This window comes from Rana temporaria, chromosome 8 (assembly GCF_905171775.1).
Source record: "Rana temporaria chromosome 8, aRanTem1.1, whole genome shotgun sequence".
Classification (NCBI taxonomy): Eukaryota; Metazoa; Chordata; class Amphibia; order Anura; family Ranidae; genus Rana; species Rana temporaria.
The window spans coordinates 29,067,103-29,559,611 of NC_053496.1; the positions used below are offsets into that span (position 1 = coordinate 29,067,103).

General features: G+C 45.6%; 6 protein-coding genes and 2 pseudogenes across 8 annotated transcripts in view; 4 read left to right on the forward strand and 4 right to left on the reverse strand.

The window, feature by feature from the left end:
- Positions 1-49,307: 49,307 nt before the first annotated feature.
- LOC120946768 (zinc finger MYM-type protein 1-like) lies at positions 49,308-52,239 on the forward strand. The gene has a single exon (XM_040361456.1). The coding sequence runs from the start codon at positions 49,643-49,645 to the stop codon at positions 52,223-52,225; it is 2,583 nt and encodes an 860-aa protein (XP_040217390.1). The 5' UTR covers positions 49,308-49,642; the 3' UTR covers positions 52,226-52,239.
- Positions 52,240-85,094: 32,855 nt separating this feature from the next.
- LOC120946769 (dynamin binding protein) lies at positions 85,095-302,643 on the forward strand. Of its 2 annotated transcripts, XM_040361457.1 has the most exons (17): positions 85,095-85,176; positions 149,852-149,998; positions 152,823-152,945; positions 165,208-167,217; positions 241,025-241,221; positions 242,479-242,578; positions 244,419-244,566; positions 246,413-246,430; positions 247,910-248,109; positions 250,011-250,141; positions 252,198-252,302; positions 255,689-255,817; positions 264,370-264,702; positions 277,911-278,090; positions 278,184-278,382; positions 295,085-295,635; positions 301,429-302,643. In XM_040361457.1, exons 2-17 carry the CDS (start codon positions 149,854-149,856, stop codon positions 301,612-301,614), a joined length of 4,755 nt encoding a protein of 1,584 aa, XP_040217391.1. In that variant the 5' UTR covers positions 85,095-85,176; positions 149,852-149,853; the 3' UTR covers positions 301,615-302,643. The 2 variants fall into 2 exon arrangements, with proteins under 2 accessions (XP_040217391.1, XP_040217392.1); XM_040361458.1 differs by lacking the exons at positions 85,095-85,176; positions 149,852-149,998; positions 152,823-152,945; positions 165,208-167,217 and adding an exon at positions 201,481-203,328.
- Positions 151,678-151,770, forward strand: LOC120912557 (annotated as a pseudogene).
- A 9,006-nt stretch (positions 302,644-311,649) lies between the features above and the next one.
- ABCC2 (ATP binding cassette subfamily C member 2) lies at positions 311,650-411,297 on the reverse strand. Its single transcript, XM_040361459.1, has 32 exons — positions 411,063-411,297; positions 400,763-400,936; positions 398,199-398,345; positions 394,670-394,804; positions 390,254-390,364; positions 385,950-386,005; positions 379,850-380,075; positions 376,641-376,816; positions 373,678-373,855; positions 372,123-372,377; positions 370,667-370,732; positions 367,933-368,070; positions 363,162-363,308; positions 361,297-361,381; positions 361,147-361,213; positions 359,577-359,703; positions 357,555-357,731; positions 355,078-355,245; positions 354,623-354,806; positions 347,034-347,160; positions 345,553-345,664; positions 340,676-340,895; positions 338,596-338,750; positions 333,997-334,152; positions 331,062-331,261; positions 327,571-327,697; positions 326,117-326,218; positions 323,736-323,879; positions 322,898-323,056; positions 321,113-321,279; positions 315,745-315,939; positions 311,650-312,443 (listed from the first exon to the last, which is right to left on the reverse strand). The coding sequence occupies exons 1-32, from the start codon at positions 411,102-411,104 to the stop codon at positions 312,314-312,316; spliced, it is 4,653 nt and encodes a 1,550-aa protein (XP_040217393.1). The 5' UTR covers positions 411,105-411,297; the 3' UTR covers positions 311,650-312,313.
- Positions 411,298-431,083: 19,786 nt separating this feature from the next.
- Positions 431,084-431,215, forward strand: LOC120912511 (annotated as a pseudogene).
- Positions 431,216-437,632: 6,417 nt separating this feature from the next.
- On the reverse strand, positions 437,633-450,054 carry MRPL17 (mitochondrial ribosomal protein L17). The gene is made up of 3 exons (XM_040361460.1): positions 449,807-450,054; positions 447,202-447,270; positions 437,633-437,999 (listed from the first exon to the last, which is right to left on the reverse strand). Exons 1-3 carry the CDS (start codon positions 449,978-449,980, stop codon positions 437,748-437,750), a joined length of 495 nt encoding a protein of 164 aa, XP_040217394.1. The 5' UTR covers positions 449,981-450,054; the 3' UTR covers positions 437,633-437,747.
- An 8,520-nt stretch (positions 450,055-458,574) lies between these two features.
- On the reverse strand, positions 458,575-470,590 carry LOC120910342 (C-X-C chemokine receptor type 6-like). The gene is made up of 2 exons (XM_040322114.1): positions 470,309-470,590; positions 458,575-459,632 (listed from the first exon to the last, which is right to left on the reverse strand). The coding sequence occupies exon 2, from the start codon at positions 459,630-459,632 to the stop codon at positions 458,628-458,630; it is 1,005 nt and encodes a 334-aa protein (XP_040178048.1). The 5' UTR covers positions 470,309-470,590; the 3' UTR covers positions 458,575-458,627.
- Positions 470,591-491,845: 21,255 nt separating this feature from the next.
- LOC120946772 (SEC23 interacting protein) overlaps positions 491,846-492,509 on the reverse strand; it is a 69,725-nt gene continuing 69,061 nt past the window's right edge. For both annotated transcript variants that reach the window (XM_040361462.1, XM_040361461.1), the window contains exon 19: positions 491,846-492,054. The gene's annotated coding sequence lies outside the window, so the exon portion shown is untranslated. The remainder of the gene's footprint in view (positions 492,055-492,509) is intronic.

The following is a 492,509-nucleotide window of genomic DNA, read 5'->3' on the forward strand; positions in this document are numbered from 1 at the left end:
GTTTAGGAGGAGCCAGGTACTTCACCTGGTCCGGGTCTTAAGTGGTTAAACAGCGTTTTTAGAGGTGTTCAGATGGTTTAGTTTCACTTTTACAGAGCTGCCTCCCTTGAATTGGAAATAAAATATATTTTTTTGTATCCAGCACTCCTAATAAACATTTTCCACAGTGGAGTTTTTTAACAAGCAAAAGGTTCATTTTATCTATTTTCCAGTCATTTCTCCGGAGTTGTCTCCTAGATTGAGCTTGTCCCGTCACGAAGTGTCATCCTAATGGGACTAAACTGCCTCGTTTTTAGTGGCTATTTTCAGGGTGATTTAAATAGAAAGCTCTTATTCTTGCCAGTAAATGTAGTTTTTCTTCAGCAAACTACTAACCACAAGTAAAGAAGTAACACGATCTACATTTCAGTAAGCGTTATGTCCCCTGTAATTTACCAACAGTTTTGGCTAGGACACACGGCGGCGGCGCACACCTTCAGTTCCACCCCCGTCCCCATGTGTCCAAGATTTAACTCTTTTACTGCCAGGGGAATTCTCTGTTCATGCTTCACGGCTTCTGGCAAGTGGAATCACATGTTGGCTTCTTGAAGGGCACCTCTCCGGCCAAACCTTCTTTTTTTCGTTTTAAGGTGGGAAAGTGCTGGAACTTCTGTAGTGTCAACCCCGTAGGAGCCTCTGAATCTGTTTGGGTCCTCCTGTGATGGAAGTGAAATAAAATTAATATTTTATTGTATGCTATTTTGTGTTATGATTACTTTCCTCCTGAGCTACTCAAATGTTACATATGTATGTGTGAAAATATACCACAGTGCTGTTACTTTCCTTCAGAGTTTATATCAGATATTGATGTTTTAAAAGTTACAACTCAGCGTTGGAGAAGAGACAAAGAGTTATTCAATTGCCATTTCCCCTTGCTCCTCTCATTCCAAAAACCTCCCCCCCTTGTCCTTGTTTTACTGAAGGAACCAAATATGACTTTGGAGAGAAACCCTTGCAGAGCTGACCAAGGACCCCTGTATATGGACATTCCATAATGGACTGGACTTACACACGGCTATTAGTGTTATGAGAGCCCCCATACCATATATGGACTTACAAGGAGAATGTGTGTAGTATGGCAAAGAACAGACGTCACAGGGGGCGTGTAATAAGGGGCTGAATTATATGAGCTGACCTATCAAATGTGTTTATGTTTGTGATCTCATGTTGTTAATAAAGGAGCCGCACAGGCTCCACCTCTTCCTCTTGAGGTTGAACGCTGGAAGGTGAAGATGTAGATTTTTTCTCTCTGGTCTGCATGTTTCACTATTGTGATTTGGGTCAAACGGCAGAAATGGGGTTCACCCTGAGGTTGCATCAGGGGTCAATCATTATCACTCCTTAGGGTGACCACATGTCCCGGATTGACCGGGACAGACCCACATTTTGCAGGTCTGTCCCGGGCACCTTCATTCCAGGACAATACAGTGTCCCGGAATTAAACTGACACAGCCACCCCCCTGGGCCAATCTGATGCCCCCAAAAAAGGCCGCCACATCACTGCTTTACTCACTGACAGTACTTGTCCTGGCCGGGAATGTCTGGAGAAGCACAATCCTGCCCCCTGCTTGTGATTGGAGAAACCATAAATCCCGCCTCTTGTGTCCAATCACTGTGCTGTGATTCGTTACAGCACAAGCTGATTTTTGTGAAGGGAGGATGTCCCTGAATAGTAGTTTGGAAATGTGGTCACCCTAGTCCTCCTGCCCCGTACCTGGACCCCCCCCCCCCAAAAAAAGAAAAGACACACTGGTAATAGTAGAGTAGGCTGTATTAGGCTAGGTTCACATTACTGTGTGTCGAGAAAAATAGCGTGCTTTCCCGACACCCAGAGAAACTTGCTGTCATTGAGTAGACGACACCTCCACGGTTTGGCACACGTGTCCATTTTTGAGCATGTCTTGCGGTTCAGTTTGGTGCTTTTTTGGAAAAGAGTCACAGACTTCTTTTTCGCATTTGTTGAGTTTTGGGCAGCCCATTAAAATAATGAGCTGCCCTACATATTTGTTCATCAAAGGGCCTTGACTAAGCCACCTGCCAGTGGTAAATGGACTACTAGGTGTTGCTGACATTGGGGCTCTTTAACTCTTGGTGAAGCACTTACACCTCAACGAGAACATTTGTAATGCACAGAGTAAGAAAATCATGATCTAGTCCTCCTTAGTGGGACTCCACCCTCTGCCAACCACTCTTGTTGCCTGAGGCAGGTGAAAAGAGATGGAGTTCTGAAGGAGTACCAGAGGAGAGTCTTCATCACCTGGGGACTGTCAAGTAGCTGTGAAAGCTTCAGGAGAGAACTCCTCCACTACCACATTTAAGATGGCCCCACAGGGGGACACAGTGGGGGTGTAAGGCACAGGGGGACACTGTGGGTGGGTTGAGGACACTATGGGGGAAGAGGACACGGAAGGATCGGGAGACTATCACAGGGCCTCCTGCGGTTCTGTTGGGGCCGGGATCTGTACTATCTGCCACCCTGCCTGCTCCTGCCCCCGCGATGGCAGCCATGGTACCTCCAGCAAAAACAACAGCACCTCACCTGATGCCTGAATACATGATGCAGTCTAACAGGGATTCAGCAGGACGCGGCTGTGATAATACCTCTCACAGCACGCTGATCCTTGCCAGCTCCTCCTCTCTTCTCGTCCGTCCTAGGTGATGTCATGTACAAGCAACTGGGGTGGACGGGAGGGAAGGAGGAGCCCGGCAAGGAGCAGCATGCTGTGAGAGGTATTATCACAGCCACGTCCTATTGAATCCCTGTTAGACTGCATCATTTATTGCAGATGCAGAGGCTCTCACGGGCCCCCTAGCGGCACAGGCCCTCGGTCAGTCGCCTCTGCATTCTGCTGAGCAGCTTAAAGGGGCCACCATCCAGCGCTATACCTCTCCCCAGCACTATACCTTTCCCAGGTTTTACAGGTCTATATTGCCCTGTTGGAGATTTGCTCTCATTTCCCGATAACATTTTGAACAGAACAGGAAGTAAGGCAAGTTTGAGGGTTGGGACAAACCATTTACCACTGGCAGGGTTGCTTGCAATGGTCAGTGTTTATTCATTTAGGTAAAACCTTTATCCCAAAAGAAACAAAAAATGTTGCTGTAACTGCTTAAAATGTCTTAGCTAGAGTTTGTTAGTAACTGTAGAGTCCACCTAACACAATGCTGCTGTCCAAGGGTGACTACATTGCTCCTCCATAGAATCAGTGGAGGCAAAGTGTAGCCACCCAAAGATAGGAAGTGAAAATGGTCAAAGTAATGGGAAAAGAAGGCAATGGCCCAGATTCTCAAAGGACTTACGACGGCGCAGCGCCATGTACGTCGTCGTAAGTCCTAATCTGACCCGTCGTATCTATGCGTCTGATTCTTAGAATCAGTTACTCATAGATATCCATTAGAGCCGTCGGATCTTAACTGCATTTTTTTTGACCGCTAGGTGGTGCTTCCGTCGAATTCCGCGTCGAGTATGCAAATTAGCTAAATACGCGAATTCCCGAACGTACGCGCGGCCGATGCAGTAAAGTTACGACATTTACGTTAGGCTTTTCCCGGCGTAAAGTTGCCCCTGCTATATGAGGCGCAGCCAATGTTAAGTATGGCCAGGGTTCCCGCGTCGAAATTTGAAAAAGTTACGTTGTTTGCGTAAGTCGTCCGTGAATGGGGCTGAACGTCATTTACGTTCACGTCAAAACCAATGAGGTCCTTGCGGCGTACTTTGGAGCAATGCACACTGGGAAATTCCATGGACGGCGCATGCGCCATTACGCAAAAACGTCAATCACGTCGGGTCACAGTAGTTTTGCATAAAACACGCCCCCCTGATCCAAATTTGAATTAGGCGGGCTTACGCCGGCCGATTTACGCTACGCCGCCGCAACTTACGGAGCAAGTGCTTTGAGAATACAGCACTTGCCCATGTAAGTTGCGGAGGTGTAACGTAAATCAGATACGTTACGCCCGCACAATTTTACGCGGCTCTACATGAATCCGGGCCTAAGAATCCAATTCAGCCACCACATCTAAGGGTTGGGTAGCTGTAATACGTTACATTTTTTTAAGGGGGGGGGAGTTTATTTACACTTTAATTGAACTATAATGTGAGAAGCGGTTAGATTGCCAGCATTCATATTTCCAGAAGTTACACTGAGCTGTGCATTTACCTTCAATCCTTTCATACTTAACATCAGGAACTGGTTAAAGCATTTTTCTATGATTCTACAGTTGGATGATATTAGAGAAAACCTCCCAACCGTGCTAAATACTGCATCTTCCCGAATATGCAGGAATCCCTGGAAGGGCAAATTATGGGAATTTTAATGTGCCAGATGGAACCAATAACAAGTCAAGGTATAATAAAAACAATAAATAATAATATAAATTGAAATGATAATATAACATATTGTATCTGTAAAAAGTTTTATGCCGCATACACACGATCATTTTTCGGCATGAAAAAAAACGACGTTTTTAAAAAAGGTTCTGAAAAACGACAAAAAAAAAAATCGAACATGCTGCATTTTTTAACGACGTTTTAAACAATGTCGTTTTTCAGGTTGTAAAAAATGATCGTGTGTGGGCTAAAACGACGTTAAAAAGCCACGCATGCTCAGAAGCAAGTTATGAGACAGGAGCGCTCGTTCTGGTAAAACTAGCGTTCGTAATGGAGTAAGCACATTCATCACGCTGTAACAGACAGAAAAGTGTGAATCGTCTTTTACTAACACGGAGTCAGCTAAAACAGCCCCAAGGGTGGCGTCATCCGAATGGAACTTCCCCTTTATAGTGCCGTCGTACGTGTTGTACGTCACCGTGCTTTGCTAGAGCATTTTTTAAAACGATCGTGTGTGGGCAACGTCGTTTTAATGAATGTGTTGAAAAAGATAGAATTGGCGCCAACCTAATAGATTCTTGATATGTGAATATAAATAAAATAACTTATCATATGCGTGCTCTATTGACCATGAATATTATGTAAATAAATATATGAATATATAAATAAGTGGAAAAAAATGTCTTAATTAATTCCAAATACAAAAGTGCACGTGAATCGCGGGTAGCGCAGTAAATTTGCGGGGGCGCAGGGCAAAAACGAAAAGGGGCAAATCTACCAGAATCCGGGCCATTGTATTTAGTTTGGTGTATCCTTTACTAGTTACACTGCAGCGCTACATTTATTTTGCACAATGAATGCATTAATAACAACTAATTAGAGTATATTAAGGGATAATAAGGAGCTAAAATGTTTAAAAAGGTTTTTTGGTGTTTATTTTTATTCACACATAACAGTAATTTACAAATGAAGGTTACAAAAATAGTTTAAAAATACTAAGCGAGGAAGAAAATGAAGAAGTTAATAAACACATATTAGGGTTCATTAACAAGGTTAATAAGGAGCAAAATGTTGCATAAAAAGATTTTCCATGTGTTTTTTTTTTTCATTCACACATACTAGTAATTTACAATAAATAAATAAAAAAACAAATCAGTAAATAAAATTAAAAAAAACTAAGGGAAGAAAGTAATTAAGGAATTTATTACAACTAATTGCAGCTCACTATCTGTTTTTTTCAAAACCTAAAGTGTTTTTTTTTTTTTTATTATGCCATAACAGCAATTTTTGAATGATGGCTACAATAACAACATAAAACAAAAAGAGTGACAAAAAAAGAAGAGAAGGGAATAAAATAGTTAATAAAAACGATTTAGGGTTCGGTAATGGTTAAAATTAGGGTTGTCCCGATACCACTTTTTTAGGACCGAGTACAAGTACCGATACTTTTTTTCAAGTAGTCGCCGATACCGAATACCGATACTTTTTTTAAATGTGTCCCCAAATGCAGCCATGTCCCTCACATATGCAGCCATGTCCCCCACATATGCAGCCATGTCCCTCACATATGCAGCCATGTCCCTCTAGCCATGTCCCTCACATATGCAGCAATGTCCCTCTAGCCATGTCCCTCACATATGCAGCCATGTCCCTCTAGCCATGTCCCTCACATATGCAGCCATGTCCCTCTAGCCATGTCCCTCACATATGCAGCCATGTCCCTCACATATGCAGCCATGTCCCTCTAGCCATGTCCCTCACATATGCAGCCATGTCCCTCTAGCCATGTCCCTCACATATGCAGCCATGTCCCTCTAGCCATGTCCCTCACATATGCAGCCATGTCCCTCTAGCCATGTCCCTCACATATGCAGCCATGTCCCTCTAGCCATGTCCCTCACATATGCAGCCATGTCCCTCCAGCCATTTCTCCCATACCTTTTCTTGCCGAAAGCGACCGCCGCCGCATGGAGAAAATCACAGCATTCATTTGAATAGCTGTTTTGCCCGCGCGTATAGACACTCCCCCTTGCTCGGGATTGGACAGATCACGATCACCCATCCAATCCCGAGCAAGGGGGAGTGTCTATACGCGCGGGAACACTACAGCTATTCAAATGAAAGCTGTGATGTTCCCGCACGCCGTTTAACCCATGTGGCGGCTTTCGATGCGGCGGCAGCGGTGGGGGGGGGGAAGTATTCTATTTAGGTATCGGGGGTATTTGCGCGAGTACAAGTACTATTTTTGTGGGTTTTTTTATTTATTTTTTTATTCACACATAACAGTAATTTACAAATGAAGGCTACATTAATAGATTAAAAATAAGTAAAAAAATACTAAGGTAAGAAGAGAATGAAGGAGTTACATTTTTTTTATTAGGGTTCACTAACTGTTAATAAAGGGATTAAAATGTTGCATAAAGCTAAAGTGTCTTTTTTTCTACAGTATGAATAGAAAAAAAAAGACAAAACAAAGTCTTCAATAATAGTTAAAGCGGGGGTTCCCCAAAAAATCTTTTTTTTAACATTTTTTTCTACATTCAGCCGAGTTGTCACAATGACAATCGGCTGTTTTTATTTTATTTTATCCCCGTACATACCGTATTTTCACCGCCGCTTCCGGGTATGTTTTCTGCGGGACTGTGCGTTCCTAATTGATTGACAGGCTTCCGACCGTCGCATACTGCGCGTCGCGAGTTGCCGAAAGAAGCCGAACGTCGGTGCGCAGGCGCCGTATAGAGCCGACTCGCAGTCCGGCTTCTTTCGGCAACTCGTGACGCGCTGTATGCGACGGTCGGAAGCCTGTCAACCAATTATGAACGCCCAGTCCCGCAGAAGACATACCCGGAAGCGGCGGTGAAAATACGGTATGTACGGGGATAAAATTAAAAAAAACAGCCGATTGTCATTAGGACAACTCGGCTGAATGTAATGTCCAAAAAATTTTTTTTGGGTGAACTATGTAAGAAGGCAATGAAGAAGTTAATAAAAACATGAGTTTACTAATTGTTGGGACCTGGTCACACTAGGAATCAGACAGAAACGTGCTGCGTGTTCCTGTGCGATTCACGTGCGGTTCAGTGCGGTGTGATTCCTTTAAATGTCTCAAATCGCACTGCACTGCACCAAAAGTAATGCATACACTACATTTGGAAGCTCACTGCAACTTCTGTACTTGCGATCCAGTGCAGGCATAATGGCCCGGATTCACGTAGCACTTACGCCGGCGTATCTCGAGATACGCCGTGTGAGTGTAAATGTGCGCCGTTGTATCTGTGCACCGTGCCCACAGAACTAGATACGCCTGAAAATAGACTTCCTACGACCGACGTAAGTTTCCTACGCCGTCGTATCGTGGGCGCATATTTACGCTGGCCGCAAGGGGCGCTCCCATTGATTTATGATTCGAATATGCAAATGAGTGAGATTCACGGACGTACTTGCGCCCGGCGCATTAAGATACGCAGTTTACGTAAAGACTTACCTCCAGCGTATAGTTATTCCCCATCTATGAGGCGCAACTCATGCAAAGGTATGGACCAGGGAACAGCCGTCGTATTTTACGTCGTTTACGTAGTAGTACGTGAATAGGGCTGGGCGTGTACGTTCACGTCGTAGGCAGCGATTCGACCTATCTTAGGGAGTATTTTCGACGTGATTCTGAGCATGTGCACTGGAATGCGTCCACGGGACGGCGCATGCGCCGTTCGTTCGGCCCATTATTTGCATGGGGTCACGGTTCATTTAAATGGATCACGCCCACTTCCACCTACTTTGAATTAGGCTGGCTTACGCCTACGAATTTACGTTACGCCGGCGCAACGTTGGGAGCAACTGCTTTGTGAATACTGTGCTCGCCGCTCTGCGCTACGTCGGCGTAGCGTATATTCGATACGCTACGCCGGTAAAACTATGCGCCGCTGTATGTGAATCCGGCCCAATGTGTTTGGGATGTCATTTACCTATTACTGACATCCTCTGCAGATCACAACTGCAGTGCGTTTTGAATGCGGTATGGGAAATGAGTTTTAGGGGCTTAACAAGTTTTTTACCTGGTACTAGACATATGCGTTTCCGTTCGTAACGAATGGATTTTCGTACGAATTTGTTAGTATTCGTACATTCGGATCAATTCGAACATCCGAATAGCTGAAAGTACTAAAATACGAAAATTACGGAATTATGAAAATAAGCAAAATAACGAACAAGCGAAAATACGAATGTACGATTGGACAAACTTACTAAAATACAAAACACCAAAACAGCAAAATAACGAAAATGACATCTATAACGAACGATTTGCATTCCATATTTTAAATCCGGAGGAGCGCATCACAAGAGGTCTGTTTACACTGCAGTCTTACAGGAAGCAGTGATTCGGGACCCGATCTACCCGTCAGCTAGTTGTGATTGATGGGTAGATCGAAGGGGAAGCTGTCATGGGGCCCCCTACTGGTTACGGGCCCTCGGTCCGTGCCCAAAGTGCTCGATGGTCAGTCCGCCCCTGACCAGAGCATGTCTAAACGCATTAAAAATACATCAGAGCACATCTAAACACATCAAAAATACATCAGAGCGCATCTAAACGCATCAAAAATACATCAGAGCGCATCTAAACACATCAAAAATACATCAGAGCGCATCTAAACGCATCAAAAAGACACTACAGCGTATCTAAACGCATCAAAAATATACCAGAGCGCATCTAAACGCATCTAAACACATCAAAGATACATCAGAGCGCATCTAAACGCATCAAAAATACACTACAGCGCATCTAAATGCATTAAAAATATACCAGAGCGCATCTAAACGCATTAAAAATACATCAGAAAGCATCTAAACACATAAAAAATACACCAAAATGAATCTAAGCGCATCAAAAATACATCAGAGCACTTGCCTGGTTGCCCCTCCCCCTGCACTGAGGTAAAGGAAGCTATTTAGGGGAAAAATACCTTTACAAACGCTTTAATCCACACACCAAATGAGTGAGAGAAGCCTTCAAACAAACCTTAATAAATCCACAACAGTACATGCCAGCGAAACAGCGACTTCACCGTTAGAAACACAAAGCCTTTGTGAATGTATCGGTATAAAATTTATGTTGATAAACTTAAAAATGTGGGCATGTCAGCGATTTAAAAAAGAGGTTCTGTGTGCTTTTTGCTGGGAGATTTATAGAAATTTTTACAGGACAGTCAATGGAAGAAAATTTGGAACTCTTGTCATTTAGAAGCTCCAGCAACCAAAAGTAAAACGCGTATCACAAAACTGAGCACATTGCCTGAAACCAGACAAAAATACCTACGTTTTGATATATAAATTGTGTATGACAAGTAGATCTTGTGGGCGTGAGAGCAATTTGTTCCCCCTCTGTAAAGCTAATTCTTTTCCCAGATCTGCTATAGACCAGATTGGAGCGGCTACAAAGGACACCAATGATTGGCTGGAGGTTGTTAACAAGCACAGGCAGGATGTTTTTTTCTCAGTGCTGGTCATGTGACCTGCAGTCTCAACATATACGCACACTGAGTAAACAAGCACTGTGATGTCACAATTGTCACCATGGTAACATGATCTGCAGCTGGTAAATAGCAGTGCAGGAGGAGGAGATGTCAGTTGACAGTTGGACTTCACAGTAGAAGCATCTCTTTTGCAGAGCTCCTGACTGATTGTTTGTATTTCATCACATTATCTCCAGTGATTGGAATTGAGAGTCAATTGATTGATTGACACTAATTGTCTAACCGTCTATTAATAGTAATTGGCATTTCCTGTCAGTTAAATTCTATACGAAAAAAAAAAAAATGATCAAGAGAATCCTCACTGTTTTTCTTGTTCTGTCGGTTCCTTGGGAACTAAGCAGAAATACCATCATGCAATCCCCAGAGGTCCATGTGGTTCAGGAGGAGGGGATTGTGGAAACAACACAGAAGCCAGTGGGAATTCCGCTGATTTCTAGAATCTTGTACCCATGGGCTGTACCCAAAGACGTCATCAGAGGGTCCCCAGAGACCAGCATGGAGGAGATTGTGGAAACAACAAAGCAGCCAGCAGAGATTCCACTGATTTTTAGAATCTTGTACCCATGGGCTGTACCCAAAGACGTCATCAGAAGGTCCCCAGAGACCAGCATGGAGGAGATTGTGGAAACAACACAGCAGCCAGCAGAGATTCCGCTGATTTTTAGAATCTTGTACCCATGGGCTGTACCCAAAGACGTCATCAGAAGGTCCCCAGAGACCAGCATGGAGGAGAAGGAGGAGATTGTGGAAACAACACAGCAGCCAGCAGAGATTCCGCTGATTTCTAGAATCTTGTACCAATGGGCTGTACCCAAAGACGTCATCAGAAGGTCCCCAGAGACCAGCATGGAGGAGGAGATTGTGGAAACAACAAAGCAGCCAGCAGAGATTCCACTGATTTTTAGAATCTTGTACCCATGGGCTGTACCCAAAGACGTCATCAGAAGGTCCCCAGAGACCAGCATGGAGGAGAAGGAGGAGATTGTGGAAACAACAAAGCAGACAGCAGAGATTCCGCTGATTTCTAGAATCTTGTACCCATGGGCTTTACTCAAAGACGTCATCAGAGGGTCCCCAGAGACCAGCATGGAGGAGAAGGAGGAGATTGTGGAAACAACACAGCAGCCAGCAGAGATTCCGCTGATTTCTAGAATCTTGTACCCATGGGCTGTACTCAAAGACGTCATCAGAGGGTCCCCAGACCCTCTTTTTGGACTCTTATTCCTATTATGGGCAGTCCTGATATGTGATCTCATTCAGAAGTACATTCTGTGCCAAAATTTCCTGGGCAGAATATTAGGACTCTATTTGAAGTATCTGCAGCTGAATGGATTCATTTATCTACTGATCGGTTTCTGGAAAAGCAGGGCTGGCCAATGGGTAGCCACTGGGCTTTGGTCAGTCTGGTCCAAGGGGTGTGTGGCATTAGATAACAAAGTTGTACAATTTGTTACTAACCACTGGGAAGAGGTCTTTCTGGTGTTGATCAGCATACTGCTGGTACACCTCCTAATACAATTAATAACATTAATAACAATACCACTAATACTCCTAATAGTTTTCTTGCCATTCTACGAACTAATACGACCAACAACAGAGAATGCAGAGAGCAGCATGGAGGAGGCTGACTTACCTTTTAGGGATCACATCAAGAAGCCATTAAAGAAGCGCAGGCCAACCAAGCTATTCAAGGTTGGCAACACAATCCTAACAAGCGATGACATCATTCCACCAAGTGAAAATGTGGACAGCGCTATGGAAGAGACTGATGTTCCCATTTCCAGAGTTGCACCTCCTCAGAATTACCCAGTGAGTCGTGTCTTCATTTCACCATTAAACAAAATTCCAGAGATCACATGGGCAATGAGGGAGATGCACTTTAACATTGCCAGAACCGAACCTCATGGGGATGAATACCGTGCTTTCATACGGGCTTTATACCCACCAAGGAAGACGACTGAGGTTCCCAGAGTCTTACCTCCTAGGGGTGGCATCTATGCTTACCTGCGGAAGTTAAACCGGCCACCGAAGAAGAGCAGGCTACCTTTGGTGTTTAGGCTTATCAAATTATACCGAATTCCCAGAGACTCACCTCCTAGGGATCACTCCTATGATTTCATACGGAATACATGGCGGCGAGTGAAGAAGCGCAGGCCAACCAAAGTGTTTAGGGATAGCAACATAGTCCCAACGAACGATGACATCATGGAAGACACTGACGTTCCTGTTTCCAGAGTCTCACCTCCCCGAGCTTCCCCTCGTACTCGGCTAAGCCGGCGTATAAAGAAGCTCAAATCGACAATAGTGGACAGGTACAGGAACATCTTCCCACGAAAGAGTGACATCCACCCCACCGAGTGATGTCCTCATTCCGCCAACAAGCAAAAACGCAGCGAGCGATAAGGAGGAGCCTGCCTTCCCCATTCCCAGCGTCACACCCACGCCCGGCATACTGGTAATACCACCTGCCTCATCTATATGCACTCATCTACCACCAAGAGGAGATGCTATCACCCTGGGTATGGGGTGAGTGTGGCCACTGGAACTTCCCCCCAAGTTTCATCTGCCCTCACTCCCCAACGCCCAGCATACTGGTAATGCCACCTGCCCTCACCTATATGCACTCATCTACCACCAAGAGGGGACGCTACCACCCTAAGTATAGGGTGAGTGTGGCCAGTGGAACTTCCCCCAAGTTTCATCTGTCCACACTCCCCCACGCCCAGCATACTGGTAATGCCACCTGCCCTCACCTATATGCACTCATCTACCACCAAGAGGGGACGCTACCACCCTGAGTATAGGGTGAGTGTGGCCAGTGGAACTTCCCCCCAAGTTTCATCTGTCCACACTCCCCCACACCCAGCATACTGGTAATACCACCTGCCCTCATCTATATGCACTCATCTACCACCAAGAGGGGACGCTACCACCCTGGGTATGGGGTGAGTGTGGCCAGTGGAACTTCCCCCCAAGTTTCCTCTGCCCTCACTCCCCCACGCCCAGCATACTGGTAATGCCACCTGCCCTCACCTATATGCACTCATCTACCACCAAGAGGGGACGCTACCACCCTGAGTATAGGGTGAGTGTGGCAAGTGGAACTTCCCCCCAAGTTTCATCTGTCCACACTCCCCCACGCCCAGCATACTGGTAATGCCACCTGCCCCCACCTATATGCACGCATCTACCACCAAGAGGGGACGCTACCACCCTGAGTATAGGGTGAGTGTGGCCAGTGGAACTTCCCCCCAAGTTTCATCTGTCCACACTCCCCCACACCCAGCATACTGGTAATACCACCTGCCCTCATCTATATGCACTCATCTACCACCAAGAGGGTACGCTACCACCCTGGGTATGGGGTGAGTGTGGCCAGTGGAACTTCCCCCCAAGTTTCATCTGTCCACACTCCCCCACGCCCAGCATACTGGTAATGCCACCTGCCCTCACCTATATGCACTCATCTACCACCAAGAGGGGACGCTACCACCCTGAGTATAGGGTGAGTGTGGCCAGTGGAACTTCCCCCCAAGTTTCATCTGTCCACACTCCCCCACACCCAGCATACTGGTAATACCACCTGCCCTCATCTATATGCACTCATCTACCACCAAGAGGGGACGCTACCACCCTGGGTATGGGGTGAGTGTGGCCAGTGGAACTTCCCCCCAAGTTTCCTCTGCCCTCACTCCCCCACACCCAGCATACTGGTAATGCCACCTGCCCTCACCTATATGCACTCATCTACCACCAAGAGGGGACGCTACCACCCTGAGTATAGGGTGAGTGTGGCAAGTGGAACTTCCCCCCAAGTTTCATCTGTCCACACTCCCCCACGCCCAGCATACTGGTAATGCCACCTGCCCTCACCTATATGCACTCATCTACCACCAAGAGGGGACGCTACCACCCTGAGTATAGGGTGAGTGTGGCCAGTGGAACTTCCCCCCAAGTTTCATCTGTCCACACTCCCCCACACCCAGCATACTGGTAATACCACCTGCCCTCATCTATATGCACTCATCTACCACCAAGAGGGGACGCTACCACCCTGGGTATGGGGTGAGTGTGGCCAGTGGAACTTCCCCCCAAGTTTCATCTGTCCACACTCCCCCACGCCCAGCATACTGGTAATGCCACCTGCCCTCACCTATATGCACTCATCTACCACCAAGAGGGGACGCTACCACCCTGAGTATAGGGTGAGTGTGGCCAGTGGAACTTCCCCCCAAGTTTCATCTGTCCACACTCCCCCACACCCAGCATACTGGTAATACCACCTGCCCTCATCTATATGCACTCATCTACCACCAAGAGGGGACGCTACCACCCTGGGTATGGGGTGAGTGTGGCCAGTGGAACTTCCCCCCAAGTTTCCTCTGCCCTCACTCCCCCACGCCCAGCATACTGGTAATGCCACCTGCCCTCACCTATATACACTCATCTACCACCAAGAGGGGACGCTACCACCCTGGGTATGGGGTGAGTGTGGCCAGTGGAACTTCCCCCCAAGTTTCCTCTGCCCTCACTCCCCCACGCCCAGCATACTGGTAATGCCACCTGCCCTCACCTATATGCACTCATCTACCACCAAGAGGGGACGCTACCACCCTGAGTATAGGGTGAGTGTGGCCAGTGGAACTTCCCCCCAAGTTTCATCTGTCCACACTCCCCCACGCCCAGCGTAATGGTACTACCCCCTGACCCCACCTATATGCACTCATCTACCACCAAGAGGGGACGCTACCACCCTGAGTATAGGGTGAGTGTGGCCAGTGGAACTTCCCCCCCAAGTTTCATCTGTCCACACTCCCCCACGCCCAGCATACTGGTAATGCCACCTGCCCTCACCTATATGCACTCATCTATCACCAAGAGGGGACGCTACCACTAGGGTTGCCACCTCATCCCTTTAAAAAGGAACACATATTAATTACACAGGTTCTGTGGCTAATTAAGGAGGTAATTAGACTCATTTGGTGCCTTTCCTGCATTAAATTAACCTCAGAACCTGTGTAATTCATATGTGTTCCTTTTTAAAGGGATGAGGTGGCAACTCTAGCTACCACCCTGAGTATAGGGTGAGTGTGGCCAGTGGAACTTCCCCCCAAGTTTCATCTGTCCACACTCCCCCACGCCCAGCATACTGGTAATGCCACCTGCCCTCATCTAACACCAAGAGGGTACGCTACCACCCTGAGTATAGGGTGAGTGTGGCCAGTGGAACTTCCCCCCAAGTTTCATCTGAACTCACTCCCCCACGCCCAGCATACTGGTAATACCACCTGCCCTCACCTATATGCACTCATCTACCACCAAGAGGGTATGCTACCACCCTGAGTATAGGGTGAGTGTGGCCAGTGGAACTTCCCCCCAAGTTTCCTCTGCCCTCACTCCCCCACGCCCAGCATACTGGTAATACCACCTGCCCTCACCTATATGCACTCATCTACCACCAAGAGGGGACGCTACCACCCTGAGTATAGGGTGAGTGTGGCCAGTGGAACTTCCCCCCAAGTTTCATCTGTCCACACTCCCCCACACCCAGCATACTGGTAATACCACCTGCCCTCATCTATATGCACTCATCTACCACCAAGAGGGGACGCTACCACCCTGGGTATGGGGTGAGTGTGGCCAGTGGAACTTCCCCCCAAGTTTCCTCTGCCCTCACTCCCCCACGCCCAGCATACTGGTAATGCCACCTGCCCTCACCTATATACACTCATCTACCACCAAGAGGGGACGCTACCACCCTGGGTATGGGGTGAGTGTGGCCAGTGGAACTTCCCCCCAAGTTTCCTCTGCCCTCACTCCCCCACGCCCAGCATACTGGTAATGCCACCTGCCCTCACCTATATGCACTCATCTACCACCAAGAGGGGACGCTACCACCCTGAGTATAGGGTGAGTGTGGCCAGTGGAACTTCCCCCCAAGTTTCATCTGTCCACACTCCCCCACGCCCAGCATACTGGTAATGCCACCTGCCCTCACCTATATGCACTCATCTATCACCAAGAGGGGACGCTACCACTAGGGTTGCCACCTCATCCCTTTAAAAAGGAACACATATTAATTACACAGGTTCTGTGGCTAATTAAGGAGGTAATTAGACTCATTTGGTGCCTTTCCTGCATTAAATTAACCTCAGAACCTGTGTAATTCATATGTGTTCCTTTTTAAAGGGATGAGGTGGCAACTCTAGCTACCACCCTAAGTATAGGGTGAGTGTGGCCAGTGGAACTTCCCCCCAAGTTTCATCTGTCCACACTCCCCCACACCCAGCATACTGGTAATACCACCTGCCCTCATCTATATGCACTCATCTACCACCAAGAGGGGACGCTACCACCCTGGGTATGGGGTGAGTGTGGCCAGTGGAACTTCCCCCCAAGTTTCCTCTGCCCTCACTCCCCCACGCCCAGCATACTGGTAATGCCACCTGCCCTCACCTATATGCACTCATCTACCACCAAGAGGGGACGCTACCACCCTGAGTATAGGGTGAGTGTGGCCAGTGGAACTTCCCCCCAAGTTTCATCTGTCCACACTCCCCCACGCCCAGCATACTGGTAATGCCACCTGCCCTCATCTAACACCAAGAGGGTACGCTACCACCCTGAGTATAGGGTGAGTGTGGCCAGTGGAACTTCCCCCCAAGTTTCATCTGAACTCACTCCCCCACGCCCAGCATACTGGTAATACCACCTGCCCTCACCTATATGCACTCATCTACCACCAAGAGGGTATGCTACCACCCTGAGTATAGGGTGAGTGTGGCCAGTGGAACTTCCCCCCAAGTTTCCTCTGCCCTCACTCCCCCACGCCCAGCATACTGGTAATACCACCTGCCCTCACCTATATGCACTCATCTACCACTGAGAGGGGATGCTACCACCCTGAGTATAGGGTGAGTGTGGCCAGTGGAACTTCCCCCCAAGTTTCATCTGTCCACACTCCCCCACGCCCAGCGTACTGGTAATACCACCTGCCCTCACCTATATGCACTCATCTACCACCAAAAGGGGACGCTACCACCCTGGGTATGGGGTGAGTGTGGCCAGTGGAACTTCCCCCCAAGTTTTCTCTGCCCTCACTCCCCAACGCCCAGCATACTGGTAATACCACCTGCCCTCATCTAAATTGCACTCATCTACCACCAAGAGGGGACGCTACCTCCCTGGGTATGGGGTGAGTGTGGCCAGTGGAACTTCCCCCCAAGTTTCCTCTGCCCTCACTCCCCCACGCCCAGCATACTGGTAATGCCACCTGCCCTCACCTATATGCACTCATCTACCACCAAGAGGGGACGCTACCACCCTAAGTATAGGGTGAGTGTGGCCAGTGGAACTTCCCCCCAAGTTTCCTCTGCCCTCACTCCCCCACGCCCAGCATACTGGTAATGCCACCTGCCCTCACCTATATGCACTCATCTACCACCAAGAGGGGATGCTACCACCCTGAGTATAGGGTGAGTGTGGCCAGTGGAACTTCCCCCCAAGTTTCATCTGTCCACACTCCCCCATGCCCAGCATACTGGTAATATCATCTGCCCTCACCTATATACACTCATCTACCACCAAGAGGGGACGCTACCACCCTGGGTATGGGGTGAGTGTGGCCAGTGGAACTTCCCCCCAAGTTTCCTCTGCCCTCACTCCCCCACGCCCAGCATACTGGTAATGCCACCTGCCCTCACCTATATGCACTCATCTACCACCAAGAGGGGACGCTACCACCCTGAGTATAGGGTGAGTGTGGCCAGTGGAACTTCCCCCCAAGTTTCATCTGTCCACACTCCCCCACGCCCAGCGTAATGGTACTACCCCCTGACCCCACCTATATGCACTCATCTACCACCAAGAGGGGACGCTACCACCCTGAGTATAGGGTGAGTGTGGCCAGTGGAACTTCCCCCCAAGTTTCATCTGTCCACACTCCCCCACGCCCAGCATACTGGTAATGCCACCTGCCCTCACCTATATGCACTCATCTACCACCAAGAGGGGACGCTACCACCCTGGGTATGGGGTGAGTGTGGCCAGTGGAACTTCCCCCCAAGTTTCATCTGTCCACACTCCCCCACGCCCAGCATACTGGTAATACCACCTGCCCTCACCTATATGCACTCATCTACCACCAAGAGGGGACGCTACCACCCTGAGTATAGGGTGAGTGTGGCCAGTGGAACTTCCCCCCAAGTTTCATCTGTCCACACTCCCCCACGCCCAGCATACTGGTAATACCACCTGCCCTCACCTATATGCACTCATCTACCACCAAGAGGGGACGCTACCACCCTGAGTATAGGGTGAGTGTGGCCAGTGGAACTTCCCCCCAAGTTTGATCTGTCCACACTCCCCCATGCCCAGCATACTGGTAATATCATCTGCCCTCACCTATATACACTCATCTACCACCAAGAGGGGACGCTACCACCCTGGGTATGGGGTGAGTGTGGCCAGTGGAACTTCCCCCCAAGTTTCCTCTGCCCTCACTCCCCCACGCCCAGCATACTGGTAATGCCACCTGCCCTCACCTATATGCACTCATCTACCACCAAGAGGGGACGCTACCACCCTGAGTATAGGGTGAGTGTGGCCAGTGGAACTTCCCCCCAAGTTTCATCTGTCCACACTCCCCCACGCCCAGCATACTGGTAATGCCACCTGCCCTCACCTATATGCACTCATCTACCACCAAGAGGGGACGCTACCACCCTGAGCATAGGGTGAGTGTGGCCAGTGGAACTTCCCCCCAAGTTTCATTTGTCCACACTCCCCCACACCCAGCATACTGGTAATACCTCCTGCCCTCATCTATATGCACTCATCTACCACCAAGAGGGGACGCTACCACCCTGGGTATGGGGTGAGTGTGGCCAGTGGAACTTCCCCCCAAGTTTCCTCTGCCCTCACTCCCCCACGCCCAGCATACTGGTAATGCCACCTGCCCTCACCTATATGCACTCATCTACCACCAAGAGGGGACGCTACCACCCTGAGTATAGGGTGAGTGTGGCCAGTGGAACTTCCCCCCAAGTTTCATCTGTCCACACTCCCCCACGCCCAGAATACTGGTAATACCACCTGCCCTCACCTATATGCACTCATCTACCACCAAGAGGGGACGCTACCACCCTGGGTATGGGGTGAGTGTGGCCAGTGGAACTTCCCCCCAAGTTTCATCTGTCCACACTCCCCCACGCCCAGAATACTGGTAATACCACCTGCCCTCACCTATATGCACTCATCTACCACCAAGAGGGGACGCTACCACCCTGGGTATGGGGTGAGTGTGGCCAGTGGAACATCCCCCCAAGTTTCATCTGTCCACACTCCCCCACGCCCAGCATACTGGTAATACCACCTGCCCTCACCTATATGCACTCATCTACCACCAAGAGGGGACGCTACCACCCTGAGTATAGGGTGAGTGTGGCCAGTGGAACTTCCCCCCAAGTTTCATCTTTCCACACTCCCCCACGCCCAGCATACTGGTAATACCACCTGCCCTCACCTATATGCACTCATCTACCACCAAGAGGGGACGCTACCACCCTGAGTATAGGGTGAGTGTGGCCAGTGGAACTTCCCCCCAAGTTTCATCTGTCCACACTCCCCCACGCCCAGCGTAATGGTACTACCCCCTGGCCCCACCTATATGCACTCATCTACCACCAAGAGGGTCCAGAAAAAATGGGGTGCCTTGCAGATAAGTTGGGCTACATGCCCATGTAAAAACAGGACTAACATTTATTTACTAACACCTTGGTCAACATACAATGACTGGCATGCACTGACCTACACTAATAGACAACGTCCAGATGTACATAAACTGACCGCTCCATGCTTTAGAGAGATGCACACAGACAGACAACCAAATTAGGAGAGAGTAGATCGCACGCACAGATTATAGGATGAGGCCTACTACAAACATACATCCAACATTAGAAAAAGGATGACTAGCATCCAGTAGGGTAGCTTAGTGTAGTTAGTGTAGGTCCTGCCCTAGAAGAGTCTACCTTGCCGTGGTGGGCAGGCTTGGAATCTCTTGGTCAAAAGTGTGTCAGCGAATGGGCGAGAGGATCACTAGATCTTCACTTCTGGCCAATTGATTTTACCAAAGGACTCTTGGTTTAATCAGAGTATTTATAGTTGGAAAAGGAAAAAATGTGTATAGGTCCAGGGCTGGACTGGGACAGAAATTTGGCCCTGGACTTCATCCAGACCGGCCCACTTTAATTTTAAGTGTCCCCCTTGCATCAGAGTCCCCCCACCAGAGCCCCCCTTGCATCAGAGAGTCCCCCTTGTATCAGAGTATCCCTCATCAGTGTCTCCCTTGCATCAGAGTGTCCCCCATCAGAGTCCCCCTTGCATCAGAGTGTCCCCCCTTGCATCAGAGTGTCCCCCTTGCATCAGAGATCCCCCTTTCAGAGAGTCCCCCTTGCATTAGTGTTCCCCTTCAGTGTCCCCCCCTTGCATCAGAGAGTCCCCCTTACACCAGAGTGCCCCCCTTGCATCAGAGTGTCCCCCCTTGTACCAGAGAGCCCCCTTTGCATTAGAGTGTCTACCCTTATATCAGAGTGTTCCCCCTTGCATCAGAGTGCTCCCCTTGTATTAGAGTTTCCCCCTTGCTTCAGTGTCCCCCCTTTGCATTAGAGTGTCCCCCCTTTGCATTAGAGTGTCCCCCCTTATATCAGCGTGTCCCCCATTGCATCAGAGAGCCCCCCTTGCATCAGAATGTCCCCCATTGCATTAGAGTGTCCCTCATCAGAGTTTCCCTCTTGCATCAGAGTGTCCCCCATTGCATTAGAGTGTCCCTCATCAGAGTTTCCCTCTTGCATCAGAGTGTCCCCCATTGCACCAGAGTGTCCCCCATCAGTGTGTCCCCCCCTTGAATCAGAGTGCCCCCCTCTCCTCCCCCTCCCACATGTACTCATTCACAGCTCTCCAGAAAGGCAGCATTGTCCCTCTCTCCGGTCATGTGATAAGTGACAAGTGATAAGGGGAGAAAGGAAGGAAAGTCTGCCGGCTGTCTATCTCCCCCTATAGGTAGGGTTGCCGCCTTTTCAGTAAGCCAAACCCGAACACTTTAGCTGCGCACAGCAATTTTTTCTACAATATACACTATAGGATTGTAAAAGACTTGGAACGCCCAGAGAAGAGCAGTAATGTGGTGCCGTGATGAACAGTAGGTGTGGCTAGAAACTCCCCTCTCACTCCAGTTAAAGAAGACCCCCAGGTGGGGAGCACTGCAGGGGGTTGATGAGAGGAGACCCCAATACAGGAATACAGGAAATCCCCCTCCATCCCCCCTCCAGTTAAAGTAGACCTCTAGCTAGGAGGACTGTGGGGAGGTGATAAGAGGCGCAGTGGCGGTGCGTCCATAACGGGTGCACGGGCACCACCCCCTCTCTCCTGCCACCTCTCTATCACCATGAAATCTATCTATGGTCGCCGCTGACACCCCTTATTCAGGTGCCTGGCCCCTTGTCGGGCGCCGGGCACCTGAATTACAGCGGCGGTGTATCTTTTGGAAGCACCTGATTAAAGCCATAGGCTCTAATAGGCATCCTAAAAGGTGTCCATGCTGGGCGCTCGCTATTCACTCAGCGGTGTGTTAGGAAAGCGAATGAATATTTGCTTTCCTAACACTGAACCGCCTCTCAGCCAATCAGGTGCTTGGGTCTGTTATCTGTCACCTGATTGGCTGAAAGGACAGGCGCTGTGATTGGACGCCGATCGAAGAGGACGGGAAGAGATGATGGGAGATGACATCGAGGAGCGTGGACACCGCTGCCCCACCAAGACAAGGTAAGTGCCGGGCGGGCGATGCACACTGGCAGCATTTGATGTGCACAGTAGCAGCAATTGATGGGCACACAGGCAGCAATTGGTGGGCACAGTAGCTGCGTTTGATGGGCACAGTAGCTTCATTTGGGCACAGTGGCTGAGTTTGAGGGCACGGTGGCTGCATTTTAGGGTTGTCCCGATACCACTTTTTTAGGACTGAGTACAAGTACCGATACTTTTTTTCAAGTACTCGCCGATACCGAATACCGATACTTTTTTTTAAAATGTGTCCCCAAATGCAGCCATGTCCCCCCACAAATGCAGCCATGTCCCCCCACAGATGCAGCCATGTCCCCCCACAGATGCAGCCATGTCCCCCCCATATACAGCCATCTCCCCCCACAGATGCAGCCATGTCCCCCCACAGATGCAGCCATGTCCCCCCCATATATGCAGCCATGTCCCCCCCATATATGCAGCCGTGTCCCCCCATATATGCAGCCGTGTCCCCCCATATGCAGCCGTGTCCCCCCATATCCAGCCATGTCCCCCCATATGCAGCCATGTCCCCCCCATATGCAGCCATGTCCCCATATCCAGCCATGTCCCCCCATATGCAGCCATGTCCCCCCCATATGCAGCCATGTCCCCCCCATATGCAGCCATGTCCCCCCCATATACAGCCATCTCCCCCCACAGATGCAGCCATGTCCCCCCCATATGCAGCCATGTCCCCCCCATATGCAGCCATGTCCCCCCCATAAGCAGCCATGTCCCCCCATATACAGCCATCTCCCCCCACAGATGCAGCCATGTCCCCCCACAGATGCAGCCATGTCCCCCCCCATATATGCAGCCATGTCCCCCCCATATATGCAGCCGTGTCCCCCCATATATGCAGCCGTGTCCCCCCATATGCAGCCGTGTCCCCCCATATCCAGCCATGTCCCCCCATATGCAGCCATGTCCCCCCCATATGCAGCCATGTCCCCCCATGTATGCAGGCATGTCCCCCCCCATATCCAGCCATGTTCCACCCCATATCCAGCCATGTCCCCCCCATATATGAAGGCATGTCCCCCCCCATATCCAGCCATGTCCCCCCCTTATATGCAGGCATGTCCCCCCCATATATGCAGCCATGTCCCCCCCCCATATCCAGCCATGTCCCCCCCCATATCCAGCCATGTCCCCCCCATATCCAGCCATGTCCCCCTTACCTGCATGCTGCCGCGCCGCCGCTTGGTTAATACGGGCGGGGAACATAACAGCTTTCATTTGAATAGCTGTAGTGTTTAGCGCCGTGCTGCGTATAGACACTCCCCCTTGCTCGGGATTTGACAGTTCATCCGAGCAAGGGGGAGTGTCTATACGCGGCGCGGCGGGAAACACTACAGCTATTCAAATGAAAGCTGTAATGTTCCCCGCCCGTATTAACCAAGCGGCCGGCGGCGGCGGGATGCGGCGTAGCGGCAGCGGGGGGGGGGGGAAGTATTGCATCTGGCATCGGGGGCATTTGCGGAAGTACAAGTACTCCCGCAAATACTCGGAATCGGTCCCGATACCGAAACTAGTATCGGTATCGGGACAACCCTACTGCATTTGATGGCACGGTGGCTGTGTTTGATGGCACAGTGGTGGCATTGATTTTTATATAAGCCTCTTAGTGTAAATAGTAAGCATAAAGTTATAGTACCATCATCCTGGAGATCAATTTTGAATAGAACAAGGGTTAATGGGACCCCAGAGGCCCAAAAAGACCAAGAACAAGTAAGGGGCAGGGGGACTATACCGGTACTAGATAAGACATTTTAGAAAGGAATGGTAGTAAGGGTAAAAAATATAATTCAGTTTATTTTTAACATAGTATCAAAAAAACAGGAGACACACATGAATATAAAATACATCAAAAACAGCGGTATAAAATTGTAGACATATTGTACGACCAACCGTCCCAATCACCGAGATGGAATGGACCCTAGACGAAGGGTGGCGGTGAAACGAAGAGGTCATACAAGTCAAAATCTCTACTAGTTTCGCATCGATAGATGCTTTGTCAGGAGAATTTCTGTACAAGAAACAACCACTTGCTAGCGAGCCAAGGGCCAGCCGCGGAGAAGTTATTCCCACACGGCGACTAGGGTGGAGGGCCTAACTGGAAGGGGAGACCAGGTGTGCCTGATACACACCTGGCTCTGAGGACAAGCTTGCTGTTCTACCCAACACAAGCTGCCTACCTACAAAGCAACTCTTCTGTTGCTGGCATACCTGAACCTTAACACATAACTTATGTGCAGCTCTCAAGTATTTGTCGCAAATTTGCACACAGGTCCTCAAGCCCCTTTATCTGAATATTTCACACAGCCAATACAGGTCTCCCCTTCCGGTTGGGCCCTCCACCCTGGTCGCCGTGTGGAAATAACTTCTCCGTGGCTGGCCCTTGGTTCGCTAACAAGTGGTTGTTTCTTGTACAGAAATTCTCCTGACGAAGCATCTATCGATGCAAAACTAGTAGAGATTTTGACTTGTATGACCCCCTTCGTTTCACCGTCACCCTTCGTCTAGGGTCCATTCCATCTCGGTGATTGGGACGGTTGGTCGTACAATATGTTTACAATTTTATACCCGCTGTTTTTGATGTATTTTATATTTATGTGTGTCTCCTGTTTTTTTGATACTATGTTAAAAATAAACTGATTTATATTTTTTACCCTTACTACCATTCATTTCTAAAATTTCTTATCTAGTACCGTTATAGTCCCCCTGCCCCTTACTTGTTCTTGGTCTTTTTGGGCCTCTGGGGTCCCATTAACCCTTGTTCTATTCAACAGTGGTGGATTTAGATGGGCATAGTAGCTGCGTTTGATGGGCACAGTGGTGGCATTTGATGGGCACAGTGGCGGCAATTGATAGGCACAGTAGCTGAGTTTGATGGGCACAGTAGCTGCGTTTGATGGGCACAGTGGCTGCTTTTCATGGTCACAGTGGCGGAGTTTCATGGGCACTCTGACTGCATTTGATGGGCACACTGGCTGCGTTTGATAGGCACACTGGCTGCGTTTGAGGGCACAGTGGCTGCATTTGAGGGGCACAGTGGCTGGGTTTGATGGGCACAGTGGCTGCGTTTGATGGGCACAGTGGCTGCGTTTGATGGGCACAGTGGCAGTGTTTGATGGCACAGTGGCTGCGTTTGATTGCACAGTGGCAGTGTTTGATGGGCACAGTGGCTGCGTTTGATGGGCACAGTGGCTGCAATAGATATTTTTTTCAGTTTGTTTGCGCCCCCCCCCCCAAAAAAAAATGTGAGCACCAGCCACCACTGTAAGAGGAGTCCCCAATTCAGGAACATAGGACCCCTCCTCCAGTAAAGAAGATCCCCAGCTGGGGGGGAGTGATAAGATATACAGGAATTTGCCTCCCTGGCCCCTGCAGTTTTAGAAGACTCCCAGCCAGTAGGACTGCAGGGGGGGTGATAAGGGGGACCCCCATTCAGGAATAGGTGAGTGGTGATAGGAGGGAACATTTCTAACCCTCCCTTTGGTAGATTGTAACGAACATATGCATGCTACCTGGACAGTTATAATCTTCATGCAGGGGGACTACAAGGAACTGCATGGCTTGTCACAATTGGATGTACCACATTGTATTCTGAGCTCAAAGGGTTAACTGGACAAAGTCTCTTTCACTGCTGAATGCTAATGTTCCCTTCGCATAGCTAATGAACTCTTTTGTGGAGGTAACAGCCTCCTGTGAGGTGTATGCTGATGGGGATTATGTGTGAGTGATAATTGTTTTAAAGGTTAATTGAATTCTATTGTCTGGTCAAGTTAAGTTGAGGAGCCGAAACGTCTAGCAGCTGATTGGCTCAAGGGAAGGTCATTCTTTCAAAGTGTGTGTATTGAAGTCCCCCCTGGGTGGGGGGGGGGGGGGTGTCATTTGTTTCTGTACAGTTTGTAACCAGATTTAAGGAAGAAGAATGTGGCATTAAAGGTCAGTCTGCTTGACTCTGCAAACGTAGCACGTCTCGTTTCTTGGAAGGGCGTTCGATGGGATATACCGGCGGCACTTGCATATCGCAGCTTGTCAGGGAAAAGGACGTCTCCAGCGGCTGAGACCCTCACACCAGTGGGTAGCCGTTACATAGATAGAGACCACCTGTCAGGAAGAATACAGACATTTCCCCCCTCCTCCCTCTTAAAAAGGTGAATGACAGTTTAGTGTATGACGATATTCAGAATTACACTCACAGTCAACAGCTCCGGTCACCGTGCAGGGGGTGAATCACCGTAGCAGATAAGGAGAAAAATCCCCGTACAGCTGCAATGTCTGTGGAGCGCTGGGCGGGCTGCCTGTCACTGCTGCCTTTACTCCTCTTTCTGTCCCCTGCGCTGCTTAAACTCTCAGGCCCCGTACACACGACAGAGGAACTCGACGTGCTTGGCACGTCGAGTTCCTCGTCGAGTTTTGGGATGAAGCCGCCGAGGAGCTCGGCGGGCCGCCTTCTCCCATAGAACAACGAGAAAATAGAGAACATGTTCTCTATTTTCTCGTCGAGTTCCTCGGCGGCTCCATCGAGCCAAAACTGTACAGACGACAGAGTTTCTCGGCAGAATCCAGGTTTTGACCGAGTTTCTCGGTGAATTCTGCCGAGAAACTCTGTCGTGTGTACGAGGCCTCACTCTCAGCAGTGGCGGCGAGGATTCACAGGCTGCCCGACTGGTGGGGAGAGGAGGATGGATAGCAGGCACCGTACAAGTAGTATACACTACGCCGACGCAGCGCAGAAAGGCAAGCATGGAATTCACAAAGCCAATGCTGCCAAAACTGCGCTGGGTTTCGAAGGCGTAAGTCGGCGTAGGTGGAAGTGGGCGTGACCCCATGCAAATTATGGTCCGAGCGCCAGACAAGTACATTTAACGAACTGCGCATGCGTTGTGCCGTGGACGCATCCCCCTGCGCATGCTCACAACCACGTCGGAACAACTGCCTAAGATACGCCGGATCACTGCCTACGCCATGAACGTATCCTACGCCCAGCCAGACTCACGTCCATCCTAAACTACGTAAAATACGCCGGCTTGTATTCCTTGGTGCAGACCTTTGCATGTCTGCTGCTGAATTACACCTCCTTTATGGGGCTTAACTTTACGCTGGACGTACAACTTATGCGCACCACTCGTAGCCTGCGTCGGGCGCACGTACGTTCTTGAATCGATGTATTTTCCTCATTTGCATATTTGAATGGCTGATCAATGGGAGCGACACCATGTGTCCAGCCTAAATATGCGCCCCCGCTACGCCGGCGTAGGCAAGTTACGTCGGCAGGATGAAGTCTATTTTTAGGCGTATCTTAGTTTGTGGGTCCGGCGCACAGATACGACGGGGCATATTTGCACTTACGCGGCGTATCTTGAGATACGTCGGCGTACGTGCTTTGTGGATCTTCCCCATAGTGTGGCTGTATGGTATGTCCAGGGGTACAATCCCAGAACCTTCCTGAATATGACCTTTGAGAGGCATGACTGTACTGTGCTACGGCATGAAACAATCCTTGGAAAGCATTAACCACTTCCCGACGGCCGTACGACTATTGACGGCCGCAGGGTGGTTCTACTTCTCTGGGGCGCCGTCAATTGACGTCCGCCCCTTTTCGCATTCCCCGCCCGCTCGCCCGAGCGCGCAGCGGGGAACTTCTGTGTTGGCCGTGTCCCTTGGACACAGCCAATCACAGATCGCCGTGAACGGCCAATCGGAGTTGCCGTTTGCTAGGCGATCTGTGCGGCCAATGAGAGATGATCTCATATGTTTACATATGAGATCATTTCTCATTGCCGGCTCTCACAGACAGCGGTGCTGTCAGGGGAGAGAGGAGACCGATCTGTGTCTCTTGTACATAGAGACACAGATCGGTCACCTCCCCCAGTCACCCCCCTCCCCCCACACAGTTAGAACACTATATAGGACACACATTTAACCCCTTCCTCACCCCCTAGTGTTAACCCCTTCCCTGCCAGTCACATTTATACAGTAATTAGTGCATATTTATAGCACTGATCGCTGTATAAATGTGAATGGTGCCAAAAATGTGTCAAAAGTGTCCGATGTGTCCGCCATAATGTCGCAGCCGCAATAAAAATCGCAGATCGCCGCCATTACTAGTAAAAAAAATTAAAAAAAAAAAATAATAATTCTGTCTCTTATTTTGTAGGCGCTATGGGCCAGATTCACGTAGCTCAGCGGATCTATAGATCCGCTCGATCTATGTGAATTAAGATCCGCTCCCGCAAGTTAAGGAGGCAAGTGGCTAATTCACAAACCACTTACCTCCAAACTTGCGACGGCGGATCCTAAATCCCCCGGCGGAATTCAAATTCCGCGGCTAGGGGAGTGTACTATTTAAATCAGGCGCGTTCCCGCGCCGATTTAAATGTGCATGCGCCGTCTGGGGAATTTCCCGGCGTGCATTGCTCCCACTGATGTCGCTAGGACGTCAGTGGTTTCGACGCTTACGTAAACGACGTCCATCTGTATTCTAGAACGACTTACGCAAACGACGTTAAAAAACAGTTACACCTGTCAGATCTTAGCCCTATCTATGCGTATCTGATTCTATGAATCAGGCGCATAGATAGGACCAGTGTAAGTCAGAGATACGATGGTGTATCTGTAGATACACCGTCGTATCTCTTTGTGAATCTGGCCCTATAACTTTTGCGCAAACCAGTCGCTTATTGCGATTTTTTTTATTTATTTTTTTACTAAAAATATGTAGAATACGTATCGGCCTAGACTGAGGATAAAAAAATAATTAAAAAAAAATTGAGCTATTTATTATAGCAACAAGTAAAAATTTTTTATTTATTTTCAAAATTGTCGCTCTATTTTTGTTTATAGTGCAAAAAATAAAAACCGCAGAGGTGATCAAATACCACCAAAAGAAAGCTCTATTTGTGGGGAAAAAAGGACGTCAATTTTGTTTGGGAGCCACGTCGCACGACCGCGCAATTATCAGTTAAAGCGACGCAGTGCCGAATCGCAAAAAGTCCTCCAGGCAAGAAGGGGGTTTAAGTGCCCAGTAAGGAAGTGGTTAAAAAATTTATCTCAGCTTATTTTAGCTATTCATATTCTAGCACAGACCTTTGGCATCTCCTGCAAAGTATGGAGGAGCAGGGACCGTATTGTCGTGAATTCTGTTGAGGACCCCTTTGAAGTTCTACTTTGTAATTACAACCGCGTCCATCCATGCTAGAGCCTGTGTTTAAATGATGGTAAAATGCACAGCAAAGCACCCTGGGTAAGTATTTGAACTCATGTGCTGACCATCTCTTTCAACAATACAATGGCGACACCTTGAAACAGGTATGTCTATGATGTTCCCGGAACTGCCATGAACTCCTCAACATTACTACACAATTCACGTCCTGCTGAAAATATAACTCACTGCTGTGTTTGTTCTTACAAGTCGTGATGACAAGATGGGTTCCAGTGGGGGGTCCTCTTGGTTCTTTGTGTCTCTAGGGGGCTACACATTATATGGAAAGGAATCGGTTTGTTTGCAGCTGTTGTATTGGAGAACATGCCAACTTCATTTCGTAATTGAAAACGCCTGAGCGGTGTAAGGACCTTGTTGGGGGCTTGGGATGCACAGTGACCCTTCTGCTGAACTGTTCAACACAATTCTCTTAGGCCGCGTACACACGATCCGTCATAACCGATGAAAACGGACCGTTTCATCGGTTAACCAATGAAGCTGACTGATGGTCTGATGTGCCTACACACCATCGGTTAAAAAACCGATCGTGTCAGAACGCGGTGACGTAAAACACACAATGTGCTGAAAAAAACGAAGGGCTAGATTCAGGTAGGGGGACGTCCAGCGTGCGGGCGTAGCGTATGTTATTTACGCTACGCCGCCACAACTTACAGGAGCAAGTGCAGTATTCACAAAGCACTTGCTCCGTAAGTTGCGGCGGCGTAGCGTAAATGGGGCCGGCGTAAGCCCGCCTAATTCAAATGTGGAAGGGGGGGCGTGTTTTATGTTAATGTGTGATGACCTGACGTGATTGACGTTTTTTACGAACGGCGCATGCGCGGTCCGTGTACATATACCAGTGTGCATTGCTCCCAAGTACGCCGCAACGACGTATTGGTTTCGACGTGAACGTAAATTACGTCCAGCCCTATTCGCGAACGACTTACGCAAACGACGTAAAAAATTCAAAAATCGAAGCGGGAACGACGTCCATACTTAACATTGCGTGCGCCTCATAGAAGCAGGAGCAACGTTACGCCGAAAAAGCCTTACGCAAACGACGTAAAAAACTACCGCCGGGCGCACGTACGTTTGTGAATCGGCGTAACTAGGTCATTTGCATACTCTACGCTGAAAATGACAGATGCGCCACCTAGCGGTCAGCGTTAATATGCACCCTAAGATACGACGGCGTAAGAGACTTACGCCAGTCGGATCTTAGGCTAATGTCGGCGTATCTTGCTTTCTGAATACAGAAAGTAGATTTGAATTTACGCGGCGTATCTATGGATACGCCAGCGTAAATCATTGTTGAATCTAAGTTCAATGCTTCCAAGCATGCGTCGACTTGATTCTGAGCATGCGCGGCCTTTTGACCGATGCTTTTGCATACTAACGATTAGTTTTTACCTATCAGTTAGGCGTCCATCGGTTCAATTTTAAAGCAAGTTCTCTTTTTTTTGACTGAAGGATAACTGACCGATGGGGCCCACACACGATCGGTTTGGACTGATGAAACGGTCCTTTAGTCCGTTTTCGTCGGTTTTGACCGATCGTGTGTACGGGGCCTTATAGAAACTTCACCCTGAAAACCTGCTTGGATACTATCAGTGCCATCTTAAGAGCATTATAGGCCCCCGGGCAATACAGTGCACTGGGGCCCTGTCTACACAATCACGCACGAGAATACAAATGCAAATTATCAATAAGGCAATATTTATTGGTACTTCCAACAAAAACAGTGTTTAAACATTAACACAACGTTTGGACAATATAACACGAGCTTGAAAAGCAAGAAATTGAAAAACAAGAAATTACAGATTGAAATGGGACAGTGGCTGCGTTTGAAGGGCACAGTATCTGCGTTTAATTGGCACAGTGGCTGTGTTTAAAGGGCACAGTGGCTGTGTTTGAAGGGCACAGTGGCTGTGTTTGAATGGAACAGTGGCTGTGTTTGAATGGCACAGTGGCTGCGTTTGAATGGCACAGTGGCTGCGTTTGAAGGGCACAGTGGCTGTGTTTAAAGGGCACAGTGGCTGTGTTTGAAGGGCACAGTGGCTGTGTTTAAAGGGCACAGTGGCTGTGTTTGAAGGGCACAGTGGTTGTGTTTGAAGGGCACAGTGGCTGTGTTTGAAGGGCACAGTGGCTGTGTTTAAAGGGCACAGTGGCTGTGTTTGAAGGGCACAGTGGCTGTGTTTGAATGGCACAGTGGCTGTGTTTGAAGGGCACAGTGGCTGTGTTTGAAGGGCACAGTGGCTGTGTTTGAAGGGCACAGTGGCTGTGTTTGAAGGGCACAGTGGCTATGTTTGAATGGCACAGTGGCTGTGTTTGAAGGGCATAGTGGCTATGTTTGAATGGCACAGTGGCTGTGTTTGAAGGGCACAGTGTCTGTGTTTGAAGGGCACAGTGGCCGTGTTTGAATGGCATAGCGGCTGTGTTTGAATGGCATAGTGGCTGTGTTTGAATGGCACAACAAATTACTTACAGGGTGAGGCCGAGGGTCAGGTCAGGTGCAGTGCAGCCACTCACACTCACAGCAAGACAGGCTCAGCTCAGTCAGGCAGCTCTTCTCATAAGTGCTCCGCTGTCTGCTTGCTCCCCTCCCTCTGAGCCATGCTGAGTCTGAAGATGGCTGAGGTGGGTGGAGCTAGTTTTCCAGCCGCGGAGGCGGCGCGCTCTGAATCCTGGGGCGGCCGCGGTGCGCTCCGAATGCTGGGGCGGCCGTGGCGCGCTCTGAATGCTGGGGTGGCCGAGGCGCTCTCTGAATGCTGGGGCGGCCTCTGACATCACTGGTTGCTAGGCGCCGGGCTGCCGGCCATTCTAGCAACCAGTACAGTCGGTGAGCGGCGTGCGGCATGCCACAGCTTTGGCATCAGCGCCCCTTCTCTTAGCCCCCCAGTCAAGTGGGCAACTGTCCAGCGTGCCCATGCGAAATGACGGCCCTGGAATCTGGATACTATTACTAAATATGCCAAATACTATAGGTAAATTAATTATCTGGTGAATCATATGATTGGAACACATTTGATATGACAATTATTTAATGACCTAATTGCAGTAAGTGAAGGGTTACTACCTGACAAAGTAGACTGGGATGGAGGCAGGTAAATTGTTATTTTCTTGTGTTTGAAAAACGATTTTCTTCCTTCTTTTTATCTCTCCTCCTTCTTTCCTTCCTTTATTTTCTTCCTCCTTTCTGTAATTCAGTGAATGAGTGATCACGTGTTCTCTTGAGTGACTTGAGCATGAATAGTTTCCTCCTTATACTGGAATCACCATTAAGATATTCATATATTGGAATCATATCACATAAGAGTCTCTTCTCTAGGGAGAAAAAATTAAATGCTCATAACTGAGGTCCTCCAGTCCCCTCATTAGTTTTATTGCCCTTCTCTAGACTCTTCTAGGAGTAAATATCCTTTTTTTTATTAATAAAGAACTTTTTTCTACGGCGTGCGTGTTTTTTCCAACTATTTACACTTCCTTCGTGAAATGGTAGGGGTACAATGTACCCCATTACCAATTCACATAGGGGGGGGGGCAGGATCTGGGGGTCCCCTTTGTTAAAGGGGTCTTCCAGATTCTGATAAGCCCCCCGCTCGCAGACCCCCACAACCATCGGGCAAGGGTTGTGGGGATGAGGCCATTGTCCCCATCAACATGGGGACATCCTCCCCATGTTGAGGGCATGTGGCCTGGTACGGTTCAGGAGAGGGGGGGCGCACTCTGTCCCCCCTCTTTTCTGCGGCCGGACAGGTTAACATGCTCGGATAAGGGGTCTGTTGTGGATTTTTGGGGGAACTCCACGCCATTTTTTTTTTACATTTGGGGTGGAGTTCCCCTTAAAATCCACAGCAGACCTGAAGGGTCTGGAATGGATATTTGGGGGGAACCCCACATAATTTTTTATTTAAATTGACTGCGGGGTTACCCTTAATATCCATTCCAGACCTGAAGGGCCTGGTAATTGAATTTGGGGGGACCCCCACACTATTTTTTTTTAGGAATGAATTCGCTCTGAATTGCCAGATCCGACAATTCATTATAGCCGCAAGTCAGTTTTAAATGTCTTTTTTTCTTTCAGAAATTACACTTTGTGCAGAGACAGTTCTAAGTACTGGAAACATGCGCTATTTCACATGCTAACTTTACACCCCCCTAGGTACGAAATTTAAAGGAATATTTCACTTTTAGCATTATTAAAATCACTGCTCCCGAAAAAACGGCAGTTTTTAAAACTTTTTTTTGCATTGATACATGTCCCCTGGGGCAGGACCCAGGTCCCCAAACACTTTTTAGGACAATAACTTGCATATTAGCCTTAAAAATTAGCACTTTAGATTTCTCCCATAGACTTTAACATGGTGTTCCGCGGCTTTTCGAATTTTCCGCGAACACCCCAAATTGTTCGTTGTTTGCCGAACAGGTGAACAGGCAATGTTCGAGTCGAACATAAGTTTGACTCGAACTCGAAGCTCATCCCTACTCGTAAACCAAGGCTCCACTGTATTTGCCTACCCCTCCTTTTTTATTGAGGTCTTCTTGTAAAGTTTCAATATCCTGTTGTGAATTTATTGCGCTGCCTAGGCTTGTATCATTCGTCAGCAAACACTGAGACTGAACTATTTATGCCAACCGCTATATAATATAAAAGATGATAAAAGGGAAGAACAGGATTTTGTGTTCAAACATAAAGAATAACAGCTGTCATATGAGATATTTGTTACATACTGTATGTTATGTGTTCAAAAAAATAAAAAGATTCCCGTTTTCTTTAATCTTGCTCTGATTAAACTTTTACTATCCTCCACAGATCTCTGCAAAGGGCAGTTCGTTTTTCTTCAGTGTTAGGCCTTTAACACATGTCAGTAAAGTATATGGGCGTACATACGGTGTGTACTCACGCAAGATTACAAATGTAATTTTCAAACGTGAAAATTTTACAGTTTTGAAAAATACATCTATGCATGCGAGAGTTCACATCAGGGCCAGCGGTTACGTGCTTATTTTTTTTCTGTAATGCATTCTGATTGGCAAGAATACACTGCAGCTGTGGTTGCCAAGTGCCACAACAGCAGATGTATTTTACTCTGTTTGCAATATGCTGACTTTACGGCTGAGTTCCAAACAGCCTTAGGAGGATGATGACCAAAATACATTTTGGATGTAGCATTCTCCCAGATAGGTTGCTTGGAAAGCTACACTATATTGTGAAAAGTATTGGGACGCCTGCCTTTACACACAGGTGTACTTTAATGGCATCCCAGTCTTAGTCCGTAGGGCTCAATATTGAGTTAGCCCACCCATTGCAGCTATAACAGCTTCAACTCTTCTGGGTAGGCTCTGGGCTGTATGTGAGAGATGCTCTCAGCTCAGAGCCCTGCGGCCAGCAACCTCGCTGGGGCCTGGTCGCGAGTGTGACCTTGTAAAATCTGCCACTGCTCTAAAGCCTCATCCAAACAATCTGACTTTCTGCTGACAAAGCGTAGGATTTTTGTCCAAAGGGCCGTGAACTTGTCTTGCATACAAACGGCAAAGAATTGTCAGCCAACAAACATAAAACGATGTGTTTTTTCAGCTCTTTAGTGCTACCCTTCTGCAACTTCTGCTAATGTTATGTTATGGTGAGCATTGCTTTTGAGCATGTGTGTTTGTACTTTGGAGTTTTGTCCAAAGGACTTGTGTACACACGATCGCATAATCCAACAACACACATTTGTTGGAGGAAAATTTTAAAGCATGCTATCCAACATTTGTCCGCAGAATATCCGACAATTGTCCGATGGAGCATACAAATGGTCGGATTTTCCGGCAACAGCCTGCCATCACACAATTCCCGTCGGAAAATCTGATCGTGTGTACGAGGCTTTAGAGACTTCACCAGTACAGGTAACCTTGGGCAGCCACAATTTGGTTTAGTTAGGGAGGAGACGTTACTGCATGTTATACATACTCTGTCAAAAGTTGTTTCAACTGCTTAAAGGAGTTGTAAATAAAATAAAAATGTATGCTGAAATGACTGTTTACAGGGTATAGAGACATAATAGTTAACTGATTCCTTTTAAAAACGATTAAAAATAGATAAAAATCAATCATATAATGTACCTCTAGTTTCTAGTTTTGTTTTTGCATGTTGTTTCCTGCCTCTGCTGTACAGAGCCACAGAGCCAATACAGGGCAGTGATGGTTTGGAAAACGAAACTGATTGGTGCTGAGGGGTTTTAGACACACAGTAATCACACCTCCTTGATTAGTGACCACAGAGAGAAAGCTCCCAGTACTGTGGTTATCAGGAAACAGACAACCAGGAAGTGTGGAGATCAGATAAGAATTACAGCAACTTGAGAGCCAAAACGAACAATGAGGACATGAAAACAGCACTGCATTAAGGTAAAGGAAGCTATTAAGATAAAAAAAAAATTCCTTTACAAACCCTTTAAGACCTGGACCGAAGTTACTCAAGGGGTGCATGTGGGGTCCTGGTGTCTCTTTAAAGAACAAGGATCTGAAATGGCACATTGGGGTTTATGAAATATCAATGCAATGCAAGGTTATGCCACGTACACATGGTCGGAATTTCCGACAAGAAAAGTTTGATGTGAGCTTTTGGTCGCAAAATTCCGACCGTGTAAAGGCTCCATCAGACTTTTTCTGTCGGAATTTCCGACAACAAAAATTTGAGAGCTGGTTCTCAATTTTTTTAATAAGAAAAGCAATTCCGACGCACAAAAAAACACGCATGCTTGGAATCAAGTCGAGGCATGCTCAGAAGCAATGAACTTAATTTTTCTCGGCTTGTCGTAGTGTTGTACGTCACCCCGTTCTCAATGGTCACAATTTTGTGTGACCATGTGTATGCAACACAAGTTTGAGCCAACATTCCATCGTAAAAAAAATCCACGGTTTTCTTGTTTGAATCTCTGATCGTGTGTACGCGGCATTAGTCTGTGGGGTAGATTCACGTACGGGCGCCTAAAATTAGGACGGCCTAGCTTACTATTTTTAGGCTACACCGCCTTAAATTATTTAGGTAAAAGTGATTCTCAAACCACTTACCTTCAAATTTTACGTGGCGTAGCCTAAAACGAGCGGGCGTAAGCGCGCCTAATTCAAATGACTGGGAGGGGGGCGTGTATTATTGAAATGAGGCTTGACCTCACGGTTTTTGAAGTTTTTTACACTGCGCATGCGCCGGGCGACTACATTTCCCAGTGCGCATTGCGGCTAAGTAGGGCCTATTGATTTTGACTCGTACATAAACTACGTAAATCCCGATTCGCGGACGACTTGCGCAAACGACGTAAAAAATTCGAACCTCTCGGCGGGAACGGCGGCCATACTTAACATTGTTATTCCACCTCATAGGTGGAATAACTTTAGGCGGCCTATCGCGTACGGAAACGACGTAACTCGACAGTGTAGGCCCGGCGTACGCTCGTAAATCGTCGGGAAACGGCGTAGACCCTCATTTACATAATCTAGGCCGGCCGCAATGGCAGCGCCATCTAGCGGCCAAAAGAAACATTGCAGCCTAAGATAGAATGGCTGTAGATAAGCCGGCCTAACTCTTTGTGAATCTACCCCTGTGAGTCTGAGAGGAGGAGAAGTCGCTTTGGCTAACCACAGAAGAAAACAGCAACCAGTCGTTGGCGTGGTTCCTAGTTAGGTGACAGGTCCTCTGGTAGTGAGTGAGTTCGGTGTCCAGCTCCCACCCTAGCTGTCTGACTCCACCAGGCGGATTAGCAATTTGGACATCTATGGCCTGATCACTGGGTACGGGAAGGCAAGAGTTAAGCAAAAGCATGTATGAGGTCCATGCTAAGTGCTTGGCAGGACCCCATTCTGTTACTGGGTGTGAGGTAGCAGAGGTACGCTGACTGGTGAGGTGGGCATAGGCTTTGCATGTCCCTCTTAATGCAACACATACACCTGTACAAGTGTGTAGGACAAGGGACATCATCATCTGGAGGAACTCCACATACAACACTACGTACACACCAGGGCTGTCTTAATGAGAGGGCGCACCTGGGCACTGCCCAGGGGCCCAATCTGCATAGGGGGCCCCTGCCCCTTCCCCAAAGCAGCTGGTCCTTGAGCCCGGGCTGCCCTTCTACATCCCAGCTATCCCCCAGCACTCTGACTCCTCTACACTCCAGATATCCTCCCAGCACTCTGACCCCTCTACACTCCAGATATTCCCCCAGCACTCTGACCCCTCTACACCCCAGATATCCCCCCAGCACCCTGACCCCTCTACATCCCAGATATCCCCCAGCACTCTGACCCGTCTACACCCCAGATATCCCCCCAGCACTCTGACCCCTCTACACCCCAGATATCCCCCCAGCACCCTGACCCCTCTACATCCCAGATATCCCCCCAGCACCCTGACCCCTCTACATCCCAGATATCCCCCCAGCACTCTGACCCCTCTACACCCCAGAAATTCCCCCAGCACTCTGACCCCTCTACACCCCAGATATCCTCCCAGCACCCTGACCCCTCTACATCCCAGATATCCCCCCAGCACCCTGACCCCTCTACACCCCAGATATCCCCCCAGCACCCTGACCCCTCTACATCCCAGATATCTCCCCAGCACCCTGACCCCTCTACATCCCAGATATCCCCCCAGCACTCTGACCCCTCTACACCCCAGATATCCCCCCAGCACTCTGACCCCTCTACAACCCAGATATCCCCCCAGCACTCTGACCCCTCTACACCCCAGATATCCCCCCAGCACTCTGACCCCTCTACACCCCAGATATCCCCCCAGCACTCTGACCCCTCTACACCCCAAATATCCCCCCAGCAGTCTAACCCCTCTACACCCCAGATATCCCCCCAGCACTCTGACCCCTTACACCCCAGATATCCCCCCAGCACTCTGACCCCTCTACACCCCAGATATCCCCCCAGCACTCTGACCCCTCTACACCCCAGATATCCCCCCAGCACTCTGACCCCTCTACACCCTAGATATCCCCCAGCACTCTGACCCCTCTACACCCCAGATATCCCCCCAGCACTCTGACCCCTCTACACCCTAGATATCCCCCCAGCACTCTGACCCCTCTACACCCCAGATATCCCCCCAGCACTCTGACCCCTCTACACCCCAGATATCTCCTTAGCACTCTGACCCCTTACACTCCAGATATCCCCCCAGCACTCTGACCCCTCTACACCCCAAATATCCCCCCAGCAGTCTGACCCCTCTACACCCCAGATATCCCCCCAGCACTCTGACCCCTTACACTCCAGATATCCCCCCAGCACTCTGATCCCTCTACACCCCAGATATCTCCCTAGCACTCTGACCCCTTACACTCCAGATATCCCCCCAGCACTCTGATCCCTCTACACCCCAGATATCTCCCTAGCACTCTGACCCCTCCACACCCCAGATATCCCCCCAGCACTCTGGCCCCTCCACACCCCAGATATCCCCCAGCACTCTGACCCCTCTACACCCCAGATATCCCCCCAGCACTCTGACCCCTCTACACCCTAGATATCCCCCAGCACTCTGACCCCTCTACACCCCAGATATCCCCCCAGCACTCTGACCCCTCTACACCCCAGATATCCCCCCAGCACTCTGACCCCTCTACACCCCAGATATCTCCTTAGCACTCTGACCCCTCTACACCCCAGATATCCCCCCAGCACTCTGACCCCTTACACTCCAGATATCCCCCCAGCACTCTGATCCCTCTACACCCCAGATATCTCCCTAGCACTCTGACCCCTCCACACCCCAGATATCCCCCCAGCACTCTGGCCCCTCTACACCCCAGATATCCCCCCAGCACTCTGACCCCTCTACACCCCAGATATCCCCCCAGCACTCTGACCCCTCTACACCCCAGATATCCCCCCAGCACTCTGACCCCTCTACACCCTAGATATCCCCCAGCACTCTGACCCCTCTACACCCCAGATATCCCCCCAGCACTCTGACCCCTCTACACCCTAGATATCCCCCCAGCACTCTGACCCCTCTACACCCCAGATATCCCCCCAGCACTCTGACCCCTCTACACCCCAGATATCTCCTTAGCACTCTGACCCCTTACACTCCAGATATCCCCCCAGCACTCTGACCCCTCTACACCCCAAATATCCCCCCAGCAGTCTGACCCCTCTACACCCCAGATATCCCCCCAGCACGCTGACCCCTTACACTCCAGATATCCCCCCAGCACTCTGATCCCTCTACACCCCAGATATCTCCCTAGCACTCTGACCCCTTACACTCCAGATATCCCCCCAGCACTCTGATCCCTCTACACCCCAGATATCTCCCTAGCACTCTGACCCCTCCACACCCCAGATATCCCCCCAGCACTCTGGCCCCTCCACACCCCAGATATCCCCCAGCACTCTGACCCCTCTACACCCCAGATATCCCCCAGCACTCTGACCCCTCTACACCCCAGATATCCCCCCAGCACTCTGACCCCTCTACACCCTAGATATCCCCTACCTCCTACCTACTTGATTTCTGTTTACCTGCACTGTTTCCATTGTAGGGGCCCCAGAGCATTACTTTGCCCAGGGGCCCGTGATGCTATTAAGATGGCCCTTGTACACACAAGTGGCTCATCACTGAGTTGGGGGACTGCCCTAATGTTGGATTCTTCCCATGACCGTGGCCCCCGCCTGGTCCCGGGCATTGGTGAGAACGCTTTTGGGCAAAGGGTTACCCCAGACCCAGTGTAAGGATGAGTGACCAAGTTTATGTCCACAGAACCCACCCTGGGGTAGGCCTCCTATGGGACCCACATTGGGCACCCACAGGGCCGTCTTTTCGAATGGGCACGCTGGGCAGTTGCCCGGGGGCCCCACTTGCCTGGGGGCCCGCCTGCCCAGTGAACCCACCAGCCAACTTCCCAACCGTCATTTAGCAGCGTTGCCGCAGGCCAGCGGCAGCCTCCCGCGAGCCCGCGGGAACGGCCGCCTAACACACACAGGCATGGGCATGGATCACACTCGCGGCTCTCTCTCAGCCTCTGACCTGTACCCGCCAGCCTGAGCCAATAGACATCACCGCCGTCGCTGCCACCGTACCGCCCACGACTTCCCTCCCCCTGAGGTGTGACGTCACTCACGAGAGCTGCCTGTCTGCTGCAACGAAGAGGAGCCGCGCTAGAGCCGCCGAGGAGGAACAATTGAGACAGGAGTACAGTCAGTGTCAGACTGTATCTCAATTTTGCAAGTAAGAAAGCAGCGCTGCAGTAAATGTGTTCTTGTTTTTTTTTATATATACACAGCATGGCGGCGGGGGGGGGGGGGGGTAGAGGGGGACAAATGTCCTGCTTCTGTCTGCACTGGTCATAGAAACTGATGTAGGGTAGGGGTACAAAGTGTATCACTCAAAATGTGTATTAGGTGGATAGATTCAATCAAAATCTGAAATACCATAAAGTTAATTAGTGTCACTGTTGAAACAGTAAACAAAATTGTGCACAGAGGTGTTGAATGAATTCACATCATGTGATGGGTATTCACAGGAGAAATTTATTTACTAAAAAAAATATATTAATAAGTGATAAACGAGTGTGTGTATGACCACTATTCAAAAACTGTTCTATCCGGCACACCAAGGATGACTAGAATGCAATTAATGGTCACAAATGGAAAACACACTTGCAGTGAATATCAAAATAAATATATATATATAGCTGTGATCAAACCAACTCCACAAGTATGTGATCACTAAATATAACTTGTGATGCAAATAAAACACAGTTCATAATATCACATCGTGAAAACCCAGTGCAAATAAAAATGACCAAATAGTCCATGTAACCAAGATCAGCAATGACATATGATGACACACTGATGTGACAGATGATGACACACTGCTGTTATTCAAATACAGCGGTGGATCAACAGGGCTTGTATCCACAGACCATGGACTGACATATGACTGACGTATGGTGAGTTGGATCCATAATCTCTGGTAAGAGTATCCATTTCTATTCCCCACTCCTCCAAGGTGAAGGCACTGCCGGGTGTTATATCTACCATGCATTTGGTCATTTTTATTTGCACTGGGATTTCACGACTGTGATATTATGAACTGTGTTTTCCTGACGCATTCATGGCAGCACACAATGGGTTGTGACTCCGCCCCCACAACCTGACAGGATTGGTTACCTATAAATTTGAAGAGGGAACACCCCGCACCATTCTCTTTTTTATCCTCACCTGACAAGACTGGACGTTACAAGAAGATTTGCCTCTTACCGCAATCGCCCCAGCAGGTTCAGGCCTCTCCTGTTGGAAGTCCCTCCTGTACAGTCTCTAATAGAGCTATATGGTGGGAACCCCGCTCTGGTGGTCTCAGGGGTCTGTTCAATGTCTTTTCCTGGCTATCTTACAAGCTTTAAATAAGCTTAATGTGGCATGGCTCCCCCCTTTTTTTCCTTTTACTATATTCATGGCTTCCCCAGAGTCTGCTGCTGCTGCCTGGTTATTGGTCTTATTAGGCTCTTCTGTTCCTTGGCCCCTGCAATGATTTACCTGGGTTGCTGGCTTTGCTGGGCTTTGCTGTCCCTCTCACCGCCACCGCTGCATCTCCCGGCCGTTCTGCGCATGCGCGCAGCAGGCTGATGACGTCGGCGGTTCCTTTCGCCCTCACCCAAGATGGCGGCGGTCGGCGCGGGACACTACTGCGCATGCGCGGACGCGTCATTAGCGCCGCGACTACGGCGCCAATTTTAAAAACAGAGAAATCTGTTTTTTCCTTCTCTAGGCTGCTGCTCTGCCTGAAAAACTTCAGGAAAGCTATCTAGGTACCTGGAGGCTTCTCTCCTTTCAGGCCCTTCTGCTCCTTTCTCATTCCCCTAAAGCTAACATCTTCCTTTCTCCTTTCAGACACCTGCTGCTGTCCCTGCATCTTTTCATGGAGTCCACTGCCCTAGCAGACCACCACCAGCAAACAAGGTAAGGAGGCCGTCCAAGTTGGTAAGTAGTGAAGAGACAAAAGAGTGCCGGCCACTAACACTGCATTGTTTTTGCAGTCCCATCAGGCCTAGAGATGCAAGTCCACGGCAAAGAAGGAGGTCCAGCCGTGCATCCAGCAAACGCTCACGCAGAAGTCGGTCAAGGTCACCCTCTCGCCATTATCGGAGGCATAGCCGGTCACATCGCAGCCGCTCCCGTCGAAGCCGGTCTCACCGCAGACGGTCTCCGTCAGTCCACCGCGAGCATTTTCAGACCCGTCCTGCAGCAAATGCTTGCTGGGTGTGCGGTGCTGCTGCATTGCCAGGAAAATTAGCCTGTCGCTCCTGTTTTGCCGAGGCAACCAGAGAGAAGGAAGCTGACGCCAGAATGGCCACGGATATCTTAAGAGAGTCGGTACGGGAATCATTCATGGAGACCACGGCCATGCCTACTGACCCAATTCCGGGTCCTTCATCTGCACATGGCTCGTATGCCCAACTAGCAGAGACCCACTCTGACTTCGGAGAACGCGAGCCAACATCAGGATTTGATTTCAGCTTAGTGGAGCCCTTTGCCCGCTCTGTTAAAGAGGCTATCGGCTGGGAGGAAGCCATAGAAGAGCCCCAAAAACTTGGGAAATACTTCCCTGAATTAAGAAAAGATCCTGAGCTATTTCCATTCATTGAGGATCTGGAGGATCTCATTAGGGACGAATGGGAAAAGCCGGACAAGCGGCCCAGCCTGTCCAATAAGCTGGCAAAGCTGTACCCTCTAAAGGAGTCCAAGGTCACCTCCTTCATTAATGCTCCTATTGTGGACTCATCCCTCATGCGACTCGCTAGGCATGTCACCTTGCCGATAGAGGATGCGGTCACCTTCCGTGATGTCCTCGATCGTAAGATCGACTTGGAACTGAAAAAAGCCTACTCCTCGGCAGGGGGGGCCTGCAGGCCAGCCATCACCACAGCGGCCGTGGCTAAGGCCATTTCTGCATGGGCGGCCAATGCGGAAAAAGCCCTCCGAGAAGGGACTGACCAGAATGAAGTACTCTCCTCCCTACAAGAAATCAGGCTAGCAGGTGACTTCATGGCAGGAGCCTCAGTGGACATTATTCGCTCCGCCGCTAGATCTATGTTGGCCTCAGTAATGGCCCGCAGGGCCTTATGGCTGAAGCCCTGGGTCGCTGACTCTGCTTCCAAGTCTAATTGGTGTAAAATACCCTATGACGGCACGAATCTGTTTGGTGCGAAACTGGACTCAGCAATTTCTAAAGTCACTGGAGGAAAGTCTGGACTTATTCCCTCCGACAGAAAGCCCAAGCCTCAGAAGGGCCCTGCCTTCAGGCGCAATCTGCCGGACAGGTACAGGGATACTAGATCCTACCGCTGGGGGCAGAACCCGGGCAAGGATTTCAGAAGGGATTGGAGGTCGACTCGTCCTTCCTTTGCGAGGGTCCAGAAATCCAAGGCCTTCACCGCCGGAGACCAGCAGAAGTCCTTTTGAAAGCTCGCCTGCCCACCCAGCTCAGGTGGGCGCCAGGCTCAGGAGTTTTGCACGAATTTGGGCAGAGCACATAAGAGACCCGTGGACACTCTCCACGATCAGATATGGCCACAAGTGGAATTTTATGTCATTCCCAGGAAGTTTCTTTCGTCCTACCAAGGTTCCTTCTTCCCCGGACAAGAGGAAACTGCTCCTGCAGTACGTCTCGGAGTTAATTCAGAAGGAGGCAGTCATAGAGGTTCCTCCGCACCTAAGGGGCAGGGGATTTTATTCCCCTCTATTCTTGGTGCGAAAGAAGTCGGGGGATCTTCGGCCCGTTCTGGACCTCAAACGGCTCAACGCAAGCATCAGAATAGAGGCCTTCAAGATGGAGAGCCTCCAGTCCATCCTTCTGGCCGTAAATCTGGGAGACTGGATGCTGTCCATAGATTTGTCGGACGCCTATCTCCATGTGCCAATCCATCCAGCCTTCCAGAAATTTCTCCGTTTCTCCATCAACGGGTGCCACTTCCAGTTCCGATGTCTACCATTTGGTATCTCCTCGGCACCCAGAACATTCACGAAGGTTCTCCTTCCCCTCATTGCACTCCTCAGGGAAAAGGGGCTACGGGTGCACCACTACTTAGACGACATTCTCCTATTGGCAGAAGATCGGGAGACTCTGCTCCTCCAGCGGGAGACCCTAATATCTACCCTCCAGAACTTTGGCTGGTTGATCAACTGGCGGAAGAGCAGCCTGCAACCTTCACAGGTCATGGTATTCCTGGGAGCAGAGCTGGATACCAAGCGGAACAGGGTACAGCTCCCGTCAGAGAAGGTGGTACCTTTGGTACAGAAAGTACAAAACCTAATGTCGTCCAGACGTCCGTCAGCCAGAACCTGCCTGAGCATGCTGGGCTCCATGGCATCGACCATACCCATGGTGCAGTGGTCCCAGTGGCACATGAGAACGTTGCAGAACGCATTCCTCAGACAGTGGAACGGGACCTCAATGTCACAGTCCATCCATATTCCCGACTGGGTGAAGCACTCACTTTGGTGGTGGACTCACCACCCCAACCTCAGAAAATTCAGGCCTATAGTCCCTCCAAGTCCAGAAATAGTGACTACGGACGCCAGTCAGAGAGGTTGGGGGGCTCATTATCAGGACCATGCGGTCCAGGGTCGTTGGCACTTTCCAGCCCAGGGTGTAGTCTCCAACGTATTGGAGCTACGAGCAGCCTTCCAAGCCCTCTTGGCCTTCGCACCTCTACTACGAGGGAAGAGTGTCCTCCTCCGAATAGACAACAAGGTCGCGGTGGCCTATATTCGAAGACAGGGGGGTACCCGGAGTCGCACGCTGTCGGAAGAAGTTCGTCCCATAGTGGAGTGGGCTCAGATACACCTTCTGGATCTGAATGCAGTATATGTCCCGGCAGCGCAGAATGTGCTAGCCGACTATCTGAGTCGGGAATCGCTCTCGAACAACGAGTGGTCCCTGAACCACCGGGCATTCTCCCTCCTAACGAAGGCATGGGGCATCCCAGAGGTCGACTTGGCAGCAACACCAGCGAATGCCAAATGCCCGAGATTCCTCTCCAGAGCTCCCTTTCGGTCAGCCGAGGGGACGGACTGCCTAGTACACCCGTGGGACTTCAACCTGGGGTACATCTTTCCCCCAACTCCTCTAATAGCGAGGTTCCTAGCCAGGCTCCGGAGATCCTCAGTCACAGTAATCATGGTGGTGCCATTCTGGCCGAGGAGGCCGTGGTTCACGACCCTCTTGCAGCTCAACACCCGGCCTCCAATCCACCTGCCGTTCTCAGCAGATCTCCTATATCAAGGCCAGTTCCTCCATCCGGCCCCGGACAGACTGCACCTAACAGCATGGAGGTTGAGAGGATTAGGCTGAGAGAACAAGGTTGCTCCCAAGAGGTGATAACGACACTGATGCAAGCCAGGAAAAATTCCACAAATACCACCTACACTAGGGTTTGGGAAAGATTCTTCCTGATGGCACAATTAAAAGGCTGGGATCCTGTCTCTCCAGCTCCATCCCAAATTCTGGAGTTCCTGCAGTCGGGCGTTGATAAGGGACTTAATTCAAGTACCCTCAAGGTACAGATATCCGCCCTGTCCGCCAAAACAGGCACTAGATGGGCTATTCACCCTCTGGTTATTCAGTTCATGAGAGCTTGTCTGAAGATCAGACCCCCCAGAAGACCATCCTTTCCTACATGGGACCTTTCGGTGGTTCTAGAAGCTCTCTCCTTACCACCCTTTTTTCCGTTTGACTCCATTTCCCTGTGGGACTTGACTCTGAAATTATCCTTCCTCATCGCTATTTCTTCAGCCAGAAGGGTGTCAGAGATCCAGGCTCTGATGGTCAAGGAGCCCTACTTAGTCTTCTTATCCGACAGAGTGGTACTAAGGCCTTCAGATCGTTTCCTACCAAAGGTTGCTTCGGCCTTCCACTACAACCAGGATATCGTCCTTCCACACCTTACGGACGAGAACGGCGAACCCCACGCCTTGGACATTAAGACCACTATATCCAGCTACCTTTCGGCTACCACTCACCTTCGAAAGACAGAGGCTCTCCTGATCATTCCACACGGAGCCAGACGCGGCCAAGCAGCTACTTCTCGTACCATCGCCTCCTGGCTAGTCAAAACTATCGAGAAGGCCTACTCCGTTCAACAACTTACAGTTCCAGAGGGCATCAGAGCGCACTCGACCAGGGCAGTGGCAACATCCTGGGCAGCATATTGTGGTGTCTCATCAGAATCCGTCTGCAGGGCAGCAACCTGGTCTTCCAGGCATACGTTTATATCCCACTATAGAGTGGACGCTGCTCTTTTGTCTACAGCCGACTTTGGTAGATCCATCATCAGGGCCAATTCTTCCGCTCACTAGGAAATAAATACTATTGCATTAAACCCTCCCGACTGGCGAGTTATTTCCCATTGTGTGCTGCCATGAATGCGTCAGGAAAACGGAAAATTGTATACTCACCTTTCCGTAATTTTCCTTTCCTGACGCATCTTCATGGCAGCACACAGATCCCACCCTGCTGTTTAATGATGATATATACAGAGAATGGTGCGGGGTGTTCCCTCTTCAAATTTATAGGTAACCAATCCTGTCAGGTTGTGGGGGCGGAGTCACAACCCATTGTGTGCTGCCATGAAGATGCGTCAGGAAAGGAAAATTACGGAAAGGTGAGTATACAATTTTCCGTTTTATTTGCATCACAAGTTATATTCAGTGATCACATACTTGTGGAGTTGGTTTGATCACAGCTATATATATATATATATATATATATATATATATATATTTATATATATTCACTTCAAGTGTGTTTTCCATTTGTGACCATTAATTGCATACTAGTCATCCTTGGTGTGCCAGGTAGAACTGTTTTTGAACAGTCGTCATACACACACTCGTTTATGAGTGAGACAAACCTTGGTTCATCACTTATTAATATTCTTTTTTTTTTAGTAAATATATTTCTCCTGTGAATACCCATCACATGATGTGAATTCATTCAGCACCTCTGTGCACAATATTTTTTACTGTTTCAACAGTGACACTTATTCACTTTACGGTATTTCAGATTTTTTGAGCGCTACATGTTATAACCCTACATTTGTTCACAATTCAGTCTTATTGTTGTGTTGGCTGCCTATACATTTATTTTTGGTTGGCACAATATATTATATACATTTTTTTTTCAAGGTAACTGATGTATTAATGTCCTGCACTCACTGGTCACGGTCACTGATGAATAAATTTACTGGTCACGGTCACTGATGAATGAATTCACTGGTCACGGTCACTGATGAATGATTTTACTGGTCATGGTCACTGATGAATGAATTCATTGGTCACGGTCATAGATGAATGAATTTATTGGTCACGTTTACTGATGAATGAATTCACTGGTCACAGTCACTGATGAATGAATTCACTGGTCACGGTCACTGATGAATGAATTTACTGGTCACGGTCACTGATGAATTAATTTACTGGTCACGGTCATAGATGAATGAATTTATTGGTCACGTTTACTGATGAATGGATTCACTGGTCACTGATGAATGAATTCACTGGTCACGGTCACTGATGAATGAATTTACTGGTCACAGTCACTGATGAATGAATCTACTGGTCACGCTCACTGAATTAATGAATTTACTGGTCACGGTCACTAATGTATTAATCTACTGTCACTACTGGTCTCGGTCACTGATGATGAATGAATGTACTGCCACTGCATTTATGGGTGCTGGTAAGGCCACATTTATGGGTGCTAATATTACTGCATTTATGGGTGCTAATATTACTGCATTTATGGGTGCTAATATTACTGCATTTATGGGTGCTGATGTTACTGCATTCATGGGTGCTGATGTTACTGCATTCATGGGTGCTGATGTTACTGCATTCATGGGTGCTGATGTTACTGCATTCATGGGTGCTGATGTTACTGCATTCATGGGTGCTGATGTTACTGCATTCATGGGTGCTGATGTTACTGCATTTATGGGTGCAGATGTTACTGCATTCATGGGTGCTGATGTTACTGCATTCATGGGTGCTGATGTTACTGCATTCATGGGTGCTGATGTTACTGCATTCATGGGTGCTGATGTTACTGCATTCATGGGTGCTGATGTTACTGCATTCATGGGTGCTGATGTTACTGCATTCATGGGTGCTGATGTTACTGCATTCATGGGTGCTGATGTTACTGCATTCATGGGTGCTGATGTTACTGCATTTATGGGTGCTGATGTTACTGCATTTATGGCTTTTGTTAGCTGTTTTTTTTGTTACGGTTATCTGAAAGATGGGTTTCAAAAGTTTTGACAGGGGCGCAGTTTCAGTGCTTGCCATAGGCGCCATTTTTACTAGATACGCCTCTGTGTCACTGTGAAGAATGGAGCCGATGCTTTCTGTGTAGTTCCGGCTCTTCATAGGCGGAGTGATATCAAATGCCAGAATGACATGATACAGGAAGCATCGGCCCTGCTCTCTACTGCAGCCGCATACTTCCTGTCACACGTCCGCATCTCAGAGGACCCAGGCAGTACACACGCCACTCCAACATTAATACCCACCAGCACCAGCAGTACCCACACCAGCATTACCCACCAGCACCAGAGTGTGTACATTTATATATATATATATATTTATTTATTTATTTCGTTTTTTTAGTTGTATGATTAAAGTAGATGTAAACTCAAAAAAAATTTGATGTCACAATGTAGAGTATAAGATTTCCTATCATCTGTGCCCAGTCTTGCCACACAGAGTTAAAGCGGTTGTAAACCCGCATATACATTTTTGTTTACACCTGCAAGGCAAAAGCCATAATGAGCTAGTATGCACCGCATATTAGCTCATTATGAAATACTTACGTCAGAACGAGGTAGGGAACTTACCTGGTCCACGCCGAGCATGTCTTCTGGGTATCGCCGCTCCAGCGCTGTGATTGGCTGGAGCGGCGATGACGTCACTGCGCGCGGGAGATTTCATTCCGGCATGGGTCGGCGGGGCCGGCCCTTCAGCCGAAGATCCCCCCCTGCGCATGCGCCGCTGCAATCAGCGGCGCATTGCGAGGGTAATAGCTCCTATCTCCTATGTTATGTTTATCATAATATGAGGTGATCCACAGTATAAAAAGTGAGAAATACACCCCTCCCCCACATAACACATCATGGTAATATACAATGACCTGGGGATCACCTCATATTATGATAAACTTAACATAACATATGATAAACATGTCCAAGCTAGATATGTAAATAACCTGTCACTCAAAGCAAGGAGAGAAGAACATACTTTTTATTTAGACAGGGTTTTATCTGGAAGTCTGTTCATTTTCACTGAACAATAAAAGAGCATTGCTCAGCGCTGGATTAACTCTGTGTGGCAAGACTGGGCACAGATTATAGGAAATATTATACTCTACATCGTGACATCTTATTTTTTTGGGGGTTTACATCCACTTTAATCATACAACTAAAAAAACGAAATAAATATAGATATATATATAAATGTACACACTCTGGTGCTGGTGGGTAATGCTGGTGTGGGTACTGCTGGTGCTGGTGGGTATTAATGTTGGAGTGGCGTGTGTACTGCCTGGGTACTCTACATTGTGACATCACAAAAAAAAAAAATGTTTGGGTTTACATCCACTTTAAGTTATTAGTGCCCCTCAAGTTTTGACTGTAATATCTTATGTGTCCCCCTTATATAGCAATCTTAGAGTTGCCACTCGTTCGAGGAAGTGTAAAAAAGGTGAGGAAAAATAAAGTTTATTACGTGTTGGTGAAAATAACCTTTAGTGCAGAAATGAAACGTAATGTTTTGAGTGGAGCACAGAAGAGGAAAAAGGCTGCAGAGGAGAAAGAGAAAATGTGCAAACTTCCAAAACTAACATCTTGGCTCAATCCAGGTGCAACGTCAGCCAGTAGTTCTGCTCCTCCAGATGTAGCATCCACATCTACATGCACTCCAATTCCAGCAGAAATACCAATGGTATCATTACCTGATCCTACTGCTGGGGAAAATCCACAAGAGGAAATGCCCACATCTGTATCAGTAAGGGAGTTTGCAACCCAAGACACAGATCCGGGGCTATGGGATATTAGCAATACTAGTACAGTGGATTACTGGATTCGTAGTGGGCCGACAGCATGCCAGAATCATGACTGCAACCTTTTAAACTCAGGCAGAGTGTATAAGGGAACTGGAAGAGAAAATACACAGACAAGGTATTTGTCAAAGAATCTGTTTAAACGTGAATTGCGGAATGGCGAGTGTGTAAAGCGTGAATGGCTACTCTATTCGCCATCCCAAGGTCGTTTGTACTGCTTTGCATGTCGCCTATTTTCCAAGACAGAATCTCCCTTTGCTACATCAGGATATAATGACTGGAAACACAGCAATGTTATTGGTGAACATGAAAATGGAGAAGAACATCGCAAGTGCATGACGGCATATTTTATTCGCCATAAAGAAACTGGAAATGTTGATACACTATTACTTCAACAACTTCGCTCAGAGCAGGAGTATTGGCATAAAGTGTTGACACGAGTGGTTTCTGTAATTCGCTTTCTTGCCTCCAGAGGTTTGCCATTTCGTGGAGAAAACCAAATAATTGGGTCTGCTAAAAATGGAAACTATTTGGGTATTCTTGAGCTGTTAAGTGAATTTGACCCTTTTTTGGAAGAACATCTCAAATTGTATGGGAATCCAGGAAAGGGGAACCCATCATATTTATCAGCAAACATTTGTGAGGAATTCATTGAAATAATGGGACAACATGTTCTTTCTGCTATTCTTGAAGAAATAAAAGAATCAAAATATTATTCAATAAGTGTAGATTCCACTCCAGACATCTCACACACCGATCAACTGACATTTACTGTCCGGTACATTCGAGGATGTGAACCCGTGGAACGTTTTCTTAAGTTCATCCCCATCTTTTCTCATGGAGCAAAGAATCTTGCCGACACTGTTGTGGGATTCCTTAAGGAGAACAAAATTCCACTATCCAACTGCCGTGGTCAGTCATATGACAATGCCTCAAATATGTCTGGACGCTATACTGGATTGCAAGCACGGATTCTTCAGTTGAATGAGTTTGCCATGTATGTCCCCTGTGCTGGACACAGCTTGAACCTGGTGGGAGTAAAAGCAGCAGAGTGTTGTCTACAGTGTGTAAAATTCTTCGACTTTGTTCAGCGTCTTTATTCATTCTTCTCTGCTTCCACACATCGATGGAATATTCTTGCAACATCTCTTGGGAAAAACATTGTGGTCAAGCGTCTGTCTGACACAAGATGGTCGGCACATTTTGATGCTGTTCATGCTTTACATGAGGGTTTTGAGAAAATTAAAAATGCACTAGATTCTGTATCAGCTGACACTGAACAGGAAGTAAATACAAGGCGAGAGGCAAAAGGATTGAGTGACAAAATGGAAAACCTGGAAACGATCTTCCTCACAATTCTTTGGAATGACGTTCTTGAAAGAGTCAACAAAACAAGCAAGGTCCTGCAATCAGAGGATATGAATATACTTGTTGCCATGAACCTTCTTGAGTCTCTAAAAACTTATCTTCAGGATACTAGAGACAGATTTAGTGCATATGAATTGAAAGCCAGGAGTAGGTGTCCAGATTCAGAATATAAGGAAAAACGGGAAGGAAAGCGAAGTGTACGCCTCACTAGATATGACGGATCAGAAGAAGAGGTACTTCTCAGTAAAAGTGAAAAGTTTAAGGTGGAAACATTCCTTCCTGTTCTGGACTCTCTAATTCCTGCACTGACAAAACGTGCAGAAGCTTATTCATCGATTGGAAATATGTTTTCATTCTTCTGTGAATTAAAAACAATTCGTTCTGATGACCTAAAAAAAAGGTGTGAATACCTGGCTAATGTTTATCACAAAGATCTTGATTATGGTGACCTACTAAATGAATGTGAGCATCTCAAGCACTACATGATTCTTGATCAAAATTGTGAGACTCTTCCTGCATTGTACAGAAAAATAATTTCAGACAACTTGAAATCTGTTTTTCCGAATGTGGAAATTGCACTCAGAGTGTTCATGTGCATGATGGTGACCAACTGTGCAGGAGAGCGTTCGTTCTCAAGATTGAAACTGATAAAAAATGAGCTTCGCAGCACAATGGGGCAGCATCGTTTGAACTGGCTTTCACTAATGTGCATTGAAAATGACATCCTAAAAACCATTGACTTCAAGCCAGTTATAAAGGAATTCTGTACAAAAAAGTGTCGCAAATTTAATAAATGATTAGTGTTTTTGTACTGTCCAATTTTAATCAGTAATGTCTTGTTTTTCAATTTCTTGCTTTTCAAGCTCATGTTATATTGTTCAAACGTTGTGTTTAATGTTTAAACACTGATTTTGTTGAAAGTACCAATAAATATCGCCTTATTGATAATTTGCATTTTTATTCTAGTGCGTGATTGTGTAGACAGGGCCCCAGTGCACTGTATTGCCCGGGGGCCCATAATGCTCTTAAGATGGCACTGGGCACCCAACAAGGAGGGAAACCTGGGGAAAGGGAATAGCCGCGCCAGGTGGGAACCCAGATGAATATCCTCCGTTGCAGACAACTCAGGTGCAGGCAATGCACTTAGCAAAGCAGGAACAAAAATTGTCTCTGGACAGCCGCACTCTGAACAAGTTGTAGCCTTTCATTAAAAGAAGGACAGCACTACAAGTCACAGCAAAATAAAAATAAAACCTGACCGCTGACGCGTTTCGCACTGAAACTAGTGCTTAGTCATAGCACCCAACAAGGAGGGAAGCATGGAGGACGTGACGTCAGCAAACCTGTTACACTGTCCTAAGTGAGCAAAGTTCAAGTTCATGGTAAACTGGATCCTCCCAGCTTATTCCACCATGCCTACTGCTTTTCTGGTCTCCATACTGGCCGATCACTTCCGATCTGGTGCAAAGGTCAATGCTTCCTGTAAATAAGCTTTCCCGTGAACATGTACAGTACACATTGTTTGGAAGGTGTCACAGTGTTTCCACTATTACATGATGTCAGCCTTATTTGTAGATTGTTCTGATCTCTTATCTAGAGCAAATGTTTGCCATGTTCAGCCCCTGTCAGCACCGGCCTTTGACACTTTGAGGAAGGATTGTGATCAGCAAGGCTGTTAAAGAAAAAAAAAGAAAAATGTCAAATATTGCAATTCCTTAGATGTGACGGCTGCATTAGTTTTCTTTTTTCAGTTTTTTTTTTTTAGTTCACACTGTGATCCTGCCAGTAATACACTTCTTGTCCTAGGGGCAACAACATTCACTTATTGTCCTGTATCAGGACTAAAGAGACATTCTCTAACTATATCAAAGAAAGGTGCGGTTCTGTAGTCCTCAGACTAACTAAGAACAGTGGCCCGGAGCAGCGTTTTTGCCCTGCGCCCCCGCAAATTTACTGCGCTACCCGCGATTCACGGAACAGTAGCTCCGTAAATTGCGTGTGTGCTGTGTAAACTTGCCCTGCGTAAGGGCGCCTAATGTAAATGATCCCGTAGGGGGCGGGAATCATTTAAATTAGGCGCGCTCCCGCGCCGATCGTAGAGCGCATGCTCCGTCGGGAAACTTTCCCGACGTGCATTGCGGCAAATGACGTCGCAAGGACGTCATTTGCTTCAAAGTGAACGTGAATGGCGTCCAGCGCCATTCACGAATCACTTACGCAAATTACGTAAAATTCGAACGTCGCGACGCGGGAACGACGGGTATACTTTAGCATTGGCTGCCCCTGCTATTAGAAGGGGCAGCCTTACGCTAAACACGCCGTACGGAAACGACATAAATTGCGTACGCAGGGCTCGCGCAACATTGTGAATTGGTGTTAGTATGCAATTTGCATACTATACGCTGACCACAATGGGAACGCCCCCTAGCGGTCATCGCAAGAATGCAGCCTAGATATGCGTGGCATAAGAGCCTTATGCCACGCAGATTTTAGGCTGCAGTCGGCGTTACGATGTTCCTGAATCAGGAGCATTCGTAACGCCGGAGCAAGTAAGCAATTGCGCTGTGTAACCTATGGTTACACAGGCGCAATTGATACTTGAATCTGGGCCAATGTATCTGGTAAGAGGGCAGCGTAGGCAGAGAGCACAGGCAGTTACCAGCTCACTACATTTCTGGCAGGATTTAAGCCTCTGTCATGTGGGCAGTGGGTAGGGTTGCCACCTGTCTGGGCCCTCGGGTCCCCTGCAGACACCAATATGTGTTTTCCTATTGTCCTGTTATAGTAGTGATTTCTAGCAGTATCATGTTATATGTCTCCTGCCCCCCGAGACAGTCTCATACCTCCCAACTTATTGAGATGGGAACGAGGGACACCTATTGGGAAAACTATGTAGGCATAGGACACACCCCCTTAAAGGAGAATTACACACACAAAAAAAATATTACTTAAACCCCAAGTGCTTTTTTTACCACTATTATTCCTGGCTTTTAACACTTCAAAATGCAGCAATTTACAAACTGGATGAAAGGTTTAGCACTGTGGAACATTTTTTGAAAGATAAATAGTGTATTTTGTATACAACTGAATAGATCAGACCAGAATGATGGACAAATCAGGAGGAAAAGAGGGACAGAGGGAATTTGTTCCAAATCAGGGACAGTCCCTCGAAATCAGGGACAGTTGGGAGCTATGCAGTCCCCAATCCTGACCATCTCTTGTATCATGTCTACAGTCTCTGACCATCTCTTGTATCAAGTCCTCAGTATCTGACCATCTCTTGTATCATGTCTGCAGTCTCTGACCATCACTTGTATCATGTCTGCAGTCTCTGACCATCTGTTGTATCATGTCCGTTGTGTCTGCCCATCTCTTGTATCATGTCCACAGTCTCTGACCATCTCTTGTATCATGTCTGCAGTCTCTGACCATCTCTTGTATCATGTCTCTGACCATCTCTATCATGTCTCTGACCATCTCTTGTATCATGTCCACAGTCTCTGACTATCTCTTGTATCATGTCTGCAGTCTCTTACCATCTCTTGTATCAAGTCCTCAGTCTCTGACCATCTCTTGTATCATGCCCGTAGTCTCTGACCATCTCTTGTATCATGTCTGCAGTCTTTGACCATCTCTTGTATCAAGTCCTCAGTCTCTGACCATCTCTTGTATCATGTCCGCATTCTCTGACCATCTCTTGTATCACGTCCGCAGTCTCTGACCATCTCTTGTATCATGTCCGCAGTCTCTGACCATCTCTTTTATCATGCCTGCAGTCTCTGTCCATCTCTTGTATCATGCCCGTAGTCTCTGACCATCTCTTGTATCATGTCTGCAGTCTCTGATCATCTCTTGTATCATGTCTGCAGTCTCTGACCATCTCTTGTATCATGTCCACAGTCTCTGAACATCTCTTGTATCATGTCCACAGTCTGACCATCTCTTGTATCATGTCCACAGTCTCTGAACATCTCTTGTATCATGCCCACAGTCTCTGACCATCTCTTGTATCATGTCCACAGTCTCTGAACATCTCTTGTATCATGCCCACAGTCTCTGACCATCTCTTTTATCATGTCCCCAGTCTCTGACCATCTCTTGTATCATGTCCCCAGTCTCTGACCATCTTTTGTATCATGTCTACATTCTCTTAACATCTTTAGTATCATGCTCGCAGTCTCTGACCATCTCTTGTATCATGTCTGCAGTCTCTGACCATCTCTTGTATCATGCCCACAGTCTCTGACCATCTCTTGTATCATGTAGTCGCATTCCTAGGTGTGAATTGGTGATTAGCGTGGATTAGAGAATAAAAGCAAGTCTCTAACAGGCTGCAATAGACAACGCTTACATTTTTCTCGGCAGCAGACAAATGCCCCAGTTTTTCTTGTGAAATAGCAATGTGCTGTTTACTCATTATTAGGCAGGTGTTCATTGGAATTACAGTGTGTAGTAAGTGTTACTTTGCTTTCAAGAGACATCAGACTGTTTCAGTGATGTCCTTTCTCTGTAATTACATGGAAATGAGGATGGAAATCCAAGATGTTACTTAATTACACTTTTATAAATAGATTTTATCTGCATAGGTGCCGCCTGAGTCTTATTATAGAGTGCGTCCTAATAAAGAATGTGCATGTGGTGCCCTCTAGTGGTCAATATGATTATAACATCACTGTCACTGGTTCTACTAAGATATTATTACTTGTGTTGTGCTATTGGGTTGGTTCACACTACCGAGACTTGGGATCCGACTCGTGAGACTCCAAGTCGTGTGACATGTGAAATACCATTTCTGTCAGTGAGAGCTGTCTTAACCACTTAACCACTTCCCGCCCGGTCCATAGGGGATTTACGTCCGGGAAGTGGTTCTGAAATCCTGACTGGACGTCTATGGATGTCCTGCAGGATTTCATGCCGCGCGCTCCCGTGGGGGCGCGCAGCGCGGCGATCGGTGATGCGGGGTGTCAGTGTGACACCCTGCATCTCCGATCTCGGTAAAGAGCCTCCGGCGGAGGCTCTTTACCACGTGATCAGCCGTGTCCAACCACAGCTGATCACGATGTACACAGGAAGAGCCGTTGATCGGCTCTTTCTCACTCGCGTCTGACAGACGCGAGTATAGGAGAGCCGATCGGCGGCTCTCCTGACGGGGGGGTTCGCGCTGATTGTTTATCAGCGCAGCCCCCCCTCGGATCACCACACTGGACCACCAGGGAAGTCCACACTGGACCACCAGGGAAGGGCAAAAAAGGGGCAAAAAAAAAAAAGAGGCAGTAACAAAAAAAAGATGCCAATCAATGCCCACAAATGGGCACTGACTGGCAACATGGATACATCAGTGCCACCCACAGTGTCCATCAGTGCCACCACAGTGTCCATCAGTGCCACCCCACAGTGTCCATCAGTGCCACCCCACATTGCCCATCCATGCCCAGTGCCCACCTATCAGTGCCCATCTGTGCCACCCATAAGTACCCATCAGTGCCACCCATAAGTGCCGCCCATGAGTGCCCATCTGTGCCACCTATGAGTGCCCAGTGCCGCCTATGAGTGCCCATCAGTGCCGCCCATGAGTGCCCATCAGTGCCGCCCATGAGTTCCCATCAGTGCTGCCTATGAGTGCCCATCAGTGCCGCTTATGAGTGCCCATCAGTGCCGCCTATGAGTGCCCATCAGTGCCGCATACCAGCGCCGCCAATCAGTGCCCATCGGTGCCCATCAGTGCTGCCATATCAGTGCCCGTAATTGAAATTGAAATTGTCAGTTAAAGCGACGCAGTTCCCAATTTGCAAAAAGGGGCAAGGTCCTTTAGCTGCATTTTGGTCCGGGTCTTAAGTGGTTAATTAGTACTACTGAAGTCACTCCGACTTTAGAAAAGGTTCCTGTACTACTTCAAGGCGACTTCTATCTGACTTGTGCCCATAGACTTTAATGGAAGTTGGATCCTCATCTATATTGATGTGATTTGAATCCAACATTACAGGAAGTTTATCCCGGCATTCCCTGTGATGTAGCTCCTCCCACAGATGCGGCATAAAAGAAAGAGAGAGATCACAGCACTGGATTGAGATCAGGTTTAGTTATTTGGGGGGAGGAATAACATGGAATGTTTTTACCTTTACAACCATTTTAAAGGCCCTTTTCCTGTGCTGCGACAAGTGAAGTAATGGAGTTCTGCTTTAATCCTGAGCATCTGCACCCTAAGATTCAGTTCACACTGCCACGACTTGGGATCTGACTCGTGAGTAGGGATGAGCCCAATGTTCGAGCCGAATATGAGTTTGACTCGAACATCGGGTGTTCGTCTGATCGCCGAATAGCGAACAATTTGGGGTGTTCGCGGCAAATTTGAAAGCCGCGAAACACCCTTTGAAAGTCTGTGGGAGAAATCAAAAGTGCTAATTTTTAGGGTTAATATGCAAGTTATTGTCATAAAAAGTGTTTGGGGACCCGGGTCCTGCCCCAGGGGACATGTATCAATTCAAAAAAAAGTTTTAACACACCATCGGACACTTTTGACACCATTTTGGGACCATTGTCATTTTTACAGCGATATAAAAATGCAAATGCACTGATTACTGTAAAAATGACACTGGCAGTGAAGGGGTTAACCTGTAGGGGGCGCGGAAGGGGTTAAGTGTGACCTAGGGAGTGATTCTAACTGTTAGGGGGTGTGACTTGCCGTGACACATCACTGATCCCTGTTCCTGATGACAGGGAACAGATGATCAGTGCCATGTCACTAGGAAGAATGGGGAGATGTTTAGGTAGATTCAGGTACCTATGCCTAACTTTGCGGCGGCGTAGCTTAAGGCATTTAAGCTACGCCGCCGTAAGTTAGCTAGGCAAGTACATGATTCACAATGTACTTACCTGCTAAGTTACGGCGGCGTAGCCTAAATCGGCGGGCGTAAGGGCGCCTAATTCAAATGTGTTTGAGGGGGGCGTGTTGTATGCTAATGAGGCTTGACCTTAAGTTTTTTACGTTTTTTGCGAACTGCGCATGCGCCGGGCGCCTACATTTCGCAGTGTGCATTGCGGCTAAGTACGCCGCACGGGCCTATTGATTTTGACGTGGACGTAAACGACGTAAATCCCGATTCACGGATGACTTACGCAAACGACGTAAAAAATCGAATTTCGACGCGGGAATGACGGCCATACTTGACATTACTATTCCACTAGGGCCTAGCTCTAACTTTACGCGGCCTATCTCTTATGTAAACGGCGTAAAAGTACTGCGTCGGCCGGGCGTACGTTCGTGAATCGGCGTATCTACTCATTTACATATTCTACGCGGACCGCAATGGAAGCGCCACCTAGCGGCCATCCAAAATATTGCAATCTAAGATAGGACGGCGCAAGCCGTCGTAGCTTAGATATGTTTAAGCGTATCTCTGTTTGAGCATACGCTTAAACATAAGTCGGCGTAGATTCTACTGATAAGCCGGGCTAACTCTTACTGAATCTACCTAGTTGTGTTTACACTGACATCCCCCCGTTCTTCAGCTCTGTGGCCCTATCGTGGACACCGACGGGCATCGAGGCTGCGGGTTCCGCGGGCATGTTCACGGAGCGGACACATCGGACACTTTTGACGCTATTTTGGGACCTTATTCATTTATACAGCGATCAGTGCTATAAAAATGCACTGATTACTTTGCATTGCACAGCCGTGCCATTCTGTCGACGTAAAAACTTGTGAGGCGGTCAGCAAGCGGTTAATGGTAACCAAGTGCAGACGTTTTTTTACACAATCGACAAAGACAGTAAGGCTTCGGATCGAGCATGCACAAGTGTCCCATAGCAGGCAAGGGGAGGATCCAGGAGCACCGACGGGGGCCTGAGAAGAGGAGGATCAGGGCTGCTCTGTGCAAAACCATTACGCAGAGCAGAAAAGTATAACATGTTTTTTATTTTAATGAAAAAATTGTAAAGCTTTACAGTCACTTTAAGAAGCAAGAGATTTTAAAATTGAGAATTTTACAATTATATTGGAGACTAGAGGAAGGCTTAATACTAAAGCATAGATTCTGAGGGCAGAAAAACATTTTTCTTGATCATAAATCACGGGACACAGAGCCTTAATTACTTAATGGGTTATGTAGTCACCATAGGTGATTGGACACTGACAAACCCAATTAAAATTGAGCCCCACCCCTATATAACCCCTCCCAAATGGAGAGTGCCTCAGTTTTTTCGCCAGTGTTTAAGGTGGTTGGTCACGTTCAACATGTGCTAAGAAGAAAAATGCTCTTTTGATGGTCTGGCTGCGGAGACCTAGGGGATATAACCTGATCCATTCCTTGGGCTGATATCAAAGGCCTAAGATGGTTGGTATCCGGGCCTCATGTAAAGAAGAAACAAAGTTTGCCTAATTTAAATGATTCCCGCCCCCGGCGGGATCATTTACATTGCGCGCGCTTACGCCGGGCAATTTTGTCGGCGCGCCCTCGCAATTTACGGAGCTACTGCTCCGTGAATCGAGGGCAGCGCAAAATATTTGCGGGGGCGCAGGGCAAAATCGTTGCCCTGCGCCTCCGCAAATAGAGCGCAATTCTTTCTGAATCCGGGCCAATGTCTCTCTGCGGGACATCTTGCCCGCTGTGAAGGGTGAAAGCTGGAACTACATTTAGTAGCTTTCCTGCGGCGTGGATAAGGTAAGAAAATTATATTTTTATTTTGATATTATCTTCTGTGAGTAGGATGTCTTTCCTGGTTTTCACCACTGGAGGGAGTAAGTGCAAACCTGGTGTTTCTTACATAAGCCATCCAGGATACAAGCTCAGTAAAGTCGGTCAAATTTAAACACCACTCACCTCCTACCGCTGCAGGCTCTGCCACAATAACGCATACAGGGATCCACAATGATGCCCCCAGTAATCTCTCCCCCTTTTCCTTGTCTCCTGGGCGCCACCACGACAGCGGCGAGTGTGCGTGCATGCATGCGCCGGGAGTGCGCTCTAGCTGTCTAAAGTGAGACATGGCTAGGGGGAGGTCCGTGGTTGCTAGTGCCCTTGCGCAAACGCGGGACACCTGTGTGCAGGTGCCAAGAGGCTGGTTTCTAACGCCCAGCACGCCAGAGCCTTCTGTAAGCAGCATGGACACAGAGCTGTGGGCTGTAAGCATCCCTGTGGATTGAACCAGGCAAACCTAGGGCCAAATCCACAGCCAGCAGCGCAAATTAAGTGTCTGTAAACGTATGTCATTTAAGTTACGGCGCCCTAAGTTGGTGTCGTAAGTGCCGTATCCACAGCGCATTTGCGCACAAAATTGCGCCAGCCGTAACCTAAATTCCGAGGCGTAAGGCGGGGTTATGGCAAGTGGGAAGGAAGTGGGCGTGCTTCATTGTAATGAGCCGTGACCCCATGCAAATGAAGGTCCGGCCGTACTGCGCATGCGCGCACGAATCTGCTGATCACTGCGCATGTGCAGAACTTTGCTGGGCGCAATCAGTGAGATAGGTAAAAGGCCAAGTGTACTTAGTTTGAGGATCGCCCTGTGCTTAAATAGCCCCAGTCAAACACACTTCACTTGCAAAAGTATTTCCCTGTGTTCCTGTCAGGGAAGGTTACCCCTGCTGGTGTTACTGCCTGGTATTTGGCGTGCAGTACTGTGGCCCACCACCAGGTGTCTCCCGACAGTCTTGGACTGTCGGGGGAGTTCTTCCCTGGTGGTGCTATGTTATCCTCGGGCTGCAGTACTGGTGTCCACCAGCGGGGCGTTCTTGGCAGTATGGAGCATACAGCCCTTCCTGCGTTCAGGTGTGACCTGAATGCAATCAGCACGCCTCTATAAATACCCGGCGTGTGTAATCACTCCTCGCCCTGGTATCGTCATACCTCCTGGACCTGAGCCTGTTATCTGACCCTGCTTTCTGGACTCTGTTTCTGTTCCCCATCCTGAGCTTATCCTGGACCCGTTCTTCCCTTTGCCTGTTTACATTGGTTCCTGTTCCCTCTTGGATTCCTGCCCCGCAGCCTGTCCATCCATCCGCTCCCTGATCCGCTGTGTTCCCATCCTCACCCATCTACTGACCTCCCATGTGTATGACCTCGGCTTGGCTCGTTTATGAATACGGTATTCCCCTTTATTTGTACATACTGTTTGTCGTTTTATTGTGCACTGGTGGTTCACACATTTGTAAATAAACACCTTTTATTTCACTACTCACCTTGTTTGGTTCCTCTGTGCGGTCACACAGTCTTATCTACCAGCATTCCTGACAGTTCCCTTCCATGAGCAATTTGCTTCTGCTCTTAGTTTGTCAGTGTTTGTTGGTAAGTTGTGTGTGATAGAGAAGTGTTGGAGGAGTAGTAGATAGTAGTTGTTGTTTGTTTCTGATAAGTGTATTTTTTGTTTGATTGTTTCTGCTAAGTGTTTTTTTTTTTTTTTCTGCTTGGATTTTGTGTTTGGTTTTTGTGTGTTTGTTTTTGACTTTGTAGTAGCTGTCTGCTTGTGTGTGTATTTTTGTGTGTTTGTTTTGTGTGTATTTTTGTGTGTTTGTCCTGTTTGTTTTCTTGTTGCTGTGTGGTGTTTCTGATGGCCCCCAAACGCAGGAAGCTGAATTTTTCGCATGTTGAAAAGCAAATCCTAGCCAGGTATATCATCCAATATGGAAGATATTTACATGGGCCTGATAGCCGGAACACCTCCCCGGCCCAAAGGAAGAGGATCTATGCCAAAATTACAGATCACATAAATGCGGCGGGGGGAGGGGAGACGAGGACCCCCGCTGGCATTAAGAAAAAGATCAATGATCTGAGGAGCGTGGTCCGCAATAAGGTGGCCAAGCTCACTGCGCATAGGAGGGGCACTGGAGGAGGGGGACCATGCCCCATCCGGCTGACTGAGGAGGAATGGGCAGTGGCCCGGTGTTTCGAGCCAGAGCAGGTGGTGGGCCTGCCTGGTTATCAGTCTGATGTTCCTGTGAGGCCAGGTAAGGTTTTTGTTTTTCTATTTGGTGATTGGCATGTGTGGGTGGGGGAAGGGAAGATGTGCCAAGTGTGTGGATCCTCAAACCTGTGATTGTTTGGTGTCCTCCACAGATGACCAGGAGATTGCTGGCCCATCAGGCCAGGCTGCTGCACCACCCCAAAGACAGGAGGCTGCTGAGGAGTCCCGAGGGGAGTGGCCAAACCTCCCCTCATGAGGAGGCTGAGGGGGAGGAGGATGAGGGGGAGGAGGATGAGGGGGAGGAGGAAGAAGATCTCCAGATTGGCCGGGAAATCATTATTGCCACTGATCTCATGACATTTGAGGATACCCTTGAGGCTACCCTTGAGGCTCCCCTTGAGGCTACCCTTGAGGCTCCCCCAGAGGCTACCCCAGAGGCTGGCACCAGTCAGGCCACCATCAGGGGTAGCCCCTCCCACTCCTCCCCCCAACATGCCGCAACCCACAAGGGTCACTCTATCCCCTCCTCCCAGGCCACAAGCCTCAGGGGCAGGCAGGATGGCGACCCAGGAGACCAGGGGGGGGTCTGAGCATCTGCCGGCCAGTCTGCTGAGGGACAATGCCCAGCAGACCCGCAGTCTGGGTGACATCAAAAAAACTATGGCCAAGATGGAGCACAGCCTGGATGTAATGAGGGAGTCACTCAGTGATGTGGCCACCAATTCATTGGGGGTCATCACCTGTTTGTGGTCCCTGCATACCGCCACAACAGGCGTGGCCCAGAAGGTGACTGCCCTCACCCGGGCTGTGCAGGACAACACCCGTGCTGTGCAGGACAACACCCGGGCTGGCCAGGCCAATACGGCTGCCATCACTGTCTGCCTGAACAGGATAGCAGTGGCCTTGGAGGGCAGGCCAGTCGGAGGTCAGACACCAGGGGAGGCTCCTCCCTCCCCTGCTCCCCCCCCCCATGAAGATACTCCCTCCCCTGCCCCCCCCCCCCCGTGAAAATCCTCCAGGTGCCCGTGGCCGTGCCCGTGGCCGTGCCCCTGCCCGTGGGCAGCCCAGACGGAGCACTTGCCGCCGGACTTAAATTGCAGGGGTACTTTTGATTTTTTTTTTTTTTTTTTTTTTATAATTTTGTTTATTATACTGTACTTATGATTTGGTTTATGTGTGTGAATGATGTGTGAATGTGGGGGGGTGGCATTCCTGACAAAATAAGGGTGTCACCCTCAGTTTTGGTGGAGAAGGGATCCCCAGGACCAGGGAGAAGTGATCCCAGGTTCCTGAATGGTGTATGAATGCACAGTGACATAATTGGAGCCGTGGCGTGGCGTTACTGCTCCCAAGTACCAAAGGGGGGGGGTACTTGGATCTAATCCAATTCGATGTGCATGTGATGTGTCTGTGCTAGGGACCACAGTGGTGTGCATTCATGCATTCTCATTGTGACATAATTCATGTGCGTTTCCAGAAAAAAAAACATTCTCAATGTGACATTATTCACGTGCGTTTACTGTGCAAAGCAACATTCTCATTGTGACATAATTCATGTGCGTTTCCAGTGAAAACAAATATTATCATTGTGACTAGGGTTGTCCCGATACCGATACTAGTATCGGTATCGGGACCGATTCCGAGTTTTTCCGGCGGTAGTCAGACGCCGATACCCCGCCCCGATACACAAATAGAATACTTAACCCCCCCCGCGCCGCGCCGCCGCCGAACGCCGCCACCGGAGCAACAATTCGCCGCTGCGATCCGCCGCCGTTACGCCGCTGACTGTGTAATACGGGCGGGAACATTACAGCTTTGAATAGCTGTAATGATTTGCGCCACGCATAGACACTCCCCCTTGCTTGGGTGAACTGTCCAATCCCGAGCGAGGGGGAGTGTCTATACACGCAGCGTGGCGCCAATCATTACAAAGCTATTCAAAGCTGTAATGTTCCTGGCCGGCCGTAGTACACAGTCGGCGGTAGCAGGTAAGCGGGCCATGGCTGCATATGGGGGGAGACACACACGGCTGGATGGGGGGAGACACACACGGCTGGATGGGGGGAGACACACACGGCTGGATGGGGGGAGACACACACGGCTGGATGGGGGGGAGACACACACGGCTGGATGGGGAGACACACACGGCTGGATGGGGGGAGACACACACGGCTGGATGGGGGGAGACACACACGGCTGGATGGGGGGAGACACACACGGCTGGATGGGGGGAGACACACAGCTGCATGGGGGGAGACACACACGGCTGCATGGGGGGAGACACACACGGCTGCATGGGGGGAGACACACACGGCTGCATGGGGGGTGACAATGGCTGCATGGGGGGTGACAATGGCTGCATGGGGGGTGACAATGGCTGCATGGGGGGTGACAATGGCTGCATGGGGGGAGACAATGGCTGGATGGGGGGATACATTGCTGGATGGGGGGTGACAATGGCTGGATGGGGGGATACATTGCTGCATGGGGGGATACATGGCTGCATGGGGGGAGACAATGGCTGGATGGGGGGATACATGGCTGGATGGGGGGAGACAATGGCTGGATGGGGGGAGACAATGGCTGGATGGGGGGGAGACCATGGCTGGATGGGGGGGAGACCATGGCTGGATGGGGGGGGAGACCATGGCTGGATGGGGGGGAGACAATGGCCGGATGGGGGTGAGACAATGGCTGGATTGGGGGGAGACAATGGCTGGATGGGGGGGGAGACAATGGCTGGATGGGGGGAGACAATGGCTGGATGGGGGGAGACAATGGCTGGATGGGGGGGGAGACAATGGCTGGATGGGGGGAGACAATGGCTGGATGGGGGGATACATGGCTGCATCTGTGGGGGGACATCGCTGCATTTGGGGACACATTTTTAAAAAAGTATCGGTATTCGGTATCGGCGACTACTTGAAAAAAAGTATCGGTACTCGTACTCAGTCCTAAAAAAGTGGTATCGGGACAACCCTAATTGTGACATTATTCATGTGCGTTTACTGTGAAAAGATGCCTTCTGCGAGGCGTCTCCTGGCTACTGTGCCCTCAGTAGACCGGGTAGAGTGGGCTAGGGGGGGATTGCCTGGGTGGGGGGTCAGGTCAGCACATAAGTTAATCTCCAGTCCCCTTCTCATGGCAAAGTTGTGAAGAATACAACAAGCCCCTATTATTTGGCACACAAAGTCTGGGGAATACAACAATGTACCCCCAGTCTTGTCCAGGCATCTGAAGCGGGACTTCAGCAGCCCAAATGTGCGCTCCACCACTGCCCGGGTGCGAATATGAGCCTCGTTGTAGCGTTGGGGGTTTGGGGGTTCCTGAAGGGGGTCATCATGTGAGGTCCCAGGGCATATCCAGAGTCACCTGGAAGGGAAAAGACAGGAGGATATTAGTCATGCATGTGCCCCTTGTGATGTCTGCATCATGGGGGGGGGACAGTCATACCTGACACCCATGTCACTCACCAATCAGCCAGCTGTCTCCATACAGGTTCAGCTCCAAATCACGAGGTATGTTGGTCTGCCGGAATATATAGCTGTCATGGCACGAACCAGGAAATTTGGCACAGACATGCCAGATGAGGCCATGGGCATTTACGATTACCTGGACATTTATGGAATGCCAGTTTTTGCGATTCCTGAACAGGTGCTCTGTCTCATGGGGGGGCTGTAGTGCCACATGGGTACAGTCAATGGCCCGATGGTCCGTGGGAATCGGGCAATCTGATAAAAGTCCGCCATGGTCTTCAATCGCTGGTCCTCCTGGGTGGGCTTTTGAAATTGATTGCCCATTCGTCTTAGTATTGCAGGAACTACTTGGTGCACACACCTGCTCATCGAGGACTTTACCATCCCAGCCAGACCTCCACATGTTCTTTGGAAAGACCCAGTGGCAAGAAAATGCAGGGTTGCCATTACTTTGATGTGAGGTGGCAGGGCATTGGATCGTTGGGTTGGGGTGTTGAGATCATCCTGCAGGATCCTGGTTAATTCCAGGATGGCTTCCTGGTTAAAGCGGAAGTTGCCATAGACCTCAGAAGCAGTCATGCCAAAGAGATCTTGGCGTGGGCGGTATACCCTCTCCTGTGCCCTCCTCCTCCTCTTCTGTGCCCTCCTCCTTCTCTGCGCCTGTAAAGTTGCGAGTGCCGTTATAATCATGGATGGGCCGGGCATTTTGGCAGTCAGATTGAAGTCCAGCAAAGATGTGTTGTCAGCTCTTCCTCAATGGTGTTGCTTCAGCAGACCTTTACAGGGCAGGTGTAAAATTAGGGCTGCTTTTATAAAGTCTAATTTTGCTCCAGGAAACTAACAGGTGCGCACAGGGCGTAATCTACGGCGCACAACAGTGATTGCATTTGTATTTGTGGATACCCTGTTTCCCCAAAAATAAGACCTACCCTGAAAATAAGACCTAGCGTTATTTTCCAGGAGGGCTGCAATATAAGCCCTACCCTGAAAATAAGCCCTAGTTAAAAATGTTTGTAAAATCCTATAATACACTCTGTTATAGTAGTATATAATGTACAATGTGTGTGTTTCTGTAATATAATTGCGGGGGAAGAGAGCTCCGGCGGTTAAAAGAAGCACATATTGGCTCTATAACAAAGGTATTTGGCACAATTATATTACAGAAACACACACATTATACATTATATAATACTGTAATAGAGTGGATTATAGGATTTTACAAGCATTTTAACTCAGTTTACACTGGGGATTTCTGACAGGCAGGGAGGGAGAGGGGGAGAGAAGATATCACATTACATAGTAAGACCTACCCAGAAAATAAGCCCTACTGTGTCTTTTGTTGGCATAATTAATATAAGACCCGGGCTTATTTTCGGGGAAACACGGTAGTACCTTTGCTTTGCAGTAAGGACTATGGGCCAGATTCTCAGAAGAGTTACGCCGGAGTATCTACTGATATTGCAGAGTATTGGGGGGTATTGCAGAGTATTGGGGGGTATTGCAGAGTATTGCACAGGGAGGGATGGGTGGCTTGATCTGTGATTGCATTTCCGCTCCCCCCCTCTCCTCTCACACTGTACCGATTGTAGAGATTTTTAATTTTGAAGGAATAATGGACTTTATAGGCACCAATGGTCAACATAAGATATAAAAAAGTTTTTTATTGATACAAGCCAGACCAGACCGTTAGAACAAGGCTGTAATGGTATGAGATGGTATCATGTCCGGATACACCTGCTGTCTCACACGCCACTGTGTATGGGAGCAAACTTATGCTAGGACGTGGCACCGCAATACCTTAGGACACCCATAGTCCATCCTATGGTTGGTGTTCCTTCATTTCTTTCATTCACTGTACCGATTGGTACAGAGAGGGGAGGGAGGAACCGCCGTCATCACATGACACCGGTTTGTTTACAAGTGATCGCTCCGTCATTATCAGCGGCAATTTACCGCGATCCGTGATGCGCCGGGTCTTCTAGACCCGGCGCTCACGGATGATTCCGGGAGCGCGCCCCAGGGGGCATGCGAGAGGAGGATTCTGGGGGGACGTCCTCCCAGAACAACTCGACCGCGCTGTAGACGTGTTTTGTCTATAGCGCGGTGGTAAACCCTTTTTGTTGACTTCTACCTATAGGTATGCCTAGAATAAGGCTCACCTATAGGCAGTGGAAATATCTCCTAAACATGTGCCGTTTAGGAGATATTTCACTTGTAGTGCGCCGATATTGTAACCAGCGCATGCGCTGGGAAGAAACTAAACGCAGTTTCTTCCCTAGCGTGTGCCCTTTACCGTGCGCATAACGTCACCGCGGCTCCAGCCATTCACAGCGCCGGAGCCGCGATACCCAGAAGTAACCCCCAGAGGAGATGTCTGCGGCCAGAGGGGGAGATGAGGACGGCTGCGGGGGCTTCGATCTAAGGTAAGTAATTCATAATGAGTTAGTATGCTAGTCATACTAGCTCATTATGCCTTTGCCTGGCAGGTTCTTTTTTAAGAGGGTTTACTTCCTCTTTTAATCAGGGTTCCCAGAGAATCCATTATGTTAGAGGCCCCAGAGTTCTCCCGTACATCAGAGTTCTCATTGTTCCCCCTTAAATCAGGGTTCCCAGAGCATTGCTTATGTTAGAGGCCCCAGAGTTCTCCCTTACATCAGAGTCTGCAGAGTCCCCCCATTACAGTGTAAGGGAACTCTGTAAGTTCAGATGTAAAAGGGGAGGTCTGTGGACTCTGATGTAAGGGGGAACTCTGTGGACTCCGATGTAAAGGGGGATTCTTGTTGTTAACTTCATATGATTAGGAATGTTATTTATTAGCAAAATATATGTATAAAAAAAAAAATGCTGTGCTCCGTCAAAGTGTTCGGGTTTGACTTGAAAAAAAGGTGGCAACCCTACTTGGCTCCAGTGGCGGTCCGTCTATAGAGGGCGCTGAATCGCCGCCCCCTCTGGCTCCGCACCGCCACTGAAATAACATACATTCATGCATTGCATGTTACTGTTGCCAGCTGCCGCTGGTCTATTCAGGTGGCCGGACCTTGAGTGCCGACCACCTGAATAACGGCAGCTGGTTTGCTGTGCGGAATGACAATTCGCACAGTGGCGACAATTGAGGGGCACAGTGGCTGCGTTTGATGGCATGGCACAGTGTTGACAATTGATGGCACAGTGGCTGTGTTTGATGGCATGGCACAGTGACTGCGTTTGATGGCATGGCACAGTGGTGCGAATTGATGGCATAGTGACTGCATTTGATGGCATGCCACAGTGGTGATAATTGATGGCACAGTGGCTGCTTTTGATGGCATGCCACAGTGGTGACAATTGATGGCACAGTGGCTTCGTTTGATGGCATGGCACAGTGGTGACAATTGATGGCACAGTGGCTGCGTTTGATGGCATGGCACAGTGACTGCGTTTGATGGCATGGCACAGTGGTGCGAATTGATGGCATAGTGACTGCATTTGATGGCATGCCGCAGTGGTGATAATTGATGGCACAGTGGCTGCGTTTGATGGCATGGCACAGTGGTGACAATTGATGGCACAGTGGCTGCGTTTGATGGCATGGCACAGTGGTGACAATTGATGGCACAGTGGCTGCATTTGATGGGCACAGTGAAGCTGCAATTCTTTTCTTTTTCGTTTGTGCCCCCAAAAATGTTGAGCACCAGCCGCCACTGCTTGGCTCTAAGGCCTTCTAGAACTCTTGATTTGCATACTTGCTGTGATTGGAGTCTCAGAAATTGTTGAAGCAATTGGATTCACATGACAGCCAGGCAACTAGCATATTCAAAAGGGTAGGCCAGCAATGGCGCCTTAGACGACAACAGCTCCAGGACTCTGTGCTACAATGATCTTAGACATCCAATCTGAAAGCAGTATCTGTCCTATCGGGGAAGGCGCTGAGCACAAATAAATTAAAAACACATTGCCGCACTGGATACCTTTGCCAAATCCCTTAACCCCCTCTTCTCCAAACAGACGCGCTCACATGTAAAGGGCATTAGAGCCGGAGAATAGCTGGCGGTGAAGAGGTTACATATGGTAACAGACGCTTCTCTGGGGACAGGAGAGCACAGCAGTAATGGGGATCTCGGCCAAGAGAGAGGAGCCGGGATATTCTGCTGAACGATCGAAGGAGAGAACAAGATGAGATCCTGAGCATGATATTGGTGGAACAAGACATGTGTGTTATCTCAGCTCTGTATACACTGGCGCATGGGCGTCCGCTGAATTTTTTTCAGGGGGGGCACTTCGGCAGCAGCGATACACTGCCCCCCCCCCCCACATTAAAGTGTAAAAACACCCCACTGTGCCCCCTGCATCTTTCAATATCTCTTTGTCACTACTGTTTACCCCCTCTCCACAACTGCACCTCTGGACCCCTTTACATTACACATCACCTCACAGTTCTGGACCCCTTTACATTACACAGCACCTCACAGCTCTGGATCCCTTTACATTACACAGCACCTCACAGCTCTGGACCCCTTTACATTACACAGCACCCTGCATCACTGACCCCCTTTACTTTACACAGCACCCTGCATCACTGGACCCCTTTACATTACACAGCACCTCACAGCTATGGACCCCTTTACATTACACAGCACCCCACAGTTCTGGACCCCTTTACATTACACAGCACCCTGCATCACTGGCCCCCTTTACTTTACACAGCACCCTGCATCACTGGACCCCTTTACATTACACAGCACCCTGCATCACTGGACCCCTTTACATTACACAGCACCCTGCATCACTGGACCCCTTTACATTGCACAACACCCTGCATCACTGGCCCCCTTTACATTACAAAGCACCCTGCATCACTGGACCCCTTTACATTACACAGCACCCTGCATCACTGGACCCCTTTACATTACACATCACCCTGCACCACTGGACCCCTTTACATTACACAGGACCCCTTTTCCCTGACTGAAACACTACACTATATTGACAGTATATTTATTTCAGGTCTAAAAGAGGAACGTTTTGAAATGAGGGACACATGGATTTGATTCCAGAAGAGGGACAGGCACGCAAAATAAGGGACAGCTAGAAACTATGCCGTAGGCTACAACTCTGTGTTGTGTTTGCTCTGCGTTTCCAGACTTGCTAAAAACACATCAGAAAATAGTCTAGTGTTACCTGTGGCAACAGATGTTGGAACAAACAAAGCACAGGCCTGGTAAACGATATAAAACGGCGCTCCCCTCCCTCTGTCCTCTGGCGCTCGTATCGTATGTCACAGAGCTGGGTCTGTGTGCAAGGTCCCGCCCCCCCCTAGTTCGGCTCGTGTGATGGGCGAAACACTAGAAGACTATCAGACGAGCCGAACTAGGGGGGCGGGACCTTGCACACAGACCCAGCTCCGTAAAATACGATACGAGCGCCGGAGGACAGAAGGAGGGTAGCGCTGCAGTCGCCGCATAAAGCGGCCCCAGGGCCAGTTCGGCCCTACTCCTGGCTCTCCCTGTCCATTCCAGGGGGGGGGGCAAATGACCCCCCTTGCCCTATGGAGCGGACGCCCATGTCCATGTCTGATTGGTCTTACAGCTCTACCAAGATTTGGGCAGCCATCTTGGATGCAGAGAGGCTCTATGTAGCCCGTTATGGGTCATTCTGGCACACCTGAAGTGTGGGAAGTGTGCAGATAGGGACAGACACATGCCGGGGGAGGATAGGTTTAGAGCGAAATTGTTTTGAATTTGAATTTTCGGAAATTGGAATTTCTGAATATTTTAGTTTCGGAAATTCAAAAACTCGAAATTAGCAAATTCTAAATTTCGAAGTTCAAAAATCAGAGATTAGAAAATCAGAAATTCAAAAATCAGAGATTAGAAAATCAGAAATTCAAAAATCAGAGATTAGAAAATCAGAAATTCAAAAATTCCAAATTCGGACATTTGAAAATCGGAAATTCGAATTCAGAATTCTGTACCCTGCACCCACCTGAACTCGGGGGAAAGACGTGTGGCAATCGGACAATTTGGATTATTGAATTTCTCAATTTTTGAATTTCCAAAAAATGCAAAAAACAAATGCAACGAAAACCAACGAATTTTTCGGCAATGCATATGTCTACCTGGAACTCAAATCTGTTTTAGGAAATTCTCTAAGGACTATCGGCTGAGGGCTGGCAAGTGTCTCACATCAATTATCATGCATTAAGCATTTTGGAAAGTGCAAAAGTCGTTTTCATTTGAAGTCACATTTAGGTAAAACCAGTACATTTGGAGGTTCGAAGGTTTCCTTTTTGCAACAGTTGCCAAGCCCCGATGAAAGCAAACACTTCTAACCTCCGAAATGTGTTGACTTTAAATGAATAGGACTACTTCTGGAGTTACGAAAAGTTTCAGATGCTTTATTTCCTGCACACTACCCCGGGTTTTCTAATGCCAGGCTTCCTCTGAAAGGGACAGTTATCAGTATTGTATCATGTGATTCCTGGCAGTCAGTTGGGTGTTGAAAAAATATTGCTTTCAGTGGCATTATCTTCCTTTCAAATCTGATAATATCTACAAACACAAGAACACTGTTGAAAGTTAGATTGATTTTAGATTGATTTTTGGTATTTTTTTCTGGCTATTTACATTTATTAAAAGCTCAACTTTTGTTATTCTTTTAATCATTCCGCTTACAGTTATACAAATAAAAAAAGCAGCACATACTACAATACAATACAATACTCATCCCATCTCCAGCACTGCCCACTGTAGGCTTGTGGGTGGGTGTAGTGTGGTTCAGTGGCAGAAAACACTTAAAGTTGTTGTAAACCCTTACAGACCACTTAGACCTACGGGTAAACCTAGATTAAGGCTTACCTATAGGCACAGGCGTAACAACCGAGGGGGCAGGGGGTGTGTCTGCCCCGGGCGCTGAGCTGAGGGGGGGGCGCCGGCGACCGGCAGCTCTTCTGATATTATAGTGAGTGCCGAGTAAGCGGCTCCTCCACTGAGCGCACAGCCCCCCCGCCGGTACCTCCCAGCGGCCAGCACGGGCACGCCTGGAAGGATGCAGGGGATGCCCTGTTTGGCATAACACCGGCGCGCGCTGCGGAGGCTCCAAGATGGCGACGCGCTCTGCAGTCTGGCTGCGCCTGCAGGGACTCCCGCTCAGCCAAGCAAGTAAGTGTCGCTGGGATGTGATGCCAGGTGGGGGAGAATGGTTTAGCAGAGGCAGAGTGTGCGCTGGGGAAGACCTGGGACAGGCTGCCTGTCCCAGCGCACACCCTGCCTCTGCTACAGGCTGAGGCTGGGACTCCGCTCAGCTGGGGAGACTAGGGAGGGAGCAGCCGGAGCCGGAAAGTCTATGTGCCCAGCATTTTACTTTAGGATGGCTTTGGTGGACTACAAGGCCCAGCATTTTACTTTAGGATGGCTTTGGTGGACTACAAGGCCCATCATTTTACTTTAGGAGGCTTTGGTGGACTACAAGGCCCAGCATTTTACTTTAGGAGGCTTTGGTGGACTACAAGGCCCAGCTGCTGGGCCTTGTAGTACACCAATGCCTCCTATAGTAAAATGCTGGGCCTTGTAGTCCACCAGTGCCTCCTATAGTAAAATGCTGGGCCTTGTAGTCCACCAATGCCTCTATAGTAAAATGCACCAATGCTGTAGTGTCAGTGTGTATTGTGTAGTGGTCTGTGGGCAGTGTTGTTCATCTTCCTTTAAAAAAGTAATTAGTTACAATTACAAGTTACTTGTCCGAAAAAGTAAGTGAGTTAGTGACTCAGTTACTTTATTGGCAAAGTAACTAGTTACTCGGAAAAGTAACTGAGATTTTTTTTTTAATATTCTACAATGCAATTACGTTCTATAACATCTTTAATATCAAAGATGTTTATATTAACTGATTGAAGAATAAAAACACTATGTACAGTATTTTTTAGAACATTTCGTACAATTATTAATATCATCATCACACTCCACCTGCCCTGCAATACTGTACAATATAGATTCAGTGTGCACTGCAGAAGTGTCACTCACACTGCACACTGAATCTATATTGTACAGTATTGCTGCCTGGGCAGGTGGAGTGTGATGATGATATTAATAATTGTACACAGTATTGCATTTGCTGGGCCTGCCATATACTGTACTGTACACTATACTGTATAACTGCACTACAAAATTCCTTTACAAATAATGCAAATTTTAAAATCTTATTACTAACATTTTAAAATATGCATTATTTGTAAAGGAATTTTGTAGTGCAGTTATACAGTATAGTGTACAGTATATGGCAGGCCCAGCAAATGCATTACTGTGTACAATTATGAATATCATCATCATCACACACTACTGTACAATATAGATTCAGTGTGCACTGGGACTGGTACAAGTGATCCTCAAGGAGCTACGTACCAGGCAGCACACCCTAATTACTTGTGCTCTCCTCTCTAACATCGGGAGCGTGCGGCATGTGTCATAGTCAGTGCGCAGGCGCCGTGTAGAGCCGACTCTAAGCTCTACATCTTCAGCTATTTCCGGAGGCTCAGTTAAGTTCCTACTGCGCAGTACAGGGGGGACCTTATCCGCCGGGGGGAACTTATTCGGCAGAACAGGGGCTCTCACCAGGTTCTCCACCCAGCTTCCTGTCCGCTCCATTCCTTCCCCATTGGCCATAACTGAGGGCCAATCAAAGGAGACTAGGGGAGGAGAGCATCATGGGACATGTAGTCCCGAAGATGGTGGCCCCATTTTCCACAGGAAGGAGGCTACAGCTTAAACAAGAAAGAGATTGAGAGACTGCATCCTAGAAAAAAGCAAAGGGAGTGCTACAGGACAAAAAGGTGTGTGCTGGGCGGAATCCAGAGAGAGAGCCACGCTGCCCAGCGCCACCAGAGAGAGAGCCACGCTACCCAGCGCCACCAGAGAGAGAGCCACGCTACCCAGCACCACCAGAGAGAGAGCCACGCTACCCAGCGCCACCAGAGAGAGAGCCACGCTACCCAGCACCACCAGAGAGAGAGCCACGCTACCCAGCGCCACCAGAGAGAGAGCCACGCTACCCAGCGCCACCAGAGAGAGAGCCACGCTGCCCAGCTACACCAGAGAGCCACGCTACCCAGCACCACCAGAGAGAGAGCCACGCTACCCAGCACCACCAGAGAGAGAGCCACGCTACCCAGCACCACCAGAGAGAGAGCCACGCTACCCAGCGGCACCAGAGAGAGAGCCACGCTACCCAGTGGCACCAGAGAGAGAGCCACGCTACCCAGCGGCACCAGAGAGAGAGCCACGCTGCCCAGCTCGATTAGAGAGCCACGCTACCCAGCACCACCAGAGAGAGCCGCGCTACCCAGCACCACCAGAGAGAGAGCCACGCTACCCAGCGCCACCAGAGAGAGAAAGATTGAGTCACTGCTAGGGTACAGACATGCTACACTACTGACCAGAATCATCCCCGGGGAATCCAGAGTGAGCGATCGTCCAGCCGGAGGGATCACTGCTGTAGTTTTGCTGGGTCTGGTAAGGGAGCCTGTCGGTCATTATCCATTACTTATCCTAGGGACTGTACTATGTCTGCAGTCTCTGACCATGATGTGATAATGACATTGTTAAAAAGGGGCAGCACATGGGTGACCCTAAAATGATGACCCCCCCCCTTAAAGTTCTGCGGACGCCCATGCGTACCAATATGGTGCATGGCTGGCTGAGGCTCACATGGCTGGCTGAGGCTCACATGGCTGGCTGAGGCTCACAGCCCAAATCAGTGTTCCTGGAAATTGTAATACTGGGCAGGTCTCAGGTGCCAAAAGGATTTATGAGCCTTTTAAACAAACAATTTTTTTATTGCAGTCCTGCCTTGTGGCACAGCATTGTTGGTCTACGAACCGATATAAAAAAAAATTATAGTCCTCGCATAGAGAAAGCAATTACAGCAATTGTTCCACAGTGCAGATGTTAGAGAAATGTCCCAAATATTTTCATCAAATAAAAAAAGTCAGAAAGTTTTTGCAGCAAGTTCACTTAATAAGTGAAATAAAATAGACATCTGCCTGTTATACTCTTATGTGGTACATGGGGTGTTCTCCTCTGCTCTCCCGCACAAAAGCATAAAGAACGTCATTCATGGGAACACAATAAAATTCCTCATGTAAGTGCGTTTTTCTTTTGTTTGGGGGAAAGAATGCACAGCAAACTATGAGTCAAAATGGGAATCTTACTGGAATCATCTGTGCCGAGCTGAGTCATCCGTGATATTACAGCCTGGATGGCGGGGGGCTTGTCCTAAAATGTCTATACGGCGTTAACATTTTACTTAAAGTGGACCTACCATCAGATATTTCAAGGTATGTGCAGGCATGCCAAGAAAATGTGTAAGTGGGAAAGCAAAAGTGGTACCGCCAGTCAAGTGGCCCATAGAGCATGGAAAAGTGATGGATCGAGGAAAACAGTCTAAGATTTTTCATTATCACAAGAGTCCGCACAGAGCCCCCTCTCACATCAGAGTCTGCCCAGAGCCCCCTCACATCAGAGTCCGCACAGAGGCCCCCCTTACATCAGAGTCCGCACAGAGGCCCCCCTTACATCAGAGTCCGCACAGAGGCCCCCCTTACATCAGAGTCCGCATAGAGGCCCCCCTTACATCAAAGTCCACACAGAGCCTCCCCTTACATCAAAGTCCGCACAGAGCCTCCCCTTACATCAGAGTCCGCACAGAGCCTCCCCTTACATCAGAGTCCGCACAGAGCCTCCCCTTACATCAGAGTCCGCACAGAGCCTCCGCTTACATCAGAGTCCGCACAGAGCCTCCCCTTACATCAGAGTCCGGACAGAGCCTCCCCTTACATCAGAGTCCGCACAGAGCCGAAATATATCAGATCTGATGTAAGGGGTGTTCTGGGAAACTTGATTTAAGGGTGCATGCTGTGGACTATTGTGTAAAGAGGGTCTCTGCTTACCAAAGCCTGCCCCCCTCCCCTTTAACAAAGTCCACAGAGCACCCCTTTTTATACACTGGGAGGAAGGAGAGACTAGAGAGGATGAGCTTACCAGGATAGAGGCTGAGGCGCAGGCAGGCTGTCTGATGCTTTTTTGGGTTCAAACTTCCTGTCCAGTGCCCACACATGCCCGAGGAGTGTGGGCAGGGCAGACTCAGAAGGAGGTGGAGCAGATGAGCTCTATCTCTCCTCGTGTCTGTGCAGAGAGAGAAGGGGATGTCAGCGCTGTTGTGCGCTGAGGCTGAGCTATATGTGAGACGAGACATAGCTCAGGTCTGCAGCCATCTACTTCGGAGCTGACACGGCTGCACAGTGGGAGGTGAGCAGCGGCCGTGACCTGTGTTAACAGAGCTCCAGCAGGCATATTCCTGCTCTGCAAAAACAGCATTTGGTAGTGGCGGCCGGTGGCTGTGCATAGTGTCACCAGCCCGGGGGGAGATTTCCACCCTGACCCCCCTGCCAGCCCTCCTCTGGGCACTGCTACCACATCCCTCCCGACTTTCAATCAACTTCAGCCAAAAGATCCGGCATGCGCAGCTGTTAGTGATATCCGAACAGTGCTTTAATCTGATTGGATGCAGGTTGTGTTTGATCAAGAATTTTCCATCTGGCTCCTTCAACTTAAAAAATCAACTTTTGTTGATGCGGGCGGCGCAAAGAGGACCATTCATGGAACAAATTTTAGCCGATCATCAATCTGTGTATTGTCACCATTATAGGGCTTTATTTTCTAATGTAAATAAGGTAAGATAAGTTATAAATCCCTATGGTATGCCTTTTTATTTATTACAGGCTGCCTAGCTCTGAGGAAGTGGGTGCATCCCTGAAACGCGTTAGCTGTATCCCATGTTCTGTGCATGTCCATGTTTATGGCCTTTTGTCAGTTGTATTTTGTGAGTACCCACTTTTATACAAAAAATGCCTTCATATTAACCACTTAAGACTTTTAAAAACATTTTGTTGCTAAAGGACCAGGCCCCTTTTTGCGATTCGGCACTGCGTCGCTTTAACTGACAATTGCGCGGTCGTGCGACGTGACGTCCTTTTTTCCCCACAAATAGAGCTTTCGTTTGGTGGTATTTGATTACCTCTGTGGTTTTTATTTTTTTCGCTATAAACAAAAATAGAGCAACAATTTAGAAAAAAAAATCAATGGGCCAGATTCACATAGAATTGCCCAGGCGCAGCGTATCAGAGATACGCTACGCCGCCGTATCTTACCTGGCTCTAAGTCAAATCCAGGAAGATTTTGCGCCGCAACTTACGGCGGCGTAGTGTATTTCTCGGCGCGTATTTCAAATTGGGCGGGTAGGGGGCGTGATTCATTTAAATGAAGCGCGTCCCCGCGCCGATTGAAATGCGCATGCTCCGTTTCGAAATTTCCCGCCGTGCTTTGCACGAAATGATGTCATTTTTTTAACTTAGAGTTAGAGTTACGTCCTTTCCTATTCACGGACGACTTACGCAAAAAAAAAAATTCAAAATTCGACGCGGGAACGACAGCCATACTTTAACATGGTAAGTCTATCTATACGCCACAAAATAGCAGCTTTAACTATACGCCGGGAAAAGCCGACTAGCGACGATGTAAGAGAATGCGACGGCCACGCGTGCCTTCGTGGATCGACGGAAAAAGCAAATTAGCATACCGACGCGGAAAACAACGCAAACTCCACCCAGCGGGAGCCGAAGTATTGCACCTACGATCCGAAGGCGTACAAAGCCGTACGCCTGTCGGATCGAAGCCAGAAGCCGTCGTATCTTGGTTTGAGGATTCAAACTAAAGATACGACGCAGGTAATTTGAAAGTACGCCGGTGTATCAGTAGATACGCCGGCGTACTTGCTCTGAGAATCTGGCCTAATATTTTTTACTTTTTGCTATAATAAATATTCCCCAAAAATACATTTAAAAAAAACATATTTTTTCATCAGTTTAGGCCGATACGTATTCTTCTACATATTTTTGGTTAAAAAAAAAATCGCAATAAGCGCTTATTGATTGGATTGCGCAAAAGTTATAGGCCCGGATTCTCAAAAAAGTTACGCCGGCGTATCTCCAGATACGCCGTCGTAACTCTGAGGCCCCATACACACCATAGAATCCATCCGCAGATAAATCCCAGCAAATGGGTTTCAGCGGATAGATCCTATGGTGTGTACACTCCAGCGGATCTTTATCCGCGGATATTTCTCCCCTGGGATGGATTTCCAGCAGATGAATATTTGCTGACATGCTCAACAAATCCATCTGCTGAAGTCCATCCCAACGGATGGATCCGCTCGTCTGTATAGACTCACCGGATCCATCCGTCCAAAGGGATTCCCCGCACGCGTCGTAATGATTTGACGCATGCGTGGAATTCCTTATATGACAGCGTCGCGCCCCTCGCCGCGTCATAATCGCGGCAACGGCGCGACACGTCATCGCCAGAGGATTTCCGCGCGGATTTCAATGCGATGGTGAGTACACTCCATCGCATAGAAATCTGCGGAAATCTTTGAGTGGATTTATCCGTGGAAACGGTCCGCTGGACCGTATCCGCGGATAAATTCTCTCGTGTGTATGGGGCCTGAGTGCGGCCCATCGCAACTCGGCGCCTGATTCATAGAATCAGATACGCCTCACAGTTGCCTAGATACGAGCGGCGTAAGTCTCTTACGCCGTTGTATCTTAGGGTGCATATTTACGCTGGCCGCTAGGTGGCGCTTCCGTATATTTCGGCGTCTAATATGCTAATTAGCTAGATACGCCGATTCACAAACGTACGTGCGCCCGGCGTATCACGATACGTTGTTTACGTAAGACATACGCCGGCGTAAGGTAACCTTCATAAAGCAGGGGTAAGTCATGTTAGGTATGGACGTCGGAAACGTACGAACAGCGTCGTATTTTATGTCGTTTGCGTAAGTCGTCCGTGAATGGGGCTGGACGTAAGTTACGTTCACGTTGACTAGGCATTGAGGGGGCGTAATTTAATTTGAAAATTTGACGTGATACTGAGCATGCAGGCGCATGCGCCGTTCGAAAAAAGCGCCATTTACGTGGGGTCATGATTAGTTTACATAAAACACGCCTCCCTGTTCCTCATTTGATTTAGGCGCGCTTACGCCGGCACATTTACGCTAGGCTGATGTAACTTTGGACGCAAATGCTTTGTGAATACAGCACTTGCCTCTCTAAGTTGCGGCGGCGTAGCGTAACTATGATGCGCTACGCCTGCTTACATTTACGCCGCCCTACGAGAATCTGGGCCTTAGGCCCCATACACACGATAGAATCCATCCGCAGATAAATCCCAGCAAATGGGTTTCTGCGGATAGATCCTATGGTGTGTACACGCCAGCGGATCTGTTTCCGCGGAGAAATCTCCTCTGGGATGGATTCCAGCAGATCGGATATTTGCTGACATGCACAACAAATCCATCTGCTGGAATCCATTCCAACGGATGGATCCGCTCGTCTGTACAGACTTACCGGATCCATCCGTCCAAAGGGATTCCCCGCACGCGTCGTAATGATTTGACGCATGCGTGGAATTCCTTATATGACAGCGTCGCGCCGTCGCCGCGTCATAATCGCGGCGACGGCGCGACACGTCATCGCCAGAGGATTTCCGCGCGGATTTCAATGCGATGGTGTGTACACTCCATCGCATAGAAATCTGCGGAAATCTTTGAGAGGATTTATCCGTGGAAACGGTCCGCTGGACCGTATCCGCGGATAAATTCTCTCGTGTGTATGGGGCCATAGTGTTTACAAAATAGGGGATAGTTTTATGGCATTTTTATTTTAAAAAAAACATTTTTTTTACTAGTGATGGCGGCGATCAGCGATTTTTATAGTGACTGCGACATTATGGCGGACACATCGGAAACTTTTGACATTATTTTGGGACCATTGTCATTTTTGAAGCGATCAGTGCTATACAAATGCACTGCTTATTGTGAAAATGACACTGGCAGTGAAGGGGTTAACCTGTAGGGGGCGCTGAAGGGGTTAAGTGTGACCTAATGAGTGATTCTTACTGTGTGGGGGCGTGTCACATCACTGATAGTCGTTCCCTTTGACAGGGAACAGACGATCAGTGACAGTCTGACTAGGAAACACCGGGAGTGGTTTGTTTACACTTACCTCTCCCCGTTCTTCAGCTCTGTGACCCGATTGCGGGACACCGGCAGCAATCAGGTCCGCAGATCCCGCGTACCCGACAGGGTTGCGAGCGTGTTGCCGGTGGCGTGCACGCGGCCCACGGCTGTGCACAGTAAAGGGGACGTACCTGGATGCCAATATGCGCAGCCGTGCCATTCTGCCGACGTACATCGGCGTGCGGCGGTCGGCAAGTGGCTAAATTATCTCTGGTAATGCACTAGGTGTGCGCGTCTTCCATTTCTGTTTTTCTTGTACAGTAAAACCTTGGATCGCGAGCATAATTTGTTACAGAAACATGCTTGTAATCCAAAGCACTTGTATATCAAAGCATTTTTTTTACAGGGTATAAAAGAGAAGAGAGGCGCCTCTAAGTGTAGCAATAAGTTGCTAAATGTTGTACCTTCATTAAATGTAACCATATTGCTACACTTATGCCGCGTACACACGATCGGTTCATCTGATGAAAACGGTCTGATGGATTTTTTCATCAGATATCCGATGAAGCCGACTTTCATCAGTCTTACCTTCACACCATCGGTTAAAGCGGAGGTTCACCCTAAAAAACAACTTTCTACCATGCCATCCAGCATACTAGCGTCAGCTACAGTCACTTTACAGGGCACAGTGGCGACAATGGGCACAGTGGGGACAATTAAAGGGCACAGCAGTGACAATTAAAGGGCACAGCGGTGGCAATTAAAGGGCACAGTGGTGGCAATTAAAGGGCACAGTGGTGACAATTAAAGGGCACAGTGGTGACAATAGGCACAGTGGGGACAATGGGCACAGTGGGGACAATTAAAGGGCACAGCGGTGACAATTAAAGAGCACAGAGGTGACAATTGATGGCACAGTGGCTGTGTTTGATGGCATGGCACAGTGGCTGCGTTTGATGGCATGGCACAGTGGCTGCGTTTGATGGCATGGCACAGTGGTGACAATTGATGGCACAGTGGCTGTGTTTGATGGCATGGCACAGTGGTGACAATTGATGGCACAGTGGCTGCATTTGATGGGCACAGTGAGGCTGCAATTTTTTTTTCCGTTTGCGCCCCCCCAAAAATTTTGAGCACCAGCCGCCACTGGTCTATGGGAATGTTTTAACCATTCTTTTCAGAAACGCATTTGTGAGGTCAGGCGCTGATGTTGGACAAGAAGGCCTGGTTTGCAGTCTCCACTCTAATTCATCTCAAAGGTGTTGAGGTCAGGACTCTTTGCAGGCCAGTCAAGTTCCTCCACCCCAAACTCGCTCATCCATGTCATTATGGACCTTGCTTTGTGCACTGGTGTGCAGTCATGTTGGAACAGGAAGGAGCCAAACTGTTCCACAAAGTTGGGAACATTAAATTGTCCATAAAATCTTGGTATGCCGACACCCTGGTTCTGGTATTTGGTCACATGATTTCTGCTGGGTAGGATCAGTGTCTCGGATTGGCCAGTTCTGTGTGAATGTCACTCCACAGGGTCCTTCCAGGCCAGTGGCGGCTGGTGCTCAAAATTTTTGGGGGGGGCGCAAACGGAAAAAAAAATTGCAGCCTCACTGTGCCCATCAAACGCAGCCACTGTGCCATCAATTCTCACCACTGTGCTATGCCATCAAACGCAGCCACTGTGCCATGCCTTCAAACACAGCCACTGTGCCATCAATAAAACCATATCTTCTAATATTTATTCAAGAATAGCAGTCTGATGAGGAAGAGAATGCCACATTTGATGTGTAAGAGTTGTCACCCCCTGTATCAGCCTGATACTATCAGGCATTTCGTAATTATTATAGTTATGGTGGATTTAGAACGTTCTTAGCTACTTTGTTGTAGAAAATGTTAATGTGGCTTCATCCATACATTCCTAGTAGTGCCCTTCGTCAGCCAATCAGGTTACCGGCAGCCAGAATTGGCCAACCTGATTGGCTGACACGCCTGTCAGTCAGTTCCCCGCCCAGGACTTACCTGTACTGGAGTCAGCCATCCACGTCCCTCAATGTCTTCTACCGCCCTCGATGACTGACAGGCGTCTCAGCCAATCAGGTTAAACTAGCCAGAATAGGCCAACCTGATTGGCTGACACGCCTGTCAGTCTTATACAAGGAGCGCATCCCTAGTGCGTTCCTTGTATAAGCTTCCGGGACCCGAGGGCTGTACTCGGAAAAGCCTATCAGAGCCGTTGGCTCTGATAGGCACTTCCGTACAGCCAACCAGCTGCCGTTACTCAGATGGCCGGACATGAGCGCCGACCATCTGAATAGAAAAGCGGCAGCGGCAATAATAACATAGATTTGTGCAATGCATGAATCTATGATTATTAGACTCAGTGACAGTGAGAGCCAGAGGGGGCGGCGCTCCAGCGCCCTCTATGGACGAACCGCCACTGTCAGAGGCTGTGGGCATGGTACAGGAGATGTCAGAGGCTGTGGGCATGGTACAGGAGATGTCAGAGGCTGTGGGCATGGTACAGGAGATGTCAGAGGCTGTGGGCATGGTACAGGAGATGTCAGAGGCTGTGGGCATGGTACAGGAGATGTCAGAGGCTGTGGGCATGGTACAGGAGATGTCAGAGGCTGTGGGCATGGTACAGGAGATGTCAGAGGCTGTGGGCATGGTACAGGAGATGACAAATAAATAAAATTGTATATAATATATTAATAAATTAGTAATGAAATAATTAGTCTAATTGTTTAACTAAATAAGCAATAAATTATATGATAATCCTATCAAAACTTATATATAATTATTATCATATTACTCTTTTGTCTTTTATTATAAAAAAAAATAAAAAATTATTTATAATATATTAATAAATTAGTAATGAAATAATTAGTCTAATTGTTTAACTAAATAAACAATAAATGATATAATAATCCTATCAAAACTTGTATATAAATATTATTATATTACTCTTTTGGCTTTTATTATAAAAAAAAAATTGTATATAATATATTAATAAATTAGTAATTAAATAATTAGTCTAATTGTTTAACTAAATAAACAATAAATGATAAAATATCCTATCAAAACTTATATATAATTATTATCATATTACTCGTTTGGCTTTTATTATAAAAAATAAAATAAAATTGTATATAATATATTAATAAATTAGTAATTAAATAATTAGTCTAATTGTTTAACTAAATAAGCAATAAATTATATGATAATCCTATCAAAACTTATATATAATTATTATCATATTCCTTTTTTGGCTTTTATTATATATATATAAAAAAAATTGAATATAATATATTAATAAATTAGTAATTAAATAATTAGTCTAATTGTTTAACTAAATAAACAATAAATGGTAAAATATCCGATCAAAAATTATTTATATAAATATTATCATATTACTCTTTTGGCTTTTATTTTAGTTTTTTTATACAAAATATATTATAAATTATTTTATTACAATTTTAAATTAATAAATAAAATAGGGGGGGGGAGGGGGGTAACTAATCTTTACACCTAAGGTTGTCTTTATTGTGTGCAAAAAAAAAGCAGCAAACAAGGCTCTGGCCGTGAAAGGGTTAATGGTCAGTAGTTTGGAAAGCTCTGAAGCCAGTGGATCGCCACAGACAGCAGCCAGGGAGAAGGCATTTTCAGGAGGAGGTCAGGTCTCTGATAGAAGGAGTCAGGAAGGGGTGTACAGGAATGACCGATCCCTGGAAGGACCCCCGATGGGAAGGTCACCGCCTCCCGGACCACCTACATGTCTGCGGGGAGAGAGAGAGGTGCTGCTCCTGGCACCCCTTGAAGGGGGCGGGGCTGTCCCCTAGATAGACTAACGGAGGGGGCGGGCCAGGCAGTGCAGTGGGCGGGGCCAGCTCAATTCTTTCTAGGCAGCGAGCGTGGAGTAGTGCGGAGTGTGCGGAGTGGGCGGTCCTGGCTGGGGGGGTGCTGTCCAGGCAGTGGGCGGGGCGTGGAGTAAAGTAGGAGGGGGCAGGCTTGAGCTCGCTTTAGGTGGTGGGCGGAGATTAGAGTGGAGGGGGCGGGTCAGGCAGTGGAGTGGGCGGGGTCAGCTCAATTCTTTCTAGGCAGCGAGCGTGGAGTAGTGCGGAGTGGGCGTTCCTGGCTGGGGGTGCTGTCCAGGCAGTGGGCGGGGCGTGGAGTAAAGTAGGAGGGGGCAGGCTTGAGCTCGCTTTAGGTGGTGGGCGGAGATTAGAGTGGAGGGGGCGGGTGCAGTCTCATGACTCTCTCCGGGCGGGGTGGCGGCTGGCTGGACTGACTTTGCTGGAACCTCCGAAGAGAGTGTGTGCAGCCTGGACTGGGGGCAGGTAGGTGATCCCGGGGAGCCTGGACTGGGGGATGGGTGACAGATCCCACTATATACATTATACACACCTCCAGGACTAAGATCAGGGGGAGGGGGGAGAGCTGTCATTGCTGGGGGAGGAGGATTACCGATACATTGTCATCACATCTACTCCATACACTTCCTATAGGTTGTATCATTGATACATTGTTATAAGTTATTATTATTATTAATAAACAGGATTTATATAGCGCCAACAGTTTGCGCAGCGCTTTACATCAGGGTTACATTGTATACACACTGCTATGAGATGTGTGATTGTTACATTGTTAGCAATCTGTATACAGTGCAACTTATAACAATGCATCAATCATGCAACTCATAGCAGTGTGTATACAATGTAACAATCATAAAAAGTTATACCAGTGTATATACAACAGTGTATCACTCATACAAGTCAGCAGTGTGTATTCAATGTAACTTATAAGCTTATTATTATTGATACATTGTATACACACTGCTATGAGTTGTATGATTGATACATTGTTGTAAATTGTACTGTATATACACACTGCTATACATTTATTAGTGATACATTATCAGCTGTACTCCATATACTTGCTATAGGTTGTATTATCCATACATTGTTACAAGTTGCACTGAATATACTGCTAGGAGTTGTATTATTATACATTGTTACATTGTATACACGCTGCTGAGTTTATTATTGGTACATTGTATACACACTGCTGAGTTTATTATTGTTACATTGTATACACGCTGCTATGTGTTTATTGATGGTACAGTCTGCACTCCATATACTTGCTATAGGTTGCATTTATTCATACATTGTTACAAGTTGCACTGTATATATTGCTACGAGTTGTATTATTGGTACATTGTATACACGCTGCTGAGTTTATTATTGGTACATTGTATACACACTGATATAAGTTGTGTGACTGATAACATTGTACACACACTGGGCTAGATTCAGGTAGGGGCGCGCAATGTTACGGCGGCGCAGCGTTTCGTATTTACGCTACGCCGGCGCAACCTACAGGAGCAAGTGCAGTATTCACAAAGCGCTTGCTCCGTAAGTTGCGGCGGCGTAGCGTAAATGGGGCCGGCGTAAGCCCGCGTAATTCAAATTGTGAAGGGGGGGGGGCGTGTTTTATGTTAATGTGTGATGACCCGACGTGATTGACGTTTTTTTACGAACGGCGCATGCGCCGTCCGTGTACATATCCCAGTGTGCATTGCTCCCAAGTACGCCGCAACGGCGTATTGGTTTCGACGTGAGCGTAAATGACGTCCAGCCCTATTCGCGAACGACTTGCGCAAACGACGTAAAAAATAAAAAAAATCGAAGCGGGAACGACGTCCATACTTAACATTGCGTGCGCCTCATAGAAGCAGGAACAACGTTACGCCGAAAAAGCCTTACTCAAACGACGTAAAAAACTACCGCCGGACGCACGTATGTTTTGTGAATCGGGGTAACTAGGTAATTTGCATATTCTACGCCGAAAAAACAACGGAAGCGCCCCTAGCGGCCAGCGTAAGGATGCACACAATTATACGCCGCCGCATTCAAGTTACGTCGGCGGAGGAAGCCTATTTTTTCGACGTATCTGCCTTGGAGGATCGGCGTAAAGATACGCCAGCGCAGATTTGAAATTACGGCGGCGTATCTGGAGATATCTGAATCTAGCCCACTGCTGACTTGTATGATTGTTACATTGTATACACACTGCTATGTGTTTATTGATGGTACATTCTGTACTCCATATACTTGCTATAGGTTGTATTTATTCATACATTGTTACAAGTTGCACTGTATATATTGCTATGAGTTGTATTATTATACTTTTGTTACATTGTATACACTCAGCAGGACATGATGTGGGTGTGATGGGTGATGATGTTTTTATATGAATTGTATCCCCTGGGTTCCCTCATTCACTTCTCCAGATCTGTCATGTGATACAATGTAACACCTGTGCAGAGCCTGGCTTTGTACTGCGCCACTTCTATGGTGCCACACGGCGCTGGCAGTGTCTCTGTGTCATAGATGGAGATTGGTGGTGTCGGTTCTGATCTCTTATAGTGTGTGGTGGGAGGTTTCTATGCTGTAGAGATTGGTGGTGTGTCGGGTTGGATGATATTAGTATAGTGTACACTGTATAGTTAGATTCTGCTAGTTGTATTCTATTAGTATAATTCAGGGGTTGACAAATTTGCTTGGAATCTAGGAGCCAGCTAAAAAAGTTAGGGGCCAAAACCCCCCCCCCCCCCCCTGTCCCGACAAGCTTGCGCGCAGAAGCGAACGCATACGTGAGCAGCGCCCGCATATGTAAACGGTGTTCAAACCACACATGTGAGGTATCGCCGCGATTGGTAGAGCGAGAGCAATAATTCTAGCCCTAGACCTCCTCTAACTCAAAACATGCAACCTGTAGATTTTTTTTAAACGTCGCCTATGAAGATTTTAAAGGGTAAAAGTTTGTCGGCATTCCACGAGCAGACGCAATTTTGAAGCGTGACATGTTGGGTATGAATTTACTCGGCGTAACATTATCTTTCATAATATTAAAAAAAATGGTGATAACTTTACTGTTGTCTTATTTTTTAATTTAAAAAAGTGTAATTTTTTTCCCAAAAAAGTGTGCTTGTAAGACCGCTGCGCAAATACGGCATGACCGAAAGTTTTGCAACGATCGCCATTTTATTCTCTAGGGTGTTAGGATAAAAAATATATATAATGTTTGGGGGTTCTAATTGGAGGGAAGAAGATGGCAGTGAAAATAGTTAAAAATGACATTAGAATTGCTGTTTAACTTGTAATGCTTAACTTGTAATACCAACGGCCACCACCAGATGGCGCCAGCTTACACATCTGGTGGTAATAACTTGTAATACCAATGGCTCACCACCAGATGGCCCCCCTTCCAAGCCAAGTCGCCAGGACCCTATTTCTAGTCGCCATTGCGACCGGGATTTGTCGATCCCTGACGTAATGGATTATTCCTACACTGACCACCAACATAAGGGATTACTCCTACACTGACCACCAATGTATCCTCATGGTGGACCATCCCATTCAGATACATAACAAACCACAACCTAACCCCTGGGGGGGGGGCAAAGGGGGGGGGGCACATCCTGAAAAGCAGAATTGATCTGTTTATGTTCTGCTGAACTTTTTTCTTTTAGGAAGTAAACAGAAGAGTTTTATTTACAAACACTGGGATATTGTTCCTCTGCAGCTTCATCCAGGAAGAATTCATATGTTGGATCCACTCCAGGTTTGCCATGCATGATGGCCAGGAATAACTGAAATACTTCTCCTCTGTGATGGGATTGGTCAGTTGTACCAGGAATAAGGGGGTTGGATGTTCAGCATTTTTCTGATAAGAAGGAATGCCAGGTTATGGCAGCTTCTGCCACATTTTATCTCGTTTCCAACCTTCAATTATTTTCAGTAATATTCTTTAAATAATAAAGAAAGGCAGCCAATAAAAACTATTATAACAAATTATTCGTCCGTGTAGAAGTGTCCTTTTGCGTTGGTGGCCAGTGGAACTTTGGCTCTTGCCTTGGAAGCCAGTGGAACATTTTTGCCTTGGAAGCCAGTGGAAGTTTGGCCCCTTGCCTTGGTGGCCAGTGGAACATTTTTGCCTTGGTGACCAGTGGAACTTTGGCCCCTTGCCTTGGTGGCCAGTGGAACATTTTTGCCTTGGTGGCCAGTGGAACATTTTTGCCTTGGTGACCAGTGGAACTTTGGCCCCTTGCCTTGGTGGCCAGTGGAACATTTTTGCCTTGGTGGCCAGTGGAACTTTTGCCCCTTGCCTTGGTGGCCAGTGGAACATTTTGCCTTGGTGGCCAGTGGAACTTTAGCCCCTTGCCTTGGTGGCCAGTGGAACTTTGGCCCCTTGCCTTGGTGGCCAGTGGAACATTTTTGCTTTGGTGGGCAGTGGAAGTGGTTGTTTGTGTTTGTGTTTGTGTTTGTTTTTTTTTTTTATGTTGGTGGTCAGTAGGAAAAAAGTACCCAGTTCTATTGGTTATCGGTGTAGGAAGGAGATCCATCCACCATTGCCCAAGAAACCCCAGCTGAGAATCACTGCCATAGACTACTGATCCAGGGAATATAGAATAGCCTTAGGTAGGGTTGCCACCTCATCCCTTTAAACCCAAACACATATGAATTACACAGGTTTTGAGGCTATCTTAATGCAGGAAAGGCACCAAGTGAGTTTAATTACCACCTTATTCAGCCACAGAACCTGTGTAATTAATATGTGTTCGGGTTTAAAGGGATGAGGTGGCAACCCTAGCCTTAGGGGACCAGGAAGGAGTTTTATACCCATTTGGAGAAAATTGGCCCATGCGTTTCACACTGGCACTGCTTCATTTTGATTTCAAAGCCATTTGCATTGCTGATTTTATTGCAGCTTGCGACTTCATTTACCAGAAGTCTATGCAAGTCCCAATGAAATCAGTAAAGAAGTAGTGCAGAAACCTTTTACATAATGAGTCGCAGTGATTTAAACGGCTCCAATGGCAGCAATGGGGTGCGACTTGTCATGCAATTTGGGCAAGTCGCGTCTGTGTAAACGGGGGCTAAGGGTTCTCTATATGAAGGTTTTTAATGTATGCATTTTTTCTATTGGCTGAAATCAATAGGCAACACGAAGATTGAATACATTTTCACTGGTGCAGAGGACAGCAGAGTCCTTTTCTATTGCATCATATTCCATTGCAAGTCCAAAACAATAAGATTTATTCTTCATTTTAGTAAGTGGAGCCATGCAGGTCATTCCTTTATGTCCTTCTGGCCAACTATTCGTTCCAGAACCTCGGTTTACTCTACAAATACAACCTGGGATTAAAGAGTCATTAAGTTTGAACTGCAAACAGCTGTTTCGGGCTTGTTGGCTCTCATCAATGCAATGTAAAGAATTCATGACTATGGTGTAGGGCTTGGGGAGCAACAAGAAAGTTCAACCTGACAGGTTATGGTGTTCTGGGAATTTTTCTTGCTCTCCTATTGGCCCACCTTCCCTAACTTGTCCGGTTATACATAATATTTTTTCAGTATTTCCCCTTTCCTCTTTCTCTAGTTCCTGTTCTCCATTATGGTTTATAGCTTGTGAGAGTACTTCTCGTTTCAGTTGTCTAGTACAGAACAACTTGGAACTGTCACTAAGCATGTGCACATTTGACAGTTACTGAAGGTCCTGCTAAGCAGAGTTGGCTTAGCTTGTGACCCCAAACATAGGAGGAGGTAGGAGGACACGTCTAATTTATTTATATATATTCCTGCCCTTTGTAGTAGTCTGCATAATTTATGAAACCTAGGTAGTCAAACATGTTATGACTGACTAAAATGAATGACTTCTTTAGCATCAAAGACTTTGGCCTTCTTTCTTCATTACAGCTGTTTTTATATTGGATGTGGTCCTGGTTAGGGTACCTGCAGACATTGTCCGATGCAGCCCCGGTAGAGGTAACTGCAGACGTTGGCAGATGAGGCCCCAGTTGAGATGCCTGCAGATGTTTCCCCAGTTTAGATACCTGAAGACATTGGCCAATGTGGCCCATTTGAGATTCCTGGAGATGTTGGCTGATGTGGCCCAGTTGAGATTCCTGGAGATGTTGGCTGATGTGGCCCAGTTGAGGTACTCGCAGTCATTGCCCGACGTGGCTCTAGTTGAGGTACCCGCAGTCGTTGCCTGACGTGGCTCCAGTTCAGGTACCCGCAGTCGTTGCCTGACGTGGCTCCAGTTCAGGTACCCGCAGTCGTTGCCCGACGTGGCTCCAGTTGAGGTACCCGCAGTCGTTGCCCGACGTGGCTCCAGTTGAGGTACCCGCAGACGTTGCCCGACGTGGCTCCAGTTGAGGTACCCGCAGACGTTGCCCGACGTGGCTCCAGTTGAGGTACCCGCAGACGTTGCCCGACGTGGCTCCAGTTGAGGTACCCGCAGACGTTGCCCGGTGTAGCTCCAGTTGAGGTACCTTCAGACGTTGCCCGATGTAGCTCCAGTTGAGGAACCTGCAGACCTGGCCTCCACACTCACCAGATCCCTTCCAATGGAGCACCTTTTGGGATGTGGTGGAATGGAGATTCGCATCATGAATGGGCAGCCGACAAATCTGCAGCAATTGTGTGATGTTACAATTGCAAGAAAAAGTATGTGAACCCTTTTGGAATGATATGGAGTTCTGCACAAATTGGTCATAAAATTTGATCTGATCTTCATCCAAGTCACAACAATAGACAATCGCAGTCTGCTTAAACCAATAACGCACAAAGAATTAAATGTTACTGTGTTTTTATTGAACACACCATGTAAACATTCACAGTGCAGGTGGAAAAAGTATGTGAACCCCTAGACTAATGACATCTCCATTGCCTGATGTGAATGATGCCTCTCACAAAAGAGCTCTCAGAAGACCTACGATTAAGTATTGTTGACTTGCATAAAGCTGGAAAGGGTTAATGGGGTTGTAAATGTTTTTTCACCTTAATGCATCCTATGCATTAAGGTGAAAAAACATCCGACGGTACCGCCCCCCGAACCCCCGTTTTACTTGCCTCACCCCTCGAAAGTACCGCACGCGTCCTCGTGATCCTCTTCGGTTCCCAGCCTGGCCGGTGATTGGATAGGCTGGACGGATTGATGGCAGCGCAGCCATTGGCTGGCTCTGCTGTCAATCACATCCAATGACGTGGCGCGCCGGGGGCGGGGCCAAGTGATACAGTCGGCAGCTATGCCCGCCGCTGTATCACGGGAGCGCGCCAGCAAAAGCTTTCCACTATCCGAGCTCGCTCGCATGAAGGTGGAAAGCTTTTGCGAGGAGGAGCCGAGACAGCCGCCGAGGGACCCCAGAAGACCGGATTCGGGGGACACTCTGTGCAAAATGAGCTTCACAGTGGAGGTAAGTAGAACATGTTTGTTTATTTTGCCTTTTAGTGTTCCTTTAAAGTATCTCCAAAAGCCTTGCTGTTCATCAGTCCACGGTAAGACAAATTGTCTATAAATGGAGAAAGTTCAGCACTGAAGTTCACATACTTTTTCTTGCAACTGTATGTCAATCTCTGAGGAATTTTTCCAACACTGTGAAGAATGAAGGCAGTTCTGAACAGGGTTTTTTTTTCCTCAGAGAATAGGTGCAGGAAGTACTTCTGAGTCACCTGTTGTGTCCACTGCCTACCCACCTCCGAGAACCATTCCTTGGCTCCACCTGCTACCCACCTCTGAGCACCATTCCTTGGTTCCACCCCCTACCTACCTCTGAGAACCATTCCTTGGCTCCACCCCCTACCCACCTCGGAGGTGGAACCAAGGGATGGTGCTCGGAGGTGGGCAGTGAGTGGAATCAAAGAATGGTGCTCGGAGGTAGAAAAAAGGAATGGTGCTCAGAGCACCATTCTTTGATTCCATTCCCTGCCCACCTCCGAGCACCATCCCTTGGTTCCACCCCCTAACCACCTCTTAGTGATGGATACAGAACGAAGTATCAATTTGTGGTGCTAAGTAATTCGCAACAATGGAGCTCCCCCAGCAACAGCTAGCAACAATAGACCCCTCCCTACAACTGTTGATGTCTCCCAGCAACGATTGTCTCCCAGTAGCAAATGAGCCCCCCAGCAACAATAGATCCCCCTACCAGTGACAACTGGCCTCCCCAGCATTAATTGAACCTCAACCTGTAAAAATAGATCCCCTCCAGCAACAATAGATCAGCCAGCATTAATAGACCCTCCAGTACACCCCAGCATTCAGAGCTGGAGGTGCCGGAACTGCGTTCCCCCGCGTTCCTGCTGAAAAAAAGCCCTGGTTCTGAGGACAAAAGGATGTCCAACCTGGTACTAGCAAGGTGTACCTAATGAAGTGCCCGGTGAGTGTATATCCTTTGGGGCTATTGTGGAATATATTTCAATAAATCTTTGTTTTTGTGGCTGGAGTTCAGCTCCATTCAGCTTATTTTTGGCTCAGTATATGACACCGTTCTCGTATAATTAAACCATTAGTGGGCCGGTAAAGAGCTGTGGATTATGGCGGACAGATCCCATCTAATGATTGAATTACCGGCCTACACTTTGTGACGTGGCCCTCGTAGCCGTATAATGAAGGGTGACAATGTATTTCATAATCCAGCTAATGAAGCTTGGCTGGCCTCCCTCCAGGGATGGGGAAGGTATTAGTCTCGTGTCTTTCTATCCAGTGTATGAAAATAGAGAGGCACGTGTCTGATCCTCTCTGCGAGATAAGCAGCCTCATTCCAGAAGGGTTGTAGAGAGGTGACAAAAGCATTGCACATCTGCTGCCCCACCGGCTGTATTGTAGGAGCAGCTTGGCCATGATGGGTATAATATATCACATCCGTGTGGCTTACAGGTTCTTAAATGTGAGCGTGCGAAGGTGGGCGCTACCTCTGTGAATTTGTTTTTGCAAACTTCATGCTGATTCGCTGATCCTACCAATAATTCTTCGTGAGTTACTGACCTAGGATGTCAGACTTCACTGGCTGCATACTTGTTTTAGGTCGGTGACTCACCAGGTAGTAAAGCAACAATAGGACGATCACTCCGGAGCATGAACTGTGCATCTCCAGGCCAGCCTTTCGCAGCCTTTTTACCCCAGAGGAATTCTTGAAATGATTTTTATGTTTTAGGGAACCTTACATTGGTGGTCGGTGAGAAGAATTTCCCATTACATTGGTGGTTAGTGAGTATGATGCTCCCTTATATTGGTGGCCAGTGGGAAGAATACCCCCCTTTATATTGGTGGCCAGAATGCCCCCCTTTATATTGGTGGCCAGAATGCCCCCCTTACATTAGCAGCCGGTGGCCAGAATGCCCCCCTTACATTAGCGGCCGGTGGCCAGAATGCCCCCCTTACATTAGTGGCCGGTGGCCAGAATGCCCCCTTACATTAGCGGCCGGTGGCCAGAATGCCCCCCTTACATTAGCGGCCGGTGGCCAGAAAGCCCCCCTTACATTAGCGGCCGGTGGCCAAAAAGCCCCCCTTACATTAGCGGCCGGTGGCCAGAATGCCCCCCTTACATTAGCGGCCGGTGGCCAGAAAGCCCCCCTTACATTAGCGGCCGGTGGCCAGAAAGCCCCCCTTACATTAGCGGCCGGTGGCCAGAAAGCCCCCCTTACATTAGCGGCCGGTGGCCAGAAAGCCCCCCTTACATTAGCGGCCGGTGGCCAGAAAGCCCCCCTTACATTAGCGGCCGGTGGCCAGAAAGCCCCCCTTACATTAGCGGCCGGTGGCCAGAAAGCCCCCCTTACATTAGCGGCCGGTGGCCAGAAAGCCCCCCTTACATTAGCGGCCGGTGGCCAGAAAGCCCCCCTTACATTAGCGGCCGGTGGCCAGAAAGCCCCCCTTACATTAGCGGCCGGTGGCCAGAAAGCCCCCCTTACATTAGCGGCCGGTGGCCAGAAAGCCCCCCTTACATTAGCGGCCGGTGGCCAGAATGCCCCCCTTACATTAGCGGCCGGTGGCCAGAATGCCCCCCTTACATTAGTGGCCAGAATGCCCCCCCTTACATTAGCGGCCGGTGGCCAGAATGCCCCCCTTACATTAGCGGCCGGTGGCCAGAATGCCCCCCTTACATTAGTGGCCAAAATGCCCCCCCTTACATTAGCGGCCAGTGGCCAGAATGCCCCCCTTACATTAGCGGCCAGTGGCCAGGATGCCCCTCTTTATATTGGTGGCCAGAAAGCCCCCCTTACATTAGCAGCCTGTGGGAAGAATGCCCCCCTTTACATTAGCGGCCAGTGGGAAGAATGCCCCCCTTTACATTAGCGGCCAGTGGGAAGAATGCCCCCCCCTTACATTAGCGGCCAGTGGGAAGAATGCCCCCCCCCCCTTTACATTAGCGGCCAATGGGAAGAATGCCCCCCCTTACATTAGCGGCCAGTGGGAAGAATGCCCCCCCCCCTTACATTAGCGGCCAGTGGGAAGAATGCCCCCCCTTACATTAGCGGCCAGTGGGAAGAATGCCCCCCCTTACATTAGCGGCCAGTGGGAAGAATGCCCCCCCCTTACATTAGCGGCCAGTATGAAGAATGCCCCCCCCCCCTTTACATTAGCGGCCAGTGGGAAGAATGCCCCCCCCCCTTACATTAGCGGCCAGTGGGAAGAATGCCCCCCCCTTACATTAGCGGCCAGTGGGAAGAATGCCCCCCCCCTTTACATTAGCGGCCAGTGGGAAGAATGCCCCCCCCCCCCTTTACATTAGCGGCCAGTGGGAAGAATGCCCTCCCTTACATTAGCGGCCAGTGGGAAGAATGCCCCCCCTTACATTAGCGGCCAGTGGGAAGAATGCCCCCCCCCCCTTTACATTAGCGGCCAGTGGGAAGAATGCCCCCCCCCCTTTACATTAGCGGCCAGTGGGAAGAATGCCCTCCCTTACATTAGCGGCCAGTGGGAAGAATGCCCCCCCTTACATTAGCGGCCAGTGGGAAGAATGCCCCCCTTATATGGGATTGGAGGAAGAGTGGATGAACATCTTTCCCTCTAATTATACAGTGCCTTGCATAAGAACGCTGAGCTGTGAGAGAGAGAAAGGGACTGCGCATCCGTGGGGTGAGTTTCCAATGTTTAGTACATCAGAGGGCAATGGAATGAACAGCTGAAAAAACTTTCTTTTACAATAGAGCATTGCATAGGGTGTATTTTTTTTTTTTTGTTAGCAAAAGTCAGTAAAGGTAAATTAACCCTTTTGGCTCAGCAGTGCACGGTAATATTCCAGGCAGTGTGGGACAAATGGTATCGCACAGGAACCCTTATCATGGAAAGTGTTATCAGCAAATTTATTGCTGCCGCCGGGTAATAAACAAACATATTGGAACCGTGCCAATCCATACAGCAAGAGCGAGCCACTGTTCTTTTCCGATGGAATGGCCCTCAATGTTCTAATTCTTTGCTCTCACCTCTCACACGCCACAACTCCCAATATTTGAGATGGGAATGAGGGACACCTATCAGCAAAAGTATGCAGGCATAGGACACACCCATTGCCACGCCCCCTTAAAGGAGAATTGTACAAAAAATCAAGTTTGGTTGAACCCACAAGTGCTTTTTTTTATCACCACTATTCCTTTATTAGGGTTGTCCCGATACCACTTTTTTAGGACTGAGTACAAGTACCGATACTTTTTTTCAAGTACTCGCCGATACCGAATACCGATACTTTTTTTTTAAATGTGTCCCCCCACAAATGCAGCCATGTCCCTCCCACAAATGCAGCCATGTCCCCCCCACAAATGCAGCCGTGTCCCCCCCACAAATGCAGCCGTGTCCCCCCCACAAATGCAGCCGTGTCCCCCCCACAAATGCAGCCGTGTCCCCCCCACAAATGCAGCCGTGTCCCCCCCACAAATGCAGCCGTGTCCCCCCCACAAATGCAGCCGTGTCCCCCCCACAAATGCAGCCGTGTCCCCCCCACAAATGCAGCCGTGTCCCCCCCACAAATGCAGCCGTGTCCCCCCCACAAATGCAGCCGTGTCCCCCCCACAAATGCAGCCGTGTCCCCCCCACAAATGCAGCCGTGTCCCCCCCACAAATGCAGCCGTGTCCCCCCCCCCCCACAAATGCAGCCGTGTCCCCCCCCCCCCCACAAATGCAGCCATGTCCCCCCCCCCACAAATGCAGCCATGTCCCCCCCCCACAAATGCAGCCATGTCCCCCCCCACAAATGCAGCCATGTCCCCCCCCCACAAATGCAGCCATGTCCCCCCCATATATGCAGCCATGTCCCCCCCATATATGCAGCCATGTCCCCCCCCCATATGCAGCCATGTCCCCCCCCCCCATATGCAGCCATGTCCCCCCCCCCATATGCAGCCATGTCTCCCCCCCCCCCCATATGCAGCCATGTCTCCCCCCCCCCCATATGCAGCCATGTCTCCCCCCCCCCCCCATATGCAGCCATGTCTCCCCCCCCCCCATATGCAGCCATGTCTCCCCCCCCCCCCCCCATATGCAGCCATGTCTCCCCCCATGCAAGTATTCTATTTCGGTATCGGGGGTATTTGCGGGAGTACAAGTAATCCCGCAAATACTCGGAATCGGTACCGATACTAGTATCGGGACAACCCTACTTTATATTGGCTTCTGGAATTTACAAATGCAGCAATTTAAAAATCAGATGAAAGGTTCAGCGCTGGAAAAAACTTTTTGATAGATAAAAAGTGCATTTTATATACATCTGTATAGATCAGATCAAAATGAGGGACAAATGAGGAGGAATGAGGGACAGAGGGACACTTCTCCAAATCAGGGACAGTCCCTCGAAATCAGGGACAGTTGGGAGCTATGTCTACCCCTACCACCACCCACGTTTGTCCCACGTTTTGATACAAGAGTGTCAGGGTTGCTCAGAATGGCATAGGAATGTCTGTGATAATATAATGTGATTGAGGATGACTTTTGCCAGTTCACACAAATTGGCGGTCTTTCATCCAGTCCCGGCTTGTCTCATTCTATTAGCCTCAGTCCCATTTCTAGTGCTGATAGCATCAGTAGGTCCTCGGATAGAGATTAGCACGCTCTGTGCTGTTGGTTTAATGGCCATGTGTTGTCATTCAGTCAATGGTTTGTTAGTGCTGCTAGAAAGTTCCAGTGTGCACTACCAGTCCAAGGTAGAACTATCACGTCATAAGTGCCCTATGTACATGATGCCTTGCGTCTGTGTCCTTGACCCGGGTCACTGAACATAATAAAGTCGAAGGGTCAGCATGACAGCCAAGCACCTAGCATTTTCAGAATGAGGTTAGTAGTGGTATTCCAATTACCATCACACATATGTATATAGAATGTTCTGAATCCACTACTCGAGGTTTGATGCTAGTGGTAGCCAGGTAACTAGCATTTTCAGGCAGAGGGTCAGCCTCTGTATTTTCTACTATTGGCTCTGCATTGTACGCAGTAGAGTGCAACGCGGCGGGGAATGCATTCCAGAGACGGTTTCAGGGGACTGGTTGCACAGATTGAGGAAGGCTGTGAGAGGCAAAAATAGGAAAGGTAACACACCTTATCACTGCACCCATAGAAAGAATAAGCAGTTAAATCTGAACTCCAGGAAGAATAAAAATGACCCCTTGCTTGTCTCTGTCTAGAACACGTGTCAAAACTCTGCGTGCTGTATGTAGCGCACTCCTGCGCGCTGTACGTAGCGCAACGCTGTACTCTGCACTCTGTACGTAGCGCACCGCTGTACTCTGCACTCTGTACGTAGCGCACCTCTGTACTCTGCACTCTGTACGTAGCGCACCTCTGCACTCTGCACTCTGTACGTAGCGCACCTCTGCACTCTGTACGTAGCGCACCTCTGCACTCTGTACGTAGCGCACCTCTGCACTCTGTACGTAGCGCACCTCTGCACTCTGTACGTAGCGCACCTCTGCACTCTGTACGTAGCGCACCTCTGTACTCTGCACTCTGCACGTAGCGCACCTCTGTACTCTGCACTCTGTACGTAGCGCACCTCTGCACTCTGTACGTAGCGCACCTCTGCACTCTGCACGTAGCGCACCTCTGCACTCTGTACGTAGCGCACCTCTGCACTCTGTACGTAGCGCACCTCTGCACTCTGTACGTAGCGCACCTCTGCACTCTGTACGTAGCGCACCTCTGCACTCTGTACGTAGCGCACCTCTGCACTCTGTACGTAGCGCACCTCTGCACTCTGTACGTAGCGCACCTCTGCACTCTGTACGTAGCGCACCTCTGCACTCTGTACGTAGCGCACCTCTGCACTCTGTACGTAGCGCACCTCTGCACTCTGTACGTAGCGCACCTCTGCACTCTGTACGTAGCGCACCTCTGCACTCTGTACGTAGCGCACCTCTGCACTCTGCACTCTGCACGTAGCGCACCTCTGTACTCTGCACTCTGCACGTAGCGCACCTCTGTACTCTGCACTCTGCACGTAGCGCACCTCTGTACTTTGCACTCTGTACGTAGCGCACCTCTGTACTCTGCACGTAGCGCACCTCTGTACTCTGCACTCTGCACGTAGCGCACCTCTGTACTCTGCACTCTGCACGTAGCGCACCTCTGTACTCTGCACTCTGCACGTAGCGCACCTCTGCACTCTGCACGTAGCGCACCTCTGCACTCTGCACTCTGCACGTAGCGCACCTCTGCACTCTGCACGTAGCGCACCTCTGTACTCTGCATTCTGCACGTAGCGCACCTCTGTACTCTGCATTCTGCACGTAGCGCACCTCTGTACTCTGCACTCTGCACGTAGCGCACCTCTGTACTCTGCACTCTGCACGTAGCGCACCTCTGTACTCTGCACGTAGCGCACCTCTGTACTCTGCACTCTGCACGTAGCACACCTCTGCACGTAGCGCACCTCTGCACTCTGCACGTAGCGCACCTCTGCACTCTGCACGTAGCGCACCTCTGCACTCTGCACGTAGCGCACCTCTGCACTCTGCACGTAGCGCACCTCTGCACTCTGCACGTAGCGCACCTCTGTACTCTGCACTCTGCACGTAGCGCACCTCTGCACTCTGCACGTAGCGCACCTCTGCACTCTGCACGTAGCGCACCTCTGCACGTAGCGCACCTCTGCACTCTGCACGTAGCGCACCTCTGTACTCTGCACTCTGCACGTAGCGCACCTCTGTACTCTGCACAATATATGTAAATGCAGACCCCAATTGTGGATTTACTAAAACTGGTGCACTCAGAATCTGGTGCAGTTGTGCATGGTAGCCAAGTGGCTTCTAACTTCAGCTTGTTCAATTAATCTTTGGCAATAAACCTGGAAGCTGGTTTCTAGATTTTGCACTCCCTAATTTTAGTGAATAAACCCCCCAGGAGTCCATATATAAACCAGTCTTCTTCTGGGGCAGATCCCCACTTGTGCTCTTCTATGCACCAGTCTTCTTCTGGGGCGGATCCCCACTTGTGCTCTTCTATGCACCTAGTGCCGCTCAAGGCGTTCACCTTACAAACAATCCCCCTAATTTGTAGGCCTGTAAGTGCGTCATCGGGGTTTAAGCTGTATCCATCCACCTCCACATGCAGTTGTTAAAGCACAAAGAATATGCCCAATCTGCTCCACGGGTAACAAGAGCGGGAAAAAAATAAGGAAGACATCCTAGTGCTCACCGTATATGTTTAATAGAATCACCTCTTTACAGTTTAACACTCTCATGTAAGAACAATTCATAACGACATCAATATTACGTGGCTTCGCCGCAAGTAAAACACATTTTACATTACTTAGCCTGATCGAATGAGACACCAGTATCACTCTGCAGAGATCACTGGTTTCAGGTTCTCAGCGTGGTGACATCATCTGGTAAGCTCCACTTACGCGTTGCGTTTCCCACGGAAATTCATCACAAGTTAAATTGTGCATGGCCGGCATTCGAGATGATTATTTGTATTATTTGTATCCTCCTGGTGGTGCTATAAATAAAAAAAAAAAAAAATATATATATATATATATATATATATATAACATTTATAAGTTGAGAACATCCAGTGGCACTCCCTCTTCAGAACTTTTATCTGGACATAAGATATGTTATTGGATGACCTTAAAGCTGAATTGACCCTGAAAGAAAAATAAAAAAATATTCATGGGTAGCATTTCGTCGTAAGTCCTAATCTGGGCCGTCGTATCTATGCGACTGATTCTTAGAATCAGTTACGCATAGATATCCATTAGGTCCGACAGGCGTAAGGCTCTTACGCTGTTGGATCTTAAATGCAATTTTTTTTTGCCGCTAGGTGTCGCCTCCGTCGTTTTCCCTGTCGAGTATGCAAATTAGCAAAGTACGCAAATTCCCGAACATACGCGCGGTCGACGCAGTGAAGTTACGACGTTTACTTTAGATTTGCGACGCGTAAATTTGCCCCTGCTATGAGGGGCAACCAATGTTAAGTATGGCCGTCGTTCCCGCGTTGAATTTTAAAAATTTACGTTGTTTGCGTAAGTCGTCCGTGAATGGGGCTGGACGCCATTTACGTTCACGTCGAAACCAATGACGTCCTTGCGACGTCATTTAGCGCAATGCACGTCGGGAAATTTTAGGGACGGCGCATGCGCATTACGTTCGGCGCAGGAACGCGCTTAATTTAAATGCTATACGCCCCCTACCCGCCTAATTTGAATTAGGCGGGCTTGCGCCGGGTGATTTACGCTACGCTGCCGCAACTTTACAGGCAAGTGCTTTGCCTGTAAAACTTGCGGCGTAACCTAAATGACATAAGTTACGCCGCCGCAGTTTTACACCCATCTACGAGAATCTGGGCCATGGTCTGTAATGGTTTTTGTTTTACTTTTGGTATTCATTTTTGTATCACTTCTACGCAGTGTATTTATTTTTTTTCTTATAAGGATCATGTAATAGCCGTCCGTAGTTGTCCATTAACAGTAGTTTATTTTTGGTCTTGATCACTTTAAATCGTCTGTGTGCTCTGGAGGGATGATGATATGTTGTATTATCTCTGTACATTGGGGTTATTCACTAAAGGCAAATCCACTTTGCTCTACAAGTGCGCTTGGAAGTGCAGTCGCTTTAGGTCTGAGGGGCACATGCAAGGAAAATCAGTTTTTCAGCATGCGCATGATTGGATGATAAAATCAGCAGAGCTTCCCCTCATTTCAGATCTTCCTCTCAGATTTATAGCGACTGCCCTTGCCGTGAAAAGTGGATTTGCCTTTAGCAAATAACTCCCACTGTGTCTGTAATCTGTTGACAGCTGAGTTCACGGCCAGTAACGGGTGCGCAGTCTTACCGAGAGCTATTCCTGGAAGGACATTTATATACAGCACTCCAGAAATAAACATCCACCTCCGTGACATTTTCGTTTACAATACAGCGGAATGGCGGTGATTGAAGCGGTGGTTACGGTCTTGCTGCTGCTTTTTACATATCGGCCCCTAAGAGCACCAGGTGATCACTAAGCTGATGAAACCAATGGGGTGGATTTACCAAAGACAGACTGTGCACTTTGCAAGTGCAGTTCTACTAATTTTCCTTAGGAACTGTGAATGTGTAAAGAATACCCAATCTGGCGCAAGGAAAATAAATAAAACTGCCTTTTTGCTTGCTCGTGATTGGATGGAAATCAGCAGAGCTTTACCACCTTTACTAAGCTCTGTGGAAAGTGAGTGCAACAGGACTTTAAAAGTACACAGACTATTTCCCTTCCACCCCAATGAGTCCCTATGATGTAAACGACAAAAGTCGCAAGTAGCGCCCGTTAATATTCCATAATCGCATAAAATGACTTATTTGATTTGCACGTTCATGACGTCCCAGTACCTACAGGAAATGACTGAAAATCGGGGTTCAATGGGAACCAGTGTTGCCAACCTACCAGATTGAAATTTACTGGCACGACACCCGAAATTTACCGGCGCAGCCACAATCGCCCCCTGCCTCCAATCTCCATGCGCAGTTCCAAGCCGAACCGATCTCGGCTATTTTTACTTGCACATTCCCGCAACCACGGACATTTACGAACGGGGGGGGGGGGGGGGGAGTGCCCATTTTTACGAACTGTCTGTAAAAATACGAATGGTTGGCAACACTGATGGGAACTACAAGGACTAATTGCTCATGTCTAGGGGATTGCAGAAGAGGCCAATTCACTTACCTTAAACCCTGCTCTTGCCGGCTCAATCACTCTCCTCCTTCACTCGAAACTCGGCTTCATCATATACAATAAGGGGACATTTAAGCTGGATACACACTATACAATTTTCTTTAGATTTTGTTCCTTTTTAGATTTACCTAAACCACAAAATGAGGTAAAAATTAGGTCTTTTTGCCACCTAGCAACGCCCCTGCGGGCGCCCTTATGCTGGCCCCGACCCTGGTTCTGGTTGCAGCACTGGAGGGAGCCTGCTGGAGCAAGGAATAAGGTAAGTATTTTCTCCTTAACCCTCCACCCCTAGACATAATGAGGAATGAACCCTGGGAGTGCGTGGGTCCCCATTGCAAGGGTGGATTTTTTGGGGAATTATTTAGAGGGATCCACTTTGGGTGGAATTGATCTCCCAGCTACTACATGTCACTTGTGTATCTCCCACACCAAAGGAAATCTCATGTCTTCCTGGTGGTGAATCAATCACTGTCATTAGACCTTTACTCAAACAGAAAAACCTTTCTTCTTCTGGGTTCCCTGAGGCAGTGGTGACCTACCCGAGCCGCGCAGGTGCACCCTGGAAGGCCACGTCTCCAGTGCCTCCAGGGAAACCTTGCCTGACTTTTGTGCATGTATCGTACAAGAGCAGGGCAGCCTGTTGAACAATAATAACAAATATGGCAGATGCGCCGTATGAAAGCTGGCAAAGCGGCCTAGAAGACGTGGGGGTAGCTTGTCGTTCAATAACAAGCTTCCCTAATCGCATTCTAAGCATTGATCGGGCAACTTTTCCTTGATGCTCTGGTGGTGATATAGCCCTGGCTGCATTGGTCCACCTTGAGAAGGCCACATCGCCATTACATCCAGGGAAACCTTTCTGAATCTTATGTATGTAACATATGAGATCAGGGTGGTTTGCTATTGAGCAATAACATGCTGCTCTAGATCAAGTATGTTGCATGGTCCATATGTAATGTAATATATTGTTCAATACCAAGCCTCCCGGGTCTTGTACAAATGTGAAAGATCAGCTGAGCAAGGAGCACCTGTGCAGCCAGGGCTATATCACCAGTCCAGTGGCGATGCGTCCATACAGGCACCGCCCCCTCTTTCACCAATGGATAGATTCATGCAATGCATGAATCTCTCTATGGCCACCGCTGCCACCCTCTATTAAGGTGCTCGGTTCTGTTGCCCATCGCCTGATTGGCTGAAACGACAGGCGCTGTGATTGGACACCTATCGGGCGTCCAATCATAGCAGAGGATGGGAAGAGAGGATGGGAGAAGACTTGGAGGAGCATGGAGCAGACTGCCCGCTGCCCCACCGAGACAGGGTAAGTGCCAGGCAGGGGGGCACAGTGGCAGGAATTGATGAGCACAGTGGCTGAGTTTGATGGCACAGTGAGGCTGCAATTGATGATTTTTTTTTTTTTAGAATTTTTCATTTGTTTGCGCCCCCCCCAAAAAATTCTGGCTCAGTGGATGAAGGAGTGAGTGATGCAATCAGATAAGTTATCCTTAATCAGACAGATGATCTTTTGGTGGTGGTGATGGCGTGATCTTATGGTAATGGTGATGGCGTGATCTTATGGTAATGGCGATCTTATGGTGATGGCGTGATCTTATGGTAATGGTCAGTGGCGGCCCGTCCATAGGGGGCGCCCGGGTGCCGCCCCCCCCCCCCTCCTGTAGTCACAAAAAAACGGGCCCTTTAAGAATTTTTTTATTTTGCTTAAAATGTCATTTTTACTTTTTACTAACTACAGTCATGGCGGCCGTCTATAGAGGGCGCTGCAGCGCCACCCTCTCTCGCAGGGGGTTGGTTGCCAGCTGCCTGGTCTATTCAGATAGCCGGACATTGGGCGCCGGTTATCTGAATAACGGCAGCTGGTTGGCTGTGCGGAAGTGCCTATCAGAGCCAGCGGCTCTGATAGGCTTTCCGAGTACAGCCCCTCGGCTCCCCGGATGTCTTATCCTCGAACGTAGGGGGGCTGCTACCCTTGGATAAGACTGACGGCCGTCTCAGCCAATCAGGTTCACCGATTATCGGTAACCTGATTGGCTGAAGCGTCATCGAGGGTGAGAGAGGACATCGAGGGACAAGGAAGCAGAAAGGTAAGTGCATTTTACAGGGCACAGCGGCGACAATGGGCACAGTGGTGACAAAGGGCACAGTTGATCATATACCCCTTATTCTCCTCTTCTCAAGAGAGAATAAATCCAGTTCCTCTAATCTTTACTCATAGCTGAGCTCCTCCATTCCTCTTATCAGTTTGGTTGCCCTTCTCTGCACTTTCTCCAGTTCCCTGATATCCTTTTTGAGAACTGGAGCCCAAAACTGAACTGCATATTCCAGATGAGGTCTTACTAATGATTTGTACAGGGGGGCAAAATGATATCTCTCTCTGGAGTCCATATCTCTCTTAAAGCAGGGGGTTCCGCGGGTTTTCGTTTTTTTTTTTACCTTGTGAAGGTAATCGCTCATGTGTCCCAGTCTCTTAGCCCGCTGCATTCTAAATCGCGATAAAAGAATATGTTTTAAAATTCCAAGATGGACGTTTCCATCTTTACTGTGGGCACTTTGAAGCCCAGCTCCTTTTCCTTCCGGGATGCGGCGAATGCTGAAGTCCCAGCATTCACCACTCTCAGGGCAGGCCTTAGGTGTTCAGGTGCCCTGTGCGAGCTAATCCTGTGGCGCCCAGGGCCGGATTCCCCACAAGGCCACCGAGGCCAGGCCTCAGGGCGGCAGTGGGTACAGGGGCGGCACGGAGAAAAGAAAAGGAAACACAGCTCTATTCTGCCAGGCAGATCGGAGGAGCCGCCATCAGTGAGACCTGTCTTCACTCCCGGGCTCCGTCTTCCTTATTGCGATTTCTCCTCCCACCCGATGGATGGCAGGTAAGGGGAGGTGGGTAAGTTACAAGGGAGCAGTGAGAGAGGGGAGGGGAGGGAGGATCCCCCTCTGATCGCTGGCTCTGTCCGGTCACCATGACAACCGCTCCCAGCCACATGAACTCTCCTGTGCGTGTGCATGTCTACCCATATCCTGGCAACAGGCATCAACTTCCGCTCAGAGCATGGGGGGCAGCGGAGCGCTCCAGGTACCGTGGGATCAGGGTGATGACATGTACCGGGGGTGTCAGGCTGTCTGTAATGTCAGTGTCGGTTTGGGGGTTTCCTTGTGATTCTGGGGGTTCAGTGACCCAGTATGGAGATGACACCCCTCCATCCCTGTCATCAGTGATTGTATAATACTCCCCCCACATAGGAGATATAAGGGGAGGGGGGTCCTCCTGGAAATGCTCATCACCTGGCTGTGTCCATTCATTTTAATGAGCAGAATTCAGACACCACCCCTCCCCCCATGTATTGGGGTGTTAGTTTGGGGGGGGGCGGGGTCTGCCCTGTAAGGTGTGAGATATCTGTATTTGTGCCTCTGCCCAGGACATGTCTGCTCACTACAGCTTGCTAAGGCGTTTTTTTTATCAATGAGATATGGGGATAGTTTAATGCTCACTACTCACAATCTGATTGTACAATCTGCTTAAAGCCCAAAGCATTTATTATATTGCAGCTATATCATGTGATGATTACATTAGTTCTAATTTTTTTGGGGATTTCTTTCTTTTCACCTGTCGGGTTGGGGGACTTTTAGTTGGGGCGGCATTGAAGGACCCGGCCTTGGGGCGGCAAAGGGAGTAAATCCCGGCCTGGTGGCGCCCCTCCCCACCCATCTTCACCCCTCGCCCCCTGGTCACCTAAACATACACAAAGAGGAAAAAAATATTTGTAACAAATAATTTGTTTTAATAACAGTTAATTGCATGTGCAAACAATTACAATAATAAATAACTTAACCCCTTCCCTGCCAATGGCATTATTACTGTAACAGTGCATATTTTAAGCACCGATTACCGTAGTAATGTCACTGGTACCCCCCAAAAGTGTCAGGGGTCCGATCTGTCCGCCGCAATGTCGCAGTCCCGCAAAAAATCGCAGATCGCCACCATTACTAGTAAAAAAACAATAAAAATGACATAAATCTTTCCCGTAGTTTGTAGGCACAATAACTTTTGCGCAAACCAATCAAAATACGCTTATTGCGATTTTTTTTTTTTTTTAACCAAAAATATGTATCAAAACATTGATCACTGCAAACAGGAGGGGAACAGGAGGGATGAAGATGACAGGGGGGTGACGGGGGTGGAGTGGTAGAGGGATGACGTTGGAGGGGTGGTAGGAAGCTGGCAGTGGGGTAGGAAGCTGACGCCGGCCCTGCTGCGACCCACATTCTGCGAGCTGTGATGGTTACAAGGTGCCCCTGTTGCCCATGGCGCCCTGTGCGGCCGCACAGCTTGCACACCCCAAAGGCCGGCCCTGACTGCTCTATCCCGCGCATGTGCAGTGTTGACGGCGAGCGTCGCCGTCAACACTGCACTGTTGCCATCACAACGGCCGGTGTAGGTCACGCTCCCCGTTGTGAACACATACACCTTATCTATCAGCTCTCGCTCAGAACGTGAAATGAGCAGCTGATAGGAAGGTTAGTCACGTGACCCGCGAGATATCGCGGGATTTCAACACAGCGCGTCTCCTGGGATTCTCAGGACTCGCTCCCAGGAGACATAGTGCTGATCGGGGAATTTTGGAAACCACAGCTCACAAAAGGCCCTAGTACTTTGGTAAGGAGGCCGATTTAAAAATAAAAACAAAAAACTAATACATAGCGAACAATGGCTGCTGGTTTTAGACAGCCAAACTTTTAATTTAGGGTGAACCTCCGCTTTAATACAAGAAAGGACTTTGCTTGCTTTGGAAACCACAGCTTGGCATTGCATGCCATTTATTGAGCTTATGATCAACTAAAACCCCCAGATCCTTCTCCACTACAGATCCCCCCAGTTGTACTCCCCCTAGTATGTATGATGCATGCATATTCTTAGCCCCCAAGTGCATAACTACATTTATCAACATTAAACCTCATCTGCCACTTAGTCGCCCAATTAGACAGAGCATTGAGGTCGGCTTGTAAATTGGAGACATCCTGTAAGGACGTTATTCCACTGCATAGCTTGGTGTCATCTGCAAAGACAGAAATGTTACTTTTGATCTCCGACCCAATATCATTTATAAAGATACTGCTATGCTGTGAATAGCCAGCAGTTTGATCTCTGCTGTTCTGTTCTATAACACACAGCTGTGATGCTGTATACGGTCTGATGGGTTTGGTGTGGAGGAACATGCATGGCCTTTACAGACCCCTGACCTCAACCCTACTGAACACCTTTTGGATGGGTTAAAATGTTGACTGCTAACCAGACCTCAGCATGAGTACCTGACCTCACAAATAGGCACATATCCCACAGACACACCAAAACCTTGGAAACCTTCCCAGAAGAGTGAGGATGTTAAAGCCACAAGAAAGGGGGGGGTACGGGGGCAGCTGCATATTGATATTCATGGTTTTTAGACGGGATATCCAACAAGCTCCTACTGGTGTGATGACCAGGTATCTACAAACTTTTCTCCATGTAGTTGAGCCATGGGCGTCCGCTGAAATTTTTTCAGAGGGGGGCGCTTCGGCAGCGATGATACAGTCGCATTTAACCCTTTCTTAAAACGCTAACGGGGGTTAAAAGCGGCCCGCTAGTGGCCGAATAGCGCAGCTAAAACGATGGTAAAGCGCCACTTTTTAGTGGCGCTTTACCGATAACGCGGTCAGCTGGCAGTGTGAAATGGCTCTTGAGATAATTCAGCTTCGCTCCATGCCCATATAAATATAGCCTAGAGCAGGGATATGCAATTAGTGGACCTCCAGCTGTTGCAAAACTACAAGTCCCATCATGCCTTTGCCACTGGGTGTCATGCTTGTGGCTGTCAGAGTCTTGCTATGCCTCATGGGACTTATAGTTCTGCAACAGCTGGAGGTCCGCCAATTGCATATCCCTGGCCTAGAGAATGTACAGACCCCTCCATTCAGCACAGATGGACCCCCCTTCTGCACAGACCCCCCATTCCACACAGGCCCCTCCATTCAGCACAGACCTCCCTTCAGCACAGACGGACCCCCCCCTCCCCCCATCCTATTCAGTACCTCAGATCAGCCATCCGCGCAGCACAGGCACAGCAGGTTTCCTCCCCCTGTGTACACATAAACACAGAAGAGGGAGGCGGCTTCACTCTGCTCGCTGTGCCTGTGTGACATCCGGGCCAAGACCGCTCAGACAGCCCGCGGCCGCTAGACTCTTCAACACCACCTTGATTTTCCAGGGGGGGTCAATTGCCCCCCCTTGCCCTATGGAGCGGACGCCCATGAGTTGAGATAGAGGTGGGACACCCTATTTCACAGGTAACGCTCCATATTCCCATCACACACGTTCCTGGATACGCTCAAAGATTTGGGTGCTGCAGCAAGGGGCCAACTGGAAACTGGTTTGAAAAGTCACAATGGAGATATTTGCCAGCACACCATGGACCAACAAGGCAGCATTCTTTTATTGCATGATCACATCACTGAGAAGTGCAACGTTTCGGAGTAACGCAGGACCCCTTCGCCAGGCATGCCGGCTTTTTGTAAGCTGCGGTGGCTTATTTTCGGGCATTAGCTCGGCAGCTCAGACTGCCCCCTTTTCCCTGCATTGCATTCCGGACTGCTTGCTGCATCCCTTTTCATTCTGGGACACTGTATTGTCCCGGAATGTAGGGACCTGGGACAGATCTGCAAAATGCGGGACTGTCCCGGGCAATCCGGGACACGTGGTCACCCTACAGACCAGTCACCTTGCACAAGGAGAGGAGGAGTTCCATGCTGGATTAGTACACATGGCTCTTGTATTTAGGTAATGTTTTCTTAGCCTGGATTTCAGCTCTGATTTAAAAAATTGATAAACAGATACCTAGATTCAAAGACCGCGCCGCAACTTTAAGGCGGCGTAGCGTATCGTATTTACGCTACGCCGCCTTAAGTCAGAGAGGCAAGTAATGTATTCACAAAGTACTTGCCTCCCAACTTACGGCGGCGTAGCGTAAATGCGGCCGGCGTAAGCGCGCCTAATTCAAATGAGGATGGGGGGGTGTGTTTTTATGTTGATTACTCGTGACCTGACGTGATTGACGTTTTTGACGTGCGCCGTCCGTGTACATATCCCAGTGTGCATTGCTCAAAAGTACGCCGCAAGGACATATTGGTTTCGGCGTGAACGTAAATTACGTCCAGCCCCATTCACGGACGACTTGCGCAAACGACGTAAAATTTTCAAATTTCGACGCGGGAACGACGGCCATACTTAACATTGACTACGCCTCCTAGGGGCAGCTTTATCTTTACGTGGCGTATCTCTTACGGAAACGGCGTATCTTTACTGCGACGGGCAAGCGTACGTTCGTGAATCGGCGTATCTAGTCATTTACATATTCTACGCCGAACTCAACGGAAGCGCCACCTAGCGGCCAGCCTAAAAATTACACTTTAAGATACGACGGCATCTCCTACGCCGCTCGTATCTTAGCCTAATTTAAGCGTATATGGTTTCCAGAATATGCTTAAATTAACGCCGGCGTAGATTCAGAGTTACGATGGCGTATCTATTGATACGCCGGCGTAACTCGCTCTGAATCTACCTATGAGTTTTCAGTAATCACTGGGATTGCAGAGCAGGACAATGTGCCAGTGGTGTTGGAAAAGCTTTCTATGACATGCAGCTGATGACAATAGGGAACAGCATAGAAGGAAATACATGAGTGCTGCATCAGGTCACATCTGCATAGAAGGTAGAAGACTCGGCGGGTTCTGGGAGGACTGCAGCTTTGTATCGGGGAATCTCCAGCTGAGGATGAGTCATACTTGGTGTCCTGACTTCTTCCTCCAACATCTGTTCCATCACAAGCATCTCCTTCTGTTATTTCTATGAATCCTGGACGTCTTCCTAGAATACACAGTAAGGCCCCATCCACGCTGGGCGTCCACCCCCGGAGATTGAGACGCAGGAGGTATGGAGAAGACTGCAAGGACAGACGCCCCAATCGGTGCCGCCTGGTAAGGCCCCATTCACACCTAGTGTTTTCTAGTGAGGTCTTCTGTGCGCGTTTTCACTGGGCTGCCCAGGAGTGGCGGTGCGTCCATAAGGGGCTCACGGGCGCCGCCCCCTCTCTCCTGCCGTCCCTCTATCACCATAGATTAGTGCATTGCATAAATCTATCTATCTATGGTCGCCGTTGCCACCCCCTATTCAGGTGCCCGGACCCTTTTCGGGCACCTGAATTACAGCTGCAGGGTATTTTTTGGAAGCACCTGATTAGAGCCATAGGCTCTAAAGGCGTCCAGAAAGGTGAAGGGGCGCCATGCTCACTCAGCGTTGTTTTAAGAAAAGCGAATGATGGGCACACTTGCAGCAATGAGACAGGGATCAGTGTCGCCCCCCCCTTCTTCATAATACAGGGGTCAGTGTCGCCCCCCCCCCCCCCCTTCTTCATAATACAGGGGTCAGTGTCACCCCCCCCTCCCTTCATAAAACAGGGGTCAGTGTCGCACCACCCCCCTTCTTCATAATACAGGGGCCAGTGTTGCCCCCCCCTTCTTCATAATACAGGGGTCAGTGTCGCCCCCCCCCCCCCTTCTTCATAATACAGGGGTCAGTGTCACCCCCCCCTCCTTCTTCATAATACAGGGGTCAGTGTCACCCCCCCATCTTCATAATACAGGGGTCAGTGTCACCCCCCCATCTTCATAATACAGGGGTCAGTGTGCCCCCCCTTCTTCATAATACAGGGGTCAGTGTCGCCCCCCCCTTCTTCATAATACAGGGGGCGGTATAATGGCAAGCTTGTGCTATATAGTCATTTTTGAGCATGACCGCTGATGGCCTCCCTTTATGTCCTGTCACACAGAACTAACTTACTCTCTCTGTTGCTCCCACAGTCTTCAGCGCCTAGCCTCTCTCTATGAAACGGATAGAAGTTCTGGACAGCCGCACTCCAAAAAAGTTTTTGCCTTTTTATTCAAAAAAATGAAATCAAAAATACATGCCACAGCAGAACGGACAGAAGCGTTGACGCGTTTCACACTAACAAACAATGTTTAGTCATGATTAAGCCTTTAGTGTGAAACGCGTCAGCACGTCTGTCCGTTCTGCTTTGGCATGTATTTTTGATTTCATTTTTGGAATAAAAGGCAAAAACTTTTTTTGGAGTGCGGCTGTCCAGAACTACTTCCTGTTTCATTGCTACTTGTATTTCCAGCATCTGGGCTTCTAAGCTGGAGGAGAGGTTTTCCCACCTAGAGCGGTGATATCCCCTTCCCTAGCCTCTGTCTGTCTGTCTGTCTCTGTCTGTCTGTGTCTCTCTCTCTCTCTGTGTCTCTCTCTCTCTGTGTCTGTCTGTCTGTCTCTCTGTCTGTCTGTCTGTCTCTCTGTCTGTCTGTCTGTCTCTCTCTCTGTCTGTCTGTCTCTCTGTCTGTCTGTGTGTCTGTGTGTCTCTCTGTCTGTCTGTGTGTGTCTCTCTCTCTGTCTGTGTCTCTCTCTCTCTCTCTGTCTGTCTGTGTCTCTCTCTGTGTCTCTCTCTCTCTCTCTCTCTCTCTCTCTCTCTCTCTCTCTCTCTCTCTCTCTCTCTCTCTCTCTCTCTCTCTCTCTCTCTCTCTCTCTCTCTCTCTCTCTCTCTCTCTCTCTCTCTCTCTCTCTCTCTCTCTCTCTCTCTCTCTCTCTCTCTCTCTCTCTCTCTCTCTCATAGTTTTGCAGCCGCTATAACTTTTGCACAAACCAATCAATATAGAGCGTATTGAGATTTTTTTACAAAAAATATGTAAGGCCCTTTTCACACTACAAAATAAATCCGTTTTAAAATCCGTCAGATAATGTTAAAAAACGGAAGTTATACGTCCTTTATAAAATATCATTAAAGTCTATGGGATTTTTTTATGTTCCGTAAAGATCCGTAATAGTCCGTTATAACATACGGACGTTAGTTATAACGGAATATGTGACGGGTCTTGCACTATTTTTTTGTAAATTTTTTGTCCGTTGCAAGTAACGGATATATTAACGTCCGTTATATTTTAACATTGAAGTCTATGGCACATGGACGTTAGTAAATGTCTCCGTAAATGTCCGTTATGTTAACGGACGTTAATTTTACTGAGCATGGATATTCAGGGGAACCCCGCTGTCAATTTAAAACAAAAATTACGTGCGGTTCCCGGTAAATATCCATAACCAGACCCATTATCCGAGCACGTTGACCTGGCCGGCCGCAGAAAAGAGGGGGGGACAGAGTGCGGCCCCCCCTCTCTCCTGAACCGCACCAGGCCACATGCCCTCAACATGGGGAGGATGTCCCCATGTTGATGGGGACAAGGGTCTCATCCCCACAACCCTTGCCCGGTGGTTGTGGGGGTATGCGGGCGGGAGGTTTATCAGAATCTGGAAGACCCCTTTAACAAAGGGGACCCCCAGATCCTGACCCCCCCCCCTGTGTGAAATGGTAATGGGGTACACTGTACCTCTACCATTTCACGAAGGAAGTAAAAAGTATTGTAAAAAAAACACACTGACACAAAAGAATAAAGTCCTTTTATTAAAAAAAAAAAAAAAAACTCCAGCGCTGAAAAATCCACTCGTTCCCGGCTTCCTGCGTTGTCCTGATCCTGCGACGGGTGCGGGTGATCTCCCGCGATGAGAAGATCCAGCGTCGGGTGATCTCCGCTCCGGCGATGTGAAGATCCATCCATCCGGCGCAGCAGCATCCCGGACCTCCTCTCACCGCTGGGCACAGCCCAGCGAATGAGCGGCTGAAGCTGTGACATTTCTTATATAGAGGAGGCAGAGCCACCCGTCACGTGACCCCGCACCCTCTGACGTACCCTCTGCTACGTCACTGGGGAAGACCAAGAAGAGGAAAGACCTCGGTGAAAAAAAGATCTCATGATTGCTGTTGCTTACTAGCCGTAATCGTGGCTTTGTTTACTTACGGGGCCCGGGCGTGACGTCATCACATCGCGCCCGGGCCTCCGACGGTCATAGAGATGACTGGTGACCATCTGGTCACCAGTCATCTCCATGCTTCCTGCCTGCGCCGGACGATTCTTTCTCCGCGCCCCCCGATTGGCACAGGAGAGCCCAGAGAAGCACCGGATGGCGGCGGGAGGGGGGGGGGGGGGATGTCCCCTCCCGCCGCCTATAAGAACGATCAAGCGGCGGAACCGCCACTATGATCATTCTTATGGTGCGCAGGATCGCCGGCAGTAAAGAATGATGTCCTGAATGATGCCTCTAGCTGCAGGCATCATTCAGATATCCCCCCGCATAGCCCAGGACGTCATATGACGTCCACCCAGGATGGGAGATCCCCTCTGTGGACGTCATATGTCTATGGGCCGGTATTGAAGTGGTTAAAGTGTTACTAAACCCAGGAGCCTGCATTCACTAAATCTGGTCTCCTACAGAACATGGAAATGCAATTATTTTAGTAAATATAAACTGCCAAATACCTTTTCTCATCAGCAGTATATAGCAGTCTTGTCACTTCTATCAGTGTCTGGTTAAAGCTTGTAGGAGGAGTTTTTATTCTCCTTTTACTGTCCTATGAGGCTGCATGACTCCTGTCTGGACAGTGCTGATTGGCCCTTTGCTGATCACATGCACCCTCCCATGAAAAATAAACTCTCTAGCAATACACACCAAACTGAGCATGTGCAGAGTGACCCCAAGGCTCTGTTCTATCAGCAGATTGATTGGGGACTGGGGAGGATCAGAGAAGACGGGATCAGTGCAGGGAGGGGGACAATCTGTGCATACAGGATCAAACAGCCTTTATGCACGGGATTAACCCCTTAGGTTCCACAGTGAGTATAACAAGTATGCTTTACTGCACATACAGACTGATTTTCCTGTTTACTGTGGGTTTAGTAGGAGGTTGTGTAGTCGGATTGTATAGTGTATGACCATAGTAAGTGCGCTGTTTCTATCATTGTGTATGTGGATCCCAGCGGTCCTGCTCACCTGTATAATCTCAGACTAGGAAAATAGATTGCTCCAAAATAAAACATTTCCTGTAACTGAGCTGAGTGCAGGAGACTGACATCTGATTGGTTGTTCTGGGCTCTGCACTTCCTCCTGGGATACACAGGAAAGAGCAGCACAAGTAGAACAATAGTAAAACTGAAAGTCGGAGTGAAGGAATCCGCATTGCGGTAGTTCTGGTGACATCGGTGACCTAGAAAGCCTTTTCCTGTACGCCAACTTCTGTCCCTGGTGCCCTGGACCCCCGGGCTCTGCCCACCTGCTGCAGCATTTTCAGTGTGAGTCTCACTCCTTCTGTTGGAAATCTGCTCCAGCTGTGCATCAGAATGAGCACAAAAAGCCACAAAATCGCCCGTGGCTCAACTGCCTGTTTTTACCACCCCCTTCAACTGCAGGTGTAAACAGTCCCTTAAACCCCATTCTGAGATACTGTTCACTTCTGATTGGATGACTGCCATCAGGGTCCTCTCAGGAGAGAGAAGGGGGTGGCGTCCTCACAGGGGAACCTGTGTCTTGGGACGCCATGTCATTGTTGGCAAGCGGTCCCCAGCATCAGAACTAAGGATATACACACACACACACACATACATACAGTATACACATACAGTATACATAGTGTACACACACTATACACACACAGTACATACACAGTACACACACACAGTACACACATATACACAGTACACACACACAGTACACACACACACACACACAGTACACACACACATACACAGTACACACACACATACACACATACACATACACAGTGTACACACATACACACACACACACACACACACATACACAGTACACGTACACACACAGTATACATACACAGTACACACAGTACACACATACATACACAGTACACACATACACAGTACACACACAGTACACAGTACACATACACAGTACACACAAACACAGTACACACACACACACACACACACACACACACACACACATACACAGTACACATACACCATACACAGTACATACACAGTACACACACACACATACACAGTACATACACAGTACACACACACATACAGTATACACACAGTACACACACAGTACACATACAGTATACATACATACACAGTATACATGTAGCGCTCACCCCCGAAGGAGCCGCTGGTTATAGAATGGGTGGCGTGTTACCTCTGTGACTCCGCCGTCTAGGGTAGTTGATGAGAGCCACAGTAAAACTTGAGGTAGATGGCAAAGATGTATGAGGAGAAGAAATAGCAGATTCAGGCGTAACAGTACGGAAGCAGTCCTGCTTCCATCGATACTTTACTTTCGTCGCCACTACGGCCGGAGTGGGTATAGTGTACCTGGACAGGCCTCTCACACTGACCTGGCAGCCAGAGTATCACTCGGAACTTTGAGGGAAAAGATCTCTGCCACAGACCCACCCTAGAACTTACGAAAAAAGAGATACCCCCCCCCCCCCGAGTGGGACTTTGAAGGCCAAAACACAATAGGGTATAAAAAGTATGTTTATTAGGGCAAAGTGAACCTGTTGACATTGGCTCTGAATGCACATTCAGCACCTAAGTACATAAAGACATAAAACATATTCCATATCCATATGGAATCGCCAAAAAACAATGTGTGTGCCAGATGGCAAAAAAGGAAAAAACGGAACAGAACACAATACACAACGTAAACTATAACCTCAAAAACACTCTCCAAATGGTAGATGCTGCCCGGCGCGTTTCTGGTTTTTATCAACCATCAGGGGCTTCAGGAGTGGATATTATGCAAGATTTGACATTCGCTGATAAAGTAGATGTGGATCTCCCCAGCGTTGTTCATATGCATAAATATGCAGAAGAAGGTAAATAATGATCGCTTCACAGAGAACGCTCCCGAGTAGTGGAACTTGGGGCGTTATCCCCAATTGTGGATGGGTGCCTCTAATTGGGGATAACGTCCCTAGCGATCCTCACAACCTCCCAGGTCTATTTTGACCAACATAGAAAATTGTCCTATGATTCCCTTGGGCATCTGGACAATCACCTGTCTGCATACACATCAGTTCCACTACTCGGGAGCGTTCTCTGTGAAGCTATCATTATTTACCTTCTTCTGCATATTTATGCATATGAACAACGCTGGGGAGATCCACATCTACTTTATCAGCGAATGTCAAATCTTGCATAATATCCACTCCTGAAGCCCCTGATGATGGTTGATAAAAACCAGAAACGCGTCGGGCAGCATCTACCATTTGGAGAGTGTTTTTGATGTTATAGTTTACGTTGTGTATTGTGTTATGTTCTGTTTTTTCCTTTTTTGCCATCCGGCACACGCATTGTTTTTTGGTGATTCCATATGGATATGGAATATGTTTTATGTCTTTATGTACTTAGGTGCTGAATGTGCGTTCAGAGCCAATGTCAACAGGTTCACTTTGCCCTAATAAACATACTTTTTATACCCTATTGTGTTTTGGCCTTCAAAGTCCCACTCGGGGGGGTTATCTCTTTTTTCGTATATATCAGGGATGTGGCCAACATCACAATTGTTGGATTCAGTAGCACCTCCTCCTAGATCTCCCTAGAACTTAGGGCCAGATCCACAGCCGCCGAGCGCAACTTAACTTTTCAGAGTTAAGTTACACTGCCGCAAATCTCCCAAGTTAGGTGCCGATCCACAAAGCACTTACCTGGAAATTTGCGGCGGTGTAACTTAACTCCGTCCGGTGCAAGGCGTTCCTAATACAAATGGGCGATTCCCATTTAAATTAGGCGCGCTCCCGCGCCGGACGTACTGCGCATGCTCCGTCGGGTAACTTACCCGACGTGCATTGCGCTAACTGACGTCGCTCCGACGTCATTTGCTTAGACGTTAACGTAAATGGCGTCCAGCGCCATTCACGAACGTCTTACGCAAACGACGTAGAGTTGAAAATTTTGACGCGGGAATGACGGCCATACTTAATAGGGCTTAGTCAAATAGGACTCAGCCCTATTTTTACGAGGCGTAACTCGACGTAAACGACGTAGATTTAGCGCGACGGGCCCGTCGGAACGTTCGTGGATCGCCGTAAGTGTTCATTTGTATATTCTAGGCCGGCCGCAATGGCCTCGCCACCTAGCGGCCGGCCTAGAATTGCATCCTTAAGATCCGACAGTGTAATTCAATTACACATGTCGGATCTTCTGCCTATCTGTGGTAAACTGATTCTGTGGATCAGTTCCATAGATACAGGGATACGATGGCGTATCAGTAGATACGCCGGCGTATCCCTTTTGTGGATAACCCCCTTAGATCATGGAGACAATCCTCCTTGGTAGAATTTGTGCCTGAATCTCCCTCAGGTAGTTTTCAGTTAGGTTACCGACTGACAGGTGGCTAACATCCAACCTTTTCAATGTCCGGTTACCTTGATCCCTAGTGGATTGTCAAGACCCTGTTGGATTGCCTGCCTCTCTTGGCACACCTCAGGCTGACTCCCCACCGAACAGCTATCTCGCTTGGGATCTTTCCTCAGGATTGGGGCCCCGCCACAGCTTCAAATGTTCCGGGCCAACATGGTCCCGGAAACCAGGAACACCGCGTGGCACGCGGTCACCCTGAAGGTGGGTGCCACACCAGGAACAAGACACCGCCTTAATGGCGTCTGCTCCAGAAATACCCTCTCCCAGCATGCCCAGCGAGAGAAACCCCCTCACGATTGGCTGCTGGAAAAAGGCACCCCAGCCTGGAATCTACTGGCGCCACCTGTCACCCCGGGGTGGTACAACACCCCAGGAACAACAGAATGGACCCACAGCACAGCACAGCCCAGCCGAAACAGAGGCCCTAACAAATAATTAAAATTAGAATCCGAGTCAATTACATTCTGATTATCGAAAGACAGTAAAAAGGAAAAAAATGACTGGGTAGTCATAAAAGTTCACTCTATACTGTAGCAGCGCTTAATCAAAACGAAGTTCTGAATAAAAGTTCTATATTGACATAGGTATCAAAATAATGGTGCAGATGAACATCAGCAGTGAACAGTGTCTTCTTTCATATGTGCTCCTTATCACCAAGGGGGCCGTGTTTTCACCACGTGCGGGGATATTATCCCCTTATGGGGATGCACTCACCAGATCAATGATAAAAAACAGCATGGGATACACAACGGCATATGTCATCAGTCTTGCACTTTCCACCACTCTGCTTGTGTGTGTCTTGCTCGTGTACATGTATAAAGGAATAAACTTGGATAGTGAAGTACCGTTTAAAAGTTTATTGAAAAAACCCCCATAGGTCCCCTTTAAAATATGCGTACCACAAAGTAAAGTAAAAAAAGCATGTATTGGTACTGTGCCTGTTCCCTTTCTGGATGTATAGGTAGATTATGGCGTTTCTGCTCAGTCCTCTGTTCCTGACCTCCCAGGGTTCACAGTCTACAGGTCGTTCGATGTTGGCAACATTCGGCGACCTATTATATAGCCCAGGGCGCCTCTTCATCCCGCCTCCCCGTTCATTGTAATGGCGTCGTTCCCGCGCATGTGCAATGGGCGCAGCGAGGCCCGTGCCAGGGAGAGGGCGGAAGTATGGGTGAGCTCATTCCCAATCTACCAGTGACGCTGGTCGTTGGGAGGGGCTAAGCCCTATGGCAGAGCGTCATGGCGCGGGTCTTCGCACAGGCGCAATAGCGCTGTTGCGGCCGTTGCCAGGTGTTGGGCGGAAGTGAGCGACAAGCTCATGTCCCGCACGGATGTGCATGTGATCTGGGGCTACTGCCTATGACAGAAGCGCCAGTCACATGATACGAGACTGACGGGATGCGCGCGCATCTCTCAAGGAGAACTGCAGGCACGCCCACACTCGTCTGATAGGCTATATAATAGGTCGCCGAATGTTGCAGCCACGCCCTCAGACTAAGTCAGCCAATGACTAAACGCGTCAGGGCGTGGCCAACATCGAACGACCTGTAGACTGTGAACCCTGGGAGGTCAGGAACAGAGGACTGAGCAGAAACGCCATAATCTACCTATACATCCAGAAAGGGAACAGGCACAGTATTAACCAGTTCCCGACCCCCGCATGTACATATACGTCCACAATATGGCACGTACAGGCACATGGGCGTACACGTACGTCCTCGCCTATTAGCGGGTGGGGGGTCCGATCGGGACCCCCCCCGCTACATGCGGAGGTCGGGTACGCTCGGGGAGCGATCCGGGACCACGGCGCGGCTATTTGTTTATAGCCGCTCCGTCGCGATCGCTCCCCGGAGCTGAAGAACGGGGAGAGCCGTGTGTAAACACGGCTTCCCCGTCCTTCACTATGGCGGCGCATCGATCGCGTCATTCCCTTTATAGGGAAGACACGATCGATGACGTCATTCCTACAGCCACACCCCCAAACAGTTGTAAACACATACTAGGTGCACCCCAACTCCTACAGCGCCACCTGTGGTTAACTCCCAAACTGCAACTGTCATTTTCACAATAAAGAATGCAATTTAAATGCATTTTTTGCTGTGAAAATGACAATGGTCCCAAAAATGTGTCAAAATTGTCCGAAGTGTCCGCCATAATGTCGCAGTCACGAAAAAAATTGCTGATCGCCGCCATTAGTAGTAAAAAAAAAATAAAAAATAAAAATGCAATAAAACTATCCCCTATTTTGTAAACACTATAAATTTTGCGCAAACCAATCGATAAACGCTTATTGCGATTTTTTTTTACTAAAAATAGGTAGAAGAATACGTATCGGCCTAAACTGAGGAAAAAAAATGTTTTTATATATGTTTTTGGGGGATATTTATTACAGCAAAAAGTAAAAAATATTGCTTTTTTTTCAAAATTGTCGCTCTATTTTTGTTTATAGCGCAAAAACTAAAAACCGCAGATGTGATCAAATACCACCAAAAGAAAGCTCTATTTGTGGGGAAAAAAGGACGCCAATTTTGTTTGGGAGCCACGTCGCACGACCGCGCAATTGTCTGTTAAAGCGACGCAGTCCCGAACTGTAAAAACACCTTGGGTCTTTAGGCTGCATATTGGTCCGGGGCTTAAGTGGTTAATACATGCTTTTTTTACTTTACTTTGTGGTACGCATATTTTAAAGGGGACCTATGGGGGTTTTTTCAATAAACTTTTAAACGGTACTTCACTATCCAAGTTTATTCCTTTATACATGTACACGAGCAAGACACACACAAGCAGAGTGGTGGAAAGTGCAAGACTGATGACATATGCCGTTGTGTATCCCATGCTGTTTTTTATCATTGATCTGGTGAGTGCATCCCCATAAGGGGATAATATCCCCGCACGTGGTGAAAACACGGCCCCCTTGGTGATAAGGAGCACATATGAAAGAAGACACTGTTCACTGCTGATGTTCATCTGCACCATTATTTTGATACCTATGTCAATATAGAACTTTTATTCAGAACTTCGTTTTGATTAAGCGCTGCTACAGTATACAGGCATACCCCGCTTTAAGTACACTCACTTTACATACACTCGCGAGTAAGGACATACCTGTGAGTGTATGTAAAGTGGCTCTCAAGTTAAAGCTGCAGCCGAGTAATCCGTGCACGGATAGTTCAGATTCCCTGCTAATTGGAAAAACACTCCCTGACACCTCCACTACAGTCCCTGACACCCCTACTATAGTCCCTGACACCCCTCTACAGCCCCTGACATTCCCACTACAGCCCCTGACACCCCAGAAGTGAAGAAAGGTATTGCTTCACTTTAAGTACATTTTCGTTTTACATACATGCTCTGGTCCCATTGTGTACTTAAAAGTGGGGTATACCTGTATAGTGAACTTTTATGACTACCCAGTCATTTTTTTCCTTTTTACTGTCTTTCGAGATTCTGTTCATTTAAGCGGCTGCTTATATCTGTGTATCTATTTGTCTCTATTCTGGGTGAAGCATTCTTTTTTGCCATTTCTTGTGCGCTGAGCAGTGCTTTATTTGAAGGAAGGGCGGTATTTTTTTAAGCACTTTACCTATAGTACATTCTGATTATCCCTTAACTTTTAATAGCACCGGTACTTGGAAGTACACAGGCGCTACACACACACACACACACACACATACAGTATGTGTATGTGTGTATATGTGTGTGTGTGTGTGTGTGTGTGTGTGTATGTGTGTATGTGTATATATATATATATATATATATATATATATATATATATATATATATATATATATATATATATATATATATATATATACATACACATACACACACACACTGAAAAGGTACTGGAGAGGTGGGGCAGTTATAATCTTGGGATTTTTTTTTTTTTAAACAGACCCAGTGTGACTTGTCATGCAATTTGATAGTTTCCAACGGAGTCGCACCAATTTTAAAAGTAGTTTTCGCACTACTTTTTGTAAGTTCAGGTAGGACTTGCATAGACCTCTGGGCATGAAGTCGCGCAGATGTCTTCCAAGTAGCATGAAAGTAGTGCAGGAGCCTTTTTTTTTTTTTTTTTTTTTTAAGACGCAACTTGAGTTGTATAGATTGTAGATTGTAGATTATAGATGTGTGCCATCAGGGGCGGACTGACCATTCGGGCACTGCCTGAGGGCCCCATCAGGGTTGCCAGCCTCAGTGAAACCAGGGACAGTATGTAAAAATCTGTTTAAAAAAAAAAAAAAAAAATCCCAAGATTATAACTGCCCCACCTCTCCAGTACCTTTTCAGTGTGTATACCAGGGCTCAAGTCCTGCGGGAACGCGTGGGAACGGAGTTCCTGCACTTTTTTTCACAGCAGGAACGCAGTTCCCTTTGCAGGACTAGAGCAGCCGAGCCAATCCTTCACTGAGCGGCGATGCTGAGCTTGACTCACTGTCAGGGGCAAGCGAACCTTCGTAATCCTTTGTTACTGGCCGATTCCTGTATATGGATTCATCGGGGTAGTGTGCGGGTATTCCGTCACTTCCTCGATTCCCGCAATGTCTCCTGGGAGCTTTTGTCATTGTTCCCAGGAGACATTGTGGAGGTCTGCCGCAAGTTATCGCGGGATTTAGAAAGAACTTGCTTAAAAAAAAAACATGCGCTTTAGTAATTATGCATATGAGCGTATCATTTTTTTTTTGGGTGGGGGAGTGGATCTTGGGTGGGAGTTCCCACACTTTTTTCCCCAGGACTTGACCCCTGGTGTATAGTGTGTGTGTGTGTGTGTGTGTGTGTGTGTTATACTGTGTGGCCCCATAATCTCCTATTGCCATGGGGCCCCATAATCTCCTATTGCCATTGAAATGGGGTTTGACTTGCCCTGCGACTTTATGTGCCGCAAGTCGCACTAGTGTAAACCAAGCCCACGGTCTCTACCTGCCCCCCCAGCCTCCCTTGTACTGTTGAACAGGGTAACTGCCATCCTTGCTGACTTTGCCTCGGACCACATGATTTTGTTGGGAGATTTCAATATGGCCCCTGAACCGGGCGTGGACAGGATGGCTGGTGTGGGTCCCTCTTCCCCGGGACTACTCTCCTGGGCCGAGGCCTATGGCTTGACTGACGTTTGGAGGTGGAAACACCCTCAGGAGCGGGCCTATACCTGTCACTCTGCCTCGCACGCTTCCTTCTCCCGCATAGATTTGGCCTTTGCTGGTCAGTCGGTTCTGTCTAGGGTCAAAGAGGTCAGGATACTCCCCCGGGGGATCTCGGACCATGCCCCCCTGTTGGTGTGCTTGGGTGATGTGGGGAACCCCACCAGGCTATGGAGACTCTCGAGATTTTGGATCTCGGACCAAGATGTGGAATCTCAATTTACCGGGGTCCTTGACGGTTTCTGGGCCACTAACCCGGCCTCGGCCTCCTTGACTGTGGTGTGGGACGCCTTTAAGGCTTTCACCAGGGGTCAGTACCAGACCATCATAGCGCGGGTTAGGAGGGAGAGGCGTTCTGCGCTGGTTGCGGCTGAAGATGCTGCTGCGGCGCAGGAGGCACTTTACGTCCGTTCCCGGGATCCCCAACACTACGTTCGGCTCCAATCCTTGACAACTGAAGTCATGTCCCTTCGTACCTCCCTGACTCAGAAAAAAATGTTAGCCCAATCCCAACGTATTTTTGAGCAGGGTGAGAGATCGGGTAGGCTCCTGGCCTGGCTCTCTAGGGAGTGTTCGGGGGGCATGTCTGTCCCCCAGATCGCTGGTTCGGATGGGGGTCTCCTATACACCTCGGAGGAAATTAACCACACCTTTGCTATGTACTATCGTCGCCTCTACAAGTCGCAGGTGACCTTTGCGGATGACGAGTTGGCCCTTTACCTTGACGAAGTCGATGTCCCTGTCCTGACCGACAAATACAGAGACTCCCTTGACAGACCCATCTCCCTGGACGAAATCCTTAAGGCGCTTAAGACTATGCAACCGGGTAAGACTCCTGGGCCTGACGGTCTCCCTGTTGAACTTTATAAGCAATACCCTGACGTACTAGCTACTAGGCTGCGGGAGATGCTGGTGGCGGCTGAACTTCTGGGTTCCCTCCCCGCCTCCATGGGCGATGCGGTGATTGTCGCTATCCCGAAACCGGGTAAGGATCCCTCCCTGTGCCCCTCCTATAGGCCCATTTCATTATTAAATGTTGATGCCAAGCTGTTGGCTAAGGTCCTTGCTATTCGGTTAAACACGGTTATTACGGCCCTGGTCCACCCCGATCAAACGGGTTTCATGCCGGGCAGGGGTACCGACATCAATTTGAGGAGACTCTTTTCCCACATAGCTAGGGCAGACGACAGGGGTCAGACACTGGTGGCCTCCCTCGACGCCGAGAAGGCTTTCGACTCGGTCGAGTGGAGGTACCTGTGGGCAGTTCTCGCCAAATTTGGCTTTGGTCCTAGATTCATCTCCTGGGTTCAGCTCCTTTATGAAGCTCCCCGGGCCAGAGTCTGTACCAACGCTTGCCTTTCGGACCCCTTCCCATTGGAGCGGGGCACGAGGCAGGGGTGCCCCCTCCCCGGGGCTATTTGCGCTGGCCATAGAGCCCTTGGCGGCCCTCATCAGGGCAGATGAGGGCATACGGGGAATACGGGTTGGTCCTCTCCATGAAAAAATCTCCCTGTATGCGGATGACGCCCTGTTACACTTGGCTGATTCCCTAGGTAAAGCCTTGGCCCAATTTGACCGCTTTGCCGGCTTCTCCGGAGTCCGTATCAACTGGGACAAGTCGGAGCTTTTCTCCCTCCACCCCTCCCCTATCGACTCTAACGCCCAGTCGCAGCTTAAGTGGGTTCAGGAAATCAAGTACCTGGGGATAAAGATTACGGTGGAGTTGGGGGACTTTGTGACGCGTAACCTTCAGCCTCTGATGAAACAGGTCACTGCCAACTTCGCGGCGTGGCGCTCGCTTCCTCTAACACCGGTGGGCAGAATTAATCTCCTTAAGATGGTGCTTCTGCCCAAATTTTTGTACTACTTTAGGAACACTCCGGTCCATCTTTGCAGAGCGTTCTTCAAAAAACTTGAGAGTCAGGTGGGGACATTTGTCTGGGCGGGTAGGGCTCCTAGGGGCAAATACAGGTTTTTTTTAGCTATCCTATCGGGTGGTGGCTTGTCGCTCCCGAACTTCCAACTGTACTATTGGGCGGCTGTCCTGGTCACCGTTCGGTGGTGGTTTGCCCAACCTAAACAGAATCCTGCGGTTACGTTGGAGGCCGCCATTCTGGGCTCATATACCGCCCTGAGCAACCTTGCATTTAGGGGTTGCCGGGCGGCCCCCTCGGTAACGGTCCCGATGAAAACAACACTTAGGGCCTGGAGGGAGGCTAGGGTAATCTACGCGAGGCCCTCGCATGTCTCCCCGCATCTACCTCTCTGGGGCAACCCCCTGCTGCCCCACCTGTACTCCCTTCCTGACCCTTCGGTTTGGGCCAGCAGGGGGATCACTACTCTGAAACATATCGTATCCAACGGCGCTCTTATGACCTTTAGGGAGTTGAGGGACAAATATTCCATCCCTGCACAATGGACATTCTGATACTGGCAACTTAGACATGCGTACACTGCCCAATTTCCGGACACGCTGACGCTTCAATCTGACTCGATCGAGAGACTCTTGACCTCGCAGACCATGGGGCGACCCCTCTCCACCCTTTACCTCTACTTGACAGTTGCATATGACTCCGGGTCGACTTGCTCTCTCGAGAGGTGGAAGGCTGATATACCTGACCTGGATGATGAAAAGTGGGAGGAATGTGTTTCCACGTTCATCCCGTCACTTATAGCAGCTAGGGACAGGTTCATACAAATTAAGTTCCTTCATCAGGCTTACTATACTCCCCAGAGGTTGGCCCGCATCTACCCCCAGAGGGACCCTCTTTGTCCGCGATGCGGGGTGCAGGAGGGCTCATTTTGGCACATGGTGTGGTCATGCCCCAAGATTCAGATTTACTGGGGCCGGGTGGCTGGGATTCTGGGTTCGTTGTCTCAGCTGCAGGTCCCGATGGACCCCTTGGTTCTTCTTTTGAGCCACCTGGAGGAGACGCAGGGTGACAGGTACTCTAAATTGTTTCTTACCTTCTCCCTCTTCTATGCCAGGAGGGAAATCCTTCTTAAATGGAAGGCAGCTGACCCGCCTACGGTGTAGTCTTGGACCCAGTCTATCAACAACGTTCTGCCACTTTACAGGATCACTTATGAAAGTAGACAGTGCCCAGCAAAGTTTGACAAGGTGTGGTCTGGATGGATTGATGCCAGGGGTTAAGGTTGGGTTTTGGTCCGAATATTACGCTGTACTTGAACACTTGTTGATGTTTCATGTGATCGGTGACGTGTGATTTTCACTCGCTCTACTTTGCACGCTGGGTTTGGGCTTTGATGTTTCTCCCCCTGAAATGGTATTGCACTTAGTAATTTTATCCTGCTCTGAGTTCTTGGGACGGGACGGTCCTGAATCTTTTCTTTTGTATCTAACTGTACCTATATTTATATGTGACAATGTAAACCTGCTTTGTTTTCTCAATAAAACATCTCTGTTAAAAAAAAAAAACCAAGCCCAAAGGCCCTGGACAGGGTACCTAGGCGAGGTATATGTGCTCACACCTGGTAAGCAAGATAAAGACTATTAGGATGGGGTAGATGGGGTGGGAACGGAGATACTGTCATAAAATGTTTTTTGCCCAGAGTGGGGCTTTAAGTTTATGGAATTACAAATGACTAAACTGTATTTGTTTTTTTGTTATCTTTTCTGTTGTGTTGCGTGTTTTCTGTTTAGTTTGGGAAATCGGGTAGTAGACGCTGAGAATATTCTAGAATGATGGGATCAGGTCTGTCCGGGGCCCCCGCAGTCGCTTGTTATTCCAGGCATACCTGGGGACAAGCTCCCTCCCTGCCCTCGCTCAGTGCCTCTTTGGCAGCGGGCTGTGCCGGGTAACGCTGGCACCCTTATGGAGTGTGGCTGTGTAACGGATCTGAGTGCCAGGAATAAAGGCCTGGCAGAGGTACCAGGAGTGGGGGGGATGGGGGGAGCACAAGCCCCGTATTGTCTCCACCAGATGCTTCTAATGATTGAATGGATCTCCCAGCATCAGCACTGTGTGCCCGCTGCGCCCACGCCCGCACGCTGTTTACTCTCACTTCCCCCAGGACACAAACCTTTTAGCTTCCCTGGCATTCCTGAACAATACCAGTCCCATGACCGCCGTCAGGACATGCTGACCTGTTATTACACACAATCTATAGCCGGCCGTTAAATTGGACGCCTATCAGCTCCCCATCATAAAGCTGAACTCCAGATGAAATATAGACAGCGGCTGTTTATGTGCCAAGGGATTTATATTTCTGCCCATCCAGTCCTGGGATTTACACAGCTCCGTCATACAGTGTAACCCGGCCTTGGTACTCTAAAGGTGCCAAAAATGTACCAAGTAAAATATCAGATTTAAGTGGCTTTAGGCTGTAATGGTCTTGTGTGGAGATGTTTATTTAAAGTGTTACTAAACCCAGCAGCCTGCATTCACTATATCTGGTCTCCCACAGTACACAGAACATGAACTGCAATTATTTTAGTAATTATATACTCCTAATTACTTTTTCTCATCAGCAGTATATAACAGTCTTGTGACTTTTATCAGTGTCTCGGTAAAGCTTGTAGGAGAAGTTTCCATTCTCCTCTGACTGTCTTATGAGGCTGCAGGACCCCTGACCCTCTGTCTAGACAGTGCTGATTGGTCCTATGCTGATCACATGCACCCTTCCATAAAAAAATAAAAACAATCTCCAGCAATACACACCAAACTGAGCATGTGCAGAGTGACTCCAAAGGCTCTGTTTTATCAGGAGATGGATTGGGGACAGTGGAAGAAGGGGAGGGTCAGAGAAAACTGGGTCAAGCAGCCTTTTTTACACACTATGCAGGATTAACCCCTTAGGTTCCACAGTGAGTATACCAAGAAAAATGTATGCCCGGAACCCCGCTTTAAAGGGGTTGTAGTGTGTTTGTTTGTTTTTTTTTTTTTTTATATAACAAACATGCCGCCTTGCAGTAAAAAGGGTAGTTGGTTCGAATCCCGACCTTGACTCTACCTGCCTGGAGTTTGCATGATCTCTCTGTGCCTGCGTGGGATTCCTCCGAGTACTCCAGTTTCCTCCCAGTACTCCAGTTTCCTCCCTACACTCCAAAGACATGTTGGTAGGTTAATTGGCTTCTGTCTAAATTGGCCCTAGTATATGAATGTGAGTTCGGGACCTTAGCTTGTAAGCTCCTTGAGGGTAGGGACCAATGTGAATGTACATTGTATATGTAAAGTGCTGTGTAAATTGACAACGCTATATAAGTACCTAAATAGTAATAATACTTACCTCCACAGTGCAGTTCGTTTTGCACAGAGTGGCCCCGATCCTCTTCTTCTGGGGTCCCATGGCAGCTCTCTCAGCTCCTCTCCGCATTAGATAACCTCTCTGGGAAGCGCTCTCCCAAGGGGGTTAGCTTGCGGGCGCGCTCCCGTGATACAGTCGGCGCCCATAGCCGCCAACTGTATCACTCAGCCCCGCCCCCCGGCACGCCAGGTCATTAGATGTGATTGACAGCAGCGTGAGCCAATGGCTGCGCTGCTATCAATCCTCCATTGACGAGGCCACAAGAGCTGGTGGAAACCAATGCGGGATCGCGCCCACTGAGATTCGTGGCCTGTAACTATCAGATGTTTTTTCACCTTAATGCATAGATATAGGATACATTCAGGTGAAATAATCGGAAGGTTTACAACCCCTTTAACCACTTAAGGACCGCTGCACGAAGATATACGTCGGCAGAATGGCACGGCTGGGCACATCAACGTATATGTACGTTGCCCTTTAAGCCCAGCCGTGGGTGCGCTCCCGCGACCCGGTCCGAAGCTCCGTGGGACCCGCGGACCCGATCGCCGCTGGAGTCCCACGATCTGAAGAACAGGGAGAGCTGTATGTAAACACAGCTTCCCCGTTCTTCACTGTGGCGGCGTCCCACGATCGTGTGATCCATCTTATAGGGGGACACAATCGATGACGTCACACCTACAGCCACACCCCCCTACAGTTGTGAACGCATATTAGGTCACACATAACCCCCATCAGCGCCCCCTAGTGGTTAACTCCCAAACTGCAATTGACATTTTCACAATAAACAATGCATTTTAAATGCATTTTTTGCTGTGAAAATGACAATGGTCCCAAAAATGTGTCAAAATTGTCCGAAGTGTCCGCCATAATGTCGCAGTCACGAAAAAAACCGTTGATCGCCGCCATTAGTAGTAAAAAAAAAGAAATTAATAAAAATGCAATAAAACTATCCCCTATTTTGTGAACGCTATAAATTTTGCGCAAACCAATCGATAAACGCTTATTGCGATTTCTTTCTTTTTTATTTTTTTTACCAAAATTGGGTAGAAGAATACGTATCGGCCTAAATTGAGGAAAAATGTTGTTTTTATATATTTTTGGGGGATATTTATTATAGCAAAAAGTAAAAAACCTTGCATTTTTATCAAAATTGTCGCTCTATTTTTGTTTATAGCGCAAAAAATAAAAACCGCAGAGGTGATCAAATACCACCAAAAGAAAGCTCTATTTGTGGGAAAAAAAGGACGCCAATTTTTTTTGGGAGCCACGTCGCACGACCCCGCAATTGTCAGTTAAAGCGACGCAGTGCCGATTTGCAAAAAAGGGGCTTGGTCCTTTAGCTGCATTTTGGTCGGGGGCTTAAGTGGTTAATTCGGGTGAGCAGCATTGGTTTATCTCTATGTGAGGTTTAATTCTAATACCTGAAGTTCCTGCTTAAATAGAGTTCCATACATCAGACACAGAAGAGGGACAATTGAGACTGAAAGAGGGACTTCCAAATGAGGAAAAGTTGGGATGTATGCCAGAGCCTCTTGAAGATGGTTTAACCCTCCACCATCCACTAGAACTGACTCTGTAAGCCTTAGTTTCCATGGACATTTGTGGATGTCGGACACAGAGGCTGTGGCGTTGTATGGACCCCTGGGCCCTGGAGCTGTGAGCAGTGGGGTGTGAAATGCCGGGCTGTGTGCGGACAGACAACAAGCTCTAGATGGGAAATTCCTCGGCATGTTGTGATCTGTATATGGGGCCTGTCCCTGTCTCACAGAATACAGAAACTCCAAGTTCTCTGGATTTACTTTTCCAGGGCTGAGCTGTGAACGCCCAACATCTCCCTCTGCCAGAAGAACAGGCCTGTAATTTATTCAGTGAGGTAAGCTGAGGAGAGCGCTTCCAAATGTGCACCAAATTCCCCATTCTGCTGCTAATTAAAGAGGACTAGTCACGTTCCAGCTAGAAACTGAGTATTTGTCCTAACCCAAAGCCATAATGTGTTATATTGCAGCTTACCCGACCTTAGAAGTGGAGGCTGCATTTGTTTTCTTTTATGATTTTTTTTTATTTTTTTCTGTTTTATTTTTACCTGGCAATTCTACAGATAATTAACTTCCCGTCCTAAGGTGGCTACCCTCAATTCACTACTTTTACTAAATCAACCCCATCGTATACATTATGGCTCAACCATAGGAGCTCTGATCAGTGAAGGGTCGCCTATCAATGAAGGATCACCTATAGGTGCTGTCATCAATGAAGAATCACCCCCAGATTCTACCATTCATGACGGATCAACCATTGGAGCTGTGATCACTGAAGGATCACCCCTAGATTCTACCCATACTGAAGGATCATCTATAGGTGCTGTGATCAATAAAGGATCACCCCTAGATTCTTACCAATACTGAAGGATCCCCCATCGGTGCTGTGATCAATGATCACCTACAGGTGCTGTGATCAATAAAGGATCACCCCTAGATTATACCATTAATGACAGATCAACCATTGGAGCTGTGATTTACTGAAGGATCACCCCTAGATTCTACCGTTAATCAAGGATCACCCATCGGAGCTGCGATCAATAAAGAATCACCTATAGGTGCTGTGATCAATGAAGGATCACCTATAGGTGCTGTGATCAATGAAGGATCCCCCATTGGTGCTGTGATCAATGAAGGATCACCTATAGGTGCTGTGATCAATGAAGGATCACCCCTAGATTCTACCATTTAATGACGGATCACCCATTGGAGCTGTGTTCACTGAAGGATCACCCATCGGATCAGTGAAGGGTCACCTATCAATGAAGGACCACTCATCTGACTACTTCAATAACCCATATACAGCCAAAAATTGCCAATGGTGGGTGTCGGCCCCAATTAATGTGGCGAGGAGCACTGGGGCTCTGTGACACCCAAATATTAACCCTAGGAGCTCTGATCAGTGAAGGGTCGCCTATCAAACAAGGATCACCCATAGGTGCTGTGATCAATGAAGGCCTACACTTCGCAGCTGCGATCAATGAAGGATCAACTATAGGTGCTGTGATCAAGGAAGGATCACCCCTAGATTCTACCATTAATGAAGGTTCGGCCATCGGAGCTGCGATCAATGAAGGATCACCCATCGGAGCTGCGATCAATGAAGGATCACCCATCGGAGCTGCGATCAATGAAGGATCACCCATCGGAGCTGCGATCAATGAAGGATCACCCATCGTACTGCGATCAATGAAGGATCACCCATCGGAGCTGCGATCAATGAAGAATCACCCATCGTACTGCGATCAATGAAGGATCACCCATCGGAGCTGCGATCAATGAAGAATCACCCATCGTACTGCGATCAATGAAGGATCACCCATCGGAGCTGCGATCAATGAAGGATCACCCATCGTACTGCGATCAATGAAGGATCACCCATCGGAGCTGCGATCAATGAAGGATCACCCATCGTACTGCGATCAATGAAGGATCACCCATCGGAGCTGCCATCAATGAAGGATCACCTATAGGTGCTTTGATACCCATAGATTCTACCATTAATGAAGGATCATACATGGGTGCTGTGATCAATGAAGGACTACCCTTCAGAGGTGAGATCAATGAAGGATCACACCTATATTATGCCAGTAATTAAGGATCACCCACCGGAGCTGTGATCAATGAAGGATCACCCATAGGGGCAATGGTCAATGAGAAATTTGGAATCAATGATGGGTCACCAATAGGAGCAGTGATCAATAAAGATTCTTCTGCACTGTAAAGAAGTGATGTGGGTGTGATAACGCTGGCCTGATCGAAGTGGGGATTGGTTTCTGAGGGATATACAGTAGGGTGGGTTTTCCTTCAAGGAAGCGGATGCGTGATGAAAGTATATGTGGACCTGGTCCTAAGCCGCTTCCTCTCTGATCACAACAATTGAATCATTCAACATTCCATCAGCTGTTGGATGTATATGGACTATTGAGGAGGAGCACCTAGCACAAATATAGCATTTAAAAAATAAAAGTAATGAAGCCTTTATTAGTTACGAGTCCGATACATCCAACGCATTTCAGGAGAAAGCGCCTTCCCCTTCAGGGATTGAGTGATAGATGGAGGATCTAGCCTCTATCAAGCCTTAGTTTACATCCTCTAGTGATGTTCAAGCCCTAAAGAGGGGGGGGGGGGAGAGAGACTTTCTCCTGAAACGCATTGAATGTATCTGACGCTCCTAACAAAGAAACATTTCATAAAAACTTCTCAAGTCCTCTGTTCCTTTGTAGTAAGCACTCCTCAATACTCACCCAAGACTTGTCTGCTGTAATGAAGCTAAGCACCTCTCAAGGTGTTCTATAAAGTTCTCTGATTCCTGCTATGAAATGGCACGTTGTGTGTATGTGTTGCAATGTTATTTGGATGCAGTGTGTATCCTGGAATGTGCCTGCAGGGCCTATCACAGCGTGCAATGCAGAGAAACTATCATGCTTAGAGCGGAGTTCCACCCAAAAATGGAACTTCTGCTTTTCAGAAATCCTCGCCGCCCGTAAGAACGATCAAGCGGTGGAACATCCACTATGATCATTCTTATGGTGTAGGGAATCGCCGGCTGAAAATGCTGATATCTAAATGATGCCTGTAGCTACACCCATCATTCCCCAGACAAACTCAAGGGCGACATATGACGGCCGGTGAGCGGAAAGTGGTTAAGAGGGCATTTTCCTTGTTTTGGAGAGATTCCCACTTCCTGTTGTATCTCTACAGGACAGGAGGTGAAGGTAAACCCCCCAATGGGATACAGCTGACAAGAAAAAAAACTCTCAGGGGCGTAACCCTTTAATATTCTATTTAACATGATTGAAAAAAATATTGTGGCTTTAGATACATTTTTAGATTCACATTTGAGTAGAGCTCCACTTTAGCCCCTTATCTACGAGATATATATATCATTTCTTTTTAGGCCTGAAGATTAAAGTCCCCAAACATTATTCATGTTCTGAAAACATATACCATGGAGAATAAAATGGTGGTGGTGGTGGTAATAATAATAATAATAATAATAATAATAATAATAATAATAATAATAATAATTGTATTTGTTTATAATAAGATAATTTATTTATTAATAATAATAATAATACATTTTTTTTAAAATACACTTCAGAGAATTGAAGAAAGACTGAACAGTAAAGTTAGCCCAATTTTTATTTTTATTTTTTTTGTATTCATTATACAAAAAAAGAAAAAAAAATTGGGCTAACTTTACTGTAACAGATGTTACACCGCGAGAATCGTGATCTTTATTCTAAGCAAAAAAAATTGTGATTCTCATTTTTGTCCGAATCGTGTATGTGTGTACTGTATATATGTATATATGTGTGTGTGTGTGTGTGTGTGTGTGTGTGTGTATGTGTGTGTGTATATATATATATATATATATATATATATATATATATATATATATATATATATATATAATAATATATATAAAGCTGCTGGGAGGGGAGCAAATTTTTGCACAAAGATGCAAAGCAAATACAACCCCAATGTGATGAAATATTTCAAATTCCATAAAGATACTCTATGTACTCTCTATGTGGAAATGTGATCCATCAGCCTCCTGTAGAAGGTAACTTGCTCTTCAAGTTCCAGCTGATAAGACTCAATTTTTATAAAAATGTTTTTATATATATATATATATTAGTGCTGTCAGTTAAACGCGTTATTAACGGCGTTAACACAAACCCATTTTAACGCCGTCAATTTTTTTATCGTGCGATTAACGAGGTTCACCCTTTAAAACATATTTTTTTTTTGTCAGCACGTACCTCTTAACCCTTTCACGCCGACGGGACGCATATATGCGTCCTCTGCGTTCGGGGGTTATACCGGGATGATGCCTGCAGCCACAGGCATCATCCCGGTACCGTTGTTTAGAGCGGGCTATCGGCTATCCGATGCGGTTGTTATGCCGGAGGAGCGGGAGGGGACATCCCCCCCCTCCCGCTGCCTTTCGCCGCTCTGACCGGGCCTCCCGTCCCACCGGTAGACCCGATCCTCCATCCGCCGCGTTCTGTGTTCAGGCGGAGACTGACACTAAGCCGTAAACGGCTTTGATTCAGTCTCCGCATTGAAACCACGGAAGCGGCGTCATGACGTCACTTCCGGGTTTCTCGGCTGCCAATGGCGCCGGATTTAAAAAAGTACACAGTATTCAGAATCGCCGTTTTCGGCGATCTAAATACTTTGCACTTCAAAGGAGGGCTCGGAGGTCTCTTAGACCCCGATCCCTCCATAAAGAGTACCTGTCACCACCTATTGCTGTCACAAGGGATGTTTACATTCCTTGTGACAGCAATAAAAGTGATCAAAATGTAAAAAAAAAAAAAAAACACAATTTAATATTATAAAATAAAATAGGAAAACAAAAAAAAAAAAATGTTTTAAAGGGTGAACCTCCTTAATCGCGCGATTAATCGTGAGTTAACTATGACATTAATGCGATTAATCGCGATTAGAAATTTTAATCGCTTGACAGCACTAATTATATATATATATATATATATATATATATATATATATATATATATATATATATATATATATATATATATATATATATATATATATATATATATATATATTCTTCTTTTTTTTTTTTTTGGATATTATATTCTCACAAAAGTGAGTACACCCCTCAAATTTTTGTAAAAATAAATATTATAACTTTTCATGTGACAACACTGAAGAAATTACACTTTGCTACAATGTAAAGTAGTGAGTGTACAGCTTGTATAACAGTGTCAATTTGCTGTCCCTTCAAAATAACTCAAAACACAGCCATTAATGTCTAAACCGTTGGCAACAAAAGTGAGTACACCCCTAAGTGAAAATGTCCAAATCGGGCCCAATTGGCCACTTTCCGTCCCCAATGTCATATGACTCATTAGTGTTACAAGGTGCCGTGACTGGGGAGCAGGTGTGTTACATTTGGTGTTATCGCTCTCACTCTCTCATACTGGTCACAAAGTTCAACATGGCACCTCATCGCAAAGACCACACAGCGGTTTAACAGGACAGGTTCCACTCAGAACAGGCCTCGCTATGGTCGACCAAAGAAGTTGAGTGCATGTGCTTAGCGTCATATCCAGAGGTTGTCTTTGGGAAATAGACATAGGAGTGCTGCCAGCATTGCTGCAGAGGTTGAAGGGGTGGAGGGGCTAGCCTGTCAGTGCTCAGACTATACGCTGCACACTGCATCAAATTGGTTTGCATGGCTGTCGTCCCAGAAGGAAGCCACTTTTTTAAAGATGATGCACAAGAAAGCTGCAAATAGTTTGCTAAAGACAAGCAGACTATGGACATGGATTACTGGAACCATGTCCTGTGGTCTGATGAGACCCAGATAGACTTATTTGGTTTGGATGGTGTGAAGCTTATGTGGCGGCATCCAGGTGAGGAGAACAAAGACAAGTGTGTCTTGCCTTCAGTCAAGCATGGTGGTGGGAGTGTCATGGTCTGGGGCTGCATGAGTGCTGGGGAGCTACAGATCATTGAGGGAACCATGAATGCCAACATGTACTGTGACATACTGAAGCAGAGCATGATCCCCTCCCTTCAGAGACTGGGCCGCAGGGCAGTATTCCAACATGATAATGACCCCAAACACACCTCCAAGACGACCACTGCCTTGGTAAAGAAGCTGAGGGTAAAGGTGATGGACTGGCCAAGCATGTCCCCAGACCTAAACCCTATTGAGCATCTGTGGGGCATCCTCAAATGTCAGATGGAGGAGTGCAAGGTCTCTAACATCCACCAGCTCTGTGATGTCGTCATGGAGGAGGGGAAGAGGACTCCAGTGGCAACCTGTGAAGCTCTGGGGAACTCCATTCCCAAGAGGGTTAAGGCAGTGCTGGAAAATAATTGTGGCCACACAAAATATTCACACTTTGGGCCCAATTTGGACATTTTCACTTAGGGATGTACTCTTGTTTTCCAGCGGTTTAGAAGTTAATAGCTGTGTGTTGAGGGGAAAGCAAATGTACACTGTTATACAAGCTGTACACTCACTACTTTACATTGTAGCAAAGTGTAATTTCTTCAGTGTTGTCACATGAAAAGATAATTTTTTTTTTTTTTTTTTTTTTGTGGAGTGCTGAAGTTAAAACCGTTTAGTCATCTTTTTAGCATTGTAAACAGAACCAGAATAGAGGGGAAATCTGCCAACACGTGTGCGAGTGGCCAACACTTTAACCACTTTCCACCCAGGCCAATTCTGACATTTCTCTCCTACATGTAAAAATCATCACTTTTTTGCTAGAAAATTACATAAAACCCCCCCAAATATTTATATATATATATATATATATATATATATATATATATATATATATATATATATATATATATATATATATATATATATATATATATATATATAATATTATATTTATATATTTTTATTTATTTAATTTTTTTTATTTTAGCAGAGCAATTTTTCAAACGTGTTTTTTTGGGGGGGGGGGACAGTTTCATACCTAAAAAAGAAAAAACAGTAAAGTTAGCCCAAATTTTTTGCATAATGTGAAAAATGAAGATAAAGTTGTGCCAAGTAAATAGATACCCAACATATCGCGCATCAAAATTGCACACGCTCGTGGAATGGCGCCAATATTTATTATTTTTTTTTTACTGGTTACATGTTTTGAGTTAGAGGAGGTCTAGGGCTAGAATTATTGCTCTCGCTATAATGTTCGTGGCGACACCTCACGTGTGGTTTCAACACCATTTTTTTATGTGGGTGGCAATTGCGTATGCTACCGGGTACGCAAAAGAATATATTTTTTTTGTTATCGCTTTTATTTCTATTACAGGGAATGTAAACATCCCTTGTAATAGGAATATGGCATGACAGGCCCTCTTTACAGTGAGATATGGGGTCAATAAGACCCCACATCCCACCTCTAGGCTGGAAAAAAAACGATTTCAGCTTCCCAGCTGAGGCGGCGGCCTCCGAACAATCATAGAGACTCTGACGACCATCTGGTCCATCGGAAATCTCTATGGTTGGCATCAGGGGCCGGTGGATCCGTTCTCTGACTCGCCGATTGCAGCGTTTAATCGTTGGAAGCACCGGAGGGCAGCGGCAGGGAGGATGTCCCATCTCGCCACCCGTAAGAACGATCAAGCGGTGGATTAGCCGCTATGATTGTTCTTATGGTGTAGGGAATCGCCGGCTGAAAATTCCGATTATCTGAATGATGCCTGTCGCTGCACCCATCATTCAGATATTCCCGGACAAAGTCAAGGGCGACATATGACGGCTGGCGAGCGGGAAGTGGTTAAGAGGGCATTTTCCTTGTTTTGGAGATATTCCCGCTTCCTGTTGTATCTCTACAGGACAGGAGGTGAAGGTAAACACCCCCCCCCCCCAATGGGATACAGCTGGCAAAAAGAAAAACTCTCAGGGGCGTAACCCTTTAATATGAAAAAAAATATTGTGGCTTTAGATACATTTTAGATTAACATTTGAGTAGAGCTCCACTTTAGCCCCTTATCTACGAGAAAATATATATATAAATATATATATAATTTCTTTCGTTTTTAGGCCTGAAGATTAAAGTCCTCTAACATTATTCATGTTCTGAAAACCATAGACTCTGGAGTAGACATGTGCAATTTGTTTAGTTTCTAATTATTTTTTTAACGAAAAATTTAGAAATTCGTTAATTCTAAATTTTTGTATTAACACATTTTTTATTTTCGGATTTCCGAATTTTTTAATTTCTGAATTTTCGTATTTCCGAATTTCGTATTTTCGAATATTTCATTTTTTTTTTTTCAATTTTAAAATTTCGAATGTTTGAATTTTTCAATTTCGACTATTCCTTTTTGATTTTTTTTTTTTTTTTTTTTTTTTCGAATTTTAGACATTCTGAAATCCCGAATTTTCGAATTAAATTTTTTTTTCTCGTATTTCGGAAATTTCGATTTATGAAAATTTGAATTTCGAATTTTCGAAATTAGGAATTTTCGAAACTCCGAATTTTCGAATAAGAAATCGAAAATTCAGAATTCGAATATTCGAAAATGACAAATTCGAGAATTTGAAAAATAAAAAATTTGAAAATTATAAAAACCGAAATTTTTGAAATTCGGAATTTAGGAAATTCGAACATTTAAATTCGAAATTTCGAAATTGTAATATTCAAAAATCTAAATTTCAAAAATCTAAAATTCGAAAAGGGAAACTTCCGAATTTTTAGAATTTCCGTAAATTTTTTTTTTTTTTTTTTTTGTTTTTCGTTTTTTTTTTTTTTTTGGAAATTTCGTTTTTTTTCGTTCGTTTTTTGGCTTTTTCAGAAATCCGAAAATTCGGAATTCCGAATTCTCAAATTTCCGAATTCCGAATTTTTGCATTTCCCGAATTTACAAAAAAAGCAAAAAAACGGAAAAGCATAATTTTTCGTTTTTCCCTGAATTTCCGAAAAAATAAATGAAACAAAAACGATAAATACGTTTTGGAATTTCCGAAAAAATAAACGAAAATTCTACTCTGGAGAAAAAAATGGTGATAAAATATTTTATTATAGTAAAAGAGTTATTATTTTTTTTGCATATTAGCGTACATGTTTAGCAAACCCGTATTTCAGTAGAAAATTACCTCCCTAAAGTTCGTTTTAGTATACACAAAAAAAATCGCCTTTTTTTTTTTTTTTTTTTATTTTATTATAAAAAAATAGGTTAGTGATGTTCATGAAGATGCTGATGTCAATGTTTTTATTGGTTCTCCTATATCTGTCCTGCCATATAGTCTCTCACATTTTGCTGCACTCTCCTCCTTATGTAGTAAATGTGTTCCCTTATTTGAAGAAGGCTTTCCTCCCCATAGATGTTCTATTGATGTCCAGGATAGGAAAGGTGCCACTGGAAGATCAGGGCCATGTAAAGTGAGAAGATTCTGGCTGATTGTATTACTTGAGATCATATGACTGCTGTGACTCTCGGGTATCGGTGTCCAGCAGGGGGCAATCTGCACATGGAAGCCAAATGGTGATTGGTTGGTTATAGATTTTTATGCCCTGGTCCTTTTTTTTTTTTTCCGCTTGTAGAAATGTACATAATAATAACGCCTGTCATTTCCTGCTGAGGACTTCCCATCACCTTGATTATATTTTTAGCCCCGACTGAGACTCGGTTCCTTTATTCCCGTGCTGGCAGAGCCGGAGTTCATCTCCGATGTGACCTGTAAATAATTGATTTGGGCTCTATTCATGGCGGCTGATAAGGATGGCAAACCGTACCCTGGCACAGTGTCAGCTTTCCAGCTCTGAAGTGTAACGCAGGACATAGACTAGACCATTTTTAAAGAAACATTTGTATGAAAATTGTTCAAATCTTCTTCTCTGTACATTCGGTAGATGGATGAATTTCGATCCAAAGTACTTCAAAGTTCTGTTTTTTGTTTTAACTGCTTGCCGACCAGCCGCCGTCATTATACAGCAGCAGATTGGCACGGCAGCGCAAATCGCCGTAGGTGTACGTTGGCCGCTTATAGAACGACAGGGGGTGCTGGAGCCACTGTGCGTGACCAGCGGCTGCGATGTCTGCCGACCACCCGCCATGTCACACACCATTCCTATTACAAGGGATGTTTACATTTTTTTAAAACATTTTTTTTTTTTTAACGCCCCTGTCCCCTGTAGCTCGCGCTCAGAAGCGAACGCACACGTAAGTCCCGCCCACGTATGTAAACGCCATTCAAACCACATATGTGAGGTATCGCCGCGTACATTAGAGCGTGTGCAACAATTCTAGATCCCCCTCTGTAACTCTAAACTGGTAACCTGTAAACCTTTTCAAAGCGTCGCCTACAGAGGTTTTTAAGTACCGAAGTTTGGCGTCATTCCATGAGTGTGCGCGATTTTAAAATGTGACATGTTGGGTATCTATTTACTCGGCGTAACATCATCTTTCATTTTTTCCCAAAAAATTTGGCTAGCTAAACTGTTTTTTTTAAATTCATGAAACCATTTTTTTTCCACCAAAAAAGGGCGTTTGAAAAAGTATTGCGCAAATACTGTGCAAGACAAAAAGTTGCAATGACTGTCATTTTATTCCCTAGGGTCTGCTAAAAAACATATATAATGATTGGGTTTTCTGAGTAATTTTCTAGCAAAAGAATGATGATTTGTACATGTTGGAGAGAAGTGCCAAAATAGGCACGGTATGGAGGTGGTTAGGGTAAAACGCATTTGGTAACGAAACAAATTGCACATGCCTAGTTATGAGATGTTACCGTAGGTATGAGGTTAGGAGATGTTGCCGTGGGTATGAGGTTGTGAGATGTTGCCGTGGGTATGAGGTTAGGAGGTGTTGCCGTGGGTGTGAGGTTGGGAGATGTTGCCGTGGGTATGAGGTTAGGAGATGTTGCCGTGGGTATGAGGTTAGGAGATGTTACCGTAGGTATGAGGTTAGGAGGTGTTGCCGTGGGTATGAGGTTAGGAGGTGTTGCCGTGGGTGTGAGGTTAGGAGGTGTTGCCGTGGGTATGAGGTTAGGAGGTGTTGCCGTGGGTATGAGGTTAGGAGATGTTGCCGTGGGTGTGAGGTTGGGAGATGTTGCCGTGGGTGTGAGGTTGGGAGATGTTGCCGTGGGTGTGAGGTTGGGAGATGTTGCCGTGGGTGTGAGGTTGGGAGATGTTGCCGTGGGTGTGAGGTTGGGAGATGTTGCCGTGGGTGTGAGGTTGGGAGATGTTGCCGTGGGTGTGAGGTTGGGAGATGTTGCCGTGGGTGTGAGGTTGGGAGATGTTGCCGTGGGTGTGAGGTTGGGAGATGTTGCCGTGGGTGTGAGGTTGGGAGATGTTGCCGTGGGTGTGAGGTTGGGAGATGTTGCCGTGGGTGTGAGGTTGGGAGATGTTGCCGTGGGTGTGAGGTTGGGAGATGTTGCCGTGGGTGTGAGGTTGGGAGATGTTGCCGTGGGTGTGAGGTTGGGAGATGTTGCCGTGGGTGTGAGGTTGGGAGATGTTGCCGTGGGTATAAGGTGGGTATGGCTCAGTGTACTTCCCTATGTAGTGTCTTCTCCACACCATCAGAGAATATGAATCGGTGTTGGGTTTCTTATCTTAGTTGGGTGACCTCTCTCTTTATTTCATACCATTGGGACCAAATGATTTGAGGCCTGTTTGATGCATGCACACGTTTTAAATATTTATCCCTCCACACACATCTCACCATACAATCCCCATACAATCTGCTTGGCTGGCTTGTATCTGGGTTGGAACGGAGCCCTTGATCCAGGATGCAGATTCTTCGGAGAGCCGGACCTCCCAGATGTGATTTTAGTCTGGTGACCCGTCCTCTAGAGAAGATCCAAACCACGTGGACTGAGGGGCTTGGCAGCAAAATGTATTTGAGGAACCTCGTCCGATAGATTTACAAAACAACATTTCTGTTTTTAATTATGGATAGAATAGTGAGGGATTAGAACACTTGTCAGGTTTTTATTGGTGCCTGTGGCCCCCTCCCTCCCTCCTGTGGCCCCCTCCTGTGCAATAGTTTTGCATAGAGCAGCCTGGATCATCCTCTTCTTGGGTCCTCCCGCAGCGTTTCTGGCTCCCCTGTAGGAAGCTGCTTTCCATGGGGGCACTCCTGTGTGCTCGATCCCGAGTCAGGATGTTTGCGCCTATTCACACAGCCCGGCCCAGCCCCACTCTCTGCTGACAGGTTTTGACTGACAGCAGCAGGAGCCACTGGCTCCCACTGCTCTCCGCTAAGCCTGTCAGAACTGGGAGATGTGGGGAGGAGCTTCTGCAGACACGCATAGCACTGGACCAATATCGGGTTCAGATGAGTATTTAGGGGGAAGCTACTAGAATGCATTATGGTAGAAAAAAAACTTTTGCCTTTACGACCACTTTAAACTGGGTAGTAATTTTTTTACATCTATCTATTTTCATATTATACTGGGTAGTATTTTTTTATATCTATTTATTTTCTTATTATTTGGAGTAGTATTTTGTATATTTTCATATTATACTGGGTAGTATTTTTTTTTTTTTTTATATATCTATTGATTTTTCTTATTATACTGAGTAGTATTATGTATATTTTATTTATTTTCATATTATGCTGGGTAGTATTTTGTATATTTATTTCTATATTCTACTGAGTAGTATTTTGTATGTTTGTTTATTTTCATATTATACTAGGTAGTATTTTTTTTATATCTATTTATTTTCTTATTATATGGTGTAGTAGTATTGTATATTTCCATATTATACTGGGTAGCATTTTTTTATTTATTTTTTTATATATCTTATGATTTTTCTTATTATACTGAGTAGTATTTTTTGTATATTTTATTTATTTATTTTCATATTATGCTGGGTAGTATTTTGTATATTTATTTCTATATTCTACTGAGTAATATTTTGTATGTTTGTTTATTTTCAAATTATACTAGGTAGTATTTTTTTTTTATATATCTATTTCTTTTCATATTATACTGGTTATTTATTTTTTAGTCCGGTAAATATTTAGTACTAAATAGTTCATATTTACACCAGATATCCACAGGGTTTGCTGGCTGAGCTGTGATTAGATATGAATATCAGGATCTGGTATTACAGGGTTTGACAAATTTGCTTGGAATCTAGGAGCTAAAGAAAGTTAGGAGCCAGAAAGCGCGCCCCGTCCCGCCGAGCTTGCGCGCAGAAGCGAACGCATACGTGAGCAGCGCCCGCATATGTAAACTGTTTTCAAACCACACATGTGAGGTATCGCCGCGATTGGTGGAGCGAGAGCAATAATTCTAGCCCTAGACCTCCTCTGTAACTCAAAACATGCAACCTGTAGAATTTTTTAAACGTCGCCTATGGAGATTTTAAAGGGTAAAAGTTTGTCGCCATTCCACGAGCGGTCGCAATTTTGAAGCGTCACATGTTGGGTATCAATTTACTCGGGGTAACATTATCTTTCACAATATAAAAAAAAATGGGCTAACTTTTACTGTTGTCTTATTTTTTAATTAAAAGTGTATTTTTTTTCCCAAAAAAAGTGCGCTTGTAAGACCGCTGCGCAAATACGGTGTGACAAAGTATTGCAACGACCGCCATTTAATTCTCTAGGGTGTTGGAATAAAAAATATATATAATGTTTGGGGATTCTAATTAGAGGGAAGAAGATGGCAGTGAAAAATACATTAGAACTGCGGTTTTACTTGTAATGCCAACGGCCACCACAAGATGGCGCCAGATCACAGAAGGAAGCTTAGGCCTGCAGAAGGCCGCAAAGCCATGGCCTCAATTACCGGCGAGCCTGCCGCGATCGCGTGGCGTGGGAGGTGAGGGCGCACGGAGACACAGAATCCTGTGTCTCCGTGAGCCCCCGCCGCGCCGGCCGGTAATTGAGGCCGTGGCTTTGCGGCCTTCTGCAGGCCTAAGCTTCCCCAGGCGCCATGTCACAATTTCTTGTCGCAATTGCGACCGGGTGCCTGGATTTTGTCGAGCCCTGTGGTCTTGCACACAGTGTGAAGGATAAGACTGTCTGCATGTTCAGTCTGCAGGAACAGTTAACAAGTGCAGATCTGGTGCTGGGCTTTCTTATTCAACAGTCCAGCATGCAACAGTTACAGAGCAATAATGGATATCGGCAAAAAGTGCTGAATGAGGCCGCTGATTGACAGCTTAAAGGCGGAAAAAAAAACGGAGATGTTTTGCTGCGGAGCTGTGATTAGATTTAAATAGCAGGATATCATTTTACACACAGATGAGCGAGTCTGCTGAATGACGGGCTGTGTGGGGAACAGTCAGCAAATATTGAGCTCTAGTGCTGGGCTTTCTTCTTGGGTCACACAGGGCGGATTCGGGCTGCGATCCGCTTGCTCAGCAGGGGGTGCTGTCTGCCGATCCCTACTGAGCAGGTGGATGACAGGTCTGTGTCCGCTCTATTTATTGCAAAGCGGACACAGACACCCGCTCTCCTGTATGGATGGTCAGATGTAAACAAATCGCCTATCTGTTTACACCTGGCTACCATCCATGCAGATCTATTGGGTTGTATGTAGGCAGGTGTAACTGGACTCGTGTCTGTTTATACCTGCCGCTCCATAGAGGAGAATGGAAGTTCCGATCAGGTCCCCCAGAAAAATGGACGGGCGGACCCGATCTGAACGTACATGTGAAAGGGTCTTCAGTGGGCCCAGCATGCAACAAACGCAGAGCAAATTACATGCAGCTGATGGTGGAGAGGGGGGAATGAAGACAAGAAGTGGCTGAAAGAGGCTGCAGAAGATCAGCAACACCCGAACAAAACTATTTTAACCACTTAAGGACCGGAAGGATTTACCCACTTAAAGACCAGGCCATTTTTTGCGATTCGGCACTGCGTCGCTTTAACTGACAATTGCGCGGTCGTGCGACGCTGCACCCAAATAAAATTGACGTTTTTTTTTTTTTTTTTTTTTTTTTTTTTTTTTCCCACAAGAGCTTTCTTTTGGTGGTATTTTATCACCTCTGCGGTTTTTCTGTTTTGCGCTATAAACTAAAAAACAGACTTTTTTTTTCCTCTTCTATAAGGGCCAGTTCACAGCACATGCAGTCCAGTGCAGTTTTTTTTTTCTGCATCAAAAACGTATGTAAAGTAGGTTATATGGCTTCCAATGGCATAGTTCACACCAGTGCTGTCAGTTCTAGAAAAAAAAGTAGAACATGCTGCATTTTCTCTGCACTTGGCTATACTGGAACGTAGTAAAAAGCATCAAAAACGCACTGGAACGCATCAAAAACGCACTGGACCCTAGTATAGTGTGGGGGGGGGGGAGAAACAGGAAAACATTTGAATAAAAGCACCTGGAATGCATCCGGAAAGGCATCAAAAACGCGCATGCAGAAACACATCCGGAACGGATCTGGAGTGCGTTTTTTGTGGTGTGAACCAGCCAAAAAACCTATCCAATGAAAAAAAAGCCCCAATAAGCGTATATTGATTGGTTTGTGCAAAAGTCATCCTGTCTACAAAATAGGGGAAAGATTTATGGCATTTTTATTATTTTATGTTTTTATTTATTTTTTTACTAGTAATAGGGGTGATCAGCGTTTTTTTTATTTTTTTCCCGGGATTGTGGCAGACAGATCGGACACTTAACTGCCATTTTTGACACTTTTTTTTTTTTGGGAACTAGTAACCTTGGATCTTTGTGATCTCCCCTGTCAGAACAGAGATCTGCCTTGTGTACACAGGCAGATCCCCGTTCTGTCACTGCGGGGAATGATCGCGGGCGGACATCGACTCGCTGATTGGCTCCCCCGCTGGCCAATCGCCGCATGCACGCCCATAGAAAGCCGCGTACGAGCTCGACGTACACCCACGGCGATTCGCGCAGCTGAGCCAGCTTGCTGTAGTATAACTGCTTGGCAATTGGTTAAAAATAATAATTTTAAAGCGTTTTTTGCCTCTAGATACAAACTTCAGATAGGGAGAATATTTTCTTCCTTTTGGAATTTATTTTTTATTTTTCTTTAGGTTGCAGTGTTTCTGTGCCGTAGATGTAACTGGTGTCTGGCTGATAACTCCGGACAGGAAAATGCATCCTCCAGGGTTCTCCCTCCTATTTCCTTCCTCGGATCGCTCCAACATCCTAACCCTGACTTGTCCGCACCGTCCAGGTCCTGTTCCTAGCTGTCGGCTGAGCACAGGCACTCGTCGACCAGAAGATCGTTCACAACAACCTGTACATGTGCTGTGAAGTGAAGAATGTCCGATCCGCTCCAATGTACACATTAATGTGGATGTACAGAAAGGACTTGTTTAGTTGCAGTTGGGGGGCGTTAAAAACACGCAGTTGAGCTGCAGTTTCAATGCTTTGTATCACTTCAACCCACACAAGGTGGTTGTGGTGCGTTGGTGCTGCAATTATGGGTTATAACACGCGGTAAGGAGAAGTGGGGCACTTTGTTACAAAGTGGAAGTAATATGGGAGGGGCACAAAGAAAACAAATTCTAAGAACACTTTTTCTATTAATGTTCCCCTACTTATTCTACCAAACCTGAATGAAAAAGATGTGCTTACCTATTTTGAAGTCGCTCCCGTCCAAACCATGTGATTCTGCCACTTTGGTGAGCAGCTGCTGCAAGGGAGAGTGAGCGGCTGCTGCAGGGGAGAGGAGGGAGCGCCAACAATGGATGGGCTATGGGAACCAATGGGTGACGTCACAGCTCTCAGAATTTTAGCAGTCGTTGAGCGATCTCTGATTCGGAGCTGTAGGCTCATATGACCAGACCGGAGAGGATTAAAAATAGATGCGGTATACAGAACTTTTTTTATACAGATTGGGCAGAATAAGGGGTGGGGGGACATTTTTTAATAGACATGTGCGCTGCTGAAAAATTCATTTTTTGTTTTTCATTTCATTAGTTTTTTGGGGGTATTTTTTGTTTTTGTTTGTTCGTTTTTCAGGTCATTCGTTATGATCACAATTCAAAAATTTGTAAATTCATGAATCCAGAAGTGAGAAAGAAAATCAAAAAATCTGAAAGAACGAAATCCGAAAATTCGAAATAATGAACTAATGAATTTATATGTATTGGAATTCCCTTTCAAATTTGGCTGTTAGTGAACGTAACGAATACGAATTTATCCGAAGTTACGAATTATCGGAAATAACAAATCCTGCATCAAAACAAATGGAACAAATTTAATAATAAAAAAATTATAAAAAAAAGTTGTTGTTGTTCTTAATTTGTTACGTTCTATTCATTTAGATACGGCATTCGTTAATTCGTAACTTCAGATAAATTCATATTCGTTAGGTTCACTAACAGCCACATTTTAAAGGAAATTCCAATATCTATAATTTAGTAGTTGGTTATTTCAGATTTTCGAATTTTACAAATGTTCGAATTTATGAATTTAAGACTTTTCGAGTATTCCGAAAAATTTCTTAAACTGGTTTTAGTTAATTCGGAACGAAGCTAATTGCACATGTCTAATTTATAGCTGAACCTAGGCTTTCTTCCAATTAAAGTACCGTATTTATCGCGGTATAACGCGCTCCCGCGTATACCGCGCACCCCTAAAGTGGCCCCCAATCCTGTGGAAAAAATGTGTTTTTGTTTTTTTGTACTTACAGTTTTGGTGTCTTGCGCGGCGGCCTCGTCGGGTCCGGCGTCCTTCTGCGGCTTCGGGTGTCCTTCTGCGGCGGGTCCGGTGTCCTTCTGCGGCGGGTTCGGTGTCCTCTTCGGCGGGTCCGGCGTCCTTCTGCGGCGTCCTCGCGTCCTTCCCGCCACGAGTTTGAATACCGCGCCGGCATATACCGAGCGCAGTACTCGTGAATCTTCGGGCAGGCTCGGCAACTGTCGCGCTGACGTCCTGTACGTACGAGACTGCCCGACGATTCACGAGTGTACTGCGCTCGGTATATGCCGGCGCAGTATTCAAACTCGTGGCGGGAAAGCGGGTATCGGCGTATATCGCGCACCCACGATTTTGCCCTGATTTTCAGGGCAAAATAGTGCGCGGTATACGCCGATAAATACGGTAGCTTTAATCACCCTAACAAGTGTAGCCCTCTTTTGGGAGGGAGGGAGGGTGTGTGTGACGAATGGCCCTTCCCAAACAGAACATAAATAAAACCAGAAGATTCGAGAAGTGGAAGAGCAGATTTGATAATAACATTGGCAGGGTCTCCACCCAGAACAGAGGGGTTTTTTCTTTCTGGGAAATTAACTATTCGTCTGATGAGAGTAATTGGGAGCAGAAAAACTACTGCAACCAGCATATAACATTAACAATAAGGATATACACTATATTGTCAAAAGTATTGGGACGCCTGCCTTTACACGCACATGAACTTTAATGGCATTCCAGTCTTAGTCTATAGCTATAGCGGCTTCAACTCTTCTGGGAAGGCTGTCCACAAGGTTTAGGAGTGTGTCTATGGGAATGTTTGACCATTCTTCCAGAAATGCATTTTGTGAGGTCAGGCACTGATGTTGGACAAGAAGGCCTGGCTCTCAGTCTCCTCTCTAATTCAGCCCAAAGGTGATCTATCGGGTTGAAGTCAGGCCAGTCAAGTTCCTCCACCCTAAACTCGCCCATCAATGTCTTTTTATGGACCTTGCTTTGTGCACTGGTCCAAATGATATGGTGGGGGGGGGGGGGGGGTTATGGTGTGGGGTTGTTTTTCAGGGGTTGGGCTTGGCCCTTTAGTTCCAGTGAAGGGAACTCTTAACTCTTTGTGGAAACAGTTTAGGGATGACCCCTTCCTGTTTCAACATGACTGCACACCAGTGCACAAAGCAAGGTCCATAAAGACATGGATGAGTGAGTTTAGGGTGGAGGAACTTGGCCTGCGCAGAGTCCTGACCTCAACCCGATGGAACACCTTTTGGGATGAATAAGAGCGCAGAATGCGAGCCAGGCTTTCTTGTCTAACATCAGTGCCTGACCTCACAAATGTGCTTCTGGAAGAATGGTCAAACATTCCCATAGACACACTCCTAAACCTTGTGGACAGCCTTCCCAGAAGGTGGGCCAACTCAATATTGAACCCTACGGACTAAGACTGGCATGCCACTAAAGATCATGTTTATGTGATGGCAGGTGTCCCAATACTTTTGACAATATAGTGTGAATGCACACTAGTATGGAAATAATACTCGCTTTATATAAAATTACACAGGAAATACATCCAATGTACAAACGGGTATTGCCAGCAAGGAATCAAACAGGTCCTGGTGGAATTTGTGCACATACCAGCGTGTGTGTGTGTGTAATAAATAAATAAATAAATATATATATATATATATATATATATATATATATATATATATATATATATATATATATATATATATATATATTGTTATTTATAGAGACCTCCAGATGAATGAATGTTACAGCAAAGTCCAGTTGCAGGGGCCCCTGAGGATGATTGCAATGCAGTGTCTGTCTCTAAAGACCAGATCAATGGGGTCCAACCAGCCTGGAATGCAGATTCTCACCAGCAGGAACTGTAGTGATTTTGCACTGGAACTTCGAGTCTGCCTCTTATTTCCAAGTAGTTACTAATCTGTCATGCAGTAGAAGTAATAGGACTTTGGACCCCTAAAATTTGTTTGGCGATTATTTTGGCTCCACTATATGTGATGTGGTTAGGCTGTATATCTGTCCTGTATAACACACATGTACATATGTCGCACTGTGCTCCTCCTGTTACATGACCTGTATGACCAGAATATCACTAGACTTAGTATTGTGTTTTTTTTGTCTCTTGCAGGGATGGAGGAGGGCTCAGTAGTTCGTGCAATCTTTGACTTCTGCCCCAGTGTGTCCGAGGAACTGACGCTCTTTGCCGGGGACGTCATTGAAATTCTCAGTGTAATAGATGAGTTTTGGCTGGTGGGGAATAAAGAAGGGATCACAGGTAATCTTCTTCACAATGTATTTATACTAAAATAGAATATTCTATTTTCAGAGTATTTTGTGTATATGGCTTTTATTATTATTATTATTATTATTATTATTATTATTATTATTATTATTATTATTATATATATATATATATATATATATATATATATATATATATTTTTTTTTTTTAACAAATACTAATTGGATTTATTTAAAGCTGAACTCTAGGCTAAGCAAATATTGTCTAAACGCCAGATCTGTGCAGTAATCCAGTGTGAAGCTTTTCCTCCTGTAATAAAGACCGCTCACTGTTGCTCTCAGAGTGACTGGTCTAATCTCCGCCCCCTCCTGTAGTTTTCTACAGGCAGCCTGTAGTGGGTGGAGCCATTGGGGCCCCTCCCACAGCTCTGCTCTCTGCACAGGCAATGTACAGCATAGTGATGATATCACTGTTAAATTTTCAAGGTGATATCTGGGTTTGCAAAGGCGTTTGGTGCACACAAAGTGGTTTAACGTCCTTTGCGGCTATTGAACAATATATTTAAATGAATGTTTTTGTGCCCAGAGTTAAGCTACAAATACAAACAAACCCATCAAGGTATCAAGTGTAGGTTACTGTCAGGGCTGGACTGGGACAGAAATTTGGCCCTGGACTTCATCCAGACTGGCCCACTTTGACAGGTCTCTCCCATGGCGGCCGGACAACTCCCACACCCCCACCACCCAAGCCCCCTCTCCCCCTTCACTGGCCGTTCTACTTTATTAGAGTAGAACGGCTGGTACTGGTACTCTTATAGGCAGTACCAGTGGGGAGGCTAGACATTATTTAACCCGGGCCAAAGAATCAGTTTGGTACCCCCCTTATGGGACAAGATTAGGCAGAAGTGAGAAACTCCCAGGCCATAGCTGTTGAGTCAGCTGTCTGTCCCCTCCCCCCCATGCTCCTCTGTCATCCCCCCTGCTCCTCTGGTCCTCCCTCTGCTTCTTTGTTCCCCCCCAGGTGAGCGCTGCGGGGAGGGAGAGACAGAGGAGCGGAGGGGGGCAGCGGTCCGCTGTCACTGAAGCCGGCCCACTGAGCCATCGGCCCACCTGGAAACTCCCTGTAGTCCCAATGGCCAGTCCATCCCTGGTTACTGTGCTCCTTTTTGGGCTCCATTCACACCTAGGTGATACTGTAGTTGCAATGCCATTACTTCCTAGTGGCACCCCAATTGCAGTGCGATTTTGCAGCGAATAATGCGCTGCAAAATCCCACAATCGCAGGACGCGAGTCGTCCCAAAAGAAGTTTGCGGAACTCCTTTTGGGCAATTCATGTCCCGCGATTTTTGTTTTTCGCGATTTTGCCGCGCGATAGTTGTGGCTAAATCGCAATTGGAGTGCCATTAAGAAGTAATGGCATCGGAAACGTGCCCTGCGTTTTGCCGCGATTTGGAATCGCAGCGATTTACAATTCAAAATCGTCTAGGTGTGAATAGAGCCTTACACTGGCTGTTCTTTTCCTCTTAATCTAAGCCATAATTGAGCAATATTTGAGTACTGTGCTTGGCCTAAAAAAGAGAAACTTCCTGAAAGCTTGTCCAGAAAATGTCACTATTGGTGAAAATTATAGAAAAAATAAGTATCATGGACAGTACTCAGTGTTGCAAGTGCACTAATATCCCTACAATCACCTTGGAAGTGAAGTATGGTAAAGCTCTCTGCCTTTTGGCTAAGATCAAGTGTAGTATCCGTTCTGATCAGTGATCCAGTGGGGGCGCTGTGCTCCTATCCTATCCTGACCTGACCGGGGTTGGGGTGGTGGCAATGCAAATCCACTGGTGAGATGGGGACCTGGAAGATTAGTATCGTCAGGAACCTAAACCGGAGCCCCTTGGGGCAGGAAGTAGGTTCTCCCTGTGAAAGCCGGAAGGGTTCATTGGTTTGAGAGGTCTACCTTGTTTGGCCATGGGCTGGGAAGGCAGATGATCCACGGTGTCTGTGCCCCCTGGGAGTGGTCTCCCTTGGGGAGCTCATAGTAACACTTGGGTTTGGGACTCTACAATGTGAAAATAACTTGTGGTCAGGCACCAAATCTTTTCCTGCTCTGCGCCTTTTAGTGCCTGGCCTTTTGGCTAAGTCCGGGGGACAATTTTTGCTTACCAGGCCTCAGGGCCCAGGCCAATGCACAATTTGGGCATGCCCACTTTTTTTTTTTTTTTTACTGGATGAGGGGTGTGAGTCCTTGGCTTACCCTGATGTCTAGGGGGAGGATATGTGGACTACTGGTTCCTTCCTCCCCTGCCTCTGGGGGGGGTCTCTCTTCGGGAGAGCCCCCCATACCTAGTATTCAGGGATGGCTTTGGCTGTCCTAGAACGGTGGTCTCCCAGGCCTTCTGGCTAGGCAGTCCGTGTTGAACCTATGTCCCCGTCAGGAGCCTTGCACCCAGGGTACAAGTCCTACTCCTTTGCGGGGTGAGCAAAAGATTTGTTTTCCTCTGTGGATCTTAACAAGAGGAAAAAAAACTATTTTGGCCATACTTCTCCTGTGGATCATAGGAGTGCACTTAGTTCTGCAGTCCTGCGACCCAGATTCAGCTGACAGCGGACTAAATCTGCTGACATCACCAAGCCAGTCCATACTCTAGGTAGATCACGACTTTTAACATCAGGAGCCACCCAGATTCCGGACAAGCAGCTGGTTCAGCCTCTCACTGACCCCGCCCCCTGTACAGTCCAGTGAGCACTGGAGGGGCAGAGCAGAGAGCCAGTGACTGACGGTCACAGTAGAGCAGTGAATCTTTTTTTTAAAGTTCATATTTACTGTGCTTTTAATAACTAGTGTTTTCCTTGGCTGTAGGACAATTTCCTGCCAGTTTTGTGGAAGCTCTGAACATCCCATCTGTGAAACATGGAGAAAAACTGTATGTCTCCATCAGCGATTTCTCCTCCCATGAGCCCGGAGCGCTGTGTCTGCAGAGAGGTAACCATATATTATCACCATCAAATCGCTATTCAACATCATTGTCCGCCGATTTTCCAGCAGCAGGCCCCAGGTGTTGGAATTTTGTATCATCGGCATCTTTCTGCTGTCTGGGGTTATGCCATTCATCACATATGACATCACATCTTCACATGCTCATTGAGCTTCTATGATATTTAAAGTGGATGTATATCCTCCTATAGTGTACTTGTCTCAATCCAAAGCACTGAGTGTCATTTATGTCTGCTGCTTCATTCCTCTGTTATCAGCATGAATCACTCTGACAAGTTTTCCTGACACCAAGAGAAAAATGGTGATAGGGGAGGGATCTCTAGCTGATTGACAGCCTCAGCTCACTTTGTGTGTGCTGTGTAAAGGGAGGGAGGGGGGGTGGATTTTATGTGATAAACCAACAAAGTGGCACATAATTGTGAAGTGGAAGGGATAAATGATAAATGTTTGTCAAAACTTTTTACAAATAAATATCTGAAAAGTGTGCCGTGCATTTGTATTCAGCCCTCTTTACTGTGATACCCCTAGCTAAAATCTAGTGGAACTAATTGCCTTCAGAAGTCACCTAATTAGTAAATGGAGTCCACCTGTGTGTAATTTAATCTCAGTATAAATACAGCTGTTCTGTGAAGTCCTTAGAGGTTTGTTAGGGAACCTTAGTAAACAAGCAGCATCATGAAGGCCAAGGAACACACTGGAAAGGTCAGGGATATAATTGTGGAGAAGTTTAAAGCAGGGTTAGGTTATAGAAAAAAAATATCCCAAGCTTTGAACATCTCACGGAGCTCTGTTCAATCCATCATCTGAAAAATGCAAAGAGTATGCACACCTACCAAGACATGGCCGTACACCTAAACTGACAGGCCGGGCAAGGAGAGCATTAATCAGAGAAGCAGCCAGGAGGCCCATGGTAACTCTGGAGGAGCTGCAGAGATCCACAGCTCAGGTGGGAGAATCTGTCCACAGGACAACTATTAGTCGTGTTCTCCACAAATCTGATCTTTATGGAAGAGTGGCAAGAAGAACGCCATTGTTGGGGGGAAAAAAGCCATAAGAAGTCCTGTTTGCAGTTTGTGAGAAGCCATGTGGAGGACACAGCAAACATGTGGAAGAAGGTGCTCTGGTCAGATGAGACCAAAATTTTACTTTTTGGCCTAAAACATAACCCTGAACACACAATCCCCACCGTGAAACATGGTGGTGGCAGCATCATGTTGTGGGGATGCTTTTCTTCAGCAGGGACAGGGAAGCTGGTCAGAGTTGATGGGAAGATGGATGGAGCCAAATACAGAAAACCTGTTAGGCCCCATACACACGACCGAGTTTCTCGGCAGAATTCAGCCAGAAACTCGATCGGAGCTGGATTCTGCCGAGAAACTCGGTCGTGTGTACTCTTTTCACCGAGGAAGCCGACGAGGAACTCGTCGGGCCAAATAGAGAACATGTTCTCTATTTCCTCGTTGTTCAATGAGGAAAGTTGGCCCGCCGAGATCCTCGGCGGCTTCAACACAGAACTCGACGAGGAGGAGGAGGTTCGTCTTCCAGCAGGACAATGACCCTAACCATACAGCCAGAGCTACAATGGAATGGTTTAGATCAAAGCATATTCATGTGTTAGAATGGCCCATTCAAAGTCCAGACCTAAATCTTATTGAGATTCTGTGGCAAGACTTGAAAATTGCTGTTTACAGACGCTCTACATCCAATCTGACAGATCTTGAGATATTTTGCAAAGAAGAATGGGCAGAAATGTCCTCTCTAGATGTGCAAAGCTGGTAGAGACAGCCCCAAAAAGACTTCCAGCTGTAATTGCAGTGAAAGGAGGTGCTACAAAGTATTGACTCGGGGGGCTGAATACAAATGTACCCCCCACACTTTTCACATATTTATTTGTAAAAAACTTGGAAAACCATTTGTCATTTTCCTTCCACTTCACAATTATGTGCCACTTTGTGTTGGTCTATCACATAAAATCCCAATAAAATACTTTTACGTTTTTGGTTGCAACCTGACAAAATTTTAGAAAATTTCAAGGGGTATGAATACTTTTTCAAGGCACTGTATGTAAGGTTTTACAACCACTATAATGAACACAAGGAAGTTTGGAATTGCCATATCATGGGGACCTAGAACGGTAGCCTTGGGGCACAGTTTGGTAACGTTGTTACGGAGCGTTTCCACCATGTAAACAAATCCTACAAACTTTAAAGTTAATTGATCCCAGTGTAGAGGACGGCACAGCTCATGGACATGTGTTTGGAGTCTTTGTAGAGGTCCAGAAGGCAGCAAAATGTCTTTGTTCTGTTTTTGGCAGCCCAAATATGATGAGTCTTTCGTTGTGAGCTAATCATTTTTTTTTTTTTTTTTTTTTTTAAATGGCTGTAAAATCTGCAGATGGGACCACAGTGTTCTCCAGATATTTAATTGTACTTCCCAGCGGAAGGACCTTTGGCTTCAGGATAGCCTTATAAAGTTGGTTGTTTCCTTTACTATAGAGCAGGCTATCCCAGCCAGGGCTCCTCCAGAGTAGTGTATAAATAATGAATTATATATATATACCGTATTTATCGCGGTATAACGCGCTCCCGCGTATACCGCGCACCCCTAAAGTTGCCCCCAATCCTGTGGAAAAAAAGTTTTTTTTGTACTTACAGTTTTGGTGTCTTGCGCGGCAGCCTCGTCGGGTCTGGCGTCCGTCTGCAGCTTCGGGTGTCCTCTTCGTCGGGTCCGGCGTCCTTCTGCGGCTTCGGGCGTCCTCTTCGTCGGGTCCGGCGTACGTCTGCGGCTTCGGGTGTCCTCTTCGTTGGGTCCGGCGTCCGTCTGCGGCTTCGGGTGTCCTCTTCGTCGGGTCCGGCGTCCTTCTGCGGCGTCCTCCCCGCTCGTTTCCCGCGCCGAGTTTGAATACTGCGCCGACATATACAGAGCGCAGTACACTTGTGTATTGTCGGGCAGGCTCGGCAAAACTCTCGCGCTGACGTCCTGTACGTCCAGGATGTGAGCGCGGAAGGAGCCGAGACTGCCCGACTATACCCGAGTGTACTGCGCTCGGTATATGTCGGCGCAGTATTCAAACTCGGCGCGGGTATCGGCATATACCGCGCACGCACGATTTTGCCCTGATTTTCAGGGCAAAAACGTGCGCGGTATACGGTATATATATATATATATATATATATATAATATATACAGGGAGTGCAGAATTATTAGGCAAGTTGTATTTTTGAGGATTAATTTTATTATTGAACAACAACCATGTTCTCAATGATCCCAAAAAACTCATTAATATCAAAGCTGAATATTTTTGGAAGTAGTTTTTAGTTTGTCTTTAGTTTTAGCTATTTTAGGGGGATATCTGTGTGTGCAGGTGACTATTACTGTGCATAATTATTAGGCAACTTAACAAAAAACAAATATATACCCATTTCAATTATTTATTTTTTACCAGTGAAACCAATATAACATCTCAACATTCACAAATATACATTTCTGACATTCAAAAACAAAACAAAACCAAATCAGTGACCAATATAGCCACCTTTCTTTGCATGGACACTCAAAAGCCTGCCATCCATGGATTCTGTCAGTGTTTTGATCTGTTCACCATCAACATTTCGTGCAGCAGCAACCACAGCCTCCCAGACACTGTTCAGAGAGGTGTACTGTTTTCCCTCCTTGTAAATCTCACATTTGATGATGGACCACAGGTTCTCAATGGGGTTCAGATCAGGTGAACAAGGAGGCCATGTCATTAGTTTTTCTTCTTTTATACCCTTTCTTGCCAGCCACGCTGTGGAGTACTTGGACGCGTGTGATGGAGCATTGTCCTGCATGAAAATCATGTTTTTCTTGAAGGATGCAGACTTCTTCCTGTACCACTGCTTGAAGAAGGTGTCTTCCAGAAACTGGCAGTAGGACTGGGAGTTGAGCTTGACTCCATCCTCAACCCGAAAAGGCCCCACAAGCTCATCTTTGATGATACCAGCCCAAACCAGTACTCCACCTTGCTGGCGTCTGAGTCGGACTGGAGCTCTCTGCCCTTTACCAATCCAGCCACGGGCCCATCCATCTGGCCCATCAAGACTCACTCTCATTTCATCAGTCCATAAAACCTTAGGAAAATCAGTCTTGAGATATTTCTTGGCCCAGTCTTGACGTTTCAGCTTGTGTGTCTTGTTCAGTGGTGGTCGTCTTTCAGCCTTTCTTACCTTGGCCATGTCTCTGAGTATTGCACACCTTGTGCTTTTGGGCACTCCAGTGATGTTGCAGCTCTGAAATATGGCCAAACTGGTGGCAAGTGGCATCTTGGCAGCTGCACGCTTGACTTTTCTCAGTTCATGGGCAGTTATTTTGCGCCTTGGTTTTTCCACACGCTTCTTGCGACCCTGTTGACTATTTTGAATGAAACGCTTGATTGTTCGATGATCACGCTTCAGAAGCTTTGGAATTTTAAGAGTGCTGCATCCCTCTGCAAGATATCTCACTATTTTTGACTTTTCTGAGCCTGTCAAGTCCTTCTTTTGACCCATTTTGCCAAAGGAAAGGAAGTTGACTAATAATTATGCACATCTGATATAGGGTGTTGATGTCATTAGACCACACACCTTCTCATTACAGAGATGCACATCACCTAATATGCTTAATTGGTAGTAGGCTTTCGAGCCTATACAGCTTGGAGTAAGACAACATGCATAAAGAGGATGATGTGGTCAAAATACTCATTTGCCTAATAATTCTGCACTCCCTGTATATATATGCAAAATAAATTTCAGGGCACCCAGTCTAAAATGTACATATATTACGTACAATGTCCTTGATGAAATTACTTTCACGTCACAATCGGCACCTTCCTTCACACCAGAGTATGTCCCCCACCCCCCCCACCGCACTCATTCTACTTCCCCCAGACCCCCCAATCAATGGGAAACCTGAGCCTGGAACAAATGATACAACCACCTTCACCATCAGAGCGCCCCCTCCCCCACATCAGAGTATGTCAATCATTTTATCACCCCACAACCCACATTCCCTTCCTCACTTCAGAGGCATGCTTTTTTTGACTCCACCGGCACCCCAGAGCATAGGAGATGGCACAGGTCTGGGAAAGGTAGACTTCCATCCTCTCCTGAATGCTCAGGGTGGCCCAGCATTTCACTTGCCTTGAATCACCAGTATGTGTGGTTGGCCACCAACACCATAGCAAGGAATGACACTGTGTGCCCTGGCCCCAGAGCGTCACTGCTTGTCATGATGCTGGTGACCAGTCTGCCCACACCACGGAAACTCGTGCCACTGATCTAGGTACCATGCTCGTGGCACTCTGGCAGGGGGGAAACACAAATGGCTCCAGCGGCCACCAGGTGATCCTTGAGTAGTGGTGGATTTATCTTCCTTCTGCAATGGCCACCGATGTAAGAGGACAATTTTCCACTGACATCCAACACAGGGGAGCATTTCTTGCACTGACCACGTCGGGACCATGTAAGATTTTTCTACTCCTCTCCAATGTAGAGGGGCACTATACAGACCATCTGTGTAGGGGGCCATTGCTTCTCTTATCATCAATAGAAGGGGGCACTATACAGACCTTCTGTGTAAGGGGCCATTGCTTCACTTATCACCAATAGAAGGGGGCACTATACAGACCATTCATGTAAGTGGACATTGCTTCACTTATCACCAATGGGGGAGGGTAATATAGGGACCACCTGTGTAAGGGGCCATTGCTTCACTCATCACCAAGGTAAGGGGGCACTATACAGACCAGCCATGTAAGGGGCCATTACTTCACTTATCACCAATGGAAGTGGGTACTATAGGGACCATCTAAATAAGGGGCCATTGCTTCACTCATCACCAATGGAAGTGGGTACTATAGGGACCATCTGAATAAGGGGCCATTGCTTCATTTATTAACAATGGAATGGGGTACTATATGGACCATCAGTGTAAGGGGCCATTGCTTTATTTATCACCAAAGTAAGGGGGGCACTATATGGCCAATCAGTGTAAGGGTCAATTGCTTCACTCATCACCAAGGTAAGCAGGCACTATACTGACCAGCCATGTAAGGGTCAATTGCTTCACTCCTCACCAAGGTAAGGGGGGCACTATACGGACCATCTGTATAAGGGGCCATTGCTTCACTTATCACCAATGGAAGGAGGCCCTATACAGATCAGCCATGTGAAAGGGTATTTCTACTCCTCACCAATGTAAGGGGCACTTATTCACTGACCAGTAGTAGTAACCAGTAGTAGTTTTGACCTTTTTACTATTGGTTGTATATTAAGATTCATTTTGTTTACAGCAACCCCCTGCTCTGTATAAGTTACCTTCTTTTGAGTGTCAAATACTTTGTGTATGATACATTATTATTATTATTATTTACACAACTTACTGATCATACTAATGTATCTGGAGCAGTATATAAAATAATTTTTGGCAAGGACTTCCCAAAACCCGAAAAAAATTCAAGGGTTCCTCCAGGGTAAAAAAAAGGAAAGAAAGGTGGCTATAGAGTTATTGTTGACATACTGGGGTTTATTTACTAAAGCTAAAGGCCTAGATTCACGTACGGCCGCTCTATGTTGCGCGGGCATATCGTATTTACGCTACGCCGCCGCAACTTAGAGAGGCAAGTGCTGTATTCACAAAGCACTTGCGGCGGCGTAGCGCAAATGGGCCGGCGTAAGCGCGCGTAATTCAAAGACTGGTAGGGGGCGTGTTGTATTTAAATGAGGCTTGACCCCATGTAGATGCATGGCCGAACGAACAGCGCATGCGCGCGCATGCTCAGTATCACGTCTTATTTACTCCCAAAGATACGTCGGCTCAATGCCTGTGACGTGAACGTAACTTACGCACAGCCCTATTCGCGTACGACTTGCGCAAACGACGTAAAAAGATACGCTTGTTCCGACGTCCATAATTTGCATGGGCTGCGCCACCTAAAGACATGCTTTATCTTTACGCCGGCATATGTCTTGCGTAAACGGCGTAACTAATTGCGAGGGACGTACGTACGTTCGTGAATCGGCGTATCTTGCTCATTTACATATTCAACGCGGAAATCAAGGAAGCGCCACCTAGCGGCCAGCGGAATTATTGCAACCCAAGATACAACGGCGTAGGAGACTTACGCCGCTCGTATCTTGGCCAAATCTATGCGTAACTGATTCTATGAATCGGGCGCATAGATACGATGGCGGCCATTCGGACTTTGTGAATCTGGGCCAAAGAGTGCAAAATGTGTCACATTTCTACATAGAAGCCGATCAGCTTCTAACCTCAGCTTGTTCAATTAAGCTTTGGCAATAAAACCTGGAACCTGATTGATCTCATTGAAGAATTGTTACTAATTTTGCACTCTAGCTTTAGTAAATAAACCCCACTGTGGGCTAGATTCACATAGATCAGTGGATCTTTCGATCCGCGTGACCTATGTGATTTAAGATCCGCTGCCGCAAGTTTGAGAGGCAAGTGGGTAATTCACAAAACACTTACCTCCAAACTTGCGGCGGCGGATCGTAAATCTCCCGGCGGAATTCAAATTCCGCGGCTAGGGGGAGTGTAGCATTTAAATCAGGCGCATCCCTGCGCCGATTTAAATGCGAATGCGCCGTCCGCAAATTTTCCCGGCGTGCATTGCTCCCAATGACGTCGCTAGGACGTCATTGGTTTCGGCGTGAGCGTAACTCGCGTCCAGCGCGTTAGAGAATCGGCGTACGCAAACGACATAAAATAAAAAAAAATCTACGCGGGAACGACAGCTATACTTAACATTGGCTGTGCCTCATAGAAGCAGGGGTAAGTATACGCCGGGAAAACCGCTACGTAAACGTCGTAACAACACTGCGTCGGGCCCGCGTACGTTCGTGAATTTACATATTTCTCAACGTAAATCAGCGAGAACGCCCCCCCCCCCCCCGCGGCCATTTTTAAATTGCAGTTAAGATCCGACGGTGTAACAAAGTTACACCTGTCGGATCTTGGGCATATCTATGCGTAACTGATTCTCTGAATCAGTCGCATAGATACGACAAGGCCTAAGTCAGAGATACGACGGTGTATCAGGAGATACACCGTCGTATCTCTTTGTGAATCTGGCCCTGTATGTGTGTTTTTGTATAAAAATACTTGAAGGGTTGTTCCTCGACCTAGCCACCAGAGGGTGCCCTTGGGTAACGTTTTCTCTCTTTGTATTATTGTATATTGTGGTTGTTAGATTTGGAGTACAGGCATACCCCACTTTTAAGTACACAACGAGACCAGAGCATGTTTGTAAAACGAAAATGTACTTAAAGTGAAACAATACCCCTTTTCACTTCTAGGGTGTAGTGGGGGGTCAGGGACTGTAGTGGGGGTGTCAAGAGCTGTAGTTGAGGTCTCGGGGGCTGTAGTGGGGGTGTCAGGGGCACACTGGAACAGGGTGGGGTATGCTCTCTGAGCTTCAGCTCCTTCTACTGCAGCTGCAAAATGTCTGTACAGTACTTGTAAGGCACTTTACATACACTTGGGGGTATGTCCTTACTCGCGAGTGTATGTAAAGTGAGTGTACTTAAAGCGGGGTATGCCTGTATATGGAGAAATGTTCTCTGTATCTCATAAAAGCATTCCAGACATAGATAGATAAAAACATAATTTAGATGAATTTATTCATTCAAAATTAACTAAAATACTTTGCTTGTCATCTAGTCTAATTACTAGAAATCTAGATACGGAGTTGCCTGCACCCTAGATTAAAGCCAAAGCCAGGCTTGTGATGGTAAGTGCCCACTTTATAGGCTGATAGGCAGGGGTTTGGTGGCAGAAAATATGAATTCTAAAACGTTCCAGCATGCCCCTTGCCCTCATCCTAGTGTATATAAACCCAATCCCCAAACTATCATATAAACTTAACCTGTTCATGTCGCTTCAAAAGTAATTTTCAATGCTTTGATATGTGTAGAATGCATGAACATGATCGCTGGTGATCCCGCCACATAGTCCTTGTTTAGGCTTTTCCTGTTCTGTAGTGACAACGTTCTGTTTTTGTCCCCAGTTGTACTCCTACCTTGTCACCCTTCCGTATTGGCCATACGCTAGACGTGCTTTGGAGATCTTCTGTGGGCTTTCCTCTTCTGCTGGAGGATTCTATTAGATCGGGGGTCTCCAAACTTTTTTCACAAAGGACCAGTCCTTGCTGTCCTACAGACTTTAGGGGGTCTGGACTGTGGCCAGTGAGAGTAGAAAATGTCCTGGTGTCAGTGGGAGTAAACAAAAGCCATATTTTTGGTGTCGGTGAGAGGTCAGTGGAAGGAATGGTGCCCCATCACTGGTGTCGGTGGAAGGAATGGCGCCTCATCACTGGTGTCTGTGAAAGGAATGGCGCCCCATCACTGGTGTCTGTGAAAGGAATGGGGCCCCATCACTGGTGTCTGTGAAAGGAATGGTGCCCCATCACTGGTGTCTGTGAAAGGAATGGCGCCCCATCACTGGTGTCTGTGAAAGGAATGGGGCCCCATCACTGGTGTCTGTGAAAGGAATGGCACCCCATCACTGGTGTCTGTGAAAGGAATGGCACCCCATCACTGGTGTCTGTGAAAGGAATGGCGCCCCATCACTGGTGTCTGTGAAAGGAATGGCGCCCCATCACTGGTGTCTGTGAAAGGAATGGGGCCCCATCACTGGTGTCTGTGAAAGGAATGGCACCCCATCACTGGTGTCTGTGAAAGGAATGGCGCCCCATCACTGGTGTCTGTGAAAGGAATGGCGCCCCATCACTGGTGTCTGTGAAAGGAATGGCGCCCCATCACTGGTGTCTGTGAAAGGAATGGCGCCCCATCACTGGTGTCTGTGAAAGGAATGGCGCCCCATCACTGGTGTCTGTGAAAGGAATGGCGCCCCATCACTGGTGTCTGTGAAAGGAATGGCGCCCCATCACTGGTGTCTGTGAAAGTAATAGTGCCCTATCATTGGTGTCAGTGGAAAGATTAGTGCCACATCATTGGTGCCAGTTGGAGGTATAGTGGGGGATTTATCTCCAGGAGCTGTGGCAGTGGCCAGCAGCATGAAGACAACACCAGAAGTAACAAACTGCCACAGGAGTGGGATTTCCATTCAATCAATCAATCACATATATGTTCTTGACGTAAATCGCTAACACCACTCAGGTGACACTCCATGTCAGTTCTTTCCATATGGGACTGGATGCTGGAGACATTGGGGTTTTCACACATTTCCTGGGAGCTGTGATGCCCACCTGGTGCCTTCCTCTCCCCCTCCGTTTCACTTCTGCACAGGGGGACTCGTGGGCTCTGAATATGCATTGGACCCTGCACCTTCCATGCCGTGTACATGGCATCACTGGTGGCGCTTGGCGCCAGCACGTTGCTTGGCCATCTGTGTAATATACTGGGGGTGACATCCCTGGCGTTGAGTGCCGAGCGACTTTTGCCACTCAGGCACTTACGTCGCTTTCCCCCTTGCTGAGTATGCTAGCGTGGCGTTGCGGAGTGACTCAGTGGCATGACCCCACTATAAATTTCACCTCCAGGTGGAGCACTCACGTCCTGTTTCCTGACTTGTTTGTTACTCAACACACCTAGATTCAGGTATCACTTGGCTACACTTTTCAGTTTGGCTGTTTTTTTTGTTTCAATGTTTTTTCTGTTTCAATGTTTTTTCTTGGTTCTTTTTTCCTTCCACTTTATTCCTTTGAGAACTACATATTTTCATTCATATGTTATTGTCTACTTTTATTCCTCACCTGGGTTCACCTTTACTGATACCATGCTTTGGGTTCATTCCTTACAATATCATTAGACATGCACTAATCTACATTGAGAGATATATATATATATATATATATATATATATATATATATATATATATATATATATATATATATATATTACTCTCCACAGAGTGCCCTTTGTGACACACACTGCATCACTTTTGATTTCCAATAGAAATCCCACTCCCGTGGTAGTTTATTTGTTACTGCTGATGTTGTCTTCATGCTTCTGGCCACTGCCACAGCTCCCGGAGATGAGTCCCCCATTATGTCTTCGGCTCTCGGGCACCCAATTTGAAACTTACAGCTGACTTGTGAGTAACCAATTTTTTTTTTCCCTCCCCTCTTCCTTCCCCTCGCTTTTTTTGTGCATCTAATTATCCGAATATATATATATATAAAGCACTTGTTTGCAGCTTTTTAGCAGATACAAGTATATGTACCTTACATTGGCTCCTGATGAGTGACCCAAAAGAACCCACGAAGCGCGTAGAGCACCCTTTCTTTCGGTGCTACGCTACCATCTGACCATACTTACCTTCACAATAATGATTTATTATGGACTTTTTATATCACTTTGAGAGGTCTAGGTTACCAACCAACACCACCCAGTGCACCGTTATGTATGTATACATTTGTACTATGTGTCACTAATGAGCAATACTATTTATCTACTGTATTTTCATATGACTCAACTTGTGTATATGTACCAATAAACATTGATTTCCTTTTTATTACCGTATAGCCATGTGCTTCATTTAAAGTCCCAGATTTCCCTTTTGCATTGTGCCAGGGATGGAGGCATATGACACTACCCAGTCACTGTCTCCATTTAAAGTCCCATTTAACCCTCTTTTTTAACCACTTATTTGCTCAATAATAAATATAAGTGATTGCAACCTTTTTCTCTATACAAGAATCTAGCCAATGCTCATGCGGCTATTATCAGTAAAGTTAGTGGAAGCTCCATGGAGGTATGGCGAGAAAACCTTGGCCACCTAGAACCAAGTTCTGCAAGCCTGTACTCGGTGGTCAGGCCATTAGCGGCTGGGCGCCGCCCCCCTAATCCATGCGCCCGGCCCCTAATCTACACGCAGGGCACCGGACACATGGATTCCGAGGCTCTAATTGGCTTCAAAAAAGGGTGGGCTCAGGGCGCAGAGCACTGCGCCTTGAGCCCACCCAGTTGTGGGACATTGGCGAATTAATATTGGCTAATGTCTTCCTGTTTTTTCCTCCTGGCCAATCAGGAAGCAGGTTCTGAGACCTGATTGGCCAAGATTCTGAAGACCCGATTTGGCTGGGAGGAGAAGCAGCGACCGCTGGGAAACAGAGGAGATGGAGGGGGGAGCCACGACATGGATGTGGGGAAAAATTTACCCAAAACCTTTACAGTTTTCATTTACTAAATACTGTGTATGTATTTTATATTTGACTTCAATTTGGTACTAATCATTATATTTTGTTTTTCCCAGGGGATCTGGTGGTGCTGGAAGGGTCTCTGGCTTCAAGTTGGTTACAAGGAAGGAACTGTTGGGGCTCCAGAGGGTTTTTTCCCCTTTCCTGTATCCAGGAATTCTACCTTTCCTCCAAAAGCCGCCAGCTTTGCCAGAATCTGGCTATAGAGCTGCCGAGTTATGCCATTGGGCAGGCCCGGGCAATAATGGGCCTTTCTGCACAGCTGGAAGAGGAACTAGATTTTCGGGAAGGAGACCTCATCATAATCACTGGAGTCCCAGAACCTGGCTGGTTTGAGGGGGAGCTGAATGGAAGAAGAGGAATTTTCCCAGAAGGCTTTGTGGAACTCTTGAACCCTTTACGAGTTTTGGACAGTGTCCAATTCACTAATGATAGAAACGAGTTTGGTCATGATAAGGAAATAGCCCAGTTCCACATAGAACATCAAAAGGACACAGATAAAATGATATTGGAGGAAGAAGAAGATGGTACGTTTGCCATTGCCCTTTATAGGTTCCAGGCTATGGAGCAACGGGAACTGGACTTTGATGTTGGAGACAGAATTCGTATTATTAAAACAATGGAGGATGGGTGGCTGGAGGGCGAGTTGTATGGAAATAGGGGGATCTTCCCTTACAGATTTGTAAAATTTGAGACTACAGAAAAGTCTTCTCAGGAGGAACAACTGATTGAATCTGAAAATTTCGTTTTGCAAACTCCAATAAGTTATCTTGACATATCGTCTTCCTATGATCAACCTGCAACAGATCCCCTCTATTGGGACGTTCACATGGAGGACAGTCCACAGTCCACATCTAATGATGCCCAGGAGAAAAGGCAAAGTCAAGAATCCTATTTAAAAAGAAACAATGGAATTATGCAAAGCGAATGCGACGCAAACAATGCTTCTTCAAAACCCCAGCTACCGCCTCGCCCACAGAATAAACTGTGCACTCCTCCAACATCACAAACTGGTGGGCAAAGGTCCAACGAACATAATTCAACTTCATCGGTGAATGAGGACAGAAGGAAGAGGTCGTTTGTTTCAAATGGGTCACAAGAAAAATGGTTTTCTAAAAAGGCATTTTCTATGACGACTGAAGAGATTCGTCTTCAGAACAACACCAACGAAAGGTCGAAAAACAAGAATAGGAAAAACAGTCTTCCTCTTCAAGACTTGGTTCACTGGGTGGAGGACCATCGGCAAAAGACAAAAGCTTCTTCTCGCACAAAAGACAAGCATGGTGACAGAAGTTCTTGGTCAACTCCATGGCCAACTAGTCGGGACAGCCCAGCCAATGACGAACGTAGAGGCAGCGGTGGGTCTGATTTGATTGATTTAGACTCCAAGCTTTCCGAACAGCTTTCGCAGTTTGAAAAGAGCGTCTCGAATCCAAAGACGAATGGTAATGGTAAGGTCTCCCGGCATTTTTCTATCCTGGATTTCAACTCTGAAACCGACATTATCCGGGGGTCACCACAGCAATCCAGAGTGCAAAAATCTCCTGAAAAGAAGAAAACTCTGCGGCCTCCTCCTCCACGTCCTCATCAGAGAGCTAATACATCTCCAGGTACATCGTATTTAGTTCCACCAAGACAGAATTCATATAGAAGGGAGTATGTGGAAAATACACCCCCGGTTCAATCCCTGAAACCTTCCAGACCTGCTCCATTACCCCCACCAAACAGTCAAAGAAATACTCCATCTCCAAGGCCAGTACAAGGACAGGAAACCCTACTGGATGAAAGCCCTTATGACGGGTTCTCAATTTCCAGTGCTCCTGATGAAGCTGACACAGCAGAAGACTTGGAAGAAATGGACAAAGATCGGCCTTGTCCTTTCTTACTATTGAAGATTGAAGATGTAGAACAGGAATTGGAGATCTACAGGAAAACTCGAGAAGAGCTTTGTTTGATGCTCGAGGATGACGAGCAGGATGAGGAAACGAGAGCAGAAACTATTGAGAACTTGGAGTTTTGTGACTCCAACATTGAAAGCTTGGATGTGGAGCTGCAACAACTTAAAGGTGAGTTCTATCAGTAATTATAACTTCAATCATGCACAGTATCTCACAAAAGTAAGTACACCCCTGACATTTTTGTAACTGTTTTATTCTATCTTTTCATGTGACAACACTGAAGAAATGACACTTTGCTACAATGTAAAGTAGTGAGTGTACAGCTTGTATAACAGTGTAAATTTGCTGTCCCCTCAAAATAACTCAACACACAGCCATTAACCGGTTAACGCCCGCTGCATGTACATATACGTCCACAGAATGGCACGTACAGGCATCTGGGCGTACATGTACGTCCCGGCCTTTCCGCGGGGTCGGGGGTCCGATCGGGACACCCCCCCCCCCCCCCAGTACAGGCGGCGGTCGGTAACCCGCGGGGAGCGATCCGGGACGAGGGCGCGGCTATTCTTTTCTAGCCGCCCCCTCGCGATCGCTCCCCGGAGCTGAAGAACGGGGAGAGCCGTATGTAAACATGGCTTCCCCGTGCTTCACTGTGGCGGCTGCATCGATCGAGTGATCCCTTTTATAGGGAGACTCGATCAATGACATCAGACCTACAGCCACACCCCCTACAGTTGTAAACACACATTAAGTGAACCTTAACTCCTTCAGCGCCCCCTGTGGTTAACTCCCAAACTGCAACTGTCATTTTCACAATAAACAATGCAATTTAAATGCATTTTTTGCTGTGAAAATGACAATGGTCCCAAAAATGTGTCAAAATTGGCCGAAGTGTCCGCCATAATGTCGCAGTCACGAAAAAAATTGCTGATCGCCGCCATTAGTAGTAAAAAAAAAAAAAACTATACCCTATTTTGTAAACGCTATAAATTTTGCGCAAACCAATCGATAACCGCTTATTGCGATTTTTTTTTTTTTACCAAAAATAGGTAGAAGAATACGTATCGGCCTAAACTGAGGAAAAAATAAATTTTTATATATGTTTTTGGGGGATATTTATTATAGCAAAAAGTAAAAAATATTGCATTTTTTCAAAATTGTCGCTCTATTTTTGTTTATAGCGCAAAAAATAAAAACCGCAGAGGTGATTAAATACCACCAAAATAAAGCTCTATTTGTGGGGGGAAAAAAAGGACGCCAATTTTGTTTGGGAGCCACGTCGCGCGACCGCGCAATTGTCTGTTAAAGCGACGCAGTGCCGAATCGCAAAACCTGGCCTGGGCATTTAGCTGCCTAAAGGTCGGGGGCTTAAGTGGTTAACTACTTCCTGCCCACCGTATGCAGAATGACGGGCGGGAAGCGGTTCTGTTATCCCGACTGGACATCATATGAGATGTGGCGTGTCAGTCTGACACGCTGCATTTCCGATCGTGATAAGACTCTGACAGAGGCTTCTTACCACGTGATCAGCTGTGACCAATCACAGCAGATCATGCTGACAGTGAGAGACAATTGGCGGCCCTTCCTGTCAGAGGGGGGGGGGGGGGGGGTCTGTGCTGATAATCAGCACCTTGATTATCAGCACAGCCCCCTCAGTTCTGCCAATCACTTCCCAATCGGTGCCCAGCATTGTCCCCACAATTAAGTTTGCCAGTGCCAATCAGAGCCCACCACAGTGCCAATCAGTACCCAGCAGTAAACATCTGTCAGTTATCTATCAGTACCTCATCATCAGTGCCACCTGTCTGTGCTGCCTATCAGTGCCCATCAATTCTACATATCGGTGCTTCCTCATCAGTGCCCATCAGTGTCACTTTATCAGTGACAACTCATCAGTGAAGGGGAAAACAACATTTTGTGACAAAAACCTAAAAAAAATGTTGGAAATTGCAAAAAAAAAATGGGTATTTTTTAGTTATTTTTTGGAAAAAAATAAAAACCCCAGAGGTGATCAAATACCACCAAAAGAAAGCTGTGGGAAGAAAATTATAAAAATGTAGTTTGGGTACAGTGTTGCATGACCACGCAATTTTTTGACAGCGCTAAAAGCTGAAAATTGTCCTGGACAGGAATGGCCGAAAGTGCCCGGTATTGAAGTGGTTGATGTCTAAACTGCTGGCAACAAAAGTGAGTACACCCCTAAGTGAAAATATCCAAATTGGGCCCGATTAACCATTTTCCCTCCCTGGTGTCATGTGAATCGTTAGTGTTACAAGGTCTCAGGTGTGAATGGGGAGCAGGTGTGTTAAATGTGGTGTTATCGCGCTCTCTCATTCTGGTCACTGGATGTTCAACATCGCACCTCATGGCACAGAACTCCATGAGGATCTGAAAAATTGCCAAGACCCTGAAACTGCGCTGCAGCACGGTGGCCAAGACCACACAGCAGTTTAACAGGGCAGGTTGTACTCGCCATGGTCGACCAAAGAAGTTGAGTGCACGTGCTCAGCGTCATATCCAGAGGTTGTCTTTGGGAAATAGACATATGAGTGCTGCCAGCATTTCTGCAGAGGTTGGGGGGGGGGGGGGGGGCAGGCTTTCAGTGCTCAGATTATACGCCGCACACTGCATCAAATTGGTTTGCTTTACTGGAACCATGTCCTGTGGTCTGATGAGACCAAGATAAACATATTTGGTTCAGATGGTGTCAAGCATGGGTGGTGGCAACCAGGTGAGGAGTACAAAGACGAGTGTGTCTTACCTACAGTCAAGCATGGTGGTGGGAGTGTCATGGTCTGGGGTTGTATGAGTGTTGCCAGCATTGGGAAGTTACAGTTCATTGAGGGAACCGTGAATGCCAACATGTGCTGTGATCAGGGGTGGACTGACCCATCGGGCACTGCTTGGGGCCCCATGAGAAGCCCACTTGCCACCCGTATAACTTATACAGTGTCAAGGTGGCACTGCTGCGCCAGATCACGTACCCAGTACGTGATCTGATGCTTCCGGGTCTGGGTTGCGCACACACGCGCCGCTGGCGACCCACTCGCGCTGTGATGATACAACCATTCAGCACAGAGGCAGAATGGTGATCTGCCTATATAAACAAGGCAGATCGTTGTTCTGTCAGTAGGGGGAGACACAGATCCTGTGTTCCTCCAAATCAGGGACAGGAATCCATGTCTCCCCCTAGTAAAAGCACCTCCCATAGTATACAAACACACTAGCTAGGCACACAGTTAGCCCTTTGATCGCCCTTGATTATTAACCTCTTCCCAACCAGTGTCATCAGTGACAGTGCATATTTCTAGCACTGATCACTGTATTGGTGTCACTGGTCCCCAAAAAGTGTCAGTGTCTGACTGTCCGCCACAATACTGCAGTCCCGATATAAGTTACTGATCGCTGCCATTACTAGGAAATAAATAAATAACCCTCATAGTTTGTAAACGCTATAACTTTTTGCGCAAACCAATCAATATACACTTATTGGGATTTTTTTTTACAAAAATATGTACCAGAATACACATTGACCTAAATTTTTGAAGAAGATTTTTTTTTTTCTTGGATATGTTTTATAGCAGAAAGTAAATTTGTTTTTTATTTATTTTTTTGTTTGTTTTTTTCAAAATTGTCTATTTTATTTATTTTTGCCCCTCTAACCCATAGCTCAGACATATGAAGAATACGGGAGATTGCTTTCACATGTACCACTCAGCCAGAACTTGCCAGATATTCCTGCAGCTCCTTTAACCACTTAAGCCACGGAAGGATTTACCCCCTAATGACCAGGCCATTTTTATTCATTATTTATGGCACAGAAAAAAAAATCAGGTGAACAAATACCAACAAATGAAAGCTCTATTTATGGGGGGAAAAAAGGTCAAATTTTATTTGGGTACAGTGTCACACGACCGCGCAATTGTCAGTTAAAGTAACGCAGCGGCGTATCGCAAAAAAATGCCTGGTTATGGAGTGGGGGGGGAGGGGGTAAATCTTCCTGAGCTGACATGGTTAAACTTTTTTTTTTTTTCAAATATTTTTGTAATTCTAGAGTTTAAACTCAAAAACTAAGAGCCAGATTCTCGTAGGAGCGCGTAACTTTGTGCTGGCGTAACGTATCTGATTTACGTTACGCCTCCGCAACTTAGACGGGCAAGTGCAGTATTCTCAAAGCACTTGCTCCGTAAGTTGCGGCGGCGTAGCGTAAATCGGACGGCGTAAGCCCGCCTAATTCAAATGTGGGACAGGGGGGCGTGTTTTATGTTAATGTTCTGTGACTCGACGTTTTTCACAAATGGCGCATGCGCCGTTCGTGGAAATCTCCCAGTGTGCATTGCTCCTAATACGCCTCAAGGACGTATTGGTTTTGACGTTAACGTAAATTACGTCCAGCCCCATTCACGGTCGAGTTACGCAAACGACGCAAAATTTTCAAATTTCGTTGCGGGAACGACGGCCATACTTAACATTGGTACGCCGCACTTATGCCACCATATAGCAGGGGTAACTATATGCCGGGAAAAGCCCAACCCAAATGGCGTAAATGTACTGCGTCAGCCGGGCGTACGTTCGTGAATCCGCGTATCTAGCTGATTTACATATTTCAACGTGTAAATCAGCGTACACGCCCCTAGCGGCCAGCGTAAATATGCAGTTACGATCCGACGGCGTAAGAGACTTACGCCTGTCGGATCTAAGGGAAATCTATGCGTAACTGATTCTAAGAATCAGGCGCATAGATACGACGGCGCGACTCAGAGATACAACGGCGTATCTGGAGATACGCCGTCGTATCTCTTTTGAGAATCTGGGCCTAAGTGTGTAAAGGTCCCGTCCGCTGCATTTTGCTGTTGTCAATAGCCCTTTATAGTGGGTCTGGTGGGAATAAACCATCGGGGTTGAAAGACATAAAGTTCTCGCAGGCTGATCATTACACTTTCCTGGAAGGTTTCTTTTTTCCCCTTGTGTTGGCCGTTCTTTGCTCCCCTCCCACTTTCTGTCCTTCCATAGTGATCAGCCCACACCCTGCCCTGGCAACGGGTTGCTATTGTTACGGCACTTGACTCATTGCAGAATGTGACCCGAGCACCTCCCTGTGTACTCACAGCTGGAGGGAGGTTAAATTGTGTGAGCTGCAATCCTCCATAGAAACTCCCATCCCTCCATTACTGGCCACGGCAGGCTCTTATATTCATCGTAAGCATTTTATGTGCTGGAATAGTTCGGATCAGGATTTTAAAAATGCTTTTTTTTGCTTCGGATTGCATACAGTACATATAATGTAATAGTACATCGTTTGGTAAGGTTATAGAATGTTACCGTAAAAGCTTCAGCTAGATGAGGCAGCCTGTGTCCTTCCAGCAGACTTGGTAGCACATTTATCCTGCTGTAGCAATTGGTTTCCTAATGTTAAATTGAAATCCACAAGACCACCCGATCTCAACCACGATTCCAGGACCTCCTCCAGAGGTTGCTAGGAGTTCCTTCAACTATGTCTGATCTCCCATTTAATGGTGATTGCATAGTTCCAAGACCAGCCGCATGCCACCACTTGCCGACTGCCTAACTGGAAATTTACATACCGTATTTATCAGGGTATATCGCGCACCGGCGTATAACGCGCACCCCAAGCTTAGAAAGGTAGTTTAAGGAAAAATAAAACTTACATTTTTGCCCTGCGTCCATCGGCGGCCTTGTCCGGCGTCCGTCTGCGGCTTCCTTGCGCGGGGTCCGTCCAGCCTTGTGGGTGTCCGTCTGCGGCTTCCTTGCGCGGGGTCCGTCCAGCCTTGTTGGTGTCCGTCTGCGGCTTCCTTGCGCGGGGTCCATCCAGCCTTGTGGGTGTCCGTCTGCGGCTTCCTTGCGCGGGGTCTGTCCAGCCTTGTGGGTGTCCGTCTGCGGCTTCCTTGCGCGGGGTCCGTCCAGCCTTGTTGGTGTCCGTCTGCGGCTTCCTTGCGCGGGGTCCATCCAGCCTTGTGGGTGTCCGTCTGCGGCTTCCTTGCGCGGGGTCTGTCCAGCCTTGTGGGTGTCCGTCTGCGGCTTCCTTGCGCGGGGTCTGTCCAGCCTTGTGGGTGTCCATCTGCAGCTTCCTTGCGCGGGGTCCGTCCAGCCTTGTTGGTGTCCGTCTGCGGCTTCCTTTTGCGGGGTCTGTCCAGCCTTGTGGGTGTCCGTCTGCAAGTCCATGCGCACCTTGCCCGGGGTTGCAGCGGTGTTTGTTTTTGGATTTGGCGCCTCGGCCGAGCTGAGAGTAGCCGGATTTCCTGTGTGTTCGCCTCCTCTCGGCTCCTCTCGCGTGGCTACGGGCAGAGCTGAGCCTAGACGAGTGCGCCGTACGCTTGGCTCGGCTCTAGGCTGCGGAGCCGAGCCTAGCCGAGTGCGCAGTACGCTCGTCTCGGCTCTAGGCTGCGGCGCTCAGAAACAACGGGGATCAGCGTATATCGCGCACTCACGATTTTCCCCTGATTTTAAGGGGAAAAAAGTGCGCGGTATACGCCGATAAATACGGTAATTACTTTGAGATTTCTCGTAGGTGGTTGGTTTTCAAATAAAAGTGGTCTCCACCGTGGGATCGCTTTTAGAAGCGGTGCATAACCAATTTCAAATTTTCAGAACGATTCAAATAAAAAAAAAACAGCGTGGGGTCCCCCCCAAATCCATACCAGACCCTTATTCGAGCAGAGCCACCCCGCCCCAAAGCTCCCTCCCGTGTTGAGGGCAAGTGGTCTTGTGTGGTTCACGAGCGAGCTCCTCCCTTCCCTGACCGGCCGGGCTGCATGTTCAGATAAGGGTCTGGCATGGATTTTGGGGGAGAGCCAAAGGGCCAAATATGTTTTGGGGGCGGACGCAGTTTTTTTTTTTTTACATTTGAATCGTTCTGAATTTTTGGAATTCTTTACAAAATTAATAAAGGAAGCTAAATTAAACAAAACTAAACTAATTCCAAAACTAATTGACTCCCAATGAATTGGTTTTAGTAAAAGTTTTCCAAGACCAAAACATTTTTTTAGGGTTTCCTCTGGGGAAAATTTTTGAAAAAAGCAGAACTGGCCACTCGGAAAATACAATCTTCATTTGAAGACATCTGGTAAATTTCATGTAAGTAATGATATACAGCTAATATTACTTATGTTTTGAAATTTTCCAGATGTCTTCAAATAAAGATTGTATTTTCCGAGTGGCCAGTTCTGCTTTTTTCAAAAAAATTTCCCCAGAGGAAACCCTAAAATAATTTTCAGGTCTTGGAAAACTTTTGCTAAAACCAATTCATTGGGAGTCAATTCGTTTTGAAATTAGTTTAGTTTTGTTTACCGTATATATTCGAGTATAAGCCAACCCGAATATAAGCCGAGGCACCAAATTTTACCACAAAAAAAATGGGAAAACGCATTGACTCGAGTATAAGCCTAGGGTGAGAATGCAGCAGCTACTGTAAGTGGAAAAGAGGGTCAACAATGCCCATTTGCATGCCTCCCCTCACTGTGCCCATTGCAGCCTCCCCTCGCTGTGCCCATTGCAGCCTCCCCTCGCTGTGCCCATTGCAGCCTCCCCTCGCTGTGCCCATTGCAGCCTCCCCTCGCTGTGCCCATTGCAGCCTCCCCTCGCTGTGCCCATTGCAGCCTCCCCTCGCTGTGCCCATTGCAGCCTCCCCTCGCTGTGCCCATTGCAGCCTCCCCACGCTGTGCCCATTGCAGCCTCCCCTCGCTGTGCCCATTGCAGCCTCCCCTCGCTGTGCCCATTGCAGCCTCCCCTCGCTGTGCCCATTGCAGCCTCCCCTCGCTGTGCCCATTGCAGCCTCCCCTCGCTGTGCCCATTGCAGCCTCACCTCTCTGTGCCCATTGCAGCCTCACCTCGCTGTACCGATCTGTGTACCTTATTTTTTGTGACATGCATATTCCGATTGCGGGTGTGCAGTGTTAAAAAGTCGCTTCTCCTTCTCGTCCTGTTCTGTGATAGGTGGAACACTGTTTCCCAGCAGACGCTGTGTTCAGTGTTCTGCCTATCACGGACGTCCTCTTGTTTATCACGGATGAGAGGACGTCCATGATAGGTGTAACACTAAACACAGTGGCCCAGATTCTCAAAGGGCTTACGACGGCGCAACGCCATGTACGCCGTCGTAAGTCCTAATCTGGGCCGTCGTATCTATGCGACTGATTCTTAGAATCAGTTACGCATATATATCTATTAGATCCGTCAGGCGTAAGTCTCTTACGCCGTCGGATCTTAAATGCAATTTTTTTTTTGGCCGCTAGGTGTCGCCTCCGTAGTTTTCCTTGTCGAGTATGCAAATTGGCTAGATACGCGAATTCCCGAATGTATGCGTGGCCGACTCAGTGAAGTTACGACGTTTATGTTAGGTTTTTCCGGCGTAAAGTTGCCCCTGCTATATGAGGGGCAACCAATGTTAAGTATGGCCGTCGTTCCCGCGTCAACATTTATAAATTTACGTTGTTTGCGTAAGTCGTCCGTGAATGGGGCTGGATGCCATTTACGTTAACATCGAAACCAATGACGTCCTTGCGACGTCATTTGGAGCAATGCACCCTGTGATATTTTTCGGACCGTGCATGCGCAGTACGTTCGGTGCGTTAACGCGCTTAATTTGAATGCTATACGCCCCCTACCCGCCTAATTTGAATTAGGCGGGCTTGCGCCGGGTGATTTACACTACGCCGCCGCAACTTTACAGGCAAGTGATTTGTGAATAAAGCACTTGCCTGGAAAACTTGCAGCGGCGTAACGTAAAGGAGATACGTTACGCCCGCACAGTTTTGCGCGATTCTACGAGAATCTGCCCCAGTGTCTGCTGGGAAACTGAGTGTTCCGCCTATAACGGAACAGGACGAGGCGCGACTTTTTAACACTGGACGCCCGCCGTCTGAATATGCATGTCACAGACTCAGGTACACAGACTCGAGTATAAGCCGAGGGGGGCATTTTCAGACTAAAAAAAAGGGATGAAAAACTAGGCTTATACTCGAGTATAAACGGTAATTTTGTTTCCTTTATTAATTTTCTAGCGAATTCCAAAAATTCCGAACGATTCAAATGATAAATTCTAAAAAAAACAGCGTGGGTCCCGCCCCCCCAATCCATACCGGCTCCCCCCTCCTCCGCTCTCTTCCCGCCCTAAGCCCGCGGCCCCCCTCCCCAGTGCATGGAGCAGGCCGACACCAGCGGGGATCCCGGAGCAGAGAAGAGCCCAGAGAACTCCCAGAGAAGAGTAACAACCACTTTAAGATCATTGTACGTACCATAATTAAATAAGACATCCCCGAAAATAAGCCCTAGTGTGTTTTAGGTTGCCAAAATTAATATAAGACCCCGGGCTTATCTTCGGGGGAAACGTGGTATATAGGGATACCTTATTATTAAGAGTTGGTGTGCACCCCAGTAGGGAAGGTGCGGCAGATTGTGTGGGAGCGTAAAATCTCTAAATGACAATAAGAAAAACTCATCTCATCCTATAGAATAACTCGACCTTAAAATATTCAAAAAGTGTATAGTCTCCAGTGTATGATGCGGAGGTTGGTGATTGTCACGTTATGGACAGGCACGTCATGAGCACACCTGGAGCTTGTGTGAATGGATTGTGGAATGTCTAATGACTGTACAGCTACTTATTCATGTGCAGTGTCACTTATCTCCCATACTTCACACCACCGTGTCTTACTAACGTGCTGTCATCACCCCTGACATTCTCCTGATATTTACATAATGTACAAGCCTGGGTGACACGTAAGGACAACATGTCACATCTCCAGTGTATACTCTTCTGTCTAGGTTTTCTGTGCCTTTTATGGTTTGTCACCATTTCCCTTAAAGAGAAGCCAAACCTTTTTGTTTTTGAGTGATGGGAAGTCACAGTTTTCAGAACTTGTGGCCCCATTGAGAGATGCACTATGTTGTCAAAAGTAGGGTTGTCCCGATAGCGATCCTTTTTTTTTTTTTTTCTCACCGATACCGATACTTTATTTTTTTATTTTTTATGTTTTCATTATTATTATTATTATGTCACGTGACCGTTTTTATTTTTTAATATTTTTTTTCAATGCTTCCTTATTTGGAAGGGGGGGGTGGACTGTGTCTGTGTTTGTTTTATTTTTTTATTTTTTTTGTATTTTTTAGAATAATTTTTCCTTATTTATTGCAATACTTTTTTTTTTTTTTATCAGCCCTGTTTGGTGAGATATCAGGGGTCTTTACAGACCCCTGATATCTCCCCTTGAGACAGAGAAAGAGACAGATAGCTAGATTCATAAAGAGTTACGCCGGTGTATCAGTAGATACGCCGTCGTAACTCTGAATCTACGCCGTCGCAAATTTAAGCGTATTCTGGAAACCAGATACGCTTAAATTAGGCTAAGATACGAGCGGCGTAAGTCTCCTACGCCGTCGTATCTTGGGGTGCATATTTACGCTGGCCGCTAGGTGGCGCTTCCGTTGAGATCGGCGTAGAATATGCAAATGACTAGATACGCCGATTCAGAAACGTACGTGCGCCCGGCGCATTTTTTTACGTCGTTTACGTAAGGCTTTTTCCGGCGTAAAGTTAGTCGAACTTGGCCTAGCCAATGTTAAATATGGCAGTCGTTCCCGCGTCGAAATTTGAAAATTTTACGTTGTTTGCGCAAGTCATCCGTGAATGGGGCTGGACATAATTTATGTTCACGTCAAAACCAATAAGTCCTTGCGGCGTACTTTAGAGCAATGCACACTGGGATTTGTCCACGGACGGCGCATGCGCCGTTCGTAAAAAACGTCAATCACGTCAGGTCACGAATCATTTACATAAAACACGCCCCCCTGTTCCACATATGAATTAAGCATGCTTAGGCCGGCCCATTTACGATACGCCGCCGTAACTTAGGAGGCAAGTGCTTTGTGAATACAGCACTTGCCTCTCTGACTTACGGTGGCGTAGCGTATATGCAATACGCTACGCCGCCTCAAAGTTATGCCACTCTTACTGAATCTGGCTAAGAGGATAGAGATTCCCCAGTCCCTTTCTCTGCAGCCTTGGCTGCACTGAAAATGAATGGAGAGAAGACAGCGGCTCCTCTCCATTCATAAATTGAGACCTTGTAATCACAGGAGGTTACAATGTTTCAGTAAAGCCTTGGTTTGAGAGTAACCATGTTTTAATACATTTTGCCTTGATATACAAGCAATGTCTTGATCATCCTGAAAAATCCCATTGTGGGCTTGCAGGCTTCTGGCAGGAAGGAGAGGAGGGAAGTCGGTAGCACCATAAGAGTTGAGGGGGCACACAAGGTTCTGGGTAGCAGGTGGAATCTATGGTGCACAGGGAGGGTGATTGGTGGGGGGGGGGGTTACTGGAACTGATTCCTTGTATGGATCTCTCTGTAGCAGCTGAAAGCCAGCACAAGGGAAAGGAGAAGCTGGCTGTCATCTGCTGCAGAAAGGGCTATACGGGGGATCAGTCACAGTAATTGCCACCCCACTGCACCAATCACTCTCCCTGCCCACATCCGATTCACCCTGCTGCCTGGCTCCACCTGCTGGCCCGGGCCTCGTACAGCAGGACTATTGGCACCCCCTTATTCAGTGCCAAGGTCATCTAGAGGCCAGGGTGAACATGCCAAATTATGCCCCCCCAATATGTATGAGAATCAAAAATCAAGCACTAATCTGCATGTTTACCCCCAAGCATAAATTCCCCCACCTCCCAGTACAAATCTGCCTTTTACTGAAATCCCCCAACACCTGAAATCCACTCATTCCCCATATGCCCCCCAGCACAAACTCCCCCCCCCCTCCTCCTAGTAAAAATCATCTACCCCTCAAACTTCCCCTCTGAGCCCAGATCCTCTCCATCCAGAACAAATTCTCCCTTATCCCCCATCCTAGCACAAATCCCCCCCCCCCCATTTCCCTTTCTAGAACAAATACCCCAATTATTCCTGCTAGCACAAATCCCCTCCCCGCCCAAAAAAATCCCCTCCTATCGCAAATCCCCTCCCCCCTACCATATTACTCTTTCTAGCACAAACCCCCCAAAATTCCCCCTCCTGGCACAAATCTTCCCCAGTCCCCTTCCCAACACAAATCCCCCTCAAATCACCACTCCCCAAATTTATGTGCTTATGCACAGCCCTGCCTCCACCTCCTCCAATCACAAAATGCCTCCTATTCATTGAAAATAATACAAGCTGTTTTGTGAATGATGGTGATGACCCGGAAAGCTGTAGTGATAACTGTAGTAGCACCAACTACTACAGTGATTTTCCGCTTCCACAGCAGTCCCACAGGTGTGGAATATACTTGTATTGATCCAAGCTGGACCAATGTAACTATGCCATAAAAATCATACCTGGAGTTCCGCTTTATCGCACGATTTTTGGCTGCGATTTTGACAAGACAGTCATACGACTGTGGATCCGACTTTGCCCCACAACTTGAAGTACGAGTTCAATGAGCAGGGACGCGACTTTGATCCCCCCAATAATTAGGGGGAACTCCACGCCAATTTTTTTGGATTTTAAGGGGAACCCCCATGCCAAAAAAACGGCGTGGGGTCCCCCCCAAAATCCATACCAGACCCTTATCTGAGCACCAACCAGGCCGGTCAGGAAAGGGGGTGGGGACGAGCGAGTGCCCCCCACCCCACAGCACCTTACTCCTATGTTGATGAGGACAAGGGCCCCTTCCCGACAACCCTGGCCATTGGTTGTCGGGGTCTGCGGCGGGGGGCTTATCGGGATCTGGGAGCCCCCTTTAATAAGGGGGCCCCCAGATCCTGGCCCCCCACCCTAGGTGAATGAGTATGGGGTACATCGTACCCCTACCCATTCACCTGGAGGAAAAGTGTAAAAAAAAAATAAACCCACTACACAGGTTTTTAAAATCATTTATTAGTCAGCTCCGGGGGTCTTCTTCTGACTTCGGGGGTCTTTTCCATTCTCTTCTTCTGCTCTCCGGTTCTTCTCCCGCTCTCTGGTGCCTTCTTCGGGGCTGGCCGCCACTATCTTCTTTGAAGCTCTTTTACTAGCATCGGCCAGCCCGGTCTTCCTCGTCGCCTTCTTCCCTCTTCTTTTCTTCCGATGTATTTTGAGAATTACCCCGCCCCCTTATGTCGTCACCACCCGGAGCATGCTGGGACTGCCCCAATAATCCCCCTAATTATTGGGGGACCAAAGTCGCGTCCCTTCTCATTGAAGTCGTACTTCAAGTTGTGGGGCAAAGTCGGATCCACAGTCGTATGACTGTCTTGTCAAAATCGCGGCCACGATTCGCGGTAAAATTGCGCGACTTTGAAGTCGCACAAGTGTGAAAGGGGCCTAAACCCGATTCTTGAAATTTGAGCTGGGCACATATATCTGCAGTATTTTGTTATCTCTCTTCAAAGAGGTAAGTCCCAAAGCTCTCTTCTGACCCGTTCCTCTTCTATCAGCCTGATAACTCTTTAGACAAAAGCAGCCTGAATCTTCTGTCAGGGGAGGTTGCTAAAATAGATTAGCAGAGAGCAGGTCCTATTACAAAACACCTCCTTAGAGTCTCTGCCTATGATGAGAGGAGGTGTGTGCCTTTCCTCCAATCAGCAATTTTAGCTATCTTGGCTGTATGCCCAGACATCACACTCTGTACGACTTGTCCAACGATTTGGGACTGCAAAGTAGCATGACTAGTCGTTTCCCATGATTTCCAATGACTACCATTCATATTCGTATGACTTCAAGTCGTGCCAACTTCAAAGTAGTCCCTGCACTACATTGGTCTGACGTTGATGCGCGTTCAGGTTCATAGACCTCAAGTCTCCTTTAAATCGCAGCAAAATCGTGCGGCTTTGAAGTCGCAGTAGTGTGAAGGGGGCCTTAACCAGGTAGAGAAAATCTCCTAACACGATCTCCACTTTCTAAACCGTATATAAAGGTGAAGACAGCAGATATAAATATAAAACTTATGTAGGGAGATTTGGTTTCATCTCTGTGTATCATCTGAGGCTGTTCACTTCACTGGGTGTATGGAGTGTTTTACTTTAACCACTTAAGGACCCCTTCACGCCGATATACGTCGGCAGAATGGCACGGTTGGGCACATCAACGTACCTGTACGTTGCCCTTTAAGTCCAGCCGTGGGGTCACGTGCGCCCGCGACCCGAAGCTCCGTGACCGCAGCCGCGGGACTCGCGGACCCGATCGCTGCTGGAGTCCCGCGATCGGTCCCCAGAGCTGAACAACGGGTTGAGCTGTGTGTAAACCCAGCTTACCCGTTCTTCACTGGGGCGGCGTCATTGATCGTGTGTTCCCTTTTATAGGAAAACACAATCAATGACGCCACACCTACGGCCACACCCCCTACAGTTAGAAGAGGGATATTTATTATAGCAAAAAGTAAAAAATATTGCATTTTTTTCAAAATTGTCGCTCTATTTTTGTTTATAGCGCAAAAAATAAAACAGCAGAGGTGATCAAATACCACCAAAAGAAAGCTCTATTTGTGGGATAAAAAGGACGCCAATTTTGTTTGGGAGCCACGTCGCACGACCGCGCAATTGTCAGTTAAAGCGATGTGTGCTCTGTTGGATCTTGGGATATCATGAAAGGGTGTTTTTTGGAATCTCAAAATATTTTAGCAGAACATTTCAGAGGTGAGGCCACTCAGAGCGACGCCTTTTAAATGAATTTTCCACTCTTCGTAGTGCGTATTTTACTGGACCCGGCGACACCTTCACATCTCCGCATCTGTATGTCGCTATCGCTTGCATGAAAGCCGCTTACTACTTATTGACAGGTTCCAGCATCTCCTTTCCGTCTTCAACCTTCCTCCAATTTCTTTAAATGTACTAAACCTTTTGTAGTAGCTTTTATCAGTTCTAACACCATGGATGTTTTTTATGTTTTTTGTTTTTTTTAAGTGCCTTGTACTTTGTTTGAGGGTACGTGTGGATGTATTTTTCTTCTGAGTAGTTAATACCTCTTTTTATGTCTGAATTCATGCTCTGGGGATCTAGTTGTTGTTTTTTTTTTTGTTTTTTGTTTTTTTCTAGTTGTCTTTTTAGTTATCTGTCTTTTCTTTTACTATCTTTTTTTTCTATCTCATGCATTATTTTGCTATGGCTGTGTACAGTGTGGTCAGTAACCCGTTGTGGCACACACTGGCCAACTCTTTAATAAGACTCTCTTCATTCGTCAGTCAGATCTTCGTGAGCCCACCTAGAGATCATTCAGGTACTGTGGCCCAGATTCACGTACAGCGGCGTATCTTTGTGCGGGCGTAACGTATCCTATTTACTTTACGCCTCCAACTTAGACGGGCAAGTGCAATATTCTCAAAGCACTTGCTCCGTAAGTTGCGGCGGCGTAGCGTAAATAGGCCGGCGTAAGCCCGCCTAATTCAAATGTGGAACAGGGGGGCGTGTTTTATGTAAATTTTATGTGACCTGACGTGATTGATGTTTTTAACGAACGGCGCATGCGCCGTTCGTGGACATATCCCAGTGTGCATTGCTCCAAATACGCTGCAAGGACGTATTGGTTTTGACGTGACCGTAAATTACGTCCAGCCCCATTCACGGACGACTTACGCAAACGACGTAAAATTTTCAAAATTCGACACGGGAACGACGTCCATACTTTACATTGGTACGCCTCATATAGCAGGGGTAACTTTACGCCGGGAAAAGCTTAACGTAAACAGCGTATCTGTACTGCGTCGGCCGGGCATACGTTCGTGAATTCGCATATCTAGCTGATTTACATATTTCTAGGCGTAAATCAGCATACACGCCCCTAGCGGCCAGCGTAAATATGCAGTTAAGATCCGATGGCGTAAGAGACTTACGCCGGTCGGATCTAATACAAATCTATGCGTAACTGCTTCTAAGAATCAGGCACATAGATACGACCGTCCAGACTCAGAGATACGATGGCGTATCTCCTTTGAGAATCTGGGCCTGTGTGTGCCATGGCACTGCTCTGGAATTTCACAATGTTGTTGTACAATGACCAGAACCCATCAATTATGACTCCCTGGATGAGTTTTACTTGTGTGATCTGAAATGTATTTCTTGCACTGGTTTTATTTTATTTTTTTATTTTTTGAAAGGTACCTGAGTAAAAGCAGATTTTATTTTCATATACAGAAACAATATAGAATTTTCATTAACCACTTCAGCGCCTGAAGAATTTTTACCCCCTTCCTGACCAGAGCACTTTTTGCGATTCGGCACTGTGTCACTTTAACTGACAGTTGCGTGGTCGCACAATGTTGTTTGTTTAGTTATGACTAAGCACTAGTTTCAGTGCGACACACGTCAGCAGTCGGGTTTTATTTCATGTTGCTGTGACTTGTAGTGCTGTCCTTCTTTTTTTTTTTTTTTTTTAAATAAAGGCTACAACTTGTTCAGAGTGCGGCTTCCCAGAAACTAACTTTGTTCCTACTGTGTCACTTTAACTGACAATTGCGCGGTCGCATGATGTTGCACCCAAACAAAATTTCCGTCTTTTTTCCCCTCAAATAGAGCTTTCTTTTGGTAGTATTTGATCACCTACGGTTTTTATTTTTTGTGCGATAAACAAAAAAATACTGACAGTTTAAAAAAAAAAAAAAGAGCAATTCTTTTTAACTTTTTGCCATAATAAATATCCCCCCCCCCCCAAAAAAATACATTATATATATATATATATATATATATATATATATATATATATATATATATATATACACACTAGGAGGCGATCAAGGGGTTAAGTGTGTCCTAGGGAGTGATTCTAACTGTGAGGGGGATGGGCTACAAGTGACACAACACTGATCACTGCTCCCAATGACAGGGAGCAGTAGATCACTGTCCTGTCACTTGGCAGAACAGGGAAATGCCTTGTTTATACAGGCATCACCCTGTTCTGCAGCTCCGTGACATGATCGCGGAACCTCGGCAGACATAGAGTCCGCAGGTCCCGCGGGCACGGAGCACGCAGCAGGCACGCGCCCGCACATCGGGAATTTCAAAGCGACGTACAGGTACATTGGTTTGCGCAGCTGTGCCATTCTGCTGATTGTATATCGACGTTAGGCAGTCGGCAAGCAGTTAAATAGCTGTTGAGATTTATTTTTCTGAATCATTGGATCGGCCATTTTCAGCCAGGGCTCTAAGGAATACTAGTAGGTAGATTCAGGTACAATGGATTAACTTTAGGGCGGCGTAGCCTAGCCTGTTTAGGCTACACCGCCGTAAATTAGCTAGGCTAGTACTGATTCTCAATCTACTTACCTGCTAATATACGGCGGCATAGCCTAAAGCGGGCGGGCGTAAGGGCGCCTAATTCAAATTGGTTGGAGGGGGGCGTGTTGTATGGAAATGAGGCTTGACCTCACGTTTTTTGACGTTTTTTGCTACTGCGCATGCGCCGGGCGCCTACATTTCCCAGTGCGCATTGCGGCTAAGTACACTGTACGGGCCTATTGATTTCGACGTGGACGTAAACGACGTAACTCCCGATTCGCGGACGACTTACGCAAACGACGTAAAAAATTCGAACCTCGCGGTGGGAACGGCGGCCATACTTTAACATTGTTATTCCACTTCATAGGTGGAATAACTTTAGGCCGCCTAAGGCCTTACGGAAACAACGTAATTCGGCGGCCGGGCGTACGTTCGTGAATCGGCGTACAAGCTCATTTACATAATCTACGCCGGCCGCAATGGAAGCGCCACCTAGCGGCCATCAGAAACATTGCAATCTAAGATAGGACGGCGCAAGTTCTAGCAATATCTGCCTTACAGATAAGTAACCATTGACACAAATGATCTTTTAAGCTATCTGTAAGGAGGATGTTCCCCTGACCATCACTGCAATGATGGGTCAATTTCCAAAATAATTTTCTTTGGAAAATCCTAAGAATTTTTGTTTGAAATTCGCACCATTAGTGGGCCGCAGCAACAGCCGATTTTCATACACCATTAGATTTGTGTGATTGGCCATGTTTCAGATTTTTTGAAAAACTAGTACATTTCTAGTCAATGATGGGAAAATCTTGGGAGAAATATAATTGAATAAAAAATGTTGAGAGTTGTGACCTGGAATGAAGATTCCCGCCACTAAATTTCTTTTCTGTAGCAACATGAGGTGAAAATGAAGGCTTTGTTGGCTGAATTTCAAAATCAATGGTGGCGCCATCAGATCATAAAAGAAAATGTGTTCAGAATTCGACCCATGTATGCCCGGCTTTAGGAGGGAATTCTTCCCACTGACCATCACTGTAAGGCCATACGTGGGTCAAATTCCCAAATCCTTTTCGTTTGAAAAACGTAACTAAGAATTTTCATTCAAATTTCGCACCATTAGTGGGACGCAAAAACGGCCAATTTTCATGCAGCCATCACATTAGAGTAACTGGGCATGTTGGAAATTTTTGGAAAAATTTACAAATTTCTAATCAATGGCTGGGACTCTCCCTCCTCATTGGCTGAGACACAGCAGCGGCGCCATTGGCTCCTGCTGCTGTCAATCAAGGTCAGTTAGCCAGTCAGGAGAGAAGAAGGGGGCAGGGCGCACAGTGCTGCGGCACAGCTCGTGTGCCCCCATAGTAAGCTGCTTACTGTGGGGGCACTCAATAGGAGGGGAGGAGCCAGGAGAGCCAAAGAGGGGCCCAAGAATAGGAGGATCCAGGCTGCTCTGTGCAAAACCAACTGCACAGAGCAGATAAGTATCACATGTTTGTTATTTTTATAGAAAAAAACTGAGACTTTCTAGTCCCTTTAATGCAGAGAATGCATTAAGGTAAAAATGTATATCTGATGTTTTTCAGTTTTAGAAAGTTCACTTCCCTTAGAGATGTTCTCTTCCGGTTCATCACTGGAAGTGAAGCCTGAATGTACAGTCAAGACAGCTGATTGGAGGAAAGGAACACACCCCACTCCACATGGGCAGAGACTCTCAGAGCTGTTCCTTGTATAGTTCAGGTCTCTGCTAATCTATAGCAACCTCCCTGACACAAAATTCATTGCGCTTACACACGACCATTTTTCATGACGTGAAAAATTTCATTTTTTTTTTTAATGTCCTTTAAAACGATTGTGTGTGGGCTCCAGAGCATTTTTCATGCTCTATTTTTTCGTGTCGTTTTTCACGTCGTGAAAAACGGTCGTGTGTGGGCTTTAACAACGTGAAAAAATCGCACATGCTCAGAAGCAAGTTCTGAGACGGGAGCGCTCGTTCTGGTAAAACTACCGTTTGTAATGGAGATGGCACATTCGTCACGCTGTAACTGACTAAAAAGTGTGAATCATCTCTCACCAAACTTTTACTAGCACGAAATCAGCAAAAGCAGCCCAAAGGGTGGCGCCATCCAAATGGAACTTCCCCTTTATAGTGCCGTTGTACGTGTTGTACGTCACCGCGCTTTGCTAGAGCATTATTTTTTTACGTGTGTAGGCAAGGCAGGCTTGACAAGAATCGGGTTGAAAAAAACATTGTTTTTTCTAGACCATTAAAAATGGTCGTGTGTACGTGGCATCAGGCTGCTTTTATCTCCTGTGTCAAAGAACTTGTCAGAAGTTATCAGGCTGATCACAGAAGAACGGAGCAGGAGAAAGCCACAGGACTCAGGGCTTTGAAGAGAGATAAGAAAACGCTGCAGATATGTGCCCAGCCCAAATTTCATGAATCGGGTTTATATCCACTTTAAGCCTTTAGAATTACTTTAAACAAACCGTGACTACTTTATCCACTTTTTTTTTATGTACAGAACAGGAGCTGTGAAACAGGAATTTTTCTTTTAAGATTATCACTTCATTCATGACCCATTAAGAACCATGTGTATATATATATATATATAGGCTCGGATTCACAAAGCACTTGCGCCGACGTATCTCCAAAAACGCCGCGTAAGTGCAAATATGCGCCGTCGTATCTGTGCGCCGGACCCACAAACTAAGATACGCCTAAAAACAGGCTTCATACCAACGACGTAACTTGCCTACGCCGGCGTAGGGTGGGCACACATATACGCTGGGCGCAGATTTATGCTCACATTGATCAGACATTCAAATATGCAAATGAGGAAAATACGCAGATTCACGAACGTTCGTGTACCCGACGCAGTGCGAATAAGATTATACGTCCGGCGTAAAGTTATGCCCCATAAAGGAGGTGTAACTCGGCAGCATCCATGCAAAGGGCTGCACCAGGGAACCCAAGCCAGGGTAATTTACGTTGGAGGTGTGTGACTGGGCGTAGATTACATTCAGGGCGTACGCAGTGATCCGGCGTATCTTAGGCAGTTGTTCCGACGTGGTTGTAAGCATGCGCACGGGAATGTGTCCGCGTCCCGGTGCATGCGCAGTTCGTTATACGTATCTGTCTGGCGCTCGGCCCATCATTTGCATGGGGTCACGGCTCATTTGCATGGCTCACGCCCACTTCCACCTACGCCAGCTTACGCCTTAGAAATCCATCGCAGTTTTGGGAGCAGTGGCTTTGTGAATCTGCGTCGGCGTAGCGTATATTATTTGCGCCCGCTCTCTGTGAATCCGGGCCATACTTTTTTTCTTTAGCCATTCTTTTTTTTTTTAAGTCTGGCATATATGAAATATTGCATATTGATATGTTATAGTTTTCTTGATTACCAACATTATGATAGTCTGCTTTATTAGTTCCATCTGCTGTTTGAGGAACAGCTTGCGCTAAAATTTACACAAAAGCATAAGTCCTAAAAGGGACTTAAGTGCCAACCTGCCTTAGAGGAGATAATTGCTATACTGTCTCTGTAGATAACCCACAGTGCTCTGTGAATCCTTTGTTGCGTATTAAACCAAATTTGTTTTATTAATGAAGGGTTTTAAACTTTTTTTGTTTATGTATGCAAACATGATGTTTTGGCTAGGATCTGGTGGTCCTCTGCATATGTCGGCATGTCTTCTGTCTTTATCTGTCTGTCTATATCCCCCTCTCTCTATTTATCTCCCTCTCTCTATTTATCTCCCTCTCTATAAACTCTAGACACATGACATTGCTTGCAGTGTGATTTCCTCTTGTCCCATGTGCGGTAATTATTCTACATTTGTTTCATGTTTTGTGCGGGACAGGACTTCCTTGCCTGTCACTGGAACGGCATGTAAGATGTTCTGAATGCGCTATCAGGCATGGCACATTGGCTGTCAATGGCGGCATGGATGTGTGACATAATCAGTAGCGTGAAAGCTATTAGTTCATAGCAGGAACACAGGTATTTTATCTGCCATTGTCACAGGATTACGGCAATAATAAATGTATTGACACACAGCTATAAAGAACAGCGCAGGTCCAGGCCCGTCCGCCTCGCCGTTTTACCGTCACCTGATAGACAACTGTGCAGGCAGGTTGTGTCTTGATTGGTTATATAAATTTGCATTTGAAGTTGAGATGTGTTGGTATGTCATGAAGAGGCAGCTGGAGGTCTGGATCTCCCTATGATGATCCCAGATGTGGAGGTCTGGCCTAGAAATAAGAGGCCCCCGAATTCTGATGTAACATGTGCAAGAAAACTCTGCCTGCGAATTAAGGCGCTGGGCTCCCTTTACACGCTTTGTTGCCTTATTTCATTTTGGCTGGCCCACCAGCAAAATACTCTATAGCCAGATTCATAAAGACTGACATAACTTTGAGGCGGCGTAGCGTATCGCATATACGCAACGCCGCCGTAAGTCAGAGAGGCAAGTGCTGTATTCACAAAGCACTTGCCTCCTAAGTTACGGCGGCGTAGCGTAAATGGGCCGTCGTAAGGGCACCTAATTCAAATGTGGAACAGGGGGGCGTGTTTTATGTTAATGACTGGTGACCCGACGTGATTGATGTTTTTTACGAACGGCGCATGCGCCGTTCGTGAAAGAATCCCAGCGTGCATGCGTCGGATAGAATGCCTAAGATACGTCGAACACTGCCTACGACGTGACGTAACTTATTCACAGCCCTATTCGCGTACGACTTGCGCAAACGACCTAAAAAGATAGGCCTGTTCCGACGTCCATACCTTGCATGGGCTGTGCCACCTAGGGAGCAGCTTTATCTTTACGCCGGCGTATCTCTTTTGTAAACGGCGTACGTACGTTCGTGAATCGGGGTATCTTGCTCATTTGTATATTCTACGCTGAAATCGACGGAAGCGCCACCTAGCGGCCAGCGTAAATATGCACCCTAAGATACGACGGCGTAGGAGACTTACGCCGCTCGTATCTTAGCCTAATTTAAGCGTATCTGGTTTCCAGAATACGCTTAAATTTACGAAGGCGTAGATTCAGAGTTACGACGGCGTATCTACTGATACGCCGGCGTAACTCTCTATGAATCTAGCTAATAGTATCTTTCTGTGCAAATGACCTTGCACAAAGCATGCTGATGGGTTCCACAGTTTCTGCAGCTCCCTCATTCTCAGGCTCTTGCACCTCATTGTAGCATAAAAGGTAGGTTGGGGTCTCAGAATCATGGGACAAGATGCAGCAGTTCCACCCAGCAGCACTGTTTAAAGTCTGCTGAATCAGGTTGCAATAGATTTTAACAATTGAGAATAAATGTACGTTGAAGGGTAACATAGTTGCAGTGTTTCCTGGGTACTTTGCTTTACGTTTCTACATACACTATATTACCATAAGGTATTGGGACGCCTTCCCAATACACGCACGTGAACTTTAATGGCATCCCAGCCTTAGTCTGTAGGGTTCAATATTGAGTTGGCCCACCCTTTTCAGCTATAGCAAAGTCCATAAAGACATGGATGAGTGACTTTGGGGTGGAGGAACTTGACTGGCCTTGAGTCCTGACCGATAGAACACCTTAGGGATGATTTAGAGCGGAGACTGTGAGCCAGGCCTTCTTGTCCAACATCAGTGCCTGACCTCACAAATGCTCTTTTGGTCAAACATTCCAATAGACACACTCCTAAACCTTGTGGACAGCCTTCCCAGAAGAGTAGAAGCTGTTATAGCTGCAAAGGGAGGGCCAACTCAATATTGAACCCTACGGACTAAGACTGGGATGCCATTAAAGTTCATGTGCGTGTAAAGGCAGGCGTCCCAATACTTTTGGTAATATAGTGTATATGGTCACTATGCTGGCGATTTGCAGTGATGAGAAGGTGGAGCATCCCTTTGATTGGATGAGAAGACAGTAAGCAGCTCTTGCAGTGGATTTCCGATCCCTAGAATATCGGCACTTAACAGATGGTCAGGAGGTGTACCATGGGTGAACAAGATTGAAAATTGACAAGGAATTGATAGGTGTGTATTAAAGTTGTCTGTCTAATCCAAAATTTAGACAACAGAGAAAAAAACTTGGGGCCAGATTCACGTAAAATCGCGGCGGCGTAACGTATCGTAGATACGTTACACCGCCGCAAGTTTTCATCGCAAGTGCCTGATTCACAAAGCACTTGCGAGAAAACTTCCGCCGGCGGCCTCCGGCGTAAGCCCGCGTAATTCAAAGGGGCGTGTGCCATTTAAATTAGGCGTGCTCCCGCGCCAGACCTACTGCTCATGCTCCCTTTTGAATTTCCCGCCGTGCTTTGCGTGAAGTGACGTCATTTTTTCTAACGGCGACGTGCGTAGCGTACTTCCGTATTCCCGGACGTCTTACGCAAAAAGGAAACATTTTTTAATTTAGACGCGGGAACGACGGCCATACTTTATACAGCAATACGTTTGCTGTGTAAAGTTAGGGCACCTAAAACGACGACTAACTTTGCAACGGGAAACTAGACTAGCAGCGACGTAGTGAACGCGAAAAATCGTCGTGGATCGCCGTAACTACTAATTTGCATACCCGACGCTGGTTTACGACACAAACTCCCCCCATCCGACAGTGTAAAACAATTACACCTGTCGGATCTTAGGGCTATCTATGCGTAACTGATTCTATGAATCAGCCGCATAGATACTCTGAGAGATACGACGGAGTATCTGAGATACTTCGTCGTATCTCCGCTGTGAATCTGGCCCTTGGTGCTCTGCCTACGACGTGAACGTAACCTACGCCCAGCCCTATTCACGTACTACGTAAACGACGTAAAATACGACGGCTCTGTTCCCTGGTCCATACCTTTGCATGAGTTGCGCCTCCTATATGGGGAATAACTTTACGCCGGATGTACGCCTTACCCAAACCGCGTATATTATGCGCTGGGTGCAAGTACGTTCGTGAATCGACTCATCTCCCTCATCTCCACATTTGAATAGGAAATCAATGGGAGTGGCAGATGCGCCCAGCGTAAATATGCGCCTACGATAAGCCGGCGTAGGAAAGTTACGTCGGTCATATGCAGCCTATTTTTAGGCGTATCTCAGATTGTGGGCACGGCGCACAGATACGACGGCGCATAGTTACACAGCGCAAGTGTATCTCGAGATAGGTCGGCGTAAGTGCTTTGTGGATCCGGGCCATAGTATGTTAGTAACTTATGCCTCGTTTCCACTGAGTGGAACGGTTCAGGTTGGTACGGTTTGGAACGGTTAGAATGGTCCAGCCTATTCAGGTGAGCGTTTCCACTGCAAGTCGGACCGTCAGAGGCCATACAGGGTTACCATTTTCTATGGCCCCACAGGTTTGGTTCTATGGGCCACTTTCATAATGGAAGCACTCAAAATAGCATACCGTACCAACCTGAACCGATCCGCTCAGTGGAAACGAGGCAATAGTAAACAGTATATTTTTTATATCAGAAAAGTGTGCTTATCTTACCACATCTAAATCAACAGCGATAGAAACTGTACTTACAAAATGTCCAAGTTCAACCAAAAAATAAACCTACAAACCTACACCCACAGTTGATCCGGAGGAAGGCAAAAAACCCCAGCAGAGCATGATTTAATTTGCTACAGCAGGGGGAAAAATTCCTTCCTGATCCCCCCCCCCCCCAAAGAGAGGCGATCGGCTTTTCTCTGGATCAACTTTACCTATAAATGTCAGTACCCAGTTATATAGTAAAGGAAAAAGTCTTAGCAGTTAGGTCATAAGATTCCTACATACCTCCATATGTATTGTTCGTGTTTATCTACCTAGCAGTCCCACGGCTTTATGTTGAATGCTTGGGGTGCGGGTAGATATACCTGTGTGGAGCCTAGATCAGGTTTGCGATTGGTGCCACTGTCCTCGCGTCCCTTCCCAGCTGATACCAATCGATTGGCAGCCGTGATCCATCATGGGGTTCTTCGATTTGCTGATGCGTGGCGAAAGCCCACCCAGTGGGATGGAGTCACGTCCCGCGTCGCTGCACCACCAACACGCATGCAGCCTGCCTATCTGCGCCTCAGGGTGAGACGCAAACAGGAAGGAGCCAGCGGTGAACCGCGGATCCCATTGGCCAAGAGGTGTCCAAAGTGAACCCAGTATGGGGTATCGACAGGCAGAGGACCCCCACGTGTCGGGCAGTGGGGAAGAGCCGTCAGACGCCAATAAGGCATCACTCCTCAGGTGGAGTCACAGCCAAACCCTCGATGCACGTGTATAAAAACCATTACTGGAAACCAATCAGTGGGACAAGCTTAATCTACAAAAATATCTTCCAAACCTTGATTTATCATGTATTATAATCATAAGAATTATTTTTAGGAGCCAGCTTACTTGATACCACCTGTAAACCTCAAAAGTTAGGTCCCAGATGTCATAAAGGGTTACTAAACCCTGTTTTTTTTTACCTTTTGATACTTGCCTCCACTATGCAGTTGGTTTTGCATAGAGTGGTCCTGATCCTCTTCTTCTGGGGTCCCTCAGCGGAGCTGGTGGCTCCTCCTATGCTCGAGTGCTCAGTCGGAAAAGCGCTCTCCTTCAGGACACCTGTGCGGGCGCGCTCCCGAGTCCTGTTGCGTCTGGTGACAGACAGCCCCGGCACCCCTGTCATTGGATTTGATTGACAACCAGTGGCTGCGCTGCTATCAATCTATACAATCAGGACACGAGACACCGGCTAGAGCTGGTGTGCTCATCCCCGGGGTGATAAAGACCGGGTTCAGGTAAGTAAAACGGGATCTGGGGGGCTGCTACATGACAGAAGGTTTTTCACCTTAAAGCATAGAATGAATTAAGATGAAAAACCACAAGGGTTTACAACCCCTTTTAAGCAGCATTGGCTACCTGGACCCTGAGATTAACCACTTAAGCCCTGGACCATATTGCTGGTCAATGACCGGGCCACTTTTTGCGATTCGGCACTGCGTCGCTTTAACTGACAATTGCGCGGTCGTGCGACGTGGCTCCCAAACACAATTGGCGTCCCTTTTTCCCCACAAAGCGAGCTTTCTCTTGGTGGTATTTGATCACCTCTGCGGTTTTTGCGCTATAAGCAAAAATAGAGCGACAACTGGCCGAGGACGGTTACTGAATGAGGATATATGGTTGTCGGTATTGCATTTATTAACCCTGTTAAACAGTAATGACGCTATGTTGAATGTACTATCGAGCCTCCGGATTTACTTATGTGATGCTATCCAGATGTTTATGTTATTACTCTGTAACATGTTGGCCCGTGTGGGTCCCTTTCCCGTGATAAATAAAATAAAATAAAAAATAGAGCGACAATTTTGAAAAAAAATAATATTTTTTACTTTCTGTTATAATAAATATCCCCCAAAAATATATATAAAAAAAAAAATTTCCTCAGTTTAGGCCGATACATATTCTTCTACATATTTTTCGTTAAAGAAAATCGCAATAAGCGTTTGATTGGTTTGCGCAAAAGTTATAGCGTTTACAAAATAGGTGGTAGTTTTATGGCATTTTTATTAATATATTTTTTTTTACTCGTAATGGCAGCGATCAGCGATTTTTATCGGTACTGCGACATTATGGCGGACACTTCGGACACTTTTGGCACATTTTTGGGACCATTGGCATTTTTATAGCGATCAGTGCTATAAAAATGCATTGATTACTATAAAAATGCCACTGGCAAGCAAGGGGTTAACACTAGGGGGCGAGGAAGGGGTTAATTATGTTCCCTGGGTGTGTTCTAACTGAAGGGGGGGTGGACTGACTTGGGGAAATGACAGATCGCTGTTCATACATTGTATGAACAGACGATAAGTCATTTCTCCCCCTGACAGGACCGGGAGCTGTGTGTTTACACAACACAGCTCCCGGTTCTGTCTCTGTAACGAGCGATTGCAGGTGATCGCGCCAGCCGGGCATGCACGTCGGCATCAGGGGCGCGCGCCCCTATTGGCTGAACGGCAAAATGGCGTAGATCTACAAGATCTCGCCCAGCAGAGCCGACCTGCCGCCGTATAACTAAAGGAAAAACGTTTTTCTTTGTTTTGGATAGAGTGGAGATGGATTAGAACACCTGTCAGATTTTATTGCGTTATGTGTCCCCGTTAGGGAGATTTCACCCCATTTGTCCTATTTACTGTTAACCTTGAAAGCGAACGTAAAAGAAAATCCCATATTTTTGGTTGTCCCCAGCAAAGTAATGGAGGGGAATCTTCCAATGGGGACACTAGTTCTGGTGACCTGGGGGTCCCCAAGGAATTCCCTTAATTTGCTGAGATTTCCTCTCGCTTCCTTAAATGCCTTGTACACACAATCGTTTTTCCCGGTGGTAAAAAGTCCGCCGGGAAAACCGAGAACCTGCTCGGTAGCTTTTTCCGCCTACACATGGCCGGGTTTCCCGGCAGGAAAACTGCCATGAGAGTTTTGGTTAGGAAAACCCGGCCGTGTGTATGCTCCACCGCAGGTTTTCCTCATAGGAAAACTGCCGGCTTAAAAATCGCCAGGAATCCCGGCGGGGAAAAAAGACAACGGTCTAGATTCACGTAGGGCGGCTTTACGTTGTGCGGGCGTAGCGTATCTTATTTACGCTACGCCGCCGCTACTTGGAGAGGCAAGTGCTGTATTCACAAAGCACTTGCGTCCTAAGTTACGGCGGCGTAGCGTAAATCGGCCGGCGTAAGCGCGCGTAATTCAAAGTAGGCAGGTCGTGGGCGTGTTGTATTTAAATTAAGCGTGACCCCCATGTGGATGCATGGCCGAACGAACGGCGCATGCTCAGTATCACGTCGTATTTACGCCCAAAGATACGCCGGCTCAGTGCCTGTGACGTGAAAGTAACCTACGCACAGCCCCATTCAGGTACGACTTGCGTAAACAACGTAAAAAGATATGCTTGTTCCGACGTCCATACTTTGCATGGGCTACACCACCTAGAGACCTGCTTTATCTTTACGCCGGCGTATGTCTTGCGTAAACGGCGTAACTAATTGCGACGGGCGTACATACGTTTGTGAATCGGCGTATCCAGCTCATTTGCATATTCGACGCAGAAAACAACGGAAGCGCCACCTAGCGGCCAGCGTAAATATGCACCCTAAGATGTGACGGCGTAGGAGACTTGCGCCGCTCGTATCTTAGCCAAATTAAGGCGTATCTGGTTTCCAGAATACGCTTAAATATACGACGGCGCAGATTCGGACTTACGACGGCGTATCTACTGATACGCCAACGTAAGTCTCTGAGAATATGGCCTAACTTGTTCTAATTTTTCCCGCTGGGATTCCCAGCGGTTTTCCTGTCGGGAAAACTGCGATGGAGCATACACACGGTCGGTTTTCCAGGCCAAAAGCTGTCATGTCAGTTTTCCCTACAGCAAAACCGGTCGTCTGTACGAGGCATTAGGCTTTGCGTCAAGATATGAAGGGAAGTCTCCTGAATGGGACAAAGATGGCAAAAATAAACCTTACAGGGGTTGTAACCCTCCCTTACTTTATCCAAAATCGGGGGGGGGAGGCACAGCCTATAGTTCTACTAATAACAGTTGTGGTCAAGCACAAAATACCTTTGACAGTCGGCAGCAGACAATCGGACCTTCACACCATTTTCCTTCCACAGTAATACAAATCCATCATTCATCGCTTGTCAAGAGTTTTCTCCTTATCATCGGGAGCGTTGCATCATGTCTGTTCATCTTTGCCCTATCAGTAGAATATTAACCAAAGCTTTTTCAGTCTTCCTGATCAACTCTTCAACAACAGTACAGCCTGACATTGTGTCTGACGATTGTTCATGATCAATCAACAAACCAAATTATGAAACATTCCAATAAAAAAGGAGGTCCGAGAAGAAGAATAATCCATCAGGGCGCAACAAACGCCTTTGACGTTTCATACGTTTTCATAAAGGTCAAAGTGCTATTTATGTATCTGATGTGATTGTGTCTTTGATCTTAAAGCCGTATTTCCAGACTGCCTCTTACTGGTGGTTAGTTAGAAGACTGTCTCTTACAATGGTGGTTAGTAGAAGACTGCCTCTTACTATGGTGGTTAGTAGAAGACTGTCTCTTACAATGGTGGTTAGTAGAAGACTGTCTCTTACAATGGTGGTTAGTAGAAGACTGCCTCTTACTATGGTGGTTAGTAGAAGACTGTCTCTTACAATGGTGGTTAGTAGAAGACTGCCTCGTACAATGGTGGTTAGTAGAAGACTGCCTCTTACCATGGTGGTTAGTAGAAGACTGCCTCTTACCATGGTGGTTAGTAGAAGACTGCCTCTTACCATGGTGGTTAGTAGAAGACTGCCTCTTACTATGGTGGTTAGTAGAAGACTGCCTCTTACCATGGTGGTTAGTAGAAGACTGCCTCTTACCATGGTGGTTAGTAGAAGACTGCCTCTTACCATGGTGGTTAGTAGAAGACTGCCTCTTACCATGGTGGTTAGTAGAAGACTGCCTCTTACCATGGTGGTTAGTAGAAGACTGCCTCTTACAATGGTGGTTAGTGGAAGACTGCCTCTTACAATGGTGGTTAGTAGAAGACTGCCTCTTACAATGGTGGTTAGTAGAAGACTGCCTCTTACTATGGTGGTTAGTAGAAGACTGTCTCTTACTATGGTGGTTAGTGGAAGACTGCCTCTTACAATGGTGGTTAATGAAAGACCGCCTCTTACTATGGTGGTTAGTGGAAGACTGCTTCTTACTATGGTGGTTAGTGGAAGACTGCCTCTTGCTATGGTGGTTAGTGGAAGACTGCCTCTTGCTATGGTGGCTAGTGGGATTTGAATCCACGATTTGTAATTGTTCAGGGAACCTCTAGCAACCTCAGGAGGAACCCTCTCTCTAGGGTTTCATGGAGCCGTGGTTGAGAAAGCCTGGCCTAAGATATGCAAACTTGTGTCTCCAATAAAATCTAAGCGAAAGAGACTGGCCTAAATGCTTCAACATTCATATTAGACCTGCTTACTGTTTGCTGTTAACGTTTTTGCCATCTTTGCTCATCACAGAAGGTTTCAGATGTCTGTTGCTTTGGAGATGTACAGATTGATAGAAACAGATACTGTCCTGTCTACTCGTTGCACACTTCCCGATTTCCCATTCATCAGTGGACAATCCACATTACCATTCTATAACCTGTCAGCAAAGTATCAGTGGTGAAAGTTCTTTGTTTGTAAATTAAGTTCTCTGTTACAGTTAAGCCCACTCAATAATGGAAAGTTTAAAGAGGAAGTAAACACCCCCCCCCCCGGACAAACGAAAACCCTGCAAGAGAGAGGCATAATGAGCTAGTATGCTATGCAGTGGTGGTCAGGCAGTCAAGCCCCTAATGACGTGCCACCAGGTCTACCCTCTTCTGGCTGTTGTATGGAACCTGAAGAATTCTAGCATATCTAATATGCCAGGAGACTTCAGAGCGGAGGAAACCTCATTCTCACCAATGCGAGAATGGCGGCTAGGAGGGCAGGGTGGACTAAATATTTTAATTTTTTTTTAAATGGAAACCGCAAAATGTTTTTACATTGAGTTGGTAGGTAGGATGGTTTGCTTTAACCACTTGCTTACTGGGCACATAAACCCCCTTCGTTCCCAGGCACTGCTTCCGGCACTGCGTCGCTTTAACTGACATTTGCGCGGTCGTGCGACGTGGCTCCCAAACAAAATTGACGTCCTTTTTTCCCCACAAATAGAGCTTTATTTTGGTGGTATTTAATCACCTCTGCGGTTTTTATTTTTTGCGCTATAAACAAAAAAAGAGCGACAATTTTAAAAAAATATATATTTTTTTACTTGTTGCTATAATAAATATCCCATTTTTTTTTTAAAAAAACTATTTTTTTTCTCAGTTAAGGCCGATACGTATTTTTCGATGTATTTTTGTAAAAAACTAAAAAAATCGCAATAAGCGACTGGTTTGCGCCAAAGTTATAGCGCCTACAAAATGGGGAACAGAATTATGATTTTTTTTTTTTTTTTTTACTAGTAATGGCAGCGATCTGCGATTTTTATTGGGACTGCGATATTGCGGCGGACGTATCGGACACTTTCGACACAAATTTGGAACCATTCACATTTATACAGCGATCAGTGCTATAAAAATGCACTAATTACTGTATAAATGTGACTGGCAGGGAAGGGGTTAACACTAGGGGGTGAGGAAGGGGTTAAATGTGTAGCCTGGGTGTGTTCTAACTGTGTGGGGGGAGGGGGGGTGACTGGGGGAGGTGACCGATGCTGTGTCCCTATGTACAAGGGACACAGATCGGTCTCCTCTATCCCTGACAGCACGTGGAGCTCTGTGTTTACACACAGAGCTCCACGTCCCTGCTGTTACCGGCTGTGTCACCGACGATCGCGTGTACCCGGCGGACATCGCGGCCGCCAGGTACACGCATCGGCTCCCCAGCGATGCGGCGGCACAGTGTTTACCCGCTGCGCGCCCCCCAGAGGCGCGCGCGGGTAATGCTTTTAAAAAGCCGTCCAAAGACGTCCAGTTGGCACCTGAGAGCCGCGCTGTTGACGTCCTTTGTCAATAGCGCGGGTCTCAAGTGGTTAAGGACTTTTTATGCAATCAGTTGGATACCTACCCAGCACCCAGGACCGGTGCTACCACTAGGCAAACTAGGAAGCTGCCTAGGGCGCACTTCTGCCTAGGGCACCCGGCCACTGGTGTTCCTACTCCTTTTCTCTCTGCAGCAAGCAACTAAGTCTCAGCATCTAGCCGCCACACCATTCACACAGTGACTCCAGAATGAATGGAAGCAAGAAAACATTCATTGATGGGCGCTGGTGAGGCTGCATTTGATGGGCGCTGGTGAGGCTGCATTTGATGGGCTCTGGTGAGGCTGCATTTGATGGGCTCTGGTGAGGCTGCATTTGATGGGCTCTGGTGAGGCTGCATTTGATGGGCTCTGGTGAGGCTGCATTTGATGGGCGCTGGTGAGGCTGCATTTGATGGGCTCTGGTGAGGCTGCATTTGATGGGCACTTCATTAAAAAGGTGGGGTATACATGGGCAGGGCAAAGGGGGTGGAGCCAAGGGGCGGCAAAATTAGGTTTTCGCCTAGGGTTTTAAAAAACCTTGCACCAGCCCTGCCAGCACCTCGCTGTCTTAGGGTGTGTTTTTTATTACAGTAGCGCATGTGGAATAACACACCTAACAGCAATAGATACAAGAGGCCTGCTGAACACCATAAAATAGCAGGTGACGTCACTAATGGCACATTATCTTTATGACCCTTCCTCTCCCCTTTGTGTTTCCATGTCGTTGTGTCCATATATACAAAGTTTGAAGGTTTGTTCTCTATTGTTCTTATGGGACAATTAATTCTATAGTTCTGCCGCATAACTCAAAAACAGTAATGGTCCCGGATTGTTAGAAAAACTCATAAAAACAGTATTGTATTCTCACCATTACTGTAAAGGTTCACATAACGTTCATGATGTCTGTTTTGTCACTTAGGCTCTGTTTGCACTATTGCAACCCTAAGTTCTTGCAATTTTTGCCGCGATTTTACCACATTTTTTGGCCGCGATTTTACCACATTTTTTGGCCGCGATTTTACCACATTTTTTTGCCAGGATTTTGATGCGACCTTGAAGCAATGCCTGTAAATTTTTGAGGTCTATGGACCTCAGCTCGCATCAGAGTCGGACCAAAGTAGCGATGTGACTTGAAGTCGCTGTGACTTTAAGTCGCACAGATATGAATGTTACTCATTGGAAATCATAGAGTATGACTTCTCATGCCACTTTGCAGTCCCAAGTCACATGACAAGTCGCACAAGTGGAAACCGAGCCTTGCCTGGAAAAAAAATGCCATGAAAACGTTATTGCGAAACAATTTCCATCTGCGTCTTTTTTGCAGAGTATTACCTGTAGCAATTGCGGGGTTCAGGGACCCCTTCCTTCAGAGAAATGATACTTGGTTCTCGTCAAATGTTCTCAACATTTCCATGGTGTATGTAAAAACTGTTCTTCCTTTAGTTTTACCTGTGTGGGAAACTATCGCATTTATTATCAGATGTCTAATTCGTCAAACGTTTCAAAATCCATTCTTCACTTCCTGGCGAACGCAGTCGCACCGCATTACATAAGCCGTTCAATGCAAGTGTTGCCTTATGTTATCAGTATTGCATTCTGTTGTTAAAACTCACATGATGGCATTCATTAATTATTTTATCTTTTTTATATTTTATCTTTTTTATATTTTATCTTTTTATCTTTTTTTTTATACATTTTCTTTTTTTTATATATTTTATCTTTTTTTTATATAGATTTTATCTTTTTTATATATAGATTTTATCTTTTTTTATATATAGATTTTATCTTTTTTATATATTTTATCTTTTATTATTTTATATATTTTTTTTATATTTTATCTTCTTTTTTTATATATTTTATCTTTTTTATATATTTTATCTTTTTTATATATTTTATCTTTTTTATATATTTTATCTTTTTTATATATTTTATCTTTTTTATATTTTATCTTTTATTATTTTATATATTTTTATATATTTTATCTTCTTTTTTATATATTTTATCTTTTTTATATATTTTATCTTTTTTATATATTTTATCTTTTTTATATATTTTATCTTTTTTATATATTTTATCTTTTTTATATATTTTATCTTTTTTATATATTTTATCTTTTTTATATATTTTATCTTTTATTATTTTATATATTTTTATATATTTTATCTTCTTTTTTTATATATTTTTATCTTTTTATATATTATCTTTTTTATATATTTTCTTTTTTTTTTATATATTTTATCTTTTTTATATATATATATATATATATATATATATATATATATATATATATATATATATATATATATATATATAATATACAGTATATATATAATCTCTGTTTTTTGTTATAGCTATGGCTTTGTTTGTATGTTATCTACTCTTATATGATTAAGACCTTTGTTTTACTGTTTTTTGATTTTGAACAAATTAAACTTTATTGTGCCATGTCAGCTACTTTTAATATTTTTGTTTTTTCACTGATTACTTTGTTTTGGTTCTCGGCTTGTCGGGATTACGTTTGTTTTACTTAATTGACTCCATTCTTCACATGCCAGAACCTATAGTGTGTGTGTGTGTGTGTGTGTGTGTGTGTGTGTGTGTGTCTCTCTCTCTCTTTTAGTTTAACATAACAAAGCCGCTGAGCCTGTTGTGCAAGTTGGGAAGGCCAGCCTTTACATGCAAATGACGGAGACTTTCACCCAATCATCCTCAAGGACTCATCAAGTGTCTCTGGTTAGATGACATTGGCTACTAATTAATTCCGGAATCAGGTGGGAGAGGCTGGCCTTCTCCTTTGATTGGCTTGTTTCAGAAAGGAGTAAAGAAAAGAGTGTGGATTTGAGTTTCAGTGTGCACCGAGAGCATAGGGAGTGTCTACAGGTATGCAAGAAACCAAAGAGTTGGAACTTTGTGCAGAGGGAGAGGAGAATAGACAGCTCAATGGATAATCCTCTTCTACGGTTTGGATTGTTGTTTTGGCCAGCTGCACTCGGACTGGTTCGTGAACAATGGACTTGTAACGGTAGCATTCCAGACAAGTGCTGGTAGGAGGTGAGGAAAGCAAGCATGAGTGCGTTACAGCACGAGCATTATCGAACTGCAAAAAATGGGTCCGCAGTTCCTCGTCAAGACTACTGGGCGTATGAAGACTATCAGGACACTGGAAGACGGAGCTTCTACGAGGAAGAGAAATTGTACAGATTGCAAAGGTACGCTGAAGAGCACAAAAAATTGCCCTTGAAAGGAGAGCAATATTCTTATGAAACCCAGAGGAATGACAGAGTTCCTAGAGGCTACAGAGTACCTGATGAGAAGTACGACCACTACAGAAGACAACTAGATGAGGATTATTCCAGTAAGAGGAACGTTGATCGATATTATGACAACTGGGATTCTAGTGGTGGATACCCTGCAAAATCTAGAGATGATGGTCGATATGCAGACCGGAGGGCATCTCGTGATGGCCTCGATGACTATCGACCCTCCAATTCTGATTACAGAGAGAGTGACCTCCGCAACATGAAAAACTGTGACGTTTATTACTATGAAGACCTCATGAACGATGATGACTATTATCGGGAGTATCATCGCAGACAACTTGAACGATACTATGAGAAAGAAACGGTACCAACTAGCTACAAGGCACATCGCCCATTAGAAAAGCGATATTCAGACCAGGATGTTGCGGATTGTCGAACTGGACCATACAATGACCGTAGAGGAATGGACTATGACCAAAGGGATTACGGAAAGGTGAAGAACTATCCTCCTAGGGATGAGCATGCAAGGACTTCTAGATACCCTGAAACTTCAAAAAGTAGAAGTCGCCCTACCGAGAGAGACTTTGTAGATTATAGAAGGGATAAAGCAGAATCTGGGCAAAGGAAGCCTAACGCACGTCGGTATGACTTCTTGCCCTTGGATTGTGATGCTATTGATGAGGTTGATCGACACAAGCCTTTGGATAAATCTAATCAAGACGGAAAGTATGATCGCAGTCAGTTTTTAGACCCGGAAGCTGAGTCCTCTATCTCTTGTAAGCGATTAGCTTATGATTTTGACTATAATCCCCCTGATGGAATTGACCTCTATCTTGATGGTGATAATAAACAAATTCACAAAGAACACACAAACAGAGGAGATTTCACTAGTCGGAGTTGTGATGGTTTTGAAGATGCCATCAAGTCCTCTAAAGGAACGGGCAGGAGTGAACAATATGGAAGCTCTTTGGAACGTCGGAGGACAAGCTATGATGACGCTATTGGACCAGATAGGAGGGATGATTATTATCAGGATTCTGATAATCCTCAAAAAATTGATTCAAGTAACAGACCCATCAAAGATGGGCAGGTAGATGGAGACTTTTCTAGTACCATTAATTCGGAGGAGTCTGGTTCTTCCAGGCAACAAAATCAAGATCAGCAAGGCCAAAAGAGGGCTGAGAAGGCCCCCAACATTGATTCTATGAAACGGAATAGTATCTATCGCAGGACGGCACCCAGCAGCCTTCGGAATTCGGAGTTTGTGCAGAATCGGAAGAAAAAGCGAGGTATAAATTTTCATTTATTTCAGAGGAGATCGATGTTAAATGATCTTAAGGCCCCGTACACACCATAGAATCCATCCGCTGAAAAATCTCAGCGGATCGGTTTCAGCGGATAGATCCCCTGGTGTGTACGATCCAGCGGATCTGTTTCCGCAGATTTTTATCCCCTGGGATGGATTTCCAGCGGATAAATATTTGATGACATGCTTTCAAATCTATCCGCTTGAATCCATCCCAACGGATTGATCCACTGGTCTGTACAGACTCACCAGATCAATCCGTCCGAAGGGATCCCCCGCATGCGTCGTAATGATTCGACGCATGCGTGGAATTCCTTATATGACAGCGTCGCGCTCGTCGCCGCGTCATCATCGCGGCGACAGCGCGACACGTCATCGCGAGGGGATTTCGGCGCGGATTTCGATCCTATGGTGAGTACACTCCATCGGATCCAAATCCGCTGAAATCCTCGAGAGGATTTATCCGCGGAAACGGTCCGCTGGACCGTATCCGCGGATAAATCCTCTCGTGTGTACTAGGCCTTAGTCTGTTTCTATAAAGAGGTCTGAAGCATTAAGAACCATTTTTACATAAAAGTACACATCTTTATTATTACCGACGTGTACTTTATTGTTTTATTATTATTATTATACAGGATTTTTATAGCGCCATTAGTTTGTGATGCGCTTTACAATATAAAGGGAGGCAATACAGTAGCAATATGATTTAAAATGGTACTAAAGCTTCGATTTTTATTTATTTTTTCTTAAATAACAAACCTATCATACTAACTTCCACTGTGCAGTTCGTTTTGCCAGAGTGGCCCCGATCCTCGTCTTCTGGGGTCCCAGAGCAGCTCTCACGGCTCCTTCCGGCAAAAAACGTTTAGTAAACTGTTTAGTAAACTCTTAAAGAACTTCAGTAAACCCGAGACTTCACTAACCCCCTTCTGGGAAGCTCTCTCCTGAGGGGGTTACCTTGCGGGCACGCTCCCTTGCCATACAATCGGTGTCCATAGACTCTGAGTGTATGACTCGGCCCTGGTGGCCACGTCATTGGATTTGATTGACAGCAGCGGGAGCCATTGGCTGCGCTGCTATCAATCTATCCAATGAAAAGCCGACAAGACCTGGGGAAAGCAACACGGGATTTCACCCACGGAAATTCAGGGCTCAGGTAAGTAAAACAGGGGGGGCCGGACAGCGCACCTTAATGCATAGGATGGAAAAAACACAAAGGTTTACTACCGCTTTAATACAAGAGGGTTAGGAGGGCCCTGTTCCTGGGAGCTTACTATCTAAAAGTCTTGAGAGAAATATTGGGGCTGACAAAGCTGACCTCTGAAAATGCCATTTGACTGGCTCTATGTGGTATTTGTAGATTAATCAAAATGTACTGTATATATTCGAGTATAAGCCAAGTTTTTCAGCACATTTTTTTTTGTGCCGAAAATGCCCCCTTGGCTTATTCTTGAGTCACCTTTTTGCGCCTGATCTCCCGGATTTTGGGGACCCGGTACCGGCCGGCCGTAGGTCCCCTGGACCCCAATCTTGTCACACATGTAGCCCCACTCTTCCTCTACAAGTGTGCAAAGTTTGTTGTCTGGGGGAACTACAGCTGGGGAGCACCTATTATTTTAATTTTTTTTTTGTGGTAAAATTAGGTGCCTCGGCTTATATTCGGGTCGGCTTATACTCGAGTATATACGATACCTTTTTTTTTTTGGGTCAGTGATTTAAAAATGATTAAAGCCAAACATCATCAGGCCAACCAATCAATCGGCACTCTCTTAAAGCGGAGCTCTGCTGTAAAAAAAAAATATTAAAAGCCAGCAGCTACAAATACTGCAGCTGCTGACTTTTAATATTAGTACACTTACCTGTCCTGGAGTCCAGCGACGTCCTCAGCAGAAGACGAGCGATCGTACGTCACTCTGCTGCCCCCCCCCCCGCCATCCTCGGTGAGGGAATCGGGAAGTGAAGTGCCCCAGCTTCACTGCGCGATTCCCTACGGTGCATGCGCGAGTTGCGCTGCACAGTCCTTACTGGTCCCTATTGTGTTCTGGGAGCCAAGTGTTTCCCAGAACACAACGGGCGCGGGCGGGAAGTAACGCACTACCCGCAGAGAGGACTCCCGGAAGTGGGTGCAAATACCTGTCTCTGACAGGTATCTGCACCCCCCTCCCCCTGAAAGGTGTCAAATGTGACACCGGAGGGGGGGAGGATTCTGATGAGCGGAAGTTCAACTTTAGGGTGGAGCTCCGCTTTAAGAGGGTCATTAATGGTAACCCACAGCATTTCGTTCATTAAATGCTTCTTTGGTGTAAATGTCTATACAGAAATACGTAAAACGTCTGTAAATGGGTACATTTAGTTTTTGTGTGATGTGTTTTTTTTTTTTCTTGCCACTGGCTCTATCAGGTCATGTCGTGTGTAAAGATACTGCAATGTGGTTTTACTGGTTTATTAGGTGTATGTTGCTCTATAGAAGGTGTGTGTATAGAGTATGAGTTGGTCGTAGACGTCTTCGGTTTACTGAAGTTCTTTAAGAGTTTACTAAACAGTATAAATGTTGCCAGTGCGGTGGAACTGTCCAAATGAAAGCAATGTCTATTGTATTGTCTGTTCTGTACTTTGTGTGCAGGCCAAGTCATACAATTGTCTCGTTTCATACTACCAAGGTGTATCCTTCCACAACTGAGGCCGTGTGTGGGCAGGGACGACATTTCAGAGAACACAGCCTTCAGCTATAAGTTCACTGTTAATAAAGCGGCATAAGGCACTTGGATCTCAGCTAAGTGAAGCTGAATGGCTGTTTGTAGGTGACCGGTACCCCTTCACGATATACTTGGCTCAAAGTTGAACCTTCAGCCTTAAAGCGTGTCTAAATTCAAGAACACAATTGTAAAATATTTCAGCTTACCAATCCTTAGATGGGGTGGCTGCATTTGTTTTATTTAAAAAAAAAAAAAAAAGTCCTTTTTATTTACATACGTTGATACTGCCAGTAACGCACATTCTGTCTCTGACAACCCTCACTCACCCTACTGTATCTATGGCAGTGGCGGCTGGTGCTCAAAATTTTTGGGGGGGCGCAAACAGAAAAAAAAATTGCAGCCTCACTGTGACCATCAAACGCAGCCACTGTGCCATCAATTGTCACCACTGTGCCATGCCATCAAACGCAGCCACTGTGCCATCAATTGTCACCACTGTGCCATGCCATCAAACGCAGCCACTGTGCCATCAAAAGCAGTCACTATGCCATGCCATCAAACGCAGCCACTGTGCCTTCAATTCGCACCACTGTGCCATGCCATCAAACACAGCCACTGTGCTATCAATTGTCGCCACTGTGCCAATTGTCACCACTGTGCCCATTGTCGCCACTGTGCCCATTCATGTCGCTGTGCCAATTGTCCCCACTGTGCCTATTGTCGTCACTGTGCCCTTTATTTGTCGCCGCTGTGCCAATTGTCCCCATTGATGTCACTCTGCCCTTCGTCCCCTCTGTGCCCCTCCCCATCCATCCGGTGCCACAATTGGTACCTTTCGGGGGGAGTGGATACCAGGTATCCTGTGCCCACTTCCGGGACTTTGGGCCGTGGCGAATTACACCAGCAGCTCGGCTCCCTCCTCTTAAATCCCCTCCCCTGCCGCCGCCAGGCCAGTAGGAGAGCGCAGCGGAGCCTCGCACATGTGCAGTAAGGACCCCGCGTGATGCTACACTGTTGGGTTCCCTTAGCCGCAATGGCAGCGGCAGCACCTGACAGCTGATCGAAACATCAGCCGTGTTGCCGACATCGCTGGACTCCAGGACAGGTAAGTGGTTTGTAAGTTGAGTCTACCTGAACAGTGACTTCCGCTGATTGGCTGCAGTCACCGTTTGGCTGACTTTCCTGACATTTCTTCAATTTCCCAGTTTGTCGAACCAGGTAATGTCAGCCGGGCCACCTATGTCTCAAATTGAAGTCACGTATGGCGAATTTTAGGTTGCATTCAGGACTCGTTTACACTTGCTTCAGAACAAGGCTTCGGACACGCTTTGTTCTCTGAATGTCAGTCACAGCTCCTGTCACTAATGGCCCGGATTCACAAAGCACTTACGCAGACGTATCTCGAGATACGCCGCGTAAATGTAACTATGCGCCGTCGTATCTATGCGCCGGGCCCACAATCTGACATACGCCTAAAAAATAGGCTTCCTACAACCGACGTAACTTGCCTTCGCCGGCGTATCGTGGGCGCATTTTTACGCTGGGCGCATTTGCCGCTCCTATTGATTTTCTATGCACATATGCAAATGAGGGAGATACGCCGATTCACGAACGTACTTGCGCCCGGCGCATAATATACGCGGTTTGCGTTAGTCGTACGTCCGGCGTAAAGTTATTCCCCATATATGAGGCGCAACCCATGCTAAGGTAAGGACCAGGGAACTCAAGCCGTCGTATTTTACGTCGTACGTGAATATGGCCGGGCGTAGGTTACGTTCACGCCGTAGGCAGTCATCCGTCGTATCTTAGGCATTCGTTCCGACGTGATTCTGAGCATGTGCACTGGGATGCGTCCACGGGACGGCGCATGCGCCGTTCATTATTCGTATCTGTCTGGCGCTCGGCCCATCATTTGCATGGGGTCACGCCTCATTAGCATGGCTCACGCTCACTTCCACTTACGCAGAGGAAACCCAGCGCAGTTTGGGAGGCAAGTGCTTTGTGAATTATGTGCTTGCCTCTCTGCGCTGCGTTGGCGTAGCGTATATTAGATACGCTACGGCGGCATATATTAGATACGCTACGGCGGCATAAATATGCGCCGATGTCTGTGAATCTGGGCCAATGGTTATCTTACAGTCCTGTTTACACCTTGCTTTTGCTTTGCTTCGGCTTCATTTCAAAAACCATACCCCAAAGCGTCTTCAAAGCCTCCATAGAAGTCTATTTTAAAGCTTGCTTGAAGCACAGGCAAACTTTGATAGGCTTTAAAGGGGTCGTAAAGGTAAAAAAAAAAAAAATCCCTAAATAGCTTCCTTTACCTTAGTGCAGTCCTCCTTCACTTACCTCATCCTTCCATTTTGCTTTTAAATGTCCTTCGTTCTTCTGAGAAATCCTCACTTCCTGTTCTTCTGTCTGTAACTCCACACAGTAATGTGAGGCTTTCTCCCTGGTGTGGAGAAAGCCTCTTGAGGGGGCGAGCAGGAGAGTCAGGACGCTCTCTACTTTGCAGATAGAGAAAGGAGCTGTGTGTTAGTGGGCATCCTGACACTCCTGCTCGCCCCCTCAAGAGGCTTTCTCCACACCAGGGAGAAAGCCTCCCATTATTGCGTGTAGTTACAGACGGAAGAACAGGAAGTGAGGAACCCCTTTAATTGAGCGTTAGCTTCGCTTTGTTTTGGAAAAATCTCAGGTAGGAGACATCAACACACACACAGAGCATCTGCCAAGCTTTATTAAAGCTTCAAAGAAGCACCACTGACGCATCACAGAGGCATCAAAAAAGCATTTTAAAGTGGTAGGCGCTTTAATTTGTGTTGAAGTCGAAGCAAGTGTAAATTAACCCCTTACGCCTGCGAATCAACCCTGATCGTGATTACATGCGAGAACGTCAGTGGCCCTCTTTGAAAAAAGTTTTGACACCCCTGGTTTATACTATTAAAAAAATAAAAAAAAGGTGGCAACCCTAGTCTGTGTATAGCCAGCGAAATTGTGTTAATTTTTTTTTTTTTTTTTTTTCCGAATTTACAAAACATACTTTTTGCCTTTTTTTCTATGTCCTGCTCTGGTTTAGAGCTATGGCTAAAGCTATTCTGTGTGCTAAGTGAATGTAAATAGTAATCCTTTTGTACCCTTCCCCCACCAAACTCCTGTGTTCCCCTCGGTTTCACCTCTGCCCCTTCCTTCCCGAGGCCTGGCATTTTTCCCTGGCATGCTCCTCCCCCCCCATGTCAAACTTTCTTTGTCATGGCAGTGTGGAGCTATGGAGATGTCGGCTTGCGTCATGCACTGTTTGTTGAAGGGCTTGTCCAAAAGATTTTAGCCGATTGCCGAATCCTAAGCAGAGGGAAAACCTACAGCAGCTGAAATTCATGTGTCTCTTTGTAAGACGTTACCGGGAGTTGCATACAATGGGGTAAATTCAGAAAGCAATTGCGTCTGCGTAACCATAGTTACGCAGCGCAATTGCTTACTTGCGCCGGCGTATCCAATGCTCCTGATTCAGGAACCTCGATACGCCGACTGCAGCCTAAGATATGACTGGCATAAGGGTCCTTATGCCGTCGTATCGTAGGCTGCATTCTTACGCAGGCCGCTAGGTGGCGTTCCCGTTGTGCTCAGCGTATAGTATGCAAATTGCATACTAACGCCGATTCACAACGTTACGCGAGCCCTGCGTACGCAGTTTACGTCGTTTCCGTACGGCATGTTTCGCGTAAGGCTGCCCCTGCTATTAGCAGGGGCAGGCAATGTTGCGTATATCCGTCGTTCCCGCGTCGCGAAATTTCAAATTTACGTAGTTTGCGTAAGTGATTTGTGAATGGCGCTGGACGCCATTCACGTTCACTTTGAAGCAAATGACGTCCTTGTGACGTCATTTGCAGCAATGCACGTCGGGAAAGTTTCCCGACGGAGCATGCGCTCTACGATCGGCGCGGGAACGCGCCTAATTTTAATGATTCCCGCCCCCTATGGGATCATTTTAAATTACACGCGCTTACGCCGGGCAGTTTTCCGGAGCGCTCACGCAAATTACGGAGCTACTGCTCCGTGAATCGAGCGTAGCGCAGGTAATTTACGGAGGCGCAGCGGCAAAACGGTACGCTGCGCCTCCGTAAGAAAAGCGCAAAGCTACCTGAATCTACCCCAATATTTGTTACTTCTGTCTTCGCAATCCCTCCCGGCAATAATAATTGGATTTTTATTCAACCAGTATAAATGTCCACTAAGATCCACTACTTCAGACCTTGTTGGGTCTGTAGGATTTGTCCTTTTTAAAATTCTTGTCCAAAGAGGAGCTCCACCACGAATAAATCGAATCCCTCTGTTTCTGCATCTTAAAGTGGTTGTAAACTAGGGATGAGCCGAACATACCCGGGTTCGGTTCGCATCAGAACGTTCGAACAGACCGCGGGTTCGCGCGAACATTTAGAACCCCATTGAAGTCTATGGGACTCGAACGTTCGAATTCAAAAACGATCATTTTAAAGACCAATATTCAATTTAATGTTGGTAAACGTCTTTCAGAACCCGGGTCTTGCCCCAGGGAACATGTATCAATCGAAAAAAAAATTTAAAAAACGGACGTTTTTGCGGAGCAGCGATTTTAATGATGTTTAAAGTGAAAAAAAAAAAATGAAAAATTCCTTCAAATATCACACCTGCTGTGTGTCTCTAGTAGTGGCACATGTTTAGAAATGTCCCTGCACAACATTAAATTATTATAAGAACAAAGTAATTTAATACTGGTTGCGCACGTGCTGTGTGGGAACAATATCTCGATTATTTTAGGGGTGGTGGGGGGGTGGCATTATCTTTTTGGGAAAGCAAAATTGTAGAAAAAAGGGCACCCCTCAAACATACTGTAATTGTAGCGCAACAAAGAGCCACGTGCAAAGTATTGCATCAAAAATTGTTATTAGGCGCCCTTGTTACACAGGGGCATAAAAATGTGTCCGTAGGCGCAACATAACACTGCAACCCCTCCCAATATCTGTAATTGGAGCGCAACAAGGAGCCACGTGCAAAGTATTGCATCAAAAATTGTTATTAGGTGCCCCTGTTACACAGGGGCATAAAAATGTGTCCATAGGCGCAACATAACACTGCAACCCCTCCCAATATCTGTAATTGGAGAGCAACAAGGAGCCACGTGCAAAGTATTGCATCAAAAATTGTTATTAGGTGCCCCTGTTACACAGGGGCATAAAAATGTGTCCATAGGCGCAACATAACACTGCAACCCTTCCCAATATCTGTAATTGGAGCGCAACAAGGAGCCACGTGCAAAGTATTGCATCAAAAATTGTTATTAGGTGCCCCTGTTACACAGGGGCATAAAAATGTGTCCGTAGGCGCAACATAACACTGCAACCCCTCCCAATATCTGTAATTGGAGCGCAACAAGGAGCCACGTGCAAAGTATTGCATCAAAAATTGTTATTAGGTGCCCCTGTTACACAGGGGCATAAAAATGTGTCCATAGGCGCAACATAACACTGCAACCCCTCCCAATATCTGTAATTGGAGCGCAACAAGGAGCCACGTGCAAAGTATTGCATCAAAAATTGTTATTAGACACCCCTGTTACACAGGGGCAGAAAAATTAGGCCTTAGGCCACGTGCAAAGTATTGCATCCAAAATTGTTATTAGGCGCAACATAACACTGCAACCCCTCCCAATATCTGTAATTGGAGCGCAACAAGGAGCCACGTGCAAAGTATTGCATCAAAAATTGTTATTAGGTGCCCCTGTTACACAGGGGCATAAAAATGTGTCCATAGGCGCAACATAACACTGCAACCCCTCCCAATATCTGTAATTGGAGCGCAACAAGGAGCCACGTGCAAAGTATTGCATCAAAAATTGTTATTAGACACCCCTGTTACACAGGGGCAGAAAAATTAGGCCTTAGGCCACGTGCAAAGTATTGCATCCAAAATTGTTATTAGGCGCAACATAACACTGCAACCCCTCCCAATATCTGTAATTGGAGCGCAACAAGGAGCCACGTGCAAAGTATTGCATCAAAAATTGTTATTAGGCGCCCCTGTTACACAGGGGCACAAAAATTAGGCCTTAGGCCACGTGCAAAGTATTGCATCAAAAATTGTTATTAGACGCCCCTGTTACACAGGGGCACAAAAATTAGGCCTTAGGCCACGTGCAAAGTATTGCATCAAAAATTGTTATTAGGCGCCCCTGTTAAACAGGGGCAGAAAAATTAGGCCTTAGGCACTGGTGGCGGAGCACAGAAAAACAAAATTTCTTACTAGCTAACAGCATGAAAAGTGAGGAGGAGAAGGATATTCCATCAGCAGCACAACAGGACAGTCACTCAGCATCAGCAGTCTCAAAGGGATCTGATATTTCAACACAAAATTCTTATTCAGTAACATCAGCATCAGGTGCTTGGTAGCCGGTGTTGATCCAAGCCTGATTCATTTTGATGAAGGTCAGTCGATCAACAGAGTCGGTGGAGAGGCGTACCCTGTGATCGGTCACAAAGCCTCCAGCAGCACTGAATGTACGTTCTGAAAGAACACTGGATGCAGGGCAAGCCAGTAGCTCAATTGCGTACTGTGCAAGCTCTGGCCAGTGATCCATCCTCAAGACCCAGTAAGCCAGAGGATTTTCCGTGGGGAAGGTGTCCAAGTCGGATCTTGCCGCTAGGTATTCCCGGACCATGTAAACCAGACGCTGGCGATGGTTGCTGGAACCGGTCAGACCTTGGGGCTGCGGATTAAAAAATTGTCTGAACGCATCGGTCAGACGGCCACCTTCTCCACCGCTCCTTCTCTGACTCACCGAAGCCTCAGCAAGACGTTGTCCAGGGCCAGGTTTTGGTAATCCCCCCGGTTCTGGGAACGCATTGCACAGACCCTTCTGCAAGGCCTCCCGCAGTAGTTTCATCTTCTGCTCCCTCTGCGATGGCAACATAAGATCCGTTACCTTACTCTTGTAACGTGGATCAAGGAGAGTTGCCAGCCAGTAATGATCCCTCTCCTTGATAGCACGTACACGAGGATCCTTACGCAGGCTTTGCAGAATCGGGGAGGCCATGCAGCGTAGGTTTGCAGAGGCATTCGGGGCACAGTCCTCTGGGTCACTGAGGACGACAGGATCCTCAGCCACCTCATCCCAGCCACGTAAAAGTCCACGTGTTCCTTGGGACTGTAAATGATCCCTTGAAGACTGCTGCTGTTGATGCTGAGTGCTAGGCTCCACCTCCATGCTGCTGATACAATCCTCCTCCTCCTCCTCTTCCTCATCCTCCTCCTCCTCTTCCTGTGTTCCAGGTGGGCAAGCAGGAACAGTGTCTGGATAAAGGGGGCCTTGAGAGGTAAGGAAGTCCTCCTCTTCCTCCCTCTGTTCTGCCTCAAGGGCCCTGTCCATTATTCCACGTAGGGTGTGCTCCAACATGTGAATAAGCGGGACAGTCTCACTGATGCATGCACTGTCACTGCTCACCATCCTCGTGGCCTCCTCAAATGGTGACAGGACAGTGCATGCATCCCTGATCAAGGCCCACTGGCGTGGTGAAAAAAAACCAAGCTCCCCTGAGCCAGTTCTGCTGCCATATTGGCACAGGTACTCATTGATGGCCCTCTGCTGCGTGTGCAGCCGCTGCAGCATGGCCAACGTAGAGTTCCATCTGGTGGGCATGTCACAGATTAGGCGGTTCTTGGGCAGGTTGTATTCCCTCTGGAGGTCTGTCAGCCGAGCAGTGGCATTATATGACCTCCGGAAATGCACACAGACTTTCCTGGCCTGCCTCAGGACATCCTGTAAGCCAGGGTACCTGCCCAAGAACCGCTGCACCACCAAATTGAGAACATGCGCAAAACAGGGCACATGGGTGAGTTTTCCACGTCGCAGGGCAGAGAGGAGGTTGGTGCCATTATCGCTGACCACCATTCCAGGCTTCAGCTGGCGTGGCGTCAACCACCTCTGAGCCTGCCCCTGCAGAGCTGAAAGAACCTCTTCCCCAGTGTGGCTCCTGTCTCCCAAGCACACCAGCTCTAGGACCGCATGGCATCTCTTGGCCTGCATTCCTGCGTAGCCCGTCGTACGCCTACGGAGCACGGCTGGTTCTGAGCCAACATCACCACAGGAAGAGGCCACAGAGGAAGAAGAAGAGGAGGGGGTGGAGGAGAGAGGTGTGTCACAAGCAGTTGTAGTGTTTTGGAGGCGTGGTGGTGGAACAACCTCCAAAACTACTGTGCCTTGACCTGCGCCCTTCCCAGCTGCCAGCAGAGTCACCCAATGGGCCGTAAAAGACAGGTAACGTCCCTGTCCATGCCTGCTGGACCATGAGTCAGCGGTAAGATGCACCTTACCACTGACCGCCCTGTCCAGCGAGGTATGGACATTGCCTTCCACATGCCGGTAGAGAGCCGGAATCGCCTTCCGTGAAAAAAAGTGGCGTTTGGGTACTTGCCACTGAGGTACTGCACATTCCACAAACTCACGGAAGGGGGCAGAATCTACCAACTGAAAAGGTAGCAGTTGAAGTGCTAGCAATTTTGCTAAGCTAGCATTCAACCGCTGGGCATGTGGATGGCTGGGAGCGTACTTCTTTCGGCGCTGCAGCAGCTGGGGCAGGGAAATTTGTCTGGTAATATCAGTAGATTGGCCGGATGTACTACCACTACTACGTTGTGACACACCTATTTCTACACCTTCGGTGCAGGCTGCAGAGAGGACTAGGGGTCTAGTGGGGTTTGAGGTCACAGAAGGGCAAGGGGAGGACCGCTTTGGTCTTTGGTGTGGGTCTTTCTGGTATGCCTGCCAACGAGCTGCATGGCAGGTCGACATATGTCTGGACAAGCATGTGGTGCCCAAGCGGGTGATGTTTTGGCCACGCGAGATACGCTTGAGACATATGTTGCAAACAGCAAAGGTAGCATCTGATGGACAGGTTTCAAAAAAGGCCCACACCAAAGAACTTTTGCTGTACCGTTGAGACACAGCAGCGCCACGTAATGCAGTTGGTGTACTGCCCTTAAGCTGACCCCTGGAGGGCTTCCTGCCTCTTTGAAGATGTGCCTGTGCCTCGTCCTCTTCCTCCTCCTCCTCTCTCCTACCAGGCACCCAGGTAGAGTCAATGACCTCATCATCCCCTCCCTCCTCATCATCACTGGCGACAACCTGGCAGTATGCTCCAGCTGGGGGAACATCACTCCCAGATTGTTGTCCCTCTCGGCCACCCCCTCTCCCTGGGCTCACATCAATGCCTTCCTCTATCAGTGTTCCGTCATCGGAGTCTTCAAAACGCTGTGCATCTTCAGCTAGCATGTACCCAACACTGTGTTGAAACAGTTCGGGGGACTCCTCAGGAGGACACGGTGGGACTAGGGAAGGATTGTGTGATGCCATTGTGCAGAGGGTAGAGGACGCCTTGGCAGCTGCTTTGCCAGACAAACTATAATCAGTCTGTGTGAGAGAGGATGAGGAGGATGAGGACGGCTTGGTCATCCACTCAACTAATTTCTCAGCATGTTGAGGCTCAACACGGCCAGCTCCCGAAAAGAAGGACGAGCGGCCACGGCCACGTGCTGAAGAGGATGCACCACATCCATCACCAGCGTTACCTCTAGATGCAGAGCCTGCTTGCCCTCGTGACTCTCTGCCTCTCTTTGTCCTTCCAGCCATAGTTATGCGTTCAGGTGTTATGTAACAAAATAGTCGCTGTCACACCGACTGCGTTCAGATGGTATTAAACAGCAACCACACAGTAAGAGCGACTTGGCTCAAGTGTAAAGTAACAAAGTAGTCGCTGTCACACCGACTGCGTTCAGATGGTATTAAACAGCAATCACACAGTAAGAGCGACTTGGTTCAAGTGTAAAGTAACAAAATAGTCGCTGTCACACCAACTGCGTTCAGATGGTATTAAACAGCAACCACACAGTAAGAGCGACTTGGCTCAAGTGTAAAGTAACAAAATAGTCGCTGTCACACCAACTGCGTTCAGATGGTATTAAACAGCAACCACACAGTAAGAGCGACTTGGCTCAAGTGTAAAGTAACAAAATAGCCGCAGTGACACCAACTGCCTTTAGTTGCTATTAAACAGCACGCACGCAGTAATAGCGACTGCGGTCAAATGCGATTTAACAGCACGCACGCAGTGACACCAACTGCCTTTAGTTGCTATTAAACAGCACGCACGCAGTAATAGCGACTGCGGTCAAATGCGATTTAACAGCACGCACGCAGTGACACCAACTGCCTTTAGTTGCTATTAAACAGCACGCACGCAGTAATAGCGACTGCGGTCAAATGCGATTTAACAGCACGCACGCAGTGACACCAACTGCCTTTAGTTGCTATTAAACAGCACGCACGCAGTAATAGCGACTGCGGTCAAATGCGATTTAACAGCACGCACGCAGTGACACCAACTGCCTTTAGTTGCTATTAAACAGCACGCACGCAGTAATAGCGACTGCGGTCAAATGCGATTTAACAGCACGCACGCAGTGACACCAACTGCCTTTAGTTGCTATTAAACAGCACGCACGCAGTAATAGCGACTGCGGTCAAATGCGATTTAACAGCACGCACGCAGTGACACCAACTGCCTTTAGTTGCTATTAAACAGCACGCACGCAGTAATAGCGACTGCGTTTCTGTGCAATTCAATAGCCCAGTTGCATTAACAGCGACTGCGCTTCTGTGCAAATAAATTGCACACGTGCAGTAACAGGTAATGCGTCTGTGTGTGCAATTAACTAGCACACGTTAAATAACACAGAATAATTATATTTAAAGTAAATCTCTAATGCAGGCAATACAACACGTTAGAGCGCTGCATGTAGAACAATCTCCTGCCTGATAGATAAACTAGCTGAGCTGTACAGTTTATAAATATATTGACAACGCCTAAGGATGTGAATATATTCTCTACAAACTGTACTTTTAACTATACTGACTACACTTCCTACTCTATCTATCTATCTATCTATCTATCTATCTATCTATCTATCTATCTATCTATCTATCTATCTATCTAGTTAAGACACTGTGTCTCTATCTCTCTATCTCTCTCTGTCTGACTGACTGATCTTCTCTAGAACCGCCAACACACTACACTAGGCAGCCGTGCAGGCTGCCTTTTATAGTGGGGGGCGTGTACTAATCCCCCTGAGCCATAATTGGCCAAAGCCACCCTGGCTTTGGCCAATTATGGCTCTTCGTTTTTTGAGCGCTGTGATTGGCCAAGCATGCGGGACATACAGCATGCTTGGCCAATCATCAGCGCTCAACGCCCCAGTGAATTATGGGACGTTTTGCGTCACTCGAATTTGGCGCGAACGACCCGTTTTGTTCGAGTTTCGACGAACGATCGAACGACCGATGTTCGAGTCGAACATACGTTCGAATCGAACGCGGAGCTCATCCCTATTGTAAACCCTTACAGAGCACTTTAACCTACAGGTAAGCCTAGATTAACCGGTTAAGACAATATGCAGGTTAAGGACCTTTCCCCTTTTTTGCGATTCGGCACTGCGTCGCTTTAACTGACAATTGCGCGGTCGTGCCACGTGGCTCCCAAACAAAATTGGCGTCCTTTTTTCCCCACAAATAGAGCTTTCTTTTGGTGGTATTTGATCACCTCTATGGTTTTTATTTTTTGCGCTATAAACAAAAATAGTGACAATTTTGAAAAAAAAAATCAATATTTTTTACTTTTTGCTATAATAAATATCCCCCCAAAATACTGTATATAAAAAAATAAATATTTTTTTTTTCCTCAGTTTAGGCCGATACGTATTCTTCTACCTATTTTTGGTAAAAAAAAATCGCAATGAGCGTCTATCGATTGGTTTGCGCAAAATTTATAGCGTTTACAAAATAGGGGATAGTTTTTATTGCATTTTTATTAATAATTTTTTTTTTTTTACTACTAATGGCTATCAGCGATTCTTTTTTTTTTTTTTTGTGGCGCACACATCGGACACTTTTGACACATTTTTGGGACCATTGTCATTTTCACAGCGAAAAGTGCTATAAAAATGCACTGATTCCTGTGGGGGTTAACCACTAGGGGGCGCTGTAGGGGTTAAGTGTGACCTCCATGTGTGTTTCTAACTGTAGGGGGTGGACATGTGATGTCAGTGATCATCGTTCCCTATATCAGGGAACAGACGATCACTGACCTTGCCACAGAGAAGGTTTGTTCACACTCGCCTCTCCCAGTTCTTCAGCTCCTGGTTACCCGATCGCGAAACACTCGCGGCGATCGGGTCCCGCCGGCGTGGTCACGGAGCTTTGATCCGTGTCGCGCTCGCGACCCACGGCTGGGCTCTTGTGTGCTCAGCTGTGCCATTCTGCCTCGGAAAGGGTATTGTATATGTGGCGACTCCTTATTCTGGGGCCGAATATATGAAGACTATGTCAGGCAGCTCAATGGGTGTGAAATGGCTGTGGCTGTGAGCTGGAAAAGGAGACCATCTTCTGCATATGGTGGCTGGGGGACATCAGCTGACCAAAAACACTTGGGAAGAACAGTCATGCATGTTGGAAAACCCTGATCAAAACAGTGGTTTCTCAGTGAGATAAGTATTGGTAGTCTGCAAGACTGCCCCCCCCCCCCTTATTCACATAAACTTGATAGGAAGAGCTAACCTTGCATGTTTGAGAGCTCTGCAAACCCTCAGGAGATGTGTTCTCCTAGTGTGGATGGTAACTTCTGCACTTCCAACCACTCTTTAAAGCGGAAGTAAATCCTGATGGGTTTTACTTCCTCTTTGTTTCCCTGCAAAGGTAAAGCATAATGTGCTACTATGCATTGCATGCACACGGGACCCGCCAGTCACGGCACGATCTCCTATAGAAACGGCACGCTGCCCATTTCTAATGTGCACCTGCGCCGTTGTCTACGGCGCATATGCTGTAGACATCGGCGCCCATCTGTCTCATTTGTGGATATCTCCTAAACCGTGGAAGTTTGGGAGATATTTCGAGCACCTACAGGTAAGCCTTAATCTAGGCTTACCGGTAGGTAAAAGTGGTTGCAACGGGTTTACAACCACTTTAAACTCCATGGACAACCTAAGACTAAGACCAACTATAGATGCTAAATCAACCTTTTCTACACAGAAAAAACGTTCCAGTCTCATGCCCTGTACACACGACCGGTTTTCCTGACATGCCAAAACCCAACGTTTTTCCCGACGTGATTTCTCCCAAGCCTGCCTTGCATACACACCTTCAGTCTAAAAAACGCTCAACCAAAGCGCGGTGGCATCCAACGCGTACGAGGGCACTATAAATGGGACATTCCATTCAAATGGTGCCACCCTTTGGGCTGCTTTTGCTGATCCTTGTGTTAGTAAAAGTTTGGTGAAAGACGATTCGCGATTTTCAGTCTTCGTGCTTTTCAGTCCGTTACAGCGTGGCGAATGTGTTATCTCCATTCCGAACGCTAGTTTTACAAGAACGAGCGCTCCCGTCTCAAACTTGATTCTGAGCATGTGCGGGTTTTTTTCCCTCGGAAAAGCATACACCCGATTGGTTTTCGCAACGAGAAAAAGACTGATGGGAAACACGACGGGAAAAAAAGGAGCAGGTTCGAATTTTTTTTGCGGGAAGTTCTCTCCTGGAAAACTGCTATGGAGCATACACACGACCGTTTTTTCCGACCAATCTAAAAAATGTCAGTTTTCTCGTTGGGAAAACCGGTCGTGTGTACGAGGCATCAGGGCACTCCTGCTAAGAATGACTTTATCTACAACTCATGATACAGTTCACTGGGACGAATGCTCCTTCCTCTTGTGGACTTTGTAAGGGGGTCGATCTTCCCAGATCGCTAAAGAGACCCATGGCGTCAGTGGAAACTCCTCTGTGAGGCAGAAAACGCTTATACCCCTAGCAAACTTTGGAGGAACCCTATGGCTCCATGGAACCCTGGTTGAGAAACCCTGTGAGGGTCCACCTGCAGGCTGTTCTGTTTGCTGGAAACTAAAAAAAAAAAAAAAAGAAATGCTTGGCTTGACCAAGAATGCGTGTTTTTGCTTCGGAGAGAGGAGCAGAATCTTTTGCCAGACGTGCCTAACCCTAGCATGTCAAGAGGGAAGCAGTAGTGTTCTTTGCAGCATAGACTGTTGCCCATAGAAATAGATTGTTGTCTTACATTCGTGGTTGCTTTTAACCACAATTCATACAGAATAATGCATTGCAAATTTGCAGGATGGTTTGCCGATCCCTATATAGTAGTCATAGCCTGAGAAACCTCTCGCCAAGCTTGCCTGGGTGTCACCATTCTGAAGTTGGGCATCAAGCACACATTCTGCCCAACTTCAGAATGGTCCTCACAGCAAAGCAGCCATTCTTTGCTGTTGTCACAAACCTGAGTGACTTTCCAAATCTCTTGCAGACCCCATCGCTGTCCATCTAGGCCCAACTGATGCTATTGACACTAGCTTCTGTCATATGGCTGGCTTCTACTTTGTGACATAGTTAACATTGAAGATACTAGCTATCCGTAACCTATTTGGCAGTTCTGCTATCTATAGTGTAGTATGTACAACCGGAGAAGTGTTATGGGGTTCTACTTAATTCTCAACTCCACCATGACAGAATACTGCAGTGAAGTTTTTACTACTTTTTTTTCCCCCCTTGATAATAAAAGGAGCCAAGGGCTTCAGAAGGGCCTCCGACTGAGCAGTACTGCTTTACCAGTTTCTGTCTAATTAGAATATAGAACAGCAGGGAGCTCCATAAACTGTTTTTTTGCTCCCAGCAGGGAAGTTTCTACAAAGACCAGTTACTGCCGAATCGGTAAACTATGCTGGAATTCTGCCATCCCTTTGAGGGCAGCCATACTGCTGATGTGATTCACAATTAAATTGAGTTCGATACCCCTGATTTAAACTCGTTGGGGATTTTTCTCTGCTACTTTCATATTTATCATTTAAAACCAACTAATACTTTTAAGAATGGATGGAAAGTATGATGCTATATAAATGTGATGGAAATGGAGATTGGCCTTTCCTTCATTAGACCGGCGATTGGCCTTTCCTTCATTAGACCGGCGATTGGCCTTTCCTTCATTAGACCGGCGATTGGCCTTTCCTTCATTAGACCGGAGATTGGCCTTTCCTTCATTAGACCGGAGATTGGCCTTTCCTTCATTAGACCGGAGATTGGCCTTTCCTTCATTAGACCGGAGATTGGCCTTTCCTTCCTTAGACCGGAGATTGGCCTTTCCTTCCTTAGACCGGAGATTGGCCTTTCCTTCCTTAGACCGGAGATTGGCCTTTCCTTCCATAGACCGGAGATTGGCCTTTCCTTCCTTAGACCGGAGATTGGCCTTTCCTTCCTTAGACCGGAGATTGGCCTTTCCTTCCTTAGACCGGAGATTGGCCTTTCCTTCCTTAGACCGGAGATTGGCCTTTCCTTCCTTAGACCGGAGATTGGCCTTTCCTTCCTTAGACCGGAGATTGGCCTTTCCTTCCTTAGACCGGAGATTGGCCTTTCCTTCCTTAGACCGGAGATTGGCCTTTCCTTCCTTAGACCGGAGATTGGCCTTTCCTTCCTTAGACCGGAGATTGGCCTTTCCTTCCTTAGACCGGAGATTGGCCTTTCCTTCCTTAGACCGGAGATTGGCCTTTCCTTCCTTAGACCGGAGATTGGCCTTTCCTTCCTTAGACCGGAGATTGGCCTTTCCTTCCTTAGACCGGAGATTGGCCTTTCCTTCCTTAGACCGGAGATTGGCCTTTCCTTCCTTAGACCGGAGATTGGCCTTTCCTTCCTTAGACCGGAGATTGGCCTTTCCTTCCTTAGACCGGAGATTGGCCTTTCCTTCCTTAGACCGGAGATTGGCCTTTCCTTCCTTAGACCGGAGAGTGGCCTTTCCTTCATTAGACCACAGATTGGCCTTTCCTTCATTAGACCACAGCCAATGTGCACAGTCAACAAGTCTTATGATCAAAAGTGTCTGAAGAAACTACTGTCCTGGTTGCTGTTTGCAGCCAATCAAATCCTTGTATTCCCTTCTATTGCACTTGAGCAATGCCAGAAATAAAAATAAATAGATCTTGCTTCAGATACTTTGGCTATTGTGACCCTTCTCTTCGGAGCAGTAACAGGAAATGGATCCCTCTAAACTGAGGTCACAACCCTTTCATAGTCTGTTGCCAAATGCCACCCTGACAGCCTCCTCCTTACCCGGGCAGGCACGCAGATTGAGAATATTTTCTGATTAGTCACCGATCCAAAATGACTGACTCATGAGCAATGCAAGGTGTTTATTTCGCTCTGTCATCATCCTGTAACAGATTAGGAAACAGATTTGTCACATATTTATCTCCTATTGTTGGCATCTGACGTTACTGTTGCTGTATAGTTCTTGTATTGGTTTCTAACATTTTGTTTCGATCGACATCACAAAAGCAGTTTCGAATTGACATCTGGTCGCATCTACAGAATTTTGTTAAGAATCTTTGTTTTTATAGGATAAGTACACATTTACACAGAGTGTACTTTTGCCTACTTTTCCAGACCTAACTAACTTCTGACCTCTACCCTAGGCACATATCTGAATCGGGGAATGGGAACTGTGGGGATATTCAGAGGTGGTGGCGAAACCTTCCTTTCTGCAGACCACATCTTCTCTGTCAATATCTATAGACTTCTACAGGGCTCTCACTTGGCTCAACTTTTTGGAGTTTTATCTAATTTTACTCAAATTCTTCAGGTTTATAACCGTGTTTCTGCCCAGGGTGGCTGTGTTCATTATCCACTTGCCGACCGCGCTATAGCAAAAATACTGCTACAGCGCGGTCGAGTTACCCTGACAGGACGTCCCTGGGACGTCCTCGTGCACTTCCGCGTTTGCGCGTCACCTGGGGCGCGCTCGCGGAAGTGTCCGTGCTCGCTGGGTCTAGAAGACCCGGCGCATCACGGATGACGGTAAATAGCCGCTGATCGCGGCCATTTACCACGTGATCGCTCCGTCAAATGACGGAGCGATCACTTGTAAACAAACCGGCGTCATTTGATGACGCCGGTTCCTCCCTCTCCTCTCTGTACCGTTGGGTACAGAGAGGGGGGGGGGGGAGCGGGTGTCAGCAGCTGCTGTGGCTGGATCTGTGACAACTGCAGTCACAGATCCAGCCATCCTTCCCTGCGCAATACTCATACTCATACCCATACTCTGCCTGCAATACCCCAATACTCTGCCTGCAATACCCCAATACTCTGCCTGCAATACCCCATTACTCTGCCTGCAATACCCCATTACTCTGCCTGCAATACCCCAATACTCTGCCTGCAATACCCCATTACTCTGCCTGCAATACCCCAATACTCTGCCTGCAATACCCCAATACTCTGCCTGCAATACCCCAATACTCTGCCTGCAATACCCCAATACTCTGCCTGCAATACCCCAATACTCTGCCTGCAATACCCCAATACTCTGCCTGCAATACCCCAATACTCTGCCTGCAATACCCCAATACTCTGCCTGCAATACCCCCATACTCTGCCTGCCATACCCTGCCTGCCATACCCCATACCCTGCCTGCCATACCCCATACTCTGCCTGCCATACCCCATACTCTGCCTGCCATACCCCAATACTCTGCAATACCCCAATACTCTGCAATACCCCAATACTCTGCAATACCCCAATACTCTGCCTGCCATACCCCAATACTCTGCCTGCCATACCCCATACTCTGCCTGCCATACCCCATACTCTGCCTGCCATACCCCATACTCTGCCTGCCATACCCCATACTCTGCCATACCCCATACTCTGCAATACCCCAATACTCTGCAATACCCCAATACCCTGCGCGATACTCTGCAATACCCCTATACTCTGCAATACCCTGCGCGATACTCTGCAATACCCCCAATACTCTGCAATGCCCCCAATACTCTGCAATGCCCCCAATACTCTGCAATGCCCCCAATACTCTGCAATGCCCCCAATACTCTGCAATGCCCCCAATACTCCGCAATACCCCAATACTCCGCAATACCCCAATACTCTGCATATATAATGTTTTGGGGTTCTATGTAATTTTCTAGCAAATAAATGGTGATTTTTTCCATGTAGGAGAGAAATGTCAGAATTGGCCTGGGTGCTCCAGAACGCCTGATGGTGCTCCCTGCATGTTGGGCCTCTGTATGTGGCCACGCTGTGTAAAAGTCGCACACTTGGGGTATCGCCATACTCGGGAGGAATAGCAGAATGTGTTTTGGGGTGTCATTCGTGGTATGCATATGCTGTGTGTGAGAAATAACCTGCGAATATGACAGAAACAAGTTTTTATTTATTTATTTTTACAGAATTTTCTGTCGTTTTTCTTTTATAGCGCAAAAAATAAAAAACCCAGAGGTGATCTAATACCACCAAAAGAAAGCTCTATTTGTGTAAAAAAAAGGACAAAAATTTCAAATGGGTACAATGTTGTATGACTGAGTAATTGTCATTCAAATTGTGAGAGCACCGAAAGCTGAAAATTGGTCTGGTTAGGAAGGGGGTTTAAGTGCCCAGTGGTCAAGTGGTTATATGACACCATGCTGTGTAGCTTCCTGATGCTATTATGAGCTGAGGGATAGTATGGAACCAGGGAACGCAGACTGATTCAGCGCCATTCAAGAAAAAAAGAGAAAGGGCAGCCAAAGATTAAATCTAGGATGGAAATTGGAGAAACTGAGTAAACAGGCCGTTCCCACTAATCTTGTTTACCTTTTTGTACTTAACTGGCATAAACCTTTAATTAAACGTCTTCTTTCTTTAGCTTTATATTTGCTATGTTACCAGTTGGAGTTAAAAGTGAAGCTATAATTTGACATGATGTATAACAAGATGAGAGATGTACATGACCAGTGTAGACTGGATTAGCCAGATTCAGGTAGAGCGGCGTATGTTTAAGCGGGCGTAGCGCAGCTCATATGCGCTACGCTGACGTAAAATAGAGAGGCAAGGCCAGTATTCACAAAGCACTTGCTCCCTTAGTTACGTCGGCGTAGCGTAAATGGGCCGGCGTAAGCCCACCTAATTCAAATTAGGAAGGTAGTGGGCGTGTTGTATTAAAATTAGCCGTGACCCCATGTAAATGACTTCCCGAACGAACGGCGCATGAACGTAACCTACACCCAGCCCCATTCACGTACGACTTACGCAAACGACGTAAAATCCGACGGCAGTTCCGACGTCCATACCCTACACAACTTAGACCAGCTATTTGGTGGTTTATCTTTACGCCGGACGTACGCCTTAAGTAAACGGCGTAGCTTACTGCGCCGGGCGCAAGTACGTTCGTGAATCGGCGTATCTAGGTCATTTACATATTTAACGCGTAAATCAACGGAAGCGCCCCATGCGGCCAGCGTAAATATGCACCCAAGATACGATGGCGTAGGAGACTTACGTTGGTCGTATCTTGCCACAATTCAGGCGTATCTGATTTAGGGAATCGGCGCATAGATACGACGGCGCACATTTGAACTTACGACGGCGTATCAGTAGATACGTCGGCGTAAGTCTTTGTGAATCTGACCCGATGTCCCCAGCCTTCTTCTGGTCCTTTGTCCGGTCCCTGCTGAATTACAAGAATTTTGATGCATGTATGGCCCCATGCATCCAAATTCTTGTAATTCAGCAGGGACCGGACAAATTTCGATCCACGTATGGGCTAGCTGGTTGTACACAAGTCAGTCTATCAATCGACTTGTATGCAACCAGTCTGTCCAGTCTTTCTTGAATAATTAGTGCTGTCGGCTTTAGTTGTCAATACTGGTCATTTATTTTGCCGGTGGGGAATACAATAGCTTAGCGGGAGTGATTTCCAAATCCACATTGAATGTGTGGATTGGGGAATCGGTTAGCTTTTCTTATTTTTTTTTTTTTTTCGTTTAACCCACTGGTTGAACAGAAAAAAAAAAGAATGAATCGTGCATGGCCTTCTTTAGGACCATGTTATATAAGTGATTAATCCTATGGCTTCGTTCACTTGCTGGCCAAAATGGTGGAGAATCTCATGCTGCAAAGAGAAAGCGGTTATTCGAGGGATACCTCACTGGGCAGGCCTTGAGGAACAGTATTACTAGTAGTGTGACATAATCATTATGGCCGGACACACAATCCAAATATCGTACGAAAAATGTGGTCCGAGGAGGGAATCGTACGATAATCAGATCGTTATTACAGAGCTTTCAAGAGCTGATCATGACAGTTCATCCGATATTATTTTATCGGACATGCCCAAAAAAAATTCTCGTACTATACCAGATCGTACGATTTTCAGTTGGTCAATACAGTTGTCGTCTAAAAATACAATAACAATACATTACAACACATGACATCGCTTCTGATTCTTTTTTTGATTTTTTTTTTCTGTCGTACGAGAATTTTCGGGACTTTAATAACCTATTTAATTTCTACTTGCCACTATTAAGCGAAAAAAGCTGTACGATCTGTCGTACGATATTCGGATTGTGTGTACGGGGCATTAGAGAGAACTCTTTTTTTGGTCAGTCTGTGATGCAGGATTCCACCACCTGGGAAGGGTTACAGCTTTGACTAAAGCTATAAAAAGACTGCCTATTACCTGTACAATATGGAGCTACTCATTTATCAGGACCAATATTCAGCCTATAGGTTTCAATAGGAACTAGTCACATCCCCATGGGTAACTTATAGTCCGAAAGATAAGCCTAGTCCATAAAATGTATGACCCTTCAGTGTATTGGTGACCAGACTTTTACAGACAAGCCACCCTTTTGTTGTCTCTTGGCCCCGGGGCAGCTTAAAGTGACCTATTTAGATATAATTTGCAGAACTGGGAGAGGACTCTGTAGTCGTGACCATTTCTCTTGCCCTGCAGGAGACCCTAGTGACGTGCTATGAGAGACAGGTGAGACCGGTTCATTCATCTGTTTTGCTAGATACTCCCTGCTAATTACCTGCCTGTGTATTACTGCCAAGAGAGAAAACAAGAAATGGACTATTTCCAACTTATCAACATCGATTGTTGCATGGCCATTTAGGATGTCCTGCCATCCCATTACGTGGCAGAACCTTATGTGCTTTTAGTTTTAGTATCCGTCTTTACAGTTGTTGGTTCATCTTCAAATGAATAGTTTCTTCTTCTTTCTTTATCAGCATACTTCTTCATTGTTGTTAAATATGTTGGCTTCCTGGTTTTCTTAAAGTCGATCACCTGTGACAGTTGGGTGACTATTTGGCTTTGACACACACATTTTTCAGCATACTAGCCCATTATGTTGCACTCTTCCTGCAAACAAAAACCGCGATGTCCGCTGGCAGGGATGGACTGGCCATTGGGACTACAGGGAGTTTCCCGGTGGGCCAATGGCTCAGTGGGCCGGCTTCAGTGACAGTGGATCGCCTCCCCCTCTGCTCCTCTGTCTCTCCCTTCCCGCAGCGCTCACCTGGGGGGGGGGGGGGACAAAGAAGCAGGCGGAGTACTAGAGGAGCAGGGGGGACGACAGAGGAGCATGGGGGTGGGGACAGACAGCTGACTCAACAGCTATGGCCTGGGAGTTTCTCCCTTCTGCCTAATCTTGTCCCATAAGGGGGCACCAAACTGATTCTTTGCCCCGGGTGAAATAATGTCTAGCTTCCCCACCAGTACCAGCCGTTCTACTCTAATAAAGTAGAACGTCTAGTGAAGGGGGAGAGGGGGTGCGGGTGGCCGGGGGCGGGGTGCGGGAGTGTCTGGCCGCCATGGGAGACACCTGTCAAAGTGGGCCAGTCTGGATGAAGTCCAGGGTCAAATTTCTGTCCCAGTCCAGCCCTGTCCGCTGGTGGCCGCATCCATCTTCACCCCTCTTCCTTCTGGCCCGTGGACTCTGGCTCTGTGACTGGCTGGAGTAGCAAGACGTCACACCCACGCATGCACAGACGGTCACGGCACAGGCCCTATAGAAACGGCACACGTATGTGGTAAATATCTCCCTAAACTGTGCAGGTTTAGGAGCCATTTCCAGTACCTACAGGTAAGCCTTATTATAGACTTACCTGTAAGTCACCTGTAAGTACAAGTGGTTACTTACCTGTAAGTACAAGTGATGTGTAAGGGTTTAAAACCACTTTAAAGTGTTACTAAACCCAGGCCACTGCATTCACTATATCTGGTCTCATGAAATGCAATTATTTTAGTAAATATAAACTGCTAAATACCTTTTCTCAGCAGTATATAGAAGTGTTGTGACTTCTATCAGTTCCTGGTGAAGCTTGTAGGTGGAGTTTGCATTGAGCTGTCCTATCAGGATGCAGGGCTCCTGACCCTCTGTCTGGACAGTGCTAATCACATGCACTCTCCCAAGAAAAAAAAAAATCCTCTCTAGCAACTGAGCATGTGCAGCCTGACTCCAAAGGCTCTGTCTTATCCAGACTTGTGCAGGGGGGCAGTGCAGGGAGGGGGAGGATCTGTACACAGGTTCCAAAGTGAGTATAATAAGCATGCTTTACTGCATATACAGACAGATTTTACCGTTGTGGGTTTAGTAAAACTTTAAAGGATCTTTTGTCCCATTTAACTCATTAAAAACCCCCAAGAGTGTAATATTGTTTTACCCTTTCGTAGAAGAGCCAACACAAGGCATACTAACCCTTGCTGCAAGAACAGAGCCCACTAGACTCTAAGCATCCCCCTTCTTCAAATTCCCATCACTCAACACAAGAATGTCCAGTCTGGTTCAGTTAAATAAACAATGAACATTTTGTGAAATCATTTGTTACTATCTTCAACAGAGTACTGAAATAATCCCTTTAATGCATTGTTCTAAAGTAGGGTTTCTCAACCAGGGTTCCAAGGAACTCTAATGCCCCATACACACGAGCGGTTTTCCCGTCTGAAAAATTATGTTTTTTCCGACGGAATTCCGCTCAAGCCTGCCTTCACACAAAAGTTTGGTGAGATTTTGACTGCCAAGAACGCAGTGACGTGAAGGACTACAACGAGCCAAAAAAAAGTTTTATGCTTCTGAGCTTGCTTCGATTTGTTTCCGCGTTGGGATTTGTACACACGATCGGAAATTCCGATCAGTTTTTTTCTGACGGGAAAAAAAGAGATCCTGCACTCTATCTTTTTCCAGCAGTTTTCCTGTTGGAAAAAGTCTGATGTAGCATACACACGGTCGGGATTCTCGACCAAAAGCTATCAATAGACTTTTTCCACCAGGAAAACCAGTCGTGTTTAGGTGGCATAAGGTTCCTCCAGAGGTTGCTACAGGGTTTCTTGAGCAATGAGAAATTTCTGCCTCTCAGATAAGTTTCCGGTGACACCATTGATCTTTTAAGCTATCTGCCAGAGGTTAATTCTACCCAATAACCACAAGTGAAAGGAATAGGGATGAGCCGAACACCCCCCTGTTCGGTTTGCACCAGAACCTTCGAACGGACTGAACGTTCGTGCGAACATTTAGAACCCCATTGACGTCTATGGGACTCGAACATTCGAATTCAAAAGTACTCATTTTAAAGCCTAATATGCAAGTTATTGTCCTAAAACGTCTTTGAGAACCCGGATCTTGCCCCAGGGAACACGTATCAATGGGAAAAAAGTTTTAAAAACGGTTGTTTTTTCAGGAGCAGTGATTTTAATGATGCTTAAATTAAAAAAATAAATAAATGAAAAATTCCTTTAAATATTGTACCTGCTGGGTGTCTATAGTATGCATGTGAAAACGTCTTTCAGAACCCGGGTCTTGCCCCAGGGAACATGTATCAATGGAAAAAAAAGTTTTAAAAACGGTCGTTTTTTTCAGGACTCCTTTTTTAGACATCATTAAAATCACTGCTCCTGAATCTTTAGGTGCAAACTACAGAGCACACGGCCAGTACACACCAAGTAGCTTTAGGTGCAAACTACAGAGGACACAGGCAATAAACTATGTAAGAATACTGCAGCTAGCACAATCGCCTGCCTGCCAGTAAATTAGGAAGAACTGATCTAGCTAAACTATACAGTGTATAAGTATATGTACAACACCTGGGATGTATATATATCCTCTACACACTGTAACATTAACTGACTAACCTGCCTGCTCTATCTACCTAGAAACAATGACTCTCTCTCTATCCTCTCTTAACCACCACAACACAGTACACAAGGCTGACCTGCAGGCGTGTACTGTGGGGCGTGTACTGAACTGTGTACTGTCTACTGTGGGGCGTGTACTGAACCATGTGTACTGAGACATAATTGGCCAAAGTCACCCTGGCTTTGGCCAATTATGGCTCTCCTTATTTTTGCGCCCTGTGATTGGCCAAGCATGCGGGTCATAGTGCATGCTTGGCCAATCATCAGCCAGCGATGCCGCAGTGAATTATGGTCTGTAAAAAGTAACTCGAATTTGGCGCGTATGACCCGTTTTGTTTGTATTTCGACGAACGATCGAACATACGATGTTCGAGTCGAACTCATACGAAGCTCGTCCATAGTAAGGAAGATTCTTCCCATTGACCTTCACACTAATGTATCATGAGATATAGATTTTTCCGGTGTTAAATAGGTTGAGAAGGGCTAAATAAAGTCTTTCTCTTTTGCCTATTCCTGGCAATCCCCAAAGGGTTCATGATGCAGCATGGGCTTTTGCCCACAATAACGGGATACCCAACCACGTACTTTGCAGGGAGCTCACTACACTTGCCCCACCAACCTCTATATATCAAATCACTTGGAAGTCTAGTGACAGGCTTGTTGCCTGGAACCCAAAAGCAGGACTAGATCTTAAGGGGACCTCTCACCCCGTTACTGTTGGAACAATAACACTTTCCCTTTATTACAAGTAGTGGTGTGTCATACCTCTGAAGGTTTTTGCGCTCATTGAAAACACTGCTGTTTGCGCTAAAAGCTGATGATCCATTCACAGATGACCTTTTCACGTTGTTGGAATTCGGGGCAATCATAGTAATATGTGGGATTATGAAAGAATATAACTGAACCGGAGAAGCACTCGTAGGAGGGAGACCTTCACTTTTTGTATTCTGCATCGGTTTTTCGCATGAATCGGCCTAAAACTGTAGGTGGATATATGTACTGTATTATATTGTGTGCCCTCTACTACTGGCTTTCTAATCTGGAGAATTCATATCATGTAGCCTGGAGTAATTAATTCCCATGAGGTTCTGATATAAGCTCTCCATTGTCATTGCCCAGCCTCCCCTCCTCTCTTCATTGTCCAGAACAATGAAGCCTCTGAGATCTCCAGTAACACTATCAGAATCTTATGGTTGGACTTTATAAAAGATACGCTGCTTTCCCTTTCTGCCTTTGATCTACTGGAGAGCTGCGAATCTGCTACAAAGGATGGTGGTGTGATGGATTTCAGGTATCCCATGTATAACAAGGGAGGATAGACTGTGTTTTGCAAAAGTATTCATACCCTTTACTAATCTTTATTTTACTGAATTATTTTGTGACAGTATTGCAGTGTTTTATGTTTGAACAGATCTTAGGAAATGCTTAAAAAATCTGTGCCTATGGACTTCAGCCTGTGTTATTATTTTTACTATATAGGATTTATATAGCACCATCAGTTTGCATAGCACTTTACAAAATAAAGAGAGACCATACAATCCAATTCAATACAGGAGGGTTAGAAGGGCCCCATTCATGAGTGCTTGCATTCTAAAAGGGAAGGGCAAGTGAAGCAAAAGGAGGGATGAGGTATTTTTTTATATTAAAGTTCCAGTTGTTAGAGGTGGGAGAGTTTTCAGGGATCATCTAAAGCAGCGGTTCTCAACCTGGGGGTCGGGACCCCCTCGGGGGTCAAATTATGACTTGCCAGGGGTCACCAAATCCTGGGCTGTTCCTGAAGCCCACACCTCTTTTCCAGCCTTTTTGCAGTCACAAAGCAGGGCCGTCCCTGGAGCCTGCCGCTGCCCACTTGGCCTCTTTGCAGCCGCCCATTCAGTTCACGGCATTGCTGTGGGGCAGAGACTAGAGGCTAGCCATGATTAAGCACTAGCTCAGTGCGAAACGCGTCGGCTATCTACCTGTTCCTTTGTTGCACCTTGTGAAGTGATGTACTTGCTGTGTTTTTTTGAATAAAAGACAACCATTTGGTCATTGGAGTGCGGCTATCCATCCTCTTTCTTCGTATCTTATGCATGGTCAGTGCATCGCCAGCACCCACGGTATCCTGAGTCAGTCCATCTCTACATAGTGACCCACCTGGAGCGGTGATCCCTTCTCTTCTATACATGTGATTATAGTTCCCATTAAAAGTCCCCACTACAGTTCTCAGATCAGCAGATGATCTTGATCAAGAGCACCTAAGTTGGCCGATCAGAACTCATCCCTACTCCCTGCAAGCACTGCCACTCATCCCATTCCCCCCACCCCCTACTAAGGAGTATAAGAGAACAAATAAAAATATAGAATACATGGAAGGGAGAGGAAAAGAGGGGGAGGAACAAAGAAAAAGGAAGAGAGAGATCAAGAAAGGTGGCTAGAGAGAGTGATGGGGGAAAAAAATTCAAGAAATTAGGATAAAGAGAGATAAAAGGGGAACAAAGAGAGTGGTACATCCTAAAATGTACCATAAGGGATTTTAATACTATATGAGTGGAAGGGATTCGGAGCGCTAAATGTCTGTGGGTTAGGGGTGAAAATTACTGATCTTGCCTTGGGTGCTACGAATTTTTTTTTTACTGTTAGGGGTCCCCACAACTTGGGAAATTTTATCAAGGGGTCACGGCACTTGAAAGGTTGAGAACCACTGATCTAAAGGCAGTCAGAGTAGGAGATCCCCAGACCGATTTAGGGTAGGGAGTACTTAAAGTGATTGTAACGTTCGCTCCTCCTCTTCTCGGGTCCCCAGCTGGCACTTCTGGCTCCTCCCCCCTGCGAGTGCCCACATAGGAAGCTGCTTTCAATGGGGGCACGTGAGTGTGTGTGTGTGTGTATGTGTGTGTTCGTGTGCTAGATGCCGAGCTGGGCAGAATTTAAAAACTTGGTATGGCAATCGAACCAATTTTCATTTATTTTTTTAACAGGAAGAAATCAAACCAAATTTTCATTCGAAATTTGTCGGGGTCATAATGGTACCATCAAATGCTCATATTTTTCTATGCAAATGGCCAAACAAAATTCTAGTGGTGTTATGGTTAGCGACTCGCTTTCGTGTTGGTTTTCTTTTCTCCAGTTCTTACAAATGGCCCTGAGAATGTCTGTGATTGTTTTCACGTGTAACCTCCGTCCTGTACGCCATCGGCTGTGAGTATGGAAATCAGGTGGTTTTGTGTTGAGCACTTTGCATGCTCACACTGCATACTTGGGCATTGGGTTACACTGATTCTAGTTTGCATTTCATTGTCAAGTTTCCTGAAGCGGCATGAAGCCCTCGTTAACCTCAGTGACCGCAGTGATTTCTGTGTTTTCCGCAGTGGGAATTCAGACGTGTTCTTGCGGTCCTGTTATGGTTCAGAGGATCTCCGAGGGTCACCTGACACTGCTGCCTTGAGTGCATGTAGTCCAAAATAGAACACATGACCACAAAAATAAAAAATAAAACCGATGGGGTTTTAACTCTCTTCCTTACTCTGTCCAAAATAGTAATCTAAAAATTGTGGTCTCCTTTAAAGCGGGAGTTCACCCATAAAACAATTTTTCCCCTTAGATGGATGCTCGTTTTGTCAATCGGCTAGTTGTTTTAAAATATGAGCCGTACTTACCGTTTACGAGATGCATCTTCTCCGTCGCTTCCGTGTATGGGTCTTCAGGAGCGGGCGTTCCTTCTTGATTGACAGTCTTCCGGGAGGCTTCCGACGGTCGCATCCATCGCGTCACTAGTAGCCGAAAGAAGCCGAACGTCGGTGCGGCTCTATACTGCGCCTGCGCACCGACGTTCGGCTTCTTTCGGAAAATCGTGACGCGATGGATGCGACCGTCTGAAGCATCTCGGAAGACTGTCAATCAAAATAGGAACGCCCAGTCCCGCAGCCCATATCCGGAAGCGACGGAGAAGATGCATCTCGTAAACGGTAAGTACGGCTCATATTTTAAAACAACTAGCCAATTCCCCTAGACAAAACGAGCATCCATCTAAGGGGAAAAAGTGTTCTGTACGGGTGAACCCCCGCTTTAACCACTTAACCCCCGGACCATATTGCTGGTCAAAGACCAGAGCACTTTTTGCGATACGGCACTGCGTCGCTTGAACTGACAATTGCGCGGTCGTGCGACGTGACTCCCAAACAAAATTGGCGTCCTTTTTTCCCCACAAATAGAGCTTTCTTTTGGTGGTATTTGATCACCTCTGCGGTTTTTAGTTTTTGCGTTATAAACAAAAATAGAGCGACAATTTTGAAAAAAATGAATATTTTTTACTTTTTGCTATAATAAATATCCCCCAAAAATATAGAAAAACATTTTTTTCCCTCAGTTTAGGCCGATACGTATTCTTCTATATATTTTTCGTAAAAAAGAAAAATCCAAATAAGCGTTTATTGATTGGTTTGTGCAAAAGTTATAGCGTTTACAAAATAGGGGGTATTTTTATGGCATTTTTATTAATATTTTTTTTTTTACTAGTAATGGCGGCGATCAGCATTTTTTTTTGGTACTGCGACATTATGGCGGACACTTCGGACACTTTTGACACATTTTTGGCACCATTGGCATTTTTATAGCGATCAGTGCTATAAAAATGCATTGGATTACTATAAAAATGCCACTGGCAGTGAAGGGGTTAACACTAGGGGGCGGGGAAGGGGTTAAGTATGTCCCTGGGTGTGTTCTAACTGTAGGGGGGTGGCCTCACTAGGGGAAATGACTGATCTTCTGTTCATACATTGTATGAACAGAAGATCAGCATTTCTCTCCCTGACAGGACCGGGAGCTGTGTGTTTACACACACAGCTCCCGGTCCCCGCTCTGTAACGAGCGATCGTGTGTGCCTGGCGGCGATCGGGCACATGCACAGGAGTCGGGGGAGAGCGGGGGGTGCGCACGTGTCCCTAGTGGCCTGCGTGAGAGCCGACTTATAGCTACAGGCTCTCGCGCAGGGGAGCCAAACTGCCGCCATAAAACGACGGCGGCTGGTCGGCAACCAGTTAATGGACTAGCTCACTTTTGTCCTAAAAAAGAAAACCCCGTTCACACCTACAGCACAACTCCTTTTCTACTGCTTTGCCCTCCATCACTCCAGACAGTATTTCTGTCTGGGGTGTGCTGCAGAGGGCAGGCAAGACTACCTGTTGTCACAGGCACAACCAGGGCCACCATCAGGGGGGCACAGCCGATACAACTGTAAGGGGCCCGCTTGGGCCAGAAGAAGGCAGGACGGGTGAAGGGGAGCCGTGTTGTGTCATATAGAAATGATCACGCAGCTTCTGCTGCCCTCTGTGTCATTGAGCTCCGACATCAAGCTCTTTACTGCCACCTCTGGCTACTATGTGCATGTGCACCCCTCGTGTGCGCTGCCTGTACCATGCTCCTCTGTGTCAGCAACATGTCGGCTTTGTGAAAACAAGCTGGGACTAGGTAGGAAGATTTTCTCTACAAGTAGGGGCTGTGATGGAATGGGAGGGGGGCTCTTTGTGTACAGGGAGGGGCCAGAGGCTTGTGTGTATACAGATTTGTGTATGTGTGGGGCTGACAAATATATGTACAGGTGGGGATTAGGGCTGACATATACAGGTGTGTGTTGGGGGGGGGGGCTGACATACAGGTGTGAGGGGGCTGGCATATATTTAGGTGGGGGGCTGGGCTAACATATATACAGGTGTGGGGGGGATTGACATGCATACAAGTGTGTGTGTGTGGAGGGGGGCTGGCGTATATACAGATGTGAGGGGTGCTGACAAATATACAGGTGTGAGGGGGGCTGGCATATATACAGGTGGGGGGCTGGCATATATACAGGTGTATGGGGGGGTTGGGCTGACATATATTCAGGGTTGAAGGGGGGCTGAGTGTGTGTACAGGTGAGGTGGCCAGTGTGGATATTGGTGGGACAGCCCATGGGCAAGCCCTGGAGAATGTTGGTGATCAGGCTTGGGGGGGGGGGGGCTACAGCTGTGTAAGGGGCCCAAAAATGTCTAATGGCAGCCCTGGGCAACTACCTTCCTTCATGTAATAGAGTATAATAGAGATATTTGATAGCGATATACACTGTATGTCTATATAATAAATGTCCTTCATGTGGTAGAGAACATTTCAATGGGTTCCAATGCAAAGATGGTGGAATTGAGGGTGCTTTTATCCCTAGTTATTCCTCTTGTGACCACTGACCCCTGCACCCCCCTTCCATGGCAGCTTTTGTCTAATCCAACCAATATAGTTCAGACTGGGTGGCTTCCTTTAGAAAATGAAGGACAGTTTATTTTGGCAGGACATCAATATGTGTTCTGTAAGTGCGCCATTTACTGATCAGCGGGTGTATGGAAAGTGGCTCCTCTATGCTCCAATTGTTATTATTATACAGGATTTATATAGCGCCAACAGTTTGCACATCGCTTTACAACATCGGGGAAGACAATACAATTCAATGCAGCAGGTATCAGAGGGCCCTACTCATTAGAGCTTACAATCTAGAAGGGAGGGTAAAGTGGAACAAAGGGTAGTAGCTGCGGGGGGTGATCAGATGGACAAAATGAAAATACAGTTGTTAGGTGTGGGTAGGTTAGGCTTCTCTGAAGAGGAGGGTTTTTAGAGATCATCTGAAAGCTAATTGAGTAGGAGATAAATGGACAGATTGGGGTAAGGAGTTCCATAGGCTTGCATTAAGGCAGCCCATACATTTGATTTGGCTTCAACCATGAAAAAAAAGTGCTTGATTCTGAAATCCTGAGGTGCACTAATGTATTCTGAAAGCAGGAGGTTTCCTAGCTGTAGCTGTGGGCAGTGATCGCACGAGAAAAACTTGACAGGCTGGTTGTACGCAAGTCAATTGATCAATTCGGTACAACCAACCTTCCAATGGATGCATTGAAATTCAGCTGGTTTCTGCTGAACCGGCCAAATTTTGATTCCATCTATGGCCAGCCTTGGTCTAGAACAAGGCTCTGCAGTGTATCATGGCTGGTATGGAATGCCGAGGCCTCCTTCTTCCCATACAAACACCAGTGTAGTAAATCCTTGTCCCTTTTCCTTTACCCTCTTCCTGTATTGTTCTGCAGCCATTGACATGTTAATGCAGCGTGATGAGGGGATGGCTAGGGATGCAGAACGCCTGGGAACATCGGGGTAGAGGTGAGGAGACGGCCTTTGCGCCATCACCATTATCCCGTGCCCAGATAATGCTTTTAGACGGTAATGTTGTGGGTACAGGTGTGTGGAGCAGGTTTAGCTATGGATTTCTTCTCGTGCAGATAAGTCTGTTCTGGGGGTCTCTTGGTATGGAGGAGTGTGGGGGAGGGGTGGGCGTACTTGGAGCTTTGCGCAATTTGAGGATTACAGAGAGTTGAGACAATGGCCGGGATGCATCACCCCCCCTCACCCCCCTTCTCCTCCTCCATGGATCTCTGCCTGTTTCTAAGCCTAGACTCACCTCTTCACCCTTCACACATTCTTCTTCCAGGTTCATCTACACAGTGCAGGTTGGGACCACAGACCGCTGCTTTATGTCAACGTGTCCATCTTTGATTTTCCTATAGAAAGGCGGTGAATTGTAAAGCCTCATACACACGATCCAACTTTATGGCCATCTGACGGACGTTTTGTGTCGGATCATCTGGCCGTGTGTATTCTCAGACGATTGTTGGCTGAATTAACCACTTAAACCCCGGACCATATTGCTGGTCAAAGACCAAAGCACTTTTTGCGATTCGGCACTGCGTCGCTTTTACTGACAATTGCGCGGTCGTGCGACGTGGCTCCCAAACAAAATTAGCGTCCTTTTTTCCCCACAAATAGAGCTTTCTTTTGGTTGTATTTGATCACCTCTGCTGCGGTTTTTAGTTTTTGCGCTATAAACAAAAATGGAGCGACTATTTTGAAAAAAAATAATATTTTTTACTTTTTGCTATAATAAATATTCCCCAAAAATATATACATTTTTTTCCTCAGTTTAGGCTGATACGTATTCTTCTACATATTTTTCGTAAAAAAAATTGCAATAAGAGTTTATTGATTGGTTTGCGCAAAAGTTATAGCGTTTACAAAATAGGGGGTATTTTTATGGCATTTTTATTAATATTTTTTTTTACTAGTAATGGCGGCGATTAGCGTTTTTTTTTTTTTTTGGTACTGCGACATTATGGCGGACACTTCAGACACTTTTGACACATTTTTGGGACCATTGGCATTTGTATAGCAATCAGTGCTATAAAAATGCATTGGATCACTATAAAAATGCCACTGGCAGTGAAGGGGTTAACACTAGGGGGTGGGGAAGGGGTTATGTATGTTCCCTGGGTGTGTTCTAACTGTAGGGGGGGTGGACTGACTGGGGGAAATGACTGATCTTCTGTTCATACATTGTATGAACAGAAGATCAGCATTTCTCTCCCTGACACACACAGCTCCCGGTCCTCGCTCTGTAACGAGCGATTGCGCCCGGCTGGGCACGGGCCTAGTGGCCTGCGCAAGAGCCGACGTATAGCTACGGGCTCTCACGCAGGGGAGCCGACCTGCCGCCGTATAACTGTGGTGGCTGATCTGTTATGGGATGACGATCGGCAGGTAACTATAGAGGAGTCTGGGTGTTATCGGTGTATGGACTGAGCACTCTGCAGATAAGGAAGGACATATCTCTGTTGGCGTTGTGTGACCATTGTCACCATGTCATTTATCAGTGTACAAGCCCAGCCCAAGCGATGTCTGAGATTAACATGTTGTATCCTCTGGCACTGTGCTGTCACAATACCGCCCATCATTCATGTTCAGTCATAACAGGGTTGGAAAAATACAAGAGTATACTAATGTTCATACATAGGACTAGATCTCCAGGGCAGCTATTGCAGACCTCTCCTTCTGAAAATGCTGGTTGCCTGGTAGTCTTGTGGATCTAATGGTCTCCATGCTTTAAATGAAGTCAGGACTTTTGGCTGTTATCCAACTTCATAAAAGCAAGGCTAAAGGGTGAGTGCTTACCTGTCAATCGATCATTGGTATTATTGGGAAGAATAGTGCCACGTTTTTAGTATCGGTAGGAGCGAAAGTGCCCCATTATTGGTGTCAGCGTGATGAATTATGCCCCATCGGTGGTGTTAGTGGGAGGAATATTGATTGTTGGTGTTGGCAAAAGTAATGGTACCTTATTGTTGGTGTCAGTGGGAGGAATAGTTCCCCATTCCCCCAACAGTGCTTACATTCTTGTGATCCATTTACCCCTGTTGTGCTGTAAACTGCATGTCTTTTTGCCTATTTTTTTACTTCACCTTAACCTTTCTCACTCCTGAAGCTTTTTGAGTATGTCCTCATCTGAGCCTATTGGCTCACAGACTTTACCAGCCATTCTCACATTTTTTACCCCAGAGGAACCCTTAATATAATTTTCAGGTTTCGGTGTCCCCTGCTAAAACCAATTGATTGGGGTTAGTGGAAAATCCCCCCCTGTGCATTGGTGGTCTGAATGCCACCCTTGCAGATGGCTAAAAAGTCTATGGTTTCATGCCACTGACTCTTTCAAGTGCCACTGGCCCTTTTCTAGGCATACACCATCAGATGGGAGGTCAATCAGACACTGTTCAAGGAACAACTAGCCTGGTTGGGAATGTAAACCCTAGCCATCTCTGAAGGAACCCTGGTTAAGAATACAACCCCTAGCCACGTCTGGAGGAAACCTGGTTAGGAATGGAACGCCTAGCCACCTCTGGAGGAACCATGGTTAGGAATGCGAACCCTAACCACCTCTGGAGGAACCCTTGTTGGGAATGGAATCCCTAGCCACCTCTGAAGGAACCCTGGTTAGTAATGGAACCCCTAGCCACCTCTAAAGGAACCCTGGTTAGTAATGGAACCCCTAGCCACCTCTGAAGGAACCCTGGTTAGGAATGGAACCCCTAGCCACCTCTGAAGGAACCCTGGTTAGGAATGGAACCCCTAACCACCTCTAGAGGAACTCTGGTTAGGAATGGAACCCTGGTTAGGAATGGAACACCTAGCCACCTCTGGAGGAACCATGGTTAGGAATGCAACCCCTAGCCACCTCTGGAGGAACTCTTGTTGGGAATAGAACCCCTAGCCACCTCTGAAGGAACCCTGGTTAGTAATGTAACCCCTAGCCACCTCCTGAAGGAGCCCTGGTTAGGAATGGAATCCCTAGCCACTTGTGGAGGAACCCTGGTTAGGAATGGAGCCCCTAGCCACCTCCGGGAGGAACCCTGGTTGGGAATGGCTGGATTAGACTCTACTGATACAAGTTAGATCTCAGCTGGAGTGTGGCACTTGGGATAAAGAAATTGTGTGTAAATTTCGTATCGACATTTAAAAGACCATTTCATGACTTTGAAGAAATATACCGGTGAATTAAAGGGCCTAGATTAGTCAATGCTGTCTATCATCTGACACAGACCTCATTCAGTCATCCATTGTGACCAGTGCTACAGATGGACCCATTTGTGGATTATCACGGAGACGCTCAGATCTTCTTGGTTTTAGCTGTGCAGTCTATGAATCTCCTTGGAGCATCTGTAGTGCATCTGGCTAGTTGTGTTATTGTGATAAATATCCCCCATTGAGGGACGAGGGGATCAGGATGAAGAGCAGGTGGTCTTAACACAGATTATCCCCTAATTCTTCAGTGACTCGTTAGGAGATTATAGACCGTGCTTCCTCAATGTATGCATATAACTTGTCAAATTCAGCCTAGATTTGGGTTTGTTAGTTCAATTGCTGTGAAATAACATTGTCCATTGTGTGTAGTTTCAATGTATGGATCACCTGTTGACAAGGAGAGCGCAATCGTTGTGATCCTAATATAGCAAATAAATAAATAAAGGAACTACAATCGTGTATGATTACACAATTTGAAATATAGTGTTGGTTTCCGGTCTGTTGATTTCACATTGCTAACGAGACAATAAATCTTCTTTGCAGATATGACTCTGTTGTCCTCGCAAGACGAGACCTTGGAGGAGACGCCATCTGCTGCGTCTGCCACCGAAAACTCGGAGACGAGGATGCTGGAGAAGAGGTCGAAGGTCATTGAGGAGCTGTTACAGACAGAGCGGGACTATCTCCGATCCCTGGAGACCTGTGTGGAGCACATCATGATTCCCCTGCAGGCAACACAGGTGAGGCGGAAGACCACCGTTATCTCCTGATGGTGGGGAGACCATTCACAAACTGGCGGTTTTCCAGTGACATGAGTTGCAATAGATATTTGAAAATTTTAGAATTGATCGTGTTTATGAATTATTTGCTACATCAGTCTTTAATTTTACTAATGCTTAAAGCAGAACTCCAAGCAAATATTAACATCACCAAGTATTGCAGCTCTGTATTCATGAAAGCGTCAATAAAGTGGTTGTGGCTGGGCCTGCACGAGGTAGCGGGATTGCAGCCTGCATTCTCCACCAAAACCAAAAACAGTGGTTGTGGCTTGGCCTGCATGAGGTAGCGGGATCGTTGCCCGCATTCTCCACCAAAACAAAAAAAAAGTGGTTGTGGCTTGGCCTGCGAGAGGTAGCGTGATCGCTGCCCGCATTCTTCACCAAAACCAAAAAAAAGTGGTTGTGGCTTGGCCTGCGAGAGGTAGCGGGATCGCTGCCCGCATTCTCCACCAAAACAAAAAAAAAGTGGTTGTGGCTTGGCCTGCGAGAGGTAGCGTGATCGCTGCCCGCATTCTCCACCAAAACCATAAAAAAGTGGTTGTGGCTTGGCCTGCGTGAGGTAGCGGGATCGTTGCCCACATTCTCCACCAAAAAAAAGTGGTTGTGGCTTGGCCTGCGCGAGGTAGCGGGATCGCTGCCCGCATTCTCCACCAAAACCCCAAAAAAAAGTGGTTGTGGCTTGGCCTGCGCGAGGTAGCGGGATTGCAGCCTGCATTCTCCACCAAAACCATAAAAAAGTGGTTGTGGCTTGGCCTGCGAGAGGTAGCGGGATTGTTGCCCGCATTCTCCACCAAAACCAAAAAAAAGTAGTTGTGGCTTGGCATGTGAGAGGTAGCGGGATCGCTACCCACATTCTCCACCAAAACCAAAAAAAAGTGTTTGTGAAGGCTGAATGTTTTTTTACCTTCTATTCCTTAGCAGTATATGTAAGAAGAACGCATGACCAGCATCCATTTAGATGTGCATCCCTATCTACAGCTGAATGCTGTTGATTTGTAACTTTGCAATCTGCTGATCAGTGGCTTTATTATTCTGTGAGTGTAATTAAGAAACTGATTAGCATATTGCTCAGGTAATATCTGCAGCACCCAGTGGCCAGCCGGGTTTGCGTTACATTTTTGTTATAGCTTAAATTATACTATAAATGTCTTTCTAGTTCTCTTACTTGTATCATTACCAATAGACCTGTTTACACTGAACATCTTTGTTGTTTGACAGATGACGAATGTGGATTTTGAGGTATTATTTGGAAATATCTATTCAGTGATTGACGTTACCAAGAATTTATTAGGAGCGCTGGAGAACTGCGACTCCGTGGGTGAGTACTCCTCTTGTATTTTCTCTAGTCATTAGGAGTGTCTGGACTGCAGCAGCAATCTGTCTACAAAAATGTAAAACACATTCAAAAGTTCTTCTGATTTTAAAGCAATGATATGGTGTACGATCAGTAAGCACATATATTGAGATGGTATTATGGCAGTGTACCTTAAAGTGTTACTAAACCCAGCACCCTGCATTCACTATATCTGGTCTCCCACAGTACACAGAACATAGAAATTTAATTATTTTAGTAAATATAAACTGCTAAATGCCTTTTCTCATCAGCAGTATATAGCAGTCTTGTGACTTCTATCAGTGTCTGGTTAAAGCTTGTAGGAGGAGTTTTCATTCTCCCCTTTGAGGCTACAGGACCTCTGACCCTCTGTCTAGACAGTGCTGATTGGTCCTGTGTTGATCACATGAACCCCCCCCCCCCCCCAAAAAAAAGCTCTTCAGTCATGCACGCCAAACTGAGCATGTGCAGAGTGACTCCAAAGGCTCTGTTCTATCAGGAAATAGATTGGGGACAGTGGAAAAAGGGGAGGATCAGAGAAAACAGGATCAAACAGCCTTTTTACACAATGTGCAGGATTAACCCCTTAGGTTCCACAGTGAGTATAACAAGCATGCTTTACTGCATATGCAGACTGATTTTACTGTTGTGGGTTTAGTAACACTTTGACACCATCTCCAGGCATTGGAGTCCCCATAGGAATTTGTTGCTGGATGTGTACCTCTTTTCCTGGCAAGGACAAACACAAAATCAAGAAGACCTTTTTAGGTGGAGGGGTTAGTACCGCTATTGGTGCAGATAATGAATGTTTCCACGCATACTCCTAGTGCTTTCAGCCTGGGTTCACACAGGAGCGGTGGGGGAAACCACATGTGATGTGGACCGGAATCGTACCTTATTCCTGTTCAAATCGCATGTGATTCTTTGTATTGCAATTTGAGCCCATTCATTTTGTATGGGCTCAAGTCGCACCGCAAAGGTTTTTGGTACTTGGCCGGTAAAAAAAAAAACAGTATCGTTGTAACCCTAGTTAGAACCTATGACCGTGTTTCTGTTGCTGCCTGTCCTGGTGACTACTGCCCCGATTTCCTGTATGGGTGTCACAGGGACAGGAATTAAATATCATAGACAGAAATACATACCTGACAGTACATTTTATTTTTCCACTCTATCCAAAGCATAAACATCAAGAATTTGGAGTGGAGTAAATCATTTTTAGATAATTTACCTTTTATCTGTTGCTGCTCTACAGGGACCCTAAGGTCTACCAAAGCCTTGTTTGCACAGTTTCTACGACTAGTGATGGGTCAAATATTTTTTCCTGAAACCACTGTTGCAGGAAAGAAATTTGCTTGATTTCCCCATCAACACAGACCATGTTGACATGGGAATCCCTCCTACTGGGTCATTGTCTTCTCCCGGTGAGTAAGGGTGCGGGAAGCCCTCCCCACTGGGAAAAGACAGTGATTATCACTAGCAACTATACCCAGCCGCTTGTGATAATCAAAAGAGAATCCGACAGGCTGGTTGTACGCAAGTTGATCGATCGATCAACTTGGTACATTTAGCCTGCCCATTAATGGTTCGAATCTAGGCCAATTTCGATCCGTGTATGGCCAGCCTAAGGCTGATTGGTTAACTTACCAGTAAGTTTTGATTTGTGATGATGAAACCAGAGCAACATTGTTCTCGAACAGACATGAGAAGAACATAAAAACTCCTCCATGCAGAGAGAGGGAGCAGGACATCAGTAGTGCAAGGTGATGGGGTCAACCACTAAGTCACCATGATGCCCCTTTTAACAAATGATGTCCCTTTTCTTCAGGTTTGATATTCCTGGAGCAGCGGGCAGAGCTGGAGCCTGTATATAAGGAGTATTGCCAGAATCATGAAGAGACCCTTGCATTGCTGGAAACCTATGATAAAGACGAAAAGTTTCAGAGACACCTCCAGGAGTGTATGGAGACTGTGAAGTAAGATTTCCCCCCTCCGTATCCCACTAGAGGTCTTCTACTACCACTGATGGCTTGGAGCTTATTCTGCCTACTTTAGTTAGCTTATTTGTCAGAACACAAATTGGTATTCCTCCTTTCAGAACTTTGTTACCCTTGCATTATTTAATGGTTATGTTTCTTCTTCTATGTATGCAGTACATCTCTGCCTTACATATACATTCCCCCATGTTTTATCCCTTTAAAGGCCCTACAAATACAGAATACCTGTTCATCTCCCAGAAATGTACTGTGTTTCCCCGAAAATAAGACCTCCCCCGAAAATAAGACCTAGCGTTATTTTCTAGGAGGGATGCAATATAAGCCCTACCCTGAAAATAATGCCCTAGTTTAAAATGCTTGTAAAATCCTATAATTCACTCTATTACAGTAGTATATAATGTACAATGTGTGTGTTTCTGTAATATAATTGTGGGGAAGAGAGCTCCGGCGGGTCACAGAAGTGCAAAGCTGCACTATAACGAAGGTATTTGGCACAATGTATATTACAGAAACGCACACATTGTACATTTATATAGTACTGTAATAGATTTATATAACACTGGGGATTCCTGTCCGGCAGGGAGAGAGGGGGAGAGAAGACAACACATTACATGGTAAGACCTACCCTGAAAATAAGCCCTACTGTGTCTTTTGTTGCCAAAATTAATATAAGACCCGGGCTTATTTTCAGGGAAAGGCGGTAGTCATCCACTCATCTGTCCTGTTGTGGGCTGACAACACACAACTTTTTTTGTGACTGGATGGTGTTGCCCCCTGCCCTGTTTTTATTACCAAATTACTTAGACCCACTCTTTCATCTTTACATTAAAGTGGAACTTTACCCATTACAACTTTATAAAAAATAATGGGCCAGATTCACAAAGAGATACGACGGTGTATCTCCTGATACGCCGTTGTATCTCTGACTTACACTGGTCGTATCTATGCGCCTGATTCATAGAATCAGTTACGCATAGATACGGCTAAGATCTGACAGGTGTAACTGTGTTACACCGGATCTTATTTTCAATTTGAAAATGGCGCGGCGGGGCGTTCCCGCTGATTTACACTGAATAATATGTAAATCAGCGAGATACGCGAATTCACGAACGTACGCGGACCCGACGCAGTTTCTTACAACATTTCCGTAGCGGTTTTCCCGGCGTATACTTACCCCTGCTTCTATGAGGCGCAGCCAATGTTAAGTATAGCCGTCGTTCCCGCATCGATTTTGAATTTTTTGACGTCGTTTGCGTACGCCGATTCAGAAACCCGCGCGTCGCAAGTTCCGTTCACGTCGAAACCACTGACGTCCTAGTGACGTCAGTGGGAGCAATGCACGCCGGGAAATTTCGCGGACGGCGCATGCTCATTTAAATCGGCGCGGGAACGCGCCTGATTTAAATAGTACACTCCCCCTAGCCGCGAAATTTGAATTCCGCCGGGGGATTTGCGAGACGCCGCCGCAAGTTTGGAGGTAAGTGGTTTGTGAATTACCCACTTGCCTCTCAAACTTGCGGCAGCGTATCTTAAATCAGATAGATCACGCGGATCTAAAGATCCGCTGATCTACCTGAATCTGGCCCAACGTTCTTTAGCAAGGAACATATACAGTATAGAGGTAATTGTTAGGATTTACATACATGTTAACAAAAATGCTTTGAGCAATCCCCATTAATCTGTAACTTGGCACATCCTTTACCCCATTGTTGTTTCTTTCCTTTACACTGAATTGTTTTCTGACAAAATGCTTCTGTTTTTATTGGGTTGTAATTGTTTTTTTTTTTCCTTTTCTTTCTTTTCCTTGTTCTTCTGAATGACAAAGGAGTCTGTACCAGGAATGGTGAGTACACGCCATTGTCTGTTCACTTGACCTTTCTAGGACAGATCTTGAATTTGTAGTACTTTATTGTAGTGAATAGTTTGGTGGGGGGAATGTTGTTTGTTAAAGGGGATCTAAAGTCTAAAATAAACACATGCAGTCTCACGGGTGGCCAAAATGGTTGAGAAACAAATCCTATATAGTAAAGATAAATCTAAAAATATTGGAAACCCAACACTTCCTGGTCAAGGTGATCTGTAGGCTCCCCACCACTTGTCCATTGCATCTTCGACTCCTATGAAACAATCTAATAAAACTTTAAGCAACCCCTGACACTCTCCATGTGGCTTTATTCCTGATCTTTACATTCTGAAATACATGCATGTTCCAGAAGAAAGGAGAATGTTTGTATTGATTAATTTAAAAAAGTACTCTCCAACAGTATTACAATGGTGCTTCCCTAATCAGTTGCTGCTTCTGGTCTGTATCAATTTATATAGTATCTGATGGGAAAAGGACCTTTGCCAAGCAGTGGTGGCTGGTGCTCAAAATGTTTGGGGGGGGCGCAAACAAACTGAAAGAAAACCCCATTAATTGGAGCCACTGTGCCCATCAAGCGCAGCCACTGTGCCCATCAAGCGCAGCCGCTGGTGTGACCATATACTGCTGCTGCTGTGCCCATATACTGCTGCTGCTGTGCCCATATACTGCCGCTGCTGTGCCCATATACTGCCGCTGCTGTGCCCATATACTGCCGCTGCTGTGCCCATATACTGCCGCTGCTGTGCCCATATACTGCCGCTGCTGTGCCCATCAACTGCTGCCGGTGTGCCCATCAACTGCCGCTACTGTGCCCATCAACTGCGGCCAGTGTGCATCCCCCGCCAGCCCGGCACTTACCTTGTTTTGGTGGGGCAGCGGGTCACGGCGATGTCCTCCCACGCGCCTCGATCTCTTCTCCCGCCCTCTCTTCCTGTCCTCTGCTATGATTGGACGCCTGATTGGCTGCAACGACAGGGGCTGTGATGGGCCTATCAGGTGACAGGTAACAAACCCGAGCACCTGATTGGATGAGAGGCGGTTCAGTGTTAGGAAAGCGATTAACTTGCCCAGCATGGTGCCCCCGCTGTTCACCTTTTTGGATGCCTATTGGAGCCCATGGCTCTAATCGAGTGTCTAATGTAAGTACATACTATAGACTACAGTTGTTGAAAATGCTGGTTGGCCATACCTTCTGAGTAGCTGGGAAGGGGCAAGCAATGCAGCAAGTGAAGTAAGAATGGCTGATCTGCCTCCTGGGTATAGGTCAGCAGCTCAGAAAACAGTAAAGCCAGAGGACCAATTTAACAGCCAAACAAGTAGAATTTTTTTTTCTCAGGATGTCGGCAATCGCAGCTCACTTATTTCTCCTTAACAGGTTTCCTTTAAAAACAAGAAAAAGTGTTTTTGCCTTTGCATGTATATCTTGAATTCTCATTGATCACTTGCCTCCTTCCACAGGGGGTGCACCAATTACATAAACCTGGGCTCCTTTCTTATTAAGCCGGTGCAGAGGATCATGCGCTATCCTCTTCTTCTCATGGAGCTGGTTGGAGCAACTCCCGACTCCCACCCAGACAAGAACCCCATTAAAGACGCTGTGCGGGCAGTCAAAGAAATTAACGTCAATATAAACGAGTACAAGAGGAGAAAAGATCTGGGTGAGTTATGGAAGGTCTTCTTATGTTACTACTGTTTTTTTGTTTTGCTCTTGCTTATGAGTTCCATCTATAGACATGAATACCGTATTTATTGGGGTATAGCGCGCACCCCTAAAGTTGGGCAGAAATTCCTGTGGAAAAAAAGATTTTGTACTTACAGTTTTGGTGTCTTGCGCGGCGTCCATCGGCGGCCTCGTCGGGTCCGTCTGCGGCTTCGGGTGTCCTCTTCGTCGTGTCCGGCGTCCTTCTGCGTCGTCCTCCTCGCTCGTTTCCCGCGCCGAGTTTGAATACTGCGCCGGCATATACCGAGCGCAGTACACTCGGGCAGGCTCGGCTACTGTCGCGCTCACGTCCTGTACGTCCAGGACGTGAGCGCGGAAGGAGCCGAGACTGCCCGACTATACACGAGTGTACTGCGCTCGGTATATGTCGGCGCAGTATTCAAACTCGGCGGCGGGAAAGCGGGTATCGGCGTATATCGCGCACCCACGATTTTGCCCTGATTTTCAGGGCAAAAAAGTGCGCGGTATATGCCGATAAATACGGTACTTGTATTCAATGTAGCCATTGTGATGACATAAAATTTAGGCTGAAAGATAAGTGTGGAAGTGTTGGAGCCAAAGGATGGACAGGAGAGGATGGCGGTAAGGTAGTTGATAGGCCAGTTACAAGGAATCTGGAGACTTAAGGCCGGTACACGCGATCGGTTTCACCGACAACAAATGTGCGATGGCAGGGTTTTGTCAGAAATTCCGACCGTTTGTATGCTCCATTTAACAATTGTTGCCGGATTTTCCATCAACAAATGTTGGATAGCATGCCTTAAAATTTTCCGACAACAAATGTGTGCCGTTGGATTATCCGATCATGTGTACAGAAGTTGCCCAAAGGGTGGCGCTAAAGAGCTGAAAAAACACATTGTTTCGTATTTGTTGACTGGTAACAGTTTGTCTGTATGCAGAACAAGTTTATGGCCAACACCCTTCAGACAAAATTCCACGGCATTGTCCGATGGAAATCCAATTTTGTGTACGAGGCTCAAGTCTCAGGCCCCATACACACGACAGAGGAACTCGACGTGCTTGGCACGTCGAGTTCCTCGTCGAGTTTTGGGATGAAGCCGCCGAGGAGCTCGGCGGGCCGCCTTCTCCCATAGAACAACGCGGACAACGAGAAAATAGAGAACATGTTCTCTATTTTCTCGTCGAGTTCCTCGGCGGCTCCATCGAGCCAAAACTGTACAGACGACAGAGTTTCTCGGCAGAATCCGGGTTTTGACCGAGTTTCTCGGTGAATTCTGCCGAGAAACTCTGTCGTGTGTACGAGGCCTCGCCCTTGTTACAATCCAACACTTTTTTTCTTTTTAACGACTTTGATGATTGTTCCTGTCCCAGTAACACCTTGTTACAACTAGACATACAGAGAGCAAAGGTATTTTTTTGGTTGGAGGGAGTTCCCTCCCCCACTTATGTCATAATGATGGAAAGACAGGAATGGATGGTCAATCTCCAGAATATGGATTATGGATACAGTAAAAATCGTTCTTTCAAAAATCTACCCAAAAAAAAAAAAAAATATATATATAATATTGTAAGCTCTTCTGAGCAGGGCCCTCTTAATCCTCCTTGTATTTTATTGTATTATAACTGTATTGTCTCCCTTTTATATTGTAAAGCGCTGCCTAAACTGTTGGTGCTATATAAATCCTGTATAATAATAATAATATATATAAATTAGGCCATTATATAGAATACAATGGGGGTGACTGGGTGACTTTACAGCTCAAGTATATACAGTTACAGAAGCTGCTTAGATGGAGTAATGCGTTTTGCTGTCACTTTTACATGTACATTATAGGAGTAACCATTATGATAATCGGATATAATTACACTTTCTTTCAGTTGTGAAGTACCGTAAAGGTGATGAAGACAGTATAATAGACAAGATCTATAAACTAAATATCCACTCAATCATCAAGAAATCCAACAGAGTCAGCAGTCACTTGAAGCATCTCACAGGCTTTGCTCCTCAGGTAGATCAGTCTTCACATACTCTATACACGCGTGTCCTTTGTGCTGTACTTGTATGTTGCAGTGCTTAGACTTCTAATTCAGTGTTTAGACCTTGAAGAGATCTCCAATTGTGTAGCATAGTTCATCTCAAGTTCATTTGAAATGATTCCTAGATTGTATGTCTGATGTACGCATTTCAACATATTAGCAGTGAAAACACACAATTAAATCAAATGAAAAATGTAAGTAAATGATAAAGATGACGAAAAAGCCCCCTTGATCCATCAGTGTGAATTGGTTTGATGCTTCAAATTATTTTTTTTAACAAATGTTGACAAATTCGTTCATTCGGAAATATCCGAATTAATGAAAACCCTTTTAACAAATATTTTTTTGAATATTCTAAAATTAGTTAATTAGAATATTCGGAAATTTGGAAATTCGAAAATTCAGTAGTTGTCATTTCAGTTGTAGCTGTTGTTTCAATAGTTGTTTATGTTGTTTCAGTAGTGGTTGTTTCAGTAGTCGTTTTCTGTTGTTGTAGTCGTTTTCTGTTGTTGTAGTCGTTTTCTGTTGTAGTTGTTTACAGTTGTTGTAGTTTTAAGTTGTAGTTTCAGTTATAAATTTGCAAATTAGAATATTAGAAAATGTGAGAATTCAGTAGTTGTCTTTTCAGTTGTAGTTGTTGTTTTCAGTGTTTCTGTTGTTGTTTCAGTTATTGTAGTTGTTGTTTCAGTCGTTAAGGATTTCCGAATTTCTTAATTTAAAATTTTTTGAATTTCGATGATATGATTCCTAGATTGTATGTCTGTACGCCTTTCAACATATTAGCAGTGAAAGAAAACACAATTAAATCAAATGAAAAATGTAAGTAAATGATAAAGATGATGAAAAAGCCCCTTTGATCCATCAGTGTGAATTGGTTTGATGCTAGATGCTTCAAATCATTTTTTTTTAACAAATTTTGACAAATTCGTTAATTCGGAAATATCCAAATTAATGAAAACCCTTTTAACATTTTTTTTTTTTTTGAATATTTGTAAATTTAGTTAATTAGAATATTTGGAAATATTCGGAAATTCGAAAATTCAGTAGTTGTCATTTCAGTTGTAGCTGTTGTTTCAGTAGTGGTTGTTTCAGTAGTCGTTTTCAGTTGTTGTAGTAGTTTTCAGTTGTTGTAGTCGTTTTCAGTTTTTTTTTTTGTTGTTTTCAGTTGCTGTTGTTGTTTCAAGTTGTAGTTTCAGTTATAATTTCGTAAATTAGAATATTAGAAAATTTGAGAATTCAGTAGTTGTCTTTTCAGTTGTAGTTGTTGTTTTCCTTTGTTTCTGTTGTTGTTGTTTCAGTTATTGTAGTTGTTGTTTCAGTCTTTAAGGATTTCCGAATTTCTTAATTTAAACATTTTTGAATTTCGATCATAAAACCCGGAAAAAAACCCCAAATGAAACCCATTTTTCGTCAGTGCACATATCTATTTAATAATACAAAACTAACAATGGCTTCCTCTCAGCTTTTACAAATTTGGGAGGCAGTTCAAAAGCTTAATATATACCTAAGCTGGTGGGCAGAGAAGTTGCAGCTAATTTGTTTTTTTTTTAGTAAGAAAAACGGTTGTTCTGTGCGTTTAGTTCCTATCTTTAGTGCAATTCAAGATAAGGTAATATGACGCATATACTGTATATAAATCTAGCAATAGGTCTGTGAAGGTTCTCTTTTATCCAGGTCATGGTCTATCTAATGGTAGTTGGTCACGTTCAACTGGACTTGGTCTGTAATGTTGAAGACAATTGGGGTGGCTTATCCAAACCAAAAATGGAAAAAGTGGTTTGGATAAGCTTTGAAACCTTTTTAAGTTTAAAGTGATCAAGTCCAACTGAATGTGACTAAAGATGGCCATAGATGGAGGAAAAGTCGGGCTATTCGTCAGTGACCGGCCAAATTTCCATCAATGTGTCTCTGTCCCTGTTCAACAGAGTTTGATTGGCTGCACTGCTTTATAGAATCCAGTTGTTTTTTAGATCGTATGCCTGGACAGGTGCCTGTAACAAAGCCTTCTTTTATCTCTGTGTATGACAGATCCGAGATGAAGCCTTTGAAGAGACCGAGAAGAACTTCAGAATGCAAGAAAGACTGATCAAGTCCTTCATCCGAGACCTGTCTGTGTACCTCCAGCACATCAGGGTGAGGCCCGTTCACTCTCTAACTGTCCTGACATGTAGGGGAAAGGGAGATGGCTCTTATCAGATATAATAGTGACCTGTAAAGCTCAGAGGGTTGATCTGGGGCATTCCTGAACATGTTTGCCAGCCAATGCTTGGTTGCACTTTGAGCTTCTTTTATTTATTGGCTTATGGCTCAATAAATCTATAGATGTTCTCATGTGCTGAATAACAAAAAGCGTCGCTCGTAGCAGTCAGTCAGCCCCAATTGGTTGGAAAATAGCCATGCTTTTTTTTTTTTTAAGTCAGCAGCTACAAATACTGCAGCTGCTGGCTTTTAATATTAGGACACTTACCTGTCCAGGATGCCCGCGATGTCGGCATCCAAAGGACGATCTCTCCCTCTGCACTCGGGTGGATGCACCACCGTCTTCGGTAAGGGAATCGGGAAGTGAAGCCTTGCGGCATTCGCGCGACTCGCACTGCGCGTTCCCACTGGTCCCTGCTGTCTTCTGGCACCTCCCAGAAGACAGCGGGGGGGGGTGGCGTAGATGCCCGCGGGTGGCTCGGGTATCTATGCCCGGAAGTGGGAGCAAAATACCCGTATTAAACAGGTATCGGCTCCCCCCCTCCCCCTGAAAGCTATCAATGTGACACCGGAGAGAGGGAGTGTTCCAAAAAGCGTAAGTTCCATTTTTGGGTGGAACTCTGCTTTAAGTGCATCCATTTTTTTGCTATATCCTGTTGGGAGAATTTACTTAAAGCGGGAGTTCACCCATTTATTACATTTTTCCCCTTTTCCCCTTAGATTCCTGCTCGTTCGGTCTAGGGGAATCGGCTATTTGTATTAAAATATGATCCGTACTTACCCGTTTTCGAGATGCATCTTCTTCCGTCGCTTCCGGGTATGGGTCTTCGGGAGCGGGCGTTCCTTCTTGATTGGCAGTCTTCCGAGAGGCTTCCGACGGTCGCATCCATCGCGTCACTCGTAGCCGAAAGAAGCCGAACGTCGGTACGGCTCTATACTGCGCCTGCGCACCGACGTTCGGCTTCTTTCGGAAAATCGTGACGCGATGGATGCGACCGTCAGAAGTCTCTCGGAAGACTGTCAATCAAAATAGGAACGCACAGTCCCGCAGCCCATACCCGGAAGCAGCGGAGAAGATGCATCTCGTAAACGGGTAAGTACGGATCATATTTTAAAACAAATAGCCGATTCCCCTAGACAAAACGAGCATGAAGCGAAGGGGAAAATGTGTAAGGTATGGGTGAACCTCCGCTTTAATTTCCTGTCCTAGAGACAGAACAGGATCTGTAAATCCCTTATTTTATTTAATTTTTACTGGTACTTGTATAGCGCCATACATTTTTGCAGTGCTTTACATATATACACCATATTGTACATTAACATCAGTCCCTGCCCTCAAGGAGCTTACAGTCTAAGGTCCATAACTCTCATTCATACACTAGGCCAATTTAGAAAGAAGCCAATTGCCTACCAGCCTGTCTTCGGCATTTGTGGAAGGAAACCGGAGGAAACCCACACGGTCACAGGGAGAAAATGCAATAGTGCCAATAGAGCTGTGCCAAGACCGTGCACACTTCTGGCACAGCGACCAGGGCTGCTGTTAGAAATCTCGGGGCCCTGTACAGCCTACTTTTCACAAAAAATACACTAAAATCATTTTTAGTGAACACAAACATAACAGAGAACCTGTGTAAATGAGCCCTTTTATAATATAACAGGAAGGGGTATCGGTGCAGGGGAAGCAATTACAGGAACAATGCCCTATGTCTATGTCTCTCCTTGCAGCAGCTGAAAGCTGGGGGGAGGGAGAGAAACCGTCTTTCAGCTGCTGCATAGAGCCGCACTGGGCATCTTTCTGTAATTGCCCCTCCGTCCGACCACACTGACTCCGCCTGCTGTTCAGGGCCCCTCTGTGTGCCAGGGCCCCCTACAGGAGGACTGGTGGTCCCCCTCCCCCTATCAGCGGCCCTGACGGCGACCAATGGATAATGGAAACCAACAACCGGAAGTTTTCAGATCATTTGACCGCTGTGACAGCCAATCATAGCGGTCACTTTGCCATAAGCCCCCCCCCCCCCCCCTCCCAGCATTCTAAAGCCCTTAAAGGGCCGGCGGGAGCCAGTGCCAAGGGGTTAAAGTGGAATTAAACTTGCCTTTGTTTCTACAGTTTCATCCCTCACCGGCATCTTCCCCTGCATGCCGGTCTTCGCCCATCTTCATTGACTGAAGCAGGATGCCATCACCCTGGCATGCTTAGGGGTCAGTCATCCTGGAACACATAGACCGTACCGGTGGTGTAAGCTGAGCATGCGCAGCTCAGTCTGCATTCCGCACAGTGAGCAGGCAGGTAGGTGTATCTTATTGCAGAAGAGACATTGCATGTCCCTTTGGCAATAAAGAGCCTGCTTGCTTGCCGGTTGTGACAGCCTAACTTTACTTCTGGCCTAATTGTCAAAACTTGGAAAACTTTCCCACACTTCCTTCTCCAGTGACGACAAAACATTTTGGATTTCCCATCACTTTCTGCCCTGGTGGAAATATGTCACCACAAAGGAATAATCTCTCCAATGGGGACACAGACAGCAATACAATCCTGAAAGAGGGTGTGAGCTTTTCATACTCTATCCATCTATAGATATACTTTAAAGCGGTAGTTCACCCCCCCCCCCTGTCCCGATTTTTTTAACCCCGGACTCACCTTGTAATCGGACATCGTAGATTTCGGCTCCCGCGGGGAATGGGCGTTCCTTTCAAGAGGGAGGATGATTGACGGCCGGCCCTGGCACGTCACTCTCCCCGAAGACAGCCGGAGTAGGTCTCGGCTCTTCACGGCGCCTGCGCACAGGCTATGCGCACGCGTCGTGAAGACCAAGCCTATTTCGGCTATTTCCGGAGAAGCGTGACGCGCCAGAGCCGGCCGTCAATCATCCTCAGTCTCCATAGGCACGCCCATTCCCCGGTATCTTCGATGGACGACTACAAGGTGAGTACGGGGGTAAAACATTCGGGACAGGCATACTGTAGCTCGCGCTACAATGCCTGATTTTAAGGTAAAAGAAAAAAAAAATTTTTTTTTTTTCGTCGATAGGGTGAACCCCCGCTTTAAGTTGAACATTAGATCCTGTTTGGAAGTGAAGTGTCGGGGGATTTAGTTTTGCCGCACAGAGTTGAGTATGTTTCCAGCATTTGTATCCTTGTAGACTAGTACAGTGTTTGTTCTGCCTTTCATCACATTGACGGTACAGAGCGATTAGGTGGAATTCATCCCTTTGCTGATTGGGGGAAGGGTTTGCCATCCATTGTGCTGGGTCTGTGCGGCGCACAGTGCTTGTTTTGTTCCATGGGACGTTCCCGAGCTGTATTTTCCTTGTGTGTCCTAGGAATCCGCCTGTGTGAAAGTCCTGGCTGCCATGAGTATGTGGGATTTGTATGCAGACAAAGGAACCAGTGACCTGGAGAGGTTTCAGAAAGCCCATCGTCAGATCAGCGAGAAGCTCTTCACCGAGTTTGTGAGTGCGCCTTTCTTCACTATTTATACACGCCATTAACGAAGAACTCTACTGAGCACCATATGTATCTAAAGTGGCAGACAGACATATCGCAGTCATTTATACAAAAATATACAGTTCCTTGAAAAAGTATTCATACCCCTTGAAATTTAACACAGGTTACAACCAAAAACGTAAATGTATTTTATGTGATAGACCAACACAAAGTGGCACATAATTGTGAAGTGGAAGGAAAATTAATGGTTTTCAAAACTGTTTACAAATAAATACCGTATTTATCGGCGTATACCGCGCATTTTTTTGCCCTGAAAATCAGGGCAAAATCGTGGGTGCGCGGTACACGCTGATACCCGCTTTCCCGCGCTGAGTTTGAATACTGCGCCGACATATACCGAGCGCAGTACACTCGTGTATTGTCGGGCAGTCTCGGCTCCTCCCGCGCTGACGTACAGGACGTCAGCGCGAGTGTAGCCGAGCATTGCCGACAATACACGAGTGTACTGCGCTCTGTATATGTCGGCACAGTATTCAAACTCGGCGCGAGGACACCGCAGAAGGACGCCGGACCCGACGAAGAGGACACCCAAAGCCGCAGACGCACGCCGGACCCGACGAGGCCGCCGATGGACGCCGCGCAAGACACCAAAAATGTAAGTACAAAAAAAAGTTTTTTCCACAGGATTCGGGGCAACTTTAGGGGTGCGCGGTATACACGGGAGCGCGCTATACCGCGATAAATACGGTATGTGAAAAGTGTGGGATACATTTGTACCTTGTAGAACCTCCTTTCACTGCAATTACAGCTGGAAGTCTTTTTGGGGATGTCTCTACCAGCTTTGCACATCTAGAGAGGGACATTTTTGCCCATTCTTCTTTGCAAAATAGCTCAAGCTCTGTCAGATTGGACAGAGAGCGTCTGTAAACAGCAATATTCAAGTCTTGCCACAGATTCTCAATTGGATTTAGGTCTGGACTTTGACTGGGCCATTCTAACACATGAATATGCTTTGATGTAAACTATTCCATTATAGCTCTGGCTGTATGTTTAGGGTTGTCCTGCTGGAAGGTGAACCTCCGCCCCAGTCTCAAGTCTTTTTCAGACTTCTAAGATTGTCCTGTATTTGGCTCCATCCATCTTCCCATACAATCTGGTAAGCTTCCCTGTCCCTGCTGAAGAAAAGCATCCCCACATGATGATGCCACCACCATGTTTCACAGTGGGGGTGGTGTGTTCAGGGTGATGCGCAGTGTTAGTTTTCCGCCACACACAGTGTTTTGCTTTTAGGCCAAAAAGTAAAATTTTGCTCTCATCTGACCAGAGCACCTTCTTCCACATGTTTGCTGTGTCTTCCACATGGCTTCTCGCAAACTGCAAACAGGACTTCTTATGGCTTTCTTTCAGCAATGGCTTTCTTCTTGCCACTCTGCCATAAAGGTCAGATTTGTGGAGAGCACCACTAATGGTTGTCCTGTGGGCAGATTCTTCCACCAGAGCTGTAGATCTCTGCAGCGCCTACAGAGTTACCATGGGCCTCTTGGCTGCTTCTCTGATTAATGCTCTCCTTGGCCGGCCTGTCAGTTTAGGTGGACGGCCATGTCTTGGAAGGTTTCCAGTTGTGCCATACTTTTTCCATTTTAGGATGATGGATTGAACAGAGCTCTGTGAGATGTTCAAAGCTTGGAATTTTTTTTTTATATAACCTAACCCTGCTTTAAACTTCTCCACAACCTTACCCCTGACCTGTCTGGTGTGTTCCTTGTCCTTCATGATGCTGTTTGTTCACTAAGGTTCTCTAACAAACCTCTGGGGGCTTCACAAACAGTTGTATTTATACTGAGATTAAATTACACAATTCCTAATTAGGTGACTTCTGAAGGCAATTGGTTCCACTAGATTTTAGTTACGGGTATCGGCGTAAAGGGGGCTGAATACAAATGCACATCACACTTTTCAGATATTGATTTGTAAAAAAAAAAAATTGAAAACCATTTATCAATTTTCTTCCACTTCACAATTATGTGCCTCTTTGTGTTGATCTACCACATCAAATCCCAATAAAATACATTTTTTGGTTGTAATATGATAAAATGTGGAAAATTTTAAGGGGTATGAATACTTTTTCAAGGCACTGTACCTAATGAAGAAAACCTTCTATTTTATGAGGTCCTCCTGGGTAATAGTCGATGGAAAATTGATGGATTTACATTTTTAAGGTTTCCTTAGCAGTCCTCTGCTGTTTGTGTCTTTGCATTGTAAATTATAACTTCGGACCCTGGTATCATCCCCAGGACTCAAAGCCTTTAGCTGAAAGGACTGTACACCCTTTAAAGCAGGGATGGGCAGCCACCAGGCAAAGAGGGATGATGGGATTTGTAGTTTCAGCACAGCTGGAGTGCCACGGTTGCCTACCCCTGCTTTAAAGGATTAGTTAAAAATGTTCATGAAACGTGAAAAACAAAACAAACTCACGAAGACCTCCCCACATGTCCTGTTGCGCTTACCTCCTTGGATGATTCTCTTCTGCCACCCTTGCCTGCTGGGGTAACTGTTCAGGCATTTAAAAAATGTAATATTCAAAATGCTCCCTATAGTGAGCCAGCATTGGTCAGTGCAGGTGATCTGACGATATGGTTCTGGCTATCGAGAGGGTTCCTGTAAGGACTGCGCAGGCGCAATCCTTGCCGACGGAAATCACCGAACCTCCAGGGCGACGTGGAATTTGAGGTAAGTGATCAGTCGGCCTCACGTCCTCGCTTCGCTCAGACGGCTCGCTCGGCCTCCTGGCCCTTTTTTTTAACATCCTCCAATCCACGGGGATGTTAAGGAATGAGCCTGGATGCCGGCCAAGGTTCGGAGATTTCCGGCGGCAAGGATTGCGCCTGCGCAGTCCTTACAGGAACCATCTCGATGGGGGAACCATACCGACAAGTCACAGGCACATGACCAGTAGGACAGCAGAAGAGAGAACATTTAGAATGTTCAGACCACTTCACTGGCAGGTATGGAGCGGCAGAACATAAGGTGCAGTGAGGGGAAAAAAGTGATCCCCTGCTGATTTTGTACATTTGCCCATATGACACAGAAGTGATCAGTCTATAACTTTAATGGTCGGTTTATTTTACCAGTGAGAGACAGAATAACAACAAAAATATCCAGAAAAACTCATTTCAAAAAAAGTTATAAATTGATTTGCAATTTAAAGAGGGCGGGTTCACCCTAAAAAAAAAAAAAAAAAAATTCTAGCATGCTATCAAGCATACTAGCGCGATCAACAGTATGCCTTTATTTTATTTTTTGGCGCCATACTGAGTTTACTGCCGTAGTGAAGTTTCAGACTCCCCGCTGGGAATGGGCGTTCCTATGCACAGGGAAGATGATTGACGGCCGGCTATGGAGCGTCACGCTTCCCGAAGATAGCCGAAATAGGACTTGCCTCTTCACGGCGCCTGCGCAGTCAGCTCCGATGTCTGTGCGCAGGCGCCGTATAGCGCCGTGAAGAGGCAAGTCCTATTTCGGCTATCTTCGGGAAGCGTGACGCGCCATAGCTGGCCGTCAATCATCTTCCCTCTGCATAGGAACGCCCACAGTGGCCCACAGTCTGAAAATTCACTACAGGATTAAACTGTGAGTACGGCAAAAAAAAAAAGAAAGGCATAATGTAGCTCGCGCTAGTATGCTTGATGGCATGCTAGAAACTTGTTTTTTAGGGTGAAACATCACTTTAATGAGTGAAATAAGTATTTGATCCCCTAGCAATCGGCAAGATCTCCGTCTCCCAGGTGTCTTCTATACAGGTAACGAGCTGAGATTAGAAGCATTCTCTTAAAGGGAGTGCTCCTAATCTCAGCTTATTACCTGTATAAAAGACACCTGCCCACATAAGCAATCAATCAATCAGATTCCAATCTCTCCACCATGGCCAAGACCAAAAGGCTGTCCAAGGATGTCAGGGACAATATTGTAGACCTACACAAGGCTGGAATGGGCTACAAGACCACCGCCAAGCAGCTTGGTGAGAAGGTGACAACAGTTGGTGCGATTATTTTCAAATGGAAGAAACACAAAATATCTGTCACTCTCCCTCGGGTCTGGGACTCCAAGATCTCACCTTGTGGAGTTTCAATGATCATGGGGGAATGGTGAGAAATCAGCCCAGAACTACACGGGAGAATCTTGGCAATGATCTCAATGGGACCATAGTCATCGAGAAAACAATTGGTAACACACTATATCTTGAAGGACTGAAATCCTGCAGCACCCGCAAGGTCCTCCTTCTCAAGAAAGCACATGTACAGCCCCTCTGAAGTTTGCTAATGAACATCTGAATGATTCACAGAAGGATTGGGTGAAAGTGTTGTGGTCAGATGAGACCAAAATCGAGCTCTTTGGCATCAACTCAATTCACTGTGTTTGGAAGAGGAGGAATTCTGCATATGACCCCAAGAACACCATCCCCACCGTCATACATGGAGGTGGAAACATTATGCTTTGGGGGCGTTTTTCTGCTAAGAGGACAGGACAACTTCACTGCATCAAAGGGACGATGGACGTGGCCATGTGCCATCAAATCTTGGGTGAGAACCTCCTTCCCTCAGAGCATTGAAAATGGGTTGTGGATGGGTATTCCAGCATGACAATGGCCCAAAACACACGGCCAAGGCAACAAAGGAGTGGCTCAAAAAGAAGTGCGTTAAGGTCCTGTCGTGGCCTAGCCAGTCTCCAGACCTTAATCTCATAGAAAATATGTGGAGGAAGCTGAAGGTTTGAGTTACCAAACGTCAGCCTCAGAACCTTAAAGGGGTTTTCCACCTTTTTTTTAAGTTTATTAAAAGTCAGCAGCTAAAAAAAAAGTGTAGCTGCTGGCTTTTAATAAACTGACACTTACCTGCTCCACGGCTCCAGCGACGCGCCGGCCGGGGCTCCGCTCCTCGCCCCCCCCCTCGCCGGCCGGCGTCTTCATTCTTAGTGTGGGCACCCGGCAGTGACAGCTTTCGGCTTCACGGCCGGGCACCCACTGCGCATGCGCGAGCGGCAGTGCGCACGTCCGATTGGACAGGCGCTCGCCTACAGGGAGGGGCTGTGAAAAGGCGATTAAGCGAATCGCCTTTCCAGCCCCTCTGCGGAAGGAGGAAGTGGGACAGGAAGTCCCCTTCTCCTGAAGCCCCCACTCCCCCCCCCCCCCCCCCCCAAAAAAAAATTACATGCCAAATGTGGCATGTAAGGGGGCGAGGAGTGGATTAAGAGGAAGTTCCATTTTTAGGTGGAACTCCTCTTTAATGACTTGGAGAGGATCTGAAGAGAGAGGAGTGGGACAAAATCCCTCCTGAGATGTGTGAAAACCTGGTGGCCAACTACAAGAAATGTCTGACCTCTGTGATTGCCAACAAGGGTTTTGCCATCTATTTAGAAATGCGTTTTTCAGGATTTTTTTGTTGTTATTCTGTCTCACTGTTAAAATAAACCGACCATTAAAATTCTAGACTGATCATTTCTTTGTCAGTGGGAAAACATACAAAATCGGCAGGGGATCAAATCCTTTGTTCCTTCAATGTAGGTGCAGTAGGGACTGGGGGTTCGGGGCGCATGCTGTGAGTTGAGGTTGCCATGCATGGATCGAAATTCAGCTGGTTCAGCAGGAACTGGCCAAATTTCGATCAATCTATGGATGTCTCTGTTCATGATTGTAAGTTCTAGCGAGCAGGTCCCTCTGATTCCTCTTGTACCAAATTGTTATGTAACTGTACTGTCTGCCTTCATTTTGTTAAGCGCTGTGCAAACTGTTGGTGCTATATAAATCCTGTATTATAATAATGAGAAGTCAGTCGATTGATCAACTTCTCATGAACGGTCATGCTGAAAAATTTCCATCTGATTGGCGCAATGGACTGCAACACTGATCAGTGTATTCAGACAAAAGGGGAGCCCCCCTATCAGAATACAATGACACAGCCAGGAGGATTCCCGTCTACATCGAATGTGTGAATTGAGGAGCCGGTGACTTGTCCTCAATGTTCCCCTAACGGGGACGTTCCTTCAATGACTGCGCAGGCGCAAACTTCCCGACGGAAATCTCCGAACCTCGCCCGGCATCCAGGCTCATTCTTTAACATCCCCGTGGATTGGAGGATGTTAAAAAAAGAGCCAGGAGGCCGAGCGAAGCGAGGACGTGAGGCCGACTGGCCACTTACCTCGAAATCCACGTCGACCTGGATGCTGGCCGAGGTTCGGAGATTTCCGTCAGCAAGTTTGCGCCTGCGCAGTCCTTGTAGGAACTTTCCCGTTAGCTGGAACCGTCTCGGCACATCAGTTTGCGCATGCGCTGGAACTTCCAAGATAGCTGGAACCAGCACGGCAGATCACCGGGTCAGTTTTTTTTCATTGAACTCGCTTGGCTATATATGAAAAGAAAACTGACCCATGTATGGCCAGCTTTAGTTCACCCTTTCAGGTTTTGTGAAAAGGTGAGCTAACCCTTTAGGTAACATCGAAAAAATACGGGGGAGTAGCGTTCACCAGGACAGGTAAAGAAATAAAAAAAAAAAAAAAACAGTATCAATAGTTGGATTTTTTTTTTTTTATGCTACTAAAAATGTGTGTTGTCTGTGTCCCCGCTGGAGGGATTACCTGTCACTACCTGTCCTGACACACAGTAGTTTGTGTCTCTGCCCCTCCCACAAGCTTAAAGCATTGTGACAAGCTGGCCCCTCCAAATTGCTTTTTCATTCTAGAGGGGCCATCAGGAAAGTAGGACACCATTCTATTATGATCACAACAAAGGGGCAGGTCTGGGAATTTTGGAGAGGATATTTTATAGCCGGAGGAGTATCCGCTTAGATGGAGCTAACATCATGATATTTTCCCTGAACTTTACACCCTGTGTGCAGATAATTCCACATATGGTTTATTGCCGGTAATCCGTTTACATTCCAGGCTCATGAGAAGGTCTGGGTGTGCCAGACACTGAGCATTCACCTGAAAACCAGTGAAAGGTGCATTATTCAATAGAAGGGCTGCAGGGCTGGGGAATGTTTGACAGCTGGGTCTGTGGGCTCAGTTCACCAAGAGATAAATATCACATTAAAATAATTCACGCGGTTTTGAACAATGCAATTCACAAAAAAAAAAACATATTTAAATACTGCATTAATTATTTTTTTTTTATTTTTCTGTATTTCTAAAAAAAAAAAAAAAAAATTATGTTTGTGTATGTATATATATATGTATATATATATATATGTATGTATATATGTATATATATATATGTGTGTGTGTGTGTGTGTGTGTGTGTGTGTGTGTATATATATATATATATATATATATATATATATATATATATATAGAGAGATAGATAGATAGATAGATAGAAAAAAAATAGATCTATATATATATATATATATATATATATATATATATATAATATATATATATATATAATATATATATATATATATTATAGATTTTTTTTTTATATATATATAAAACAAACATGCTGCTCTGTGTAATGGTTTTGCACAGAGCAGCCCTGTTCCTCTTTTCGGGTCCCTGGCCATTGCTCCTGGCTCCTCTTCATCCAGTGCCCCCATAGGTAGAAAGCCACTTCTTAAGAGGGCACACATGCGGGCTTGCTTCTGAGCCCCCACTGCCTGCATCCATAGACACAGCCCCACCCCCTGCTCCCTCGCCGCAGAGTTTGATTGACAGCAGTGGGAGCCAATGGTCTGCTGCTGCTATAGATCTGTCTTGTGAGGAGGGGCAGAGCAAACGGAGCCATTGTTTTCCTGCACAGCACTGGATCACGATGGGGCTCAGGTAAGTATAAGGGGAGTCTTTTGGTGGTGGGGGGATGAAGATGCAAAAAAATCTTAAGCATTTAGAGCCACTTTAATATGTTTTTTTGCACCTTTATTTTAATGCATATCGGCTGCAGCAGGGAGTTCAGCTCAGGGCTGCTGGTAGTTAAGGAGATGGCAGCTGCCTGCATCTTAACAACCAAAAATACATACCAAGCCCCTCGGGTCTTGTATGGATTTTGGGTGGGACCTCACAGCAAAAAAAATGGTGTGAAGTCCCCCCCGAACCATAGTAGACTTTTATCTGAGCTTGTAGCTCAGCAGGCCATTAAAGGGGGGGGGGGCAGCTCCCCCCCCCCAAAAAAAAACTATACCAGGTCATATATCCTCAACAGGGGTGGTTATTTGCTGGGAAAGGGGAGGGGGCACCCTGGCAAAGCACCTTGTCCCCATGTTGGTGTGGACAAGGGCTTTGTCTACACAACCCTGGCCTGGTGGTTGTGGGGGTGCAGAGGGTGGTGACTTATTGGAATCTGGAAGCCCCTAGATCCCGCCCCCCCCCAAGTGAATGATTATGGGGCAGATAGTACCCCTTACTCATTCACCAAAAATAACAAGTGTAGGTAAAAAAACGACACAGGTTTTGAAAAGTCATCCAGACACATTCATGTTTGGTCAGTAATCTCTGCACACCTATACACAACTTTCTATAGGTTCTTCAGTCCATGCACTGACCTAAATCTCACTTTTCTTCCACACAGAAAGAAAGAACGGAGAAGCTAGTCATCTCTCCTCTCACCCAGCTCCTCACAATGTTTGCCGGCCCACACAAGCTGGTGCAGAAAAGGTTCGACAAGCTCCTGGACTACCATAACTGCACCGAGAAGGCTGAGAAGCTGAAGGACAAGAGGACCTTAGATGAGCTTCAGTCTGCCAGGAAAAACTACGAGGCTCTGAACGCCCAGCTTCTGGATGAGCTGCCCAAGTTCCATAACTACGCCAAGGAGCTGTTTGCGAGCTGCGTGCGAGGCTATGCCAATGCCCACTGCGACTTTGTGAAGCTCGCCTTGGAGGAGCTGAAACCTCTGCTAGGTGTAAGTTATGTTGTGTTCTTGGTGGGTCCTGTTGTAGGCTGTTGAATCAAAGCTTTTGAGGGTAGAAATGTGAAGGTTGAGATTGCTGATGTGTTTATTAAAAGTTTAGGTTCCAGGGCTGTCATCCTCTTCCTAGCCGGTCCCCTTGCCTGAGAAAGCAGAATACAACCAGTGACGTCTGCACTCTTATACTGTGTACTTGTTCTAAGTCCGATGATATCTCCTTCACGGTCCCCCCCTGTGACTTCACCATTAGGTTCGCATTTGTTGCGCTATACAAGTTACTTACTCACTCATTAATATAAACAACACAAGCATTGGTCCCTCCACACATGCCAGGGTGCTGGGCGTGATCCTTGACTCTGACCTCTCCTTCAGTCCCCACATCCAATCACTGGCTAAATCCTGCCGCCTTAACCTCCGCAACGTCTCCAGAATTCAACCCTTCCTGACTTATGACACCACAAAGCAACGTACCGTATTTATCGTGGTATAACGCGCTCCCGCGTATACCGCGCACCCCTAAAGTTGCCCCGAATCCTGTGGAAAAAAAGTTTTTTTGTACTTACAGTTTTGGTGTCTTGCGCGGCGTCCATCAGCGGCCTCGTCGGGTCTGGCGTCCGTCTGCGGCTTCGGGTGTCCTCTTCGTCGGGTCCGGCGTCCGTCTGCGGCTTCGGGTGTCCTCTTCGTCGGGTCCGGCGTCCGTCTGCGGCTTCGGGTGTCCTCTTCGTCGGGTCCGGCGTCCTTCTGTGGCGTCCTCGCGTCCTCCCCGCTCGTTTCCCGCGCCGAGTTTGAATACTGCGCTGACATATACCGAGCGCAGTACACTCGTGTATCGTCGGGCAGGCTCGGCAACTCTCGCGCTGATGTCCTGTACGCTCAGGACGTCAGCGCGAGAGGCGCCGAGACTGCCCGAAGATACACGAGTGTACTGCGATCGGTATATGCCGGCGCAGTATTCAAACTCGTGGCGGGAAAGCGGGTATCGGCGTATATCGCGCACCCACGATTTTGCCCTGATTTTCAGGGCAAAATAGTGCGCGGTATATGCCGATAAATACGGTATTCACTCCTTGATTATTTCCCGCCTTGACTACTGCAACTCTCTCCTTAATGGCCTACCCTTACACAGGCTATCCCCCCTTCAGTCTGTTATGAATTCTGCTGCTAGTCTAATACACCTCACTAACCGATCCGTGACTGCTGCTCCTCTCTGCCAATCCCTTCACAGGCTTCCCCCACCCTGTAAAATTCAAAATGCTAACCACAGCATACAAGGCCATTCACAACATCGCCCCCATCTACATCACCAACCTCATCTGCAGATATCACTCAAATCGTCCCCTCCGCTCCTCCCAGGACCTCCTTCTCTCTAGCTCCCTTGTTACCTCCTTCCATGCTCGCCTTCAGGACTTCTCCAGAACCTCTTCCATCCTCTGGAACTCCCTGCCCCAGTATGTCCGATCAGACCCTACCCTGTCCACCTTCAGGAGATCCCTGAAAACTCATTTATTCAGGGAAGCCTATCCCACACCCACCTAACAACTGTCCCCGAGCGGCCCCCATCAAATCATTCTCTGCAGCTATTCCCTTTTGTACCACCCCCCCTCCCTTTAGTTGGGAGCTATGCATAGGATGCCTTCATCCCTCATCCCCCCTCCCTTTTGATTGGTAAAATGTCTATAGGCATGTGTCGGAGAGGTTGGTGAGGTCTTCAGGTTGTATTGGCTGCTCTGAGGATCTTGAATAAAATCATATCAGTACAAGCCATGAATATTCTTTTTTTTTTTTTTTTTTTTTTTTTTTTTTTTTTTTTTTTTTTTTTTTCCACTTCAGACTCCGCTCACACTTGACGGCGAGACTTGCTCACGGTTAGACCGCCCTTAACGTCTCTCTAGTGGCTTCGCATCATGCGTGGATTTTTTTTTTTTTTTTTTTTTTTTTCTTCCTTTAAGCAGTTACAAATTTGTCATTTTTGAACCTTTAGTTATACTTTTTACGTTTAACAAGTCTAACTACTTACTTAATGTGCTGACTTGACTAGCCCCTTTTTTTTTTCTCCTTCTTTCTTCCTTCCCCCCTTTTTTTTTTTTTTTTCCCCCGCCCCCCCTTCCTTTCCCCCCCCCCCCCCCCCGCCCCGGATCTGTGTGCCTTGCAGTCTTCTTTTTGTTTTCTCACCTATCCACTTCTGTCATTCCTTGAACAAATTTTTCCGAAAATTTAAAAACTTTCCATTTTTCCCACACCTCTTTATATCTATCCACTCCTCCTGTCTCTCCACAGGCCAGGTACTCCATCTCTTCTATGTATTCCACCCTTTCCATCAATTCTTTAATTGATGGCCTTTTTGGGTGTAGCCAGTTTTTTGGGATCAGGGCCTTTGCTGCATTTAGCAGCACTGGAACCAAAGTTATTGCGTATTGTTTTTTTGTTTTTTCAGTTCCTTGAAATAGACAGGTCAGCGGGCTAAACGGGATCCTCTCCCCTGTTATTTTTTCGATATATTCCAGGACTTCTTTCCAATATTCCTGTATTCTCGGGCAGTCCCACCATATGTGCATAGTTGTTCCTTTTTGCTTACAATTCCTCCAACAGAGCTCTGAGTTTTTTGGATGGATTTTATTCATTCTTGATGGGGTCAGGTGCCATCGAACCATGCACTTATAATTTGCTTCTATGGAAGTTATATCCGAGGCATAATTATACACTGCACCTATCATTTGTGATTTGTCAATCCTTTTACCCAAATCGCTTTCCCATTTTTCTAGACAGGGCAGTGTTTCCTGGGTCTCGAGCTCCGTTAATATTCCATATGCTTTTGATATACCATGTGTCAGTGGCCCATCTATATTGCATATTTTTTCTATTGGGTTTAATGTTTTTTCTTCCCGAATCGGTTGTGGTAGTGTGCTGACAAAGTGATTTAACTGTAAATACTCCCATTCACTCATCCGTTGATCCCCTTCTCCCACTATTATATCCTGTCTTGCTTTTATTTTTCCCCGTGTGACAATATCTTTTAATTTTTTCTCACCCAATTGCTTTCCGAAACGTGTTCCATTGCCTGGTGGGAAGAAATTTGTGCCTGCTAATGGGATTAATGGAGAGTTATACTCCCATTTTTCCCGTCTAAATAAAGTGTCCCATATTTTAAAAACATTCTTTGTGATACTATGTGTGTTTGTGCCCAATTTCCTCGTCTTTGGTGGTATCCAAATGTTTCTGTTTAATTGTGCATTACTTATTTTATCTTCCATACGTGCCCATATTTTTTTGGTATGTGTGTTTGTCCATTCTACTAACCTGGCTATATTAACGGCGACATAGTATCTTTTTATGTCGGGGAGCCCCAACCCGCCTCCTTTTTTTTTCAAGCTCAGCTGAGTATAGCTTATTCTGGCCTTTTTACCTGCCCATATATATTTCAAGATTATTGTTTTAATTACCTTAAAGAAGCTTTGCGGTATCTTTATTGGGAGCATTTGAAGTTTATATGTTATCTTCGGTAGTATCATCATTTTAAACGCATTTATCTTACCTATCCAGGAGATGTGTTTTCTTGCGAGATTTTTCAGGTCTTGGTTAATGTCATTAATTAAGGGGACAAAGTTGGCTATGTAGAGTTTTTCAACTGCTGGTGTGATCTTTATTCCTAAATATGTAATAGCTTCCTTTTCCCATGTAAATGGGAAATCCTTCTGAAGCTCTTCTGCTTCTTTTTTTTCTATCCCCACATTTAGGATTACTGTTTTTATCGGGTTTATTTTAAAGTTGGAAAGTTCACCGTATCTTTTTATTTCCTTTATAACGTTAGGGAGGGAAACTCTAGGTTTAGTCAGGTATAGGAGTATGTCGTCTGCGTACGCCGCCACCTTGTGTTCATCGTCTCCCACTCTCACCCCCCCTATGTCCGGGTTTTCCCGGATTTTTGCTAACAGTGGTTCCAGTGCTATTACATATAGGAGGGGTGAGAGCGGGCACCCCTGTCTGGTTCCATTTTTCATTTCGAACGCAGACGACATACCCCCATTGACCTTCACCCTTGCCGTCGGGTGGCTATATAGGTTTTTTACCCATTTCAAAAACCTTGGTCCCAGACCTATATTTTGTAGCGTTTCCATCATAAACCCCCAGTCGACTCTGTCAAATGCTTTTTCAGCATCTAAAGACATGAGTACGACTGGGGGTTTCTTTTTTGGATCCTGTTGTAGTAACAGCAGGGTCCTTATGCTATTGTCTCTCCCTTCTCTGCCTGTTACAAAGCCTGCCTGATCTATATTTATTAATTCCGGCATTAAACTTTTTATCCTAGTTGCTAGTATTTTCGCATAAACCTTCAGATCTGCATTTAACAATGCTATTGGTCGGTAGTTGGAACACAACGTTCCATCTTTTCCTGTTTTAGGGATTATAGAAATACTTGCTAGCAGCGATTCTTTTCTTATTTCCTCTTCCTCTCCTATTTTATTAAAGTAATTACACATCTCTGGGACCAAAAGTTCTCTAAATTTTTTATAGTATTTAATCGGCAAGCCGTCGGGGCCTGGACTCTTACCACCCGGTGTTTCCTGGAGGGCTCTATAAATCTCTTCCTGAGTTACAGAGGCCTCCAGGGATTCCCTATCGTTTTGAGTTATTTTAGGTAAGTTCACTTCTTTTAAGTATTCCTTGATTTTCCTTATTCTAATATTTTGTTGCTCTTGAGTTTCGTTGATTCTTATTGAATATAATGTACTATAATAAGTCTGAAAAGCTTCCGCAATTTCAGATGTCTTGTATTTCATAAGGCCGTCTTGGTTTTTTATTTTTTCTATGTAATTTTTTATTTTTTTTTCCCTTGATATTCTGGCTAGATATTTCCCTGGTTTGTTCCCCCATTTATACCTCTCTTTTCTGACATTTTTGAATATATTCCTTGTTTCTACCTTCATCAAGTCTCTGATCTGGGCCCTTTTTATCACTATTTCTTGATATACCTCGTTTTCTCCTCGCTCTTTATGCGTTTGTTCCAGTTCAAATAATTCAGATGTTAATTTTTTCATGTTTAATTTTCTTGTCTTTTTTTTCCCTGCTCCAATTGAGATTAATTTCCCTCTAATGTATGCCTTATGGGCCTCCCAAACAGTTGCCACCCTTACTTCAGGTGTATTATTAAGAGTGAAATATTGTTCCAAATCGATTTTTACTGTATTGTTTACCTCTGTGTCTTCTATGAGTTCTTCGTTTAAGTTCCACGTTCCTTTTCTTTGCTCTATCTCTTTGAATCTTATTTTCACTATTACCGGAGCGTGATCTGAGATTGTGGTTACCCCTATTGATGTTTTAACTACGTCTTCCAGCGACTCATGGTCTACCATTATATAATCCAATCTTGAATATGTTCCGTGCACAGAAGAGTAATATGTATAGTCCTTTTTGTTTGGATATGTAATCCTCCAAGGATCTATTAAACAGTGACTGTGCATTTTTTTTCCTAATATTCTTAGCTGTTTAATATTTCGTCTCTGTGCTCCGGACATATTATCCAGGTGATAGTCCATTGAAAGATTGAGGTCTCCTGCTAAGATTACTTGACCTTGCTTAAAATCCATTAAAACGTTCAAGAGCCCCCTCAGATATTTATGGGGTTGTCTGTTTGGACAGTATATGTTTGCGAGCGTATATTTTTTCCCTTGGAGTACCCCTCTCAGAAACAGATAACGTCCATCTGGGTCAACTTTCCTATCTTCTACTGTAAAAGTGATGTTCTTCCCTATTCCTATAGCAACCCCCTTAGATCTCTTCTTTGGGGAGTCTCCGTAGTACCAAGTGGGGACTGCCCGAGAATACAGTCTAACATTAGAGTCCAAAGTTATATGTGTCTCTTGCAGAAAAACTATTTCAGCGGAGTACCTTTCAACCTCTCTTAATACCATATGCCTTTTTTCCGGGCAACTGAGACCTCTTACATTGTATGTTATAAAGTTTATATTTGTCATTTCTTTCTCTTTTTTTTTTTATCTTTCTCTGATAAGTATATTTTTTTCCGTTGCAAGACACACAGATCTAAGTCCCCTTTCCCCCCCCTCCTAATCTTCCCCTCCCCCCTCTCCCCCTTCCTCCCTTCTCCTCCCTCCCACCCTCCCCTCCAATCGTACTTTGCCCCATTGGTCTTCATGTAGGGCTTTCTCCCCCCTCCCCCTCCCCTTCTTTCTCCTGGTCGATCCTTGACCCTATGGTTGATTAGAGCTTTTTTCCCCCCTTTGGCGCTATTGGCGCTCTTTTGCTCCTCTGGCTAAGGTGGAATTCTATTTTAGCCCGGTCTCTTATCCCCCGATAATGGGAGACTGGTGTAAGAGCGCTCTCCGGGTCCCCCCTCTCCCCTATCCCTTGCTGATTGCTTACTGTATTAACCCCTCCCATCCCCGTCCCCCCACACGCCTCCCCCCCCCCAGCGGCCCAGATCTTCAATGATTTTTTGGTATTGGGATGCCCAAACTATTGCAAAATTCTGGTATTTCCTCAATAAACCTCAGTCTTGCCGAACTCCCGTTTTTCCTCCCTATTAAACATGCTGGGAATCCCCAATTATACTGAATGTCGTTTTCCTGCAGGATCCCCAACAGTGGTTTTAAGCTTCTTCTTCTTTTTAACGTCTCTTGGGACAGGTCTTGGTAGATTTGAATATTATGTTGATCGTATTCTAATGGCGACTTCCCTCTCAGATTTCTCCAAAGTTGATTTTTCTCCTCCCAGCTTTCAAATCGAACAATAATGTCTCTTGGATATTCCTGTGGTCTTTCTCTGGGTCGTCTTATCCTGTGCGCTCGTTCTATTCTTAAAGGGGCAGTTGTTTCTCTTTCTAATATTGGATTACAAATTTTCCTTATTATTTCTGGCAAGTCCTCAGCCTGTGTTGTTTCTGGAACTCCACGTATTCTAATATTCTTCCTTCTATCTCTATTTTCCTGATCTTCTAATTTGTACGCCTGTTCTCGTTGATTCATTTTTAGTGCTTTTATTTCCTCTTCTAGTTTTTTAACTGAGGTTACATTATGATCGACTTTTTTTTCCACTTCTTCAACTCTTTCCAATATGTGCCCCATATTTCTCTCCATTCTTTCCATTTGCGATTTGAGTGATCTTTCTAAAGCGGCGAACATTCCTTCCATTTCCATTTTTGTTGGTAGAAGTGTCATATCCTGCGTTTCCTCCTTATTGCCCAGATCTAGTTCAATTTCTCCATCCTGGTCGGTTGTAGTCTCTGCAAATGTTTCTGAGAGTGTTTCTAAATCTGCCGGTGTATTAGTAGCCCCCTTTTTCTTGTCCTTCTTCTTATCTTTATCTGCTTGGCCACCTCTACCAGTTAGTGGTTTTTCAATGGGCTGGCTATCTCCATTTGTCCCGTGTGTCACAAATTTACACATCGGGCCTGGGCTTTGGCTTAACCGGGGGACCTTTGGGGTTGCCCCACCTTTCGCTCCCTTTCCCCTTGTGGTCATCTTTCACCCCTCTTGGTCTTACAATAGTCTTATTTACCCGTGCTTCTTACCGTGCCCAAGATGCGACTACCAATGATTTATAGACATTTTATAGTGATTCCGTTTTAAGCCTGAGGGGGCATGCCAGCCTATATGTACACCCTTTCTCTCTCTTTTTTTTCCCCTTTTTTTCTTTCCTTCCTTCCTTCTCTCCTCTTCCCCCTCCCTTCTCCTCCCTCTTCTGTCGCAGTATATAAAGAAAACGCACAGCAAAATAATACACAAAAAAAAAAAAAAAAAAAGGGGGGAGAGAAGAGGACAAACAGAAAAGAGCTCCAAATGGCTTTTCCTTTATATAAAGTTATAGGGCCGGCAGGGAAGTTCTGGGAATAGCAACCCCAGAGGATCCCGCCGGGTTTGTCACTCGAGTAAGCCACCTGCCGGCAAAGCACTTTTGTAGCTGAATTGAACTGCGTTTTTACCAAAACTTATCAGAGCATTTCTCCTTATCTTAGTACTGTTCACTGCCAGGGCCTGGGTGCGTTTCCTACAAGGGGTTAAAGCTGTGAGCCATGCGGCTTTACATCCCACTGGCAGGCTTTCAAGCGTGTTCTCAAAAAATCTTGAATACCACACACATAAACTTCCAATATGCAATTCATCTGATAAAGTTGCCTATAGCATCTATGCGCGAGTGTCCACTGCTGCCTGTTTATGTACAGCCTGTCTGTAGCTTTCTTTAAAACTTTGATTTTTACTCTTAGGTACTTTTATTCAGCGTGCTCTCCCTTTTGATGTTTTCTTATGACACAGATTAAAGTTGCTATGATATTTCTGCCCTTACCATTGAGTTGGAGATATTCGGGGCACACAGATGCTGACCCCTCTTATTTTATACCAAAGTATAATATAAACTAAGAAAAACATCACAGTCTTCCCGTGGGGTTCCACGCATGTTCCACATGTATTCAAAAGAAATCTCACTGTGTCTTAATTAATTATCCCAATGGAAAAGGAAACATAGCAAGGGAGGGAGCCGCCAACAAACAATATGGTTACGCACACTGGGAGTAATCTTAATAAGCACATATCCCTTATGTCACTTATTACTTGTCTTCATTCCAGTCCCGTAAGAATTGTTAACTCCTCTATTGCAAATGTCCCATTAATATTTTTTTTCATTAGTTCCTGAAAAAGCGTTGTACTCACCACTCTGATGAATGCAGTGTACTCACCATTCTGTTAGTTTTCAAAAGACCAAATAGAAACTGCTGCAATTCGTTTCTGATCTTACCCTCCTGTTGGTAGTACTCGTGGGGCCAGTAACAGACACAATCTTCTCTCTTTTGGTTAGCTTAGGTTACTTGGGCTGCAAGGCTGCGAGGTGCTGGATCTCCCTCTCGTCAGCCTCCGCTCCCCATGTGGGGACGGTGCTGGCACCCACACGCCACAGTCCGCCACAACACAGCGCAGCCGCCCGCACACTCCGCAAAACGGGGGGGGCTACAGAGCGCCACAAACCGCTCTGCTGTCACGGAGGGCTCGGGCCCCGACTCGCCTTGCTGCAGCCCCTCCCGCTCTGTACGTCGAGACGTCCCCGAGCGCAGTCCTCGCTATGCTACACGCCACCGCCACTGCTCAGCTGGGAGAGCCGCACGTGCTGCGGGTATTGAGGATCTCAGGCAGACCTGACCGGGAAGAGGGGGGTGAAGTTTCGGCACAGGAACAGCATCTCCGAGCCGGGGGGGGGGGGTGATCAAGCGGGGAGAGGGAGAGGTCCTGGCCCTTCACTTCGCATCACATCTCCAAAATCAGCGCAGGGTTGGAGAGCAAGGGCTCCCGTCTAGCTGCTCCTCCACTCCGACCGCACCATTCCAAGACTCCTCCCTTCCGCCGCCAGACCAGACCAGTTGTTCTTCAAGCCATGAATATTCTATCTGGCTAGGAAATGCTCTTCTAAGTGCATGCAGACCGCATAGTTTATATAGCTGCAGGATGTTTAGTTTTAGACCACCTTGACTTCTGAAGGACACATGTGACTTTCCTGGGTTAATTATAAACTGCCTTGATGGTTTTATTTAGGTAACCTGTGTTGCTCTGAAGAGGACACATAGCCAAATTTAGTTGTGTAATAAAAGCGCTATCCTACATTCTACATCACAATTCCACCATTCACTTAGAAGATTGCTGTGACAAAGAATTGCTCCTACACCCATAGCTTTCTCTACCAAGAGAAATACAGGGCTGCTATTGCCAACCTGCTTAAAATGCTAGTTGCCTGGCTTTTTGGGGGATTCAGTACTTTTGGGTTGATTTTACTAAAACTGGAGAGTGCAAAATCTGGTGCAGCTCTACATAGAAACCAGTCAGAAGTATAGTTACATTGTTAGTCTGGTTGGAAAAAAGACACAAGTCCATCTAGTTCAACCAATAAACCAATCGGCTTCTAACTTCAGTTTGTTTAGTTAAGCCAGTGGTTCTAAACCTCTCTAGTGCCGTGGCCCCTTGATAAAATTTCCCAAGTTGTGGGGACCCCTAACAGTAAAATTACCTTGCCTTGGGTTGTCGGCGCCCAAAGCAAGACAAGTCATTTGCACCCCTAACCCACGGACATTTAGCGCTCCCCGAGTCCCTTCCACTTGTACAGTATTAAAACCATAGGTGTGCGCAGCCTATTGCATTAGGGTGTGCACCCCAAAGCCCAAACACACACTACCAATCACTCACGATGTTCATTCAGAAAGGTAAGGGGTCGGTAAATTACATATTTACTGGCCCCTTCCCCACTCCTAGAACATCCCAGGAGCAACAGCCAATAGGAGGGAAGCTGGCAGCGCTGTGGGGGGGGGATGGGAGCCAGGGCAGTAGGGGGAATCTGTGCTGCACATGGTGATTAGGGTGTGCCTGGGCACACCTGGCACACCCTGTGCGCACGCCTATGATTAAAACCTCTTATGGTACATTTTCGGATGTACCGCTCCCTCTTTGTTCTCCTTTCATTCCCTTTTATCTCTCTCTATCCTAATTTCCTGTCCCCCCCCCCCCCCCATCCCTCTCTTTAGCCATCTTTCTTGTTCTCTCTCTTATTCTTGATCTCCCTTTTTCTTTATTCCTCTCCCTCTTTTCCTCTCCCTTCCATGTATTCTCTATTTTTATTCCTTCTCTTACTCATTGGTGGCAGTGCTGGTGGGGATTGGGATCAGTGGCAGTGCTGGAGGGGGAGTTCTGATCAGCCAACTTGGGTGCTCTTGATCAAGATCATCTGAGAACTGTAGTGGGGACTTTTAATGGCAATTCTAATCACAGGTAATGTTACTGTGTCTCCCCCTTCATTGGCCCGGATTCACATACATCGGCGCATATTTATGCCGCCGTAGCGTATCTAATATACGATACGCCGACGCAGCGCAGAGAGGCAAGCACAGAATTCACAAAGCACTTGCCTCCCAAACTGCGCTGGGTTTCCTCTGCGTAATCCGGCGTAGGTGGAAGTGGGCATGAGCCATGCTAATGAGGCGTGACCCCATGCACCGTCCTGTGGACGCATCCCAGTGCGCATGCTCAGAATCGCGTCGGAACGAATGCCTTAGATACGACGGATCACTGCCTATGGCGTGAACGTAACCTACGCCCAACCATATTCACGTACAATGTAAACGCCGTAAAATACGACGGCTTGTGTACCTTTGCATGAGTTGCGCCTCATATATGGGGCATAACTTTACGCCGGACGTACAACAAACCGCGTATATTATGCGCTGGGCGCAAGTGCGTTCGTGAATCGTCATATCTCCCTCATTTGCATATATGAATAGAAAATGAATGGGAGCGCCAAATACGTCCAGCGTAAATATGCGCCCACTCTCCGCCGGCGTAGGCAAGTTACGTTGGTCGGTTGAAGCCTATTTTCTGGCGTTTCTTAGTTTGTGGGCACGGCGCACAGATATGACGGCGCATATTTGCACTTACGCTGCGTATCTCGAGATACGTTGGCGTAAGTGCTTTGTGAATCCAGGCCATTGTGTCTCCAGCTCTGTGGTGTCTCGTAGCAGTAACACCTATGTTAAAATCAGGAGATAGGGTCTCCTCCAGCCCCTCCCACTTCACATTCCTCACCAGTCAGCTTACTTCTAGTCTCTGCCCCCCAACCTTGCCGTTAACTGAATGGGCGGCAACAAAGAGGCTGTGTGGGCGGTCGTGGGCTCCAGGAACATCCCAGCTGGGCGGCCACGGGCTCCAGGGACAGCCCTGCTGGACGAGTGGTGCAGGCTTCAGGAACAGCCCAGGATTTGGTGACACCTGACATATTGTCATTCGACCCCCGGGGGTGTCCCGACCCCCAGGTTGAGAACCACGGAGTTAAGCTTTGACAAAAAATCTGATCGGTTTCTATGGGTAGCTGCACCAGATTTTGCACTCTCCAATTTTAGTAAATCTACCCCCTTTGATCCATTGAATGAGCATGCAGATTAGAAAGTTTGGAGAAAAGTCAACGCCACTAATCTGCATACTGGTCCCATGTCATTGACTCAAATGATAGTGAAACCAGTGGGTCAGCATGACCTAGGAAATTGGTACACGTTTCTTTTTACCCTTTATGGGGGAATCAAATTCTACTTACATGTGTTTGAAACTCTAGAATTCCCGTTGTGTTTCTATTCCGCCATTTTGCTGAACATATTTAACCACTTAATGACCGCCGCCTGTAGATATACGTCCACAGAATGGCACGGCTGGGCAGATGGACGTACCGGCACGTCCTGTACATCTTCCCAGCCGTGAGTCACGGGCGCGCGCCCACGACCTGGTCCGAAGGACCGTGTCCGTGGGACCTGCGGACCCGATCGCCGCTGGGGTCCCGCGATCGGTCCCCGGAACTGAAGAGCGGGGAGAGCTGCGTGTAAACACGCCTTCCCTGTGCTTCACTGTGCCGGCTGCATCGATCGTGTCATCCCCTTTATATGGAGACACAATCGATGACGTCACTCCTACAGCCACACCCCCCTACAGTTGTAAACACACACTAGGTGAAACATAACCCCTTCAGCGCCCCCTGTGGTTAACTCCCAAACTGCAACTGTCATTTCCACAATAAAGAATGCATTTTAAATGCATTTTTTGCTGTGAAAATGACAATGGTCCCAAAAATGTGTCAAAATTGTCCGAAGTGTCCGCCATAATGTCACAGTCACGAAAAAAATTGCTGATCGCTGCCATTAGTAGTAAAAAAAATAAAAATTAATAAAAATGCAATCAAACTATCCCCTATTTTGTAAACGCTATAAATTTTGCGCAAGCCAAGCGATAAACGCTTATTGCGTAGAATATGTAGAAGAATACGTATCGGCCTAAACTGAGGAAAAAAACATGTTTTTATATATTTTTGGGGGATATTTATTATAGCAAAAAGTAAAAAATATTGAATTTTTTTCAAAATTGTCGCTCTATTTTTGTTTATAGCACAAAAAATAACCGCAGAGGTGATCAAATACCACCAAAAGAAAGCTCTATTTGTGGGAAAAAAAAGGACGCTAATTTTGTTTGGGAGCCACGTCGCACGGCCGCGCAATTGTCAGTTAAAGCGTCACAGTCCCGAATCGCAAAAAGGGGCCTGGTCCTTTACCTGCATTTTGGTCCGGGGCTTAAGTGGTTAATGTAAATGTTTTACCCTGTTTGAGCCCAGATATACAGATTTATTCCTATTGGAAGCGTAACACCAGCATTGATCATGAATGTTTCTGTTGACAGCTGTTGGGCATTGGTGGGAGAGAAGGGAACATCATCTCCTTATTCCAGGAGGAGCACACTAAGGTCCTAGAACAGCTCCAGGTCTTCACCTTCTTCCCAGAAAACCCTCCTCCAGCCAAGAAGCCTTTTGAGAGAAAGACTATAGAGCGACAGTCTGCTAGAAAGACCGTACCAAGTCCTGTAAGTAATTTCACGCTCTACTCTGCGCAAATGGCGCTTAATATTACGTTGTCCCTATGCCGTTTCTTGATCTGAAGATGTCGCTTCTCCTAGGCCAAATACATCCCACAGACAGATGAACATCGGGCGCTCTTACTGGCTCGTTACCCACCAGAAAACCTCTTTCAGGCAGACCGCAACTTCAATGCTGCTCAGGATTTGGATGTGTGTGTCCAGGAGGGGGACCTTGTTGGTGTTATTAAACAACAAGACCCGATGGGCAGCTATAACCGATGGCTGGTAGATAATGGAGGTAAGGGGGTCCTATTTGTCCTTCCTTGGAGTTAGTGGATATGTGCCGTCTGCATAGATCTGGGCTGGTTGGGATTTATCATTAAGCACAGTAGGCTGGTGTAGAGGCAGCTTCCTCTTGTGTAGTTGGCAATATTTTTTATTACACGAAACTAAAAAGATCTTGCACGCAGGAAATAATATGTAAACCCACCATTTCCTATTCCTGATATGTGGCTGCTGTACCATGTACTTGTATGAGAAAGTATCCTGTTCTCTTTGTATTGCTTCCTTTGTGTGAAATCCCTGGTGTTCCTGCCAGTCCCTCTGCTTTCCTATCAAAAAGTGACCACACTAGGCTGAAGAGCACATCGTGGTCAGTTCTCTATCTGTGCTGGGATCTCAGCTTGCTCTCCTCCCAGTGATCAGACTTGTCCTGACACATTCCACCAGCACAGCCATTCACTGGGAAGATCAGTGTGCTGCTGTTTCTTCTCCCCCCCAGCTCTTATGCAGCGGAGATTAGAAGGAATGCGATCACTTATAAAAAAAATGGGAACATTTTTTATAATGTTTATTTTTTATATATCTGTACATAAATGTTATGCCTTTCATTTCTGTTTTAAACAGAATGGGATGTTTTACAAGGTGATTGTTTACAATCACTTTAAAGTGCATAAAATGTGTAAATGAATAATTCCTGTGAATTTGGCTGCTGTGGATTAAAACAAGTGCTATATAATCAAAACACAGAGTACAAAAGATAATTTCATGGATAAAGCACACTTCTCTTCATAGACAAAATATAAACCGTGACCATAATAACAGACATGCTATAGCAATACAAAATATCTAAACATCGTAATCATATAAAAAAGGAATGGTACTACTGCGCTACCATATATAAAACCACAAAACGTGAAAAAAACAGCAAAAAATATCAAATAACAAAAGCTGCGTATCTAATAGGTGAACAAAACCAAATTAATATGAAATGAGTAAATGATAGCGCTAGTGTTAACTAGTGCTGAGTGAGTACAGTGTAAATGTTAATAATATAAATCATGCATAGTGAGTATAAATAGCAACACTTATGAAAAAATACTATTAAGTCCAATGAAATGTTGGAATGAGTTCCTTATGGGTTAACACCCATATGCAGCCCTATGGTGAACAGCTGGCGTTTCCTCCTCAAGAGCTTCTCATTAGACAGACAATGACCTTTCCCATTAAAAAGATCCAAGCAGAAAACCTCAATATAAAGGAAGAAAAAAGAAAGAGGACAAGCCTCATAGCATAATACTGTAAAACAGAGGACAATGGACACGAAACTACACCGACGGTAATAAACTCACAAAACCGCCGATTAACACAGGCTCTGAGATATATTGCCGCTCAGTATGTTCATCTCCTCACTAGGATCGAAGTCCCGTCAAACATAGGCTCCTCCCCCACGCGTTCCGTCACTAGGCACGTGACTTAGTCATGGGTCTCTGAATGACTATGGGAGACGGCTGAGCTTATAACAGAGCCGTTGCGTGTCATTCAAACAGGAAGTGAAACCACAGAAAAAAGGAGAGGGGGTTGACATCTACATCATTGCAGGTAACAACCTCGAGCACTGTGCAAAATAACAAATTCTAGCACTCGCTACATTTGGCAATATAGTACAATACAACAGTATTTTAATACAGAGAAAATTATAATCTATCAACATAGACTCAATTAAACTGTCTTGTTGATACAAAACAAAATATTTAGAATAATGTTTTAAAATTTTATATAGAACCATTAAAAAGGTATATAAAACCATTAAAAAAGAATTAAAAAAGGAGGACCTGCCTTCTTAATGAATTTAAAATTGCAACCACATCGCCCCCTACATATGATAAATACATACTACATGCACAAGAAATAATATAGAGACGTACAGACATACTCTATACATTCATGCATCCTGAGGGGGTGTCATAAAGAAATACAAAATGTGCTGCATTATTATAAAAAAATCTACGTTAGAAATTAATTATAATAAGTTGCAAATGGTGAGTTCCAGTGTCTATTTAAAAACACACTCACATGGCAACATAAAACCATATATAGACCACCTTAAAAAGGGGGAGGAAGACACCCATTCAAGATGCAGGGTAATAGCCAAAAAGATGCACAAATTATTTACATAAAAATAATAATTTATACAAAAAATCTTCTTATCCCTAGATCAATCCGATCACTACACAATCGGAACATATAAAATAAAGAACTAAAAATCTGAAATAAAACAATTCAAGTCAAATTCTACATTGAGCCCATTTGGTACTAAAGAGCGCATTTCATGTATCCATCTGGATTCGCTTTTACTAAGCTCGCGAATTTTGTGGCTGCCTCTCCAATGTGGGGTATATTTCTCCAAGGCCCAAAACTTAAGTTGTTTAGGGTCTTTATTATGACACAATGCGAAGTGACGCGAAACATTGTGATCGGGATACCCCTTTTCAATATTTTGCACATGTTCTCTTATGCGTTTCCACATTGGTCTTTTTGTGCGACCTATATATTGGAGTGAACAAGAACACTGAAGGGCATACACCACACCTTCTGTTCGACAGGTAATAAGATCTTTGATCTCATATTCTTTTTGGGTAACATGGGACACAAATTTTGAACATTTCTGTCCATTAAGGTTCGTTTTTTTGCATGCGTAACAACGCTTGCAAGGGAAAAACCCCTTTCCCTGATAGAAGGTTAGTTGATTATATTTTGTTGGGGGGTCCGGAACATTTTTCGCCACCAAATCCCGTAGGGTGGGGGCTCTTCTATATATCATCTTGGGAATACTTGGAAGTATACCTTGTAGTTGCCTGTCAGCTTGTAAAATAGGCCAGTGTTTTCGGAAAATCTTTTCTAACTGTTTATGCTGGACACTATAATTAAAAATGATCGGTAGTTCCATTCCAACTGCATGATTTTTAATCTTATCCTGTATGAGGGATTCTCTAGGGGTATCATATACTTTTGAGATTTGTGTTTGAATGAAATCTTTATCATACCCCTTATTCACAAATTTCTTCCCCAGCATATTAGCTTGTTCTAAGAAGATGTTAGGGTCTGAGCAATTTCTCCGGATCCTTGTCATTTGTCCTTTAGGGATATTGATCAACCAAGGATCATGATGACAGCTATCTGTTGGTATATAGCTGTTTCTTTCTACTGGTTTGAAATATGTTTTTGTAGTTATTTTTTGGGGTTCCAAAGTGATTTCCAAATCCAGAAATTGAATAGATTTATCACTAATTGAGTATGAAAGGTTGATGTTCTTCTGATTCTGGTTTAGATTGTCGAAAAATTGTATAAGGGAGGCTTCATCACCACTCCAGATGATGATGCAATCATCTATGTATCTTCTGTACAGAACTAGGTGATGCGGCATGTTTTCATAGACAGCCATTTCCTCCCATTCGGACATGAACACATTTGCGACACTTGGCGCATATTTTGCGCCCATCCCTATTCCATTTAGTTGTCGATAGAAATCGGATCTATACCAGAAATAGTTATGCTGAAGGCCATAGGCCAAGCACCTCAGGACAAATCGTTTCTGTTTGGAAATTAAAGAACCATACTTATTGAGGGCCCACTTTGTTGCCCCAATTGCCTCTTCGTGATTAATTATGGTATAAAGTGATGCCACATCCGCTGTGGCTAACAGATATTTCTCACTTGTATTTATCACTAATGAGTCAAAGATCTGAATAAGATGCTTAGTATCTCTCAAATAAGCCTTGGTGAGAGGAACTAAGGGCTGAATAAACTTATCAACATATTCTCCCAGACGGGAGTTTATAGATTGTATCCCATTTATAATGGGTCTCCCAGGTGGTCTAGTTTGATCCTTATGAATTTTGGGTATTGTGTATATGATTGGAACCCTGCATACTTCTGGAATCAGGTATTTTTCCTCTCTTTTGTTGAGAATACCTCTTTCTCTTCCTCGATAGATTAATTCAGACAGTTCTTCTTTATATTCACTCGTGGGATTTCCCCTGAGCTTAATATAAGTATTGACATCATTAAGCTGATTTTGCAGTTCTTCATGATAATACTCTTTAGACAATACTACAATGGCCCCCCCCTTATCTGCCGGCCTGATAATAATTTGTTTATTTTCCTCCAGCTCTTTAATCCCCTTATGGATGGCTTTGGGATCCGGCATTTTCTTGATTTTCAATTGGTCTAGATCTCTAAGTACCATTTTATTGAATACCTCTATATGGTGATTGTTCTTTACTTGAGGATTAAATAGAGATTTGTTTCTCAATTGGCTGTGTGAAACTCTTCCCGGCAAAATATTTCTATCAGGTGGATTGATAATAGGCTGGTTTAGTATGTATTTTTTGATGTTCAACTTTCTTGTGAATTTTTTAATATCCACATAGGCATCAAATTTACTAAGATTCCTTTTGGGGGCGAACTTGAGACCCTTATCCAATGTCATAATTTCTGTTTTTGTTAGTTCGACCCCACTAATATTATATATTCCTTGACCCATTAAACCTTCCTTCGTTTTGACCTTGTGTCCCCCTCTACATCCCCTCTTTCGTTTGGACTTCTGGAACGTGCTCCTTGTTCGTGCCGAGGGGGTGTCCTCTCGTTCCTGCGATAATCTAAAAAAGACGAGGAAGGGCGATTATCCTGTTCCTCTCTATAGTTTGCAAGTGGCTCATAATGATTGTGAGTAGGTATTGGACTTCTTCTGGACTCCTGGTAATAGTAATCTCGATTAGGGGGGCCACCCGATTGATGGGCTTGATACTGCCCTCCTTGATGTTGGTAATATTGAGGAGGGTAGTAATCTCTTGGGTCCCTTCGATCTTGGTTGTGATAATTGGGATCCTGATGATATCCATATGGATAATTCCCCTGATTGCTGGACTGATTTTGTGGTGGATTGGATGGTTTTTGATTATTCTTATTGTTTTTCCAAACAGGTTTCTTTGGAGACTTGGTGCGAGGTTTTTGATTATTTTTATTATTATTCTTCCACCAAGGCTTTGGTGTTCTAGGACCATTCGGTTCCTCTCTGTATGGTCTAGGTGGATAATAAGTATAATCTTGTTGGAATCTAGCATATTCATCCACCCCATGTCTGGGTCGTTCAGGTGTTCTAAATCTGAATTCCCTTGGAGGGGAAATAACCCTTACCTCTCTATCAGGAGAGGATGACACTGACCCTATTTTTCCATCTTTCAGATTGAGTTGCCATTTGAATATCTGATGTGAACGATAATCGTTCGTATCCCTCATATATTTCCTTCTTTTCCGTTGTTTGATTTCAGTATCCCTTTGTTCCAATACTTTATTAAGTTGGTTAGTTAGTGTAGTGAAGGAAGGGGTGTCCTTATAACCTTCTAAGGCAGTCTTGCATTCTGCTATTGATTTATTAATCTGTGCAATTTTTCGTTGTTTCCTCTTAATTAGAAACTGCATAACTTCCAACCCCTTCTCATTGAAGAATTTGAACCATTCTTCAATGGAATCTTTGTCCAATAGTCCATCATTGATGGGAACATCCCATCTGAGTCTTCTAGGGACTATCCCCTCTTTAATGTATTGTTCGTGTGTGGTGAGGTCCCACCACACACTGACCTTTTTCTCCATGAGATGGCCAAATTTCCTAAAATTGGTATCTAGATCACATGTTTCTGCAGTATTTTTACTGGTAAATACATCTTTAAGGTCAACTGTACGGTTTTCCATATAGTTAAATATATCCATGATTGCTGCTAGTAGTGATATAAGTAAGTGAAAAATGTGCAAAAAAGGAATGGTACTACTGCGCTACCATATATAAAACCACAAAACGTGAAAAAAACAGCAAAAAATATCAAATAACAAAAGCTGCGTATCTAATAGGTGAACAAAACCAAATTAATATGAAATGAGTAAATGATAGCGCTAGTGTTAACTAGTGCTGAGTGAGTACAGTGTAAATGTTAATAATATAAATCATGCATAGTGAGTATAAATAGCAACACTTATGAAAAAATACTATTAAGTCCAATGAAATGTTGGAATGAGTTCCTTATGGGTTAACACCCATATGCAGCCCTATGGTGAACAGCTGGCGTTTCCTCCTCAAGAGCTTCTCATTAGACAGACAATGACCTTTCCCATTAAAAAGATCCAAGCAGAAAACCTCAATATAAAGGAAGAAAAAAGAAAGAGGACAAGCCTCATAGCATAATACTGTAAAACAGAGGACAATGGACACGAAACTACACCGACGGTAATAAACTCACAAAACCGCCGATTAACACAGGCTCTGAGATATATTGCCGCTCAGTATGTTCATCTCCTCACTAGGATCGAAGTCCCGTCAAACATAGGCTCCTCCCCCACGCGTTCCGTCACTAGGCACGTGACTTAGTCATGGGTCTCTGAATGACTATGGGAGACGGCTGAGCTTATAACAGAGCCGTTGCGTGTCATTCAAACAGGAAGTGAAACCACAGAAAAAAGGAGAGGGGGTTGACATCTACATCATTGCAGGTAACAACCTCGAGCACTGTGCAAAATAACAAATTCTAGCACTCGCTACATTTGGCAATATAGTACAATACAACAGTATTTTAATACAGAGAAAATTATAATCTATCAACATAGACTCAATTAAACTGTCTTGTTGATACAAAACAAAATATTTAGAATAATGTTTTAAAATTTTATATAGAACCATTAAAAAGGTATATAAAACCATTAAAAAAGAATTAAAAAAGGAGGACCTGCCTTCTTAATGAATTTAAAATTGCAACCACATCGCCCCCTACATATGATAAATACATACTACATGCACAAGAAATAATATAGAGACGTACAGACATACTCTATACATTCATGCATCCTGAGGGGGTGTCATAAAGAAATACAAAATGTGCTGCATTATTATAAAAAAATCTACGTTAGAAATTAATTATAATAAGTTGCAAATGGTGAGTTCCAGTGTCTATTTAAAAACACACTCACATGGCAACATAAAACCATATATAGACCACCTTAAAAAGGGGGAGGAAGACACCCATTCAAGATGCAGGGTAATAGCCAAAAAGATGCACAAATTATTTACATAAAAATAATAATTTATACAAAAAATCTTCTTATCCCTAGATCAATCCGATCACTACACAATCGGAACATATAAAATAAAGAACTAAAAATCTGAAATAAAACAATTCAAGTCAAATTCTACATTGAGCCCATTTGGTACTAAAGAGCGCATTTCATGTATCCATCTGGATTCGCTTTTACTAAGCTCGCGAATTTTGTGGCTGCCTCTCCAATGTGGGGTATATTTCTCCAAGGCCCAAAACTTAAGTTGTTTAGGGTCTTTATTATGACACAATGCGAAGTGACGCGAAACATTGTGATCGGGATACCCCTTTTCAATATTTTGCACATGTTCTCTTATGCGTTTCCACATTGGTCTTTTTGTGCGACCTATATATTGGAGTGAACAAGAACACTGAAGGGCATACACCACACCTTCTGTTCCGGACCCCCCAACAAAATATAATCAACTAACCTTCTATCAGGGAAAGGGGTTTTTCCCTTGCAAGCGTTGTTACGCATGCAAAAAAACGAACCTTAATGGACAGAAATGTTCAAAATTTGTGTCCCATGTTACCCAAAAAGAATATGAGATCAAAGATCTTATTACCTGTCGAACAGAAGGTGTGGTGTATGCCCTTCAGTGTTCTTGTTCACTCCAATATATAGGTCGCACAAAAAGACCAATGTGGAAACGCATAAGAGAACATGTGCAAAATATTGAAAAGGGGTATCCCGATCACAATGTTTCGCGTCACTTCGCATTGTGTCATAATAAAGACCCTAAACAACTTAAGTTTTGGGCCTTGGAGAAATATACCCCACATTGGAGAGGCAGCCACAAAATTCGCGAGCTTAGTAAAAGCGAATCCAGATGGATACATGAAATGCGCTCTTTAGTACCAAATGGGCTCAATGTAGAATTTGACTTGAATTGTTTTATTTCAGATTTTTAGTTCTTTATTTTATATGTTCCGATTGTGTAGTGATCGGATTGATCTAGGGATAAGAAGATTTTTTGTATAAATTATTATTTTTATGTAAATAATTTGTGCATCTTTTTGGCTATTACCCTGCATCTTGAATGGGTGTCTTCCTCCCCCTTTTTAAGGTGGTCTATATATGGTTTTATGTTGCCATGTGAGTGTGTTTTTAAATAGACACTGGAACTCACCATTTGCAACTTATTATAATTAATTTCTAACGTAGATTTTTTTATAATAATGCAGCACATTTTGTATTTCTTTATGACACCCCCTCAGGATGCATGAATGTATAGAGTATGTCTGTACGTCTCTATATTATTTCTTGTGCATGTAGTATGTATTTATCATATGTAGGGGGCGATGTGGTTGCAATTTTAAATTCATTAAGAAGGCAGGTCCTCCTTTTTTAATTCTTTTTTAATGGTTTTATATACCTTTTTAATGGTTCTATATAAAATTTTAAAACATTATTCTAAATATTTTGTTTTGTATCAACAAGACAGTTTAATTGAGTCTATGTTGATAGATTATAATTTTCTCTGTATTAAAATACTGTTGTATTGTACTATATTGCCAAATGTAGCGAGTGCTAGAATTTGTTATTTTGCACAGTGCTCGAGGTTGTTACCTGCAATGATGTAGATGTCAACCCCCTCTCCTTTTTTCTGTGGTTTCACTTCCTGTTTGAATGACACGCAACGGCTCTGTTATAAGCTCAGCCGTCTCCCATAGTCATTCAGAGACCCATGACTAAGTCACGTGCCTAGTGACGGAACGCGTGGGGGAGGAGCCTATGTTTGACGGGACTTCGATCCTAGTGAGGAGATGAACATACTGAGCGGCAATATATCTCAGAGCCTGTGTTAATCGGCGGTTTTGTGAGTTTATTACCGTCGGTGTAGTTTCGTGTCCATTGTCCTCTGTTTTACAGTATTATGCTATGAGGCTTGTCCTCTTTCTTTTTTCTTCCTTTATATTGAGGTTTTCTGCTTGGATCTTTTTAATGGGAAAGGTCATTGTCTGTCTAATGAGAAGCTCTTGAGGAGGAAACGCCAGCTGTTCACCATAGGGCTGCATATGGGTGTTAACCCATAAGGAACTCATTCCAACATTTCATTGGACTTAATAGTATTTTTTCATAAGTGTTGCTATTTATACTCACTATGCATGATTTATATTATTAACATTTACACTGTACTCACTCAGCACTAGTTAACACTAGCGCTATCATTTACTCATTTCATATTAATTTGGTTTTGTTCACCTATTAGATACGCAGCTTTTGTTATTTGATATTTTTTGCTGTTTTTTTCACGTTTTGTGGTTTTATATATGGTAGCGCAGTAGTACCATTCCTTTTTTGCACATTTTTCACTTACTTATATCACTACTAGCAGCAATCATGGATATATTTAACTATATGGAAAACCGTACAGTTGACCTTAAAGATGTATTTACCAGTAAAAATACTGCAGAAACATGTGATCTAGATACCAATTTTAGGAAATTTGGCCATCTCATGGAGAAAAAGGTCAGTGTGTGGTGGGACCTCACCACACACGAACAATACATTAAAGAGGGGATAGTCCCTAGAAGACTCAGATGGGATGTTCCCATCAATGATGGACTATTGGACAAAGATTCCATTGAAGAATGGTTCAAATTCTTCAATGAGAAGGGGTTGGAAGTTATGCAGTTTCTAATTAAGAGGAAACAACGAAAAATTGCACAGATTAATAAATCAATAGCAGAATGCAAGACTGCCTTAGAAGGTTATAAGGACACCCCTTCCTTCACTACACTAACTAACCAACTTAATAAAGTATTGGAACAAAGGGATACTGAAATCAAACAACGGAAAAGAAGGAAATATATGAGGGATACGAACGATTATCGTTCACATCAGATATTCAAATGGCAACTCAATCTGAAAGATGGAAAAATAGGGTCAGTGTCATCCTCTCCTGATAGAGAGGTAAGGGTTATTTCCCCTCCAAGGGAATTCAGATTTAGAACACCTGAACGACCCAGACATGGGGTGGATGAATATGCTAGATTCCAACAAGATTATACTTATTATCCACCTAGACCATACAGAGAGGAACCGAATGGTCCTAGAACACCAAAGCCTTGGTGGAAGAATAATAATAAAAATAATCAAAAACCTCGCACCAAGTCTCCAAAGAAACCTGTTTGGAAAAACAATAAGAATAATCAAAAACCATCCAATCCACCACAAAATCAGTCCAGCAATCAGGGGAATTATCCATATGGATATCATCAGGATCCCAATTATCACAACCAAGATCGAAGGGACCCAAGAGATTACTACCCTCCTCAATATTACCAACATCAAGGAGGGCAGTATCAAGCCCATCAATCGGGTGGCCCCCCTAATCGAGATTACTATTACCAGGAGTCCAGAAGAAGTCCAATACCTACTCACAATCATTATGAGCCACTTGCAAACTATAGAGAGGAACAGGATAATCGCCCTTCCTCGTCTTTTTTAGATTATCGCAGGAACGAGAGGACACCCCCTCGGCACGAACAAGGAGCACGTTCCAGAAGTCCAAACGAAAGAGGGGATGTAGAGGGGGACACAAGGTCAAAACGAAGGAAGGTTTAATGGGTCAAGGAATATATAATATTAGTGGGGTCGAACTAACAAAAACAGAAATTATGACATTGGATAAGGGTCTCAAGTTCGCCCCCAAAAGGAATCTTAGTAAATTTGATGCCTATGTGGATATTAAAAAATTCACAAGAAAGTTGAACATCAAAAAATACATACTAAACCAGCCTATTATCAATCCACCTGATAGAAATATTTTGCCGGGAAGAGTTTCACACAGCCAATTGAGAAACAAATCTCTATTTAATCCTCAAGTAAAGAACAATCACCATATAGAGGTATTCAATAAAATGGTACTTAGAGATCTAGACCAATTGAAAATCAAGAAAATGCCGGATCCCAAAGCCATCCATAAGGGGATTAAAGAGCTGGAGGAAAATAAACAAATTATTATCAGGCCGGCAGATAAGGGGGGGGCCATTGTAGTATTGTCTAAAGAGTATTATCATGAAGAACTGCAAAATCAGCTTAATGATGTCAATACTTATATTAAGCTCAGGGGAAATCCCACGAGTGAATATAAAGAAGAACTGTCTGAATTAATCTATCGAGGAAGAGAAAGAGGTATTCTCAACAAAAGAGAGGAAAAATACCTGATTCCAGAAGTATGCAGGGTTCCAATCATATACACAATACCCAAAATTCATAAGGATCAAACTAGACCACCTGGGAGACCCATTATAAATGGGATACAATCTATAAACTCCCGTCTGGGAGAATATGTTGATAAGTTTATTCAGCCCTTAGTTCCTCTCACCAAGGCTTATTTGAGAGATACTAAGCATCTTATTCAGATCTTTGACTCATTAGTGATAAATACAAGTGAGAAATATCTGTTAGCCACAGCGGATGTGGCATCACTTTATACCATAATTAATCACGAAGAGGCAATTGGGGCAACAAAGTGGGCCCTCAATAAGTATGGTTCTTTAATTTCCAAACAGAAACGATTTGTCCTGAGGTGCTTGGCCTATGGCCTTCAGCATAACTATTTCTGGTATAGATCCGATTTCTATCGACAACTAAATGGAATAGGGATGGGCGCAAAATATGCGCCAAGTGTCGCAAATGTGTTCATGTCCGAATGGGAGGAAATGGCTGTCCATGAAAACATGCCGCATCACCTAGTTCTGTACAGAAGATACATAGATGATTGCATCATCATCTGGAGTGGTGATGAAGCCTCCCTTATACAATTTTTCGACAATCTAAACCAGAATCAGAAGAACATCAACCTTTCATACTCAATTAGTGATAAATCTATTCAATTTCTGGATTTGGAAATCACTTTGGAACCCCAAAAAATAACTACAAAAACATATTTCAAACCAGTAGAAAGAAACAGCTATATACCAACAGATAGCTGTCATCATGATCCTTGGTTGATCAATATCCCTAAAGGACAAATGACAAGGATCCGGAGAAATTGCTCAGACCCTAACATCTTCTTAGAACAAGCTAATATGCTGGGGAAGAAATTTGTGAATAAGGGGTATGATAAAGATTTCATTCAAACACAAATCTCAAAAGTATATGATACCCCTAGAGAATCCCTCATACAGGATAAGATTAAAAATCATGCAGTTGGAATGGAACTACCGATCATTTTTAATTATAGTGTCCAGCATAAACAGTTAGAAAAGATTTTCCGAAAACACTGGCCTATTTTACAAGCTGACAGGCAACTACAAGGTATACTTCCAAGTATTCCCAAGATGATATATAGAAGAGCCCCCACCCTACGGGATTTGGTGGCGAAAAATGTTCCGGACCCCCCAACAAAATATAATCAACTAACCTTCTATCAGGGAAAGGGGTTTTTCCCTTGCAAGCGTTGTTACGCATGCAAAAAAACGAACCTTAATGGACAGAAATGTTCAAAATTTGTGTCCCATGTTACCCAAAAAGAATATGAGATCAAAGATCTTATTACCTGTCGAACAGAAGGTGTGGTGTATGCCCTTCAGTGTTCTTGTTCACTCCAATATATAGGTCGCACAAAAAGACCAATGTGGAAACGCATAAGAGAACATGTGCAAAATATTGAAAAGGGGTATCCCGATCACAATGTTTCGCGTCACTTCGCATTGTGTCATAATAAAGACCCTAAACAACTTAAGTTTTGGGCCTTGGAGAAATATACCCCACATTGGAGAGGCAGCCACAAAATTCGCGAGCTTAGTAAAAGCGAATCCAGATGGATACATGAAATGCGCTCTTTAGTACCAAATGGGCTCAATGTAGAATTTGACTTGAATTGTTTTATTTCAGATTTTTAGTTCTTTATTTTATATGTTCCGATTGTGTAGTGATCGGATTGATCTAGGGATAAGAAGATTTTTTGTATAAATTATTATTTTTATGTAAATAATTTGTGCATCTTTTTGGCTATTACCCTGCATCTTGAATGGGTGTCTTCCTCCCCCTTTTTAAGGTGGTCTATATATGGTTTTATGTTGCCATGTGAGTGTGTTTTTAAATAGACACTGGAACTCACCATTTGCAACTTATTATAATTAATTTCTAACGTAGATTTTTTTATAATAATGCAGCACATTTTGTATTTCTTTATGACACCCCCTCAGGATGCATGAATGTATAGAGTATGTCTGTACGTCTCTATATTATTTCTTGTGCATGTAGTATGTATTTATCATATGTAGGGGGCGATGTGGTTGCAATTTTAAATTCATTAAGAAGGCAGGTCCTCCTTTTTTAATTCTTTTTTAATGGTTTTATATACCTTTTTAATGGTTCTATATAAAATTTTAAAACATTATTCTAAATATTTTGTTTTGTATCAACAAGACAGTTTAATTGAGTCTATGTTGATAGATTATAATTTTCTCTGTATTAAAATACTGTTGTATTGTACTATATTGCCAAATGTAGCGAGTGCTAGAATTTGTTATTTTGCACAGTGCTCGAGGTTGTTACCTGCAATGATGTAGATGTCAACCCCCTCTCCTTTTTTCTGTGGTTTCACTTCCTGTTTGAATGACACGCAACGGCTCTGTTATAAGCTCAGCCGTCTCCCATAGTCATTCAGAGACCCATGACTAAGTCACGTGCCTAGTGACGGAACGCGTGGGGGAGGAGCCTATGTTTGACGGGACTTCGATCCTAGTGAGGAGATGAACATACTGAGCGGCAATATATCTCAGAGCCTGTGTTAATCGGCGGTTTTGTGAGTTTATTACCGTCGGTGTAGTTTCGTGTCCATTGTCCTCTGTTTTACAGTATTATGCTATGAGGCTTGTCCTCTTTCTTTTTTCTTCCTTTATATTGAGGTTTTCTGCTTGGATCTTTTTAATGGGAAAGGTCATTGTCTGTCTAATGAGAAGCTCTTGAGGAGGAAACGCCAGCTGTTCACCATAGGGCTGCATATGGGTGTTAACCCATAAGGAACTCATTCCAACATTTCATTGGACTTAATAGTATTTTTTCATAAGTGTTGCTATTTATACTCACTATGCATGATTTATATTATTAACATTTACACTGTACTCACTCAGCACTAGTTAACACTAGCGCTATCATTTACTCATTTCATCGTAATCATATAAACGGTGAATAAATCCAAGTAAAAAGTCCCAAATAAAAGAGTGTACAAATCTGAACAAAGGGGGGCTCCACTTCTCAGTGCCTCCAGTGTTCACATACAGACAGACACTCACCACAAGTTGTTGACCTATTATTGCTAGTCAGGTCAGAAGCGCTTGTGTTTGGGGATTATACTCCTAAGTCTTTAATGACTTGTTTCTATGAATCCTTCTCTGTGGGTGTACCATCATGCATGCAAATAAAATATCAGGGAGGATCTCATAGCTTAAAACTGTTGGATTTTTTTAATTAAATCACAGAAATATTGGGGGGGAAAAAACGCACTCCCATTTGTAGGTGCCTATAAGAACCGGCACTGGGTATGTATGGCCTGCATAGGGAGGAACAAAATGGCCATTTCCAGTGACATCATATTCTCCTGATTGAGCACACACTGGTTTTCTACACATGCACAGCCGTGGCCTTTTTTTTGTCTCCCTATGCAAGCCATACATACCCAGTGCTGGTTCTTATAGGCATTTACAAATGTGAGTGTTATTTTGTTTTTTATTTTTTTTCCAATATTTTAATAAAATCAAACAGTTTTACTCCCTGGTATTTTATTTGCATGCATGATGGTACACCATCTGAGAAGGACCCATCAGAACAAGCCATTAAAGACTTATGAGTATATCCCTAAACACAAGCGCTACTGATCTGACTAGCAATAATAGGTCAACAACTTGTGGTGAGTGTCTATATGGAAACACTGGAGGCACTGAGGAGTGGAGCACCTGTTTTGTTTATATCTGCACAGGCACTCCTTTATTTGGGACTTTTTACTCCATATTTATTCACAGTTTATATGATTACTTAGCGCTAATGTTTTTTTGTATTGCTTTATCATGTCTGTTAGGCCTCATGCACACTGGGTGTTTTTTGACGTTTTTATGGCAGCTGTTTTCGGCTGTAGACGTTTTTTTCTACAGTCATTAAACTCTCCATCATGTTATCCTATGTGTCCATGTACACATAGGCGTTATGAGCAGTTTTGTGCAGTGGCGTTTTTGAGCAGTAATAAATGCTAAAAAACGCTATTGCATAAACATTGAATAAAGTTGAAAAACTTACTGCAAAGCTACTGGTGTTTTTATAACATTTATTTTAATGTCCAGTGTGCATAAGGTCTTATGGTCATGCTTTATATTTTGTCTATGAAGTTTAGGAGAAGCACGCTTTATCTATGAAATTATCTTTAATCATCCTTTTATGCCTATCATTATTAGAAATGCAGTTCTCTCTTATAAGCTTCCGAAAGGGGACCTGTGTTGTTCCTTCAAGGGGCAGTAGAAGGGCAAAAAGCTAATCATCATTACTTGCTGGTTGGCTCTCTGCAGCTGATCATTTCCCATTACTGACTTGCCATGCCTTGTTCTGCACTATGCCTGTATGGAGGTAGCCATCTTGGTATATCTCCTCATACCAAAACTGCCTAATGACTGATAAACTGAAGAAAGGCGAGGGGCAGGAAAGTTAGAGGAAGCACATATCCACAGAATTAATGAAGCAGGGAGGTCCTTGCACTGTGCATCCTCTGGCACTGCTTCCTTTCCAGCAAGGAGAACATTGATCAACAAAGTTGTGACCTCACCAAATATCACTTCAAATCTTCAAAGTGAGACTGGCAGCCAGAAGCATCAGTGGCTTCGATGATCTAGATCAGGGTTCTCAAAGCTTACGGTCTTTAATGCTTTAGAGGGGCCGGACTAACGCCAGTGGGAGTAGGAAATGTCCTGGCGTCCAGTGGGAGTATGAAATGTCCTGGCGTCCAGTGGGAGTAGGAAATGTCCTGGCGTCCAGAGGGAGTAGGAAATGTCCTGGCGTCCAGTGGGAGTAGGAAATGTCCTGGCGTTCTAGTGGGAGTAGGAAATGTCCTGGCGTCCAGTGGGAGTAGGAAATGTCCTGGCGTCCAGTGGGAGTAGGAAATGTCCTGGCGTCCAGTGGGAGTAGGAAATGTCCTGGCGTCCAGTGGGAGTAGGAAATGTCCTGGCGTCCAGTGGGAGTAGGAAATGTCCTGGCGTCCGGTGGGAGTAGGAAATGTCCTGGCGTCCGGTGGGAGTAGGAAATGTCCTGGCGTCCGGTGGGAGTAGGAAATGTCCTGGCGTCCGGTGGGAGTAGGAAATGTCCTGGCGTCCGGTGGGAGTAAATGTCCTGGCGTCCAGAGGGAGTAGGAAATGTCCTGGCGTCCAGTGGGAGTACTAGTCTCTCATTGTTGATGTCAGTGGAAGTAATAGTGCCCGTCATAAGTATCAATGGTAGGAATTGTGCCCCATCATTGGTGTCAATAGAAGTAATTGTCCTGTCTGAACCGTTTGTATTGGTAGGAATAGTGTGAACAGCTCCGGTAAGATACAATAGGTCTGCTCTCTGACCGGTCTTTATTCTTCTTTTCACAGTCACAAAGGGATTTGTTTACAGCTCATTTCTGAAACCATATAATCCTCGGCGCAGCCACTCGGACGCTTCCATCGGCAGCCATTCCTCCAACGAATCTGGCTACGGTGGCTCCTCTCCTATTTTTTCAAGGCAGAACAGCAACAGTACTTTATCCATTAACCCAATTAACGCCTCTGTTACCTTCACCAATGCCTCCGCCGCAAAAAGCGTGGACTCCCCAGTAACGAGCAGCAATCCATTGGACCCATGTGCTCCATCCAAAGCCGGACCAGCTGTGGATGGAACCTCTAAAAGGGCCAGCGAAACAGACTCTGGAATATCAACCCAGGCACTGGAGAAGGAGCAGAGACGATCGAGAGAAAGCTTGAACGACTCTGCCCAACAGATGGAACCTAAAAGACGGGCCAACCAGCCGGAAAGTGGAAGTAACTCAACATTACCAAGCAATGGAGACAAAGGACACGTCTCCACCAATCGCAGGCTCAGGAAGAAGGAGCCTGCTACAGCAACGGAGAAAGAACAAGATGGCTCTGATCTAGAAGGGAACCAGGTGAGACTGGGTGGCGCTCATTTTGAGAAAACATGGTGGTATAGACAGTTCATTTTCAGCGTGTGCTATGATCTCTGATTACATTTCCTTTTGATGTTTCTTGATATTAGTGTCTTAAAGGGGCTGTAAATCTCTTATCTGCCCCCAGGGCTGGGATATGTCTCCTCTAACCCCACCTGCTGATGAAATTTGGTATTGCAGGCCTTTAGTCAGATGTTTGTACTCGTGAAGTTTGTCTGGTTTTATTGCCCTACTGGATAGATTTTAATTCCATTGCTGTCCCAACCGGTACCTAGGATGGGAAGTTTGAAGAAATCACCCCACACGTTACTCACTATTTCCCACACTTGTAAGAAAAGAAATGGCGGCACATCCAGGAATCCCGATTGCCTTTTATTGTTCAAAGTGATAACACCAAAGACACCAACACAAGGTCATGTAGATGCATTTCACACAAAGATCTTATGCTTAATCATTTGGTAATGATTAAGCACAAGATCTTTGTGTGAAACGCGTCTACGTGACCTTGTGTTGGTGTCTTTGCCTTTTATTGCTCAAAGTGATAACCCCAATCGTAATTCCTGGATGTGCAGCCATTTCTTTTCTTACAAGTTTTCCACGGAGGCCAGCCAGGGCTGGCACTCTACGAGACATTCCACCTCAGGTTATCATCATACACCTGGAGCAGCGGCTCTATTTCCCACACTACTTAAAGCAGGGGTTCACCCTAAAAAAAAAAAAATTTCTAGCATGCCATTCAGCATACTAGTGGAGCTACAGTATGCCTTTATATTTTTTTTGGCGCCGTACTCAGTTTAATCGCGTAGTAAAGTTTCAGACTGCCCGTGGGGAATGGGCGTTCCTATGCAGAGGGAACGTGATTGACGGCCGGCTATGGTGCGTCACGCTTCCCGAAATAGGACTTTGCTCTTCACGGCGCCTGCGCAGTCAGCTCCGATGTCTGTGCGCAGGCACCGTATAGCGCCGTGAACAGCCGAGTCCTACTCCGGCTATTTTCGGGAAGCGTGACGCGCCATAGCCGGCCGTCAATCACGTTCCCTCTGCATAGGAACGCCCATTCCCCGTGGGGAGTCTGAAACTTTACTACGCGATTAAACTGTGAGTACGGCGCCAAAAAAAAATATAAAGGCATACTGTAGCTTGCGCTAGTATGCTGAATGGCATGCTAGAAACTTGTTTTTTAGGGTGAACCACCGCTTTAAAAATGTGTTTTATTGCCGCATTCATTTCTCCTTACTTCCTTTCCTAGGTGGCACCAGGTCCCCATAACAGGAGTCCTTACAAAAATGTATCGCGATTTAGATGATCGTGGGTGATATATTGTGTTTGCACCAATGAGATTATCTTCAGTTATAATATTAACATTTGCACTTGCATGCATTTTGTTAATATTTAGAGTTAAACTACTTGTATGATCTTATTTGGGCAGTTTGCTGAAGCCACTTGCAATCATCTGCCTGCAATGCTACTGTTTAGAACAATATAAAAAGCATCGTGTATGGGGATGGGACCGTATTTGGGATACACATGAGCAGGCAGTGCGGAAAAGACTGTTGGCTTGTAACTTGGATAAATGCTGTCCTCTAGTGGACAAAAATAGCATTGCACGTATTTAAAAAAATAATGGTATATTATTATTATTATTATTATTATTATTATTATTCTTATTATTATACAGGATTTATATAGTGCAAACAATTTTGCGCACTTTACAACATTAGGGCAATTAATGCAGGAGGAATCAGAGGGCCCTGCTCATTAAAGCTTACAATCTAGAAATCCTGTGTAAAGTACATTTTGGGGCAGATCCACAAAGAAATTACGCCGGCGTATCTATTGATACGCCGGCGTAATTTCAAAATTCTCGCGTCGTATCTTTGTTTTGAATCCTCAAAAGAAGATACGACGGCATCTCGGCTAGATCCGACAGGCGTACGGCTTTTCTGGCGTATAGTTAAAGCTGCTATTATGAGGCGTACTCAATGTTAAGTATGGCCGTCCTTCCTGCGTACAATTTTGCATTTTTTGCGTCGTTTGCGTAAGTCGTTCGCGAATAGGAATTTGCGTAGAATGATGTCACCGTCGTAAGCATTGGCTGGTTCCGGTTTAATTTCGAGCATGCACACTGGGATACCCCCAGGGACGGCGCATGCGCAGTTCCAAAAAAACTTTGTTTACGTCGGGTCACAACGTATTAACATAAAACACGCCCCCATTAGATCCATTTGAATTCCACGCCCTTACGCCGCGAGAGATACATTACGCCGCCGTAACTTAGGGCGCGGATTCTTTGTGGATTTAAATTAAAAAAGATAAGTTACGGCGGCGTAGCGTATGTGGATCTGCCCCTTTGTATTCATCTTCTTAACCATTTAAGGATCGGAAGGATTTGCCCCCTTAATGACCAGGCCATTTTTTGCGGTACGGAGTTGTGTCGCTTTAACCGACAATTGCGCAGTAGTGTGACTCTGTACTCAAACAAAATTGATGTCCTTTTTCCCCCACAAATAGAGCTTTCTTTTGGGGGTATTTGATCACCTCTGCGGTTTTAAATTTTTTGCGCTATAAACAAAAATAGAGCGTCCAATTTTTTTTTTTTTTTTTTTTAAACGATATTTTTTTCCTTTTTGCTATAATAAATATCCACCAAAAAAATGTGAAAAAACTAATTTCTTCTTCAGTTTAGGCCGATATATATTCTTCTACATACTATTGGTAAAAAAAAATCCCAATAAGCGTATATTGATTGGTTTGCGCAAAATGAATAGCATCTACAAACTACAGGATAGATTTATGCCATTTTTATTAATATTTTTTTTTTACTAGTAGTGGCGGTGATCTGCGATTTTTTTATTTTTTTTTTATTTATTTATTTTTATTTTTTTAGCAGGATTGCGACATTGCGGTGGACAGATCGGACACTTTTGACACTTTTTTGAGACCATTCACATTTATACAACGATCAGTGCTAAAAATAGCCACTTACTGTATAAATGTCACTGGCAGGAAGGGGCTAACACTAGGGGGGGGGGGGCGATCAAGGGGTTAAGTGTGTTCCCTGTTAGGTGTTTCTAACTCTCCTCCCCTGACCGAACCGCGGGATCTGTTTGTTTACACTGACAGATTCCCATTCTGCCTGTCTCTGGAGCGATTGAGGGTGGCTGGGGGACATCGTGAAAATTGCCGTGTACGCGCCCAACGTACAATGACTGTGATTTGCGCAGGGGAGCCATCTTGTTGCAGTACAACTGCAGCGGGCGGTCCGTAACTAGTTAAAGATTTTGGGGTCCTTGGTCAGTTTTTTTTCTTGGAAAAAGAAACCAACTCTATGGGATTGATTTACTAAAACTGGAGAGTGCAGCTGTGCATAGAAACCAAATCTGCTTCAAAGCTTAACCACTTCCCATCCCGCCCATAGTCATATGATGTCCTGGGCTTCCCGGGCCATCTAGGGGGCGCGCCCGCGAGCCGGTACGTGTGTCCCCGGCGGCTGCAATGTCCGTTAACACAGCAGGACCGTGGATCTGTGTGTGTCAGGTGAGAGGAGACCAATGGTGTGTTACCAGTACAGGGGAACACCGATCAGTCTCCTCACCTTGTAAGTCCCCTCCCCCTACAGTTAGAATCGCTCTCTAGGACACACAATTAACCCCTTGATCATCCCCTAGTGTTAACCCCTTCCCTGTCGGTCACATTTACAGTAATCGGTGCATTCTTAAAGCACTGATCGCTGTATAAATGTGAATGGTCCCAAAAATGTGTCAAAAGTGTCTATGTCCGTCGCAATGTCGCAGTCACGATAAAAATCGCAGATCACTACCATTTAATAGTTTACTAGTAAAAAAAAATAAAAAATACCATAATTCTATCCCCTATTTTGTAGACACAAATTGGCAAACCAATCAATATACACTTATTGCGATTTTTTGTTTTTTTACCAAAAATTTGTAGAAGAATACATATCGGCCTAAACTGAGGAAAACTTTTTTTTTTGGGGGGGGATATTTATTACAGCTACAAGTAAAAAATAAAATATATATATATATATATATATTTTTTTAAAACTTGTCACCCTTTTGTTTATAGCGCGAAAAATAAGAACCGTCATTTGGGTACAGTGTTACATGACCGCGCAATTGTCATTCAAAGTGTGACAGCGCTGAAAACCAAAAATTGGCCTGGGCAGGAAGGGGGTGAATATGCCCGGTATTGAAGTGGTTAATTGAACAAGCTGAACTTAGAAGCTGATTGGTTTCTATGCAGAGCTGCATCAGATTTTGCACTCTCCAGTATTAGTAAATGGACCCCCATGTCTGTCCAGATGAATCCCTATTGAGGAGTTCCTCTTGATCACGGGACCAAGAAACACTCCTGCCTTGCAGCACTAGAGTCCTAGGTTTAAATATAATGACACTACCTGTCTGGAGTCTGCATGTTCTCCCTGTGTCTGCGTGGGTTTCCTCCGGGTACTCCGGTTTCCTCCCACACTCCAAAGACATGCTGGTCTCTCTCTCCCTGGCTTCTCTCTCTAAATTGGCCCTAGTATTTCCTGTATTAATGGTAAGAAGGGACATTGGATTATAAGCCCTTGAGGGCAGGGACTGATGTCCATGTACAATATATGTCCAGCGCTGTGTAAATTGACAGTGCTGTATAAATACCTGTAATCAAATAAAATAAATAATGCATTCATTACAGTTATTTATACAGCAGCAGTCATTTCTGCTGCAGGTTACATACTTGCATGTTCACATCAGTCTCCATCCTCAAGGAGCTTACAGTATAAGGCAGGGCTCGACAAATCCCGGTCGCCATGGTGACTATAAATAGTGTCCTGGCGACTTGGCTTGGAAGGTGGGCAAAAAAAAAAAATGTTTTTTTTGTGAGCTGGCGCCATCTGGTGGTGGCCGTTGGTATTACAAGTTAAGCATTACAAGTTAAACAGCAATTCTAATGTCATTTTTCACTGCCATCTTCTTCCCTCTAATTAGAACCCCCAAACATGATATATATTTTTTATCCTAACACCCTAGAGAATAAAATGGCGATCGTGGCAATACTTTCTGTCATGCCGTATTTGCGCAGCGGTCTTACAAGCACACTTTTTTGGGAAAAAAATACACTTTTTTTAATAAAAAAATAAGACAACAGTAAAGTTATCCCCATTTTTTTTAATATTATGAAAGATAATGTTACGCCGAGTAAATTCATACCCAACATGTCACGCTTCAAAATTGCGTCCGCTCGTGGAATGCCGACAAACTTTTACCCTTTAAAATCTTCATAGGCGACGTTTTAAAAAATCTACAGGTTGCATGTTTTGAGTTACAGAGGAGGACTAGGGCTAGAATTATTGCTCTCGCTCTACCAATCGCGGTGATACCTCATGTGTGGTTTGAACACCGTTTACATATGCGGGCGCTGCTCACGTATGCGTTCGCTTCTGCGCGCAAGCTCGTCGGGACGGGGTGCGTTTTCTGACTCCTAACTTTTTTAGCTGGCTCCTAGATTCCAAGCAAATTTGTTAACCCCTGGTATAAGGTCCAGGAAAGAACAAGGAGAACATGCAAACTCCATGCAAACAGCGTCCTGGGCAGGATTTAAGCCAGGTACCCCGGTTCTGCAAGGCGGAGTTGCTAACCACTAAGCCACTGTGCATCCTGTCGGCTTTGCTCTGTACTCTACCAGCTTTAGGTTTGGTTCTATTCGGCCAATCGTTGTATTTGTATTACTTCCAGAAAGCAACGATGATCATTTTTTTTCTCATTGCAGGTGTATTATGCAGTATACTCCTTTAGAGCACGCTCCCCCAACGAACTTTCCATATCGTCCAATCAGAGACTCAGGATCCTGGAGTTCCAAGACATGAATGGCAACGACGAATGGTGGTTTGCTGAAGTGGAAGGGCGGCGCGGGTACGTGCCATCCAGTTACATCCGGAAGACGGAGTACACGTGAGAGGGTCGCCCCGCACGCGCCCGTACCTGGATTTCACATCACCTAGAGAACATTTGTGCCTTTTTTTTCTCTCCCCCCAGGATGATGGTTTTCATTTGTTTGCTGCTGATATCACTTGAACAATATTTACAGAGAATGTGGTTTTTCTACTCTAGAACTTGGAATCAGCTAGTACGTCCAGAGCAGAAGACAGGATTTTGCTTGCATTAACCAGACTTGGTGCATTTTACTGACTCAAAAAGTTAGCAAAACGGGGCGGAGTCGGGAACAGGCCTATTAGGCAGAGACGTGGCATTGAGGGGAGTGGCTTAAAGCTGTAGGACTACAATTCCCAGAATCACAGCCAAAGCCTTGAGGGGCCACTTCCTTCATGATCATTGAAAATGGGGGTCATTTATGAATATGGGGGGGTGGCAAAAATGTAACTGCTGTTCCTGGCGGCCAGTCAGGTTCTTCGTTTTTGAACAAACCAGGGTTCTGATTGGTTGCATTAGGTCTGCCCCAGTGTGTTCAGGCAGAGCAGATAGTCACAGGCCTGTGCTGTGATGGAGTTTTGTGTATTAAATACACTGCGAATGTACAACATCCTTCCACTTAACAATCCTTTTTATTTCTGATATAGACATTAGATATACATGATAGTATAAAGGTGCAAAGGAGTGTGCAAAGCAAATAGGTTTTTTATTTTTGTTCCTTGTTCTGGGTGTCCCACCAATCCAATAGCACATATTACTGCGCATTGATTGGTTAGATGTCTCCGTGATAAACACGCCTACAAAGGGCATTCGTCCAGCTTGTGATTGGCTCGCACACAGCAGAGCAGGCAGCACTTATGTTCATATTTTTTTTAACTTTTTACCTTAAAATAATTCCCAAAAATAGAACTGATCTGCTTAGGGCTCCATTCACACTTGTGCGACTTGTCGTGCAATTTTGGACAACAAAGGTTGAGGTTCCAATGATAACCATTCATATATGCGGGACTTAAAGTTGCAGCGACTGGGGTACTAAACTCGCAACAGTAAAATCAGTCTATATATGCAGTAAAGCCAGGGCCGATCCTAGGCAGGGTGCGTGGGGTGCTCCGCTACCAGGCGCCGCAGAGGTGGGGGCGCCGAAGCTCCAAAGTGCTCCCCTGCTTCCTCCTTGTCTGTGTCCGGAGGTGGAGCGCATGTAGCGGGTGCTGCGGTTCCCCATCCCGCTTGCTCTCTCCGCTGGCAACTGACAAGAGCGCATACCTCCCGCTGTCTCCAGAATCCGGGTAGGGTACCGCAGCGGAGCCTAGGCTCCACTAACTAATTCTGTTGGGTGCCCGCAGAGCAGTCTCCTGTCTGCCCCGCCCCCTCTGCGTGTGTCGGCTCTTCTCCCATAGGAGGTGTGATGAGAGGCTTCTGGGTTGGCCGGAGCTGCTGCCAATCACCCCGTGCACTCCTAGAAATGCTCTACGAGTGCCACCCTCCTAGTAACCAAAGATGCCACGTATGCCCCGCCCCCCTGTAATGTGCTTCTGCTCCCAGCACGCCCGAGCTACAGGGATCTATTGGACAGGTACTGATCTATGGGGACACCTGCTGTGGGGGGCTCTGATGGGGGACACCTGCTGTGGGGGGGCTCTGATGGGGGACACCTGCTGTGGGGGGCTCTGATGGGGGACACCTGCTGTGGGGGGCGATGGGGACACCTGCTGTGTGGGGCTCTGATGGAGACACCTGCTGTGGGGGGCTCTGATGGAGACACCTGCTGTGGGGGGCTCTGATGGAGACACCTGCTGTGGGGGGCTCTGATGGAGACACCTGCTGTGGGGGGCTCTGATGGGGGACACCTGTTGTGGGGGGCTCTGATGGAGACACCTGCTGTGGGGGGCTCTGATGGAGACACCTGCTGTGGGGGGCTCTGATGGGGGACACCTGCTGTGGGGGGCTCTGATGGAGACACCTGCTGTGGGGGGCTCTGATGGAGACACCTGCTGTGGGGGGCTCTGATGGGGGACACCTGTTGTGGGGGGCTCTGATGGAGACACCTGCTGTGGGGGGCTCTGATGGAGACACCTGCTGTGGGGGGCTCTGATGGGGGAATCTCTGTGTTTGAGTTGTAGCCATAGAAACATTTATAAGGGGGAGGAGTTGGTAAGATGACCACGCCCATGTTGGAGTGCCAGCAATATTTCTGCACCCAGGCGTCTGTGACCCTAGGATCGGCCCTGAGTAAAGCATTTTTGTTATAGTCACTGTGGAACCTAAGGGGTTAATCCTTTGCATTGTGTAAAAAGGCTGTTTGATCCTGTCTTCTCCGATCCTCCCTTTCTTCCACTGTCCCCAATCCATCTCCTGATAGAACAGAGCCTTGAAGTCACTCTGTACATGCTCAAAAATGTAATATATTGATTACCAATTCTTGGATGCAATGGCTGCATTCGTTTATTTTTAGGCTTTTTACCTCTATTTTTTTAAGCAAAATAGTAACGTAAATTGTCATTTACAGACGATTTTTTTTTTTTTTTTTTTAAAGCATTTAGTTCCATTTTACCCACCCAGGCCAATTCTGACACTTCTGTGCTAAAAGTAAAAATCCATTTTTTTTTGCTAGAAAATTGCTCAGAACTCCCAAACATTATATATGTTTTTTTTAGCAGAGACCCAAGGGAATAAAATGGTGGTCATTGCAACTTTTTATGTAGCGTGGTATTTGCGCAGCAATTTTACAAAAATATATATATATATATATATTTTTTTATATATATATATATATATATATATATATATATATATATATATATATATATATATATATATATATATATATATATATAAACTTTTTCAATAATTAAAATGAAATTGGCCCAATTTTTTATTTTTTTTTGTAGAATGTGAAAGACGATATTACGCAGAGTAAATTTATACCTAACATGTCATGCTTTTAAATTGCGCACACTTGTGAGCCTTCGATAGAAGCCAGCTGAGCGGCCGGCTTCTGTTCGACTTAGGTGCCATACATAACGGGAATGACGGCTGTTTCTATTGAACCGGCCAATATTTGACATGTGTACGAGGTTTAAGATAGGAAGTGTGTTGCTGGCTAGATCACCAAATGCAATATAAAGGAAATCCGAATAAGAAAAAAAAAACTAATGCAGCCACCACTTTTAAGGTTTGGCAAAATATATATATATTTTTGGGGATGGGCTTTAAAGTGACAGTTATTGGGGATGGGCTTTAAAGTGACAGTTATTGGGGATGGGCTTTAAAGTGACAGTTATTGATCTATTCATTCTGCCCTACCTACACCTTAATGGAGAAAGCTAGAATTTTGTGAACACCGACATCTGAACAATACCATGACTTTAGTTCTGTATAATGACAGGTCCTCTTCATGGCCCTCCCTTGTATTGTAGAAGGGTCGGTAACGGATGCAACCCCCTGAGAAATTAAGCATAGAATTCTTGTAGCTCGCCGATGGGACAGCTTGTAGGACGGACGGACGGTTGGATTTGACTACTGAATAGGGTGTACAATCCGGGTTCAATTCTCCTCCAATCCCACGGATGGATTTTCTCATTGTTGTATATGTGTATAAAGAACAGCCTTTGCACATTTTCTGATAGGCACCTTTTTAGAGAAGACCGTTTCTTTTACTGATCAGTTTTCTAGAACAAATATTTTATGATACATTTTGTGTATTTTTTTATACAGTTGTTTTTATTTTATTTTTTTTCCCTCTGACAGCAGAAAATAACAGGATTCTGCTTCTTTGTACTAGAGGCTGTGGTTCAGTGAGGAGCGGTGAGGGTGATTCTATTGTGCAATGCTATGATGAACCAATAAACCTCAAATACCACAATATATATGTGTGTGTGTTCCTGCTGGTCTAAGACTTGTATGTTTTACATGCACTTTAGGTGCATTGTGTAAAAAAAAAACAGCTTACTGCATCTTTGATGCAATTTCATCAAAACACACATTATATAGGGTTCAATTTAAAGCGAAGTTCCGGCCACAATTTCACTTTTTAAATATAAATACCCCTGTAATGCACAAGCTTAATGTATTCTAGTAAAGTTAGTCTGTAAACTAAGGTCCGTTTTGTTAGGTTGTTACAGCATTTAGACACTTTATAAAACAGAAATTGACTGGGGCCATCTTAAGTGTGGGCATCATGAAGCCAGACTGTATGACTTCCTGGATTTCAGCCTTGCAGATCTTGCACATGCTCAGTGCTGCACAAGCAGTGTAATAGGTTTCAGATCAGGATTCAGCACCTGTACTGTCCAAGTCGCATGATTCTTCGAGACTGGGGAGTGCACAGACTCCTGGAAAGTTACACCCACTACATTCCCAGGAGTCTGTGCGGTGTAGCTTAGGAAGCTTAAGCACCTAGGTGCAGGAAGAGGGAAGATTAACTATTCTGTCTAGCAACAACACTTTGAAGGCGTCTAAAAAAAAAAAAAAATAATAATTCTTAAAGGACTAATACATTTTTTTTAAAACTACTGATGTAATGTTATATTTATGGGTGGAACTCCACTTTAAGTACATGTAAAGTGCACTACACAAATGTGAAACCAGCCCAAGGCTGCATTCACAATATGCAAAGCGTGTAAATTGCATGACTGGCTTGCTGGTCCATTGTGAATTAAATCCCTAAATGTGGCAGACAGGGAATCTGCTTATTCAGGTGAAAAGCTCATATTTACATGAGCTACTGTGCTGCATTTGTCATGCATAGGCTGTAGGGTGACCAAGTGTCCCGGATTGCCCGGGACAGTCCCGCATTTTGCAGGTCTGTCCCGGGCACATTCATTCCAGCACAATACAGTGTCCCGGAATGAAACTGGCACAGCCACCCCCCGGGCCAATCTGATGCCCCCAAAAAAGGCCGCCACATCACCGCTTTACTCACTGACAGTACTTGTCCTGGCTGGGAATGCTTGGACGAGCACAATCCCCACCCCCTGCTTGTAATTGGTTGAAATCATAAATCCCGCCTCTTGTGTCCAATCACTGTGCTGTGATTCGTTACAGCACAAGCTGATTTTTGGGAAGGGAGGGTGTCCCTGAATGGTAGTTTGGAAATGTGGTCACCTTAATAGGCTGTCCTGCCGCGGCTGATCCGAAAACACAGCTGTGAAGGAGAGGGCCGATTCAGAGCTGCAGCTTGTCTTAGCTCTGAGCACTTTCCTTAGGCACCCAACAGCAAGAAGAATGCAGAACCTGACACTTTCCCCTCCCTCTGCATTCTTCTTGCCCTTGCTGGTCTCGGGAATGTGCTCACAGCCAAGACAAGCTGCAGCTATAAATGAAAGCGTTTAAGGCAAAAGAAAAAAAAAATACAAATAAATGTTAAGCATTTGTTATCACAAAAAAAAAAAACGGATCCTGTTTCTTTAAAGCATTTTATACAGTGCTTGTGCTGTGTCATTTGGCCCCCTGTAATGCCTAAAAAAACCTGGCTGATCCTGCCAGTTTCTGCCCTCCCCGATGTAAACTGACCACGGTGTATGATGGCTGCTGAGCCCTGACACCGTAGTCAGTTTATGTGCCTCCGTCATCCGTGGCCTGCGGTCCTGTGTCTATGTCCTCCTCTGTCCCCCTCCCCCTCTGCCTGTCAGCTAGTACCAGGATCACCCCACCCTCCTGCTGGTATCATAACCTATATTTGTTGCTACCATCCTCTGCAATACTAAATGTGCTGCACTGCATGTATTTTGTTTTAAAAATCCGCCGCTAAATACCATTGTTCTATAGCGCCGGTCACGTGATCAGCCATCTCTCTTCTCCTGTCCTCCTCCCAACTGACGTCCAGCGAGGTTTCTCAGCTCCGCCCACTTTCTTGTCAATTCGATAGAGAAGAGAGATGGCCGGACACATTGGCACAGATTGGTGCTGTAAAATAAGGTATTTAGTGGCGGATGTTTTAAAAAAAAAAACATGCAGTGCAGCACATTTAATATTAGGTTGGTAAAAACTGCACCACGTAGATTAACAACCACTTCAACGATCTCCTTTACAACTGTTGTCAGCGTTACCATGGCAGGAGGCACGGTACTTCATACTAGGGTTAGAAAGCACTCAGAAATATGTCACAAAATCCTTTCTAACCCTAGTTATGCAATTTGAACTGCCCCCACCCCCCTCTGTGGCCGATCTGACAACACCTGTGAAGGAGATGGCTGATTTATAACTATAGCTTGTCTTGGATCTAAGCACTTTCCACAGGCAAGCAACAGCAAGAAGAATGCAGAAGCTGACAACTCCTTCTCTCTGCTTTCCTCTTGCAGTTGCTGGAAGTGCTCAGAGCTGAGACAAGCTGCAACTTTGAATCGGCTATCTCCTTTACAGCTGTTGTCGGATCAGCTGCAGCATTTGGGGGGGGGGGGATTGACCCTTATTACTATAGATAGATAGAAAACGGAAAGAAACATGGAACAAAGCACTGTAAAATACTGGTAGATCTTTAACATTTTGGTTCCTTTTTACTTTTTTTTTATTTTATATATATATATATATATGTGATACAAAGTATAATCCACATAAGTTTTTTTATAAAAAGCCTTTAATTTATATTTAATGTACATAATACAAGCATACAACAATTAAACAGTATTTTTGTTTTTCCACTTTTTTTTTCTTTCTTTGCTGCTCGTGTCCAATTGGGGAGAATCTTCTGCTTCCTGTCTGTGAGACACAACAGGAAACAAGAGAAAATCCCTGGAAAGGAAATCCCGCTAGACAGTTGTCACCGGAACAAATAAAAGTTAGCCCCGCTATGCCTGTTTAGGTGAAAACTCAAAGGTTTGGATTTCACCTTAAATTCAGGGTGGGTGGCTGTGGTCACTAGGACAAATACCTCTAAAAACATGACGGTGGTTCTAACCCTTTCTTTCCCTACTTTGGCTTTAGATACATTCAGTTTTTTTGCTGATTGTGCCTCGGCTGCCTTCTCCTAGGTGATGCCTATGCCTGGGGAGCCACATAATTCCATGGGTTTTATGGAACTCTTGGCAACACCGTCAATTGTGAACCATGCTGCCTAGGAAAGATATGGTGAGGTAGTAATCCGTGATGGCGCTATAGAAGCCAAACTTGTATTGCTATACAACGGAACTCATGTGATTTCAAACCTGAATTTGGGGGGGGGGGGGGGGTGGTGATGTGAAAGACATCTGTGCGGGTTCATGCACAGATGTCTATTGAAATCGCCTCCGAAGCCGCCAAAAGTAGTGCAGGAACTACTTTTGGAAAAAAGTGCGGCTCCGTAAAATCGGCGTTGCACCAATTTGGGACAGTGCCATTGCCGGCAATAGGCTGCGATTTGGACATGTCAAATGGCGCCGATGTGAACCGTAGCTTACTCACACTTCCTAAAATATATTTCACTAATGAAGTTGAAAAGATAGACTTAATAAATTCATATTCAAAAACAATGTATCAGTTCTTTATAATAGAAAAAAAAGTAATACCTAATATAAAAACCTTTATGTAAGAAATATCGAACAAATCAAACTGCATAAATAGTTTTTAGAAGAGAATAATCACTTGGTACAGCACAAAGAAAAATTCAATTATAATAACAATGTTTTATACCCACGATGTCTGTTTTATGACCCCCCCCCCCCCCCCGGTCACAATTAATTACATTTTGCAATGCACAACCACGAGACTTATTCATAGAGATTCTCAATAGACCTTAAGGGCAATAATTGGCTCACTCCTAGTCCAATGACACTTCTCTGGCTCAAGGTGAAAGAACTGAGAGGCCATACAGAGGTACGGAAGGAGAGCTGGAGGGGAAACCCTACACTTTCTGCTTCCCAGTTCTGCCCCCAGCTTCTTCCCAACAGAAGCACAAGGTAAGGGGGGGGGGGGGGGGGGCACTGTGATGTAAAATGACCTCTGGTGATGGAGCTCTCTTGACATCTGAGGTGGGAGGGGGGTGCTCTGGACATCTAGTCTTATAGATATGACTGGCCCTTTGAAGGGCAACTAATACGGATGCGGCCCACTATAAAATGGAGTTTGACACCCACTACAGACTGCTGAGGTCTGGGGGCCACACATCCTAAACCAAAGGGCCGCAGGTTGGGCGCCAGGGCTATAGAATTTGAGTCCACTGACGTAACATCTAAGTTGGCAACACCCAGCGGCAGTCTCCATACTTTTGGATGTCTACACAAGGGAGGATTTTACAGGTACCATGCATAAAATATATTGAATGCATATACTGGGGTAGATTCACGTACCTTTTGCGGCGGCGTATCTCCAGATACGCCGCCGTAATTTGAAATCCGCGCCCGCGTATCGTTATGCCGATTTTCAAAGGCAGTTACGCTGAAAAAAATAGGCTTCCTGCACCGACGTAACTTGATTGCGGCGGCGTAGAATTGTGTGCAATATAACTTTGTCCGCTAGGGGCGCTTCCGTTGTTGTCGGCGTATAATATGCTAATTTCCTAGATACGCCGATTCACAAACGTACGTGCGCCCTGCGTTCGTTTTTTACGTCAAGGCTTTTTCGGCGTAACGTTGCTCCTGCTATTAGGAGGCGCAGCCAATGTTAAGTATGGACGTCGTTCCCTCTTCGAAATTAAAAATTTTTACGTCGTTTGCGAATAGGGCTGGACGTAATTTACGTTCACGTCGAAACCAATACGTCGTTGCGCCGTACTTGGAAGCAATGCACACTGGGATATGTACACGGACGGCGCATGCGCCGTCCGTACAAAACGTCAATCACGTCAGGTCTTCATAAATTTACATAAAACACGCCCCCCCTTCCACATTTAAATTACGCGCGCTTACGTCGGCCCCTTTTACGCTATGCCGGTGCAACTTACGGAGCAAGTGCTTTGTGAATACAGCACTTGCTCCTGTAAGTTACGGTGGCGTAGCGTAAATACGATATGCTGCGCCGCCGTATCATTGCGCGGACATACGTGAATCTACCCCACTGTTTAATCTTATGGGAAGATTATTGTATGAAATCAATGATCTTGCAACATGGTGTCTTTAAGGCCCTTCTACAGGGGGGTGGGCTCCGTTGGCGCCCATCTGCTCAGCGGGGAATCTGTCCACTGATCCTCGCTGAGCGGATGGCTGGTCCGACACGGCCCTCTCTCCTCTATCGGTGGTTGGGTGTCAATGGACTGACTTGTCTGTTTACACCCAAACTGCCATTCGATCTGCCGTCTGTTTTCAGCCAATAGGATCAGATGTTGGCGGGTGCGACACCTCTGTTTTTTTTTTTTTTTTTTTTTAAAGTGTATCTTGTGCGTGTACTCAATAGAGGAGCCGGACTGCAGGAGTTGGGAGTAGGCAGGCCTCCCCCAGAGGCCATCTGCCACCTTTCTCCATGCCCCGGGTGGCAATGGCGGGTGCGCGAGGGGATCCTCCCACATAGCCCGCCCTACCTGCTCCGCTTTGAAGCCCAACGGGGCAGAGGGACTCCCTATAAGGGAGTGACAGGATCTAGCCCGCTCAACCAGCCCCGTTAGTCCTTCGCCTCTCTTTTTTAGAGACCGCGTGGTCAAAGTGCGTGCATGTAAACCCAATTTTGAACGCGTGTAAGTGTGGTGTTTTTTGTGGGAGGGGGGGTGGGCATACTAAGCACAGGCTTACCTCGCATAGCACACCCACCGGGAGCCGGGCTGAGACCACCAAACTCAATTCACATGTAGCCGAGACCGGGATCCGAACCCCTAGCTGCAGAGGTGAATGGCTTGTCAGCGCAGTGCCAATCGCGTTGAGCCACCGCAGCTCCTGCGACATGTCTGGAGACACGTCTGTTAACACCCCCCCGCTCTATTGAGAAGACTGGAGGATCCAATTGGGCCCACCTAAAAAAACTGACCAGTGAATCTGATCAGTCCGCTAGTGTGAAAGGGGCCTAAACTGTATAATAAGCCACTAAAAGATGATCTGGTGTCCAGATAATCTGAGCTGGCCCATTGATTTGCACCGGTACAAGAGGAGCCGAGCCCTTGTGCTCCCTACTAAACAGAACACACCATAGATGTGCAGTAAACAGATATGGCCAAGTATGTAAAAAAAAATGTTCGTTTACAGCATATACAAAGAAAACAAAACACACATTGATAAATGCCACATTACTCTTGTATCATTCACAATCATAAATACAATGAGCTTTTTGTTGAGTCAAGATTTGCATAATAGAGACCTCCCCCAGGGTTCCCAGACTCTCGAGGAAGAAGATAGGTTACCAGAAGTACCTGGAGGTCTGCTATTGGATGGAAGCCGTGGTTTGGGACGCTTTTGAACCCAGCACAGGCTCACCTTAGTAATGATATTAGTTTTACTCGTATACTTTTCTACTGATATGAGCATCCATCTTTTGCAAAAAAATAATAAGCTCCTTGCATTGCAGGAAGATGGATATCTTGTCAAAGTGGCTGTAATTTTACGAATTCAGTTTTGTCTTCAGGACCCATTAAAAGGTAAAAACCACAGAAGCACCATGTATAGTACAACTACCCACAATCCAACGACACCCACAATCCAACGACACCCACAGCATGGCCTTAGTGTCATCTTAGTCCACATCCCGCTATACTGGAATCCAACGTTTCCCCCAATGTTCTAGAAGTACTCCCCATTTCCAGCTCTTTTTAGTTCATTTGAGTTAATGCCATTTGGTCCTTGGTTGGCCAATGCGTGGTCTAAGCACACATGGGCAGTACAGTTCAGTCCTCATAGAATAGTACTCTTAGCACCTTCAATTCCAGCATCCTTGGCCATAGAAGCAAAGTGCCCATTGCTACGTAGGAGCTCCTCCGGCTCACCGTACTCTATGATTTTACCTGCATCCAGCACCATGACCCTGAAAAGAAAGAAAACAACATTAGGTGCAATGTACACAGCCATAGCATTAGATATTATGCTAAGCTACATTATGAGGTGTATTGATTAAAAAAAAAAAAAAAAATTGTCTTATGCAACTGCATGTATATTCTTTATGAATAGGGGCAAACATGAATTATTTAGGCTATTTTCTCTCCAGGTCAAGTGTTTATAATTTATGCAGAATAGAGTGACTCAAGAAAATACAGCTTTATTGCAATTGGACAAAGCCGACGATCATTTTAAATGATTATTATAGTATTCATTTCCATCAGCTCCATCTATTGGCCATAATGCTGTATTTTCCCAAATCACTCTTTTCTATAAGAATGAAGAACATTAGACCTGGAGTAAAAATAAACTGGTAACATTTGAATTTTGTATTTACTAATTGTATTCCTCTGCAGTTTTTTCCTCTCAGTGCTAAAATTCAAGGGACAAATATGGTAAAAAGCTATAAATTCTATAAATCCACTGTGTGTGCACCAAATTACTTTAAGAGCCCTTTCACGCGTTTTTGCGGTAAAAATAGCGCTCATAAAACGCTCCCCATGCATCTCAATGGACCCTTTCACACTGAGGCGTTGGGCTGGAGGAGCGTTGAGAAAAGTTCTGCAAGCAGAATCTTTGGAGCAGCTTTTGAGCGCTGAAAAAAACGCTCCAAAAACCCCCTATGCATTGAAATGAATTGAAAACGCTGTAAAATCGCGGTAAAAACGCAATAAAATCGCTGCAAAATCGCAGTGTTTTACCGCTATTTTAACGCTCCGCTATAGGCATTTCCAGTGTGAAAGATATCTGTAAAACTAGCAGTGACATCAGCACTGGGCAGAAAGCAGAGCTGTGGGAGGGGCCTAAGAACTCCTCCCACTACAGGCTGCCTGCAGAAAATGACAGCAGGGGGCGGAGACAAGACTGATCACCCTGCACAAGGACAGAGAGCAGCAGTGACAGGTCTTTATTACAGGAAGCTCCTACACAGAGGCAAAGTGCAGAATTTATTTTATGCTGGATTACTGCACAATTTTAAACAAATAGGACACCAAGATTCAGGTAAGAATACGGATGCTTCTTGTAGTAAAGGATAAGTTCACTTTTGGGCAGGGCTCGACAAATCCTGGGCGCCAGGTTGCCATGGCGACTAGAAATGGTGTCCTGGCGACTTGGCTTGGAAGGTGGGGAAAAAGCTGGCGCCATCTGGTGGTGGCCGTTGGTATTACAAGTTAAGCATTACAAGTTAAACAGCAATTCTAATGTAATTTTTCACAATTTTTCACTGCCATCTCCTTCCCTCTAATTGGAACCCCCAAACATTATATATATTTTTTATCCTAACACCCTAGAGAATAAAATGGCAATCATTGCAATACTTTCTGTCACTCCGTATTTGCGCAGCGGTCTTACAAGCGCACTTTTTTGGGAAAAAATTACACTTTTTTTAATTAAAAAATAAGACAACATTTCTTTTAATATTATGAAAGATAATGTTACGCCGAGTAAATTCATACCCAACATGTCACGCTTCAAAATTACGTCCGCTCGTGGAATGCCGACAAACTTTTACCCTTTAAAATCTTCATAGGCGACGTTTAAAAAAATCTACAGGTTGCATGTTTTGAGTTACAGAGGAGGTCTAGTGCTAGAATTATTGTTCTCGCTCTACCGATCGCGGCGATACCTCACATGTGTGCTTTGAACACCGTTTACATATGCGGGCGCTGCTCACTTATGTGTTCGCTTCTGCGCGCAAGCTCGTCGGGACGGGGCGCGTTTTCTGGCTCCTAACTTTTTTAGCTGGCTCCTAGATTCCAAGCAAATTTGTCAAACCCTGCTTTTGGGAACATGTTACATGTTCCATCTGATTTAAGGGTGGAACATGTAACATGTTCCCAGTGGTGCAGCAGCCGCCACCTTTAAAAAAAAAAAAGACTTTAAAAATTGCATTTATATCTAAATGTGACATCTGAGGCCTATTTGACCCCCAGATCTCATATTAAAGAGGACCTGTCATGCTTTTTTTCTATTACAAGGGGTGTTTACATTGCTTGTAATAGGAATAGAAGTGATTCCAATTTTTTTTTTAAAGCGCCCTGTCCTGCCGTGCTCGCGCATACGTAAGTCGTGCACGCATATGTAAACGTTGTTCGAAACCACACATGAGCTATCGCCGCGATCGTTAGAGCGAGAGCAATAATTCTAGCAAAGGACCTCCTCTGTAACTCAAAGCTGGTAACCTGCAGATATTTTTAAACGTCGCCTATGGAGATTTTTAAGTGTCAAAGTCTGTCATTCCACGGGCGGGCGCAATTTTGAAGCGTGACATGTTTGGTATCAATTTACTCGGCGTAACATTATCTTTGACAATATGAAAAAAAAAATTGGGCTAACTTTACTGTTTTCCTATTTTTTTAATTAAAAAAAGTGTATTTTTTCTCAAAAAAATTGCGCTTGTAAGACCGCTGCGCCAAAATGGTGTGACAAAGTATTGCAGCGACCGCCATTTTATGTTCTAGGGTGTCTGGAAAAATATATATAATGTTTGGGGGTTCTAAGTAATTTTCTAGTAAAAAAAAAAAAAAAAGATTTTAACAATATCCGGATTCAGGTAGAGCGGCGTATGTTTAAGCCGGCGTAACGCATCCCATTTGCACTACGCCGACGTAACATAGTGAGGCAAGTACAGTACTCACAAAGCACTTGCTCCGTAAGTTACGTCGGCGTAGCGCAAATGGGCCGGCGTAACCCCGCCTAATTCAAAGTAGGCGTGTAGTGGGCGGGCTACATTTAAATTAACCGTGACCCCATGTAAATGAGGGCCGTTCGTACGGCGCATGCGCGCGCATGCTCAGAATCACGTCGCAAATACTCCCTACGTAACGACGTTGGCTCAATGCTTTCGACGTGAACGTAACCTACGCCCAGCCCCATTCACGTACGCTTACGCAAACAACGTAAAATACGACGGCTGTTCTGTCATTCATACCTTGCATGGGCTGCGCCATCTTTTTGGTGGTTTATCTTTACGTCGGCGTATGTCTTACGTAAACGGCGTATCTTACTGCGACGGGCGTACGTACGTTCGTGAATCGGCGTTTCTTGCTTGGTGAAAGCAGATTAAAAATAAAATGCATCAGTCAGGCTTTTGCCGTTTTTCTGTATCTCCTGTCCCAGTGAAATGAGAGCAAGCACTGGAATAACACAACAACCACCGACAGAGGTCCTAACCCTTTCACACTCTATACAAAGCAATAAAATGGTTTTCAGATGGGAAGAGTCCTTACTTGTTGCTGTCCATGATGGTGTGCAGGCGATGTGCGATGGTCAGCACCGTACAGTCCGCAAATTCACTGCGAATCGTCTTCTGAATCAAATTATCAGTCTCCAGGTCCACCGCCGCCGTGGCTTCATCAAGAATCAGAATTCTGGATTTGCGAAGCAAAGCCCGAGCCAGACACACCAACTGCCGCTGACCGACACTGCACAAAAAACGACAGTTGTCAGTATATCACAGGTATGCTTTTTACTGAACTATCCATACAGTATGAGAAACAATACTGGGATTTATTGAAGGGTTCAAAGGAGAAACTGTTTTAGTTGCCAATAACAACGGACAACCTGGGATCGTCTCCGAGAAGGAGATCATCTGACTCTATGGACAACATGAAGATTTATTCTTACTCTGGATATATTCATAACTAATGGTGGCCACAGATGCTTGCTAAATGATTGACTTATCTTCCGATCCATCTCTTTGATAGGAATATTTGATCTATAGTCAATAACCTATTTGATCAATATTAGGGGTGCAACAGATCACAGTTGATCCGTGATCCGAACGGGTCACCCCCTTCGGATGAGAACACACTGTGATCTGCGGATTGCCGCGGCTCCGGAGCTAGGCCGAAGCCGCGGCCTTTCCTAATGTTATGGCCGCAGCTCCGGCGCTAGGCCGAAGCCGCGGCCTTGCCTAACGTTATGGCCGCGGCTTCGGCCTACCTCCGGAGCTGCGGCCATAACGCTGGGAAAGGCCGCGGCTTCGGCCTAGCTCTGGAGCCGCGGCCATAACGCTAGGAAAGGCCGCGGCTTTGGCCTAGCTCCAGAGCTGCGGCCATCTTGGTACACCCGGCGGCAGCCCTCCTCTGTTTACACCTACAGAAGTGGAGCCCGCACTCATGGGACACACGCTGGGAGTGTCTGTACTGCCCGAGGGGGGTCTCTTGCCCTGAGGGGAGGGGGGGGGTCTCTTGCCCTGAGAGGAGGGGGGGGTCTCTTGTACTGAGAGGAGGGGGGTGTTTGCACCGAGGGGGTACTATATTTGGTGGGGGGGCTGAACAGTGGGGGGAAGATGTGTATATTACAGTGGGGGGGGGAGATGTGTATATTACAGTGGGGGAGAATTTTTTTTTTTACCGATCCGAAAAATGATCCGATCCGTGACTCCTGATCCGAGGAACGATCCGAACCGTGAGTTTTTTGATCCGTTGCACCCCTAATCAATATGCCCCAAGGGGAGAAGTCCATTTTGATTAACAGTTAAAGCAGAACTAAAGTCTGCAATACTCTATCAGGGGTCTCCAAACTACGGCCCTCCAGTTGTTCAGGAACTACCATTCCCATCATGCCTAGTCATTACTGTCAATGTCAGAGTTGTACAATGCCTCATGGGACATGTAGTTCTGCAACAGCTGGAGGACCGTTGTTTGGAGATCCCTGCTTCAATGGCCCGACACCCTGAGGTCTCTCTCTAGCATCTTCTTCTTGACCAGTACGGGATGACGTCACTTCCACATAGGAGTTCAGTCATTCTGGCACACAGGCACTGTGTTGGAATGTAAACGTAGCAGCGCATGCACAGCTCAGTGTACATTCTATGGAAGACTGTATAGGCAGGTAGGTTTACATTGCATGTCTCTTATGCAATAAAGAGCTGCCTGCTTTTGTGTTCAATTTTAGACTTTGGTTCCACTTTAATACAGTGTTTCTCAACTGAGGTGTTGAAAAAACAGGACGCATTTTGCCCTGGAGCAGCATATTGCGTTGCCACAGTGCAAGCTGGATACCAACACCCTAAACCAGGGGTCTCTAAACAGTGAGAGGAATAGTGTCCCATCATTGGTGTCAGTGGGAGGAAAACTGACCCATCATTGGTGTCTGTGGGAGGAATAGTGGCCATCATTGGTGTCAGTGGGGGGAATAGGACCCATCATTGGTGTCAGTGGGGGGAATAACGCCCATCATTGGTGTCAGTGGGGGGAATAACGCCCATCATTGGTGTCAGTGGGGGGAATAGTGCCCATCATTGGTCTCAGTGGGAGGAATAGTGCCCATCATTGGTGTCAGTGGGAGGAATAGTGTCCCACTGTTGATGTCAGTGGAAGGAATAGTGTCCCATCACTGGTGTCAGTGGGAGGAATAGTGTCCCACTGTTGATGTCAGTGGGAGGAATAGTGTCCCATCATTGGTGTCAGTGGGAGGAATAGTGCCCATCACGGGTGTCAGTGGGAGGAATATTGTCCCATCATTGGTGTCAGTGGGAGGAATAGTGTCCCATCACGGGTGTCAGTGGGAGGAATAGTGTCCCATCATTGGTGTCAGTGGGGGGAATAGTGACCCATCATTGGTGTCAGTGGGGGGAATAGTGCCCATCATTGGTGTCAGTGGGAGGAATAGTGCCCATCATTGGTGTCAGTGGGAGGGAATAGTGACCCATCATTGGTGTCAGTGGGAGGAATAGTGCCCATCATTGGTGTCAGTGGGAGGAATAGTGCCCATCATTGGTCTCGGTGGGGGGGAATAGTGACCCATTATTGGTGTCTGTGGTAGGAATAGTGCCAATCATTGGTGTCAGTGGGAGGAATAGTGACCCATCATTGGTGTCAGTGGAAGGAATAGTGTCCCATCATTGGTGTCAGTGGGAGGAATAGTGCCCATCATTGGTCTCGGTGTGGGGGAATAGTGCCCATCATTGGTCTCAGTGGGAGGAATAGTGTCCCATCATTGGTGTCAGTGGGAGGAATAGTGTCCCATCATTGGTGTCAGTGGGAGGAATAGTGACCCATCATTGGTGTCAGTGGGGGGAATAGTGACCCATCATTGGTGTCAGTGGGGGGAATAGTGCCCATCATTAGTGTCAGTGGGGGGAATAGTGCCCATCATTGGTGTCAGTGGGGGGAATAGTGCCCATCATTGGTGTCAGTGGGGGGGAATAGTGACCCATCATTGGTGTCGGTGGGGGGGAATAGTGCCCATCATTGGTGTCAGTGGGGGGAATAGTGCCTATCATTGGTGTCAGTGGGAGGAATAGTGTCCCACTGTTGGTGTCAGTGGGAGGAATAGTGCCCATCATTGGTGTCAGTGGGGGGAATAGTGCCCATCATTGGTGTCAGTGGGGGGAATAGTGCCCATCATTGGTGTCAGTGGGGGGAATAGTGCCCATCATTGGTGTCAGTGGGGGGAAATAGTGACCCATTATTGGTGTCAGTGGTAGGAATAGTGCCCATCATTGGTGTCAGTGGGGGGGAATAGCGACCCATCATTGGTGTCAGTGGGAGGAATAGTGTCCCACTGTTGATGTCAGTGGGAGGAATAGTGTCCCATCATTGGTGTCAGTGGGAGGAATCTGCGAGTACTTGAAAAAAAAGTATCGGTACTTGTACTCAGTCTTAAAAAAAAGTGGTATCGGGACAACCCTACTTTGTATTCATTCAGAAAATACAAAGTGTTCCCTGAATGGTGCCCATGCTGCGCAAGCAACCTCCTGTGTTCGGTAAGCAGTCTTGCCACTTGGCACATAACCCAGAAGCTATTATAGTAGTGGTGCCCACTCCAGTGATTTCCAGCTTCACAGGGATCCCACAGATATGGTGTATGCAGAGTCACACTGATCCAAGCTGGGCCTATGTAAGAATGACCACATCTAAACTTCAGCTTCAAGTTCTGTTTTTGGACATTGCCACCATTCTTTGGGCAATGTGAAGGACGTAGCGCTGGTCCTGCGTGGCAGTATAAGGCCTCGTACACACGGGTGTCCTATACTAGAGCACAGGGGTCCTGCGTGGCAGTATAAGGCCTCGTACACACGGGTGTCCTATACTAGAGCACAGGGGTCCTGCCCAGCAGTATAAGGCCTCGGTACACACGGGTGTACTATACTAGAGCACAGGGGTCCTGCACAGCAGTATAAGGCCTCGTACACACGGGTGTACTATACTAGAGCACAGGGGTCCTGCCCAGCAGTATAAGGCCTCGTACACAAGGGTGTCCTATACTAGAGCACAGGGGTCCTGCACAGCAGTATAAGGCCTCGTACACACGGGTGTCCTATACTAGAGCACAGGGGTCCTGCACAGCAGTATAAGGCCTCGTACACAAGGGTGTCCTATACTAGAGCACAGGGGTCCTGCACAGCAGTATAAGGCCTCGTACACACGGGTGTCCTATACTAGAGCACAGGGGTCCTGCACAGCAGTATAAGGCCTCGTACACACGGGTGTCCTATACTAGAGCACAGGGGTCCTGCACAGCAGTATAAGGCCTCGTACACACGGGTGTACTATACTAGAGCACAGGGGTCCTGCCCAGCAGTATAAGGCCTCGTACACACGGGTGTACTATACTAGAGCACAGGGGTCCAGCACAGCAGTATAAGGCCTCGGTACACACGGGTGTACTATACTAGAGCACAGGGGTCCAGCACAGCAGTATAAGGCCTCGGTACACACGGGTGTACTATACTAGAGCACAGGGGTCCTGCACAGCAGTATAAGGCCTCGTACACACGGGTGTACTATACTAGAGCACAGGGGTCCTGCCCAGCAGTATAAGGCCTCGTACACAAGGGTGTCCTATACTAGAGCACAGGGGTCCTGCACAGCAGTATAAGGCCTCGTACACACGGGTGTCCTATACTAGAGCACAGGGGTCCTGCACAGCAGTATAAGGCCTCGTACACAAGGGTGTCCTATACTAGAGCACAGGGGTCCTGCACAGCAGTATAAGGCCTCGTACACACGGGTGTCCTATACTAGAGCACAGGGGTCCTGCACAGCAGTATAAGGCCTCGTACACACGGGTGTCCTATACTAGAGCACAGGGGTCCTGCACAGCAGTATAAGGCCTCGTACACACGGGTGTACTATACTAGAGCACAGGGGTCCTGCCCAGCAGTATAAGGCCTCGTACACACGGGTGTACTATACTAGAGCACAGGGGTCCAGCACAGCAGTATAAGGCCTCGGTACACACGGGTGTACTATACTAGAGCACAGGGGTCCTGCCCAGCAGTATAAGGCCTCGTACACAAGGGTGTCCTATACTAGAGCACAGGGGTCCTGCACAGCAGTATAAGGCCTCGGTACACACGGGTGTACTATACTAGAGCACAGGGGTCCTGCCCAGCAGTATAAGGCCTCGTACACACGGGTGTACTATACTAGAGCACAGGGGTCCTGCACAGCAGTATAAGGCCTGGTACACACGGGTGTACTATACTAGAGCACAGGGGTCCTGCCCAGCAGTATAAGGCCTCGTACACAAGGGTGTCCTATACTAGAGCACAGGGGTCCTGCACAGCAGTATAAGGCCTGGTACACACGGGTGTACTATACTAGAGCACAGGGGTGGGGTAGATATTACTTGAGTCTATCTTACCTCAGGTTCTCTCCTCCCTCGCTGACTTCATAGAAGAGCTTCTCCTGTAAACCTTCCACGTAAGGCTTGAGATGGGAGAGTTCCAGAGCTTTCCATACTTCCTCGTCTGTGTATTGGTCAAACGGGTCCAGATTCATCCTCAGTGTGCCGGAGAACAGAATTGGATCCTGCAAAACCACATCTGAATTCAGGATATGATACACCCTTAGAGCTCCCTGCTTATCTCTACCAGCCCCAGGGGTACGTTTTCAATAGGGACACCAGTAGGGTGACCACATTACCAAACTACCATTCAGGGACACCCTCCCTTTCCAAAAATCAGCTTGTGCTGTAACGAATCGCAGCACAGCGTTACAAATTCTGACAGGTCGCCAAATCTGATGAAACACATGTGTTCTGTCAGATGAGCAAACCTGGTAGCGGCGTACACATGTAAAGCTGACTTCCGCTACCTAATCCAGTGTTTCTCAACTCTAGTCCTCAAGGCGCCCCAACAGGTCATGTTTTCAGGATTTCCCTCAGATGAAACGGCTTTGGTAATTACTAAGGAAGTGAAACTGATTCAATCACCTGTGCAAAATAATGGAAAGCCTGAAAACATGACCTGTTGGGGGTGCCTCGAGGACTGGAGTTGAGAAACAATGCCCTAATCTGACGGGTCGCCGATTCTGACGGAACACCTGTCTTCTGAACTACAGAGGTGCTGAGAGGGGGTGCTGATGCCTAAACATTTTTTACCTTATTGCAAGGAATGCATTGTGGGTAAAAAAAAAAAATACGCTTTGGAGCAGTGGCGGCTGGTGCTCAAAATTTTTGGGGGGGTGCAAACGAAAAAAAAGACAAAAATTGCAGCCTCACTGTGCCCATCAAATGCAGCCACTGTGCCATAAATTGTCACCACTGTGCCATGCCATCAAACGCAGCCATTGTGCCCCTCAATTGTCGCCACTGTGCCAATTGTCGCCACTGTGCCAATTGTCGCCACTGTGCCAATTGTCACCACTGTGCCCTTTAATTGTTGCCACTGTGCCCTTTAATTGTCGCCACTGTGCATGTCACTGTGCCCTTTAATTGTTGCCACTGTGCCCATTGTCGCCACTGTGCCCATTGTCGCCACTGTGCCCATTTATGCCACTGTGCCCATTGATGCCACTTTGCCCTTTGTCGCCACTGTGCCCTTGATGCCACTGTGCCCTTTGTGGCCTCTGTGTCCATTGTCGCCGCTGTGCCCTGTAAAATACACTTACCTTACTCCTTCCACGTCCCTCGATGTCTTCTCCCGCCTTGGTGACGCTTCAGCCAATCAGGTTACCGATAACCAGAATCAGGGAACCTGATGGGCTGAGACGGCTGTCAGTCTTATCCAAGGAACGCACCCCCCGTACGTTCTGAGGATAAGACATCTGGGAGCCAAGGGCTGTACTCGGAAAGCCGCTGACTCTGATAGGCACTTCCATACAGCCAACCAGCTGCCGTTATTCAGGTGGCCGGCGCTCAAGTTCCGGCCATCTCTGAATAGGCCAGCGGCAGCTGGCAATAATAACATACATTCATGCAAAGCATGAATGTATGTTATTAGACTCAGTGGCGGGCGAGAGCCAGAGGGGGCGGCGCTCCAGCGCCCTCTATGGACAAACCGCCACTGCTTTAGAGCCACTTTAATTTTTAGAGCTTAGGTGAACAAGCTGAAGATACAATCTGATTGGCTGCCATGCAAGGCTGTTCCAGATTCTGTCTGCTCAGGTTGTGATAAAGTCCCCCATATTGTCCTCCATAGATCCTTACCTGGGGAATGATGGTCAGTTTCTTGCGCAGGTCATGGAGGCCGATGGTGGAAATGTCGTGCCCATCGATGATGATTTGGCCTCCTGCTGCTTCAATAATCCGGAAAATGCAGTTGGTGAGTGAAGACTTTCCAGCGCCCGTTCTTCCGACTATTCCCACCTGGGGGGGCAGATACAAAGAAGAACAGGAAAATCATTACATTTACTTATAAGAAATATGGGGGATTTTATTTTAAATTAGAAAACCTGTGTTTCAGTCGAACAGCCAATCAGTTTAAAGAGGAACCTAAAAACACCTGTGCCGTTTTTTCCCTAGCCCTTTCTGAAAAGGCTACTTTCCTGGCTGCCATACCTACCAAGAGCCACTGACCTGCAACAAGTATGTAGATTAAGAATTATGGCTTATTCCATGTCAAAGGAGGATCATCATCACACCCGGGCACCAATTGTCATTTTAGGAAGTTTCTGTGAATAGTCTTTTGTTACAGGGTGGATATAAATCAGGACGCTCTTTACGGTGCAGATAAAGGAGCTGTGTGTTAGTGGGCGTCCTGACTCTCCTGTAGTCCAAGGGAGGGGGCGAGCATGATACTCCACACCAGGGAGAAAGGCTTGCATTACTGTGTGGAGTTACAGACAGAAGAACAGGAAGTGAGGATTTCTCAGAAGAAATAAGGACATTTAAAAGCAAAATGGAAGGATGAGGTAAGTGAAGGAGGACTGCACTGAGGTAAAGGAAGCTATTTAGGGAATAAAATTGCACCTTTACAACCCCTTTAAATTAAATCCACCCTGTTTTGTTGTAATTGATTTTTAGGAAATACAAAGAATCAAGTTACCTTCTCCATACTGTTCACAGTACATGTGATCCCATGAAGGACGAGGTCCAGCTCCTCCCGATAACGCACTTTGTAGTCCACAAACTTCACAACCCCCTTCTCGGGCCAGTCCTGTGGTGGTCGCTGATCGGTTTCCCATCGTGCCTACATGATGACCAGACAAATAGTTGTTTACTGCTGATTGACTCCCATCAATGTCTTTGCTATTCCTGTCCTTAGTGTAATCTCGTAGTCCAGGGGGCAGGGACGGACTGGCCATTGGGACTACAGGGAGTTTCCCGGTGGGCCGATGGCTCAGTGGGCTGGCTACAGTGACAGCGGACTGCCGCCCCCCTCTGCTTCTCTGTCTCTCCCTCCCTGCAGCGCTCACCTGGGGGGGAAAAAAGAAGCAGGGGGACGACAGAGGAGCATGGGGGAGGGGACAGACAGCTGACTCAACAGCTATGGCCTGGGAGTTTCTCACTTCTGCCTAATCTTGTCCCATAAGGGGGGGGGGGGGGCACCAAACTGATTCTTTGGTCCGGGTTAAATAATGTCTAGCTTCCCCACTGGTACTGCCTATAAGAGTACCAGTACCAGCTGTTCTACTCTAATGAAGTAGAATGGCTAGTGGCTAGTGAAGAGGGGGCTTGGGTGGCCGGGGGTGTGTGGGAGTTGTCCGGCCACCATGGGAGAGACCTGTCAAAGTGGGCCAGTCTGGATGAAGTCCAGGGCCAAATTTCATTCCCAGTCCAGCCCTGCCAGGGGGTGCTCAACATGTGGCCCAAGGAGCCCTCTGATGTGGCCCACAAACTCAAACCAGGGAAGCGCATGCCGAGGGTCAGCAACCTGGTGATTGCCATCTGGGCTCGCCAACCCGCCATTTCAGAGCATTAAAGTGCATTGAGCCGGCGCACTGAGCCAAAGACTTCTATTATATCCTGTGGGTTTAGTGCGCTGAATGCAGGAGTTTTGGTGCGCTTTCAAAAAGTGCACCACACCGGCAAAATGTAACCACTTTAGCTCTTGGAGATTTACCCCCCTTCATGACAGGCAATTTTTTGCGGTACAGCACTGCGTTACTTTAACTGACAATTGTGCGGTCATGCGACGCTGTACCCAAGTAAAATTTATGTCCTTTTTTCCCACAAAAAGTATTCTTTTGGTGGTATTTGATCACCTCTACGGTTTTTATTTTTTGTGCTATAAACAAAAAAAGAACAGCAATTAAAAAAAAAAAATAATAATATTTTTTACTTTCTGCTCTAAAATATATCCAATAAATAAATTTAAAAAAATCTAATTTCTTTATCAATCTAGGACAATATGGCCCGGATTCACATACATCGGCGCATATTTATGCCGGCGTAGCATATCTAATATACGCTACGCCGAGGCAGCGCAGAGAGGCAAGCACCAAATTCACAAAGCACTTGCCTCCCAAACTGTGCTGGGTTCCCTCGGCGTAAGCCGTCGTAAGTGGAAGTGGGCGTGAGCCATGCTAATGAGGCCTGACCCCATGCAAATGATGGGCAGAGTGCCATAAAAAGTACTTAAAACGAACGGTGCATGCGCCGTCCCGTGGACGTATCCTAGTGCGCATGCTCAGAATCACGTCGGAAATACTCCCTAAGATACGACGGATCACTGCCTACGACGTGAACGTAACCCAGCCCTATTCACATACTACGTAAACAACGTAAAATACGACGGCTGTGTTCCCTGGTCCATACCTTAGCATGAGTTGCGTCTCATATATGGGGAATAACTTTACGTCGGACGTACGACTTAAGCAAACCGCGTAAATTATGCGCCTGGCGCAGGTACGTTCGTGAATCGACGTATCTCCCTCATTTCCATATTTGAATAGGAAATCAATGGGAGCGCCACCTACGTCCAGCGTAAATATGCGCCCACGATACGCCGGTGTAGGAAAGTTACGTCGGACAATTGAAAGCCTATTTTCAGGCGTATCTTGTTATCAGAGTCCGGCACATTGATACGGCGGCGCATATTTACACTTAAGCGGCGTATCTGTAGATACGTCGGCGTAAGTGCTTTGTGAATCCGGGCCTATGTATTTTGCTACATATTTTTAGTAAAAAAAATCCCAATAAGTGTATATTGATTGGTTTGCGCAGTTAGTGTCTGTGGGATATTACAATGATCTATTAGTTTATAGCACGGGGTAGGGCTCTAATTTTAGATTTCACATTTAAAGGCGCATGCACTTTAGAGACAGGAAACAGTCAGATGTGTTGGATGTAAATTTTCATTCTCCCTTCTTGTGAAGGAGGGGTGCAAATTGTACCCTTTTATACAGGCGCTTTTAATAAGACTATTCGGATGACCATGGAGTCCTCGCTGTGTGTTATAGAAGACATGTATCATTCAGAACGTACCTCGTTCTCCACCTTGATGTACTCGTCTACACGCTCCACAGCCACAATATTGGTCTCCAGCTCTGATGTCATCCTGACCAGCCAGTTCAGGGTCTGTGTGATCTATAAAATGGAAACAAACACAAGTTGGTACGATGTTCCACGTAAGTTACAGGTCATATATACACTTAACAGTTTAGGCTTGGTTTACACTTGTGTGACTTGTCATGTGACTGCAAAGTCGCATGACAAGTCGTACCCCATGCAGGGGTGGACTGACAACTCATGGGGCCCCCGGGCAATAGAAGATTATGGGGCCCCCGGGCTTACAGATGGCCACCACGCCAGGAGGCATTGCACAGGCAGGGCAGCTAAAATCTCAGGATTTTCACATCAAAAGCATGTCGGTTGTGGACATATCAGGGACGGATGTAAAAAAACACAGATTTTTACATACTGTCCCTGGTTTTATTGAGCCTGGCAACCCTGATGGGGCCCCCTAGTGGCATGGGGCCCTCGGGCAGTGCCCGAGAGTCCCAATGGTCAGTCCACACCTGATCCCATGATTTCTAATGAGTACCATTCATATCTGTGCGACTTCAAGTCGCAGCGACTACAAAGTAGTCCTTGCACTACTTTGGTCCCACTTTAATGCGACTTGTGGTCCAGGACCTCAAGAATACACGGGCATTGCTTCAAGTGGCATCAAAACATGTGTTTTATGTTAATTTTACTTGACCCGACGTAAATGACGTTTTTTTCTGAATGGCGAATGCGCCGTCCGTGGGGGTATCCCAGTGCGCATGCTCGAAATTAACCCGAAACAAGCCAATGCTTACGACGTGAACGTCATTCTACGCAAAGCCCTATTCGCGAACGACTTACGCAAACGACGTAACATTTTCAAAATTTGACGCGGGAACGACGTCCATACTTAACATAGGATACGCCTCATATAGCAGGGGTAACTATACGCCGAAAAAAGCCTTACGGAAAAGATGTAAAAAAATGCGCCGGCCAGGCGTACGTTCGTGGATCGCCGTATCTAGCTAATTTGCATACTCAACGCGGAAATCGACGGAAATGCCACCTAGCGGCCAGCGTAAATATGCACCTTAGATCCGACGGGGTACTAAGACGTACGCCAGTCGGATCTAGCACAGCTTCAGGCGTATCTTGTTTTGTGGATACAAAACAAGATACGCCGGAGCAAACTAGAAGTTACGCGGCGTATCAATAGATACGCCAGCGTAACTTCTTTGTGGATCTGGCCCATAGAGTTCATTTTTTGAATATTCTGTTTTAACAGAGAAATGTTCTAGTCTTTGGCAACCAATCCATGTACAAGTGTTATCTTTCTAGTGCACGTGTCAAAATAAAAAGATAAATTTGATTGGCTGTTGTGTACAGCAAGTTGACCTTTCCTGTAAGACAATAATAAATCATTAGTACGATGTCATGTCATTAGGACTTACATTAAGGGCTGAGGAAATAGACAATCCAACAGTCCCGCTGTCCACTGTGTTACGGGCCAGCACCGCAAAGAGGGCAGCAAAGAAAACCGCAAGGTTACCTACGAACTCCAGACGAATGGCCAGCCACCTGTTGAAGATACGTCACATTTCCATGCATCAGTTTTCATAATAATTCAGAATGGCGTTTTCCATTTTGTGTGGAGAGATTACGAGATTCAACAGTTTACTGGGGTTTTTCTCTCCAGGTCCTCAACTGGATTTACTTAAAGGAGTTGTAAATAAAAAAAAAAATTTTGGCTGAAATGCCTGTTACAGGGTATAGAGACATAAAACTTAACTGATTCCTTTTAAAAACGATTAAAAATAGATAACAATCAATCATATAATGTACCTGTAGTTTCTAGTTTCGTTTTTGCATGTTTCCTGCTTCTCTTCTGTACAGAGTCACAGAGCCAATACAGGGCAGTGATGTTTGGTGCTGTGGGGTTTTAGACACCCAGTAATCACACCTCCTTGATTAGTGACCACAGAGAGAAAGCTCCCAGTACTGTGGTCATCAGGAAACAGACAACCAGGAAGTGTGGAGATCAGAGAAGAATTACAGCAACTTGAGAGCAAAAACGAACAATGAGGACATTAAAACAGCACTGCATTAAGGTAAAGGAAGATAAAAAAAAAAATCCTTTACAAACCCTTGAATTAATATAAAAAAAAGCCATGCTTGGTTTTATATCTAAGCTTCCATGGTCACACCTCAAGTGTATGGGCCAGATCCACAGAAGAGATACGACGGCGTATCTCCTGATACGCCATCGTATCTCTGCGTTACGGCCGTCCTAACTATGCGACTGATTCATAGAATCAGTTACGCATAGCTAGCCCTAAGATCCAACAGGTGTAATTGAATTACACTGTCGGATCTTAAGGATGCAATTCTAGGCCGGCCGCTAGGTGGCGAGGCCATTGCGGTCGGCGTAGAATATGCAAATGACTAGTTACGGCGATTCCCGAACGTCAGCGCTGCTCGTCGATCTAACTTTACGTCGTTTCCGTCGAGTTACGCCGCGTAAAATTAGGGCTGAGCCCTAGTTGTTCTAATTCCTTCATCGAAATTTAAAAAAACACGTAGTTTGCGTAAGTCGTCCGTGAATGGCGCTGGACGCCATTTACGTTGACGTCGAAACAAATGACGTCCGTGCGACGTCATTTAGAGCAAAGCACGTCGGGTAATTTACCCGACGGAGCATGCGCAGTACGTTCGGCGTGGGAACGCGCCTAATTTAAATGGTGTCCGCCCCATTTGAATTGGGCGGGCTTGCGCCGAGCGCATTTACATTACACCGCCGCAAGTTTACAGGTAAGAGTTTTGAGAATCAGGCACTTACGCTGTAAACCTGCGGCGGTGTAACGTAAATCAGATACGTTACGCTGCCGTGGAGCAACGTAATTGTATCTGAATCTGGCCCTATGTTCCTTTTCTCCTCATGATAAGAAACAGGTGGTGAGATTCTGCAGCACTGTCTGGTGGTTATCTGGTTAGAGTTCAGTCTCATCGGATTTCTTGTATGCATGTTCATTTAAATGCGTCATCACGCTCTTTTGAATAGCTCCATTCAATTGTCTCAATAACAGAGTGAAGATAATTGCAAAAAAAATCAACATGACAGAATTTCTTCAACTCTACTTCAACAAATACCGTACTGTAAACAGGGAACAAATCTGGTTGAGGACACTATATTTTCCAGTGTCCATTACTATCAGCAGCACTGGAAGACACAGCACAAAGTATGACAACACATTTAATGAGAAATATCGAAGACCAACCTCAGCTGAAGACATCAGAAGCTGGTCTAAGAGCTACAGAGGATTGGACTCAGCTTGTGACCAGGGCCGGTGCTACCACTAGCAAACTAGGCGCACTGCTGCCTAGGGCGCCCGGCCACTGGTGTTCCTTCTCTCTACTCACTGCAGCAAGCAACACAAGCCCTGTACACACGACCGGGATCCACGGCGGTAAAAAGTCCACCGGGAATCCCGGGGGGAAAACCTGCTCGGTAACTTTCCCCCTGTACACACCAGAGGTTTTCCCGTCAGAAAAAACTGTGGTGAGAGCTTTGGCCAGGAATCCCGGCCATGTGTATGTTCCACCGAAGTGTTTCCCATAGGGAAACTGCCGGGAAAAAGGACGCCAAGAATCGCGGCAGGAAAAAAGAGAACATGTTCTCTTTTTTCCCGCTGCGATTCGCTGCATTTTTCCTGTCGGGAAAACTGCCATGGAGCATACACACGGACAGTTTTCCTGGCCAAAAGTTGTCGTGACAGTTTTCCCAACTTACGAGGCATAAGTCTCAGCATCAGAAGGCAGCTGCCGCTTCGTTCGCGCATAGTGTTAGAAGCACAGCAGCGGCGGAGGCCTATTTCTGTGTCCCGACCCCCGAATGAATGGAAGCAAGCAAACATTCATTGATGGGCACAGGTAGGCTGCATTGATAGGCGCTGGTAGGCTGCATTGATGGGCAATGGTGAGGCTGCATTTGATGGGCACTGAGGCTGCATTTGATGGGTGCTAAATAGGCTGCATTTGATGGGCACTAATGAGGCCGCATTTGATGGGCACTAATGAGGCCGCATTTGATGGGCGCTAATGAGGCTGCATTTGGTGGGCTGCATTTTAGGGGGGGCTTTATTAAAAAGGTGGGGTATACACGGGCAGGGCAAATGGGGTGGAGTCCGTGGGGAGCCAGGGTGGCTCAATGCGATTGGCACTGTGCTGACAAGCCATTCACCTCTGCAGCTAGGGGTTCGGATCCCGGTCTCGGCTACATGTGAATTGAGTTTGGTGGTCTCAGCCCAGCTCCCGGTGGGTGTGCTATGCGAGGTAAGCCTGCGCTTAGTACGCCCACCCCCCTCCCACAAAAAACACCACACTTACACGCACTCGAAATTGGGTTAACATGCACGCACTTTGACCACGCGGTCTCTAAAAAGAGAGGCGAAGGACTAACGGGCTGGTTGAGCGGGCTAGATCCTCTCACTCCCTTATAGGGAGTCCCTCTGCCCCGTTGGGCTTCAAAGCAGAGCAGGTAGGGTGGGCTGTATTGGAGGACCCCCTCACACACCCGCCATTGCCACCCGGGGCATGGAGAAAGGTGGCAGATTGCCTCTGGGGGAGGCCTGCCCACTCCCAACTCCTGCAGTCCGGCTCCTCTCTCGAGTACACGCACAAAAAAAAATACACAAAAAAAGAAATCAAAGGTATGAAGAAATCAGGTATGAAGATTTCCCCTCACTTCCCAAGTATACCATTGTGGATTTTTCATACCTTTCTATAGTAGAGACAGTGCTCACCAGAACAAGTGAAGTGGGGAAAAAAAATCCTGAGTGGGGAGGGATTTTACACCTGGCAGGGATTCTAACACTTCCCTGGCCCACACTGCAATAAACTGACGAGATGGCTTTGGGTCAAGTTCCACTTTTCCTGTGTGCAATACCTGTTGGAAACAATCCAGGAGTAAACGCTCTTCTGATTGATGTCAATTGTGTTTTCATTATGTTGGAGGAACCTTTGCTGATGTCCATAGGCACGGATGACCGACAGGCCAGACACCGTCTCCCCGAAGTGGGAATAGATGGGAGATCTCGTGACAGAATCCAACCTCCGCAGTTGTCGTGAAGTGGTGACATAAAACCTCTGAATGAAGGAATAGCAATAAAAACACGTTTACCATATAGCCCAAGTATTTGACACACAATAAGATGGAATAAGGGACCGTATTTGTCAAAATTTCTGGAAACTCTGTGCATGGATCAGTGACGGCCCGTCCATAGGGGGCGCCGGGGCGCCGCCCCCCTCCTGTAGTCTCAAAAAAAAAAAACGGGCCCTTTAAGAATTGCAGAACTGCAGCGCCGCCCCCTCTGGCTCTCGCAAATAACATAAATAATGCATTGCATGAATGTATGTTATTGTTGCCAGCTGCCGCTGGTCTATTCAGATGGCCGGACATAGGGCGCCGGCTACCTGATTAATAGCAGCTGGTTGGCTGTGCGGAAGTGCCTATCAGAGCCAGCGGCTCTGATAGGCTTTCCGAGGACAGCCCTCATCTCCTGGATGCTTATTCAGGGAACGTACGGAGGTGTGTACCTTGGATAAGACTGACGGCCATCTCAGCCAATCAGGTTCACCGGTTCTGGTTATCGGTAACCTGATTGGCTGAAGCGTCATCGAGGGACGTGGAAGCAGAAAGGTAAGTGCATTTTACAGGGCACAGAGGCGACAATGGGCACAGAGGCGAGAAAGGGCGCAGTGGCATCAATGGGTACAGTGGTGACAACGGGCACAGTGGCGACAAAGGGCACAGTGGTGAAAAAGGGCACAGTGACATGCACAGTGACAACAATGGGCACAGTGGTAACAATGGGCACAGTGGGAACAATTAAAGGGCACAATGACATGCACAGTGGCATAAATGGGCACAGTGGTGACAATGGGCACATTGGCAACAATTAAAGGGCACAATGACATGCACAGTGGCATAAATGGGCACAGTGGTGACAATGGGCACATTGGCAACAATTAAAGGGCAAAGTGACATGCACAGTGGCAATAATGGGCACAGTGGCAACAATTAAAGGGCACAGTGGTGACAATTGGCACAGTGGCGACAATTGAGGGGCACAGTGGCTGCGTTTGATGGCATGGCACAGTGGTGACAATTGATGGCACAGTGGCTGTGTTTGATGGCATGGCACAGTGACTGCGTTTGATGGCTTGGCACAGTGGCTGCGTTTAATGGCATGGCACAGTGGCTGCGTTTGATTGCATGGCACAGTGGTGACAATGACAATTGATGGCACAGTGGCTGCGTTTGATGGGCACAGTGAGGCTGCAATTTTTTTTTTTTCCCGTTTGCGCCCCCCCCAAAAAATGTTGAGCACCAGCAGCCACTGGCATGGATTGTAAGGTATATAACAACACTGCTACACCCTCACATCCCTGTTGATTGGTCAGGAGACCAAGATTGCTGTGTGATATGTTCATTTCTTCATAGTCTGTTTTATAGGGTGAAAGGTCAAAGATTTTCATCAGGTCTCCAGAGCAGAAGTTGGATTAGGTGGATATCTGCCTGTAAAGCTATGGCTTGTACTATGACTTGTACTATGAACCCTCCCCCACTCTGGTGTCACATTTGGCACCTTTCAGAGGGGAGCGGTAAGGGGGTGCAGATACCTGTCCAAGACAGGTATTTGCACCCACTTCCGGGCATAGACTCCCGTGGGAGTCACGCCACTTGACCCCCCCCCCCCGCTGTCTCCTGGGAAACACACTGGCCCCAGGAGAGAGCGGGGACCAATGAGGGCGCCCCGCGCTACTCGTGTAGGGAACCGGGCAGTGAAGCTGTCCTGTCAGTTTAGGTGGACGGCCATGTCTTAGTAGGTTTGAAGTTGTGCCATATACTTTTCATTTTCAGATGATAAATTGAACAGTGCTCTGTGAGATGTACAAAGCCCCGATTCCTTCACCGAGGATGGCGGCGGGGGCAGCCGAGAGACGAGCGATTGCTCGGCCTTGGCTACCAACATCGCGGGCACGCTGGACAGATAAGTGTCCATTTTTTAAAAGTAGCAGCAGCTGCAGTATTTGTATCTGTTGGCTTTTTTTTTTTCGGTTGGACCTCCGCTTTTAGCAAATGTTTCATTTCCATAGACTTGTATAGGAGTGCAAACCCCAATTAAAGTGAACATAAGCCTGTGGACACAGACCCTTAGGCCGCGTACAGACGAGCATACATGTACGATGAAACCGGTCCGCTGGACCGTTTTCACCTTACATGTATGCCCGGGGATTTCTGTATGGTGGCTGTACTCACCATCATACAGAAATCCGCGTGTAAACAATACGCGGGGCGTGTCCGCGCTGTCGCCGCGACGATGACGCAGCGACGTGGGCGGCCCTGCCAGTTAAATGCTTCCACGCATGCGTCGAATTCATTCGACGCATGCGAGGGATGGCGGGCGCTCGGACATGTACGGTAGGTTTGTACAGACGACCGAACATGTCCGAGGGGACAGGATTCCAGCGGGCTGTTTTAAAACAAGTCCGGAAATATTTGTCCGCTGGGAAAAGGCCCGGCGGGCAAATGTTTGCTGGAATCCTGTCCGCTCGGGCCTACACACAACCGAACATGTCTGCTGAAACTAGTCCGTGGACCAGTTTCAGCAGACATGTTCGGTCGTCTGTACGGGGCCTTACAGTGTGGTGAAGATTTTCGCCAGGCCACATCAGGAGGGGTTGGTTCAGGGGAAGATTCTAGAACTGGCTAAGGAAGAAAGATTATGATACAATCCTGGCAACATTTTCCGAGAAAATTTTTACTTAGGTCTGAACAATTCACGTTCCTATAGAAATAAAATAGTTATTCAGTTTACCTGGACAAAATAATAGAAAATGGCCAGAGGGATGATGATGGCGGCAAAGATGGGCGTGGCCAAGCAGATGACAAACAACGTGCCGACGACTCCCAGTACGCAGGATACCCAGCTGCGGAACGACATGGGGATGGTCTCATCCACCGTGAAGATATCCTACACATCGATATATTTCATAATGAACATTCAGCATAAATAAGCTTATATAAATCTACAGCAATATCTTAAAGTGGAGTTCCACCCATAAATATAACATTACATCAGTAGTTTTAAAAAAAATGTCATTAGTCCTTTAAGAAAAAATCGTTTTTTTTTTTTAGATGCCTTCAAAGTGTTGTTGCTAGGCAGAATAGTTAATCTTCCCACTTCCTGCACCTAGGTGCTTAAGTGTCAGAGCCTGTACTCACCGAGACTGAGATGCTGAGGGCGGCTCACCTTTGCGACCCTGTGCAGACCACTCCCTGGAGTTGGGACAGAGGAGGGACGGCACAAGGAGGCACCGGTGCCGGGAGCTGGCAGGCAGACTTGGTGCAGCTGACAGAAGCAGGGCAGGTGCAGAAGACTGGAGACAAGCGTTGGTCAGGCAGGAACTGGTAGGTAAGTCTGGTAGGGTCCACAGGAGATGAAGGCAAATCCGAGTCACAGGCCGAGGGTCAAGGGCAGGAGAGTTCAGAGGGAGTCCATGAGAGCAAGCCAAGGTCAAGGGGCAGGAGAAAACAGCAATCCAGGTAACATTAGCCAAAGGGTCAGAGGTTCCAGGTGAGAGGAGAGTCGTCAGGAATTCCGGGTCAAAACAGGCAGGTACGGCAACAGGTAAACACATAGGAGCTGAAGACAAACCAGCAACCTGTTCAGGGAAGGCTGCTGGTTTAAATAGGAGTGTCCGGCCTCTGATTGGCCCCAGGGTTGCCGCATACCTGCACGTGCGTGCTTCCACGCACACGGCGCGCTGCCGTACCGCGCATGCGCGGGAGCTCAATGGAGCCGGGAATGGAGCCCTGACATTAAGCTTCCTAACCTACACCGCACAGACTCCTGGGAATGTAGTGGGTGTAACTTTCCAGGAGTCTGTGCACTCCCCAGTCTCGAAGAATCATGTGACTTGGACAGTACAGGTGCTGAAACCTGATCTGAAACCTATTACACTGCTTGTGCAGCACTGAGCATGTGCGAGATCTGCAAGGCTGAAATCCAGGAAGTCATACAGTCTGGCTTCATGATGCCCACACTTAAGATGGCCCCAGTCAATTTCTATTTTATAAAGTGTCTAAATGCTGTAACAACCTAACAAAACGGACCTTAGTTTACAGACTAACTTTACTAGAAAACATTAAGCTTCTGTATTACAGGGGTATTTAATTATAGTGAAATTGTGGCCGGAACTCCGCTTTAACAGGATTATTTGTGTGGTTCTAACATTTATCTTTCTTGCTGTACCATATTTCCCCATTTAGTTAAATGACTATTATGGCTATTATGACTTTGCAATGCTGAGGTCTTTGAACCAAGTCCCAACTGTTCTTCAGAGCTATGGCTCGGTACCGATCAACACAGAGCACTTCCCATTCATTCACTGTCCAGTGGAGCTGAGACTGCTGAGAAAAGGACTGGGGAATCTCTGTGTTCAGTATCTTTCTCTGTCCCAAAAGTGAGGCATCAGGGATCTATTTAGACCCCTGATATTTCACCAAAGCCCCCCAGCCAGACAATGTGTTCTTTATGTTACAGGTTTCTTTAAAGGAGTTCGGGCTCTTCCCCTTGTATCTTTTTCACCCTCATTTAGATTAACACAATTTTATATATTGCATAGGGCATATAGGACACCTGAATTTTTAACCACTTCATTACTGGCCACTTAAACCCCCTTCGTGGCCAGACTAATTTTCAGCTTTCAGCGCTGACGCATTTTGAATGACAATTGCGCGGTCATACAACACGGTACCCAAATTATATCTTTATCATTTTTTTCCCACAAATCGAGCTTTCTTTTGGTGGTATTTGATCATCTCTGCGATTTTAATTTTTTGCGCTATAAACATAAAAAGACAGAAAATTTGGAAAAAAAACACAATATTTTTTACTTTTTGTTATAATAATATGCCATTTTTTAAAAAAAAAATTAAAATTTCCCTTCGGTTTAGGCCGATACGTATTCTTCTACATATTTTTGTTAAAATTGATATATTGATTGGTTTGCGCAAAAGTAATAGCGCCTACAAAATAGGGGATAGATTTATGATTTTATTTTTATTTTTTATTTTTTTTACTAGTAATGGCGGCGATCTGCAATTTTTTTTTCAGGCCTGCGATATTGCGGCGGATGTATCGGACACTTTTGACACAATTTTAGGACCATTCACATTTATACAGCGATCAGTGCTATAAATATGCACTAATTACTGTATAAATGTGACTGGCAGGGAAGGGGTTAACACTAGGGGGTGAGGAAGGGGTTAAATGTGTATCCTGGGTGTGTTCTAACTGTGTGTGTGGGGGGGGACTGACTGGGGGAGGTGACCGATGCTGTGTCCCTATGTACAAGGGACACAGATCGGTCTCCTCTCTCCCTGACAGGACGTGGAGCTCTGTGTTTACACACAGAGCTCTATGTCCCTGCTGTCACCGATGATCGCGGGTACCTGGCGGACATCGCGGCCGCCAGGCACACGCATCAGCTCCCGAGCGATGCGCCGGGCACGTTGTTTCCACGCTGCGCGCCCCCAGTGGAATGACAACAACAGGACATCCAAAGATGTCCACTCGGCATTTGAGAGCCGCGCTGTGGATGTCTTTCGTCCATAGCGCGGATCCTAAGTGGTTAATATTGGCTTAACAACTAACTTGGCTTGCTCCAGATGTGGTAATCCAGGGTCATTGATACATTTACTATGGCGATGCCCGAAACTCCAGAGGTATTGGGCAGAGGTTGTGGGTACACTTAATGGGATCTTAGATCTGAATCTTTCAGTTGATCCTTTAATGTGTCTACTGGGATATCTTAGTGCCAGGGGCGAACTGACCATTCAGGCATTTGGCCCGAGGGCCCCATGCCACTAGGGGGTCCCTTTAGGGTTCCCAGCCTCAGTAAAACCAGGGACAGTATGTAAAAATCTGTGTTTTTAAAAAAATCCCAAGATTATAGCTGCCCCGCCTCTCCAGTACCTTTTCAGTGTGTGTGTATACTGTGTGTCTGTGTGTATACTGTGTATGTATACTGTATGTGTGTGTGTGTATACTGTGTGGCCCCATAATCTATTGCCTGGGGGCCCCATAATCTCCTATTGCCCGGGAGCCCCATAATATCATATTGCCCGGGGGCCCCATGAGTTGTCAGTCCGCGCCTGCTTAGTGCTTAATCCACCAAGGTGGTTTACTGTTGTAAAAGCGCTTTTTGTATCTCAAAGACAAATTGCCATTGGGTGGACCTTCCCGCACCCTCCGCCTATATCTGATTGGATATTTGATCCGAATAGATCCATTTCCTATGAGAGGCATGTTTTTTTAGGAGGAATCTATCTAAGAGATTTGATACTATCTGGAAACCGTGGCTTGACCATATGGATACAGTGCCAAGTTAGGAGGTACGATTCCCAGAATGTGGATGTATGGGAGGAAGAGGAAGGAAAGGAATAGTTTTTTTTTCTCCTGTGGTGTTATGAATATTTATGAGTTGAGCTCATTGTTATTTTTTTTTCTTTGTTTTTGTGTATATGGGCCAGATTCACAGAAGAGATACGACGGCGTATCTCCTGATACGCCGTCGTATCTCTGTGATCCGCCCGTCCTAACTATGCGCCTGATTCATAGAATCAGTTACGCATAGATAGCCAAAAGATCCGACAGGTGTAATTGACTTACACCGTCGGATCTTAGGATGCAATTCTATGCCGGCCGCTAGGTGGCGATTCCATAGCGTTTTTTTGCGTAAGACGTCCGGGAATACGAAACGCCGTAACGCACGTCACATTTCAAAAAAAACGTCGGGGCGCCGTAATTTCGCGCAATGCACGTCCGGAAATTTCCTAACGGAGCATGCGCAGACCGTTCAGCGCGAGAACGCGTCTAATTTAAATGGTGCCCGCCCCATTTGAATTAGGCGGGCTTGCGCCAAGCGCATTTACGTTACACCGCCGCAAGTTTACAGGTAAGAGCTTTGTGAATCAGGCTCTTACGCTGTAAACCTGCGGCGGTGTAACGTAAATGGGATGCGTTACGCTGCCGTGGAGCAACGTAAATGTATCTGAATCTGGCCCTATGTTCTTGTGATATTGAAAAAAAAAAAAAATGGAAAAATAAAAAAAATGGAAAATAAAATGGAAAACTTTTAAGTAGTTTCTGCACTACTTTGGTCCAGCTTTCATGCTAATTGGAGGCCATAGTCTTCAATGCAAACCCTCGAAGGTTGCATGAAAGTCGCATGGCAAAGTCCCAATGAAAATCGCTGGATTTTTAAGTCGCACATGTGTGAATGGACACTAAACTGAACGTCTCAACTGATTATTGTAAGTTACTGCATGTTTTTACCACTTGCAAAATGTTAACAAGTTAGCTCCATTATCCATTAAATATAAACATGACAATACAAGAACATGGACTGACCTTGGCGAACCTGTTGACAATTCGCCCAGTTGGAGTCGTGTCAAAAAACTGCATAGGAACGTGGAGCATATTGCGGAGGAGCTGTACATGAAGGAGCCGTGATGCGCGCACTGTACCCGCAGCAACCAGAAATGCACCAGCAAACACGAAGATCCCTACAAGGGTCAGACATCACCTCTTTATTATCTGCACAGAATTACTTGTTATCAAAGAGCGGTCTTAAGGCTGACCAACTCCAACCCTTAGAAGAAAACTCCACTTTCAAAAACATTATAAAATTGCTACACAAGTATTATTTTAACCACTTAAGACCCGGACCAAAATGCAGGTAAAGGACCAGGCCCCTTTTTGCGATTCGGGACTGCGTCGCTTTAACTGACAATTGCGCGGTCGTGCGACATGGCTCCCAAAACAAAATTAGCGTCCTTTTTTCCCACAAATTGAGCTTTCTTTTGGTGGTATTTGAGCACCTCTGCGTTTTTTATTTTTTGTGTTATAAACAAAAATAGAGCGACAATTTTGAAAAAAATGCAATATTTTTTACTTTTTGCTATAATAAATATCCCCCAAAAATATTTTAAAAAACGTTTTTTTCCCCTCAGTTTAGGCCGATACGTATTCTTTTACATATTTTTGGTAAAAAAAAAAAATCGCAATAAGCGTTTATCGGTTAGTTTGCGCAAAATTTATAGCGTTTACAAAATAGGGGATAGTTTTATTGCATTTTTATAAATTTTATTTTTTTTACTACTAATGGCGGCGATCAGCGATTTTTTTCGTGACTGCGACATTATGGCGGACACTTCGCACAATTTTGACACATTTTTGGGACCATTGTCATTTTCACAGCAAAAAATGCATTTAAAATGCATTGTTTATTGTGGAAATGACAGTTGCCGTTTGGGAGTTAACCACAAGGGGGCGCTGAAGAGGTTATGTTTCACCTAGTGTGTGTTTACAACTGTAGGGGGGTGTGGCTGTAGGAGTGATGTCATCGATTGTGTCTCCCTATAAAGGGGATGACACGATCGATGCAGCCACCACAGTGAAGCACAGGGAAGCTGTGTTTACACGTGGCTCTCCCCGTTCTTCAGTTCCGGGGACCGATCGCGGGACCCCAGCGGCGATTGGGTCCGCGGGTCCCACAGCTTCGGACCGGGTCGCAGAGCCCGCGACCCACGGCTGGTAGATGGACAGGACGTGCCAGTACGTCCATCTGCCCAGCCGTGCCATTCTGCCGACGTATATGTACAGGCGGCGGTCCTTAAGTGGTTAAAACGTCCCTGGTTACTCCTCATCTAAATGGATGCAGACTCTGTGTTTTTTTTTAATGCATTTAGATGTGCCCCACCAACCCAAACATTGCCTGTGATTGAGCTGTGCTGGATGTTCACTTCAATGGCTCTCCAATCATTACCATGAATGCAGCACCCACCATTGCCAGGAATGCAGCACCCACCATTGCCAGGAATGCAGCACCCACCATTGCCATTTATGCAGACTCACCATTGCCATCAGTGCAGCCTGATTGATGCCCATCCATCTGCAGCCTTGGAGGGGACAGGGAGGGGGGGCGGGATGAGCCCCGAAAGATTACATACAGGAGAAACTCCTGTTTACATGACGACCTCTTTAATAAAAATTCCCGCCTCCTTTGATGGACAGAACAGTCGTCCAATGGCAGTGCAGGAGACGGGACTTCCTATTACAGAGGCCGCATGTAAACCGGAAATTCTCCCCCTATATGTACGGCACTCGTCCCACCTCCTCCCTGTCCCCTCCAAGCCAGTCAGCATATATATCTTTTGTGGCCCCGGGAGATCGTTGGGGGCCACAAAAGATATATATGTCCAAATAACCAGGTGGGCTGCTCAAAACTCGAACGGACTTTGGACATGCCTGATGTAGACTATAGCTTAGTCTACATGTTACAGCACAAAAAAGGTGTTTAGTAACACAGAAGCATGTGACAAGCAGCTGCAGACCTGCCATCGGACACTAAAAATCGGCTAAATAAATAGCCTACACTGGAGATATCTTGATGATTGAATAATGTATGTAAACCATTTTCTTGGATTACCTTGTGCTACTCCTAAGGCCCCGAACACGCCAACCCTCATGTCTCTCTGTGAAGACGAGTAGGTCTGGTTGAAATAGGTAACCGCATCTTTAGTCCAGTCACTCAGCCAAATGTTCTGTCCAACAAAAGCTACGTTCTGTAAGATGTAGGCGACTAAGATCCAGATTGTGTACCCCCATCCTACGGCACGCATGTACTTTCCGTACACCGAGAATTTCACCTGGAAGTTATGTAAAAGTGGATTTAATAGTATTCATTTGAAGAATAAATATTTGAATGATTCACTTGAACTAAGGACACAACTTTTTTTTAGTTTTGGACAGAATGGAAAGGGATTGGAACACATGTCCCCGTTAGGGAGATTCACCCTCTCTATTTGTCCTGTTTTCTATTATCATTAAAAGTGAAAGTAAAAAAAAAACACAAATTTTGGGTTGTCCCCAGAAAAGTAATAGAGGAGAAGTCTTCCAATAGGGACACTAGTTATGGCGACAAAGAGGGATTCCCTCACTTTGGAAAGATTTACTCTCACATCCTGTTTTGGCTATAGAACAGGGAGTGGAGGGACATCTAACGGGGTAAACTCCTAACGGGGTAATAATAATTATAATTACTCAATCCAAAATTTAAAAAAGTTTTGTCTTTAGTTCTACTTTAGAGTAGCCTCAGACAGGCCTGTCGCTACAGGACAGGCACAACAAACAATTGCTTGGGGCCCCCAACTTCCCCCTCCCAGGATGTAGCGTGGCCGAGCTCCTCTTCCTTCCACCTGGAGTCCTGTCAGTCCAGCCGGGTACCACGCGTGGTACAGGAGATTCAGTTTCCTGTTCCCGGCCGGACTGACAGGAAGTGCACACTGAGTGCTCACTTCCTTTCAGTCCGGCTGGGAAGACAGGAAACTGAATCTCCTGTACCACGCGCGGTATCCGGCCCAGCCCGGGCACTATCTGATAGGAGGCAGGGGGAAGAGGAGCTCGGCCACGCTACAGCGGCAGCCTACATGGAAAAAGGGGAGGTAAGAATAGAAAAGAAAATTGTGTAGAGTTAACGTAGGCTTTGCATGTGGGGGGGGGTGCTTGGGGGCCCCCAAAGTCCTTCAAACGGCCCTGGCCTCAGACTCTGCAGTTTAGCCTGGCAATGAGGGGTAGGCTGAGGCGATAAAGTCAGAATGAGCTAAGCTGCCCGATATAAAAAGCAGGTCCCATGGTGCTACAATTTTGGGTCAAATGACCATAAGAAGGTACCCACATGACCCACATGCTCATGACCCACAGCAGCACCAGATGTTTGGACACCTATTTGCAGTAATTCTTTCACAGACCTAGGGAATTCAAACTGCAAAGATGAAAAATGCATCAACCGATGTTATCGTCAGTGAAAATGTAAATTTTAAACAATCTGAGAGATATGGATTAAAAAAATATTATGCCAGTTGCGACTTCTGGAAAAGTCACGTTTGGCCTTCATCTCTTCCTGGCACCCCATTTCTCACCGTATTGATAAGCAGCCCTACTGTCCAATAGGATGACAATGGAGGTGGGAGAGACAAGACCAAGCTAAACTTAGTGAAAATGTATGTAAATCTTGCCTATCTCTGATTCTACTGATTGTTTAATACAGGGCCGTCTTTAATATGGTTTGGGCCCTGGGCAAACATTTTTTTGGGCCCCCCTCCAGCTTATTTTGGGCCTGGCTGGTTCACATGTATGTGTTTTGGCGGCCCTCATTTGTGCAGGCACAGCAGCCCATTGATTTGAATGGGCTGCCATGCCTTTGTATATATAAAAAATAAAAGAAATAAAGGAATATATAAAAAAAGTTTTTTTTTTATAAAAAAAAGGGGGGGTTGTCATCCAGGGGGCCTGGGGACCTCCAGACCTCTAAAAAAAAAATTGGCCCTTTTAATAAAAAATAAAATAAAAATATATTAAAAAAAAAATAAAAAATTATTTAAAAATAAATAAATAAAGGGGGGTTGCCATCTGGGGCCCTGGGGGCCTCCGGGCCCCTGGGGACCCTAAAAAAAAATGGCCCTTTAATAAAAAATAAAAATATATTAAAAAAATATATATTTTTTTCATTTAAAAATAAATAAAAAAAGGGGGGTTGCCATCTGGGGCCCTGGGGGCCTCCGGACCCCTAAAATAAAAAAATAAAAAATTCATATTTTTTTTTTCAAAGGCGGTTGCTTTGGGCCCCCAACAGTGACAGGACCCTGGGCAGCTGCCCCTGTTTGTCCTATGGTAAAGACGGCCCTGGTTTAATATGAGGTTTTCACTGAAGATCCCTCCAGTTGTTCATTGGTTGATCATATGAGCAGTCTGTTCAGCTCTGTGGCAAGTATATCTGCAAGTGAACAAAATACATATACAGTACCAATATGCCACCTTCATTACAGCTACTCAGTATTCAATAGTCAATCATCTCCAGCCTTGGGGAAGTCCCCTTAAAGCGGAGGTTCACCCATAGCGCACACTTTTTAGCCTTAGATTCCTGCTCGTTTTGTCTAGGGGAATCGGCTATTGGTTTTAAAATATGATCCGTACTTACGGTTTACGAGATGCATCCTCTCCGTCGCTTCTGGGTATGGGCTGCGGGAATGGGCGTTCCTTCTTGATTGACAGTCTTCCGAGAGGCTTCCGACGCTCGCATCCATCGCGTCACAATTTTCCGAAAGAAGCCGAACGTCGGTGCGCAGGCGCAGTATAGAGCCGCACCGACGTTCGGCTTCTTTCGGCTACGAGTGACGCGATGGATGCGACCGTCGGAAGCCTCTCGGAAGACTGTCAATCAAGAAGGAACGCCCGCTCCCGAAGACCCATACCCGGAAGCGACGGAAGAAGATGCGTCTCGAAAACGGGTAAGTACGGAACATATTTTAAAACCAATAGCCGATTCCCCTAGACAAAACAAGCATGAAGCTAAGGGGAAAATAGAAACAAAAACCGAATTGGGTGAACTCCCGCTTTAACTAGACAATTATTGGCACAACACAGCCTTTCTCAACCAGTGTTCCTCCAGAGTTTGCTTTGGGTACCTTGAGCAAGAAGTAATTTCCTCCTCCTAGATATGATCCCACTGAAAATAATGATATTTTTAGCCATCTGTTATGCCGCGTACACACGATCATTTTTCGGCATGAAAAAAAAGACGTTTTTAAAAAATGTCATTTAAAATGATGGTGTGTGGGCTTCACATCATTTTTCGGGTTCTGAAAAACCCTGCTGCATTTTTTAACGACGTTTAGAATTATGTTGTTTTTCGGGTTGTAAAAAATGATCGTGTGTGGGCTAAAACGATGTTAAAAACCCGTGCATGCTCAGAAGCAAGTTATGAGACGGGAGCGCTCGTTCTGGTAAAACTACCATTCGTAATGGAGTAAGCACATTCATCACGCTGTAACAGACAGAAAGGCGCGAATCGTCTTTTACTAACAAGAAATCAGCTAAAGCAGCCCCAAGGGTGGCGTCATCCACATGGAACTTCCCCTTTATAGTGCCGTTGTACGTGTTGTACGTCACTGCGCTTTGCTAGAGCATTTTTTTAAAACGATGGTGTGTGGGCAACGTCGTTTTAATGATGATGTTGGATACTTAACATACTTAACATTGGCTGCGCCTCATATAGCAGGGGTAACTTTACGCCGGAAAAAGCCTTACGTAAACGGCGTATCTGTACTGCGACGGCCGGGCGTACGTTCGTGAATAGGCGTATCTAGCTGATTTACATATTCTAGGCGTAAATCAGAGTACACGCCCCTAGCGGCCAGCGTAAATATGCAGTTAAGATACGACGGCGTAGGAGACTTACGCCGGACGTATCTTAGCAACATTTAAGCATATCTCAGTTTGAGCATACGCTTAAAGTTGCGACGGCGTGGATTCGGACTTACGAGGCGTATCTACTGATACGCCCGTCGTAAGTCTTTCTGAATCCGGGCCTTAGTTTCGTTATAAAATGCATTCGTCCGAAAATCCGAATTAAGGATGAATCTGTCAATTGAAGGCTTATGGTGTCTGTCGAATGTTCTAAGAAAATTCGACATACATTTCCGGTCGAATGTTCCGCCTACAAGCTATAGAAGAATTCTAATGTTGTATGACTAGTAATAATTATATTTATTAACTATTATTACTAGTCAACCAACATTCAAATTCTTCTATAGCCTATGGGCCGAGCATTTGACTGGAAATGTATGATTGCGGCGTCGTACAGTTTAGCTGCTCTGTCAAATCTTCTTAGAACTTTCGACAGACACCATAAGCCTTCAATGACAGATTCGATGTTTGTATGTTTTTCTCTGCTTTGTCGAATCTTCGTCGTTCATGACGAATGGTCTACCCCAACACTGTCTCTATAATGTCAAATCTTTTCTCTCTATATCGAATCTTTCCTCTCTATGTAGAATAATCTTGGACTAATAGAGTTAAGGTTAGGCACATTCGACCGCAGGTTCGATAGACACAGATCGCTATTGTCAGCGTCATGTCGAATCTCCTATCTATATCGAACTGTTGTAGCAACGAAAATGAAAATAACTCATTTTTTTTATGTCGGATCTTTCGGATTTTGGATTCTGCGCGTTCGTTTTTTCGTTTGTTAAAACGATAACGAAAATACCCGAAATTCGGACGAAAATGCATTCAGACGAAAACGAATGCACATGTCTACTTTCCTGTGGCTATTACACTAATGTGCAGTGACCTGTAGATATAGTAATTATTAGCAGGGATTCCCCATGACCAGAACATTTTTTCAAGAGTTCTTCCATGGTATAAAGGTTGAGAAAGGCTGGCACAATAAGTCATTCCTTTTGTGGCATCTTTTCAGCTTCAATGATAATTTATGTAGGATGTACAGATTGAGGCATTTCCTACCTTCCCAGTCTCTACCGTCTCCTTCTCAATCAGCTGTTGTCCTTTAGCCATTTTCTTCACCTCCTCCTCCTTTATTGACTTCTTCAAAGATCTCCTTAATGTGCCATTCATACTGAGAGGGAAACACTCATGTCAGGAATTCTGTATCCTATCTTACATAATACTTTTCCAAAATCACATAGATAGTATTAAAGCCATTTTTAGAAACTGCCACCCTTCATTAAAGTATTTATTAAAGCTTCTCAATGTCAATGTACGTTGGTTCAAAAATATTTTATAAGCTGTCTGTTATTCTGGACAATGTTTCTCTGGGCTCTGTATTGCCAAATTCCGTGACCACTAAATAAAGAATTAAAAAAATATATATATTTTATAAGAAGCATCATTCATCGGCACAGACAGCTGCCACCTAATGGCTGTAGGCACCTTTATTTTGATACCAAAGGACTTATCTAATAAAGAATGCTAGTTGGTGGGTGTGGTAATCTATTGCAATAAATAAGAATTTTCTCTGCAAAGTCCAACCAGGAAAGATGATTTCACTTGGGTTGCTAACAGTTTCTTCATTTAAAGTAGAACTAGAGAGGAAAAAATGTCATTTTGGATAGAGTAAGGGAGGGTTATAACCCTCTAAAAGAGAAGTATGGGAGTTTTTTGGGGGAATCATACTTACCTAGGTGGATGCAGCATCGGGCCGATGCTGCATCTGTCCCCCACTGGCTCTAAGACAGAGCCGAGCGATCAAACACCACCAATCGCTCGGTTCTCAGAGCTCCCTGAGCAGAGAGCTGTTGACTGTCCGTCACCGACACTCTGCTCTGCCCTCCATGCTCACTGAAGTGTTGGGCTGTGAAGTGTTGGGAGCGGCCGTCTCAGACTCTCAGCAGATCCCTGAGAGGCTGAGCTGAGTGGCGGTCCAGGCATGTGTGTGGATCCCGACCATATGGTCACTATCTTGAATACTGGAATAGCTCTGTGATGTCAGCCGACAGAGGGCTTCAGCCCGCTGTCCACTGAAAACAGGTCACAGGAGTGCAGAACGAACTGCACTGTATTTTTTACATCTTTGCCCTAGTGGGGGTCCCATAGCCAAACAGGAAGTAAGAGGAAATACCTGCAAATTACATTTCTTTTGGACCCCCAGGTCACTAGTGTCCCCCATTGGAAGATGTCCTCTCTATTACTTTCCTGGGGACAACCCAATATTTGGGATGTCCTTTTACTTTCATCGATAATGGTAAGCAGGACCAATGGAGTGGGTGAATCTCCCTAATGGGGACACAGACAGCAATCCAAAACTAGAAAAAGATTTTGCCTTTAGTTATACTTTAAGAACAGCACATAAGGCCACATAACTTACAGGGTTGGGGGAAGTTCTTCATACTACTTATACAAGACAAATATAATTCCATAAATGAAATGAAGGCAAATAATATAACCTTGTGACACAGTAGCTAGGTCCAGTATCATGTCATTCTCACCTGCCCAGTCTCTTCTTGTGTAGACTGTTTTCTCGCTTTAGTGTTACACTCACAATGTCCTCCGTCACCTTCATAGCTTCTACTATTGGATCCTCGCTGTCATCATTCTCATCCACAGCCAGCAATACTAGAAGACAAGCAAGGGCAACTATGAGGATCACAGCAGACTGTATCAGCTTTCACCCAAACACTACTTGTTTATATAGACCCACCCAGGGGTGGACTGACAACTCATGGGGCCCCCGGGCAATAGAAGATTGTGGGGCCCCCAGGCTTACAGATGTCCACCACGCCAGGAGGCAGTGCAGAGGCAGGGCAGCTAAAATCTTAGGATTTTCACATCAAAAGCATGTTGGTTTCAGACATATCAGGGACAGATGTAAAAAAAAAACACAGATTTTTACATACTGTCCCTGGTTTTATTGAGCCTGGCAACAGGGCCAGATTAAGAACATCATGGGCCTGGTGCTGAGGATTTTGGTGGGGCCTTTTAGGCTGCATTCACACCTCCGCGACAAGTAACGCCGCGTACGCGGCGTATTTTTTCGCGAATAGTGTAACTTTTTTTTACAAATCCTTCCTATTGCTTTGTATGGCCGAACGCCAATGCTGCCTGAAAAAAAGGGTCCGGGACTTTTTTTCATGCCGCAGGTGTACGGCGTCTATGAGATGTGAACCATCTCATAGACAGCAATGGGAATTCTCCCCTCCAGCGGCACGAGCGGCCGGCGTCAGGCGTTTTGTCGCGGAGGTGTGAATGGGGTGTAATAAATAATAAATAAATGCGTGGGAATGACATGAACGCAGCCCAGCCAAGGCAAGTGACCAAAGGCACAGAACCCAGAAGGAAGACCGGGTGAAGATGGAAGTGTCCGGGCCCCGCCTGATTCATCGCAGCACTGGAGGGCTCAGTCTGAAAATTGAAGTGTACACTAATGTGCTAATATGCTGTGCATACTTGTACATTGTGGCATAACCTACCCCAGGGCCTCTAAAAAGTAGTAATGTCAGGAAAGTTTACTACCGCTTTATTATCACAGGATCCCAGGAGCCTCTCATGGGGCCCCCTACTGACCCGGTGGACGGTGGCCCTTGGGCAGTGCCTAAGTGCACAGTTGCCAACATTTAAAAAATATTTTCAGGGCCACTTTTTTATATAAGTGCTATATTTAGAGTAGCTGAGATCCCCGATGTTCCTCTATACATCACAGTAGTAATCACAAAATTAAAGGAGTACTAATAATGGGGCAGAACAAATATGAGAACTGAGATTTCCTTTAGTTGAACTAACAAAAGTGTGTTCATTCTAGAGCTGGTAACATTGAGGATATTCAGTATAATTTTAAAGAACTGTTTTTGTGGGTAAGCGACATAGGGGAGGAGTATGGACGGTATATAAGTGGGAAGTATGTGCAGGTGAGGGAGAGGAATGTGGAGGGTCTAACAGTGGGCACTATGTACAGGAGAGAAGTACAAAGGGTACGGAAAAAAGCACTATGTACAGGAGAGGAGTGTGAAGGGTATGACAATGGGCAGTATGTACAGGAAGAGTGAGGGGGTATGACAGAGGGTAGTACGTACCAGAGAGAAGTGTGGAGGGTATGATGGGGCAGTATGTACAGGAGAGGAGTGTGGAGGGTATGACAGTGGGCAGTATGTACAGGAGAGGAATGTAGACGGTATGATAGTGGGCTCTATGTATAGGAGAGGAGTGTGGAGGGTATGACAGTGAGCAGTATGTACAGGAGAGGAGTGTGGAGGGTGCGACAGTGGGCACTAAGTACAGGAGAGAAGTGTATGACAGCAGGCACTATGTACAGGAGAGGAGTGTGAAGGGTATGACAGTGGGCGCTATGTATAGGAGAGGAGTGTGGAGGGTATGACAGTGGGCACTATGTACAGGAGAGGAGTGTGTAGGGTATGACAGTGGGTACTATGTATAGGAGAGAAGTGTGGAGAGTATGACAGTGGGCACTATGTACAGGAGAGGAGTGTGGAGAGTATGACAGTGAGCACTATGTACAGGAGTGGAAGGATATTTAGGGACTGAGTAGTGGTTAAGCGGGTCATACATGGATTGAAATTAAGCCAATTATGCAGAGACCAGCCATAGTCAATCTATGTATGGGCTAGCTAGCTGGTTTTATACAAGTCAATCTATTAATCAACTTGAGTACAACCAGCCTGTTTTTTTTTTTTCTTAAAACAATCAGTGCTGCCAGCTAAAGTTAGCAACACTGATCATTGTACGCACTGGCAGAACACAATAACACTGCAGGAGTGATTCCCCCATCCACAGGTCAGCAGGTGAGAGGGTGTGTGGGGACAGGCTGGGGAGAGATACTAGTCAGTGGCTGGGTAGGCACTGGTAGTATCAGAGCCAGATACACACAGGTTACATACGCCACGATCGTTAGAGCGAGAACAATAATTCTAGTACTAGACCTCCTCTGTAACTCTAAACATGTAACCTAAAAAAAATTTAAAGCATCGCTTAGAATATCAAAAAAAATTGTGCTAACTTAACTAACTAACTGTTTTTTTAATGAATGAAACATTTTTTTCCAAAAAAACATGTTTGAAAAATTGCTGTGCAAATACCGTGCTAGAGCTGCACAATTAATCGTTAAAAAAATTGTGATCTCGATTCAACCCCCCTGACGATCTCCAATGCAGAGTTTGCTGATTCTTTCATATAACAAGTGGAAAGACTTTCAGCTGTCAAAAGAAAATATCTGGGCAGTCTGCCAAGTTTTTAACAGGAAACATTGAGCCAAATCCTCAAAAGAGATACGACGGAGTAACTGCTGGTCCTAACTATGGAACTGATCCACAGAATCAGTTTCCCATAGTTAGGACGAAGATCCGACATGTGTAATTGAATTACACTGCCGGATCTTAGGATGCAGTACCGCATCCGCCGCTGGGGGCATTTCGCGTCTAAATGCCGCCTCGGGTATGCAAATTAGGACTTACGGAGATCCACAAAGCTTTTCAGCTTCGTTTTTTCTCCGTAAGTTTTAGTTTGCAAACGCAAAATTAGGGCTGCTTTTACAAGGTGTAAACTGTTTACACCTTGTAAAAACAGACCTTTCTTGCTCGCGACGCGATTTTTTTTAAATTTCAATTTTTTTTTTTGGCGCCGTATCTTTTTTTTTACCCGACGCAACTTTATTGTCCCGTCGCAATCCACAAAGCCCGACGTAATGTAATTTTGCGCTATGCACGTCCGGAAAATGACGTCATGAGCATGCGCAGTACGGCCGGCGCGGGAGCGCGCCTCATTTAAATGGTAATCGCCCCCTGGAGAAGAGGAACGCCTTGCGCCGGCCCGATTTAAGTTACACCGCTCAAAATTTCTAGGTAAGTGCTTTGTGGATTGGGCACTTAGTTAGAGATTTTGCGGCGGTGTAACTTAAATGGAAAAAGTTACGTTGCGCCAGTTTTTTGAGGATTAGGCCCATTGTAACTGACACTTCCTTCTTAGATCACTTCTGTGTGTAAAGAACAAATCTGGGCAGTCTGCGAAGTTTGTAAACAAAATGAAACATTGTAACTAAATTTAACCACTTAAAGTCCAACACTTGTTTCTTAAGTTAGAAAGCAATATTATTTGCTAGAAAATTACTTGGAACCGCCAAACATTATATATATTTTAGCAGAGACTCTAGGGAATACAATGGCTATTGCTGCAATATGTTATGTCACACTGCATTTTCCCACTTCAATGAATAATAAAAACCATAAAAACAAAACAGTGAAGTTAGCCCATTTTTTATTTTATTTTTTATGTGAAAGATGATGTTACGCCGCAACAATCGTGAGAGAATCGTGATCTATCTTCTAAGCAAAAAAAATGCAATTCTCATTTTAGCCAGAATCGTGCCGCTCTGTACCCTGCAACATAAAAAGTGCAAAGACCACCATAGAGTAATTTTCTAGCAAAAAACAAATGATGATTTTTTACATGTAGGAAAGAAGTGTCAGAATTGGCCTGGGTGGCAAGGGGTTAATTACCATGAGTAATATACAAATAATTATTATAAGCCCTGTGATCCTATCAGTCTGCTGCAGTGTGTCAGCTTGTATTTATATTGGCCGCTCTGAATGTAGCTTCTGACAGGCTGTGCAAGCAGGCCCGTATCTCCGGAACCATAAATGATAGCCGTCCCATATTTTAACCAGTTGTGGGGTAGCTCTTCCCATGCCTACCCCCAAATGTGGGGTTTCTGTGACCTCTGGTCATCGAGCTACAACCCCCCAAATTCGATCTTAGAAAAAAAAAAAAAAAATTGGCAAATGGGCCTATCTTGAGAAAGGGGCCTGGAGCTGCAGCTCCATCAGCCCCATTGTTAATCCGGCCCTGCCTGGCAACCCTGATGGGGCCTCCTAGTGGCATGGGGCCCTCGGGCAGTGCCAGAGAACCCCAATGGTCAGTCCGCCACTGGACCCACCTTACCAGATGGCAAGACCACCTATGACGGATGGTCAAAGCATGCTCTTAATATGATCAATGCTGGGGAATCACTAGGTCTCAAAAGGATCTTCAATATATCGCTCAAAAGGCATCCAGCGAAAAGTCAGAGATAGGTAGTAGGTAAGTAAACCAGGACCCGGAAGTGGATGGGTGTGCAGCACGAGGAGAAAGTTAGAATGTTCGTTTGCTTCTTGCCCCCTGGTGGCTATTGAGGGTAATGTTTGTAGCTACTGGCCGTATGAGAGCATTTCTGTATTTACATTTTGATTATTGTGATTTTATGTTATGTTATAAACTGTTCATTTAAATTTATGTTTCTCATATATATTTAATAGATCTATATGCTCCTGAAGAAGCGTACTTCTATGCGTAACATGTAGAGCAAATTTCTTGTATTTGCATTCACACCCTGATTCAACTATTCCACGTTTACACCCCCATTTGGTTACCGTCATTGGAATTTCAACCATTGTACCACTGGGTTTATTAATAGAATTGTTTATTTTGGAAGTGTTATCAGAACTTGTGTGTGGGTCATTTAACAACACTACTAAAAATGTTATATATATCTATGTAGAATCTTTTTAATATTTTTCTATAATAAAAAAACTTAATTATTTTACATGGTTTCCCCGTGTGCCTTTAAAGTCCACTCTCGTATGCCCTGTACACACGATCCGTTTTTCCGAATGTGATAAACTTCCGACGGAATTCCGTTGAAGGTGTACACACTGTCATGCCAAATTCCGACCCCCCAAAACGCGGTATGGTACAACACTACGACGAGCCGAGAAAAATGAAGTTCAATGCTTCCGAGCATGCGTCTACTTGATTCTGAGCATGCATGTTTTTTTTCTCCGTCGGAGTTCCACACAGATGATTGGAATCTCTGATAGGATTTTTTTCCATCGGAAAAAAAAATAGAACATGTTCTCTTTCTAAACTCCGACAGAAAAATATCCGATGGGGCCCATACACGGTCGGAATATCCGATGAAAAAATTCCGTCAGACTTTTTTTATTGGAAATTCCGACCGTGTGTACAAGGCATTAGTTTCTAGTTTTCATAGGAATACTTGATTACACTTGTTTTAACTTGTTACCCCATGAGTATTTTTAATCCTTTCATTAAGCCAGTTTATTTACCTGCTACTCTATGGTATAGTGTTTGGGTGAAGGCTTTTCTGCCACGTCTCTTGTTCATGGAGAAATAGTTTTTTCAGAGGATTTACAACGTGTGAACCTGGGACATTTTATATATATTTTATACACATTTATTGTGGTGGACTGCTGTACACATTTTCTTTATGATTTTGCACAGTGTATGGACTTTTTTGTTTGATGCTAATTTTATTTTTCACTATATATTTTTTTACATGCAAATGTATTTAATACTAAGCGCTGCACTTATTTAATAGATTGAGTATCCAAATATGCCTACATGTCACAGCAATTACATGGAGGGTCCAATCTCACTGGTGGACTTTTAGTTAATTTTATTGATATTATGAAGAGTACAACAATAGGGGTGGAAAAACCCAGGAATACCCCTTTATAGAACAAGAGAGACAGAGTTGGGCAAGAATTGATCAAGAAAACGTGGGGACATCTTGCTGCCAACATAGGCAAGATGACTCCAAGATGACTTGTTTACCTTCCTGTAAATCAGACATTCTCTACAAGGTTTCCGTGGAACCCTAGGGTTCATCCAGAGGTTGTTAGGGGTTCCTCCAGCTATGGCTGATTAACCTCCCATCGGGTGGTGCCTTCATAGTTCCAAAGCCAGTGCCACTTGCCAGAGAGAGCAGATTTAACTTCAGCTTTAAACCACCTCATTGGCAATTTTGGAGAGCCTTTTGGGCGGGAGAGATTTCTTTGGCAGATTTACCAGATATACCACATTTCTTGATGACAAATAGAACTTAGACGTGCCCAAAGTGGTCATGGGGTACATGGCTTCTTAATGTTTTGGATACACTGATCTAGCTATTTAGGTGGAAGAGTACACAATAGTGGCAAAAGGATGTATAAGAGCCGGTTCACACTGGGGCGACCTGGGATCCGACTTCAAGTCGCCCCAAGTTGCCCCAAGTCGCGCAGTTGAGAAAATGAATGGAAGTGAATGGGAGCCGTCTTATTGTACACTACTGAAGTCGCTCCGACTTCAGAAAAGGTTCCTGTACTACTTCAATCCGACTTCTAGGCAACTTGTACCCATAGATTTAAATGGAAGTTGCCTCAGAAGTCTGATCACTGTCTTAACTTAAGCAACAATACAGGAAGATAACATACATTTCTCAGGCAAACCCCTCCCTCCCACAGAGCCAATTGTTGTTTGATTGGCCACTGGAAAGCCTCCTGTCCTGGAGGCGACTTGAAGTTGCCTTGTACTGTCCTGGAGGCAACTTGAAGTTGCCTTGTAAGTTGCCTGATGATTCATACTCAAGTCCTGTCCAAGTTGCCTCGAAAGTTGTGCTAGAAGTCGTGTTGCCCCTGTGTGAATGGGCTCTTAAGTCAACTATTGACATTAGAAAAAGTCAGAAAATACGAGGGATAATTTAATAGAGATGTGCACGACGATAACATTTGTTTCACTTTATTTAGTTTATTAAGTTAATAATTTTGTTTCTTCATGTTCATTGTTAGAATAGTTTGTTTTCGGAATTAGTTTTGTATATTCGTTATTTTCACATCGATTTGAAATTCTAATTTCAGAAGATGGCTATATTCGTTCTATTTAAATTTTATTTGTTCTATTCTATTATTTTATTTTATTTTATATTTTATTCTATTCTGTTTTATTCTATTCTACTCCATAAATCAGCCTAAATAGGAATCATCATCTTACCTTATTGTATTTATTGCAATATGCTTCCATTTCGAATTTGAAGTTATCTTCAAATTCAAATTTGAATCCATTTTTGAATGTGAATTTGGATAATTTGTTTAGTTATAATTTATTTCCGATTTGTTGAAATTTGTTTCTATTGTAATTTGGAAATTCAGATCCATCTGAATACCGAAAATTACGTCTCAATTTTGTAACGAAACGAATCGCACATCTATAATTTAATATCAGCTGTATTGTTTACCATGATGGTTTAGGACGGTACCTGTGGGGTCTACATCGTGGCTGTGGTCTTGCTTTGCATAGGTTTTCAGAAACTCGGCAAAGGCTCCTTTGTTTGCCAGTAGTGTTTTGCAGGAGCCAGTTTCGGTGACATTTCCGTTCACCAATACCACAATTTCATCTGTGTGCTTGAGAAAACTGACACCGTGCGTCACCAAGATACGAGTCTGAGGGGAGACAAGCCAAGACAACTTCAATAAAATTATTTTTCTCTCTCACATTTACACAGCTATTAGACCTGCTTACATTAGTCATAATTCAAATACATTATAACCTATCCAAATTTAGATGGCAGTATAAACAGTTAAATTGCCACTCTGCTGCAGTTGGAAAACATGCAGAAACAAAGAATGGAGCCTATAATATTTCATGAAAGGCCTTGTCGACTATTCAATACGTTACTAGAACAGTCATTTATCTCAGTACATCTATAATCACCTTGTCTTTTAGCAATCCATTGGGACCGACCACCTTCTCAAAAATGTGTTTCCCAACATGGGCATCGACGGCTGAGAGTGGGTCATCCATAATGTAGATATCTGTGTCCTGATAGACTGCCCGAGCCAGGCTCACCCGCTGCTTCTGCCCTCCACTCAGATTTATACCCTGTGCCAAACAGGATCACAATAAGTTTACATTCCTACATAATGGATGATATTATACAGTACAATTAGGTTTTGATTGCTTTTGATTTTAGGCTTCTCAGGCAGAGTTTCCCCTTCTAATGTCTTATGTTTTTGTGTATGGTATATTATAAAACTATTAAAACACTAAAAACAAGATGAATCTCTCAAAAATGTACAGAACACCAAATCCCCTTGGACCCGGCCCGTTTTCTTCTGCACCATCATTCCATTTAATGCAAGACTTATAAGCAATCTATCCTACCCCACCTATTTAAACGCAACCAAAAGCTGCATACTGGGTCTATGGAAACAGAATCGACCCCCATCAATTGCTATGTGGTTGACTAAGATCGAGGATATAAACAGAATGGAAGATATTATCCATTCTGATATGATATTTTTTATAAGAAATGGTTTTGTTGGCACAAATTTCTGCCAAACATAAATCTATTTTTAGCCCAATCTGAGACCAATACTCATACAGGAGGTCTGTTGGGAAGTGGAAGAGGAAGAGGTTAAGCTCATTTCCCTTACCACCCCGATGGGGCACTGAACCTTCTACTGACACCAATGTTGGGGCACTGAATCTCCCACTGAAACCAATGATAGGGAACTATTCCTTCCACTGAAACCAATGCTGGGGCACTATTCCTTCCACTGAAACCAATGCTGGGGCACTATTCCTTCCACTGAAACCAATGATAGGGCACTATTCCTTCCACTGACACCAATGATGGGGCACTGTTCCTCCCACTGGCACAGCGATGGTGAACTAGTCCCCCCACTGACACCAGCGATGGGACACTGATCCTCCCACTGACACCAATGATGGGACGCCATTCCTCCTACTGACACCAACGATAGGGCACCCACCATTCTTTCCACTGACACCAACAATGGTGCACTGATCCTCCCACTGACATCAATGATGGGGCAATATTCCTCCTTCTACTGACCACAGGGGCGATATAATGTTTTTACTCCCACGGACTACCAAGCCTTAGACATCCCAATGACACTAAGGGATGTTCTTGGTCACAGTCTGGTCCTCCTAAAGTCTGATAGACCGTAAACCAGCCCTTTGTTTAGAAACTTTTGGAGACTCCCGATATAGAGAATCATCAAATCTGTATAATCATTAAAATCTTATAAAAGGACACAATAAACCTTTAAAAAATTACTTTTCAATAAGCCAAAAACTGAAAATATGTATTAATATAAATAATTTTGTGATAACATTTAAGATAATAAATACAATTTTTTTTATTAACCACTTGAGATCCGCGCTATAGACGAAATACGTCCGCAGCGCGGCTCTCAAGTGCCAAGTGGCCGTTTAAAAACGGCCTTTATGTGCATTACCCGCGCGCGCCACTGGGTGGCGCGCGGCGGGTAAAAACTGTCCCGACGCATCGCCGAAGACCCGATGCGTGTACCTGGCGGCCGCGATGTCCGCCGGGTACACGCGATCGTCGGTGACACGGTAGGTGACAGCAGGAACGTGGAGCTCTGTGTGTAAACACAGAGCTCCACGTGCTGTGAGAGGAGAGGAGACCGATCTGTGTCTCTTGTACATAGGGACACAGCATCGGTCCCCTCCCCCAGTCACCCCCCTCCCCCCACACAGTTATAACACACCCAGGCTACACAGTTAACCCCTTCCTCACCCCCTAGTGTTAACCCCTTCACTGCCAGTCACATTTATACAGTAATTAGTGCATTTTTATATCACTGATCGCCGTATAAATGTGAATGGCGCCAAATTTGTGTCAAAAGTGTCCGATACGTCCGCCGCAATATCCCAGTCCCAATAAAAATCGCAGATCGCCGCCATTACTAGTAAAAAAAAAAATAATAAAAAAAATCATAATTCTGTTCCCCATTTTGTAGGCGCTATAACTTTTGCGCAAACCAGTCGCTTATTGTGATTTTTTTTTTTTTTTTACAAAAATACGTCGAAAAATACGTATCGGCCTTAACTGAGAAAAAAAATAGTTTTTTAAAAAAAAATTGGGATATTTATTATAGCAACAAGTAAAAAAAATATATATTTTTTTTAAATTGTTGCTCTTTTTTTGTTTATAGCGCAAAAAATAAAAACCGCAGAGGTGATCAAATACCACCAAAAGAAAGCTCTATTTGTGGGGAAAAAAGGACGCCAATTTTGTTTGGGAGCCACGTCGCACGACCGCGCAATTGTCAGTTAAAGCGACGCAGTGCCGGACGCTGAGATTTCGCCTGGGAACGAAGGGGGTTTATGTGCCCAGTAAGCAAGTGGTTAATATATACCTTTTCTCCTATTTCAGACATGTCCTTTCCGGGCAAGATCTCCAAATCGGGCAGTAGTGCGCAGGCCTCCAGCACCTTCTGATATCGCTTCTCATCCAGAGGTGCCCCAAACAGGATGTTGTCCTTCAGGGTGGCATTCTGGATCCAGGCTTGTTGAGGAACATAAGCCAGGGAGCCCTAAAAGACATGTTCACATTGCTTATCAGGGCAAGAATATCACTAAAGCAGAGCCTTGCTGGCATCACAATCCTGTGCCTTTAAGTATGTGTAGCTCAGCCACTGCTGGGCCCCTTTTAAAAATGTCAGATGCCTGGCTTTGTGTGCAGACGTTTTCAAATAGGGATACTCCAGAGGTTGTTAGGGGTCCCTTGAGCTTTGGCTAATGTGATCCCAGGAGACCTTCTTCCATACATACATATAAGATTGGAGCCAATGTGTCGTCCATCCCTTCCCCCTTTTTGGTTCATATGTGTGACTCATTGCAAGCCCCTTTTTGGTTGGTTCCTACTAGGAGGAGTGGGGGATGTCAATGAAGACCATGGGATCATTATATGTATTTTATCCACAATCTCTGGTTATGTGTCATGTTCCGAATCTCATTCTTTGAGCGAGTACATATACCCCTGAAGAAGACCGTGACAGCATTGGTCGAAACGCGTCGGATGCTGGATAATTGCATACAATGTACTGTATTGCTGACCTTTTTTTTTTTTAACATTGATGTTACATCTCTTAGACTGGCTGTAACCAGCGTTTATCATTTTAAGAATTCAATTAATTTGTATTTTGATTCATTGTATAATAAAAGATTTGATTTAATTATATCTTCATTCTTTTTGACTTCCCACATGTCGCAAAAAAAAAACCCTGGGGGGGAACATCTCCTTTTTTCGAGCTTTGGCTAATTGAACTTCCATTAATGGTGCCTACATAGTTTCAGGGCCTAAGCCCGCGGCCTGACACCAATGATTTTTTGGCTTTCTGCAAGGGGAGCATTTTGGCCTCCACTGTAAAGGGGCATTTTTTCCACTTCCCCAGTTGAATTGGTTTTAGCAGGGGTTTCCCCACATCTTAAAATGATTTCAAGGGTTCCTCAGGCATAAAAAGGTTAAAGGATCACTAAAGTTAAAACATTTTTTTTTAAATAACAAACATGTTATACTTACCTCCACTTTGCAGCTCATTTTGCACAGAGTGGCCCCAAACCTGGTCTTCTGGGGTCCCTCCGCGGCTGTCTTGGCTCCCCCCAGCAAGGACTCAACCCCTTCATGCGAGCGAGCTCGCATGGTGTTGAGTTCTTGCGGGCGTGTTCCCGTGATACAGCCGGCGGCCATAGCTGTCGACTGTATCACTCGGCCCCGCCCCCTGGCGAGCCGTGTCATTGGATGTGATTGACAGCACCGCGATCCAATGGCTGCGCTGCTTTCGATCAACTAATGAATGAGCCGGAAAGACAGCCAAGAAGCCTGCGCGTTCACGGCGTGGGACTTTCGAGGGGTCAGGTAAGTAAAGGGGGGGTTCGGAGGACCTCTAATCCGCAGATGTTTTTTCACCTTATAGCATAGAAACTTAACAAAGTTTGCTTTAAAAGGAACACTCAAAATTTGCCTATTTAGGGCAAAGTGAGTAAAGCCACCCTAGACCCACTGACACCAAATTTTTAGCATCCTCTGCCAAGGAAGGAGTGCCGAAGAGGAATATCTGAACGGGACAGTGACAGAAGGAAGGAGAGGATTGCGGTAAAACCTGGAGTTTTTCTTTCTACAGGTTTTGTAAAAATATTATTATAAATGAGTGTCCGAAAAATGCCAGAATTCCTTATCTCTATGCTTGTTCCAGGTTAGAAAGCATCAGTATCACAACTATCACAAATAAAAAAGTCAATAGAAAGTCAGCAGTGGCGGCCCACACAATTGTCTCGTAGCGGGTGTATTTTAAGTGTTGTCTGAAAGAAAACCTGTTGCACATTTCATGAGCAAGACACTTTTTTTTTTTAAATATGTAAAGTTGTGTCATTGCTACCTTGATACTGATGTTTCCTTTGACGTTGTCCATTTCTCCAAGCATTGCGGAAATCAAGGATGACTTTCCTGAACCAACACTGCCGACTACAGCGACTAGATGACCTTCTTTAATGTCCAGGTTAACACTGTACAGACAGAACAATACAGTCAATCAGAACGTATTATATGTATGGATATCAGAGCATTCTAGCAATTATATTATCCTGTATTCATAGAAAAATCTATCTACATTACCAGAAACGTCACCATCAAACAGGGGCGGACTGACAACTCATGGGGCCCCCGGGCAATAGAAGATTATGGGGCCCCCAGGCTTACAGATGGCCACCACGCCAGGAGGCAGTGCAGAGGCGGGCCAGCTAAAATCTCTGGATTTTCACATCAAAAGCATGTCAGTTTCGGACATTTTAGGGACAGATGTAAAAAAAAAACACAGATTTTTACATACTGTCCCTGGTTTTTCTGAGCCTGGCAACCCTGATGGGGCCCCCTAGTGGCATGGGGCCCTCGAGTAGTGCCCGAGTGACTCAATGGTCAGTCCGCCCCTGCCATCAAAGGAGACTAAGGGGTCCATATAACCAATGAAGTTGCTGTTGAGTTATTCACTTTACAGTCAACACAGAGGACAAGGGGGCACTCTTTACGTCTAGAGCAGGGGTCTCCAAACTTTTCAAACAAAGGGCCACTTTATTGTCCTTCAGACTTTAGGAGGGTCGGATTGTGGCCAGCAGGGGCATAAAATGTCACGGCTCAGCATTAGTGAGAATAAATATGGCCTCAGGTTCGGTGGTCAATAGGAGCAGGAGTATTCCCCTAATTAGTAGGATGAATATTATCCCATCATTTATATCTGTGGAAGATATAGTGCCCCATTGTTGGTGTCAGTGGGAGAAAATGGTGCCTCATATCATTCAAAGGAATTATGCCCCAAGGGCCGGATTAAGACTAGCAAAGGGCCACAGTTTGGAGACCCCTGGTCTAGAGGAAACGAGATTTCATCTCCATATACAGAAAGGTTTCTTCATAGTAAGAGCTGTGAAAATGTGGAACAGACTCCCTCCAGAGGTGGTTCTGGCCAGCTCAGTAGATTGCTTTAAGAAAGGCCTGGATACTTTCCTAAATGTACATAATATAACTGGGTACTGACATTTATAGGTAAAGTTGATTCGGGGGAAATCTGATTGCCTCTCGGGGGGATCAGGAAGGAATTTTTTCCCCTGCTGTAACAAATTGGATCATGCTCTGCTGGGGTTTTTCGCCTTCCTCTGGATCAACTGTGGGTATAGAATTGGGTATATGGGATTGTATGATATTTTTTATTTCTATGGTTAAACTGGATGGACTTGTATCTTTTTTCAACCTGACTAACTATGTAACTATTTCTGTGGAAGGATAACAGACAGTAACAATACATAATCAAGTAATCAGCTAGAAAACAAACAAACTCCATTTATATAGTAGGATAGGTGACAGTAGAGCTTTATGACCCCAGTGCTATGAGGTCATATTGCCAATTACTAAACCACTGTGCTGCTCACACGCATATAATTTAATGAATGCTGTCTTACTTATTCACCACTGGCGCAGTGTCCGGCTCCCAGGTATAGGTGGCATCTGTGAATCGGATAGCTACGTCTGTGGAAGAGAAATTCTTACAGTATAAGAAAAGTTTAACCATTCTGACCAGCATTGTTATATGAAAAAAAGCAATAACTTACCAAGATCGGGGTCATTAAGAATAGTGGAGTTATCCAAGTCATCTCCTCCCAAGTACTTCTCCAACCGGGCACAGGAAACATTAGTCTGTAAAAACATCAGTGTCATTACACTAATCAGGGTTATTTTTCATCTAATACCTCTTTGTTTATAAAGCAAACTAGACACAGTTTGCACCATGAATACTATCTGCACCCAGTAATTCCCCGGTGATTGTGTAGGTTTTCTCCAGGAGTTCCAGTCTCCTCTCACAGGTGCTCCAGAACCACCCATACACCCCAACCACAGGTTCTCTAAACCCATGCCATGGGTGCTCCAGAATACCCCCTTCCCCAGCCCTTCTCTCACAGGTGCTTCGGGTCCTTCCTCAGACCTTTCTCTCACAGATGCTCCAGAACCCTCCCCAGACCTTTTCCACAGGTGCTTCAGAATCCTCCCCAGACCCTTCTCCTATAGCTGCTCCAGAACCCTCACCAGAATTTTCCCACAGGTGCTCCAGAACCCTCCCCAGAGTCCAGACCTTTCCCACAGGTGCTCCAGAACCCTCCCCAGACCTTTCCCACAGGTGCTTCAGAACCCTCCCCAGACCCTTCTCCTGCAGCTGCTCCAGAACCCTTCCCAGAACTTTCCCACAGGTGCTCCAGAACCCTCCCCAGACCTTTCCCACAGGTGCTTCAGAACCCTCCCCAGACCCTTCTCCTGCAGCTGCTCCAGAACCCTTCCCAGAACTTTCCCACAGGTGCTCCAGAACCCTCCCCAGACCTTTCCCACATGTGCTCCAGAGCCCTCCCTAGACCTTTCCCACAGGTCCTCCAGAACCCTCCCCAGACCCTTCTCTCTCAGGTGCTTCAGAGCACTTCCCAGACCTTTCCAACAGGTGCTTCAAAGCACTCTCCAGACCTTTCCCACAGGTCCTCCAGAACCCTCCCCAGACGCTTCTCTCACAGGTGCTTCAGAGCACAGCCCAGACCCTTCTCTCACAGGTGCTTCAGAGCACTGCCCAGACCCTTATCCCACAAGTGCTTCAGAACACTCCCCAGACCCTTCTCCCACAGGTGCTTCAGAGCACTCCCCAGACCTTTCCCACAGGTGCTATAGAGCACTCTCCAGACCTTTCCCACAGGTCCTCCAGAACCCTCCCCAGACCCTTCTCTCACAGGTGCTTCAGAGCACTGCCCAGACCCTTCTCTCACAGGTGCTTCAGAGCACTCCTCAGACCCTTCAACCACAAGTGCTTCAGAAACCTCCCCAGACCCTTTTCCCACAAGTGCTTCAGAGCCCTCCCCAGACCTTTCCCACAGGTGCTATAGAGCACTCTCCAGATCTTTCCCACATGTCCTCCAGAACCCTCCCCAGACCCTTCTCCCACAGATCCCCCAGAACCATCCCCAGACCCTTCTCCCACAGGTGCCCCAGAAACCCCCCCCCCCTCCCCAGACCTTTCCCACAAGTGCTCCAGAACCCTCCCGGACCCTTCTCACAGGTGCTCTAGACTCCTTGCACAACCCAAGCACATAATGCGAGATTAAAGGGTTTCTACCTTAGAAGGTCCCTGGTGTGTGTTTGTCACTGGATAACTGTTAAATGCTAGCTTTATAAATGCCAGCTTTATAAATGCCAGTGAATGGTCCACTGCTGTCCATAAAATGTTGCACTATGCTGAGATCTATGAAAGGATTTAATGTAAGATATATAAAGCTAAGACAAGAAAAAAAAATGTATATATATATATATATATACTAGTCTTTAGTTTTCAGTCAGGTGTCAGCCAATATTTTCTAATCTACCCTGCAAACATTTTAGTAATCCAATTGGTACCTTCCCTTAATTGACCCTCTTTCTCTGTGACCGGATATACTTGACTTACCTGCACCATGTTGGAGATGAGCATGGGCAACATGGCGAGAGGGAAGCGCAAAATATTGAAGAGTGAGATGGAGGTGAAAGCCCTTTCTGCAGTTAGGACATTACTCGGATCCTGCACCACAAAGACAGCAAAACTGGCAACGGACACCTGAAAGAAGAGGATACCAGCATCTATTAGACAATATCCAGTCAATAATAGTCTTAGGCCTCGTACACACGACCGAGTTTCCGGGCATATACAGCAAGAAACTTGCTGGGAGAATTTTTTTTGCAGAGGAAACCGGTCGTGTGTACATTTTCGTCGAGGAAACTGTCGAGAAACTCGACGAGCCAAAAAGAGAGCATGTTCTCTATTTCCTTGACGGGAATGGAGAAAATTGGCTTGTCGAGTTCCTCGACAGCCTAACAAGGAACTTGACGAGGAAAATGATGTGTTTCGCCCGTCGAGTTTCTCGGTCGTGTGTATGAGGCTTTATTCAACTGGACTTGTTTCATAGCTTCTCCAAGCCACTTCAAAAGAGTGTCGAGAAGATACCTCAGGATTTATATCCATGCACATTAATTCGATCATCGTGGAATGTGTGGATGTAACTGAAAAAGAGGGGCTTCCAAATTTTACAGTTCCAATCCTATTCTTGGACAACAAACATTTACATATTCCATGATGATTGGATTAAAAGGTCTTAACGTGTGGATATAAGTTTTAGGATATCTTTACGACTCATTGAAGTGGCTTGAGATTCTACGAACCATCTTCTAGAACATAGAACAATTCCAGTTGAATGAGACCTACTATTATTATCTATACAATGATACCAAGATCAATGATAACATCCTGAGGTAATTACCCAGCACTGCAATAGACTTTCAGATGCCGTCACCATGTGGTATGATCCAGTTTGGGATATAAACTGGCAACAGATCTACATAATATCAGATTGGTTCTCTTTTTTAATTGTGAATGTCACAGGTACATGCATTAGTAGTGATAAATAGACATGTGCACACTGAAATATTTTGCTTCGGAATTTTGTTTTCGTACGAAAAAAAAAATTATTTAGTTACTTCCAAAATTCATTTTTTTATTTATTTTGTTTCATAAAAAAAATGCATTCCTCTGAAAATCTGAATTAATTAAGGTCAAATTTGTCATTGAAGGCTTATGGTTTCCGTCGGATGTTCTAAGAAGATTCGATGAAGCAGCTAAACTATACGACGCCGCGATCGTACATTTCCGGACGAATGTTCCGACCACAAGCTATAGTAGAATTCTAATGTTGTATGACTAGTAATAGTTATATTTACCGTATATACTCTAGTACAGGGATATGCAATTAGCAGACCTCCAGCTGTTGCAGAACTACAAGTCCCATGAGGCATAGCAATACTCTGACTGCCACAAGCATGACTCCCAGAGGCAGAGGCATGATGGGACTTGTAGTTTTACAACAGCTGGAGGTCCGCTAATTGCATATCCCTGCTCTAGTATGAGCCGTCCCGAATATAACCCGAGGCGCCTAATTTTACCACAAAAAACTGGGGAAACGTATTTACTCGAGTATAAGCCTAGGGTGTCCATGTGCATGCCTCACTGTGTCCATGCCTCACTGTGTCCATGCCTCACTGTGTCCATGCCTCACTGTGCCCATGCCTCACTGTGCCCATGCCTCACTGTGCCCATGCCTCACTGTGCTCATGCCTCGACTGACGTTTAACATGGGAGTCTATGGAAGGGGTGCCCGGATTTGAAAAATCGGTGCTCCCCAGCCGTAGGTCCCCCAGACAACAAGCTTTGCACACTTGTAGAGTAGAAATGGCTACATGTGTGCCAAGTTCTGGGTCCAGGGGACCTACGACTAGCTGGTACTGGGTCCCCAAAGTTACCGGAGAAATTATCATTTAACATGGGAGTCTATGGAAGGGGTGCCCGGTTTGAAAAAAAAAAAAACGGTGCTCCCCGGCCGTAGGTCCTACAGACAACAAACTTTGCACACTTGTAGAGGGGCTACATGTGTGCCAAGTTTGGAGTCCAGGGGACCTACGGCCAGCTGGTACCGGGTCCCCAAAGTCCGGGAGATCAGGTGCAAAAGGGTGACTCGAGTATAAGCCGAGGGGGGCATTTTCAGCACAAAAAATGTGCTGAAAAACTTGTCTTATACTCGAGTATATAGGCTATTAATTATTATTACTAGTCAACCAACATTAGAATTCTTCTATAGCCTATGGGCGGAGCATTTGACCATAAATGTCCGCTCGCGGCGATCGTATGTTTTTAGCTGCTTCTTCGAATCTTCATGTCTCATTAATGTCAAATCTTTTCTCTCTATGTTGAATAATCTTGGACTAATAGAGTTAGGTTAGGCACATTCAACCTCAGATTCGATAGACACAGATCGCTATTGTCACTGTCATGTCGAATCTTCTATCTATATCGAACTGTTGTCGCAACAAAATTAAAATAAAGCATTTTTTATGTCGGATCTTTCGGATTTCAGATTCTACATGTTCATTATCGTTTGTTAAAACGAACGTGAAAATCCCTGAAATTTGGACGAAAACGAATGCACATGTCTAGTGGTTAAAACATGTTTCTCATAGGTGATCAAGTTTACATGGCAGTGTATGTATGGGTGGGGAATTACCTTGATGGATGAAAATACATGATGCACATTGGCTAATTTGTGGTTTTGCAAAACAAGATTTGTTTCTAACTTTGTAGAAAGTATTGATTTCTTTCAATTGTTATGCCCCGTACACACCATCACTTTATGTGATGAAAAAAAACGACATTTTCTGTGAAGTAAAAAATGACGTTTTCGAAACTTCAATTTTCAAAGACGAAGTTGCCTACACACCATCGTTTTTCTCACAATGTTCTAGCAAAGTGAGGTTACGTTCTCACCACTTTTTCCATTGAAGCTCGCTTCATAAGTAGCTTCTGGGCATGCGCGGGTGAAAAAACACACGGTCAATTTCTGTGAAGTAAAAGTTGACGTTTTGAAAAACGACACATAAAATTGAAGCATGCTTCAATTTTTTTTGGTCGTTTTTTAGAAGACATAAAACAACGTTTTCCCCCACACACGTTCAATTAAAGTGACGTTTTTAAAAACGTCATTTTTTTTCATCACATAAAGTGATGGTGTGTACGCGGCATCACACTCAAAAGAAGAAATCAATGGAGATCAGAATTCCTGACTTCACTTGCTTCGTGCTTGATCCAGGTATGTGACTCATATACAAAGAGAGGTCAGCTATGACAGACTAGATATTTCTCTCATAATCGGTTTCCTTTAAATGTATATGGATGTCTCCAGTTTGAAAGCGCAAACAGAACAATCCACATCCCTTTGAACTTGTGGGAAAATCAAACGGCAGAATGAAGAGGCAAACTGTATCTAAACCCTTAGGTCTAGTACACACGAGAGGATTTATCCGCGGATACGGTCCAGCGGACCGTTTCCGTGGATAAATCCTCTCGAGGATTTCAGCGGATTTGGATCCGATGGAGTGTACTCACCATAGGATCGAAATCCGCGCCGAAATCCCCTCGCGATGACGTGTCGCGCCGTCGCCGCGATGATGACGCGGCGACGAGCGCGACGCTGTCATATAAGGAATTCCACGCATGCGTCGAATCATTACGACGCATGCGGGGGATCCCTTCGGACGGATTGATCCGGTGAGTCTGTACAGACCAGCGGATCAATCCGTTGGGATCAATTCAAGCAGATAGATTTGTAGACATGTCTACAAATTTTTATCTGCTGGAATTGTGAAATTTCCCCGGATAAATATCCGCAGGAATGTACACACCATAGAATCTATCCGCTGAAACCGATCCGCTGAGATTTTTCAGCGGATGGATTCTATGGTGTGTACGGGGCCTAATAATGAACGTGGTGCACTCACACTACCACTTTTAACCAGTCCCAGGCAGGGCCGTTTGAAGGAATTTGGGGGCCCCAAGCAAAATGGGGGCCCCCAAGAACCCCCCCGCACGCAAAGCCTACGTTAGCGCTACAACACTAATTTTTTACACCCATGTTCTTACTCCCCCCCCCCCCCCCCCCAGTCCCTATGTTTTTCTATTCTCACCTCCCCTTCTTCCCTGTAGGCTGCCGCTGTAGCGTGGCCAAGCTCCTCTTCCTCCTGTCAGTCCAGTTTTCTATCATTATGGATCCCCAGTTTCCTATCAGATAGTGCCCGGGCACTGCGCGGTACAGGAGATTCAGTTTCCTGTGTTTTCCCAGGCCGGACTGAAAGGAAGTGAGCACTCAGTATGCACTTCCTGTCAGTCTGGCTGGGAACAGGAAACAAAATCTCCTGTACCACACGCGGTACCCGGCCGGACTAACAGGACTCCAGGAGGAAGGAAGAGGAGCTCTGCCACATTACAGCCTGGGAAGGGGAAGTTGGGGGCCCCGGGCCAGCTCGGGGCCCCAAGCAATTGTTTGTTTTGCCTGTCCTGTAGCGACAGGCCTAGTCCCAGGCATGGTTCAGCCCCTTGGGCCAGTTCATTTGTGTAGTGCGAGTGTACCTTCTTCCTCCCGCAGTTCTCTGGATGAATTTATCTACAAATGACCAGAGGTGGACAGATGAGGGGAAGAACGCAAGGAAAATGCAGCTTGTAAGTTGAGGCTTGATGCTGCCCCCTTCAATTCTGATACACTAGGCACTGTGCCATATGTGCCATGATTGTGAATACAGCCAGATGTCAGTTCATACTTGTGCCGAGCACTTTAGCAGCATGTAACATTCACCCATCTTACCAGGAAAGGAGCGCAGGTAAAGACGAAAAGTGACACGGAGAAGAGGTAGGCGAAGCGTAACATGTTCTTCAGTTCCTTCTCACGAATAACCTCCACCTGCTTCTCAAATGATGTTTCCCAGGCGTATAGCTTCAAGATCTACAATAGAAGGTGTGACGGTATTAGAATGATATCCCCGTCAAAGTCTTCCCTTCTTCCCATAAAGATAATCACCCAATATTCCACAAGGGGGAATATTCCTGGAGTCGCCCCAACAAGCCACACATGCCAAGCTTACTGCTGGAACAACACACTTTAATGGTTTCTTCTCAGCTTTTTATACAGTACAAGGCATTAAAGCAACAATGAGATCTCCACCCCCCTAATCACACACTAAGGCTAATTACTTAAACATTCTAGACAGGTCGGCACCGACCGATAATTATCATGTCTAATCACTGCACATTCCTTAAACAGCATAACAACAAACCACCTTCACACACTTGAGTTTCCTAGGCAGACGTTTCGTCCCTGCATGCAGCTTGACACCTATTAACACCTCTGAGCAACAAAAGGTTTTAGACAGTGTTATCACACAATTAAAGGCCTTTCAAAAGCTAGCCTTATTTAACATATGAACAGTCTTCACAGAGAGATGAGTCACACATGAAAACACCTGTTACCTCTAACCCACAGCATTAAATTAGCAGGGAGAATTAAACTGAAGCATATATAGGCAATTGCATCACAGAAGGCTCATGATATAACACAACACATCTTGGCAAATGTTCCACCACTGTGATGTTCTTGCATGTGTCAGCACCACAGACATAACTATATGTGGGAGAGGGAGCTGAGCTGCTGAGTCACTGCAGGTAGGGGGAACCAAGTCATTAGTCACTCTTGGGAGAGGGAGCTGAGCTACAGAGTCACTGCTGGATAGGAAGCAAGGATATATCAGTTAAAGAGTCCCTGCAAGAATGGGGGAGTCACTGCTGGGAGAGGTAAGAGCTAAGCAGCTGAGAAAACTACTAAATACTACTCTAGAGCAGTGGTTCTCAATCTCGGTCCCCAAGTACCCCCAACAGGCTGTGTTTTGGGAATTTCCAATACCAAGCCATTGACTCTGATTTAAGTACCTGTGAAATATAAAGGAAAACCTAAAAACGTGGCCTGTTGGGGATACTTGAGGACTGAGGTTGAGAACCACTGCTCTAGAGGGAGCTACTAGTGTCAGACACTAGAAGAAGAATTTTATTTTGGCAGTGCGCTAGAATTATGAGCTGGTATAGTCTTTTTTTTATCATCACCATTTATTTAATCACCCTGTGTGGCACAGATTGCCCTGGCTGCCTAGGCCCCCCTCCCCTCTATGTCCCACCTGCAGTGCTGCTGGCTTCTCTCCTCTCCTTTCCCGCAGAATGTTGCGGCCGATCGTTTCAGGATGGAGAGCGGGGAAGGGGCAAGGAAATATGTAATTTAGCAACCCCTTCCTTTTTTTAACCACTTAAGCCCCGGACCAAAATGCAGGTAAAGGACCAGGCCCCTTTTTGCGATTCGGCACTGCGTCGCTTTAACTGACAATTGCGCGGTCGTGCGACGTGGCTCCCAAACAAAATTGGCGTCCTTTTTTTCCCACAAATAGAGCTTTCTTTTGGTGGTATTTGATCTTCTCTGCGGTTTTTAGTTTTTGCGCTATAAACAAAAATAGAGCGACAATTTTGAAAAAAATGCAATATTTTTTACTTTTTGCTGTAATAAATATCCCCCAAAAATATATAAAAACATTTTTTTTCCCTCAGTTTAGGCCGATACGTATTCGTCTACATATTTTTGGTAAAAAAAAAAAAAATCGCAATAAGCGCTTATCGGTTGGTTTGCGCAAAATTTATAGCGTTTACAAAATAGGGGATAGTTTTATTGCATTTTTATAAAAAAAAATTTTTTACTACTAATGGCGGCGATCAGCGATTTTTTTGTCGTGACTGCGACATTATGGCGGACACTTCGGACAATTTTGACACATTTTTGGGACCATTGTCATTTTCACAGCAAAAAATGCATTTAAAATACATTGTTTACTGTGGAAATGACAGTTGCAGTTTGGGAGTTAACCACAGGGGGCGCTGTAGGAGTTAGGGTTCACCTAGTGTGTGTTTACAACTGTAGGGGGGTGTGGCTGTAGGAGTGACGTCATCGATGGTGTCTCCCTATAAAGGGGATGACACGATCGATGCAACCGCCACAGTGAAGCACGGGGAAGCCGTGTTTACACGCGGCTCTCCCCGTTCTTCAGCTCCGGGGACCGATCGTGGGACCCCAGCGGCGATTGGGTCCATGGGTCCCGCAGCTTCGGACCGGACCCACGGCTGGGTACATGTACAGGACGTACCTGTACATGTACCCGTGCCATTCTGCTGACGTATATATGCAGGAGGCGGTCCTTAAGTGGTTAAATAAACACGATGAGTGATTGGTACCGATCACTCACTGTGTTCATACATAACTGAAGAATAGTAAACCGTTTACTATGCTTTAGCTTGTGAATGAACAGGAAGCCGCTCAGCACAGAGCACTTCCCATTCATTCACTGTCCAGTGCAGCTGAGGCTTCGGAGAAAGAGACTGGGGAATCTCTCTCCTCAATCCCTTCCTTTGTCTCAAAAGTGAGAAGGTTTGAGTTGTGAGGTGCACATCCTAATGCAATAGGCTGCGCACACCTATGATGGTAAGAAGGCATTTTGTTTAACCCTTACCTTGATGCCATTGAGAATTTCATTCATTATTTTCAAACGTTTATCTTTGTTCTTCATGTTTTCTGTCTGTAAAACACAAAGTGTTATTAGAAAATGTACAAGTGATACATCACCCTAGGCGAGCGCAAAATGCTTGATAGCCGGTTAAATGTTTAGAGTGTCAGAATTCTAGTGCTAATGTTGCCAATAATGTACAGTAGAATACTAGGGCCCGGATTCATAAAGAATCGCGTATCTTTAGGCGGGCGTAGTGCATCTCAGATACGCTACGCTGTCGTAACTTAGAGAGGCGAGTACCGTATTCAGAAAGAACTTGCGCCCTAAGTTACGGCGGCGTAGCGTAAATGGGCCGGCGTAAGCCCGCGTAATTCAAATGAACAAGGCAGTGGGCGTGTTGTACTGAAATGAGCCGTGACCCCATGCAAATGAAGGGCCGAACGAACGGAGCCTGCGCCGTCCTTGGATGTATCCCAGTGTGTATGCTCAGAATCACGTCGCAAATACTCAATGCTTTCAACGTGAACGTAACCTACGCCCAGCCCTATTCACGTACGACTTACGCAAGCGACGTAAACCACGTAAAATTCGACGCTGTTCCGACGTCCATACTCAACATTGGCTGCGCCTCATATAGCAGGGGTAACTTTACGCCTACAAAACACCATACGCAAACGACGTATATGAAGGCGGCGGGCGCAAGTACGTTCGTGAATCGGCGTATCTAGCTCATTTGCATATTCTACGCGTAAATCTATGGAAGCGCCCCTAGCGGCCAGCGTAACTATGCACCCAAGATACGACGGCGTAAGAGACTTACGTCTGTCGGATCTTGGCCAAATTCCGGCGTATCTGATTCTTTGAATCAGGCGCCGAAATACGACAGCACACATTCGGACTTACGACGGCGTAGCTGGAGATACGCCGCCGTAAGTCCTTTTTGAATCCGGGCCTAGGTCTGAATGACATTGGGCTCAGGACCACTTTGGATTATGTTCTTCACATTAGCGTCACTCTAAAGCCTCATACACACGATTGGATTTCCCACGGACAAAGCGTAGGACTTTTGTCCGAAGGGCGTTGGCCGTGAACATGTCTTGCATACAAAATGGCAAAGAATTGTCGGCCAACAAACAGGAAACAACATGTTTTTTCAGCTCTCTAGTACCACCTTTGGGCAACTTCTGCTAATGTTGTCTTATGGTTAGCATTGCTTCTGAGCATGCGTGTTTGTAATTTTGGATCATGTACACATGATTGGATAATCCGACATCACACATTTTTTGTCGGAAAATTTTAAAGCATGCTATCCAACATTTGTTGTCGGAAAATCCAACAACAATTTTCCGATGGAGTGTACAAACGGTCAGATTTTCTGACAAAAGCCTGCCATCACACAATTCCCATCGGAATATCCGATCGTGTGTACGAGGCTTTGGAGTAGTACATTATGTCCTACCTGAAAGGACTTCGATTTGGTGGCCAGCACAGCATTGATGGGGATCAGCAGGATCATCACCCCTAGGCCTGCCAGAACTGCGATCTTCAGCTCTTCCCACAGAAAGACCACTGATATAGCGATCTGCATTGGTGATGACCAGATGAGGTGGATGAAGTTTGTCAGTTCATTGAATCTCTGAGCATCTGCAGACATCAGGTTCACCGTTTCCCCAACAGTCGACTCCTTCCGGATAGCATTAGAAACTGTCAAAGCCTGCAAAGGTAACAATCAAAAACAAAAAGGTAGTTACAAAAAGTGGGACTCCAAGCCAAAATTTCTCCTGAATCCGTATTCTTGTGAAATTAAATTCTTTTAAATTTATTTAAATTTTGAAAAGAAAATGTGCCATTTCTTACATGTTTTTGTTGTGATTTGTGTCCAATTTTGGAAAATCCCCTTCAATTTCTGCCCTCCAGGCACAATAAAAAATAAAAAAAATAATCTCTCCAAATTCCCTCTAGGACAGTGGCAATAGAAGACTATGGGGCCGCTGGGCTTACAGATGGCCACCATGCCAGGAGGCAGTGCAGAGGCGGGGCAGCTAAAATCTCAGGATTTTCACATCAGAAGCATGTCAGTTTCAGACATATCAGGGACAGATGTAAAAAAAAAACAGATTTTTACATACTGTCCCTGGTTTTACGGAGCCTGGCAGCCCTGATGGGGCCCCTTAGTGACATGGGGCCTCGGGCAGTGCCTGAGTGACTCAATGGTCAGTTCGCCCCTGAACAACTGTCCCTATTGAAGATTTCCACTCACATGTTCTGGAGACAATTGAGAATTTTGGATTCTCCCATTACTTTTTGTCCCAATGACAATGGTCACCAGGATATCCCCCCCAGCAAAGTCATTGACAATTGTAGCAGAGTGACTATTTACTCCGATGCAGGTACAGGCGCCTCTAAACACTAACTATGTTTAATAATGTCCCCATTCCCCTCATTGCTACCTAACCTCTGTATAAAAAGATGTGTATACTTACCTAAATTTAGACCTCTTCGGTCTGGTCATGTGATCCCCAGTGGTGGCTGCAGGGGAGAGGAGGGACCGCTCGACAATGGCTGGTAATCCCGGGAGTCATGACGTCACTCATAGGCTTCCAAATTCCAGCCGTTGCCGGTGCTTCTATCCCCTGCAGCTGCTGTTTCAAGGGGTAAGAATACTTTTTCAAGGCACTGTACCGGTCTTGCAGTTGAGACCAGGAGGTAACTTGAAAGTATGCCATGTTAGCCAGTTAGCCATGACTAAGCACTGATCGCAGTGCGAAACGCGTAGGCTGTATCCCACCCTTTGCTGTTATTTGTAGTGCATTTTCCATCCACTGTCAAAGCTTGTGTCCCTTTTATACAGCCCTTTGGTCAATGAGCTGCAGGCTGCAAGATACTGAAGACCTTGCCTTTGGGAATTAACGGAAAGAGTTCTTTTTTTTTCCTGACGTACCTATTTAATATAGTGGAAAGTCTAACTATAATTATGAGCTTGTACACGTTCAATAAGCTGAGATGGTACTCACTTTCTTGTATACAGCAGCCATCAGTGCCGTCCGCACCCGCATCCCCAAAACAAAACAGCCTTGGAAGTACTGCTGGAGGCAAAGGGACTGAACTAAGGCGGTAACCAAGAGCAAAGTGGCGTAGAAATAGCCCTTCCACTGGAATTCCGCTGGGTTGGAGGTAAACGAGACCATCAGCCTAAAAAACAACAACAATCAAAGGATACATTAAGACTCCATGGCCTTAATGAGACACAGGGTTCCTTTAAAGAAAACAAATAAGGCAAACAATAACATAGAGTAGCACAAGGCAACCAATCAGAATTCATTTGTAACCCTAATATGTGATTGGTTTGTGTGAGATTCTGGGCACCATGCAATAGACATGTGCAATTTGTTCCGAATTCATTTAACGAATTTCAACAAATTCATTTGGAAATATCTAAACGAAAACCCATTTAACTAATTTTGAATATTCACAAATTCGAAAATTCGAAAATTTGTAAATTCGAAAATTTGCAAATCAAAATTCAGAAAATCTGAAAAACAGAAAATTAGAAAATCTGAAATCGTAATAGTCAAGTTATTATTAGTTATTAACTATTAAATGATATGTATTGGAATTTTTTCTTTTAAATTTGGCTGTTAGTAAATGTAATGAATACAAATTTATTCAAAATAACGAATGCCGTATCTAAACGAATGGAACGTAATGAATTAATAATAATTATAATAATTAACTATAATAATAAAAAAAAATTATAAATTATTATTATTTATGATTAATTTGTTCCGTTCCATTTGTTTAAGTGTTGCATTTGTTATTTTAAATAATTTGTAACTTTCGGATAAATTTGTTACATTCATTAACAAATTTGAAAGGAAATTCCAACACCTATAATTTAAGTTAGTTATTATTAGTTATTCTTTCCAATTTATTTTCAGATTTTTGAATTTACGAATTGTGATCATAACGAATGACCCGAAAAACAAAACAAAAAAACAAATGAAATTGAAAACGAACACATTTTTCAGCAGTGCACATGTCTACCATGCAATAGGCATAGCCAATAGCCACAGGTGTCTCTATGGGCCAAATCTTCAAAGGAGATACGCAGGCGGAACTGCTGTTCAGCCTGCGTATCCCTGTGCCTATCTTTGGAAACGATCCTCAGAAGGATTTTTCCAAAGATAGGCAGAAGATCCGACATCTGTAATAGACTTACACTGTCAGATCTTAGGATGCAGTACCGCATCTGCCGCTGGGGGCATTTTGAGTCGAAATGCCGCTTTGCGTATGCAAATGAGTACTTAGGCAGATCCACAAAGCTTTTTAGCTTTGTGATTTCTGCGTAAGTTACGTTTTGCATGCGTAAAATTAGGGATGCTTTTACAAGGCCTAAACTGTTTAGACCTTGTAAAAACAAACCTTTTTTTCGATCGCCGCGTTTTTTTTTAAATTTCGCATTTTTTTTCCCGGCGCGTAACTTTTTTTTTACCCGATGCAACTTTATTGTCCCGTCGCGATCCACAAAGCCCGGCGTAAAGTACGTTTGCGCGATGCACGTCGGGAAAAATGACGTCACACGCATGCGCCGAACGTCCGGCGCGGGAGCGCGCCTCATTTAAATAGGAATCGCCCCCTCGATCAGACGACCGCCTTGCGACGGAGGCACTTAAGTTACACGGCGTGTAATTTCTAGGTAAGTGCTTTGTGAATCGGGCACTTAGGTAGAAATTTAACGCCTGTGTAACTTAACTGCTGAAAGTTAAGTTAGGCAGGTTTTTTGAGAATTTGGCCCCATATTTCCAGTCTAATGTTTTATTTAAACTCATAGAGCTTCAAAAATTGGTACATTCTTTCTCCAGTTATACAAGCATCTAAGAGCACTTCGCCCAGAAAGTTTATTATCCTTGAGTGTTACTCATTTTTCCCTGGTAAGTTTCTTTTATAAGTTTGTTAAAGCTGAACCAACTCTCTTTTAGTGTTTGGTATCAGTACATAAACTGATTGGCTCCTTACGCAGCTTCTTCCTCTTCTTTCTTCCTCTGCTGTACAGGAACTACTAATACCAAGTCACATTCATGTACTTACATTGTTTGTATTTCAACAAAAAGCAATTAATAGGGTACTAGTAAATATAGAGCATTTGATTGTGTATATTATATCTGCCTGGACCTTAAAGTATATGTAAACCCTCGTCTTGTAAAACAAACCATACAGTCTAACATAGAAATGAAAGGCAAAACATTTATGTATAGATATATATTAAAAAAAAAAAAAAAGCAGAGGGACTGGCAGGAACACCTGGGATTTCAGTGGGTTTACATATTCTTTAAAGGGGTTGTAAAGCTTCGTGTTTTTTCACTTTAATGCATCCTATGCATTAAGGTGAAAAAAACACCTTGCATCTCCGCCCCCGAGCCCCCATTTTACTTACATGAGACCAAAATCTCCGTGGGCGCGATCCTGCGTCGTTCTCCTGAATGACTGATCAGCTCCTCATTGGATAGATTGAAAGCAGAGCAGCAATTGGCTCCCGCTGCTGTCAATCAAATCCAGTGACATGGCCACCGGGGGGCGGGGCCGAGTCATACACTCAGCGGCTATGCACGCCGAGTGTATAACATGGGAGCGCGCCCGAAAGGTAACCCCCTCGGGAGAGAGCTTCCCAGAGGGGGTTAACTCTTGTGGGGAGGAGCCGAAACAGCCGCCGTGGGACCCCAGAAGAGGAGGATCACTCTGTGCAAAACGATCTGCACAGTGGAGGTAAGTATGACATGTTTGTTATTTAAAAAAAAAAAAAATTAACCTTTAGTGTCCCTTAACTTTACATTAGGTATTAAAATGAGGGGAAAAGTGTGAGGAAAAATAGAAATTAACAGTACTCTAGAATTTTAAACCCTTTCAAGATTACGGTTACAGTATATTCCTACTTATTTTACCATATTTTAGGAAAATGCAAACAAGAGCAAAGCCTTACTTCAGTATCTGAGGGCTGACAAACACGAGAAGGTCGTGGATAAGTTTGAAGAACGCCGACTGAAGGAGGACATTGGAAAAAGCCTTAATGAGGGTCTTATAGAGCCAGGACTTGGGGTAATCTTTAGCTGTTCCATCTATAGATTCTTTCTTCTTTTTCCCTTTTTTCTTTTCATCCTGCAAATAAACAGTGAATCATGATTATTTATCATCCGTTCTACTTGCTCAAGGCTGTTGATCTTCATCCCGGCACTAAACAAGTACGCCAGGCTGCTTGCTGATAATCTGCCAATCTGTGAGCACCTAATTTTTAACCCAAAACTCTCCACGCTCTGATCTAAGTTTCGGCTGGTTTCTGATGAACCAGATACAATTGGAGCAGTGGGTGGCCCCTGTTGGCACCCTACCAAATGACAATGATCTGAAAATCAGATAATTCTCGGGTAGCAGTGAATACAGCCAATCAGCTGCTGTCACTGTTTGGCAGCGCCCATTGTATCCTGACAGCTGCTGGCACCGGCTGTCAGAATACAATAGTCTCAGCAGGAGATTCATCCAGCCGCGCTATATAGTGTTGATGGAGATAACTGCTCGATTTTTTATTTGTTCGGCCCCTAGACTGAGTGAAAAAGTTCTATTACATGCATACCCCACTTTTAAGTACACAATGGGTTTTATTTACTAAAACTGGAGAGCACAAAATCAAGCTCACTTATGCATAGAAACCAATCAGCTTCTACCCCCAACTTGTTCAATTAAAGCGGGGGTTCACCCTAAAAAAAAATTCTAACATTACATTCAGCTCACTACCGACATTGACAGTTTGCAGATCTTTTATTTTTTTTTCGCTGTACATACCTTCGTACAGCTATTTTTCCCCCACGGCTTTCGGGTAGTGAATCACGCGGGAGTGGGCGTTCCTATCCAGCAAGTGATTGACGTGATGACAAAAACTACTTCCCCCCGTCGCATAATGCCGCGTACAGACGAGCATACATGTACGATGAAACCGGTCCGCCGGACCATTTTCACCGTACATGTATGCCCGGGGATTTCTGTATGGTGGCTGTACTCACCATCATACAGAAATCCGCGCGTAAACAATACGCGGGGCGTGTCCGCGCCGTCGCCGCGACGATGACGCGGCGACGTGGGCGGCCCTGCCAGTTAAATGCTTCCACGCATGCGTCGAAGTCATTCGACGCATGCGAGGGATGGCGGGCGCTCGGACATGTACGGTAGGTCTGTACAGACGACCGAACTTGTCCGAGGGGACAGGATTCCAGCGGGCTGTTTTAAAACAAGTCCGGAAACATTTGCCCGCTGGGAAAAGGCCCGGCGGGCAAATGTTTGCTGGAATCCTGCCCGCTCGGGCCTACACACGACCGAACATGTCTGCTGAAACTGGTCCGCGGACCAGTTTCAGCAGACATGTTCGGTCGTCTGTACGGGGCCTAAGGAGCGTCACGAGTTGCCGAAAGAAGCCGAATGGCGGTGCGCAGGTGCCGTATAGCGCTGACTCGCCGTTCGGCTTCTTTCGGCAACACGTGACGCTCCTTATGCGACGGGGGGAGGTAGTTTTTGTCATCAAGTCAATCACCTGCTGGATAGGAATGCCCACTTCCGCGGGATTCACTACCCGGAAGCCAGGGAAGAAAATAGCTGTACGAGGTATGTACAGCAAAAAAAACCACAAAAAAACGGCATACTGTCATTGTCGAGAGTCAGCTCAATGTAATGTTAGAAAATTGTTTTTAGGGTGAACCTCCGCTTTAAGGTTTGGTAATAAATCCTGAAAGCTCATTGGATTTTATGCAGAAGTGAGCCTGATTTTGTGCTTTCTAGCTTTAGTAAATAAAGCCCATTGTGTACTTAAAAGTGGGGTATGCCTGAAGTGTTTGGCCAGCTGAGCAGTACTGGAGTTAGGAAGACGGGTCCCTCACTCCAGTGCTGCTCTCCATCGCAAACACTTTTCGCACAACACAGGAGGGAGCGAGGAATCAGAGCAAATTTGTTTTGCTTATGGTAGCCTATTGTAATGAATGGCCGAAAACGCTCAAAGTGGATAACGATACGTTTTTGAAGCTGCACCTTCGTGCTTTGGTAATCCCTTTTGGGGGTTTTCTCTTTCATCACTCAACATCTGCTGGAAGTAGAGGGTCTCCCCCTTTTCTGGGTCCATTCCATCGATCCAGATCACCATTCATTTATTGAGAGTTTCCAGTCAAGGACTGTCGGGTTCCAACAAGACCAAGTTTGTGGTTCCAACCACTCAGAGTAGTCAGTCAAGTTGAGTCGATCTTTCCTGGGATTTCCTATGCCTTTATGATCTGCTGTCGCTGACAGGTAGCTCCTCTGGATCTGGTAAGCATATTACATCTATTCTACATAGTCTGAAGGAATGTTTTTTTCATGCTGATCCACGTGGCTAAATGTTTTTCAGCGTTAATTCACATTATATATTAAAGTGGAGTTCCACCCATAAATATAACATTACATCAGTAGTTTTAAAAAAATGTCATTAGTCCTTTAAGATTTTTTTTTTTTTTTTTTAGATGCCTTCAAAGTGTTGTTGCTAGGCAGAATAGTTAATCTTCCCTCTTCCTGCACCTAGGTGCTTAAGCTTCCTAACCTACACCGCACAGACTCCTGGGAATGTAGTGGGTGTAACTTTCCAGGAGTCTGTGCACTCCCCAGTCTCGAAGAATCATGTGACTTGGACAGTACAGGTGCTGAAACCTGATCTGAAACCTATTACACTGCTTGTGCAGCACTGAGCATGTGTGAGATCTGCAAGGCTGAAATCCAGGTCATACAGTCTGGCTTCATGATGCCCACACTTAAGATGGCCCCAGTCAATTTCTATTTTATAAAGTGTCTAAATGCTGTAACAACCTAACAAAACAGACCTTAGTTTACAGACTAACTTTACTAGAATACATTAAGCTTGTGTATTACAGGGGTATTTATATTTAAAAAGTGAAATTGTGGCCGGAACTCCGCTTTAATGGACATTTATTTGTATATCAGTTTTTCTTTTTTTTCACTCTTTGTGGACTTTTTTGACACATTCACTTATATGGACTATTTAGTTTATATTTGTTTTTCTTAGTCACTCAGTGTGATACTGAGTGCTTCTTATTATCAGTAGCGCTACATTTATATATTCAGGCTCCACTGATGTGAGGGTGTGACAAAAGAGGAACTCACCAGAAGCACATTCTGACTTTGTGCTTTGCTTAGTCCATTCATTTCAATGCTGTTGCCCTTTTGCCTTCTCTTGTTTCTACGCTTCTCCAGCTCCTGCTTGGCTTTAGCGACTTCCCTCTTCATATGTTTGTCAAAATTATCATAAATGACCTTAGACTGGTCAGGTTTATTTAATTCCCAAAGATCTTCAAACTCTAGTGGTCGCTTATATCCTGTCACAACAATCCTAAAAAGCCAACATAAAAAATAAAACACTGGTATTAGTGAATATGTTCCTGAAAAGGTTAGAGGTGGACATGGGACCCAAATCCTCATTGACTGGGCACTTCTTATGCCGTGTACAGACGGTCGTTTTTTTGTGATGAAAACAAACGTCGTTTTTAAAAACGTCATTTAAAATGACCGTGTGTGGGGAAAACGTCGTTTTATGTCTTCTGAAAAACGACAAAAAAAAAATTCGAACATGCTTGAATTTTTTGTGTCGTTTTTTGTGTCAATTAAAATGATAGTGTGTGTGCAAAACGACGTTTAAAACTACGTTTTTAAAGCGGCGCATGCTCAGAAGCAAGTTATGAAGCTAGCTTCAATGGAAAAGAGTGCTGAACGTAACCGTGCTTTGCTAGAGCATTTTGAAAAAACGATGGTGTGTAGGCAACGTCGTTTTTGAAAATGAAGTTTCAAAAACGTCGTTTTATTTCATGATTTAAAACGTCGTTTTTTTTTCATCACAAAAAACGACCGTCTGTACGTGGCATTACATGTTACATCAAGAAAACCTACACCCAATGGAAGGACATTTTCTGATTATAAAGAGTAGTAAACACAAATGCAAAATGATGGAAAAGCGCATTATCAATTTCCAAAACACGATATGGCTAAAGGCTTGAGGACACCTTGCCACCACCCCTTTATAAGTCTGTTAAACATCTCATTCCAAAACCATAGTCTCAGCCAATGACGAGAGGGAGTACCGTACACCCGGGCCTCTTGTGTAACATCGCTGGATCGAGATGGGCTCAGATAAGTATTAGGGGGGCTGAGGGGGGCTGCTGCACACAGAATGTTTTTTATCCTAATGCATTAGAGGAGAAGTCCAGCCTGAGCTCGTTTGGCTGGGCTTCTCCTATGGGTCACAGGATTGCAATTCGTTTTTCACTCCTGTAACCCGTTTTCAGCAGAGAGCGGTCTGAAGTCCACTCTCTGCTGACGTCACTGGAATCAGTCCAGGCACCGCGTCATCACGACAATAAAGTCTAGATCTGCGAGGCGCCTGGACTGATGCCTGTCTCCAGTGAGCGTGGAGGAGCAGAGAGGAGAGCTGATTATTGACAGTCATCAGCTCTCCACTTGGGGATCTGTGAGAACCGAGCGATCGGTGGTGTTCGATGGCTCGGCTCTCAGTGCAGAGGTGGGGGACAAATGCAGCATCGGACCGATGCTGCATCCACCTAGGCATTATAGGCATGTATGGAGACTATGTTAGTCCCATTCACTGGACATGTACTTTTTTTTTCTATTCTTTTCCTTAGACCGAGCCAAGCCCTTTTTTGCCCCCTGAAGCCACATTGCGGTAGTGCATAGCCGCGGTCCTTGGGCGACTTCTGTGCCTAACTGGTCATTTGGAGGCATTGGGGAAAGTGGTGGGTAGTGTAAGGGGTTTAGCTCGGTAGCGGGGTGTGTGACCCCTGGATGGGTTCACTACACACTGAATTTATACAGAAAGGCACTCGAAGACGGTTGAAAAACAAAGATTTTGGTTTATTCTTCCATCTTGCTGGAAACAATTGCAAGCATCCAAACAGCATAAACAAAATCAAACATAAAATAAACCCTGGCCACTTGGGGCGTCTACCTTCACCACACAGGAACCTATCTAGGGAGACTGGCACAGCCTAGTGCTGGGCAGACACTGCTGGTCATACAGCAGAAAAACAATAGTCTTTTGATTTTTATCACACAGAAAAATCAATCACCACCTCACCTCCTCAGAAGACTTTCAGCTACTGCTCTCCTTACTCACAAAGCCTCAGGATGCAACAAATCAGTGGTAATCCTCTGGATTACTTATAGAGGCCTTAATTGCCTCATTCTGAACAGCTGAAGTTTTCCAACGCCCTTAAACGTTTTCTGGCTACTTCTGCAGCCGATGCCCAATAACAATTGGTGTATTGTCTAAACAAGGCAGAAATGTATCTCCCGTCTGTGACAACACCCACAGATTTACCTGACTTCCTGTCACAGTAGCTTCTTCATGGGTTGCCCCTGGGTGGGAGAACTTATATGCCGTGTCGCTTTCCCAGTCCATTACATTTTCCTATGTGAATGTCATTATTCTAAAAACATGATTGCTAATGTTGGTTAACATGTTCTATACTTTCCTATTCTTCCTAGAGCTATTTATACTGTTTTGGTCATGATCACTTTCCCTGAAGAAGCCAATGTTTTGGCGAAACATGTAGGGACTATCTGATCTGTAACTCCATCAGTACTCCTTCAATACTTTGGCCAGTATTTGCCTCTCCTCATTGATTTTTTTGAATTTCTATTTGTATTGTATTTTTATCTAAGTTATGTAATAAAATATCTAAAATATCTCTCTAGCATACTTACTATTTGTGTAAGGCCCCGCCATAATCCCCATCCCCCTTTTTCAATTATCTACTGGGATGAGGTGCCATATCTTTTGAGGACACCCCCTCTTTTTTTGCACCTAGGTAAGTATTAATGGGCCAAAAAAAAAAACTTACTTCTCTTTTAAGATGAAAAACCTTCTGCCTTTACAACTCCTTTAATGTTGAGTTGACAGCCCCCCTTCGTTGACTGTTCTAACAGTCTACCACTCTTCTGGTAAGGCTTTTCCACAAGGTTTTGGTGTGTGTCTGGGGACATTTTTGACTCATTTGCATTTGTGAGAACAGATACTGATGTTGAACGAGAAGACCTGGCTTAGGCCCCGTAGACACACGATAGGTTAACCAGAGGACAACGGTCTGAAGGATCGTTTTCATCGGTCAAAACCGATCGTGTGTGGGCCCCATAGGTTATTTAACCATCGGTTAAAAAAAAGGAAACTTGCTTTAAAATTAACCTATGGATTGGTAACCGATAGGTCAAAACCGATCGTTAGTAGGCACGACCATCAGTTAAAAACCCGCGCATGCTCAGAATCAAGTCGACGCATGCTTGGAAGCATTGAACTTCGGTTTTTTCAGCACGTCGTTGTGTTTTACGGCACCGCGTTCTGACACGATCGGTTATTTAACCTATGGTGTGTAGGCCTGACGGACCATCAGTCAGCTTCATCGGTTAACCTATGACAACGGTCCTTCAGACCGTTGTCCTCTGGTTAACCTATCGTGTGTACGAGGATTAACACTTAGCATTCCAATTCATTCAAAAGGTGTTTAATAGGGTTGAGATCTGAGCTGTGTTCCTCTACACCAAACTCAACAAACCATGACTTTTTAGAGCAGGCTTTCAGCACATGGGCACAGTCATACTAAACCAGAAAAGCAGACTTCTTCCAAAATGTAAATGCACAATTCTCTAAAATGTTGTTGTATGCTGTAGCATTAACAGCACCCTTTACTGGAAACACCTAAAAGGTACTTACATTAAGGCTTCATTCCCACAAGGCAGATCCGTCAGCGGGTATCCCCCAGCTCAGCGGGAGATCTCTCCGTTGATCTCCGCTGAGCTGGCGGATGACAGGTCCCTCTCTGCTCACTGAGTGGGGAGGGGCTTGTCGAGCGCCGCTGCTTGTCTATGGAGAGATGTCACCCGATCCAATAGGACGGATGGCGATGTACCGGATCGGATCGGATGTCAGTGGACATGGTCACTGATGACATCCGATGCTCCATAGACTTACATTAAGAGCCCGTTCAGGTCCACCGAAAAAACTGACAGGTGGACCTGAATGGTCTGCCCGTGTGAAAGGGGCCTTAGACCAGTATGCAGCCAGGAACAAATGCCCGGAATACAGAATGCTTGTGTTCTGGGCATTAGTCCCTGGGTGCATACTTTCCTATATGCAAGAACTGCTAGATTGCACCACCCAGCCACGTCCAACTGCAGCAGCCATCAGCCTTTTTATACACTTTTACAGGTCGCCTGCTGCGGGGCTGGATGGTGCACCTGTATCTCCCTTACGAAATCCACTTTGCAAACTATGGCCCGGATTCAGGTACGACTTGCGCATTATTTGCGGAGGCACAGGGCAACGATTTTGCCCTACGCCCCCGCAAAAAATTTGCGCTGCCCTCGATTCACGGAGCAGTAGCTCCGTAAATTGCAAGGGTGCGCCGGAAAAATTGCCCCGCGTAAGCGCGCGCAATGTAAATGATCCCGCCGGGGGCGGGAATCATTTAAATTAGGCGCGCTCCCGCGCCGAGCGTACAGCGCATGCTCCGTCGGGAAACTTTACCGACGTGCATTGCGGCAAATGACGTCGCAAGGACGTCATTTGCTTCAAAGTGAACGTGAATGGCGTCCAGCGCCATTCACGATTCACTTACGCAAACGACGTAAAATTCGAACGTCGCGACGCGGGAACGCCGGGTATCCTATAGCATTGGCTGCGCCTGCTATTAGGATGTGTAACCTTACGTGAAACCCGACGTACGCAAACTACGTAATTTGCGTACGCAGGGCTCGCGCAACGTTGTGAATCTGTGTTAGTATGCAATTTGCATACTATACACAGATCACAATGGGAGCGCCCCCTAGCGGTCATCGCTAGAATGCAGCCTAAAATCTGCCACGCAGATTTTAGGCTGCAGTCGGCGTAACGAGTTCTCTGAATCAGGAGAACTCGTTACGCCGGCGCAAGTCAGCAATTGCGCTGCGTAACCTATGGTTACGCAGGCGCAATTGCTACCTGAATCTGGGCCTATGAGTGCAAAGTGCAGTTGCTGTAAATTTGAGGGGAAGCTCTGCTGATTTTATCATCCATTCATGTGCAAGCTAAAATGCTGTTTTTTATTTTCCTTGCATGTCCCCTTCAGATCTACAGCGACTGCACTTCCAAGTGCACTTTCAGTGAAATTTTAAGTGCACTTTGCACTTGTAGTGCAAAGTGGATTTGCCTTTAGGAGATAACCCCCTAGTGTGCATGTGACCTAAGATAAGGCTGGCACCAGATTGTATGCTCAGAGCATAAACATGCATGTTCAGCCAAAAGGATTATTCCTGTTTTATGTTTTTGTTGTTCTACAGAACAAGTTTTTGTTGGATAAATCTTCTGATTTCTTTCTCATGTCCAGCAAGCCTAGTACTAGTGATTTGCCCAAAAAGTTTTTTCTTTTGATTGACCCCCCGGATCACACTGATGCAATGCAGGAAACGCACAAGATTCGCTGGGTTTACCTGTATCGCATCACACTGCTTGGCAATCGCACAGCGTCCATGCAATCTGCTGCGGGTGTCAATGTAAAGGCCCATACACACGATTAAGGATGAGCTCTGGCGTGTTCGCATGCTACACGTGCAGAGCCCGCCAGGAAGTGTGCGCGGCGCTGCGCTAATCACAGCCAGGGAGACATTGTTCCGATGCTCGGCTGTAGAGATCGGGAAATGTCTCCCTGGCTGTGATTAGCACAGCGCCGTGCAGACTTCCTGGCGGGCTCTGCACATGTAGCATGCAAACACGCCAGAGCTCATCCTTAGTGTGAACACCCATGCAATGTGATTCAGGTGCGGGGGGAAAAAATGGTCCTTTATGATCTTGGTGCAGATGCAATGCGATCTGAGCCATACAAAATGTATGGCTCAAATCGCACTGCACAGACATCGCATGTGATGTGCCCAGGATTGCGGCGCAATACCTGTATGAATCACATGCAGTGTTTTGCACACACCAGTGTGAACCTAGGCTGAGTCTCTTGCTAGATGATTACCCCATCTGTATACTACACTTTAAAATAGCAGTGTGCAATAAACCTGAGAAAACAATAAGCAGCCATCACCAATCTATAACAAAATGTACAATCTGATTGGATGTTGTGCCTTGCTGCACTTTGCCCTGTTTACAAGTTATGTTGTCAAGAGAAGCCAAGCAAAAAATTCTAATTACACCGAACACTAATGAGGAAGCACCTACCTGTTATAGAAGTTGAAGGTGATCCTGCTTAAAAAGGACGCTGTCAACTCTGGATTCTGTATACAAGAAGAAATAATTAATTTTTATATGGCAAGGTACAGATATACTGAAAACAAAGGACAACCCAAACAATAGTCTACCTGTATTCAGTAATAAAAGAAGCAAAACAAGCAGATAAATCTTAACTCAACATTTGTTTCCTAAAATGGGTATCTTAAACATATTTCTGAATAAAATACTGTTTTTAGCTTTTTTTTTTTTTGCATCTCGGCACTACTGATCTCCACTCATCTGGCATCATTTCATTCACTTGAATTTTATTATTTGTAGAAATGACAAGAAAAATAAACAGTTGCATAGCCAAAAATACTAAGCGAAAATATGAACAAGTTCAGGAGTTTCTATCTGCAGATACGTAACATTAAAGAGGTTGTACTTGTAATCCCTTTACAACCATTTTTACCTACAGGTAGGCCTAGATTAAGACCTCTTTCACACGGGGCGGATCAGTAATGATCCCATGCACCTCTGCTTGCTCAGCGGGGATCCCCGCTGAGCCGCCGGATGACAGGGCGGTCGCCGCACACTGTGCAGGGACCGCCCTGTCTTTTTTCCGCTCCCCCCTATGGGGGGGATCGGATAAACACCGACCGTATGTCCGTGTTCACCCGATCCGATCCGCCAGACGGAAGGAAAAGTAGGTTTTTCCTCCGTCACACTTTGGCGGATCGGAGCGGGTCGGATGTCAGCGGGCATGTCACTGCTGACATCCGCGGCTCCATAGAGGAGCACAGAGCGCCCGTACAGGTCCGCAAAAAAAACTGACAGACGGACCTGTACGGCGATCAGTGTGAAAGAGCCCTAAGGCTTACCCGTAGGTACTCTAAATATCTCCTAAACCTCCACAGTTTAGGAGATATTTACAATAATGACGGGCGCGGATGTCTACGGCGCATGTGGCAATGGCACCGTCCTAATCAGGACATTCAGCTGAACTCGCACAATTTCACTCCCGCACTCAGTGTGAACCTAGGCTTAATGTTTGTTTGTTGCACCTTGAGATAACTTCAACTGCAATCAACTGTGTGAATTGATAAGATCTGGAACTCCTTACTTAACCTCTTCAGCCCCGAAAGAATTAGCTGCTCAATGACCAGCGATTCAGCACCACGTCGCTTTAACTGACAACTGCGCAGTCGTGCAACGCTGTACCCAAACAAAATTGATGTCCTTTTTTTTCCCACAAATAGAGCTTTCTTTTGGTGGTATTTTATCATCTCTGCAATTTTTATTTGTTGCGCTATAAACAAAAAAAGAGCAACAATTTTGAATAAAAACACAGCGGCAGATTCACAGAGAAATGCCCAGGCGCAGCGTATCAGAGATACGCTACGCCGCCGTATCTTACCTGGCTCTAAGTCGAATTCAGGAAGATTTGGCGCCGCAAGTTACGGCGGTGTAGTGTATCTCTTGGGGCGTATTTCAAATTGGGCGGGTAGGGGGGCGTGATTCATTTAAATGAAGCGCCTCCCCACGCTGATTGAACTGCGCATGCTCCGTATCGAAATTTCCCGCCGTGCTTTGCGCGAAATGACGTCGCAACGACGTCATTTTTAGAACTTCGACGTGACTTACGTCCATCCCTATTCACGGACGACTTACGCAAAAAAAAATAAAAAATTTAAATTTCGACGCGGGAACGACAGCCATACTTTAACATGGCAAGTCTATCTATACGCCGCAAAATAGCAGCTTTAACTATACGCCGGAAAAAGCTGACTAGAGACGACGTAAGAGAATGCGACGGCCGCGCGTACGTTCGTGGATCGTCGGAAATAGCTCATTTGCATACCTGACGCTGAAAACGACGCGAACTCCACCCAGCGGGCGCCGAAGTATTGCATCTAAGATCCGAAGGCGTACGAAGCCGCACGCCTGTCGGATCGAACCCAAATGCCGTCGTATCTTGGTTTGAGGATTCAAACTAAAGATACGACGCGGGAAACTTGAAAGTACGCCGGCGTATCAGTAGATACGCCGGCGTACTTGCTCTGTGAATCTGCCCCACAATATTTTGTACTTTTTGCTATAATAAATATCCCAATTTTTTTTTAAAAAAGCAATTTTTTTCTCAGTTTAGGCCGATACTTTTCTTCTACATATTTTTGGTAATAAAGGGTATATTGATTGGTTTGCGCAAAAGTTATAGCGTCTACAAAATAGTGGATAGATATGTAGCATTTTTATTATTATTATTATTATTTTTTTACTAGTATTGGCGGCGATCTGCGATTTTTCTCGGGACTGCGACATTATGGCGGCCACATCGGACACTTTTGACATATTTTTGGTACCATTGGCATTTTTACAGCGACTAGTAGGGTTGCCAACTCATCCCTTTAAAACAGAACACATATTAATTACACAGGTTCTGTGGCTGATAAAGGAGGTAATTAAACTCACTTGGTGCCTTATTTGCATTAAATTAGCCTCAGAACCTGTGTAATTAATATGTGTTCTGTTTTAAAGGGATGAGTTGGCAACCCTAGCGACCAGTGCTATGAAAATGCACTGATTACTGTAAAAATGTCACTGGCAGGGAAGTTTCTAACTGTAGGGGGAGTGGACTGACCTAGAAGAAATTAAAGATTGTGGTTACAGCTACGACGGCTCACGGGAACTTGCCAACCTGCCACAGTATAATGACGGCGGCTGGTCGGCAAATGGTTAAACATTCTGCCTAGAGAACCAATACATGATACTCACACGTTCCTGGTTTGTACAATGTACTACTATAATTATATTTGGAATCTATATGGAAGATTGTCAGTTTGAGGCTCGGTTCACAATGTTGCGATTTCATTACACACATTATACACACATACACACACAGTATACATACACACAGAATACATACACACACACACACATATACACACAGTATACATACACACAGAATACATACACACACACATATACACACAGTATACATACACACACATACACACAGAATACATACACACACACACATACACACAGAATACATACACAGAATACATACACACACACACATACATACACACACACACATACACACAGAATACATACACATACACACAGAATACATACACACACATATACACACAGTATACATACACACACATACACACAGAATACATACACACACACATATACACACAGAATACATACACACACACACATACACACAGAATACATACACACACACATATACACACAGTATACATACACACACATACACACACACAGAATACATACACACACATACACACAGTATACATACACACACTGAAAAGGTACTGGAGAGGCGGGGCAACTATAATCTTGGGATTTTTAGACCAAAAGAATGTCGGTAAGGGACATATCAGGGACAGATGTAAAAAAACACAGGTTTTTACATACTTTCCCTGGTCTTACTGAGGCTGGCTACCCTGATGGGGGCCCCCTAGTGGCATGGGGTCGAGTGCCGAATGGTCAGTCCACCCCTGGGCTGTACTGAGCTGGGCAGGGTGAGCTGAGCAGAAAGTGCACTGCTCACTGGAAAATTAGGGAGAAGTAGCACAGCGATGAGGGCATTTGGCTTTCTCCTCCTGTGAGCATGTTCCCTCTGTGAAACTGACAACACCATAGTAATCAGTAGAGCCTTTGAGAATAATGCCGCGTACACACGACCTTTTTTTCGGGATGTAAAAAATTACGGGTTTTTTTATGTCATTAAAAACGATCGTGTGTGGGCTCCAGAGCATTTTTCGCGATGTAAAAAATGGGCATTAAAAATTTAGAACATGCTCTAATTTTTCACTACGTTTTTAACGGCGTAAAAAATGGTCGTGTGGTCGGGCTTTAACGACGTGAAAAAAACGTGCATGCACAGAAGCAAGTTATGAGACGGGAGCGCTCGTTCTGGTAAAACTAGCGTTCATAATGGAGTAAGCACATTCATCACGCTGTAACAGACTGAAAAGCGCGAATCGTCTTTTACTAACACGGAATCAGCAAAAGCATCCCCAAGGGTGGCGCCATCCAAATGGAACTTTCCCTTTATAGTGCCGTTGTACGTGTTGTACGTCACCGCGCTTTGCTAGAGCATTTTTTTTTTCACAATCGTGTGTAGGCAAGGCCGTTTTAACGATTGGGTTAAAAAAAACATTGTTTCTTTCTAGACCATTAAAAATGAAATTTTTTACAACCCAAAAAACGGTCGTGTGTACGCGGCATAACTGTAAATCAGATTAAGGAAAAAAATGACACAAAGCGTTCAATACCTTCTTCGTGTGTTCATTATCCTCTGAGAAGGATGACATGACAATCATGATAACTTGGAGGCTATATGAGATGAAAAACAAGCAGTAGCGAGGGAGGTCAGGAATCTCCTCCTGGGAACAAAACACAAAGAGACAGTGATGGCTCGGATGCATTAACTTGGTAGAATATAGACCAGAGAACAATTTAGTTAGTTGTTATATGCAATGGAATCAGTGTTACCAACCTACCAGATTAAAATTTACTGACACAACGCCCAAAATTTACTGGCACAGCCAAATTTTAACTGCCTTTTCACAATAGAACAAAATTACCCTTTTAAGTGCAAATTTTAGTATTTGGGCTACAAATAAGTACAATATGCAATTAGCAATGTCATTTAAGGTAGATATTAATGCAAAAAGCATATTTCTTTTAATATTCAATATAGTAAGTAAGTGGCTCAGGGGCAGGGTCAGGTGGTCTCTTCTGTCCCCTCCAGTCCAAACAGCACTGACAGTCCCACTCTCGGCTTGCCTTTCTCCCATCCTGCAGACCTGCACATGAGGCTCTGGCCGCTCCCCTCGGCTCCCTTGCACCATGACATCACAATACACACTCAGGCACCACCTCCGGCAGTCCTGCTTCCCGCCGGTACTGCCCAAACACACTGTAGCAGGAACTTGGATGGTCTCGGCCGGCTCCAGACCTGAGCTGTTCATGCAAAGTTCCGTGCCAAGTGTCACAGCCATATTTTTTTACTAGCAACCTTTACTGGCAGGAGAAAAGTGCCCGTTTTTTTTTGTTTTTTTAATTTAAAGCGGGGGTTCACCCTAAAAACAATTTTCTAACATTACATTGAGCTCAGTCTCGACATTGACAGTATGCCGATTTTTTTTTTTTTTTGCTGTACATACCTCGTATAGCTATTTTCTTAGTCGGCTTCCGGGTAGTGAATCCCGCGGGAGTGGGCGTTCCTATGCAGCAGTTAGGCCCCGTACAGACGAGCGGACGGTCCGATGAAAACGGTCCCGCGGGCCGTTTTCATCGGACATGTCCGCTCGGAGATTTCGGTCTGATGGTTGTATACACCATCAAACCGAAATCCGCGCGGTGACGTGGCCGCGACGATGACGCGGCGACGTGCGCGACCCTGGAAGGTCAATGCTTTGACGCATGCAAGGGCTTTCGGCCGAGCGGACATGTCCGGTAAGTCGTACAGACGACCAAACATGTCCGACGGACAGGCTTTCAGCGGACATGTTTCTTAGCATGCTAAGAAACATTCGTCCGCTGGAAACCTGTCTGATCCGCCGGAAAATTGTCCGGTCGGCCGTACACACGACCGAACATGTCTGCTGAAACTGGTCCGTGGACCAGTTTCAGCAGACACGTTCGGTCGTGTGTACGAGGCCTGAGTGATTGACGTGATGACAAAAACTCCCCCACCCGTCGCATAAGGAGCGTCACGAGTTGCCGAAAGAAGCCGAACGTCGGTGCGCAGGCGCCGTATAGCGCCGACTCAACGTTCGGCTTCTTTCGGCAACTAGTGAAGCTCCTTATGCGACGGGGGGGTAGTTTTTGTCATCAAGTCAATCACTAACTGCTGCATAGGAACGCCCACTCCCGCGGGATTCACTACCCGGAAGCCGGCTAAGAAAATAGCTATACGAGGTATGTACAGCAAAAATTTAAATAAAAATCAGCATACTGTCAATGTCGAGACTGAGCTCAATGTAATGTTAGAAAATTGTTTTTAGGGTGAACCCCCCCTTTAAGGATAAGACACAGATACAAGCATAAAAAGCAACTTCACATTACCGATAGATTGCAATGAGCATATGAGAAATAATGACCAAACAAAACTGTCACTTGTGGGTAAGGATCACATTCAGTCAGCGTCTTACTACTCAATGAAGTCTAAAACAGGGTAATCATAAACATCTGTGAAAAGAAAGAGAGAAGAAGAGAAAGAAAGAAGAGAGAGAGAAAGAGAAAGAAGAAGAGAAGGAAAGACGAGAAAGAGAGAGAGAAAGAAAAAGGGAAAAAAAACAAGGGGGGGGGGGTCACAGGAGGGGAGGGGCAATTACCCCCCGGGAGCCCAGATCGATACACGCTGGGGATCCTACACGGTGGATCCAGCCATATATTGGGTGAATTTGTCAGAGAAGCGAAAGAGGTTCCAATGAATCCATCTGAATCCATCTGGCCCTATGTTCCTCTGATTTGTCTCGTAGCGCAGAGGTCAGGTCTTCCATTTGCTCAATGTCCCTCACCCTTGCGAACCAATGGGCCACCGTGGACGCAGTGCCCGTTTTTTACTGGCTGCCAGTAAGAATACTGACGGTTGGCAACACTGAATGGGATGGACTCTCCTCTTTGACACTATGATGAATAAGGACCATCATGTCAATGTGGAACTGTTACAGTAACTCGAGCCATAGCACACCATGACACTGCCGTTGGGCTCAATTCTTTCTGGTTTATACAGATAATATTGTTTGGCAAGTACATCTGTATATGGCCCCGTACACACGATAGAATCCATCCGCAGATAAATCCCAGCAAATGGGTTTCTGCGGATAGATCCTATGGTGTGTACACGCCAGCGGATCTGTTTCCGCGGAGAAATCTCCTCTGGGATGGATTCCAGCAGATCGGATATTTGCTGAGATGCACAACAAATCCATCTGCTGGAATCCATTCCAACGGATGGATCCGCTCGTCTGTACAGACTTACCGGATCCATTCGTCCAAAGGGATTCCCCGCACGCGTCGTAATGATTTGACGCATGCGTGGAATTCCTTATATGACAGCGTCGCGCCCGTCGCCGCGTCATAATCGCGGCGACGGCGCGACACGTCATCGCCAGAGGATTTCCGCGCGGATTTCAATGCGATGGTGTGTACACTCCATCGCATCGAAATCTGCGGAAATCTTTGAGAGGATTTATCCGTGGAAACGGTCCGCTGGACCGTATCCGCGGATAAATTCTCTCGTGTGTATGGGGCCTATGATTCACGAACCTCTATGCGATTACTATAAAATAAATTGGCATAGCTTCCAACTGTCCCTGATTTCGAGGGACTGTCCCTGATTTGAATCAAAGTCCCTCTGTCCCTCTTTCCTCCTCATTTGTTGTCCCTCATTTTGGTCTGATCTATATAGTTGTATATAAAATACACTATTTCTCTTTCAAAAAGTGTTTCCCAGGGCTAAACCTTCCATCCAATTTCTAAATGGATTCATTTGTAAATGTCAAAAGCCAGTGTAAAGGAATAATAGTGGTAAAAAAAATAAAAAGCAGTTGCGGGTTTAACTAATCTTTTTTTTATATAAATCTCCTTTAAGGGGGCGTGGCAGGGGGTGTGTCCTATGCCTACATACTTTTGCTAATAGGTGTCCCTTGTTCCCATCTCAGAAAGTTGGAAGGTATTAATTGGTCATTTATTTTACTATATCTATTGCCTTTGAGCAGTGCCGATCCTGACCTCCCTGGGGCCCTAAGCAAAATGATATGTCACATTAAAGTTGAGAAGCGGATAGGGGGGGGGGATTTTGCCGAAAATTACATGTCACATTAAAGTTTAGACGAGGGGGGGCGCTGCCGACAGTGACATGTCACATTACAGATTATTAAAGCTGAGAAGCGGGGGGAGGGGGTATTCTGCTGTCGGAAATGACATCTTACGTTAAAGTGAGAAGCGGGGGGTGCGGACTTCTTACCTCTTCTCCCATGCAGCCAGCGAGTTGAGAAGCGGAGTGAGGGACCGAAAATTACTTCTCACCAGGTGGGCCTCTAGTAATTTGGGGGTCCCTCCCATAGGCGTGCACAAGGGGTGTGCCAGGTGTGCCTGGGCACACCCTAATCCTGGGGTTGGCAACCTGTCAATGGTGGGCAGGTGATAGGAAAACGGCAATCCTTCCTTCTTAACCCTCAGAACCTGGACAGGAGAGGTGGCGTAGGAGGAATTTAGTGGAACCGATCTGTATTTTCCTCCTGCAGCAGCTGAAAGTAGGCTTCTCCTCCTCTCACTTTTGTCAATATTCAGCTGCCACAGGAGTTAAATATAGGGGATCAGCACTAATATATGCCACCCCTTCTTTCTCTGTTCCTCTTCCTCCTGTTGTCTGGATACCTCATGTGCTCCCTTCCCCCCATTGTTTCAGGATGGAGAGTGGGGAAGAGGCCAGTAAATATGTCAAACACATATGTGTTGGAGCTTTGGGGTGCACACCCTATTGCAATAGGCTGTGCACACCTATGATCCCTCCGCAGCTTTGCGGGGCCCTAAGCTTGCATAGTGAGCCTAAAGGGCAGATCGGCCCTGCCTTTGGGGGACAGAGAGCCCCACTAATAGTTTTTCCATGGGGCCCCATAACATCCTATAACACCTACTACCCTGGGTGTACTTTTTGAATGTACATCATATCCTACCTTAAGTGCAGTTCGGATTAAAGACTGTAAGGGGAAAACGCCACAAACTATGGACAGAGTCCAAAAGATGAACAAGGTTCCAGAATCCTTTCGGATACAATACCGCCGGCTGTGATGAATTAGTAAAACCATGATCTGAGGAGAAAAGACAATGTACAATTACAAAAAACAAAAAGTAACAAATGAAGATAAGTTACTAGCAGCGCTGTTCTTATGCCACATACACACGACCGTTTTTCATGACGTGAAAAATGCAATTTTTTTAAATTGGTCATTAACCACTTAACCACTTCCCGACCACCGCATGTATATGTACGTCCACAGAATGGCACGTACAGGCAAATGGGCGTACAGGTACATCCTTGCCTTTCCGCGGGTCGGGGGTCCGATCGGGACGCCCCCCCGCTACATGCGGCGGTCGGATTCCCGCGGGGAGCGATCCGGGACGACGCCGCGGCTATTCGTTTATAGCCGCTCTGTCGCGATCGCTCCCCGGAGCTGAAGAACGGGGAGAGCCGTATGTAAACACGTCTTCCCCGTGCTTCACTGTCATCCCTTTTATAGGGAGACTCGATCGATGACGTCAGTCCTACAGCCACACCCCCCTACAGTTGTAAACACACACTAGGTGAACCCTAACTCCTACAGCGCCCCCTGTGGTTAACTCCCAAACTGCAACTGTCATTTTCACAATAAACAATGCAATTTGAAAATGACAATGGTCCCAAAAATGTGTCAAAATTGTCCGAAGTGTCCGCCATAATGTCGCAGTCACGAAAAAAAACGCTGATCGCCGCCATTAGTAGTAAAAAAAAAATAATAAAACTATCCCCTATTTTGTAAACGCTATAAATTTTGCGCAAACCAATCGATAAACGCTTATTGCGTTTTTTTTACCAAAAATAGGTAGAAGAATACGTATAGGCCTAAACTGAGGGAAAAAAAATTGTATATATGTTTTTGGGGGATATTTATTATAGCAAAAAGTAAAAAATATTGCATTTTTTTCAAAATGTTCGCTCTATTTTTGTTTATAGCGCAAAAAATAAAAACCGCAGAGGTGATCAAATACCACCCTTGTCCCGGATTGCTCCTGAAGCCACGGGAACCGCCGCATGTACCGGGGGGGGGGGTCCCGATCGGACCCCCGACCCACGTCAAGCAGAGCACGTACAGGTACGTACATGTGCCTGTCCGTGCCATTCTGCCAACGTATATGTACATGCAGCGGTCCGGAAGTGGTTAAAAACGATCGTGTGTAGGCTCCAGAGCATTTTTCTCGACGTGAAAAATGGGCATTAAAAATTTAGAACATGCTCTATTTTTCCTCTACGTTTTTCACGTCGTGAAAAACGGTCGTGTGTAGGCTTTAACGACGGGAAAAAAACACGCATGCTCAGAAGCAAGTTATGAGACGGGAGCGCTCGTTCTGGTAAAACTAGCGTTTGTAATGAAGATAGACTGAAAAGCACGAAGACTGAAAAGCGCGAATGGACTCTCACCAAACTTTTACTAACACAAAATCAGTAAAAGCAGCCCAAAGGGTGGCGCTAACCGAATGCAACTTCCCCTTTATGCCGTTGTACATGTTGTACGTCACCGCGCTTTGCTTGAGCATTTTTTTTTCACGATTGTGTGTATGCTAGGTAGGCTTGACAAGAATCATGTCAAGAAAAATTTAGTTTTTTCTAGGACATTAAAAATGGTCGTGTGGCTTTACACTCTAAAATGATTTATACATTCAAAGAAAATAATTTCATATGAATCAATCCATTATACGTAAACATATTTGTGTTCGTCAAACCATATTAAAGTCTTCAAAACACCATAGTGTACAGTATATCTGTGAGTCCAATAAACATTAAAAGTTCAAATGAAAATCAAGATATCTTCTTCCAACACACCTATAGTGGTAGCTCCTTATCTCAATGAAGGTAGAACACTCACCAAACAATATTGATTGTCAAGCACTATGCACTTCATACAATAAATCTCCACACACCTCTTCTTAACGAACCTTGTTCCACCTTCCTATCTCTTTCATCACAACACCCAGTCTGCCACTAACAGCTTTGTGCACATTTATTTAAAACCGGAGTGCAGTTGGTGTCTCCTCTATGTGTCACGTGGAGCACACATGGGACACAGAGAGGAGACACTGACCACACTCCGGTTTTAATTAAATTAGCACAAAGCTGCGGGACACTCCGTTTTCAAGATGGAACTGATGATGCTTGTGTGAAAGAACCCTAAATAGAAGGGATGTTACAGAGCTTATTGGGGTTATACAGTATCATCGTCCTCACTGGAGAAGACTTTAGGGCCTCCAAGGAAGAATTTAGGTCTGGACAGGCAGTTGGCTTATCACATAAGGTGTATTATATTTAACAGACATATCTATCTAGATCAGCCTTTCTCAGCCTTTTTACCTTGGAAGAACCCTTGAAGTAGTTTTCAGCTCTCAAGGAATCCCCATTAAAAACTGTCATGGACCTTGGAATGCTGAAGGGTATCTCTTTGAAATCTGTTACACAGTGGGGGGTCTTCTGCTCTGTCTTAAGGCCAGACGGCTCCATTGTTCTGTGTCTGGCTATTGTGTACATTGATTGCCCCCTGGGGCTTCTGTCTCAATACACATAACAGTCCCCCCATTCAAGCTATCGGACCAATCCCGGCTGACTCATGTTCAAGCCCTCATTTGCATGGTTATGAGGACCTGAAGGAGAACTCGATGTACTTTACAATTGACCAATAGGAAAGCGATTGTTGGGGGCGGAATGTTCCAAATTCTGTTTAAAAGTGTGTTGTGTACTTCCAATAAAGGTCTTCCTGTTTGAACTTACATACAGCCTGCCTGTTTTTTTGTTCTTATGGATCCCGAACGGCACATAGCTGTAGTTCGGATCCCGGAGCCTTGGATGACTGAACCATCAGACGTTGCGATCTGCAAGCTGACTCAATAGTAGCAGAGGAGTGTCGGGAGAGCGGAAGCGAGCAAGGGTCTCGTTACAAAAACAATATTACCAGAACCATGAATAGAACCTTCAGGGCCTCGGTGTAAGAAAGCATGAAGAGCCCCCAAGACTGCTCGGGCAATTTCCATCAGTCCTGGGGCCCTTTCCTCTGATCCCAGGGCCTTTTATGGTTCTGCAGTGGCCTACCTACCATCTTGGGGCCTTGCCACGGTGGTGGAATGCCAGGGCCGGGTCGCAAGTGTGACCTGGTAGTTCTGCCACTGAACATTGACTAAAGATCATGATGCATTAGTGTGATCAGTAGTTTGTAGAGAGTTTTAAAATAAAGAATGGGGTCTATTTAACGCCTCTCACTCTACATGACAAAACGATCTTTAGTAGTCATAATTTTTGGAAAAACCAAGTGGTGAAATTAAACTAATAATACTGTCTTCAAAAGAAATTGTAGTGATCCCTTAACTTGCTGGTCAGCCATGTTTTTCTCCTCAAGTAAGCTCTGGGGGAACCCTGGTTGAGAAAGGCTGGTCTGGATCTTCTTATCGGATTTTCCTTACCCATGTCACAGCATAGAGGGGAGGATTAATATATAGGACAGCAGGGACGATTTTGTCAGGGTAAGCACTAGCTTGTTCCGTTATGTGCTCTGACACCGTGATCCCTATTTCAGCAACAGATGTGAAGAACAGCAACAAGGCCAAGAACTGCAAGAAAGGGAAGAAGAAAATCATGGTCATGTTTTTATAAATTGTGACTTTATATCAATTTATAGAGTTAATAAATCGCCTACAAAACTAGCTTCCCAAGTCACATGGTCTCATGCTACCAATCATTCCTGGAGAAAATCAACCAGCAATAAGATAAGAGATTGAAAAAGGCCACTCCTTAATAGCTTTCTTACATATGAATCTAAAAGCATTACAAATGGCTATAATTTACCTAAAAAAGCACTGGTATTTGAAATAAACTAATGAAATTGATAAGGCATTTGGTCCTTCAAATAATGAAAACACCCCCCCTCCTCTCTCCTGCACCATGGGCTCTAATAGGCTTCCAAATTAAATCAATATTCGCTGTTGTAACACATATCCTCCTCCCAACCTACCAGGAAGCTGGTTTTGACACTGGTCACCCGATTGGCTAAAAGGACAGGCGATCCATTTGGAAGCCGAGGAGGAGGAGCTGCACAGCGGAAGCCGCCGTGATACAGTGAGGACACAGGAGCCGCTGCCACCACCCATAGGAGCCCGCAATCCCCCGCCCATAGGAGCTCGCAATCCGTTGCCCTTAGGAGCCTGCAAAATGTCCATAGGAGTCCGCAACCCGGCCGTTGCCTCCTGCCCGTAGGAGCCCACCCGCCTGAAACCGATGGGGTCAGTGCCAGGGTAGGTGGGTTCCACCGACCTACCGATCAACCTTTGGGGATAGTTGTGTGCCGCCCCGCCAAAAAAAAAAAAACACCAGCCACCACTGCATCAAAGAGATAATAAAAATCGAAGCATGGGTGGCTGCAAAATAAACTTGTCAATGCATTTTGAAAAAATTTGAATGCATCTCTACCTGACTTTAGGGTCCATGCACACTAGGAGCAGAACAAAATGCTAGAACCTCTGAAAGAAAAAGTGGCATAAAAACTGCCCATAGCAGCTCGTAATGCACAAGAGTTTAGAAGAGTTTAGGAGAGTTTATGGGCATTTGCTTTTATAAGCATTCTTTTTCCAAAAACATTCCCCTCTGCTCATTTTTTCTGCCTGAAAATTCCTCTCAAAAAACGCACTTGTGATGAGGAGTTTTTCTTCTGCCTCTAAGCTCTTCGCCTGAAATATGCCTCTAAACGTCTTAGACCTCGTACACACGATAGGTTAAACAGAGGACAACGGTTTGGTGGACCGTTTTCATTGGTCAAAACTGATCGTGTGTGAGCCCCATAGGTTATTTAACCATCTGTTAAAAAAAAAGCCAACTTGCTTCAAATTTAACCGATGGATTCCTAACCGATGGGAAAAAAACGATCGTTTGTAGGCACAACCATCGGTTAAAAATCCACGCATGCTCAGAATCAAGTCGACGCATGCTTGGAAGCATTGAACTTCATTTTTTTCAGCACGCCGTTGTGTTTTACGTCACCGCGTTCTGACACTATCGTTTTTTAACCGATGGTGTGTAGGCGCGACGGACCATCAGTCAGCTTCATCGGTTAACAGATGACAACGGTCCATCAGACCTTTTTTATCGGATGGACTGAGGCTTTAATGTTCATGAACACAAAAGCCGCGTACACACGATCAGTCCATCCGATGAGAACGGTCCGAAAGACCGTTGTCATCGGTTAACCGATGAAGCTGACTGATGGTCTGATGTGCCTACACATCCATCAGTTAAATAACCGATCGTGTCAGAACGCGGTGACGTAAAACCCAACGACGTGCTGAAAAAAACTAAGTTCAATACTTCAAAGCATGCGTCGACTTGATTCTGAGCATTTACGGGTTTTTAACCGATGCTTTCGCATACTAACGATCGGTTTTGACCTATCGGTTAGGCGTCCATCGGTTAAATTTTAAAGCAAGTTCTCATTTTTTTGACCGAAGGTTAACTGACCAATGGGGCCCACACACGGTCGGTTTGGACCGATGAAAAGGTCCTTTAGTCCGTTTTCATCGTTTTTTTACCGATCGTGTGTACGCGGCCATAGGATAACTTTGAGCTGCTTCTACGGGGAGAAAAAAAACCGCAAAACTGTAGAAGCAGTGTTTTTTTAAGACCAGTGCGTGGACCATCAGGTTTTTCCAGGAGTCACAACAAGACCTTTTGATGCAATTTTGTGTGTTAGCCAAGAAACTGCCTAATTATCTCCAGCGTCTTCAACATTACAAAACAAGTCCAGTAGAATGTGACAAATTACTACTAACTAGACCTTAACCTGTATAAATGAGAACCTTTCTCAGACATCTTAAGTAATGTTTGAATTGGCCACAGCACTTCCAAATACTCCCAGTTTTCGTGTAGGAACTTTCTCTTACTGAAAAAATGATGGCACTTGTATATGAAGCATACATTGAAATCTGAACAGTAGACATCCAAAACCCAAAAAGTAACACTTTTAGCCTCTGGGTCTCACCTGCTTAGCCAGGTACAGTTTAGAATTAGGGGATTTCACTTTGCCCCGTTTGCAGAAGTAGAGTAGCTGCCATGGAGCGAAGAGCCAGAAGAAGATCAGAGGAATCCACACTAAAACAGTCTGGTTAAAACACACTGGAAAGTCCGGATCTGGTCGCTCCAAGTAGGAGGAATTCTGTGAACAAGAGACACGAGACACATAGATAAATACATAACACAGTGCACTTGTTATACAGTATAGGGACTACTTAAAGTACAGTGGAACCTCGGATTGCAAGCATAATCCGTTCCAGGAGAATGCTCGTAATCCAAAGTACTCGCATATCAAAGCGAGTTTCCCCATTGAAGTCAATGGAAACAAAAATAATTTGTTCCACATTGACTTCAATGGCATGCAATACCGCATGCGGCCAGAGGTGGGGGGCGCCGGAGAGCCTCGGGAATACACAAAATGGCCTACAAAACGCAAACCTCAGAAAGGCTTGGGAATTGCGTATTTCCGAGTCTTTACGATCATTTCTGAACTGCTCCGAACGGCGCCGATCAGCTCCACTTGGCTCCCGTGCCCCCCACCTCAGGCCAAATGTGGTACTGCACACCGCTTTGGCTTGAATCCTGCTTGTCTTGTGAGACAACACTCGCAAACCGAGTCAGGATTTTTTTAAATACAGTGCTCGTAGTGCGAAAGGCTTGTTAACCGCGTTACTCGCAATCCAAGGTTCCACTGTATAACTAAAGCCAAAACCTTTGTTTTGGAAAGAGTGCAAATGAATTAGAACATCTGTCAGATTTTCATTCATATCTGTGCCCCTCTCTATTTGTCCTATTTATCATTATTATCGAAAGTAAGAAAATCCCAAATTTTGGGTTGTCTCCAGAAAAGTAATAGAGGAGAAATCTTCTAATGGGGACACTTGTTCTGGTGACCTGGGGGTCCCAAGGAATTCCTTTAATTTGCAGAGATTTTCTCATTTCCTTATGGTTATTGGACAGGAAGTTAAGGTAAATTTCCCCAATAAGACACACATGGCAAAAAAAAACAAAAAAAAAAACAACAGGAGTTATAAAGTTATAATCCTACCTTACTCTATTCAAAATCAAAATCTACTCATAGAACTCAAGGCGTGACGCGCTTTACCCGCACGTCAATCATCTATGCCTCGTCTTAGGAACGCCTACTCCCCAGGGAAGCCGGGGGAAAACAACGATAAGACGGTAAGTACAGCGGAGAAAAAAAAATCCAGCATACTGTCGATGTCAGCAGTATGCTGGATGTAACGGTATATAGATGTTTTAGGGTGAACCCCTGCTTTAACAAAAAAAGTTTTATCTAGAACTGGGCATTGAGGACTCTCTTCTCGTTGCGACACTTTTATGTGGTAGGGTCACCCCGGATTCCGTGGGGGACGTGTTTGGTGGTTATACTGTGAAGCTGCCCGAGTTCCAAAAACTGGGCAGAGTTATGTTATTTATTATAGTTCAAGAATTTCAGTTATGATGGTTGTTTAAATATGAGCTAAACCAATAAAGTGTCACGGCCATTTCTGCCAAATAAACTGGTGTGGTTTTTGTCTTGTATGTTTGTATAGGGGGATTAGGTGGGGGGCGGATGTGGCATACAGATGGATGGATGTCCCATAGTTTTTTAGATTTTAGAATGGGGTGCCTCGAGACTGTCCATAATTTTAAAGGGTGTCTTGAATGAAAAGACATCCTTACATTTACACTAATACAAAAAAATGAAAACTTAATATTGGTTAATATTCAAAGAAAAAAATTAAAACATTATATGGACTTCAGTGAAGAAAGGTAGAGATACTTATTTCTAGTGTTACAGCACGTCTGTAACAAGTTAATTTGTTTGTCTAATCCTAAATCTACTGTGTAAAAAGCATAGATTTTCCATGTGCCTAGCTCCTCTCATATTCATAGGTAGCAGAGGAGACTCTTGCGCCAATCACTGTTAGTGTAAATATTAACGAAAATTCAATTTTCATTGTTTCTGGTAACCAATAAGTAACATGACTGATAAATTCACTGCCTATAAAGGTCGTTTTGTCTTCTATCAAGACCCAATTTACTTTGTATGCAAAAAAAAATTACATAGTTTTCCATATACTTATTTTTATTGTTTTTGAAAATAAGGTAAAGGTACAAAACAGAGCCTCTGGGCATACCCTCGGCTCAAGGTAGTTAAATAACACACATGAACTAAAACAATAGCAGGTGAACCCAAAGCAAAAAATAAATAAAACCCCACCCTTGCTACTCATAGAACTCAAGGAGAATCCCCAGACTTCTAGGGCCAGTATAACAAGAGAAAAATGTATCCTGAGGAATGTATGGGCTGAGATAGCAAAAAACTGTGATTCATGGGGCCATACAATGATCAATTGATCCATAAGGCCTCGTACACACGACCGGATCTGTCCGATGAAAACGGTCCGCGGACCGTTTTCATCGGACATGTCCGCTGCCGGATTTTGGTCTGATGGCTGTACACACCATCAGACCAAATTTCCCGCGGACAGCGAACGCGGTGACGTGGCCGCGCTGTCGCCGCAACGATGACGCGGCGACATGCGCGACCCTGGAAGGTCAATGCTTCCATGCATGCGTCGAATCACTTTGACGCATGCGAGGGCTTTCGGCCGAGCGGACATGTCCGGTGAGTCGTACAGACGACCGAACATGTCCGACGGACAGGCTTCCAGCAGACATGTTTCTTAGCATGCTAAGAAACATTTGTCCGCTGGAAACCTGTCCGCTCGGCCGGGAATCCGGTCCGGTCGGCCGTACAGACGACCGAACATGTCCGCGGAAACTGTATACTGTATGTATTGAAAGTCATAAAATCAAGCAAACATGACAAACATCAATCCAAAAAAGGTGCTCAGTGGACACGTTTCTCACAGACGTGCTTACTCATCACAGGTTTGTGTGAAACGCGTCCAAAATATGTGTGAAACGTGCAACATTTGCTACTTAGTTTGGCAAATCTTTTTATGAGCGAATGGGAGGACAGGTACATATATGGTCAACAGAGAAGTGAACTAATTTTTTACAAAAGGTTTATTGATGATGTATTCTTTATCTAAATCGGACATGAATCTTCATTAGTGCAATTTGTTCAGAGACTCAACCAAAATAATAATAATAATATAAAATTTGAATGTAATTATTTTGGTGTCACAGTTATGCTACACAATCGAGAATTTTCTACGAAGGTGTACTTTAAACCTACTGATAGAAATAGCTTTTTACCTATCCACAGTGGACATCATCCTTCTTGGCTCAGAAATATTCCAAAGGCCAATTTACAAGAATCAGAAGGAACTGTACCAGTGATGAAGATTTTATAATACAATCACAGATTGTTAAGGACCGGTTTGTGGAACAGGGATATGATAAAAGTCGACTAAAAGCACTACCCTACAAGAGGTTAAACAATTTACACAAACTATGTGCGTGATAAAGAAAGCTAAATCTATTGACTTGAGTCATGAATGGGGCTTTATAAGCAACTTTCCCTCACAATATAAAAAAGTGTAAACAATCTTTAGAAAATACTGGCCCATTTTAGGGATGGATAAAGTCTTGAGCAAATCATTACCCAAAGGTCCAAGATTTATTTATAGTAAGGCACCCTCACTTAAAGAGGAGTTCTACCTAAAAATGGAACTTCCGCTTAACCCACTCCTCGCCCCCTTACATGCCACATTTGGCATGTAATTTTTTTGGGGGGGAGTGGGGGCTTCAGGAGAAGGGGACTTCCTGTCCCACTTCCTCCTTCCACCGAGGGGCTGGAAAGGCGATTAGCTTAATCGCCTTTTTACAGCCCCTCCCTGTAGGCGAGCGCCTGTCCAATCGGCATGCGCAGTGGGTGCCCGGCCGTGAAGCCGAAAGCTGTCACTGCCGGGTGCCCACACTAAGAATGAAGACCCCGGCCGGCGAGGGGGGGCGAGGAGCGGAGCCCCGGCCGGCGCGTCGCTGGAGCCGTGGAGCAGGTAAGTGTCAGTTTATTAAAAGCCAGCAGCTACACTTTTTGTAGCTGCTGACTTTTAATAAACTTAAAAAAAAAGGTGGAAAACCCCTTTAAATTCATGAATACGATATTGGACCCTCCAGTGAAACCACTAATGTTTTGGAACAGGGCTGGTTTTTATTCCTGACGCAGATGTCTATCCTGCAGGCAAGTGAATACACATATGAGAGGGATGACCGAATTTAACCGCAAATGACAAAACATTTAAAATTAAAGACCTTATCACATGTAACTCGACTTACGTTGTATACGCACTGCAATGTCCATGCAGTTTGATGAACATAGGTCGCACAAAACATACAGTGGGAAAAAGGGTATCGGGCCAAAGTGTATCAAGGCGCTTTAGGTACCAGCATGATAGAGACCCTATAGGCTTTAAATTTTAGGGTATTGAAATCTCTAAATCCACGTGGAGAGTAGCAAATAGAGTGCGTGAACTCTCTAAATGTAAAACCAAGTGGATTTATTTTACAGATACTCTGTATCCCAAGATGATGAACTTAGAACTGGATCTTAATTGTTTTATCAGTGATTATTAGCTTTTTCAGTTTTTTGGAATACTCCTTTATTGTGTATTTTTGCCAAAATAATTATTTGAAATATTTTAATATCCCTTTTTATTTTAACAAAATATTTTTAAATATGTTTATTTTAACCTGGTGCTAAGGACTTTGATTGTCTTTTAATGTGATATTTTTATTAAAGTTTTAAAATATATATATATATATTTTTAAAAGATATATTTTATCCATGAATTTATAATGTTACATTATAAATTATGTCTGATTATTATAGCATTAATATAAATGAGAATTTATTATTATCATTAGGTTTTTCTATATGACCTTTATTATTCAATGATGAGTGTTTATAAGTATGATATACTGTTTGACACTATGGGGGCTATTTACGAAAGGCAAATCCAGTTTGCACTTTGCACTTGAAATTCCCCCGAAAGTGCACTTGGACTGTAGATCTGAGGATTAGATCTGAAATGAGGGGAAGCTCTTCTGATTTTATCATCCAATCATGTGCAAGCTTACATGCTGTTTTTTATTTTCCTTGCATGTCCCCCTCAGATCGAAAGCGACTGCACTTCCAAGTGCACTCTCAGTGCAATTTCAAGTGCACTTGCACTTGTAGTGCAAAGTGGATTTGCCTTTCGTAAAAAAATGTGAAGACATCCGCGTTACTCATCCTATAATGTGGATGATTTTTGATATATTATTTCTATATTAATTGCTTTGAATTATTAGCATTTTTTAGACATACATGAAACAATTGATTAATAGCGCGAAAGGCCGATCGCAAGAATATAAATCTATTTTTTTCTTTTAGTAAATCATATTAGGAATACTGTCAGTACAGCATACTAATAAGTGTCTGCAGATGATAGCAAAGCTGCATGTTACTGGATGAGTAGATGTGCGGGTGCCTTTGCAATTGTAGTGTAGTGTGATATTTAATACGCCGGTGAATGAATTAGTTCCCCGTCTGAACACACATCGGAGTATAGGATATAGTGTTTTTATGTGACAAGTGAGGGGTTAAAATCCCTTCCTTGCATTAGTATTTATTGGATGAGCTGTGCTGTGTGGTCACGCCCTCTGATGAAGTGAGTACGACACGCGCCTCAGGGCTGGACCACACAGCCATCCAACCTGTCTATTGACAATCAGCTCAACCCGGGTACGCCGCTGTATGAAGTGCCCCATCTAGTGGTGAGAGCTGAGATTGTCTTTGACAGGATTGTTTATCGAAACGCTTATACACATCATTTGTTTGTGCGAGTGTAACCTGTATAGGGGGGGGTTACCTCTCTCTTTTTTTATTAAATACATTTTATAGTCTTTACGGAATTACGCTATGTGTACTTGTGTTTCTCTTGTCATGAGTGACACATAGATGGAGTAATCTGTACTTGCCGCTCTGAGAAAGGATTACCTTATGAGCCTCTATCCAACTTTTATTTGACAAAGTAACCTGTACCTGCGGCTCCAAGAAAGGATTATTTTATGAGCCTATATCCACCTTTTATTTGGTGAGTGCATTACCTTAGGGGGGTTAGGGCACGAGGTGTGGTGACGGCTGGAACACAGGACACAGATCGTGTGTGAACATATTTATCAATTTAACTGCATATAAGATTGTATTATATGATCATCGGGGTGTCTATTATTAAAGACTTTTTTCTATTGGACTTTTAGCGCCGCTAATACTGGAATCCTGTTTCAGTATACCCATTACATTTGATTTATGATTATAGTGGCAGCTTTACTATTTATATGTAGCGCTAGGAGTAGTTGTGTGCGTTTATTTTATATCCTCATTATTACACCATTACTGTATATAAAATAATAATATCAAAAATAAAGGGAAAAACAAGATCGGGCAAAGGGGAAGTAGTCAATTGGAGGACCAAACCATGATATTCATATGCCATACAAATTTTGATAGTACAAGAATTATATAATAGTAAAAATTAACCCTCTTAGCACTATAAAATTGATAAAAATACTTTAAAAGGGACAACGTCGTCACTCTAAAATATTGGACACACAGGACATTTCTGCAGAAATGAAAAATAACTGCATATAACATGGAGCTCGTCTTTTTCCTTTATACCGCAGCCACAGTGGTCTATAGGTGGATTTATCCAGAAAACATATACATACTGATCCCTTCCGGGTAAATTGTATGCTCCATATGTTATATATTTCCACCTAAATTGACCAATTCATGGACTACAGGTCCATGGCTCCTGGGTAATTAAGGGAATTTAACACCGGTGCTTTTTGTGAGAATATCTAAGGATCTCTCCTGGACTGATTTTTGTATTACTGCATGCTTATTGCACTACAGCTTTTTGCATACGGAATCATTAATGGTGTTAAAGGGGTTGTAAAGGAAAACATTTTTTCATAATTAGCATCCTTTACCTGCAGACATTCCTCTTTTCACTTCCTCATTGTTTGTTTTTGCTGAGAAGTCGCTCTATTTATTCTCTGTTCTGTTCACTTCCTGCTTGTCTGATTTTACTGACCACCGTGATGGGAGGCTTTACTGCGGTGGTCAGTAACGTGCTCGCCCCCTCCTGGGAACTACATCTGTGCGGTAGGACGCTCTCTACGTGTTAGAGACTTCAAGGAGGTGTGAATTACTGGGTGTGCCACAATGCATACTGGGAAATGTAGTTCTTACATGAACGAGCGCCGCAAACAGGAAGTGAATGAGAGAACAGAAACTAGAATGCCAGAGGTGATATAGATGAAGGAATTTAATAGGAATTTACTCTTTTTTTAACATAATCATTACACTATTCTGTCTGTCTACCTTGCAGACATTAATTTTAGGCCAATTTATTTTTTCCTTTAAATTCCCTTATTTACCCAAGCATACAATTTACCCGGAAGGGATCAGTATGTATATGTGCTCTGGATAAATCCACCTATAGACCACTGTGGCAAAAAGGAAAAAGACGAGCTCCATGTTATATGCGGTTATTTTTCATTTCTGCAGAAATGTCCTGTGTGTCCAATATTTAAGAGTGACGACGTTGTCCCTTTTAATATATTTTTATCAATTTTATACTGCTAAGAGGGTTCTTTTTCACTATTATATAATTTTTTGTACTATTAAAGTTTGTATGGCATATGAATACCATGGTTTGGTCCTCCAATTGACTACTTCCCCTTTCCCCCCTTCTTGTTTTTCCCTTTATTTTTGTGGAGGTACCCCGTCTTATATTGACTAATACGTTTATTTTTTGCCCAAAAATTTGCAGTAGTTTGAGATCCATCTTTTAATCATTTTTCGAAATAAAATAATAATAGCCCCAGCAAAGTACGAACAGCTCTGGTGGGGACCAAGGCCTCCACCAGCCCAAGGAGGCCCATATAGTTATTCTTAAAGCAGAGGTTCACCCTAAAACATTTTTCTAACATTACATTGTGCTCACCTGCAACATTGACAGTATGCGTTTGTTTTTTTTGCTGTACTTACCGTCGTATAGCTATTCCCCCCCCCCCCCCGGTTTCCGAGTAGTGGCTCCCGTGGGACTGGGCGTTCCTATGCAGCAGGTAAGTGATTGACGTGATGACAAAAACAACCCCCCGTCGCATAAGGAGCGTCACGAGTTGCCGAAAGAAGCTGAATGTTGGTGCGCAGGCGCCGTATAGCGCCGTATAGAGCCGACTCGCAGTTCGGCTTCTTTCGGCAACTCGTGACGCTCCTTATGCGACGGGGGGGTCGTTTTTGTCATCACGTCAATCACTTACCTGCTGCATAGGAACGCCCAGTCCCGCGGGAGCCACTACCCGGAAGCCGGGGGGGGAAATAGCTATACGACGGTATGTACAGCAAAAAAAAAAAACGCATACTGTCAATGTTGCAAGTGAGCACAATGTAATGTTAGAAAAATGTTTTAGGGTGAACCTCCGCTTTAAACAAATTTGGAATCATAACTTTATTTCATAATATAAGAAAAATTTGCTAAATATTGTACATATATGGTTAGTGTGAATCTTAACAAAAATATACTGGTACATTTTTATTGTTTCCGGTTACCAAAAAAAAATACGATACGTTCACCCCCCCATAAAGGTCTTTTGCTTTCCATCAAGCCCCAATATTCCTTCATTAGTGAAACATTCCATAATTGTCCATATAGATATTGTTTAAAAATGTGTCATTATTGTACCAGAAGTATAAGCAATCACATCTTTATAACATATTTATTCCATAATATAAGGATATTTTGCAAAATATTTGAAATATATTTTTTGGTGCCTTATGTAATATGTCCCTATAAGAAAGAAGGACCATAATATAAAGACAATTTGAAGAATATTTAAAATATATTTCGGTGCCTTGTGTAATATATTCCAATAACAAAGTTGAACCATAACATATGGACAATTTATGAAATATTTTACATATATATATATTAAGGTGCTAAATATTTGAAATATATATTTTTTGGTGCCTTATGTAATATGTCCCTATAACAAAGTAGGACCATAATATAAAGACAATTTGAAGAATATTTAAAATATATTTCGGTGCCTTGTGTAATATATTCCAATAACAAAGTCGAACCATAACATATGGACAATTTATTAAATATTTTACATATATATATATTAAGGTGCTAAATATTTTAAATATATATTTTTTGGTGCCTTATGTAATATGTCCCTATAACAAAGAAGGACCATAATATAACGACAATTTGAAAAATATTTAAAATATATTTCGGTGCCTTGTGTAATATATTCCAATAACAAAGTCGAACCATAACATATGGACAATTTATGAAATATTTTACATATATATATATTAAGGTGCTAAATATTTGAAATATATATTTTTTGGTGCCTTATGTAATATGTCCCTATAACACAGAAGGACCATAATATAAAGATAATTTGAAGAATATTTAAAATATATTTCGGTGCCTTGTGTAATATATTCCAATAACAAAGTTGAACCATAACATATGGACAATTTATGAAATATTTTACATATATATATTAAGGTGCTAAATATTTGAAATATATATTTTTTGGTGCCTTATGTAATATGTCCCTATAACAAAGAAGGACCATAATATAAAGATAATTTGAAGAATATTTAAAATATATTTCGGTGCCTTGTGTAATATATTCCAATAACAAAGTCGAACCATAACATATGGACAATTTATGAAATATTTTACATATATATATATTAAGGTGCTAAATATTTTAAATATATATTTTTTGGTGCCTTATGTAATATGTCCCTATAACACAGAAGGACCATAATATAAAGACAATTTGAAGAATATTTAAAATATATTTTGGTGCCTTGTGTAATATATTCCAATAACAAAGTTGAACCATAACATATGGACAATTTATGAAATATTTTACATATATATATATTAAGGTGCTAAATATTTGAAATATATATTTTTTGGTGCCTTATGTAATGTCCTTTTAACAAAGAAGGACCATAATGTAAAGACAATTTGAAGAATATTTAAAATATATTTCGGTGCCTTGTGTAATATATTCCAATAACAAAGTCGAACCATAACATATGGACAATTTATGAAATATTTTACATATATATATTAAGGTGCCTTATATAATATATCCCAATAACAAAATGGGGCCATATTATAAGTACAAATTACAGTAAAAAAAAATAACCAATACTAATTACAAAAAAGGAGCCCAAAATATAAAAAGCATAAAACAACGAAGAGACTTACCCAGAAGACAGACCCACAATATTTATCTAGAGCCTGAGACATGGTTGGAGGTGGACTGATGGCTCCTAGGCTCTGTATCCCGATATTGGCTTGTGTTGTTGTGTTATAAGTTCTTCATGGCTTATGGAAGAAGCAGTGATCACACTCAGTGATTCAGCAGGTTAAAAGTCCCCTCCACCCAACCTGGGATGTTTTACTCAGAAAAGGGCATTTCAGTGCAGAACAGTCCTATTGGACTTGACTTGAGTTAAAAGTTAACTATGATGTTTAGGAGTCCACAGTTTAGAATGGAGTGGGCGGCTCCTCCACTAATCTCCCTACTCTGCAGGATACAGAAGTGATCGTCATTTTTTATAATTTAACTAATTGCTCATTAAGTCCGCTGCTGGGTTCCTTGCCCACAACCCCTTGCTATTCTACAGTGCCCAGTCTAGTGATGTATTCAGGTCTCATGATGATACTGTTAAAAAAAAAAAATTGTAGAGGATTGTGTAACAATAATTAAATGATTTGCAAAGCTCAAATATTAAATATCTCAAAAATTTTCATTGCAGATCAGACACAACTCTTCGGTATGGAAAAAAAAAAAGTCTGAAAGAGCCCTAGAAATTGCTTGTAACTACAGTATTATGTTAAAGTGTTTTCAAATTCAGATTTGTATTACTGTACTTTTTGTTGAGGTCGTTTAAAGACAATCCTATGCTGTTTTAATTTTTCAAAAAGGAGAGATGTTATTTCAGGGTTTGACAAATTTGTTTGGAATCTAGGAGCCAGCTAAAAAAGTTAGGAGCCAGGAAACGCGCCCCGTCCCGCCGAGCTTGCGCGCAGAAGCGAACGCATACGTGAGCAGCGCCCGCATATGTAAACGGTATTCAAACCACACATGTGAGGTATCGCCGCGATTGGTAGAGCGAGAGCAATAATTCTAGCCCTAGACCTCTTCTGTAACTTAAAACATGCAACCTGTAGAATTTTTTAAAACGTCGCCTATGGAGATTTTAAAGGGTAAAAGTTTGTCGCCATTCCACGAGCGGACGCAATTTTGAAGCTTGATGTGTTGTGTATCAATTTACTTGGCGTAACATTATCTTTCACAATATAAAAAAAAATTGGGCTAACATTACTGTTGTCTTATTTTTTTATTAAAAAAAGTGTATTTTTTGCCCAAAAAAGTGCGCTTGTAAGACCGCTGCGCAAATACAGTGTGACAGAAAGTATTGCAATGACCGCCATTTTATTCTCTAGGGTGTTAGAATAAAAAATATATATATTGTTTGGGGGTTCTAATTAGAGGGAAGGAGATGGCAGTGAAAACACTGGGGAAGCTCCATTAGAATTGCTGGATTGCTGGTTTACTTGGCATGCCAACGGCCACCACAAGATGGTGCCAGATCACAGAAGGAAGCTTAGGCCTGCAGAAGCCACGGCCTCAATTACCGGACGGCGTGGCCCGCCGCGATCATGCTGCGGGGAGGAGGGGGTGCACGGAGGCACAGGATGGTGTATCCTGTGTCTCTGTGCGCCCCCGCCACGCGATTGCGTCGGGCCGCGCCGGTAATTGAGGCCGCAGCTTTGCGGCCTTCTGCAGGCCTAAGCTTCCCCGGGCGCCAGGTCGCTAATTTTAGTCGCAATTGCGACCGGGTGCCCGGATTTTGTCGAGCCCTGTGTTATTTTATAAAATAAATCTTTTATTTTTTGGGGGGATTTAGCAGGGGGGTTGTCAGACCTCTGCAGAGAGATCACTGCTTCCATATGTCCCTTGTGTCTGGGACACAGTGTCGTGATGAATGACATCCCCACCTTCTATATTTACCTACAGCATAACGTGAGATGTGTATACTATGGGCCAGATTCTCGTATCTCCGCACAATTTTGGGCAGGCGTAACGTATCTGATTTACGTTACGCCTCTGCAACTTACACGGGCAAGTGCTGTATTCTCAAAGCACTTGCTCCGTAAGTTGCGGCGGCGTAGCGTAAATCGGCCGGCGTAAGCCCGCCTAATTGAAATTTGGATCAGGGGGGCGTGTTTTATGTAAATCTACTGTGACCCGACGTGATTGATGTTTTTCCCGAACGGCGCATGCGCCGTCTGTGGAATTTCCCAGTGTGCATTGCTCCAAAGTACGCCGCAAGGACGTCATTGGTTTCGACGTGAATGACGTCCAGCCCCATTCACGGACGACTTACGCAAACTACGTAACTTTTTCAAATTTTGACGAGGGAACGACGACCATACTTAACATTGCTACGCCGCACTTATGCCTCATATAGCAGGGGCAACTATACCCCGGGAAAAGCCTAACGTAAATGTCGTAACTTTACTGCGTCGGCCGCGTGTACAATCGGGAATTTGCGTATCTAGCTAATTTGCATACTCGACGTGGAATTCGACGGAAGCGCTACCTAGCGGTCAAAAAGAAATGCAGTTTAGATCCGACGGCGTAAGAGACTTACGCCTGTCGGATCTAATGGATATCTATGCGTAACTGATTCTAAGAATCAGTCGCATAGATACGACGGGTCAGATTAGGACTTACGACGGCGTACATGGCGCTGCGCCATCGTAAGTCCTTTGAGAATCTGCGCCTATATGTGTATACTATAAATCAGTGGTCTCCAAACTTTGACCCTGCGGCCCTTTGCTTGCTATTATCTTGCCCTTGGAGCACTATTACATCCACTGATATCAAAAATGGGGCATAATTCCACCCATTGACACAATTTCTCCCAATGACACATATGATGGGGCACAATTCCTCCTATTGACACTAACAACAGGGTACAGTTCCTCCCAATGACACCAACAATGTGGCCAAATGACATCCTTGATGGGGCACAATTCCTCCCAATTACACTAACATTGGAGCACAATTCCTTTCACTTACACCAAAGATGGGGCATTGTTTACTCCCAATGATGCTGGGACTTTTTCTGCTCCCAATGTCCACAGTCTGACACCCCCCCCCCCCCCCAAAGTCTGAAGGACAGTAAATTGGTCCTTTGTATATTATTATTTAGGTACTTATATAGAGCTGTCAATTTACGCAGCGCTTTACATATACATTGTGCATTCACATCAGTCCCTACCCTCAAGGAGCTTACAATCTAAGGTCCCTTACTCATATTCATATACTAGGGCCAATTTTAGGCAGAAGCCAATTAACCTATCAGCATGTCTTTGGAGTGTGGGAGGAAACTGGAGAACCCGGAGGAAACCCACGCAGGCACAGAGAGAACATTCAAACTCCAGACAGGTAGTTTTTGTGGTTGGGATTCGAACCAGCTAGGCGAGAGTGCTACCCACTACACCACTGTGCCGCCCATATAGAAAGTTTGGAGACCCCTGCTATATATGATCATGTGAGAGGAATGGTTCTTTATCAGTATGTGATTTGCCACATTGATTACACATTGTCTTTGTATATACTGACCTATGTATGTTTTTTTAGAGATCCTTCTGATACACTAATACCACCACCCCCCTGAGGAAGACTCAATAAGTCGAAACGCATCTGTATGCATGTCATCAGGATCATAATAATTTTTTTTTTTTTTTACAACTTGCTACCATCTACTGTTTCATAATATGTGGTATTTTTATGCTATCATGTCTTATGTTTTAAAGATGTTTGTCCGGGAGTCCTTTTAATGGTTATCTCAATAAATACTTGATCTTACTGGCACCATGGTCTAATGCCCTGTACACACGATCGGTTCATCCGATGAAAACCGACCGATGGATTTTTTCATCAGATATCCGGTGAAGCTGACTTTCATCAGTCTTGCCTACACACTATCAGTTAAAAATCTGATCGTGTCAGAACGCGGTGACGTAAAACACGACGACGTGCTGAGAAAAATGAAGTTCAATGCTTCCGAGCATGCGTCGACTTGATTCTGAGCATGCGTGGATTTTTGACCGATGGATTTCCCCACAGACGATCGTTTTTTTAACCATCAGAAAATTTTAAAACAGGTTCTATTTTTTCTCACCGATGGGAAAAAAAACGATGGGGCCCACACACGATCAGTTCGCCCGATGAAAACAGTCCATCGGTCCGTTTTCATCAGACGAACCGATCGTGTGTACAGGGCATTACAGTTTTCTGGGTATCAAAAAGCCCCTTCATTTTCTCCCTTGTGGTATTCTCTTTTGTCAATTTGGGACTGATACCGAAGTTGTTTTCTGTTCATAGCTATTTTATTGATGGTTTAATACTGCTTCCACATGCTCTGCAGTATGGTGGCAGTGGACAGGCTTTTCTACCCCGGCTGTGGCTGTTCTCCAATGAAAATCAACTGTAAAGCCCTGTACACACGATCGGTTTGTCCGCTGAAAACCGACCGATGGACTGTTTTCATCGGACAAACCGATCGTGTGTGGGCCCCTATCGGTTTTATTTCCATCGGTGTAAAAAAATAGAACATGTTTTAAATTTTTCCTATGGATAAAAAAACGATAGAAAAATCAGATCGTCTGTATGGAACTCCATCAGTCAAAAATGTACGCATGCTCAGAATCAATTCGACACATGCTTGGAAGGATTGAACTTTTGGACGCGATCGGATTTTTGACTGATGGTGTGTAGGCAAGACTGATGAAAGTCAGCTTCATCGGATATCTGATGAAAAAATCCATCGGATTAGATTCCATCAGATATCCGATCGTGTGTACAGGGCTTAAGACTTTGCACACCTTTGGTTTTGATGCACCTGTAAGGCCGGGTACTCACGAGCAAACATGTACGGTGAAACCGGTCCGTCGGACCGTTTTCACCGTACATGCCTGCCAGAGGGCTTCTGTACGATGGTTGTACTAACCATCGTACAGAAGTCCGCGTGTAAACACTACGCGGGGCGTGTCCGCGTCGTCGCCGCGACGATGACGTGGCGATGACGCGGGCGGGCCTGCCATTTAAATGCTTCCACGCATGCGTCGAAGTCATTCGACGCATGCGAGGGACGGCGGGCGCTCGGACATGTACGGTAGGTCTGTACTGACGACCGTACATGTCCGAGCGGGCAGGATTCCAGCGGACGGTTTTAAACACGTCCAGGAATATTTGCCCGCTGGGAAAAGGCCCGGCGGGCAAATGTTTGCTGGAATTCGGCCCGCTCGCGCCTACACACGACCGAACATGTATGCTGAAACTGGCCCGCGGACCAGTTTCAGCATACATGTTTGGTCGTGTGTACGGGGCCTAACATATTTCGCTGATTTAAACTGAAAATTTAGTTGGGCTTTAATATTCTTAAAATCAATTTGGGACATCAGTTGTACAAAACTGAAAATACATTAGATGGGTTCACTCAGGATGACTAAGCAATCCAATGAGTTTTTAGAAAAAGTTGCAATGTCATCTCATTAGCGAAAAGATCTAAACTCGGCTCCTCTCTGCCTCCATAAACAGAGGGAGGGCCTGGGGGTCCAATGTGCACACAGACGGGCAAGTCACCCGTCAGTTAATAATTAGAGAGGGAAAGTAATCACTCTTATCACTTCTTCAAAAATTGCAAACCTTCACCTAGAATAAATCACACAATTTGTACCACTATCATAGCTGCAGACAACAGTGAGGTTGTGTAACACAGTGAGGTTGTGTATATGTTCTGGAACATGGAGTTCTTATTCAAGTCTAAAAATGATTACAATGGCCCGGATTCAGGTAGATTTGCCCCTTAGTTACGGAGGCGCAGGGCAGCGTTTTTGCCCTGCACCCCCGCAAATTTCCTGCGCTACCCGCGATTCACGGAGCAGTAACTCCGTAAATTGCGTGTGCGCTGTGTAAACTTGCCCTGCGTAAGGGCGCCTAATGTAAATGATCCCGTAGGGGGCGGGAATCATTTAAATTAGGCGCGCTCCCGCGCCGAGCGTAGAGCGCATGCTCCGTCGGGAAACTTTCCCAACGTGCATTGCGGCAAATGACGTCGCAAGGACTTCATTTGCTTCAAAGTGAACGTGAATGGCGTCCAGCGCCATTCACAAATCACTTACGCAAATTACGTAAAATTCGAATGTCGCGACGTGGGAACGACGGGTATACTTTAGCATTGGCTGCCCCTGCTATTAGAAGGGGCAGCCTTACGCTAAACACGCCATACGGAAACGACGTAAATTGCGTACGCAGGGCTCGCGCAACATTGTGAATCGGTGTTAGTATGCAATTTGCATACTATACACTGAGCACAATGGGAGCGCCCCCTAGCGGCCATCGCAAGAATGCAGCCTAAGATATGCGTGGCATAAGAGCCTTAAGCCACGCAGATTTTAGGCTGCAGACGGCGTTACGATGTTCCTGAATCAGGAGCATTCGTAGCGCTGGGGCAAGTAAGCAATTGCGCTGTGTAACCTATGGTTACACAGGCGCAATTGCTTCTTGAATCCGGGCCAATATAAATAGACAAAAATGGCAATTATCCTTCCAGGCCCTCCAGGGCAGGGGCCTCCAAAACAAAGACAAGTGATGTGTTACAGATGGACCCTTTGATAAATTCCTAGGAGTTTTTGGTCTTTAACCACTTGCCGACCGCTGCACGCTGATATACGTCAGCAGAATGGCAGCGGTGGGCAAATAGACGTACCTGTACGTCCCCTTTAAGAAGCCTGTGGTGGGCGCACGCGTGACCATGCCCGCGGGACCCGCGGACTCGATGTTCAAGGCATTTCCCTGTTCTGCCTAGTGACAGGACAGTGATCTACTGCTCCGTGTTATCGGGAGCAGTGATCACTATAGTGTCACTTGTAGCCCATCCTCCCCCCACAGTTAGAATCACTTGTTAGGACACACTTAACCCCTTCGTCGCCCCCTAGTGTTAATCCTTTCCCTGCCAGTGTCATTTGCAAAGTAATCAGTGCATTTTTATAGCTGTATAAATGACAAATGGTCCCAAAATAGCGTCAAAAGTGTCTGATGTGTCCGCCATAATGTCGCAGTCACGATAAAAATCGCAGATCGCCGCCATTACTAGTAAAACAAAAAAAATGCCATAAAACTACCCCTATTTTGTAGAAGCTATAACTTTTGCGCAAACCAATCAATAAACGCTTATTGATTTATTTATTTTTACCAAAAATATGTAGAAGAATACATATCGGCCTAAACTGAGGGAAAAAAACGTTTTTTTTTTATACATATTTTTGGGGGATATTTATTATAGCAAAAAGTAAAAATATTGCTTTTTTTTTTTTTAATTGTCGCTCTACTTTTGTTTATAGCGCAAAATAACTGTTTCCCGATTGGCCAAAGCATCGGGCGAACCTATTGGCGGAAGAGGAGACACATGGAGGAAGCTGAAAGAACGGACACCGGAACCGCCGTGGCCGCTGCCCACCCTCCAGGAGAGGACACCACAGACCCACCAAAGGAGCTGGTAAGTGCCAGACTGCCCGTGCGCATGGGGGGGTGCTGTTTCAGTGCAGTACCATGCCTCCGGGGTGGTGGTGGTGTTTGCCGCCCCACCAAAAGAAGAACCCACCGGACTTACCTGTCCACGAATCCAGCAATGTCGGCACCCCAGCTGTCTCTATTTTTCCATTGGGTGTCGGGTGATGCTGCCACCATTGCCGGTAAGGGATTTTAATTTAATAGAAATTTAATTCAGCAAGTCCTTGTACTCATCAGAGTATACAAATTTGTGTCAGTAGAACCACGTCTTGAGGAATTTATCACAGAGGCCTCTCTCAGTGGCCACCAAGTCCTCTATCTCCTTAATTTGGACCACTCTTTTAAACCAGACGGCGATGGGCGAAGCCTGTGCCTGCTTCCAAAAGAGCAGCAAGTCTCAACCTTTTGAATACAGAGGAACCCTTAAAATAACTTTCTGGTCTCAGGGAACCCCTGCTAATAATTACCATATCTATAACTCAGCGAGGTGTGGCCAAGACAGGCATGTGAGAGGATGCATCTCCCACAGCTCCCGGCATTAATCCGGTACCAATCCTACCCCAGCCGACTGACCGATCCAACACCGACATATTATTATTATTATTATTATTATTATTATACAGAATTTATATAGCGCCAACAGTTTGCGCAGCGCTTTACATCAGGGAAGACAGTACAGTCACAATACAATCAATACAGGAGGGATCAGAGGGCCCTGCTCGTTAGAGCTTACAATCTAGAGATATGCTGACAGCCAGTGCTCCAGAGACCACTGTTATCACCGCCGGCCCTCTGTACCAGAGGGATGACCCGCAAAGAACAGGCTAAGCTCCAAGATGGCGCCACTGCGCTTGCTGTGAAGGGAACACCTCGTGGCCAGGACAAGCAAGAAAGCTATCCAAACCCCTCAGCAAAGATCCCCCCAAGGACATGGTTTATTATGCCCAAAAGCTGTCTGGGGCTCTGGGGACGGAGCAGCCTTCCCGATCGGGGGACCCACAACATAAGCAGCCTGATGTGCAGACAGACACTGTCCCCGGATCACTGGGGAGAGAAGGAGAGGGACCAGGCAGAATCCATGTTAGTGGACACCCAGGCTCCAGGCGCACAGGACACAGTGCAACCCACCCTGGCAGACATCCTTAGGGCTGTGAACAACTGCACAGCGTCCGTTAACACCTTAAAGGAGCAGTTTGGGGGTCTAAGGGAGGATGCGTCATTACTAAGGAAAGACATGCAAAAGATCCATGAACGCACCACGGCTGTGGAGAGCAGAGACAGTGAAGTGGAGGATCAGATACAGTCCATGGCCCAAGACACCAGGGCCTCGCTGCAGCAGGCTCGGGACGCAAATGATCGTGTGGAAGATATGGAAAATCGTCTAAGACAAAATAATGTGTGCATAGTGGGTCTACCAGAGCGGGTGGAGGGAAGAGACCCCACTACATATGTGGAGAACTGGCTGATCAAAATTTTTGTCAAAAATGCATTTTCACCATTCTTTGCGGTGGAACGTGTACACAGTGCCATCTCGCCCACCTCAGCCAGGAGGCCCTCCCAGATCCACCCTAGCAAGACTACTTCAATACCGTGATAGCGAGGCGGTGCTGCGCCAAGCTTGGGAGCGAGCGAATATTCAACATAATGGCAGCAGGGTGTTTTTTATCGGGATTTCTCAGCAGAGGTCCAGAGGCGCAGGGCCAAATTCACTAATGTCAAACGCCTGCGACTCCTGCAACTACCCTACGCCATGCTGTACCCAGCAAAGCTCTGCATAGTGGTCAGGGGCCAGGCGCAGTTCTTTGAGTCAGCCAAGGAGGCTTCAGCATGGCTGGAGCGCAAGGAGCAAGCACTGCCATATCTACAACTCATGATACAACAGCGTGATGGTCAGTAGGAAGAATGCTCTTTACTCTTGTGGGAGGAATTCCTCCTTCCAGATTAATAAGGTCAGTGGTGTCAGTGGGAACCTACAGAGGAAGAAACTGCTCATTGCTCAAGGAACCTCTGGAAAAACTCTGGAGTTCCATGGAACCCTGGTTGACAAACCCTGGTTTAATGTTTTCTTTCTGGCAGAGTGTGCCTTGGCTTCCCCTAGGTGAGGTCAATGCCTGGTGAGCTAAATCATTTTAAAACTGGCACACACCTCTATTATGAGGCCACTTAATGCTGCTTTCTGCAGGCGATTGGACCAAAAGTTTGAATAGTCTCAGAAAATCCAGTACACAAGAGGACCTGACCCAGGGTCTGATATTTATCATAGTGAGCTGGTGTCTGAGAATTATCAAGCTCCTTAATATCACAGACAATTGTGGGCTATGCTGTTTAGGAAAGATATAATGAGGTAGTAATCTGGGATGGCGATACAGCCAGGCATGTGTACAAAAATGATTAATCTGGGCAACAAAACCTTAGTTTCCATACATACTGTACATAGTTCATAGACACAGTCTGCAATGACACAGTATTATCCTATACAACCAGGGGAACAGTCTCTATGTCATCTCTGGAGCAATCAAGCAGACTATCTGCTGTAAATCATCACTAAGATTTGTAGAGCAGGACCTGACCCATTCACAAATAAACACACAAGAAGCTTTTCTGAAAACCTGGCGGCACTGGCATATGTTTATGTTTTTGGAGAAGGGCAAAAGGTTGATGGCTGGGGTGAAGTGAAGGAGTTGTGCTGCTCTCCCTTCCCTCATTTCCTTAGATCTCAAGGGTTCCCTAGTGGCTTTCCCTTTTTTTTTTTTTGTGTCCTCTTTAGCTATCGCGGACTGGGCATTATTCCCCTGTTTTTGTTTTCCACTTCCATTCTCTTTACCCATGATATATATGAGCCAACTGCTCCCGCCCAGAGGCGTTGCTAGGGGGGTGCGGGGGGTGCGGTCCGCACCGGGTGACACCCGCTTTTTCTGACATGCCCAGTCTGCCCTGTGCAATCCCAGCCTGCCCTGTACCACCCCAGCCTGCTCTGTGCCACCCCAGCCTGCCCTGTGCCACCCCAGCCTGCCCTGTACCACCCCAGCCTGCCCTGTACCACCCCAAACAGCCCTATACCACCCCAGCCTGCCCTGTACCCCCCCAAACAGCCCTGTACCACCCCAGCCTGCCCTGTACCACCCCAAACTTTCCCATGCCACCCCAACTTGCCCTGTGCCACCCTAACTTGCCCTGTACCACCCCAATCTGCCCTATGCCCCCATAACTTGCCCTGTACCACCCCAACCTGCCCAATGCCACCCTAACTTGCCCTGTTCCACCCCAACCTTTCCCATGCCATCCCAACTTGCCCTATGCCACCCTAACTTGCACTATACCACCCCAACCTGCCCTGTACCACCCTAACTTGCCCTATACCACCCCAACCTGCCCTATGCAACCCTAACTTGCCCTATACCACCCCAAACTACCCTATATCACCCCAACATGCCCTATACCACCTTAACCTGTCCTATACCACCCCACTATACCAATCTGCCACTATACCACTCTATACTACCCTAACCTGCCCTATATTATCATTTACAGGGGCTGATTTGGGGTGCGCCCCATGCCCGTGCGCTGCCTGCTTGGTGCTGGGCAGCCTAGACCGAGGGGGGTGACACCATGTTTTACCGCACCGGGTGACACCAACCCTAGTGACGCCACTGCTCCCGCTCTCTGCACAGCCCGGTGCTTCAGTAAACACTGGATGGGCAGAGCAGAGAGTCGGTGACGAAGAGTCGTTCTCTGCTCACTGAAAACCAAGAACCGAGTGATTACTCGGTTGTTAGTCCTAGAAGCAGCGGGAGACAGATGCAGCATCACAGCGATGCTGCATCCCCCTAGTTGAGTATGGATGTTTTTTTTTTATGTTTTCCACCCAGATGATTATGATGCAATTTATTTTTTGAACTGTTTAATACTTCTCTTTACTAAAGTCTATAAATAAATAAATAAACACGTCTCCAGCGGTCCTCCTCAAAAGAGTTAGTGACACACACAGTTGATGCAGTTTGTGTACGGTTCAATATTTACACTTGCCTTGGGACCCCGAAGGAACCTCATCCTCCTCCAAGTCACACAACTGTTCCTCCTCACTCTCGCTCCAATTTCCAGTCCAAGACAAATATTGAACTGTTTAATATTTCTCTTTACTCAAGTCTATAAAGAATAATAAAAAAAAAAACGTTCCTAGCGGTCCTCCTCAAAAGATTTAGTGATACAGTGTTTGTGGACAGTTCAATATTTTTTTAACATAAAGTTTATTTATTTAAAAAAAAAACATTGAGCAGACACACGTAGACAGTCATACATTTTGAATTTCCTCAAGAAGGAGGAGCATAAAGACAGTAATACAATGGTTTCTATTCAGCATTGAATAGTTCTAGTCACAACTAAGTATCCTTCGCACTTTCTAGTAGAGTGTAGAGATATGAAATCGCTATACACAACAATTGATAAGTGAGAAGAGTGTAAGGCCTTGTACACACGAGCCGATCTGTCCGATGAAAATGGTCCGTGGACCGTTTTCATCGGACATGTCCGCTCGGAGATTTTGGTCTGATGGTTGTACACACCATCAAACCAAAATCCGCGCGGACAGAATACGCGGTGACGTGACGACGACGATGACGCGGCGACGTGCGCGAACCTGGAAGTTAAATGCTTCCACGAATGCGTCGAATCACTTTGACGCATGCGAGGGCTTTCGGCCGAGTGGATATGTCCGGTGAGTCGTAGAGACGACCGAACATGTCCGACGGACAGGCTTCCAGCGGACATGTTTTTTAGCATGCTAAAAAACATTTGTCCGCTGGAAACCTGTCCGATCCGCCGGAAAATTGTCCGGTCGGCCGTATACACGACCAAACATGTCCGCGGAAACTGGTCCGCCGGACCAGTTTCAGCGGACATGTTCGGTCGTGTGTACGAGGCCTCAGGGTTCCCATCTTTTTAAGGTTCAATATTTGCTAAATACATTTCCAACAAGGTGGGTTGGGGGGAGGGAGGGAAGGGTATTCCTGCCAGGTTATAGAGAAGGACTGCAAGGGTTTCAATTATAGGTGACCCATGTCAGAGAGTCATACAGGTGGACAGCTTTGCAGCCTGATACATGTGGGGTGGTCCCCTGGCCCCACTCCCTACTCCAGAGAGAGCTGCTCCCTACGAACCCACGTCGCCCAGACCTTATCAAACTTCTTTGGGAAATTACGTCCCAAATAGGTCAGCTTATATAGTGGGAGGGCCGCATTGATTAAAGTTTTCCACTGTTGTATCATCGGAGAGGAGGGTCCATGCCATTGTAACAGAATCGCCTTCCTGGCGTAGAAGGCTGCATAAAAAACAAATAGTTTCCTAGATTGGGGGGCTTCCAGTGTGTCGACTATGCCAAGTAGCAACGGTATTGGGTCACAGGGTACTCTAAGTTTACCTACAGAATTAATGACAGTAACTACTCCCGTCCAGAAAGCTTGTATATGCTGACAAGACCAGACAACATGGAAGAAGGAGCCCTCCTCCAAGGAGCATTTTGGACAAACCGAGCTTACATTGGGGTATATTTTAGCTAGTCGTTGTGGGGAGAAATACGCGCTATGTGGAAACTTAATCTGGGTGAATCTCTCTCTGGCGGAAACCACCAAAGAAAGGTACTGCTGGATACCCTCTTCCCAGTCATCATTAGCCAATGTGGGTATATCTGCCTGCCACACCTCAAACAGCTGTGAAACTTTAGAAGTGTCCAGGCCCACCAGGACAGAGTATAGAGTAGACAGAGGTTTATTTTCATCTTCCACACTCAGTAACCACTCAATACCGGTGACCTCCAGCACAGGTGGCAGGGGGAACTGGGACCGAAAGGCATGACGGAGCATGTGATTAGGCAGTCCCCGTTGCCATTCCAAATCATCAAATGTGGCCATCAAGTGATATTATATCTGCCAGCGTTTTGATTTCAAAATGGGCCCACAGCGCAGGGTCAGGAATAGATTGGAAATTTGGCAAACGCAGATTTCCCCCACAACTGAGTACAGGGAGAACAGCCGTTGGGCTTTTGGACCCTGGCCCTAACAATTTTCCCAAACCTGTAGGGTGGTCCGCATCGAGGGAGTGACATTGGGGTTGGACCTGGGTCCACGATGCATTAAATTCCACAGTTCAGAGTAGGACCTGAGCAACGTCGCCTCCAATGCGGATGTGGGTTTGGCTGGCTCGTCCGACAGCCACCACCATAGTGTGACCAGGACCGCAGCCCATTAATATTTGAGAAAGCAGGGTAGGGTGAGGCCCCTCAAGGTAATGGCAGAGTAGATTTGGCTATTCTAGGGACAATCAAGCTGTCCAGTTTTTTAAAGAACACATTCGGGATATGTACTGGGGTCTGTCTAAAGATATCCAAAAATTTCGGCAGCAGTCATTTTAATTAGATTAACTCGTCCTACAGGGGTAAGGGTCAGTGTATTCCAAGCAGCGCATCTCTGAGTCAGGAGGGACATCACCAGAGCCAGGTTGAGAGGAATGAACTGTGTTAAGTCTCTATGGATCACTACACCTAGATACCTAAATTGTGTAACCCTTTGCAGAGGGGTGACCGCTGGTATGGAAGCCTCAGAGGAGTTCAGCGCAAAGATAACAGATTTCCCCCAGTTAATGCATATGCCAGAATATCTACCAAATGTATTGATAAGCGAGAGAGCTGCTCCCAGTGAGTTTGAAGTGTTCCTAAGGTATAGCAGGGTATTGTCCACATAGAGGGATACCTTCTCCTGGACTGAGCCTATTGGTATACCTCTGACCAAGGGGTAGCATCTAGATCATGGGTCTTCAAACTATGGCCCTCCAGTTGTTCAGGAACTACAATTCCCATCATGCTTAGTCATGTCTGTGAATGTCAGAGTTTTACAATGCCTCATGGGATGTGTAGTTCCACAACAGCTGGAGCGCCGTAGCTTAAGGATCCCTGATCTAGATGGATCTGATGAAACAGAGGATGCTAAGAAACGCGTCATCCCATTGGCCCATTCTGTCCGAGACGTCACTTCCGGTTTGACGACACGGCGTTGCGCTCCATGCTGAGGAACACACCGTCTTGAGCAGCACTTCCCGTCCTCGTCCTCACTAGTTGTATCTTCCTGGGATTACACCTATACCATCATCAGCTTCCCTGTATGCCGAGGACCTTCTAGTGAACCAGCGATTATTGCCATATTCGTCATGGACTACATGCTCCCTTACCGCTCATCCTTTGTGACTTGTGAGTAGCCATTTGGCTGAATGTCTTTTATACTTTTAATAAAAAATTTCAGTGTTACTGCACTTAGTTTGGTGCACCTTTTTCTTCTTTCTCATTATCCATTTCAGAGTTTGCTTCTGCTCTATTGGTAGCTGTCGCTAGTGCCTGACCACCATCCATCTTACTTTTGGACTATTAATTTATTTATCTATCTGTTTATTCATTCATTGTCCATTTAGTTTGGTTTTAGGTTATAACTCTGAATATCTTAGCGCCATCACACATTTTTTACAGTGGAGCAACACATACCTGCCCTCCAGGTCAACATTAACATCTAGAAAGGTGTAAGACAGGACTTTGTGGATTAGAATAGCAGAAAAACAAATACTCTTGCATGTTGACCAGATGATCCAAAGTTCAGAGTGGATAATATCTCAGGCCTTGGTGCCCTCCAGGATAGGGGTTTCCTAGCAGTCGTTAAAGAAAGTAGAAAAAAGAGAGGGCGCACCAGCCTTGTGCATTATCCTTTGATATATTTGTTGAAAGAAAAATGATTAAAAGCTCTTTGCAAGCATTGAAAGAAAACCACAATATAACAATCGTTGGTTTATGATGATCCGTCTACTGGTAGCAGTCTCCAGAGCCTGAGGAAGAAGGTAACCTCGTACGTCCTCTCTTTATGATCTGTAGACTATTACCAGTAGACGGATCATCATAAACCAAAGATTGTTACTTTGGTTTTCTTTCGATGCTTGTGGTGAATAGCTTTTAATAATTTTTCTTTTAATAAATACATCAAAGGATATAATGCACAAGGCTGGTGCGCCCTCTCTTTTTTCTACTTTCTTTTCCTTTGTGGATTAGAATGCTAACCCCTCAAGCGTACCTAGAGTATGTGGCATGGTGGTAGTGTCCCACCCATGTTTTTTTCAGGCTAAGAACCTTACGTCCCACCAGGTGGGTCTCCTGCATGATACAGAAGCTATGAGGGGTGTCGTTTTTAAGATAGGCTATAACAAGGGATCTCTTAATCTTGTCATTGAGTTCCCGGACATTCCAGGAGACTAATCCAATGGGAGCCATGTCGGTAATAGCTGAGAATAACCGCAAGGGGAGCAGCGATAGGGTTGACCAAAGGCAGGGCAATCTCTCTGAAGCTGAGGCATTGGGCACCCAGTCCATGAGTACAGTATGAGCCAAAATGGGTGACCAAGGCAAACCACTGCAGGTAATGTCAATGAATGCAAACCGGTAACATAAAAAGAACAAACAGAATAGTTTTAATATAGGCACCCAACCCCACCCACCCCGCACATCGATTGGCAAACTTGCAGTGCTTAAACCCAAAACCAGACCCATTATACAGTAGGAGAGTCTCCTATGAGGGCAGCTAGAGAAGCAAACAACCCCCGCTCACTCAGGTGGTCAACAAGTTCAGTATAGTCCGGGGGCTACCGCCTGCAGATGTGTAAGCATTGAAAAGGCAAAAGGGATCTACGTATATGTGGAAGAGAAGATAACACCTAGTGTTAACTAGGGGCGCACACTTAAACCGTTCAACAGCAAATAGCATTGTTAACTTGCAAACATGAACTCCCGAGACAGAAATCTCTCTGTCAGGGACTTACCCTCCAGCCTCGTCCATCCACTTTTCTGAGGAAACAGCAGTGTCCCTCTGTGTTGACACGCCGCTGCGCGTTTCGCGCGCGTGCACAACAGGCGCGCGTGCACAGTAAGCGGGAGTGCGCGCGTGCACAGTAAGCGGGAGTGCGTGCGTGCACAGTAAGCGGGAGTGCGTGCACGTTTGGTGCCAAACTCACTTTAAAAGCCATTGCTGGACTCAACACATTGCTGCCTGATCTGCAGTTTGTGAGTGACTTTACCTGAGATCTGATAACCTGCCTGAACTTCTGATTTGAACCTTTGACCCGGCTTGCTGACCACCCGTACCTCTCCAACCCTTGACCCGGCTTTGCTTGACTTCTCTCCTGATTGATCCACCGCTGCCAGACCTACCTGCCTGCACCAAGACTACGTTTCTGCCTTCTGCATTTGTTTATCTGATCACACATCCTGACCCGGCCTGCCTGACTCTGCTACCTTCAGTATATACTAACCTGCTTACCTCATCAGCTTGTGCCGCTGTAGCTGCAGTTCCAGTTAGGGTCGCTGACCCCATCCTCTGTTCCAGTGTCTTCAGCACCGTTATGTCAGAGAGACCCCTCCGTCTGCATCTACTCTCCGCTACCCCGGCACTCCTACCCTGCTGTGCTCTGAGTCCGCTGTTTACACTCCAGCGGCTCGCGAACCAGAGCCGTAAGAGAGGCCCTCCTGCATCCAGACTCTGATAAACCAGGTACGTAACACTCGCTGCTTCCTCCAATCTCCCAGAGTGTGTGGGGTGGTATCGTATTTCAGTAGCAACGACCGAACAGAACAACAAATGGCCAGTAGATGTTCAGGGCCAGACATAGCATACTAAAGTGCCGTAACAGGCCTGCAGACGATAGGGAGAATACACTAGCTGCTGCTACAGGTATGGCAGCCTTGTCCCCAGGTCGATCCAGTGCTGCAGTACATGAGAATAGTGGTGAGGGCCCAGCAGCGTTCAGTGCCACGGGAGCACAGAGCAAACCCCCTAGAAGCAGAGATTATCAGTCAAGCACAGCCTCGGGGGCAGAAAAGGAGGCAAGGGAGGTAGCACCTGGTCAGAAACAGGCTAAACAGAAGAGACATTCATACAGTTACCGGGCCTGGGGCAGGGTATCCAGCCAGTGGGAGACCTCCCCAGGTGAGGTAAAATACCAGGTGGATTCCCCATCAATAACTTGTAGGCGAGCCGTGAACAGCATGCTGTACATCAGGTCTCTGGTACGGAGTTGAGCCTTGACATGGTTGAAGGTTCTACAGAGCCGCTGGGTGTCGACAGAGTAGTCTGGAAACAGCATAAGCTTGGTATTTTGAAATCAGAGCTCTGCCTCCTTCCTGGCCTCTCGAAGTGCCAAGTTGCGATCACGGAAGTTTAGTCATCTGAAAATGAAGGTGCGTGGGGCGGCCCCCGTTTGGCCCCGCACTGGTGCCATTCTGTGGGCCCCTTTCCATAACAAAATGTTGGGAGAACTGGGCTCGTGGGAGGAGGGTGCAGAGCAAGGTTTCCATAAATGCCATAGGATCTTGGCCCTTGATTCCCTCCGGCAGTCCCACCACCTTTAGGTTATTCCTGTGGCTCCTGTTCTCTCCGTCTTCCGCTCTAAATTCTAGGGCCTTCACTTACACCTGCAGGGTTTGGATATAATCGCATGTTCCCGGATGAAATCTTCCGAGTCGCCCACTCATTGCTCTGCTTCCCTAGCCGGCTCCACCGTTTATTAATGCCCCTCTGTATCAGGCCAAAATCCGTCTGGAGGGTGACAATTTTAGCTGTCATGGTAGTTTGGCATCCTGGCATGGCCTGCATGAGGGCCTGGAAGCGATCCTCCTCCATCACCGCTGGCTCCGCCGCCACGGTTTGGGACACCATGTGCACACGGCCTACAGGGCCATGCTTTCTCTGTTGCGGAGACGGCTTAGGAGTGGAACCACCTTTCTTTCCCAAACCAGACTTGCCTCTTGTCATACCCAGGAGTCACCGGGTGTTAGCAAGGTGAAAAACAGAAACAGATCCCTTTTAAAACCGGATAAAATAGGCAGGTAGGAGCGGAGCCCCACTCAGACACGTCCGAGCAGGTCGCCAGCTTGACCACCAGACAGTTCAATATTTACGCTTGCCTTGGGCTACCGGAGGAACCTCATCCTCCTCCAAGTCACACAACTGTTCCTCCTCACTCTCGCTCCACTTCCCAGTCCAAGACAGTGTCTGAAAACAGTTCAGATAATCCATCAGAGGGAACGTCTGAATTGATTATTGTGGAGCACTCTTCGGCCGGGAGATAGTTGCGCTTGGCACTGGCTATAACGGGCACAATCCTGTTGTCTCCCTTAATGGGTATCACCTCCCCTACTGGCACACTACTGTCACGTATACACACACTGCGCCTGCGTGAACCGTCTCTGTTACTATAGACAGTTTTTAAATCCCTGCAAGGAATTTTTATGTATTGGGACTTGGTCCTAAGTTTTGGAATTTTTTTTAATAAAGAAAACGTAGGAACCTCTACACTATTGGAGTTCTTTTCTTCCCCCCATATTTTTTTTATATTCTCCAGAATACCAGATCTTAATTTGTGGAAGGGGACATCCACCGTTTGCTCACTGGGATTGTGTTCTTGAAGCAGCATCCATAGATGTCAGTTGGCCTCCTGTAAAGGAATTCTACCACATCTTGTCAGTGATCCGGTCACTCTACCAAGCCTTGTCTGACCCCCCTGAATAAGGGCGGTCAAAGGCTTTCTGGTAAGCCTCCAATTTTATTTAAAGGTGACGGGCTGCACTAGTGGTGAGAGTCTATACCCAGGATTTCAGACTGGAAATCACTTACTGGATATCTACACTTATGAACAGTTCTTAGTTGTTTTTTCTTACTTTATATGCACGTTTTTCTGCTAATGCAGTAATCCTCTGTGGACTATTTTAAGCATGTTTACAAGCACTGTTGTGTTTATGGTCATTTATTTGCACACATATGATCACTGTGATTCTATTATGAACATTTCTTAGTGGCCGGGATTGACTAATGACATGTATGTGGATGGTGCAGTGGTATGGTTTGTTTTTGACAGATTTTGTAATGCATTGATGCTTATTTTTCTACCTGATGTATGTAAGTGTATACTTGTGCTTTAATAAACCTTTTTTCTGGATAAAAAAAATGAACATTTCTTAGTTGTTTTTTTTGCTTTATATGCACGTTTTTCTGCTAATGCAGTAATCTTGTGTGGACTATTTGCAGCACGTTTACAAGCACTGTCGTATGTATGGTCATTTATTTGCACACATATGATTACTGTGATTCTATTATAATTTTGATTTGTATTTCACGTAATACATTATCCAGCACTGCACTCCTCTTTATATCTACCCTTTAGTAGTTGCAATGTTAATTTAGCAGACCCCGAGACTTCTATAGGTAGACAGCCATGCAGGGAAAGTAGGAGTGGCAACAATCTTGAAACTGTTTCTAACAAAGGTTGTTATGAACTTCTTCACTTCTACATTCTCCTATTGTAGATCTTAACTCAACTGAGCTCCTAGTTTTTCACTAGACTTGCTGATCCACTGCCACTGGATCCCCTGAGCTCTTACAATCTTATCATTCAGTATCTTCCTCAAGCGTTGCCCCCGCGTCCATGCTGGGTCCCTAGCTTGGCACTCACCGATACTCCTCATACATCACCCCACTAGTATAACGTCGGCAGCTGGTCGTTAAGTGGTTAAATTGCATGAATTGCCTAAGAGAAGCGATAATAGATAGGGATGCAGATCGCTTCTCGGCCTTTTGGCTAAGATCAAGTGTAGTATCTGTTCTTATCAGTTGCCAATAGGTGGTGCTAAGCTGACTGTTCCCGGTACCCTGTGGCAGGGGGGAAAGGGATGGCAGTCGGCGGACGCTAAGCCTGTTGGCGTGGAGGTGGAAGCCTTCTGATCGGGACAGAGAGGCATGAGGTCGAAGCCAAGAGGCCGGGTCCCTGGCCGTTGGCCTGGATTTGGTGGTATCTGCCCCAGTCAGTTGTTCTGGAGGGAACCCTTGCTTCTCCTTTAATCGGGAAGGAGCGGGTAGTACTTCCAGAATGTGATTAGGTGGGAGAGATAGGGGTTGTGGGTAGAGCCTGCTTAGGTGGGTTCTCCCCGACCTCTTCTCCCACCTTCCTGGCTGGGAAGGGTGCTGCCGGTCCGGACCGGGGGCTAGGGACCGTTGAAAAGCCCGTGGAGATTGTGCCCCTGGAGTGGCAGTCCAGGGGTGCCATACATTGCACAAGTGTTTGAGGGGCACTCATCGTGTGGCACCTTCAGGTCACTGATCTCCACAACACACTTTTCACACCTGCCGCTTGGGCCGGGCCTTTTGGCTAGGACCAGTGGAACTTTTGTTTCCTGGCCGGAGGGCCGGCCAATGTATTTCACATTGGTCACTTTCCTCACTCTCCCATCTTCCTTTTCCCCACTTTCTTTTATTATTTTACCCCGTGTTCTGTTTTGTTTGTCACTCTTTTTGTTTGGTGCTTGCACTTTATGTGTGGCGAGTAGGGTGCTGGTCCTCGGGCCGGTCTCTGAAAGTCTTGGGAGTTGGTGGACTCGGCCTTCTGGTTAGGTTCACCGGCTCTCATGGGGTCTCCCTTCGGGGGAGCCTCACCGAGGAGGGTTCTGTTTCGGCAGTCCCTCCTAGGATGTTGGGTCCTTGTGGCTTCGGCTGCTTGGACCAAGATGGGTCCATATGGCTTCGGCTGTATATACCACAGTAACTCTTTTCCCTGTCAGGAGCCTAACGCCCCGGGGGATCAGAGACGGGTCCTTTTCGGAGGACCACTGACGTATGCACCCGTCGCAGTTTTTTGTGATGTCACTCTTTATGTGTGTGCACATTTTTCCCTGCACCGGGTGGAGTTTTTGGGTTGTGTTTTGCACGCCACAGGCTTTTCAACAGAAAAAATAGATAAGGATGCAGATGTGCAAAATTCTAAGCCTCTATATAGGAGGCTATAGCAGAAAGTATGCTGCAAATATTCATGCCACAGGCAACACAAAAAAAGAGCGTAAGAGTCGAAGAGCAGATAGATGAAGGTTAGGTGCGCATACTTTTGATTTCAATCTCATTGGCTCTTTTAGTACCGGGGGCCAGAGGCCCTACCACCGCAAGAAGCATGCAGATATTTCCAAACGTAAAAAAGAAAGGGCCTCCTTTTCCCACACTAACAAAGCGTAAAGAGCGTGTTGATGAAGCATGTGAGAGACCTCATCAGAGGACCAATTTACAGTAACAAGTTCTCTAATGCATGTTTATGCGCTGCATTTTCAGGGGTGGATGCTGCCCTCTAGTGTCTGGCTCATCAAGTGTCTGCCATTTTGTAACTCAGTTGCCTTTAGAAATCCTATGGATCGAAAAGTGGACTTAGGGCTGGTCCACATCAGATGCCATCCAGTACGTGTTTTTAAATTCTGCATTAAGAACACATGGACAGTGTTTAATATGGATTCCAATGACCTAGTTTACACCATGTGGCTCATGTTTAGTGCAGTCAACAAAAGTAGAATATGCTACACTTTTTTCTGTATGAAACGCATCTGGAAAGAGGAAAAATGCATTAAGAACGCATCAAAAACACTTATGCAGAAACACACTCAGAACGCTGAAATTATGGTGAACAGCCCATCAGGCTTGCAGAGAATCAATACAGTGACAGGTTCTGCCTGTTGACCAGCAACAGTGTTAACTTTGATATATAAACTGTTTAGAAATAGCTTTAAACTCAAGAGTGGAACCTGCAAGATTTGGCACTGTTCTGGAGGAGTTGAACCTGGCAGCTGACTTTTGATGGATGCTTCCATAGGCGTAGTACAAGCGTTGGCGCATTCAGTCACAGCCATAAGAGCTTTGTCGTTGCGCCACTAGAGGGCAGATGAAGCTTCTACACAAGTCTTCTGTAACATTCCCGATAATGGGGGTTGTTACTTAGCAAAACTCTGGATGACACCACAGACGAGTAAAAATATGGCTGCTTCTTCTTATTAAAGTCTATTGAACTTCAGGAGGCCAAATCTTATAGGCTAGGCTGCAAATTTAACAAATTCCAGAGGAGGTGGCTCAAAGTTACTTTTTACATGGTATAAAATCCAGGAGCAGGATGCTAAGATGGCTGGAGTCTTTTGACGGTGTGCCTAACCAGTCTCTTCCCTAGGGGGGCAGGATAGCCTCCTTCTGGAGGGTTTGGATGACAAACATCAAAGACCGGTGGGTCCGGGAGACAGCTGGGAGTACAATGGAGAAATCCAAAGTCGACCACTGAATCCATTTCATTCATGACCAACAGATCTCAGAAGAGAAAATTACTACAAGGTCCTCATGCCAGAAGAACAAAATCTGGGGGTTTTTTTTGGGCCAAATTTTTCTAGTACCCAAGGCAGGAGCCTACTGACCTGTTTCAGTTTGAAGAAATCGAATCTGCATATACACACCAATAGGTTCAAGATGGAATCCTTGTGTAACGGTCACCACCGTTTACGATATTCCCATTCCATCAACCACGACAGCTTATCTGATACTCCAACCATCCAACAGACACGATCCATATGGAGCTCTGTTCTCTGAGTCAAAATGTATGAACACTTTTAATGGTATCTTAGCTCTCTTATATACAGTACAAGCATGTTTACAGTAATCAAAGGAACAAATAAACTCTCCACCCACACATCACACAATGGGGGGCTTCAATCATATTCTTTTAGACAATGACATTCAGAGAAGTTAATTATTCCCCAGACGTCCGGACTCCGATACTAAGTGATTCACCTGCATAATACACATTTCTATGTCAGACGTTTTGGCACAGATTTAACATGACCTAATTACTACAGCTGAGAAGTCACATTCCTTTACTAAACATAATTGACATGCTAATTCCCTACCCCTGAAAGGAGACATCTAACCCTTAGACTGCTAACTCACAACAACACATATCTATCATCAATAGCATCTTCACACAAACAGTGTTATTAGCATACATAATGAAAGGTCTTGGAGCAGACCCAATTAACACCTCAAAAGCATGTGTCCTCACATTAAAGGAGACACTCTTATTGACCGGTTGGGGGTCAGAATGAAATCACCTGTAATATGTCCAGATCTCCTGCAATACATGAATTAACAGTAATGTCCCATCTCATGTAATTTATAATTAATATTTCCCAGTCACCCTATGCCCAAAAGGGGCACAGGGTGACCCTAGACCCAAGAGTCATTAGTGACGCTGGCACAGGAGTACCCCCCATCCTTCAAAAGTCTCTGGGTGTCATGGGTCATTCCGTTACACTTTGCATACAGTGTTAGTCAACCTGGCTAACTCATGCTTCCATGTGCCGATCGACGAGCACTAAAGAAATGCGAGATTTGCTGTGGTTAGATGTCTCTTCCATTTCAGGTGTCCGCCTTTTTAGAATTGGCACAGCCCCAGGACTATTTTGAAGATCATGTTGGCAGTGGTGGTGCCTTGGGCCAGGTGGCACATGAGGGTGTCTTCCTCCGTCAATGGGATGGGCTATCTATGGATCAGATCTTTGTGCCTGCACAAATTCAGCAAGAACTAGAATTTTCGAAATCGCCACAGTGCCTTTTTTGGGCATGCCTCTCAGCCCAGGAGATCGGTGCAAGGATGTTGGAGCCCCGGTGGAATGCAGACACCCATATTGCCTGGAATGGATGGCAACTTTTCTAGCATTGCAAACCTTTCAGGATCTTCTTCAAGGGGAGAGTGAGTGAAGTTAATTGAAAACAAGACAGCAGTAGCGTACATTGCCCACCAAAATTATTTTCCTGTTACTTTTTGCAACAGAAACCTTTCGCTGGGCAGAGCACCACTTACAGACAGTTAACGTCAGTCTGCTTGCCAGGAAAGCAAAATCAATTCATGAATCGGTTAGGTAGAATAGTTTCCAACTTGTGCCTGAAACCAATATTGGCCCTATAGGGGAATTCCAGCGGTAGTTCTCAGGAAGACTCCACCTTCACTAACAGATGCAGTGGCTCTCGGCACTGTACGGACTCTATGTAGCCTCAGCTACAGGAAACACCGATGTGTCCCGGCAGTGGGATGGGAGAACTTTTCTTTCTCACACTCGGAACAAAATGGAAATGAGATGCCCAGCCTAGTCCAAATGAACGATTTAAACTTCATTAAAAACTAGAGATCAACTTTAATCCTTTTAGTTCCTTTGAATATTACTAGATCTATACTAACAATCACTTCAGCAATAAAAACCTGACAGGTGTTCTAAACCCTCTCCACTCGTAAAAAAAAAAAAAAAAAAAAAAACGAAGTCTTTAGGTATACTTTAATATTTACATTAAAAACATTCTATTGGTATAACTAGAAACGTTAGAATTTGAAAACACCTTTAAAAAAGGCATAAATAAAATCTCCCTAAGATGTAGCACAAAAGGCTACTGTTGAGATATACAATCATCATTTTACATTTGATACAGAACTTTTATTAGGTTCATTTTTTCACCGACCAATCTTCATTATTTAATTGAGTCCCTTTCACACAGGCAATCCCGATCAGGTCTGACTGACGGTTCTTCAGGCAAGCCCAATCAGACACTGCAGCCTCTTCTATGGAGTGGCGGATGTCAGCAGACACCCGCTGCCATGCGATCCAGTCCTCCAAAATCAGATGGATGGGGGACCTATCCCCCATCTGTCTGGCAGATGGGTATGGATGGAAAAGGACAGGCGGTCAGTTTCCATCCGCCTGCCACATAGATGAGAGTGGGCTGGATCTGTATCTGCATAGCAGAGTGGACATGGAACTGTCATCCGCCTGCTCAGTGGAGAGATCCACTGAAGAACAAACGTATCCCGCTTCACGGAGGCGCCTGTGTGAAAGGGGCCTTACAATACTTTTCTGAGGCTGGCGGATTATATATATATATATATATATATATATATATATATATATAGGCTGTTACTGATCAAATTTTTTGTGTTTGATTAATCATTTTTTTTTATCGATTAAAATCGACTAATTTCGAATTAATTATAACGCACATACAGATCCAACTACTTTTAGCTGATCTCCTTGCAGGCCGATTCCCAGTGCAGCATCAAACAACTGTAAAAATGGATAGCCGGATACAAAAAAAACACACAAAGGCAGCACTCGATGGGAATAGCATTAAAACTTTTATAGTCTCTTCAAGTAGGTAACCAAATAAATATGGAGATAAAATCGACGTAGCTACATAAACTGTAAAAATGGTGTGAGTAATACCAAACGGTACCAAAAGCAGTCATAAAAACATGTAGCCAAGTATGATACTGGTATAAAAATGTGTACAACGATGCCACTGCTGAATCCAGATGAGGAGAGGTTAACATCAGTCCGTCGGCATGTAGATGTCCCATGAAGGGAACTATCGCAACTCCCAGTGGATGGTTGTAGAATCCCAGGTTGATAGAGGGAAGTGATAGAGGGAAGTGTAACAGCCCTTGCGTGTGGCAGATAGTAAGGTGCCGCTGGCATGCAGATATGAAGACACAGCAAAGGAGCCTTTCAGATGGACATGGCAAGCCGCGGGGCTGTGTCCGTGACGTTACTGGATCTCAAACAGAACTCCCTGAAGGCCCAGAAGCGGGCGGAGAGGTGAGTACCAATCAAAAGAATTTTAATCGATCAAAAAGATTTTGATCGATCAAAAAAATAAAAGATTAATCTCGATTAATTAAAAGTTAATTTGCACAGCCCTAATATATATATATATAAAAAATATATGTCACCTTAGAACACATGGGTGTTCCAATTTGTTCATTAGTAACAGCTTGGAAAAGTGTCAGTCAGAATTTCTCCCAGGATTCTAAGGAAAGATGGAAACCTTGAACTCAAAACATGGATGCAATAGTGGGAGACATAGGCGGCGGCTGCTTAAATTAAATCCTGGGACGAAGGGGGTGGGGCCGAGCTATGCCGTTTGTGTCTATGGACACAGGCAAACAGCTTGCTATGGGGGCAATTGCAGAAGAGGAGGAGTCAGGAGCACCGGCGGGGGGACCCCATTGCACACAGCAGGTAAGTATGGCATTTTTATTTTATTTTTCAAATGAAGCTTTAGAATCAAAAAGAAGAAAGAAAAAAAAAGAAAAAAGAAAGAAGAAAAAAAAAGAAAAAAGAAAGGAAGAAGGAAGCAAACAGTATACTTGATATTTTAGAACGATTGATGTAAAAAGCCATACCAGACAGATTTTACGCTCCATCAATATACAATTGCTGCCACAGGTTACCATGCACTGCTCATGTATTGTAGTCACAGAATGTTAACCATTTATATTGCTTCATTCTGTATTTATTTCTTCTCTTTAGCAAAAAATACAAGAGTTCACGGTAAAGGCTTCATCATACAATGTGTACAGGAGAAATCCTGGGGAATGCCGGCAGATTAGGAGGATGACTCCTGTAGGCTGTTCTCTTGGCGGTAGCCCAGCAGAAGCTGGTTAATGAGAGATTTTTCATTGTTCCTCTTGTTAACAGGCAAAGGTGGAAATGGGTTTTCCTTGTATTCTATTACAGCCATTTTGGCTCGGTCCAGGTTCTCTCGGTTCGGGATTTGGTACATGCTTGTGTAGTTGCCACTGTGTGAGCTGAAGCGAGGAACCAGAACCTTGAAAAGTTTATGAATGAGGTCCTTTTCCTGGATAAAAAAAAGAAAAAAAAAAAAAAAAAAAATGTTATTTATCTCTAAAAATACTACACTGCTGCTTCAACTAAAGCAACCAATAAGGGCCTGACCAGGCGCGTCTTCAAAAGACACCAATATTAAAGTAGTAGTTAAGTCACTGTGTCTTCTTGCTACAATCCCCTTTGTTATAGTAAATGATTTGCCCCATTGTACTGTGTGTTTTTTAAAGAAAATACGCCACTATATACCTTATTTTATAGCACCGCTCACGTGACCGACCGCCTCTCTCCTCTTTCGACCTGACAGTAAAGCGGGCAAGGCTGAAAATCCCCCGCTGACGTCAGCCAGGAGGAGGAGAGAGGTGGCCGTTCACATGGGTGCCGCTCTAAAATAAGGTATATAGCAGCGTATTGTTTACAAAACACGTGCACTGGGGGCAAATAATTTACGATAACAGAGGGGGTTGTACCACTAAGTTATGATAGCAGCACAAAGGGAGGGCTGGATAGGAGGTGACGGGTGGGGGCTGGAGAAGAGCTGTGGATGACGGAGGCACATAAACTGACCACAGTGTCAGGGTTTAGCAGCCATGGTAAACCGTGGTCAGTTTACAGGGGGGGGGGGGGGGGGGGCAGAACCAGGCAGGATAAGCCAGGTATTTCAGGTGATACAGGGGGCCAAATTTTTTTAGGGTTACAAACACTTTAGACCCCTTTCACACAGGGCACGTCCCTTTTAAAACGGACTCCGCTTGCTTAGCAGGGAATCAATCCGTTGATCTCCGCAGAGCAAGCAAATGACAGGTCCGTCTCTGCACACTGTGCTGAGAGACTTGTCAAGAGTCCCGCTCTCCTCTACAGAAGATCGGATGAAAACGGATCTGCCTGTCCAATTTCATCCGATCCACCAGACACATTGAAAATATGGTCTCCATCCGTCTGGATTTGGCGGACCAGATCGGATAGCGGCAGATGCAGACATGTCAGAGCCAACATCCGTCGCTCCATAGAGGTGAATGGAGCGTCCGAGCACTGCGCATTGCCCAAAAAATGTGTGCATTTTCTAGGCATTGTGGCTCAGGTGCGAATTCAGGCCCATTATCTTCTATGGCACGCATCCGATTCGCAGATGTGTTCATTTCTTTTAGGATTTTTCTCATTCTCATCAATGCACTTCCCCCCCTCCCACTCCCGTCTCCAAATTCGCAGCTAACACAGAGATGATCTACTGAACAGTTCTCTTATCTCTTTGCAGAGATAACAGAACCGCACTAGTGTGAATCCAGCCTTAAGGTTTGACCTCATATTATACGGTTTTGGTAATTCTGAAGACAAATCCAATAGTATGTATGGGGTCTTCGGCTTGGCTCACATTACTGCGTGTTGAGAAACATGCAGAAAATAACGCGTGTTCCTGACACACCAACACACTCTTTAGCAGATGTGCAATATGTTTTAGGTGTAGCGCATTTCTGCGGTAGGGCAACCCACTGAAATAAATGGGCCGCCTTACATGCAGCCACACAGATGTGATCCAAAGTCTCATCCACACCTGAGATTGAGCAGCTTTTTAACAACCCTGAACTGCTCTCCCTTTAGCTGCAGAGGCAGCAGGCAGAGTCGTACAGATGCTGTGGCTGCAGCAGGACATATACCCCCCCCCCCCAGGTAAATGAGGCTGTGGGGCGGTTGCAGCACCGAAAAAACTATCATAGAGGCAGTTCTGCCACTTGATCGTTCTTACAGGCAAACACCCCCCCCAGGCTCTTCATTGGGGACCCAGAGAAAGAAACCATCGGTCTGATGCTTTCTAGCCTGAAAAATAGATGTGGGGTCTTATAGACCACCATATCTCTCCATAAAGAGCACCTGTCACACACCATTCCTATTACAAGGGATGTGTACATACCTTGTAATAGGACGAGAGCAACAATTCTAACCCTAGACCTCCTCTAACTCTAAACTGGTAACGTGTATAAAAAAAATTAAAACCACACACCTGAATGCATCGCCTATGGAGATTTTTAAGTACCGAAGTTTGGCGCCATTCCACGTGTGTGAGCGCAATTTTAAATCGCGACATGTTGGGTATCTATTTATGCAGCGTAACATCATCTTTTACATTTTGCAAAAATAATCGGGAAAACTTTACGGTTTTGTTATTTTTTTTAATTCATGAAACAGTTTTTTCCCCCCCAAACAAAATGCATTTGAAAATTGTTGTACAAATACTGTGTGACATTAAAAGTTTCAACGACCGACATTTTTTTCCTTAGGGTGCCTGCTATAAAAAAAAAAAAAAAAAGCATATACTGTTGTGATAGATTTTGGTAATAATGCCTATTTGATAAGATGAGCTTATTCTTTTTGTTATCAGAACCACTAATAATGTTTGATATTTTCTTTATTGTTTATATTGATGTTTTTGAATTGGGTTTTTCTATGTATATGCATGAATGAAATCATATTAGTACCTATTTTCCTTGATAACGATTTTGTCATATCAGGAATGAAATGAAGAGATAGGTGTTTTAAAGTTATAAGTACATCTTGGAACTTAAGGTTGACCATACAAGGACATGTTATTAAGAACAGATGTAATCCTCTTCCACTCTCCACTCTAAGCCTTTCCTGGATGTTTCATATTGGAGAAGCAATTGTGGATTCTCTATAGGAAACTGACTTTGCCCTTCCCCCCCCCCACATCCTGTCTGCAGCCCACCAAAGGAATGTTATGTAAACTGTGTTCTATGTAAACTGGTCTGCTTTGCTGAGCTGACAAGGAACTTTCTTATGCTTGAATGACACGTATGGATTTTTCAAGAAGAACATGAAATGGACTTGTGAGATTTGAAACCATCCCTTCTATGAACTGGCCAATGAGAGGCTTCATGCCAATGATGGACTCACAGGGGGTGGGTGAAATGGGTGTTTCTGTTTAATTGTGAACCAATGAAAATGCATTTTGTGCTTGTATGCTAAAAATAAAGGCAGCTGCTCATACGGCAGCCATCCTCTTGGCCGTTGAACGTTGGAAGGTGAGCATGTGGTCTGTTTTTATTCTGTTCATAGATTACATTTTCTCACTTTAGCTTTTTGAAATCATCCGGTAGTATGGATAACCCTGAGAATTTAAGTAATGAGTCCACATCAATTGGGCCCAACGTCGGTTCTTTGCTTTATTTGGGAAGTGCAGCGCGTCTGTGCGGGTGGAGACAGGCTGATCACCTACACTTCGGCGCAGGCGTTGCACTTCCTCAAATCAAAGATGAAAATTCTTGGGCAAAGCTTGTAACCCTTTTGTCCCGTCTGCCGGGTTGATATCTGTGTTTTTATGTTTAAGTGTTGTGTTAGTTTGAATGTGACTGTTTGGGGGGTCTATGTCTGTAGGTGGTGGGTGGACAGTATATTTCTTTCAGGGGTCCTGAGCCGGTGACGCATGGTAAGCGTGTCTTGGGGTGGAGATGTTTATGTGTGCATGTCTGTCCCGGGCTCCTTCCTATTATAAGCATCAGTGATTTACTGGTGTTTGGGGAAGTGAGGTAGTATGCACATGTCAATATGTCTGGTCTGAAAGAAGAGGGTTTGGGGGTTCGATAGTCGCTAAGACGAGCGGACTGAGTGGTGGCTTGGGTAGTCGGAAACGGAATAAAGATAGCCACTAAGGAAGTTGGATCTTTATGGATTTGCTATACATATGGCTTGTGCCATATGTATACCAAATCTCTTTAGTCAAAACGGAATAAAGATAGCCACTAAGGAAGTTGGATCTTTATGGGTTTGCTATGCATATGGCTTGTGCCATATGTGTACCAAATCTCTCTAGTCGAAATTAGAAGATTGGGGTTCGTTTTGCCTTCTTTTGGGGGGGCACTGAGGGTTTTCTTTTTACATTTTTGGGGTTAGGGGTTAAACTTTCTAAATTGGGGTTACATTTTTGGGGTTAGGGGTTAATAATTAGGGGCTGAAAGAGTCGTATTCCGTGTATTTTGTATTGTTTTATTGTCATGAACTGCCATGCGTTTTTTATATATGCGGTTTTGTATGCAGCCAGGTAAAACCTGGCTGTGTGGAGATTTGTATCTCCCTCGCTTCACTCTTTCCCCCCCTCTCCAGGCTGTGTGGAGTTTTATCAGCAGACTTTTTTTTTGGAGTTTCAGATTTCTCTGCTGGAGTAACGCAGGCAGTGATGGCCCCTCCCCACTCCCCCCCCCCTTTGCAGCGTAAGCTGGCTGTGTGATAACAGCCGAGAGTGTAGCTGACAGTTTTTTGTGTTTCTGTTTCTTTGATAGATAATGGTAACTTGCCTTTATTGATTTCAGAAAAACAGAAAAACATAGTGAAATAGTTTTTTTAAACAAAACACATGGGTCTGGTGTTCTCAGCAGCTGCTGATGTATCTTTTTGATTCACAGACCTTTGAGGTTTTTGGGATAACACAGACTATTTTTATATCCGAATCTATGTGTACAATGGGGCTTATTGTTTATCCGAATCTATGTGTACAATGGGGCTTATTGTTTATCCGAATCTATGTGTACAATGGGGCTTATTGTTATTTTTGCTGTTTTTTTTATATATACTTCTGGGATGCCTCCCTGATATAATATATACTCCTGCCCCCCTCCCTGGTGGGGGGATAGAACTGGGTGTGTGAGGAATGTGGGAGGTCCGGACCCCCGCATCCTGCCCGCCGTGAGCTCTGCCACATTTGCAAGTTGGAGGATAGCCCCCCTCTCCCCCCCCCCCCCCCCAGGGACGACAACCTAGGAGACAGTTTTTTTTGTAACACAGAGTTTTTTTTAACAAAAGGTTGAATTGGGATATTGCAACTGTTTCTGTACAATTTCAATTGGTCTGTATATGTCTGTTGGACTGTACGCTGATTTATCGGATAATACGATTTCAGTTGCTTTGTCGCAATTAATAAACAGTAATAAAAACTAATAGGATATTTCTCCTGAGGTTTAACAACTATGGAAAAGACATTGGATGCACATAATAAGCAATTGTTAAGTCTTTATTTTACAGTTAAAATCTTATTGCTGGGTGGTGCTGGGCTTAGTTTAGCAGCCCGTCCTGTTTTTTATCCTTTTAATCGGATACATTGAATGCGTGTTCTGTGGGGACCTGTCCCATCTGGGTTGCCCACTTACACTTACACTGACGATGCCATGCACTGTATTTTGACTTGATACATAGAGGGCTTTTTGCCAGTTTGGTTGTTGTAATGTGATACCCAGGGCCTGTTATTGTCTTTTCATTTTCCTCATGTTCTGCCCATGATGCTCCGACATGGGCCACGCCCGAATGCTGTTCCCTGCTGGAAGCATGGGCCCTGCCCGACTGCTTGAGGCCGTGCCCCTTCCTTCCCCTCACGTTCTGCCCAACTGTATGCCCGGCTGGAGGAAGCATGGGCCTGCCCGGATGCTCTTCCCTGCTGAAGGCTTTGCCTCGTTCTGAACGCAGATGGTGTCGCCTCCTGCCCGCTGCCCATACTGGATTCTGTGCCCTCCGGCCCACGGGCCTTCTTCTTCATGCCCTCCTTAGTCTGTCCAGGGGGGGGTAACTACAATGCCACTTCGCTGGACAGACACGTAAGGGAGGAGAATGATGTAGATGGGAGTGGCAGACCTACCTGAAGGTAGAATCCGCTCATATGCTGTCCTGTGTGCCCCGACCTCAATGCCTTGACCTCATGGGGTGCCCAAAAGCGGTAGAGAGAGTGTGTAAATCCTGGCGTTCATGACTACAGAAGCTGTGTTCACAAGTCACAAATGAGGGATGAGGAGATTCTGGGTATCACATTGGAACAGTAGAACATTTTACATAGTACATTTAAATGGTTTTATTCCACATGCTGTGCCATGCCATCCTCAGGGTTAAGTGGGTAAGTGGCCCCAAGGGGGGAGCATTCAATACATTATCCCTTTCTGAAATCTTGTTTGAGACAGTCTCTAGATTAGATTGTTATGAGCTATGATTATGTGACCGCTTTTGAAAATAGGTAACTAATATTCGTGTACGAGTTTTTTCTCGCATTTCTGATGTAGGTACCGATAATTACCAATATCCCCTGGGTGATGATTAAGAGGTTCCTTCGAAAATATTCTCTGGAAGATGAGTGATATTATGAATTGTGCCACCCAAATCTGAATGAAATTATGTGGGTTGGAATATCTCAAAGGGGGGTCCCGGTTACATGGGGTAATTAGTTAAATAATGTCAGAGTGTAAAGAAGTTCTCTAATGAGATAATTAAGTTTAATTCTGCCTGTAAATGTTTATGAATATGTTTACCCCAACAACTGAAAATGTATTATGACATGTCAAAACATGCATGGGATTAGAACAAAGGTTTAATGGGAAAATTGTTGATTGAGATTGTGTGAAGAATTGTATACAATTCAGTAAATGGTAAACAACATGGTATTTTATGTTTAACTGAAATCCTACAGATCTGGTTGTAAGAATTAATAAGTTGAGGTTTGAGCAATGTTTACAACAGATTCTAAACTTGGGTTTGGTTTATTATAAGGTTCCCCAGAGAAAGATATTAAAATATGAAAGTTATGTTCAATCTAAAAAACTTTATAAAAAATATTATTATAAAAATTGTAAAAATAAAATTAAAAAATAAACAAGTGTTAAAAGTTATTATAAAATGACATTTCTGATAAAATATAGATTGTGAGTAATTATGAGTGACTTTATCAGTAGAAAACAATGGTCGGTTCATGCGCAGGGACTGGTCAGTGGATTTCATGAGATTTGTCCTCTAAGCGATCTTTTGTCGCTATTGGAAGTTAAGGAATGTCATGTTATAATGTGGTGTACATGATTTTTGGCAGATGTACAAACCAAATATGTTTTAAAATTTTTGAAAAAGAGTTAAAAATGAGAAAAACGATGCAATTCGATTGGATTGTATATGGTCTAAAACTTGTACAATCTGCTCCAAGCATGGGGGGGGGACAGATGTTTTCCCTTAGAGGTCATTAACAGCAGATCAGGTTACAGGCTGTGGTGGTTTACAGGAGTGAGTGCTAGCTTGAAATCCGACACCCAGTTTAAGCATCCTCAGCTGCTGTGCTTTACAATGGCTCTTTGCCAAGTTTGAAGGGAAAAATAAATAAATATCAGAGTTTATGTTAAGTAGACTATAAAGCCTATTATAGGGTAAATCTTTCTTTTATAATAAAAGGTAATTTGTACACAATCATTAGAAGATCTGAAAGAAAGCCCTTATTAATAAAATATTATTTTTCTCTCTTTCTTTTCCTTTCTTTCTTTCTCTCTCTCTCTCCTTCTCTCTTTCTTTCTTTCTTTCTTTCTTTCTTTCTTTCTTTCTTTCTTTCTCTCTCATTCTTTCTTTCTCTCATATGTTACTAAACTGTGGGTTTTTGCACCATTTGGTTTGAAGAATACCTTACTTTGAGGGTGTCATTTTAAAGAGAATGAAATATGGTGTTAATCTGCATAGCTTAAGAAAAGTCAAGTTAAAAAAAGTTAAAATAGTTTAAAAATAAAATACATGGATAGATTATGCGGTATGATACAGCCATATTTATGGATTAAAGGGTCATCTTCCAGGTTTTGGAGTGACGAAGGTGTTCAGTCAGAGAGGGAAGTTGTGTTTTGTAGAAGGATCCCTATGAGATACAGTGAATCTTTAAGACTGAACCAAAGGCTGCTATGTTTGTTTAAACAGACATGCGACAAGAATATTCATGCTGCATGATCAGTCCTGAAAACTAGTGTAATGTAATAAATAAAGTTTCTTTAGGAAATAAAATATTTAGGACAGAGCCCAATATAAAATTAAAATGCTAATGAAGGGAAATATAGTAATTTGGTGGGAACGGATGCTTTTCTGAAATTTAACTTAGTAATGTAAATGTAGATTGGATAAATTATGGTTGCAATGGTCAATAGAGGTTTGTTAACTATAAACAAGAATGCATTCCAGTATATTACTGAACACCTAGAGGCCACTTCACAAATGACTTTGTATAAAATGATGGCCTTATACATGATATTAGTAAACAAGGGGGGTGCATCTGGAATTACACCTGCGGACAATATTTTGGGTGATAACACATTTGTGCTCAAGTATAGCAATTTTGTTTCTGTTTATATTGGTTATGATAATGTTTTGTTATATTGACCGTGTCCTCCATTACCGTCCTTGTCTGTTAAGAATAACAAAGAGAATGTAGGGACGTTACTTCTCAAATAGACCTTATAGGGGGGATTGTGATAGATTTTGGTAATAATGCCTATTTGATAAGATGAGCTTATTCTTTTTGTTATCAGAACCACTAATAATGTTTGATATTTTCTTTATTGTTTATATTGATGTTTTTGAATTGGGTTTTTCTATGTATATGCATGAATGAAATCATATTAGTACCTATTTTCCTTGATAACGATTTTGTCATATCAGGAATGAAATGAAGAGATAGGTGTTTTAAAGTTATAAGTACATCTTGGAACTTAAGGTTGACCATACAAGGACATGTTATTAAGAACAGATGTAATCCTCTTCCACTCTCCACTCTAAGCCTTTCCTGGATGTTTCATATTGGAGAAGCAATTGTGGATTCTCTATAGGAAACTGACTTTGCCCTTCCCCCCCCCCACATCCTGTCTGCAGCCCACCAAAGGAATGTTATGTAAACTGTGTTCTATGTAAACTGGTCTGCTTTGCTGAGCTGACAAGGAACTTTCTTATGCTTGAATGACACGTATGGATTTTTCAAGAAGAACATGAAATGGACTTGTGAGATTTGAAACCATCCCTTCTATGAACTGGCCAATGAGAGGCTTCATGCCAATGATGGACTCACAGGGGGTGGGTGAAATGGGTGTTTCTGTTTAATTGTGAACCAATGAAAATGCATTTTGTGCTTGTATGCTAAAAATAAAGGCAGCTGCTCATACGGCAGCCATCCTCTTGGCCGTTGAACGTTGGAAGGTGAGCATGTGGTCTGTTTTTATTCTGTTCATAGATTACATTTTCTCACTTTAGCTTTTTGAAATCATCCGGTAGTATGGATAACCCTGAGAATTTAAGTAATGAGTCCACATCACTGTATGTTTGGAGGTTCTGAGTAACTTTCTAGCAAAAAAATGATGATTTTTACATTTAGGAGAGGAGTGTCAGAATAGGCCCGGTATGGAAGTGGTTAAACATGCAAAGAAATAATGACTTACCGTCAGCCAGAAGTCCGCCATCTTCATTGCTTTCTCGTTAGTATCTCCGCGCTTTCCATAATCAATAATCTGAGAAAAAGTAAGCAGAGTTAACATTTTTTTTTTTATAAGGTAACTTTTGTTGGAGAATTCACAAATCATTACAACAGCAATGTATAGGATAGTAGAGAGGGTTCTTGTTTCTATTTTTAATGAAAATTTTAAATATTGCATTTTGCTTTTAAATAGATTAACCACTTCCCGACGGCCCTACGACTTTGTACGGCCGCAGGGTGGTTCTACTTCTCTGGGCGGCCGTATTTATACGGCCTCCGCTCCTCCTGGCCACTGGGGGGGCGCGCGCCCGCCGCATTACTGGACTGCCGATGCGCGTGCCTGGCGGCCGCGATGTCCGCCAGGCTCCTGCGATCGGCGGTTACAGAGACAAGGATGTGGATCTGTGTGTGTAAACACAGAGATCCATGTCCTGTCAGGGAGAGAGGAGACCGATCTGTGTCTCTTGTACATAGGGACACAGATCGGTCACCTCCCCCAGTCACCCCCACAGTTAGTAACACTCACCAAGGTACACATTTAACCCCTCCCTCACCCCCTAGTGTTAACCCCTTCAATGCTAGTCACATTTATACAGTAATTAGTGCATATTTATAGCACTGATCGCAGTATAAATGTGAATGGTGCCAAAAATGTGTCAAAAGTGTCCGATGTGTCCGCCATTATGTCGCAGTACCGATAAAAATCGCCATTACTAGTAAAAAAAAAAAAAAATAAATAAATTCTGTCCCCTATTTTGTAGGCGCTATAACTTTTGCGCAAACCATTCGCTTATTGCGATTTTTTTTTTTCAAAATTGTCGCTCTATTTTTTATATTGTTTATAGCGCAAAAAATAAAAACCGCAAAGGTGATCAAATACCACCAAAAGAAAGCTCTATTTGTGGGAAAAAAAGGACGTCAATTTTGTTTGGGAGCCACTTCGCACGACCGCGCAATTGTCAGTTAAAGCGACGCAATGCCGAATCGCAAAAAGTCCTCTGGTCAGGAAGGGGGTTTAAGTGCCCAGTAAGGAAGTGGTTAAAGTGGCTGTAAATCCAAAACCTATTACAAGGGAGACAGACACGCGGAGTAGAACTAATAACTACAGGCATCCCCCGCACCCCTCGCCATACAGGGCAGGACTCCCCCTCGCCATACAGGGCAGGCCTCCCCCTCGCCATACAGGGCAGGCCTCCCCCTCGCCATACAGGGCAGGACTCCCCCACACCCCTTACTATACAGCACAGGCATCCCCTGCACCCCTCAACATACAGTACAGCAGGGGTAAGCAACCATGGCCCTCCATCTGTTTTGAAACTACAAGTCCCATGAGACACTGCAAGACCTGATCACATTTATGACTCCTAGAGGCAGAGGCATGATGGTATTTGTAGTTTCACCACAGCTGCAGGTCCAAGGTTGCCTTCCCCTGTAGTACAGACATCCCCTGCACCTGTCTCTCTCACTATATAGTACACCTAGCCTCTGCACTTGTCTCTTTCTCTATGTAGTACAGACATCCCCTGCACCCGTTTCCCTCACCATGCTTTGTAAGAGGAATATCACCCCCCCCCCCCTAAAATAAAACACACAGGGTTAGTGAAGAGAGATTTGTGTCAATTACTCCTGAACCCAGCACTCTGCACTACTTACTACTAACCCCGGCACCCTTTATTACTAATAATCTCTGAATGCTGCCATACTTACTACTGACCTCTGTGTTACCCACTCCTCACCGATGCGTTGCCCGTTCCCGGCCCCTGCCCTCGGCGTTACCCGCCCCCTGCCGTTACCAGCCCCTTCTTCTCAGTGTTACCCCGACCCCTGCCCCTGACATTACCCGACCCCTGACATTACCTGTTCCCTGGGTTCTACCAGACCCCTGGCATTACCCATTCACTGCCCCTGGGTTCTACCCAGCCCCTGCCCCTAGCATTACCCGTTCACTACCCCTGGGTTCTACCCAGCCCCTGACATTACCCGACCCCTAACATTACCCATTCACTGCCCCTGGGTTCTACCCAGCCCCTGCCCCTAGCATTACCCGTTCACTACCCCTGGGTTCTACCCAGCCCCTGACATTACCCATTCACTGCCCCTGGGTTCTACCCAGCCCCTGCCCCTAGCATTACCCGTTCACTACCCCTGGGTTCTACCCAGCCCCTGACATTACCCATTCACTGCCCCTGGGTTCTACCCAGCCCCTGCCCCTAGCATTACCCGTTCACTACCCCTGGGTTCTACCCAGCCCCTGACATTACCTGACCTCTGACATTACCCGTTCACTGCCCCTGCCTCTCGGCATTACCCGTTCCCTGCCTCTCAGTGCTACCCGGCCCCTGCCTTCAGCGTTACCCATTTCTGACCCCTGCCCTCTTTAGTAATTACTCCTGATGCCTTTGAGGTCAGTAGTAGCTCTACCTTACAATGGTGTCACATACTGCAGAATATAATGTATCCCCTTCTGACAACCACAACTCTCTCACCGTCATAGGTAGAATGCAGGCAGAGGACATCCACCAATCACACCCCCTCCCCACACATATGATCAGAGAGCCCGGGGATGTCACCTTGTTAGCATAGAAGGTCAGCTCATCGGCCCGGGCCCAGACGGTCTCTATCCTCTCATGTCTGACCAAAGCGGTGAGGAGATTACGCATCATATCTAGCCGGGATCGGGGCCCCAGCCCCATCCGCCGGGCCACCCTGCCATGAGACACCAGAAGTCCCGGGAACAACCGCATGACAGCAGCAGCCAGACACAGGTCAAATCCCCCGGCACCCGCACTTCCGGCCTTCTACATTTCACTCCCGGGTCGTGGAGGACTACTTCCGGCTTCCGTATGCGCTTCACACACTTCCTTGTTCCGTACAAGAGAAGAAAAGTACATTTCTAATGATTATCTTTCTGTATAGGAATTTCCGGTCACGGAGCGATCATACTTCCCAGATCCGGACTTCTTTATCTCCTCTCCATCACAGTTCTTACTATGCAATCTCCTCTCATTAGCGTGAGAGTATTTAATTCTGGTTCTCATTATCCTATCTCTTCCCATTATGGTTCTCATTATTATATCTCCTCCCATTATGGTTCTCATTATCATATCTCCTCCCATTATGGTTCTCATGATCCTATCTCCTCCCATTATGGTTCTCATTATTATATATCCTCCCATTATGGTTCTCATTATTATATCTCCTCCCATTATGGTTCTCATTATTATATCTCCCCCCATTATAATTCTCATTATTATATCTCCTCCCATTATGGTTCTCATTATTATATCTCCTTCCATTATGGTTCTCATTATTATATCTCCTCCCATTATGGTTCTCATTATTATATCTCCCCCCATTATAATTCTCATTATTATATCTCCTCCCATTATGGTTCTCATTATTATATCTCCTTCCATTATGGTTCTCATTATTATATCTCCTCCTATTATGGTTCTCATTATTATATCTCCTCCTATTATAATTCTCATTATTATATCTCCTCCCATTATGGTTCTCATTATTATATCTCCTTCCATTATGGTTCTCATTATTATATCTCCTCCTATTATGGTTCTCATTATTATATCTCCTCCCATTATGGTTCTCATTATTATATCTCCTCCTATTATGGTTCTCATTATTATATCTCCTCCCATTATGGTTCTCATTATTATATCTCCTCCTATTATGGTTCTCATTATTATATCTCCTCCCATTATGGTTCTCATTATTATATCTCCTCCTATTATGGTTCTCATTATTATATCTCCTCCCATTATGGTTCTCATTATTATATCTCCTCCCATTATGGTTCTCATTATTATATCTCCTCCCATTATGGTTCTCAGTATTATATCTCCTCCCATTATAATTCTCATTATTATATCTCCTCCCATTATGGTTCTCATTATTATATCTCCTCCTATTATGGTTATCATTATTATATCTCCTCCCATTATAATTCTCATTATTATATCTCCTCCCATTATGGTTCTCATGATCCTATCTCCTCCCATTATGGTTCTCATTATTATATCTCCTCCCATTATGGTTCTCATTATTATATCTCCTCCTATTATGGTTATCATTATTATATCTTCTCCCATTATAATTCTCATTATTATATCTCCTTCCATTATGGTTCTCATTATTATATCTCCTCCTATTATGGTTATCATTATTATATCTCCTCCCATTATGGTTCTCATGATCCTATCTCCTCCCATTATGCTTCTCAGTATCTTATCTCCTCCCATAACAATTCTTAATATAGTTTTACCTTCCATCACTGTTTTCCTATTTTACCTCTTCTTTTCTCAGTGCTAATTATCTTGTCTCCTTCATTATTTTACCTCCTCTTATCACGGTTTCATTATCATATCTTCTCTCACCATGGTGCTCATTATCATATCTCCTTCATCATCTCCCGCCTCTGTTTGCATTATTATATCACCTTCTTTCATGGTTTCATTATCTTGTCTCTTTCTACCATCTTATCCCCTCCTATCAGAGTTCTCATTATCTTATCCCCTCCTATCAGAGTTCTCATTATCTTATCCCCTCCTATCAGAGTTCCTATTATCTTATCTCCTACTATCACGGTTCTCATTATCTTATCTCCTCCTATCACAGTTTTCATTATCTTATCCCCTCCTATCAGAGTTCCCATTATCTTATCTCCTCCTATAACGGTTCTCATTATCTTATCTCCTCCTATCATGGTTCTCATTATCTTATCCCCTCCTATCACAGTTTTCATGATCTTATCCCCTCCTATCAGAGTTCCCATTATCTTATCCCCTCCTATCAGAGTTCCCATTATCTTATCCCCTCCTATCAGAGTTCCCATTATCTTATCTCCTCCTATCATGGTTCTCATTATCTTATCCCCTCCTATCACAGTTTTCATTATCTTATCCCCTCCTATCAGAGTTCCCATTATCTTATCCCCTCCTATCAGAGTTCCCATTATCTTATCCCCTCCTATCAGAGTTCCCATTATCTTATCCCCTCCTATCAGAGTTCCCATTATCTTATCCCCTCCTATCAGAGTTCCCATTATCTTATCCCCTCCTATCAGAGTTCCCATTATCTTATCTCCTCCTATCACGGTTCTCATTATCTTACCTCCTCCCATAATGGTGCTCATCATCTTATCTCCTCCCATCACTGTGTTCATTATCTCCTCCCATTACGATGCTCATTATCTTGTTATCGCCTCCTATCACAGTACAAGGAAATGGCCACTGCCTCCTCCTATAACTGGCCTTTAAAGCAAGGAGCCTCTGCCTCTGAAGCTTAAACATGTATTTGCAAATGTGTGCAAAGTAAACCCCTGGGGTAGATTCAGGTACATTTGCCCTTTTTTTACGTAGGCGCAGGGCACCGTTTTTGCCCTGCGCCCCCGCAAATTTTCTGCGCTACCCGCGATTCACGGTGCAGTAGCTCCGTAAATTGCATGGGCGCTCCGGCAAAATGCCTGGCGTAAGCGCGCGCAATTTAAATGATCCCGTAGGGGGCGGGAATCATTTAAATTAGGCGCGTTCCCGCGCCGAGCGTAGTGCGCATGCTCCGTCGGGAAACTTTCCCGACATGCATTGCGGTAAATGACGTCGCAAGGACGTCATTTGCTTCAAAGTGAACATGAATGGCGTCCAGCGCCATTCACGATTCACTTACGCAAACAACGTAAATTTCAAATTTTGCGACGCGGGAACGACGGGTATACTTTAGCATTGGCTGCCCCTGCTATAGAAGGGGCAGCCTTACGCAAAAAATCGACGTACGCAAACGACGTAAACTGCGTACGCAGGGCTCGCGTAGGGTAGTGAATCGGCGTTAGTATGCAGTTTGCATACTATACGCTGACCACTACCGGAACGCCACCTAGCGGCCATCGCAAGAATGCAGCCTACGATATGAGGGCATAAGAGCCTTATGCCACGCATATCTTAGGCTGCAGTCGGCGTAACAAGCTCTCTGAATCAGGAGAAGTCGTTACGCCTGCGCAAGTAAGCAATTGCGCTGCGTAACTATGGTTACGCAGACGCAATTGCTCTCTGAATCTGGGCCCCTGTTTTTAGCGCAAACTGTTAGGCCCCGTACACACGACCAGTTTCCTCGGCAGAATTCAGCTTCCGACCGAGTTTCTGGCTGAATTCTGCCGAGAAACCCGGCCGTGTGTACACTTTCGGCCGAGGAAGCCGACGAGGACCTCGGCGAGGAAATAGAGAACATGTTCTCTATTTCCTCGTTGTTCTATGGGAGAACTCGGCCCGCCGAGGTCCTCGGCGGCTCCAGGACTGAACTGGCCGAGGAACTCGATGTGTTTGGCACGTCGAGTTCCTCGGCCGTGTGTACGGGGCCTTAGACAGGATCATTCGGTTGGTTGCAGGGTGGTCAGTAAGTTGAGCTGGGAATTCTCATTATAGGTGCGGCAGTGGCTATTTGTTTGTACTGTTGGAATACTGGTGAGGGTACGCCCTGGACACCTTTGCTGTCATTGTGCTATATGCTGGGTGTCTAATGCACCCCTGTGCCTTTAACCAAATAAGACCCGGACCATTATGCAGGTTAAGGACATTGCCCCTATTTGCGATTCGGCACTGCATCACTTTAACTGACAATTGCGCGGTCGTGCAATGTGGCTCCCAAATAAAATTGGTGTCCTTTTTTTCCCACAAATAGAGCTTTCTTTTGGTGGTATTTGATCACCTCTACGGTTTTTATTTTTTGCGCTATAAACAAAAATAGAGCGCCAATTTTGAAAAAAATTCAATATTTTTTTACTTTTTGCTATAATAAATATCCCCCAAAAATATATAAAACATTTTTTTTCCCTCAGTTTAGGTCGATACGTATTCTTCTACCTATTTTTGGTAAAAAAAAAAATCGCAATAAGCGTTTATCAATTGGTTTGCGCAAAATTTATAGCGTTTACAAAATAGGGGATAGTTTTATTGCATTATTATTTATAAAAAAAAGGTTTACTACCAATGGCGGCGATCAGCGTGTTTTTTTGTGACTGCGACATTATGGCGGACGCATCGGACAATTTTGACACATTTTTGGGACCATTGTCATTTTCACAGCAAAAAGTGCTATAAAAATGCACTGATTACTGTAAAAATGACAATTGCAGTTTAGGAGTTAACCACTAGGGGGCGCTGTAGGGGTTAAGTGTGACCTCATATGTGTTTCTAACTGTAGGGGGGCGGGGCTGAACATGTGACGTCAGTGATCGTCTCTCCCTATATCAGGGAACAGACGATCACTGACAGTGCCACAATGAAGAACGGGGAAGGTGTGTTTACACACACCTCTCCCCGTTCTCCAGCTCCGGTGACCGATCGCGGGACGCCAGCGGCGATCGGGTCCTGTGGGTGCGGTCACGGAGCTTCGGACCGTGTCGAGAGTGCGACGCCGGCGGCGTGCTTGCGACCCCACGGCTGGGCCTTGAAGAGACACGTACAGGTACGTGCTTGTGCCCAGCCGTGCCATTCTGCCGACGTATATCGTCGGTAGGGGGTCCTTAAGTGGTTAAGGAGGTGTGGGCTCCCTTCAAGCTCACCTGCCCTCTGCCTATCCATTATAATGCATGAGCTTCCCCTATCACAGTTCTCAATACTTTATCTCCTCCCATGGCGGTTCTTGATATACTTTCACTTCCCAAAAGGCCCAGCGAAACCCCCTTCGTCATTATCAGGCGAAGTTGACCACGAGGGATACTAGGTGAGGGGCTGTACTGAAGAGAGACCCCCCCCCCAAGGCAGGGGAGAAAGGAATCTAAGGGTCACACACCCTCCCCCTAGACTACAGGGTAAGCCTAAAGACCAGCACCCGACAATCCAAGTAAAAAACACATATATTAGTGCAGAGTGATATACACATGAATAAAAATGAATAAAAGAAAATGAAAAAGGTGCCAGTGTAGGGAGCCTGTTATCAAACTTTGCCTATTCCTCATTGGGGAGGAAGGTATGAGTGTCCCCCTGGCGGATTATGCCCCCCCCCCCTTACCATCCTCCATGTCTACAGGGATGGTAAGGAATGAGCCTGGATGTCAGAAGTGTGCACAGGCGCCGTCTAGAGCTACATGTTCGGCAATTTTCAGAGGCAAGCGCCGCGACTGCGCAGTACAGGGGGGGCATAATCCGCCGGGGGACCTTTTTCGGCAAGACACCGGGGGCCGGATTCAGATAGGTTAGCGGATCTTTAGATCCGTGTAACCTATCTGATTCACGTTGCGCCGCCGCTAGTTTTTGAGGCAAGTGCTTTATTCAGAAAGCACTTGCCTGTAAAGTTGCGGCGGCGTAGCGTAAATCCCCCGGCCGAATTCAAATTCGGCGGGTAGGGGGCGTATAATATTTAAATCAGGCACGTCCCCGCGCCGAACGAACTGCGCATGCGCAGTCCGCAAAATTTCCCAGCGTGCATTGCTCCAAATGACGTCGCAAGGACGTCATTGGTTTTGATGTTAAGGTAAATTATGTCCGGCCTTATTCGCGAACGACTTACGCAAACGACGTAAATATTTCAAAACTCGGCGCGGGATAACATAGGATACGCCGCACATACCCCTCATATAGCAGGGGTAACTATACGCCGAAAAAAGACGAACGCAAACGACGTAAAAAAAAAACGCCGGGTGGTCGTTCGTTTCTGAATCGGCGTAACTCCTCATTTGCATATTTTTGACGCGTAAAAGATACGGAAGCGCCACCTAGCGGCCGGCCTGGAATTGCAGCCTAAGATCCGACGGTGTAACACAGTTACACCTGTCGGATCTTAGGGATATCTATGCGTAACTGATTCTCTGAGTCAGTCGCATAGATACGACCGGCCGGCCTTAGAGTTACGACGGCGTATCAGGAGATACGACGGCGTATCAGGAGATCCGCCGTCGTATCTCCTATCTGAATCTGGCCCCGGGACTGTAGGGAATATTGGTAAATCATGGTGGAACTGATTCTTGTGACTTACAGAGCGAAAGTTGTTATGTACAATGTCCGGTTGTACAGGGAATGTGTTTAGTCACTAACTACCGAAAGGAATAAGGTAAGAGGACTAGGTTTGAACGTGGGAGTTATTTACGAAAGGCAAATCCACTTTGCACTACAAGTGCAAAGTGCACTTGGAAGTGCAGTTGCTGTAGATCTGAGGGGTAGATCTGAAATGAGGGGAGGCTCTGCTGATTTTATCATCCAATCATGTGCAAGCTAAAATGCTGTTTTTTATTTTCAGATTTACAGCGACTGCACTTCCAAGTGCACTTTCAGTGCAATTTCAAGTACACTTTGCACTTGTAGTGCAAAGTGGATTTGTCTTTTGTAAATAACCCCCCTAGTCTTTTAATCAGTGGAAATTGAGAGTGATTGAAGCCTTATTTTGGGAGCGCGGTTGAGGGAGAAAAGGAGTGCTGCCATCTCTAACATGAATGCAATAATGGGAAGGATCTGTGTGGCCTTGATGGTGGTTATGAGGGAGTGGTGCAGATCTGGTGATCAGGAGTGGGTGGATCCATATAGCAGCCACGGAAGTAATGAGGGGGTGAGGAGGATACGATGGTGATGGTGGAGATGGTGGTAATGAGGGAGTGGTGCAGATCTGGTGATCAGGAGGGGGTGGATCCATATATCAGCCATGGAAGTAATGAGGGGGTGAGGAGGATATGATGGTGGTAATGAGGGAGTGGTGCAGATCTGGTGACCAGAAGGGGGTGGATCCATATAGCAGCCATGGAAGTAATGAGGGGGTGAGGAGGATATGATGGTGATGGTGGTGATGGTGGTAATGAGGGAGTGGTGTAGACCTGGTGACCAGAAGGGGGTGGATCCATATAGCAGCCACGGAAGTAATGAGGGGGTGAGGAGGATATGATGGTGATGGTGGTGATGGTGGTAATGAGGGAGTGGTGTAGACCTGGTGATCAGGAGGGGGTGGATCCATATAGCAGCCATGGAAGTAATGAGGGGGTGAGGAGGATATGGTGGTGATGGTGGTAATGAGGGAGTGGTGCAGATCTGGTGATCAGGAGGGGGTGGATCCATATAGCAGCCACGGAAGTAATGAGGGGGTGAGGAGGATACGATGGTGATGGTGGAGATGGTGGTAATGAGGGAGTGGTGCAGATCTGGTGATCAGGAGGGGGTGGATCCATATAGCAGCCATGGAAGTAATGAGGGGGTGAGGAGGATATGATGGTGATGGTGGTAATGAGGGAGAGGTGCAGATCTGGTGATCAGGAGGGGGTGGATCCATATATCAGCCATGGAAGTAATGAGGGGGTGAGGAGGATATGATGGTGATGGTGGTAATAAAGGAGTGGTGCAGATTTGGTGATCAGGAGGGTGTGGAACCATATAACAGCCATGGAAGTAATGAGGGGTGAGGAGGATATGATGGTGATGGTGGTGATGGTGGTAATGAGGGAGTGGTGCAGATCTGGTGATCAGGAGGGGATGGATCCATATAGCAGCCATGGAAGTAATGAGGGGGTGAGGAGGATATAATGGTGATGGTGGTAATAAAGGAGTGGTGCAGATTTGGTGATCAGGAGGGTGTGGAACCATATAACAGCCATGGAAGTAATGAGGGGGTGAGGAGGATATGATGGTGATGGTGATGGTGGTGATGGTGGTAATGAGGGAGTGGTGCAGATCTGGTGATCAGGAGGGGGTGGATCCATATAGCAGCCATGGAAGTAATGAGGGGGTGAGGAGGATATGATGGTGATGGTGGTCATGGAAGTAATGAGGGGGTGAGGAGGATATGATGGTGGTAATGAGGAGTGGGAATATCTGTGTTTCAGCAATGGCGGTGAGTAGGGGGTAGGGCAGATTCATGCAGCATGAATGGCGGTAAATATTGTTATTATACAGGATTTATAGTCTGCGCATTACTTTTTTATAAATCTTTTTATTTAATTTCTTAAAAAAAACATAACATGACAGCACATCATACACATTAAATCTGAAATATATTAGTAAAATAACTCCGTCCCATCACCCTGCATAGCAAAAACAAGAAATAAAGAAGAATTATAATGATTATCACTTTTATTATTACTCTAATAATAGTCTGCGCATTACTTTACATTATAACGGTGATAACAGAAGAAGCTTGAAGGCTCAGGATCAAGTCCCACATTCTATCCTTTGAGGCCCCGTACACACGTCCGAGGAACTCGACGTGCCAAACACATCGAGTTCCTCGTCGAGTTCAGTGTGGAAGCCGCCGAGGAGCTCGACGGGCCGACTTTCCTCATTAAACAACGAGGAAATAGAGAACATGTTCTCTTTTCGTACACACGACCGAATTTCTCGGCAGAATCCAGCTCCGACCGAGTTTCTGGCTGAATTCTGCCAAGAAACTCGGTCGTGTGTACGGGGCCTAAGTCTGCACAAGGCTGAAAGCCTCCACATGAGTAGAACCAGAAACAACTTTGGAACTTCCCTCGGTTCCATGGCTTGGCTCTTCCCATCCTTTTCCCAATCCGAAACCTCTCAGCATCTTCCAGAAGCTGTTTCTAAATTTGCTGCCAACAAAGAAATATAAGATTGGGTTCAAGCAGGCGTGAAGATATGCCACACTTTCCAGTACTGCCAGGACTTCAAATAACTCAGCTTCGTTGTCCTTTATTATAAAGATCAGAAGAGTCACATTAAAGGGCAGCTGGGTGATAATGAAAACCACCACCAGCGCCAGGATGATTCGGATGGATTTTTTCTTCTGTAAACTCTTAGAACGAATCAAAGTGTTCAGAATAAAACTGTAACAGATCACCATGGTCGATGATGGCAGGAAAAAGCCGACAACCAGCTGGAATGAATAGACGGTTATCCTCAGCTTCTTCATGTCACCATAGTCTTCCTGGCAGTCATTATCTTCCTTTGAGATTAAAAATATAAACTGCGGCACAACTAGGAGCAAAGCGGTCGCCCAGATGGAGGCACATATCGCGGCGCCCCACTTGTGTTTGTGTTGTTGGTATTTCTGCGCTTTCACCCCTTTAACAATAGAGACAAAGCGGTCGAAGGTAATAGCGGTGAGGGTGAGCATTGATGTGAAGAGGTTCACCCTGTACATCCCAAAAATCACTTTACACATGATGTCTCCGAAGATCCATTTGTCGTACAGCTGATAGGAGAGAAATGGAAGTGAACAAAGAAACAAAATATCGGCCACAGCCAGATTAAGGAAAAATGCCTCCGTTAGCGTCTTTTTCTTTTCATAGAAGACAAACACGACAATGACCAGCACGTTGCCCAGCAGGCCAGACACACAGATGATAATGTACATGATCGGGAGGTAGACATCATAGATAGGGTGCTTGTAGGGATGATCATGGACGTTGTCATCAGTTGTTATCGATGTATTGAAGTTTTGGGACGCCATCTAAAAATTAACAGAAAATACAAGTGTTAGAGCTACAGACAGAAATTTGATAGATAGGAGAGCAACTCTTGCTATTTACGAAAATCTTTAAAGTACAACTGTTAGAAAAATGTTGCTATTTTATTTAGTCATGTAGGAAAAATGATCGGCAAACCGGTTGTTGCTCTTTAACCACTTAAGCCCCGGACCAATATGCTGGCTAAAGACCCAAGGGGTTTTTACAGTTCGGGACTGCGTCGCTTTAACAGACAATTGCGCGGTCGTGTGACGTGGCTCCCAAACAAAATTGGCGTCCTTTTTTCCCCACAAATAGAGCTTTCTTTTGGTGGTATTTGATCACCTCTGCGGTTTTTATTTTTTGCGCTATAAACAAAAATAGAGCGACAATTTTGAAAAAAATGCAATATTTTTTACTTTTTGCTGTAATAAATATCCCCCAAAAACATATATAAAACTTTTTTTTTTCCTCAGTTTAGGCCGATACGTATTCTTCTACCTATTTTTGGTAAAAAAAATCGCAATAATCGTTTATCGGTTGGTTTGCGCAAAATTTATAGCGTTTACAAAATAGGGGATAGTTTTTTTGCATTTTTATTTATTTTATTTTTTTTACTACTAATGGCGGCAATCAGCGATTTTTTTCGTGACTGCGACATTATGGCGGACACTTCGGACAATTTTGACACATTTTTGGGACCATTGTCATTTTCACAGCAAAAAATGCATTTGAATTGCATTGTTTATTGTGAAAATGACAGTTGCAGTTTGGGAGTTAAACACAGGGGGCGCTGTAACATTTAGTGTTCACTGTGTATGTGTTTACTAGTGTAGGGGGGTGTGGCTGTAGGACTGACATCATCGATCGAGTCTCCCTAATAAAATGGATCACTCGATCGATGCGCCGCCACAGTGAAGCACGGGGAAGCCGTGTTTACACACGGCTCTCCCCGTTCTTCAGCTCCGGGGAGCGATCGTGACGGAGCGGCTATAAACAAATAGCCGCGCCGTCGTCCCGGATCGCTCCCCGAGGGGACCCGACCTCCGCATGTACCGGGGGGGTCCCGATCGGACCCCCCACCCACGTCAAGCAGGGCACGTACAGGTACGTGATTGTGCCTGTCCGTGCCATTCTGCTGACGTAAATGTACATGAGGAGGTCGGCAAGTGGTTAAAAAAAATCGCTGTTTTTATTGACAAGCCAAAGTAAACAAACGCAGATGAAAACAGTTGATGCGTTTAAACCTATAAGGGGGCAGATCCACAAAGATCTGCCCCGGCGCAGCGTATCTGAGATACGCTACGCCGCCGTAACTTACTTTTTTTGGTTTGAATCCTGAAAGAATTTGCGCCGTAAGTTACGGCGGCGTAGTGTATCTCTCGCGGCGTAACGGCGCCTAATTCAAATTGGCGTGTAGGGGGGCGTGTTTCATTTAAATGAAGCGCGTCCCCGTGCCGAACGAACTGCGCATGCGCCGTCCCTAAATTTCCCGTTGTGCATTGTGCTAAATGACGTCGCAAGGACGTCATTGGTTTTGACGTGGACATAAATTACGTCCAGTCCCATTCACGAACGACTTAGGGCTCTTTCACACGGAGCGGACCGTTTCTGGGTCCGCTCCGTGTGTCTCCGTCGGCTCAGCGGGGATCCCCGCTGAGCTGTCGGCGGATAGGGCGGTCCCCACACACAGTGCAGGGACCGCCCTGTCTCAGCTCCGCTCTGCCCTATGGGGAACCGGATGCAGACGGACCGTCTGTCCGTCTGCATCAGTTCCGTTCCGCCGGACGGACGAAAAATAGGGTTTTCTTCCGTCCGAAAACCGGATCCCGACGGACGCGGACGCCAGCGGATGCTCCATCCGCTAACAGACGCGATCCCATAGGGATGTATTACAAGTCCGTTAACGGACTTGTAAAAACGGACAGGCGGAGCGGACGTCTGAAAGGGGCCTAACGCAAACAAATTTTTTTTTAAATTATACGCGGGAAAGACGGCCATACTTAACATTGAGTACGCCACCAAATAGCAGCTTTAACTATACGCCGGAAAAAGCCGAACGGAAACGACGTAAAAGAATGCGATGGCCGCTCGTACGTTCGTGGATCGTCGGAAATAGCTTATTTTTCATACTCAACGCGGATTACGACGTGAACGCCACCCAGCGGACGCCGAAGTATTGCATCTTAGATCCGAAGGCGTACGAAGACGTACGCCTGTCGGATCTAACCCAGATGCCGTCGTATCATGTTTTGAGGATTCAAAACAAAGATACGACGCGGGAAATTTGAAAGTACGCCGGGGGAACAGTAGATACGCCGGTGTACTTCCTTTGTGGATTTGCCCCATAAGGCTTTAGTCATAACCCTTATAGGCTGAAACACGTCAACTGTGAACGCCACCCAGCGGACGCCGAAGTATTGCATCTTAGATCCACAGGCGTACGAAGACGTACGCCTGTCGGATCTAACCCAGATGCCGTCGTATCTTGTTTTGAGGATTCAAAACAAAGATACGACGCGGGAAATTTGAAAGTACGCCGGCGTATCAGTAGATACGCCGGCGTACTTCCTTTGTGGATCTGCCACATAAGGCTTTAGTCATAACCCTTATAGGCTGAAACGCGTCAACTGTTTTCATCTGCGTTTCTTCACTGTGGCTTGTCAACACAGATTTTTTAAAGAGCAACAACCGGAGTGCGGATCAATGAATGTTAATAAGCTTTTGTTGAAAACAAATTCAGCAGCTGATATCTTACATAGACAGATAGAAATGGTAAATTGGTTTAGGCTTAGAAATGAATGATAGCAATGGTAAATAGAGCTAGATAAATGGATAAAAATGGTAAATATGGTTAGATATGTAGGGCAGAAATGGAAAAATATTGCCTCATATTGGTTTAAAAATAATTCCCACAATTTCCTGCAAAAAGCATCAGATAATAGAGGTCCCCGGTTATCATATCATCTCAAAACTGTCAACCAAAACAAAGTTTAACTTATCTGATATTTGTGGTTAGCACTTCCCGTATTACTTACAAACCCTCTAGCACCTTTACTTTGGTGATGCTATCAGCCAAACCACCAGAGGGTCTGTCAAATGTGTCTTTTAGAGATAAAATATAAGAAAAAAAATGTATCCTGCTTTGACACAATCAGAGCTTTTTTTCTCAGAAAATAGGTGCAGGAACTCAACCACGACCCCATTCAGATTTCACAAACAGTAGAAGGGTCTTAAAGGGGCATTAAATACCAGGATTGCATTACATACAGAGTGCAGAGTTCAGGGGGGGTAATATGAAAGTAAAGCACTGCTAAAATGTGTTAGCACTACCGTGTTTCCCCCGAAATATAAGCCCGGGTCTTATATTAATTTTGGCAACAAAAGACACAGTAGGGCTTATTTTCGGGGTAGGTCTTACCATGTAATGTGCTGTCTTCTCTCCCTGCCTGTCAGGAATCCCCAGTGTGAACTCAATTAAAATGCTTGTAAAAACCTATAATCCACTCTATTACAGTAGTATATAATATACAATGTGTGTGTTTCTGTAATATATATGTAATATATGTAAATATTCGTTATAGCGCCACTCTGCGCTTCTGTGACCTGCCGGAGCTCTCTTCCCCGCATTTATATTACAGAAACACACACATTGTACATTATATAATACTGTAATCAGAGGCGTATCTAGTGAAAATAGTGCCTATGGCAAGCACTGAAAATGCGCCCCTGTCGAAACATTTGAAACCCATCTTTCAGATAACCTTAACAAAAAAAACTAAAACTAACAAAACTAGTGATATTTATCATCCCTTGTGATACCTTTAGTAGTGAAATATCCTCTTTATGGAGAAATCTGGGGTTTATTAGACCCCTGATCCCTCCTCTGCCCTCCAAGGCCAGGTAAATGCAGAACCAATACTGGAAGTGATGAAATCTTCATCACTTTGGGCCTCAGTTTTCACAGAGGAGAGGGAGAAACTGATGTTCCTCCTTCTTTGTGCGCTGCCAATCCGACGAGATGGAATGGGAGAGCCTAGGGGAACAGAGGAGGGCTGTGGCTGAACGCAGCAGGCATAGCACTGCCATTGTCCATTAGCAAAGGCGCTGAAAAGGAGATCCTGCCTATGCTCGGGAGGAGGGAAGAAGAGACCCTCAGACCCTGGTAAGTGCCTTGCTGCCCAGCCACTCATCAGTGCCCCCTTCATATGGCGCCCATGGCACTTGCCATGGCTGCCATACCCTAGATACGCCACTGACTGTAATAGAGTGGATTATAGGATTTTACAAGTATTTTAAACTAGGGCTTATTTTCGGGGTAGGGCTTAGATTGCAGCCCACCTGGAAAATAATGCTAGGTCTTTTTTTCGGGGTAGGTCTTATTTTCAGGGAAACATAGTGTAACGAGACCCGTGCTCGCTTCCGCTCTCCCGACACTCCTCTGCTACTATTGAGTCAGCTTGCAGATCGCAACGTCTGATGGTTCGGTCATCCAAGGCTCCTTGATCCGAACTACAGCTATGTGCCGTTCGGGATCCATAAGAACAAAACACCAGGCAGGCTGTATGTAAGTTCAAACAGGACACACTTTAATGGCAGCATTCTGCTGGTTATATACAGTTTATAAGCTTATCATCAATCAAAGAACAATGAAGCAATCAGAATAATTAACCTGAGCCAATTATCTAATCATTTAGCCTGACGAGGTGACTAGGCGTCTCGTCTGCAATTCCCCACTATACAATACACATACAATGAACTTCAATCACATTCTAAAAGTCATTTAGTGGAGGTAATTATCTCCCAGAGACGTCCCATCTCTGACAACAGCTAATCACCTGCAGAACACAATAAAAAGATATTTCACAAGCCGGCTCCACTTAGCATTTCAATAGCCTGAGCTAAGCATTGAAGGGTCATTGTCCTTTTGACCTAGTCAGGACAAACTAAACCACTTGTAATGTGTCCAGTATCTCTTGCAATGAACTGTCAGTAATGTCCCATCTTCTGAAATACATGAATTAGGATTTCAAGTAGAAACACTCCAGCACTCCAAGGTCCATGACACATAGTATATAAATACCTGTAATAAATATTCATTCTAAAAAAGGAAATATGGAAGAGCTATTGTTTGCAATGCCTGGATACATGATCCTTATACCACTGACTGAACAAAAATATCAAGGCTTGAGGAAATAAATTGTTGATAGCGAGGGATACTGCCAAAATAAATTTCCCTTAACTGATCAAGATAAATGGATCTTATTTCCTAGATATTTTCCAACAGATTGGCCATCAAAATTTGTTTCCGTTTGTGAATATGAACAGGGCCGTCTTTAATATGGTTTGGGCCCTGGGCAAACATTTTTTTAGGCCCCCCCTCCAGCTTATTTTGGGCCTGGCTGGCTTGGCCCTTTAATAAAAAATAAATATATATTTTTTATTTAAAAATAAATAAAAAAAGGGGGGTTGCCATCTGGGGGCCTCCGGGCCCCTGGGGACCCCTAAAAAAAAAATTGGCCCTTTAATAAAAAATAAAAATATATTAAAAAAATATATATTTTTTTTATTTAAAAATAAATAAAAAAAAGGGGGGTTGCCATCTGGGGCCATGTGGGCCTCCGGGCCCCTGGGGACCTCTGGACCCCTAAAAAAAAAAAATTGAAAAAAAAAAACAATTTTTAAAAGGGGTTTGCTTTGGGCCCCCTGGGCAGCTGCCCCTGTTTGTCCTATGGTAAAGACGGCCCTGAATATGAAGCATTCTGATGATACATATGCGTAAAGCTTTGGCCAATGAGGGTCAGCAAAAAAGAATAATAAAAATGATGTGCGTCCAAATAAAATATGAAGAATATGGTTGAGTTTTACTTTTCAAGAGAAGAAAAGTGATATTGTAGTCAGCAGCTGTAGCTCACATCAGCCAAGCCAAGAACATGACTGCCATTGATAAGAGGACATAAAACAAAGCCTTAAAATGAACTTGTCACAAGCCTGTAATATCTAAACTGTGCTACATAATGAAGAAATCTATAAGTAGAGGTTGACTTCAGTTTTGCAGATAGGGAATGACGAATGTGCGCTTGCACATTGATTCTCCATGTTCGGGTTTGGCTTGAAGAAAAAGATGGCAACCCTACTCCATATACTGTATATCTCCGTGGTAATAATTACCCAGCACACTGAAGTTCCCATGCTTACTATGTAGCAATAAATGTCCAATATTCAAATCAAAAAGTATCATAAATCCTGTCTAATATCACAGGAGCTGGTGTCAAAATTTGATGCCTGACCATCCTACTGGTCATTACTTGAATTCCCTTTTATTCCTATCTAGTTACCTGCTCCGCTATAACAGGTGTGCCTCATTTCATTCTGCAGCTGTAAATATTCATGCTGATTGACTGCTACTGGCCCAGTGGGGGCACAGGCAGTGATATCGGGTCTACCTGGAACTGGAAAATAAGTTGGACAAAGAAGGAAATGTATTTGTTTATTACAGGTATAGTGATGAAAATGTATACAGAGCTTTACATATTGTGCATTCACATCACTCTTCAGGCTCCTTAGGAAGGGGCTCTGAAATGGAAGCATAGGCTCATGAGCAGGAGTGCAGGCTCCTGTGGAGGGAAAAAGGACACAGGCTCATAAGGAGGAAAGCAAGCTCATGAGGAAGGAGGATGCGTGTTTTGAGGAGGAATGTACTCACCCAGTCTTCTCTTGCTCCTGTGCCTCCTGGAAGACCTCCTCCCATGTGTATTGGCAGGATCCTTAACAACACCCAAGCCCCAGCCCAAAGCAGGACACACCCCCCCCCCTTAGACTAGGGGCCACCCCTCAGGGCCACCGACAGCCTCCTCAGCACTGCATCTCCATCTTCCACTGCCCCTGCTGGCATGGTTTATCAACATTTAAAGGCTCCCTGCCAGATCCACTAGTGGGGATTAGCCAGAGCCCTCTAAATATGCTGAGCAGCCCCGTCTAGTCTTCACCCACTATCTTTTAGAACATTCTCTAACACTATGGGAACAGGAGGAGGCCTCAGAGAGCTGTTGAGATGAGTCATCCACCCCTGACCTCTAATAAACCTTGACCCAATTAAGACTCACCAGCTTAAATGTGAGTCAGAGTATGGTTTACCTACACTCACTCCTAGCACACACACACTAGAAGGGGATACAGGCTCCAGAGGAGGAATGCAGGCTCCTGAGGAAGAATATGCAGGCTCCTAAGGAGGGAAGATGCAGGCTCCAGAGGAGGAGTGCAGGTTCCTTGGGAGGAATGTGCAGGCTCTTGAGGCAGGATGTGCAGGCTTCTAAGGAGGGAGGACACATGCTACAGAGGAGGGCAGGCTCCTGAGGAGGAAGGACACAGACTTTAGAGGGGGAGTGCAGGATCCCGAAGAGGGAGGACAAAAGATCCAAAGGAAGGAGGACACAGGCTTCAGAGGAGGAATGCAGGCTCCTTAGGAAGAATGTGCAGGCTCCCAAGATACGATGTGCAGGCTCCTAAGGAGGGGGGGCACAGGCTCCCGGGGAGGGGTACATACTTCTGGGAGGCTCTTTAAACTCTACAGTATGATGAAGCTATGTAATAGGAGACAGCAAAAACACAGGCTGAGAAAGATGTGCGTAAAAAATGGTGTAGTGCTAAAAAGGAACTATATAAAAGTCCCACATAAACTTTCAGTGCAATAAATGAATTGTGTACAAATGCATCTAAAAGTCCATGATAATATTGCTGAAGCTTGCAAAATCCAATCGTAAGGACACCGCCACCATCACCCAAGCACACTGCCTCTTACCCTCAGGTAAATAAAACAAGCATAGGTATTTTTCAGAAAACCGCTCCTCAGCAGCATAGGGGATAAGGGGCTCCAACTCCTTCAGGTGGATAACAGCAAGACTAGATGTCTCTCATTGTCAGATCAGCAACCGTAGGGCAGTAATCAAAAACAATTCCTCTGCGTCATGTAGTACCCAACAGAGAGAAAAAAAAACACTCATAGTGCAGACATCCCAGCAATCGTTTAGTTAGAAGGTTTAAAAAAATGTTACACTCATATTTAAGATGAATATTAACAAGCAAATGAAGGAAACGTCTGGCGTTTCCTAACTAGAACAATTTACATAAAAAACACCCACCTCTTCACAATTTGAATTAGGCGCGCTTACGCCGGCACATTTACGCTACGCCGCCGTAACTTAGGACACAAGTGCTTTGTAAATACAGCACTTGCCTCTCTAAGTTGCGGCGACGTAGCGTAAATACGATACGCTACGCCCGCTCAATGTAACGCCGCCCTACGTGAATCTGGGCCTTAATTTTAGTCAAAATCCCGACAGTATAAATCTAAAAAATTACATGTTACAGCAACCGCACCAGGAAACTGTGCCATCTTGTGTTTTAATAGAAATATGACTGGACAAATATAATTTTGATTAAAATCAACATCAGTCTAACTGTATAAACAATATACAACTCTAAAGCCTCGTACACACGATCAGTCCAATCCAATGAAAACGGACTGAAGGCCCGTTTCATCAGTCCAAACCGACCGTGTGTAGGCCCCATCGGACAGTTGTCCTTCGGTCCAAAAACAGAAAACTTGCTTTAAAATTGGACCGATGGACGCCTGACCGATAGGTCAAAACTGATGGTTAGTGCACAAAAGCATCGGTTACAAACCCGGGCACGCTCAGAATCAAGTCGACGCATGCTTGGAAGCATTGAACTTTATTTTTCTCTGCACGTCGTTGTGTTTTACGTCACCGCGTTGGACTCGATCGGTTTTTGAACTGATGGTGTGCACATCAGATCATCAGTCAGCTTCAACGGTTAACCGATGAAACGGACCTTCAGTCCGTTTTCATCAGTTTGGACTGATCGTGTGTACAGGGCCTAAAAGAGAAAAAACACTCTAAAACCTAAGGGGCAGATCCACAAAGATCTGCCCCGGCGCAGCGTATCTGAGATATGCTACACCGCCGTAACTTACTTGTCCTAGGTTCGAATCCAGAAATAATTTGCGCCGTAAGTTACGGCGGTGTAGTCTATCTCTCGCGGCGTAACGGCGCGTAATTCAAATCAGCAAATAGGGGGGCATGTTTCATTTAAATGAAGCGCGTCCCCGCGCCGAACGAACTGCGCATGCATCGTTCCTATATTTCCCGCCGAGCATTGCGCTAAATGACGTCGCAAGGACGTCATTGTTTTTACGTGGACGTAAATTACGTCCATCCCGATTCACGGACGACTTACGCAAACAAAAAAAAAAATTCAAATTAAATGCGGGAACGACGGCCATACTTAACATAGCAGGACATGCCACCGAACAGCAGCTTTAACTATACGCTGGAAAAAGCCGACTAGAGACGACGTAAAAGAATGCGACGGCCGCATGTACGTTCGTGGATCGTCGGAAATAGCTAATTTGCATACTGGACGCGGAAAACGACAGGAACTCCACCCAGCGGACGCCGAAGTATTGCATCCAAGATCCGAAGGCGTACGAAGACGTAAGCCTGTCGGATCTAACCCAGATGCCGTCGTATCTTGGTTTGAGGATTCAAACCAAAGATACAACGTGGGAAATTTGAAAGTACGCCGGCGTACTCTCTTTGTGGATCTGCCCCTAAAGCTATAAAACTAAAAGAGACAGACCTAGGGTACAATAACATCACCTCATCAATCAACTATTATTGATGGAGTTAACGTCCCACTCAATATTCATTCCATGGGGAGCATAGCATTTGACCGGATATATCCATTTGGTCTCTAAGCGTGATATTTCTCTGATCGTATGACTTCCCCTCCAATTATTATTGTACTTGTGAATCCCAAAGAGAAAGATGTGGACTAGCATCGTTATAGTAAATGGCTAGAAGGAGATGTGTTCAATGTCAAACGTAGGCAGAGGACCTGGATAATGCCCGGACAAATTCTCTATACAAGAATCTTCTGTATAGATAGCACAATGAAGGTGACAACAATTATTGAGCAAAGCCCCAGGAATTCAATATAGATTGCAAAATAATTAGTCCTAGTGATCCAAGAAATAATTGTAACTAGATTTATTCATGAATATTATAGTATTATTTGAAATATCTCCTTAATGTATATATTAGGGTTGATTTACTAAAATGGAAGAGTGCAAAATCTGGTGCATCTCTGCATAGAAACCAATGAGCTTGCATTTTTTTTTTTCAAAGCTTAATTGAATAAGCTGAAGTTAGAAGATGATCGGCTACCATGCACAGCTGCATCAAATATTGCACGCTCCAGTTTTAGTAAATCAACCCCATTGTGTTTTTAATAATACTATAGCAATAACTATTATTCTTGCTGTTTTATATTTCCCCCTCATATATAGATAATTTTAGATTATTTCTTGAGTGGATTTATGTGCAATATGTCCAGCAGTACAGTCACCAATACTGATCAATTTACTCTGAGGGGAACAGCAAAGCAAAATAACCATACAGCAATAGTTTGTAAGAAGTCTGTAATATTTAAATCTACCCCCCGTGCCCCCATGTAAATAAATATAATATAATAAAATATAATACAAATTTATAAACTATACAAAGTTTTCCAAACAAAGACACAAATAATTTATTGGGAGATCAAGACATATACCTCTTGGTTACCAAAACTAAAAGTGAGCAAATTGGCAATGACTAACCTTGTATGCATCAGTCAGAGATATGCTGTCAGAGATGGTCTCAGTTGTGTGTCAGCGTAGCTTCAGAATTCAATATATATTAAACAGAGGTTTCCTGTCATGCTTCCTTTCCCTGCAGTATATATTTAGGGCGCAATTCACAAAACTATATCATATTGTCATTTCTTTTATTTTATCTTTGATTTTCAAAATCACTAAGGCGTTTCCGCACAATATTTTTTATCTAATTCTTAATTATTGTGACTGTGAAGAACAATTCATATAGAGTATGTAGTGAGTTGCTTCTACCTCTGTTGTCTGTATATTTTTTTTTTTCTCGAAAAAGGATGTTTATTGAATAATATGGTAAAAATACATGGTTACATACATTTTGGCAAATTTGTCTTAATCCGTCCTCATGTAACAGCACACAAAGAAAAAACCTTACCAAACATTTAGCATGCTACACTCTCCTCAAATTAAACCAACAATTTCCAAAATAGTACAGGTAAAGAATAACAGCGTGCTCCTAGACCCCATAACCCGCTCCAGTGTAAATAAAGTATCAATCCCCTGGTCCTCCCCTCAGCCCCCCAGCATGGGGCACCGTTGTTCTGGCCAAGTACCCGCAGTGCGAGCTTTCTATATGAGCAGCCTGTCCAGTACCAGCTCTAATGGGGCCAACCCCGGGGTATTTAAAGTGGAGTTCCACCCATAAATATAACATTACATCAGTAGTTTTAAAAAAATGTCATTCGTCCTTTACGAATTTTTTTTTTTTTTAGATGCCTTCAAAGTGTTGTTGCTAGGCAGAATAGTTAATCGTCCCACTTCCTGCACCTAGGTGCTTAATGCACCGTACAGACTCCTGGGAATGTAGTGGGTGTAACTTTGCAGGAGTCTGTGCATTCCCCAGTCTCAAAGAATCATGTGACTTGGACAGCACAGGTGCTGAAACCTGATCTGACACTGCTTGTGCAGCACTGAGCATGTGCGAGATTTGCAAGGCTGAAATCCAGGAAGTCATACAGTCTGGCTTCATGATGCCCACACTTAAGATGGCCCCAGTCAATTTCTATTTTATAAAGTGTCTAAATGCTGTAACAACCTAACAAAACGGACCTTAGTTTACAGACTAACTTTACTAGAATACATTAAGCTTGTGTATTACAGGGGTATTTATATTTAAAAAGTGAAATTGTGGCCGGAACTCCGCTTTAACCAGGGGGCCCATAACGACTCAAAACGTCCCTGCCTCTTCCTATGCTGATAAATATATTTCTCTGCCCGGAGAGTGAATTGCATCTGAGCTATCCATTCCCCCAGCCTAGGGGGATCCACATCTTTCCAGTTGGTAAGAATAAGTTTGCGGGTTGTCCTCAAGTGGCAGATCATCTAAAAATCCCCAGAATACAAGCTTTGGGGGTTTGTGGTATCTGGATCATAAACACATCATTCAGAGTTTTGAGAACCCCCGCCCAGTATAGGTGCAGCTTGGGGCACCGCCACATCAGGTGGATGAGGTCTCCACGATCGTTGTCTGTATTTTTAAATAGCTGTTACTTGGTAATTATCACATAGATAGTTGGTTATAGACAGATACCGAACTTCCTGTCTCTGCAAGCTGGGTCAGAAACTTTGATTAGAGGGGAGTTTCCCAGCAGTAAACACAAATGGACTGCATCTGTATCATCTAGATCAGAAGCAAAGACTATTGGGAAAGTGTTCCTTTGTTCTAATAGTTTAGCTGTTGCAGCTTCTGTGTGTTTCTGAAGTCTGGTGACAGACGTGTCTCTGTCCTATTATTACCTCACACGCACAGTGTCCAATAGCTAGGTATGTGCTACTGTAGGTGTGTAATGGTCACCTTGTAGTATATTATTGGGTGAACCTCCTTAATAAAATAGAGTTTACATATAGCTCCTGTTACCTTAGTTAACTGCTGTCCCTTCTGGTTTGATTTTGTAGCTAGCTTTAGCTCGGGGCTCAGCATAGGCTGGAGCTAAGTTAGGCCTCCAAAAGCCCATAGTTTGGTTACCTTCCCTACAGGTCCTACTATTCTACAGTGCCTCCTGGCTGGATAGCCATCGGCGCTGCCCGTTACAGGATTCACATACCCCTTGTCATTGCCTGGCTGTGTTCCCTCCTGAGTGTCTCCTCCGTCCAGCCTTGTGCACTACCACCCCTGGCAATGTGTTACTTTTGTAATACCTCCCCTCCCTTCAACCTTTTCCTTCACTCCCCTCTCCCCCTTTTCTCTTCCCCCCCTTTTCCCCCCCATTAGTTTTCCTCCCCTTTCCTCTTCCCCCTCCCCCCATCCTTTTCCTTTTCCTTCCCCTTTCCAGCATCCCCCCTTTGTTTCCCCTCCCCCCTTTTTTTTGGCCTCCTGAGTGAGTGAGTGAAAAACGTATATAGCGCTACACATTTGAACTTTTCTTCCCATTCCTTCTCCCCGCCCCCTTTCCCCCCCCTTCCCCCGCCCCCTTTCCCTCCCTTTTCTTCCTTCCCTCCCTCCTATTTGTCTGCCTTTTCCCCCCTCTTCCCCACCCTTACTTACCTTCACACAATTTTCTCCTATCACACCACCTTATCGTGCAGCACTTGGTGTCCCTTCACCCCCCCCCATGGGTTCTATTGATCAACTGCAATTGGTTTGTCCATTCATCACCATTATATTTATCTTTAACTAGAAGTGGCCATGTACAATCCCCCTCGTCCGCCGCAGGGGGAACAAACAGCATCATGAAAGCCGAGGAACAAACCCGACAAGTCAGGGAAAGTTGTGGAGAAGTTTCAAGCAGGGTTAAACTATAAAAAAAATATCCCAAGCTTTGAACATCTCACGGAGAACTGTTCAATCCATCATCCAAAAATGGAAAGAGAATGGCACAACGGCAAACCTACCAAGACATGACCGTTCACCTAAACTGACAGGCTGGGCAAGTAGAGAATTAATCTGAGAAGCAGCCAAACGGCCCATGGTAACTCTGGAGGAGCTGCAGCGATCAGTTGGGAGAATCTGTTAGTCCTGCACGCCACAAATCTGGCATTTGTGGAAAAAATGGCAAGAAGAAAGCCATTGTTGAAAGAAAGCCATAAGAAGTCCTGTTTGCATTTTGCTAGAAGCCATGCGGGGGACACAGCAAACATGTGGAAGAAGGTGCTCTGGTCAAGTGAGACCAAAATTGAATTGAAAACACTGCAAATCACCCTAAATAAACTGTCCCCACCGTGAAACATGTTGAGGGCAGCATCATGTTTTCTTCAGCAGAGACTGAAGCTGGTCAGAGTTGATGGGAATATGGATGGAGCCAAAAAAAAGGCAATCTTATGCCTTGTACAGACGAGCAAACATGTACGATGAAACCGGTCCGTCGGACCGTTTTCACCGTACATGTCTGCCCGGGGATTTCTGTATGGTGGCTGTACTCACCATCATACAGAAATCCGCGCGTAAACAATACGCGGGGCGTGTCCGCGCCGTCGCCGCGACAATGACGCGGCGACGTGGGCGGCCCTGCCAGTTCAATGCTTCCACGCATGCGTCGAAGTCATTCGACGCATGCAAGGGAATGGCGGGCGCTCGGACATGTACGGTAGGTCTGTACAGACGACCGAACATGTCCGAGCGGGCAGGATTCCAGCGGACTGTTTTAAAACAAGTCCAGAAATATTTGCCAGCTGGAAAAAGGCCCGGCGGGCAAATGTATGCTGGAATCCTGTCCGCTCGGGCCTACACACGACCGAACATGTCTGCTGAAACTGGTCCACGGACCAATTTCAGCAGACATGTTCGGTCGTGTACGGGGCCTTAGAGGAAAATCTGTAATGCCGCGTACACACGATCGGATTTTCTGTCGGAAAAACCTTGGATGGTTTTTCCGACGGAATTACGCTCAAGCTTGACTTGCATACACACAGGCACACAAAAGTTCTATGAACTTACGTCCGTCAAGAACGCGGTGAAGTACAACAATACGACGAGCTGAGAAAATGAAGTTCAATGCTTCCCAACATGCGTCGAATTGTTTCCGACCATGCGTCGGAATTTTGTGCGTCGGAATTGCCACAGACGATCGAATTTTCCGATAGGAATTTTTTCCGTCTGAAAATTTGAGAACCAGCTCTCAATCTTTTTTTGGCAGAAATTCGGACAGCAAAAGTCTGATTGAGCATACACACAGTTGGAATTTCCGTTCAAAAGCTCACATCGGACTTTTGCTGTCGGAATGTCCGATCGTGTGTACGGGGCATTACAGTCTGCAAAAGACTTGAGACTGGGGCAGAGGTTCACCTTCCAGCCGGACAATGACCCTAAACATACAGCCTGAGCTACAATGGAATGGTTTAGATCAAAGCATATTCATGTGTTAGAATGGCCCAGTCAAAGTCCAGACCTAAATCCAAATGAGAATCTGTGGCAAGACTTGAAAATTGCTGTTCCCAGTCGCTCTCCATCCAATCTGACAGAGCTTGAGCAATTTTGCAAAGAAGAATAGGCAAAAAATGAGGATGCAGGGGACAGTTGGTTAGGTGGGCATCTGAGAAAAGGTTCGATAACTTCTTTAGTAGTATCCGGTTCAAAAGAGGAAAGTGTTGACTGTTCTGTTAGACAAGGTATGTTAAGTGGGGAAGATATCTGTACAGTGGAGGTGTCCCCATGTATTGCACCAATCTTGTTTTTGAAGTGATTGGCAAACTCTTGGGCAATGAGCGAGTTAGCGCGTAGGGGGCGGTACAAAGAAGAGAGTTAAAAGGTAGAGAAGAGCCGACGAGGACTGGATGATAAGTTTAGCAAGAGTGACAAAATAGGTTTGTTTGACAGAATGGAGTTGTATTTTAGGAGTGCATATTTGCAAAAGTTAAAGTCCTGCAGGGATTTAGTTTTACGCCACAGTCGTTCAAGAGCATGGCAATGCCTCTTGAGATTTGTGGTGTAGTCAGTTTGCCAAGATTGTAGCAGTCGGTACCTGAATTTTCATGTAGTTAGGGGAGCAAGTGCATCCTGGTGAGGATGAGAGTGAAATGTTATAGACAGAGGTGGCCAGGTTAGGACAGGAAAGGGGAGAGAGGTGGTCAGTAGCATAATAGAAAAGAGAAGGACTGAAGTGACAAATAATGGTTTTCTGCTTGGAGTGATAGGTGGTTGATCACATCATCCATCCCACTGTATCCTTGTCTCTAGAGAGAGTCTGCCAGGAGTGCAGAGAAGGGAGAATACAGGGTCAAGGGTATTACCATCAGAGGAAGGACCTGAAACGTGCTCAGTGGCGATAGAAGGAATCCAACACCTCCTTTTCGTCCACTGGGTCTGAGTGAGTCCAGTGAAGGCCACCATGAGAGAGGGCAGCAGGAGAAGCAGAGTGAGAATCTTGAAGGCAGGTTTCAGTAATGGCAAATATTTTGTAGAGATTGTTACAGACAGAGTAGGTATTTCACAGGGCTGTTTTTTGGAAGCAGAGGGGTGGAAAATAAACTGAATGGGTTGAGACTTTTGACAGAAGTTGAAGGGTGCGGTTATGGGGGTTGCAGTTAGAAAATGGACAGCCAGTATTGGGGGAAATATCCCCAGAGATTATAAGGAGGGTGAGGTAAGATGGGAGTGGGGTGTTGGGTGCAGTAATAGGGAAGGGGCAGGAGTGAGAGTCATATGTATAAGCTGTGGGGTAGAGAGGAGAGGTAAAATATGAGGGCAGAGAACTCTGAGAAGGAAGAGTAGAGGGAGCATATTATAGGGAAGAGAGAGTTGGAATGAGACGTAATGAAACGTCTCATTCCACTAACACTGATGATTCTTCCTGTTGAAACCAACAATAGGGCACTATTTCTCCCATTAAAACCAATGATGGAGCACTGATGTCATTTTCTACATCCAGTAGTAGCCGGGCCTGAAGAGTAAGACTTGACAGGCTGTGAGGCGGGCGGCGACGGGCAGAGAGTCGCTGATTGTTGCCATTACTAGTAAAGAAAAAATATGTCCCCGGATTTAATTTTAAAAATCTGGTCACCTTACTCTAAGGCCACATTTGCTGAATAGCTTGGTCTGTAAAAGGAAGCTGACAAATTATAGGCTTACTGACAGGATTACCAGGTGAAAAAAAAAAAAAAAAAAGTCCAAAAACGAAAATCAATGCAGTCATTACATGTAAGGCCCCGTACACACGGCCGGATCTGTGCGCTGATATTTGTCCGACCGACAGTTTCAGCGGACAGATCCGGTCGTGTGTACAGCCGACCGGACCGGATTCCCGGCCGAGCGGACTTTTTCCAGCGGACTAAAATTTCCTAGCATGCTAAGAAATCTGTCCGCTGGAAACCTGTCCGTCGGACGTGTTCGGTCGTCTGTACAGACTCACCGGACATGTCCGACCGACCGCGATCCCTCGCATGCGTCGTACTGATTCACGCATGCGTGGAAGCTTTGAACTTCAAGGCCGCCCACGTCGCCGCGTCATCGTCACGGCGACGGCACGGCCACGTCCCCGCGTATTGTTTACGCGCGGATTTCTGTCTGATGGTGTGTACAACCATCAGACAGAAATCTCCGGGCGGACATGTCCGCTGAAAACGGTCCGGCGGACCGTTTTCAGCGGACTGTCCGTCCGTGTGTACGGGGCCTAAGGGCCGTTTTAACAGCAATGGACAGCTGTCGCAAACTAAACCGCAGGGGCTACCATGTTCAGAGTCTGTATGGATGAGCTGAATGTCTTTATATTTCAATGTCACCACCCTATATATTGATGAATATATACACATAAGGATCCAAACTGCCTCTGACCTGAATTGTGTAGATGTTGAACCAATGTTTTGTACTTCAAACTCACTAAAGTCTGTGGGCCGGATTCAGATAGAGATAAGATGGCGTATCTCCTGATACGCCGTCGTATCTCTGAGTTCCGACGGTCGTATCTATGCGCCTGATTCATAGAATCAGGTTACGCATAGATATCCCTAAGGTCCGACAGGTGTAAGTGTCTTACACCGTCGGATCTTAGGCTGCAATTCCCGGGTGGCCGCTAGGTGGCGCTTTCATATTTTTACGCGAATGAGCATTTACGCCGATTCAGAAACGAACGTCCGCCCGGCGCTTTTTTTACATCGTTTGCGTTCGGCTTTTTCCGGCGTATAGTTACCCCTGCTATATGAGGGGTAGCTAATGTTAAGTATGGCCGTCGTTCCCGCGCTTTGTAGTTTTGAAATTTTACGTCCTTTGCGTAAGTCGTTCACGAATACGGCTGGACGTAATTTACGTTCACGTCGAAACCAATGAAGTCCTCGCGACGTCATTTAGAGCAATGCACACTGGGATATTTTACGGACGGTGCATGCGCCGTTCAAGTAAAAAGTAAAAAACGCGGGGTCAAGGGAAATTTAAATAAAACACGCCCCCTACATCCCCATTTGAATTACGCGGCCTTACGCCGCAACACATACGCTACGCCGCTCTAACTAAGGGCGCAAGTTCTTTCTGAATAAAGAACTCGCGCCCAAAGTTAGAGCGGCGTAACGTATCGGAGATACGTTACGCGGGCCAGACAGATACGCCATTGTATCCGAATCCGGCCCTGTGTGTAAAAAAAAAAAAATGATAAAAATTGGTTTGTGAAATGTTATTATATGCAAATACTAAATTACCACGCAAGAAAACCCACACTAATATGCTAGTTATACCTAGAACAGAAACTGCACACTTGGCATGTGTTTTTTTTATTTTTCAGAGTTATCTTGCTAATCTAAGAGGTCTTCTTGCAAAATTGCGACCACAAACACTTCCGCCTTGAGCAATTTACCGCAGCGACTGACGTAAAGTACCCAATCATGAAAGCAAAGCAAAACTTTAAACGGGACCCCAGTCTGATATCTAAAAACCACATCAAGGTTAAATCGAAGTAGTATACCTGCACTTATGTGTCATCTTTCCTATAAGCTTCAGTGCAGAGACCAGACATGTCCTTACTGTGTCACTGGTTAGGGTTAGGGAGACCTGCGCGGGTCATCTCTCCAAGAAGAGGTGCAAGGAATGGTCAAAAAAAAAAAAAAAAAAAGAGTTTCAGTTCAAACCTTCAGATAGTGATTACAGCTATGAAAATAACTTGTTTACTTGTCTTATGGAAGTATTTTCAGCAGAAAATGATGGTTTTGGTAACAAAAGGTACCATCTTAGCATCAGTCCAGTTCGTCGGCGGCGGCGGGTTGCAGGCATCACCAACTCCTCCATTGATGGCATCCTTCCTGAATCCATCAGTGAGCGCATCAAAACCCTTGTAGCTCTTCAGAAGCATACTCTGATAAGGCTCAGTAATATCAGCCACCGCAACTCTCGCTTCCTGTAAGTCAATGCAAATGTCATCTGATAATCTGATGTGTCAGTACTTAGAAAGCTCGGGCCATATTTGGCCACATTCCAGAAGCTGAACATCATTCTGCAGTCGACTGCATGGGCCTCCGTGTCCCACTCTGCACGATTCTGGTCAAAATGAGAATCACGATTCTTTTGCTTAGACTAAAGATCACGATTCTCTAAAACTGAATGCCAGAAACCCCCCCAAATAAATAAATCTGTGATTTATCTGAAAATATTAATATATAAAAAAAAGACCAGTGATACAGTATGTCTATAATGTTAAAGACCATATAACTCCTATGAAAAAAGCAGAATCAAACTTTGATTCTGCTTTTTTCATAGGAGTTATATGGTCTTTAACCACTTCCATACCGGGCACTTACGCCCCTTCCTGCCCAAGTCAATTTTCAGCTTTCAGCACTGTCGCACTTTGAATGACAATTGCGCGGTCGTGCTACACTGTACCCAAACAATTTTTTTATCATTTTGTTCCCACAAATAGAGCTTTCTTTTGGTGGTATTTGATCACCTCTGCGGTTTTTATTTTTTGCGCTATAAACAAAAGAAGAGTGACAATTTAAAAAAAAAAACACTATTTTTTACTTTTTTATTTAATAAATATCACAATTTTTTTTAAAAAAAACGTTTTTTTTCCTCAGTTTAGGCCGATATGTATTCTTCTACATATTTTTGGTAAAAAAAAATCGCAATGATCATATATTGATTGGTTTGTGCAAAAGTTATAGCGTTTACAAAATAGCTGATAGAGTTATGGCATTTTTATTTTATACATTTTTTTACTAGTATTGGCGGCGATTTGCGATTTTTTTACTGTCACCGTGACATTGCGGCGAACACATCGGACACTTTTGACACGTTTTTGGCGCCATTCACATTTATACAGCGATTAATGCGATAAATATGCACTAATTACTGTATAAATGTGACTGGCATTCAAGGGGTTAACACTAGGGGGTGAGGGAGGGGTTAATATGTATACCTAAATTGTGTTCTAACTGTGGGGGAAGGGGGGTGACTGGGGGAGGTGACCGATCTATGTCCCTATGTACAAGGGACACAGATCGGTCTCCTCTCTCCCCTGACAGGACGTGGAGCTCTGTGTTTACACACAGAGCTCCACGTCTTGTCCTTGTAGCCGCCGATTCCGAGTGCCTGGCGGACATCGCGACCGCCAGGCACGCGCATCGGCATCTCGGGGACACGCCGGGCGCGCGCGCCGCCCAGTGGCCGCAAGAATACAGGACGTCAATTGACGTCCTGTTGAATTTTCAGAGTCACCGTGGAGCCGTCATTTGACGATGGCCCGGTGCTCTAGTGGTTAACATTATAGACATATCACTGGTCTCTTTTTTATACATCAGAAGCAGTACCGCCAGCAACCATTGGGTGGCGCATGGATACACACAGTTGTACAGAACTGTGAGAAAGATTAATACATCAGAAGCAGTACCGCCGGCAACCACTGGGTGTCGCATGGATAGACACTACAGTTGTACAGAACTGTGAGAGAAGCCCAGGCATCCATCCAGCGGCGCAGGCTGCTGACGTCGGTTCCGATATTGGCGCTATTTGCGTTCTACGCTGGTTACGTGGAACCGGCAGTGACACAGAAGAATCGTGGGTCATCCCGTGTTATAAGTTGCACTAAATACAGCTGGATCTATTCTTGTGGAAAAAAAAATACAGATCAGTGATCGGATCGCTGAGCAGTAGAGCTGCACGATTAATCGCGGAGAGAATCGCGATCAATCGTGCAGCTCTACTGCTCAGCGATCCGATCACTGATCTGTATTTTTTTTTCCACAAGAATAGATCCAGCTGTATTTAGTGCAACTTATAACATCCAAGTGAAAGATATAACACCAACATGTCAGGGAAAAAAAAAAAAAGAAAATCACAGAGTTGGAAAAAGGATCACCTCCTCCTAAAAAATTACTTGTAAATTCAATCAGGTGTAGCTAATCACCTTCTTAAATGGCACACAAAGCCATTTGACTTTCAACTGTGATCAGCTGTGGTCATTTTGATTAGCTCAGCATGAAAAGAGCTTTTTCTGGAGCATTTCAGTCCCTGGTAGTGCAACTGAAGCAAATAATCAACTATGCGAGGCAAGGCACTGTCACTGGAGATCTCCAGGATAAAGTTGTGGGTGGGCACAAGGATATGGATGCAAATAAAAATAAAATATTCAAAGGCCTTATCAAATGCCTAGAAGCACAGTGAGGTCTATTATTAAGAAGTGGAAGGTTTATGGTACAACACAGACCCTCCCTGAATCTGGACATCGCTGGAAACTGCTACCAAGAGGCCTACAGCAACTCTGACGCAGTTGAAGGAATTTTTGAAAAAGAGAGGTCATTGTGTGCATGTGACAACAATATCACAAATTATCCACAAATATGGCTTGTATGGGAGGGTTGCAAGAATCCCCCCCCCCCCCAAAGGAAGGCCACATGCAGTCAAAACTGAGCTTTGCCAAAATGCACCTTGAAGATTCTGAGGCCACATGGGAAACAAAGGTGAGACTAAAATTTAATTATTTGGCCTCAACACCAAAGTATATGTCTGGCAGAAATCCAATACAGCTCACCATCCAAATAGCACCATTCAGGTGGTAATGTCCCGTTATGGGGCGCTTTTCTGCAGAAGGAACTAGAGCACTTGTCAGGATAGAAGAAAAATGGATGGGGCAAAATACAATCAAATTCTTGAGGAAAATCTGCTGCCCTCTGCCAGAAAGTGGCCAATGGAAAGAAGGTTTACCTTCCAACATGACAATGACCGAAAAATTACCCCACATTGGTTGAAGGAGAAAAAGTTGAAGGTCCTTGCATGGCCTAGTCCGAGCCCAGACTTGAACCCCATTAGAAATCTGTGGAACGACTTTAAGAATGCAGTCCACTTTCTTGTGAAAAAAAAAGAATGCAGTCCACAAACAGTCACCATCAAATTTAACTGAACTTAAAGTGGAGTTTCCACCCAAAAGTGGAACTTCCGCTTAATCCACTCCTCTCCCCCTTACATGCCACATTTGGCATGTAATTTTTTTTGGGGGGGAGTGGGGGCTTCAGGAGGAGTGGGACTTCCTGTCCCCCTTCCTCCTTCCGCCGAGAGTCATATCGCCTTTTGGCAGCCCCTCCCTGTAGGCGATCGCCTGGGACACGTGACAGGTCCCAGGCGATCGCCTGTCCAATCGGATGGCGCAGCGCCGCTCGCGCATGCGCAGTGGGTGCCCGGCCGTGAAGCCGAAAGCTGTCATGGCCGGGTGCCCACACTTAGAATGAAGACGTCGGCCGGAGAGGGGGGGGGAGGAGCGCAGCCCTGGCCGGCGTGTCGCTGGAACGTAGAGCAGGTGAGTGCATGTTTATTAAAAGCCAGCAGCTACACTACGTATTGTTTCTACATATTTTTGGTAAAAAAAAAAAGTTTATTTATTTTTACTAGTAATGGCGGCGATCTGCGATTTTTATTGGGACTGTGACATTATGGCGGACACGTCGGACACATTTTTGGCACTATTCACATTTATACAGCGATCAGTGCTATAAATATGCACTAATTACTATATAAATGTGACTGGCAGGGAAGGGGTTAACACTAGGGGGCGAGGAAGGGGTTAAATGTGTAGCCTAGTGAATGTTCTAACTGTAGGGGGAGGGGACTGACTGGGGGAGGTGACCGATCTGTGTCCCTATGTACAAGGGACACAGCATCAGTCTCCTCTCTCCCTGACAGGACGTGAATCTGTGTTTACACACACAGAGCCACGTCCTTGTCTGTGTAACCGCCGATCGTGGGTGCTTGGCGGACATCGCGGACATCGCGGCCGCCAGGCACGCACATCGGCATCTCAGTGATGGCTCACACGCCCCCCCAGTGGCTGGAGGCCATATATAGACGACCTCCCGGCAATTGGGATCCACACTGCGGCCGTACAAAGTCGTACGTCCGGCAGGAAGTGGTTAAAGAGGAGTTCCACTCACATCTTTTCAATCCTCACCAAGAAACACTAATGTGCTTCCTTAAAATGAATTGGAAATTTATTTAAATTCTTTATTTTTTCTTACCCAATTTAAGCATATATCAAATTTCACTTCCTCCTTTAGCAGCCGTGACCATAATTTCCAGTTTTGCATTGGCTCATGGGAGATCTTGGTCAGCTTGGCATGGCACTGCTCCCTTAATATTTAGCATTGGCGTCTTTGGAAATTCTTAGCGTGGCATGGCACTGCTCCCATAATATTTAACATTGGTGTCTATGGAAATTCTTAGCTTGGCATGGCACGGCTCCAGTAACATTTGACATTGGCATCTATGTAAAATCTTGGTCAGCTTGGCATGGCAAGCTGATCAAGATTGCACGAAATCGACAGGTGCATGCTGGGTAGCCAGCATGCACGGAATCCAGGAACGAGGACACTGGCTTCAGATGCCCACACTTGAGATGGCTGCTTTGTGCAGGCACTTCCCAAAGTGAGAAAACGATGCTGCCCAAATAGAAAACTGGGCATAGTTTACAGCATATATTTGTTACATTGCACGAGGCATGAGTATTCTAGGGGTATTTTTTATCTTTAAACCAGAGTTCTGGCCTAAATATAAAAATATTGTGATGGTCAGTGGGAAGAATACTTCTTACATTTGTGGTCAGTGGTAATAATTTCCCCCGTACAGATAGCTACAAAGAAAATAGTCAGTGGTTAGGTACACAATGGGCACAAGTTGCTCATTGTTCAAGGAACCGCTATCAGCCTTAGAGGGTGAGATGAGAAAAGCTTCTTTCGATTTCTTTTCACCTCATCACCCTGAAAGAAAGACGAGAAGCTACTGTACCCATTTGGAGACGTTGTTATGCACTGCCTTAATCCAATTGTGTTTTATGCTCTCTGGAATGCATTCCTTGCAATTGTATACCACTATTTGCGTGACCCCCAAGCTATTTTATTCCTCTTCTGCAACCCAGTAATGTTTATTGCTCTCTGTATCCTTCAATTTAAAATGTTAAATTACATTGAACCAAAAAATAAATAAAAAATAAATGGCATGAAAGGAAACCTCTACAGTGAAACTTGTAGTTTTCCCTCACACTGGTGGTCAGTAGAACATGCCATCTTAACCGCTTGCCGACTGCCTCATGTAGATATATATGTCGGCAGAATGGCGCAGGTAGACTCAATGTCTGCCGAAGTCCCGCGATCGAGCCACGGAACGGCAGGACGGGGGGATATCTTTGTAAACAAGACATCTCCCTATTCTGCCTAGTGACACAGCACTGAGCGTCTGCTCCCGCTCATCGGGAGCAGCGAGTAAGCCACCCCCCCTAACAGTTAGAATCACTTCCTAGGACACACTTAACCGTTTCAGCACCCTACTGGTTAACCCCTTCACTGCCAGTCACATTTACACAGCAATCAGTGCATTTTTATAGCACTATACGCTGTATAAATGTGAATGGTCCCAAAATAGTGCCAAAAGTGTCCAATGTGTCCGCCATAATGTCGCAGTCACATAAAAAAAAAAAAAGAAATCACCGCCATAACAAGTAAATAATAAAAATAAATTGCATAAAAAATAAATGCCACATTTTGTAGACGCTATAACTTTTGCGCATGCGCCGTTCGTAAAAAGCGTCATTTACGCGGAGTCACATTAAATTTACCTAACACACGCCCACATCTTCCACATTTTAATTAGGCGGGCTTACGCCGGCCTATTTACGATACGCCACCGCAACTTTGGTTTGAGAATACTGCACTTGCCTGACAAAGTTGCGGAGGCGTAACGTAAATAGGATACGTTACGCCCGCACAAAGATGCGCGCTTCTACGTGAATCCGGGCCTATATCTGCTCCCACATTAGAGGCAGCATCACACATGGAAATGGATCTGCCTAGTTTACCATACTCTGCTCCGATTTGTACTCTTCTGAAAAGGGTATGGGGGGAGACCCGGAAAGCTCTGGGGATAATAGGGGTGTTGCCCTTTAAGCCGATATGGCACAACATACCCAGAGCTACAGGAACTAAGGGAAGTCACCCCATGGAAAGAGAAAGGGATTCATTTTTTTGCACAACTATATGAGGGGGAGGTATTAAAAACATACGAACAGCTGTGTCGGGAATTTCAGTTAAGTCTAAGGGGGTTCTATCAATACCTCCAAATTCGACACGCTTTGCAGGTACAACAAAAAACACAATCATTAGCAATAGTGTCACCACCCCTGATAAAGGAACAGATGACCGGAGAGGCTTAATATCAAAAATCTATATGAAATTGTTAGCGACGGTGCAGGACCATGCCTCTCTGAGATGCCGTAGTAAATGGGTAGAAGATATAGGGGATATCGATCAGAACCAGTGGGACAGAGCTTTAGAATCCATCCCGGTAGTATCGGTATCTACGTCACATAGATTATCACAACCATTTATTTTGCATAGGGCATATAGAACACTACAAATGTATAGGTGGGGAGGAAGCGATTGCCCCCAATGCCCAAAGTGTAAAATACACCAGGGGGATCTAATATGGAGATGCCCAAAACTACATCGGTACTGGGAAGAAATTTCTCAGTGCATAAATAGATTGGCTCAGGTACCAGTCCCTTTAGATCCCCTGGTGTACCTACTTGGTGCTATAGATGCCGAGCTATTTTCAAAAGGAAAATATCTTTTGATAACTAGATTGCTGTACCTGGCGAGAAAACGTATTGCACGACCTTGGATGGCACCGGGGGTACCCACAGGGAGGCAGCGGACCCAATACGTAAACTCTCTACTCCTAAGAGAAAGATTGTCATACAGCCATAGAGGGGAAATAAGCAAACTTATATGGCAACCATGGCTGGAGGATGCCAGTCTCACATTACCCCAATTAGTAATGGATAGACTTCAGAGATAGGGAGCCTAGATGGGTATAGAGGGGGGGAAGATGGAAAGTACAAACTAAGGGAAGGGAAAAGAGAAGGGGGAAGGGAAAGAAAAGGGAAGAAAGAGAGAAAGAAGGGAAAAGTACACGCATTAGACCAGGGGTCTCCAAACTTTCTAAACAAAGAGCCGGATTACTGTCCTCCAGACTTTCAGGGGGGCGGACTGTGGCCATCAGGAGTACAAAATCCCCCATCATTGGTCTCATTGAACCCCATCATTGGTGTCATCAAGAGGAATTCTGCCTCGTCATTGGGAGGAATTCTGCCCCGTCATTGAGAGGAATTCTGCCCCGTCATTGGGAGGAATTCTGCCCCATCATTGGGGTCATTGGGAGGAATTCTGGCCCATCATTGGGGTCATTGGGAGGAATTCTGCCCCATCATTGGTGCCAACGAATAAAAAAAACACCCCAAGGGCCTGATAAAGTCAAGCAAAGGGCCACATCTGGCCCCCAGGCCGCAGTTTGGAGACCACTGTATTAGACCCTGGAGAAGCCTGTGTGTAGAAGAAAACTGAAAGATAGTCACAAGAGGAAATAAATAAGGTGATGGTGGAAGGGGGAGGGGGGGGGGGAGAAGGAAATAGAAAAATAGAAATAACACACAGGCTACACGGTTGATAATAAAAATAAGGTTTTATGGAATTGTAATTAAATGTCTTTTTAAATGAATATTTTTGTATATGATTGAAAACACAGAGTGTACCACAAGAGTAAAATTTCTAAATAAAAAAGGAATTTATAGAAAAAACATAATGGGTTGTATGGTCACCAGAGGCCTGCAGATACACTCTCTAGATCTTGTGAGAGCTGTAAAAGGTGTAACAACTTTTCCTCATCCCTGTCTGTCCTCTGCAGATATAGCTTCATCCTCCTCCTTCACATCTTCAGATCTTTCTGACAGAGGACCTACAGCTGACGAAGGAGATCTGCTTCGCTTTTTGTCCTTTTGAGAGGACTTAGCGATTAAAGTCGCAATCTTTTCTTCTAATTTTTCCATGGCTGCCGTGAAAGTGTCTTCAGTGACATATGCAGGCCCAGGTGCCACCGGAGAAACTCCTGAAAGTGGCAAAGGATCCCCCTGTATAGGCAAATCAAGGCTTACAAGGGAGGATGGTACCGAACAGGCGCGGGAAGAACCCCCTGTCCCAGGCGGTGCTGCTTTCTTATTTTTAGTCCCTGAACCTTTAAGGGAAGACATTTTCAGAGCAACAAGCCGAGGTACCAATATGCATATACTACTGTGCTCAGTTTAGCAATATACATAAAAGTATGCAACTTAAACACACAGGTTCATGCAAAGAGTAGGTGTCTCTCCTTGGTAATGCCCATAACCACTTAGATTACGTGTCCCCAAGCTGCTGTGTCCCGAGGGAGAACTGCTGTGGGTGCTGGCTTTCTAGCTGCCTCTGGCTCCTGTCTGGGCGCCATTTTTAAAAATTCCGGTCCAGAGCCTTAAAAGCGCGCCCCCATGCGCTAAACCGCTGATGCCAGACTAAAGGCATGGGAAAAATCTTTTGGAAAAGGTCCTAAGATACACTTAGGCTCCTCTTCCCTTATCCCCGCCGCAGGGTCATTCCCAATCTTCACCCATCTCCGCGGGCTTTGTGTGCCAACCTTCAGGGGTATGGGTTCCTATTTAAAGGATACCTCTTCTCTGGTGTCATGAATATGCAACAAGTCTGTCTGCTTACCTGATCTCCATGTGTTCATTAGAGGCTGACCCTGCTCTGGTTCCCCTTTTTATCACTTCCTCTTCCTGTATGGCTCCACCCTAGTCCATCCCAGGAAGCCTATATTAACCGTTGCTCTACAGGTCTGCAGTGCTGTTCAGCAGTGTTCCTATGCTTAGTTCCTGTCTGCAGTATAGTTGCTAGTTCCTGTTTGCAGAGTGCTTCGTTCATCTTCCGTGTACCGTTTTGGCTTGTTCCCGACTTCCTTGTCTGCCTGTGCCCCTGACTATTTGCATGTCCCACGGTTATCCTTGTCTGCCTGTTGCCCTGACCTCGGCTTGCCCATCACCACTGTTTGTCCTGCTGACTGCTTCCCCTTTCTCCCTGCGGAGTGTGACTTGAGGAATCTCGGGGATGCGACCTGGACCCAGTTGCGGCCAAGACCATCCTTACCATCAAAGGCTCTGGTGAATACAAAACTGGGTCTTAGACTCCGCGCCCTGGGTGATCTTAGGTTCACGCTTCGTCTCTGCTAGCAGTAGTCGGCCATAGGATTCACCACCCTGTGGTGCATCTCTGACCCCTACGGGGTGCACTTGTCACCTGGCTACGGGTGACCTGACATCTGGGCCTTGTTAAAGACTCTGACCAGGCATTTTAGCTAAAAGTGCTGGAACTTCAGAGCCCAGTCCTCCAAAGAGACATTACAGGCGACGCATCCTATGGGAGGCCCGGGTCACATCCAATTTAGGCTTCAATTCAGCATCCTGGATGGACCCCGACGGTCTAGCTCTTCTAGCCCTGAACAGGGTTCTTTGCTCAAGCTTCCCTTAGCACTTCTACACGCGTCCAATCCTTAGGCCCCGTACACACGACAGAGTTTCTCGGCAGAATTCACCGAGAAACTCGGTCAAAACCCGGATTCTGGCGAGAAACTCTGTCGTCTGTACAGTTTTGGCTCGATGGAGCCGCCGAGGAGCTCGACGAGAAAATAGAGAACATGTTGTTCTATGGGAGAAGGCGGCCCGCCGAGCTCCTCGGCGGCTTCATCCCAAAACTCGACGTGCACGTCGAGTTCCTCGGCCGTGTGTACGGGGCCTCAGACACTGGCGAAAAAAACTGAGGTGCTCCCCTGATGGGAGGGGCTATATGGAGGGAAACTGTCTCCGATTGGTTGTGCCAGTGTTCAATCACCTCTGGTGACCATACAACCCATTATGTAATGAATATGGCTCTGTGTCCTGAGGTGTACGATAAAGAAAATGTGCCACTCCCCCACTTTTCTTTTGAAAAAGAATCATCTCATAAACCAACCTATGAAAAATGTAATTTTTTTTCCTAACTTTTAACCACCAAGATAAAAACATTTATTCAATACACAAAAATGAACAAGTTTTACATGACACAGTACATTTTTGGAATAGAAAACGCTGTCTATGGAACATGTAAGGAATGATAATCTCAGTCTAAAAAGATGACAGCTATCATCAGATGGCACCAAAAGGCCTGCCTGACCGATCTTCAAAAAGGAAATGGATGCATTTACAGGAGTGGGGCTGCAAACCTCATGTGCATTTGATCTCCATCAAATGGCAGACAGAAGGGGGAAAACTGTTTCAACAGTCAGGTCTATCTAGTCTGAGCACTGCTGCAATATTAAAATAAAGGAAAATCTGAGTTGCTGCAATGGGCAGGTGACGTTCATCCTGTGCAAGTCGGTTGGAGGGGGGGGGGGGGGTCTAGGGCGATAATACACTTGTTGGGGAGAGGTTTACGTCCCAGAATAAAAACCCCCCACAGCTCTGCCTCAGCATTAGAATGAAAAACTTACACTCCCTCAGTGGTTTGGCACATGTGCTTTGAATGACAATTCTAATACCGTGCCCGTCGTCACTGTTTAAAACTTGCGGTCTCCTCCTGGTCCCTTCCGTGATAGGCAGCTGACACAGTTCTGCCTATCACGGACGTTCTCCCATCATCGGACTTAGCTTCCCAGCAAACACTGGGCCAGGTTCAGAAAGATCAGCGGATCTTTCTGCTGGCGTAACGCATCTCATGTACGTTACGCCGCCGCAAGTTTTTCAGGCAAGTGCTTTATTCACAAAGCACTTGATTGTAAAGTTGCGGCGGCGTAGCGCAAATCACCCGGCGGAATTCAAATTAGGCGGGTAGGGGGCGTGTATCATTTAAATGATGCGCGTCACCGCGCAGAACGAACTGCGCATGCGCCGGCCGCGACTGAATCCCAGTGCGCATGCTCCAAATGACGTCGGCAAATCGGCATGCTTTCGACGTGAACGTAAATTACGTCCAGCCGTATTCGCGAACGACTTGCGCAAACAACGTAAACATTTCAAAACTCGGCGAGGGAACGACAGCCATACTAAACATAGGATACGCCGCACATACCCCTCATATAGTAGGGGTAACTATACGCCGGAAAAAGCCAAACGCAAATGACGTAAAAAAAAAGCGCCGGGTGGTCGTTCGTTTCTGAATCGACGTAAATACTAATTTGCATATTCCTCGCGTAAACAAACGGAAGCGCCACCTAGCGGCCAGCGTGAAATTGCAGCCTAAGATACAACGGTGTAAGACACTTACACCTGTCGGATCTTAGGGATATCTATGCGTAACCTGATTCTATGAATCAGGCGCATAGATACGACGGCCGGACTAAGAGATACGACGGCGTATCAGGAGATACGCCATCGTATCTCTTTTCTGAATCCGGCCCACTGTGTTCAGTGTTCCGCCAATCACGGACGTCCGAGGATGAAAAGGAGTCCGTGATTGGCAGAACACTGAACACAGTGTCTGCTGGAATGGGTGAGGATAAAAGAACATTCGTGATAGGCGTTTCTCAGCAGACAAAATTCTGCCTATCACGGAAGGGACAAGAGGAGACAGCGAGTTTTAAATGATGGACGCCTGCAGCCCCTCAATATTTCCAGGTACCGACTTGAGTATAAGCCGAGGGGGCATTTTCAGCCCAAAAAAAGGGCTGAAAATCTCAGCTTATACTCTAGTTCAGGGATATGCAATTAGCGGACCTCCAGCTGTTGCAAAATTACAAGTCCCATCATGCCTCTGCCTCTGGGTGTCATGCTTGTGGCTGTCAGAGTCTTGCTATGCCTCATGGGACTTGTAGTTCTGCAACAGCTGGAGGTCCGCTAATTGCATATCCCTGCTCTAGTGTATACGGTAACCTTTTTGCAGCTTATTCTATGGCCTCATGCACACACAGGCTTTTAGGAGCTGCACGTGGCATAGGCATTTTCAAGCTGCAAAAAAAATAAAAATAAAACCCAGGGTTCTGAGGATCGGTGTTACAGATGTAAAAACATGTTAAAGTCAATGGTTACCTATGAGAGCTCATTGATTTGAATAAAAGTCACATCCAAGTCGGATTATGATGAGGGCCTCGCTAAAATGAAGTGGAGTTATCCCCCCCAAGACCATATCATATGAATTTTGAGGGGAACCCCCCCCCCCCCCCCCCCCAAAATCCATACCAGACCCATATCCAAGCATGCAGCCTGACAGGTCAGGAGTGGGGGGACAAGCGACCCCACAGTACATAGAACATTTCTGATTGCTGTTCTAGGCCCCACTATAAGGCCGCTTTCACACCAATGTGCTGCAGTTTACCTGTACCGCAGGTGCAGCGCATTTGCGACTTTCCTGAGTCAGCTGTGCTTTGCCATAGACTTCTATTAGATTCTGTAGGTGTAGTCCGCACTTTCTGAAAATGTCCTCCATTCAGAAAGTGCACCAAACCCGCAGGATAAAATAGAAGTCTATGGTGTGGGTAAACCGCAGCACATCAGTGTGAAAGCAGCCCTATACCATTATGCCCAGTGTATTCCTTCACACTGACTTAAAGATCTCTTTCCTGCTGCTGGCACCACTCTGGAGACCACTAGCCGGGATCAGAGGTGGAGCACAGTTGGCATCACTCCGCATGGGACAGGAGCCGGCACTATAGAGGAGGCATCGTCTTTTTCGGCTCTTGCTTTCTACTACAACTCCAACTTTACAAGTAATTCCTCTGCATTGCACTCTGATGCTTGGGGATGGTGGGTCAGCAAACCCAGACTGCAATCTACCAGTCAGCCCTCCACGATCTACTGGTGGCTGACCCCACCCCCCCCCACCCCCCGTGTAGAGAAAGCAGGACCTGGGGCTGGTACAGGAGGACTAGTGTGGGAAACATCGGAGTTAAACTAGATCTGTAAACAACAGAAATCAGTTTCCTCGCTGGCTTTGAAACCTGGAATAGTGACTGAAGGCAATAACTAAATCTTTGTTTAATTTATGTACCAGCTCCTCTGGATACCTGGCACACACTTCAGACCAGCAATCACTAAACCAGGCACCAGACATGGCATGGACAGCCTGTACTCTATACTTGGTCTCTTAGTTCTGCTATAAAATAATAATTGCCATAAAAATGGGAGAATCTGGTGGCCGAGTAAAGCAAAAAATATTTCCCAACACATAAACTGAACACTATTTATGATGTTACAATTGGACTGCATTGTGTTCTGCACAGATGAAACCAGAAGTATACATAGAGAACTGAACTCCCCAGACTGTAAGAGATTGAGCCTTTATTTCAAGTAAAATAATATCTTCTATGCTCTGTACAAGATTGGGCTCTTCCACAATAATAGAATTTTGTTATATGATAAAATTATGATCACAGTGCCGTTCATTCATAGATGTCCGGCTCCTTTCCACAAAGAACCAGGAAAACACGTCTTCTTCAATTTTAGAAATGCAGCATGATCAGCAACCGGCACCTGCAACAAAGCAATTTAAGAATAAGCCAAAGAACAGACTCAAGAAAATAAAACAAACACACACAATTATTATGAGAAAGAGAGAGAGAGAGAGAAGAAGAAGAAAGAGAGAGAGAGAGAGAGAAGAAAGAGAGAGAGAAGAAGAAAGAGAAAAAGAGAGAGAGAAGAAGAAAGAGAGAGAGAGAGAAGAAGAGAGAGAGAGAAGAAGAAAGAGAGAGAGAAGAAGAAAGAGAGAGAGAAGAAGAAAGAGAGAGAGAAGAAGAAGAAAGAGAGAGAGAGAGAGAGAAGAAGAGAGAGAGAGAGAAGAAGAAAGAGAGAGAGAAGAAGAAAGAGAGAGAGAAGAAGAAAGAGAGAGAGAAGAAGAAAGAGAGAGAGAAGAAGAAAGAGAGAGAGAAGAAGAAAGAGAGAGAGAAGAAGAAAGAGAGAGAGAAGAAGAAAGAGAGAGAGAAGAAGAA

Coding starts and splice junctions, on each gene's coding strand:
- LOC120946768 (XM_040361456.1), top strand. CDS start 49,643: ATGTGTCCCCCTTATATAGCAATCTTAGAGTTGCCACTCGTTCGAGGA.
- LOC120946769 (XM_040361457.1), top strand. CDS start 149,854: ATGGAGGAGGGCTCAGTAGTTCGTGCAATCTTTGACTTCTGCCCCAGT. Junction 242,579..244,418: donor GGAGAACTGCGACTCCGTGG/GTGAGTACTCCT, acceptor CCTTTTCTTCAG/GTTTGATATTCCTGGAGCAG. Junction 248,110..250,010: donor CAAGAGGAGAAAAGATCTGG/GTGAGTTATGGA, acceptor ACTTTCTTTCAG/TTGTGAAGTACCGTAAAGGT.
- ABCC2 (XM_040361459.1), bottom strand. CDS start 411,104: ATGTCTCAGGCTCTAGATAAATATTGTGGGTCTGTCTTCTGG. Junction 361,214..361,296: donor TCTTAATGACCCCGATCTTG/GTAAGTTATTGC, acceptor TCTCTTCCACAG/ACGTAGCTATCCGATTCACA. Junction 331,262..333,996: donor TTTTCTATTATTTTGTCCAG/GTAAACTGAATA, acceptor TCCTTCATTCAG/AGGTTTTATGTCACCACTTC.
- MRPL17 (XM_040361460.1), bottom strand. CDS start 449,980: ATGCGGTTGTTCCCGGGACTTCTGGTGTCTCATGGCAGGGTGGCCCGG. Junction 447,271..449,806: donor TGACCTTCTATGCTAACAAG/GTGACATCCCCG, acceptor ACTTTTTCTCAG/ATTATTGATTATGGAAAGCG. Junction 438,000..447,201: donor TGGCGGACTTCTGGCTGACG/GTAAGTCATTAT, acceptor TTTTTTATCCAG/GAAAAGGACCTCATTCATAA.
- LOC120910342 (XM_040322114.1), bottom strand. CDS start 459,632: ATGGCGTCCCAAAACTTCAATACATCGATAACAACTGATGACAACGTC.